Source organism: Ambystoma mexicanum, chromosome 3p, assembly GCF_040938575.1.
Source record: "Ambystoma mexicanum isolate Mex_15411 chromosome 3p, UKY_AmexF1_1, whole genome shotgun sequence".
NCBI lineage: Eukaryota > Metazoa > Chordata > Amphibia > Caudata > Ambystomatidae > Ambystoma > Ambystoma mexicanum.
The window spans coordinates 1,266,443,209-1,266,944,417 of NC_090925.1; the positions used below are offsets into that span (position 1 = coordinate 1,266,443,209).

The 501,209-nt window shown below is 46.5% G+C and overlaps 2 protein-coding genes and 1 long non-coding RNA gene across 5 annotated transcripts in view; 2 read left to right on the top strand and 1 right to left on the bottom strand.

Annotated features, from left to right (window-relative positions):
* POLR3H (RNA polymerase III subunit H) overlaps positions 1-10,656 on the bottom strand; it is a 128,173-nt gene extending 117,517 nt beyond the window's left edge. Inside the window, exon 1 of one of the 3 annotated variants that reach the window (XM_069652764.1) lies at positions 10,404-10,656. The gene's annotated coding sequence lies outside the window, so the exon portion shown is untranslated. The remainder of the gene's footprint in view (positions 1-10,403) is intronic. The other 2 variants (XM_069652762.1, XM_069652763.1) reach the window with 2 other exon arrangements.
* Positions 10,657-94,961: 84,305 nt separating this feature from the next.
* CSDC2 (cold shock domain containing C2) lies at positions 94,962-347,450 on the top strand. The gene is made up of 4 exons (XM_069652765.1): positions 94,962-95,240; positions 316,345-316,582; positions 328,068-328,190; positions 343,923-347,450. Exons 2-4 carry the CDS (start codon positions 316,407-316,409, stop codon positions 344,086-344,088), a joined length of 465 nt encoding a protein of 154 aa, XP_069508866.1. The 5' UTR covers positions 94,962-95,240; positions 316,345-316,406; the 3' UTR covers positions 344,089-347,450.
* On the top strand, positions 322,692-328,059 carry LOC138581444 (uncharacterized). The gene is made up of 3 exons (XR_011304555.1): positions 322,692-325,701; positions 325,814-325,895; positions 326,006-328,059. It is a non-coding gene; the product is annotated as an uncharacterized lncRNA (long non-coding RNA).
* Positions 347,451-501,209: the final 153,759 nt, after the last annotated feature.

Sequence of the window (501,209 nt, forward strand, 5' to 3'; positions counted from 1 at the left end):
GGCCCGTAGGAGTATTCTTCTGCAAATGGAGAAAGGGAATTAACCGACCGTGGAGTTGAGCGTAAATCCCCCCACCCCTGCTGTTCTCCCCACAGATCACCTTTAATGTCCCCTCTTCTAGTCTCACCTGATGGTTTGGAAAGATGAGCTCTCCATCCTGCATTGAGCGCAGGGGCGCGCAGATAACCAGTTGCTTCACTGGTTCGAAGGAACAGGCGAGTTCCAGAACAATATTGATTCTGAGATTTCCGGCAAGACGCCGTAGGTATATAGTTCGTAAGAGTTCAAATGTCTGACTTTCACTCTTGTCCGATTCCTTGCAGGTTGCAGCTTGACCCTAGCGAAGAGTTCCTCGTGGCAACCGGTAACAGGATTTGTATCATCCAACACATTTCGATAAAATAATGTCAGTATGTAACCTGTTGCTTTCTCCCTTATTCAGGTGCTGAGGGAAATTATGAAGTCTCGGGGAATAATGCCTCCGGCGGTAAAATTAGGTAAGTCTATTGTGGTGAGGAGGATTCCCCTTGTTTGTCCCTTTGTTTCACCTTGCTGTCCTTTTGTTTCCCCTTAGAGGCCGGGGTACGGCGAAGATGCGGTGGAAGCTGCACGGACCCGTGAAGAGGAATAGTACCCCCGGCGGTTAAAATCAGGTAAGTCTATGGGGGGTAACTAATATTGCCTTCGTTTATTCCCTTGGCTCACCTTGCTGTTCTTATGTTCCCCTTAGGTGCCGGAGTGCGGCGGAACATGCAGAAGGATGCGGTAAATAGTGAAGATGCTGCGAAGGCCGGCAAGTTCAGCACGGCGCTGCAGCAGGCGAGGCGCATAAAATAACTTCTTTCTTCCAGCTCGAAGGCGCGGTGGATCGAGAATTCAGGTAAGGATCAAAGGTATTGCTCTTGTTCTAATCTTTTCTCCTCCTTTCTCCCTTTTTCTAGAAGCTCCAGACTCGAGGCAGGCGTGGCAGAAGACTGGATGCAGACTTGCAGGCACGGTGATCGTTACGCTGCTGGATGCAGAATAACGCGAAGCGTGTGCTGCTCTTCGGGCGTGGTTTACATAGCCACCAAAGTAGTCCCAGGTAAGTATTCCTCCCCGACCCACCCAAGTAAAAAAAATAGTCCCTAGGTAAAGTAGTCCCTTCCAAGCCTCTTTTGGCTTGGAGCTCTGCAGCATGGTCTGCATTAGGTAAGTTTTAATCTATGAGCCTGGCGCCTATGGCGCCAGGACTGACTCTCCATATGAGCCTGGCGCCATAGACGCCAGGACTGCACCCAAATGGCCCCTAGCAGGGGTTGTTGGGCTTGCTTGGAATAACTTGATGCCTGCTTCCGGGGCTGCTGGACTTTATCTGGATCCCCGGGTCTAGGCATCATGACATAAAACCGCCATCATCCTATATAATAAACACCTTTGCCGCCTACCAAGAACTATGTGCACACCATAACATCTCAACTGGTACCGACCTGGCCGTCATCAACCTAAAATGACATTAAGATTGTAGCCCCAAACACCAACCCTAACATATGAAACAAGACACTCAAAATAAACTCTGGATCACACTGAGGGACACTTGTATGTCGACTGAGCAGAACACCACTTGGGGTAACCAGAAAGAGTTAGAGAAAAACATACAAATACAGGGCATCGCGTTCTTTTACTGACAACAATTTTTTCGAAGTAATTTTCTCTGCATATAAACATATCGAAATATATAGTGGGGGCGAGGGGAGGTAAGTGGTTAAAAGGGGCGGAGAAGCTGTTGGGGTTATAGTATAGGGAAGGGGAAGACAAATTGCTTTGAAAAAACTGCTGTCGGCAAAGAGACATGGAACCCACATATACGGATTAAAATATAAAAAAAGACCTGCCACATCAGATGTACTTTTTCCGTATGGCCTCCTCAGTTGCAAAGTTTTGTCCCTCAACCAGGGTGACCGGCTACTAGGGATGTAACGGTATACCGTTAAAGATACCGTGAACCACTCAATTGAACAATAATAACCGTCACATTGTTTATACCGGTATACCGTTAAGTGTGCTTTTTAATCTGATTTGGAAAGGCTGCAGTAAGCAAGTGCTGCGCAGTCTTGGTCTTGCACTGTTGGATGTGCCATCTGCCAAGTAGTTTCCGTTGGAGCAGTTTTTAATGCCACTCCATAAACCACACGTGCAGGACACAAAATCAATATGTTAGCAATAGGAAGAATAAATACAGGGCCAAGAAGGAAAAGGATTTACTTTGGGTTGCCAGCTTTGGGGTTTATTTATTTATAATGGATAATGTTTGCTAAACATATGACAATGTGGGATTTCCCTGGTTCTATCATTGAATTTACATATAATAACACTGAGAAATTCACTCATCTCTGTGGGTATTCCCTGCTGCCATACCAAAGGGTAACATGTCCGTGATTACTGAACACCTTTTGGCCTGCAAGTAAACTAAAGGCTGTAACGTAAAGAGAGCGTGCGTGTGCGTGTGTATGCGCACAAGCGTATACTACCATCAGCCTCCATTGATCTGTAGCATTCAGATTATAAAGATGGCAACATGTCATCTTCACCAGTAGCCAGTGGGGGAGCTAAAAGCCCAAATGACCATTTAAAAAAAGCTATTCAGTTTGCTTTGCCAGTCGCAGCAAGCCGGCCCCCCCAACCCTCCTCCTCCTCTACACACGTGTTTGGTGGAAGCAAGGGGCGGCATTTCAGTGGAAATTATGTTGAAAAGCCCAATTCTGGCCCTGGGTGCCTGGTTTTGTTTGTGATGATAAATCTGACAATTTATGACCTTTTAGAAAATATTTGGTAAGATTGGTTAACTCCACCTGCTATACCGCAATAACCATGATATACCGTCAGCACGACTTGAGGGAGGTATTATGGCAACCGAAACACAGGCCACAACATGTGTTTAGGAGCACCATTACCAAACTAGCAGCGGATGTCTGGGACAAACTGGTTGGGTGAAACGCAATCACAACATTCACTTCCCTCTTCACCCCCATCTTTAACAATGGAGACTTTACCCCAAGGAAGGAGCGGGGGGGGCATTCAGGCAATAGTGGGAGGGGGTTGCAGGGTAATTTGGATATGTTCCAGGGCCAGACCATATGCTCATTCATAGACTGTAAGCAAGCGTTTGGAGTGGAGGAAGGGGAGATACTCAGATATGAGCAGTTAAGGCATTGGCTACTGAGCCCAGCAATCAGGGAGGCGGCCAAAAGGCAGGTTACCCCATTCAGGAAGTTCATTCCGACACATGATGGGTCAAAGGGCTTGATATTCGACCTATACAGAATCTTAACCGATACTACCCCCAGAGCTGCATGGAAGTATATGAGTCAATAGGAACAGATGCTAGGGCCGGATATCGGGAGGGATGATTGGGAAAAATTCTGGAGGAAGATCCTCCAAATTGGCTAAAGCATCCCAACTACAGGAGACATGGCACAAGATGTGTGGCATTACACTCCTGTCCGCCTACAAAGCATATACCCTGAAGCCTCAGGGGAAATGTTGGAGGGGATGCAGACAGGAGGGCATGGCTGCCCACATATGGTGGGAATGCCTGAGAATAGCCCCATTCTGGGGGGAGGTGCGACAGGCCCAAACTCAAGCCTTTGGGCAAGGAGACAACAGACCCCTGGAGCAAGCACTGTTGGGGCTGGCAGGGGAAAGTGAACCTAGGGGCCGGGAGAAGGCAAGGGTGGTCCTCACTCTGGCTGCAATGACTCATAGCCCGGAACTGGCTGTGAAAGGTTTGGGAACTGGTCACCCTCGAGTGGGCATCGTACGCAATGAAAAACAATTTGCAGCAATTTGCTAAAGAATGGGGAGAATCACTGGCGTTACTGAAAGATGACTTAAGAGCGCAATGGTGTCCGCCACGCCTAAAACTACTGGATCTTCACTGAGCATTTGGTACTCATGGGTCCTCAACGGAAGACAAAGACATGCAGGTCCTCCAGGGGGAGGGGAGCGGAAAGAGGTTGTAAAACCAATAAAGATTTTTTTTTTTTTAAATGTATGCTCGTAAGCTAGAAGATGCTGTTTAGCGTTATAATAGCAAACAGGAGCTACTTTAAGCTACCCAGCTCAAGCAAATTACATAACATTAGCTCGGTGTGTTCGGCAAGAAGTTGAAAGGGGCATTGGATACAGCAAAAAGACATTTAAAATATAGTGCATAGCCCTTTAATTAAGCAGCAACATTTGAAATCATCCCAACAAAAAAAGAAAAAAAAACAGGCGTATATGCTTTCAGCCAAACAGTTAAATGGATATGTTTGGATAATAGTATCAGCAGAGCAGTGCAAGAGGAAAGACCATGAATTCTATTAATATGTGATCTGTACAGAGAGTTTAAAAATTAAAGTAAAAATGCTACTTTTAATTTGCATGGATTACTGGTTGTAAAGTATTACAAAAGATGTTAGAGTTCAAATATATTTCAATTAACCTACAAAATACCCCCACTGGGACTGGGCACCGGTTTGCTAGGCTCTAATAATTTTACTCCCAACTTAAAGAAAAAACAATACTCTCACTTCAATATCTTAATTAAAAACATGATACAGAGCCATACAGAGCAGGCAAAATATTGTCTGCGTCTCATGCAGAAGTTGGATTTCCTGCACGTTAAGACTCCCGACTCATTCCCGGAAGCCACCCCTGTGATGCCAAATATCCAGGAACTGCTTTTAGCATCTACTCATGAAATCTTTATTTCGATTTTTGGGAATCAAATACGTTTGTATTTATTGCGGCTTGGTTTAAATTAAGCGCCCGAATCAACATTCATACATAGATCATTACGGGCGCTAGGGTCCTCCTTTGAATGCGATTCAAAGCGTGGGGTCAAGTTAACACAGGGCACTGAAGGTCCCACCACCTCTGCTATCTTGATACAGAATACAAGACTGGACCAACAGAAGATGGTCTACAGCAGCACCTGGAGCCATAAACAAGTGTAGAGGAGGTCCCAAATATAGCCTGCACTCCAGTCGCCCATTTTGACTACCAGGAACATTCACACCGAAATACGTGACGTATGATGAGCAGATAAACCAGCAGAGAGCCGCAGTAGTGCTCTGCCCAGTGCCCATCAGAAGAACAATACCTATTGAAGTACCAATAACCAGACAACCATGGGGCAGTAAGGTACCCATTGAGAAAACCCTACCAGCAAATGAAACGAAATGAAGACTGCTTAAGTACTGTACAGGAAGAAACCAAAACGTCCTTAATGGAAGACGAATGGTGACGTCACGAGGGACTAGACTAACGCACCCATAGAAGAAACGACAGAGGACGACACGAAAATAAGACGCGCCATGAATAAGGATGTTGTGAACCTATCAGAAGAAGGCGATGTTAGAATACAAAGAAGCTGGGCCCATACTGGAAGGCCATAATTCAAGCTCTCTCAGACATCACAGCGTCCCGTATCCATGCAGAACCCCTAGCTGTACTGTTCGGCCTGTGGGATAGCCCAGAGTTGAGGAAAAGGTCTAGGTTTCTCAATGTTGCCACCATAATAGCCAGAAAATGCATATTATAATGTTGGAAGAGCCGATCCCTCCCACCCCCCCTCGTTTGAGATGTGGATGAGGGCCCTCAGCTGAACTCAATCGTGCGAGGAGGACTACATCAATACTCTCCGGCTGGCCTCCCGCCCCAGGAATGTATGGACAGAATTTTGTACATATTTAAATAACAAAGACGACCTAGAACTATTGTCCTCCCCTCCTCCTGGTGATGTAATCTAATCCACTGCTGTGCCGCTTGGAGCTGGGCAATGGCCCCACCGGTATCTACCTAACATTCCCATGTATTGCACTACTATGTTTATATATCTGTCACTCTTGCTATGCTGTACAGTGTGTTGATTGTCTCTCACCATGCCAATAAAGAAAAGTTTTTTTTTTTAAAAAAAAGAATACAAAGAAGCTTAAATTTGTAAGCAGGATGAAGATATTCAACCAGCTAACGCCTGTACATATGCTTGTAACCGCAAGAAAGCTAAGAAAACAGTGCGGCTTGCTATGCTAAGTAGAAGAATAGAGCGGCAAGCGCCATTGTACACAATCTACCTCAAAACAAAGCACATTGTATAAGTGCTAGTCCACTTTGCACTAAAAAGCAGAACCGACCAGGTTATTATAGGCCAAACGCATGAAGTTTCATATTCTAGCAACTCGAGGAAAAAGGTTGAATCGAAACTCGGCAGAGGCAGCTTGTGCCGGGGAAGCCAAGGTCATATCAATAGAAGCTATGAACAGTAGCTACTTTTAATTGAAGCTAAGATCAGAATATCCTGCCACTGAAGAATCGCGATAAGAAGGCGAAGGCAGGTGGCGGGTAAAACGAAAATCAAATGCACAAATTGAAAGAAACAAGGAAAATCCATGGTGTGGTAGCACGTGACCACCCAAGCAAAAAGAGACACTGATTCACACCTACGCTTGGCACCCGCCCAGACAGAGATATCCAAACTTTTTCGAGACAAGAAGATGCAGTTTTGAGGCCAACCACAGTGAACTGATTGACACATAGCCCATAAAGAGATGATTGATTGCAGGAAGGCAGGGTGAATTGGGGGACACCCTGCACCTGGTTGACCTTTCTGCGTGCTGCTAAGCAAAGTGGAGATTCTATGCATGGGGTTGATGCCAACCCAATCACAATGGACCAAATAATCTAGGGTCCTATAGTTAGAACCAATGGGACGTCGCACTTTTAGTGACGTCTACAGTAGTCATTTTAAAGGAAGGGCTTAGATGCCCACCTGACTGCGTTTACCCAATCCCCTTAGTCTGTTACCATATACAGATAAAGCACCTATATTAAAGTTACCTTTTCCTAACCAATAGAATTGCATGTTAACTTTTGAGTGTTACACGCCAGATTATGACGCGTTTTGAGTATAAAAGTTATATTTTGTATTAAGTTCGAGGGAGTTGAAGCGAGACGGCCATCGCATCACTGTTGATTTCCATGTTTCCCCGTTTTTTGTACTTTTCATTAAATGGACTCTCCTTTGCCAAACCATTGAGTTGTCCTTATTGATTGGTGTTGGAGTAAGAAAACCTGCACCCCCATCCATCTCAATGTGCAGCTATCTCGTCTCAAAGTACTGCAGAGCAAACCCCTACTCTATGGGCCGACCGGGGGTCTCTCCAGTACACAAGAGTCATGCTCCCAGACCAACACACTGATAATACAACAGAGGTGTGTTAAGAAGCCTCAGTACTAAATAACGGAGTATATCACGATTTTAATGTGAAGATTGTCCTGAAGGAAGTGGGCACTAGAAATAACTAAACCACTGAAACTGGTGAACAGAACAACTGTAGTAAGGGCATTTAGTAAACTTGGCAACACGTACAGTTTATAATTGATCTTGATGAATTTTCTTGACCACTGATCAATTAGGTCTTCAACGTTTTTATCTAATACGATGAAAAGAGAACCTGGACTATCGGCCAATAACAATTACTTTGCCATAGATTTCTGCGTATTTCAAGTATTTTATATCCAAGTGTTTGATTGTTAGAGGCATAAGAAGTATGAAGTGACTCCTTGGTTTACGAATGGAGAAGAGAGCGTTTCCCAACTAATAAAGATAATTTACTATCCTTCTTATTCTATCCACTTATAGATATGCGGTACAACAGCGTTTGCAAGGGGTAGCTATCAGAAAGGCTGGGGTAGGTATTTCCTGTCCTTGTCTAGGTCTCTGCTTCTTAGCAGAAGACACCAGTACAACATCTATGACTCGGACCAATCTCTGACTGCTGTATGAATGTTGAGTGAATTGTTGCACTAAACCGGAATCGGGTGCTTTGCCCTTTGTTGCGTTAGTATTCTTACCCTGCTTATAAATTGTTGAGGCACCCACTCCACAAATGTGGGTAAAATAAACCTTACACAATTAAAAAGAAATACCATCATACAAAACATTGTTACAAATATGATCCTTCCATAATAAAATTACTTCAATTTAATAATAGCGATATTCCTCCACTACCTACCAGGATTGTTCGTCAGGTATCATTTAAATGGCAATGGTTTCTTTTTTTTTTGTAAAACACATCTCTGTTTTACTAGTATTCTGCTCAACTGTATTTTCAGAGAGATAAGTATTTAAAAAGAACATCTACTACTATTCCCACTGGCTTAGTTGGTACGTATACGCAGTGTTGGAGGATAGAGGTTAAGAAGGTTAGTGCAAGGAGGTTATTGGAGGGCCATCTAGTGTTGCCATGGCGATATGTCCGTTGTGGTGCGCTTCAGGTAAGGCCCGTGTATGTTGACACGTGTTTCGGCCTTAAAGGCCTTTTTAAAACCGGGCCACTAATCTGGTTCATCCAAGGCTAATAGGGATTGTTGCCTTGATCCTTCTTGTTACAGAAAGTATTGAGCAGCTTGTAGCCCGATTTTTAAAAAGGCTTTTTAAGCCAAAACACGTGTCAACATAGACGGGCATATGATTGCATCTGATTATTTGGTCTGAGTAAGCATTATCAATTAAACTATTGCTTTTTTCCAACATTTATTGGGGCGTCTGGCGCACCATAGGAGTACAAAACAAAGACTCAATTTCTTCTTAGGGAGTGAATATACCTTACGGTACTCTAAAAAGGTATGTCAGGCAACTTTGCTGGAATTGAGAGATTTGTTGCGCTGGGAGACAGCCTATATGCGCACCGGTTTTTCTGCCATTTCAACTTAAATTGGTTGGCAGGCTGAGAATCCTCTTTAATCTCACTCTAACTTGCTCAGAGCAACCTGCTGGGGCTCTTCCTCACCATGGAACATTCGTCAGGCAACTGGGATAGGGAAATGAATACCTGGTAGTTTCTCTCAGAAGTCTACCCAGTGTGTCTCAAGAAGGTCTCCAACCCAACTCCCACAGTGCAAACAGCCACAGGCCAAAAATGTAATCCCTGCATACCTGGTGATGAGGTGGCTACATAACTTCAGGTTCAGAAAAATGTTGAAACCCTGTAGGAGGGGTTCTTTACCGGCAGCTTGACATGAAGAGATGGGAAAATAAAACATGTTGGATTATCAAAGTTTTCCACAAAGCTGGATGCACAATCTGTGCAAAAGGGAGTGCCATGGCCGCAGGAAGCTGAAGGCAAGCATACCAACTGTTAAAGAAAAGAGGTTGGGTGCAGGGTAGGATGGTATAATCCAAGAACACTGCCATCTCGTATTTGCAGTATTTCCAGCCCCTTACCTGGGAGATCTCATTAGAAAGCTTTACGCAAGAGCTAAATAACGAACCATGGCTTCAGGCACTAGGACTACTGCATGCATTGCAAACGAGGACAAGGTTGGTTACTCCAGAAGTATTAAATGTGAAGGTGGTCTAAACCTGGTGTTGAATTATGGTGTTAGATCCATGCGATCCCTTTTTGTTCCAATGTACACAATTATTTATGTACGGATAATTGTATACTGAAGAAGAGTATTTAGTTATACAAAACCCACTGAGTTATAACAACTGGGACCGTTTATGGTAAAGAGTATTCAGGGCTCAAATCGAGGCAACACGCAGGTGAACGGCGTCCACCCAATTTGTTCAAGGGCGGACGCAGTCCTCCCCGTGTGGCGTCAATGAATTATAAAAAATACAAAAATAAAATAAGTGCTACTAACACTTGATAACACAGCGCCGTGTTTGAGATTCGAACCGGTGCCTTACAGCTGGGAGGAAAGACTTCACTACAGCACAAGAATCTGAGAAACATGTTGTGGAACGCTCCTAATGACTTCCTGCTCTACAGGACACGTTTTCTTACATATTTAAAGTGCGCACCTTTTCTATTGAGAACGCAATGTTTTATTAAAAAATCATATTCTCTTGGGAAATGCTCATCTGTCCTGTGGATAAAGCCATCTTAAAATGAATATGCAGATATATTTCAATTTACTATCACTGCCTGTGACGTCAGTCCCCACTGCTTAGTCAGAGTACCGCCACTTTTTTTTTTTGTGGACTCCAGCTCTGCGTGGAATTAATCTACTTTATACACAAATGAATGAGTGTTTAGTAAACGTGTTCACACTAGACGATCAAGAATGACAATGAAACAGAAATAATGTTCATAGTGATTGTTGGCATAGAACGTACACAATGTATTGCTGTGTTCAGACTGCATACAGTGGTTCTGAAAAGATGTTGCAATCGACGTCGTTTAGAAAGTAAATAGAGAATTACTCTGCTTACCGTCAGTAACCCCACACACAGCTTGTTACTAACCTAATGAGTGTTCTTTGGAGAATTCATGTGTGATATTAAGTAGGTGTGCTCTGGCCAGACGTCACACTTATAATACAAGTTTTCTTTTTTCCATCAACTTCACTCTTTTGACTTGTTAATTCCTTACTTGTTTAAGCACTGCCTGTGGGACAGGAGGAAGCGGAGAAGTAACGCCGTGTGTCGTGGCAACAACCCATCGTCTTCATCCTAAACTGGAAATTCAGAACGAAGCAACGGAAAACATGTACACCGAATATCCGCAGATCCCATTCAACGACTTCTGTCCCATACGCATGGGAAAGGTATGGTAGTGCCTAGTTCCCATCCGAGAAACGGACCATAGCAACCTCGTGACTACTCTTCTTCACGTGACTTTGACACGTTCCCTACCAAACACGCAGCGTCCGACGTCATCACTATGATTTTCGTGAACTGGAGGCGAGAAGCCGAGAACCCGGAAGGCTTCGGCAATCGGCTGTCCGTGCAACATGAATCTGTGTGCCCATGGCTGGGTTGATACTAGTTCCCATCCGAAAAACGTACCATCGGTTGCTGGGGGAATTTCTCAGATAAGAAATAGCGCTTCAGTGTGAGTGGGCTAGTTCCCATTAGAGAATTGGCCCTTTTTTGCCCCTAGTGGCCAAGTCCTGCGTAATAATGGAAACTAGCCTACTCACACTGAGAAGGCTGGTTCCCATTAGAGAAATGGCCCTTTTTCCCCTAGTGGCCAAGTTCGGCATAATAATGGGAGCTAGCCTACTCACTGAGTATTTATTTATTTATTATTTATTCACATTTGTTGAGCGCACAGCAGACCGGAGACATTGTGGCGCTAGTTACAGTGTTGCTTATACTTAGTTGCATATAGTTACAGTGTTGCTTATACTTAGTTGCATATAGTTCATGTCCATACGGTTACATTGGACAAGATATACTTTTTCTTACAGATATTCTGGAGTATCAGGATCACATGATAGCGGGGTTAGTTGAATAGGGCAGTTTTGAGCTTTTTTCTGAAGGAGAAGAGAGATGTGTCAGCTCTGAGATCAGTAGGTAGGGAATTCCAGAGTTTAGGTGCGAGGAAGGGGAAGCCTCTGCCTCCTGCTTTAGTTCTGTTGATGCAAGGTATTGCTAGTTGATTCGTGTATTGTGCTCTTCTTGGTCTCGTGGATTGATATCTACCTATCATGTCAGATAGGTAAGAGGGAGCTGTGAGGTTGATGAATTTATGGGTGGTTGTGAGAATTTTGAAGGAGATACGGTCTTCGATTGGGAACCAGTGGGCTGCCTGTCTGGCTTGTGTGATGTGTTCTCTTTTTGGTATGCTGAGGGCTGCTCTGAGAGCGTTGTTTGGAGTCTAGATAGGTTTTTTTTTGGAGGTGCCGGCTAGGAGCACATTACAGTAGTCTAGTTTGGCTCCTATTGTTGCTCGGGCGATGGAAAGGCAGTTATCCTTGGTTAGGAATGGTTTTATTGCATTAATGAGTTTAGTACTCAGTGCTGAGGCCGAGACTATGGCGCTAACTTGTTTGTCCATGGATAGCGTGGCGTCTATGTGAACCCCCAGTGTTTTGACTGAGGATAGGACTGGGATGATACAATTGTCTATGTTGAAATTGATATACAGTGGATTGAGGTTGGAGAGGGTGGATTTCTGTCCTAGAATGAGGATTTCGGTCTTGTCCCCGTTCAAGCAGAGGCCGTTGGTAGCCATCCATGCTTGTATGGTGGAGTATATTTGCTATAGGGTAGAGGCGTCTTGGTGGTAATTCCCTGTCAGGGGGAGGAGAACTGTTGTATCGTGCCTGAGTGTGTTTGTAATTGAGTCTGCCTAGTCTGGTCATTTGCTCAGTGATGTCATGCAAGCATCAATTGGAATGTTGATGTATGAGTGTGAGAATGATGTGGTGAGTGTTCTGTAACTGGTCAGTTGGTCCCTCCCTCCCTGGGTGATGGGTGCCGGTGATCTATTGTCTTATACTTGATGTCCTTTCCTGAAATATGTAATTTAAGGAACTGAAGTAAACTCATTAAGAAGCTACTTAAAGCAGCCTGGAGTATGCTTTCTAGAACCTGCGTGTCGTCGGCGTAATTTGTGTAGGTGATGTTTATCAAATAGTGGCTTGGTAAAAAGAGTATAGAGCGTGGGGGCAGTACAGGAACCTTGTGGCACACCACAGTGGATGATGGAGGGTGCTGCATGTGCTGTATTAGAGAACACTTTCATGGCTCTACCCTCTAAGAATGATGTTACCCACGATGCTGCGTCATTACAGAAGTGTGCCGTGTGTGTTAGGTGACTGGTAAGAGTAGTGTGGTCTACCAAAGTAGGCTACTTCTCATTAGAGAAATTGCCCTTTTTGCCCCTAGTGGCCAAGTCCTGCATAATAATAGGAACTAGCCTACTCACACTGAGAAGGCTAGTTCCCATTAGAGAAATTGCCCTTTTTGCTCCCCTAGTGGCCAAGTCCTGCATAATAATGGAACTAGCCTACTCACACTGAGAAGGCTACTTCCCATTAGAGAAATCGCCAGTTTTTGCTCCCCAAGCGGCCAAGTCCTGCATAATAATGGGAACTAGCCTACTCACACTGAGAAGGCTAGTTCCCATTAGAAACATTTCTTTTTTTGCTCCCCTAGTGGTCAGGTCCTGCATAATAATAGGTTTTAGATTACTCGCACTGAGAAGGCTAGTTCCCATTAGATGTGAGTGGGCTAGTTCCCATTAGATGTGAGGACCTTTCTGCCTCTCCAGGTTGGATGGCCGTTTCTCTAAGGGGAAATAGCTGCTTCAGTGTGAGTGGGCTGGTTCCCATTAGACAAAGGGACCTTTCTGCCTCTCCAGGTCGGAGGGCCGTTTCTCTAATGGGAAATAGCTGCTTCAGTGTGAGTGGGCTAGTTCCCATTAGACGAGAGGACCTTTCTGCCGCTGCAGGTCAGAGGGCCGTTTCTCTAATGGGAAATAGCTGCTTTAGTGTGAGTGGGGTAGTTCCCATTAGACAAGGGGACCTTTCTGCCTCTGCAGGTCGGAGGGCCGTTTCTCTAATGGGAAATAGCTGCTTCAGTGTGAGTGGGCTATTTCGCATTAGACGAGGGGAACTTTCTGCCTCTCCAGGTCGGAGGGCCGTTTCTCTAATGGGAAATAGCTGCTTCAGTGTGAGTGGGCTCATTCCCATTAGACAAAAGGACCTTTAAGCCTCTGCAGGTCAGAGGGCCATTTCTCTAATGGGAAATAGCTGCATCAGTTAGAGTGGGCTACTTCCCATTAGACGGGGCGTCCTTTCGGCCTCTGCAGGTCGGAGGGCCGTTTCTCTAATGGGAAATAGCTGCTTCAGTGTGAGTGGGCTAGTTCCCATTAGACGAGAGGACCTTTCTGCCTCTCCAGGTCAGAGAGCCGTTTCTCTAATGGGAAATAGCTGCTTCAGTGTAAGTGGGCTAGTTCCCATTTGAAGAGAGGACCTGTATGCCTCTGCAGGTCGCAGGGCCGTTTCTCTAATGGGAAATAGCTGCTTCAGTGTGAGTGGGCTAGTTCCCATTAGACGAGGGGACCATTCTGTCCCTGCAGGTCGGGGGACCGTTTCTCTAATGGGAAATAACTGCTTCAGTCTGAGTGGGCTAGTTCCCATTAGACAACGGGACCTTTCTGCCCCTCCAGGTCGGAGGGCCGTTTTTCTAATGGGAAATAGCTGCTTCAGTGTGAGTGGAGTAGTTCCCATTAGACGATGGGACCTTTCTGCCTCTGCATGTCAGAGGGCCGTTTATCTAATGGGAAATAGTTGATTCAGTGTGAGTGGGCTAGTTCCCATTAGACGAGGGGATCTATCTGCCTCTTACAGGTCGGAGGACCATTTCTCTAATGGGAAATAGCTGCTTCAGTGTGAGTGGGCTAGTTCCCATTAGGCGAGGGGACCTTTCTGCCTCTACAGGTGGGAGGGCCGTTTCTCTAATGGGAAATAGCTGCTTCTGTGTGAGTGGGCTAGTTCCCATTAGACGAGGGGACCTTTCTGCCACTGCAGGTCGGAGGGCCATTTTTCTAATGGGAAATAGCTGCTTCAGTGTGAGTGGGCTAGTTCCCATTAGACGAGGGGACCTTTCTGCCTCTGCAGGTCGGAGGGCCGTTTCTCTAATGGGAAATAGCTGCTTCAGTGCGAGTGGGCTAGCTCCCATTAGACGAGGGGACCTTTCTGCCTCTGCAGGTCAGAGGGCCGTTTCTCTAAATGAAAGGTGGCTGAACCACCAGAGACGGTCTATGCACCACTGTGCCCCAAGCCTCGCAGAGTTAGGCAGGAGTGGGAAGTGAGTACCCGGCTGCAGGATTGCAGGTTCTGAAGCGGCAGTGGGCAGGGGTGGATAGCAGTGTACTGGGTGTGGTCCCCTGGGTTCTCCATGGCCCAGGAGGAGAAGTGACAGAGAACTTGGAGGACCCCATGGAACTGGATCTGGTGGAAGTGAAGGGGGAACTGTGGAGCAGAAGAGAAACCGGAAGTGCCTCTGGGAGGGTGGAGAGCAGCTGAGGTGGACCCAAAGCGACAAGGAGAGGGACTGGGCAGTGGGCCCATAGTCCAACACCCAGAAAACTGCTTCTCTGAGGGAAAGGCAGATAAAAAACGGGTTACCTTCGGATACTGAATCACTGTGTGAAGCCCCCTCCCCTGCCCCCTCCTTCAACAGAAGATACGGGGGTGTAAATGAGAACTCCTGGCCAATGAAAACTGGTCACAAAACCTGGAGCGCCCTATCCGTAAATGGTGAAGGGTATGTTTTCTGTCCATAGTCATAGCTCTCAACCATTTGTGTTGCAAAGGCGGGTGAAATCACCCGATTTTGGTTTTTGGCGGGTGAGACGCCCATTGGAATGAATGGGCGTGCAGGAGGCTTGGCGGGTGAGTCAGCCCTTTACAAGGCGGGTGACACCCGCCAAAAGCGTGTGAGTTGAGAGCTATGCATAATTAAGCTGGCTCTGAAGTTCTTGGATCACTAAAAGTCCTGTCACCAACCCTGGAATACAACAAACCAGTCCCATGTCATCGTCACGGGTGGGTATAGCACACCTATCATCTGGTGATTAGTAGCCCACTGGGACTGAACAGAGTTGCTGATTCACTGTGTTCTAGCCGAGGCCTAATTAAAGGGTGGTGACCTACAGAAAGGGAAGACTGGTGGAGATTTAAGGGGTGGTTGTGGCCCCCTCTAAGCACTGTCACTGGAAACGCCTGGGGTGGGAAGCTGGCTCCCCCCTTGTGCCCAGTGTGCCTTCAGCCTCCCGCTGGTTCCCTATTATCCACCCCCGCACCAAAATCTGCCTCCGCTACTGCGCACTACCCCACCACGACACCACCAAAGCAATATCACACAGACAGCTACCCACCACTGTACAATCCTTACAGCAATCAAAACAGCAGACGTGTCAGATTCTAGCAGGATGGAAACCGCATCGAACAGACATTCTAAGCATTGAAGCAAAGATACAAGCATTATGTATGAATATCCCATTAGCAGTTGCAGAAATGAAGGGCTCCCTGGACAAAATGGAAGACTGAGTAGAAGCCCTACAAAATAACTAGTTCTCCACAACCCTCTGGCAATGAAATATGATGCGTGGTTTACCGAAATGGAGTCAAGGGAAGCAGTAATGGTTCTGAAAGTTGGATGACATCGAAAACAAAGAGGGGTGATATAACCTCCACGTTATATGGGTACCAGAAACAGAAGATGAATCGTCAAAGGAAATTGAACAGGAGACCAAAGAAATGTGGAAGGATCAAACACCATGTTCAACTGTGTTGTGTCCTGGCCGGCGGGCACCCAGGCCAGGCACACTAAGGCTGGGGGCACCCAGCTGACATGCTGAGAGCACACAGCAGACATCCAGTGACCCAGAGCACCCTGTCAGCCTGTGAACACAGGGGCTCTTCAATGGCCTGAGGGCACTGGAGTTGCCCAGCAGAGGCCTCGGTGCAGAGTCGCCCGGATGGGGCTCTTCGGACACGTGCATGCAGAGTTGCCCAGCAGGGGCTCTGCTGACATGGGGGGCGTGGGGCATCAGAGATAGCGTTGCCTAGCAGAGGCACTGTCAGGGTGGCTGGCCCTGCAGTAGCGGGCCCTCTGCCTGCCATGCAGCACCAGCATTGCGCTGCAGAAAAACACACACAGCAGACAGGACTCAGTGTACATTGACTGACGAGCTGGAAATGGCTCGTCCCTTTTATTCTCTGCATCACATGGTCACAGACATGTGACCTTAGCACTAGCCCTGGGAGGGACTCGTTCCCTCAGAACGGGTGGCACACCACACTCCTCCTTTTCCATAATGAACAAACAAATGGAAAACACCACTGGTCATTAAATCAATGAACAGTCACAACAGTAATACTTGGAATCCCGGTGGAAATAATAGTCACATGCATAGGAACTCAGGTTGAGACAATCACTACCTCCGAGCTTACTTTGGTAGTTTCAAACATGGCACATGTACTGAGCATTGGTACACATATGGGGTGACAGTCAGGGTTGGTGGATCCTGGTTACACGTTGGAAATTCCACATTACAAAAGACCCTTTATTCAACTGGGCGAGTGGAACTTAAACCACTGAATGACACTATCGGTAGCTCCTGACAACGTTTCAAACATGCCCACCCTATGCAGGAACACAGCTTCACACAACATTTGAGCTGCAGCCACTTTAAGCATGCCCAGTGTCTGCAGGCTCCCAGCATTTATTGAAGGCTACTGAGTCCATTTTAAGCATTTGCAGGGTTGTAGGAAACCCACCCAACTTACACTAGTGTCTGTTCAGGACAATTTAGTTCCCAGATCAAGGGCCGGCAAAGCCACACCTGAGGGGCACCAGACCAGGGGCCACATCGGCTTGGTTCACTGACTGTGGGGGGGCAGGCAGTAACATTGGTGGCCGGATGACATGTCACGCATTTCACTCCCCCTTCCAGGCGGGGCTGTTGCCACTGTTAGGAAAGATTTCCATTTATGTGTAATTTTCCCTCCAGTTGTGTACCCTCAAACTTTTTTGCTGCTGTTTAACACTATCGTCTGACTTTACCAGGGGAGCCCAGCCTTCTGCTGCACTCCTCTGGGCTTTCGCTCACTTTTTATGGAGAAACTGACATGTCCTTAAAACAGTCAGTACTGGGAGACTTTGTTTCCTTTAGTCCTTTCCAATGTTGCAACTTTTCTTCAACAGGTAACAAGTGTACAATGTACCTTCCAGTACAGTACACTTGGGTCTCTTAGTAATTTCCAAAGGCCTTAGATAAGGATTTTTTAGGAGATGTGCAGATGTGTCACCGACAGGGCTGGTGGAAGCTTATCTTTTCATGTATTTTTAACCCTTTCCTACCAGTACACAGCGATGACCGCGTTTGGCACAAATAGGTGGCCTGGCTCCAAAATGGCCCTGCCACGAGGTTCTTTGTCCTGTCCTTTGACCATCTTGCCCCTTCGCCTTCCCCAGGTCGAGCCGACCTGGCTCAGTCCATATTTGGGCATGCATTTTCCCGCGAAATGCCAAGCTTTCGCAGGCTTCTGCATGCCTTGTGTGTGTGCCTCCAGGATGTGGGCTGGGGTGTCTGTCCCCAATACACAGCCTGGGTGCCAGAGAGCCTCGAGTGCTGTGAATGCCTGGGATCACTGTGGTCCATGATTGGACCATGTATGGTATGCCTGTATGTGAGAAGATCTCCCATTGGGTCCTCTTCATTTTGGCACGAAGGAGATTCTGGATAAGAGAAGCCCCCAAACACCCATACCATGTCGATCTTTGGAGTTGTCACTGAACGAAGGATAGGATCCAAGTATCCTGAAGCTAAGAAGCTGAGTCGAGGAACCGCTGGTGACCCTCTGGAAGGTTTGGCACCCTGAGCTCCTGAGGAATAGTGGGACCAACTATTCGCGGCACTTTCATCAAGCCCTGCAAGTAAGCCTTCTTGGAAGAGTCCCTGGGCTAACCAGTGGGCTGACCAGTTTACGCAGACTCTTTGCCCTGATACTGCTGCCATTTCGAGGAGACCCCCGAAACTTGGTAAATCGCTAGCTCTGTGTTCACGGCACCCTCACATCGAATTGCGTACACTTGGTGTTCCCAGGTCTGAAGTGAGACAAGTGCGCCCGAACTGGAGTATACATGGTTACTGTGTCGCCCAGCCAGGGTGACGACCTTTGCAGGTGGCCCTCTTGCCCCTTAAGCCTGCTGCAGTGAAACTGGCCTGATCCATCCACCAGGAGTGGAGAAATCGCCACTGTCCCGTTTGGGAATCATTGCTGTATATTCGTCGTTGAAAGCCGCAGAGCCACCAAATTGCCGCACTTGAACCTGCAACCGAAGTGGACTCGACTACCAAAGTTTGGTCCGGAGTGCGCCGGGGGTCGGTGAGTAATCAAAACCCTAGCCGGTGGCCCCCAGCCCCTCCATACATTTTTATGCACGAGTGGCCCCTCTCCTTTCCACTGCTAGTGCGAGCTAGCAAACTATTCCCAACTCTTGGAATTTACTCTGCCCTCAAGTGGAGAACCTCCTCGAATAGTGGGAACCTATTCTTCATCGCCTCACCCACCTTCCTGAGTTGCTACAGACCCTTGAAGAGACCCCGTTTTGCCCATTTGAACAACCGCGTGCGCTTACATTGCTTGTACATTTCAGCATTAGGCTCCACTCTTCGTAGGGATCGGACTGCCTCTTAGTTAGGAGTGTGTTGGATGCAGAAGGGACTAATGCCTATTTGCACTACCTGTTTCCTTCCCTTTTAGGTTGCAGATCCATTTTGTGCATTAACCCTTTAGTCCCCATTGGTCTTGAAAATATATGTATTTAGGTAGGATTGTGTTGGCTTGATAGTATTACTGTGATTTTATTTGCGTGTTAAAGCTCAAAGGCCTTGAAATAAATATATATGTATTTTTAATATATCTACACCTGACTGGGAGTGATTTGTAAGTGTCCTTTACTCTGTGTGCTTATTGATGTCTTTTAGTCACCCTCATCCCTCCTGAGACCTAGTCTTGACCGCCGCCAAGCTACCTTGATTGGTCTGGCTTGTCCAGAAGGTTACCCTGTTCCAAGAAACTAGGCTGGCCTTCTTAGCGCCGACACCCTCAGTGGGGTGGCAGGGTGTCAGCCCTTGTTGCTCCCAAAGCCCCCCCCAGCTTTCATTCCACATTCCGTCTCTCACTCCTGCCCAGCTACCCTCCTCCCAAAGCAGCCCAACCCCCATCCACCCAAAGGATAGGCAGAGACCAGTAGGATGAGTGGGAGAAAAAATTGCCACAGCAAACTTTACTACACATAAAGTCAGGAGTTAGCTTACAGGTGTTCCGTTCACGCTCAGGATTTTCTGCGCTGAGAGCAAGCAACTCCCCCCCCCCACCCACTCCGGGTCCTTGGGGGACCCGACGCGGGCGCCCAGTCCCTTCCTCAGCAGTCCCTCTCTACCCTTTGGCCATTTCTTTGTTTTGCAATTTTTCTTTTCATTTTCTTTCCCCAACGCTATTTAAGTGCAATTTTATTCCGTGATTTACTTTCTTTCCATTCTCCATTTCCGCTTAGGCTCCTTCTAAAGGATGCGTTCCGGTCTCCTTTTCCCCTTTTTGCTCCCTTTCCCCTGGATTCCCTCTTCCCGCTTCCCCAGGTTGGCTTATTGATCATAGTTAACTTTCCCTCCCCAAACAGGTCTTCCTCCAGCCCATCATGCCAGGGAGCCCCTCTCCCCCCTTCGGCCAAGACCCCGATCAGCCCTAGCTCTCCCTGCCGTCTTAGTTGTCCCATCCCCTCCGGCCCCCATCGCGCCCTCCTGTTCTAGAGAACCCCATCCATCAAGCGCTACCTATCCCCCCGAGCCCAGCATCCTTCTTATCCCCATCCTCTTCCCCTGCCTTTCGCTAAGGAGGGGTCCACCCCAACTAACCCTCCTGCTGGCCCCTACCCCCCGCACTCCAAGGCCCCCTCTCCCCCAGTTTCTTTAGATCTCTTTAAGCTGCCAATCACAAAGGGCCCCCTTCTCTTGAGCCCCTCCTATCATCCCCCAATCTCCCAGGCCCCCCCCTTCCCCTCAGTTACCAACGTACTTGCCGGAGCCCTGTTTACCGTGCAAACTTTTCAATTCACCCCCCCTTGCTGACTTCATTGTTACTTTCCAATTTTCAGTTTCCAACGATGCACTTCCCATTTCCCCCACCCACTTTTGGAGTTGGAAAGGTCTTCCAAGCCCCCTAACCCTCCCCATTAACGTGGGCCTCTCCTGAGTCTAATACTCCTGGGCGCCGTTCTTGATAAACTGATGGCTCTGCAGTTCCCCTTGTGGTCTCCGCCAGTACTTTCTAACAGGAACACGAGGTAACATCCGCTGGGCTTGTCTGCAAGAAAAAACATCACACATCAGTACAACATTGTAAAGAGGGAGGGCGGGAGGGCAACGTAGGCGAGAGCCGGCAAAGAGAGACCCTGCAGCTCTTTCCAGGTGTATTTAAGCGCCAATGGGCGCGCGGGATGATGACGTCACCTGCCCCCTCCCCCCCTTCCGGGTGGAGTGGTGCCTGGCTCACCCCTCACCTCCCCCCACGACTCCTCGTGCCCCCGTGCCTCGTGAGGCAGTCGGCACTAGGGGGGGCCCCCGCCGAGGGGCCCTCCTTCATAGGGCGCGGGAACCCGTCTGAACCTCTGCCCACCAGGTCAGAGTTCAGAAATCCATCTCAACAGCCGCAAAGGCACTCATGGGAGCCGCAACCCTTGTTTGCCATTTCCCTTCTCGTTTCCTAGTTTTATTTGTTGAGCTTCCCTTTACAGCTCCTCTTGCAGATGGCATACACCCCTAAGCATCCAGTGGGGTGTTTGGACCGCATGTTATCAGATGAGCATGGACGGCCACACTACGTCACTTCTTCCCCCAGGCAGGAGGGTTTCATTGGCATGGAAAGGCGCACAAGCACTCATGCGAGCTGCAACCATGATATGCCCATTAGCCACTGGTGTTTCTGTTTTTTTTTATTCACTGCCAATTGGGCCCGGGATCTGGAGGGCCCTATCCATTATGTTCGCAGCACCGTCATGGAGCGCTTCTTTTTATTTCACCACCAGGCAGCCCGGGGTGTCAGCTGTACAGTAGGCCCTCTACTTTCAAAAGCTCCGGCATGCAGCGTTTAACTTTTTCTTCCCGTCGGCCCCTATAGCTTGTTTTACTGTTTGAGCTCTGACACGGAGCACTCCCCTTTATTTCACTGCCCTGGCGGCCCAGGGTCAGTACCGCAGCAGCAGAGGCTCTTTTCTGAGCTCCGACCCAGTACACCGGATTACTTTCGCCATCCCTGGCCCACGATTATGCGCCGCTTGCAGGGGAACATGGCGTACACCTACCACCTTCACGGCCTGGATCGGCTCCCACGACCACCAGCGGCTCGCTGTTAGAACGCCTCCTTCTCCATCTTGCCATCGTTTTTTTTCTCGCGCTGCTCCGACACAGACCGCTTTAAAAAAAAAAAAACACTGCTAATGCGTCTCAGGAACACATGGGTAGCGCCAGCATGGCATGTGGAGGCGCACACTGCCGCAGGTTTTCTGGCCTGCTTGTGTGGCAGGCAGCCACGCAACTTCATCATGGAGCATTTTCACTGCACAGTAGCCCGGGATCTCTGTGGCCTCGGCTGCGAGCCACAGGCTCACACACCGCCATCTCACACAGCTCCGACCCGGAGAGCTTCTTAAGTACCACCACTTGGCCCGGGATCTGCAGAGGGCCTGCAGCCACAATGAACACTGCAGGCTGGCCGTTGGGCCCTCTTCAGCATCTTCCTCACTTCGGCGGGAGATGAGTGTAGTTAGTGGCGCCACCACCCTCATGATCTCCCCCACCAGTGTGGCAGAGGCAGTGTTGCCAACTCCTCAGTCCGGAAAGTAGCTAGAGGCTGTCCTAAAAGTAGCTAAAAGTAGCTAAATGACATCACTGCCTAATTAGCATAATCTCGCAGCATTCTCGTGCCTCTCGCGGCTGGACATGACGTGACTTGTTGTGCTGGAGCCTGACTACAAGGACGGGTGCATTGATTGGGGGTACTGCTATTGTTTTGTTGACATACACCCTTTTCTATTGGTTTGGAAACTTGCAAGTCTCCAAACCAATAGAAAAAAGTGTACGTCTTCAAACCAATGAAAGTAGCTAGATTAGTCGCTTTCCATGAAGAAAGTCGCTAGGGGACTGCCGTTTGTCGCTAAATATAGCGACAAAGTCGCTAAGTTGGCAACACTGGGCAGAGGCCGCTTCGCTCCATTCGCTCTAGGCACAGAGCACCTTTCCTTGCCCCGATCCTGAAGCACAGATACGGGGGGGGGGGCTGCCGCAGCACTGCCGGGTCCAATGCCAAAGGCCCCGGGCATGGGGAGTTAGGTGCAGGGTGGGGGCAGAGGAAGGGTCACACACAATGGGAGGGCAGCCAGGAGGCACCCCCTCCCCCACTCAGCTGTCATGGCAACATGGCCAACACGGGAAAGGTGAGAAGGGAACTGGTGGGGTACTGGTGCAGGGCCGGCCTCCCCCCCCCACTAGAATAACACAGGGAGGGAGAGGTATAAGAATGGCCTCTTGGCAAAGGAGAGGCACATTCCGAAAGAGAAGCACATCCCGCTCGGGTACAGCTTCTCAGGAGCATGAAGGACCAGGAGAAATCTTTCGCCCACCTCGGGCAGAAGTCTGCTGGGTGAAGAGCCACACTGCATTGAGTGTCCTGAAAAAATCCACACCGTGTTCGGTGTCCTGGTAGGAGGGAGCCAGAGGAGATCCACACTGCGTCGGGTGCGATCCACACTGCGTCGGGTGCCAGAGGAGATCCACACAGCGTCGGGTGCCTGAGGAGATCCACACTGCTTCGGGTGCCAGAGGAGATCCACACCGCGTCGGGTGCCAGAGTAGATCAACACAGCGTCGGGTGCCAGAGGAGATCCACACAGCGTCGGGTGCCAGAGGAGATCCACACCTTATCGGGTGTCATAGGCTGAGTAGTGTGGGCCCCCCTCCACTCTTGTTTCTGATACCCTAATACCTGGGGGAAGAAATAATCATACAGACAGAGTATTTGTTTCATGGAAAAAAATTATGGCCGTAGGCTATTTTATTTTCTACAGAAAATAACACCACACCATAATCATAATGACCAACAATAAAAATCGCTTTTGGGCAAGACGTGTCCAGGGGATGTGAAGCCCCGCCTTCTCTTTGGCTAATCTCCGATACCCAAGGACATCCGTTCCTGGACACGCGCCGCCGCTGCCTACGACTTGTCTTCTACCGTGTACCGTATACGAGTACTCGGCGTGCCTGTTCCATGTTCTTCTTCTTCTTCTTGTTGGGCGGGCTGGGTGGCAAAATGTTTCCTGTCCCCCTTTTCCAGGCCCTGGAGCTTACCCGAATGAGGTGAGCTCCTACCTGGTTGTGCCCTCTCTGCCACACGTTGGGGTACTTTCACCCCTCACCCCTTTGTTGTCCCCTTGGGGGGGGGGGCTGGACTTCCTTCCTGCCCCCATTGTCCTTCCTCACACCTTTTCCCTATTTGTTGTGTATTTCCCTGACAACGAAGAGGGTGGGGGCGCCGCATTGTCTGCCCCTCCCTCTTTGGTTCGCGCCGTTTTGGTCCCCCACCCTGCGCCTAACCCCCAAGCCCTCCATCGAGTCGTACTTTGTACGACCCGGGGCCTGGGGCATAGGCTGAGTAGTGTGGGCCCCCCTCCGCTCTTGTTTCTGATACCCTAATACCTGGGGGAAGAAATAATCATACAGACAGAGTATTTGTTTCGTGGAAAAAAATTATGGCCGTAGGCTATTTTATTTTCTACAGAAAATAACACCACACCATAATCATAATGGCCAACAATAAAAATCGCTTTTGGGCACGACGTGTCCAGGGGATGTGAAGCCCCGCCTTCTCTTTGGCTAATCTCCGATACCCAAGGACATCCGTTCCTGGACACGCGCCGCCACACCTGAGTGGGTGTTGCCTAGGCCACTCAGGTCCCCCCAAAAAGCGTTCCTAACTGCATCCCCTTGCTGCCAAAGCTCTGAAAATGTTATCTGAAAATACCCCCATCCCCTTGTTGGAGAGGTGTACTCCATCCTGATGGAACAAATCCGGGTCATTCTGTGACAAGCCATGTTTTATGAAATGGATCCGTGTGCTCCTACAATACCTTTCTACTGTTTTGTTTAGCTTTTTTCTAGCTGTTTCGATGGCATGTCTCCTGTGTGCCCCGTACCAAACTCTGCGGGTGATGATCTCGGACATGAAAATTTCAGCAGTGTGCTATCGCCCTTAATGACTCACACATGTTGCGCATAAGCTCGGCCCTGTTTGTTTTGACCAGGTCGTTACCCCCGAGGTGTATTACCAGGTATTCGGGAGGGTCCCTGAACCCGATCAAATCAGACAGCCGGTCGTGAATGTCTTCCCACCGCATTCCTGGGAGGCCCCACCATTAAGTTATCGTCTTTTTAAAATGCAGGCCCTCTTTGAAGTCTTCTATCCACCTGCCTGCCCGGGTCACGAAGGAATGGCCGACTATCCACGCTGATCTGTATGGCCCTGTATCTGCATTTGTGGGTGGGAAAGGCATCATATCAGATTCTCTCTTACATATTTTTTGAAACATTGCGACCTCCACCCCCCAATTCTCTTTACGCCCTTTGCTCCCAGGCCCCCTGCCCATGCTGATGTGGCTGCCCCAATCCTGAAAGAGTGGGTCCCAAACTCGGCTGCATCCCACCCTGCTTTTGCTATGGTTTTCTTTAGTATTGCTTGGAACTGGTATCTGCTGAGGGCCCTGCCATCCCTGTGTATCAGTAGCTGCCCCCCGACCTCCGGTTGTACCTCCAGGAATTGTTTGGTAATGCACCTGGGGCAATGTTCCCTTTCCTTGATGCAGTTTAGCTCTATTGCTCTTCCCTTCCCCTTTTGGTCTGTTTTTTATTTTCTCAGTAAAATTGACATGCCCTTGGACCCTATGCTGACATCGCTTTTTGCTAGCCCATCTCCTGCGACTGTATTGCGTGCTATTAGTTCCCCGATCCTGAATGCCCCATAGTATGCTAGCACAAAAGCCGTCCTGAATAGCCTAGTCTCATAGCTGTCGCTACATGTGTCATGCAATACTTGTAACAACTTCACCACTTTCTTAAAATTCAAAGGTCTCCTGCTGTCTGGTTTCCTTCCTTCCAACTTCGCCCAACCCTTCATTGCATATTTTATCCGTGGGCTAACTGTTGGGTCTATCGCCCCGGCCACCTTTGTCATATATGCGACTGTGGCCAAATGCGCTGCTGCCCAGCTTTTCCTTTTTCCTTGCGCAAGTGCTTTTGCCAAAAAATCGCACATTTTGGAAACTGTAATTTCCCCAACTTCTTGTGACCCTGTACCTTTTAGCACATCAATCACATGTTTTTCATATTGCTTACCAGTCTTGTATGTTATCGCGCTCCTTGCCAATCTTTCAATCACTTGGCCTTGTTCCTGCGGTTTTTCCTCCTCTTCTGAGTCAACCTTGTAGTTAACCAATCTTTTTCCAGTGCTTCTAGTGGGACCCATGCCTTTTTTGGCGTGGGCGTTTTCATCCATTTTGCGTCCGGCCGTAGCTCTCTGAACCTGCCCCACTGGAAACGAGACAATGCGTCAGCCACCATATTTTCTTCTCCATTTATATGCCTCGCCCTTATGTTAACATTATTTTTTAGACAATCCAACGTTATTGCCCTCATTAGCTCCAAGACCAACGGGCATGATGCGCTTCCGTTATTTATCACGTGCACTACTGCCATGTTGTCGGACCAGACATTTAGCTCTCTGTTGTTTAGCTCTGTTTCCCATGCGCACAGCGCTACCCAGATCGGGAACAGCTCTAGTAGCGTAATGTTACTTGTCCATGCAGTCTCATGCCATGATTCAGGCCAACTTTCTGCGCACCATTCTGTACCCAGTATTGCTCCAAACCCAAAGCCCCCGGATGCATCCGTGAACAACACCCTTTTGTCTTCTTCATTTATGGGTATTCGCCATATAACTGACCCGTTAAATGCTTTAAGGAATTCGCTCCATACCTCTAAGTCCTTCTTGATTTCTCCAACCATTCTGACCCTGTGGTGTCCCTCTTTGGTCCCTCTTGTTCTCTGTTCCACCCTCCTCTGGAATATCTTGCCTTGTGGTATGACCCTGCCGGCAAAGTTTAGTTTCCCTGCTAGCGATTGTAATTCCTTCACTGTGGCCTTGTTTCTCCCTTTCAGGTCTTTGATTGTGGCTAGTAGGTCTGACACCTTCTCATCCGGGATCCTACACACTCCTGCCCGTGAATCAATTTCAATTCCTAAAAATTGGATTATCTGTGTTGGTCCCATTTTTTTTCTTCCGCCAGTGGGAAGCCCCACTCCCTTGTTACTGCCATGAATTTCCTTAATGTATCTTTACACAGCTTGGAACCCTGTGGTCCCACAAACAAAAAGTCGTCCAGATAGTGAACCACTTGCGCCTCTGGCAACTCTTTTGTGAGAGCCCATTGTAGGAATGAGCTCACTTTCTCAAAGTATGCGCATGATATGGCGCAGCCCATAGGGAGGCATTTACCGACAAAATATTCGCCCTCCCAATGCATGCATAGCCACTTCTGTGACTCCCTATTCACTGGTAATAGACGAAATGCTGACTTTATGTCGGCCTTTGCCATCCTTGCCCCTTGACCGGCTCTCCTGACCACTTGTACCGCTTCCTGAAAGTCTGAGTAATTCACAGAAGCTGCCTCTTGCTCTATGCCGTCGTTCACTGATGCCCCTGGTGGGTATGATAAGTGGTGGATCAGCCTAAATTCTCCTGCCTCCTTCTTGGGGACCAAACCTAGTGGTGAGCATATGTACTCGGAAAAAGGTGGTGACTTGTAAGGGAGCCCCATTCTCCCTAGCTCTACCTCCTTCCTGATTTTCTTTCCCACTAGTTCCTTGCTCTCTAAAGCGGATTTCAGGTTTCTAGGGATATTCTGGGACCCGTGCCCCTTGAAAGGGATGTTGAAACCCTCTTGAAAACCTTGCCTGATAGTCTCGGCTACCTCTTGGTCCGGGAAGACCCGTAGCCACTTCTCCATTTTCTCGATTTTGACTGGTGTGGCCCCTCTCTCTACTTCTTCCTCAATTCCGTTTTTCCTGCCCCCTGTGCGTGCTGTATGTCGCTCGGGTGCATTTGGCGGTACTATGTTCCCCCTTACAATTCTCGCATCTGTGACTAAACTTGCATTTCTTACCCCAGCTACATGGTATCCCATTCTCGAAATTTCTGCATTGGGCTGACCCTGACTTATCTGGCCCATAGCTCCCCCTACCACCCTCTTGTGCTGTTGGTAGTATGTTGTTCTGCCAACTTCTCTGAGTGTTCTATTTCCTGCTCCGAAAGCTCTGATCCCTCGTTCTGTCGTAATAGTTATCGTATCTCCTATTGTTATATCTGTAATCACTTTTGTAGTCGTTCTGCCAATATTGCTTCCTATGATAGCTTCCTGTACTACCCTGTTCTTTGTTGTCCCATTTTTCTTTTAGGACATTAAATATGTACAGGTTGTAGTTTTCTTCATCCCACCCTATGTCTGGAAAGCAGTCCATTTCCTTCCTAAATTCGTGGTCATACTCTTTCCATGCCTCTCCCCCAAATGCCTTGTACACCTTCAAAACTTGCTGTTGGTATGTTACTAATGATACCCCGTCTTTTGGGTATTTTTGCAGAATAATGGTGGACATAATCTGAAAAGCCGCCGTCCAATTATCGAAACTCCTTGCCACTGGTGCCCTTTTTAATAAGCCCTTCTCATCCTCCTTTACATCCTCTATTGATACATTCTGCCCTCTTCTTTGTACATCTAGTAATGAAAAGATGTCTATGAGCTCTTTTCTCCATATCTTTTCCTTCACCTTCTGACTAATGTACCATGCCTGTGCCTTAAGTGACCAACCTTGAGCATCCTTTCCCACCGTGGGCCTGCCATATTTTGTCATAACTGTGGCTGGGTCTATTGCTGCTACTGTAGTTGACCCTGCTGCAGGCACCGATGGGCTGGTGGGTGCTCCCTGCGGAGTGGACCCTGGGGGGGCCCCTTGCAGCATTGCTTGTGGTATGGATGCCCTGTCTTCTGCTGGTGCTGGCCCTCCCGCTCCCTGACCGACACCTCCCCCACCCTCTGGTACTTTTTTCTTTTTATCTTTGCATACTACCCCCTTCCATTTTACCCATGCCTGCAAATGGTCCCTTTCCTCATCTTCGCTACCTTCCGTTTCAGACAATACATTTTTCTGCTTTTTCTCTTTCCCTCCACGGGCTCTGGGCGACTTACCCTGAGCCGTGATGCATGTTTTTAACATTTTCACAATTTTGTCCCCAATATTATTATCACATTTTTCAGTACCTTTTTTGTTTCCTTTCTTCTGTTTTTTCTTTGGCACCTCCGTCTGCTCCTGTGGGTCCTTTGTCGCCTCTCTTGACCTTTTCTGGCCTTGTGGCAGCGCATCCTCCTCTTCACTGCTGCTGGAATCCTCTAGTAGCAAAGGCAACATAGCCCTAGCCCTTTCCTCTTTTTGCATCACCTCTAGCACCCATTGTGCTCCATACTCCTTTTCTGCTTTCTTTGCCCATGCGCTGATTTCCTGTGCTCTCTTTTTCCTTTCTTCTGCCATCTCTCCCCACTTGGCTCCTTTTCCTTTCCTTTTGCGTGAACTGGGTACTCTTTATTTATTAAAATCTTTTTTCTTGATCTGCTTTGCTTCCTCTTTGTTCTGGATATTTCTTCTGCTGTCCTTGTACGGCCTTTACCTTGGCTTTAGATGCCTGATTGTGGCCACCGTTACGAGTGTGTTTGTCTCTTTAAAATCTCTTATGTCATCTTCTCATTCTTGGCACCCAGAGCGTTAATTTTGCTCCGTGCCGTCTGTGGCCACGCCCCCTTGCGCCGTCTTCACCTGCTTTAATGTTCCGCCTTTACTTGGGACCCAAGCTCCAGATCGATCGATCAGTCCCCCTGCAGTTGCCTGGTATCCTTCCTCCGCGATGCCTGCCGGTGCGCCCACCTCTGCGGTACTCGCTCGAGGGTTGGGGCTTGTGAGCTCCGGGGTGAGCTGGTCGTTGGGGTGCAAGTGGGGTACCGCCTTGTATCCAGCGACGCCTCCTCTGCTTCCGCACTCCTGCCGGTCCACGGCTCCTCAAGTTCCCGCTGCTCAGCTTTGTACGCCTTTGTCCTCGACGCGGACACGGCACTCGGCGCCCGCTCTACGTTCGCTGTCTTTTCGCCTCGGAAGAAGGCTTCCACTCCTCACGGCTCCTATCGATGATACAGCACGCGGCGCTCGCAGATCTTCACCTCAGATGAGGGCTTCGTCCTCTCACGTGTTCCGCTCTGCAGAGGGGGGGAGACAAGAAACAAGAAAAGCCCGCAGAGGCGAAACGTTTCCTGTCCCCCTTTTCCAGGCCCTGGAGCTTACCCGAATGAGGTGAGCTCCTACCTGGTTGTGCCCTCTCTGCCTCACGTTGGGGTACTTATACCCCTGACCCCTTTGTTGTCCCCTTGGGGGGGGCTGGACTTCCTTCCTGCCCCCATTGTCCTTCCTCACACCTTTCCCTATTTGTTGTCTATTTCCCTTGCAACGAAGAGGGTGGGGGCGCTGCATTGTCTGCCCCTCCCTCTTTGGTTCGCGCTGTTTTGGTCCCCCACCCTGCGCCTAACCCCCCAGACCCTCCATCGTGTCGTACTTTGTATGACCCGGGGCCTGGGGCAGAGGAGATCCACACCACGTCGGGTGTCCAGGAGGCCGGAGCGAGGAGGACCGAGGAATCCCATCACCAGCACGAGGACGTTTGTACAGGAGCACACCAGCTGAATCCGGGGCTCGCAGAAGGGAGCAGCCGGCTGAGGAGCGCGGCGCTGTGGGCTGCGTGCTGCCAGGAATCGAAGAAGTGAGCAGAATCAAGGCAGCGGTGAGGAGGCGTGTTCCAGATCGGGCAAAGCGCTGCCCGGAGCTGGCAGCGAGGGGCACACACTGCGCAACTTTTGTTGCTGCAGGCGCCGAGCGTCTGCAAGAAAAATAAACCATTTGGCCTGACTAAGCACTGCGCGGAAAGCTGTTTGAAGAGGCCCAGGGGGGCAGAGGATTATTGGCAGCAGCCAACTACATTGCGACAGCAAGTCTAGGACAGGATAAGAATCCTTGCCGGGGGTAAAGGAAAGTGGTCAAGGGTGCACGGCGGCACTATGGAAAATTACAGATTAAGAGAGCAATTTTTCACTCATAAAGAATCAAGACAGGTGGTGACACTAAAGCCCGGCTGTCCAACACGCCCAGGAAAAAGAATCAGAAAACAGGAACAGAGTGGAAGTGAAAGGACAGGACAACATGGCAGAGGAAAGAGCCAAGAGAGCAAGAGAGCTGCTCAGGGAATGGGCCAGAAAAGCTGAGAGGGAGTTTGGGGTCCAATGGGTGGCCAAAACTCTACGAGAGGAAGAGCAGGCAAAGGAGATGTCACCTTTGTTGATAGATGAAACCAGCGGCAGCGAATCTGAAGCAGCAAGGGAAGAGGCACTTCTACAGGGACAGAAGAGGAGGAGAGAAGCACACAGTGCAGCAGCGGAAGCAGCAACAGAGGTCCCGAAGAAGAACAAGAAAGAAGAAAATACAGGTACTGTGAAAAGTAAAAACAAAATTGAAAGAGGCATTGTTAACATGTTACACACCTGCATGGCTGGTACGGGTACAGCGCCCAGGACCAACGGCAAGGGCAGGGGTGGAAAAGAGCAGAAGTACAAAAAGCACAGGGAGGAATGGGAAGACTCTGCCACAGGTACAGACTGCAGCGAGGACGAAGAAACAGAACATTTAAAAGCATGGGTAAAATGGAGAGGGGTGGTGAGCAAAGGAGAAGGGCTCTGGGCTGGGGGGGGCAGTAAAGGGGTGGAGGGATCATTACCCTTACCCACAAGGGGTTCCAGCGGGGCCCGCACCCACACCACAAGGGGTCCCAGCGGGTCCAGTGGGGCCAGAACACACACCACCAGGGGACCTAGTGGGGGCACTGAAGGGACAGGTGGAAGTGGTAGCCACGCCCTGGGGGAAGAAGCACCCAGGGTGGAACCCACAACCACAGCAGCCAAAGAAGGAGGGCCAGTGATGACAAAGTGCAGCAGGCCCCAAATGGGAAAAGATGCGCAGGGGAGGACAAGGAAGACAATGGCATGGAACATAGATGATAAAGTAAAGGAAAAGATTCAGAGGAAGGACTTTACAGATATTGTTTCCCTGCTGGAATACCAAAAAAGGGGGCTAAATGTGTCACGGGAGGACAGGAAAGAAGATGAGAAGGGAATATTAAGGGGAACAACAGTAGAATGCACCTTTGAGAATTGGGTATCAGCATTCCACACCCTGTCAACCATTATCTTGCAAAATTACCCAGAAATTGGGATGGCTCTAGTGGCATACGAACAGAGGGTGTTCAAAGTGCACAAGGCTTTTGGGGGTGATGCATGGAGGGAGTATGACCACAAATTCAGACAGGAGATGGATTGTTACCCAGATATAGAATGGGATGAGGAGGATCATAACCTATACATATTTGATATGATATGATATGATATGGTATTTATAACGCGCCTATACACAGGTGTTTCAAGTGCTGAAGGAGAAGTGGGAACAAAGTACAGGGGGGCAGCAGAAAAAAACATATTGGCAGAATAATTATAGAAGCAAATATAGATACAACAACAGGAGATACGATAACGGCTATCGGCGAACAGGGCAACAGCAGTTTCGGAACAGGCAATTTGGGGCACAGCGAGGCTGGCAGAGCAGCATGCCACCGACAGCTCAATGCTGGAAATTCGAAAGCGGGGTCGCATGCAGCTGGGCGAAGTACTGCAAATTTAGTCACAAGTGCACCAAATGTAGCGGGAAACACAGCAGTGCCAAATGCACTAGGGCACCAACAGCCAGCAGTAGGCACAGTGATGGGAAGCGATCTTAGGGGCTGGGGCCCAATGGGGGATTCACCAGTAAGCCTGGACAAAATGGAAAGGTGGCTCCAGGCTTTTCCAGACAAGGAAATGGCTACATTGATTAGAAATGGTTTTCAGATGAGGTTCACAATTCCGTTCACAGGGCAAGGGTCACGAGACATACCAAGAAATCTGAAGTCAGCCAATGAGAACCCGGTGCTGGTGGGAGAGAAAATAAGGAAAGACAGAATAGAACTAGGGAGGTTTGGGGGGTCCTTTCAAAACACTGCCTTTCCAAAGTTTCATCTGCTCACCCCTGGGCCTAGTACCAAAGAAAGAGAAAGGGGAGTTTAAACTTATCCATCACCTCTCGTACCCCTCGGGTACATCAGTGAACGACGGAATCCACCCCCTGGAAGCAACTGTGTCATACACAGAATTCCAGGAAGCAGTAGAGTTGGTCAGAAAGGCAGGCAAGGGGGCATAGATGGCAAAGGCAAACATAAAGTCAGCCTTTCGCCTCTTACAGTACACAGGGAATCGCAGCAATGGTTATGCATGCAATGGGAGGGCAATTTGTATGTAGACAAATGCCTCCACATGGGCTGCGCAATCTCCTGCACAAACTTTGAAAAAGTGAGTTCCTTTTTGCAATGGGCACTGACCAAAGACATGGCAGAGGCTAGGGTGGTGCATTACCTAGCCGACTTCCGGTTTGTAGGGCCACAGGGGTCAGGTTTATGTAAGGCAACACTGGAAACATGTGTGGAATTAACAGGGGAATAGGGGTTTCCATTGGCGGGGGAAAAACAATGGGACCGACACAGACCATACAGTTTCTTGGCATAGAGATAGACACAAGAAGGAAAGTATGTCGCATTTCGAAAGAGAAGGTGCGGCACCTCTTAAAAACCATCAGAGAGCTGGGGAGTAGGGACAAGTCCGCGGTAAAGGAACTGCAGTCCTTGTCAGGAAAGTTAAACTTCACAGGGAGAGTAATACCTCAGGGTGGGGGGGGTTCAGAGCAGCATTGAACTGAGGACAAGAGGGGACAGGCTGGGGGAGCAAGTCAAAAAGGACATGGCAGTTTGGGGGGAATTCCTGAGGGATTTCAACGGCTCAGTTATCTGGTGATCGCCTATCAACCAGGTGGGAAGGAGAGTACTGTTCACCGACTCTGCAGGAGCGTACAGGTTTGGAGCAATATTTGGCAGGGAATGCTGCGTGGATGAATGGCCACGGTCATGGCAGGAGATCAAATGGACCAGAAATAACACATTGCTGGAACTGTTTCCAATATGGGTGGGATTGTGTGTTTAGAGTGTTGAACTGAATAACAAGGAGGTGGCGATATGGTCAGACTCCATGGCAGTGGTGCAGGTGCTGAATAAGGGGAGCGCACCTGCCCACTGGTGTTGGAGCTAATGAGAACCATTACTTTCGAATCATTAAAAAATAATGTATGTCTAAGAGCCAGGCACATCGCCGGCGAAGTGAATTTAGTTGCTGACGCCCTGTCTTGTGTGCAGTGGGAAAAGTTCAGGAAACTGAGGCCGGACGCAAAGGGGCAAAAGACGCCCACACCAGGAAAGGCATGGGTTCCACTGCTGAGATTGGAGAAAAAGGAAAGGTTGGCCATGAGGCTGACGGGGCTGGTGGCAAAGGAACTAAGGAACCTGGGCGGGTCATAAGGGACCTGGCCCGGAATGCTTTGGGCCAGAAAACGGGTAAGCAATATGAAAAACACTTGCAAAATGTATTAAGAGAAACAGGGGGACAAGATGTGGTGAAAATTACAACAAGTAAGATGTGTGAATTTTTGGAGGTGGCGTTGACACGAGGGAAAAGGAAGAGCTGGGCGGCGGCGCATCTGGCTGCAGTCGCATACGCCGCTAAAATAGCCGGGGTGGCTGACCCAACAGACAGCCCGTTAATAAGATACGCAATGAAGGGGTGGGCAAAATTGGAAGGAAAGAAACACGATAGCAGGAGGCCATTACATTTCGGGAAACTGGTGGGGCTATTAAAGATGCTGGAGGACACATGCTCCAGCGCTTTTGAAACAGCACTGTTCAGGACAGCCTTTATATTAGCATACTATGGGGCCCTCAGAATCGGGGAGCTGGTAGCTCAGAATACAGCAGCAGGGCATGGGCTGGCAGTGGGGGACATCATCATCAGTACAAAAGGTATGACCATACTAATAAGAAAATCCAAAAACGACCAAACTGGAAAAGGGAGCGCAATAGAGCTAAACTGCATCAAGGAGAAGGACCATTGTCCCAGGTGCATCACACAGGCACTCCTGGATAAACGACCAGCACTTGGGGGTCAACTCTTAATTCACAAGGATGGCACTGCGCTCAGCAGATACCAATTCCAGGCGGTGCTGAAAAAATCCATAGCCAAGGCAGGGTGGGAACCATCAGAGTTTGGGACGCACTTGTTTAGGATAGGGGCGGCCACGTCAGCATGGGATGGGAAAACATCCACGAAAGACTATCAGATTTGATTGGATTTAGAGACCCACCGGAGTACCTGATGATACATCTATGGGGCAACGATTTGGCCTGCCCAAGTAGGGGAAGGCTGCAACGGGACATTTGCGAGTTCCTGCACAACAGATCACACTGCTGGAGGGGAACTGAGATATTTATGTCTGAGATAATACCACGTAGAATTTGGTACAGAGCTAATCGAAGACAGGCAGTGGAAACATCGAGGAGAAAGCTGAACAAAACAGTGGGAAAATACTGCAGGAGCACAGGGCTAAATTTTATAAGACACGGGCTGTCCCAGAACAACCCGGACACGTTCCACCGGGACGGGGTCCACCTGTCTGATAAAGGTATATGGGTGTTCACAAACAACATATGTAGGGCTCTAAAAGGACTGGGATGTAGATAGGAGTACTTTTGGGGGAACCTGAGCAGCTGGGGCACCACCCACTCAGGTGTGGCGGCACGTGTCCAGGAGTCGATGCCAAGGACATCTAGAGACTTGCCAGCAAAGCAAGGCATCACCCACCCTGGACACAGTGTGCCCAAAAGCACACCTGTTTTTATAGGTCTGGAGTTGTGTATATTTTGTGAGTAAGAAATAATGCCTACAGCCAATATTTTGTCCACACCAAATTGTCTGTATATTTATTCCAAGATAGGAGATAGGAAGCAGACGCCTGGGGGGCCCACACTACTCAGCCTATCCCTCGTCGCCATTGTTGTGTCATGGCCGGCGGGCACGCAGGCAGGCAGACAAAGGCTGGAGCCACCCAGCGGACATGCTGGGAGCACCCAGCGGACATCCAGCAATAGGGAGCACCCTGTTAGCCCGTGAACACACGGGCACCCGGCTGACACCAAAGACAGCGCCGGAGTTGCCCAGCAGTGGCAATGGCACCTCGGTGCAGTCGCCCAGCTGGGGCTCTGTGGACACGTGGATGCAGAGTTGTCCAGCAGGGGCTCTGCTGACATGGGGGGGCATCAGAGACAGCCAGCAGGGGCACTGTCAGGATGTAGGGCACTGCAGCAGCAGGCCCTCTGCCTATCACGCAGCACCAGCATCGCGCTGCAGGAAAACACACACAGCAGGCATTAGTCTGTTTAAATTGACTGACAAGCTGTAAATGGCTCGTCCCTTTTATTTTCTACATCACATGGTCACAGACATGTGACCTTAGCTCGAGTCCTGGGAGCGACTTATTCCCTCAGAAGTGGTGGCACACCACAAACTGGGTATACAGAAGACAATGCTTAAGAAAAATCCACTGTTGTGGTGAAGATAATGAAAGTGGGTATTCTTGCTCATAAAGGAGTGAAAGTCCATATTTACCATGGTCTATCAGCACTTTCTCTTAGCAAACAAAAAGATTACAAGCTGCTGCCCGCTTGGTTTTTGACAGAAACTATAGATATTGATGGGGCTAGGTGTTTCCCCTGATGTTTGAGTACAAAGGAGAGGACATCTGAATAATTAATGTTGAAGAAGCAGAGGGTAGTGGAGGCCAACAAAGATCTCCAACACAGGAAGGGGATGCCTGGAAAGTAAGGCCCCTGAAGGGTGCTGGGTCAAGGCTCAGAATGGCTTGCACAAGGAAACTCTGAAGAACTCTCATAGTCTTGCCGAAAAAGATTAAAGATTGGAGTGGCTGAACTGTATGAGCTATAGAGTATCCTAAAGGATATAGTGCTGATTTAATTATGTTGTCATGTGTGTTTAGCTATGCTTGTGAAATCCTTGAGATTACAGACGTCTTGGCTGTTTTGGGACTCACAGTTAATGTGGACACATTGTAATGTTCAAAAAGAGATCTGGGAGCCCATCTAACGAGAATGAGCACGTGTCTGGGGTTGCTGTTGGTACTCTTGTTCAGAGGAGGATTGCCTAGCATTTTGGGGCTGGACTTCCCAGGTGGGTGGGACTAAGAGTGAAATGCAACTGGCTATTTCTCCTCTGTGAAAGGTACAGTGGTTGTAGACCCTACCGAGTGTGCACCTTCCCAAAGAACAGGTTATTTGGCCGTGTTTGCCTCCGTTTGTCTCAGTAGAGGGTCTCCCAGACTTCTTTTTGTTCATTGTAATGTTCGTTGCTGGGGATTAATTTCTGAGAAATATGTTTTGAAAAAACTGTTTGGGTAGCTGCAGGTAGGAGCAATGCTTACCTCTGGGTGGGCCAGGCTCGGCTGATTGGATGTTCTGGAGATAGGAAAATGGTTCCTGAGATTACAGGGCTCTTACCCCCGTTTACTCACTGTGTACAGGTATAGGTTTTATAGGTTTTGGTTTTTCCCATAGTTGGGCCTTATCCGATACTTGACCTGCGCAAGTGCAAGGAAGGGATTGATATGTTGAGCTTGGGTAGGGAAGGGAAATATAATTGTTTCTTGGGAAAGGCTGTGGCTCAAGTAACTAAGGGATTAATAGTAGCTATACTAAATGTGATCGGGTTGTACTCCCCAAAGAAAGGATCTTTATTAGCAAGAGAAGTTAATTGTCACAACCTTTCAGTATTATTTGTGCATGAGACCATGTACAAGAAGAGCAAATACTATAATATCTATGGCTCCCACATAGTTAGAGCATTGTAGGTCTCAGCCACAAGAACGACGGAGGATGGATTCTGACACACCATCCAGTTAGGCTCTAAGGTTGGAAATTAAGAGTGCACTTCATGGTTGCTTGCTTTTGGTGAAAGACCTGTTGGAGGGAGCTCTGGTGACTTTTGGGAACATTGACTGGCCCAATTAGGGACAAGCTTCCATATGTGATGATGTGTTAGGAGTAATTACGGGATGAGTAGAGGGCCTAATTCTGCTAGGGAGTGATCTAAATCATATTCTGGATCAGGAGCGTGATTTCAGTCATTTAATAAGGGTAACCAACCAAAGAGACAGGACACAGCAAGTAAACTCCAACATCACCTCAACTACCACTTTTTGAAAGACTTGTGGAGAGACCTACATTCTGATGCAAGAGGGTACATCTTTTCCCTTTGCTCTCCACCTTACATATAAGCAGACTATCTCATAAGGTAAGGAACACTTAGGATCTTGCTGCAGGATAGTGATGGTGGGCTGGACAGACCAACATGGAGGTTGAAATGGGGGAAGAATATAGGCACAGTGGCCGGTGGCGTGGCAGCAACACACACTTAAATGATCCTTGAAAGAGAAAGGGAGGGCGTTGTTAAAAATGAACAGTGTAAGCGAGGTGCCCAAGAGTTTGGTGAGGGGGATAGCTACGATATCTATTTGGGGCATGTTGATTGGAGAGGGTGCAAGGAGCAAAAGAGAGGGGTTTGACAGATAGGCGGCTTACAAAAGCGATACAGGGAATGCAAAAATGTTACAGGAGGATAGCGAAGACAATGGTCACCTTCTTGTGTAACTTATCCTCCATTGCCTGTATCTTGCTTAAGCTGCCTTTCACTTAAACCCCTCCTTTTGTTTTCTCCTCACACCCTCTCCAATCAAAAGGCCCCTAATAATGATCTGGGCTGCCTCCCACTCCATACTGAATAGGTATTTATAGATGAGATTCTATAGGGAGGAGGGCAAGGCGGATATAATACCGGCAAACAGACATAGAGTGCAGCAGTTAGAAAGCAGTTTAATTAAGCTGTGTGATACCATGAGAGTAGAATGCTCACACCCATAGGAGATAATTGGCTACCCCCCCACCCCCGTTTTATTAGGAGCTATACAAGGAGGAGGAAGGTGGATCAAGGGAACAGGTTAGGGGCTCTATTTAGATGGTCTAGAGATACTAATACCTTTAACGGAAGAAGCAATAAGGTTGGAGCAGCCCATTACAGCAAGGGAAGTCCAGGAAGCCATAAAGCGCATGGGTACGGGAAAGGGTTTCACGTCCCTTCCATGATTCCATGATTGCGGTAATCCCAAAAGAAGGCAAACCACCCACTGGATTCACCCAATTTCATTCCTTTGTTTACGTAGACCTGAAAACCATGGCATGGGTATTGGCTCCTAGGTTCGACAGGTTATGGCAGGATCCAATTCACTCAGTCCAGGTTGACATCATCTGTGGGTGGCAGGGGGAGCACAACATTAGAAAAACTCTGAATTGTTTAGCCACGCTGAAGAGCCAGGTCTTACTACGTCTTTAGATTAGTTTACCAACTCAACCTACATCGACAGGAGCCCAAAATCTTACCAGAGCATGCTATAAAATGGTGCATATCACCAAAAACCCACCATGTCTGGTGCACTTCTGCCACCCAGTGGCCAGCCATGCACAGTGAAATTTAAATTTGACATTTACTGATGTTTGTTTGCAGTAAATATAAAAAAAAAGGTTTCAAACATCTCAGAATTGCATTGTATACTCCAGCAAGCTCTAGTACCATGCAATATGTTCTCAACCTTGATAAAAACGTCTCGACTATGTGTTAGTGTTCAAGAAGATTTTTCAAGGCATGAGAGTGATGCAGCTGACCCAGTCTTACTGTCACAAGATGCAGAAAATGTTTTCAACCTTCACTTTTTGTAGGAAGTATTGAATTACATAGGTTTTGGTGCATCCGGTAATAATGTCCCATACATAATGTCACCGGAAAAAGCCATCGGCGACATTATATGGTGACATTATGTATGGGGGCGGGTTGCAGGGAAGTCCCCTGCTCCCCTTAAAAAAAATAAAAAATTCCTGGTGTCCGCCGCATGTTCAATGTAATAATGTCTCAGCAAAAAACCGAACTGTTGGTCATTGGATCCCCACACACTGTCACTAAACTTGGTCCACTGTATGATAATTTCCAACTGGGAGAAGAATCTATCAAACCACTAAAAAAAGTGAAAACCTTGGGAGTGACATTCGATCAACACATGACCATGAAACAACATGTTAGTAGCCTTGTTTCGTCATGTGCCTACTATATTAAACTCTTAGCACACTTAAGGCCTCTTATTTCCCAGGGCAATGCAGAGACTATTGCAAGAGCTATTATAGGCTCTAAAATAGACTATTGCTCAAAACGGGGCTATTGGAGCCGTCATGAAACTTAAATATAGAGACCATGTTACACCAGCTAGACGTGAGCTCCATTGGCTACCTGTGGCCTCTAGATTCCTATTCCGTACTCTGACTATTGTACATAAGTGTAGATCAGGGAATATGCCTGGATACTTACAACAGCTACTATCCACAAGTCAAATAATCTACATCTCCTGTTCGAACCAAAGTGCCACACTGTTAGAGCAGCCAACTCAGCTTTCTTTGCCAATGGTCCTAGAGCTTGGAATGCTCTTCCGCTGGAGCTGAGATCCATGGACTCCTTAGAACTGTTTAAGAAACAGTTAAAGACCTATTTGTTCCATTAGACAACCCTGATGCTCTTGTTATATTATCTGGTTGCCTGCTGTATGAACATGCTTTATTTTTTGTTTGTTCTGTCTTGTAGTGCCCTCACGCACTCGGGTTCATGGACACGCTATATAAATGTATTAAAGTAAAGTAAAAGTAAAGTAAAAAATGGTGAAATTTTTGTCAGGAGACATTTTTTGCGGGGACATTATTACATGGAGCTGGTTTTGGAGAAGGTTAGAAACGATGGGTTGGGACCTCATATACAGAACCGGTAACTCAAGTGATGGTTAATGGGGTCAAATCAGGGAATTTTCAACTAGAGAGAGGGATAGGGCCGGGGTGTACTCTGTCCCCCTACAGATTCATCTTAGTAAAGGAGCCCCTGGTGCAGTGACCCAGCAGAACATGTCTATGAAGGGGTTTGAAGTAGGCGAGAGGGAATTGGCACTGGGTTTCTGTGGACATTGTACTGGAATACCTCAGGGAATCAACAGCCTTTGCTCCCACTTTACTGGAAGAGTTGGCTTGCTGTGGGAGATACTCTGAGTTCAGGGTTAGTTTAGAGACATAATTTTCAGTCAAATACCCAGATTTTTCTTTAGGAAGATAAACAAGCAGCTCCTTGTAGGGTGTAAACAAGCAGCATGACATGCTTGACCTTGGTGCTACCTAAGGAGAGACTGGTTATGGGACCTGCCATATGGGAAACTAATATAAAGCATCACAAACAAGGAACATGCCCAGTCACCTGCAAAATGAGGGCGAAGAGCATTTCCTATATTTGTAGAGCCAGATCCTCTCACTTGTGAACGTATGGGAGCCGCCTTAGGTCCCAATGGGTACCCTTTCAGGGAGAATCCGAAACCTTTCAGTGTTGGGGGACTTGTGGAGAAAGGAGCTAATTCCCAGCACATTTTGAACATGGCCAGGGCCGCTCAGCTATATTTGGGCACCAGTAATGATTAGGGATGATATTCCACATCTGAAATGTTACCAATATTTCAGTGGGGACAGCATTTGGCAGTCATTTTTTACGAGTCATTCAGGGGTGACCCTTTTTGGTGAATTTCGAAGATTCATACATCTCCACTGAAAAATGTATGCTGCACCCACACAATCCATTTCACATTACATCCAAAAAGATATCATTGACACACTGGTCAGCTTCGAAATCTGGAAAGCCAGTTGAGCAACCATAATCCTATCAACGACAAGTCGTTCGGGAAAATGTGCAGCAATGTACTGGGAGTCTCACATGACTGAAGTTGGGACATCCAAAACAAATACAGAAAGGCATTTTAGAAGACAAATGAAGGTCTGAAATAAAATATTAAAATAAAAAAGAAGTTGCGTGGAAGAAACTGATTAACAGAACAATAAATTCGAAAGTTGATGCAGAAGCAGAAACAAAAATTCTAATCTGAAATATTTTAAAAATTGGAGAAACTTTAGGGACGGAGAACATAATACAAAGAATATTAATACATTTCCTAAAATGGAATACTATAATAACATGAAACAAGACATGAAATACCTCTCGGCTGAAGTATTTCAGGAGTGACTCGGAACTGAAGAGAAATTCCTGTGTGAGGATAATTGTCCCTGTCTTAAATAGAGACGTGGTCTTCCTTTGGAGTAGAAGTTGGGTTTATAACCTGGGATACGTGGGTATATATGTCAAATAGGGGCAGATACAGGAAGGGCTGTCCTTTAATGCTATTGGATAGTGTTTGTTGGGGGCTGGAACAGCATTGACATGTTATGCCAATATGCTATGTCAAAACCTATAAGTGGGGGCAGAGGTGAATTTACCAAGAAGATGTGAAGGGAAATGTCTCCGGCAGCTGCCAGCACAGGTAACATATATCTTTTCCCAGGGACAGCCTTCAGAGTACCATCCCTGGATACTGCATCTACATTGGCCATTTGGCCAAAGTCATCTGATGCTAGTTTCTTTGGTGTTGTACATTATGTTCGCAAGAAGGGACTTCCTTGCATCCTCTATGAGCAGTGACCCACACCCATGTTCAGAACTTAGCTAAAGTGAGCCTTCAGTTCAGTAGGGGGAGGCTGACAAGATTATGTGAGGAGCAACGGCTCCCACCACCTGCACGGCCAGCAACACACGTATATTGTCAGGGACATCCTTCAAAGTACTAGCTGTACACACCACATCTACGTTGGCCAATGTCCTCTGATGAAATGTTCCTTTGTGTTGTACGTTATGTTCAGAAAAAGGGACTTTCTTGCATCCTCCATGCACGTTATCCAACACCCATTATCAGGGCTTGGCTGTAATGACCCTTGCATTTGATTGTGGGGAGGGTGTCACGATTATGTGAGGAAAAGTGTCTGCGGCTGCCGGCAGGACCGACAGCATATGTTTATTCCCAGGCACGGCCTTTAGACACCTCCTCGTCTGGTTGATTTATGCTGTAAATGTATTTTGAAATTAGTGCCTTCTTAGGTTCCTGCAGGACCACTGGCGCAGCAACCCTGCATGTAGTACAATGGATTATGTTTACTCAAAATGAAGTCCGAAGAGCACATGCCAGCGTTGACGTATGTTCAAAGCATGGAACCTTTTATGTGATTGTATGTTGACAGCACTAAACTGTAGAGGATGTCTGATACCTGGCTACTCACTATGGATGACATTTAAAAAATTAAACAAAGACATGCCTAACCAGGTATAGGATTAATAAACAGCACGATCCTAAGTACCTGTGCTCATCCATAAAACCACTTTCGCATCAGTAGCCTTATTAGTAACCCCACATTTTTTTTTAAAAATGTTCATCTTTAAAAAAACACATGGAGCGACACAACCTATAGTTGAAAAAAGGTCATGTACAGTATGACTTACATTAAAATTGAGAGGGTAATGGCATTTGTGTATATAAAGGACATAGCGAGCAAAATAGACATGAAATAAATTATGACCATCTCCTAATTACCTTATATGTGGTATGGTTTGGGCAACTTAAAAAATAAATGTATGAATGTGATCACCTACAGATCTTTCAATCTCAACATTAGTTTATTTAGAAACAGCTTATCTATGATATGCCTGTTATTATGGGCCTCATTACGAGTCCGGCGATAACCGTGCCGGAAATTCCGGCAGGTTACCGCCGGACTCGTATTACCATTCCGCCTCTGTGATTACTACAGCATTCAGTGCTCGCTCCCCCTCACCATCTTGCATGCCCCCACCCTTCCAAAAACACTGCAGCTGTCTCCATCTTCTTTTCCATATCCCAACTTCCCTGCCCAAAAACACAAGTGCTTCCCCACCCCCCAAATTGCCACCATCCCCTTTTCCCTGCCCCCTCCCTAAAACATCAGCCTTGTCCCTACACCCTGCCCCTTTTCTTGCCCCAGTGCCTTTTAAATCCTTTTCTTGTCCCCAGTCTCCTTTAGCTTCTTTTCGCAGCCCCATTCCTGTTTAGCACCTTTTCTTCCCCCACTCCCATTTACCCTGCTTCTGGCCCCCATTCCCTTTTGGCCCCCTTTCTTGCTCCCATTCCTGTTTAGGCCCTTTTCTTGTCGATCCCCTCACCCACCCCAGGTACCGCTTGGTCTCCTTTCTTGCTGCATCCCCTTCCTTTTGGTGTCCTTATTCCTGTTTAGCCCCCTTTGTTGCCCCCATTCGTGTTTAGTCCCTTTTGTGGACCCTCAGTCCCATTTAGCCCCCTTTCTTGCCCCAGTCTCTTTTAGCCCCTTGTCTTGCCCCCATCAGTCCCTTTTCTGGTCCTAGTCTCTTTTAGCCTCTTTTCTTGCCAGTCCCTTTTAGCCCCTTGTCTTGCCCCTTTAGCCCCAGTCTTAACTCGCTGTGCCCTCGTTTTGGCAAGCTTAAAGGACTCGTTCTTAGATCGTGGTGCCAATTATTACTGCCTAGATGGCCGCCGCAAGTGTTCCCGGATTGCAGTGAACGCTGTCTAGTTCTCAGACAGTGTTCACATGCACTGGAGACACAGCAAACCTTGCGTTCTCAACGCTTGGTTGTACTTCCTTGCCTTATGGTTTGTACTCCTAGTTCAGCGCTCTCTCTGTTCTGTGTCCCCCCTTCCTTCTTCCCTTGATTCCTTGCTGCCTTGCGCTCTGCACCTTGTTGGTACCCCTCCTTCCTGGTCCTGTCTTCCCTGTCCTTCCTTTCCCTGCATTCTCTGCTGCCATTCCTGGATTTCCTTGCTACTTCATTGGCTGCCTTTCCTCGAATACCTTGCGTACTATTTGTTGCTGCATCTTCCTGGATCACTTCACTACGGTCATTCTACTGCATTTTTCTGGATTTACCTTCTCTGCCAATCTAGGAACTACAGGTTTTTTCCTCTTATTTGTTTTTTTTTCCTGATACTGGCTGGTCTCCCCAGGGTCAGCCTGTCTGGTATTCTACCTACTAGGCAGAGTGGCTTCAGGGGAGGCTTGCCCCTTTCGTCACGAAACCCGTACTAAAAAAAAAGAACACCAAGTCCAAAACAACTAAGAGGCCCTCGCAGAAGACTCAACAGGTGAGCTCTGATCCACAATCCCTTAAATCTGTCAGTTTGAGATGCCAAAAGACCACAACACCTGCGGATATGGATCCCTCAGTCCAGGATTTACTGCGAGGCATGCAGAAACTCTCCAATGATGTCCAGAATTTAAAGGCCGAAAATGCTGCCTTACGACAACTGGTGTTATCTCGAGATACCTTCATGCAAGAAGGGACATCTATGGGGGGTGTGGTTGAGAAGTACGATGGCTCCTCTAAGACGTTACTGGCATTTTTGGATTCCTGTTTGGTATACTTTACCTTTAAGCCCTATTTTTATTCAACTGATGGGGCCAATGTTGGCTTTATTATTTCACACCTTGCTGGTAAGGCCCTCACCTGGGCTACCCCCTTAGTTGTCTCAGGAGACCCGCAATTGGACAACTATGATGGCTTTGTTTTGTCCTGTAAATCCATGTTTGATCGGCCCAACATGGTGTTTTCAGTTCAAGAGAAGCTACTTGAATTTCAACAAGGAAAGCAGGACATGCTTACCTATGTCGCCAGGTTTAAGCTGTTGGTAAAGGAAGCTGATTGGTCAGCTAATGATTGCTTTACCTTCTCCAGGAGAGGACTGTCACGATTGTGCCACTGGTGCTCCAATTGGCACCCATCATGGACTATTTGGGACTCATTTATTTCCGTAATACTCCCTGGACAGCACCTTTTCATATTATTGTCTTTACTTTCCGTTTGCACGGCTTTGGAACTTTCTTATTTACTTTTACAAACTACATGTCCCATAATGCACCTTGTGGCAGTTCCCATTTCCTGGCTATTCGTATGCAGCCGTTCTAGTGCTACAATCCCCAGAAGCCTTAGAGAACAGTGCAGCTTTCGCTTTCCCAGGACTAGAGAGGGGGGAGGCAAATTACATTCAGCTGTACTGCTCCAGGTGCTGCTAATTAGCCTACTTCAGCACAGGGCAGGTCAGTATTTAAGCAGCTGCCTGCAGGAGTACAGGTCTCTTGCATTGAGCTTTCTACCAGCCCTTTGTTGCCTTATTCCTTGGAGATTTTGTGAAAGCAAGGAAATATCGAAGCTGAGTACCACAAAAGTAAATACACCAAACACGGGCTATAAAGATTCACAGATCTTTAATACTGTGCAGTTACAAAGAAACACAGATCTGATACAGATAGCTATCTGGCTCTCGTCACCCCGCAATGAGTACCAGCCCGTCAAAGTGAGGAGGGAGAGTGCTGGACATCTAAACATTTACATTTTTATACATTTCCTACAATATTGTCCAGCCCCTCTACAGGTTAATAATCTGCGGTCTAGAGGTCGTGCCGAGTTCACATATAGCTCATACAATAATGTGCACATGGATTACATAGGTTTGTGTTTCCAACAAGTTACAATGACGAAGTGTATTCCTGGGTTTAGCAGTGAGCCTTAGTACATATCCCTTCAAAATGTAGTTCTGCCAGGGTCCACGCTCGACATTTACATAGTATTGTCCTCGATGTGTATTCGTGGATTAGGTTTGCTAATACAGACGATCCTAGGACAACAAGTCAAACTTGGTGCAAGGTCGCATTACCTAGCCTAGACAGTCGGCCCTTGGACAGTCTAACCATTAACAAGGCTCAAAGTTCGGGAAGGCTCGGTCGCAAGTTAAACACAGTCCACCATTTTAGAACAGAGAATTCAGATACGAACAGAAATCAAAATGGCAGACGATTCTAAAATGGCGGCGAAGTCGATCCAAAATCGGAACTTTGCAACACGGTTTTCTTCGCAGAGCGACTAGGCTTAGGCCAATATATATCAGAAGGAGGCATGATATGATTTCTCGTTTAACAAACCCTCCTTTTGGCCTAAGCCAAGGGCTAAACTACAACTAGTCACTTTACGAATAACTCCACGTCTAAATGTCCATACAACCTGAATCACAGTCATCAGAGATATCAATCACCATAAGGTCTGTAACAGAAATTTCTTTCAACACAAATTCATTGGTCATTCTTTCTGGTGCGCGTACCTTTTGTCCTAATTTTCCCATAGTCTGTGCACAACATCCCCCTAACATTGAACATATGGCAGGAAGACATTGTATACAGCAACAGCAAAACACCAGAACACCCAGAATAACTAGTAAGACTGAAAGTAGCTTCCATCCCCAAGATCGTAAGAAGTCCCAGAACCAAGCGCTAAGATCCTAATTTCCCTCTGGAACGTGCACTTCTGAATTTAGGACGTGCAGATTTTGTATAGCCTCAAAGATGGTTGGGGAGGAATCTGGTACGAAAACACAACAAGCAGACCCCATTAATTTGCATACTCCACCACGCTCAGCCAGGATGACGTCTAACGCCATCCAATTCTGTAGTGCCACTAACCTTATTGCTTTCTGTTCTAGAGTCATGTTGTAGAGTATGTCAGTGGTCCGGTTGATGGTTCTCTCCAATACTCTCTCTAGTCTCCTAATATCCTCGGAATTTAGTATTTGTCCCCAAAAAGGTACGAAGGATTTCACTACGTTACCCAGAACTTGCGACGAAGTATCGCCATTCTCATCCCGCCTTGGACAAACCCTAGAGATTTCTGTGGTGCTAGCTATAAATACCCCTGGCAACAGGATCCCTAAATAACAGGTTCCCTGCCAAACCCTAGGTAGCCATGGGAAAGCTTCATTACCGCAAACGAAATAGACAGGTTCGCCTACATACAAAGGTCTGTCCTCACTGGTCAAGTTAGCAACATTGGTGCAACCCTTGAAATCACCCATTGACTGAGTATGATTCCTCTGTATGCAGAAAGAAACTGAGTCGGGGCTGTGGTTAACAGTATAGGAAGGTGGCGTGGCACCCCTATTGCCTACAGGAGCCAGCTTGAAGGAGATCAGAGATTGAAAAGGTCGAGACAGTTTATCAGAAGGCCTAATGGAAGCAACATTAAGCTTGCTTCTATTTGCAAAAAGTGAGCATCCCAGGGGCATTAGAACTCATCTCTCAAACTCATTCAAATTCGTTCCATCAAAGTTCCCCGAGATGCTATCATTCCATCGGCCAAAGAATAGTGCCCTTAGAGAAGCATAACATGCAGTAGTTAAAGGCAAAGGATGAATATATCAGCCCAACCCTTTGTCTCCATGTTGCGGTAAATGAGAGCAGACCCAACAATTACACCTGTTCAAAATGGCGTGTGTTGCATTCATTATAAGCAGTAATGTGTTATTGTGGTAACTCTGTCTGTGTTGAGAGTCTCTAGGAGATAGAGTGTGCAGACGCACGAAAGGTGTAGGTACATTTTCAGTAGACAAAACGTTTCGAGCGGACATATTTCTTCCATGTACCGAAATCCTAAAGCAATTACTATTGTGAAACTGGTTAACATGATTACAAGAAAGCAATATGTTTCAAAAGACCATGGGCCTCATTACACGTTGTGCGGTAAAAATTGGCAATTACCGGCATGGCGCAATTAGCATGTCCGCCCTCGCAAGAGGCCGCCAATTGTGTGTCATTACAAGTTTGCGGGCACGAGCATAGCGCCATGCCGGTAATGACCTTACCGCCATGCCGCAGTAGTCCCCAAAAAGTCCCTTAACGGCATTGTCGAAAGCGCTGATAGCACTTCCGACCTGCCGCCACATGCAAATAGCAGTCACCGCCATTAGCGGTCATCGCCATTAGCGGTAACCGCTAATAGCGGTGACCGTTATTTAGCGGAACCGGAAATAGTGTCATCGCAGAGGAACGGGAAAGAGCACGGCGGCCATCTTTAAAAACACAATCCATTGCCATCCTCCTTATCCAGAACACCTTACCAGGAAACCCGAACAAAACTCCTTCCAGGACAGCCTAAAGATGCCCAAGGCCGTGAAAAAATCTACAGAGCGGCAACGCAAGGAGAAATTCTGCAAGGAGGAGCTTGTAATGCTGACTGAGACACTGGTGGCAAATGCACAGGTGGTCTTCTGCAACGACATGCGGCGGGAGGCTGTCCTGAAGAAGAAGGCCATCTGGGCAGAGGTAGCCACCAAGGTTAGCGCGGTAGGCACCACCACCCGCCCAGTTAAAGACTGCCGCAAGAGGTGGGACGACCTCCGGCTACGTGTGAGGAACATCCTGGCCGTAAACCGCAACCTGGCTACAGGCACAGGAGGAGGCAGCGAATCGCCTATTAAGCTCCGTGAGTGGGAGGAGACCTGTGCATCCACAATCGGAGTGGAATGCATAGAGGGAGTAGGAGAAATGGAGCATGGCGTGCCCACTTCGTCCGATGGAGGTGAGTGTATGCATCCAACAATGCACAGTGAAGTGTGATGGGCCCCCCAATCATGTGTCCATATGAATGTCGTGGATCCAGCCACCAACAGACATGCATGCATCACCACATATCCCTTCAACCCAGATCCATTTATGCATGACCCACCCAACATCCCCATTACCTGCATCCACACTAAAGAGCCCCAAATGCATAGAACGTCATGACGTAATCATTCAGCATAAGGCAGGTCGACCCATGAATGATGAATATCCCCATTTCTCACCCCTACAAGATCACACACAGAAACTGATGAGCCATGCACTGCGACACCTGCTCCCACATCCAGCAAAAAAGCCAGGAGGGATGCCACAGGGGACACCGCCACATCCTCAAGGGGAACCAGGAGGAGTGACCATGACCAGAGGGACAAAGGCAGCAGGGGCACTAGTTCAACACAGCCAGAGGCCATGCCTGCTGCCGTCGCGGCACCCACGGGAGTGTGTCTCCCAGCAAGTGAAGGCAGCATTGAGGGAATGCACTCTGCTGCCACAAGTTCAACGGGTGAGGCAGCAGCCACTGCCCCACTTTCGGATGAGGAGGAGGCACCTGACATTGTGGATCTAAGCCAGAGCCCCAGACCAACACGCTCCATACTGGCAAGCCCGAGGTTGTCTACAGGTCCGGGTAGCCAAGGAGGGTCACCCACCCCCACCCTTGAAGGGTCATGGAGCCCCCAGGTATTCTCACCTGAGGCCAGTGCCATGGAACAAGGCGCATCAGCCATCCCACCAGCACCCACCATGCAACATGACCTCACAGCCATCATTCAGAGGCAGACAGAGATCACTGGCCTAGTAGGGCAGCATGTGGCTGAGGTAGGCCGTCTGAGGGAGGACCTCGGTATTTTTGCACAGCAGACAAGGGAGGGCATGGAGGCATGCACCGACAGGATCTGCAACGAAATGGGCCAACTCAGGCAGGCCATGCACCGTATAGCAGACGCAATTGAGCGCCGATGCCCACTCACAACCCAGGATGAACCGGCCACCACCTCCTCTGGGAGTTCCCGGCAAACTAGCCCCCTACGACGGTCTCTGCGCAACCTGAGGCGCACCACATCACAACCACCAAATGGCGGGGCAGGAACTGACAATTAGGGCAAGGACTAGGTGCAACATGTTGAGAAGGACACGTTCACACCATTAGGGTCACATGGGAGTGTTGTGGGGGGAGGGGGGTAGGGGTGTTTTCACAGTTGGGGTCATGCATTTATTGTTGTCTTTTGTTCACAATACACTGTTGATAACTTTACACTGCCTTGGTATTCATCATTGTGTGTGTGTACTGTATTGGGGAGATGATTCTTTGTGGGACTGACCACATGTATCAGGGCAGTAATACCCATCTTTATGCATAATGGTCATACCTTGGATGTCATGGAATCGGATACATCAGATGCTGACGCACATCGTGTCCCTCCTGGACATTGCCACTTGCATGTCTCTGCGGCCTTTTCGGCCATCCTCATCACCATCCACATCATCCGCATCTTGCGCTTGCATGTCAGGTGGCATAGGCACATTCCGTCTGATGTAAATCTAGTCCCGCATCACACATGCCATGGTTGTCTTCGGCACTTTGTCATGGCTGTACAGGAGGGCTTCGCCCGGCACGCTTAGGGACCGGTGCTGTGTGTTGTAGAGGCCAGATGCCTGGTCCATCACAGCGCTGGTACGGCTATGTGCAATTTTCTTGTCCTCATCCTGCTGGTTCTGTGGTATTTCTGGGTGCCCTGCTGGTGCTTGCTGCGCCTGTCTTGCCCTACTCCCACTCGTACTCCTCCTGCGTCTCCTCTGTGCTGCCTGTTGTTGATGCTGCCGCACTGCAATCATATCCTCCAGCCCATGTAATGCGGGCATAATTGGAAGCATTTTTGTGTGGGAAGGGGTGTGGTGTGCCCTTTTGTGCTGCCACAGTCTCCATCGCCTACACCTGTGCTGGATGTGTCCACCTGTGGCAGGTGGACACACTGCTCAGGTCTCCTAACGGGTGGTTCGCGATGCCGGTATTAGCGCCATGCCGGTAGGGGGTTTTGGGGTCTTTTCCATGCCGCTATTGCCATGTCTGCCTACCTTGTGATGGGATGCTATTATCGCCATGCCGCTATTTCCGGCATGGGGGTTGCGCGCCCACGGACTTGCCGCTATTAGTGCCACAGTACTTAACGATGGCGCTAATAGCGGCAAGTCCAGGTCGTAATTGGATAGGAAATTTAGCGTTACCGGTATTCAATTACCGGTAACGTTATTTCCTTACCGCCGTCCGTGTAATGAGGCCCAATGTATTCGATGGTCCATTGTCTTTACTGGCCACAGAGTCACTTATTTGTTCCTTAAGGGTAGAGGCGATAGCAGGCATTGTTCCTTTGAAATGAAAAGCGCTGTAGTTCATTTGCTGGTGATCTCCAGATCACATGTTTTCTTAGTCTTTCCCTATCCCCAGCCAACAACTTTCCTTTGTATGCAAAAGATAGGGCAAAGGACAAGCCCTATGATGATTTTCCTGTTGGCAAAGCCGAACCGTGCAGTAAGTCTAGCTCCGTGGACACAGATTGTACCTTGTGACTCCTGGTACAGTGTGATCTGCGAACAACGTGTCGTTGCTTCCTGATGGAAGTGATGCATTTGCAGCAGAACCAGAAGGAGATGCAAAAGGATCTGTGGGAGAGTGTGGAGATAAAGCAGCTGTTTCCCCAGGCCCCGTGGGCTCAGGGAGTGTCTCTGAAGCACACTCAGTACTGCTCAATGCTGAGTGATCGTTGGGGGCAGAGCAGGCAGGTTTCTCCGTATCTCCTTTATCGTGTGGCAAAGGGAAGGGTATCCTCTTGACATGTGACGCATGTATCCAGTGCCTCTTGCCTTCCACCCGAATCGCTGTGTGTGTGGCCAGGAGAACCTGGTGCGGCCCTCTCCACCGCGGTGCGAGACAGGATGCTCGTTCGAATGCTTTGACGAGCACCCACTCCCCAGGTCGGATACTATGACCTGGCCCCTCTATTTTGCTGGAAGGGCTTCTCGCACCTGTTGGTAAATCAAATACAGATTTTTAGTCAACCGGTCACAGTAATCAGAAAGAAGTACATGCTCAATGTCGCTCAGGGCCCGGGGTTTTGGGAGGTTCCAAATGTTAGCTGACCTACCCATGACCACTTAATATGGGGAGAGCCCAGTCTTAGTCTGTGGGGTGGTGTGCATTGACAGTAACACTATCGGTAAGGCGTCCGGCCATTTCAATTTGGTGCCGGCACACGTCTTAGCAAGCTTGTTTCCATTGTGTCTCTCTACCAATCCAGCACTCTGAGCATGTCTAGCTGAATGGAACCGTTTATCGATTTGTAATCCCGCGTATATCTGCAGAATTACAGCAGCGATAAAATGTGAATCATTGTCCGACCAGATGACCCTTGGCAAACCAAACCTAGTATTCATTAAGCATGGTTTTCGCTGTTGTCTTTGCTGTGGCATCTTTTACAGGAAAGGCTTCAACCCATTTACCAAAGGCGCAAATAACAAATAAAAACAAATTTGAAATCATTACAACGCTCCATTTCAATAAAGTCAAAGTGGATCACTTCAAAGGGGACAGAAGGTTGACCAAAACTACCCCTTGGTGTCGATGTGCTTTTCCCCATTTTGTGCTGCAGACAGATCATGCAACTGTGGACAAAACACTCGGCTGTCTTCGAGATAGTATCGTTCACCCAGACATTTTCTAACATTTTGCAAACCTTCATGGCACAGATGTGGGTGGGCCCATGAGCCATTGCGACCATCATAATAATGTACGCATCTGGCAGCATCCATTTTCCCTCTAACTTATCCACCCAACACCCATCATCATCCAACCTCGCCAAACCCTGAGCCCATTGCTTAGTTTCTTCTAAAGTGGCATCGGCTTGGATATTCTTTAGATTCAATGCCTTCATCTATGGTACAAACATTTGTGGCTTCACTTGTGGTGTACATATCTGTATAGAGATCACTAGCAGTTTGTTTGGCTATCTGGTCAGCAAAAGCGTTCCCTTTTCCTACATCATTTATGATTTTCTGATGCGCTGCGCATTTCATGATTGCTAACTGAGTGGGAAGTGCAAGTGCTGAAAGTAACCGCACTATCAAGGAGCCATATTGAATCTTCGTTCCATGTGAGGTCAAGAAACCTCGTTCTGCCCAAAGTCTGCCGAAGTTGTGAACTACCCAAAAAGCATACTGACTATCAGTATATATGTTTACTCTAAGCCCTTCAGAAAGTTCACAAGCTCGAGTCAATGCAATAATCTCTGCGGCCTGCGCGGAGTTATGCGAATTTCTTTTGGTTTCCACAATCGTGCTTAGTGTGGTGATGGCATAAGCAGCCGCGGATGTACTATCTGGAAGTTTGAAGCAAGAGCCATCGCAAAACAGCTCCCTTTGTGGGTCGTTCAAAGGTGTATCTTTCAGTTCAATCCTGCCTGTTAGGCAGAATCCTGTGCAGTGCCCTTAGGGACCACTACACCTGATTAAGACCACAGGTGGCAATACAAGGCTTACCTTTGGTACAAGCCTGTACTACTAAGTTATAGTGGTAGCAGTAGCAGAGCAGCCAGGCCTATCTCAAGAGTATATGAGCAGTAGCAGAGATTACACAAAGGGACCACAATTACTTTGACTCAAGCAAACACAGACTCAAGGTTTCAGGTAAAAAATATAAGTACATTTATTTTTAAACCATCAGTTATAAACACAACACCTCTATTAAACTTTAAACAAAACCACACGTTAAATATACTACAACTAACCAATTTACTTTGTACAGTAAGTCTCAAGGTAAGTACCCTGTGTTTGAATGAACCGGTGTTATGAACAAAACACAATACAGTGGATACGGTTGCAATCACATTTTGACAGTTCGGTCTACTAAATAAACACGTATCCGTGACATGAAATGCTACCGAGACAAAAACACACTTAGCACCTGAGATACCCAGAGGGAGTTGGGGGCAAAAATCACAGGCAATATTTAGGTTAGGCAGACAGTATCGAGAAACACTCAGAAACAGGAGTTCAAAAGGCAAAGGGTCGGAGCCAGGTTTAGGTGACACCGGAGGCCTGTGCCGAAGATCACACCGTTAGACAGTTCACGATTCCGTGTAGCCAAAAAGTACTTAAATATTGTCAATGTTCGGAAGCAAAAGTTATAAGAAGGAGGGAAGACAAGGACGAGCCTTGTGGATGAAGAAAAGGGATTCACCCAGTTTCCTCGAGTAGAACACAGTACCTTATTCCCACGATGCAGCTGGTGCCCTGGCAGTTATTCCTGTTTGTTTCCCGCAGACCCACGATTCCTGGAGCTTCGTTGTGAAGGAGGACATCTGAAGGGGGTCTGCACCACACAGGGATGAAGCCGACAGCAGCGACAACGCAAAGGTGTGCTCCTTAAAAACAGGAGAGGCTCAGCAGGAGGCTATCCGGACCACTACAGCAGTGTGCAGCGATTTCGACCACGGCGGAGATCTCTGGCTGAAGAAGATGAGCTGGTTATCCCCACCATGCTCAAGGGAAGAAGACTCTGGGCTGGATCTTCTCTTAGTCGTCGAAGGGAAGATAGCTCAGGACTGCAGCAGGGCTTCACCGGGACGGGCTAGTTGCAGCAGCCGTCATTCTCTGCACTTCTCTTCGGTTCCTTGTAGTTCCAGAGGCGTCTCTGACTTCTAGTCCAAGAGACCTGCCTTACCCCCATTCACACAGCCTGGCTGTCAATCACGCAGCAAGGGGGTTGTCCAGCCGGGACAACCACCTCAACCAATCATGGCAAAGTATGACTTGGGTTTCCTAGGATACCCTGTGCAGGGGGTGACTACACCCCCTTCCCCACATTCAGTCTACCTAGACATCCAGGCGCCAAGAGGAGGCCAAAAGACGGTGAACAAAGAAGGCGAACCTAGTTTGCTGCGCAAAGTAAAACACAAGAAGGACTTTAACAAAAAGAAATGGCGAATAAACCCAACTGGAGCCAAAAGAAAGACGATTTGGTGAAGCGGGTTTATGTTCGAGGCTAATATAATAGCCAAGAACAGTACCCCATTTATCTAATATAATCGCGGTAGAAAAGGTAGGGTAGATACCACTGCCACCAGCCAAGTCTAAATGTTAAAAGAGCAAAACATTGCTCAGGGAGGTACAGACAGAAAAGGGGTACAGATTAGGCCTTTCCAGTACTCCATGTAAGATGGGGTGTACTGGGTCTGTGGTAAAAATGACTATGTAAAGTAAATGGCAACTTTACCTTTCTCTGGGGGACAGTAGTCAGCCCCAGGGAAATGGAGTCAGAGGGAAGTCTAAAAGACAACCCTGGGTTATTACACTAAAGGTGCTGTGTAACCCATACAAGAACAGGGGCGCTTGGAGTGGTGTGCTCCAGTGCCCAAGATCACACAATGAGTAACAACACATAGGCCAAAACACATGTAAGAGTGGAAAAAGGATGTACACTCTTACCAGGTGGAAAAAATAAACTCTAGAAATCCAGCAAAGCTGCTGGGGGACTCACTAGGTGAGGGAAATTAGCCCTAGAAGGAGAATTCTCCCTAACACTGCCTTTAGTCTCTTGTTCTGTGGTGTAAAGGCAGTCATGTGACATTTCATCACTGCAAGCCGTACCTTGTGGGAAAGGTAATAGTTCAGCCGGATTCAATACACAACAACACCTTTATTTTTATATGCGGTGCAAACAAGATCAATTCATATCTCGTTAATCGTGCGAAGGTGAGGTGTTGTGTTTGTGTTCTATTTAATAGAACATCTACAGAGTGAGGTACCAACAAGGTTAAAGCATGGCATAGGACCATACCCTTGCTCTATTTTACAGACGCAGCAGCGACAGCTCTCAAACATCTTGGCAAAGCGCATGCGACAGGATCAAGGGTGGAAGAAAAGTAACAGCACGCCCTATTTTTCCCTCCATGTTCCTGCATTAATACAGCCAAAGCACATCCATCACGTTCATGCACATACAACCCGAAGGCCTTTTCATAATTTGGTGTGCCCAAAACTGGTGCAGAACACAGTGCGGTCTTGAGCAGATCAAACGCTTTCTGGTGTTCCAAGTTCCACGGCAATGGCAAAGAAATGCCCTTCTTTGTCAAAGCCAACATTGGTTTAATCACTAGTGAGAAGTTCGGGATCCACTGCCTACAGTAGGAAGCCATTCCTATCAAGGCTCTGACTTCCTTCTGTGTATTTGGGACAGACATGCTAGAAATGGTTTTAATCCCTTTAGGCGTCAACCTTCTTCCCTCCTTTGACAGGAGATAGCCTAAATAGGCGATCTCCTGTCGACAATATTGAAACTTTTTCAGTGAAGCTTTATGTCCATGCTTTGCTAGGTGAATAAGCAACAACACAGTGCCCTCCTTACAGGCACTTTCTGAATCAGCAGCTAAAAGAAGATCATCTACGTATTGAAGCAATGTACAAGTGGTAGGCAACTCGAGTGTGTCAAGCTGCTCTTTCAAAGCCCTATTATAAATGCTCAGACTTTCTGTGTATCCTTGTGGCGCACAGGTGAATGGAAACGAGCGTCCCCCTAAGGTGAACGCAAACAGGTATCTGCTATCCTTGTGTATAGGAATACTAAAGAAAGCATTCTTAAGATCTACGACACTAAAATGAGTAGCAGAAGCTGGGATCATAGTTAATACCATCGTTACATCAGGCACAGTAGGAAATTGTGGAGCAACAATCTTATTGATAGCGCGTAAATCTATGATAAAACGAAAAGGAATTGCATTATCTCCTTTCTTATACACAGGCAAAATCGGACTATTGCACAAACTACCTGCAATTTCTTCAATTACCCCACGGTGTACAAAATCGGAAACGATACACTTCAAAGCTTGCTCACCATCAACCAAGATCTTATACTGAGGAATATGTGGCAACTTTACTCCAGGTTTCAAAATGATTTTAACAGGCTGAATTTGTAAAACACCGACATCATTGTCATCAATCGGCCAAAAACACTCCGGAACATCACAAAATCCGGTGGCAAAGGACTAGTTAGGAACTGTGAGGCAGAAAGTTGCTGTGGTGAAATCATCAAACACACTCCATCCGAAGAATAATGACTTACTGCATTTAATTCCTTCAACAGATTCAACCCCAATAAATTCTCTCCACAGTTTGTTGTCAAAAGAAACGGACAGTGATCCGTGAAAGGACCGAGTGTAATCAGTACCGGTGAAGAAACCGGAATAACCACTCGTGTACCAGAAAACCCTACAGAAAAATTGGTTTGCTCTGACAGTGGAACCCGTGAATGGTCAATGGAACACTTCTGTGCTCCTGTATCTATCAAGAATAGGTGTTTCCTATTTCCCACTATCATTCAACGTAGGGACCTTTCTGATTAACAGGAATAGGCGTTGGTCCCAAACCCTGCTTCGGGCAATCCTAGTGAAACAATATATCGTCAAAGGCAAGGTCTTCAGAGAGATATACAGTAGAAGGATGATCAAAAATGTTTCTATTATCCACATTCGGTGACTGACTGTCTTGTGAAAAAGGCTGTGAATTCTGAGAAAACTGACTTCTACCAGGACCCCTTACCCCAGGGCTGCCTCTGGATCATCTACCCATAGTACCAAATGTGTTATTCGACCTCTGCTGGAGGATCGGGCATTGTGCTCGCCAATGACCCTCTTGTCTGCAATAAGCACATTGGTTCGCGTGTACAGGACCCAACGGCGCAGTACCCTGTGGAGCATACTGTCCCCTAAACTGTGTACTACCCCCTCTAGGACCTCTAACAATCTGTTGCAAGAAAACCTTAGTTTTCAGGTCTCCCTTTCTCTTTTCGATCCTCTCTTTTTCATTATTGACTTGGTTTTCATAATACTGAGCCATATGCAATACTTCAGACTGAGACTTAGCTTGCCAAGCGCTGTCAGAAGTCATAATTTGCGACTTGATGTCAGGTAACAATCCATGCACAAATTTGTCTACAAATAGTCGCTTTCCAGATTCTGTGCTCAAATCTTGTCCACTGAAATCCGAAAACACTTGTTCAAACCGATTAAAGAATTTGGTAGCACCCTCAGACTTTCCTTGGACACAAGCAGTAGGTTTGTCCCAGACAATCCTTCTCTCAGGAATTAAGGCTTCCAGTTTTGTCAATATTCTATCAGGCAAAGTCAGTATTACCTGCGGCGGTCTCTCGCCAGCTGGTCTATCTCTATCTTGTCTAACCATATTATCCGATGTGTCCCCTAACCCTGCTGCACCATCTATTTGTTCCACAAATCAGTGGGTAGGAGCACAGGAAATAACACACCTATATCACTCAAAGTAAATACTGACGACTGCAAGACAGATTCTATCTCTTTATAGAACCCTGTTGGATTCTTTCTAATATCTGGGATGGACTGTCTGATAGTGTTCACTTCCTGTCTCGAGAACGGGACGTGAACAAACTGTGATACATAATGTGCTGGAATGTCGTAAGCAGCAGTACCTGCTGCGGCTATAGCTGGAACCTCAACCTTTGGGACAAATGTCAGAGGAACCTCTCTCATAGGCAACTGAGAGATAGGAAACTCCGAACGCTTACTGAGCAACAGAGCTAAACGAGCGCTAAAGCAGCTGAAGGAGTGCCAGACGAAAAGGCTCTCTTGTAAATATTCAATAATTCTGCGGGACAACAAATCTTTCTTTTTATACATTCACCCTGTAGGTATTCTACCATAACCTGTAGCACTTTCCTCTGCATTTCTGGCGTATACTGACTATACGTGTCATATACTTCTACGGGAGATATCAGCATGTCTGAAATCGACCTAATTGCATCTTTCGTGCAAATTCGTGTTTCCTCACTCATCGATTTACAAAGAGGAAGGAACTGTTTCTGTACAAAAATAGCACTCAAACTATCACCATCAGTTTCTTCATTCACTAACCTTTCTAACTCCCTTCTATACTCAAAAACCCTCTTGACGTACTCATATACTTTCTCCGCAGTATCTCTTGAATATGCTAAAACATTCAAGTCCCTCAACCCTTGTGGGAGATCTACATCACTCAGTCTGTTCCACATTAAGGATAAATGAATTCCCAGTCCTTCAATAAAAACATTTTTCTCTGGAAAACTGTCTAGATTAGAGAGTGTGGCAAAAACATCAGATTGTTCACCCTTCTCCATGCACTGTCTAGCCCATGCAGTCAGATCTTGCTTTCTCTCTTTAGACACAGTACTGCGAGTTACGATCTTTGATTCCACTCCCTTATCAACTACAAGCAGAACAGAACCACTTGGAAGAGAAAGAGTAGAAGAATCTTGTACGATCGGTAACAAAGGTACTATCACTGGTGCAGAAGACAAGTCTACCAGACCCGTAACAATAGGAAAAGGCAGAGGTGCAGGTGGAGGAGCAGCGGTAGGAGGAATAACAATAACCGGAGGAAGAGGAGCAATAGGAGGAACGATAGGAGGAGCAGGAATTACTACGGGAGGAGGAACAACAGCAGGAAGAGGTAAAGCAAAATGAATAGGAACATACGGAGATGGCGCAGTGGCACCAGGCCTTTGTTCATTTAGAAGCTTATCAATAAATTCATCAGACACATGAAAATCTTTAGACGGATATATTTTCTGAATGCCAAGTTGAAAAGCCCTATCCATATTTCTAACTGACTCTGATTGTTTGTTTTGATCATACAATAATGCTTTCTCTGCGTTGGACATATGTCGGCGCGCATTTTTCTCTCTACTTTTAAGTTGCTGCATAGCTTCTTTCTTCCAATTTTTAAATACATCAAATGCTGCAGGTCTCGCTTTTTTCTTCAACAATATGGACTCTAAATATTCTATACGAGGAATCTCAAAGCTAACATTGATTGGCCACTGAAGTTTGGAAGCATGTCTAGTTTGTCTGTGCCAAATATCATTAAAAAAAACACAAAAGACTCCAGGACTCAGCGCCAAAGGAAAAGGTTGTTTAATAGCATGAACTGTATCAGTCGTAGCTATATATAAAGACAGAAGCCCTCTACTTGATAACGCGTTTCGGCTCCCACAAGCCTTTGTCAAATCAGGGCCAATGCAATTGCGAAACAATCCGTATGACTGTTGTCCGATATACAGTAATAGGGACAAATCCCAAAGACAGAAAATTCTGTTCCTCCGGTTTCACTCGCGTCGGCTGCTCAAAATGCGAAGGCCTGAGTCCTGGAGTCTTTTGTGGTTTTTCTGGCTTTTTTGGACGGTATGGGCTTAATATCCGTCCGAATCCAGTGACCAGCGACAAACAACACGAATCAGTGAACCTACTTTTTTCAACACGTGGTAAACAACAGGGATTGTAAGGAGTCGCCTGCGTGAGCAGCTTTGCAAATAAGCCCTGCAAGTTCTTCCATTTGAAACCAAATATCATTAAACACTATGCTACCAATGCCGTGCTTACAGTACATAGAACATGCCGACGACCCCTCCTGTGGCGCCGGACGGCCAAATTCCAAAGATTGTGTGTCTCTGCGGAATAATGCCCTGAAACAGGCAGACAATTTCTCAGGCATATCAGATTCCTGGGGTTACCTGGTCAATAATTGTGCTTGCGAGTACAATACGCCAAATCAAATTATCAGGATACTTAAGAATCGGGTCATGACTCACCTGATCAAAGAACTAAAGAGGTCCGATCGGATTGCTAAGGACAACAAAGGACCCTCGTGGTTGGTGATTTCAGCAAAACTGCCCGCCTCAATGTATGGACCCTCGTCAAGATGCCGTCTCGGACCGCGGGCTTACCATCCAGGGATCGGGTCGTGCAGTACTGTTGAGGTATCACATCTCATCCAAGAAGGGGCCCCCTTTCTCACCGTCTGATCCCGGTCCGATAGCCGCGTCAACCCTTCAACGAGATGGCATCAATCTTGAGGGTCCCTGTTCGGGCGCCATCTGTGAAAGCAAGGAAATATCGTGGCTGAGTACCACAAAAGGAACTACACCAAACACGGGCTATAAAGATTCACAGATCTTTAATACTGTGCAGTTACAAAGAAACACAGATCTGTTACAGATAGCTATCTGGCTCTCGACACCCCGCAATGAGTACCAGCCCGTCAGAGTGAGGAGCGAGAGTGCTGGACATTTAAACAGTTACACTTTTTATACATTTCTTACAATATTGTCCAGCCCCTCTACAGGTTAATAATCTGCGGTCTAGATTTCCTGCCGAGTTCACATATAGCTCATACAATAATGTGCACATGGATTACATAGGTTTGTGTTTCCAACAAGTTACAATGGCAAAGTGTATTCCTGGATTTAGCAGTGAGCCTTAGTACATATCCCTTCACAACGTAGTTCTGCCAGTGTCCACGCTCGACATTTACATAGTATTGTCCTCGATGTGTATTCGTGGATTAGGTTTGTTAATACAGACGATCCTAGGACAACAAGTCAAACTTGGTGCAAGGTCGCATTACCTAGCCTAGACAGTCGGCCCTCGGACAGTCTAACCATTAACAAGGCTCAAAGTTCGGGAAGGCTCGATTGCAAGTTAAACACAGTCCACCATTTTAGAACAGAGAATTCACATACGAACAGAAATCAAAATGGCGGACGATTCTAAAATGGCAGTGAAGTCGATCCAAAATCGGAACTTTGCAACGCGGTTTTCTTCGCAGAGCGACTAGGCTTAGGCCAATATATATCAGAAGGTAGCACGATATGATTTCCTGTTTAACAATTTGCTGTGTCCTGTGGTTTCCAGTTCCTACTCGTGTTCCTGAGCCTTGTGCTTCCTGCCTTGCAGCCCGGCTTCTCAGCTTTCTCTCCCCTGGCTTTTGCCTGTAGCTCAGTGCTTCCCATTTTGCAGCTCTGCTTCCTTGTTTGCAGCCCTCTGTTCCCTGGCTACAGCCCCCTTGCACTCTTCCTTGTTTTCAGCCCTCTGTTCCCTGGCTACAGCCCCCTTGCTCTCTTTTTTGTTTGAAGCCCTCTGTTCCCTGGCTACTGCTCCCTGGCTCTCTTCCTTGCCTGCAGCTCTCTGTTCATGATTCCTGTCCTTAACTTCCTTGAGTCTGCAGTCCTCCCCTTTGGTTATCCATTTCAGTTGTACTGTTTCCTTAATTTCTCTCTGCTAGCTTTCTCTTGTCTTTCCAGCCCTGAGTTACCGTTCTTGATTTCCGTGTACTGTTTTCCGGTCGCCATTCCCTGGAATTAGATACTCGTTTTCTGCCCTTCCTTTCTTCCGGTTCTCTGTCCTGAACCTTGTTCTCTTTGACTTCCTTTTCCCTGGATATTTATGTTCTTGTCTCACTTGTGCTCTATGTGTTCACTTGTGCTCTATGTAATTCCTATGTTCAGAGTTTGGCTGCTGGATTTCCAGCAGGCAATCTCTGCCCCTCCCTTGTCACGTTTCGTGTTGTACTTCATGTCATTGTTTACAGTGTACTGGTTCCTGTTTCAGGAAGCAGTCATTGTTCGGTTCCTTCTGGACCTGTACAGGCTTCAGTCTTGTGAGTACTGTTACCTTGTTCGTGCCTTAGGGTTCAGATACAGACAACCACTGCTGTTGCTCCTAGCCATGAGCATTCAGTGTGGGCACCCCCTGTAATAGCAATCTGTTCAGAAGGCTGGAGTTTCCCAAGATCTGTGGAACACTCCTTCCCCATTCTGCGTATACCCCAAGAGGGAACCCAACGTGTTTGTTATCTTTGTATTCCCTGCCCCTTTTTGTTCACAACCTCTGTTGCCTATCCATTCTTGTCTGCAGGACTCCTTGTAATCGAGCTTCTTGTGTGCCTTTCTCCCTTTGGCTTAGTGGGCACCCCTCTACCCTCAGGCCCCTCCTGACAAGGACTGAATGAGGAGATAAAATATGAGCTGGCAGGTGTTGCCCAGCCAGGCTCTTTTCAGGCTCTTCTTGACATGGCCATGCAAATCGACTACTGCCTTCAGGAACGTAAAGCTGAAAGAAGAAAGACGTGTACCTCATCTCTGAAACCTGCTCCCATCTATCCGAGTCCCAGTGAAGTACCACAGTCCTCCAGGGGAGAACCTGAACCCATGCAGATGAGTTCATTACGAGGACCCCTTACCCTGGAAGAGAGGAATCAAATAGTGGAGAAGGGATTATGCTTGTACTGTCCTTCTCCTAAACTCATGGTACACAATTGTCCTATTGTTCATCTTAGGCGTTCAGGAAATGCCAGCTCCCATTCCCAAATGGAGCCCAGATACAGGAGGTCGACACTTGTTCCTTTTTCTTCTGCCTCTCTGGGACCTGCATCACATTCCTCCTTGGTGGTCCTTCAAGTTTCCCTATTGTCGAATCAAGGTGAAACAGTGCCATGGGAATATTTATTGACAATGAGTGGGCCCGTCAACACTGGATTCCCAGAGAAAACAAGGAACAAGTCCAAGCAGTGGAAGGAATTGATGGACGCCCTTTGTTTTCTGGACCGATTACACAACAGTCGAAGCCTCTTTTCCTGGCCATAAACAACCACCAGGAATATCTCTGCTTTGATATCATCAAGGCAGCACATTATCCTGTGGTTTTGGGTATGCCATGGGTTCACTGTTTCTGGGTTCAGAACACTGTCTTTCTCATTGCCTATCGAAAGACTCGAACATCACCCAGAGTCCACTGGTTGGTCACACTGAAGAGCATCCTGTCTCTGTTTCAAATATCAATCATGTCCCACGGGAATATCAGGACTTTGTTGACGTCTTCTCTGAAACTATTGTGCAGTCATTACCCCCTCCCCGTCTTGAGGATTGTGCCATCGAGACAGCCGAACATGATATTCCCTTTGTGAAAATGTTCATCCTATCCAGCCCTGAAAAGAAGGCTCTGAAAGACTACTTGGCAACAAATCTGGTCAATGGAACAATTCGACCATCTAAATCTCAAGCTGGAGCTTCTTTATTTTTTGTCCCTATGAAGAACACCACAGAGCTATGCCTCTGTTTGGGTTATAGAGGCCTTAATCTGGTTACTCAGAAGGATAGGTATCCTTTACCCCTCATTTCCTCATTTCGGGCATTCTGGAGGCCCTTCAAGGGGCGGTTCTGTTTTCTAAATTAGACCTTTGGGAAGGTCAGGGGGGGCTTACCACCTTATTCGAATAAGGGCAGGAGACGAATGGATGACCGCCTTTCAGGCTCGCTTTGGTCATTTCGAATATTTGGTGATGCCCTTTGGCCTGTCTAATGCGCCAGCGGTCTTTCAGTGCTTCATGGATCGATCTTTTCTGCCACGTTGTTCCTTTTTGTACTCGTATACTTGGATGACATACTGATTTACTCCCGGGATCTTAAATTTCATCAGGAACAGGTTACTAAGGTTCTAACTCGACTTTGTGAAAATCCTTTGTTGGCTAAACCTGAGAAGTGTCAGTTTCATGTCTCTACTATCCGTTATCTCGGATTTGTTCTAACCCCTCAGGGTATTTCCATGGATCCGAATGAAGTATCTGCTGTCACATCCTGGCTGACACCCACTTCAGTGAAATGGATTCAGTCGTTCCTAGGACTATCTAATTTCTACAGAAAATTAATTCAAAATGTTTTCACTGGTGTACGGCCAATCATTGCATTACTCAAGAAAAATATTCCTTTTGTCACTTACCCAAGATTCAGCCTTCAAATTATTATTTTTTAAATTCACTGAAGGTCCTATACTTTGTCAACCGGACATTTCTAAACCTTTTTTTGTGAAAACTGATGCTTCCGAATTCGCTATTGGTGCTGTGCTTCAGCAAGAACAGGAAGACGGTTCTGAACATCCTATTGCTCACCTATCCAGGACCTTGTCTGACAGCAGCAAAACACATTATTATTATTCAGTCCTGGAAAAGGAACTATTGGCCATATGTCAAGCTTTTGTGGAATGGCGACATCTTTTGGTAGGAGCATTATTTCCCATACAAGTTAGTACAGACCATTGGAACCTCCAGGTGTTGCAGTCAATGGAATGTAGAAACAGTAGACAAGCCCATTGGGCCTATTTCTTTGCCCAATACCAGTTCCAGATTACCTGGACCCCTCAATGTATTTGCAGATGCTCTTTCGCGATGTCCTGATCTCATCAAAAACTATTCTCTGCCGCTGCATAGGATGTTTCCTGAGACTGTTTTCAACAGTCATGTTGATGATTTCCTGGAAAGAGTTCATCAAGAGACACTTTCCTGTGAGAAGTGGCGAAAACATCCTAATGACAACCCCTGGGGCTCAACCGTAAAAGAAGGGAAGCTCTTCAAAGGCACAGCCTCGTACCTACCCTACAAAACATTAAGAGATTCAGTGATGAATCTCTGTCATGATACCACCTTTTCCAGACACTTGGGAGTCAAGGTTACCCAGCGGAATCTTAAAAGGTACTTTTGGTGGCCTAAGATGTTAGCGGATGTACAATCCTATTTGCGATACTGTTCTGTTTGTCCTCAGAGCAAATATGATACCCGACAGCCATCTGGTTTACTATTGCAGCCCGAAATCCCTTCTCAATCCTGGCAAGTTATTGCCACAGATTTCATTGTGGAGTTACCACTGTCTAAAGGATGTACCACCATCATGATTACCATTGATCTCTACACTCACATGGCTCACTTCATTCCGCTTTGTAAACTACCCACCGCTTTGGCAATGGCAAGTATCTTTCTTGCTGAGATTTTCTGTTTACATGGGTTACCATGTACCATTTTGTCTGACTGGGTTACTCGGTACACATCTCGTTTCTGGTCTCAACTTTGCAGACTTCTAGGAGTTCAGAGAGCCTTGCCTCTGGATATTATTCCCAGAGCAATGCGATAACTGAAAAAGTCAACCAAACCCTAGAGCAATACTTACAACGTTTCTCATCTCCAGTCCAGGACGATTGGGTGTCACTTATTCATGTAGCTCAATTCGCCTACAATAACTTGGATCACTCCTCCTTGGACCCAGTCCTTTTTTCTGCAACTATGGGTTTTATCCTTCAATTTTTCCTGTAGATTCTGCTGGAGTCAGTCATGTACCCTCCGTAGATGTCTGAATTAATGATCTGCAAACCACCCATAAGAATGTAAACGAACATCTGATGAGAGCAAGAGAGGCCACAAAGAAGTTTGTGGACTGTAAACGACGTCCATCTGCCCTATATGCCATAGGTGATAAGGTCTGGCTATCCTCTAAATTCCTTCCCTATCACCATGTTTTTATGGTCCTTTTTCTTTGATCAAAATGATCAACCCTGTGACATTTCGTCTTAAGTTACCAGCTAGTTGATAATTCGTCCATCCCGTGTTTCACACTTCTCTTCTAAAGCCATATTATCCGTCTACAAGAAAGACTGTAATTCCTCCACCAGTTATAACTGATGATCACCAACTGGAATGCGAGTTATCTAGGATATGTGATTCGAGGTATCGGAGAAGACGCCTGCAAAACCTGGTTGATTGGAAAGGTTACCCACCCAGTGAACGTTCTTGGGAGCCCATTTCCAATATACATGCCCCTCGCCACATCAGCCGTTTTCATGTAATTCCTCTACCAGTTTTAACTGATGATCACCAACTGGAATACGAGGTATCTAGGATATGTGATTCGAGGTATCGGAGAGGACGCCTGCAAAACCTGGTTGTTTGGAAAGGTTACCCTCCCAGTGAACGTTCTTGGGAACCCATTTCCAATATACATACCTCTCTCCACTTCCGCCGTTTTCATCTTCTTCATCCTGTCAACCCTGGTGATCGAGGTCTTCAGAGGGGGAACAATGTCATAACTTGCCGTGCCTGGCCGTTTTAGCAAGCTTGGAGGACTCGTTCTTTGATCGCAGTGGCCATTTTTACTACCAAGATGGCTACCGCAAGTGTTCCCGGATTGCTGTGAACGCTGTTTAGTTCTCAGACAGCGTTCACATGTGCCAGAGACTCATATGCACCTGAGATGCTGCGAACCGTGCGCTCTCAGTGCTTGGTTGTACTTCCTTGCCTTATGGTTTGTACTCCTAGATCAGCGCTCTCTTTGTTCCGTGTCCCCCTTTCCTTCTTCCCTTGATTCCTTGCTGTCTTGTATTCTGCGTCTTGTTGGTACCTCTCCTCCCTGGTCCTGTCTTCCCTGTTCTTCCTTGCCCTGCATTCTATGCTGTCATTCCTGGATTTCCTTGCTACTTCATTGGCTGCCTTTTCCTGCAGTACCTTGCTCATTATTTGTTGCTACATCTTCCTGGATCACTTCACTACAATCATTCTACTGCATTTTCTGGACTTACCTGCTCTGCCAATCTACGAACTACAAGTTTTTCCCCTTATTTGTGATGTCATCTTTGATGTCCTGGGTGTTAGTCTTAGCAGTGCACAGTGGTGGTGCGAGTTGCTTAGTTTACCATAACTGGCGAATTTCTGAGGTTTTTTGGTTTTTACTTGTAACTATAACGTCCCTGTAACAATGTTTTTCCATTGAATTTCATAGGTTTTTATTAGTGCAACTTAACCATAACCTCCTTTTAACAAAGTTTTTTCAGTGAATTTCATGGGTTTTTACCAGCGCATGCTATTTTCCTACTACTTACTAATATCATACGTAGCCAATAAGCAATATTTTAGTCCAATTTACAAAGTTTCACCTTAAAACTCTGCCATTTGCCACTTTGTAGCATCATTTTTAACACATCTATACACTTTTTGCAACTTTTTGAAATAATTTAGTATCCATAGATGTTCCGGAACTTCTGACTTAATCGCAGACCTTCTGGACAGTGCCACGTGACCATACGCTTGCGCGTGGCATGGTGACATGTTTGCGAAGGCGTCTGCACTTCGTTATTGGATCTGTGCTTCTAAGACAGTTCGGAACTGCATTTTCTACTGATCTAGGAACTTTCAACTTAAAAATTTCCCTTGCACACCTCCTACACCTTTTCGTACTCATTATCCATTATCAATCTAGTACACAGTACATACTTGGAAGAATGTTATCAAAACTGCTATTCATCTTAAAAATGGCATTGGTTATTGCCATCCCTCCTCCCCAAGAGCCACCACCAGCTGGATGACCTTCACAACAAAAAAAGCACAGTACTTTCTAAGACAATGAAAAGGACCAAGAAGATGAGGTAGAGGAAGTGCCTACTTCTAGCACCAAGAGCAAATCATGGGTGTGCCAGTTCTTTGATACTGTTTGGAGTGTACCAAAGGCTAAAGCTACCAAAATGAAATGCATCGAGTGCAATTTTGTACCAGGTCACAGACTACCTGGACAGTACTCCTACAGGACCACCTCCATGCACCACCACACCAAATCCAATGACCGCAATGCTCTCAGAAAGGTTGTTCCTTTCTCAGCAAGTAGTAAGCTGTCTTCTTCCACCTCATCTTCCTCAAAAAATACTGTAACCACACAACCCGATTAAATAAACAAATAAATAAACAAATAAATAAATAAATAAAGAGGGCTACGGACCATTATCGTCCATTGCAGCCCCTGAAATGGGGGATAAAGGCCATTAGCACCCCTGATTCCGAAAGCAGGAACCCAGGGTGCTAAAACATAGATTTGTCTTCCTATAGCGGGACGCCGCTTTAAGTAGGAAGGAAAATCGTTTTCCAAGATAGCCAACATGGATAGAGAAGGCGGGGCTCCGTACACAGCCCCTCTTCCCTTGCCATGGCAGCCTGCAAAACCCTATGGACATATTACCACAAGCACTTTTTTCTCTTTCAAACCTATCCTACCTTCGAATAACTTTACCACATAGCCGGTTCCAGGTAGACATAGCCACTTTAACACCATTTTTCGTCCCTAGCGGTCATGACCAGTAGCCAGATTGTCCGTGTCATGACCTTATGCCATGACCCAGACAATCTGGCTACGGCCCACGGCCACAGGCTATACCTCAGTCACCAAACGTATATGACTTTTTTTTGTACCTACATTATGACACTTGTCAAAAAATAAATCACGGGCACATTTGCAAAACCACGCTTTAATGTCCTTGCCAGTGCTCCTCACAAGTTTGCTTGAAATCCGCCCATGTTTTATTTTTTTTAAAGTATCAAAATGTATGTACATACAATTTATGCATGTATTTATGCACTTAGCTCCCACTTGACAAAATCCATTCAGTTGTTACACAAACATTGAAGGTTGAGTCTATAATCTTTCTGAAAAACTTTGTCCACATTTCGTCAAATAGCAACAAAGTTATAAGCCATCTAGAAATGTTGAGACCCCCCTCTAATATCGCCCCCTTTGAGAAAATCCGACCAAACTTTAGAAAACTATTTATATCTAGATCCAAAATCATTTTGCCAAATGTTGTCCAGATTCGTCAAATGACACGACGTATATATGCCTTTACAATATTTTGGGAGTGGCACAAAAGTTATAAGCCAACCGAAAACAGCTTTTCCCCAACCCTGTAATGCAGAGTCCTCATATATAAATGCCAAATTATTATTATTATTATTAAAGCATGGTTTTGCAAATGTTCCTGTGTTTTATTTTTTGAAAAGTGTCATAATGTAGGTACAAAAAATAGTCATATATCTTTGGTGACTGAGGTATAGCCTGTGGCCGTGGGCAGTAGCCATATTGTCTGGGTCATGTCAGAAGGTCAATCTGGCTACTGGCCATGACCGCGAGGTACGTAAAATGGTGTTAAAGTGGCGATGTCCACCTGGGACCGGCTGTGTGGTAAAGTTATTCGAAAGTAGGATAGGTATGAAAGGGAAAAAAAATGTGCTTGTGGTAATATGGTCATAGGGTTCTGCAGGCAGCCATAGAAAGGGAAGAGGGGCTCTGTACGGAGCCCCGCCTTCTCTTTCCATGGTGGCCATCTTGGAAAAGGATTGTCCTTCCTACAGCGGGACGCCGGAGGTTTCTCACTGTAGGAAGGAAAATCCTTCCTTCCTTCTGTAGGAAGATAAATCTATTTTATAGCACCCCGGCTTCCCGCTTTGGGAACCACGGTTGCTAATGGCCTTTATCCCCCAATGCAGGGGCTGCAATGGAAAATAATGGTCCGGAGTCCATGTTTATTTATTTATTTATTTATAACACTCTAAAGCCCGCAGACATCATGGAGCACACAGACGCACTTCGCTTGGGCCGATAACTTGGACTGCCGGGCTGTTATCCCCTGTTGTGGACAAAAAATGGTGTTAAAGTGGCCATGTCCACCTGGGACCGACTATGTGGTAAAGTTATTCGAAAGTAGGATAGGTTTGAATGGGAAAAGAAATGTGCTTGTGGTAATATGGTCATAGGGTTCTGCCGGCTGCCATAGAAAGGGAAGAGGGACTCTGTACGGAGCACCGCCTTCTCTTTCCATGGTGGCAATCTTGGAAAAGGATTATTCTTCCTACAGCAGGACTGCCAAGGCGTCCCACTGTAGGAAGGACTTTTTTTAGCACCCCGGGTTCCCGCTTTGTGCATTTCACTTTGGTATCTTAAGCCTTTGGTACTGTCATGCTTCGTCACTCCTGGCGGTTATGGGACAAATGGCACTCCAGGCGCCATTAACGGTACATTACGTTCCGCTTAGAACGTAGTCTACGGTCTAGCTGTTTTTCAACATGGCTTGCGCCGGCTTAGTACTTATCCATTACTGGCCAGCGTTTGGCGCGTTTCAACCCCGGTCATTTCTCTGTGCTTTGGGTTATATGCTGCCAGTTTTCCCTTGGCTTAGGTGAGCCCTTCTGTCCTATTTTTCTTTTCCTTTTTTGTGGATTCGCCTTTAGCTTTCCTGTTCCTGTTTGTGCCTTTTCTTCCCACTTGGTTATTCCAGTCTTTGCTTTGCGCTCTCCGCACTCTTCCTCCCGTGCGGCCCGCTTCCTTTCTTTCCTTTTTCCGTTCCCTCCGCCTGCCTTCTTTGTGCCCTTCCTTACCTGCTTTTTTAGCATTCTGCTTCTTTCTCTTTCGCAGTCCTTTTTTCTTTTCGTCTGCATTAGTGATCCATTTCTTCCCTGCAGTCTGCTGTCTTTTCCGGTCCTGTCTTGGGTCAGCTTTCCTTCTGTTTTCCACCACTCTTCTGTGGTTTTCCGTGCCTGGTTTTGCTACTTACCTTTTGGAGTTCACGCCTGGAAAGTTCTGTTATTCATCTGGATCTTACTTCAGGATCACCTTTACATCGGATCTACTGGAGTAATTCTACTGTTGGACTCAATCACCCCGTGGACCTCACTTACATCATCAGGTTTTTTTATGCCTAATAGGCTTTTTCCCCTTGCTGGTTATCCTGGGAAATCCGCCACTGGATTACTTGTCCCATAAGTGTTCACGGTGGTGACTTCCCGTGGTAGACCTTATCTGTATCCTGCCACCAGTCCCTCCGATACAGGTGAGGAGTCGGGGGATGTACTTTCGGATGATGAATGTGACAGTTTGAAACGCCCAGAATCTCCCACGATCAACATGGCCACCTTGGAACAATTACAAGAGGTGGTAGCTGCTGTTCAAAACCTGACTCTAGAAGTCCAGAACCTAAAGGCTGAATTCAACAATTTCCATCAGTTGGCAACAGCGAGAGAAACTCCCGCGCCAGAATTGCCTCCCATGCCCCTTTCCTCAGGAAAATATGATGGGGCACCCAAGAAACTGAAGGAATTTTTGGAAGCATGCTCAGTTCACTTTGCTTTTCGGCCTCAAACCTACACTTCCGGACATGCTCGAGTGGGGTTTTTGGTGTCTAACCTTTCAGGCAATGTCTTGGCATGGGCTACACCGTTTGTGACACGGAATGACCCTGTGCTACAGGATTATGGTGCTTTTGTTACACTAATGAAACAGACCTTTGAACGGCCCAAGATCAGTTTTAGCGCTTGTGAAGACCTTCTGGATGTTCAACAAGGATCCTCAGATTTACTTTCCTACATCACTCTGTTCAAACGTTTGGCTACAGAGGCAGGTTGGCCTGAACAAGCCCAATTCGCAATCTTCCGCCGTGCATTACGAGAGGAATTTAAGGACGAATTGGCACGGATCACTCGCCCTTCTACCCTCTCAGAATTGTTTTCAACAGTACTACAGATCGACTTCCGCATAGGAGAGAGGAAGACAGAAATAAAGAAAGGCAGACGCTTCTTTTCTTTTCCTAATCCTCCAGTCACCCCTTCCACTGCCGGAGTTCAGCCACCTAAAGATGAGCCAATGCAGATTGGAACGTCTAGAGCACCTCTTACTCCGGAGGATCGCAAAAAAAGAAGAGATGGAGGTTTATGTCTGTACTGTGGCTCCTCTAGTCACCTGCTTAGGGATTGTCCTGAGGTTCCCCGGAGACGTCAGGGAAACGGCCGACCTCAGTCCTAGAAGGGACGGGCATCGGAGGTTCTTTAAACTAATTTTGGGACATCCCTTATAACTTTGCCCCCTCTTGGCGAAACCGCACCAAACTTGGCATAGAAATTCAGAGTGGGCCATATACTTCATTTGCAAAGTTTGGTGAGAATTTGTCCACGGGGAGCAAAGTTATAAGCCGCCCAAAAAGTGCTCTTCCTATGGGTTTAGCAACTTAGCCATAACTACTGGGCCGCTACCGCAGTAATCTATATATATATATATATATATATCTCTGAGCCTGTTTCACCTGAACAGGAATCCATATCTCAGCAGTTTGCAAGTAAGCCGTCACTTCTTCACACAAATGAAGCAGCACCCTCATGCAAACCCAACATTTTGGATCACAGTATTCCCTGCAAGACAGTCTTTATTTTAGCATCTGTGTTGATGACGAATATATTAAAAACGACACACATGTGCTCTGTTTAATTACTAGATCATCATCTAGTCAGGGCACACGCAGGGCAGACACATTATTTCATTAGAAATCTGTAGATAAGCCACAGTGTAGTTTGGGAGTGGTGCGCTGCATGCCTGTGGGATTGGGGGCGCATTCTAATGATTTGCCCTGGGATCTGAATGGACTAGAATCTGCTCTTGATATGACCACATCTAAGCTCTACAAGCCAAAATCCTGTACCATATGTGGAAGTAAGAAAAATTGTTGGATCGAAGTAAGTGAAATATTTTTATAATTTTTGCTTATCTTTTTAAAAAGCATAGTCTGCTAGAACTGCAAAACAATAAAAGTATTGATCAACAGTTCAACAATAAATAATTAAAAAAGAAGATATATACAATTATAATTTAAAGCCATTAAAATGTTTGCTGCACAGTGTCTAAAGGAATATACTGAGAAGACATTAATTGTTTTGTAGATTAGCTTTGTGAAAAAAAACACTACTTTTTACAAAATAAAGTAAAATGGGAACCATAATTGCTTGATGATAAAAAAGAAACATTTGACATCATATATGGAGATCAATTGAGATTGATGCACATCTGTATTGTACAGTAATTTCAAAGTAATTTGTCTAAAAAGCGTATTCTGTAAAAGGGATAGACATAATATTAACTCATTGCTGGAACACAGGGACGAACAGTGCCACAAACAAGCCCTTAAGTCTGTTTGCTGAGTTCCGCATGGTGGCGATGGTCATATTCTGATATATAGGCCATGCAGGTGGAGTTTTCGTGGCAACAGGTATTTTCAAAGTTGGCATCATTTGACAATGATGGCAGGTACACCAAGTAGAAATGTCTTCCATGTGACTTGGTTCGGGATCTGTTGAATCTTCGCCTCTGTTAGCAGTCATCTCCAGCATTGGTTGCTGTCTTTATCTTGCAAGCCTTTCCTCGTAGGTACATTCAGGTTCATACATGAAACCCTGAATACCGGCCATGATAGGTGATGAATGGACCCAGAAAAATAGAACTATAGGAAAAAAAAGAAAAAAGGAAAATTGTTTTTATAACCAAAGTTAATTTAGCAATGTGATTTAAGAAAATACAGTGAAGTTAGTCAAGTAACTCTTTTTAAAAAATAAGGGGAAACAATCAAATGCATTAAAAAAACTTCAAGTAAGAACTGTTCAATGAGTCTATGGTGCAAATAAGATATCAATAGAGACGACACAATTGCACAATAAACAGACGGTACTCTGTATGAACTGGAGGCCCATGTAGAAGAGCACTTTGCAGTAGTGGAAATACCTTGTTGTGGGCAACGGGGTAGTTAGTAGCAGCATGCCACAAAGTAAGAGTCTTGTAGGCCATTTTGGCACGAACGAACACCAGGCGAGGAAAAACAAGAACAGTGGCATAGAGAAAGGGTCTGGGGAAGCAGCGCCTTGCACATTTCCATGGAGACATGTGAATGCATTGCGTACATAGGGCATTTCTCTCAGTTGTGCACTAAGGTCATGACAAGGGGCGTTGCAAAGAGTTTGCAGCTGCTGATGTAACAGAGGGGCATGTGCTATGATTTATTGCTGTCAGGGCACTTCACCTTAAGGCGATTGCGCACATTAGTTTATCACAAGATGAACGTTGGGAACCAGGGTGCTTCACACATATTCATTTTATGAAATATAAATTGAGCTACAGCCAAGTAAATAATTGAATACACCGATATATGTTGCGATGCAGATGTCTTTGAGAATTAAACACGTGACAACACACCTCCTTTAACTTATTAGCAGAAAGTAAACATGCTCAAACATGCAGACAGATTGGAAGTTGTGGGAAAGGTGCACATACCATTGCATAGAAGAGATAGTGGATGTACATTAAAAGCTACCAGAAAGTTGCATGTATCCTAACAAAGTAAAAACTGAGCTTCCAAGAGTGCTTTGGTTTTCAAGCTGTGTTGATATTAGTCAGTGAAGGAACAAATTACTTTGTGGTGTGCAACATATCAAGGTCGCTCTTCTTATAAATGAAGCAACACTATAGCTAGTTAATCCATGAGTGAAAACCTTTTGAACTGGATAGCCTGAGAACTATGTCACTCTTAGGGGCCTGACAACATGAAATGTTTAGAGAATGGCAATTTTGACCAGTTAGGCACCACACGATTAAATTAATTGCCCAGGATCACACAAATTGATTATGAGGTGAAAATGGAATTTGAGCCAATCTGCAATTTCTGCAGTTGGCACCACTTCTTATCATAGGGAAAGGTACAATTATTTGTGAATGTTCGACTTTCATGAACTAAAATAATACCCTGTTTTGTAGAAGTGACTTGTCAAGTATACAAATCACCTAAAAACCAGACATGACCACATTAAAAACAAAAACTTTATGGGTGTGGGCCAAGTGGGTAACATGGTGGCTGCATCTCTATGAGGCTCTGAGAGGTGCGCTCACCTTAATATATGGAGGCCAAATTCCAGCACTGCGGCCTGGTGCCGCGGCTTCCTAACCGTCATGGGGGCCTAAGCCATCGTGGAGGTGGACCCGGGAGAGGTGGGTTCACTTGACTCTCACTGGGGCTAAGGACTGCAGTGCACCAGTGGCGTGGCCTGGAGCACCAAGGGTGGAGGTGGCCATGGCCCATCCAGACAGCAACAGGTACCTATTGATGCCTGCCCTGGGGGCTCGCCACAGGAGGAGGCTCGTGCTGAGGAACCTGTGGGGAGGCCTGTGAGGTGGCAGACTTCCTCTTTCCTCTCAGCAGAGTTCCGCTGGGGATGAGCTTTGCTCCCTTTGGTGAGGATATCCTGCCAGGAAGTCCGATCGGCCCTGCGTCCTGAGGTCAACCTTAAGGCACTGGGAGCTCCACCTCACAGCGCCCATCACCAGGCCCAGCTGCCTAGACCCTCTCTGTCAGCCCCTGTTGATTCTATGGAGCTTGATCCTATGCTGCACGAGGTCTTAGAACCCGTTGGGTGGCCTGGACCTGTCACTAGGTGGGTTGCTGCGGAGCACTGTGGCCCTGGGCCCAGGGCCAAGCCAGCTTACACCAGTCTGATTCCCAGGGCTCTTGTCCAGCACCCCCCACCTCACGGATCTTAATTGGATCTCCCTTGGCCACTGTTATTATGCCTCCACCCACACCCTGCAGCAGCTTCCTCTCTGAGCCATGGGCAAGCAGGACAAACACAACAAACCCGCCAACATCATCACCATGGTGAAGGCCATCTCGGACAAGGGGAGAAAAAGCAGGAACACAGAATTGAGTCATAGGTTCCCACATCAGACATCCAATCCCCACAGCTGGAGATTATCGCCACCAAGGAATACCTACGGCGTCTTTTGCTAGACATGAAAAATTAGATCCATTCCAGCACAGCAGAGCTGAGCCACAAGTTCACAGTTCTGAGTAATCAGGTTCTTGGCAAGGAACATCGGATCAATGATCTAGAGGACTCAACCTCTGAGCAGTCTTATGAGCTCACAGAGGTAAGAGGATGGAGGTCCTGGAATCTACAGCTGATCAACTCCAGACAAAACAAATTGACCTTGAAAATAGGGCTAGGAGAAGCAATATCCACATCAGGGATCTACTAACTCGCATTCCAGACTCTGACCTCAATGATTTCATCCTGGACCTTTTTGTCAAGAACAGAGACTGATCCCCTAGTACGCTTAATTGTTATTTGGTTTTCATAAAGGTTGCATATCCCACTTGGGAGCCTGGCAGAAAATGCATCTGGGCGCAGATAAAATATCAAAATATGTTGACATTAATTACTGGCTTTAGGTTGGCCAAGGAAGTTACTTGAACAGATATGCTTTCAGTTGCTTCCTGAAAATAGGTAAGGAATCAATTTGCTGTAGCTTTAGCGGAAGGGAGCTCCAGGCTGGAGGGCCTATAAGGGAGAAACGTCTATCCCCCCATGTAGTGGTCCTGCAGGGAATCGGGGGTCACTAACAGGCCTTGTCCCATAGATGACAAACCTACAACAAACCTAAAGCCCTGTTTGACCTTGTCCATTTGCTGTCCACCCCTAAAACTGGACACAATGCAGCTCCCCCTTCCCAGGAGCTATGCAACGCTATCTACACTTTCTTTGTGGAAAGAAATACTATCATCAGCGACACTATAAAAGCCGACTCACAGCTAATCACGAAGATCTCTGCGGGGACCATAATTCCTCCCACGACTGGATCCTGGGACACTTTTCCCCACTTCTCCAATGGGGATGTGCTATCTGCTATTTTAAAACTTAAATCGGCTTCCCCCGATGATGCCATACCTCTGGCTCTCTTGCAGGAAACATCGCCTGATATAATCAATTCTATTACCTCTGCCATCTTAAACACCCTCTTAAACACGCTTTAGTTATCGTTCTGCTAAAGAAGCCCTCACTCGGCTCCGAGGTGCTGGCCAACTACTGCCGGATCTCTCTCCTCCCATTCTTGAGGAAGGTTTTGGAGGCGCTGGTGTCTCCCCTTCTCTCGGCTTTCCTGGAATCCTCCCATTTTCTTGACCCCTTTCAATCTGGTTTTCAGCCTGGCAGAGGCACTGAGTCAGTACTCAACTCAGTCATGGATGACCTAATGTGCTTGACTGACCAGGGCGGTGTCGGGGCAGTCCTGTTATTCGATCTCTCGGCTGCCTTCGACACCATCGACCATGCCCTTCTTATCTCCCTGCTCTCCGAGGCACGGATTGATGGCCAAGTGCTAAAATGGTTTACTGAATTCCTGGCAGATCGTTCACAGTCTGTGTCTCTCCCCCCTTTCCGCTCTGTCCCAGTTCACCTATCATGTGTCGTCTTTCAGGGATCAGCTTTATGCCCTATCCTATTTAATATCTATATACGGTATCTCTTGTTCCTCATCGCCTCTCATGGGTTCTGCTTTTATTCCTACGTGGATGATACCCAGATTTTGGTCCGCCTTGACCTAACTAAAACCAAAACGGCATCTCGCATTAAGTGTTGCCTTGAGGAATTAGGCATATGGATGTCACAAAACTGGTTGACACTTAACGGTAGTAAAACCAAGGTTCTCGTTGTAGGCTCTTCCAATCCACAATCCTTCTGGACTACTGAGTTTTGGCCTCCCTCCCTCGGTCCCCTTCCTTTACCGGTATCATCAGTACGCAACCTTGGCATGTGGATCTCAGCCACACTGACTATGGACGAACAGGTCAGTGCTATGTAAATCCGGCCATTTTAAGCTTAGGATCCTACGTAAGGTTCTTCCATTCCTCCCGGCTATCAACCAGGCTCCTGTAGTCGCGGCTCTGGTACTGAGTGTGCTGGATTATTGCAATTTGGCGCAACCCACCCACCTGACAGGAAGGCTTCAGCTTCTGCAGAACGCTGCGGCCAGATCCATTCTCCACCCCCCTTTTGGTGCCCACATGACCCCTCTGTTGCGCCAGCTGCACTGGCTGCCAGTCGCCAGGCGAATTGTGTTTAAGTCAATGTGCATGGTGCACAGGGCCTTCTAAGGCGTTGAAGCCGAATATCTGCAGGCTAAATTTACTCGCTATCAACCCATTCGTGCCCTCTGCTCTCAAGGGACTTGTTGACTGTTGGTACCCCGCTTTAGATTTGCTTGTAAAGGTGGCTGTGCGTTCTCGGTAGCGGCGGCTAAGGAATGGAATAATCTGCCTCTATCCTTCCGCGAAACTATCAACCATCTTACTTTCCGGCGCAACTTGAAAAAGTTACTGTTTTAATTAAGCTCCTAGACCCTGCTGGCTCTTTTCCTTCTTCACCTCTCTCCTAGTGCCATGATACCTATGGGTGAGCGTGCACTCTATAAATCTCAATAACATAACATAACATAGGATAACATAACATAACATGGCAAAGTGCGGGTCGGACGGTGAGGTACAATCGTAGATGATAGATAGATTGGGTCGAGGCCGTGGTTACATTTGAAAACCAGAACACCGAAATAGCTGTTTTCCTGGGTAGCATGAAAATCAACTGCGCTGCAGAATTCTGGGCAACCTGAAACCGCTGAAGCAGATATTTTGGTATGCCCATCAGGAGGGCATTGCAGTAGTCTAATTTAGAGTTTGTGAGAGTTCCCACTACAGTTGGATGATCCTTCTCAGAAATTAGAGGAAGTAAAGGATTGAGGAATTTTTGTCGGAAATAAAGAGACTTGATGATCTGATTAACTTGTAAATTACAACTCATGTTGGACTGCCAGATTCAGACCACATTTTTGACTGTCCAAGGGTATTTGGTTTAAGTTCCAAATCATGTTGGACAGGGAACAGCGTGTCGCACATTTGCTAATTTCTTTTTTGGACCAAAAACAATAATCTCAGTTTTTGAAGGATTCAATTGGAGCTTAGCAGCATCCAAGTTTGAATTTTGTCTGTGCATTTTAAGACTCGCTCTACGGCCTCCAGTGGTTGCTTTAACCGGACATAAATCTGCGTATGGTCCGCATATGAATGATAACATAGGTCAAATTGGCCAGTGGGTCGATATGTATATTAAACAATAGCAGAGACAAAGAAGAACCCTGAGGCACTCCACAGCTTACCAGCAACGAATCAGACAGGTAGCAACCTGCCTTAACCTGCTGAGAACGATCGGTCAGAAATTAGGTGAACCATTTGAGTGCTTCTTCGGATACAGTGCGAGTGATGATCGTCTTGATTTGAGAATGCCAAAATTAACTGTGTCGAAGGCTGCCGATAAATCTAGCATGATCAGTATGCTGATGTCACCATTGTCGGCAGTCTCGAGAAGATCATGCCAGATGGCAATTAGTCTCGACCTGGTCTAAATCCTGACTGATATGAATCTAAGATGTTCGATTCTTCAATGAAATCCTGTAGATGTATGGTCACAATTGTTTATAAAGTTTTGGCAGGCCGTAGGAGGCCAGCAATAGTGCAGTAATTAGACAATGTTTTATGGTCCAATGTTGGCTTTTTTAAAAGAGGAGCAAGATAGGATTTCTTTAATTCTCGGGAGCAAACAGCCTTGAGTTAGCGAGGCATTCTCCAAGGCCTGAATGGTCCTGCTAAGAGCGTGTGCGTGCTGTTTAGCCAAGTACACAGTGACATGATCATAACTGTGATTAGTGGGATTAAGGTTGCTTATCAAATGGACAATGCTTTCTGTAGCAATTTATGAAAAAGCAAATTTAGGCACAGTCATTTGATTGTCAGAATGCGCACTCTCAGTAATCACTTCAGAATGAGGGACCACCGCTTGCGCATCTATGTTAGTCCTGATCAGGTCAATTTCTTTCCGAAAAGAAAATATTGAAGTCATTAACCATCTTTTGGAGTTGCTGGAATGCTGGCATGTGGAATGTGTGCAGGTAGGACTAGTAACCGTTCTAATAGCCTTAAACAAGGCTTTGGGTCTATTATCTGCAAGGTTAATCTGTTTTGAAGGCATAATGATTTAGCTAACAGATGTTCTTCCTTGTAGGTCTTCAAGGTGAGCTTAACCTTAGTAGTCAGTGGTACCTCTAGTCTTAAGGAGTCACACTTCGGAAAACACAGTTTCTTTGTTAAAAAGGTGATTCGAGTAAGCACGTGTCTCTAGCTTGGCTTTCAAGCATTTGTGAGTGCACTGTGTCGTGCTAAAAAACACATGTTGGGCCACATAAAGAGTGGGCCATGTGTCTGCTGCTTTCTAGATGAAAAGAACTGGAATCTTTAATGGGTTTTCTCTGTCAGGCAGGTGCAGAAGTGTTAAAAAAGAAGAACAAAGGATATTCTTCGGTGAGTCTTTCTGTCTCGATTCATACGTAAAGGTGGGACCCTCGGGGTTAGTTGGTTTGGGGATCCATAGTCCAAATGCACTGACTCTGGGTGATCTTATTGTCCTCTAGGTCAGGTCATTTCATAGCCGACCGGTTTCTGTGGTAAGGGGTAGTTAGACCACATTCATCAGAGCTTGCATTGTGGGCATGTAGGTGAGTGCCCTCTTTGTTACGCGCGGCCCGCCAGACCCACCAGACACGAGCAGCAGGTCACAGGCCGCCTTACCCCTCCGTGCAAAAACGACTGTCTACATGGATAGGGTAGAGGACTCGTATTAATGCAGACAACGCTGCATAGTAACGAAGAGGTCACTCACCTACATGCCCACAATTCAAGCCCTGATGAATGTGGTCTAACTACCCCTTACCACACGTGCTCACTCGAATCATCTTTTTTAACAAAGAAACTGTGTGTTTCCGAAGTGTGACTACTGAATTGGGCAACCCACAGTAGGCAATCCCAAAACGGTCCTTGTTGTTATATATATAGTACCTCTAGTCTTAAGCCATTTTTTTCCGTTTTTCGATAGAATCCCTTAAGGGTTTTCAGTTTATCATTGTACCATTGGTTGTTTTTCTTAAGTGCTATCTTAACCTTTTTTAAAGCGGCCGTATTATCGCAATTGTCTTGCAGCTGTAACATCAAATGATCACGTAAGGCTGCAAAAGTAATGAGATTGTATTGCTGTTAGATTACCCAGTAATTCTATCAAGATCCTTTTTGCGACAACGCAGTTCTGAGTTTACTTTCAGATTCTTTCTGCATGATAGATGGTTAGTGGCCATGGTGAAACATACCACAGAGTGGTCTGGCCAGCTACCTGGCACATTTTCATGATGGCATAAGCTTAGGCCTCTGGACAATATAGGGTCCGCCAGTGTGTGTCGGTAGACTAGATAGAATTTGGAGATCATGTGATTGAAGAACATCATTTCAATGTCTGCAATCGGCTTCTTCGGGCTCATTACACCATATATTTAGATCCCCTAGAATGAACAACTTGGAATGGCAGATTGCCACTGTGCCCAGGTAAGCATCCAGAGTATCTAAGAAGGGGCTGGCTGGTCCTGGGGGTCTATAAGATAAGATCAGTTGACAGGAAGGATTAGGGATCAGATAGCAGGTACAGGCCAATATCTGGGATGTAGTGTCCCAGTTCAAAGTGTGACATTTCTGCAATCCAAGGCTGGTTTTGGCCAAAATAGCACCTCTGCCTCCTTGTTGATGCTCCCTATTAAGCCACTTAATCTGATAATCGTCTGGTGCCAGAAGCTGAAAGATGCCATACAAATAGAAGTGAACCAGGACTCCCTTATATCTGGATTAATAGTATGAATAAGGTCATTAATGGGAAAAGCATTCTTAATAGCTGATCTGGCATTTTCAAGAACCAATGTTAATGAGGTTGCTAGGGTAGAGTCCACAGCGACCTTGGGTCTGTCGCAACAAATATGAAAAGTTCTAATTTTATTCAAGGCACAAAGTGACAGAGATTCAAAGCACGGCACTCTAAGAGGAAGCAGGGCATCACTGGAATAGCATTTGCTGAGTTTAAAACAAGCCTTGGTGCACAACCTTACTGACACGGAATCTGAGACTGTCCCAGGTGGATGTCTCCATGCACACCACTCCACGGATGAATTTGACGACCTGGTGCCTGGGGATGGTGTTCCTCTCTGTGATTCACCCCCAGACATTTGCAGGGTCCCGACCTGGAAGTCGGTGCACACCGTTACAAGGTTTTACTGTGTTGACAGGCATTCCCCGGGGGTTTTAGCATAACCTGTTTGCGTAAGGGGTGTGTATCCTGTAGTATGTGTTTCTGGAAGGAGCTTGCATCTGTCCATTATGGTTATGTGGTACTGCTTTGCAAACTGTTCATACAGCATGTGAATCGATTAAAGATCCAATGCTGGAGAAATAATAAGTTACTTACCTGTAACTCCCGTTCTTCAGCATTGGTATATTTCATAGATTCCAATGTGACCCTCCTGCCTATCCCGCTTCTTGGCTCATAATTCCATTTTACGTGCACTATGCTAAATCTGAAGGCCCGCTGGGGTGGAGCTAAGGGAGCACTTTCTCTTGGCTGTGGGAAATACGACCATAAAATGACTATACTAGAGCAATAAAGTGACTGCAGTTTCAGTTTTAAAAATGAACTACTCTGTTACTGAGGAGTCCCAGCCTGATGACAGGGAATATTCAAACAGCATGTGAAGCTTTGAAAGATACCAATGCTGGAGAACAGGAGTTACAGATAAGTAACTCATTCCTTCTTGCCCACAGCACCTACACGCTCCCCAATGGCTGGACGAGGACACTCAACTCCCCTAGAGCCCCCATTCTCCACTCCAATCACCACCCTTATCGTCAAGGGCATCAAGTCCTGCAGGAACAGAAAATGGATCCTTCGGCTGCTCCCCACTTAGCAAGAAGACACATCTCCTGTGAAAAGACGCGAACCCCAGCTTAGGCATCTCTCGCCCCCAACCATTTTTTGCATTTCATAGCTCCAAAAGGAGGGGTTCGCAATCCTCATCTCCAAAGCGCTTCCCTTTGCAAAACACTCGGCCCGGAGGGACCCAGAGGGATGCTTCCTCTTCCTCAAAGGCAGTTTGGCAGGGCATCTGATCAACCTCCATCTATTCCTCAAATGAGGCCCAAGACTCCTTCTTCAAAGCACTCAGCACCCTCCTTGCGGAGTTCGCTGAGGGCCATCTAGCTGTGACAGGGGATTTCAGTGTCACACTGAATCCATCCCTGGACAAATCTTCGCCACCGACCCAGTCAGACACTTGTAATGCCCACGCACTTCTTCATCTATTTCCTGATGCAAATCTTGTGGATTCCTGGCGAGTCTTCATCCCAGGCAGCGTAACTACTCCTTCTTTCCTCCCGTCCACAGGTTTCTTTCGTGCCTCGACATGCTCCTCGTATATCTAGCACTAGTCTCCTTTCTTGTAAAGGTTGACATTGGGATCCGGCGTTTAAGGGATCGCTCACCAGTGAGTGCCTCCTGGTTCACCGGCTAACACCCATTCCAAGGTCTCTCTGGCAATTGAATGATGCCCTTCTTTGTGATCACTCCATTCGGACTGACGTGGGCTCACCCACAGATCAATACTTTGAGTCTAACACCCCTCCCGGCAGGTCCTGGAACACCTTATGGGATGCTTTTAAAGCGGTCCTTATGGGCAAACTCATTGCTCGATCCTTGGTCTTCGTCAGAACCAGGAAAACTGCCAGACGCCACCTGGAAGAGGAGATCAAGAGCTTTGAAAGGGTACACAAGACAACCAACTCCTTGAAAGCTCTTAGAAACCTATGCAAGGCATGGGCGAAGCTGGATGCTCACCTAACTGACCGCACCACACAGGTGATCTTGGCAACTAAGCAGAAGTATTACACCTTAAGTAAAAAGGCCAATAGATTAATAGCCACCAAAGGTAAAGGCCTCAGGACTAGAAACAGGACCTCTAGGCTTTTGGACGCCTCTGGGGTGCTGTAGTATGGTGAGGCGTAGAAGTGCAAGGTTGAGTACCACTTTTTCTCCCAACTCATGACCGATTCTTACCGGGATGATGCTGCACAGAACACCTACATTGAGCTGCTCTCCCCTTCCTACCCCATCCCAATCAGACCACCCTGGACCTACCCATCACCAAAGAGGAAGTTGAGGAGGCTCTTGCATCACTTTCCCCCAACAAATACTCCTGCCCAGATGGTTTGGCAGTCCGCTTCTAGAAGCTCTTCAAGAGCCGGCTGTCTACTCTTAAAGCCAACCTCTTCCAACTCCTTCTTAACTTTAGCGCAGTCTCCCAAACAATGGCATAGTCTCTAACGATCCAACTTCTCAAGCCATGTAAGCCAGACTCAAGCTGTGACTCACATCACCCTATGGCTCTGCTGAATATCGACGCCAACATTTTCGGGAAGATTCTAGCCACCAGACTCTCACGTGTCCTTCCCTCTCATACATCATGATCAATCCATATTCGTGGTCAACCGGTCCACACATGATAGCATCCGGGGAGCGTTGAACATAATCAAGTTGTGCAAACTTAAAAAACAAAAATTCTTGCTTGTGGCACTCGACGCAAACAAAGCATTCTATCGGCTAGATTGGGGCTTCTTGAAGAAATCCCTACTGACCTCGGGTTTGGGCCCAACTTCTGGTCTTTCATCACAGCCTCCTTGGCCGAGACATAAATGACCACACTACCTATCCGATATATCTAAAGAGAGGCACACGCCTGGGTTGCCGGCTCTCACCTCTTATTCACCCATAGCACGCAACAGAGCATACACTCAAATACAGGGAATCACGGTAGGCCCTTCTCCCCAGAAAATAGCCATATATATTGACAATGTGCTCATGTTGCTCAGCCAAATGAATCCCTTCCCTGTGCAATTCGGGAACTCAAGGCTTTTGGCCAGTTTCTGACTATACAATAAACTTTAACAAGTCTTTTGAGCTTCTTATTGCTGAGGAGGCAGATACGATCCATCATTTGGAAGCCGCGTTTCCCCTGAACTGGTCGCACACATCCCTAGATTACCTGGGGGTGTATGTCACCCCACGGAGTAGAGATCTCTACAAACGTAACATATCGCCCCTCTGAAAATCTCTTGCTGTACACCTCGGCCAATCATTTCCCTTGGAAATATCCTGGTTGCCCCAAATCCATTTGATAAGATGAATATCCTCCCGAGACTCCTCTATTCTTTCAGCACCTTCCAATCCAGATGGGTAAATCTTCCCTCACTGGGATCAAAACTAGCATGTTCAACTACATTTGGGGGGCGTTAAGCATCCCAGAGTCTCCAGGAAAGTCCTCTTATCTCTGCGGCATTGGGGGCCCTAACAAATGGTGTAACCTCCTAGCGGCCCAATTGGCACAACTGGGGAAATTGGGGTTGGGGGACTCTACACAGTTGGGGTGGCCCCACCTTAAGCAGTCCCGTACTCGCCTCCCTCTGGGTCCCGAGCGTGGGGTTCTCCCCTTCTGGTCTTGACTCAGGTGTCTCTGTTCTAATGGACATGCCACACAGGCTCTGGGGGGTGAAGCCAAGATTGGACCCTCTCCCTTAGGTCCTGAGGAACCCAGATGGTTTTGGTGGAGGCCGGGTCTCCCGCAGGACCGCTACAATCAGGGCATCCCCTTCTACTATGAAGACTTTAAAGCAAAGTGTTCCATACCCGAATCTGAGCGGCTCAGTTATTGCCAGCTGAGACATTAGATTACAGCCAGGGAGGTGTGCCAAGCAGGCACTCGGGATTCCACTGCCCAAGAGCTACTCATCAGTGACATGCCGGATAAAAACAAGAAATCCAGGATCTAGAAGCTGCTGGGCAGATACGACCATGAGGGAAAAATGCCAACATGCTAGCCTGGGAAAGAGGCCTCCAAATGGAAATGCCCCTTGAATCCTAGTCTCGGGTTCGGTCGAGGGCACAAAAAAGCTCCAAGTCCACCCTCATCAAAGAAAACTCCTATAAGGGCATGCCATGATGGCAGCTTCCCCCTCACTGGCTTCATAAGCTTTCTCCGGGGTATTCGCTTCTTTGGTGGGGGGGGGGGGTTTGGCCAGATTGCCACACTGGAGCATATGTGGTGATCCTGCTCCCATTCTCATTTCAACTAGGAGATCCTATGCGGGATATGGGGCATCACTAGGCATATACTCCATCTAAATCTGATAAGTCTAGTTCTAAGGGATACCAACCACAGGGGGGAGAGAATGGCCTGGCCGGAGATGCAGTGTTTTTGATCACTCAGCTGTTGGCCGCAGCCCGCTTGACCCTCGCTCAATCTTGGAAATCCCTTGGAAGACCCATCCTCAACATGTGGTGGCTCAAGATTTGGGAGACCCGGAGCAATGGGAAAGATCACTGCCACCCTAAACGACTTCCTGCCCAGAGTCTCCAGAACCTGGCTCCCCTGGGTGACATATTGCAGGGACACACTAGATGCTCCACCTAAACCAAACACCTTACCCCATCTGTTGACATTCTAGTTGCTCCTTCTCATGTCCTGCAGTGCCTGGCACCTGAGCGGGATGGGGGAAGGAGTCAGGTCACGTGGGGCTATGGGAGACAGGAATACTGCGGCTAGCCAATTTCCTGAGGCACTCCCAACGCTTTTGACACCGAGCTTGCTTCTGCCCAACATGGCCCTCTTGGATCATGGGACTGTACCTGCCTAATATGCATAGGGTCTTGCCATCTCATAGAGTTTACGGACCTACCTTGTCCCTCCATCCACTTCCTAATTTCTTCTTTTCGTAGATTCTCCACTTCATTTTACTTTCTTTATAAGTTTAGTGCTTTATGTTTGGCTTTCTTTGTTCTGTAACTTGGAACATCCATAAATAAAGTTGAGTTAAAAAGAAAAGTCTTTATAGAAACAGGTTATGCAAAAGGAGAGTGATTCTAACGTCACGGTGTTCACCACCATCAAGGAAAGTATACAAGTACCAGAATATCCACTGGTGTGAGCTTAAAAGATTTCGGCCCTCATTACGACCCTGGCGGAAAGTAACTGACCTGACCGCCATAGCGTAAATAGCGTTTCCGCCATTGCACGATGGAGTAAAGTGCGGCTAATTCCGACCCATCGGGCACGAGCATCACGCCATGGCGGAAGTGCAAAGTCCGCGATGGCGGAAATGTCCCCAAAACGCCCCTCACCGCCGTCGTACGGCGCCCTAGGTGCAATTCCGCCACCCATCATAGCGGTCACCGTAATGAGCGGTAATCGCAAAATACGGTGACCGTAAATATACGGAAACGGAAGTAAAAACATGGGGCCGGAATGGGAAACAGCACGCCGTACACCTACAAAATCAGAATCCCAACACAACCATTATAAACCTGACCCAGAGACACATCCCAACCCGTAAGCCACCCTAGTTAAAACAATCAAAATGGGAAAAGTTGCTAAAAAAGCGTGCGACCGCAAGCGGCAGGTCCACTTCTCCCATGAGGAACTCACCGTGCTCACAGAGACCCTCCAGGAGAATGCTGCCGTCGTCTTCTCGACGCAAATGACCAGGACGGCACTTGCGAACAAGAAGGCCATATGGGCCCTGGTGGCACAGCGGGTAAGTGCGGTGGGGACCGCACCCCACAACCCACAGCAATGCAGAAAGCGATGGGACGACTTGCGGATACGCGTACGGAGCATACTATCAGCCAACCGTAACATTGCCACAGCTACCGGGGGAGGATCGGAATCACCCATCAAGTTGACCCCCTGGGAAGAAATCTGTGCCTCCACCATTGGAATGGAGAGTATAGAGGGAGTCGGAGGGATGGAGAAAGGAGTGCAGACATCCGAAGAATCAGGTAGGCGGGCCAAATAAAACAATGCTAAATCCACAATGTCCAATCATGTGAAGTACCATGTGTCCACATAGTGCAACAGAAACACATGTCCAGGAGAACGTCCACATACATTGGCCTGATAGCGCACTTTAAAACTCACATTAAATACATAAATAATTAAAAATCCTAAAAACACCCTCTACACGTGCAGCATGCACACCCTAACTGCAGGCTGCAAAACAACTGCATCCTCAATCCACACAAAAATGAAACCACCTCCAAGGGCCTGACCCAAATCACCCTCAGGTACCACCCCAATGCATGTGATACATTGCCATTCCAATTTCCACAGACCCATAAATAACGCTCGCCCTCCTTTACTCCACCACAGGGTCCGATTCAAACGACGAGCTCCAGGACACCCCTACCAGCACACCTGCAAAGAGGGCCAAGACCAACGGCCAAAGACCCTCCACCTCAGCTGCACGGATCAAGACACGGCAGCAGCACAAATCAAGTGGCAGCACACAGGAGGGGACTTCAACAGGCACCCCAGCAGCCAGCATGCCCACAACAGCAGCACCACAGGTCCCCCCAATGGATGCCACAGAAGGCACTGCTTCTGGTGGCAGCAGCACCATAGGTGACACTGCATTAATGGCAGCATGCTCCGACACAGAAAACGGTGCTGTCGATGTAGGACCCATCCATGACCTGTCTCAATCCCCCTGTTTGTTTCATCCCGTACACCATGAGGATACCACGCAGGGGCACCCACAAGACGACGACTGGCCATCCCCCACAAGCCCTGTGGCAAGGCAACATGAGGTGATCAGCCCCTCTGTGACACCACCGCAAATGGCCATGGCCCAGCAGAGGCAACAGTCCCTCGACCAGGTGATCGTGCAACAGCAGCAACTGGCCACGCTCCTCAAGGAGCATGCTGATGAATGTGGGGGTACTAAGGCAGTCATAGAAACATCTACTGAGACACTCAGGGCACAAATGGAGAGAAGTACAGAGACACTAAGGGTACAAATGGAGAGAAGCACCGAGAGCCTGAGGGGGGAACTGCATGCGACGTCCAAAGACGTATGTGGTGAACTTGCCGCTGTGCGCCGTGTGCTCACTGAGCTCTCACAAACCCTTAGGGACATGCATGGACGTGAGCAGGCAGAGACATCATCCGTTGCAAGTTCCGTCCAGGGCAGCCCCCAACGTAGATCTGGGAGGAACCTGCGCTCCACAGGCAGGGGTGCCCCTGATACCCGGAGAGGGGGCTTGCAATAGCGTCTGCCCACTGACAATGAGCATCTTTGGACACTGGTGTTCAGGGGGGAGGTAGGAGGGTGGAGGGGGGTGTTGGGCTTTCTTGGGTGCCGGGTCGATGGGGTGTGTAATATAATTTCACATATGCTATAAACATTACATAATCATCCAATGAGATGTGTGGACATTGATCTTTGTGTACGAGGCCTTTATTGGCGTACAGTCCACATTGTGCATGTTCCAGACACACACAGTGCCACAAGTCCCGTGTCCATGTATCAGCCACCAGGCGTGAGTGCTAGAAGCATGAATCAATGATATTCTGATGAATTTCACGGGCCTCCTGTGCCTCGCGGACTCCTTGAGGTGCTGCCACATCCCCACCCTCATCATGACCATCTTCAGGTGCTTGCAGTTCTGCGTCAGGGGGCATGGGCACATTTCTACGTACGCACATGTTGTGTAGCATGACACATGCCATGACCATCTTTGCAACCTTCTCATGGCGGTACAGGAGTGCCCCGCCAGACCTGCTGAGGCAGCGGAAACGAGCCTTCAGTAGGCCGAATGCCTGTTCAATGACTACACGGGTACGTGAGTGGGCATGGTTGTAGTCCTCCTCATGCTGGTTCTGTGGGTTCCGGAGTGGTGTAAGGAGCCATCTCTTCAGTGGATACCCGGCATCACCTGTATGTGGACAATAAAGGATGTTTGTGGAATGACATTGCTACGTACGCACCCCCCCCCCCTTCCTGCCAGGTCATTGCCGCATCACATACCCCACATTATCATGCATGAAATGAGACTCACCGAGTAGCCAGGATCTGTTCCCTGCGTGTCGCTCCATGTAGCGTGGTATTGTAGAGTTCCTCAAGACCATAGAATCATGGGTTGATCCAGGAAATCGGGCACAACAATGTGTAAAGATCCTGTTGGAGTCACACACCATCTGTACATTAAGAGAATGATATTGTTTCCGGTTGCGGTACTGGGCCTCCATGGCATGTGGGACAACCAATTCCACATGGGTGCAGTCGATGGCACCAATGCAACCCGGTATGCCGGCCAGTGCATGGAATCCCACTTTTGTGTTTGTAATCTCCTGCTCCGAGCGTGGTAAAGAGATGTAGTCGTCTGCGTGCTTCAGGAGGGCATCGAGCACTTGCGATAGTGTCCGTGACAACAGTGGCTGTGAAATGCCATGCAACTGTCCGACTGTGTGCTGGTAGGTGCCTGTGGCCAGGAAGTGGAGTACAGACACCACCTTCAGTAGGGGTGGGATGGCGGTTGGGCTATCTATCATGCTGACAAGGTCAGCGTGTGTCATGTTCACAATGGCGGTTATGGTGTCCCCGTCCAAACGGTAGAGGGTGTGGATCTGCTCAGCAGTGAGGTTGAACGGATGAGCTCGGAGGCGTGGGATTGCGGGCTGCCTGCGTGGTGGTAGTGGCTGTGCTGGTGGCCCTTGCTGGCCCTGCCTTGCCCTCCTCCTCCTCCTGCGTCTCCTCTGTGCGGCCGGTTGTTGTAGTAGTTGGTGTTCGTCTTCTTCTTGAAGTTGTAGTACTTGAAGTGCTATCAGGTCCCCCAGGGCCAACATCGCTAGTCCTGCCGGTAGCATTTTGGAGTGGGTGTGGTTGTGGGAGGGGGTTGGGTGTGCAATTTATGTGTTTTCAGGCTGTATAGCCTCCACCTGTGGTGATTCATTCCACCTGTGCCAGCTGCAATCCCCTTTGGGCGAGCACGTCCCGCACACAACGCTGCAATGTGACGCATGGCATCTTGCTATTACAATCATGTATTTAATCCCGATGGCAGTGAAATATTGGCTTATATGTTCATTCTGCTATGGTCCCATTGTTTCACATACTATCTTTGCAGTCGCGAACAAATTTGTGAAGGGTCAGTGGAATGTAGTACTCGATTAACGGTGGACCCTCATGCAGCACTGTACCGAGGTTCACCGACGGGCGGGGCGTCCCATTTGTGAGTGAGGCCAGTTGCCATTTTCACACACTGCCGCACTACATGGATGAATTTGTGATTTCAAGCGGTCACAGATGCCTTATCGACGTGATGTTGCAAATGAGGAATTCGAAGGACAGCGCTTTCGGTTTTCAGCTAGCGGCGAGGAGACGCCCACAGGTCTGACTGCAAATATAACGTTCTATTGTTTAATGTCCTTGGGACAGGGGCCATGGCGAGAATGCAATGATTGATATGAATAGTATGGGATGCGCAATAGCGTAGTGGACGATAAGGCAGGACGTTCCCAAATACATGTTACTTCACAACACTAGAATTCCGGGCTGGAGCACAATGGATTTTGCAGACTGCATTACGCACAGACTCAATGGAAATTTCAAATGTGATGTGAGTAAATAATCAGGCGTTTTCATACCGGGATGAGGGAATGATGTATGGATGCATGGACAGATGATTTAATTGAGAGTTTGCCATGTACATGGCTTTTCGGAATCTATCCCCTTCCCCTGCGCTATGTGATGCAGAGCTGCCATAGTGGGACCATCGTCTATCTGCCCTTGTTGAACCCTCCCTGTCTCGGCGCGCCTTCAAACACTTGTGTCTATGCACGTTACTAATCCCATCTAATGGATTCTGTCTTAACAGACGCATGCACACAAACACTCGTTTGTAATAGTGTTTTCACCTCGATTTATATAGTTATGATTCGCAAGTGATATTTGGGTGGAAATAATCCTTTTGAGTGGGCTAGCATGCATATGGCTGTAGATTTAGTGTGATCATTGAAGTGAGTAATACAAATGAAGTTCTGATGACCATGCTATTCTTTTTCATTTCATTTGGGTGACAGGTATCTCCTCCCCTTTTGCCGCTGCCATCTGTATGCCACTCCTGCAGATGGCTTTTACTCCCGACACCTGCTGCTTCGAGTTAATCAGTGGAGCACCATTACGATCTTATGGGACGATCGCCAATGGGCCACATGCCCTTACGCAGTACTAGTGGCTAGGAGCTACATATCAACCTTTCAGCTGGACTAGTGCCTACCTAATGGGACGGCCCTGCGGTTCTCGGCGCTTCCATGTTGCCTTTTTGAACGTGAATGTAGCCCCTGTGTACCATGAAGGAACAGGGCGTCACACGAGAAGAAGCTGGTCATTTATTGCGGATGCAGCCCACAGTAATGAAAAATATTTTGGAGTTTATGACCTAATAGCTGTATGGGCTTGGTGAATTTGATGTGCATTAAAATTTGATTCTGATTTCGACCGTGTAGCGTTATTCTTTGCAAGTAATGTAGCATATTCCTATTTGTGGAGCGGTGTATTGTGAGGAGATCTGCATTGGGTTCCGGCTTCTGAGTATAGTTGCGTGGTACTGTACTGGCCGCGTTTGCCTACGAAGCCCAGTAAGGTCAGGGATGGGGCCTGCCATTATGACTGTTTTAATGATGTCATGCTCAGGGGCGGGGGATTAGCTTTTGTGTAACAGATGCCGGTCAGCCAGGTGGATTGGTGGAATGATGTGATTATCAGAAAATGGCTGGTCACAGGTGCCTGTGTTTGCGTGCGTTTCTTGGAGGGAGACTGAGGTCATGTCCATTGGAATAGCTTCTGTATTCGTGCCATCTGTGCCCTGCAGCTCCCATTGGCCCCTCTTGAGATGAGCCTGGCTGCTCAGTCACTCTGCCAACTTGTGTGGTACATGCTTATGCTGATGGTTGGTTTGTTTACTGGCAAGTGTACAGGGCTGGTGCAGTCTCCCTCAGGATACTGCTTTGAATGTTGCCTTACACTGGTGTCAAGCGATGGGGGCCTGTTGTTGTTTTGTCTCATGTTTCAGTTCATATTGCTGTACTTGAACCTTCACGTGCCTGTGCTGCATCAGTACGGCAATGGTGCCATGCCAAATATGGATGGCCACTCACATGGCACTTGGAGCCCCTACATTCATTTGTTCGTTGGCATGCATGGGTGACTTGTACATTTCACTGGTTGCATTGTGTAACTTCATTGCACCTACGAGGTGTTGTGCAATGTGGGCAGGGAGTGGTGTACAGGCACTCAGTTGGGCCATTTACGGTTGGTTCACGATGCCGTAATTCTCACCATGGCGGAATGGTACTTTCCGCCATGCTTGATGGCGTTAAGTAAATGTCCGCTAGGGTCAGCATTCGCGTACCGTTGCGCCATGGTGGTAATTACGGTTTTGCATGGCGCGTGTGCGCGTACTTGGTGCAGTTAGCGTTGGCGTTCACTACGGTGTCGCTGATGGCATCGTACTTTACGGTGACGGGTCATAATCGCACCGAGCGGTATTCGATGGCGGTATTACATTTCCGCCATCGTTTTTCGATTTCCGCCAGGGTCGTAATGAGGGCCTTCATCTGGATTTTTCTATTGTACCTCCAAGCTCTAAATACACCCCAAACACAGTTACAGCGACTGTCACGCCGAAATGCAGTAAAAAGAAAATGCATTTCTATCCTTATTTGAAGGATAGAAATGCAAGTGGGGGAGCAGCAGTCGGAGAAAACGCATCAAATGTTCCGAAATGAACCTATTGTGCATTGCGCCTTTCCCTGCGCCTGGTGCAACAGGCGCAATGGAGGAGCTTTCAGTTTTGTGCATTTGAAAGCGCAACTCATTTGTGAATTCGGGATGCACAATGAAATGTGCAAAAATGCCCCCTCGCTAGCGCAAATGAGCAAAGATAGTGCAAAAGGGCCTCTGAAAGTGTTTGTGGGCACCTTTTTTGGAGCAAGTGATAAGATGCGTTAACGCATTTCATCACTTGTGCCAAAAAAACAGGTTTGAGAATCTGCCCCACTGTGTGTCCTAGAGCAGAAAGGATGCATTTAGCAGAATCGAATGTAGGTACGAACATCATTCAGGCAGGCGGTGTAGAGTTTTGGCAGCGCACCATAACACACCCTGGCGTGTGCTCTAACTTCTCTGAATCCGAGCCCCGTTTGCCCTCCCATAAAACCGTCTCTGATTCGATGTGCCGGGGTACTTGGCCAGTGTCGGTAGAGTCCAGATTTTTTTTAAATTGCCCAGCTGGAATTGTATGTAGTCCAGAATTCACAATGGGAAATCCAGGATGACAAGCCCCCGATTGCAAAGAAAAAACAGGGCATTGCCAGCCCCTCACTCCAGCAGACAGCAGTGCCAGTTTCCCCCTCCAGCAAAACCTGCCCATGCGTCGCCACCCCCCCCCCCTGTATTCTTCCACGTTCGAGGGAAAGTTGCTAAGTCCACACTTCCTTTTTGTTAGGACGAGAAGCGAGGGGAGCCTTTTCTGAAACTAGCAGTGTAAAGGGTTGCATGTTCGCTCATTATGCATGTGTGCAAGGAGTGTGTATGTCATCTATGAGGGAGTGTGTGCAAATGAGGGGGTGTGTAATTGCGCGTGTGTGCGCTCTTATGCGTAATGCTGGGCCGCTGTCATTTGATACTTGGGCACCCCGCCAGACAAACAGAGGGTGTGGGGCATCCAAGTTTGCCCAGTTTCTGAAATGGCCCTCTCTCGTCACCAGTTACTCCCCTCGCTCCCCCCCGCCCGCCCCCCAACACGCCGAAATGTAGGGTTCGTTGCACCCCTGTTGCCAGTGCCATGCCCCTCATCCTGCAGGCAACATTACAGGCTCCTCCTTCAAGCAGCGATATCATTCTCCTCTGCCTGCACCTGCAGATTGGCACAGCCAGCCCGCCTCATTCAGACTGCTACGCATCTACTCCCCACATCGTCATGCAGACAGTACTGCTGCCAGGCCTCCTTGCAGTCTGTCACTAATATTGCCCAGGGCCCCGCCTGCCCCGCCCCCAGCTCCTTCCCTCCTGCTGGTAGGCCGGCTATCCGCCTCCCCTTGGCGGCAGCCCTGCATGCTGCCACATGAAACCCTTCCTGGGCTCCTGATTCCCTTCCTGCAGGCAGGCAGCACTACCAGCCCGCCCCCTTCCTCCTCCGTGCAGCGCTGCCAGCGCACTCCCTCCTGCTGCCTGTCACTGGAGGCTGCTGATGTCAGCAGGGAAGGGAGGGGCTGGAGGCTGGTGTGTGTCTCAGGAGCCAGAGGACAGCACAGCAGGCAGGAGGAGTTCAAGCTGAAAAACAACCCCCGCCCCCCTTGCGCCAGAGCCCCCCCACCTCAGCGACTGGGGCCCCCCCCAGGGTGGGGGCTGCAACTACCCTCTGATCAGACTGGAGGACAGCAGCCGGCAGACTCCACCTGACCTCGGGCAGAGCGCAGACAGGTACGCGTGGGGAGCCGCCCCCTTATTGCCTAGTGCGACGGTTGCATTTTATGCTGCGGGGTGGCAGGTTATACCACACCTTGGTCCAAGGTGGAGAAGACCACAACCCTCTCTGGCCGCCGTGCCCACCCGGTGGGGTTGTCTGTAGGAATGTACTAAACAGCACAGGAGGCATGAATGCTGTACCCGGAGCCACCAGGGGGGTGCAACACAAGCACCCTTACTTACTGGCGCCGCCCAGTAATGTTTACAACCCTCTCTATGCTGTTATTATCGATATGGTAATTGCCATTAACATTATTATTTACATGGTGGTTACGCTATGTATGGATTGCTTCGCCCGTGCCTCCCCCGCCAAAGAAACATGCGTCTGCCCAGCCAGAGACGCTCAGACATCCTGCTCTTCTCACCCCAATGATGCGTTCACCCCAATAATGCGTTCACCTCTCCTGTACCCAGCAATGAAGGCACGTCTCTTTGAAATGCCCCCTCCTCCCCCATCAACCGCCTTTGGAAATGCCCCCCCCCCCCTTAGCCGCAAACAATGCCGCGCGCCCTCTCGTCAGCTCCCCCCCCGCCCACCCTTTCTCGCCTGGTTATCTTTTTATCCGGAGCAATGCTGCCCCCTTCTCTCCGCGCTGGAGTTTCCTAGTTGGCATATATTGCTGTGCATTCATTGCTGTGTTCGCCAAAAGCCAGTGGCACCCTGCGCCAGCAAGACACAGGAAGTAGTAACCCGTAGCCAGCATTGGACGTGAACTAGGTGAGTAGTTGGACAGGACACGGCCGCACAGTGCGGACACGTGCAGGTGACGGCTCCTGATTCCAGTAGCACAGCTGCCCCTCTCGAAATCTCCCGCCTCAAGTTCTTACCCTTTACATGCCTGTATCTGATATATAATATACTTCTGCCAACTGAGAGTGTAACCAGTTTCTGCCCACTAATGCAATTCTGAAGAACGACATGTCCCTCCCTGACCCCCCAAGAAAGTCCTTCCTGCAAGAAGACGTCCTCCTGATAAAGCAGTTACACCAACACTCACCTTTCTCACCAAGAATGCAGTTCTATACCACCCCATTTCTCGAGACTATGCGCCCCCCCCCATTGGCAAGGTCTCTCTTTGCTCCCCAATATTTCTCTACTTGAAATAAGTCGTAGACAAACAGTAAAATCAATGACATGTCAGGAAGCCCTCAATAATGCAGATCTTCCCCTTGGGAAAGATCTCAGTAATGTCTTCGGCCCTTGTCAACACATTCTCCTCAATAATGCAGATCACCATCCCTGAACTATTCCCAATAAGGGGGGTCCTGCCTGATTAAATGTTTGCCTTGCTCCCCAATAATGCAAGCCCATTTCCTCCAAACATTCTGTCTTTCTCTCAGAGACAGATAAGTGACCACTGTCAACCCTAGGATTGTCGATTCACTACACATTCCGCAGCTGCACTGTATCAATCGTTTCCGTTCCGAAAAAAAGCTGAAACCGAAAAAGACTATAGGCCCTCATTACAGTTTTGCTGGGATTACCGGTGGGATACGGCCGAAACTGCCTTACAGTGTCCACCGTCCGATATCCCGGTATTATCGGGATACTAGGGGCGACGGAGACACCAGTAAGGTCCCATTCCATGGAGTCCTATAGAACTTCATGGGGTGGGATTGACGGAATTACCGGCACTGGTATCGCCAGTGATTCTGGCAATTATTTTTCGATAAGGGCCTGAACTCCGAGCAGGTTAGTCCTGCCGGGAGTTCACTGCCCCTACAGGCACATGTGTGTTTCCCCGGTCTGGAAAAAATGCTTATTCTGGTATTACTGTGTTTTTATCTGGCCCGGAGCAATAAGGCCCTACGTGTAGTAGACTTTAGGAAACTCAGTGATGTCCCTATCAAAAATCGATATGCACTTCACCAATCCAATCTGTTAAGATTATACCTACTTGGACTCCTGAAGGGCATGTAATCTGAAGCGGTCGTATGCAGAAGACGAGCGGAAGTCTCTGTGTGTTGCATAATGCTATTTATGTCAAGCGGCGCCTCTGCCTTTTTTCAACTGCCTATTAGCGAGACCTTTCGAAATAACTTGGATGTGTACATTACCACATCTTCAGTTTACTTTCAGGGATAGGATGTCATAGAATTCCAGCCTTCAGACCTGGAAGTCACCATTTCTCCATGCTTAAGTATAACAAAGCAAGTGTCTGTCACCTGTCTGAGAAGAAGGCAAGCGGCCTGGGAACACACTTAAAGACAAAGTAGCATTTGGATTTCTCTAAACCTCAACAAGGCCAAGTCTAATGCAGTGAAGGACGCTGGGAGATGTTCAGGAAAAACAAAAATACCATCTGCATGTTTACGAATTCTACCGAGGCTCCACAACTGGAAGTCCAATTTTAAACACGGCACAATCCAATGAAGTCTTTGACCTCCAGTTTGCTTGATTTTTTTAGTTTTGTCGTGGCCTTTTCTGGATTTAAAAACATCAAAACATAGCATATTTGAAGAACTGTGCATGATTATTTACCTTCATGACCTTCTCATATGTTGTCTCACATTTCAATCAAAGGCAATTTACAATTCTAGAATGAGCGTTTGTGTTTTCTTGCTTGTGGTGACCTTTTGTGGTAACCTTTTGGCCCGCTTCTTCGCAGACAAAACTAATTCAGCATCTATCACATATGTACCATAATGAAATACAAACGAGCCATACAAAACGCCCTTTTCCATTGCCCAGAAATGTCATCATGGTAAATTGAGATCCTAATTACATCTTCTGAAAACACGTTTAAGAATCTTAAAACGTATTCTAAGCAGGATACATGAAGAATTTTAGAAATGACTAAATAACATCACGAGAAGGATTAGTGATTTACCCACCATGGGAAAAGGTGGGTTCTGGTGAAGGTTAATCAAGAACAGATCCTTTCATGTAGCCATGATCTCCTGATATCCAGGAAAACCAACAGTTTTGCTCTTATGATTTCTGTGGTAGATGGGGGTGTAGAGAGATGTGTTGGGCTATGTTTCCTTTTGTGTTGTCTGTATGTGTACCAAGTTTGAATTGTCTACATCCACGGAGCTCTTTCTCACATTCAACCCAATATCCATCCTGTTGTCAATATATATCCTCAAAAACATGGAACGCAACTCAAATTGTTCATAAAAGTGCAGTGCAATTTCTTAACTGAGATCCATCTCGGCCAAGTACTACTCAGCCATGGGCTGATCTCTTTCTCACCAGTGCATACACCATTGGCATGCACAACATGTAACATGGTATGTGTTGAGAGTTTGTGACATCTGTGCCAGGGAATAGCTGCCCACTGAGGCTGATTACGCAAGTTCTCTGCAGACTTCAGAGGAGGCAGTGACTGGTCAGAACTAATTTACTGATAAACTGATGCCACATGTATGTAAACATTTCTACCCCCTTCTGCTACCTCTCCCCACCCCTCACCCGCTCAGTCCATGCCCACTTGAGTGGCAAACATCCTTCAGGAGCAATGCTTATTGAGCCATGTGAGTGCAAGTAACTGCTCGCATGTGAATGAGGTGGGTCTTCTGACTTTTGGGGGGTTATCCTCAGGGTACATTGTTTGGCTAGTTTAGCAATTAACCCTGTTATTTATTCTCTTGAAGGTCAACTCTTGCTTTAAGATGACTCTAAAGTGGACTTTAATTCTGTGTTTGTTTAATTGACTTTATAAATATAGTTATTGGATGCGCCTACCATGCAGCCTATTTTATTTATTTATTGCATTTGTTAGAGCGCCCAAGACCCAAAGGTATCACCGCGCTGGCACCAGTCACAAGACAATCGGTCACATCGCGGAGGCATCATGTAATCAGTGCAAGGAGCCATAGGTGAGACCGGGAGGCGTAGGTTCATTGCAGTAGATGTGTCACTGTACAGAGCCTCAGAGGTACTTGTTTGCGGGCCAGCTTCTTAGGAGTTTTCTGAAGTTCGGGTAGGAAGGTTTGTCTCTGATGAGTGCAGGCAGTGAGTTCCAGAGTGTAGGGGTTGTGACAGTGAAGCTAGATCCTCCAGCTCGTTCTTTGTTGAACCTGGGGGTGAGTAATGATAGGGAGGGGGAAGAATGTCGGGTGCGTGTAGGTGTTTTTCTGTGGATGCGGGCGTTGAGGTAGGAAGGGCTTGTTTTGTGAATGCAGCGGTGGGCAATTGTAAGGGTCTTGAATTCTATTTGTGCTTTGATTGGGAGCCAATGGGCGTTTCTTCTTGCGTGTGAGATGAGGTCAGTGCACTTGAGACCCGAGGCAGCTCCCGGGGCATTGTTTTGCAGGAGTTTAAGTTTGGAGAGCTTCTTAGCCGAGGTACTTGTGAGTAGGGCATTGCAATAATTTAGTTTACTTCCTATATAATGCGAACCAATTGTATTTCCTATTAAGTGATGGTGGTTAAGGAGCATGGTCTTTACCATTATCCCAACCCATGTGTTGTCTTGAAAACCACCTTGAGTGACTAGAAAATACTCCTGAAAAAATCCATAATCTACAGAGGACTGAACCACGTTGCACTGTTTTTATAGAGACACACAGACATGGGAGTCTGGCTTCTTGCATACTTTGTCTAGCACAAATTATGAAGATACCATATTGTTAATGTTATATGGTGTACATGATGTCAATGGTGTAGAAATTGATGACCGATAAAGGATAGCTTAGGGGCAACATGCTTGTCTTGGAAGCAAGACAACGCGGCTTAGAAACCACTGGTTGGTATTAAGCGTGTTATAAATGAACAACAAAATAAATCAGAGTGGGTGAGAAAGAGAAGTCAACAACTGAGGGGGATACTGACAAGAAGGGATCACATCAAATGAATGAAACCGCTTTTTGTGCAGAAATCGTGTAGCATTTGATTTTTTGCAGTGATGCATGTTGGCAAAGGAAGTGACTATTGTGTTTATTGTTATGAGTACGGGATACCCCGTGCCATTACACCGGGCTCCTTTGTTATGTTTAAAGGGCTGTTGCCAGTTACCAGTCGCTAAGGGAGCATGACAGGTGATTGTCATGGACGTCATCACAGATCTACCCTTTTGTGGGGCAAGACCACGATCTGGGCGTCAATACATCATGCCACTAAGATGGTTCACTGTACCTCTCTAAGCATTCTTCCATCATTGAGGTTCATTGCTCCGTTTTTTTTAGGGTGATGATATTTCACGATGCCATAGTACGCAGTAGAGGTTTTCATTTGTTTTCCACATAAAAGATTTTGCTATTGGTTTAAAGATGCCGACTAGTTACTGCTCTAACCGAGATATTCTCACAGAATGTCTGAATCGAAACCTGGTGCAGTACTGGGGCTGTTTCTGTGCTCGCGAACACCTGAGGGGCTTCTCTAGCTCTGGCTAAGTCTGCGCATAATAATACCTTCCAGTCAGCAATTCGACAGGTTACCTTTTTCTGTTCTTAAGGGTTTCATCCTTGACCTACACCGTCGCAGTTATCAAAGCCTTACCTGTACCAATGGTTGGGGGCGTTTACAGCAGTTACATCAGACTCAGAGACCGGCTAAACACATCTGGGAATCATAACAAACGATATAAAGACGGGTGCTGCTAAGCTCCATACCGCTGATTCAGTTTATCAACAAGGCAATAAAGTGTGTCTGTGAGCACTAAATTTACAACTCGGTCGCTTCTCCTGAAAATATCGATTCTGTTTTGTTGGTCCATATTAGATGGAGAGACTGAGGGGGCTGGTGGCTATCCAGCTGCAATTACCAAGTCGTTAATGTATTTTTCCTGCTTCCCACGTGTTCTTGCTTAAGTCATTGGTGGTATCAAACCAGGTTCTCACAACATTTTCAGGCTGCATCAGTACCTTCCTTTGATAAATAAACTACATTTCAAGTTCAGAAGAGGTTAGACTCTCACCTGCAAGTTTCCATATTGTCTGACTGAGTGATTGGGAGGGCTGTGGTCCGTAAGACCGATCTTGTGATCCAGGGTCACAGCACATTGGTTGGTGAGATCCTTCCATTGTACCTTCTTGTGGAAACTCAAGCGTGCTGAGGTGTTCTTGGGGGGGGGGGGGGTGAGGGCTGGGAGCACTAGGACGCCATGAAATAGTTCACTTCCCCCCAGAGTGTATCTTACGATCCCCAGGAAGAATACCAAAACCCCCCTCCAGTTATTTGCAGGCCAAGGTGCAAACCCCAGAAGAAAGGTTCTTGGATGTTGTATCCTGGGCTGTTATCAGGTTATTGACCGCGGAATGGGTCACAGGCTGGCGGGTGTGGCAAGGAGCCACTTAATGTGAAACCAAACTAATCTGGAACCCATGGGCTTTGTTGACTCACCAAGACTAAGAGTTAAAGTAAGAAAGCAGCCATTTAGAAAATCAGACTTGGTTCAGTCCCAAGTCTCATTTTCTTATCCACTTCCTATTAATCCCAATAACAGAGTTTAAAATATAACAACACCATTGATATTGTGTCTCCGCCTTTGCTATTTTGGTTGCTGCCTTAGCCACTATGGAACTTTTTACTTTATCATGAATTGCCAGTCTTGCTTTTTTTCTGTGTGCGGGGGCAATGAAGCTAACGAGGAGATTAGTCTTGATCTATGGAAAACCCCATTCACTTCTGTACACATGTCTAGGATATAGCCATCAGTAGGCTATTGTCACTCTGTTCCTTTGTGTCAGGTCTCCTACAGTGTCTGGGGTGTAGCCCACAGCAGGCTTTTTCTCTCTCTGTCTCTCTCTCTCCCTCCCCACCGTTTTGCCCCCTAGTCCCTCTCGCCCTCTCTGCCTCCCTGCTGTTGGAGTTAGGGTGTCCCTGGGTGTCGTGCCTCTGGTGCATGGCAGTAAACACCTATGTGTGTGACGTTCTCTCATGTGTATTGTAGGGGAGGCATGGTAGCACAAATATGAGACGGACACAATATGTACAATTTGGAAAACCTTTATTAAAGTTTCTGGGGTTGGAAAACTCCTACTCTGCCCTATAAGTAAGATGGGAGTAGTCTCGACCATCACACGATAAACATAACAGTCCTAGTCAAGTCTGTCAAATCAAAATGTCCTATGCTAACAAAACCTAATGCCTGCCCTATCTCTTGTACACAAAGTGTAAAAAGGAGACATGCATGCAAATGAAAAATCAGTGTTCAAATTAATAAAGGTGGCTGAACCAGCCCTCCTCCTTACGCTAGAACCCACGGGATAAGGCAGTCCTTGTAGGCAGGATGACACACTCTGGTTCGGGTTCTCAGTACAATAAACAGTTCCAAAACGTGGATCGAGGCCTACCTGGCCTTCCACGTTATAGTATTTCTTTCAGACCTTCAAATATTGTTTCAACATAAAATTCAAATAGGTCACCCTGTGTCGGGCTCGGACATCTTCAAACACAGTTCACATGGGTGACCTTCTGTCGAGCTCAGAACTTTTCAGCACAAAGTTCAACAAAACTTGCAAAGGGGCTCCATTCCTCAAGCTTATTTCCCTTCGGGTCTCCCTCAGCCACGCTCAGACCACTTTCGGGTGTTGAAGACTTTCAAATATGCGTGGTTTTATTTACAGACCTCCGCAGGACCACTTCAACTAAAAGTTCAAATTTCAACTTCCACTCTCCCCTTCTCTAGGAGGCAATTCTGCTTACTTTGCTTTTGCACTTCATTCGCCTTATCGTTAAAAAAAATGCACCTTTCACTGAGACTTTCGAGTGGGCTACTTCCTTTGGCTGGACCACTGTTACTCAGTATCGCTGATTCCACAGCTGTCTTTTACTTTAAAGTTAATTTACATGTCTGACTTACCTCATGTCTCATCTACATGCGTGCAGCCTTCACTTGCGATGTAATGTTGCCACGTCAAACTTTCTTTAACACACAACGGTCTCTCAGGTTGCTTGCCAACTCGCTGGCTGTGTGCGTTTCTTACTTGATTTTCCAATTCTAATTCACGAGTCAAGGTTAGTACCACAGGCTTGACCTCACCTCCCCAACTCTGCCCTTCACCTGGGAGTGTTGCTGGTGTCCTTCAAACACAATGCCATCCTTGAAGCATAATGCCGTCTTCCTTTGCGGGATCTGGCCTTCTCCACATGTCTTTCGCGGCCTGTCTGAGGCAGCGACTTCCAGCAGGGAACTCTTGGGATTTCTGACCCGCGGCTCTCGTCCCTTGGTCTGTCACTCTGTTCCAGTATGTTTGCCTTCACCCCGGAAATCCTATTTGTACTCGTGTTCCACTTTGCTCAGAGTGTGTCTTTGGGTTCTGCCTTTCATCCATGTGAGGGGAGCTCATTGTGATCAGGTGATTTTGATTTTAATGCATTTGTATTGCACAACACAACAAACTTAATCGAATCCTGGCGCAGATGGAATATTTAGCTTGTACAAGTAAAGGAATTGGTCAGATAAATTATAACTGTCAGTAAAATGTGCCAGGAAGATGAGAAGAGGAAAAGCCTATTTTAACAAATGGGTCTTTAAACCTGCTCTAAATGTCAGTAAAGAATTTGCCCTTCTTAAGTTTGAGGGCAAGCTGTTCCATAATGTGAGTCCAGCAACTGAAAAACTCTGATCTCCTCAAGTCAAGTGCCTGACTTTGCCTGACCGGATTAACGGGACATGTCCAGTACGATGTATGAGAGTTAGTCTTGTTACTCTCAGTCACCTGCTTCCTCGACCCAGTGTTTATGTAAAAAGGTGGGTGTGGGGGAGTTGGGACCTCGAAAAATCCTAAAAAACAGGATGGGGTAGATGACCAAAAAATGGGAGAATACTGCGTCCCCCATAGGCTGTCTCACCCTCACTTCCCAAACACCCTTCACACAGGTGATTGACCCACACTGGTCCACCCTCAGGGTCTGGATCCAAAGGCTGGATCTCTGGCTACCCGAGAGAGAGATCCCCAGGCACTAGTGGGTGAGACACCCTCTTGTTTCTCACAGAATCTACAATAATTCAGTTCCTGGGTCCAGAACATCAGTTTCAGAGTTGCGTTCTAGGTATTTCACTGTCCCCATCTTCACTTTAGGTCTGATTGAGGAGCTGGTCTCTCTGGGGAAAGTTAGTGTTGCCCTGCTGTAGTAGAGGACTATAGTTGTCTGCAAAGGATGGAATCTTCAATCCAAAACTGCCTGGTAAACCAGGTGTGAATTGGCAATTCTTCTTCAGTTCAGTGTTGTGGATAACTGGCCTGTTTGGGGAACGACCAGTGTGTGTGTACAAAGTGATCTTCTCCTGTCTCTTCATCCTATGATTGTGGGTTCTCTTTGGTATTGTCACACTCTGTCTCCTGTTTTACCTGTTTGTCTTTTGAAGTCTTCTTTCTCAGAGGTCTTTCTTTCTTTCTGGTCATTCAGGACTTGTGCAGGTACGGGCGAGTATCCTCTGTCTCCAGTGGGCAGACCGGATACCAGCCTCGAAGAGATGGTAAGTGTTCAATATTCCAGGAAGATCAGGTGAGTAGTGATCTAAAGTCTAGGATGGGTCTAGGAACCAGGAAGGAGTCGAGGTACTCGCAAAACGCAGAGAGCAGAATGCGAGTACGGAATGGAGCAGGTCCGAAGGCCCAAGAGGGAAGAGGGACGAATGTTTCCTCAGGCAGAAGCGCGAGGGGTAGCACAAAATGATACCAGGAAGGATTCTTAGGGAACCGCTGACAAGAAAAGGGAATTAGCACGGGAGTAGAGGGAAAAGTTAGGTACGCGTTTGCCGGATACTCAGAAAGGAGCATTGAGACACGCAGAGCCACGGGGGCGTGTCTGTTTTCTAGGAAGTGGCAGGTCTTGCGGAAACACTAGACAGCGGGCTTCTCAATGGTGCCTGCCATGTTGGTAGAATAGCACGACATTGCAGTGCTTGATGGACCATTAAGTCCAGAAACGGCAGAAACAGTGAATCATGACGGGTATCACCTCGTGCCCTGATTCCATGGGCTAGAGTGACCAGGGACATCATGGGGCGCCTCTGGGGAATGAAAAAGAAACAGAACTGTGGACACTGATTTGCTGTCTCCGTCATCCCTTCGGCTCTTTACACTCCTCCCTCTAGTACTGGCTCAAGACTCCATGTGACTTGTCCTTGAAGACTTCCCTTTTGCAGGTTTATAGAGCATCACCTGTCATTCACAGCCCCTTTTCCAGTTTTAATTGCAACACAGATTCTGTTTACTAACTGATTTCAGTGTTTTGAGACTAAAAATGGTCACCTCAATGTTGAACCCTTTTCCGAAATGGTTTCTATTCACACACCAATGTCTTCTATTTTAGAAATGTGCGTCAGGTACAAGGCACACAGGAGAAATCATGCAAGTCCTCCACAAAGGGGAGGCGCTGTTCAACCCCTCATCCTCGGGCAGGTTTGATAAACTTTACGGAAACAGTCCCACTAGCCGTGTACACGCGTTACTTTCTGGGAGTAACTTGGTACAGATTAACCCTTCCATAGTGTGCTAGACCGTCAAAGGGCGGTCCAGCAGGCCCTTTGCTCTGGAAACAAGTAAAAAAGAGCCACTTTTAAGGTGCACTAAATGAAAAAAAATTTTTTAGAACAATGTGTCATGTTTGATAGGAACATAATACAGATATTACCTAATGCAGATTACAGAAGAATACTAGAACCCTATGTTCAGCGGGAAATGCATTCTGTTGCTATGACCACCACGCTCAGCATTGACCGTGGGCAAGTAGCTTTCTACAAGTTCAAAAAGGTTGTAGGTGTGGATAGGAGGCGCTGTGCTCCATTTTACCATGCGGGCTGAGTGGCGCGCAGCAGCAGAACAAGGGACAACAGCCTGCCTCGGTCCAATCCTCTGATTCTTAAGCCTGCCCCAAGGCAGTCTACTTCTTTCTCATGCACCCAATTCCCTGGTGTTGTTGGGAATTGGGGGTATGGTTGAGGAGGAACCCCAGCACAGGAAGAAAGGCTAGTGCTTTGTGTCATGTCGTAATAGAGCAAGTAAGCTCTGAATATACTGTTTGTCTGAAACCAGAACAGTGGTTGGCGTCCCTTGAAGGCAGATCCATTCACTGTTATTGTTTATTTTGACAGTACAGTTGTAGTACTGACTACTTGAAGGAAATATTTTGTATCTTTTGGTTTGTTGATTTTATTCCTCTTCCATGCATGTAACTATCGGAAAATGCCATCTTGTTTTGCTTCGAAATCAAACCACCAGGAGCAGGCCGAACAAAAACTCCAGTGACTTGGCGGCCAATAAACGATGTCCCGAAAGGCGTTGCATTTAGCTCAGGAGCCAATTGATGCGCAGCATGACTGCACCCCTGGAAACAGAAGGTCTGTTCTGGTGGTATAGGAATAGTTAGATACGCATCCTTGAGGTCTAGGCATATCAACCAGGCCTCAACATGTCTCTTAACAATGCATTTGTCTCCTTGAATTTCTGAATACCAATTCAGAAATTTCAAGTGCAAGCCCTTGTCTTTTTTTCCACAAACTATATTGCTGAAAAAGTACTCATTTATCCAATGCTGGTGAAGGTTGAAATGAATGTACTGCTTTCTTTTGCTACCCCATCTCTCACTAAAACGTCTTCAGAATTTTCCAATGGCTGAAATACAGCCAAACCAATTAGCTTGGGGCTATCTTCATCAGTATACCTTATTGACTTTTTGAATTACGGAGATGTTCGAATCGCCCAAGAAACACATTGCTGTCTTTGCCCAACTGTTCACCACATTGGGATTTTGACTTTGGTCTCCTCTGCCATATCTAAAAGTTCATTAACAGGCCTATACCATTTAACACTTGGTCCTGTCAAGTGTCCAAGCTGTATCTACTCTTTGTTGTATCCTTGCCATATGTATGATATGATATATTATTTATATCGTGCCTATGCACAAGTGGTTCAAGGCGCGACGAGGCGAGGGAGGGTGTTACTCACCGAACGGGAGTGGACAAGACAGGAGGCCAAACCGGCGAGACGGTGCCTTGATTGAAGAGCTCGGGTTGGAGCCTCCACCCGAGCCTCCTCTCTATGAGGGAAAAAACGACCTTCCTGATGATATGACCCACTGCTGATTATAGTACCAGACAGAGGGACCGATCACCCGGAAGAGCGGGGAGAAACACGCCGCCACGGACCCAGCTGCAAGAAACAACACACGATTAATCACTTGGAATAACAGTAGTACCACTAAGTAGATATAAGATAGAATAATACTGGAACAACCCAGTCCCTGTGTCCTGAACCCACAACGCCCTGGTCCCCCCTAGAGTTCTAGACAAGGATGTAGGAAACAACCTAAGAGGTGTAGATAACAAGGAGAACAAAATTAAGGGCACTGAAGGTCTTACCCTAGGAAGTCGAAGTTTCCTTATACTCCAGGATGCAGAACACAACGACAGTGTAAAATAATAAACGGGGAAATGTTAGTTGGGTAGCTTTTCCCGGGCGGAACGAGGGACGCACTAGATCCGGGTGGGTGCACAACTGCAAGGCGTCCCAAAGTGCACTTAAAGGGTGGAACCAGGTAAGCAATCCTTACAACAATCCTCAAGTCGGTACACGGGCGAGCAATAAGTGAACAGAATCAGCAGGCAGGCAGTCCTTACAGCAATCCTCAAGTCGGTACACGGGCGAGCAATAAGTGAACAGAATCAGCAGGCAGGCAGTCCTTACAGCAATCCTCAAGTCGGTACACGGGCGAGCAATAAGTGAACAGAATCAGCAGGCAGGCAGTCCTTGGTTTCAGAAAAGGGTTCGATACACGGAGCGTAGTATGAAGGAACATACAATGATAGAAAGCTTCAGGAACAAGGCGATAAGACGGAACTTCAACGCCGGCAGTAACTTTCAAACAGAAGCAGCGTCCCCCGGGTTACAGCCGCTTAAATCAATGAGGAGGTGGAGCAGAATGAGGGAGGCAATCGTGATGTCATGGACTACGGATTCCCTAGGTTTCATGGGAACCGTAGTTCAAAGACCGTCTGGCTGATGCGGTAGTCGTCAGCCTCCAGGGCATTCTCCACTTCATTAGGAATGGCGCCACAGAATACCGAACGGAACGGCGAAGCGCAATAGTCTTGCCAAATGTCCCTTTCCGCTGTCGGACCTGGGGTAAGTATAAAGCACGGGGTCTTAGTGTGGAACGGTGCCGAGGCGTGACAGCATCCACCCCCAAAGGCGGCACCAACCCCCTGCGTGCATGGAAGGAGCGCAGGAGCTTAGGGCAATGTATATTATGCAGCGGTTCCCAAGACCTGTCTTCGGGACCGTAGCCCTTCCAGTCAACTAGGTAGAACGAGCGACCCCTGCGTAGCCGAAAATCCAAGATATCCGCCACTTCGTATTCAACCTCGCTCAGTACCCGGACGGGAGAAGGACGGAGTGGCAAGCGAGTAGCAGGAGGACAGGGCTTCAGGAGGCTTACATGAAAAACCGGATGTACTTTCCATGAGGCGGGTAGAGAAAGCCGTACTGCCACAGGACTAATCATATCAGTGACAGAATAGGGACCCACAAATTTGGGCAAAAGCATGCGTTTACCAGGGATTTTCAGGTTGCGTGTCGACAACCAGACCTTCATGCCCACCTTGTATGTCGGGGCAGGACTCCGATGCCGGTCAGCATATTTCTTGGCCCTATTCTGGGCAGCAAGGAGATGCAAACGAACTGCCGTGTGGATGGACTTGATGTCTCGAAGACACGCCTGGGCTGCCGGATTGTCCAAGGGAACAGAAGGGTCCAAAGGCAAAGATCGCGGATGCTGCCCATACATGGCGTAGAAAGGTGACACCCCAGAAGCCGAGTGCAAAGAGTTATTATAGGCAAACTCAGCGGGCAACAACATTGATAACCAGGAAGACTGAAAGCGTAGGCACAGACAACGGAGGAACTGTTCTAAAGTAGCGTTGGCTCTCTCAGTCTGCCCATCTGTCTGGGGGTGATAGGCAGTGCTGTACCGATCGTCAATGTGTAAAGAAGCAGTTAAGGCTCTCCAAAAACGCGAGGTAAACTGTGGGCCGCGATCCGACACCACGATGGATGGTAGGCCAAAGAATCGGAAGATATTCTTGAGGAACAAAGATGCCAACGCTGGTGCTGAAAGCAGACCCTTACAAGGAATAAAGAGTGCCATTTTGGTGAAATAGTCAATGACGACCCAGACCGTATCAAAACCGTCCACCGGAGGTAGTTCCACTATGAAGTCCATGGAGATCATATACCACGGCTTGTGCGGCACCGGAAGCGGTTGCAATAAGCCCACTGGTTTGGACCGTGATATTTTGCATTGGGCGCACACAGAACAAGCGGCCAGATAGTCAACCACATCCCCGGACATAGAGGGCCACCATGCCCAACGACGCAAAGAGTCCAGAGTTTTTTGTTGACCCGGGTGGGCCGCTATCAATGAGTCATGAGACCATTCCAGGGCGCGGAGACGTGCTTCACCAGGTGGCAAGTATAAGCGACCCTGAATGTATGGCAATCCCTGTACAACATCGAGATTGAGGGCCAAGCATTCCTCTGCATGTGAGGAAACCCATTCCGAGACCAGGGAACGAAGTGAAGGCTGGGGTGTGCAGCCACAAACCACTCTACAAGGTAACAATAGAGAACGGTCTGATGCAGAACTGCCCGGGTTGTGATCCAGACGCGACAATGCGTCGGCACATGTGTTGAGCCGGGCCGGTCGGAAGGTGATGGTAAAGTTGAACTGGGAAAAAAAAAGATGCCAGCGGGCCTGCCGAGCGGTGCGGCATTTCATAGATTTAAACGCCAGGAGACTTCGATGGTCAGAGAAGACTGTGACCAAATGACGTGCACCCAGTAAATGGTGCCTCCATTCCGAGAAGGCATCCTTGATGGCCAAGAGTTCTCTTTCAGTGATGGGGTAGTTGCGTTCATATTGGGTCAGTTTTCTGGAATAATACGCGACTGGATGGACCTCCCCTGAGTCAGGACAACGCTGAGACAGTATCGCCCCAATGGCGGAACCAGAAGCATCCGCCTCCACTAGAAAGGGTAAGTGAGGATTGGGATGTTGTAACACTGGATCGGTGGAGAACGCAGCTTTCAAAGCCTCAAAGGCGTTTTGTGCATCCTCGTTCCATCGAAATGTTTTCTTAGAGCTTGTCAGAGCAGTGAGAGGAGCTGAGATGGATGAAAATGAGTGGATAAAACGCCTGTAGAAATTTGCAAACCCTAGAAAGGACTGCAAGGCTTTGGTTGAGGCAGGGACAGGCCATTCAAGTACCGCCTTAACTTTGGAACGGCTCATTCTGATGCCCTGATTGGTTAGGTCATAACCGAGAAATTCGACCTCAGTGGAGCTGAATACACACTTCTCCGCCTTGACGAATAGATTGTTTTCCCTAAGTCGTTGTAATACAAGGCGTACATGTTCAGTGTGTTGCTCGCTAGAGGATGAGTATATTAGGATGTCGTCCAGGTAAACAACAACAAACTGGTCCAGACAGTCATGAAATATGTCATTCATAAAGGCCTGAAAAGTGGCCGGAGCATTACAGAGTCCGAAGGGCATCACTAGATACTCGAATAGTCCATACCGGGTTTTAAACGCCGTTTTCCACTCGTCCCCTTCACGCATCCTGACGAGATTATAGGCGCCCCGGAGATCCAATTTGGTAAAGACGACAGAAGAACCAAGTTGATCCAAAAGGACCGAAATCAGTGGAAGGGGGTACTGATTTTTTATTGTAATAGCATTCAATGCTCTATAATCAACACAAGGACGAAGGTCTCCCTCTTTCTTAGGGACAAAAAAGAGGGGAGACGCTGCCGGGGACTTAGAGGGTCTAATAAACCCTGTAACCAAAGATTTATCGATGTATTCCTTCAATACCTTGTCCTCGGGTATGGTAAGAGAATATACTCTCCCAACCGGGATTTTAGATCCCGGCACTAGATCGATAGGGCAGTCATACAGTCTGTGAGGTGGTAAACGATCCGCCCCCCCTTTATCAAACACATCCCGAAAGGAGAGGTATTCCGAAGGAATGTGCATAGAGGTAGAAACGGCCCCGATGACTGACATGGACGCTACCAACGCCTGAGAGGATGATTCTGGATACACACTTGTGTTCTGAAAACATTTTTCATTGCAAACGGGGGAAGGAAACTGAACCACCCTGTTTGCCCAGTCGATAGCGGGGTTATGGTGTCGTAACCAAGGGATTCCCAAAATGACCCGAAACTGAGGAGCTTTGATTAAATCAAACGATAAGGTCTCCACATGTCCTTCCTCTGTCTGCATCCGGAGCAGGGACGTGTTCTGGGTAACCAGACCGGAAATCAAGGACGTACCGTCAACTGCATGTACTGTTTCGGGTTGAGTTTTGGGCAGAACTGGTACGTTGTTTTTTACAGCATAATCGTAGTCCATATAATTACCGGTGGCCCCGGAATCAAAAATGGCGAGGGATGTGAATGAAGCGCCAGGAGTCATGGTAAAGACTACCGGCAGATTGACTGGGGCAAAAGCGACCTCGTGTGAGTCCAAAGAGTGTACCCCCGGCGTAGGGACTCCATCTATCGCCGGGTTCTGGCGTTTCCCGCCTTTTTGTTGGGTCTTTTTGGACAATCGCTTAGCAAGTGTTCGGCCGATCCACAATACATACATAAATTATGTGATCGCCGGTGCTCCCGTTGTGCAGGTGTTAAAGGACCTCGGACGGCCCCCACCTGCATGGGTTCCGGAACAGAGGAAGGAAGACTGACAGAATCCAAGGGAGGGGGCATTGGTGTGGTAGACTTACGCTCTCCTTTCCGTTCAGTCTTTCTAGCGTCAATCTGTAATACCAAGTGCAGAAGTTCACCGAATACGATAGGGACTACTGGTACTGTGGCTAGGGCGTCCTTCAGCTCTTCAGACAGCCCTTTATAGAACACTGCTGACTTCTTCTCCTCGGGCCAGTCAGTCTCGGCTGCGAGTTGATTGAACCTGGTAAGATAAGTGAACAGAGAAGAAGTACCCTGACGTAAGTTCAGGAACTCTAAGTCTGTAGCTTGGGATTTATAACGGGTATCGAAAACCCTATTCATAGCAGTGATGAGAGCATCACAGTCATACAAGACAAAGCTATTTGACTCGAGTAACGGATTGGCCCAGGCTGCAGCCGTCCCTCCTAGATGCGAGAGGACAAAAGCCGCCTTCGTGGTTGGATTGGGAAAGGCTGCAGGGCGGCAAAGGAAGTGCAGTTTGCATTGATTAATGAACGTCCGATAATGCTTTGGATCGCCAGTGAAGCGTTCCGGCGGGGCCAATGGAAACTGTGTAGCCATGAGAACAGGGGCTGCCGTGAATCCCATCGTGGAGGCCGAAGAGACACCGGAACCAGAAGCAGTGGCACCAGACGTGTCTATCCCCAGTGTATGCGGAGGGGGGAAGTGTTGCAAACCATCAATTCGGTGGTGCAAGGCATCATGTGCTGCCGTCATGTCCGACCGTAAGTCGGATACCAAACGGACCAGAGCAACCAAGGGGTCCGTCTCTTCCATGGCTTCTGTTTCTGTTACTCACCGAACGGGAGTGGACAAGACAGGAGGCCAAACCGGCGAGACGGTGCCTTGATTGAAGAGCTCGGGTTGGAGCCTCCACCCGAGCCTCCTCTCTATGAGGGAAAAAACGACCTTCCTGATGATATGACCCACTGCTGATTATAGTACCAGACAGAGGGACCGATCACCCGGAAGAGCGGGGAGAAACACGCCGCCACGGACCCAGCTGCAAGAAACAACACACGATTAATCACTTGGAATAACAGTAGTACCACTAAGTAGATATAAGATAGAATAATACTGGAACAACCCAGTCCCTGTGTCCTGAACCCACAACGCCCTGGTCCCCCCCTAGAGTTCTAGACAAGGATGTAGGAAACAACCTAAGAGGTGTAGATAACAAGGAGAACAAAATTAAGGGCACTGAAGGTCTTACCCTAGGAAGTCGAAGTTTCCTTATACTCCAGGATGCAGAACACAACGACAGTGTAAAATAATAAACGGGGAAATGTTAGTTGGGTAGCTTTTCCCGGGCGGAACGAGGGACGCACTAGATCCGGGTGGGTGCACAACTGCAAGGCGTCCCAAAGTGCACTTAAAGGGTGGAACCAGGTAAGCAATCCTTACAACAATCCTCAAGTCGGTACACGGGCGAGCAATAAGTGAACAGAATCAGCAGAATCAGCAGGCAGGCAGTCCTTACAGCAACCCTCAAGTCGGTACACGGGCGAGCAATAAGTGAACAGAATCAGCAGGCAGGCAGTCCTTACAGCAATCCTCAAGTCGGTACACGGGCGAGCAATAAGTGAACAGAATCAGCATGCAGGCAGTCCTTGGTTTCAGAAAAGGGTTCGATACACGGAGCGTAGTATGAAGGAACATACAATGATACAAAGCTTCAGGAACAAGGCGATAAGACGGAACTTCAACGCCGGCAGTAACTTTCAAACAGAAGCAGCGTCCTCCGCTTAAATCAATGAGGAGGTGGAGCAGAATGAGGGAGGCAATCGTGATGTCATGGACTACGGATTCCCTAGGTTTCATGGGAACCGTAGTTCAAAGACCGTATGGCTGATGCGGTAGTCGTCAGCCTCCAGGGCATTCTCCACTTCATTAGGAATGGCGCCACAGAATACCGAACGGAACGGCGAAGCGCAATAGTCTTGCCAAATGTCCCTTTCCGCTGTCGGACCTGGGGTAAGTATAAAGCACGGGGTCTTAGTGTGGAACGGTGCCGAGGCGTGACAGAGGGGAACAAGAGGGAACAAAACAACGATCTTACTAGGTCCAGTGACATTGAGATTGCGCAAGTGCAAGGTATTGAGAATGGGAGAAATGCCAGAGGGAAGGGGAGGAGGAGCAAGTGAAGGAGATAGGGTCAAACATTGAAAACAAGTGCAGCCAGCAAGTGGCAGTGCAAGTATTAAGGCCAGAAAAACAGGTAATAGATAAATGCAATTATGGGGGGTTGTAGGGTTGCAGATACAGTCCCAAGTGCAGGGTTTCCAGGAGGCAGTGCAGGAGTGCAACTGAGAGGGCAGGAACCTCGACCCATGGTTCAGAGCATAGCTAGGTAGTCAGTGCAGTATAAAAAAGGAAATCAGCAAGGTTGCTGGAAGAGAGAAGGCAAAAGCAAAGGGGAAAGTCTTGAGCTGCTTCCGGAACCAGAGATGGTTCTGCTCAAGTTTCAGAGAGGCAGGCAGGCTGTTCCAGACCTAGGATTGGTCTCTTGATAAACTCTCACCAGCTGACCCTCCAAGTCATCAGGAGGACCTGACCTCTGACCTAGGATTGGTCTCTTGATAAACTCTCACCAGCTGACCCTCCAAGTCATCAGGAGGACCTGACCTCTGGCATTAGTTTGGAACCACACATGCCCTGGGCTCCAAACCCGAGGACTTTACAATCGGTCCTTTGGCCGAGGCCACCAATACATCAGACTCTGGTGGGGGTCGCATTTGGTTGCTTTGCCCTATCACACAAAATCAGGATGTGTTAGGATTTTTCTTTTTGTTGTTTTATTTTCTTCATTTTGTTTTTTCAACTCATCATATAGGCTGTGGATTCAATCACACATTGTGTGGATGGTTTTTTGTTTGAAAATGTTTATTTCTTGTCAAAAACCAGAATGCATGTTCCATAGTATTTGATGTAATTCATTGTGCATTTTAATGTTCATGGTTTCGATTTTTGAAAGTACCATTTTTTTGTAAATGCTCCTTTGGGAGATCATGTTTATTTGTTAAACAACAACTGTACAATTAAAAATAGCCACTAAGCTATCACAGCAGTTTTTTCTATATATTTTCTTTTGCTCCAAGGTAGTAACACTCGATGCTCCAGGGTAGCCTGAGATATCAAATTAATTAGATATCCAGAGCTTTTGGGTCCAACATTTATTGTTTTATAGGCGTACTAGTTTTCAGCCTTTGTTCGTAGAGCACCACACGAAAAAACAGTGTGTGTAAAAAGAGTAATATTTTTGATGGGATATGGTCAGTTCCTTGTTTGTATAACACCAGAGGGAGGCGCCAGTCGAAGAGAGAGATCTGCCCCAACTCGCTGCTTGGAAAAGCGACTGACCCTCAAGGAGTTGGAGGTGGAGGAGCGAAGTGCTCGAGTAGGAAGATACTTCAGAAGAGAAAGCTGGAGATATTTAGGTCTGAGGCCCCAGTAGGCCCCAATGACCATGCAAAGGGTCTTGATGTGGAACCTTGCAGCCACTGGGAGCCAATGGAGAGATTTCAGTGCTGGAGAGATACTATCCCTGGGCTTGACGCCTAGGACAAGTCTTGCAGTCCTTTTCTGAGGAGTTGCAGAGGACTGAGAGTAGAGGCAGGCAGATTTTAGTCAAGCCTAGAGATAACCAGAAGTCCTAGATACAGTAAGCTTCTGGGGGAAGAAGAGTAAAGGAAGAATACCTCTGAGGGGGTGCAGTTGGTAGTTCGACTTCTTAGAGATGTTGGAAATATGAGGAGAGAAGGAAAGTGAGGAGTCAAAGATAACCCAGAGGTTCTTAGCCTCAGAGGTGGAAGCAGGAGGCTGCCCAGAGAGTGGCGGGAAAGAGGGGTGCAGGTGTGCCGATGAGGAGAATCTCCGTTCTGCTTGCACTCAGGCAGAGATCATTGGCGGTGCACCACTCCTGGATTGCTGTCAGACAATCTGGGATGAGAGAGGGAGAAGAGGATGAGGAGAGGAGCCTGAAGGCGAGCTGGGTGTCATCCGCATAGCACTGGAAATTGGAGCAGAGAGCGGTAATGCGGTGGGCGAGAGGTACCAGGTATTGGTTGAACAACCAGGAAGAAAGGTTAGACCCCTGGGGAACACTGCAGGTGGAGAGAGAGAGATAGAGGAGAGGAAGGACCCAAGTTGGACCTGGCGGGGTTGGTCAGAGAGGAAAAAAGTCAGCCAGGCCAGAGCCTGATCAGTGATACCCAGGTCATCACAGAGCCGGTTGAGCAGGATGACATGGTTGACCGTGTCAAAGGCAGAAGAGAGATCAAGTAAGATGAGGACAGAGGGGAGATTAGAATCAAGATTAGAGAGCAGGTCTTTGCGGATGTTCAGGAGAGCAGTTTCTGTGCTTCTGGCTGCTCTAAAGCCAGACTGATGGTCATGGAGCCAACCAACAGATTCGGTGTGGATATTAAGCTCAGAGATGGCCAACTTTTTCAGGAGTTTGCCCAGGAAAGGAGTGATTGAGATCGGGTGATAGTTAGCCAGAAGGGAGGGGTCGCCTGAGGGTTTCTTGAAAAGAGGGTGCACAAGAGAGTGCTTCGGGGGAGGGGGAAGTCCCAGAGGTGAAAGAGTGGTTGCAGAAGTCAGTCAGTGCTGGGGCGAGGGTGTCAAATTGGTCCTTGATGGTTTTGGAAGAAGAGGAAAGAATCTGTTTAGAAGAGGTTTTCATAGATCAGACTTGTCTTGAAACCTCACCTGCTGTAACGCTTACCTGATATCCACGGCGGCGCCACTCAGTCTGATTGGACCACTTCCGACCTCAAACACTCTTCCTTGAACTCTTGTTCGGCCGAGGACCGGGTCTGAAAACACAGGAATTTGGGTTTATCTTATTGTCTCTTCCTGCCTGGAGCCCACCTCCCTTGTGGACCCAACTTCCCCCCTAGTGCTCTCCTCACCTTGCTTTATTGTATGGTGCGTACTCCGTCTTGCTTCTCTTTGCAGGGGTGCGCTGTTGGATGGGCGCCTCGCAACCTAGTTGCCTCACTGGTGTGGGCCCTCTGAGTCCAGACCTGCTGCGACTTCAGTTTGTCCAGGTAAGACTGCTGCTTTGGCAGTTTTGTCCTTTACTTTGCAATTTCCCCAATTAATGTCTCTCCTCCTTCCTTAGGTGCAAGAAGAGTTCTAGTGGTGCCGTGCTGCTAGGGGCTGCGCACAAGATGGTGAGTGAAAGCGCGATGCGCGGCGCTATGTGCCTTTTCTTATGCTGACCTGTTTATTCTCTCTTCCTTGCAGGCCGCTGCAATGTCCCCGAAAGGATGCTGCTGAGGCGATGGAGCTCAGTGAGTAAAGCGTAGCCTGCGCCGCCTTCTTGATCTTTTGTGTGCTAATGAGTGTTTCTTCTCTCTTGCAGGTCGTTCTTATGGCCCGAAGTAGATGTGGGCCGAGGGCGATTTAAACCCAGGTAAGCGTGCGATATTTTGGCTATCTCCAGTTTTGGAGAATAAACGTTTACTAATGCTGTTTTTTCGTTGTCTTTCTTCCCAGGTTGCGGCTTCTTCAAGATCGAGGGCACATCGCTGAGATGGAAGATTCTCAGGACCCAGGAGCGGAGGACAGGTGCAGGATTCACTCACAGGTAAGTGTAGACTAACAGTGTTCTTGTTCTTGCAGGTAACCGGCTCCGAATACTGGTGAAGATCCGAGCTGAATGTGGTGAGCGTCACGCTGCAAGTGCAGAGTAACGCGAAGCGTGTTTCTCAGGCTGGGCGTGGCTTATATAGCCCCCAGGTATCCCAGGTACCCCTAGGTCTGACCACACCTAAAAGACTAGACCGCATAGCTCGGTTCTAGGACTGAGCTATGCGGGGGCATCCATGTTGTGCCAAATGCTATTGCCAAGCCTGGTTCTCAAGTTCTTTTGCTTCACACATGAGCCTGGCGCCGAAGGTGCCAGGACTGGCTCCAAGAGAGCCTTGGGTGAGATGGTGTGGCCTTTAAGGCCATATTGGAAGTTTGTGGCGCAGCCCAAATGGCTTGCCTATTGGGGCCAGGGGCAGGGGTCATGACACCTGCGGAGAAGAGAAGAAAGGCTTAGAAGGGAGGGGGTGGCAGCAAGGGGGCCGGAGGAAGAGGAGAGAGTGGAGGGAGAGGCAGGAGAAGCTGAGAGGGTGGACATGATTTCCTGGGTTTTGGCGATGAAGTGAGAAGTGAGGATCATACAGAAGGCCTGGGAAGGGACAGGAGAGGTAGAAACTGCGGCAGGATTGGCCAGCTCCTTGCAGATTTTAAAGAGTTCGGCCGAGTTGTTAGATGCCACAGAAACACAGGGTTGGATGTGAGCTCTCTTTTTATTGAGGACAGAGAGTCGATATTGCCTTTGGAACAGGCGGCAGGCCAGTTTGTCAGAGCATGTACAAGATGCCAACCATTTCCTCTCAGACACCTTACACTTGCGTTTAAGGGTGACGAGGTCTGAGTCATACCAGGAGTTGAACTTGATTTTAGGCTTCATTCAGATCCTCATGACGGGCAAGTACATTGAGAGTATCAGAGATAGCAGAGTGGAGCATGGAAAGGGCTGTGTCAGGGTGTGAGTCAGCCAGAGGTGCAGGAGGGGGAAAGAAAGATGTGACAAAAGCCTCAACTGACACACGCTTCATGGGTCGAATGACTGAGAAGGTGGGTGGCAGTGTGGGAGTAGACTTGGACTGAGGGGAGGAGAGAGAGAGAGAGATGAAGAAAGGAGAACATGGTCACTCCAGGAGAGAGGGGTGGTGTGAGGGTTAGAGAGGGGCAGGACTGAGGAGATCAGAACATCAAGAGTGTGCCGTGCAGAGTGAGTCGAGCAGAGGGAAGAATAGAGAGAGGCGCAAAGGTCGCGAAAGAGTCCTGTGACGGGAAACTGTAGAGAAACAAACTGTAGAGAAACGTAGGTCATTTGCAGCCTACCACTGGGGGTTCTTGTTGCGTCCCACCTCTGTAGATTAAGGACATTACTCCATCTTCTTACGTGAACTCTTATTTAATTTCCTTCTGAAGAAATGTGCGCATTGGTAAGAGTTAAATTGGGTAAGGTCAAAGAGGTTGAACATTAGGTCCCCCCAGGGATTGGATTTCACTGATGTGCTTGGAATTGGATTATAATGATCATATCTGGGTGCAATTTCATTGTGTTTGGGATGATGTTGGAAGCTCCACCTAATGTGGGGGTCCAGCACAGAACAATATCCAAGCTGGCTTTTTTGCAGAAATTGCTTGTCGCTACATTCCGGGGGCTAATGGAGTGAACCATTGTAAGCCGTCACAGGGGTAATGCGTAACACATCTATGCTGGGGCACCTGAACTGAATATAAAGTAAGACGCCAGAGGTCGGGCTACACTCCACATTGTGCCAGTTCTATGCTGGTTTACTGCATGTAGACTAGCTGCCCCACATCTCCCAAAAACCTATTGGGATCATCGCTGTGCCCTTCTCTATTGTCTTGTAACGATGCTTCTGCGATTACTGCTAATACAATATGCCAAAAGCTGTCCGATTGGCTGTCCATAGAGGATTCCTTAGTTCTATCAAGTTGTGCCCACATTGGAGCTAATGGCCTGCGGTACAGTCTCTAATAATCTCTAATAGGTTGCTGCACCAATCTTCTTTCATCCCATCATCATGTGGGATCTGCTGGACAGGATTATCATCATCCCCAGCACTTTCGGTCATGGTATCAAACCAAAACAAAATATCTGCATGTCTCCTCTGTTTCGAATTGGATTCTGATGACTAATGCAAGGTAAATTCTTCTAATACCTGTGCTAGTGCTTGTTTGGTAAGAGGCTGGTGTGTGTGTGCGATGTGCGCGCGCTACTCTCAGACTGTGGTTAATGGCACCGCGGGAGCTGAATTAGTTGAATAAACCAACCCGTATGTGAGGCGCTGGCGAAATGGTGGCACAATTGAAACCCAGTTGTAAATATATCCCTACGCGCAGAGGTGTAGACAGGGTAGCGCCTGAGCGGTCAAGGCCCACCTACAATCTGTAAATGCCCTCTCAGCAGAGCTGTGGGCATTTACAGATGTTAATGTCACTACAGTGAGCCCAACTACATTAGCTTCAGGCCCCACTTGTTAGACAATCCTGGCTATGCCTCTGTGCGTCGCCCGTCCGCAGTGGTGAAGGGAAAATATGTTCTGAAAAATGTGTGCGCTTTGTACCTTCTTCCCTGACACAACTCACTAGGCATTCATTTCATGATCTCTATTGTCGGAATATTATAATCCTATAAATATATCATATGTAAAGAATAACATTTTACTCAGCTATGCACCCTATTCAATGCAAAGTTCAGTCCTATAACATCAAGTTCTGAAGTTTCAAACCAAAATAACCATCTGAGAAGATGTACAGGAGCAGCAAGAAAAAAGGACTTCCTGCTTCACGGGAAGTGGGCATATGCATCAGTGGGACACTGGATTGGACATGGACTGGTGGGACTGGCGTGCCAACTTTATAATGCTTGTGAAAATGATACATTCAGAACTGCTGGCTAGGGTTTGCACTAATGGTTATGTGATATAACTGGGTCTTGTATTAAATATCTTCTGCAGATATAGAAGTACCCGCTGTCTGTGTTTTGTTGAGATTCTAGGTGGGGTTTGTGTTGGCTGACAGGCCGGTAGCAGGTGTTATACACTGTTGCGTATTCACTCTAGAAGCGTGTGTAGGTGTGGGGATGAGACATGGCAGGCTAATGGAACAAATTAGAGGGGCGAGAGTGTGGTGGGAATATTTGAGCTGGTAGATGTTTCTGCAGGATTCAGGTTTCTTTGTGCATTCTTGTAATTACAGTTAGATATGATTGAGCTGTGGACTACACCATGACTGTACCCCAGAGAGTTCTAATAAAGGTCAATAGGGTCTGAGGGTTCAGAAATGTGAGGCGGACAACTTTGGGAAGGTTTTTCAAAAGAATCAATTTTATTGAATTAAAAGATTGGATAAACGCCTCAGTATCCCTACCCTGGCATGGTTTTCCATGCCTACAATAAACTAAAGGAAACAGTCTAACAAAGGTTATCTATCCTTCACACTTATACATACAGTAACTCAATAAGGTAATGCATGGCAGTTCAAAGGCAACAACATGATAACAGTTAAATTCACAATATGACCACAATCTCTTCTTATAATCTGGGTGAATTCTTTCTCTTCCTCTTGTAATAGTAAGCTTCAAAATTATCTTCTTCACGTAAACAAAGAATATTTCCTGAGTTTGTCAGTAGCAACATACATTAGCTTTGTCAGGATGCTTTGCCACAACTTTTTATTTCTGAAGACAGATAAGACTTCTGCAGCAGTTTTATACATTTCTTTCTTCAACAGTGAAAGTCTGTAAGAATAATGTGTTAACACCATTTTAAAGCACTACATCAACTTCTGCCTGGTGTACTCCATGCCAGGCCTACTACTTCAAAGTTTCGCTGATCGGGTATACTCCCCTGCCGGAACAGTATTTCACAAACAAGTGCCTCTTTGGTTAAGATCAGCTTACAACAGCTCTGCAGTGTTTTACAAAATGAGGCTTTAAGCAATGCATCAGGTAAGGGAGACATGTACATTGTGCTCTTTAGTACTCTTTTGCATGTCCAACAAACCCTGCAAGTTATGCTCCTTGCCTTCTGAATAACCTTTTCCAGAAGGGCATCCTTCTTGCCACTCTGGTTTACCAACTGCGTTAACAACCAAACACTAACATGAATATGGTTTTATTCTGCTTCTTCCTTGGCTTTAGCAATGTGGGTTTATACCAGTCTTTGTTACATGCTTCTTCAAATAATGGCAATAAGCTTTAGGGCCCTTGGAACTTTCATTAGTCCCCTACTGCCTTTGACAATATCTGTTGGTTTTAAATTGCCATGATTTAGCTTTATTTTGACTTAGGTAATGGTTGTTTGCATTAGGTTTTAAAAGTATTGCCCCATCTTGTTTCTGGGTTCTCGATAAACTTGCATGCTTAATGATATGGTCATTTGGCTTTGAAAAATACTGTCTTCTCTGGTTTCTGATAGTTCGGCATTCTAAATTGCCTGCGACTTCACTTTCACTCACATGTGATTGTTTCCCACTCTACAAATGCCTGTATTGAGCACTCAAGCGGTCTCGGAGTACCCCAGGGTCACTATCAGCTGGTGAACTCACCAGGTAAGTCGTGCACATCCAATTCCATGGCTGCTCACAGGTACTCTGCTTCAGTGGCTCCTCTCAACCCGGCAATCTGCTGCTTTTGGTTCACCGCCACCTACACCACTTATAAAAGGTGCGTCCTTTGCTCCTACAGCCTGGTGGGGAACAAAGCTTTCCACGTTTTCGCTTCCTGCTGTGCAGCCCCTGCAAAACAGGTCTTCAGAAGGTAAGCTTCCCTCTTTCACGCTTTCCGCTGCGCGACCTCTCCGGCTTCTGGAGGCAAAGGCCCTCTCAGGACAGGCAACTATTCTCTGATCAACAGTGGTCCCGGTCGTTGTCTCCCTCCTCCAGGTTCTGCTTCTGCTCACGCTGCTCTTCCTGCTCTCTGCTCCCACTGCTCACTCATGGTATGCACCCGAGGGGGCCTTTTAAGCCTCCCAATCTCCCTCAGCCATAGGTCATTTCCACTAAGAACTAGGAACCTGACTACTTCTACAGTGTTGTTCCTCTACAGCCCTCTTCTTCATCCCAGTACTTCGGGAATTCTAATGAAAAAGTTTGTTTTTCTAACTTCAGTTTCGGTCGCACTCATTTCTGTTACCCATAATATTCTTTAAAGGAATGTCATAAGGATCAATCACAAGACTGGATTGTATAGAGGAATACAGTTCTTTAGAGTTTGAATTGTTATTATTAACAGACTTCCTTTCACTGTACCTTGGGAGTTAGGGGAGCTTCTAGGTTTATAAGTCTCCAGGGTTTTAGAAGGGTTTTTATTTCTCTCAAACCCTAAGGCTGTCTGATTGGTTTTACCCACATTAAGATGTTTAGCTTGTGAACCAAGAAGATTGTTATGACAAAAAGCCATTGCACACTTTGGTATTGAAGAGATGTCCTTCTTAGAAGAAGACAAATACAGTGGCACAATGCACAGAGTCCTCTCATTCCCCTGGGCCCTTTCACGTCCCAGGTGATCCTCCTGCAGAGCACCACCCACAGGGCCAGGATCACAAAGCGTCTTCCTTTCCCTGACTACCTGGGAGGAGACTTTAGGCAGAGGTTTAGTGAGGAGTGCGTGTGATTTATCACAAGGGCCAATATTCCATACTTTATGAGAGCAAAAAGTGAGGCAGCCGTTTTCCATTCATTTAGCAGCTATGGACGCCATGCTGGTGTAAAAGCTGCCATAGAGAACAATGGAAAGTGATCTGTGTTTTACACCAGCATGGCGTCCAGGGCTGACACAGTTCCTGGTGGAATGTTGGCCCTTTAGCTCTTTATTCGAACTCTGTGTTCCACCCTTTCTCCATTATTTCCACTTTCCATACAGCTGCTGGTTAGACTTTTGCATGCTGTGCATGGGTGCAGAACCCCATACGACACGTCTTCCCACTTACCTGCTGGACTGGATCTGTATGGGCAAGATGCCGATATTTCCCAGGGTATACAGTCTCAAGGGAATATTAAAAAAAGATATCATAAAATGGGAAATATCTCATCATTTCTTTGCAAGATTGCGGAGTCCCTTGAATATGCCCCACTCCAGAAAATAATTTTACTCTCTCCACTTATGAAGCCAACCTATTGGCATTGCCAGTGATGGTTTCAAATACCATAAGTAGACACAGCATGGTAGTCCAGACACCACTGCCTTTTAAATAAATAGGTGCTTATGGTTCTGTTTGTATCCTTTCATGGACAAGTACCCACAAAGTACATTTTCTAAATGCTCACACAACGTTGGGCAACATGAATATTGTTCCTCCTTGGCGGTTGGCGTGCCCACAGACAAGATCTGGGAGCAACGTGTAGATCACATGAAGGAAGCCTTTCATCTCTGCATGGTTATTTCTGCTTGAAAATACAATGCATTCTGTGGTTTACACCGCAAAACAGTATCTATGGTTATTAGCTCATAAATGTTACTTCAGAAGCCATTGCCGAGCGTTCACAGCTTGTGGCTACTACTACCGTGGTCTGAAAAGCAGCCAGGCCCTGTTTTCAAAAGTGATTATAGTCAAAGAAACCGAAAATACTGGGATCACCCCATTTAGGGTCCCTGGGAAGCAGGTCTCCTCATTGCATCATGGATACTCTCTTTGTCATGAATAGCAGAACAAAAAACAACCAGGCAAACTCAAACACATCTGTTGTAGTTCTAATACATAGGATGTTGAGCGCAAAGTTGTTATGCTTGAACTAAAATGGCGCTGGTGCGCAGTGTATTCTGGGAGCGCTTGGAGCCATGATGGATATTTACTTCATGCCGCAGTGAAAAGCTGCACACATTTTGCTGAGTGTTAGATTCATGGTGCTGAGGAAAACATGCTTTCCAAACCTGGTATGCGGTCAAGGACATTTCTGCTGGGAAAGCTAACTTTGTTATGGTTTGTTACTGTTCTTCGTGGAGCGTGTTTTTAGAGGAGGGAGGCACTGTGCTCCTTGAGGGTAGCTCTCGATTGACCCAGCTGGCAACCGACGGCTGCTCATCAACTGCGCAAGTGCCATTTCCAGAAGGTTCGAGAACTGCCACCCTTTTGCGGAGTGTGTATATATGCGGAAACCCGGAGGTGGTCAGGTGAGACTTCAGCCGGAGGAGGAAGCTTACGTCCGGCACTCCTGTGAGCTGTGGTGCTCTCGGCCTGGCTGTTCCCGGGCCTAGAGACCCAAGCTACTCCTCACTGATGACGCCCAACAAGGCTGAAACATGTCTGGGGATGCTTGTGGTCTCGTGCAAAAGGGATGTGACCTAGCAGTCCGGGCTAGACTACCCCTTTGGGGGTGGGACCAAGCCTGATTTGCATATGGTTTTTCCCCTTTTGTAATGGCTTGGCAGGCGAAGAACGATGGTCTGGAGGGTTGCCCAGAGCAATGCCAGAGGTCAAGATTTATTCTAAACCTTCCAGCCATCAACTCTTTTGTTTTGCTATTGTCACCCCGAGTGGGAAGGGTATGCCCAGACGTGGGTCCCTTGCCTGCTGGGCCTAGAGACCCAAGCTACTCCTCACTGATGACGCCCAACAAGGCTGAAACATGTCTGGGGATGCTTGTGGTCTCGTGCAAAAGGGATGTGACCTAGCAGTCCGGGTTGGACTACCCCTTTGGGGGTGGGACCAAGCCTGATTTGCATATGGTTTTTCCCCTTTTGTAATGGCTTGGCAGGCGAAGAACGATGGTCTGGAGGGTTGCCCAGAGCAATGCCAGAGGTCAAGATTTATTCTAAACCTTCCAGCCATCAACTCTTTTGTTTTGCTATTGTCACCCCGAGTGGGAAGGGTATGCCCAGACGTGGGTCCCTTGCCTGCTGGGCCTAGGGACCCAAGCTACTCCTCACTGATGACGCCTAACAAGGCTGAAACATGTCTGGGGATGCTTGTGGTCTCGTGCAAAAGGGATGTGACCTAGCAGTCCGGGCTGGACTACCCCTTTGGGGGTGGGACCAAGCCTGATTTGCATATGGTTTTTCCCCTTTTGTAATGGCTTGGCAGGCGAAGAACGATGGTCTGGAGGGTTGCCCAGAGCAATGCCAGAGGTCAAGATTTATTCTAAACCTTCCAGCCATGAACTCTTTTGTTTTGCTATTGTCACCCCGAGTGGGAAGGGTATGCCCAGACGTGGGTCCCTTGCCTGCTGGGCCTAGAGACCCAAGCTACTCCTCACTGATGACGCCCAACAAGGCTGAAACATGTCTGTGGATGCTTGTGGTCTCGTGCAAAAGGGATGTGACCTAGCAGTCCGGGCTGGACTACCCCTTTGGGGGTGGGACCAAGCCTGATTTGCATATGGTTTTTCCCCTTTTGTAATGGCTTGGCAGGCGAAGAACGATGGTCTGGAGGGTTGCCCAGAGCAATGCCAGAGGTCAAGATTTATTCTAAACCTTCCAGCCATCAACTCTTTTGTTTTGCTATTGTTACCCCGAGTGGGAAGGGTATGCCCAGACGTGGGTCCCTTGCCTGCTGGGCCTAGAGACCCAAGCTACTCCTCACTGATGACGCCCAACAAGGCTGAAACATGTCTGGGGATGCTTGTGGTCTCGTGCAAAAGGGATGTGACCTAGCAGTCCGGGCTGGACTACCCCTTTGGGGGTGCGACCAAGCCTGATTTGCATATGGTTTTTCCCCTTTTGTAATGGCTTGGCAGGCGAAGAACGATGGTCTGGAGGGTTGCCCAGAGCAATGCCAGAGGTCAAGATTTATTCTAAACCTTCCGGCCATCAACTCTTTTGTTTTGCTATTGTCACCCCGAGTGGGAAGGGTATGCCTAGACGTGGGTCCCTTGCCTGCTGGGCCTAGAGACCCAAGCTACTCCTCACTGATGACGCCCAACAAGGCTGAAACATGTCTGGGGATGCTTGTGGTCTCGTGCAAAAGGGATGTGACCTAGCAGTCCGGGCTGGACTACCCCTTTGGGGGTGGGACCAAGCCTGATTTGCATATGGTTTTTCCCCTTTTGTAATGGCTTGGCAGGCGAAGAACGATGGTCTGGAGGGTTGCCCAGAGCAATGCCAGAGGTCAAGATTTATTCTAAACCTTCCAGCCATCAACTCTTTTGTTTTGCTATTGTCACCCCGAGTGGGAAGGGTATGCCCAGACGTGGGTCCCTTGCCTGCTGGGCCTAGAGACCCAAGCTACTCCTCACTGATGACGCCCAACAAGGCTGAAACATGTCTGGGGATGCTTGTGGTCTCGTGCAAAAGGGATGTGACCTAGCAGTCCGGGCTGGACTACCCCTTTGGGGGTGGGACCAAGCCTGATTTGCATATGGTTTTTCCCCTTTTGTAATGGCTTGGCAGGCGAAGAACGATGGTCTGGAGGGTTGCCCAGAGCAATGCCAGAGGTCAAGATTTATTCTAAACCTTCCAGCCATCAACTCTTTTGTTTTGCTATTGTCACCCCGAGTGGGAAGGGTATGCCCAGACGTGGGTCCCTTGCCTGCTGGGCCTAGAGACCCAAGCTACTCCTCACTGATGACGCCCAACAAGGCTGAAACATGTCTGGGGATGCTTGTGGTCTCGTGCAAAAGGGATGTGACCTAGCAGTCCGGGCTGGACTACCCCTTTGGGGGTGGGACCAAGCCTGATTTGCATATGGTTTTTCCCCTTTTGTAATGGCTTGGCAGGCGAAGAACGATGGTCTGGAGGGTTGCCCAGAGCAATGCCAGAGGTCAAGATTTATTCTAAACCTTCCAGCCATCAACTCTTTTGTTTTGCTGTTCCCGGGGTCTTCCAGCCGCTTCCTGGCGAGATGAGGAATCCTGTTACGCTCACGGTGATGTATTTCCTTTTGAATTCTTTGCTTCTTCTGTGATTTATGTCTATATTACTTCTGTGAGTTATTTCTATGTTATCATTGGTTGCTTCTAAGCTTTGAATAAATAGCCGTATAAGAGCTGATTATCTTCTAAGAGTGTGTGGTTGTGAGTTATTGCGTCTGTCTGCGTTCAAAGTATTTGCTCTGTAATTGCATTGGTGAGTTATGTTTTTCCGTGCACTCTGGGGAGAGCAATACATTTTTGGCGTCACGAACAGGATACTTGTGATGAGTTGTTCCGAGTATTCAAGAATCTGTTGGAACGTAGATAAGTTTCGGTTGTCTTGCAAGTGAAGTTTTTGAGTAGTGAAGTTTTTTTTTTCCTTTGCCGGTGTGTGAGTGCCTGTGGGAGTGATTGCAGCGTGGAGAGAAAAAATATATAGATACAAGGTTTTGTTTCGTTTGCGATAATGAGTAGTTTGTTCAGGAAGAAGAGCGTTACCGCTCGCGGTGACTGTTCTGATGTTGTTATTCCAGGCTGGACTAAGAGTCCATATGATAAGTTGGCCCAGGCGTGGGTATGTGGTGCAGGTCTAAGTGAAACATGGGATCAAGGATTGGGAGATGCCGATCCGGCTGATGTAATAGCATGCTTGCAACAAGTTCCAGTAGAACGTGGCAAAGAATGTGCAGCATTAGGTAGGCGAGGTTCGGTTCTTTTGCATGCTTATAGGAAAATACATCAAATGAAGGTGGAAATGAAAAATGAGGTTTTGCGATTAGAAAGAGAGCTAGCTGCAGAACGGCAGACTGCGTTAATGCAGCAGATTCAAATGAAACTGTTTAAAGATAAGGCTGACACATATCAGGCAGTGGCCGAGAGGGCAGCAGTCAGAGTAGCCCGGTATAAGTATAGGAAAAGACGGTGAGGGGTCAACAAAAGAAAGGTGGCAACTGTAATCGCTACCGCTGGTGTGGACTGGGATCCGGATAAGTGGGATGGTGATATTTTTGATTCAACCAGTCTAGAAAGTAGTTCCGCAAATGAGTCTGACCCCAAAATGGAAGTGAAACAGAAACAGTGGCGGCTAAGCCCGTTGGAAGACGGAGAGCCGGACCTCACCCACAGAATCCTGCTGGCGGAATGGTGGTTTTAACCACGGTGGAGGATTACACACAACAGGAGGTTGGGGAAATTAGTACCCGTTTGAGGCAGAAATCGGGGGAAGCTTTATTGACATGGATGGTGAGATTACTAGATGGGGGTGCTGCAGGGTTGTTGGTAGATTCTACGGATTCATCGCGTTTTTTACCTCTGTCAATTGCCACCAATGTACAAGAGGTCTTAAGGGCAGGACCGCCCCCTGATGCAAATGGTCAAGAAACTCAGGTGTCTTTGTTGCACCTGGTAGCCCAATCATGTAACCGTAAATACCCCATTACCACAGATTGGCCTAGTGAAGAAACAAAGTGGTATACATTGAGAGAAGCAATTCAAAAAGTCAGGGAGCATGCTATGAAAGAGGCTATTCACATAGATGCTCCTGATCACATGGGAGCCGTGCAGCTCTGTTTCAACTCGAAACATGGTGATTAGAACCGCGCCACCCGCATACAAAAGTGTCATTATGACTTTGCTCGTAGGTATGACGGGCAAAGCTACTGATGAGGTAGCAGATGCCATTCGGCAACTTGCAGATTTAGGGGAGTGGGATAAGAGCGATAATAAGCCATGGGAGAGAGAGGGGCGTAGTGAGAGAAGAACCGAAGGAAGGCGGCTAGATAGCAGAGACTCCCGAGTGTCCCGAAAAGACATGTTTTTGGCTTTGTTAAAAGATGGTGTGCCACACGAAGAAATTGATGGCATTGAAACCAGAGTAATGTATGAATTATACAAAAAACGAGGACTTGCAGCCAAAGAGCGCTATAAACAGGTTAAGAAACAGGTAGTCACCACGCCACAGGGGGACACCTCACCTTCTCTCCCCCTGCGGAAGAACAAGACGAAGGGTCTATGAGGACACCTTCCCCGTACCAGCCAACATACGCTGATTTGAGAAAGGTGGTGAGTGCGATGTTAGCGGCGGAGTCGAGTCACACTCATTCGAAGTTTGACTAGGGCTTTGGCCAACCTCTGGCAGCGTCTGCCTGCATAAAAGTGGATAGGCGGCCTCATGTTGATGATAAGATTTTTTGGGAGCCAGGATATACACAAGGGGTGCGAGCATTGATAGACACCGGGTGGAGGCCTCTTTGATTCATGGTAATCCAACACGATTTAAAGGCAAACAGTTTACTGTTACAGGTCTAGGGGGAAAGGAGACCCCCGCAGTACAAATGAAAGTGGAGATGAAAATAGGCAATTTGAATAGGCAGAAATACCAAGTGCTGATTGTCCCAATACCTGAATATATAATTGGCTTTGACATTTTGGAAGGGTTAACCTTGGGACTTGGCGGTAAAACGTACCAGTTTGGGGTGAGTGCATTGATCTGTACACCCATTACCGTAGGCAAATTGAAGATGCCCCCAATGCAAGTGCCAGTGGCAACCAAGCGGGTAGCAATGAAACAATACCGCATTCCTGGGGGGCACAAGGAAATTTCAGACACCATCAAAGAGTACGTGGAGGCGGGTGTATTACGCCCTATTACCACCGCATGGAACAATCCTCTCTGGCCTATTAAAAAGGGAGATGGGTCGTGGAGGATGACGGTGGATTACAGGGAGTTGAATAAACACACTCCTCCCTTAGTGCCCGCAGTCCCAGATGCCATTACCTTGATTGAGAATGTCCAAATGTTTGAGGGGACTTGGTATGCAGTGATCGATTTAGCCAATGCATTTTTCTCCGTGCCAATTGCTGAAGAGTGTCAAGAGCAGTTTGCATTTTCGTGGCGTGGACGTCAGTACACTTTCACGAGGCTACCTATGGGGTATAAACAAAGCCCGACTATCTGTCACCGGCTGGTGGCAGAGCACTTAGACAAGATACCGTGTAAACCTGACATACAAATCTCTCATTACATTGATGATATTTTGATTCAGGGCAAGGATGAGCACAGTGTGCAAAGCCAGTTAGATGTCATTATGGAAGGATTGAAGAAGGGAGGGTGGGAGATTAACCCGAGTAAAATTCAAGGTCCAGCTGAAACAGTGATATTCCTAGGGATTCAGTGGCATCATGGGCATTGTGAAATGGTGCCAAAAGCCCGACAGAAAATACTTTCACCACTCCAATGAACAAAAAGCAAGCTCAGCAGTTTATAGGGCTGTTTGGGTTTTGGAGACAGCACATTCCCCATTTAGAGCAGATATTGGCCCCCTCTACAAGGTGACACAAAAGAAATATGAGTTTCAGTGGGGGGAGGAGCAGCAGAAAGCCTTTGAGATGGCGAAAGTCACCGTGCAGCAGGTGCTTAATTTATGGCCATTGAAGGAAGGCAAAGTGGAATTAAATGTGTCTGTACAAGGCAGTTATGCTAACTGAAGTGTGTGGCAGAAACAAGACAGGAAACGTGTGCCATTGGGGTTTTGGAGTCGTAAATTGCCCGACGCTGGTAACTCATACACTCCGTTTGAGAAGCAATTGCTGGCGTGTTATTGGGCCTTTGTTGATACCGAGCAGATGATGGTGGGCCATGATGTATTCATGAGACCAGAAATACCAATCATGCAAAGGGTACTGAGCTCTCCTAAAACGCATAGAATAGGACATGCTCAAGAAGCCAGCATAATTAAGTGGAAATGGTATATTCAAGACAGAGCCAAATCAGGAAAGGGTGATCGAGTGGCCCAATTGATCATTATTCCCATTAAGTTGTCCATGATTAAGAAGGGGGAGCCTCCTACAGTGTTAACTACCCGTGGGGACCACGGTTTTGGCTCTTCAGACAGTATCGTACCGGGTCAAAGGTATGGGTGGAAAAGCCAAGTGGCCCACCAGTGCCCGCAGATGTCATTGCATCAGGCAAAGATCAAGTAGTTTTAGTTATGGAGCCTGGTAGAAAGAAATGGCAATATGTGCCCGCAAACAAATGTTACCTGAGGGAGTGATGTGCAACACTGATATCTCTTTTCTGGGTTTGCCTTGTAGGTCCTGTGTCTGGCTGGTGTAATTGTGGTACTAAATGGACTCCATTTGGGAGAGTTGAACAGCCTGTTGCTACCAACGAAAAATGTCACATCTGTGCCAGTGATCAAGGAGATACTGATAGTGATGAATAATGTTGTCCCAAAGCAGCCTTATGCCGAAAAGCCAGCCAGACCGAAGACATGGATTCGTGAAATGCGGCAAACACATCAGGAGCAAGTGAAAACAACCTTGATGCCAGTCATGCGAGACGTATTTCCAGGAAGGCGAAAACATTCTCCTATGATAACCCAGATGGAGAATATGTGGAAATATCTGGCACAGCAAGTACTCAACATATCACACTTTTGTCTTACTGATGTGCCCAATGCTGAAGCTTTATTGACTACGTGTTTAGTAGCAGTGCCGACGCCTGTTCCGGTTTTAAAGCATATCTTCGGCATCACACACAATGATTCTTTGGTTCAAGACTCGGATATTAGGCAATATTTTTCCTTTTATGAGTATTGTAGGTTCTGCCAAGAGACCGATCGTAAATGGAGAAATTTGACACGTGTTATTACTTATAATATAACCCAAGGTGATGTATGTTATTTTATGACCTGCAATGCACAAGAAATTGGCAAATGCCGACAGATCGATTTAACGAACCAGCACAATCATACAATGTTTGAGAGACGACTATGTTCGCGAGTGCCACGCAAATGCACCAGTCTAAATAATACTATGTCTTGTAATCATACAGTGATAGCTGCCAGTCATTTGAATCATGTGAAACTTCCAACAGGATGGCTCTTTTCATGTGGTAACATCACATACACTTATATTCCAGCTAACATTTCCGGAGGTCCATGTGCTTTAACTCGATTGGGACTAATGATGTTTCCTTTACACCCAGCGATAATTCGAGGTAAAAGGTCAACTTTCGAATCTGTAGGTCTATCTCCTGATTGTGATTCACATGTACACTTGTTATCAGAAGCTGAGGTTCTAGCATTAACCCTTTCATTAGTGGGAGTTTGGGGTTTAGCTGCTGGAGGTTACAAATCTTTGATGAAATTAGCATGTTTAGTAGTCAAAAGCCTTAATCATACTTCTCAGGCATTAGAAGAATTACTCCTTGATAGTCAAGTTATTAGAAAAGCAACTTTGCAGAACAGAGCTGCTGTTGATTATCTATTGCTAAAGCATAATTTAGGGTGTAACGCATTTGAAGGTATGTGTTGTTTCAATTTAAGTGACCATTCACGATCTATTGAAAGTCATATTCGAGGTTTAAGGGATCTCATTTCTCAAGTGTCTCAAGATGGTACTGGGAATTGGTGGGATTGGTTATTTTCATGGATACCTGATATTGGGGGTACACTACGTTACGCTTTTGCTTGCATTTTCATTATATTGTCTATCATAATAGCTTTTTGTTGTATTCAATGTATTCCCAATTTAGTTGTAATGTTTCGTAGGTTTCAGAGACCGGCTCCTTTGCCACCGGGCTATGCAAGGTAAATATCCAAGGGTGGAATTGTTATGCTTGAACTAAAATGGCGCTGGTGCGCAGTGTATTCTGGGAGCGCTCGGAGCCATGATGGATATTTACTTCATGCCGCAGTGAAAAGCTGCACACATTTTGCTGTGTGTTAGATTCATGGTGCTGAGGAAAACATGCTTTCCAAACCTGGTATGCGGTCAAGGACATTTCTGCTGGGAAAGCTAACTTTGTTATGGTTTGTTACTGTTCTCCGTGGAGCATGTTTTTAGAGGAGGGAGGCACTCTGCTCCTTGAGGGTAGCTCTCGATTGACCCAGCTGGCAACCGACGGCTGCTCATCAACTGAGCAAGTGCCATTTCCAGAAGGTTCGAGAACTGCCACCCCTTTGCGGAGTGTGTATATATGCGGAAACCCGGAGGTGGTCAGGTGAGACTTCAGCCGGAGGAGGACGCTTACGTCCGGCACTCCTGTGAGCTGTGGTGCTCTCGGCCTGGCTGTTCCCGGGGTCTTCCAGCCGCTTCTGGGCGAGATGAGGAATCCTGTTACGCTCACGGTGATGTATTTCCTTTTGAATTCTTTGCTTCTTCTGTGATTTATGTCTATATTACTTCTGTGAGTTATTTCTATGTTATTATTGGTTGCTTCTAAGCTTTGAATAAATAGCCGTATAAGAGCTGATTATCTTCTAAGAGTGTGTGGTTGTGAGTTAATGCGTCTGTCTGCGTTCAAAGTATTTGCTCTGTAATTGCATTGGTGAGTTATGTTTTTCCGTGCACACAGGGGAGAGCAATACAGAGGTGCACACCGGGAGCAGGAGTCACTGAACAAGACAAAATACACACCCCTTTACGAGAAAAGGCCAAACATGCTACTTGGTACATGCAACTATTAACTGACATTAAGGGGTGGAAACACTCAGCTTCTGGCCTCTGGTGCCAGAAACAATGCTATGGAAATGTTCTTTCATTTCCGCGCTCTTAAGCAGTACGGCTTGATTACTAGTATCACCTAAAGGTTTTCAAACTGACTCCTTATATTGTGTAACACGCGGCATGCCACTGTTTCAAAACCGAAAGTGGATGTATCGCACACACAGGTGCTCATGTTCGAGTTCTGTGTCAGTTGCGCATAGGGGACCTGTTACAGTTACACTTTGGCGCACACGGGTCTCCTTTGTGAAATGTTCAACATTTGCATGGCGGAGTGCAAAATGGGAGTGTACATTTGTAGTATACTGGCTTTTACGCTACCCGTTTGCTCTCCTCTGTGCAAAATGAGCAAATGCCACCTGCGAGTTCCCCATGGCAGGCAGCGTTTACAATGGATTCTTGTGGAATCCGCCAGGGGGATTATATAGGAAGCCACACAATCTGTGGCAGCATGAAAATTCAAATTCATGTTGGCGCAAATGATGCAGTGTGTGTGTTGTGGAGCGGAAGGGCGAGGGAATCGTAACTTATCTGCAACGCCTCTCCACCATATAGACGAACAAAAATGAGCCGCAATGTAAATGTGATCCGTAAAAAGTCGTACGCATGCAGTGGTCGAAGCGGGTGGGAGCGGTGCTCCTCTACTTCTTCTAATTATGTGTTACCGTTCCTATACTTTTATTTTAAAAAGAAACCTTTCCGGAATGGTTTCGTTTTAAAATAAAAGTGTAGGAAGAAGTTGAAACGTGCACTCAGTGCACTGCACAGGACGTTCCCTTAAACAGCAATAACATGTGTTGTGGGTTTATTATTGTGCATGGGAGGGGGCGTGGTGGTGGGGTCTGTGGGGAGCTGTGCAGGCCAGTAGGGAACATAGTGCCACTACTTCTTTTCGTACACTTCGACCACTGTATGCATGACTTTTAAGCATTACCTTTACGTTATGGCTCCTCAAACATGAGCTCTAGTTTGTATGCGTTTCTCGTAGGCTTTGCCGCTCAACCGGAACTGCAACTCCTTGTAACTGGTTTGCATTGCTAGGGCGTTGCATTATCGCTGCACTGCTACAAGAAAGAACATGGCCGTGCGGAGGCATTAGCCTGTGTTTATAAACAACAGCTTTCTGGTAAATATTGCATCACTTTTGGGAATGGACTTGATCCTCCTGCTGGGGAGGCGGGGGGAATTATGTGCGTGGGCGGGGCGGGAGCCTGCCCGAGTTACTCATTTCGAGCATAGTTTTACGTTACACTAATTTACGGTGTCACGTTGTATTCTCTTAGCCTGCACCGCCCACGTGAATGTCAGAAAAGAAACAAAAAGAAGCTTGGCTCCACCTGGACCCGCCTGACTCACTCACCCTGGCCAGACTGAGGCTGTGCCACAGCACGCACCTGAATTGGTGCTCTGGGTCGCTTCTGAGGCTGCCTGATTGGTAGATGTCCATAAAGGCGGGGCTCGGACCAGTGTCTCCCTCAACCGCGATTAAACTCCGCCAAAAACAGTGCCCAATGAAGACACTTTGTCAGGGGTCAAAAGGGGGGGGGGGGCGCGAAACTAAAGGGTACGACGTTCCCTTACTTCTCAGGGCAACCCATCGTGGTTACTTTACTTTATGCGACGCACAATACCGTTCCATGATGGCAACTTTAAAAACATACTTTTTATTTGATCGCCATAAGGGACTTGATTTGAACTTGGGCCCTGTTGATATCAAACCAGTGCAACATTGCACTGCACTATCTTACAGGTGCTCGAAGTGAGTTATTTATTTCAGTAGGCTGCTTGGGAAACAAAAACCTATTCCCAAGCAGCCAAAACACCCAGCCTGATCGCGATCTGTGAATGAATGGCTGTAGGCTCAGACTTGTTAGCAGGCAATGGGAGGAGTGTGTCTCTGGTTGGCCATGTTCTTTAAGAGGTGTGAACTGAGGATGGTGAAGGGGAGGCTGCCTGAAGGTACATGCTGTGTGGGTCAATGACACACGAATTAATGTTATTTAAATGCATTTTCTTTCATTGTGTTTTCTTCAGTCTTACTAGAACTGTTGTAAAACACAATGTTGCAGGGTGGAGTGGAGGCAAGGAAGGAGTCGGGTATGGGGTTTGAATGGGGCTAGGGGGTGACAGTGAGTATGGGGGAGTGGGAAGAAAAGGGGGCGGGGCAAAGGGAAAATAGTTCCACTACCTTTTTTACACTTTGTCCACTGCACTTTGTACTCAGTTTGGGGTTCTGTTCCTCCGACACCATTCAAATTGCAGTGTTCTCTGTCCAAACATACCCTTTATTCAGCAGCAACCCAACCTCTAATATACAAAAAAACATTGTATTCAATTACAACAACATTTAAGACACAAAAATATATATTCCACAAATGGTGCATCTCACGTAATACAATAGCAAAAATCGTTTTTTTAAACAGAAGCTTTGTGATGGGGTTAGCAAAGGACGCCAATATTATGTTCTCATTAAACTCATTTTTTCTTTGGCAGAATTCCACTAACAGAACACAGCATGGGTCTGGACTAAAGTGCCATATCACTCATCTTTTCTAACAGCATGTGAATCTATGAAATAAATGCTGGAGTAGGAATACGTTACTTACTGTAACTCCAGTTATCCCGCATTGGTATCTTTCATAGATTTACTTGCGACCCTCCCGAATACCCACCATTTCACTCATCTTTGTAATTTTACATGCGCTACATGAATCTGAAGATGGCCCCAGGGGTGGAGCTAAGGGAGGCACTGCCGATTGGCTGAAGGGTACATGATCCAAAACAAAAAAGTGAATGCGTTTTCTTTGCTTTTCTATGAAGCTGCTTAATGTTACTGAGGATTCCTAGCCAGACGAAGGCAATATTCATACAGCATGTGAATATATAAAAGATGTCAATGCTGGAGAACAGGAGTTACAGGTAAGTAACTTATTCCATCTTCACTACCATGAACGTTGAACAAAATCCAGAAAGCTCATCATAAGCCCGCAGGTCTGTCAAATGTTTGGGAATGGTTTCTGCTTCTTGATTTACCTCCTCCATTGCTCTCCTGGGACATCTAATTACAGTTCTTTGGGTTTTCAGCCTGGCGGCACATGGGGATGTTTTTCCAACACTTCCTGGACGGTAATACTCTTTAGCCTTTTGGCTACTTTTGGAATCTTAACAACTTCTTTCCTATGGGATCCTGATTTTTTTTTAACTCATGCCTTTTCTCAGTTTTGTTCGTTGACCCTGCCCCTCTTCTTGATGTTGCTCCACTTTTTTTCTCAAGCCTTTGTCCTTGTTCCTCTGCCACTCTACCTGTTAACTCCCTTTCCTAGTCCTCTGCTTGCTTCCTCCTCACCCCATTTTCTTCCATCTTTTCGTCTCCTTTCACGCAGTCTTAATGCTGTCACTTCTCCCCTCTCTACAGTGCCACTTCCCCTCACTTTTCCCTACTCTTATCCCCGGCTCTCACAAGCTGACTTTTTTACTTTGCTGTCTGAGTTTTGCTCCCTTTGCCTACTTTCCTCCTACTTCATTTCATTTATTTATTATGCGCTGTAGCCCACAGGCCGCACATTAACACAAGACTGTACAAATAAATGAAGCACAAGACATAACATAAAACAGATCTCATTGAAAAGTAAATTTAGATCAGAGTTATAGGGTAGAAATTACCATACTCGAGTATTGTTTGGAACTGATATAAAAAAACAAAGGTATCATTCTCATTGTTATTCAAGACTTAGCACACATCATCAAAACCACCCTTAATCTTGGAAACAAAAGAACAATTCTGCAGAGTGTCACAGCGGCTCAGAAAGACGGGGAGATTACTGAGTCCACAACCAACAATAATAGAATCGCCATTGTCCTCAGTGGACCAGTCCTTAACCTGAGTCCTTCGTAGGAATCTAGGAATCTAAGGTCCTGCATTCTAATGCATCCAGGCCCCTTTCTCACTTGCAGCCGCTGGAATACCTTATTTTTTAAAGACTGTCTACATTTCCACAGCTCAGCTTTACATTAGTTAATACAAAGTTCCTCTGATCCATAATACAACTTCTCAAGTTAGAATCCAGAATTTCTCGCATATTCTGCTACTTAAGGTGAGTCCTTGCTCACTGGATTAACCGTTGCTTTACCAGTGGAATTCCCAGCCCTCTTATTTTTAAACTATGGTTTCCCCACACCCCAGAATTTGACGAGGTTGTAGAAACGGCATCCATTGCAACTTTTTGGGGAGCACTATCTTATCTTCGCTACACCCCACCTTGGCCCCCCAACCGAGGCTACCAAATCCACCGCAATTGTTTGGCAGGCTGTGCTCGCCATCTGAGGATAGATCTGACCAGTGTTCACATCAGTTTGACTGTAGTTGTCCATCCTGGCAGGAGATGTTTGCGACATGGCTATATCAAAGGATTCTATCCAACGACAGAAATCGGTGCTATTGTGACATAGATCAAGGTCAGTAATGATTTTCTCCTTAATGAGTTGGCAATTCTCCCTATAACTTCCACCATTAGCCAATCTAATCTGGGGGATCTGCAAACAAACTTCTGAAATAGCATTTTCCAAACTGTTGATAGGTGATGATTGAATATAGTTTTCCAGGGACCTTTCCACAGATTTCTCCGTAGCACGTTCACATCATCTTTCTGACAAATAATGTCCAAATCGGATTCCGAACTAGTTCTAGCCACACCCAGTGGCGTCCCCATATCCGTACCCATTGGTTCTACGTTTTCTTTCTGAAGGCACTGCCATCTCCTGGAACTCCTCGCACAACTATGGACAGTCGAGTCAGAGTTGCACTCGCATCTGGAGTACCAGAGTCTAGAGGGGCCAGGCCCCCAAACCCAGGGCTAAGCATGGGTTGTAGGGGCATGTATATGGTTCTGCATCAGTGACCTTACCATGAAAGGTAGGTTCCCTTAGGTATCTGGTGCCCCCTTTAAAGCGCGCACTCCTAGAAGTGAACATAGTGAGCAAGAAGAAAAAAAAGTACGCCCCACCTAAGAAACTGCAAATCTTGTAGTCAGCACTGCTGGTATGTGTGGAAATGTTGGCTACAGATCACAGCGCCAGCCACGGACAGCAACTCAGGGTACGGACAGCAACATAGGACCTACAACGGCTCACGGCTGCTCCAGTAGAGGGCTGACAAGACGGTGACAGAGCATCGGACAGCCCCAGCAGCAGCGCAAGAATCTTTTTTTCTTGTTTCCTGCCAATCTCTGCTGTTTCACTGATCTCTCTCAACTGCTGTTGCTTCCAGTTCTTTTCATCTTCCTGGCCTGCTTTCCCTCACCACCTGTCTCAACCCACCCTTGTGCCTCCTCCCGGCATTCTCTCCTCCTCGCCCTCTACAAAAAAGAGGGGCTTTTATAATTTCACTTGCATAATTTTGTGGATCAGTCACACCAGAGTCACTCTCTCCCGATAACCACTTCTTTCCTCCTAATGTGGTGCCTGACTTACTTGGTTGCACCCCATGGACCAACTGCACAACATATGCTAATTACAGTCCACCGTCTTGAGGCCAGGTAACGTCATGATACAACTTGTCTGATCTTGACATGTATCCCGCAGTCCCATGGGACTGCTGTCTGCTCCCTCCAGCCAAATGCTGTTATACATTGGGACCACCCGCAGCTCTAGCCGTTTTGGCCTCCACTGGAAGCCTTGATCATGACCTGCATTGCAGACAACAATGACATCCCTTGAGCCAATAACTCCCCCGACAGGTAAAACCTGATGAAAGAAGTGGGAGGGCCTTGCATTCAGGTGTCTTTTGGGACTGGGGAACACCATGTGTGACTTTGTTAAACATACCAGTATATTTGGAACACACTATGTGACTTTGGTAAAGATACCAGTATATTCCCAGTTTGGTACCAAAAGTATACTACCAGTTTGATACACATAGTATATGTCTGGTTTTATTAATCCAGTGTACTCTGACAAACACAGTACATTTTGTACAATTTCAGTACCCTCCAAGCTTGTCAGTCCTCTTACACTGCACTTAAAAATACCAAAACAACTGCAAATATCATGGAAAGTAAGCCCTACATAGACCCTGCCTATTGTGAGGGGACTGAAAAGTGAGGCAGAGACATTTTGGATGTGTTCTCAAAATATGCCATTTTATTAAATCATAAGATTCATCAAATGCCTCACTATCCCCACACTGATGAGGATTTCCCTGCCTATCCAAACTAAAGGAAAGCACTGTAACATATGATATCTGGCCCTCAAACTTAGACATAAAATGCACAAAGAAAATCTATGGCAATTCACAATAGCATCAACAATGATATTCTTTGTCATTCTTGATAAGCTGGGTAAATCCCCTTCCCCAGGTTTCAACTTCAGTGTTCAACAAGAAAAGAAAGCAAACCAGGAAATCCGGGTTTGTAACACAGTCTGATGCGGGTTGTATCACAGTGTTAAATTAGTTCTTGGTTCCTTCAATGTACAAAGGTAAAATTCTCTTAACTAAAGTTCAAACAATGGAAAAGCTTCTCTTCTTGCTGGAATAAAGACTTTCCACTTCATCAAATAGCTTCAACGTTGTTTCCAGCCAAAATGCTTCATCATAACTCCCAGTTATTCAAGACGAAATACCACAGTTCTTTGTTAGGTTAACATGAGCACATCCTTTGATAATAGTACTTTGTAAGTTTGACTTTATAAAGTTAGCAGGCACAATTGGTATCTTTGTCAAGATTACTTCATAGCAGTGTTACTTTCATTTTAGCAACTCTCAGCTTCAAGTAACTTCTGCAATATATTGCCATGAGGGTCTACTCCTCTGCCTCATAGTATTCCACTTTCAATTGTGCTACTGAAGTATCAGATATATTGACAACCCAATACCCCACCACAGATAAAGTACTTTGACACACCTCTACAGCCTTATTACTTTGTAACACTACTACAGTTTCAGTATTTTGTGACACTGCTACAGCTTCAGTACTTTGTAAAATTTCTAGAGTTTCAGTATTTAATAACTCCTAACAACTTTTAGAAATGACAAGACTTGCTTTAGGGTATTTCCACACCTTCAAGTGGGCAAGGCACTCTTCCTCTGAATATTCCCTTTTCCGAGGGGCAGCCTCTTTGCCACTTCTTGTCTCTCTGCAAGAAGGATGACCCCAAATTGCCTTTAGGACACACTTCTCTCTTCTTCCTATTGGCTTTGGCAATGTAGGTTGTGTCTGTTTAAAAGAACAATTACAAGTAGCAAGTTTCCCTTCCCCCAACCTTGCCTTTATTCCTCTGTATTCTGTTAGCCATGTATATGCTCTTTTGACACTCTCTTGGCTTCAGGTAATGCTTGCTTTAGGCAATGCTTCCACACACTTGGCTTGGGCAATGCTGGCGTTCTATTTGGCTCACAGTAATAATGAAACCATTCTTTGAATCTGGGAAAGACTGTTTTCAGTCTTAATTGGGGAAACGTTTTGTTTGCTCTTTGCTTGGGCAATGCTTGCTCTTTCCAACTTGTAATGACAATGTTCCCAATGTCTATTATAACAAAGGTTTAACTGCTTCAGTAAAGATTCAGAAGTTATTCTTTCTTCCAAAATCATAATTAGGCATGCACAATCACTTATTTATATGTTTTTATTGAAGTTCAACAATAAGGTTTCACTGCGTTTCTGGCTTACTCAAACGAAAGAGATAATGGGCCTCATTACGACCCTGGCAGTCCCGAAATACGATACTGGTAAGCATGACGGTACCGCAGTACCCGGACCGCCATACTGCGTGTTGTGGTCGCGTGTGCCTGTCGGTCTGCCAGGTCTGAACTGGGATGGGGAGGCTCTTGTTGCCGGCACCCGCAAATGGGCAATTACCAGGTCCGCCGAACTCAGCATGACCGGGTTCTTGCCCATTCATGGGTACCGGAAAAAATGCAACTCCGGCGGCAGCCGTGCCGGATTTACCAGCACGGCTACCGCCAGAGTTGTAATGAGGCCCAATGTCTTTCTGTACCCAAGTGCTACATTTCACAAGTTCTGTTGTTAAACACATAGCGCTCGGTTTAACATCACTTCGCTCCGGCGCGAGTGATTGATTTTCTTACTGTTGCTGGCCGTGCTTGCGCAAAGAATTGGAACTCTTGGGTCAACTCACCAGCTTCTGTGTTCCTTTTTTCAAATGCTGTACAACTTCTACGACTTCTGGCTTCACTTTTTTTCTAGTGTTGCACAACTTCTACGATTTCTGGCTTCACTTGGGACGCAAGCTCTTTCTTGCTGAAGGTGTCTCCGGTCTGGCCATACAATGGAGGAGCCACTCTTGCTCCTGAGACTCACGGCTTCACAGCGACTTCTATCCAGGGTCTCCTGCACGCTTCCTGCTGTGCAATCTCTGCAATTATGTTCACCATGGGGAGAAGCAGTCTTCTTTCACGCTTTCCTCAGCGCAACCTCTTCACGTCAGAGTTTGGGGGAACAGGACTCTCACAGGCCAGGCAGCTGAAATCTGTTTGGTCAAAGTCCCGACGTCCCTTCAGTTCTCCCACTTCTGTCTGGACTGCCAACACTGTGCCTTCCTCTTCCTGCTTCTCCTATTACTGCATGTATGTCAGCCACCGTTCCAGCTCCTTCTAATTGCCTGCACCTGAAGGGGCCTTTTAAGCCTCTGAGCGTCCCTCAAGTGTGGGTTGTTAGGCTTAATTGCCTGATCTCTACTCCTGCAATTCTCTTCAGCACTCTTCCTTGTCCCAGTACTTATGGGATTATGGGACTTGCAGTTCCCAACAACATTAGGGCTTTTTGTCAACTTATTATTTTCAATTTTGAAGGGTATTCTTATTTCCCTTGAAGACATTTAGGGATACATTATCAGATTGTCCTGGTAAAGAGTAAGGCAGTTTACTTAAGACAATGTTTATATATTCCTTTTCACTGCACCTTTGGAAGTAAGGGGGATTTTTATCATTAGGGATTTCAAATAGCTGTTCCTTCCTTGGGGTTTTTAAAGATCTTACATCGACTGAGCCCAACTCCACAGTTTTAAGATGTGTTTTAGATACCTTATAGTGACAATATGCCATTACATGCTTTGACAACTTTAAAAGGTTCTCCCCTTTTAAGGATACATACCATGACTCATCCCTCGGCATCTCCTCACCGCCTTGGGCCTCTTCTTTTCCCAGAGGATCCACAGTACACCACCCCCAAGGGCGGGATCAGGAAGCGTCTGTCTTTACATGGCCACCTGGGACGAGACTTTAGGCAGGGTTTTAGTGAGGGATCCATAGGATTCTTCACACTATTCAGCTCAAACAGAAATTAGGAACCATATCCTTCCATGCCATTGAATTTAAGAGTAAGCAGTGTGGCGAAGTTCAGGACTTACGCTTGCTCCTTTTTTGTTTGTTTGTGTTGCTAGCAGAGTGATACAGTGGCCTTCTAAACGGCTTCAAGGTGGCGACAAATATACAAACAACATAGTAAGGCAATTAAAAAATCTTAAAAAACAAAAAACAGTAAAATACATAAAAACCTGAAATACATACAGCATTTCATCAATATAAGACAAATCAGCTGTCAGACAATTAAGTACAACCTTGCAAAAGAAAGTCTTTAAGTTCTTATGAACATGCCCAAAGTGACTAAGATTGCAGTTGCGCAGTTCCCAACATGGTACCCGCAACTTGTAAGTATTTGCCTCCTGAACGCACTTCGAATCTAGCAATCAGCGGTTTGGGATCTGCTCCAGAGCGCCCAATTCTAGTAGGTACAGGAAACCCGCAAGATTCATTAAATGAGAAATGGCTGATCACTGAATCAGTTTCCAGGTAAGCCGAATCCGGAGCATGATAGGGCGCCGACCATGATTTATCCTAAAATCCGGGATATGTTTGAATCGTCTGACAACATAGATAATATGAATAGCTTTGTTTTGTATTGATTGCATTTTACCCTAAGATGTTTTTGGACATGTTAAGGTAGACTCCAGAGCAGCTGTGGATAACGTAAAGAGCTACAGCCTGTATCAATATTTCTCTGGGAAATAATATAAAAATGACCCACTTTTGATATATTGAAAAGACGAAAAGGACAGACCTACCTGTCCTTTTAAGGGCGTTAAAAGGCCACTCCCTGTAAAACATACAGCCAGGTTATGAACTGTTCTGACAGGCATAGGTGTTGGGCCAAAGGTAAAGGCAACGGCAGAGCCGCTTGTGGTTTGCATCCATCTGATCATCAAGGAGATCAAGCCATAGTGGAGTGACCTCTGCATACATCTGGCACCAGAGGGCGCCATACTGCTGGATCAGTCTGGCGAGAGGGCAGTTCTAGGAATTAAAGAGGAGAAGGGACCGTGCCGAACCCACAGGCACTGTAAATGCTAATGAATGAATTAACCTTTTATTATGCGCTAAATACTCACTATGTATAATAATGTAAATAATGTACAGTATTGTAACTAAGTTGAGAATATTCTTGTATTGCTTGCGTCCTCATACCTTCTGGTCCGGTGCGCCATATAAATAAATAAACAAACAAACAAAACAAATACTGGGTACTAAGCATGGGACCGGGATTTGAACTGGTTTTGCTCTAAGTTGTCTTGCTTCCAAGTCCAACGCGTTGCCCCTGAACTATCCTTCCGGCCATGTTACAAGTGAAGAAGATGGCCCAGTTGTACTAGATGACTCCTCTTCATAGAAAGGAGTTGAGCCAGGTTAGGGTTTACCCTGCCCCCGAAGCCAGACGATCCAAGAGAACATCATGGTCCAAACTGACAAATGCCACTGATCAGTCCAGAAGTATTTAAGCCAGAGGGGCCTCCTCTGTACTCGAAGCAGTAACTTCAGGCTCAATAACCTTGCTCTGAATGGTAGAGTAGACATGGGTCTGTAGTTAGTTGGCTGGATTCGCTTTCTTCAGCAACCGAAGAATTAAAGCTTGTCTAGAGGCAGCAGGTAAATGCCTCTTTGGTGTGAACCATTAATACAAATGTCAAAGGCCTGCAGTGAATGAGGAGGAATTTCTTAAACTGCTTAGCAGGTAGTAAATCCAGTTGAGAGCCTGGAGGCTTCATAAGGGACATCACATTTTTGGAGGTTTATAAAAACCCAGTCGGTATGGAACTAGCAGAGCTGCTGCCACGAATATCTTGTCGTTTTTGACGAAGAAGACTCCCAACCTAGCGCATAATTCTTGTGTAGGTGGAGAGTCATTTGAAACTGGCATTTTTTCAGATTGCTCTTTTTCGATTGTAACCCGTTCCTATTATTATTAGCGAAATGAATTCTGTTAGCATAATAACTTTTCTTTTGTCACAAAATAGCAACAATGTTCTTTGCAAGCTACACAATCTCCAAGCCTGGACTTGCGCCATTCTTGTTCAATACCCAACCATGCCGCTTTAGCAAAAGCAGAGCATCTCATCTGAAAACCAAGGATGGATATTACGCTTGCTTCCAGAAGCAGAGTATCTCATGTGAAAACCAAGGATGGACATTACGCTTGCTTCCAGGAGCAGAGCATCTCATCTGAAAACCAAGGATGGGCATTGCGCTTGCTTCCGGGAGCAGAGCATCTCATGTGAAAACCAAGGATGGGCATTACGCTTGCTTCCAGGAGCAGAGCATCTCATGTGAAAACCAAGGATGGACGTTACGCTTGCTTCCAGGAGCAGAGCATCTCATGTGAAAACCAAGGATGGGCATTACGCTTGCTTCCAGGAGCAGAGCATCTCATGTGAAAACCAAGGATGGACATTACGCTTGCTTCTCATGTGAAAACCAAGGATGGACATTACGCTTGCTTCTCATGTGAAAACCAAGGATGGACATTATGCTTGCTTCTCATGTGAAAACCAAGGATGGACGTTACGCTTGCTTCCAGGAGCAGAGCATCTCATGTGAAAACCAAGGATGGGCATTACGCTTGCTTCCAGGAGCAGAGCATCTCATCTGAAAACCAAGGATGGACGTTACGCTTGCTTCCAGGAGCAGAGCATCTCATGTGAAAACCAAGGATGGGCATTACGCTTGCTTCCAGGAGCAGAGCATCTCATGTGAAAACCAAGGATGGACATTACGCTTGCTTCTCATGTGAAAACCAAGGATGGACATTACGCTTGCTTCTCATGTGAAAACCAAGGATGGACATTACGCTTGCTTCTCATGTGAAAACCAAGGATGGACATTACGCTTGCTTCCAGGAGCAGAGCATCTCGTGTGAAAACCAAGGATGGGCATTACGCTTGCTTCCAGGAGCTGAGCATCTCATCTGAAAACCAAGGATGGGCATTACGCTTGCTTCCAGGAGCAGAGCATCTCATGTGAAAACCAAGGATGGGCATTACGCTTGCTTCCAGGAGCAGAGCATCTCATCTGAAAACCAAGGATGGGCATTACGCTTGCTTCCAGGAGCAGAGCATCTCATCTGAAAACCAAGGATGGGCATTACGCTTGCTTCTAGGAGCAGAGCATCTCATCTGAAAACCAAGGATGGGCATTACGCTTGCTTCCAGGAGCAGAGCATCTCGTGTGAAAACCAAGGATGGACATTACGCTTGCTTCCAGGAGCAGAGCATCTCGCGTGAAAACCAAGGATGGGCATTACGCTTGCTTCCAGGAGCAGAGCATCTCGCGTGAAAACCAAGGATGGGCATTACGCTTGCTTCCAGGAGCAGAGCATCTCATGTGAAAACCAAGGATGGGCATTACGCTTGCTTCCAGGAGCAGAGCATCTCATGTGAAAACCAAGGATGGGCATTACGCTTGCTTCCAGGAGCATAGCATCTGATGTGAAAACCAAGGATGGGCATTACGCTTGCTTTCAGGAGCAGAGCATCTCATGTGAAAACCAAGGATGGGCATTACGCTTGCTTCCAGGAGCAGAGCATCTCATGTGAAAACCAAGGATGGACATTACGCTTGCCTCCAGAAGCAGAGCATCTCCTCTGAAAGCCAAGGAGGGACATTACGCTTGCTTCCAGGAGCAGAGCATCTCATGTGAAAACCACTTGCTTCCAGAAGCAGACTTTCTCACTGTAGCTGGAACTAAGTGGCCAAGAGTGGTCTTAGGTTAAACATACAATGGAAACAAATAACTTTAGGCAGAGTAGAAATATCTGTAGAAGGCTGGTGAATCTAAACATCAGAAACTGAATTACAAGATAACTATTTAAACTTGTGAATCTGGATTATATGGTCTGTATAGTTAATGTTGTCTTATTTTTCCTAGCTTTAAAAAGTGTATGAAAGGTTATCAGTGAATGTCAGAACAGGAACCAGGAGATATAGCAACATTATGTAAAGGTGAACTAAAGCCTAGTAAATTACCTCCTTCACGAGTGAACCCCAAAGTCTTCTCTAATGGAAGAAAATCACAGGGTAGTGCAGAAACCTCATACATTTCAGGTTGCAATCGCCAAGAATCACAATGTCACGGCAGTGGGCCTGCACCGACAGCCACATATGGCAACAACACCTTTGCTTTTGCCTTTTAAAAATAAAACACTATTCAGTGAATCGCACCAAAAAAGGTGTCAGATTTAAATTGTATAAGTGTTTTAATTAAAATCTGACATTTAACAAAATCTATTTGAACACTTGTGCCTCCCTCCGTAGTTGATAGTGGGAGGATGTTCAGGAACTGCTCTGTCCGTAATAACTCCTCCGAGGACAACAAACCACCATTGCAACGGTAACCTGGCTGTAGTATTTCTCGGGAGCTTCAAAACGCCTTGTTCATCACACACACTAGGCCCCTAAAATGTGCTTCGTATTACACATTGCAGAATTAAAGCAAAGCACAACATAGAAAGACAAACAGTAACTTCATGGTTCCACAGCACCAGTGTTGGGGGGTGGGGGGAGGGGAGCGTGGGGAGGGTAAGCTGAAAATGTGGACAAGGGATTCATGTCTGAAAAACAGTAACTGGAGCTAATTCGGACCCTGACAAGCCCCACCTGACCTCCTGCTGGAAGATGCAGTGACCACCACGAACCATAGAGCCATCCAAGCTAGAGCTAAACTGCCCACTGCACACCGCCCTCTGGATAGGCTACCCAAACTAAATGGGATCCTCTCCTGCCAAAATGTTTGAGCTTTGTCCTCCTGAGCAAAAGAAATACCCTTGCTGTTATTTTATGTTCCGCCTTTAGTTTAGCAGGACCACCCAGGAAGCATGTATCCCAACCATTCCAAATCCTTTTTAATCACAACCAGGGCCTCCTTTACGTGCATTGACTCTGGACTCAAGTCGAGGAATCACATGCTCTTCCCCCCCTAACCCCCAATGCCACAGTTTCAGCACCTCATGCATAACATCACCTCTTACTCGCGGAGCATGACCCAAGCCTTACATTGAACGTCCTTTTGGATTGGAGGTCGACCCATAGGTGGAGAGTCTCTACAATCTCTGAATGGTAGGACCCAACTCCACTCCTCCACCGCCATGGCCTGTCGTCTCCCCAACATTTCCACAAGCAGCCATTCCTGGCAAAGAGAATCTACAGATTCCTCCAAGGGTAGACCCAGGAACCAAACATGCCAACCAGTATTGTCTAATAAAGCCTTGTTTTCAGCTGTAGAAGACGATCTTGTGCTGGTTACTCAAAGTTCTCATTAGAGCATAATGTGTGTTCAGCGCCCACATATCGCTGTACAACGTTGCCTAGTTTCTGGTCAGCCTGTTCCAGTTTTTTCTAGCGCTGAAACCATTCCTACCACCTCACCTCACGACACTCCAATGATTTTTTAACAGTATGTGTCATGCACATCATGTCTCTGTGGTTACGCCGTGGTTAAAACGATCATAGTTCGGTCGTTGAAAATGTGGTCGAACGTGTTTGGTTGAGGCAACAAAATGCACATATATATATATACACACACCCGGTTTCATCCTTATTAGGGATCAAGGCCGTCCACAATCACAAGGACAACTACATACCTGGTTTCATCCTTAGTAGGGATCAAGGCCGTCCACAATCACAAGGACAACTACATACCTGGTTTCATCCTTAGTAGGGATCAAGGCTGTCCACAACCACAAGGCTGTCAGGACTATACTGTACTGATGATCCCTATTAAGGGTGAAACCACGTATGTAGTTGTCTTGGCAGCCTTGCAAATGTCTGCCTTGGGTTTATTAAGCTATGTATAAAGTAGCACTGCCCTCTTAGATAAAGACAGTTTCCTGGAGAAAAAGGTTTGCGTTTGAGCTAATTTGCATACCTACAATGCCTTGCTGTTGTGGCTCAGAACTGGAGGTGAACTTCCAGTGATGGCTACTTTGTGGCGTTGTGGAATGTGTGACTTGGCTCAAATGGACTTTCCTACTTATAAATATATATATGTGCATGCACATTTATGTTTGTTCGGTTTAGGGGTGAGGAGGGAGGGTCAAGAAGGAAGGTGGTATGGGTTTTGACCACCCGCCCACCCCATAACTGAAAAACAAAAAGGAAGCCGACCAAGGTTGAGAAATTTAAAATGACCAAACTCTGGTCGTTTTTAAACACTCAGAACTGTCTGTGTGTATTCCACTTCTGAGCACCCCTCAGTCAGCTGAATTGCCTTATTTGCAGATCCTTACTTAGACGAAAGAAACTCCATCGACTTCTCTTTTGGCGCCTTTCCGCCATGGTGCTGATGCAAAAGGGCAGGGACAGGCAAGGTCTTTCGCGCTGCAGGGCTTAGTGCGGTGTAGGCAATATTTCATAGATCGTAGGCACGCGACACCCTCATCCTGCGGCCAGGATCCGAGGGACACTGCCGCCCTGTTGGAGAAGGCAACATCCGCTTGTTCTGTCATGTGTCCAGTGTGCACTTTCTATCCTTCCGAATGTTGTTGTTTCTAATGTGCATTGTGTCTTTAGTCTGCAAACCTCACTGTTGGACTCAATTTGACCCCCTCTGATTATTTATCTTTCTCTCTTGTATTCGGTAACTAACCCCTTGTGGGCCAGTAGTTTCAGCTTCACCCCCTCAGAGTGTTTTTCCCTCTCCTTGATATTTGAAACCCTCTCTTTGATGGTTGCTTTCCTGCCCCTCTGGGTCTTTCTGTTGTTTTCAGATCTCTGTTACCCCCACCGGGGCTTTTGATGGCTTTCTTCGGCTTAATCTTGTCCTTTTTCCCTTTTGGAACTCTCCGCCCACCACGTATGGGATGTGGTCCGGCCTCCAGGTTGGTGCCTTGGTACAGCTAAGGCTCGGCCTGTGCAAACCATTGCTCGTGCTGGCCCTCTCCCAGATGGCAGCTTTACCTTGCAGCGGCTCCACCCCTCTGGGAAGGGTCTCTGCCACTTTTGGGCTCTCCCAACACCCAGAGACACAACACCATTGTTCAGGTGGTTCAGGTCTCCAGGAGGGGTCAGTAGCACAACCAAGTACATTTAAGGGCTTACGTTGACATGCCCTTCAGCTCTCATATATGTGGGAATCGCATTTGTCCTTGGAGTCAAGGAAGATGTTGTAAACTGGTGCATTGGGGAGTCCTTGTCCCCTAAGGGCGGGGGTCAGCCCTTTTGTGATCCTGCTTGTCCCACCCAAACAGGGAGTGTTTTGCGTACCAGGCTTACCTCTCTCTTTTCAAAAATGGGGGAGAAGTGACGCATTCCCTGGATTAGTCACAGAACTGCATACAATTAGGCAAGGTAATTCCCTCTTTCTCTTGTCTACATTTTCAGATGCATTTTCCAGAATTTTCATTCATTCATTAAAAAATGGCAGGTAGTTGCTGGTGTCCCTAAATTGGCCAGTAAAATAGCTAAGGAGGGTTAGCACCCGCAGTAGACCGAGTGACTTGCTGGTCACATGTTTGAAGACTGCCATTGTGGATTTAGCTTTGCACCTTTTTGAGCTCCATAAAACGAGGACTATCAGGCTGTGTAATAATACCTATCATGTCCCTGGTGAGTGACGTGGCACTCGTCCATTGGCCAATTTCCAGGCTATATGAACCGGTGTGGCTCTGAACATCCATGTAGCCCGGAGATTAGCCAATGAGGGAAGGCCTTGCAATTCCCCTGGGCTCCCTGCATTGGCAGCATGGCAGTCAGCGTGGCCAGGCGGCCGTGGCTCTCAGCAAAGGGATTTACATGAGCGCCGTGCTGACAACCAGGCTGTTAGTGCCGCTCTTGATTTTACCCGGGATGCATTTTACAGACGTGGTCTGGGCACGAAATGTCACGGGCCCCCTCCCCCATTTCCTACATTCCTAGGGTGAAGGGCCCTATCGTCCCACCGCTGCTCCCCCTCCTGCCCGAGCAGCACCTCTCCGACACAACCCGGGTATGTGTAAAATCACCCCACCTTTGCCCACTCCTTACCTTGTTTGGGTGGGAGGAGTGAGTAGGATCGGCCATCCGCCACACTCCCTCGCCCCCCATGCTGCCTGCACCTGGCATATGCGGCCTGGCTGCTTATTACGCTTTACCCCTCCCTCATAACATGTGGACGTTGTTGCTGGGAACTAACCAGTTTCCAGCAACCACTCCATGCAGATTTTTGGGGGATTTGTTTTTTTTATTAAAGAAAGGGACATCATAGCTTTATATACGACACTCTCGGGCCGTACCGGGAATTATGATCCCTGAAGACCTCGTTAATCGCCCTCGCTGAGCTCAGGGCTTTAACTATGTCTTTAGGGCCCATAACTCCTGGTACGGTGCTCGGGCGAACTCTGTAGTGCTTCATTGCTGCTTGCACCCACTGAGCTGCTTTGCCAACGTGGGATTAAACCAGTCCCGTTACTCGTATGTTAAGTCAGTGGCCCACATTACGGGTTTGGTAGTAATTCGGCTGTACATATGCCAAATTACCTCCAAACTCAGTTACCCTTACAGCCACTTGGTCCTGGGGATTTACCGCAGGATTACAAGTGGTGGTAGGGTGGGGTTAATCCCCCATTTTTGCAGCCCCCAGGAGTCCAGGGGGATCTTGGAGGAAGGGTAATTCTGCCGATTTTGCCGATTGTTTGCAGTAAAGTGGAGGACTTACCTCCAGTTTACCCCCAATCTTGTAGTACGGTGGTGCAGTAATGCTGCGGTAATATGGGGTTAACTGAATTACCGCCACAGTACTGTGCTTGTAATGAGGCGCAGTATGCCTTTTATATTACTACAGTGTCATAGTAATATGTTGTTATTATTTTGTAAAATAATGGAGAAATCCAAGTCAAATATGTTTACTAGATACTCGTATTCCTCCAGCTTCGATAGTTGAGCATTTACTTCTATCATTATCCCAATTCGTAAACATGCCACAGTCTCAGCTTTACGACTAAATATTGTTAAAGATACACTCGCCCATCATCGGAGCGAAGGATTGTTTGATCTTTACAACCCCTATGATTTTTGTGAGAAACGCACTGGTTCTAATGTCAGCACTCCCACTTCTCTGAAATTGTGTGATTTTTGGCAAATCAAACTTCTTCGGGTTTCTCATCTGTCAAACGAGGGCATTCTTAGAAATGAACTGAATGCCTGCATGAAGTGCTAATTTAAACCAAAAATATCATTAATGGTAGGAAAAGGAGGGGTGTGGAAGTAACACTCTTTGACCTTGTAATCAGAATATCTGAATCCCAACATGGTCTTCTCTGACCAAAATGGGTTGCTCTTGGTCACGTTCAAATCTCCTTGTGCTTCAGTTTCCTTGCTTATCATTTTCTCCAATGTCAATGTAAAATCAAAAATCTTCATTGCACATTAATGAGTAAAGTTGATCTCTCCATATTTTAAAAATTGTTATTGTTAAGTTATGTGTATTTGTAGCGTGCACGTTCACCTAAAGGCATCTTGGCGTGAGGAAACACACCAGAGAGGCTAAGCCAGGCAGTATTTTCAGAATAGCAGGGTTTTAAGATGACGACAAAACTGCAAATGATTCACAGTATGTCTCAGACGAGTCGGGAGATCATTCCAAAGACTTCTTGCAGCCACAGAGAAAGCTCACCCCACCCACCTTTTTGGAGGCAAAATCTAGGGACCATGAGTATACCCCCATTACTGGAGTGAAGTTCTCTCGCTGGTGTGCAAGGAGCAAATTTCTCCTGCAAAAAGACAGCGCCCACCTGATGGTAGGCCCGGTGAACTAAACAAAGAGATTTGAAGATTATTCTTTTTTTCACCGGCAGCCAGTGAAGAGATCTTAAGACTGGACTGATGTGGGAGCCATCGGGGCTGGCCGTAGCCACCCTAGCTGCAAGATTCTGTACCAGCTGAAGACGATGGACCACACCAGTGGACGTGCTGGATACAGAGCATTGCAATAATCTAAGCGGCTGGTGACAAGTGAGGCAACTACCGCAGGATGCAGGTGCACAGGCAGAAAAGTCCAAACCTTACGAAGGACCTTCAAAAGGAAGTGTCCTGTCTTGTATACTGCACTCACCTGATGGCCCATAGAAAGATAAGAAGAGAGATAGACACCGAGAATTTTCACAACCGTCACTGCAGTAGGAAAAACACCCAGTGAATCAGGCAGAATGAAGGAGAGCAAGCACCCAAACTAGAATATATACCCACCACCAACACCTCAGACTTGTCCTCATTGAGTTTGAGCCAGTTGTCCCTCATCCAGCCCCTTAAGCCCCCTAGACACTCACACAGCAAAGACGACACCCCGACCCAGTCTTGATCTAAACGGACCAGGATCTGAGTGTTGTCAGCCTAGGAGTAGCACCTGAAGCCATGGGAGTGGTTGAGGGCAACCAGTGACTGAACATAGATGTTAAATAACATTAGAGCCCTGGGGGTCCCCATAGGACAGTAACTAGGAAGATGAGAGAAAAGGAGGCAAATACACAAATTGTCGCCTGTTAGTCATAAAGGAGGGGAACCATGCCAGGACAGGGCCTGAGATGCCGGCCATGACCAGGCGGAACATGAGTATAGTGTGGTCAACAGTGTCGAAGGCCGTTGACAGATCGAGCGATATCAGGGCCCCCTATCCTCCTGCGTCAATCAGTCTTATCGGATCATCCACCACAGATACCAAGACACCCTCGGTACCTCTCCCGGGACGGAACCCTGACAGGGGTCCAGCAAAGAATGCACCTCCAGAAAAGAAGAAAGGAGTGGTGCCACCAATGACTCAAGAAGTTTTGTTAAAAAAGGGAGCAAAGAAATAGGACAAACATAGCTAGAAGAGAGACATCCAGTGATGTTGTTTTAAAAAGAGGAACTACAATGGCCTGTTTTAGTTCTTGTGGAATACATCCTGACTGACAGGACAAATTGACTGCTTGTGTGACCAGTTATTATGAGGTAGCCTACCTTTCTCGTCTGTTCCTGTCTTCAAGCAGGGAAGACACATGCAAGGAGAGTAGAATCATTAAAATTTGCATTTGTGCTAGCTAAACTGTCAGTTGTTTATTTTATTAAACTCTTGTGATCACTGGCGTAATTTTAGGGGAAACGGGGGTGTTTGTCCCCCCCCAACTTTCATGGCACACCATTTTGTCCCCATTCATTTGGCTGGGGCACCTTTTCTTCAGATGTAAATCCCCCCAACGTTTTCAGCAAAGTTACTCCACTGCGTGTGATATGTAATTGTGTATGTGCTATTTTAAACTCTGTAATCCAAATGTTGACTCGCCTGAAATATTTCCCATAACGCGCCTCTAGGAAGCCCCGTGAAGAGAGAAATGTAGGCAGCTTGTTAAGAGGTTTTGTTGTTTAAAGATTGAGCTCAGAAATACAGACGTTTTCATGTTGCTGAGACACGTATAGTTGAACACCATGTGTTTCTGGAAAGGGTGAAGACATGCAATGTCAATGTAATTGTAATTGGTTATTTATAATGCGCTTAAAACCCGGAGAGATCGAACCAGTGTTGCTCCACGTCATCTTGCTTCTAAGACAAGCGCTTTGCCCCCGAGCTATCCTCCCAAGACACCCTGAGCTATCCTCCCGAGACCTCTGGCCCATGATTACATTAACTCCTGTCCCCTAGCCTCTAGGACTTTAGTGAACCATTTTGAAGCAAAGTCGCTCCCCTGAGGCTCAGGCCTTCTCCCACTCTGGTGCCTCATTTGCTCTTCCCACAATGGAGTGAACCCGAAAGGGGGAACTGATGGAGATTGGCCTGCCTTGCTTTGGAGTGCCTCTGTGGAGGGGAGAAGAGTTCCCGAACGCTCTCCCACAGAATATTGATTTACTTACAAGTTGATGGGTGCAAGTCAGCAGGAGCTGCCAGCAAGGAGCCTGCTTGGTTACAGTGACGCGTTTGGCACGCTGGCGAGGAGGAGACCAGGGCGAACAACTGAAGTGCCCAAGGTCAGCCACAAAGGAACCAGATCAGCAGCATGCCCCCGGGAGGCCTAGCAGCTGCGGCATGGGAACAGCTAGGGGCAGGGCTCTGCAACCTGTGGAACCCCAGAAATTTTGAAATAAGGCTCCTATGGTGCCTCTCCATTGACTCTGCTGGCTAGGGCTTATGGGATTTGTAGCCCAAAAACATTTGGCGAGCCAAAGATTGCAGACCACTGATAGGAAATAGTGGCAGCTATTAAAGTGCCATGGCAGACCTTTTATCCCCCACCCCGTATGGATTCTTGGCTACTGTTAGGTAGAAACCTGTGCAGTTCCCTTAGGGACCACTGCAAAAGATTTAAGACTACAGGTGGTTGGCAGTAAACCCAATTGGTAGCAGTCTGTACCACCCAGATTTACCTGGTAGCTGTGGCTAAGCAGTCAGACTTCTCTCAAGAAGAGTTAGGCAGTATATAGAGTATACACAATAGGTACAGAGCTACAGTAGTAGCACAAGCAAACACTGACCAGAGCTTTGGTGTAAAAGTATATAATTATTTATTGAAAGACACACTTGCAAATTACACTAGCACAAAAAGAGGTAAGTAAATTCAACACACAGTCGCTCTTATATATATATACAACCCTAATTACTCATTAGAAAGTCTTAGTGAGAAACACCGCTTATTTTCAGACAGAGGTGAGCGCTTAACATAAAATGGCACTAGTTATTTAAAAAGGGAGGGAAAAAGGCAGAGTTATGAAAGCACACAAATCTCAATACTTTTCACAGAACCACAGTGAGGCAGGTTAGGCAAGGTCTACTGGAGAGCAAGGAAGTTCAAATGCCAGGCCCACTCTTAGAGAGAGCAAGCAAAATGTGTCCAGGATCACACAGCGGGGTTATGCCCAAAGAGTCTTTGTAAATAGTTCACAAAAGATTGAGATCAAGTCAGGAAAAGTTAGTTAACAGGCCCCAGGCTAACCCAGGTTAGAAAGTCGAGGATTTACTGTCACCCCGAACGATCTGTCGCAAGGGAAGCCAGGCGGGACACAGTACCTGAAAATGGGAAGAACGCTCCAGCGGGGGCAGTTGTTCCTAGCAGCGGGTGCAAGTCGGTGTTTCATCCAGAGGAAGAGGAGGTCTCGACGTGGAGGAAAGCTGAAGGTCGTTGCACTGTCAGGGAAGAAACCAGCCGTGGAGTTTCCCGGTTACAAGGTACCACCCTTTTCTTCGCTGTAGTGGTAAACCGTGGTATTCCGGTTGCCGGGGTGCTTGGCACGGGCAAGGCGGCCACGAGATGGTCCAGGAAGGCGAAAAGACGGGCAAACTGGTTATCCCCACCAGTCAAAGGAAGAAGACTCTCCGGGCTGGAGATCTCCTCTGTCGTCGGGAAAAGTAGTGAGACGGTTCCGCAGGGCTCCACCGGTGGTGTCGTCGTTGCAGGTCGGCTCGGCTTCTCCCTCCTCTGATTCTTTAGGTCCTGTGGCGACTTCTCAAGTTCAAGTCCCCAAAGCCCTGCTTTTATGCAGAAAACCCCCATTCATTCAGCCTAGCTGTCACTCAAACATGCTAAGTGGTGAGCCGGGCGGCTCACCACTTGGGCCAATCACACAAGAGTGCGACTTGAGTTGCCGAGGCAACTCAGTCCAGGGTGCCTAAACCCCCTCCCACACCACCTGTGGTACCCAGACAGAGTGGCACCACTTTTGGAGGCTTCTGTGGAGAAGCCTGCCAAAAAGTGGAACAAAGGGCTCGACTTGGGTCGGAGTCACAGAAGCGAACACAAACGCCATTTTGGAACCAAGTTTCGGCAAAAAATACAAACCGGTGAATTTATATTAATTTAATAAACTGGTGGTATGTTCGGGGCTATTTTAATAAGTGGTAGCCTCGAACAATGGGAAAATCCCATAGGAAATATTTGCGGTCGAATATAAAAAGTAGTATCCACTGCCACCAGCCAAAACTCGGTCGGGGGTGACTGGACAGTGCCCCCTCGAACAACAGATCCCGGGGCAATCGAATTGCCCCGACCAGTACGTCCACAACATGATGGTTTGTACGGGTTCTGTTCACAATTTGAGACTAGTAAAGCCAATGGTGACTTTACATGCCCTGGGAGACAGTAGTCAGTCCCAGGGTATGGAGTCTATGTTTGGGGGTCGCTACGACACCCCTGGGTTACTGCACGGAGGGTGCTGTGTAACCCACATATCAAAAACACATGAAACCATATGGGGGAAAGGACCCCATAGCCCATAGAACACATACAAAGTCAAAGGAACACCTTAATCATGTCTAAGAGTGGGAGGAAAAGAGTCTCACTCTTAGCAGGAGAAAAAAATAAACACCAAAAATCCAGCAAAGCTGCTGGGGTACTCACCACGTTTGGGAAATTAGCCTTTTCAGAGAATTCTCTCTAACAACTACAAAACGTAGAGGAGAGCAGGTGGGAGGGCCCATTCTCACAGAGGAAGAGGGAGTGGAGCAGCTGCAATGTTATCCTATGCAGAGATGTAATGGAATCCAAAATTGGGGACTCTTTGATGGAGGGGATTGGTGGTTCTGGGTCTGTGGCTCGGTGGACTAATGCATCCACTACAGCGGCCTGTGTTTGACTGCATGGTCACACGTTCGAATCCCTGCAGGTCCACGCAGCCCTTCATCCTTGTGAGGTCAATAAAATGAGTACCATTAAGTTGGGTAACAATAAACATTTTATCTGTCAATAGCGCCAAGATGCCCCTCTGGATTTGAAAGTGCGCTCTACAAATATCCCTGTTATGTTATGTGTTGCTCAGGGCCTAGCTTAATGAAGTGTGAAGAGGTTCACTGGAATTGGGAGAATGCTGGGGCAACTTCCAATCCAAAGGGCAGGAGACCGAGAGCTGGGCCTTAAATACACAAAGATGAACGGTTGGTGGAGGCAGTGCTGCGTGACTGAGGCGCGCCATGATCTGCTCACTTTTATGTTGAATACAGTAATTTACTGTCTTGCTTTGTGCTTCTTTTCACTCGCTCCAATGCCCCCTTTTCCAGCATTTTGGAGAGAATGGCGGAACAGGGTGATTAAGAAGGGAGTTAGTAAAGCTGACTAATAATTAGAACAGTAATATTGCAGCTGGGGTTGTTGTGTAGGAGGTTCCTCTCTGCAACGTGGGGTGCATATTTTGTAGTGCTGATGGCTTTATTGGGAATTTGTTTGCGTTTACTTTTCAACAGAAAGATGTGGATACACAGGCAATCTCCCAAAGTAAAATCACCAGAGGTCAACCTGTTTATGTTGTTTGCAGTCGCCTCTTCCAAGGCCAGAACACTCCCTTCTCTCCCTCTGCTGCTACTGTAGAATTTTTATTTATTTTCATATCACTTTCCAGAGTACTTGCATGCAGCTGCCCAGTCTGATCTTGAGCAACTGTCTTTCTAGCGCAGGAGTTTCAGTAGCCTTGGTTTTCTTCGGGGCGGCATCGCTCTTTCCATCGCCTCCCTCTGCTCAGCATATTGCCATCCCTCCTCAGACACACTAGAGTGCTCTCTGTAACTCGTGGCCAGCTGTGGGGGCGCTGGATGCTTGGTTCTCTCCTGCAGTTTTCTCTCTTGCCTTTCTGGTCTTTGTCCCATGCTCACCCTTCGAGGCATCTGCCGCATGACCTATTGCCAAGCGGCCAGAGCCAGCCAGACCACGGACAGATTGATGATGCATTCGCAGAGACAAAGGTAAAGGACAGATTCTCATGGCACTACATCTATTGGTGCCCTTCAGTGCCACTGACTAAACATTATTCTGGATCTACCTTTGGGGCGAATCTTGACTGGCTGGCATTCATGCAGTAGGAAAGATGGCAGCAAGTTCGACTTAAGGATTTCCCTTCTGCCACTAGCAGGTTATTATGTTGAGTACTTCCACTAACCTCCTTCCCACCACCCCTTGCTACTATGTATATGAGAGGAATAGCAGGGTTTACCAAACGTCATAGTCTTGGGTACCCACTTCATGCAACTCATCTAGCTGCCTCTTCCACATCCGCCCAACAAAGTCGACGAGCTAACCATACCTCCTCTAACACCTATCCACCTCGCCTCTCCTCCTCTGAGACTCGACTTCTCTACTCTTCCTCACCTCATCAGCGGAACATTGGACTCTGGAATGCTCAGTCTCTATGCAGCGCAACTTCCTTCTTCATTCACTACTTTCACTCCAGCTCTCCTCCCCTAGACCTTCTTGATACCACTGAAACTTCGATTTCTCCACCTGACACTGCCACTCTGGCTGCCCTACATGACTCCAAACTATCCTTCATTCACTCTCCTCGACTGACTGGCAGAGGTGCCGGACACCTACCCTCTTGCTGCCTCAATGCCTCACAAATCTCTGACGCCACGTCCTCTCCCACCTCTTTTGAATTCACCATCTCTCCTATTGCTCTGCCTCGCTCAGTTACCATCCTCTCCAGCTATTGTCCTCCTGGCCCCACTGGAGCATTCTTTGATGAACATGGGCAACTCCTTGATTCTCTTTCCACTAAACGTCACATCATACTTTTAGGCGACTTTAATCTTTCCTCTCCAACCACTTCTCAGAAATCTGAACATCCGTCTTTTCTTAGTGCCCACACTCTCCACTCTATCCATAACCTACCTACCCACACAGAGGGTAACTCTTTGGATCTTGTATTCATCTCCACCTCTCTCTCGGCCACTAATTATAATGTCACACCATCCATATCCGATCACTCGATTGTTTCCACCACCATCTGCTTTCCACCCTCTGATTTTTACTTCACCTATTATTAAAAGGAAATGTAAACCTTCTGCCATCCCCCCCTTTCTCTCTGGCCTACAGTTCTCACTCTCCTCCTTCACACTTATGCCTCTTTCACCAACATTGCCTTCTTCAGGTTCTGAAGCCTACTATATGACACCTTCTCTCAATTACAACTGCTTACTTTCACCCCTAAGTCTCAGCATCCTCAACCATGGATCACCCCCATACATACGCTGCTTCCGCACAGACATGCGTCGACTGCTGCTCAAATGGAGGCGTACGAAGTCTACCTCTCGGCCCCAAACTCTCTCAAGTCCACTGTTGATAGAGCGAAAAAGGGAGTTCTACCTAACCCTCATTGACTCTCAATCCAACCATCCTCATCGGCTACAGGGCACCATAAACTCCCTCCTCCTAAATCTATGAATATCAACTCCACTCTCACAGTTTATGACCTAGCTGAATACTTGCTACAAACAATTCCAAAATTAGAGACTTCTACTGACCTTCCTCACACACCCTCCTCCTACATTTTACACTCTGCATACTCTACCATCGTCCTCTGCTTCTGTCTCACTTTAGTCACACTAATACTGATGAAGTGTTATCTTTACTGATGAAGGCTAACCCCTCTTGTGCCCCATCAGACCCTCTTGCTCCTCAGATAGCCAAGCCTATTGCCCCATTAGATACTCTCCCCTGCTGAACTCTTCAACCTGTCCTTTGACTCCTCTTGCTTTCCCTCTGTTTTCAAAACAGCCACAGTCATCGCTCTCCTAAAAAGCACCTACCGGCAAACTCTCGCCCTGTGTCTTTCCTTCTGCACTACTCTAAGGTGCTTGAAAGGGTTGTGTTCAACCATTCTACCAATTTCTTATGTATCCACAACCTTTGTGACCCCCTGCAAGCAGGTTTCTGCTCCTGTTATACCACAGAAACTGCTCTCATGAATGTGTCCAACTTCATCACCTCTGCTAAGCCTGCCAACCTCTCCTCTATCCTAATTCTCCTTGACCTGTCTACTGCATTTGACACAGTTGATCACTCTGATGTCCTTCATACTGTCTTTCTTCTTGGAATTCGCGATCAAGACCTCGCATCTCACCAATTCTCTGTCTCCTGGAGCAACTAAACCTCTCAACTCGCTCCTCTAACTGTTGGTGTTCCTCAAGGCTATGTCTTGGGTCCACTCCTCTTTACCCTTTACACCACTGCTCTTGGGGCACTAATCTCCTCCTTCGGGTTCATGTACCAACTCTTCGCGGACGACAACCCAAGTCCTCTTCTCTTTTCCGGAACTCTCCTCTGTTCTCTCTATCACAGTTTCCAACTCACACTATGTCATTAAATATTGAATGGCTTTGCACTCTCTGATGTTACATTCTACCAAAACAGAGTTGCTCTGCCAAAAACTCTCTCTCACCTCTTCCTCTGCCTATCCAGTTCCAACCTGTCACTCTCCCCTGCTCTTCTTCGGCTAGAAACCTCGGTGTCATCTATGACCCTTCTCAGACCTTCTCTACGTTCATCTCCAAAACTGGAACAGCAGCTCAATCTCCTAAATATTAGGAAAATCCGGCACCTCCTTCCTTTCAACACTGCCAAGCATCTCTTAACCACTCTTGTCTTCGCTAAACTGGACTTCTGTGCCAGCATCCTTTTTGGTCTCCCCAACTATGCTTTCTGTCCTCTTGACAAGATCATTAACTTCGGTACCAGGACTCTCTTTCAACTCCCTCACTTCACACCTACTTCCTCGTACCGTCACCAGGCTGGATGGCTGACAATGAAAAACGGCGGCAGATTTACATTTCTTCTCCTGATTCACACATCTATCCATGGTAAGGCACCACTGTATCTATCCTCCTCCATCCAACTCTACAAGCCTTCTTGTAATCTCTGCTCTGCCTCCTTGACACCCACCCCTGTGCTTCCTCTCCCTTCTGCTCTTTCTCTGCTCAGCTTGCATGGAATTCTCTTTGGAGAAACAGTACCCACAGATTTGTTCAAAACCAAACTAGATGCCTACCCTCTTGCCTCAGATTTAACCTCTTAACTTAGCTCTCATCTAACTGTTAGCTAACATGTTTCCCTCGCCTTTAACCTGCCTCTGTCCCTCACTTCCTATGCCTCCAATGTAGCACTTCATCCATCATGGTCACATCCTGAGCCCAGCTGGCTACCTGCACTTAAAATGCCCAATGTTGGTTGTCCTTAATCTATATAGGTCCACTTATGAACTGTCCCTGGTCATTGTCCCATTTATTCCCCTCCACAACCTAGTCAGAATGTCCCTAAAAAACTCCATTGTAAGCTGCTTCCCATCAAATCTGATTTCTTATCTATTCTACATTCTTTTGTGATCAAAAGAGCATTGTTCCTCCTGTATATAAGTGAATAGATAAAATAAAATAAATAAGATTACGAACTGGCTGCCCCTCGTGGCGGATCCAAAATAGGTGGCATGATAAATGGTGAGCGTTGCACACAAATGCTCCTTTGGGATCTGATCTGGAGCCATTGACTCGGGTCAACAGCTGTTGCATGATATTTGATCAAGATCTTTGAGACCCAAATCACATAGGCTATTAGTTAATGCAAAAACGTCCCACTCCCCGTTGGATACCTAACTCCATCCCCAGTCATTTATATAACCTATTCAGCACCACTAGTACGCCGATGCTCCCAAACTATTTCTAAAGGTGGCCCCAGGATGCTTTTGGACAGCTTCCGCTCTCTTTGGCAGAAGTCAAACTTTCATTGACCAATAACAATCGCCAACTAAATCCTACCAAATCCAAGCTCATTCTTATGGGACCTAAATGTTTACGAAACGATTCCTTAGATCACCCTTTGCCACCTGTGCCGTTTGGCCTCCCTACCTCTTTTGCAAAAAGGTCAAAAATTGTGCAACGATTTGAGAACCTGAAATGACGTTGGCCACAGAAATCAATGAGGTAGTCCAATCAGTCTTTTTCAATCTCCGACTGTTCCGGCGTACCATCCCTTACCTTTATCATTCGAAGCATGCCAAAGTGGTCGGAGCCCTGGTTAGACTATGCAAACGCTTTGTATATAGGTCTTCCTAAATATTTTCTGTACTGGCTCCAACTTGCCCAAAATGCGGCTCTGCACCCCATTTTCCATCTTCCTAAATTCCCCTCCTTATCGGATATTAGAAGCTCCTTGCACTGCTCTCCCGTCTATTAGCTTATAATTTTTAAGACACTGTGCTTAGTATTCACATGTGTCCATGGCCTGGCACTGCAATATCTGATACAGAAAAAGCAGCCGTAGCAACCTTCAGGTCTGCGCTGTAAACCCTTTATCCATTCCCCCTTCTCGCTGCATGTCCTGAGGAGTTTGGCGACTCTCTTTGATAAGATCTGGCCTCTAGAACAAGTTTCCAATGTATTGCTGCTCTCTTTTTGGCAGAACCTGAAAACCTTTGTTTAATTGTGCTCCTTCATTTCAATTATATAATCCCTCTGGCTAACCATTAATTTTGGTTCCATCTGGGCCCAGATGCCGGGATGTCTGCTCGGCACCCTGGTGCGGTTTCGCACCGATACACATTAATAAAATCATACAGGATAACATCTTGTTCATTAGAGCCATCATTTTATGTGGCTCAGTTCCATCAATACACTGCACAGCTGGACCAAACTGTGATCCTGTTCTGCTCATATCAACAAAGTGTGGGAAACAGTACTCCGACGTAACCGCTACAGATGGCTAAAACCAGTATAAATACCGATTATTCATGGTTAGCCACTTCATTCCCAGGATCAAGCCACATTGGGATGCTGCGCGCTGCCGTTTGAACACAGCAGTTGGGGTTGTGGCTATTGCTGGCATTTCCAGAATCTAATGTGGCATAGTTTCCGCGCCTTGTGCTGCGTTGTCGGCTGTTACTGGAGCTGGGATGTGTGAAACTGCTCCTCGGATTGGGGTTGCCGCACATTGGGAGGTCTTGACAGTTTGGCAGTGAGGTTGCCTTCTATCTCCGCTGAACGTGACCATTTTCCTGATCCTTTTGGTTTTGTTGCGCATTCCTGTACAGAATGTCAGCTTTGGCACTCAATAAGCAAAACTTATTTTTACACCTGTTCTCTGCCTGTTTTGAGGAAAGCGTGTCCCTTTTGATGCCGATCTGCCCTCGACCTGGGTGGGTCCACCGTTTTTCAGCCTTGTTTAGCGTTATTTCTGAAGGCAAAATACTGTTTACTCTCCCAACATCTGTGCTCACTTTTGTGTTTGCTACTCCCATCTAGTCCTATGACCAGTAGTCGAAGTGTACAAAAGGACGTAGTGGAACTATGTGCCCTGCTGGCCTGCCCCGCTCCCCACAAACCCCATCGCCACTGCCTAAGACTCGATCAGTAAGAGATGTCCCCGTGTCAGACTCTGGGGCTACCTGTGCGACACTGTCGTTCAGCTTGACACGACTACTCTCTCCACTGAACTAGTGCGCAGTTTATGTGACGTGGTCATCTTTCTGGACTCCAGGCGTAGCCCACGCAGAGGCACAGGACGCCACAACTGCCGATGGGTATTAGGCCGAAGCACGAGTGAGGAAGTGACGTTGGCACAGGGTTAGAAAGGACTGAGTGACCAGAAAGCCCTTCTGTGGGAAGCTTCCTGGATTACCGGCCAATGTGTTACCTGCACGTTCACTGCAGGCAGCGTTGACGATCTCCGCGCCCAAGGGCCTTCATGAAACCAGAGGAGTCTCAGGTAGCAGTAGCAGCAGCTGCTGTTGTGGGTCGAAAGGTCGCCACCAAGCCCGTGGTTGCTGACTGAGCCACTTCTCTTATCTGCCTCCTAATTTAAGATGTAGACAGGAGCAGCGAATTCCTCAGCAACGCCAGACCCCAGGCCCCTTGAGCGCTCGTCCTGCACTAAAGGACTTTATTTCTGTGTGGCGCAAACCGCAATGTTGTTAGGCCGGCAGGGCGTAGGAAGTGACCCCCGCTGGCCTCTCAACTTTGCGCCAAAAGTATTAACGTGCGTTCTTATGCACGCTGACTAACGGCTGTGCCATGTGGCTGGCAAATGGAGTGCGAGAGCTGGTAAGTGTGGCAAATATGTATGTATGCATGTATTCATACATGGGTTTCTCTGTGTGTGGTGTGAATGTGTTACCTGTATGTGTGCAGGGGGAAGATGATGGGGGGAAATGGAGTGGAAAAGGCAGTGGAAAGTAGTGCGACTGCCTCTATGTTTAGGGTGGAGGCAGCCCAACAGGTAAGGGGTGTATAGGCCAATTTTACTCCCTAAAAGATAATACTCCCAAGAAAAAAAAAATAGGGAGTAAAAATACTCCCAACAAAAAATAGGAAACAGACATATAGGACACAAGCAGCTCCATGAATTGGTTTGGCCAGAGGAAGAAACTACTATTATAACTGCCTGATCAGAAGTAAACCATGTCACCTTTTAATGTGCATGAATAACTAGGTTCAAAGAAATAATGATTACAAAAGAATTTCTGTTTTCCAGTTAAAAAATGTTTACTTGCTCATAAAAGATACTCTGGGAATTTGACTTCGATTTTTACTTCATAAAAAATGATTTTAGTCCAAACTAAAAAAAAAGGGAGTAAAATACTCCCACTTCCAAATCTTATCTGGAGCACTGAGTGGCGGCCAAGGGGAGGGAGAGGAAGGCTGTAGTTCCAAGGGAAAAAGAAGGCAGGGGATGGCCAGGGGGACCAATTGTTGCAGTATGAATGGGATTTCTTACAGTGGCAAGGCTTTGTCAGAACATTTATGCCAGTTTAATTTGACAAAGTCATGCCACTGTAAGAAAACATATCCATAATTCACCAATGGGTTTACCTGCCCTCCCCCGCCCTACATTGGCATGTTTAGTTTTACTGGCGTAAATGTTCTGACATAGCCATACTAGCCTTCACTCCATACTGGCCAACATTGGTGTTGCAGCTATGATGGGTGTGTTCCCTGACAATGGCATGGCATGTTTTTCTGGTATTATGGAAAAAACCATGTGCACTGACGTGGCAGACTGGCCCACATTGGTGTTTTTATTTCTGTGCCATGACATTTTGTACTGGGCATTACGGGTAAAGCAAAGACAGGGGTTATGCGGCTATACCGGCCTACACTGGTGCAGCCAGTCTGGATACATTTTCTTACTGTAGCATGACATTTTTTAATGGGCATCAAGAGTAAAGTCAACATGATGAGTGTTCTTACGTGGCCATACTTTCCTACAATGGTACAGCAAGTCTGGACATGTTTGCATACTGTGGCATGGATTCTTTTACTGGCAAGGCCAACAGGAGTATGTTCTTACGTGGGGATACTGGCGTGTATTGGCAGAACCACAATGGGCATATTTTCATATAGTATCATTACTGGCATAATGAAGAAAGCAAACATGAGTATGTACTTATATGGGAATACTGGCATATATTGGTGCAGCCAGCATGGAAATGTTTTTTCATACTGGCATATATTGTGGGCAAAGGCATGATGCAAATGCTTTTAGAAAATTCTCCTGTCCACTGTTGGGGACTTGCATCTATTGGATTTTTGTATGTGTTATCCTACAAAACCGACTGAAAACTGTGTGGCATTGTACCCAGCTTTTACCCTGTCTCCCGCCCTCACCTCCCCCAAACAGCCCTTGGTTAGTTCAAGCTCCCTCCCTATGCTTGATTGTTTGCGCATATTCATTAGAAACATTTACGCCCTTTCAATTAAAACATTCTCCGGCCATCTCTGTTCTCCGGCCATCTCTGTTCCCCTGGGAGGTGAGTTGTTGGACTGGAGCTGCCACGGCTGATGCTTCAGCCCTGGCCACCGGTATTTCTTTTCATGGGGCTGTATTCAGAAGCCGTCACCTCGGTTCGTATTTCCTGTGATGCACAGAGAACCTCTAACCAGGGCTGATTTTTTGATCCATTTTTCAAAGCTAAATATTTAGCTTTGCTGTGCTGTCACAACCTACCTGTGCTTCACAAGAGCAGAATTAACCTACCACCACTCCTGGAAATCACTAGCTGTACAGAATATGACTACACAGCTTGGATAGGTCACCCAAGGCAGAATATATTGTAGGGCTCGTGGCGGTAATACGGCTGGCCTCACAGGTGCTGGTGGGCCCAGCACCATGTTGCTGTGCCGGGGTCACCTGGACTTACTGGTGTTGCAGGGTAGGACCCTGTGAGGCTTTGTGGACACAGCTATGTTGCCGGAGCACTGCAGAGGCCGGCAGCATCCTGGATGGTGGGTGCCTGGGCTGGACCCAGGGCACTAGGCTGGACTGGGGTGCCGGGATCAGCAGGGACCTGCAGGACCGTGATCACACGGTGTGGGCCTGCAATTCCGTAGTTGGAGTCTGAAGCCATTGTGCTGCACGTGCCTGCAGGGCTCCTTTTTATTAGCTTGGGCAATGACAAAGTCATGGCCCATCTTAAAAGGGCAATACACATGGGAGGGTCGCACATAACAGAAAACAGTTTTGGGGTCTAATATGTTCCCTCTTCAGCGGGACCTCCGCTGATGGTCATGACCCAACATCATCTACATTCACTAAAGACGTGGACCGCAAGCTTGGGGACCATGTGTCTCTTCATTCGCATAGATACCTCCTTTCTCAACCGCCACCCCTATCTTCCCAACCGTCATGTCCTGTCCAGAATCCCTTCAACCGGCACGCCATCCCCTTAACGATGCTGACGGCCTACACAACAAGTGAAGCACAACGTTATTTCATCAGGTGGGCGGGTAAAGGAGGACTGGAAAATGTTTAGGGTGCAGTAATGGATATGAGGGGGGGGGCACAGGGTACATTTACTGTGCCGCTCGCTCGTGCCTTCCTGCGAAATATAATAATGTTTTACCATTAGTCATTCATTGCTCTGCTGTGCAAACACATTGCTTTCACAACCACTTAGCATGTTTGGTGATCATTAGAGAAATGTGAGAGCTATGTCACAAGTTAAGGTACAAACAAAGACTCGTGATGAACGTGGTTACGTCACCCTGCGCTTCCTTTCATACAGAGTTAGGAAACCAACGGGCAGATTAAGGTTAAACGTTAACAGCGAATAGGAATGGCTTGGCTTTGTTAACTTGGTCTGTCCACATTGCCCCGGAAGTCAGTTCTGCAGGGTTGCGAGTTTGTATCGGGTTTTCCTGGCTGCCTAGCAGTGAGCATGGCTATGAAATATGCCGCTTGCATTACCTTCATGAGCTTATTTTGGTTCCCAAAGCTGAACTAAAAATAAACAAGCAAAGCAGCCCAACTCAGAAGTGTGAATAAGTTGAAGGTTGGGACTGTGGCTGCACGTTGGGACTGTGATTTGATTCGTTGATTAGCATTTTTATTTATTTACCGCTATACGTCAAAGCGCTGTACAGAGGTACCCCTCTACAGGACTGTGATATCCGGGGTGAATATGTATTGATGCAGTAACCAGGCTCGACTGTGTGTCCAGGGGGTGCACCTCGGACCCACAGGCTAAACAAAAAAGCCTGAAGTCGGCGGTTAACATCCAGCTCTCTTCCGTGACAGGCCTGAAGCCGCGGCCTGCCGCCGCCGCCCTGCCCGAGTCCTGGCTGGTTAGGCGCCGACCCTGCCTGCGTCTGTGAGGACGATCCTGTGTAGACATCGAGCCATTGCTCGAATAGGGCAGTGTCTGTGATAAGCTGGAAGGCTTGGGGAGGGGGGGGGGGGAAATGCCAGTCGCTTGTTAGGCATGGGCGTGGCGTGGAAATGATAATGACAGCCATGGCATCTCTGTGGCGTTCAGAGCCCCATGAAAGGGAACGAAAGCTCCACACGCGGCCCAACAGTGTGCCTCACAACTGCCGAAGTGTGTAAGAGGGGAGTTAACGACGCATTATGATCATTCAGTTTCTGGGGTCTTGGCTGACCTCCACAGGTTCCAGTGCTGGGCTATTAATAATATAGCAGCTCTTTACAAGAAGCGTTAAGGCACGCGTGGCAGTCCTGCTTTGCCATGCTGGCACTGTCCATTTCAACACATATCAGGACTTTTGACAAATGGGGGTGCTGCCCCCCAAAATGTTGAGTAAGAATGCTGAAGATGATGGGGTTGCCTAAATACGTGTAAAGTGTTTTGCTGGGGAATGTTGCCACTGTGCCATTCAAGTTGCAGCAGCCCCGAGGAGAGAGCGCGCTGGTTCTGTGGCGTTATATATTAAGGCGGCCTGGGCACATTATTCCAGGGCCGCCAGAGTAAGCATTACACCGTGACCATTTAACTCTTGCCTACTGTTCTGAGACTTTTGCATACACAGCCTTTTAAAATTGCAGACACAACAGCTCTTCACACACATGACATTTTTTAAAACATGTATGTTTTTTTTTTATCAGTGATTAGTGTATCGGAGTGGGGCGCAGAGTACCTGTATTATAGCTACTGCTAGGCACAAGAAACACAATGCCCTCCTTTTCAATCAGAAAATAAACTAGATCTACTTGCACAAAATAATTAGGACAGGATCTCCAGGTGTTTTGGACTGGACCTCCCTTCAGAAGAAGGTGCTACCTGGACACTGCCTAACTCTGCCCGACAGTTGACAGCCTTGAAGCATAGATGATTCAATAAAATCAAGGTCTATGTCCGTACAAAAGGCCGCACCTGTGGATTCCAGTACAAAAGGCTGCATTCCGCAGGTGCAGCCTTTTGTAACTGGCCCTCTACCGGTCGCGGCCTGGGGTCTCCCCCCGGACTGTCCATCGCTGCGCAGCACCCTCCGACCCCCGTCCCCGCCCCACTCCCACCGCCACCCTCGCTTCCCGGCTCTGGCCTCCGGCTGCCTGCTCTCTGCTCCGTGTGCACTCTGAATGTCGTGACTGCGGAAGCCCCATGCACAGCACGCCGTGCTTTTGTGCGCAACCTTTTGTGCCCCGGGCTTCCATTGAGGCGGCAGGCAGACCGCAGACATAAACTGCACTGCTAAAGCATCATTGTAATGCACTCTCTTGCGGATTCGCATCCTGGGGTGAGAGGACGTTGCAGCACCCCCAGCGCCCTTTTTCCAGCGCCACTGGCCTACTCTGGGCGATCTGGGTGCAGTGCTGCGAGTGGTTTTCTTCATCGTGGCGGAAACATGTTGGGGACCAGTGTCTTAAACTGTTTGGGGGACAATGCAGAGCGTTTTATGTCTCACTTTGTGTTTTGTTGGAACCCAACGAAGGGCCTTAAGAGCAGGGGTGGCATGGCTGTGCATCCTTAGATGTAGAATAGGGATAGAGTCCTTTAGCATATGAACAGGGTGGCGGGCATTTCCTTGCGACAACATTCATATGCGGGTAAAAGTAAAGACCTGCGTGAAAGGTGATGCCTACTTTCCTGCCAGATGGCTTCACGGGGAACCATATTGACTGAAACAGAGGGAATTCATACGAGCAGGTCTATATCGCAGACCTGTTGATGCATAGCTTTTAGACCTCGAATCCCAGCTGCAACTCACGGAAAATTGAGTGTCCTGTTTCACATGAGTTTTGCATTAAAGGGGAATCAACATTTGAGTCGTGTGTGCATGTAGTTCAAATTGTAATAGAAAGAACTGAATGAGCGATGCAGTTTGGCCAACAATGGCTCAATTATACGTGCCTCAAAGGCTTTGATCGCAGCTCTTAGATTCAGCTAAATCCTTAAGCTTCGCCATTGACAGCAGCCTTTCCTTCCTGAAACACATGGCCAAGAAGGCCCAAACTGCAGGCATTTGTGGCCTTGCACATTGATGGTGGGGGATTACCCTCCTGTTACGGCTGACAGCCTCTCAGTTGGCTCCCCTAAAAGAGTCCACCATGCTCAAGCATGTCTTATTACGGGCGTGCAGAAATTCAACCGAAATAACCACATTGTACACAAACTAGATTGGCTTCCTCTCCAAGCCAGGATATTGTTCAATATTGCACGTATCATCTAAAAAGCAGGCACAAGTAACACACCAACGTACCTGGCGGCTAAGCTCCACAAATCTGGTGGCGTACGCTCCTCATGCAGCAAATCGACCAGCCGCCTCAACTCACACCTTGGTGAAGTAGCAGATTCGGGGGGTACACCATAGTGAGGCAAGGACTAGAGAACATCGTGATTAGGAAGCAGACAGACAGGCCAGGAAAGCTTCAGCAGGTGTAGGGTGCCCACGGCAGGTTCTAGAGAGTGGAAACAAGTGATCTTTGCCTGGCACAAGATGCTACCTTCACAAGATAAAGAGAGACTCGGAAGGAGAGGAAAAGACCCATTACAGACAGCCAAGGAGAATGTTCAGGAAATCCTTAAACCCACAATGAATTGCGACTGAGAACCTCGCTGGAGGGAGGGCTCAGAATCCTGCAACAGACGCTTGGCGACTGAGGAGAGTCAAGGAACCCTACAAACCGGAAACAAGAAAAGACTGACTGCCTATTGGAAGAAAGCGAGTTAAAAGGCTGGGTACCAGGGACCACCCCAGAAAAGGGTAACGCGGGAGGCAGAGACACCTGCTTCTTGAGCCATTGTCGCTCGATGAGAGAACCCACATTTCTGGACCGAAGCTTTGTATGTAAACCGCTGCACAGATACTTGCACTACATAGTAGTTAATTAGGGAACCAAGCCTGTTGTGAACCTTCCCTGAGATCTACATGCAATGATGCAGGCTGTGTTGTCTGCTGTGGGCAAGTCGAGGAGGGTCAGAACCGCGGGGATAGTATTCTCCGTGCGTTTAAGCATTCTATTTTTCCTGACATAAAGGAGAGTCGCTTCTAAAGTCCTAGTAGCCATGAACCCTGATTGGTACCAAAACATTAGATTCCCGGGACTCATGCTATTGTATCGCGACTGTACTCTTTGGGATCTTGAGTTCAAAGTACAGATTTCAGATTGGGTCGTTTGGGTATGTTGGGAATTTTCAATACATGAGTGCTCAAGGCTTTTTGAAGAGTTGTGGGCAATATGTCTGGGCTAAGGGAAGCATTGCAAAGTTGGAGCCAGAGTGGATGCTTGCAGTGCATGGGCCTCATTCTGACCCTACCGGTCCAGAAACAAGGGTGCCGGTAAGCTTACCGGCACCGTTGTTTCCGTACCGGCATATTACAGGTCTGCCTGACGGAGCAGACATGCCCGACAGGTCTCACCCTGCCGGGCACAGCGGACACGGTAGGCAGACAGGTCACGGAAGCTCCGGCACTGTCAGTAATGGTGCTGGTGCTTCCGTGGTCCCTACTCCCATAAAGTCCTATGGGACTCTACAGGAATGGGGACTTGCAATTTACTGGCACCTGACTTCCCGGGCCGCCGGGGTTGTAATCTCCCAGTGACACCGGGAAGTCAGGCGCCAGTAAATATTTACGGGTGCAGCGGTAACCCGCCGGTAGCACCGGCAGGGTTACCGCCGGACCCGTATTGAGGCTCCATGAGTCACTCTGACCTGACGAGGTTTTTAGACTGCTCATGACCTTATTGGTGAATACCTCTAATATGTTGGTGATAATGGAAAGGGAGACACTAGTTGGTGGTTGGCCTTTGATAATTGGTGCAACATTTTGACGTTGCCGGTCTACCCTGCATTTAATGTCACAGATTTTGTTTCTGTGACAAAATGTGCAGTGTCGTTTGTCAATTTTGGGATTAGCATCACAGTCTTAAGTAGCGTAATACCATACAATCTCTTGCTACACAGGGTCCTAGAGGCAGACAGAAGAGAGGCCTTTTAATGGGCACTATCAAATCAAATCATTTCGAAAACATTGAGACCATGACCAATTATATATTAGCTGGAATTCCAAATTGGGAAACTACTAGAGGAAATATGCTGAAATTACTTATAATTATTATCTATGACCCACCCGACAACAAAGAACATTTTAAAATCGTCAGGATGCTAGAGTCGCGCTTAGAAAGATATTCTTCTGGCAGCACCCCTACTATTGCTCTCCCAGGAGAACAGGCTTCATGTTTTCAACCATTAGTGGGTGCCACATATCACTCTCCTTCTCTAAAACAAAGAAAAACGAATGCTAAAGGCCTTGCTTGGGCTAAGACCAAAGACCATGCCTCTATATGCTTAATGGCAGGTTCCCGGGGCAGACCCCTGGCAAGCACACTAGGATTTCCGCCCACAGTGCTTCTACGATCGATTTACATATGGGTATACTATTCACTTTCTTCTCTTATATCGGACATGGACCTTCTTGCACAGCATGAAAGGGATCACCGTCCATGATTGCCACTTGTGTCCTTTCCGTAGCCCCCATCAATATTGAGAATACTGGAACTAACCAACTTGGCTCTGGTGGTAACCAAATAAGTTGGAATCCTCCCAACTTAACTCAGGCCAACTCAGAATGTGAAGTACTGGTGTCCATGCTACTTGCCGACATTTCTGCTTACCGTATACTAGACTCTGAGACCTCATTGTGGGCATTCCTTAGTCAGTGTTACATATTGCACACCTGAGAATGAGTTACCTATTCTCATGAGGAACCTCTGCACAGCTTATGAGGCCCTTGTGTTCACCTTGCCGAAGCGTGGTGTATTTGGAAAAAACTGCTATTTCCAATTATAAGCATACCTTAACATCCTTTAGTAAACCATGTGACGGTCTAATTAAGGACGCCAAGAGGTGTCTTAGGTGCGATCTTCATTAGATTAACCTACTTCAGTTACCTACACTTGAATTGGCTACTGCAATTAGGAAAAAAGGGTCGCTATCGCTCATGGTTTACATGCCATCAAAGGCAACATAATACTGATAACTAGAAGAGATTGGCTTAGAGCAATTTGGAAACTTGTGAAAAATATACTCTGACTATGATGGGAACCTCTAGAACTGACTGGGAAATGTTATATTAGACAATCAATTGGGGCCAATGCATCAGCTGTCCCGAGTTTAGTAACCACACACGTGAAATTGCCACTTACTCAATCTCAAAGTTAAATATTTAGATTGATGCAAGCTAGTAAAAATTCAAGAGCACCGGGACCAGATAGATTATTCAATGCCCTTTTGAAAAAGAGCCCCAGGCTGTGGGCAACCATTCGCTTCCATCTATTCACGGCTACTAGTATGACTGGTGTACTGCCCAAAACCTGGACTGGAAGCATAATAGTCCCAGTATATAAGAGCAGGCCACAATCCGACCCTAGGAATTACTGAATACTTGCCATGTTGGGTTCCCGCGGAACCCAACATGGCAAGATATGTGCATGCGTCTTGCTCGTAGAGTTAACAAAGTGGGTTATTTATAACAACATTCTACCCAATAACCAAACGAGTTTTCGGAAAGGGCATTCCACAGCAGATAACTTCTTGGCTTTCACTCACTGTATTGAAGGAGCCTGGCAAACTCGGCAACAAATAATCTTTGTCGCCATTATCGATTTATTCACAGTGAGGAGAGAGGTACTCTGGCATAAACTGGACAGTTGGGGCATACCAGCAGGGCTGCTCAATTTGGTTATGGCCCTCCACACCGACATGACAGTCAGAGTTCGGCTAACGACCAACGGCCATCTCACAGACCCTATTAAAACACATGTAGTACATAAGCAGGATTCCATTTTAGCCCCACTTTTGTTAAATTTGTACATGGCTGATTTATCTAATGATTTATCCAATGCCCTCAGTTCCCTTAAATCCACCTAAATTGGGCCCAAATAGATTACAATGGTTAGGATATGCAGACAACCTTGTCCTATTAGATAACACACATAAGGGTTTGCAAACTTCTTTAAAATCTTCTAGCATCATGCTCTCTTAAACACGTATTGAAGGTCAACATACAAAAAATAAAAATCATGATCTTTGATCCAGCCATTGGCCCCAAAAGGAACAACTGTGTGTGGAAGCTTGATGATCTCACACTGGAGATCGTTCCCCATTACAAATATCCTTGCAGGATCATCGATCAAAGGTTAAAATGGACCCCCCCACTTTGACAATCTTAAGGTTTCTGTTCGTCATTTGATGAGTGGTACTAAAACCTTTGCAATTCGACATGGGGGGTCATACCCTAAGGTCTATTGTTTTGATCTAGGCATTGGAAATTGGAGCTAAAATACTCTTTGGTGCAAAAATATGGACAGAGTGCTACTTGGTAAAGCTCAAGCGACTGGACGGTTTCTGCCTAAAAACAATCTTTAGCCATCCTACTCGTACATCAGGGGAATATCTGCTATAGGAATTTGGCAATCGAGGGGTTGCCCCCTGTTTCTACCAACAACGTCTTAACCTACATTGGCGCCTGCTCAATTCTTTACCAAACAGACTAATCTTTCAAATACATTTTAGTAACACATTGGGCATCAGTGGCACCTTAGCAAGTTAAAAGCCGAATCTTAAGCCTGGTGTGAAACAACAAAACATTGATCCATTAGCTGTGAATAGGAGAATGTTTAAACCAGAAATGTGATTACCAACATTGTCTACGAGCAAACTGTGGTAGATCTACGGTGCAAGCCACTCAGTCTGGAATTTATATTGAATTTGTCAACATGAAAATCCAGTCTGTTATAATTGAACACATTTCTGGATCCTTCGTGAATACCGAAATGTAATACCGTGGATACCTTTGAAGTACCTTGCCCCAGACGTATTGTGCAAAGACTTTACCATACTTGCCGTTTATGCGGACCACTTGACGTGTACACCTTAAAACATCTTGTGCTTGATTGTGAAAGCCTGGAGGCTATCCCCAGGCACATGGGGAAATCTAATCTATTCTCCATGTCTGGGTCAGAAACATGGAAGGCTTTCTTCCATGGTAATGACTCTTGTCTGATGTATCATCTGGTTAAATATTGGAAGAAATGCAAGACTGTACTCACCTGATATATATCTGCAATGTGGGGTCCAAGGTGTATGGGCGGGGATATGTTTCTTTATATAACTCTTGGGTTTATGGTGATGCAGTATTTTGTAGCTGTAAAGACCAGATTATATAATGCCAAAGGACATGTGAAAGTGACCATGTTACCCAAGGCACGGCCAGTCCGTTTTACCAGAGTGGCACACTTTGGTTAGCCGAGGACGGAAAGGGCCACAGCATTCATTAAGGATGTCAAATGCACCTGAAGTAACCCATGTTTTCTAGGAGGTGATGGTAGACTGGTTGGCAGCGGTTACATTCTTCGGGACATGATGCCCTGTTAGGTGGCTTCTGGTTTTAAACATCTGTCTTGAAAGTGGTTTCGGCACTGGTTGTCCCAACTCTGGAGAGGCACGTGACTGAGAAAGTGAGTTTGGCTCACAGAGATCGGGGTCCTTAAGACGCTAGTTAGGGTAAGGGCGGACGTGGCAAGGGGCCGTCACTCCACGGATTCTCAAGGGGAGGGAATGGATTGCTAATGGAAGAGGGAAAGCAGCAAAGCATCTTTAAGAGTTTATTGCTTGAATATGTGTGGAGCCTGAGAAGGATACCAAAAACGGTAAAGGTTGCATGGTACAGGAATGGTCAACGTTTCCTATTCTTGTTTGTTTTCTTCGCAGTTGACCACAGAGGACAGGTCAAGGTTTTTGCTTTCTTTGCAAGCATATTGAAGGGCTGCCATTGGGGATTATATTTTAGTTTGCATATTAGTAGACAATGGGTTTGTTGGATGTAGGACTGTTTATAGGTTTGGTTCCACTTCGAGATTTCAGCATTGCGCATTCTCCATTTTACACGCATTCCTGTTGCTAGGTTGGTGCCATTAAATATTATGATGCATTAGTGCCAGGAACTGCAATGTGCTAGGAAGCCCCACATAAGGGCCTGCGAGAAGTGGCTCCAGGCAGAAATTCTATTAGCGTCTCACTGCGAGGCCGGGTGCTTTGCAGAGCCAGTGGATTTGTAGGATGAATGTTGAAAAAACACTCAGAAATGGCTGCCGAGCAATCGACGCTGGGTGTCCTGTGGTAGTCCTTTGTCGTTTTCTGGGTGCCAGTCGCAGTACAGGGCTGGCGGAGGAAGAGAGCGGTGCAAGGGATCGAGACCGGTGCACATGGGTGTTGCTAGGTCTGGAAAAAACCAGGGGCTACGCTGATGTCGGAAGTGTCGGGACTGGGGACTAGCTAGCCTTTTGGTTGTAGCTCCTGAGATTCTATCCGGGGCTACAACCAAAAGATCAGGGGCTATAACCCCCCAGCCCCCGCCTAGCAACGCCTCTGCCTGTGCAGACAACATGGATGGTCAGTAGGGTAGACTGGCAGCAGTGAGAGAGTGCAGAAAGTTCCGATGAACCAGAGAGGCTAGTGGAATCCTGAGACCCACCAGCATACATGGCCACAACCGAGAGTCCTGGCTCCTGATCGTCTCACAGGATTTTAACGCCACACCCTGGGTCCTAACAGCCTTGGCTACATTTTTATTGTTTGGAATAAAATCAGTTCTAAGTGTCTGTGTCATCTCCCAGGAGAATTAGGGGTTGGCAAGAACCAATAAATAATTAATTGATTTTGCCGGTTCTTCTCGAGTCTTTTAAAATGCAACGAAATCTTCCCGATTGCTAAAATATTATTCTTACCCTTTTCCTCAGGAAGTTATTAAAATGCTTCTCCGAAAATCATTCTGAACGGTATAAGATGACACTGGCATCCCAGGAGAGCGAGTTTTGATCATACCCGCCACCCAAGTGCAAAAGACGAACGTGGTGGCACTTCTCTGATGGGGTTTCAGTGAAAATGTTTCTTAACTCATTGGTTCTCTGTCGCTGGTGAAAGAAACGTCCATGCAGTCAGCAAAATGGAGGCAACTTTATCCTGTGCAGTCTGCAGTTTGCTTCAGAATTGAATACTGACAATTCCAAATCGGCCCCTTACAATTGTAATGAAGGGAGTAAATGTCCTGCAGGGATTCCTAGGTGCTGAGGGTTGTCCATGAGAAGCCACGCGTCTACGCATTGTGGATGGTCTGTGCCCCTTAGGGAGCTGGTTAGACTTGTGTTCGGAGCCCGTCCCTTTGGGTGTGGTACAGCAGTAAGACTGGTTCAATGCGGGTCACCACACCCTGGTAGGCGGTTCTGTTTATACACCTGAAGGCTGACAGCTTGTGAGAATTCCCGACGGGCCAGTGACTCTGGGAGGAGTGTGGCACTGACAGGTGACAGTACTATACTGGCAATGGGAACAGAACCAACCTCTTTCAACGGGCTGCTTTGAAATGTCGTGTCCCTTATGACAGCGGCGTGTAGAACACCCGGCTTCTTCGGTGCACTTGCTCAGTGTAGTGACTGGGAGAACTACGGTTGTGCTGCAGAAACCACAGCTCTAGGAACACTTGTATTTTCAGTGCTTTTTTAAATGTTATATGGTCTTCAGTTAGGGCGACTGGATAGTCCATGCGTTCCCTATTATCGGGGGGTGGGGAGGTAATATTGACAGGCAGCTGCCTCCCTGTCATGACTGCTGCTTGAGGAGGTGCACTATCTTCCAAAATATGTGGGAGGGAATCTATGTTCTCCCTGCCACTTACTGCCAATTTAATGTGTACTCTGTGCTGACTTTTTTACCTTTGTTGCGCTCTGCTTTTAGTGTTAGCGCGATCCGTGTCTTTTAAATAAGTTCGTCTTATTATTTTAGAAACTTCTTGCACTGATTTCATTTTCTTGCATTTTTAGTACAGCCGCCGGTTTTTAGCATTTTGTATTGCTGAAGTCCACTGTGTCCCCTCGTTTTTAACTTTAGATTGTTTGAAACTGTTTATTTCATCATTACATTGGTGCTCCCTGATTCTGAACTTTTCTGCTGTCTTTGCCGCTGATACGCGCCTCCTGAAACTACCTAGATTCAAATTTCCCAGATGTTGTGAGAAACGCCTGAGAACTACATTTCCCAGCGTCTCCTGTAGTTCTTGCACCTATATCTAATTGGTCAGGCACGTCGGGGGCCAGCCTGTCTGAGCCAGTCCGCAACACCCAGACGCCCGGCGCTGCGCTCCTGGACCTTTTTAGTAAGTGTTGGCATTTGTTTTGCTGCTGTTGACTCGGATATGCATCTGCTTGATGCCATAAGTGTAGCCGAAGCGAAACTGGTTGTGCAGCCCAAATCGCTCATGCGGCCTGTGGGTAGCGGCACTGCAGCGTTATTGGTCTGTACTAGGAGGGATTCTAATTTAAATATGCTGCCTATTATTTCAGTTCCCGAAGCCCCCATCTTAATGCATACTATAGGAGACTATAGGTGTTAGCCCCACTATCCTGCCAGGGGACACCACAGATGAGGAGACGCCTGCTAACTGCCCAAAGTTACTACGGCCTGAAGAGAATGAAGCACCCTTTACAAGGGATCAGAAGTGTGAGGCTGAAGTTATTCTGCTCAACACAAGATCATTAGTGAGACATGCCAATGAGGTGGCTTCAGTTATAGAAGATCCTGATCTTGTTATCTGTGCACTCGCCGAAACCTGGCTCTATAAAGCTGCAGGGCCTTCGCTAGCCTTGGCAGTCCCAACAGGGTCGGGTATATTACACAGGGACCGACAAGAGGGGAGAGGGGTGGAGTAGCCATCATATATAAAGACCATCTAGAGGTGTGAGAAACAGATCTGGTGGAGCCAGAAGGCTGTAAAACACTTGTGGTTAAAATTAGAGATAACTGTTAATTTCGGCCTGCCTCAGCTATGCCGGACTTTATCTCACAAATATGTAATATGCTGATGGCCATTACTAAAATTCACCAACAAGTCGATGTTATTGGGTCATTTTAATGTGTGGTTGGGTAATCGAAAGGATCGTGCAGCAAGGGGCCTAGAAGTAGCACTGAATAACCTCGGCTTTGCGCATGAGATCAGAGTTGTGACTCACACCGGAGGTAAGACACTGGACTGACTAGACAAACATAACATGTTGATAAACGATCTTTCCATCTATCTGTGCCGTTGATCCGATCATTTTTTAATTCAGTTTGCGTTGGTCATGGAAATAAGAATAAGGACAAAAATAATCACTAAAACTTGAATATACCTCTAGAAATACAAAAGCGTTACCTTTAGCAGCTCTACCACCTTGGATGACGCCCTTGGCAGACAAAGTAGTCAGGATGCAATCTGCTGATGTGATTGTTAAGGCTTATCAGGATATGCTAGTCGAATAATGCCATGGCACCCCTGAAAACCAGAAACCTGGTTACTTGAAATATTATCATGCGCCAAGTTTCTTGTTTTCACAATTCAAACGGAGTAAAGGAGCCAAGGGAACTCTGTTGTTACACAGTCATGCGACCGTGACTAGTCAGCAAGTAGTTACTAAGAAGGGCGCTGAGGTCCACTTGGAGGGGAACCCAACCAAACAGGCTCCTCACATATAAAAAACACCTCTGAAAACCAGACTAGTTCTAGAAAAAGAAACTAACACGTGGTTTGCACAAGATCTCCAGATACTTAAAGCCAAAAAGAACAAGGGCCCGATTCATGGAAGTGTTTTATAATGGCGCAGTCCCATAGGAAAACATTATGCATGGAAACTTTCTAAAGATCTCTTTGAGATAGATGCGTACAATATAGACTTCAAAGCATACAAGTAGGAAATCATTGCCGCAAAAAAAACTATTGGCCTCATTACGAGGTCGCGGGTAACCCGGTGTGACCGGCGGGTTGCCACCGACCTTGTAACACCGTTTCTGGCATCTAGCTTCCCAGTGCCACCAGGACATTACAAGTCTCCCGGCGGACCGGTAAGCTAGGTGCCAGAAAATGTTAGTGTCCATTCCCGTGGAGTCCCATAGAACTCCAGGGGAATGTGTTCACGGAAGCACTGGCACCTCTACTAACGGTGCTGGTGCTTCCGTGATGAGTCTGCCTACTGGGGCCACTCTGTCCGGCAGGGTCAGACCTGTTGGGCGCAGAGCCCCCGGCAGGCAGACTCTGAGTGTGGCGGTCCAGAAACAAGAGTGCCGGTAAGCTTACCAGCACCCTTGTTTCCGGGATGCCACACTGATAATAAGGCCCAATGTTTTATAATAGGATCTCCAAAACACAATGTGCATCTAAAGAGTTATTTAAGGTCCTCAAGGAGTTAGAAACTCCTTGTTTAGAAATTAAGGACGGTCCTAAAAAAGAAATCACATGGTGCACACAGATACAATTGGCCATGTTGAGGAAACTTGAGCTAATCAAACTGAACATGGAGATCAGTAGAAAGCAGGCGGGCCAAGCAGCTACTCCTCTTACTGCTAATATGCGGAAAACTACGGAACACCAATTTAATTTTAGACCAGTATCTGAAACTGAGTTGGCAGCTATTATAGATAAGCTCAAACTCACTAAGTGCAAAGGGGATGTTTGCCCAGCCATCACCATTAAAGCTTACACTCCAGCATTGATAGGAATCCTGTCTAGATATGTTAATTCATCTTTTAAGTATAACCATGTTCCAGATAAGCTCAAGAAAGCCTGCATCACTCCTTAGTTGAAAGAAAACACTGGATTGGACCCACTGGTGCCCACAAACTATAGGCCCATTAGTAACACGCCATTTTTTATAAGAAATGTTAGATTCAGTTGCGTATGTTCAGATTTTAGAATATTTGAACACCAATGATCTTTTAAACAAATGGCAGTCTGGCTTCGGGCAATGTCATGGCACTGAAAAAGCCTTGTTAGATTTAAAGTCTAGGCTGTTGCAGGGGATGGATAGGGGGCAGGCTGCATTACCCGTTCTGCTTGACATATCTGCAGCCTTCGACCTGGTAGTCCATTCTTTATTGGTCAGCAGGTTGATGGAAGTAGGTGGCTTCTCAGATAAGGCTGCCCTGTGGATTCAATCTTGAATAACAGACAGATTCAGGTTTTTAGTGAGAACGCAGAGCCCTCACCGGCACCATTGCTGTTTGGGGTGCCAAAGGGAGCATGCATGTACCCCTCACTCTATAATATTTTTATGGTTCCCCTCTTTGACATGTTGAGGGGCGACTGGTTTACGAATTACGCAGATGACCCACAATGGGCCTCATTACGAGTTTGGCGGTAGCCATGCCCTTAATAAGGGCACGGCTACCGCCAAACTCGCTACCAGCACCCGCGAATGGGCCATTACCGGTCCAGTTCCAGTTGAATGGGCCGGTAATTGCCCATTTGCGGGTGTCGGTATGGCCAGGCTCCCGATCCCCATTCTGCCCAGTAGGGCAGAATGGGGTTGGGGAGCATGGTTGCACCGGCACCGTTTATAACGTTGCCAGTACAATCACGAGTTCTGCTTGCGGGTGCTGCTCTGCACGCCTGGTCCGACCAGGCGTGCAGAGCGGCACCCGCAAGCAGAACTTGTAATGTGGCGGTATGGTAACAACGGTGCCAGTAGCACTACCGGCGTTGTTGTTGCCTTACCGCCACATTCGTAATGAGGCCCGATGTGTTATTCTCCTCCCTGGCAGACATGAGCAGGACACCGAAAAGGTGAATGAAATATACCAATGAATACAGGCCTGGATGGTGGAAAGTGGCCTAGCTCTGAACAATGAGAAAACCGAGCTGATGATTGTAGGAATAGAAAAGTAAATCATCAGGCTCTGAGAGGAATACTTGCATTTCAAGGTGGAAGAGTGCTTGATTCCCACACAAAAGAAAGTCAAAACACTGGGAATGTTTCTAGACCAAAACCTTAACATGCGAGCTCAAGTAAATGATTTGGTATCTTCATCAGCTTACTATATAAAATTGTTGGCCCAGCTATGACTCTACAGCTCCACAGCAAACTGCGAGACGGTCGCTAGGGCCATTGTTGGCGCCAACATGGATTACTGCAGCAGTTTGCTGGTGTGGATTTCTCAGAGGGATTGTGCCAGGCTTCAACGAATACTAAACAGCGCGGTTAGTATAACTCTAGGCCTCAAGAAGAGGACCATGAGTCTGAGGCTAGAAGAGGCCTACACTGGCTGCCTATTGAGGCCTGAATTGAATATCAGCTGATGAAGGTCACTTATGAATTTGTGACATTGAATAAAGCGTTCTACCTATCTGAAGTACTAAAGAGTAATTTATCCAGTCGTGATGTCCGATCCAACAGCCTGAACCTATTGAAAGTGTCCAGATGTAAACTCACACTGGCAGAAAAGGGGGCCTTCTTTGCGGCAGCCATGAGAGCTTGGAGCAGGCTACCGCCGGATCTTAGGGAAGTACAATCTATGGAAATTTTTAAAGAGGCGCTAAACACGTTACTATTCTGTACTAGTCTGTACTCAATCAGCTGTACTCGCCTCAGGTGTACCACAGTTGTGCCCTTTTGTACTCCTTGTTATTGGGCTTCATTATAAGTTTGCCGGTCCGTTAATAATGTTACCGGTAAGCTACGGGTACCGTTGTTACCGGACCAGCAAACTACGAGTTCTGCTCTCTGGTGCCTTTCCGCCCGCCAGGTCTCACCTGGCGGGCGTACCCGCACCCGTGAGTAGAGCATGTCGGATGCACCGGCAGCATTCTGAATGGTGCCGGTGCATCCAACCTCCCCGTTCTCATTGAGCCTTACGGGGTTCTAATGTGAATGGGGAGAATTTTTTCCCAGCGCCCGCGAATGGGCAAGTACCTGGTCTGGCTGGGCCGTAATGACCCGGCAATTGCCCATTTGCGGCCGCCGGAAAGAAAATGATACTGGCGGCAGCTGTGCTTGTTTTACCGGCACGGCTACCGCCAGTATCATAATGAGGCCCAATGGCTTCTGTATGTCTTTCTGTTCTGCGCCCTTATGCCTCCGGGCCAATTGGTGCGCTATAGAAATATATTAAAGTAAAGTGAAGTAAAGTAAATAGGTTTACGATTGTCCATTTTAAAACACATGTGGATATTCTGATCTCAAGTCCGGGGATTCATCTCTTTGTTGGTTCCTTCAGCGCTGGTCATTGGGCCAGATTTTCCCGGATCCACAATCTGTCAAAATGTCTCCCCGGATCATGGATCCAGGAAATCAATGTTCTGCTCTTCAGGTGTTTTAATGTTTTTAATTTGGCTTTGTTGCCGAAGCCGGGGTTCGAACACATGTCTTCAGGACGCTTGACCACTTGAGCGTCTATTCCGGGAGCATGTGAAATGCCTGTTAGGATTGCATTCAGCAGAAAATATTTAAGCAAGCTTTGTATGTTTAAAAGTTGTGCACCTTTTATACTTTGCTTGCAACATCCTAGGAAACACTCCTCCTCTCATGGGCCATTTTCCAGGTGTTCATAATGAATTAATCTCTTGAAATGTAAATGTTTATTTATGGGGAGGCTTAACAAAAACTCCCGCGTTCGCCAACTACCGCCCCTGACGCTGGTGGGATCACACAGTTAAGAATTTCCATTTCCAGCCCTGAGTTCCTTCTAGATCAACTATAAAATCTGTCCCTCTCTTTCCTACACAATTTTCTTAGAGCCACAGAACCTCTTTTGGCGACCCTACCGTCTTACGCCAGGTTGCTTACCTCAAGTGCACGTGGCGTGTGTTTGACGAGAAGCGCTGTTATTGACTGGTTGTAATTCTAGCGTTGGCTTCTTCTCGAATCCACGTGCCTTGCACAGGAGCCTTTGATTTTGGTTGAGTGGAAATAATGTGTTTGTTGGTGTCTTTATAATGGCAGGTTCCTGGTGGTTGCATGCTGTGACTCGGCGCTCTGTGCATTTACATTTGGCTGTGCAGTGTTTTCTAGGATATCATGAGGTACATCCTTCCCATCTTCTGCTTTGGTCCCCTACTGGTTTCCGCATGGCGACCAGCGCATGGGCTTGGCCGCGTGTCCAAATGCCTGGCCCCCAGAAGTCTGTGTGGCTGTGCTTGCCTTGACTTCTCAAGTGCAGCCCCTTTTAGATATTATTTTACAGACTTCCAACTCGTTTACCGGGCTGGTCTCCACTTTTACGTCTTATGAGTTGCATGCTACCGCCACTCACTCCGACGCAGCAAGATAGCAGCAGGCCCCTACACCCACTGTTTGTGGCATCCAACCACCATCTCCGCGGCAGTGGACACCAGCATAGGGCCACTTCACAGGGGTCTGAGCCACCACTCGGGCAGAGAGCAAAAGTGTACCTAGTGTCTCATAGACTCGGATGCATAGACGAGGGGGGCAAAATTGTATAATAATAATTGGTTATTTATAAGGCACTTAATACGGAAGAGCTTTCTAAGCGCGGACCCGGGATTCGAACCTGTGTTGAAGCAAGACAAGCTTGTTGCTTCTGAGCTATACTACCCGTGCCTCGGAGTCAGGGCTCCCAATACTGTGCTCTGTAGACCCTTCCTAATGGACTCCACTCCCCACTGCAAGAGTCCGGAAGCTGCATGAAGTGCAGCCATCTTTTCCGGTCCCCAACCATGTCCTTCAATAAACCCTTGTCTATGCTGTGGTTCTTCTCGTTCATGGCCAGTGTTGATAAGTGAAAGCCTTTATTGCTTACATGACTTTCTCACATGTATAGCTTATCTCACTAACTCCTTGATAAGACGAAGTCCGGACATCTGGCCAGTGTAGGGTGTGACCCAAGGACATGGCGAATGCTGCCTTCACCCATTGGGCGTGCCCGGGTGCTTGCTGCCGTTCCATGAACCTGTCTTCCCTTGGCTCTGGGCGGCCTTAGTCCTGGATGCAGTATGTTTTATTGGTCAACCTCCAACCTTTTCTTTTCTAATGCTGTGCTTTGTTCATCCCCTTTCAGTTTTGGACCCGTTTGCCTGAATTTCAGGCTAGGTGCTTCAACCCCCAGTGGCCTGCGCATCTTGCGACCAGAGTCTTGTATCGAATCCTTATATTTGTGCTTTAAATATCACGCAGGATCACCCTACAGCAGGGAGCTTTCTGGCAGGGCTTTTGTTTCGCTCGTGTGCCCTGTCAAGCTTTGTTTTAATTGTATGTATTTTCAGCTCTGACTCTGAGATAAATTGCATGTATTTGAAGCTGCTGGTGTGTGCTGGTGACCTTTTCACGAGTCTCCATGCTGGGTGTGTTTATCCCCCCTGATTGCCTGTCTCCCTGCATCATCGTGGGCTATTCATGTTCCACTTGCCTCCGCGGAGTCTCCCACCAGATTGGTAATTCGAATGGACTGATTTATACATTACTTTCAGCAGCAACAGAGAACCACCGATTTTGAAAATATTTCCATTAACACCCCATCAGAGAAGTGCCACCACGTTCGTCTTTGACTTGGATGGCGGGTATGATGAAAACTCGCTCTCCTGGGATGCCAGCCTCATCTGGTGCTTTTGGGAGAAGCATTTCAATAACTTTAATAGCAAACCGGTCGAAAGAACTTGATTTCGCGTGCATGTTGGAATACCCCTAAAAAGCGTTTTTATTTTCCAATATACTGGGATGTAAGTGCGACGTGCTCCGTGTTTAGACTTTTATAATTTGCTACTGGTACTTCAGGGATAACCTAATGAGATTTAGATTGAATTTGTCCCCAACGGGCGAGCTACTCAGCCTCCGAAACAAGAACCTGATTCCTGCTGACTGCAGATTATGTAAGGGAGAATCCTCTGTCGAGTCACTAAAGCACCTGGTTTTATTCTGTTCAACTATGAAGGATGAGAGAACCATTCTCATGGAAGAATTCCCCGTCGAGTCACTAAAGCACCTGGTTTTATTCTGTTCAACTATGAAGGATGAGAGAACCATTCTCATGGAAGAATTCCCCGTCGAGTCACGAAAGCACCTGGTTTTATTCTGTTGAACTATGAAGGATGAGAGAAACATTCTCATGGAAGAATTCCCCGTCGAGTCACGAAAGCACCTGGTTTTATTCTGTTCAACTATGAAGGATGAGAGAAACATTCTCATGGAAGAATTCCCCGTCAGAAGCAGAGCTGGAGAACCACTGAGGACTGGTGGCTAGAACTTCTCGGAGGAAATCGAATCTCGTTTTCTCTAGCCCGGGTGAAACTACTGTTAAACATCTTTAAAAGACTAGGCGAAACTAAAAACTGATTGGATGTAAGATCTTATCAAACAATGTGAACTCCTGTTGTCTTCATTTTGATAATGTTATTTTATGAATAATTGTGGCTAAATTATTTTTTTCATTTAAAACCAAATAAAGCCTTTAACAATAAAAAATAATAATAATATTTGCTGCTAGTGAACTTTTTAAGTGGTGAGCTGTGCCGTAAATCTTTTCCTTGAACCCAAGCGTCATTTTCGCTGGCCCAAGCGAGCGAGTGAGTGCATCAAGCATGTGAATCCCAGTCAGGGCGGGTCTAGGGCTAGGCATATTCCCTCTCCCTAATTGTTCTCTTTGTTAAATTTCCGATGCTAATTCACTAACCGTCGCATTTCTCCACAGAAAATCATGTATGTATCAATGAAGAGAAGCACAAAATGCATCATAAAGAAATATCTGTGTGGTATGAAACGGAGCCCTGCCAGCTCACATGTATGGCTGGCTGAACCTTGGGTCTCACCAGAGAGGGGCAGACTGCTGCCCGCAGAATACCAGCCAACACTCTGCCTCACAGGTGAACGTATACATCGTTTAAGTCTAAGCACTGTGCCAAATGACAGAAAGTGTGGTGACAATACATGTACAGGGGCAAACAGCATGATATTACATTCTTAATGTGTGAGTAGGAAAGAGCATTTCCAAGTTTCTAAGTAAGAAAGGAAAATGAATGAAAGCAGGGTGGGCACAGGAAGCACGAGGCACGGCTATTAAGGAGAGAGATGTGGACGAATGCAAATGAGGGAGAGAATAGACAGATAGAACAGAAGAGAGTTAAGAGGGGGTTAGCCATGAACACATTGGAAGACCTTGCTGAGGTAAGAGAATAGAAGATGTGCAGGGACAGAAAGCCAACCAAGAGGGGGGACAATTAAGAGAATTGTGTTAGGAAGATGCTTGATAAGAGAGGAATTTCCATCTTGGTTGAATTGAAGGGATGAAGAAGATAAGCAAGCACCCAAAGCTTGAAAGCAGAGAAGCCGTATTGCAATATTGTGGGAATTTACATCTCGTGTAACGGCATACTCCTCCAGCTTCAACGCACCAGACCGGGGATAGTGTTCTCGGGGGTTAAGGGCTTTCTCACTGAGAAATATTTCAAAACATAGAGCTAAAATCCTCTCGAACCTCTGCTGCATAGAATGGTAGTGTTCCCAAAGCATGGACGTTGGCCCTGAGCAATACTGCTGCATAGCTCCGTCGGAGAAAGAAGTGTAAAGTTGATCGGTGTAGGAAGCAAAAGGTACAAAGATTTGAGAATCATCAGCATCAAAATGACACTTTAGACCAAAATATAGAATGCTTGAGTAGAAGGCAATACTATAGAGAGAAAATTGTATGGGGCCAAGATCTAAGTTTTGACGGACAGTGAACATAGATGGAAAGTACAAGAATAGTTGCCAGACCGAGACACAGAGTAGGGGCCATTGGGCACATGGGAAGACATGCCAGAAATGCAGAGAGAAGAAAGAGCAGAGAATACAGTGATCTCCCCCTATCAAATGCTGCAGGTAAATCCAAGAGAATAAGGAGAGAAGGTTGCTTCAATTAAGCAGCTGTCAGGCTGAGCGCCAGCGAGTCTTCTGCCTTTCCCTCACTGGCCGTCCGTAATGCGTGCCGGAGCACCTCTACAGCACCCTTTTAGACGGACCGCCACTGATATCAAGTATGATTTTCTTTTCCTCTGGGGCCTGCTATTTGTTTTTCCATCTTCAACTGCAGTGGTTGTCCATTGAACTAGGACAGTTTAGATGTCTGAAGACCTGTCATCATAGGGAGATGGCACTTCCAGGTAGTTACTGCCCAGAGACCTGTGACATACATGCCCCACTCCATTCGGGAGATGCTGGCCAAGTCCTGGTTTCAACTTTGCATTCTGGGACTTGTAGTCCTGGGTTCACCCAGTATAAACCAAGGACTCCAAGTCCAACAAAATATATTTCCATAGGGAAGCTCATGAATTGCTCTTACAATGTTAAATTAACGGCATAGAAGAATTCTTCGTTTCTTGTTTCTCTTTTTCCTTCTAACTCTCCTTGCTCCCTTTTTTCTTTTATTGGACTGTGGAAAATTGCACAGCCCTCCTCCTTCTGGTGAGTGTGGGGTTTGCAAATGTCTAAAAGGCGTGCCCGGGTTGCACTATCTTCTCTATGGATCAATAATCATGTTCTCGTGTGTTGGGATGAGAATCGTATTTGAAAATCCTGTATGACGCGGTAGATTTTGTGTCTAGATGACCTTTCTAAGGAGAAATTGTGAATAAAGAGGCTAATTTCTTTTGCAAACGCTAGTAGCGAGCAATAGAGCGTGAGCTGGCGTGTCTCCGGCAGTCTTGGAATAAGCTACTGTAGCCCAGGTGGTTGTTGCAACCAGCTCTCTAATGTGATTTCACAGCGCAACTGCCTAGTAAAGCTTTTGATCATTGGACTTTCATTGTTTGTTAAAGGGTTATGTGCTCAGAGAGACCTTGTTTCCAGGTATAGTCCAAGTGGATGATCAGGTTGTGTTCTTAAAAATTAATCTGAAGTTCCTTTAAAAGTATTTTTATTGCTGATGCTTGTTAATCTGCTTAGAATCACATGCTGTGCATGTGGACCGACATCCAGTGGTAACCGCAGAGTATTGCATCTTGTTTTTCGGGGCCCGAAAGGGGATGTCGGCATAGGTGTGTCTGTAACACTATCCCTATCGTGACGTGTAGTGTACCCAAAATCCCTCATGCGCCGAGGTCCCTCAGATTGTTTTTTTCCATCCAGATCACTGGTTGACCTATAGCGGAGCTCTTACATAAGAGACATTGTTAATCCTAACCGACTTGTCAGTTATTTCCCCTTAAGTCATTTCGACGGCAAGTACAACTTCGATGAAAACTACGGGGGACTTGTCTACGGCGGTGGATTTCGGCGACTAAGATCCGGCGGCTGAAGCATCCACGTGGCTGGGCCCTATGGCCGGCCTTTACAGTAGGGAGAGTGGGGTCAGGGTGGCCATATTTCCGTTATGTCTTTCCTCTTTACCCCTCTTTACCCTCTAGGTCTGGTCATCTTTCCATTTTGCTATGGAAAGGACTTCTTTTAGGTTCTGTCCTAAGTGTAGGGTCAGATACCCGTGGAAGGACGAACACAGGACCTGCAACTCCTGTCTCCCCTTAGATCACGACGAAAAGCGGTGTGCGGCTTGCAAACTCCTTCGGCCTCAGACCCTTAAGGAGCACAGTGTAAAGCGGTGGGCCATGTACGGTATGTCACGGGTGGAACCCCCTTCCCCCACCGCCACACCCACCGAAAGTGACGGTGGCACCTCCGATGACCAAACATCCGTTGCGGATGTGATGGACCTCGAGGCGGACACTTCTAGGACTGCCACACCCGTCCCCGACCCTTCAAGACCTGACTCTAGTCTCGCTTCAGGGACAACATCTGGCGACAGGGGCGTACAAATAACGCAATACACTAAGCACACAACCCCTCCACCTATTTCGACGGCTATATCGAAAAAGATGAAAGTGCCGACAGGACCATCAAAAATTTCAGCGGGTTCCTCTGATCGTTCTGATCCAAAGCCTTCCCCGCACCCGCAGCAGTGTTTGACAACTGGGCATAAAACTAACAAGGGCGCTACCCCTAAATCAGGTTCATACGTCGAACCGCGGAAATCTGACACCCCGACGGTCCCAAAAGTCCCGGTAGGCCCAAAAACTACGACTAGGCCTCAAAGCGAAAAACCTACCCCTAGGCCCTCTAACGCAGCAGAAGGCAATAAATCTACCGATAAACCTTCGGAGACACTCTCACGTCGAATCGGTGGAAATACGACATAGCCGTGCAAGAATTACTTCGGGTTTATACCTGTTCCACCAAAAACATGGAGCAGGCCACGGACAAATCTATAGATACATCATGGGGTCCCGATTCTCGCGATTACTACGAGGACAGTGAGGAGCTTCTTTCCAACACCCTGAGTGACAAATTTCGGCGTCAAAGGTCGCAAGACCACGTTTTTCCACCCGTTGGCCCTTCTAGTTCCTCAAAATGGACAAGGAAGAAATTTGAAGGGTACACGGATCGTCTTGAAAAAATTATTTATTTTTCTGAACATCCTTCCCTGAAAAGATCTTGTGGAGATCCTAATCTTCAAATTGCTTCACAGTTACAAGAGGATCAGCTCTCAGTCCCCGTCCTTCATGAAGACACCACACAAATGGATACTTATCAGGACATTTACAGTGAAGGTGAAGAAACTTCCTTCCTACAGGCCTACAATGAGGACCAGGAGGACGCCACAGACAATTGGGAAGAAACGCACCAAGTGGGGACTGACCCATGGACGCTCCTCCAACAGGATCAGGACACTGATGTTCTGTGCCTGGATTCTCCTCCGTCCACCCCGGCCCGCCAGGCCTGACCTGTAGATGACCAAATGGCCTTCAATACCATGCTAAGGAAGGCAGCAGACCACTTTCAAATTTCTACTCAAGAGGCAGTGCCTGAGCAGGACTTTGTGGAAGACATTTTGAAGGAGAAACCCCCTTCTAGCCAGGCCATTCCCCTCCTTAATTCGATTAAGAGAAGATTGGCCCCCTCCCTGGTGTCACCAGCTCAGACACAGGCAGTGAACCCAAGAGTGGAAAAGTTATTTCGACCAGCTCCTTCAAAACCTCAATACATTAAAGGGCATGCCACCCCCGACTCCTTGGTAGTGACTACCACCCGGAAACGGGCAGGAGTACCCCTCGCTCCGGGGGCGGCACCTCTGGATAGAGAATCCAAGAGGTTATATGCCTTAGGCAAGTGAGTCACCTCGGCTGCCGCATATACTACGCACATAGCAAATAACACCACGCTGCTTGCAAGTTATGCTGACGCCCAATGGAACCTTCTACAGGATGGTCTCCAGGAGGTGCCAGAGCCCATCAGGGCGAAACTTCTCACTATTGTAGCCGAAGGCAGACAAGTGAACCAGAATGTCATAAAGAACACTCTGGACACGGCTGAAACAGCAGGTAGGTCTCTGGCACGGGGGACCTTACTTAAAAGGCACGCTTGGCTTTGTACCCCAGGGTTTAAGCCTGAACCACAGGCTGCTCTCATCAATAAACCCATTGAAGAAACTAACCTCTTCGGAAAGGCGGTCGATGAGGCCCTAGAAACAGCAAAAAAAGAGCATGAGACTCTTAAGTCTCTGCAACAAATTACCCGAAGAGCTTCCTCTCAAAGGGGAGGTAATTCTCAGCGGTCCTTTCGAGGGCAGTCCCGTGCAAGTCAGAACAACTATGGTAGGGAAACTTTAACACTGGACAAACTTCAGGAAGCCCTGCATACTACCCACCAAGGGGTCAGCGACGCGGCAAAGCTAGAGGTAGAAGCCCCAACCCTAGAGGAGCCGCAGCCTCTGGTCAAAAATGACCATCAGATCCAGGTCCCCTCCCATGTCACTTTAGACCAGTGTGTCATAAACACGGTCGCCCACGGGTACTGTGTGGAATTCGCCCGACCTCCACAATTCAGACCACCGTGCTCACAAAGCCTCTCACCGGACCATCTGGAGATCCTGAAGCAAGAGGTGGAAGAGTTGCTGGGAAAGTACACCATAGAAGCCGTCCCTATTCTTCAGGTAAACAAGGGTATTTATTCAGTGTACTTCCTTGTTCCCAAAAAGGACCTCACCATGCGCCCTGTTCTAGACCTGCGCCCAGCGAACAAGTTCATAAAACCTCAAATGTTTTGCATGGTTACACTACTGGAGGTGATCACACTTTTGAAACAGGGGGACTATATGGACATGAAAGATGCATACTTTCATATTTCAATGTTGCCAGCGCACAGGAAATATCTGTGGTTCATGGTAGAGGACAGGCATTACCAATTCAATGTGCTCCCCTTCGGCATCGCCTCAGCGCCAAGGGTGTTTACCAAGGTACTGGCAGTGGCAGCAGCTCACCTGCGCAGACTGTCTGTCCCGGTTTACCCTTACCTCGACGACTGGCTCATAACAGGGGACTCGTATGTCACATGTTTTTTGAACACCCAAAAGACCATAGACCTTCTGTTCAGTCTCGGTTTCTCTATTAACGAGAAGAAATCCAGTCTAGTCCCCAGTCAGTAAAACAATTTCTGGGGGCTTTGATCCGCACAAAAGACTGCCTCATCTTCCCCTCCAGCGAGAGGGTTCAGAACATGCTTTTTCAGAACCCTCAATATGTAGCCAGTCGGGAGGTGACGGTACGCAAAGCCATGCATTTGCTAGGGATGATGGCGTCATGCATATATTTGGTTCCCCACATGCGGCTGTGCATGCGTCCCATGCAAGAGTCGCTCAACAGCCAGTGGTGTCAGGCCAGCGGACAATGGGAAGATCCGGTAGTTGTCTCGCCAGCCCTCGTTCTCTCTCTGCAGTGGTGGTCAAGGGAAAACGGGCTATACTCAGGGAAGCTAGGAAACCTAACACCCGTTAATACTATGCCAGCAAATGGAAACGTTTCGTTATCTGGTGTAATACCAAGGGTGTCAATCCTATCGATTGTTCACCCACACAAATTGTGCTATACCTAACCCATTTGTTGGACACAGGGTTGGTCCTCAATTCCCTGAAGGTTCATCTGGCTGCTCTTTCAGCCTACACCACGTCACAACAAAAGGTGTCTTGGTGGAAGATACTGTTGATTACGGCCTTTATGGAAGGGGTTAAAATAATGGATCCTCCCATTTCTCACCCAGTTCCTGGATGGGATCTAAATGTGGTTTTAACCAGGTTCATGGGGCCCCCTTTGAGCCAATGCATAAAGCAAGTCTAAAAGACCTTACTTATAAAACGGTCTTCCTAGTGGCTATTACTTCAATCAGAATGGTTAGTGAACTACAGGCCCTTTCTGTTCTAGACCCTTTTGTTACAGTCCACAGGGATAAGGTAGTTAGGCGCACTCATCCCAGATTCACGCCTAAATTCATCTTGAAGTTCCATGTGAACCAATCGATTGAACTACCTACCTTTTTCCAGAATCCCACTAGCATGGCCGAAAGAAGCCTACACACACTAGATATGCACAAGGCAGTCATGTTCTACCTGGAAAGAACGAAACCACTGAGAAAAACAAAGCAATTTTTTGTTTCAGTGGCAGCTGGTAGAGAAGGAGACCCTGTCTCTAAATTGGCTATCTCAAGGTGGATTGTCAAATGCATCACACTAGGTTATGCTCTTCCTAAGAGAGAACTGCCCTTCAAGCCTAGAGCACATTCTACTCGGGGCACTGGGGCTTCCATAGCATACATTGCAAATGTTCCCCTAGAGTCCATTTGCAAAGCGGCAACCTGGAGTTCTGTACACACCTTTACAAAACACTATTGCCTAGACACTCACTCTAGGTCTGATTCTCAGGTGGGACAAGCAGTACTAAGACATCTTTTCTCTACTGTTCCTTCTCACAACCCACATCCAACTCCGGATACTGCTCGCTAGTCTATGCACAGCATGTGATTCTAAGCAGATTAACAAGCATCAGAAGACATGCATTATTTACCGTAATAGCGTTTCTGATGATTGTATCTGCTTAGATTCACATGCGCCCTCCCTACCTCCCCGCTCGGGGTGGAAGAAACATAGACTTCTTACTACTTCTCTCTTCTTCATGTACTCACTCACAATAGCCTTGGGCTTCCTCATGGCAGAAAAAAAACAATCGGAAGGACCTCGGCGCGTGAGGGATTTTGGGTACACTACACGTCACGATAGGGATAGTGTTACAGCCACGATAGGGATAGTGTTACAGCCTATGCCGACGTCCCCTTTCGTTCCCCGAAAGACAAGATGCAATACTCTGCGGTTACCACTGGATGTCGGATCGTATGCACAGCATGTGAATCTAAGCAGATACAATCATCAGAAATGCTATTACAGTAAGTATGCATGTTTTCTTCATTGCGATAAAATGTGAGTCCCAGAGGGTCCAATATTTAAACTAATCCTGCTGCCTTTAGCACTTTACTCTGTATGAACTTTCCCAAAGATTGGATTTGGGGTTTATTTGTTGTTAAGTCTAAAATATCATAGTCCTCTTGCAAGATTTGTTTTATGTCATGCGACAAAATGTGCACTTGCCCCCAGCCATTCGCTAATGATATTTGACCCCTGTTGAGTAAGAAATGGTGTGCTCTGCGTATGTATAGAATTGAGATGGCGAGTGACTGTTTATGGCTGGCTAGTAGCTTGCAACTTGCATTTTTGCCCACTGGTTATGGGTTTCATTTTGGGGTTTGCAGGAAGTGCCACCAGTAATTATTTAATGTCCTCATTGTCTTCAGCTGTTCTTTTTTTAATGTACTAATTGAAAACCTTAAAAACTCTTCCAGCAGCCTCCCTGGGAACATATTGGCCTTGTATAATATGGTTAATTCATCTCTTTCTATAAATGGGCTGATGAATATTATAGATCTGATATCAAAGGGCTGATGAATATTATAGATCTGATACTCTTGGCTCCTAAATATCTAAATTTTTGGACATCATGTCCTATTAGCCGTCTAGTTAATATATGGAAATATTAATATGACTTGATTAAATCCTCCATAGGTGCAATTTGTATGGGTAATTAGGTGTGAAAAGGAGCATGGCATCTATGTATACAACACATTATTTGTGCAACTACTGTATGTGTGAATGATTTCCTAACAACTGCAGAGTATTGGTGAAAGGGGGCAGCCATGCCAGGCGCCCCTTACACTTATCGGTGGGGTGATATCAATGTTGACATGAATTAACCTATGCTCAAGGAATCACATAGCAAGCAAGTAAAATGTGATTAACTAGAGTTAATCACACATACAGTGTCCAAGAGGAATTCCCTTGAAAACCTATTAAAGGCCTTCTCCACTTCCAAACCCATCAATGCATGTGAGTGGGAGCCTTGACTCCATGGACACATTTACTGTTTAGGTTGGGCGAGTCTATCTGCTCATTCCTTAGCAGTATTTGGATCAGGATAAGGAACCTGGCCGCAATTACTTTTGTCAATATTTTATAATCCCGGGGTGGATGATTTTCTATCTTTACCCTCCGACGGTTAATATGGCTTCCTTCCATGTACCTGCCAACACCGAATCGTGCCATAATTATTTTAATGAGGAAATTAGAGATTTACTCTTAATTGGTTCATAAAACTAATTTGGAAACCCACCAGGGTCTGGTCTGCATCTGTTTAGTTTTTTTTATATAACAGACACTGCCTCTTCTACAGAGAACACTGTTTCCAGAACAGATGCCTGCTCGATAATTACTGTCAATACATCTACGGGTTGGAGGAAATCTGGTGTGCCATGTTCTTTTTTCCTGTTACTCTTTTATATAGGATTTCATCGTAACGGAAACATTCCCCCACCCACGACTTGCTGTCTGATGTGGGTAGGAGAAAGAATGCCAGGTGTGCATCTCTTTCTTAATCCTTAATATCCACCAATTAGAGACTTGATCACTGCGTTTAGAACGAGTAAGCCCCCGTGCTCTATTCAAAGTTGAATGCAAAAGGTTGTCTAATTCATTTTTTGCTTCCAAAAGACATGCCGTAACACTCAAGCTCCTTCCCTTTAGTAGCCCTTGATATTCCTGAACCTTACAGATCCTTGCCTGGTTCTGTATTTAATACTTGATAATTTTCGTCCCATTGCTTGCAATTAATCCCTCATTACAACCTTGAAAAAATCCTACACCTTTGTAAACTTTGCATGTGTTTCGTTCACTAAAATTTGTTCGACAGAAAATGAAATCAAATGTGTTTATGCAATGACCTAACCGGAGAAAAACACAACTGGACAATCCAGTACTGTACATATGAAAATTTAAATTAGGCATATATTATGAAGTTAAAATAATGATGTGCAGCACCATGAAGGTACACGAGGACGTAAAGAAAGTCGTGAAGCAATTTTCAAGACCAGTTCCTGAATTATGGTCAAATGCTGTGCCGTTATTGACCACCCTCCATGGCACAGTTTTTCTGAAGGGGAAAACATGGGCATCGATAATGTGCTAATTAGAAATTCAGTATTTTTCACTGTTGTAGTTGGGCTGTCATCATACTTGTAAACCTGGTTGTCTCCAATACTAATGTTCCTATTTCTTTTAGAATCTTGGCCACTGTTTCCTTTGGTAAGGGTGGTAGGAGTGCACCAAATACGTAGTAGGTTGAGGTGCTGAAACCATGATACCTGCCTTTTTCATACCCAGCAGTGATAGTGGTAACTGGTTTATGCTTGCTCTCATAGCAGGGGAATGTCGTAGTTAGTACTCTGTGGACTCGGGTGCCCAGAAACTCCATGGTAGATGGAGCCAATTTGATATTACGCCTTACTAATCGGATTATGGGCATGTGTTTGATCATTGTGTGCGCCTGACCTAACACTTACCTGGAATTTCTTTTGTTACTGGGAAATACTGAAAAATACCATGTAACCGACATGAATCCAGTTAGCCCCACTGGGATACATGATTGCATTAGAAATGTGTCTGCCTACTGCAAAGGTTCCATTTCACTTATCTATATATATATATATATATATATATATATATATATATATATATATATATATATATATATATAACATGTGTAGGCATGTTTCCGTACTCAATTGATGCTATTTAACAGTGTTAGGCTGCCCTCTGCTGTCCAAATGGCAAAGTGCACCCACCTCAACAACAGCAACCATTACAACAAACAGAATGAATACTTTTCTACACGGTCACCTTCACCTTCCACTATCGCAAACATTCGAAATAATTGCAAGTTACTTCTTTCCACCACCACTTCTCTACACACATGGCACGGCAGTTCCAGTGTCAATGAACAGGTAATTTCGGGCTAAACATTTCCGTCTCTGAAGAGGGAAACGCTGTAGGACGAATGCCTCCTCACAAGCTAAAACTGAAAGTAGGTGCTGTAATTATGCTACTACGCAATCTTATGCCATTATAGGGACTCTCCAGTGGAACAAGGTTGACAATTAGGCATCTACAAAGACACATTATAGAGGCTTGTGTGAGTCATTGGAATTTAAATACTGTTCTTATACCACGCATACCTCTCATTCCATCTGATTTGTTTAGCCTTTTCAATGAGCATTAAGAAGTTGCAGTTATCTACGCCCCCTTCCTGAAGCAATCAGTGGTAATTCTGATATTTAAGAAGGGGGGAAAGAAGTGACCGTATGAATTTCCAACCGATATTGACCTTGAAGATATGCTAGAATGGCATATGTTATTCCAGTAACAGCTAGTTTGTATATATTTTTCATATTACGATTGTCTTCCCTTCGGCTAACATCCAATGAAGAGGGGGTGAGAATATGCATGCCTGGTTCTATGTGATTATATGATTTAGTTGAATTTCTTTTCACTCTAATTCAATTTGGGCACAAATATATGCGGGGTAGTACCCCCCCCAACAACCGCCTATATTTATTATCATAATTACCCACCCCCCCACAAATATCTGCGGCCAAATACGTTAAAAAGAATTCAACAAACTCGAATTGGACCAATTCTTCTGCATTGTAATCTTCCCATCCCTGCATGCCTTACCCACTTTGGATTGAACATTAGTCAATAATAATAATAATAATAATAATAATAATAATAATAATGAATGGCCTACCATGTCCATATATATTCCTAGCAGGAAAAAGCAGAACCCCCCCACCCCCCATATTCACCTCTATAAAATGCTTTTAAAACCTGGAGAGAGGGTGTAGTCCTGAGTTTTGATTCTATTTGCATTTGTCAAAGATGTGTGCTAAGGTGCCTTAAAGGGGGCCTTGTGGATGTCCGGGGCTAAAGCCTGGCTGCGGTTTGTCCACCAATCCTGGGACCAGGGACTTTAATTCACCAGCACACCTGATGACACAACAGAAAGTCGCTGGAAAACTTTCAGAGGACTAGGGTATTTTTGAACTAGAGAGGCTCAAGATGGTGCCCTAGACAAAAGTCAAAACAGAATAGTCTCAACACCTCTCAGAGAATCACCCTTAAGGATCTATATTCATCCCTGGGGAAACACTATGAACTAGGCTCCTCTTTGGCAACAGCTGATGCTGAGAACAAATTGGAAAAATATATATATCTTTTTATTTAATGCATGTAATTAGGTTAAAAAACAGTTCATTGAGAAACAACATTCTTTTTGTTAAAAAGATTTTTTTTTTAAAAAGACGGTAGACAAACCGTCAGACCTTCTAATATATAGACAAAACACAATAATACACCAACCAAAGAAAATAATTCTTTGGGTGTGCAGTAACAATTGAAAAACAACCAAATCTACAAAAACAAATAAGTGGCAATGAACGCTAATAAAAAGAAAAAACAAAACTCAACAATGTATACCAAAACAACTGTGTGATATGAAAACAATATGTGCAATTGTAAGAAAAACGGTTCTACACTGAAACACTTATTTAGGTTCTCAGTATGATGTAGCTCTAAATGCCTTGTTCAATTTGTGACAACAATCTCACAATTAAAAGAAAAGCCCGACATGTTTCATTCCCATTAATCTTAAAGAAGACAGGTGGTGGGAAATTCTTCAGGGGACGATGTAAAAAACATCAAATAGCATGTCAATGACTAGATAATGTGTAGTATACAATCAGCAACACTTGGAGCCAAACGAGGAGAGCAGTTCATAAAAGGTGCCTTCTTTTGATTATGAAGGAGCAACCTTACTGCTCACTTATCAGTAGTATCAGGAAGAGTGTGGCTGAGAGTAACAAGGCTAAACCTTACACATCCCATTGGACATGTCCCACTAATCGGGTCAGGCAAAGTCAGGCACTTGATTTTAATCACATACATCTGATACCCATTAGCTCTCCCCACGTGGACAACAGGCGGAACATAGAGACACACTCTGAGCAAGGTGGAACACGAGAAGCAGCAGAACTTCTGGGACGAAGGCGAACGTACTGGAGCAGAGCGACCGATCGGGGGACAAGAACCAAGGGTAAAGGAACCCAGGAGTTCTCTGCAGGAGGTCGTTGCTGCCAAAGTATCATAAGAGATATGTGGAGAAGGCCAAATTCCAGCCTCGAAGACTGAATTGTGTTTCAAAGGCGCCTGGGACCCTCTCGGGTGAACGATAGAGTTGGGGAGGCGAGGCCAAGCCTGTGGTATTAACCTTGACTCATGAATTGAAGACAAAAGACAAGAAAGGAATGCACACAACCAGTGAGTTGCCGAGTGACATGAAAGACCAGAGTATGTTAAGGGAAGATTGAAGTTGCAAAGGTATATAGCACAATTGAAGGCTGCATGCGTGTGGATGAGACGAAAAGAAAGGCAGACCTGTGGAACTTTAAAATAACCGATAACTGTGAAGCCAGTGATACAGAGTAGCGGAGTGGTCCGATGAAAGGAAGTCCACTGAAAAGTCTCTGCGAAAGGTGAAATGTTTTATTATAAAGCAATTAAGTGAATGACCTTTAAAGCGCGTGACGATCAAGATTGACCCTGGCGAAAGGGGAAGTAAAGAGTGAATATTGAACTCCTGTGCTCATGAGATTGAACTACATAGACCAAGAAACAGTGGGGCAAATAAGAGTTGAAGGGAATCTCGAAGTGGTCCTGTGGAGGTCTATAGTAAAACCTTGCACATTCGAAAGTCTTCCACATGAGAAAAAAGGTCTGAGCCCAACTGAGGGAGACCGAAAGTGAAGTGTGATAAGTTAGGGGAAGGGAACCCCTAACAAAGGTGAATAAAGCAGGGGTAAGGGAACCCCTGCAAGTGCTGTGAATGAGAGGTCGAGCCTGATCGAGGGAGACATCCGTGAACTTTTGTTGAACTGTGAACCTTTTGTTGAACTGTGAAAAGAACTTCTGGAACGTTGGAAAAGTGACTTTAACTTGGAAGGCCAGGGGGGCCTCGATCCACGTTTTGAACTGCTTTGTTGTGAGAACGTGAGCCAGAGTGTGTCATCCTGTCTTCGGGGAGAGCCTTACTCCGTGCTGTCCAACATTGGGAGGAGAGCTGACTCAGCCACTCTGATTCTTTCTATTGGAACACTGATTTTCCTTTGCATACATATTCCCCTTTACACACTATTTCTACAAGTGATAGGGCAGGCATAAGGTTTTGTTAGTTTGGGCCATTTTGATTTGACAGAGACTGCCTAGGACTGTGTTTTCTTTATTATTTTATGGTAGAGACTACTCACATCTTAGCTATAGGGCAAAGTAGGAGTTCTTCCAAACCTAGAGAATTGGATAAAGATGTAACAAATGTTACCTTTTGTGTCAGTGCCATACTTGTGATACCATGCCTCCCTCACACTACCCTGGGCATTCCCAAGGCCTACAGTTGCCTGTTTGTTGCCCCCCTGTGCAATCTATTCAGCTCACATACACCGCTTGAATGATTGCTGTTTTATGTGTATTCACCCTTTCTACTTTCGCATTCTCCTGGGGTTGCTGCACTGCTGATCATTAGTGTGTTAGACTATTGTATCTGAGGTATGTTCTCATATATGCAGAGGTCATTTGGATCCTATTGCCTGCCAGTAGGCACTAAGGGTTTCCTTCTTTTCTAAATACCTCTTTGAAGCATTGTATTGTGTATTTTGTAGTTATCTCTTCCATGAATTTGATCTCTACTCGATTGATTTCGATTATTTCGGATAGGTAAGAACAACCCATAAAATCATAACAATACAAATACATTTATAAAATACATTAAGAACATCCGGATTGTGTAAAATAGGGTACAGCATTCAACAAAATCAATAAAAACACCAAAAAACCCTGACTCAAACAAACAGGTAAAAAGACACAGAACAGGCCATAAAAGCATGGGCGCTATTCATAAGCTTCTTCGCTTCGTTTGCGATAGCATGCCAGTCTAAAGGCACTGGGCACTGTTAGCATCGGATGGGTTCAGTAGCAGCAAAACAGCAGGTTTCCAGTAATTGAGGCCAAAACCTTTAAGAAAAGTCCAAAGATACATTCTTCCCAGATCCTTATACAGGAGGCAAAAAAGAATGAAACGTGCCAACGTTTCAACATTACCACATAATGACTATCATTCCCGTATTTAGAACCAGACTAACAGCAGGTGACTGCCTTTACTTGCAAGGTTTTTAGTCTTGCACGAGACAAGAGTGAGGTATGGTAAAATATGGGTTACTTGGTCTAAATACAAAGCCCTCCCCATTGATGGCGAAAGGGGAAGAAAATGTCTAGCACACGGAAACCAAGGATTTTCTTAATATCAAACAACCTCTCAATTCTGTGTGAGTTAACAAAGACAGTAAGTGTCTGATCAAGACTTTAGTTAGGGTTTCTTCCTGACTGAGCCACAAAAGATATCCAGAATGAGGTGGGTTTGAGCCTTACGCTATCTGAGATGTGGGCAAGGCGTGATCTATGACGCTGTAGTCCGATGGACTCCTAAGAGACGGGAGAGAAAAAACTCTTCTCGGCTTGGAGTCCATCTACCTTGCCTGGACCCCTAAGCTCCCCACTGTACAATCCCATTGCCACACTCTTAGCCCTGTATATAGTGAATATGTCTAGCGGAAAATTGCGTTATGATGTTCAGCAAATCTAAAGACCCATCCGGGGGCCTGTTTCCTTTTCCGCCTTCTCACAATCTGATTCTTCTTCAGTGTAGCCGGCAGTCAAACAATATACCAAGGTACTGGAAATGTTTGCAGACCTTTGGTCTGTGGCCATCTGGAAGGATAGTAGGGTAGTGGACGTGTTTAGTTGTAAAACACATAACAAACCATTTGCTCACATTGACTTCTAGGGCTCTATCGTGCATAAACTTGACATCGCCTTCCACAAGATTTTGAAGAGACTTAGGGTTCTGGCTAGCAAAGCCATGTCGTCGGCATGACTTGGAATAGGGAACCTCCTGCCTACACACTCGGGCACATCTGCATTAAGTGTTTCCAGAAAGGGTGACAGATTATTAATATACAAATTAAAAAAGAAGGGGTGCAAGAAAACACCTGTTGTACAGTAATACTACTACTCCATTCCCCTTTAATACTGCACCGGAGACGAACTATGGAGTCACAATGAAGGGACTCTGGAGCTTGGAGGGGTGGTCTTGGGACACCTAGATCCTCCAGGATACCCCGCAAAAGACCCCTGTCTACATGATCAAATACCGAACTGAATCCATAAAAGCCACGCAGACCGGAGCAACAAAAACATACTTGGAAGGATATGCTGTTATTATAGTAATATGGAATATTAATATGTTTCAAATTTTGAAAAAAGAAAGTATTAAGTACGAATTAATACACTGGGTAATAGTACCCATCCCAGAACCTGAAAGCAAAATGGGTATCTGAACAAACGTTATTATCCAGCGCCCAATCTTCTAGTCTTTTAAATAAAACGCTAGAAAATGTTTTTGACAACCCGGCCAGGCATGTATTCTGGCGTAATGGCGATGGTAACGATTTAGATCCCTTCTTATGAATGGGAACGATAGTACCAACTTTCCAGCTAGCAAGGATAGTTTTCTTGAACTTAAGTGTATTAAAAGCCCGTGTAAGGAAGGAGCCCACAGCTCAATACACACACGAAAAAGATAATTAGGGACACCAACGGACCTGGGTGTTTTATTAGATTTCTTCCTCCCTATAACCATTTTGACCTCTTTCACTGTGAAGGGATCCAAGGACAAATCGTCCGCATTGGCCATATCATGAAAACCTCCCCTACCAATCCTTTTCTTGATGCTGTACAGTTTACTGAAATGGTCCACCCAATGTTGCTCCTGGACAAGAATTTCAGAGATTGACACACACCCCACATCAATACTAAAGCAATTATTAGCAATGATCTTCCAGAAGCTCTTACTGTCATTGGAGGAAGCAGCTACAGACAAAGCATCCCAGTGGTCCCGAGCGATAAACAATTTTCTCTTTGCTAGTTCCCTTTCATAGTCTCTACATCGTTACCCGATGGTTGGGATATCTGGGACCTGTGCCTGATGCGCACCCACAAGGGATTTTTTCTTGCAGGCTGCCGAGAGCCAAGACTTGCTTATGGCAGTATTCCTACCAATAGACCACCTCGTGGTGCTAAAAATGTCCCCACATTTTATGATGAAGGAATTAAAAGCCTCGACAATCATTTCAGGTGGCGCAGTCAAGCTTAAGCATGACAGAATTTCAGTTTGATTCAATTTCACCACTTTCTCTAGGAAATCAGAATCCTCGTCTGCACTCCAATGGAGAACCCCCCTGTTGGTTCTGCGTTTCCAGAGGAAGAGTGTAGATTGGACCATGAGCATTTTTCTTCCTCCCACCCCAGCACAAGCAAGAGACAAAGGAGGATGACCACTTGCTCGGAGGTCGAGAATTTCGAAGTCCTTTATACATTCCAAACAGTTCATCAGGATGAGAATCTAGTCTAAACTGTAGGTCATTAAAAGTATAATTACCAGTGGACGGTGAATCACACCTTCCATTTATAGCTCTATAGCCAATTTCCAGCATGCGATCCGAAAGAAGGGCACTGTTAGCGGTGGCTGGGTACATCAAATTTGGCCTGGGAACAGAAAAGGCCAGCTCCTCATCCTGATCAATTAGCAGGTCCTCACCAGGGCCCAAATTAAGGTTGAAATACCCCCCACCCACCCCCATGATCAGTGTCAGATTCAGGCCAACATGAGGGAGAGCATCACTAGTAGGACCCTTAAAGACGCCTAACAAAGCAATGGACCTACCACCATTTCTATCATAAAGGTTTATAAAAATCCAAGAGATAGGTGGCAACATAAATTGCTGGCCCCCCAGAGGGTCTTCCCATGTTTCACCAACTGATTGCCGGCAGATGGATCACGGAAAAGCCTTGGATGTGGGTAGGATCCATAGCACATGTTTCTTGCAGCATTGTAAACTGGTATTTTTCAGTAAAGTTACACAGTGGGCCATTCTGAACCTTGTTCCCTAGGCTGGCTATATTCCAAACCATGATATTAAAGACATTAGAGGTCGGGTGATCATTATGAATAGTGCGGTTCTGTTTTGCCCGATATTCTCAACAGTCGTTGGCCCTGGCATGCTCCCCAGTCTTGTTCTCAGTTGCGGTTTGCCATAAGAGGGTCGGTTAGAAAACTGGTTGGAGTGACCTCTACTCACTTGGATGCATAGTCCACCATGTTTTGTCGCTCCGCGGGCTCCATCGTGCCACTAGAGACAAATGCTATTTGAATCCAGGCTTCTGGTTGCCATTCGACATGTAGTAGAAAGTGTTTGTGTGGTTATTAGTTCATCGCCTTCTTTGCATACTGGGCAACTGCCTCTTTACCACTTTGTTTCTGTGTTCATCTGGCACTACCAATATTTTGTGTATATTCTCCCTTTTTGTTAGTGTCGTTCCTCTGTGATGTTCCTGCCCCAGTTGAATCCACTTAGTGGGAGGAATCAATACATCATGCCCCATTGAATCCCATTCATGTGTATGTCGGGGGGAAAAACTTTCTGAAATTCTCAATGTCAGTCCTTCATCTTCTTTTGCCAGGCCATTGCTTTGGGGCATATTCCTTCACTCTTTGCAGTGGTTCATCTTCTTGGATTCCTTTGTCCCATTCCCCTTGGTGCGTGCGCACGTCGGTCATGCTGGTTACCACACCAACTTCTTTGATATATGTCTGCACTTATTCACCTTCCATTGTGATAACCTGGATACACACACCCAATATGTCTGTGTTGCCATCCATGTATCGGGTGACTTGTGTAGTTGTACTCTTGCATTTTAGAAGCCAGTCTTGCAAATCCTGGTGTTTGATTTCTTGCATTTCAGGTTCCGAGTACGTTTACTAAAGGTGTCTGGTGAGTCAGCAGCTGGAATTTCTTTCCCCACAAATATCTTGTAAAGCGGTTCACTACCCATGTGCACATGAGCATTTCTCCTTTGAACGCTGAATGGTGCCGTTCCATGTCCACCAAGGATGCTAATGTGGATGCTTCCCTCTTGTCTCTCTGCGTGAGCGACTCCTCCCTTCCATACACACGGGCGTCTGCAGCTAGAATGGTTTTCTGGCACTGCTGAATGGCTTCAGACTGGGGGCTTCAGCAATCTCCATTTTCACTGTCTCAATGTCCTCATTATGTTCCATCCATGCATTCAGATCCCCTTTTCTCAGTGACTTTCTCATGCATTCTCTTTTTGCAGAGAAACCTTGCACACACTTGGCATATTACTCTGCCGTGCCAGTGAGCGGTTGTAATTGTTCTTTGTTATTAGGCTTAGGTGGTTTCTCTATGCTCCACAATAGGCTTTCCTTGGCTTCTATTCCTTGGGCTCAGACTGTGTAAAATGGGCAGTCAAGCTTTTCTTGCTGAACTGAACATGTTTCTTACTTGAGGTAGAGTTCACTTTTTTCCAACCATTGTAATACATCATCCAGAGTGGTATCATATTCTTCCACATGTGGTCTGTGTATCATGAAATCATCCTGGACATACTCCACCTTGTCTATTGCTTACAAGGATCATGAGATCATCCTGGACATACTGCACCTTGTCTATTGCTTACAAGGATCATGAGATCATCCTGGACATACTGCACCTTGTCTATTGCTTACAAGGATCATGAGATCATCCTGGACATACTCCACCTTGTCTATTGCTTACAAGGATCATGAGATCATCCTGGACATACTGCACCTTGTCTATTGCTTACAAGGATCATGAGATCATCCTGGACATACTCCACCTTGTCTATTGCTCACAAGGATCATGAAATCATCCTGGACATACTTCACCTTGTCTATTGCTTACAAGGATCATGAAATCATCCTGGACATACTGCACCTTGTCTATTGCTTACAGGGATCATAAAATCATCCTGGACATACTCCACCTTGTCTATTGCTTACAAGGATCATGAGATCATCCTGGACATACTCCACCTTGTCTATTGCTTACAAGGTCCTTGCTGTTCTTGTCTGGAACAAAGAAGGCTCTGAGCAGAGGGATAATCGCATTTTAGTATATTGGAAAGGTCTTGAATGGAGTCCTGAAGACAGTCAGATGCTCGAGCTCAGGGCGAAGCTTCAACTGATGGTAGCCCTTGGTTATGTCCAGCTCTGAGATCACCATTTGCTCCTTGCAGGGACAGCATTGTCTCCGCTATGTTGGGTAGTTTGAAGTTTCAGCATACTACCCCCTGACTCAAGTTTCTCGGGTCTATGCACATTTCAAGCTTGCTGCAATAGTTTCTTCTTATTAGAACTACTGGACTCAACCATTCTGTAAAGTCTATCACCTCTATTACACGCTCGCTCAGTAAACTCCCCAGTGTTTCTTGTTGAGCCATGACCGGCACAGGGGTCAGCCTCTGTTTGACTGGCAGCTTTATCTCATGTCTGTATTCCTTCAACACACCTATCAAAGACCTAAACACCTTTGTCTGTTTCTCTGGATGTTTTGAAAGGTGTCTCTTGTAATGGCCATCATCTGTTCTCTGGTGTTGGGATTCTGCTTGACGTCCAATTTGGCCACATGAGGCCACCCTAGTATTTCATCTCCCTTGTTCGTCACATGCATCTTACTTCTATTCTGTATGTCTTTGAATTGTATTTTGTCCTTATGTGACCCGCTAGTTCTATGTTGCTTCCGTGTGCCTCCTTCATTGATGCAAGCTTTCTTTTGGGCTCTTCTTTTGTCCCTATCATTCCTTGTACATCCTTCTGATATCAGGGTGAGAGCTGACTCTGCCATCATCTGCCTCTTTCTGCCATCTGCTAGTACGTTACCGTACGCTGTTTATCCTTTTTCTTTCTTTTGTTTAGCTTTGATGCTTAACGTTTGACTTGTGTCCTGTTTTTCTTCATCTTCTGAATGATCACTGACCCTGATGCTCATCTTGCTTCACACCTGTGCTGCTGTATTGCCCAGTATTCCTATGTTTTGTGCAACGCGGGATATCCGTTTCAGTATTCTGCAAGGAGCACGTTGCACACCTGAAACATTGGGCCTCATTACGAGTCCGGCGGTAGCCGTGCCAGAAAAACCGACAGGCTGCCGCCAGATCCGAAATACCATTCCGCCTCCATGATTGCAGGAATCACCGGGGCATTACAACCCCAGTGACCCGGTAATTCCGGAGGTGGAATTCCATAAATCCCCATTCCCATGGAGTCCCACAGGACTCCATGGGGATGGGGACAACGGAAACACTGGTTACATCTATGACGGAGCCAGTGTTTCCATTTCCGCCTGCAGGCCGGTGGCGTTACTCCCGCCAGTTCAGACCTGGAGGGAGTGAAACCTCCCACCTGCAGAACTCTGAATCAGCCGGTCCGGAAACAACGGTGGCGGTGGATTTACCACCACCGTTGTTTCCGGATTGGCAGGGTCATAATGAGGCCCACTGTCTTTTATGCTTTCAGTCTTTTTGAGATGTGCCTCTATTTTCTTCTGTGTAATTGACATGTTGTCTTCTTTCTGTGGGTTTTCCCCCATGGCTTTGCTCACGTTGTTTCTCTTTCTGCCTGTTACATATGGCCCCACGGCCCTCACATGCATACGCGCACGCACACAAAGTAAGGAGGACACGGGACGCGATGTTGCTTGCTACGCGTCCCGGCAGCAACTGCCGCACGGACGCAGTTTATTCCAACTGCGCATGCGCGGGTCCACAACGAGGCCCGCGGATGCGCGCTACATCAAACTGGGACGTCACATCCCCTTTTAACTTTAACCAAAACAGTGTAAACCTTCGGGGTGTGCACACCCCTGCACAACTGGTGACCATGTGGGCGGTCGCATGAATAACTTGAAGTCTCACCTCACTTTCTCAGTTCAGTCACCTGAGTCCAGGACGTAGTCCTTGAGGTGCCCTGGTAGTCTCCGCTCTCGGCAGACAGGGTACCTTGGCGAGATGGTGGGCGGAGTGGCACACTCCAGTTCAGAGCCAGTGGAGTCCCTGTTCTGCTCACCCTCCTGATCTCCAGGTGGCTCCTCCCGACCCACGGATTCCTCCGAAGCCCCGTTCTCAGCGGGAGTTTCGAGTCTTTTGAAGAACGACCGGTTGCGCGTGACTGTTCATCGGTCGCAGGCTGCCGTCACCATCGTGCCCTTTACATGCGTTACCTTCCACGGGCGCGGCTCAAATGGCAGGGACAGCTTCCCCTCCGGGTGCCGGTTTCGGACCAGCGCTGTGTCCCCTATTCGCACCTCCTTTTCCTGCAGACCCCTCCGTTCACTTTCTTTGTCGTTACTCCTGGTCCGTTCTTCCTGGACTCCCTCATTGTTTATTATCCCTGGTGGACGGCCTTCCTCTTCCGGTAGCATTCCCCTGGGGCATCGTCCAAACAGTGCTTCGGCGGGAGCCACTCTCGTGGACTGATGGGGTGTCGTGCGGTATTCTCTTAGAAACTCCACTAGCTTTCTCTCCAGGTCTCCACCGCCACTGGCGGAAATTCTTAGGACCTTGTTAAGAGTCCGCATCATTCTCTCGGCCTCCCCGTTGGCTCGCGGCCAGAGTGGGGACACTCTGCGATGCCGGATCCCCCTTTCCCGGAGGTAAGTTGCGAACTGGCTGCCCGTGAACGGCGGCCCGTTGTCTGAGCACAGTAGGTCCGGGAACCCATGTGTGGCGAACATTTTGTCCAACGCCTTCGTCGCAAACTCTGTCACTGTCGACTCTACCACTTCCACCTCAGGGTACCTGGACCATTGGTCAACTGCTACCAGAAAGTACATGCCACGACCAGTCGAGCCAAAGTCCACGTGGACGGTTCCCCATGGTTTGCTGCTGCGCTCCATCGACCTTATCGGCGGGGCTCTGTCTCCTGGGGCCGCCGCTTGGCACGCCACACATCTCCTCACGAAGCTCTCCACTCGCCCCTCCAAGTCCGGGAACCATACTTTGTGTCTTAGCCAAGCCTTCGTTTTGACAACCCCCTGATGACCAATGTGGGTCAGTTCGAGTACCCTTGTCCTCAGTGCCCGTGGGATGACGATTTGTCTCCCTCGAAGTATTAGCCCATCGTCTGAGACGGAGAGTTCATCCCTCACTTTACAGAGTGCTTGGAGGTCACTCTGGGCCTCTGCTTGACGGCGCGAGTTGTTACGCGGTACCTCCCTCCAATCACCGCTCCTCACGGCGGTCTTGACGATGCTAAAAACCTCGTCCTTGGAGCATTCTGTCGCTATTGCAATTCTTGAGAGTGCCATTGGAAGGGACCCTTCCACCACCTGACACAGCAGCCCGTGGCATTTGTTCGCCCCAATGTCGGTGACAGAGTTTTCCTTGCTGGGGTGGCGCGACAGGTAGTCGGCCGGGTTGTTCGTTCCTGGTCGGTAAATTAGTTTCACCCCCCAGGATCGAAAGGTGGATGCTGGCCCTGATGGAGTCAGGGCCAGCATCCACCTTTCGATCCTGGGGGGCGGCTTGGATGACACGCCCGCCAGTATGGGCAGTAGCGGCTTGTGGTCAGTCACCACCACGACAGGTTTGCCCAGGATGTATAAACGGAAATGGCGACAGCCCCACAGGATGGCCAACGCCTCCCGTTCGATCTGCGAGTATCTCATTTCCGTGTCCGAAAAGGCCTTACTTGCATAGGCGATGGGACGCATGTCCCCGCGATCATCGGGTTGCAGCAGCACAGACCCTAGTCCCACTGGACTCGCATCGACCACCACCTCCGATTCCACCTTGGGGTTGAAGTATGCCATGGTGTCCCCATCGGATAGGGCGTTTTTCAGGGTCTGGAATGCCTCTTGTTCACTGGCACCCCATTTCCACGCGGCGTCGTTCCTTGTTAGCACTCTGAGCGGTTCTGCCAGCGACGCTAACCCTTTGATGAAACGCCCGCAGTAAGTAACCATCCCCAGGAAGCTCCTTACTTCCGTGGGGGATTGTGGGGGGGCGGCTTCCCTAATGTCCTTGACTTTGGCTGGGTCAGGTGACACACCGGCCACATGGAAGATGAATCCGAAGAAACCAATACGGTCCTTGAAGAACTCGCATTTTTGTCGATGTAGGGTGAGCCCCAAGTTCTTCAGTCTCTGGAGCGTGTTCTCCAACCTCTTCATGTGCTCCCTTTCCGAGTCCGCGAAAACTAAGATGTCGTTGCTCATGTTCAATACCCCTTTTAGGCCAGCCAACGCCCCCCTGATGGTGTTCTGAAATACTTCGGCAGCTGACGAAATACCGAAGCTCAGGCGTTTAAATTGGTAGAGGCCTTCGTGCGTCGTGAAGGTTGTTATGAACCTGGAGTCCGGGTGCAGTTCAAGCTGATGGTAGCCCGCTCGTAGGTCCAGCTTTGAGAAGACTCTTGCCCCCTGAAGCTCTCCAATAATATCATCTAGAGTTGGAGTAATGTGCCTCTCCCTCTTGATCGCAGCGTTTGGGAAGTGCATGTCCACGCAAATTCTCACCGCCCCGGGCTGTTTCGGCTTGGGAGCCATCACAATTGGTGACACCCAGGGTGTCGGCCCCTCCACTCTCTCAATAATGTCCATATTTACGAGTGATCGGAGTTCCTCCTCCACCTTCTCCCTTAGGTGGAACGGAATCCTACGGTGCTTGAGGGCTGTCGGTCTGATGGACTTGTCGATATGCAGGCACACTGGGGGTGCTTTCAGCTTCCCTATACCCTCGAAGATGCCCGAGAACTTGTCCAGCAGTGTTTTGATGTCAATCTGGTATACTCCATATGCAAAATGAACCAAATTGAGGGCCTCCGACGCAGCGCAGCTGAGTAGCGAGTGAGGGCTAACGTCCGTGACAAAGAATTTTGCCTTGATGGTGCTTTCCCCCCTCGACACTGGTGACACAAATACACCCTTGAGTGGCAACGGGGTGTCTCCTCCAAAAGTGAATATCCTCGCCATGGATTTGTCCATTGCCGGCGGGCCTGGGAGTCTTAGATAATCTTCCTCCGCCAGCACGCATACGGATGCTCCGGTGTCGATGAGGATCTGCGTCGGCACGCCCAGTATGTTCACCACACACCTGGGTTGTCTCTTCCGTTTGCTTTCTGAGGCAATGTTTGAAATGAAAAACACTTCTTCTTTGTCCTCCTCCTCCTCTTCCTCAGCAAGTTGCAACCTCCGCACCTCCTGTTCGAGAGCTGCGATGCTGCGCTGCCTTCTGAAACCGCTGCCCCTTGCTCTCGCGGGGCCTCTCTGAGTAGGTACAGGAGCAGGGGTGCGGCACATGCGGGCATAGTGCCCCGGTCCATTGCACCGTCCACAGGATCTCGTTTTGGCAGGACACTCCTCTACATGTGGCAGGTCATATCCGCAATCTTGGCAGATTGATCTGGGTGCTGTGGGATATCTGTTCTCCGTTGTCTTCGGGACCCACTTATCCTTCAGCTTTGTCCTTTTGTTTATGGCAAAAGCTTCCTCCCTCGCGCTTGGCCTAACTGCTGCGTCCATGCTCGCTCCTCTGGATTCTGCCAGCTCGTACGTCCGGCCACTATCTAGTATCTGCTGTAGTGTCCACCCCGGCTCTCTCAGCACTTGTCGCCGCAATTTACCTGAGCTGCAGCCCTGGAGGACCTGGTTTCTTATCATCAGCTCGTCGTTGTCCCAGTGACATGTGTTGGCCGTCACTCTCAGTCTGGCGCAGAATTGATCGAGAGATTCTTCCTCCCTTTGCTTCTCTCTGCAGAACAAAAATCTTTCATAGTCGACATTCGACTGTGGAATGAAGTGGTTTTCTAACGCAGTCTTGACAGTGTCGTAAGTAACTACTGGCAGGGTGAATGATTCGTAGATGCGCATTATGTCCAGCCCGGCCGAATACAGAAGGGTCGCCCTTTTTGCATCGTCGTTGGTGGTTCCGGTCGCTGTAAAGTACATCTCTAGCTTCTTAACCCATAGTAGCCACCTGGGTCCTAGTTTGGACGGGGGCCCCGACATGTCAAACTCCTGCATTGGCAGCAGCGACCCCTTTTTAAGCAACCGCCATCGGGCACCATCATGCTAGTTCCTCCCATGCTCGCAATTGTCTTTGGGCACACACTGAATCTTTTTCTAGCCAACCTACTGCTCAGTGTTCCCCTGCACCACGTCACGACGTGTGCATCAGACCGGGTCACGCTTCCACACCCTCCCACAATGATCTCTCTTAGCTACTTCACTCTCTACTTTTCCTTCTGTCACCCCTCCTCGCTGCTTTCCTGGTAAGCTCTCAAATGAAAAGCAACCCACAGGAGTTTAGAATAGCAAATGCATGTTGCCCTGTTGTCTCAGTCTTGTGCACACATCCTTATGAGCTACTCTTGTAGCCTGCGTTAGAATATTAGAAAGAGGGGGAGAGTGTTACATCCGCCTCATCTCCCGCATGCGTTTTGCCAGAAGCCGGCATTTCGGGGAGTGAATGGCCAATTGGTGCAACGTGTCGTCACTAGCGCCGCGCTGCACATCACGCAGTCTACAATGCATGGCCTTCCCCCGATCCCTGCAGGCAGCACCAGTCAGGGACGTCACACTGGTGACGAGGGTGACGAAATGAAACTACACGCACAGTAAGCAATGCAGCTTCTCTCCGCTGTGAAAACATCACAAAGCAAATTTCTGGACGCACGTGACATCGTGCTGCAACACGTGTAAATGTAACCAACAGTTACTTTACCTCACTCCCCACCTAGGTGATTGAAGGCATACACGTGGATACGCATTCCTTCATTTAAAGAAAAACGCTTTTCCATTTTTTTTAAAAATGCGCTTCACCTCATGGAGGTCAAAATTGTAATACATCTGGTAAGGCATTTCAGCTCAATAATTAGAAGATATGTACTGCATGCGTGTTCTATTTCTCTCGTTCTCTGGCTCTCCGGCTCTCCAGCAGCCCGTGTTGCCTGGTGGCTGGGAGAGCTGGAGCCTTCGGGTCTGCCCGCGACTGCCTTCCCCGTCCGGGTGACGTTGTGGTACTTATTTCATGCACTGCCTCATCGCAGTGACGTAAACATAACATTCCTATTCATTCCCCTTAATAACACGAGTGTCAACTCGTTTACAATATTGTCACTCATACTAACAGTTCCAAGTTAGCGCACATAGTCACTTAGCTTTATTGGTGATTTGGGTGCTGCCCTCGGGTGGTACCGACTGTGCTGCTGAGCCTCGGGGTCTGTGTCCCTCCGGGCTGCTGGGCTGGACTGTCCACTTCGGCTTCTACTTCAGCTGGCCTGGGGGTCTGTTGCCATCTTCCTTATTGGCTTGGTTCTGCCACTGTTGTGTTCTACCTCTGCCGTCTCTTGGTCATTCCATTGGTCCGGTTCTTCTCTCCACACGGTCGGGGGAATTTTCTTGAACCATGATGCGTTCCTAGTGATGAACTTTCCATCTCGGTTTACCATGATCATGGTTCCTATTTGTCTGGTCACCGTCCAGGGGTGGTCTCGAAAGAGCTTGCCAGCTTGGTCCTTGATGGGTTCCGGAGGACCAATACATGATCCCCCAATATTGTGGTGTGCCTCCTTGGCTCGCCGTTTGCTGCTAGTGTTGTGTGTCCTCTGCTTGTTCATGGCTTTTGCCTTATGGTGGCGGTATGGAGGAGCATAACATCACTCCGAATAAGTCTGCCGAGGGGAAGTGTCAATTAATGCATGGGGAGTCACTCTGTAATTATGTAGGAATCAGTATAGTTCTAACTCCCATGAGGTACCTTGAGTTTTTGCGATCCTGAGGACCTTGTTAATTGTTCTCACCAAACATTCCCCGTCACTGTTCATCTGGGGCCACCGCTGTGTGATGAGGTGGTGTGTTATCTGGAGAATATTCCATGTATTTGGCGAATTCACCCCCTTGGAATGGGTTCCTGCTGTTGCTTTTTATATGCCTGGGTAGCCCGTGCGTTGCGAACATCTTCTCCATAGCTGGCAATACTGCTTCCGCTGCCATCAATTGGACCACTTCTACCTCTGGGTATTATGACTGTTCATCGCTGGCTAATTGGAGATATGTCCACTCTTGTACTATGCCGAAATCGACACTCACTGATTCCCAGCATGCTGTGCCCCTTGCGGCAGATTGGATTGGTTCAGTAGTGGGGGTGCTCCTGTGACCAGGCACGGGAGGCAGGATGATATAATTTCCTCAACCTTTGTGTTGTGAGCCAGAGTGATTGGGGTTTCACAATACCAATGTCCCACGTTAGCAGATCATCTCGGGCCAATCAAATACCCCCAATGCAAAAACAGAAGACTTAGCCATCAGGCAAAGTATACTGTCTTTTATGATCCAATGCAGACGGGGATCATACAGGAAAATAAATCTCCAGCAATCTCAGCTCCTGAACATGTCGCATGTTTTTTTATTCACGAGTGACGTTCCAAAAATCAGGTCCACCCCAAAAACCCACTGGGCATCATCGTTGGTCAGCTTGGACTAACTACATATTGGAATTATATAGGTTAGTGATTCTACTGGCCTTTCATATCGGGTGGCTCTGCCTGAGACTTCCCCTAAATGGTTGCAAACTACATTGTTGCAGGGTCGCAGGAAGACCATTGGCCCATGCTACATTTTACACCACTTCACAAATTGAACTTCTAGATTGGCGAGGGCGGGTCCTCCCAGGCCTGGCACCCTTTCTAGTCACAGAGATTGGTGTACCTTTTCAAGGTGATGTGATGGGACAAGAAGGACTGTGGGTTCCATATTGTTGCTACTCGTCTGATCACCTAGCCTGGCAGAGTGCCTGCAGGCTGTACTTTTTGGTGGGAAATACTTGTATCATTCCACTCGGTCTCGCTGGGAACAGCTTCTCTTCCCATCACAAGTAAATGGGCATTGTCCTGTCCTGCTGGGTCGCATGTGAAGGGACCGCAAAATTAAGCCCTCTGTCATCAATTAAAAGCATTTTATTCTGAATTCTTGCAGATGGATTGCTGCCTCGGAAACCAGGAATTTTCCCACCTGCCCTTGTCCTTGGCCGTGAACACCAGCTACGCCCCTCCTGCTGCAGGGATCATTTCTCCTCTTCCATGTACTTGAGGGCTGGCTTTTCCTATCTGATTCACTTCAGTCACTCTATAGGTTCCCTGTGTGTTTTGATGGCTTCGTGTAGTTAGTTGCAATACCACATATGCAAGCATGGCCCACGTATATTCTGCAACTTACGTTCTCACTTTGGTGAAGGGAAGAAAAGGTTCTTAGCATTATGTAAATGTATCCGTCCTCTACCTACAGGAGTTATAAGCATGTTTTCCACGTCTACAAGTAACAAACCTAGTGCATGTCTGTGTGGCTTCATGCATGGATGCATATTTGCTTCATGGCTAATGCAGCTATGTTGTGACGTCACTAATGATGTCATCAATGCCTGGCTTTATTGTCAGGCAATCTAATCCATTGATGAGACCTCTGTCTCCACGAAACCATCAACTGGATACAGTTTGAATGGCTGTCTGAGAGAATATCTCTTGTCATATCTTTGATACATTGGTGCAGTGGGTGACAGACCAAACAGCGAGTTACACCTTTCATTCTTCATCCTGTGACTCGACAGTCGCATAGGGGCCATAAGGGCCATTCCAGAGACCCTCTCTTCATTTGCATCGATCTGTGGGAACCACACTCTGTTTCATTTCAGTGCTTTTGTCCTTAACCTGCCCTGGTGACCTTTTGTGTGTTAATGCCACTCGTCAGCCCTGCAGGCTAGGCAGTACCAGAATAAGCATCCTTCTCAAGATGAGGCCTTTGTCCGTGACTGATAGCTCGTGGTGGACTGTGAACACGCCTGCCAGGAATTTCTTTGCATCCCTGGTGCGGCTCTGGTTGTTTTGGAGGAAGGTGTTCCATTCACCTGGCAGGACGGCGTTCTTTGTCTGGGTGCAACAGGGTTCGCTATTTGTGGCTTCAACTAAGTCTGATATGCACACAGCCTTTGGTTTTGTCGCCTGTCTCTGTACACTATGAAAATTTCTGCCGCTGTGGCGGTTTGTGGGTGCCTGGACAAAAAGTCTGCAGGGTTGACCGCTCCTGGTCTGTATGCAAGGTCGAAATCGTATTGTTCAAACTGCAGCAACCATTTTCCGATTTGTGCTGGTGGGTGTGGCGCTGAGCCTGTGAAGATAGGGATGAGTGGTTTGTGGTCTGTGTACGTTTTACATTTCTGCCCATACAGGTATACGTGGAAGTGCTTGCACCCACACAGAACTTCGATGGCTTCTTTCAAAATGTGTGAGTAGCATTGTTCTGTGGGAGTGAGAGCTCGGGGTGCGCAGGCCACTGGTCGCCTGTCTCCTGACAGGGTGCATTGCACCAGTATGGCCCCTAGGCCCACAGGGATTGTGTCAAAAGACAGTTCTCTCTGTAGGTGGGTATCATAGTAAGCCATGGTGGCATCATCCAACAGCGATTCTTTGATGCTCTCAAAGGCCTCTTGGCACATTTTGTCCCACTTGGTGTTAGATTTGGTCAGGGTTCGGAGTGGTCCTGAGAGCATGGCTAGGTTGTTGCCGAATCTCCCGCAGTAGGTGGCCCTTCCCAGGAAACTCCGAACTTACTGTGGCCGTTGTTGGTGGTGCCGCTCCCTTGACATTGGCTATCTTGAGGGGTCCTGCCGACACGCCCCTTGCTGTTGAACACATAGAACACACAAGAATAGATGGTCAGCCCAGCTTTGTCTAGCCGGTCAAGGACTGCTGCCAACCTGCCCATGTGTTCTGTTTTGTTTTTGGCATGCACTAAGATGTAATCACTGACATTTAGGACCCCCGGGAGGCTCTGTAGGATGGTCTGGATGGTTTGTTGGAAGATCTCTGCTGTAGATGATATTCCAAAGTTCAATCTTTTAGATCTCCTCAGCCCTAGGTGCATTGAGAATGTTGTTATATACCTTGAGTCCTTGTTTAGCTTGAGCTGGTGATAGCCTGTGTTTAAGTCTATTTGAGATAAAATCTTGGAACCTGCAAGGTCTGCAATTATTTAGTCAAGTGTTGGGGTGATATGTCTCTGATGGCTGTGTTGGGGAGAAGCATGTCAATGCATATTCAGATCTTCCCTGGTTGCTTGGGTTTCTTTGTGACTACCATCGGGGAGACCCATGGTGTTGGTCCTGTTACCTCTTCAATTATTCCAGCTTTTACCAATTTGTGTAGTTCTGTGGCGACCAGGTCCCTCATGGGGAATGGTGTCCTCTGGTGCCGTACTGCTTACGGTTGTACGGTCGGGTCAATGTGTAGTTTGATTACTTTGTCCTTCAAACACCCGATCCCTTGGAGTAGCCTGGGGTGTCTTGCTAGGAAGTCACAGATTTCGTCATCATCTGTGATGTTGCAAATACATTTGATCAGTCCCAGGTCTTCTGCTGAGCTCCAGCTGAGCAGGCATTCAATTCCTGCATTCACAACGTATATTTTGGACTGTATTGCCGGTCCCCCATTCCTGCTGAGTGCGGTGTGAAACTGCCCCACCACTGGTAGGAGGTTCCTGCTGCCATATACATACAGTTGTGTGTGTGTGTCCTTCAGCATTGGTTGGGGTTCCATTTGGCGCAGTGTATCGAGGGGCATCACGTTCACTGACGCTCCAGTGTTGATGGTCATTGTCATCTCTTGCTCGCCTACTCGAATGTTGCATCAGGTACTTCTCTTCGTCCTTCTTGTTTGCTGGTCCCCTCACTCTAGCGTGGGTATCAAACATACCTTTCCTTTTCTGGGGCTGTTGGGCTGCAATCGCTGCCATCGTCCTCTAGTCTTAGTCGACGAGGAGTCGTTTTCGACCTCAACCTGCCGTGCTTTTCCTTGCTTCTTGTTCTTTGGTGTTATCTTCCTGCTGGTGGTTGTAGGCCTGCCGGGGTACCTGCCGATCGGCACACTTTGGCATAGTGATCCAGTTGGCCACATGCACTGTACGTGGTACCCTGAACTGGGCAGTTGCTTTTTCCTTGTCGCTGTTCGCCACACTATCTGTAGTCGTTGGGGCCCAGAATACTGGGTCGCCACCCAGGGGTTTGTGTGGGGCCGCTGTCGTCCCCTTGCGGTTGCGGCCATTTGGTGATCGCCTTCAGTCGTGGGATTTGGTGTCAGCTGCAGCTTCTGCAGGGTCGTGTTTATGTGGGCAGGCCTCGCATGCAAGAGCTCCCTTTGGCGGCCATATTCTAGTATGCGTGATAGGGAGGTCCATTTCTCGCTTAGTATGATTCTCCATAGCTTCTCTGGAAACATTCTGTTTATGATCTGTCGTCCGATCTTTTTGTTGGCATTTTTGAACTCACATAATGGTGCTAGCCTCTCAGATTGCTGGGGTTTGCTATAGCTATTTCGTTTAATGTGGTAGTTTTACATGTGACATTGAAATCTGCTCACCTAGTTTTATCGGTGCTCTATTGATTTGATGTCCGTTTTTCTGATTTTGTGTCTGCCAGAGTGTCTCTCTATTTCCCAGTGGCGGTTGGTATTTCCAGTGGTCTCTCTGCTTTGTAGAAGCTGCTGTACAATGTAACCACTTCTGATTTCGGCTGTTGTACTTTTCTCTGTAGAGCTGTTGCAACAGAAATGGTGCTACAAGCTCTGGCAAAAGCCTTTTCCAGAAGCGCCACCTTAGCCTAAAACAGTCACTACAGGAATGTGTCTGCCTGACTGCAACACTTCTAATGGGACACTTCAGAACTGATGAACATTTAGTGAGACAGTATCGGCTGTTTGAGCAGGACTGCTATACTTTCAATGGAATGGTGCCGGCAATTCCCAGCGGGCTGGAATCATTGGGACGCGGACAGCTAGCGGAAGTCTCCTTCAGACTCATGGTCATTACATTTAAATGCCTCACGGGCAAGATGCCCTCCTATCTACAAAGGTATAAAGGAATAAAATCCTCCTATAGAAATTTTCGTTCCAATAATTGGAACCTGCTCCACCAGCCTAAAGTGAAAAGCAAGAAAGCACAATGTGGAGCCTTTGCGTTCGCGGCACCTGCTCTCTGGAACTCCCTGCCAGATCAACTGAGAAACTCAGCAGCCCTGAGTATTTTCAAGAAGGGCCTTAAAACCTTCCTCTTCAAATAGTAGTCCTTTATTCTGTGGTTCTTGCTTACGGATTCCCCGTTTTTTTTCTAATCTTTCTTTATCTTGTCTGCACCCTCACACCTATGGGTTTATGGTTGCGCTATACAAATGTATTAAAGTAAAGTAAAGTAAAAGTAGGGAGGCTATACTTCTAATGTAACAATTTGCACTCCTCCGCAAGTTTGTTCTAGTTTGTGGACAGGAGTAACGTGTCTTCTAAGGCAGGGGCATTGGCAGCATTTCCCAGCATGCCCGCACTACTTTCTGTACAGGCGCAGGTGCTGTCTCTTCAGTGGGACATTAACAGCACCACTCACACACTTCAGGTGGGCTTGTGACATCTTTCCAACGGTGCTGCTGCTCTTTGGACGGGACAATGCTGGCACTTCTTTGCCGAATTGTTGAAGATGTTTTTGAACAGCCTCAGCACTTCCTGCATGACTGCTATAAAATGGGGTATTTCCAGCACTTCTCACCAGGCTCCTATTCTTTTTATTGACACAAACCATCAGTGATCAGTAGGACTGCTATGTAGGGTTGTCCAACTCCAGGCCTCGAGGGCCGGATCGGTCGGAATTTCAGGATGCCCCTTATTAATATTCATGAGATAAATTTACATACAGTGATTCTAAATGTATGCGCATTTCTTTTCATGAATATTGAGGGATATCCTAAAAAACCCATCACTGTTTCGGCCCTCGTACCCTGGAGTTGGACAACCATTTTAATGCAACATTACCAGTACTTTGAACAGGACTCATTTAATGGGACGCTACCAATCAGATGCTTTAATTTAGTTGGGGCCGTACCCGCACATCTGAACTGGGATTATGCCACTTTAATGCATGGGTCTGCAACCTTTGGCTCTCCAGATGTTTGGGACTGCGCCTCCCATGACCCCTCACTGTTGACTATGCAGGCTAGTGCTTATGGGAGTTCTAGTCTAAAACATCTTCAGAGGCAAAGGTTGCAGACCCCTTTAGGGACAGTTCTGTCACTTCTCCTCCTGCTGATATTCTTTCATTTGGACCGCCCCACTGTTTCGTAATCATCTAAATGTGACAAGAACAGCACTTTTCAATAGGGCAACAGCACTTTTGCTGATGCCGACAGCAGGCCCGAACCGGTACTTCTCGGCGGAGCTGATCTGCATTTAATAAAACAATGCTGCTACTTTTCGGCAAGGCTGCACTGCCCAAAGCTGTACACGAGCACCACTTCTCAGGGGAGGGCGGAGAGTGTCCAGTGGTGGATCATGGGAGATTGTTGCCAGGGCAGCGCGGGCTGGATGTCTGACGGGGTGCCTGGTTTCGGAATGTTCTAGATGTGCACAATGCAAGGAAGCGTGCATGGGCCGGGCCTGACTGGACCAGGGCTCAGCGCCGCCACTCAGGGAAGGGGCCGGGAAGGGGTGCTACTGCTCGGGCAATGCGTAAGGCCGGGCTCCCCACCCAGCTGACTGCTTGCTCTATTCCTAACCGTGATGTTCCTATTTTTATTCCTCTTCCTGTTTCCAAATGAAGTTTCCGGTCACTCGAGATAAGCTGGTCCAGACAGAGGCGTGGTGATCTCAAAGCATAGGCTCTGTGAGCAGGGGGTGGCCCGGTGGTGGATAGCCAAGGGAGCTCCAAGTTACTAAGGGAAGGCAGGATCTGGCCTGGATATGAATGTTTGGGCCAGTAAAGTGCTGTAGGTCTCGAGCATAGCTCGCTTTATGCCAGTGTTTTTCTGAGGCTTCTCTGGCGTTTGAATGCATTCTAGCGAGTTACTATTATGTGGACGCACAGCAGGAATATATTCAGAGCTTTGTGGTATAAATGAGGGTTGGCCCCTCCCAATGATGGTGTCTCTTGAGAGAAATGCATTACAGATGGGCGGAATATCCTTGATGCTAATGGAAGTCTTGGCACACTGCGCCAGGCCACTAGCGACATCCTAACCCAGTCTGTTTATTATAGGTAGCAGTTGCAGACTTGCATACCAGGAATGCAGACACACGCATTGGCAGTGCCAGCGGTTTGGACTTTTGCGTGGGCATGGGAAAGGCACTTGCCAATCACTGTCGTAGTGTTATTAACTGACCATTGATGGTAGCAGGTGCAACATCTTGCAAGTACCTGGGCATCCAATAGCAGTGCCTGGCAAATGCCTAATACACAAGCCAGACCTATTGGCTTTGCCAATGCTTGTTTCTAACAGGACTTCAGTGAAGGACACGCATAATGCTTATAAGTCAAGTGGCTGAAGGCAGACCTGGTTAAGACATTTTTATTACACAAGTAGCTGTTTACAGCTCCAATTAAGTCATTAACTCTCGGAATACTGCCTTGAAAAAACATTGGCAGGCACTTTGAGTGCAAAGTTTGATGGCAAGGCTTGATTAAAGCAAGGTGAAAGAGTTTCCATGAGGAGGTGTTTTGGGCGGGGAGGCGTAGGAACTGGGTGGGAATGGCCGAAGGGATTAGCATGGCCACGGGCAGCCAGTGGGTGGGCAAATAACCAAACACTTTCAAGCTTTGTGTCCCTCCTAATGGTTCTGCCATATTTAAATATGAATAGGAACAACACAATTACACATTGCGCGGTCACGCCTTCCAAGTTGAATATCAACAAATGGTAAACCCAATCTCACGCAGTGCCTCCTACATGTTTCTGTCCCTTTAGACTGTGAATGTTGGGCATTCCCCAGGGAGGATTTATACACATATTTGATAAGGAAAGATCAGCTTTCTTTGTTTTTTTGTATCTTCAGTACATTGTTGTGTATCGCATTCCCTATTGCAAGTGAGTGCTACCCTAAATATGAACCGCAATGCTTACAGTTTTGTATTCTCATTTGCAGAGATGAGTGAATCTTTAGTCATGTCTGCCTGTTGTTAATCCTGCAATTCATAAGTATGTCAAAATGACTAACTTGCGTTTTCTTATTGAAAGACCGGAAATTATTTTTAAAAAAACACAATCTTAACAATTCCCTTAATTGGTCTTTGGATGGTGAATTCTCCATAATTGGAACTATTCTCAGTAAGCCTGTAATGGTTAGCCGCCAGACTCTTCTATAGAGTAAAGGCCACCGATATTAGGAATAATGATAATGGAATGCTATTTGGATTTTATGCCATTCCATATCCTCGTTTAGCCAGACACGCTGTCTCGGTGTAAGAAACATGTATATTTGTTCCCGTTCCAGGAACTGCTGTTCTATCTGTGTGGTGATATGCCTCTGAATAATTACCCACTGTAAATCTTCAAATATGATATATTGCTGAAACAGAGGTTCTGTTTCTACTTTATTATTTAAGCAACGTTGGTGTTTTGCCATGCATGTCTTGGCTTTCTTAATTGTTTTGCCAAAAAAATCTGAGTCCACAGGGACATGTAATCATGTAAATGACGTGTACTCTCACAATTGGTGAATCTATCTGTTGCCCATTTTCTCTCCGGGCCTACGTCTACTTCCGTAGTTTTCTTCGCGCATTTGCACAAGGTGCATTTGCCAAATGGGTAATGTCCATTAATGGGCTCCAAACCCTAGAATTCCATCAACGTATTGGGGGTACTCCTTCCTGTCTCCTTGACTTCCTTTAGCACAAAGCACTTTGGGTATGATGCTAGAAGGCAACGACCACTTGTCTCAAGGGCAGGGATTTAACCCCTTAAAGTGGCTTCCCTGTGCCTCATCAACTGCGGACCTTTGTCTATAAAAAGAGGAGGTCTCCCAATCCTTCTCTGATTCATCTCTGGACTTCAACCCTTCAAGAAGAGTGCGTTTCGATCCTTTACAAAGTCCTCCAGTTGTGAGGGGAGGGCAGGTGTTCCAAAGGCAGGGCAAGTTCTGCTCCCTAACCATCCCCAGGGCAAGACCTGTCACTCTGCCAGCTACATGGGTTCCCAGGACTACACTGGAGGTTAAGGACTGCAGGTGTTTGCCAGCCTCCCACATGTTTGGGGGAACGAGACCAAGGAACTCTCTTGTCCCTGAGCCCATGGCTTGGGACTCAAAGCAACCTGAGAGCCAAATCAGCAAGGATCCCCATCTTTTCCCGTGTAACCACTTTGAGCCATGTTTTGAGCCTGTTTGACACATTCGAACCAAAAGGACTCTCCGGTGCTGCCCTTGTCACTCTCCTGCTCTTCCAACCGCTGTGTTGCACATTTGAACCAGGTCGCCGAGAACACGTGCCAGCTGAGTGTGTCGTTGCCTCACCTCGAACAAGAAACTCATCGCTGCACTGCCCCCATTCAAGCAGCCTTTAGAACCGCCAGCATCTTTGTAGCTGATATATTCAATGGTCAAACCGACTGTGGTATTGAAATGCACCCCTTCAACGAGGCATCAAACTGCCTTGTGTCGAACTACGCATCCAGCCACCAGCAACTATGCCGTCAAGCCATCCATCGACTGCCGAACCAACCCTGGTGTTCCTCACAACCCGCAATATTTGAATTCCGCTTCGAACCGCAGCAAACTTAATCTCAATCCCGATTTGGCGCTTGCTCCCTGTCTGGAACAATGCAACGGCTGCATTCAAGCCGCTTCCACAGCGACCAGAAGCCAGGTTTAACGCTGTCGAACTGCCAAGAATGGTTTATAGTGATTGCATCGAATGCCAAAGCATTGAATGCCTTAGCATCTAGAAAAAAAGCAACGAAAAAAAAGCATCTAATGGTTTTTTGTTTTCTTTTTTTTTTCCTTTTTTTTTAATGGGGGGTCCCCCAACCCCTGGTTTTTTACCCCTTAAAACCCATTATAATTGAAATAAAACCTTTACCTTTAAAAAAACGTATTTGATGCTTTTTTTCCGATGATGTTGGCATTCAATGCTTTGTATTCGATGCAATGACTGGATACCCCAAGAACAGGAAGAAGGTATTATTGACTGCTAACTACCCCTGGTCAACTTTGGGCCCTAGAGACTGGTTAGATCATCTTTAATCCCTTTTTTGCACAAAACATATCCTTTTTAGAACATTGTGGTATTTGATGGCCTTTCACCCTTGTTTCATTACCCCGAGTGCTGCATCTTTCTATCTTTTGCATATTCTGTGTTCTTTCCACCGTGGTGGTTTTGTGTAGTGTTTTCTAGTTGGTTTTGCATATGGTGTGTTTAATTAAAGCTATATTTATAGAACCTTGATTGGACATTCCTTTGTTGTGGACTGTTGTACTTTGCTGTTTTGGATGCTACTGTTTCATTTCTACACCCCTCTTAAGAGTATAGCATGCCCTCGGCCCACTTTACCTCAAAAGGCGAAGGGGGTATATGCCTTCCCATTGCCTCTTTCACCTTTATGATTGGGACCACTCTACTTTTGTAGAAGTGTGAGGGCTGAGTAGTCGGTTTAGCTACTACTCACACTTGTACTTGTGCGGGGAAGAGGTCATTTCATCACAGTGTGCCCCCCCTTACCCATCTGGCTTACTGGCCTTTCTGCCGTGTGGGGTACAGTCAGTCATGCCCACCCCTTGGATCCCACATATCATATGAGCACCCAGCATTCAATGACTGTACTTGACATGTGTTGCAGTACCTGGCATAGGTTATGAAACCCTGGCATTTGAGAACAATATTTAGCGTAGGATCCAAGTAGATGTGGCAGGGAGTGCCTTGCATATGGTGTGAATACCTGACTATTTAATGTCTTTGGGCCTCATTCAGACCCTGCCGGTCCGGAAACAAGGGTGCTGGTAAGGTTAGCACCAGCACGGTTACCGCTGGACCCGTAATGAGTCCCATTGTCTGCCCGGGATATGGTATGAGAAGCCGGCCTATGCTGCACTTACCTGGGTGTTTCCTGTGAATTCCTGCCACACAGGGTAGATACCTGGCACTGTATTTGGGTGCATGACATGTCATGCCAATACCAACCCTATTACGCACATATCTGGCTTTTGAGAGCAATGCCTGGCAAGGTGGAATTATCTGGGCTTTCGCAGGATTGTCCGTGGGATTGGAGTGGGGGGGCGGGGTTTATACCAGACCTGTAAGTATGCAAGTAAGTGATGCGAATGTTTGACATATTGTGTGTGAATTGAGGGTCTGAAAGGAATACATGGCAATGCAGGTGCCCCAGATATTTAGACAGAATGCCTAGCAGGAGTACTTGACATTTGATGGCAATGCTCAAAATGCCAAGTGAGTACCTGGGAATAAATGCCAGAAAGTAATGTTACTAAAAACAAACCCAAACTATTGGATTTGCCAGTGCTTGTTTGTACATGAAGTCCTCATAATGGTTAACAGCAGTGTAAAAATACTGCACTACTTTACAGGATTTGCCCCTTTCACATCCCAAATGTATGTTTAAAAAAATAAATATACACATATATATATTTTGGGATTGAGTCATGGAAGATGCATTAATATACGTTGATAATGCTTATCTGCGACCTGAACATATATTCCATTTTTAATCAAAAGGCGTTTAAAGATTATTTTAAGGGTGGCCTCATCTGTTATAAAGGTCACATGCTAGGGCCGTGCTCACTCTGGTCCTAGCAACCACGCTGCCTGCCGTGCACACCCCGGCCCTAGCAACCACGCTGCCTGCCGTGCTCACCGCGGTCCTAGCAACCACGCTGCATGCCATGCTCACCCTGGCCCTAGCAACCACGCTGCCTGCCGTGCTCACCCTGGCCCTAGCAACCACGCTGCATGGTGTGCTCACCCTGGCCCTAGCAACCACGCTGCATGCCGTGCTCACCCCGGCCCTAGCAACCACACTGCATGCCATGCTCACCCCGGCCCTAGCAACCACGCTGTTTCCCGGCCAGACTCTGGAGCCAGACCCTGGAGCCAGTACTCACTGGGAATTAGGGGACGGCCATAGAGCTGCTGCAGCCTGGCCTTGCTTCCCTCTTATCGGCTTCACAATAAGCACCTGCAACGTGAAGGCCAACCATCTGTTCCTGCTGGGACGTCGTGCCCCATCCAGAAAGGGAGCCCTTCGGGGCACACACGTGGTGCCAACACTACACTCTAATTTATTTGACAAGTGCCAATACTGCCATAAAAGCACGCCAAGTCCTGTCCCTGTTCATTTATTTTGACAGAACAAAGACGGCCTTCGAGTCTTTTCATCTGATTTCTGTCTGTCTCCCTGTCTCCACGAGAGGTACCCGTGTATTTGTTTCAAAGGCACACCTCCTAAACAAGCATTGGCAACGCCAATAGTTATGGCTTTTGTTAGGCATGGGATAGGAATTTGCCAGGTACTGCCATAATGATACTTCCTGTCCATACAATGGCAACAGTTGAAAAATAGTGTGAGTACCTGGGCATACGCCCATCTAAGACCTATACACAAGACAGCACATTTGGCTTTGCCAATGCTTGTTTTAACAGGCCTTTAGTACAAAGAAGATATGTGAGGATTCCCATGTTGGTTATAACTGAAAGAGCTGAAGGCACACCTGACTAATACATTTTGATTACACCAGGAGCAAATTTACAGTGGCAACCATGAACTCTCAGAAGACTGCTTACAAATAACACTGGCAGGCCCAATACAACACAAAGGTTTGTTACTGATATGATATGATATGGCATTTGTAACGCGCCTATACACAAGTGATTCAAGGCGCGATGAGGCGGGGGAACAGGGGGAGACAGACAACGATCCTACTAGGCCAGGTGTCATTGAGATCGTGCAAGTGCAAGGGTAGAGGGGAAGAGAAAAGTGCAGGGGGAAAGGGAGAGGGGAAAGTGCAGAACAGGGTTGGTAGAATACAAGATAAATAATATGGGCCAGCTGGTGGCAAGTGCAAGGTAAGTGCAGACAAGTGCTGGGAGGAGGGGCTGTAGGGATACAGAGAACAGTCCCGCAGTGCAGGGGTTGCCAGGGAGGCAGTGCAGGGAAGAGTGGCTAGGCCAAGGACCGAGATCGGAGAGTGGCCCAGTTGCAGATTCAGTGCAGTTTCAGTGGACTTTAGCAGGGGAGAGGGGGAGAGAAAGCGGAGGCAAAGAGGAAGGTTTTGAGGTGCTTCCGGAACCGGAGATGATTCTCCTCAAGTTTCAGGGGGGCAGGAAGGCTGTTCCAGAGGGAGGCCCCTGCTGCGGCGAGAGATCTACCCCCAACTCGTTGCTTGGAGAAGGGGCTGACCCTGAGGGAGTTGGAGGCAGATGAGCGAAGAGCTTGAGAAGAAAGATATTTAGGAAGAGAGAGTTGAAGGTATTTTGGCCCAAGGCCCCAGAAGGCCTTGTGGACAATGCATAGGGTTTTGAACTTAATCCTCGCAGCCACTGAGAGCCAGTGTAGTGATTTCAGACCTGGAGAGATACGATCCCTGGGCTTGAGGCCAAGGACAAGTCTCGCAGTCCTGTTCTGGATGAGTTGCAAAGGGCAGAGAGTAGAGGCAGGCAGATTTAGATAGAGGCTGTTGCAGTAGTCCAGCTTCGAGAGAACCAGGGCTCTAGAGACTGTGAGCTTCTGGGAGAAGGAGAGGAAAGGAAGGATACCTCTGAGGAGGTGAAGCTGGTAGTGTGCCTTCTTAGAGACGTCAGATATGTGAGGAGAGAAAGAGAGTGTGGAGTCGAAGATAACCCCGAGGTTTTTTGCTTTGCAGGTAGGAGCAGGAAGAGGGCCAAGAGAGGCCGGCCAGAGAGCTGCAGGGAAGGAGAGAGTGGGTGTGCCGATGAGTAGAATATCAGTCTTACTGTCATTAAGGCAGAGGTCGTTGGCGGAACACCATTCCTGGATAGCAGAAAGACAGTCAGAGATGAGGGAAGAGGAAGAGGAGGCCTGAAGATGAGCTGGGTATCATCGCCATAGCACTGAAAGTTGGGGCAGAGAGCGGCGATGCGGTGGCCAAGAAGTGCCAGATACTGGTTGAAAAGCCAGGGGGAGGGGTTAGATCCCTGGGGGAGACCACAGGTAGAGAAAAAGATGTCAGAGAGGAAGGACCCCAATTGGACCTGGGAGGGTCGATTGGAGAGGAAAGAGGTCATCCACGCCAGAGCCTGACCAGTGATACCCAGCCGAGCAAGCTCTGCATGCCAGAGCTTGCTCAGAGATCCCAGGAGGGTGTGTTTTAGGTGGGGAGGGGCGTGTAATGGGTGATAATGGCCATGGGGATATACATAGCCATGGCCAAGTAAATAACAATCCGCTGCCATGTACTGTGTGGCCTTCCTTGGATGTCATCTCTCTCGTGTGTCTTTGCCCATGCAGTAGTGCTGGCTTATAGGTGGTGCTTTGGTGCCATCCAGTAGCCAAAACATAAAAAAGGTGGAATGGCTAATTAGCATATGAATTGCACAACACCTGAAGAAGTGGCATCAAAGGGCGTGTAGTCACAGCATGGCGGTGCCAATGCCATCTCTTTTATGTCAGTGGGGTTGTAGCAGGGCCCATGCGATGCAGTGGTTGATTGGCAGTCAGAAATGTTTTCTCTTCTGTGCCACATGAATAATCTGAATGAGAAAGTAACGCTAAGGAGTAAATGCTGAATTGCAGTACACTTAGTAATGTTGACAAACTACCGCTCACGTTTCCCACTTAATGTGATCATTTACACTCCAAATCCCACACCTGATTGTTTGTATTGTTTATTTATTTATAGAGCGCAACCGGGCCGTTAGGCAACTAGGCGCTTGAAGATATCTTGGGTTACAATTACATGATTATTTACATTTCTTATGTTACAGTTGCAAGGAAGAGCAATTGCATAGGTATCTTAATATTTCTTATGTTTCAGTAATAGGCATATCTTACAAGTTATACATATCTTACATTTCTTATATGATATGATGTGCATCCCGGCATTTGGCTCATGTCATTTCACATTCCTGTAGGATGTGTGTAGTGTAGTGTAATTACCTCTGTTTAGACATCTAGAACCACAAGTAGCGGAATTTAAAGTGATGTGAGCTTTTTAGCCAGGACTAGCTGAACAATTTGCACCTGACGAGGGCAAACGTGTGATCCCCATAAAGTCTCCTGTGACTTTAAAGATGTATAGACGCTACGAGGGCGCCTGTGTGATAGCCCCAACTTTTTTCTCTCTTCTTTGTCACAGGCAAAAGCTTACTGTTATACATCATGAGATTAAGACTGCATTTAAAAACATTAAACACGTTTTGTATGTCAGACAAGTCGTCACCATTAAACTGGAGTAGACCGATGTAAATAGTCTAGCCATTTTATTTCATTTTTAGTTTGGGCTTTAGGTGCCACTTGCAACCCATTAACTGCCCATGGCTATGCTAATGACCATCCTCCTCAGTTCCTACCACTCCCCGCACAAAACACCTTCGCATGGGAATTCTTTGAGCTCACTTTAATCAAGCCTTACCATCAAACGTTGTGCTCAAAGTGCCTGCCAGTGTTTTTTCAAAGCAGTCTTCTGAGAGTTAATGACTCAATTGGAGTTGTAACCCTACTACTGGTGTAATACAAATGTCTTAACCAGGTCTGCCTTCAGCCCCTCAATTTATAAGCACTCCTCTGTCCTTCACTGAAGTCCTGTTAAAAACAAACATTGGCAAAGCCAAACGTTTTGTCTTGTGTATAAGTATTGGGCATCTGCCAGGCACTGCTATTCGATGCCCTTTTACTCGCACCGTTTTACAACTGCTATCATCAATTGCCAGTTAATACCGCTACAGCTGTGCATGGCAAGTGCCTTTCCCATGCCTACACAAAAACCCAAACTGTTGTCCTTGCCAATGCTTGTTTTGGTCAATATGTAGCAGCCTTCTGTCAACTGTCGGGTTTTGGCTTTGAGATGAAGGTGTACAGATACTAAGTGGGATAGAACCAAACGGGGAGTCGGGTGGGGGGGAGGAGGGGGGAGACGAGGCAGAAATAAGCAGAGAGGGGAGGATGCATTAGACTCTGCTGGAGTTCTTGACTCCACAGGCTCACACTTAAATGTTTCACCATCCCCTTCCTACTTCGGCTGGCCTCAGTGGGACAGGGTCCTCCCACCTGTAATATAAGAAGGGGTCTCCATTCACTCGCTGTGACGAAAGTACTACTTCTCTGCAGGAATACAGGGATGGGTAGAGCTTCACACTCCTACTCATCCCCTCACTGATCCCACTCATAAAGGGGAAACTGGCACAGTGTGGCCGGCGTACCTGCCGAGCCTCTTTAAGGTAGTGTGGGCCGATGGCACACTATACTCTGGCATAGAAGCTGAGCAAGCAGTAGTACTTTAGTACCAAAACAAAAGTCTGCCCAACCAAGGTTCTGTAAAAATAGGATACTTTAATAGACTAAAAATACACCTCACTAATACCACTAATGCCTCACCCGTGTAAGGCGAAGCAGAGAGAATGCAGCCTTTGGAATAAAGGGGCATTCTGGGGTTAAAGGCAGATGTAGTCAAGCAAATGGTTTCTGCAGCAATTGTTCCAGTTCAAGGTATTATTTTATAAAGGTAAGTCGGCAGGTCTTAAATGTCACTATAGCTCTTTAAAGCAGGTCAGGAGGACAGAACCACTGCCAGAACCTTTTTTCTTGCTTTGCAGACATGTTGGCCTCGTACCAGGATTCTGGGCGCTTTCGGCGCCAAGCCAGGGTCAACTTGGTGAGCAGTGGCAACAGGATTTAACATTGCAGTCAGTGTGTTTCCAAAGCGGTGATGCCTTGCGGGTCAATGGTGCTGGGAAACGACGGGCAGTGTGGGGTCCCCTGTACTGGAAGGCTTGGCAGCCTCGTGTGGAGAAGCGAAGAGTTGTCTTCAGCGGCCAAAGGGCTCAATTATCTACACATGGCATTGGGATGCTGCAGCAGCACCAACTGCTTTGGGACGAAAAAGCTGTTAACCAGACAGGGAGTGTCTAGGTAGGGGTGCTAGAAGACACGTAGAGTCTTGCATGCAAAGACAATGGAGCTTCGCTGTTGTGTGAGAAGTTTCCAGCACCAAGGTCAAAAATATGTCAGACGGTTCCACTGCAGCAACTTGGACAGCGTTGAAGGTCCCCAAACTGGCATCAAGGTGGTTTTTAGATGCAGGAAGAGCCAGGAGGGTCCAGGGAAACATTGATCTGACCTCACAGCAGGCCTTGTCCTGCGAGCAGATGACCTGAAATATTCCTCTGGGATTGTTGAGGGAAAAGACTTGCCCTTTTCCTAGAAGGCTTTGTCTTTACCTCCATGTAAGAGGACATTGGAGCAGATTGTACCCCCAACAAAGTTCCAGATGTCATCCTTCAATGGTCCAAAGATGATTCAACAGGATGGATGTTCTCAGGTCCTGGAGGTGCGATCCCAGAGACTGCGACCCAAGTGACAGAATGAGATGTGTTGTAGGGTATTGCATCATTAAAGGAGGACATCACAACTTCTGAACTCCATAAGGTGCTGAATTGGTTGAGACACAACCTCGACAGCCTGAAGGGGCGGATAGATTCCACTGAATTTGCCACGCAAATGTTGCAACATCTGCATCTAGAAGAAACACGGACTGAACTTTGATTTCACCAAGACACTAGATCTGGATTTAGCAAATCTGGAGAACCTGGAGGACTGCACAAGACTGGAGAACCTAAGAGTGAGAGGCATAACAATGGGAGTGGAAGTTTCTGGCATCACAGGCTGGGTACTGGACATGTTTAAAGCAACTTTCCTACAGGTGGCAGAAAGCTAGATTTCCCTGGATCGTGTTCAGAGTGGGCCCGCTGCGGATGGGAAGGCCGAGAAGACCTTGAGATACAATGATGAAAGTCCGCTCCTTCGTGACTAAGAAAGAAGTAATGAAAGCAGCTCGGTAGACAGACATACTGGCCTATAAGGGACTACCATTTCAGCTGTTCCAAGATGTAGCATCACTTATGCTGCAACAGAGACACGCTTTCCGACCAATAGCAGATTAGCTGCAAGCAGAAATGATAGAATAGAAGTGCATTTACCCCTTCATAATTGTATTTAGTTGGGGAGAGATACACAAGCATTGTAGAGGCATCAGCCTGTCTAGGGACTGATCTGGTGAAGGAAAACAGAGTAGTGTCCCTTACACCTAAGACAGACGTGGCAATTTGCACAGAGGATGAAGAGATTTCAGGTACTTAATGCAATGGATCTGCACCCTATTCTCTGGTCAAAATTATAATACTCCAGCCTAAATGATGATTGGTTAAGCCAGAGACTTCGGACTCCCCTTGACTGGACATAGCAGTGAGTGCAATGCTGAGCATTATATTGGACAGTTGGTTGTTGACTGTTAGCATTTAAGAAGTATACTTTCCATGAGCTTGGCTCAATATGATCGAAATGACACAAGACAAGTTGTTTTGATGGAACACGGGTTCGGTTATGGGCTTGTGGGTGTGGGAGATCTCCTCTACCTTGGCCTTAATGGAACGCTAGGGGCTTCTTATTGCCCAGCGTTATGTGATCCTGGGACTCAAAGGGATCTTACATTTGTACCCGGCTGAGGTTGGCAGGGTTTTTTGTGTTTGTATTTTTGTTCTGTAATAGGGGAAAACCTTGTTGTTTTTGGGATAGGACGAAAGGGTAGGGCTTCAATTCAGGCATACAAACATGCCCCCTTAAGACAAAATGGGATACCAAGTTGGGGTATCTGTAGTCACTTAAACTCTTATCCTTAAATGTGCGGGGGCTTAGCTTCCTGAATAAGCCAGCAAGTCTTTTTCACAAGTTGGGGAGCAAGAAATCCACCTCCTTAAAGAATTTATTGTTTGAATTTCCTTTCAAAAATTTCCAGTACAATACGCTGCCTCAGATAGGGATAAAAACGAAGTGAGTTTGGGTGCTTAAGCATAATAATCTGAACTTTAATACACTCGACACTATTTTCCAAGATAGATAAGATTTGGAGATACCTATTTATTTATCACGGCGTCGCTTGAAAGAATACCATAGCCACTGTGTATGCTCCTAATGAAGGCAGGTTTTTGAGGGTGCTAGATGAATTAGGTGCATTCTCCAAGGGGAAATTTGTTCTGACTGGTGATTTTAACATGTTGTGTGACCCCTCTTCAGACTGTTCAGTAAACTCTGCAACAGAGACGCAAATCAAGTCCCTAAACAATAACATCTACCTTAACAGATGTTAATCTAACAGACATTTGGAGACACCATCATCCTGCCATAAAGGACTAGACACTGATTTTGCATGTTCACCGCTCCTACACCATCATCGAATATATATTCCTTGACCCGCAGCTTGCTCCGCTGCCAGCACCTCCCCTATAGGAACCATAACCTGGTCAGAACATGCTAAAGTCAACTGCCTCGTGAACATAGCGAGAATAGAGACAAGGCCCGGCCTGTGGAAATTTAGCTACACTCTCTTAAGAGACCGAATCATCATATGAAAATCATACTCCCATACAGAGGATAGTGGGACACATTCAAAGCATTTTTGAGAGTCAGCCTTATTGAAAAGCATCTAGACTCAAGAAACTCAAATATGAAGAGCTTGAAGCATTGACATTAAACATGAAAAAAACAAGAGTTCCTATTGGGTTTAAAGAAGACTTTTCCGAAGCTTAAAAACACTGGCAACCAGATGAACTTTATTCTAGCTAACAAAGCGAAACTGTCAATTCTTAAAATGAAGCAGACTTACTATGAGCACAAAAAACAAGGGGGGTCCTGGGAGTCCCTCTGCCGGACATTAGTCCCAGTTACAGGAGCCTTACCTAGAGTCTTTAGCTCACTATCTTTCACAGAGGTGAAATATCCAAAACATATCAGTCTTTGTCCTGCCTGCCCTGGGGCAGTCCAGCACCGAAATTCTAGGCAATTATTCTCTGAACAAGAGTACTAACAGCAACCCCAGACACCTTTTTCGGTCTGGTTGGACCTCATCAGTAGGGTGGAGCTGTGCCTCTCTAAGAACAGTGAGCAAGGGGTCCACGTCTGGATTCCCCTAGTAGCTTAGGGTGAAACCCAAGGTTACTTAAATTATGCAAAAAACAAGGGGGGTCCTGGGAGCACTGCAATAAGACAAGTAGATGCATCGGTTGGAATATCAGAGCTAGGTTAAGCAAGACATCTATAAAGACAATAAAAAGGTTGGATTGAACGAGCGCTGTAAGCTTTGCCAAAAGGGGTATTAATGAAAAGGCTGTAACCCATTTTCTGGAGTCTTGTTCCCTCCTGAGGCTAGAGGCGGTAGATTTGAATTGGCTATATAGATCACTAGAAACAAGCTAAATTCTACCAGCAATTAATTTGCTGAAGGACAGCAAGGCCCGATAGGATTTCCTCTTTTCAAAACCTTCTCCAGGTAGCTCTTGCGTCCACTTCATACACTTTTGACTCATATTTGGGTTAACTGGGCAGTCACATCCTCAATGGGGGAAGCAAAAATGTTGTTATTCTATAAAGAGAGTAACAACCTGGTAAATTGGGCTGATTAACATTGAAGCAAAATATATGCTTAAAGGTCTGGATACCCTCTAGCCTCGTTTTATCGTGCTAGACCAAGCTGGCTTCGTGAAATGCTGACAATCGTCCCATAATATAAGATCATCAATTCACCTGACGGATACAGCCCACAAGAGGCAAATCTCGTCAATATGAGTAGTACTGAATGCGGAAAGGGCATTCAAAAGTGTTGAACGGCCTTTTATTAGAACTGTGATGGAGAAGTTTAACCTAGGCGGAAACTTCAAGCAAGGGACATTTGTTCTGTATGATTCGGCATCAGCAACCATTTCCAAAGAAGGGCACCGATCCATTAATATTTCTATTACGCGGGGAACGAGGTGAGGCTCTCCTCTGCTATTTGTCTTAGCGGTTGGACCTCTAGCAGGGAGTATTACAAAGAATGAAAACATTTAGCGAATTCATAAGGGAGGCAAAGAATAAAAGATTTCACTCTTTGCTGATCATGCATTGCTTGCATTGGCTAGTCCCTGCGGATCTGTACGATCCCTGCTATCGCTACTCGAATAATTTCCCACCTTTCTGGGATTCAAAATTAATCTTAATAGACGTGAAAACCTCAACTCGACCCCAACTCCTGGGGGTGCAAAGAACTTGCAGGCACTGTCCCCCTTTTGTTGGGCTAAGTGAAGGGTAAAGTATTTGAGTGTTGCTTTGCCAAATTCAAATCATGAACTATTTCAGATTATGACCCTGCTCTTCTCCCTTGGATAAACCGGCCTTTGCCGGTTGGCGATCCCATAATATTTCATGGATTGGTAAGGTAGCAGAGAGCAGGATTTATAATTTATCATTCTGGAGTAATTATAATTATAATTTTTATAATTTATAATTGGCTATTTATAACATGCTTAACACACAGAGGTTTTTAAGCACGGACCAAGGGATCGAACCTGTGTTGCTCTGTGTCGTCTTGCTTTCAGGGCAAGTGCGTTGCCCCTGAGTTATCCTCCTGAGTCAAAGGACTATTCTCCCTCAGCTACTCTACTATTTCCATGCACTCCTCATTTCCTTGTCTGCTTTCATCAAAGAATCTCTGTTAATTAACACCCTGCTGTAATTTCCTTTGGCCAGACAGAGCCTGTCCTTTGAAGCAGTAGAGCTCTCGCTGCCCCCAGGAATCAGTTCCTTTTTCCTTGCAAGATTTCAAATGAGTCTCAGGGAACAGACACACTTTTGCTAGGGCACAGCCCAAATGGTCTGTTTTGGGGGAAACTCGGACCCATAAATTAAATGCACAGGAGGTCTGATGGGAAGGCTACAAGAAACCAATCAGACAATATAATGACACCAAAATGTTTGACCAATAACATTGTGGATTCCGAGACATGCATAACCAGACATGGATTTATATTTTCTTCTTAATCAACTGTGGCCAGGTTCTTGGAGCACACAGTTATATAATTTAATTTAGGACCCGAACAGCCAACAGTTAAAGACAGATCCTGGCTGCTGCAGTTTAGGTCGACATCAGTCTCTTGCCAGGGATACACATGTAACTGTGTACTGTCATCTTGCCAAACGCTAAGGTGAATGCTGGGAGGTGTTAGTAGACACGTTCATCAGAGTAACATGGTTTCACTGTGCTTTTCAGCATTACGCATTATGAAAAGGGGGGTGGGGTGTCCGATTAGCAGACCTCACTTTCAGAGACCAATCTACCTATATCAATTTATTACTAAAAATCAAAAAAGCTTAGGCCTACAGCCTGCTTTTCCACCTTCTTTTGTGCAATGCCATGGAAGACAAGTATGGTCTGGGGCTAAAGCTTGCATCATGTCAAGCAGAGGCTGACATTTGAGCGAGACAGAGCGCTCAAATATTTTGATGCCATGCCTAAGCAGGTAATTCAGGTTTGTTTTTAGTTTAGGCTGCTAGGTGGTACTTTAGCCCCACCTACCTGAGTCAAAACCTTGCATAGGATTATAGGTAGACAGTTGGAATTGCTTATGAGGAGAAACACACAGCCTGAGGGTGCTGTTTGGATATTCATTCACTGACAGACACACCTATGTGCATTCCATCCCATCCACCCCTGTCCAAACCACACCCTTGGAAACCGCCTTAACTTTTGTCCATTAAGGGGCCCTGTGGTAGTATTACTGTGCTGCCCTGGTTTGTTTCTAGACATAGCAACACGGCTGCTGGGCCATAAAGTTGCTGAGATGGCCATACAGTTTGTCCGAAAAGTACCTGGAGCAGGCATCGTGGACATGCTGCTGCTCTGTCTTGGGTTGCATGTTTTAGTCCTTCCTTTATGCATAGTCGCTAGTGATTACTCTTTGTTCCATCTCTTGATCTCTGTTGTGGAAACCACTCTGGAACTGAACATTGCACAGAAGCAGAGATGTGTCAGTAGACCGGGTCAGTGCAAGCACTGTGAAAATGGGGTACTTTCCTAGGGTTCCACTATGAAGGGTGGGGCAGAAGAATGCGTTAGTGCAGGGGTCCCCAAACTTGTGTGCGCCATGAGCAAACATGTGCATATCACATGAAATTGTGATCAACATCCATTTTTCGACTGAACATATCGGCGCTCAGTTGGGGGGCAAATGATTGCAACACTAATTAGAAATGTAATACATGTATGACTGCTTATAGAACATTTTAATTTGCAGTACATAATAGTTACTAGACCACTTGTATAATTCTGATAAAGAAAATGTGCAAAGTCTTTAACTTCACTCGTTAAGTGGTGGTTAACAGGGAATGTTGAGGAAAGCGAGTTGTCAGTAGTACATTCTTTAGACACATAGGACCAGTCAAGTTGTTCAAAAATATAGTGGGACTAAATAAACATTACCAGGGTTTTCAGGTTCTCGAGCAAAATATGTTATAGACATTTAGTGCTATTGTTTGGCCAGTAAAATTGGTATCAAATGGAGCACTGATTTTCAGGTGTACTTTGGGGTTCAGCCCAGGGATTTTCTGGGATCTTTAGTGGCAAATGGTGCACTCCTAAGCATGCAAGATCAGCAATACTGTTCCACAGTCGTCGATTACTGGATTGTAGATGGTTTTTTTCTTCAGGAATGTTATGAAATTTAGCATTTATGTTTGAGCAAAGAGTGAACACTATCCACTTGAGTTAATTTGCCAATCGCTAGGGTAGGCACAACGAAGAAGATGTCCGCAAGCCAGAGGGCCTGGTTAGTGATGCCTAAACTCAACAAGGAAGCACTGGAACGAATTACTAAATCGGAAGAAATTTGCTTAAAACTGTTAAACAATTCAGAGGCCACAAAGGAAAGTGTCTGTTGGAGTCTCTGGTTGAATATATCCGTGACAGAGCTATTGGCAAACAGCATACCCAAGTCCAGGAAGTCCAGGTTATAGAAAGGGATGCCCCATGGTTCGATGCAGAATGTAGAATCTTGAAAATGTATAGTTTCAAAATGGCATATGAAAATTGCCAAAAGACAAACAATAAATGTATTGAGAAACAATGGACGATTTGTTCAAAGGACACCACATTCTTATATGTTTAATGCAGTTGTAGAGACAGACATTATGCCAGCTCCTTGGACAAGTAGTCCTTGGACCATCAGCCCCCACAGTTATAGGTAAATTCCCTCAATGACATTGTCAGTCATATATTTTCCAAATGTTTGTTACTCAGACTGGAGGAGTGGACTCAAATTAACAATATCTTGAAGCCCTCTGAAACGAGTTTGAGGGGAGGGCTTAGTACAGTGGACCACTTCCTCATTATAAGCACCATCATGGAGAAATACGGTCCGGTTAATGATAATGATCATGATAATGTGTTATTTATATAGCGCCTTAATCCAAAGCGCTTTACAGAGCACATATTCACATAAAATATCACCCAACCGAAATTGGTACTCTTTTATCGACCTCGGAAGGATGAAAGGCTGAGTTGGCCTTGCCGGGATTTGAACCTGCGACATGCAGATCAGGCTCAGATCGCAGCAGCGAACGCTCAACCCGCTGAGCTATCTTATTTTGGCCTTTTTTCAGATTTGGAGAAAACATTTGATTTGATTGATAGACCATAATGTGGCGTAATTTACATTTTATTGGGGTCCCTAATGTTTTATTAAATCTTATCCAACTATATTATCCAGACATCTCGGCGTCTGTCCGATATACAAGATTGGGGAACAATAAATTGTATTCCCCATCAATAAAGGAAGGTGAAAAGCATGGATGTCCTTTTGCCCCAGTTTATTCCTTTCAGACTTGGATTCAGACGTTAATCCACCCTCTCTGATGGGTACATTTTATAGCATGCTACTTAATGCATAAAACACAGCTATTTTGGACTTAGCCCTGGCAGGTCTCCAACAGGGCCTGCTAAACACAAATGAATATTTTGGGACTATAGTTTGACGTTAAAAATAATAAAAACAAAAATGATTGTGTTTGGGAAAAGGGTGAAACCGTGTAGCTAGTGTTTGAATTAATGTAGAGATGAGGGGGAAGTCAAGTTTTTATTTGAGCCTACTCTTCTCAAAGAGCCGTGCTTGAGTCAAGCATTTTCACAAGACAGCTGAAAGGGCATCATTAAGGATTAAAGGGCGTTTTACATTTTTATTTCAGGTTTGGGGCATTCTGATATTAAAAGTGCCTGGAGGTATATTTATTTTATTTTTTATTGGTTATTTGTAAGGAGCATATACAACAAATGTTGTTTCAATACGCCACAAGACAAAAAAGCGGGGTGGCAGAACAGGGGAGAAAGAGACCAATAACAGTTCTACTATGCCTTCTGACATTCGGATTGTGCAAGTGCAGTAACGAGAAGTGTGAAGGAGCGGTGAGGTGTGGGGGGGAAGTGCCAGTCTGAGCGAGCGTGAAGTGCTAGGGTGGGAAGCGAAGCGCAAGGTTAAGAGGAGAGCGTGCAAATGGAGGGGGGACAACAGGGGCTGGGTGAGTTCTAAGGGGAGGCCTGCAGGCAAAGTGCAAGGGAATTGCATGGGGTGCATGTGGTGAGGGTCCACATGTTAAGGGGGAGGAGGAGGGTGGACTGGAAGGGGTGGGGGCTGGTGCCCTTTAGAAATCAGAGGGAACCAGACAGCCAGTCACTGCGGCAGATGGGGGTGTTAGCAGGGGTGGGCGAGAGTGAAGGAAGAAGAAAAAAGGAGGGTCTGGAGGAGCTTCCGGAACATAAGGAGATCCGGCTCAAACCTAAGACGGGCAGGGAGACCATTACGTAGGGAGGCTCCTGCAGAGGAGAGACATCTACCCCCCACTGCGTGCTCAGTGATGCGTCTGACTTGCAGAGAGATGGAGCTAGAAGACCAAATGTCTCTAGCAGGGAGGTATTTATGGAGAGAGAGCTGGAGTTAGCGGGGCCCCAGGCCCCAGAAAGCCTTGTGGGTGATGCAGAAGGTCTTGAATTTGATCCTAGCAGCAAACGGGAGCCAGTGAGGAGGCAAAGGTCTGTTGCATGATTTTTATGGCGGCAAAATCTAGGGTGGTTCAAACTGCCATGTCCTGAAGGGGTTGCAAAACAAATTCCTGTGCCAAAGAGTAGGTCTCCCTACAGATTCACCTGGTATCACCTTATGAGCTAAATTGGGGTGTCCATTTTGAAGGTGCTGGTCCAATTAAGATGTTTTATTTATTTTTTAAAAGCACATCTGGGATTTTCTGCTTATCATCAAATGAATTTCATTGCAAGTGCGGTTGCAGCCTCCCCTGGTAAAGAAAAATACTTGCGGTATCAGGTTTGTAAGGCAATGTCTGGGGTGGGACATAACTAAATTTGACACATTAAGTGAACTCAAAATAGCTTGTAAAGCAAGTGCTTGTCCGATTAGGAGAGAGGCAGATGTCTAAAATATTCATAAGCCGCCCTCTTTAGCTTTATATACAGACTTAGGTACACTTAGAAGATGTCAAGGAGAAATCTGTGAAATAAGATCCCCAGAATGCAGTAGGCTGATGCTAATGGTACTTTTAAATGTACCCAACCTTCAATAAATTAAGGTGTGCAGGAGGAAGCACAAAGTGTGCCGGCGAAGTAGGAGTCGATGAAGATTTGGTTAATTTTCTGTTAGTTTGTCATTTCTCTGTTTAGCGTAAGTGTGGACATACATGGCAGCTATGTTTTATATCATTCATTGTAATGATCAGGGTTTTAGATATAGCTTGTTTGAATATGTTAAAGCTGCTTTTTTATTTTTTCTTGTTCTATGAGAATTTAATGAAATATGATACATGGTTTTAAATGTTGCTAACTTAATGGAGAAATACGATTAAACAAATATTGATTGAGTTATACTGGTCATTACATGGTAGACTTTAAAGATCACTTCACTGGGGGCTTTGGAGTCTACCTACTAAGAATTATTTTGGCATGTAATGGCAAATTGTACATTTTAAAGTTCCTGGGGTTTGTTATATTGGTGAAAAAGTGGTTAGGAATAACAATAATACTTTTCTGAAGGATTTTACACAAGACTTAGTGGCAAACATTGGTTGAAACTTCATTTAATGACCGCTTCATAGAGGGGTGTGGTGGTGTTCACTAGGTATTGGGATTAATTAATGAATTGGCTTGTTGATTTTATTTATTAATGTGATTGGATTTTAATATAGGGCAACGTAATTATGAAAAATGCGGCATGCATTTACCTTCTCTTCCCATTACACGTGTACCAGATGGGCAGACTATCAAACGATGACAATTCTTTCCACTAGGGCAATATGCAATTATAAATATAGATGACACTAAAATTAATATTTCTGATAAAAAAAATAATGCATGGTGGCATCAAACACAAACCTCACTTGTATAAAAAGCATTGCATGCAAATTAGTTAATAAAAGAAAGTTGGATATGTATGCCCAACTGCCACTTAATTGTACATTATGCTCCTACTCGCTGCACACAGGAACATTTTCTCCTGGATACAAACATGGTTCAATTATTTTACTCATTCATTTGTCAGCTGGGCAAAGTGTCTAAAGAGGACAGAGTTTTAACTATGCACTTCTATAATAAGTAAGGACATTTACTGAACAATAATTTGCATGGTGGCAACAAACACAGACCTTGTATGTATACAAATAAGCCAGCTGGAACCACAGCAGGCTTATTAGCGAACATTCTTGCACAGTCCAGGACTCTATCCTGGCTATATTGCTACTGATGTCCCATCCCTTCAGCACCTCCTTTTAGGCCCCCACACCATGGCCCAGAGCAGCTAGTGAGCAACAATTTAGGGTGTTGCGAGCAACATGTTGCTCCCTAGCTACACGTTGGGGATCACTGTTTAGTGTATCAGCAGCTCTATTGAAGTGTTCTGGCAATGTGGTGGTGTTTTGTTTACTTTGTGCCGAGCTCAAAACGAGGGTCCAGTACCTGTACGTTATTAAAGCAGACCGGCAAAACTCCTTGCCCACAGCTTCCCCACCCGCCTCCGAAAAGTATCCTGGGTCATCTAATGCCTTATTTCCTGACGGCAGAAAGGCCCTGGAGCCTGCATGCCTGATGTCCACGCGTTTGACAAGACTTGCATTCCCGCGCAGGGCAACAACGAGCAAGCAGCTGGGTCTTCCTAAATGACCCTTTTGGATATGTGGCACTGGGCCCGGTGATGGCGCAGTGCGTTTCAGGTGCAGAGCGTGCTTGGCCGTTACCTTACCCTTGCTGAAGGATGATCTTCGCCTTTATCAACCCGATGAGTGTCTCCCAGCGTTGGACTGCAGCATAAAATATACTCGGGCACTAATGAAAAAGTGGCCCGCAGTTGCAAGTAGCAATTTCTTTCTTTTATGGCAGACTCTTTCAATAGTACCCTGGTAGGAGTTCTTTTGTAAAATGTGCTGCCAATTGTGCATTTTAAAGACTATTTGTTCAGCAGATTTGTCAAAACTACTTGTTGCACAATGAAGTAACTCATCATACTGACCCACTTTGGCCAGAAAACTGGCCTTCTTTGACCCAAACATCTGGCCCACCCTAGGATGTCGGACCTGCACTTCGGGCAATGCCCTATTGCCCTACAGGCTAGCCCCATGCTTGGTGTGTCTCCACCCCACGCCCATCCCCCCACAGCCGCAGTCTAGTCACTGATTGGGAACTCCCTGGAAGAGTAGCGGCCTGACTGAGTCCTTTTTTTGTGCCTCTCTGTCGCGTCACGGGCAACTCCATTTCGAGTGTGCCATTCGTTCCTATGGTCATGTTTTCCTTAACAAGAACACTTTATGGCGGCAAGCAGATTCTGAGTGGGCGTCGCCACAGGTCGCTAGACCCACTCCTCTAATTCTGTAGCTGCTGCTAGGTTTTGGAGCACTATAACCTACTCACAGGGGTGGACTGGCCTATAGGGAACTCTGGAGATTTCCCGGTGGGCCTCTGCACCCTGTGCCACTTTTGTGTGATAGTTCCAAATGTTCCCATAGGAAAAGCATCGAGCTTGCTGAAAATGTGTCATATGGGGCCACTTTTTAATGATTTCCAGGGCCTCTTTTGGTCCCCAGTAATTATTTCCAGGGCCTCTTTTAGTTCCCAGTCCACCCCTGCCTACTCGCCCTTACAATCGCTAGCCTGCCCGGTATTTCCCACAGTTCCTGGTTCCCTCAAGGGGCCCCAGGCTGCGTTCAATTTCTTCTTGTTCTCTTTGTAGTGCACTGGATCTAATTCCCGTCTATGCTGTGGCATGCTGCTTTAACCAAGGGCTCCAGCCAGGGGTGTTGGTAGGTTTGTAAAAGATCCCGGGCTATGCTAATGTTGGGACTATCGGGACTCTGTGCTAGCTTGCCTTTTGGTTGTAGCCCCTGAACTTTATCCAGGGCTACAATCAAAAGACCCTATAGCGCCTCCAGGCCCCACCACGCCCCCTCCCTGCCGCCCTAGCAACAACTCTGGCTTCATCTCCTTCTTCTGGCCTCATTCCTGCTTGCAACCTACCTTGCTATGCTGCTGCTGGCCCAGCCATGGGTACTATGCCCTTCCAGATGCCTCTTCGTTTTGACATTACTGACTCTAGCACCCTGGGTCTCCGGTGGGTAAGATAGATGAGGGGTTTCAAGGTACTACTGCCTGCCATGGGTCTGCAAAGGGAACAGCACATCCAAGGTCTTGGGATGCAATCTGTGGGTCTGGCTGTTCGTGGCATCAAATGCCAGAAGATGAAACCGAACCATTTGATGGTCTGGAACCAAGTCTAGACAAATATAATGTACAAACAAAGATGTGAATTATGAGCCACTACATGGACCTTCCATTCCACTACTGGGTGAAGAGTGCCGCCATGGACAATGTTATCATGCACCTAAGAGAATTCACCAACCATTGTGACATTCATCGTTACTCGAATGAAGAAGTACTCAAGTCACTGTCACTGCTGGTTGTGAGTCCTCATTTTGGAATAACCATGCATTTCAGGAGATTCTATTTATTTATTTATATTTATATAGCGCGCAAGAAGCCCAGGGGCATTGAGGCGCTGTTACTTGCAATAACTTAGTTACATGGTAGAGGCATGAAAGCGATTGATAACACATTATGAATACTACAAGATATCATACTGTTGTTACAGATATTGCATTGGGACGTATATTACAACATATATGATAAGTATTCGTGCTGGTGTGTCGGGTCTTATGTGAAGAGGGTAGTTTTCAGAGTTTTGCGGAAGGTGGTGAGGGAGGCCTCCCCTCGGATAGTGGGAGGTAGGGCATTCCAGTGAGTGGGCGCGAGATAGGGGAAGCTGGATCCGCCCGCTTTTACTCTTTTTACTAGCGGCACCGAGAGCATGTTGGTGTACGGTGATCTGGTTGGCCTGGTAGTGGAGACGGGGTGGATCCTTTGAGAGAAGTATGCTGGAGCAGTGAGGTGAATCCACTTGTGGGTCAGTGTCAGGGCTTTGAATACGATCCTTTCCTTTATTGGGAGCCATTCTGACCATTGCCCTGTCCGGACTGCCATAGTGGTTGATCTACAGGCTGATGCCATGGACAACTCTATGGACAACTCCAAACCAGTCCAGGTAGCGCAGTGTTCGTTTTGCCAACTGGGTGACACTCCAGACTCGAATAACGTTACTGGCAGAACATGTTTCTGATCTGGTTAGGAATACCCAGACAAAAAGGGCTGTCCGGCGGTAGGTCAGTCATGCAATATGTGTGTCCGGCCCCACCCCACAGGGCAGCTGAATAGGGAGGGGATCTGTATTTGCAAAATAAAATCGCTGTTGACAGGAGATGGGCTATGCCTTGAGTTCTTACCTTAACTCTTCTTCTTACTCCTTCGTGAGACAGACACCAAGGTGAATTCTTTAGGGATCCCAACAGGGACCCCCCTCTCTATTTATCAAAACACATATTTACTTTTCTTATTATACATTTCTACCGTTCTGATCACTAATCCCATTCTCGGGTCCCCTGGCGTGAGTTCTTAATAGGGGATAGGCCCCATTATCCCACCCGTCCTTTATAGGGGCCACAGGGAGACCCATAGGGTGGAACTGATGGAACAGACCCCTGACCTACACCTGGGACCACCCACTGGAGGCAGAGACCATAGGATGGCCTCGGCAGGTGGTTCTACCCCATACGCGGCAACTGGCAGGCCACTGTTTTACACCTCTACCTCACGCCAGGGTATTGGCAATCCGTTCTTCCCTTCCTTACACTATACTTCTCACTACATACACATTGCTATATAAACATAACTATACCCTCCTATAACTATAAATAGACCCATGCTCTTTTATATGCATGTACACAAACTATAATCACACTAACAACATTAACATCTAAAACATCTCCGTTTGCTTGGGGTGACTGCTGCAGTACCTTTCGTGGTGCTGTCCTGGTGGTCTAGGCGGTCTGTCTGCCTCATGAAGTTTCGCTCAGTCTGTTCCTCTAGGGTGGCCCCATTCTCCACGTAGGACCACCCTGACGCACCATGCGTGGCCCACGTCATGAAATAGGCATTAGATGGCTGCCGGGATCACTACCACACCCACAACCCTGGTCTCATCTTCTGGGTGGCCCCATGACCTGGGCGGAGGGAGGAGCCCATGATCACTCTTAGCCCCCTGGCACACTGTGTGCTCCTCGGCGGTCCCCTTGCCCTGCGGGCCCACACAATGTCACTGTTGAAGCCCGCTGCCTTTTTTAAACTTTTTGGGTGGCCACGTTCTCTAGGGGGCCTGCCTGTATCACCATCGCAGCCCTGGCTCTGGGTCCGGCCTTGTGACTCCCCCCCCCCCCCCATGTTCATTGCATCAGAGTGATGCAGGGGGAGGATTGCATACTCACTGGGCTCTAGCCGCGTGCTCTCCGGGCTCCAGCTAGCGTGCCGGAGACCTCCTCTACACCCAGCCTCCATGACGGAGCGGCCCAGCACTTGCCTTCACCTGGGCTGCTCCAGCAGCCAAGGGCTTCACTTCACTTGGGCAGCCGGCAGGGACTCTCCTTTCAGGGCTTGCCCCGACTGGCCCCAGGGCGCGGCAAGAAGGCACGCACGGCCACGTTGCTCCATTCGGCCTTCACGGCCTACGCAACCTGGACGAGGGCAGCGTCATCGTCTTTTTCCTTCGCCTCCCATGCACGGCAGCCAACGAGGCCTGTGAGTGCCCGTATCTCCTCACTCTTTCTCTTGTTTCTCTCTTCTCTCCTTCAAGCATCCTCTAGTGGTTCTTCTTTTCAATCTTCTCTGTAGAAACTTCTCTCCTGCCCCAGCCACTTGAGTATACGCCCCATCTTCAATGCCAACTTCCTTCCAAGGAAGAAGCAGGTGCAGCCGGGCGGGAAGTGGAGCCTCCTTGCTCCTCCTCCTCCTCCTCCTACACAATGCATGTACAGGTAACCATGCAAGTGCCCTCCCCACAGAGCTATCCAGCACAGCCTGGGCAAACGCTGAAAAGATAGAATTGCCCACACGCCCATAGTTGTGTTCTGATCATTATCGCAACTTTCTCTTTCATTTGAAAGTTAGGGAAAAGTTGACCAGTTCACCAGCATGTGGACTGCAGGCTCAGTCAGACCACATGGGCCATTTTCTAAACGCAGTTATGTGTTTGTGTAGGGTGCATAGCAGGACAAAATGGACATATTTAAAAGTTTCATCTATTTCGACTGATCTCTCTACTTCCTTTTTCCTACCATTCCCCCCCCCCCCTCCCCATGCCCTCAACCTCATTCCTTTGCCAATGGTCTTGTATCGGCCACAGTTCGCCGAGCTCGTAGTTAGGCCAATGGCGTGTCCGGACTCCTTTATGATCATAGTTTAGGATAGTGGGGCGGGAACGGGTATGACCAATCAGAATCCAGGGGTAGCACGTGCCACCCCAGGCCACTCCCAGGACACGCCACTGAGTTACGCTACTCCAGATAACCTAGCATAGCAGGAGTCACAAACGTACAGACGATGCGCAGTTGACATGGAGCCCCTTTACTATGCGTTAAGGATCCTAAATCATCTGCGTTTTAGATTGTGTAGCATTATATACACCATTATCCAAGCATGCCATTCACTTCAGCCCTACAAACACCTATTATTGCAGTGCTTGAAAGGGGGAGAAATCCGACATGAAGCACTATATAAGAACACAAACTATTATTACTAAGTAGATCCTTGTTATATAGTGCTTGGCGTCACATCAGTACCCTCCACGGGCAGACTCGGCTTTGGTGGAAGGAGAAAATGGTTCTGTAGATTGCCTCCGAACCTCAGCAGCCAGAGCTTAGCTCACTGAGCTGACCGGCCAAGTGGAATGATATAGGAATTCTGCTCGCTTCACTGTATGTTTGGAAATCTGATTCTGATGGGCATTTATTTCGTCTGTACGGCTGCATCAGGCTGGAAAAGGTGAATCATGTGACCCTAAATTAAAGTCCGGACTCCAGGTGGGTAGAGACCTCCCCAGACTCCACTGTGCTAATCTAAAAATAAAGAGAAGCAGCCTCATTTTATAAAAAATAGTTAATTGCACGCAGGGGACCACCAACATTAGCGCATAGGTGTTGTGTGGTCTCTTGCATACCATTTAAAACTTCAGGTGGCGCCGGGGAAAAGGAAAGTGTAAAAGTCAGGTGAACTCGCTTTTACACTTTCATTTTCCCCTCCATCCCGTTAAAAAAAGGGACCGTACAAACATACACACCGCTAGCATCACATGTGGGGCGCCCTTGGAGAGCTTGGTATTCAGTGGTTGCGTGCATTGTTAATACAGTGATGTGTGCTGCCAGGTTAGTGGTAGCTTATACATTCAGATTTCTGTGACGAATCTAAGAAGATCGCCCCCTTTCCCGGGAGGAGAGACCCTTCGCTTTTGGCCGAGCTGGAAGAAACTGAATATTCATATGAAATTCCCATAACTTCCTATCCTATACCCAAACAAATACCACATAAATATATGTATGGTGCAGGATAGATAAAATGACACGTCTTAACAATACTGAGATGAGGAGGCCCCCAGAGGATGCAAGAAATCGACCTGAGAACCGTGGTGAACGCTCTAGTCTTTTTCCATTAGCTGAAAGCGATCCAAGATATAAAAGAGAGGAAGCGCAAGACCCGAGGAGGGGTAGTGGTAGTTGGTGAAGCCATGGAATTTGACGAGACCGAGAGAGGCGAAGGAGATGTAGTGAGCCATCAGAAAACTACTTGAACGACTCGTGGCTACTGTGGAGAGCGGAGGACCAATGGAGGAACTCGGACAAAGTCCCCAAAGAGAATCTGTTTGTAAGGGACTACTGCCAACCCGAATCAAGACGCCAAGGCGTTACAGGTACAGCGATCCCAGAACCTCGGGGCAGCGAGGCAAACAGCCCATTAAAGTCTGCGAGCCCCGAGAAGGACCCATGGCCATTGAGGACGGTAGAAGCCCGGCCCACGGACACAAAGACTGTTCCCAGAGAGGTTGGACTCGACTGGCGACGCCACCGGTACGAGGGCTGTAACCTCGCAGCTCGGGTAGCCACGAGAAGCCATGGTAACAAAGCAAACAGTCCCGTGCAGCCAGGGAGAAGATATTACCTTTGTGAAATAAACTCAAAGTACCTGAGAGAGCGTTGGATAATCCTTTGGGGTGCGATGGGCCCCGAGGAGAGGAGCTGGCAAAACCCTTACATAAGTAGCCATGTAACAACACTGAGGACCACAGGTAGCAATGGGCAGGAGAGTGAGCCCAGACTTCCGAAAGAAGGTATTAGAATAAAGAGGTACTCCAGGAACGACAGTTACCCACACCATACCTCTTGCACATCTCAGTGGTTGTGTAGACAACAAAAGAATACTTGGCAGGGGGGTAAACTAAGTATGAGATAGAACTGGAACCAACTAAGGCTAAAATGCTGGCACCCCTAAGGCACCACCAGTGCCTCTCTCACTATCTGAGAGTACCGTTGATCTCTCTCGGACAGGGCTCTGCTAGCAAGTGCGGCCAGTTTTACATTGTCACCTGAATCATGTTGCATCAACACTGAACCCAAACGAAATGGGCTCGCGTTCACCACAATCTCTGACGCCAGGTTCAGATCAAAAACGCCATGTTACCATTGGCTGTGAGCACCTCCTTAATCTCATCAAATGCTGCTTGTCCAGCAGGGTCAATTGCCACACATGTCCTTCTTGGTCAGGTTCCTCAGTGGTTCCGACAATGTGGCCAAGTTCTTAATGAACCGCTCACAATATGTCACCTTACCGAGGAAGCTACGGACTTCCAACACCGTCTCAGGGTTTCGCCTCTTTCATATCCTTCACCTTCCCTGGGTCCGGCAACACACCTCCTGCCTGGAACACAAACACAAAAAAGTCAATTCTCCTACTGAAGAACTCACATTTGTCCTTGTGTAGCATGAGACCCAGTGACTTCATTCTCTCCAGGGTCTTGTTCAGCCTCTCCATATGTTCCATCTATGATTTTGCAAAAACCAGAATCTCGTTGCTGATATTCAAAACTCTGTCCCGGTCAGCCAACACCCTTCCAATGATGTTCTGCAGCACCTCAGTCGCTGACGAGACCCAAAAGTGTTGTGTCTCTTGTATCAGTAGAGGGCCCTGAGTTATGAATGTTGGAATGTGCCTTGACTCAGGGTGCAGGACCACTTGATGATACCCTTACCTCAGATCCGACTTAGAGAATAACCTCGCCCCCTGTAGGTCTGCTACAATGTCATCAATGGTGGATGTCGGGTGTCGTTCCCTCATAATGGCTTTGTTTGGTAGGCACATGTCCACGCAAATGCAAACTGAGTCTGGCTGCTTGGGCTTCCTTGCCACAATAGGAGAAACCCACAGGGTTGGTCCTTCCATCTTCTCAATAATGTCCAGCTGAACTAGGTTGTCTAGCTCTTTGTCGACCTGTCCCCTCAGATGAAGCGGGATCCTTCTATGTTTTAGGGCCACTGGACGGATTGCATCATCAATGTGAAGCTTCCCAGGTTCACCCAGCAGCTTACCAATTCCAAAGAACACATCTGCAAACTTCTCCAGAACAGCCTGAATGTCCTCAAAATACAACCCATAGGCACAATTCACAATTTCCAGCACTTAGGCCACAGGGCAGCTCAGCAACTTGTGTTCGCTGATGTCTGTGACAAATAATCTTGCTTTACTGGGGTTAATTCCATGATCAACATTCGAGATGAATGCCCCTTTTAACGAATGGGTCTGTCCCCACCAAACGTGAACAATCAAACCCTCAGCTGGTTCAGTTCTGGAGGACCAAGCAGCACCTCATCGTGTTTTAATGCCATCAGATTAAGAAAAGTACCAGTGTCCACCATCACAGGCACCTCAGACCCATTGACGCTGACCACGCATTTTGGCAGCCTCCTATTATTGGGTGTCAGCTTGAATACACTGCAGATGAAGAAGACATCTTCCTCCTCCTGGACTACGTGGTCCCTTTGATCCTCATCTTGATCCATCTGGGCCACATTCTGGGGACGTCTTTGGACAAATGAACCCATTCTGACAGGGCCCCTGGGCATCAACACGGACTGGAGTGCGGCACATGCACGCAAAATGGTTAGGACCGCCACACTTTCCGCGCGTGCGTTCCTTCGCTGGGCACTTAGCCGCGTGTGAAAGGTCATACCCACAAAGCAGGCATGGTTCTGCCATGTCCGGTACTTTTTCCGTGCGAGGACCCACACGTCTCCTCGCCGTCCTGGCCCCTTGTTGTTGCCCTATCGCACACACTTCGTCAATCTTTAGAGTACGTATGGCTGCGTCCATCTTAGACGCCCTAGTGTTTGCCAACTCATGGGAGTGGCCCATCTCGAGAATGCGTGCCAGAGTGAAACTAGGCTCCCTCTGCACCTGTCACACAGTCTTGAATCAATTGCTGGTAGATCATGCTCTCTTCATCGCCGCACGCACACGTGGATGCCAGCTGCCGCAGCCTGCCATGGAAAGTATCAAGAGCTTCACTGTCCTTTTTGTTTAGCCGCACACATCACAAACCTTTCATAGTACAAATTAACTAACGGCATGAAATATTCTCTTAAAACGTTTTTCGCTGCCACGTAAGAGCCATCAACTGGCCGTAGTGTTTTACATTTTTTGTGCACAGCAGGACCTGCAGCGCAGACCAAAGTCAACACCTTTGTCTCATCATTCACCTCACCCATGGCTTTGAAGTACATCTACAGGCGCTCTATCCATAGATTCCAGCTTGGGCCTAGACTGTAGAGTGCACTAGACACATCAAACTCAGGCATCAGCGTCAAAGAACCATGCTGTCTGAGTGTCTGCACACGTGCGGGGGCTGCAGCCTCCTCCGCAGGCACATTTCCCTGGCCTCCATCCATGACTCTCCCGCCACCAGCAGACCAACTTCCTGTACAGCACACAAACACCTTCCAAAACTGGAGGGCCGGAACTCAATAGTGCATGCCCCTTTCAGTGCAGGCACACTGCGGTGGATCCACCGACAGAACAGAAAGAAAAGAAAATACTCCATCTCTCTTCACAGGCTTCACCAGGGCCAGATAAATGTTCCCCACACAATGAGCGACAAACGGATGCCAAAACACTGTCCTCTCCTCCCCTCAGATGAGAGAGAGAGAGAGAGAGACAGAGACAGAGAGAGAGAGAGAGAGAAAGAAAGAAGAAAAGAAAGAAAAACAATTCCTCTTTTCATTTTTTTTTTTTAAATGCCAATTCATGCTACACAGGCACTCCAAAAATACACCCTAGAGGCGCACGTGCACTCCCCTGTGGATCCGCAACCTCTAGATGGTGTGTGGTTCAGAGTATGCCTCGCTTCCATATATGCAATGGCACTGCGGCCACCGCATGTCTGCTGACGTCACTATGGACGCCTGCAACCATTGGGAATCACTGCCGCCAGCCGAAACATGTAGGTCCTTATCAGCGACCTCCTCGTCACCATTGTTGTAACCTCGCCCCGGCCTATGGGTGTGGTAGCCCCAGACCCCCCACAGAAGGCACAGAGACACTGTCATCTGGTCCGGGCACTGCGTGTGCACTGCTATGCGCATGTGGTTATGCCCCATTTGATGATGCAGCAGAGTTACGTCACTCCGTCGTGTCACTCTTAAAGGGGCGTTATTTCATTCGTGGGTTGCCCCACACTACGGTGAAAATCCCTCCTACCAAGTGGGGATATAATATCTATTTTATCAAAAGAAGGGACATATACATACTAATTAACACAACATGTTACCCTCAGGAATCTGAAAACTGATCCATCAGCCACTCAGCAAATGTGGGCTGGATGTAGTCTAATAATTGACATGTATCCAAAATTTAAAATATCATATTTTAATTCATTTGCTAAACAGCACAAGTATCAAAAAACATTTTTCTAAAAAATGCATTTACACCACATAAAAAATATACAATGATTAAAAGTGGTGATTTCACCACACAAACTCAAGTTATACAAATACTTGAAAACACTACACAGTAGCAACTCAATTCCTCTTGCTTACTACTGTGTACAACAAATTAGCTCTTAAAGGGGCACCACCATAGTTGTAATTGTCATGCTAGGAATCTGGGACTTATCCTGTTTTTGGTGGATGGAATTCCCTGTTAGGGTGATGTTGGACGTTTTGGGACTATGGGGTGCACAACATTTTTGTTTTGGACACATGGTGCGGGGGCAACATATTCTTTGGTGTGAACTGGTTAACCTATTTATTTTCGTCCTCTGGAGTTTTGAACATGCAGTGTTCTTTGGGGGACAGTTTCATGCAATGTTTATCTGGACATGAGGGCGAAGGGAGGTTGGATGTTGGGAAATGATCACAATGGGAACTGTGGATGGTTCTCATTTGTTGTCCGTTTGGGGTCTGTTTTGTGTAGGTCTACGGTGCAGTTAGGTGCTGCAGTGTGAATCCAGTGAGGTGCTGTGTTTCACCAGGGGTTAAGGTGCAGTGAGGTGCTGCAAGGGGAATCCAGTGAGGTGCTGTGTGTCAGCATATGTTTATGGTGCAGTGTGGTGCTGCATGGGGAATCCAGTGAGGTGCTGTGTGTCAGCATATGTTTATGGTGCAGTGTGGTACTGCATGGGGAATCCAGTGAAGTGCTGTGTGTCAGCATATGTTTATGGTGCAGTGTGGTGCTGCATGGGGAATCCAGTGAAGTGCTGTGTGTCAGCATATGTTTATGGTGCAGTGTGGTGCTGCATGGGGAATCCAGTGAAGTGCTGTGTGTCAGCATATGTTTATGGTGCAGTGTGGTGCTGCATGGGGAATCCAGTGAGGTGCTGTGTGTCAGCAGATGTTTATGGTGCAGTGTGGTGCTGCATGGGGAATCCAGTGAGGTGGTGCTGCATGGGTGGGTACGCTGTCGATCTAGAGCAGTTGGATGGGGTTTATTTGGTTCAGGTTTCAATAGGGCACGGGTTAAGCGCAATTTTGGGCACATTTGAATGTGGTTGCCATGTGTGCGTTTTGTTTAATTCTCGCGGGGAAGTTTAGTTTTGTGTGGTACTGAACTGTTTTGTGGAAAGCTCTTACCCGTATATTGAATCCTGGCGTGGTACTTGCAGGAGGAACGAACCCACGACAGTATGTTTGGTAACTTCTGACATGGCTCGTCCAAAAAACAAGGGGCCAAAGGATGAATGCTTTCTTGAGGCTCTTCAGCATGCCACATTGTTTGCTGTCTCGCTGCTGTAATCCTATTGTTTTCAATTCAGCGTATTAGGGGTACTTCTTCATTGTTCTTTTCTTGGAGAAAATAAGATCCTGAATTAAGCGATTTGAAAGAGTTTGTGCTTGTTATCCTTCAATACATTTTAAGAGTGACTGATGTAGTCTTTGTTTTTGTGTGACAAGGTAGGCACCCCACCTGCAGGAACATCACAAAGCCAGCGCTGTGTGGTGGACATCAGACAGACAGTGTAATTATGGGAGAGGGAACATGGCTCCTGCATCCTCATGTCTTCCTTCCTGGATCTTGCAAAACAAGAGGTGATGGCTGGAAGGTTTTGAATTAATTTTAACCCCTCGCATTGCTCTCGGCAACCCTCCAGACCATCGTTCTTCGCCGCCAACTCATTCCAAAAGGGGAAAGACCATATACAAATCAGGCTTGGTCCCACCCCAAAAGGAGTAGGCCAGCCCCGAAATTCTAATACACTACCCATTTTGCACAAGACCACAAGCATCCCCAAACATGCTTCAGCCTCCTTGGACCTCATCAGTGAGCAATAGCTTGGGTCTCTAGCCCCAGCAGGCAGGGGATCCACATCTGGCCGTTCCCGACTGTCATGCCTGCGCCATGGGCGCACACATTGGCAACCATCATGGACTATTTGTTATTAATTTATCTTCAGAATACTCTTGGAACAACCCCTATTCACACTTTGGTACTTAATTCCCATTTGCATGACTTTGGTGCCTTCTTATATAACTCAACTAACTACATGTACCACAATGCACCTTGCTACAGCTATCAATTCCTGGCCATTCCCATTTGTCAGCATTGGAGCCACAATCCCCAGAAGCCCTAGGGATCAGTGCTGCATCCACCATCTCAGGACCAGAGAGGGAGGAGGCAGATTGTATTCAGGTGTGCTGCTCCAGGTGCTGTCAATTAGCCTGCCTCAGTACAGGGCAGGGCAGTATTTAAGCAGCTGCCTGCAGGAGCTCAGTCTCTTGCATCAAGAGTCCTCCCAGCCCCTTTTTGCCGTTTGACTCGAATTTGTATGCTGTTCCTGCAGATGTATTTTCCTGCTTTTGTTCCAGTGCTCTTTCTGGGCTCCCTGCCTTGCAGCCTGCTACACCCTGCTGCCTACAGCCCTAGCCGTTTGGGCTCCCTGCCTCACAGCCCTGCTCCTCTGGGCTTCCTGCCTTGCAGCTTGCTACACCCTGCTGCCTACAGCCTTAGCCTTTTGGCCTCCCTGCGCCCAGCCCTGCTCCTCTGGGTTTCCTGCCTTGCAGCCTGTTACACCCCGCTGCCTACAGCCATAGCCTTCCGGACACCCTGCCTCGCTGCTCTGCTCCTCTGAGCTCGCTCCTTGCTGCTCTGCTCCGCTGGGCTCCCTGCCTTTCAGCCTTCTACTCTCTTCTGCTTTCAGCCCTGACCCTCTGGTCTCTCTGCCTCTACGCCCTGTTCCTTTGGGTTCGCTCCTTGCTGCCCTACTCCTCTGGGCTCTCTGTCTGCCGCCTACTACAGCTCTCAGTCCTGCTCCTCTGGACTCTCTTCCTAGCAGCCTACTACAGTCCTCTGCAATCCACTACAGTTTTTCTGTACCTTGTACCATTTGGTACTGCAGCCCTGGTTCCTTGTTTGCAGCCCCCCTCTTTCCTGGCTGCTGCTCCCTTGCTCTCTTCCTTGTTGGCAACCCCTTGTTCTTGATCCCTGTCCTTCTCTTCCTTGACTCCTTTGTCCTCCCCTTTACTTTACCCATTTCTATTGTACTGTTTCTTCCTTCATTCCCTTCTGCTAGATTTCTCTCAGACTTCCTTGTCCCTGGTTATTTCTGTTCTTGTCTCTCTTGTGTCTTATGTTGATCCTTTGTACAGAGCTTGACTGTTGGTTTCTGGCAGGCAACCTCTGCCCCTTCCATTGTCGCGTTTTCTGTTTAACAGACACCCACAGCTGTTGTTCCCAGCCATGAGCAGACAGAGTGGGCCTCTGTAATAGTAATCCGTGCAGAAGGCTGGAGTTTCCAAAGGTCCGTGGAACACTCTTTTTCCATATCTGCATACACCCCAAGAGGGAATCCAGTTTGTTTGTATCTTTGTATTTCCTGCCCCTTTCTGTTCAAAACTACAGTTGCCTACTTTTCTTTCTTGATGAGTTTCCTGCTGTGTGTGTACTTATCTGTCACCTTACATCAGCACAGCCACCCAAACCCTACCTGAGGGCCCTGTGCCACTCTTGACCGAGTGCCATCCTTGACACCGTCCCACTCGGGGTGACTACTGCAAAGCAAAAGGGGGGATAGCTGGAAGGTTTTGAATTAATCTTAACCACTGGCGTTGCTCTGGGCAACCCTCCAGACCATCGTTCTTCGCCTGCCATGCCATTACAAAATGGAAAAGACCATATGCAAATCAGGCTTGGTCCCATGCCAAAAGGGGCAGGCCAGCCCAAACTGCTAATTCTCTACCCATTTTGCACGAGACCACAAGCATCCCCAAACATGTTTCGGCCTCATTGGGCCTCTTCCTTCTTGGATCGTGTCTGCACATCGCTTTCAGAACAGGCTGCCAGAGTCATGGTACCCCTTTCAGATCATGGATCGAGCGTGAGCAGCTCTTCGCAGATGCCACGTTTATGCCCTTGGGATGCTGGACCAGATCTCGCACTGTTGCAAGCATAGCAACATTATGTGAAGCCTTCAATAACGGTCTCCTTAATGCTTTCCTTTAGTTGCGGGCACTACTTAACACAAAGCACCAGGTGCGAATCTGGCGAAATCGGTTGAGCCAGACCTAAACAATGACCTATTAAATGCAGTACTGTGCAGACTTTATGTATGTGATAATGTCTAAGGGGATCTACAAAAGAAGATGATTAGGTGGGGCAGCAAAGAACATGGCGTACCCACTAGACAGGTCAGCATAGCAGCTACATTCCTAACTAAGTGATCATGGGATTACTACAAAGGTTGCTTAATAGTTTTCTAACTTGGAGAGGAGCTGGCCCAAACTAAGTCTCAGGCTTCAGAATAGGCTCATGGATAGACCACAGCCCTCTGCATCCAGCTTCCCAAACTTTGGGAAGAGGAGCAGAGAATGTTTGTGCATCTCCCCGTTACAGAGGTCTTTCTGTGCCTCCCTAGGTAGCTCATTTTGGGGGAAGGACGAATTATAAATCCATGGCTACTTCTGGGATCTTATCTATAAAGAACTGTGAGCAAGACCAATAGTAACAGATAGAGCTAGACATACTTGAATTAATGTCCTAGGACCTGCTTGGTTCGACAAAGATTAAATCATCTCATTTTATTCAGTTCTAAAAAACAATTCATAATATGCATATCTACAACCAATACATAAAGACACCTCTCTTCATTCCACTGAATACATATATCCCACAATACATACACATTCATTCACCTCTCCCATCGTAACCGTCAAATCTCAATACCTAACCCAGTCACACTAGCGGGATTACAGGCTATCAACATAAATCCACTATTCACAAACACTTGTGGCTAATAACAATAATGTGTCTATTTCTTTAGTGATCCGTCGACACGTGTTTCAGCTAGTTCTCGTTAGCCATATAATGAGGCTTAATACTGCTCAGGCCTTCATCAGGACAGAAATGGAATCTAAATGATGCACCTCTTCTTCTACAATGTTCTATTCATGGGTGTCTTTAACTTTTCACACTGGCTTCCTCCGTTTCTCCTCTGCCAGCCCTCTATGGTGCCTGGCCTTTTTCAATGTATACTCGCCTGTGGCCTCTCCTTTGGTTTATGCCACCTCACGCCCCTTGATGTTGATTTGAGTACTGATGTCAAAGAATTCACCCTGCATCTGGTTCCAATTTAATATTTAGGGAATACTGTCATCGCCTTGAAATAGCCACCTAAGGCTGCGGGTGTAATACCACTGAGCACATCTTGTTCTGCCACCCCAATAGCTTCTATGCTGGTCCGTACTTGAATTAATCTATGTACGGGATAGGCTCTCCTGCAACAATATTCCTCCAAGTACTTTTAGGATCTACCAGCGATCTTCAGGTAGTTGGAAATCTCTGGGGGTGCATCGTGGGTCCCAGAATGGCGACGTCCCAGGATGAAGGGGTAAGGGCTGGATGAGCAGATGCCTTAGGGCTCACTTTATTTTCCAGGCAGCGGCACTGTGTTTGCCCACATCTGCTTGCATGTAGTGTATAAACAGTGATTGCTTGTTCGGGGCTGCGCTGCCACCTTCCAGTGGGCATTTCCTGACAGTCATAATGTACTAACCGTCCCCGCTGCAGGATGGATTTTGAGGGAATTGCACTGGCTTACTCACTCTTTCAAACAAGCATTGGCAATGCCAGCAGTTTTGGCTTTTCTGTAGGCATGGGAAAGGACTGTGCCAGGCACTGCTATACTGGTAGAAACTGACCATTGGTGGTAGGTGCTGCAAAATGGTCAGAGTACCTGGGCATATAATAGCGTGCCTGGCAAATGCCATGTATTTATACACAAGCCAACACTGTTGACTTTGCCAATGCTTGTTTGTAACAGGACTTCAGTGAAGGACATGAAGAGTGCTTATACATCGAGTGGCTGAAGGCAGATCTGTACAAGGCATTTTTATTGCACCAGTAGCGCGTTTTCGAACTCCAATGAAGTCATTACCTCTCAGAACCCTGCTTTGAAAAACACTGGCAAGCACTTCAAGTGCAATGTTTCATGGTGAGGCTGGGTAAAGCTAGCTCAAAGTGATCCCAGTGGGATGTGTTTTGGGCGGGGAAGGGCAGGCATGGTTGGGTAAATTTACCAAACAACACCTCCAAGCTGTGTATCCCTCCTCGTGTGCTATTTCTCCCTACCTGTACTTTTGGGGTTTAGGGAGCACCACATAATGGCCAAAACTAAAAATGGAGGGCAGAAATTGAACACAAATAGGCATTGTCCAGGATTGGAAAGAAGTAACATGTAGGCCAGAGTGTGGCGGAGGGCCATATAGCGTGGCCCCAGTTCCCAGTTAGACCTTCGATGCGACAGCAGTTGGCACTCCTCCACCCTGCCCAGGATCATTGGTTACGGTTATAATCATTAGCACAATTCCATTCTAGGTGTTGCCTGAAACACAGGTGGAGTTACAGGGTGCACAGCACATGGCAGGTGTGTGAAGCTGCGGTATGTGCCCCAAGGGCCTCTTACAAAGTAACTACAATGATGCCTGGGGGCTTGAGGGGTGCAGTGCTCCAACCCAGCCAACAGTCACTGAATAGCTTGGCCGCTGACCAGATAAAATGGCGGCATTACAACCACGTCAATTTAATGGTTCAATATTTCAATGGGATCGTTGTTGGTCCTCATACACTTTCTACAACTGGTGAATATTCCAGGGGCTCTGTGGAGGTCGAGTGAGGCACCCTCAGCGCACATGGCCACCTCGTGCGGGACTGGACCGTCTGCTGTTGGTAATGAGTTTCTGATAGAATCGTTTGCCGCTTCTTTCCATACATACAGCTCCTGAGCTGCCGGGGGCGGTTATTGTGCGCCATCAAAGCCGCAGCAGATGTGCCCGCGCCGTTTTCCTGCACGTATGAGCGAGGGGGCGCAAATGCAAGTGTGTCGCAATAGCCGAGGGCTTGGCGCTGCCAGTGCTGCTCATATTTACACTGCTTCCCTCTGCCAGTTCAGTGCTGCCAGCGTCTGCCCGGACCTGTTTCCTGCCACGGCCAGCCCGGTGTGTATGAGCACTCTCTGCTTTGCTAGAGTTCCCTGTATTATGCGAGAGCGCGCTGGCCAAAACAGACACCCACTTGTTCCTGTTTTGATTAAAGGTCACATTTGCTCGAGGTTATCATAGAGTTGCGTATTCCACGTCCTCGACCGTCTTAATGTACAAACTAAAAAGGCCATAAACGGCTCACTCCTATATCAGATGTGTGTACCACTTGCAAAAAACATCAACAACCCATCGTCCTGGCTAAGGTCCCCTGCCACTGAACTCACGGTTACCAATCGTTTCTTCTGCCAGGCCTCTTTGCTGCCCACCCTGACCTGGACCAGCAACTACTTAGTTATTCACTTCTGGGGGTTTCTCGTGTGACCTGCTGCTGGTCATCCATGTCTCTGTATGACAGAGACGACCTCCTCACCAGTTCCACATTGTGGTGCGCTTGCGGGCCTTTCCGCGAGTCAAGCAGCATTCACTCCACTCGCGCACTCATGCGCACCAAGGACACACGCCGGAGACGTGCGATGGCTCCGGTCTCCGGCGCGAACTGCCGGGGCACCGCCTTTATTTATCAACGGCGCATGCGCGAGCTCCGTGAGTCTCGCGCATGCGTAATACGTGTACCCAGTACACAACACTCCTCCTCTTCCCCCAGAAACGAACATTTGAACATGAAAAACCTCAAACATAACTTGCTTGTCATCAGGAACAGGAACAGCCAAAATGTCCTCTCTAGGGGCCTGGGTCCATGATGAAGTCTCTGAACCTCTGGGGTGGCCTTCGTCCTGCCCTGCTCGGGTATCGTGGCGCTGTCTCCTCTGGGACCTCTGCCGTCTGCATATCTGCCATCGGAGGGCCCTCTTCGTGCTCTGCCTCACACTCTTGTTCCGGAGCGTGGTCCGCTGCCGCATCATCTTCTGCTGTCTTGATACGCTTGAAGAATGATACATTCCGCGTGATAGTACCCCTGGCATTAGCTGCTGTGACCATGGTACCCTTCACGTGAGTTACACCCAGCGGTTGAGTCTCATAGGTTGTCGATAGCTTGCCCTCCGATCTTCTGTTTCGTACTAATACGGTATCCCCCACTGCTATCTGACTCTCGGGGAGCCTTCTCCGTACTGTCTCTCTCTCGTTCCTGGACACTCTGTCCAACTGCACCTGCTCGTTGTCTATCACGCCTGGTTCCCGCCCTTCGGACTCAGGTATGAGCCCTCGCGGTATCCTTCTGAAAAGTGCTTCCGCCGGGGCAATTCCTGTGGAGCGGTGTGGAGTTGTACGATACTCCCGGAGGAATTCAAACAGGTTCCTTCGGAGGTCCTCCCCTCCATTTTCGGATATGCGAAAGATCTTGTTTAGGGTGCGCATGAAGCGCTCTACCTCGCCATTGGCCCTTGGCCATAACGGGGTGACTTTACGATGTTTTATTCCCCTTTCTTCACAATATCGGGCAAACACTTGCCCCTGGAACGGTGCCCCATTGTCCGAACACAACTCGACGGGGAAGCCATGGGTGGCGAAAATTTTGTCCATCGCTGTGATGGTGTGATCGCTGGTCGTGGATTCTACCAGTTCCACCTCGGGATAGCGGGACCACTGGTCGGTCACAACCAGGAAGTACAGACCCCGACCGGTGGAGCCGAAGTCGGCATGGACTGTCCCCCAGGGTAGTTCACTTCTTGCCATGGATTGTACTGGTGGACCTCTTTCCGCACAGCTGGTGGCCTGGCATGGGATGCATGCTCTCACAAATTCGTCAACCCTCTTCTCCAAATCCGGGAACCAGACCTTGAGTCTGAGGCGTGCCTTCATCCTGGTCATCCCTTGATGGCCATTGTGAGCCAGTTGAAGGACCTTTGCCGTGAGGGATCTGGGAACCACGATCCGGTGTCCCCTCAGCAGTAGTCCATCGGTCGTAACAGACAAATCGTGTCGTGCACTCCACAATCCCTGCAGGTCCTTTTGCACCTCCACATTTCTCCTGGCATTGTTCATGAGAAGGTCCTTCCATGCTCCTGAGGCCACTGCTTCCTTCGCTCTCAAAAATGCCTCGTCAGAGTTGGACTCGTTGGCAATCTCTTCCCTCGATAGGGCGATGGGAAGCGCCGACTCGACAACCAGATGAATGGAGTCCGCACAGCTCGCGACCTCCATGGTGTCCCCTGACAGTTCAGAGCTGGGATGTCGAGACAAGTAGTCAGCTGGGATTTGGGTCCCTGGGCGGTATACCAGTTTTACCCCGTACTCCATGAGCGATAACATCCACCTTTCTATTCTTGCTGGCGGTTTGGATGAGGCGCCAGCTAGAATGAGCAGTAGTGGTTTGTGGTCCGTCACAACTACAACCGGCTTCCCTAGGATGTATAGCCTGAAATGTTTACAGCCCCATAATATGGCGAGGGCTTCACGTGCAATTTGAGAATACCTCCTCTCGGTGCTTGTCAGTGCCTTACTGGCATACGCGATGGGCCTCATTGCTCCCTGTTGATCTGCTTGCAAAAGGACTGCCCCAAGTCCCACAGGACTGGCATCCACCACTATCTCCGATTCCCGGGCTGGGTTAAAGTATGCCATGGTGTCCAGTTCAGACAGAGCTTCTTTGATGGCCGTGAACGCTCTCTGCTCTTTACCAGTCCACGCCCATGCCACTTCCTTCCTCGTGAGAGCTCTTAACGGTTCAGAGATGGAGGCCAGGTCACGAATAAAATGTCCGCAATATGTTACCATGCCTAAAAAGCTGCGAACTTCCGCCGGGGACGTGGGTGATGATGCCTCCCTGATATCCTTCACTTTCTTCGGATCGGGTGATATACCCCCTGCGTGAAAAATGAATCCAAAAAACTCTAGACTGTCCCTCATGAACTCGCACTTCTCCTGGTGTAGTGTTAGCCCAAGGCTGTGCAGTCTGCGAAAAGTATCTTCTAGGCGCTTGATGTGCTCTGCCTCCGACCTGGCGAATACAAGAATGTCGTCCGACATATTTAAGACCCCTTTCAATCCAGACAGGGCCCCCCTGATGGAATTTTGAAAAACCTCAGCCGCGGAGGATATTCCGAAACTGAGCCTTTTATACTGGTACAGACCTTCATGGGTTGTGAAGGTCGTGATATATCTGGACTCCGGGTGGAGCTCCAGCTGGTGGTACCCTGCCCTTAAGTCCAATTTCGAAAAGAATTTGGCTCCTTGGAGTTCGCCAACAATGTCGTCCAGAGCAGGTGTGATATGACGCTCTCTTTTTATAGCCAGATTGGGCAGTCTCATATCGACGCAGATGCGTACAGCCCCCGGTTGCTTGGGCTTAGGGGCAACAACAATCGGGGAAAGCCAAGGCGTCGGCCCTTCGACTTTTTCGATAATGTCTCGTTCTATTAGGAGTTGTAGTTCCTCTTCCACCTGGGCCCTCAAGTGAAAAGGAATGCGACGATGTTTTAGTGCCGTCGGTCTGACTGACTTGTCGATGTGGAGCTGTACAGGTTCAGCTTTTAGCTTCCCTATCCCTTTGAAGAGTTCGTGAAAGCGTGCCAACAGACTGTTCAGATCCGACTGGTATACTGCGAATGTGAAATGCACTGCGATGTTTTCGCTCGAGCGCTCAAAATGGGCGCCGGCTATCTCGAGCGGGTCCGCGACTGCGGAGTTGCACTCCGTTCCTGCGATGTTGTCGGAACGAGGTAGCGGTTCATATCCCGCCTCGTCGCCAGTGTGGTGCGCTCGCGGGCCTCTCCGCGAGTCTAGCAGCATTCACTCCACTCGCGCACTCATGCACACCAAGGACACACGCCGGAGACGTGCGATGGCTCCGGTCTCCGGCGCGAACTGCCGGGGCACCGCCTTTATTTATCAACAGCGCATGCGCGAGCTCCGTGAGTCTCGCGCATGCGTAATACGTGTACCCAGTACACAACACACATGATACCTTGAAACTGTGAAACCTAAACTGTTGGTATTCCCCCTTCTCAATCTGGCAGTATTTCTGCATTCAGAAAAATCCTCCTGGGGGTGTTCTTTCACACCCTGTTTACCCTAAAACACTTGTAATCATCTTGACGAAAACCCCCAAAAAATCACTGGTCTCCCACAGTGTTAAATGTTATGCCTTTTCGATTACTTATCAAAAACTGCAACAAAATATATCAACGTATGTATTTAAGACTCCACCCCTACGAAGCATAAACAGTGGTGTGTCCAGACCATTTTGACTCGGGGTGACCCAAGTGGGACACTGACCTATGCAGGGGTGGCATGAAGTGTGTACGCGTATGTGTACGCGTATTCTCTCTCTCTCTCGCTCTCTCTCTCTCTCTCTCACTCTCACTCTCTCTTGGTAAAATGTGCCACCACAGGCCACTCCCTGGACACACCACTGAGCATAAATGTACTCTGTCTTGTCTGTAGAAGTCACCCAAAGTGGCTTGGAAGACTCCTTTATTCATCCAACAAATCCATAGCATCCGACACACAAGCCTCATCAATGTATGCTCTTCCTTCGGGCCATAGGCATCCGGGCCCCAATCATGCTCTCCTTAGAGACAGCCGTGTCCACATTTTCGTTGTGTCCAGCCACCTCTACGTTTAATCCATCCCAAACGCGATTTGGTTGGGGAGGCATGTTGACTACTAGAATCACACAATTTAATCACCACAGCAATTTGGTATCAGACTTAGTGTCATCTCTGCGCATGGCTCAGCTATCGCAGGTCAGTTGTGGATTGGTGTCTGGCAGGGGTGGTGTTAGGTCTGGAAAAGATCTGGGGCTTTGCTAATGTCGGGACTATCGGAACTCAGGGCTAGCTCGCCTTTTGGTTGTAGCTCCTGAGCTTCTATCTGGAGCTACAACCAAAAGACCCGAGCCTATAGCCCCCTCAGCCTCTGGGTTCTGGTCTGACTGGCTCCAATACAGCTATGTGGAACAATGGCCAGGATACTGCCTCATTGATTCTCCTGCCGGTCCCCTGGGAACCGGTGCCTCAAAGGCAGCATTGACATAACACAGACATTTTATTTTATTTATTTATTTTTTTTATACGGTTTGAACAATACAAACAGCTATATCCCATCTCATGAGAAGTTCTCGTGGGTTTGTCAAGTTCAGTAATCTAATCTAGTCTCCTTTTCTTTATCGTTAATCCAGGTAGGTGATTCACATTATCTGATTTACTTAGTCACACCCATCAATGGGGTTTGAGAGTAGATCTCTTAAGTCACTCAGCAAGGTGGTCAGGGCATAAGTAAGTTTTTGATCATGCCCGCTGAACATCATCCTCCACCAGTCTTCACTGCTCAAGGATGGATCAGGTTCAATATTTGAGACAAGGTGTTCAGATCTCAACCCTCGAAGAGCACTGCAATACAACAGAATATGTTTTAGACTTTCCTCTTTTTTCATGCAGAATCTGCAAATTAAATCCCTATTGCGATCTTGTACCCACAGGCTTAGTCTTTCCTTCATTTTGAAAAAACTTCCATAGGTTTTGAGCGTTCGTTAAAGGCTCTCGCCTCACATGGCACATCCTTCATCAGCCTTTTCTTAGCTCTTAGATCTGGTGTTGAAATCCAATCACTTCTCCATAATTTGATTTTTGCTTTGGTCGGATTGCAGTATAAGGTTGAAGTCTTAATTTCTAAATCCATAAGCAAGGCTTCACAACGTTGTGCCCATAGGGTTGTAATGTATCCCGGTTTGCCATCTCCAAGATTATGTAGTATCTTAAATTGAGGGACAACCACCTCCATAGATGTTTTGCGGTAGAGTGCCAATGTGTTCCAGCAAACTTGAGCATAAATAGATATAAGCCCCAACTCATATCGTATACATACAGTTTGAGTGCCTTTGGGAAGCTGGAGCACCTTAGGTCAATTTTTTTTTAAGTGTGTCCCAAACGTCGTAAGGACACCCCAAAGCGCATTCTGCACCGAATATCAATGCCGTAACTGCTTTCAGATTATAAAAATTGATCACAGGTTTTAATGAACATTTTCCATATTTCTTGTTAAGAATTGATGCCTGACATGCTAGTTGACCGCACTTTATTTTCGCTGTTTCAACCCATAGGCTGTCATCAATGTTGGAGTTAATCGGCATTCCTAAATATCTGGTGTTAGTCACGATATTTACAATTTCAGTACCAAGATGCCATATGATTTTTTTCCCATTTATCCTTCGAGAGTTTAAGATTTTGCAAAACTAGTACCTCAAACTTGTTTTTGTTAAAGTGCAGGCCGTTGTTCTTCACGTAAGTTTCTACTGCATCCAGTTTCTGCTGAAGTCCAATAGGTCTAACATCAAGTAGAATCAGATCATCAGTGTATAGAATCCAACTCACGTAACTTCCATTGATCTTAGGTGGAAAAGATGATACTCCCTCAATTGTATGACCAATATCAGACATGAACAAGTTGAAGATGATTGATCCTAGCAGGTAACCTTGTTTCACACCGCAAAAGGTGTTAATTGCGACTGAGAGCGTGCCTTCCAGATCTAATGGGATTTTCATATTGGTGCCAGTGTGAAGTTCTTTTATTGCTGCCAAAAAACTGTCAGGACAATTCCACTGTTTCAATTTGGACCACAGCATTTCTCTGTTGATGCTGTCAAATGCATGAGAAAAGTCTATGAAGGCCAGGTAAACTTTCTTTCACAATCTTATTGCCTCCATCTTTATTTGATTCGTTATTAGCAAATTCAGACTGCATCCAACGCCCTTCACAAAGCCAGATTGTTTAACATCAATATGTTTTGAGGTTGTGATCCATTCAACCGGATGCTTATCATGGCAGAGGATCGTTGTACCCAGAAGAACTAAGCCACAACATTGGAATAAGCTGTAAAAAAGGCAATCTCTATAAAACTAGAATTATCAAGCTAAATTGGTGAACCATCTGAACCTGTTAAAACTAGTTGGATGAATACAAAAAAAATTCAGATTGGAAAACATTTCCTCTCCTGATGAACCATTGTTAGCAACAATGGGGAAACACTGGTTGATAGAGTTGCGATGAGAGAAATGCAGCAAAATATCTGCAAAACTAAGAAATGCAGCAAAATATCTGAAAAACTAAGGTTTAATAAAAATCATTTTTTGAAGAGTTACTAAGAGAGATGCAGTCAGGTGTGTGGAGGAAACACCCCATATTAAGCTGTATAAAGGATTAAGCAAATCATGTGGGAATTCAACATTTGTTTGTATTAAGGATCTATGAGCAAGTTACATGAACATTATAGGGTGTGAAGAAAACGCCTAATTTGGAGGACTTTTTGTTTGTATATATTTTTTTTTTAATTGTGAAAAATAAAAAGAAATGACTGACTCACCTTAAATAATTTATGAAAGGTTGGCGCATGTGAGTAACTTCTCTAAACCTCTTTTTTTCTTTTTTCTATGTGATCCATTTAAGAAGGTTTTGTTGTAATATCGTAGAGTAGACTTTCCTAAGAACATCTAACAGTGCTATTTGCCTATAATCCTTCAGATTAGTCCGATTTGCCTTTTTTCTGCACCTTGCCAAGACAAAGGTATATTGCCTGTGCTGTTGATTCTATGAAAGAGTGCTTCGGATAACATTAACCCACTTTTCAGGATTCTCTTTCAATGTGTGATTAGTTAGCCCATCAGGCCCTGGTGCCCTGGAAGAGCTAGCGGTTTTTATGATTTCAAAGAAATCATCCTTGTATGTTCCAGATGTTTAGGGCAGGTAGATCTGGCTCTTTGACACTGTCTTTTTAACTGCATAATTCAGTGTAGAATTTGATCTAGTCTGCTTCATTTACAGAGTTGGTCTGTAAGGCTGTTTGGGAAGCACTCTCCGTGTTGATTATTTTCCAGAATTCTCGAATTTTTATCTTTCCGTTTTTGTAACATAAATTCAGAATCCTTCTTGAGCATTAGAGCTTTGTGTGCTTTAACCCTGTTCCTGTATTTTTGTGTTGTGACTCTTTTAAACTATGCTAACTCAATTTTTTTGGTTCTCTGGTAGTTCCTAATTTCGCAACGCATTAGTCTTTTTTGCTTCAAGACAACCAGATCAAAGATATGTCTTGGTGTAAATGTACAATTTTTTAGATCTTGGCTTTTTTCCATGTATTGGATTAGTAGTTGATCATATTCAACTCCATTCAGTTCCTCACAAAACCTTCTTGCGATTGATTTTACGGTTTCGTCGTATAGGCAGATCCTAACTCTGTTAGAGTCGACATTGACACGACAGTTCCACCGACCACCCTTATGTTCTTTGTCCATTTTGAAAGTTATTTTTAACATGTTTTGGTCACTGTGAGATCCCACCTGAACATGCATATGAGTTACTTGCTCGTGTAAACTATCCAAGACAAAGAAATAGTCGAGGACTGAGCTTGCTCTCGTGTTGCTCCAGGTATAGTTGGCCGGTATATCACCTTTCGTGCTCCCATTCAACATATATCATTTTCGCAAGCTCATTTCGAGGCACCACCTAGAAGCTGTATTAGATGCTTTGTTTTGACATAAGTTAATACAATTAATGTTTAAGTCTCCACAAATTATGATATTCGACTTAGTGTCAACTTCAAGTATGTCATCAATTAATGCCGAGATCTGATCAATGAATGTCAAGGTTCCTGCTAACACGTGGTGCCAATATATGTTAATGAAATGAATTAGACCTTGTTCTGGAGTGCTAATCAATGAGACCTGTATATATGATGATATATTCAAGGTTTTGATGAGTCGTAGTCCAGAGTTTTTCCTAATAAGAGTTAACAGCCCAGCCATGGGGCATCCTTTTATGTTTCCTATAGCAGGATTGAAGGCGACTTCAAATTCAACAGACAAGGGACAGTCCACGAGCCATGATTCTTGCATGCACACTAGATCAATACTAGTTAACCAATTGTTCTGAAATAAATGTGCAAATTCACTGGTGTTCCAAGATCCAGCCACAATAGTGTTTTTGTCTGATTCTATCTGGCATTATTTGTTGTTGTTTTTCTGTGTTTTTATCGAGAGAGCTTCTGCCACGCAATGCCAGTCATTTTTCTGTTCTGTTAGGAACTTCCGTTCACCCTGATCAAGGCTCACCATTTTCGTCTGGTTTTCACATGAGAAGGTTATTTTAATTGGTTGTTTGGCCGCCCATTTTTCCAAGGGATTGTCTACACAACAGTTATTTGTTCCAGGCAGTTCTTCACTTGTTTTTGTGCTTACAGATCCTCTGGTTACCTTGTCCCTACAACTTGCCAGTTGTTCCGCTTGTTCCAAATAAATCTTTGCAGTTTGTTTGCATGTGGTTGTGAGTTTAGGGGACTCTCCCAACCATTTAATATCAAGATCGTCTGAAATTCTGAACATATCGAAGCCCAGTGACATGAGTGTGGGGGCTGCGTCCAACAAAATGTCAAAGATGATTTTTGAGTTCAAGTGTAGGATCACCTTATTTTGCATTTCTTCCACAAACGCCACAATTTTCAAGCCATTGGATTCAATATTTCATAAGCTCGGCACTTAGTGAAGAAGGCACAGTACATTGTTCAATGCAAAATAAAGTTGGCACTGCTAACTATGCGTTCCAGGCCGATTTTGAATGGTGCTTGTGGTTTATTGTCAGACTTTCCAGTTGTTTTACGTTTTATTTTACCATATCCTTGAGCGTCTTGTCTCCGGATGCGTGGTTTTTCACAAACATTTTTCCCACCAGTTTGAGGCTCTGTCACAAATTTGGACACATTAGTGAGGTTGTGATTGCCTCTTACCTCGTTGATGTAAAGAGATTTTGTTAGGGAAGCATTATCTGTGTTTGTAGTCATGGTGCATGAATCAATCGCTTACTTTTCCCATCTCTTACTCATTGGAATAAAAGGCGAGGTAGAAAGATCTGATGGGACCAATGCTATCTGAGCCACTGGTTGAATCAAAGTACATATTTTCCCTGGTGGAGCCAATGTAGTCTCATTATTTTCAGCGAGTATTTGCTCCCTTGAAGTGGTGTATTAGTGTTTGTTGGTAAGACTAAAAGGGGACCTAAAACTGCTTGTTTATCCAGGTTACTCTTGATAGCAAATTCTTCTTGGATGTCGCTGACATCAGGTACAATTTCAGGAGTCCTAGACTATAATAACGCCACTTGAGTCTCTAATGCATCATGTTCATAAGTGGATAAGTACATCAAATCAACTGAGGCCTCATCAATGACGACTATCTCTTTTTTGTAGGTTTTATTTTCGGATTTTGATGTTCATTAGGTTGTCTGTTATCCTTTACAACGTTGTCGTTAGTATCAACACTAACATTTATCGTCTTAATGTTGCATTAAAATTTCCTTGATGAATGTGTTGTACGTTGTTTTTTTGAGTTCTGGTTTTCGGTCTTCTTTGTCTCCATGTTTTTACCAACCTTTAAGTTAGTTTTCACTGTATCTTTTTTAAAGATTGAAAATAGCTCACCGGTCTTACCTTTGGTTTCATTGCATTCAGAGTTGCTTTCAACAGGTTCAATACTCATGCCTTTAGCCATGCTTGCTATAATCGGCTCAAGATTCTTTTCGTTCATATTGGTATGCTGACTGTTGTTTTCGACCATTTCAGTGCTAATACCCCCCACCAGATCGGATGTGGTTGGTAATTGGGGGGTCCTGAATAGCTGGGTTGAATTTTCCCAAGCTGCTCTTTATTGCACTGGAGAACGACAGCATGGTTAGCTCTTGGATGCCTTCTATTACAACAACTATGTCTTCATCATTTGCAGTCGTAAGAGCTTGTGACTTTTGTTCAGATTTGCTCAAAGATATTTGTATTGAAGGAGTTAGGTCTACAGTTTTCATTACCATAGAATTTCCACGGTTTACAGTTGGGCTAACAGTGGTGTATTCATCCATCTGCAGTGCAGCTGTGTTTGGATTCTGTACTAGTTGCTCCATATGATGCATACCAATTTGCCTGTCTTCAGGAGAACCTGCTGTTCCGTGGTCATCCACTTGTAAAGTACAGGTGGAGACACTACTATGAGGCACCACGTCTTTTTGAGCGCACACTGGGAACAATCTGCTAGTAATCTGCCTTGATAGTGGCATTTTCATGCGAGTTACACCCTGTTGAACCTTTTAGTTTCAATAGGAGTAAAGCTTCCTTCGCTACTTTGGCAAAGAGTTTTCTGTCCATGGTGTCGCTTTCTTTTGCTCAGTTAACAGATTCAAAGATCCTTCGATCCTTTTGTTCATGTCATGATAGGTATATTTGAACAAGGTGTTGTCACTTTCCAAATTTAGAACTTTCGAATTTATTAGAGCAGTTAACGTTGTCAGATCTTTAATGCCCTCATTAAGTTGTTCATAAAGTTTGATAAATGGGGACATTGTGATAGCCATTGACGACATCAAAATTGGTTGTAACTCCTTTGTGATTTGTTCAGTAATGGCTTTGGACTAGTCAGGTTTGGTACCAATCCGAAACTTCGTTTTTCTGATTTTTGGATATGCACGTTCCATTATTGAAGAGTCAGAATAAGTGGACTCGGTAGACAAGGAGGATTCCTCATTTGGTCTGTTTCGAGTCTGCTCATATGTGCTTTTATCATTCTGCACTATAGGCTGTGGTAGTTTTTTTTAGGACTCTTAATTGAGGGCAGTTTAGGCTAGGTGATGAGCTCAAATCAAGCCTTCGATGTTTGTAATGGCCACTTTACCATTTGTTTTTGGGCGTGAATTCCCTTAGAGTAGACTTAGTAATCTTGTTGCGTCTGTCATCAGATTCATGATCTTTAGTATGATCATTATTTCTTTTTGCGTTTTTACGTGTTTAGCACGCAGAAGCAGTGCATTCTCTTCATTATGAAATGTTGAGAGGATTCAGAATTGGCCAGTATTCCTTTGAGTGTGCTTTCCTTTGGAGCATTGTCAGAGACACCTAGTATCCAGAAATCATTTTGCCGGGATCTGGATTTAAGGTCTACTTGTTCGTAACAAGTTTCAGTGTTTCAGATAGAGCAGCAGCTGAGGTCTGTAGCGAGGTAATATGGTTTTCCGCTCTGTTGATGCTGGTTTATGCTTCATGGATTGAAGCTCTTTTCTTTTCAAGATTAGTGTTAATTGAGCCCACACTATCCGCAAACTCAAAGTTTGGTATACACGGAGGCAAAGCCCTCCTTCATCCCCTGTAGTAGGACTGGTTGTAATTCCGTATTTTGTTTGAGCCGCGTCCTCATTAGGCACGAGATTCCCATCTTATCAATGGACGAGGCCGCCGCTCATTTTAGCGGCCATTGTCATAGGCCTGTCAAACCAACGGAGGTACGTACGTCAGACGGTGCTATGTGGTTAAGGCCAAAGAGGAAGCTATCCCCCACATTTTAGGTAATCCAGGACTGAAGAATCCAGCAACGACGGTCAATGGTCATGTTCAAGAGAATTCATGGGGTCTTCATCAGATCTGTCATAAAACAAAATACCATCCCAAGTTACTTAGAATGGTAAGGACCTGGCTCTCCGCCGGTACAACTTTGTGTTGGTCTGCCAGGCTTTGTTTCTTGTGATCTCTCAACACTGAGAGGCCTTTTCGGCTCAGAATGTGCTCTCCAAAAAACAGCAATACCCTATTATACCACCCTTTATCCATACATATGGGAAAACAAGCTTGAAAATACTACTGCTAAACAAGGGGTCGGATGCTTTGAGATGAAGCCACTCCCGCCTACATTTCCACTGAAAGTGGTACTTCATTTCGAGTCCATGCTAGTTCACTACCACTAGGGCTGTTCCCAACCCTTGTGCATTCCGTTAAGGTGACGACCGCCAGAACCCTCACTCTGAAAATGGCTCCAGGACCGCTGAAGTGTGACTCACAATGGATATGACATTATTTGAGGTGTTCTGCGCCTCATTGAGACAGTCTGTCAGGTTGAGTTACTCAGCTTCCCCAAAACTCCACAGCCAGTCGGTTTTCAGTCAGCCAGAAGCTGCTCACAGGTAAGCGGCCTGTTTTCACTTACTTGAAGTAATCGTGTAGTTTCACGGCCTGCCAGTTTTGAGATGCTCTGAGCTGGCCCCAGTGCCTCACTGGCTCAGGTCCACGCAGTGGCTCCGTTTTTTGTTACTACAGTACACGTTCAGAGAGCCATTCATTTTCCCATAACCCAAAGATTTCTCGGGGCCACACACCCTGTCAATTCTCCCTTGCGCTGAGATTGCATAGGTTCATATGTCTAGTCCGATTTGATGTACTCTGTGCTTCCATGTGGTCACATGATGTGTCATTTTTCAGCTGAACAGAGTTTGCTGAAAGTCATAGGGCCTCATTCCGGGTTTGGAGCTAACCATGGAGTTATTAGCTCCATGGATGCCTCCGAAACTGTCCCAAATCCGGCATGGTGAATGGAGTAATTACCGGTCCATTCCAAGGTTGGAGGAACCGGTAATTCCCTATTCACCTTTTGCCCTTCCCCATTCCCATTTCTGCCCCATAGGGCTCAATGGGAATGGGGAAGGAGGTAATTACGGCACCGTAAATTACGGTACCGTAATTACCTCTGAGGTACCTTTGCGGGTCCCGTACTTAACTCCTGCTAAAAGCAGGAGGTAAGGAAGGACCCGCAAAGGGACCTCGGAATACGGAGGTAATGGATTACCGGCATCGGCACCCTTACCAGTGCCGGTAATTCCTTACCTCCAACCTCGGAATGACCCCCATGGTCTTTCACTTTCCATTGACTTTGTGCAAGGTAACACAACCTGGCAAGGTAGTCGGGGTTGCCACAAGCTCACAGGAAGTGCCCATTTTTATTTACTCTGAGTTACATTGCCTCTGTTTCAATTTACTCTGTGCTTCCAAATCTTTAAATGACCTCTCAGTTTGCAATTAATCAGATCTTGCTGAAAGTCACACAGCCTCAGTTTTCAGTTTCTTTGGACGAGGTAACACAGGGTTTGATTAACGTCACACGGCCGCTCAGATTTAGTTTTCTCAGAGCAAGCTCAAGGTCACATAGCCTGTCACTTTTCAGTTACTAGGGCGTTGCTGAAGTCCACACAGCCCCTCCGTTTCAATTATTTTGAGCTTGCTTAAGGATCACGTGATTTTACGTGATTTTTCAGTCATCGCTTAATCAGTGCTTGCTTAATGCCAAAAAGGCCTGTCGGTTTTGGGTTATTGAAAGCTTGCTTGTCCAAAGGCATGTACATTTTCATCTTCTAAGAGCATGTGACCTTGAAAAGCTCTGTCAGTGTTCAGCAACGCAAGAGCCGGCTCTGGGTCATAGGGCATCTTCAGCCAGCCTATCGCGTGCCCTGTCACTTTACTCGGTGCTTTGCCACGGTGACAAAGCCTGCGCTTACTCAATGCCTGGTATTTTCTGGTTAGTACGTAATAAAAAAACAGTGTTTTGCAGCCCTGTAGGTTTTGTAATTTGTGAAAGTGCTGAAAGCAACCATGTACGCACCCTAGAAAGGGAAACTGAGTTGGCTTGCCGTAGGCCTTGATAAAGGCCAGCATCGGTGGCCACTTCTCATCGTGTGGGTGAGGCCCTGCCTTCAGACAGGCACCTTTGGGCTAAATGCCTACGCCTAGGGGGATTGACCAGAGAACATGTGCGGTTTTTGGGAAATCACAATGGGCCTCATTACGAGTTGGCCAGTATTTCGGCGGTAAATCATCTGGAATGCACCCAATGGAATGACTGTTACCGCAACTTGGTCTGGCGAATTTACCGACGGATTACAAGTGGTGGCAGTGGCGACGTTACCCCACATTAATTTGGAGTCCATAGGACTCCATTTTGGATTTCGGCGGAATTACTGCGACAGTAATTCTGCCAATTTTGCCGATTTTTTTTTTCTGCAGAAAGTGTGAGGATTTAGCATGATGCTGCAGGTAGATCATCCATTCCAGGGCCAAACTTGTAGTATGGGCGGAGCGAGAAAAGTGACAGTAATTCAGTTACTGCCACTCTGTTCCTGCGGCGCCATACTTGTAAGGAGCCCCAATGTCTCTACTTGTGGCTGATAGGATCATTGGCGCGCGATACTAGGCGAGGTGCGTTCTGCCTTCATCACATGTAGTAAACTCTGTTACATTTAGTCCTTCCTCGCCTGTAACCTCACTGGCCATTGATACTCTGTTTCCATCTAAGCAGGCCTTATACACTTGCTTCTTCCGCACCCCTGAAGGCGCAGATCCCTCGGCCTCTGGCGCGTAGAGAGGGTAGGCCCTGAGCGGGCAAGGCCCACCCAAAATCTGTAAATGCCCACTCAGCAGCGCTGTTAACAACGCTGTGGTGGGCCCAACTACATTAGCTTCAGGCCCCACTTGTTAGACAATCCTGGCTACGCCACAGACACAGGTCTGAGCCACATGGAAACACCAATGGAGATTGCCCTACTAAATCGAGTCATTACCACTGTGTCATGTCTCCCATGTCACTTTCCACTCAACGGGGAGAAATCGAAGCACAAGCCTTGCGGTGCAATCCGTGGATCACAAAGGTGCACAGAGGCCACACAAATGAAACCTAGGACCGGGTCTAAACAGCAAGGTGCCAGGCAGCGGTAGCAGAGAGACATGCCCACATACACGCACAGGATTGCCCATAGCAACAGCGGTGGCTATGAGTCCTGAAAACCTTCCAGCGGTCACTCTTGCAAATGTCATCCCAAGTGGGACTGGTATGCCCAGACTCGCGTCCCGAATTTGCTGTGCCTAGTGACCTTAATGAACCCCCCATGATGTACACTGAGCACAAAATATATCTGGGATTGTTGTGGCCTCGTGCAGAAGGGATGTGGCCTAGCAGTGTGCGCTCGGCCCGGGTTGCCTGATTTGCATATGGTCTTTGCCCTTCTGTAGAGTCATGGCAGTCGGAAAAACAATGGTCTGTAGGGTTGCCACAATATGGTGGCTACGCTTCATGCAACATATGCCAGCCAAGAATCTTCATTTTTGCAAATGTAACTGAGGGGGCCACATTTTTGTGATGATTTGAGATAGAATGCAATTGGCAAAGAGAAAGTCATACCATTTTCTGAAGGCAAGCGATTACATTGAGTGGCTGCAAGTAAGTGTTCAACACACCTGCGGTCGTCCAGTGGCCACTAGTACTAAGCAGGAGAAAATCCTGCTAAGCACAAGTGGCATTTCTTGACAGTAGGAGGACAACAAAAACCTTGAGTGCAAGCATATCTTTGGCGCCTAAAGGTGCCAGGAGTAGGGTGAGGAACGCGCGTAGAGGGTATTTTGCATCACTGATAGCAGTGTGGGGGGTGAAGGGCAGAATTGTGCTTGATAAATTGAAGTCTTCAATCTTGCATTCAGCAGCTCCTTGAGATGGTTCTATGTTCATTGATAAACAGTGTTTTTTTCAATGTTTTTTTATTTTTTGCCCCCCAACCCCGCCTCCACTATTCATTGTACACTATTCCAGATCGCCCCACTCCCACCCCTCATATACCCTTACCCACAACCCCCTATGTTTTTCGTTGAGTTTTTTTCAGAAAATAAATTTTGGCAAAAAACCCATCGAAAAAACCACGGTTGATGAATGAACGTCATACCCAAGAGATGTACATGGTCAGATAGCACAGCGAGCAGAGTGCTCGTTCTGACATCTGTGCGCAACCTGCTGATACAGGTTCGAATCCCAGCAGGGCCAACTCAGACTTTCATCCATCCGAGGTGGATAGAGAGTACCACGCTGTGGGGTAATGATATCCACTGTTATTTCAGCGCTTAGATGCCTGTGGGTTTGTAGCGCTATATAAAACTAGATATTATTATTGCAGCCGGAGGAGGATGTTCAGTTCACTGTCTCTGGGGCATGAGGGGGAGACCTGCCGATTACATCCACCGACGAGCCCGAAGAAACAAAAGACTGCGTTGAGCGTGATGAGCTGGGTGACGCAACACATTGTATACCGGCGGGATATGGGAAGTTAGTGATCACCACCAATGAGTCTGAGAATGATGGTGGTGGTGTGCTAGATGAAGGTTATAGCCCATCTGGGTTCAGCTAGCAACACGACTGTGGTAACCACTGATCGAGACGAGGTGAATGGCGCAGTTACAGTAAGGGGATGGAAAGACCGCGCTGCACCATCGGTATATAGTGTCTTTAAGGGCTGAAAGTGCCAGATGGCACCTACAGCGGGGCTTTGCTGCTATTCAGAATGGCTCTCATATCCTTCCTGCCATACCAATTCGCGAGACCATGCATGTTACTTGGTTTCTGCATGTCCTTCACCCAGTGGTACGCATTTCATCAGCAATTGCCCCCTGTGAAGGAAATGATTGACGTGGCCAGGAGATCAGTTTACACGGCAGCCATCCTTAGATAGAGGGCAAGAAATGTGCTGCGCCAACAGGAGGTGCTTCACAAGTTGCCCTGGCAAAGAAGATTGCAATTGGCACCTGCTGGAATTCCACTCTGCACATTGTGACCCAACCAAGTGATCGATGCAATGCTACCACGGATTATTGCAACTTTCACAGACGACAATAAGGTGGGGGCCGGCTTTATTCCAACCCATCTGCTGTCCGATGTCTGTTCTGTGCTACAGCTTTTTGAGAAGGTTACCAAAGCATGTTGGCTTTCACAGCGCATCACTGAGGTAGGTACTGCCACTGGTGTACCTGCTAGAACTGAATTCTTCCAACATAAAGGCCCAGGAATTGAGCCAGGTCAATATAGCATGCCTGTGGGCTTAACCGTGCGTGGGAGCCCACACGTGGCCTCATTGGAATACAACAGTGAATGCCCGCTGCTGTCCTTTCTTGACCCAAGATCCAAGTCGCTGCTTTTCAGACACGTGTGGAGGAGAACATTGAGAACACAGCAGAATGAGATGAAGTTAAAGGTGTAAAGATGCACTAATGCAGATGATCAGAGGCGAGAACAATATGCAACAGTCCTTGTGCTCAGCACGCCACCAGAGACGTCAAGAAGATTGTCTTCATCATCATCGTCCGCGGCTAGGATCAGCCCTCTCCGCCGCAGGCATATCAGTGCACCAGTATGCGGATGTGCATTGTGCACCGGGCAGTTCACACCTCAGGGTTTGCCTTGCAACCATCCTAATCTGGAAAACGAGCACATATCTGGGTGTGTCCTGCTAGGCCGCCGCTTGAAGCATAAGACCATCCACGCTTGGCTAAATGATATGCAATCAGAGGGGTTCTCACCACGAATGGCCCCATCAGCAGCATTGCTCGGGTACCTAATCAAGATCAATGTATTCTTCCGCCAGCATATTATGAAAAAAAAAACCAAACCAACTTGTACCAACTAGCTCTTTTCTGGAAGATCAAATGTTTACAATCTAAATGTTAGACCCTTGTGATTTCACACTTGGGCAGTGGCAAAACCATCCTTGCTGGAGGGACTACCCAACATCTCGCCTTCCTGAAGGGGAAATACCAAACAGATTGAAAATAAAAGTCTGAATGGGAGATTTGGCCGAATTTCGGGCGTACAAATATATTGAAAGGCCGAAGAATTAGACCAAATCTCCCATTCGGTGGCATTATAGTGAACAAGAGGAGTGTGGGCTGCAGGGGTGTCCCCCGCACCCTTGAAATCACTATTATGTCAACAGGAGTTGCAGGAGTGTCCCCCGCACCTGTTCGTCTGAAGTAAGAAAACAGGCGTAGCAGGGTCGCGGTGAGTCGGCAGCACACAGCGGAGTGTGCCGTTGACTGGTAAATCGATTATCCGAAATGGCTGCAGGAGGAAATACCAAATGTTAATTTCAAACAAATAACATTCGGTCATTTTTTCCTCAGTCATTTCGGATATGTGAAAATCACCCAAATTCTCTGAAGGCAGTCCTGGACGCTGCAGTGCACTCAATCACCAGAACTAAAATATTTGGCCATATCTCTCCAATGCGTAAACAGATACATTTGCTCTCCGTTCTACTCAGAATATCTATCATATCATTCTGACACATACATGTGTGTGAGAGGAATTTAAAAAAAATGTATGTGTTGTCAACAATACCTTATTTGTTAATGTAGTGGAATTAGATGTTTAGCTAAGTATCAAGATGCATATTCTGAAAACGATTCCTCGTGTGATCCCCAATACGTTTCTACAGCTTGTGAATTCTCCCATAAACATGGTTAACAACCAACTTGAATTCATCGTTTTGAGACCAATTCTAGCCATGCAGGCTCAATTTGCGTTTCTGTACCTTTAGCATCAGTTTTGTTTTCGGCTGTTGGACATTGTGGAGAAGCAGCAGAAGAAGTTAAACTCAAGGACATCACTTCAAGAGTGTTTATTTAACGCCAATCTGTCCCTGTTGGTAAGAGGGATTTGCCTGCCTATCAGCTAAACTAAAGGTGCTTGTCTATAGTCAAAACAGAAATAATCCTCAGTTCAACTATCTGGCCCTAATACTTTAAGAAAAATAAGTCAGAGCAATATGCTCTCTGCTCAGGCTTCTTTTGGCCAGTCTTACTCAGGTCTCTCATGGTTTCTCCCTGAATATATGTCACATTCCCAATGCCCGTTCTTGACAGTACATCAAAGACTATTCCAAAGCCTTTCTTTAGGCTCTATTAGAAAAATGTCAAGTCTTTACAGAAATCAAATGTCTCAAGTTCTTTAAATAGAAGGAGGATCCCCTTAATCCGTCTCCACTAATTGGGTCACTCTTTTTCTACTGGTTTTATACCAAGGAAGCCTCCAGGTTCCCCTTGTTCCTGCTTTTTGGCTGACTGATTGAACCCTCAAGTTCTCTTTCACTTATATGTTTCAGGGTTCCATTTCCCTTATTAGGGGGTCTCCAGACCACCGTGGACCACTGACTTTTTTAGCTCTTGGGGCTGTCTCTTGGGCTTCTGCCAATGTCCAACAAATGAGGTTCTAGGGCTCCAGTGACCCTCCTGGATATTCTCTCTGGGGTTCTGACTGACCCGTATGTGGTTTTACTCCACTTGCTTTTTTTTCCCCATTCTTCCCCTTCACCTCCCTCCACCTTAGGCAACCCGGTACCTTCAGTCCCTTCAGTTTAGTGTGATCAATCTGAGTGGTCTCTCAGTGGGGACGTTGCCGCTCTTCGTCCTCTTCGGCATCTGTCAAGTAAACGTTCAGCTTCCTTATTTTGCCTGTTTCTGCACATTCTTCGGTTCTCGAACTGAGAACCAATGCTTCATTCCCCGCCGCTCCATGGTCTTAGTGATGGTTCGCGGGCCCCAGGCCCACCATGGCTTCAGGGTGGTCATGCCCCCATGTAAAATGGGGTTTCTCCAGTCTTCACCTCTGTGATCTTGCACTTCTCAGGGCCACCATCCCAGCATCTGTCGTCTGCGTCTTGGTCACTCACGCCACCGCTAGCTCCACTGTGCAGCTACCCCTCCAGGACGTTCTCACGTCCTGGATCACCTCTGCGTCAGATTTCTCATTCGCCATTCAAGGTTTGGGTATCGCCACATACTTCCAGGGGGCGGGTTGTTCCCCATCAGCTGTTGGATTCATGGAGGTTCCAGCATTACCTTGAGCCAAAGGTATGGGAGCAATGTCGGTATGTTTTGGATTCCAACCAACAGCGTGTCTCTTCTACTCCCATATAGGGCAGACAAGGTATTTCTTATAGGGAGTTCCAGATAGGAATGGGAATCCTTATTGTCTTAAGCCACACACACATAGATGTATTGTCAGTATTACTGACCCCCTTGTAGGCCAGTAATATCTGGTGAATTGGGAGTTGCCCATGGGAATGGGAGTCCTTGGCCCATGGAGGGGAGTCACTCCCAGACGGGTCCCTTGGGAGGATTTTTTTATGCAGGCTCACCTCCCTGAAAGGGGGTGGCTCCCATCTGGGAAGAAGGGACTAATACCCTAGATTTGTAACATCTATGCTGGGAGGTGTTGCTAGGTCCGGAAAAGACCCAGGGATACGCTAATGCCAGAACTGTCGGGACTCGGGGCTAGCTCGCCTTTTGGTTGTAGCTCCTGAGATTCTATCCTGGGCTACAACCAAAAGACATGGGGCTATAGCCTCCTTAAATCCCCCTTAGCAGCGCCTCTGGCTGGGACCATCTCTGTGCCATTTTACTGCTGTTTTCCCATTTTACAGTCTTAGTCGTCCACATTGGTGTAGCAATCTGCTGTCACCTAGACTCATTTCCAGACCCAAACACTCTGCTTTTCCTGTTCATTTGGGCCATCCTGGGTCGCCTCAATGGTTGCCCCTCTTCTTTTTCATTATGACTCTGGGATCTGCTTTGCTGGGTTCCACCATCTTCTATGAGCCATCTCTGCCATTGCGTTTACTTCTGGCTGGTGGGTCCTAGTTCTGTGAAGACCATTTGTTCTTCTTTTTAGTCATCAGGATCATTGGTGGTCTGGAATTCTAGACCCTGTGTTGAGCGGATCCTGTAAACTGCATCTGTAAAAGAGCTGTACTACTCACTAGGTTGTTTTGCGTCTCCTGAACCATTTATTCAGGAACCCTGACCATAAGTACTTACCTCCAGGCCGTGGGTGTGTGGGTTATTCAAGATATCTACCCTCAGAGGTCCCCATGATCTGTCATCGTTGGGTTCTACAGGTTCCCTTGAACCACATTTTGCCATTCTTCAGAGGAGGGATTTAAGTCTCTACTCATCGTGATGCTTGTCATAGCCCCTCAACAAAGACATACCTGATCTCACGTGATTTATATGTTGAATATGAAGCACACATATTTAAGTGGTAAACAACTTCTAATGTTGTCAACTGGCACTGATTAGTTTACTGCAATTTTAATATCAAAACACGAAGAGCACATTGCATGCAGTGAACCGCCAATCTAAGTAAGCACTTGTGTGCTGTTGACCCCCCGAGCATGCAGTTTTCAATTTTTGCAAAACAGAGTACAAACGTAAAGAGTAAAAACAGACTAAATCACCTTTGCTCCCTTACATTTATGCTCAGTTTGGTAGAAACATGTAAATGCGTTCTGCAACTCATGCTTTGAACACAGCATTTACAATGGACTCCTATGGTATCCGCCTGCTCTTACTAGGTGCTAATTGCAGGCATATTCCATGAGAAAGCATGCTGCTGTTAAGTCATGTGTTATTTGAAGGTGGAGGAGAGCATGGTGGAAATGCTATGTCTGCTTCCTGTCCCAATCTGCCTTCAAATGGAAAGAGAATCTCCCTGAGTGGTAAAGCAAGGAGTAAACTGCTTTACGCTTTGGTGGTACGCCTTGCTTTACTATGAGTCAGAATATCTTTGATTTGTAAACGTTAATTTATAAACCATACATGTTTGAGTACTGGCATTCGGCATCTAATAATTGCGGATGTATCCCAATTTGTATAGTATCAAGGATGAATAAATCATTGGCATAGGCCAAACATCGGGTATGGTGTGTTCCCATTTTACGTGGAAAAGTGGGTGCAACTGCCAAAGCCCTTGGTTGGTCCACCACAAGGAGATTAAAATCGCCCTTGCTTATTCACCCTTACAAAGAGATTGGAATAAAGAACAATATCCCAGGATAATAGCATAACTCACAAAACGAAACCTTTATGCAGTGTCAACGTGGGTGCAGAATTACGAGTCTGACACAGTGTTGGCATGGTGATTGGCAAAGACGTTTATTGCAATAAATGGAAAAGAAAAGAGAACCTAGCTCGCCCTATTTCTAAGAGGGGTTTCACGGCGTCAACTAAAAAGTCCTACAGAGTGTGTCACGTTGCGTAACGTTATGAGTCCACCATCCTGTGTCGAAATCCGATTCCCTACCCTTACAAAATAACTGAGGGAGTTGAGGGCACATATCTCTTCCTCAGGTTACTGTCTCCTACTGAGGCAACATAACGTTTCAGGTTCATCAGCTTCTGGAGGGATAGCTTGTAAGCAATGTCCCTTATTATGTGGTTTCCTTGGTAATTGGTTTTCTTCCATCTTTCTGACCAGGGGGATGTCTCCCTCCCACTAACCTTTCTCACGTTTTGACAGCTTAAGTCTCTGTGGGGGAATTTCTCCCTTCCCCTGGTCTTTCTCTGGCTTCTTATGCAACTCTGTATTTGATGGGGGAAACTCTGCCTTCCCCTGGCCTTTCAGAAAGTTCAACCAATGGTGGGGGAATATTTCTCTTCCCCTGGCCTTTCTCAGGCTTCTTAGAAAGTGCATCAAATGGTGGGGGAATGTTTCCCTTCCCCTGGCCTTTCTCAGGCTTTTCCTAAAGTTCAACACCCAGTGGGGAAATCTCTCCCTTCCCATTGCCTTTCTCAGACTTTCCAGAAAGTTCAACAAACGGTGGGGACTAGCAGATGTTCCAATATAATCTAGTTAGCATGCAAGAATTTTGTATGTGTCCTCCTATGTCAAATTGACGGCATTGGTCATTTGATACAGCATCCACGATATGGCTGTGCGCATGTGTTACTGCTGTCTGTTGCAGTATATCCGGATATGCGCAACCCGAAGTAATGTGTTTTGCCGTGCGTCGGCAAACTAGGCCGATAAACAACAAATACAATGCTGTCCACTTACTTTGATAATGCACGCGCTATACATCTAAGGCTAAGGATGATGGGCAAAGGTTGTTATTGATACAAACATCTAATTGCTAAATACTATCACTGAACAGAATAAGAATTCATTAGCACAAAATAAACTTCAAATTGATCAATAAAGGTACAGTGTTACTCCCTCACTCCTTGCACGTGAATTGTACATTTGGTATTTTCTTCACATGTTTACCTCTGTTGAAAAGAACCAGATATTAGATATTCACTCATATGGTCAGTCATAACAAAAAGTGCCATTAATAAAATTATATAACTGATTATTTGGGTAATAAATCCTATACAGGAACTGTTGAATAATCATTGGCTTAATCAAATTCCATTATCTTTGATGATATTGCAGTTAAAAATAAAAATGTGTAATGCCAAAATTGGATAAGATGCAGTGACTAACATCACCAAGATATAATTAATTTAGTTAACCAAACACATTTTTACGCTGTAATGAATCAGATCCAGGATTGTCTGAATGACCAGTAGATCATGCTCCGATCCCCTTTCGGGGATCCCCTTCACGAGTTCCTCTGTAGTACCCAATAAAATATCTAGCAACCCAAAGAAGAGAGGAAAACCACTAATATATGTTGGAAATGCTAGATTAGATGTCCCTACAAAGGTACGAACTGTCCCTGTATGTGTAATGTATCTCCCTGGGTGGAGGTGGCGAGCCGCCTTTCTTAGTAAGTACAGGAAGAAAGCTTTCCCTATTTTAATTGTAATGACTCCAATGTTGGTATGTGGTTTTAAAAAAAAAAAAAACACATTAAACAATGGTGCGGAAGCTGGAAATCCAAAAACGTTACTCCACCCGCTTCTCAACCATGAAGTTCAAAAACGGGTTAGCCTGAGGACCAATCTGAACTCACTTTTGCACCCTAACAACTCACAACCTCATTTTATTAGGGTTTTTATAAAAATGGCACACAGGAGTATTGTTCATTTACTCCAAAAATAAAATTACTTTACTCCAGGTGTACCAAACATTTAAAAGTACATCCCACTTTATCTGTCTACCGGTATTTTTGGTGGAATTCTGTGACCTTTTACCACCTTCGTCAGGACAGTTAATAGTTATCAACCCCCTCTATTTCCTCTCCCATATGGGGACGTAGCGTAGCACTACCTGCAGGAAGACATAAAAAGAGACAACAAATGTACTTGTTTGTTCAAGGACATGAAATGCCAATTTGGCAAAATCTGTACAGAAGATATTAAGAAGTTAGGGATGCCAGTCATTAGCTCACCAATATAGGTTATACCTTTGGTCTGCACGGGATACAATGGCAATGCCAAGCCCAGCCAAATTTCTTTTGGATGGACGGCTCCCAGGTTAAGCCTAAAAACAAACCGAATTTTTAATTGTATGTTGGGCGAATCGCCTGTGGCAAAGTTTGTTCTTTCTAGCGTTATTTTGGGGGGCATAACATATATTAAGTACAATTTACCCCGTATATTTCATACACGCGGGTTGTGTCTTGCAAAGGCAATGTTCTAAGACGCTCATAGTTTCCTCAAGCGTTTCACACCCAAGGGAACCTGCAACGGGCAATTTCCATGGAAATTAGTGCCGAAGAAGAGGGGCACGACCAATCATTGTGTACGCTGGAAGTGTATTTTCTATTATTTATCATCTCCACCAGAGAGAAACTGACTCACCGTTCTTAATAATACACGCAGCTCTGAATCGTAGGTACGCTGTTTGCCAAGCCGGCGATTGATCCTGCAGTGTTTGCCAATTGCACGGCAGTCGTGTAACCAGAGATTTTTTAACACACCCACCAAACAACTCATTTGTTTTCGATCCCGCCATTTTGGGCTGGTCTGAAGGATCACTGGGCTGGTCCCATACAGTCTCTGAACAGTTTATTTGAAAAGTGAACTGGAAATTACAGTATATGCTTGAATGATAAATCCACAGTTACGAGTGCTTGGGTTCCCACTAAGAACTACCACGGGCTCTATATGCTGGATTATTTCCAGTATTGTTCAGCAAGAACCATAGTGTTCGGATGAATTCATGGACACACTCTGTCCATCATCCTGGTACAGACGGGCTATGTATCTTCAGTACACGGTACTCGTGCAGTGTCCGCCATATTGGCGGGAGGAAATGCTCCATAATAGCCTGTCCCTATCCGACATGCAGTACACAGACGCTGGCGCAAGAATAGTAGTGCAACTACACCAGATATTTTAGTTTGTTTTAAAAGCGTAACACTCTCGAAATTGTTTGTGTTCCTTCTTTGTCTCCTTATATTGCCACTGCCACTTGTTCGGTTTGAGCTGCTAATACTTCAGGGGTACATGCTGATCTTAATCATATAGGCAAGTGAGAAAAGGGCAACGAAAACACGACAAAAAGAGAAGGCGGGATTTGAGGCAAGGATTTTTATAATATAGGTAAGTGCTGTATTGAGTCCTGTTGTATCCATTTTTTACTTGTAAATCCAACTTTGATCCCTTAGCATCGGTTTGCGATGAATGTCTCCCCCTCTCTTCGGAGGCTTGACCTGTTCTATAATGGTCCATTTTAAGTCATGCTCTGGGTGTGACTTTTCGACAAAATGTGCTACTAAGGGGGGGGGGGGCATACATTCTTTGTACAAATGCATGATTGCTGTACTATTATCCATTGTCCAATTTTCTAGATGTCATCCCTGCATATCGCAGACCACATGAGCAGGTAACGAGGGACACCAAATGTTTTGTGTTACAATTGGTAAAGGAATTCTGAATCCACAGTGTTCTCCAGCCAATTTCTATTGATGGCCAAGTTGGGACAAAGGCAGAGTCTATTAGTCGGCCCGGCGATTGGCGTTCCTCTATGAATTTTGGGAAGTGCACTCAGGGACGGAATGCGGGGTTGCGCTGGAGTCAATAAGGAGACGAAAGAACCTCCAAGACACAGTGATGAATAGCTATCAGGTAGCCAGCCCCCAGAGAGGCGGTTCAGGGACACACTACACTCTGGTCATTGTCGAGCGCAAGGGGACACATGTTCAGTGTACGACCAAACATCTGGAATCCTGTGTAGACACTGCCCTGATCCACTGATCCTTCTTCTTTCACCAGGCAGCCCAATAGGCCCTCTGCCTGCGCTGCACAATGTCTATCTCCCCCTTCTGACTTCTCTCTTGGCTCATGCGCCTGCTTGTGGGTGAGCCCACTTTGCCTCGTTTCTGAGGGGCTCAGCGTTCTCCACCATTCCCCCTGCATTGCTTTCTTTTCATTGAATCTTGCCTGGTGGATACCCTGTAACTTCGGGCAGGAGCAGGTTACGCTCCTTCACCAGTCTGCTTCACAGGGATATCATGCAACCAGAGTAGACTTTTAGGATGCACTCCCCGCTGGTGTGGCTTGGTCTCAGCATTGTAATGGGGAGACCCATTTCCTCCTCAAGATCCAAACCAGGAGGGTTGGTCTATCACGTGTGAAGCCCACCTACTCTTCTTCATCCCGAGAAGAGTGATCAGGGCACCTTGCATACGTATCATATGGGACAAGGGCAGAGGGATTGGCTAGGGTATAGAACAATCACGTCCGCTATTGCAGGCTGGTCTGGCCACCAAGAAGGGCCCCAGGGAGGATAGCTTAGGGGCAACGTGCTCGCCTTGGAAGCAAGACGATGCAGAGCAACACAGGTTCGAGCTTAGAAACCCCTGGGTATTAAGTGTGTTTTTTTTTTATTTAAAAATTAAAAAAAAAAAAATAAGTGTGTTATAAATAACCAATCATATCATATCAAGGAAACTTTGACCAAGATTTTAACCTGAACAGGAAGTCGACAACGCGGTCTCTTCTGGTTGGGCATGCATTTTTGGTAGCTCCATATGTGGTCCCTTGCTGAGAACAAAGGAAACCGACCCAAAGCTCCCAGAGCACAACATGCTGACTTAGGACAGAAGGATGTACTGCTGCACATCTTAGACAAATTTTGGATTGTGTGCTGTTGTGTATTTGCTCTATGTTAAGATTCTCGAAGTCCACACACAGCCCCATTTTCAGTTTGGGCTGTTAGCACACCTATAAACCGAAACTGTTACATTAGATACAGAGAAATGGGATATGAGGAGGGACACAAAGCTTGTAGGTGTTTGTTTGTTTATTTATTTATTTATATGGCACACCGGACCAGAAGGTATGAGGGCGCAAGCAATACAAGAATATTCTCAACTTAGTTACAATACTGTACATTATTTACATTATTATGCATACCGAGTAGATGCAGTTACAGTGAGTAGAAACAGTTACAAGGATACAGAGTAGCATTACGACATAGTTACAAGTTGAACAAATGTGTAGTAGTTGTAGGGTGTCATTATTGGCTGTCATTATTGGTCTTTGTTCGTAAGCCACTGGAAGTAGTTACGCCTAAATTGGTGGTAGGTTTGAGGTGCTCTGACGGAGGGTGGTAGTGTGTTCCAGTGTTGGGCTGCTTTTACCTGGAAGCTGTTGCCGCCCATTTTCGTGCGCTTAAATCTGGGAACAGCCAGCAGGTTAGCATTGCTATTTCTGGTGTGTCTGTTGGGCGTGTATCTGGTTATTCTGTCTGAGAGATAACAGGGAGCTGCATTGTTAAGGCATTTGTGGGTGAGGGAGGCTACCTTAAGCAGAATTTTGTCCGAGGTAGTGAGCCAGTTGTGGGTTCTCTTTTTGGGAAGCTAAGCGCTGCTCTAAGGGCATTGTTCTGTAGGATCTGGATTTTATTGGTGATCTCTTTGATGGCGCCTACATAGAGGGAGTTACAATAGTCCAGTTTAGATAGTATGAGAGCTCTGGCTAGAGTAATGCAACTTTGTGTGGAGAGGAAGGGTTTGGCAGAACGTATAAGCTTGCATGTGTAGGCTGTAGTGGATGCCATGGAACTGACCTGTTTATGGAAGGAGAGGGTGGAATCGAGATAGATGCAAAGGGTTTTCACTTCCTTAGCTACCTTTTATAGGGTTGCCGTCAATGGTGAAGCTGGAGTAGTTGAGGTCCAGTTTGTTTAGGTATGTGGCTGATCCCAGGATGATGAGTTCGGCCTTGTCATCATTCAGGCATAGACTATGGGAGGCCATCCATGCCTGGATGATGAGGTACACCTTGTTCACCAAGGCCAAATCCGTGTTATAATCTCCCGTCAGCGGGATGAGGATTTGGGTATCATCAGCATAGTTAGTGTAGGTGATACCGAAACCGTCGAGATCATCAAACAGGGGCTTAGTGAAAACGTTGTACAGTGTGGGGGAGACACATGACCCCTGAGGTACCCCGCATATGATACGTGGTGGAGAAGACGCGCATGGATCTATTGCTTAGGAATGATGTGATCCAGCCTATAGCTTCTTGGGAAAAGTGGGCCGCCGAGTCTAAGGGGCTACATAGGATTTTATGATCAACAAGATCAAAGGCTGCCGAGAGGTCTAAGAGGAGCAATAAGGCAGTTTTCCCATTATCTCTCAGAGTGTCAATTTGGGCCTTGAGGTCGATGAGTGTGGTTTCTGTGCCGTGTTTGGGTCTAAATCCTGATTGCCGGACTCCTTGGAGGTGGTTTTGTTCAAGGAATTTTTTAATTTGAAGGTAGGCTGTCTTGTCGAGGATTTTTAGTAGGAAGGGGACGGTGGTGATGGGTCTGTAGTTAGCGGGTATGGCTGGGTCGAGTGTGGTTTTTTTTAGTAGGGGGAGGACCCAGGATTCTTTGAGGTTGTTGGGGATGGTACCAGAAGAGAAGGAGGTGTTGATGAGTTTGGTGATAAATGGAGATAGGTCTCTGGCCGCGTCTTTGATGATTTGAGGTGGGCATAGGTCGCCTTGGCAATTAGAAGGCTTCAGGCCGAGTATGATTTTTTCCACTTCTAGCGTGGAGACTTTGGAGAAACTGAAGCGAGTGGGGGGTTTCGGGGGAGGGTGTTGAGGGATGGTGCGTGTGGGGGTATTGTTAGGTTTGGCCTTGGATAGGGTCTCTTTCTTGTCGTTAATTTTGATTTGGAGGCCTGTGACTTTATTGGAAAGGGCATTTTGGATGCTGGTGCACCATTGTTTGTCTTTCTTGCAGGTGTCTGGGACCAGGATGGCAGTCTCCAGCTTTTTAAGGATGGTGAACAATTCTTTAGTGCTGGATTTGCCTTGCAGTATTCTCAGATTGTAGGATTCTTGCTTGGCGAGCAGGATTTCTTTTTTGTAGGTAGAGACTATTTTGTTGAGGATCAGCTTGTTACTGTCAGTGGGATTTTGTCTCCAAATTTGTTCCTTTTTTCGTTTCTCTAGTCTGAGGGCTTTTAGGTGGGCCGTGAACCAAGTATTCAGGTGTTTTATTGGCTTGGGTTTTCTCAGCTTTAATGGTGCGATGGCATCTAGGGCTAGGCGCATGCTGTTGTTGTAACTTTCAACCAGATGGTGGGAGTTGGAGTTAGCAGGGAGTTGGTTCAGTGAAGGTAGAATGAGAGGGATGAGTTTTTCCGCAGTTATGTTTTTCTTGCTTCTAGTCGGGATGGCTGAGGCTAGGGAGTTGTTAGCGATAGGGCTGGCTGCTTCGAGTGTGAAGGAGAGGAGGTGATGGTCAGACCAAGGTTGCGGGGTGATGGCCGTGATGGAGATCGTGCAGTTGTGGTCTGCTATCCAGTCAAGAGTTCTCCCTTTGTTATGAGTGGGGGTGGACACTCTTTGGGTGAAGCCTAGTTCTGACAGTGAGTAATTCATGGCTGACGCTTGGGCGTCTTTAGGGTCATTGTAGCCAAGGTTAAAGTCTCCTAAGAGGAGGCATTGAGAGGTATTTTTTAAGTTGTTAGAGAGGTCTTCCTCAAAGGAGCCTAGAGGTCCTGGGGGTCTGTATAGTAGGTGGATGGTGATGGTTTGGGAGTTGGTGGTGGGGAGTTTGGCTGTGAGCAATTCACAGGATAAGTAGTGATCGATATTGTCAGGTTTAAGCTTGAGGTGGGTTTTGGCGATTATGTGTGGTTGTGTGCCCAGCCATTGACTGTCCTTGGTCATGCTAATGCCTATGGCCATTCCCACCCAGTTCCTGCCACTCACGGCCCAAAACACCTCCTCATAGGAACTCTTTAAGCTTGCTTTAATAAAGCCTTACCATCAAACGTTGTACTTGAAGTGCTTGCCAGTGTTTTTTCAAAGCAGTCTTCTCAGAGTTAATGACTTAGTTGGAGCTGTAATCCCGCTACTGGTTTAATAAAAATGTCTTAACCAGGTCTGCCTTCAGACACTCGATTTACAAGCACTATGTGTGTCCTTCACTGAAGTCCTATTAAAAACAAGCATTGGCAAAGCCAACCGTTTTCTCTGGTGTATAAGTATTAGGCATTTACCAGGCACTGCTACTAGTGCCGAGGTACTCCACCATTTTGCACCTGCTAACATCAACCAATTAAAGGATAGTTCCGGGACTTTTTTTTATTGTCCCTACGGTTCGGCCATGTGTTTTTAAGCATAACTCGGTAGATCGTAGAAAACTTTCCTATGGACCTTACCCGACTTTTCGTCCATTAACGCACTCGAAATCAGCCGCCATTTTCTGATAATCCTATCATTTCCCCCCATCGCCCTGGCTCACCTGCTTTTGCGGCACTAAATCAAATCCCCCGCCCCTGAAACAGACTTTATCAAAACATTCATATTCCCCGCCTCTATCCGTGACGTGACTGAGCTGCGTAGGCAAACGCGCCCAGGCGTCTTCTACGCGACTCCACACAGAACCCGGAAATCAACACAGATGAGCTCACACAACACAGCGCGCCACAATTGGGAATATGAAACTGTACTTTTAAATTAAACCGCAAGATTGTACATTTGGTAAAGTACATTTATTTGACATCAAATGTTTTGAGAATATTCAGCGATTAGCATTTTTATTTGCTCACGTTCCAAAAAGTTCGTTTTGAGGCACGCGATGTTCCTTTGCTGTACACAGGGTCTTAGATCATCTCACAATACAGCGCCACAATTCGGAATATGAAACTGTGGTTTTAAAGCAAACGGCAAGATTGTACATTTGGCAAAGTACATTTATTTGACATCAAATGTTTTGAGAATATTCAGCGATTAGCATTTTTATTTGCTCTCGATCCAAAATAGTTCGTCTTGAGGCAAGCGATGTTCGTGTGCAGTACACAGGGTGTTGGTTTACGATAAAATAAGCTCTTCGGTCGCACTGATAATCGCATGGCTGTTCCAACAACGAGGCACTAGGCCACCACAACGGTCTGTATGTTGCATCTAGCCGTTAGTACCGCGTAAGGGCATACTTGTACTTGGCGATCGTCCCATAAAATGGTCAGGGTGGTAACGTTGTTCACGCGGAGAAGCAGCTGGCGGTTAAAAAAGCCATCCGCCGGTGTCTGGTACTCGTGGCACATACAAAAATGAAGGATGTAGCTGTTTTAAAAACATAAAAAATGAAATTAGTCTCACCATCAGATCTTTATTAAAATTATTCATTTTATATATTAGGTCGGGAAATTATTTCATAGCTAGGACAGTGCAACTGGGTATTATACGTCAAGGGGGGGCTGTAGGATACTGAGACAGTCCCCCAGTGCAGGGGTTGACAGGGAGGCAGTGCAGGTGGAGAGTGGAAGGGCCCAGGACCGAGGTCGCAGACAGTGGACCAGTTGTAGCAGGGGAGAGGGAGAGAGAAAGCAGAAGCAAAGAGGAAGGTTTTGAGGTGCTTCCGTAAAAGGAGATGGTTCTCCTCAAGATAGTGCGCGGTACAAAACAATATGCCACATAGAACGAACAAGTACAACTTAACCCGTCTTTAAAGCTACTGTATAGTAATTAAATTGCGGTATAAACTCATCTAAAGAGTTACTTACATTATATTTGCATTTTCCATTGTGTCTGTGCGTAGGGCAGCCCCGAAATACCACTCCTTCTATGCCGACGTTTTTTCTTCTAATGAACGAACATTAAATGGCTTTCGTTTCTGAAATTATATTCATTATCGTTTCTTACGTTATTGCACCACACCCCCAAAAAGAAGTCTTTCGGGATGGTCCCGGCCTGTCGAGGTCAAATAACAATAGAACCTTATACTGAGTCGTGGGCCATTCCGGCACCCGAGCAAAAAATCAAAGCAGCTGACCTTCACTTTGAACGAGCACACATTCCTAGTTAGCTACATTCAGTGTAAGGCCATCTCACAGGACTTGAAATTTACACTCCATCTTTGCATTTTGTCTGCGTGCTTTGCAGCCCCAGAGAACCAAAAATACGGAGACATTCTGTATTTTTTGAAAAATGATTTATATTACTGTTTGGTTTAATTTAATGCGCAAATGAACAAGGTTGGATAGACACATTGCATGTACACTGAGCAATCACTTTTATTTACACAATACATAGCTACACATATTCAATGGGCCTGCGACATGAGGAGACTCGAGAGCAAAGTCACAGGTGACACCCGGGTGGTTCGCACTACTGCACGGTGAAGGGAGGGGCAAGGGTGGAGAGACACATTGCATGTACACTGAGCAATCACTTTTATTTACACATTACATAGATACACATATTCAATGGGCCTGCGACATGAGGAGACTCGAGAGAACAGACAATCAAATTACAATCATTTAAACCGTGATGTGTATTTCTCAATGAGCTCTTCTTTAGGTGGACATGGAACAGAGGCAATGTTGGGTGGCAATGCAGTTGTCCCCTGCACAGGTTCGTTCACAACTCCCTGTATGTGCCTATCTAGGACATCAACAATAAGTCTCTCAATAAAGTCATATTGCATATCCTCAAACACTGGTTTGATAATCCATTGTTTACTTCTTTTAGTGAAGGCCTTATTGTAGCGAAGCGTCCCTAAAGTTCCGGTCGTCCTACTTTGTTGACGGCCAACATTATGGTTATGTGCCAAGACCGCTAGAAGAGTCCGATTTATCATGCCCTCCATGCCAAAATGCAATCGTTTTGGCCTGTACTTTAGGCACATATTGTGGAACACCTCCAAATCTCCTGTGTGGCAGAATTCCGTGAGTCCCCTCAAATCTCTTGTTATAGTTTTATCAAATACAATCTTTTCAATGGCTTTGTGAGTGGGTGATGAAGGAATCAACCACTTCTTCTTCCGTGCCTCCTCTGTGGACAAATGGCCATGTTCACAATTGTGGAAATGTTGGTTTGTGTTCCAACGGTGAACGTTGGTACAGTGTAGCATTACTGACCGCCATTTTTCCAGTAGAATTTCCAACGACCCTCCACATGTTTTTGAGCTCCACAAAGATGGTTGCTGATTGACTTGGACCACTGTGAAATACCTTGCATATCTTTTTTTTTACCTGCAGCCGACATTTTTTTATTGATTGTTTTTGCAAGATGCCAAACGTCAAATTGGTGATTTATATTTTTGTACTCTTCTCTCATTGTCTTGGCAATTGAAACGTGTCTGTCCGTGGCTATCAGGTCGATCACCATTCCCCGCGAATGTAGTTCTTGCAATGATGCTACAAAGCCAACTTTCTCCATGGCCACTGAGGATGTACTTTGTGACACCTGCACGACCACCGAACTCACAATTTTCTTACTCTCCATGTCCTGAAAGTGGTAGGTGCAGTACTTGGCTGAAAATCCTGGGCTGTCGCACTGTCCATCACCGGCTAGCCTGAACCGTTTGCCCGCGAATGTACTATCAATAGACATTTTTTCCATTCTCCAAGCTTCGCTAATGGCTGGAAATAGATAATCGGTTTGGTATTTGTAGAACTGAGTTTTTGCAATGAAATGGATTCCCACAAACTGAAAGAAAGACTCTAACTTTTTAAAACTTGAACCACTAAAAAGTGCAGCCGCTGCACAAAGTAGATTGCCTGCTGGCAGTTGCCCCAGCATGGGTTGTGCAGACCATGAGAAAGGATGATATTTTGTACAGGTGGCATGTATTTTAAGGTTAGTGCCTCGAATTGCACGAGTCACATTAATCAATGGCTCCCCACATACTTCCCCACCAACCGAATGCCCACATTTCATCCGAATAATAATATCAATCAAACAACTATCGAATACAATGAATTTGGCCTCTTTCCATATACTGTCACTCTGCATCCCAGCTGGTTCGGCCTGTAACGTTGAGGACATGTCACTCACATGAAAGGTAGAATCTCTGATATCGTCTTCCGCTATGTTCAGTGATATTGATGGTGTTTCATTGTCGTCCACTTCATTCTCTTCCATTGCAACATCTGTTCCTTCTCCGGCGATGGGTGAATAAAACAATTTCTTCAACTTTCTCGCGGTCTTAGTTTTTGCGGGTGTGGATTCTGTGAATTGATCTCCGACTGCATCCGAACTACCAGGGGGACATTCACTATCAATGGCTGGTGGTGGTATAGCTCCGTTGTCAATCACTTCATATTCTTCCCATTGGCACGATGCATCTCCAGTCTCAAGTCCCTGCCAAAAGGTTTGACAAGCAACATCTCTCGTTCGCTTCACTTTCTGTGTAGATCTAGTTCGTACACCCACTCGCAACTAGAGGACAGATTGGAAAAGGGATGTTCAGTTTAAACACAACTTACAGTATTGAACTATTAACAGTGAAAAACAACATAATATAGTGACCAGGACACTAACCTTCTTTTGCTTTCTTTTCTTTGAAACTTTCTTGCCTCGAACTTCAACATCAGGACGCTGTTGCTCCGACTCGTGTGTGCATGTCTCCACTTCCTCTTGCGCTGCAACGACTATATTTTCATGATAAGCACATCCATCACGCACTGACGCTCCATCGACTCCCTGAAACATAGAACTTTCATTAGTATGTATAATAATATTGAAAACACAAAATGTACTTGGGGACCAATACCCACGTACATCTCAATAGCAAAACACGAATGAACGCTTTGTGTAGAACATTCAAACGACAATTATTCACGCATTGTTGATCTAGTTAGATGGAACTGTCAAGATCCATACCTCGGGTTCCTCATAGACTTCCATTGATGATATTATTGAAGATGATGCTTCAGTAACTCCCTGAAACACAGTAATTGCATTAGTATGGTTTTCTATTTTGATAAAAAGAACAGAAACTTTGTGCAGGCGTCAACGGCTCATCTAAATAGACCTGCACAAATGATCAGTTGTCTAAAATAAATAATGGATATGTAAATATGATTCGATTTGCTCGATCGTTGGAAGTGTCACCACCCAGAGATCTGCATCAACTACTAGGGGTTATGTTCTTGTAGAAGAAGCTCCGTCATCTCCCTGAAACATAGTACTTGCGTTAATAAAGAAGGAAGTATAGCGGATGTAATCACGTCATATGATTTCGCTTGATCGAACTGTCAGTATCCATACCTCGAAATGCATAAGAACATCAAGGGACGATGTAACTGCGGTGCACACTTCTGCAAGCTGTTGCGCCGACCCGTAACTGCATGCTCCCCCTTCTTCTTGGATTAATGCTCCATCGACTCCCTGAAACATAGGACTTTCATTAGTAATGAACACAATATTGAAAAAAGAAGACACATAGGAGGGCGACGACAGAAGGACATATCAATGGCTAAAAACGAAAGAAACATTGTGTGTAACAATCACGCTACAAGAATGCAAGATCTGATGATCTCCATCGATGGAACTGTCCAGAAACGTACCTCGAGCATCTGAGTGACATCAACGGTTGTCGTCAATACGTTGGACTCCTCAGCATCTCCCTGAAAGACAGTACTTGCATTATTTTGGATAACAATAATTATAACTGAAAACAAAGACTAGAGGACGTGTACAAAGGTGTACCATTAGGTAAAATAATTACACGATAAATTAAAACTATTGATTTACATGCCTAAAACAAGTCAGTGGCAGAATAGCCAAGTAAGATTACCCGATAGGCGCTTGAAGTGGCTGATGACTGCAATAACGACACGGATGGAGAATCTTCCGCCTTCATATTGAGTGGATACATAAGTGGGGAAATTATTGTTAGCTAATGATACACACTACTGCAAAGCCGAGAGATAAATACGTAAACTTGACTCACCAGTGGAGGGATGTGGACGAATAGAGTGGGAATAGCGGTTGAGAGCAATTTTCGCCTCGCTCGCGGTGTGTTCTTCTTTATTAGCAATGATGTGGAGTACATGTCTGAGCTAAAGTGCCTGCTGCAGATGCGGTATCGATCACCCCTCTTGTCCGCAAAGACTTCTAGGACTCTACTTTCAAGCTCAGACGGTGGATATCCGCAATATCAGACCCATTCTCTTATCTGATCTATTGTCTTAGGGAAAACATGCATTATAGTACCTTCAGATTTATTATGGGTCTTCGAAGGGCAACCGCCAATGGGACAGGCAGGCATTGTGGAAAGTTCTGAAAAGTAAAGATCAACAATTCTCTATGAATGCCAATGTAAACTCAGAACATGTGACTAGTTCCTTGCATGTACTGTCTTGAACGAAAAGAAATTGGACGCAAAATGATTATGGTACATGGCCTTACCTTGACGAACAAACAGTTAGATGCAGGGATCAGAGTAGTTTCTTGTCGTAGAACAGGGAGCAGTTCACAGGTTGCAAACTGACGAGTTTCCGCGAAGTGGTCACGGAAGTTCACAGAGACGAAGAGCAGATAACCAGCACCTTCACGGGTTGACTAGCAAAGCGCAAAGAAGTTCTCATTAGAAATATGAAGTGGGTTATATAGAATTCGAAGCAGGGGTGTGTTTGTGAATGAATGACGTGTATATGTCGTGGCATTATGCGGTTTGCAGGGGGCCGTCCAGCGTGAGGGGGGATGCTTGGCAGGAGACACGGGGTCTGGAAGTAGACATGGGAACAACAACCCATGCTCTATAGACCACTTTGAAGTGTACATGGTCTTTGGCACCTCTTGGCCTTTATCGCTGCCTGACAGCTCCACTTGCCAGCACAAGTACCCCGGTGCGAACTGCCTTTGATAGGGCGGGGGGTGGATTGGGGCGGTGGTCGTGCAGACAAGACACAGGAAGACTCGTGAATGGAGACACACTTTTGTGGATTGCAGGGGGCCGTCCAGCGTGAGGGGGGATGCTTGGCAGGAGACACGGGGTCTGGAGGTAGACATGGGAACAACAACCCATGCTCTATAGACCACTTTGAAGTGTACATGGTCTTTGGCACCTCTTGGCCTTTATCGCTCCCTGACAGCTCCACTTGCCAGCACAAGTACCCCGGTGCGAACTGCCTTTGATAGGGCGGGGGTGGATTGGGGCGGTGGTCGTGCAGACAAGACACAGGAAGACTCGTGAATGGAGACACACTTTTGTGGATTGCAGGGGGCCGTCCAGCGTGAGGGGGGATGCTTGGCAGGAGACACGGGGTCTGGAGGTAGACATGGGAACAACAACCCATGCTCTATAGACCACTTTGAAGTGTACATGGTCTTTGGCACCTCTTGGCCTTTATCGCTCCCTGACTGCTCCACTTGGCAGCGCAAGTACCCCGGTGCAAACTGCCTTTGATAGGGCGGGGGGGGGGTGTGGATTAGGGCGCTGGTCATGCAGACAAGACTCGTTTGCCGCAGGGCCTCACCAAGGAGAGGCCATCTAACTGCATGTAAGAGGCAGGCTGAAGGATCTAGTACATGGAAGGCAGGGGGGTGAGTTTATAAATACCTCAGCCTCCCAGGAGAATATATGGGTGCAGTTCACCCTGGAGACCCTGGATGCCTAGGCAGTTAGTCAGCAGCAGGCTGGCCTGTGGTGGCAAGGCGGCACGGGCCAGAAGGGGTCATCTCTGTACCCGGTGCCCAAAAGGATGATTTATTATGATCAACCATATTGATTATTTACCTATAACCATGTTTTGTATCAACAAAATCCAACGGCCTTCCTTTTATTGCCAAAGCTTGAACAAAGTGGTGTGGTAAGTATTTTTGGGGGAGGAGGCAAGGCCAGGAGGCTTGATGCCAACCCGCAAAATAAAATAGGATTGAAGGTGGGCGGCCAGCGTGAGGGAGGATGCTGGCCGGAGACATGTGGTGTGACAAGACAAGGCACAGGAAGACTATTCAATGGAGACACACTAGATTCATTTAAAAAATCAAAACAACCATTGTTAAAATATATGTTGGGTTTTATTTTAGATCTTAATTTCAATTGAACATAAATAATAAACATTACACATTGTAAAGTTCCAGTTGCAGCACATCCAGGGAAAATCTGCGGTATTGTCCACTGTCGCTGGGGAAATGTTGTCTAATGGCAAGTACCGCACAGGCAGGTATTACTCTCCGAACGCGGTGTCTGAGCCTCCCGTGAAGCCACCAAGTGAAGCAACGATAGGCCACCAGCCTGTACCACCTGTGAAAATGAAAGATGCAAACTGTATTAAAATGACAAAACTTTCTTATCACTGTCGATTCAGGTAAAAAATGTCATTCTGCTTTGAAAAAAATTCTATCTAGAAAATGCACAATATGGAACCAATTTACATGCATTCGAATGATATGTAGATGTAATTTTATATGTGGGAGACGACCATGACATAGTAGTGGCATCACTGACATCAAAACCAGAGTATACTTACTCGTTACTCGGATTACGCGGACGAACAGTGCCGCGAAGTTCGTGCATAAGCACCATCATCATCCTCAACACGGTCCGTGAGAGGCAGGCTTCCCTGAACTCTGGCAGCTCGGTGATGCATTGCGGACTTGGCTCGCCTTCCGAAATGTAGGCCAAGCACCCGGAATTTTCACGGCAGCAGCAGTTCTCCTCCTCAGTTGGCATTAGCTCGCACCGATTGCACGTGCACCAGGTGGAGACGCCGTCCATGCGACATGGTCCTGGCTCTTCATCCGTTGACTGGTCCTCCCAACTGCCGTCCGAATCCCCATCGTTTTCTCGTGCTTGCCTTTCCAGTAGTTCTTGCTCGGTGTACTCGGGCTCGTACATATACGGCATTATTGTAGCCATTGTGTGGTAAAGAAAGTAAAATAATTTACAGAGATGGTACAGGTGTTCACAAGGCCTAGAAGCGGCGAAGGTAGCTGACCAGAGCACAGAAACGAGTCACAGAATACTCAAAGTAACACAGAGAGAGTAATGGAATCGAAAATCTGCTGCTGTGTGTTGTGAAACGGTGTGTTTATACTTATTGAGGAAAGAGGCGTCCTGCCATTTCCATGGCGACACGTCATTAGCTGAGGCGCAGCGATTGTTGACACGAAACGTGCTTTGGCGTTGGGAAATGGGCGGTACGCGTCTGCTGATGTCAGGCTCAGGGGCGGGGGATTTGATTTAGTGCCGCAAAAGCAGGTGAGCCAGGGCGATGGGGGGAAATGATAGGATTATCAGAAAATGGCGGCTGATTTCGAGTGCGTTAATGGACGAAAAGTCGGGTAAGGTCCATAGGAAAGTTTTCTACGATCTACCAAGTTATGCTTAAAAACACATGGCCGAAACGTAGGGACAATAAAAAAAAAAGTCCCCGAACTATCCTTTAATACCAATACGGCAGTGCCTGGCAATTGCCTTTCCCATGCCTACACAAAGCCCAAACTGTTGGCATTGCCAATGCTTGTTTAAATCAGGCTTCCGTGGTGACGACATTTGCTTGGTCTTTTTTAAATTTAGTTCTTTGCGCAACTCTTTGAGAGCAATCTGGGCGGTAGCGGGTACTGGTTGTACTTTGTGCTTTACTGGCACAGCACCATTTCTTAGGCAGAGACATCATTTAGGGGTTGCAACTGGGACCCCTGAAGTCTCCCTTGCTACCCCTAAAGAAAATGTTTAAAAAATATATATATATTTTTTTTAAAATCGAGGCTCATGGGCTGTGGCCAGCAGCATGTGGCTCTTTGTTTCGGGAGTGGCTGGTTTTCTGGTAGCTATAGCCGGTAAGATAGCTCAGTGGGTAGAGCGCTTGCTGCTGCAACGTGTGTGTGATTGCAGGTTCGTCTCCCGGCAAAGTCAACTCAGCCTTTCTTCCTGCTGATGTTGATAAATGAGTACCAACACAGGTTGGGTGATATTGTATGTATATTTCTTCTATATGAAGCGCTTAAGCATAAGTGCAATATAATAACACATCATTATCGTTTGCCTGCATTCACAGTAATTTGGTAATATGGGCCTATGCACACTGATATTAACGATACATATGGTGATCCATTCTTGTATGTAATGTATATCACTTTACAGTGGTACTGTAAGCATATTTTTCATAGTGTACTTAGAAACAATGCTATGTGATGCCACTTCCTGTATTGTCAAGGGGTGAAAAGTCGTGTTCCATCGCTTCCCATGATGTCACTTCGGGGTGGGGTCAGATGACATCACTTACTGTGATGTCATCAGAGGTCAACGGTCGTGTGATGTCACTTCAGCTACCCCTGGCCTTTTGGTGAAATGACATCACTGTGCTTAGATGTCTTTGGTGGATGTACCCCTTCACACGCCCTGAAATCCTTGTATTTCTCCAGAATGTCTTGCCGTGATCGTCTGTTCAATGCTAGGACTAGCTCATCTTTTGTTGTGCTTTCTACCATGCACCACTGCCTTTTTCATTGGCTTGTGGTGCTCTGGCAGATCTGAAAAGGAATGAGGGTTCGGGAGGGAGAGAGCCCAAGAGAGCTTTTGATGTGCTGTTGGTACCTTAAATTGGGAAAAACCGGTCGCCATGTGCTGGGTTTATTTTATAGTCTGTAATAGTTTTGCAATATTTTGTGTACGAGTGTATGTGGGGTGGTTTGTGTGTTTGTGGTTTTTTCTTCTGTAGTGTGTTTGGTTTAGAGAGAGATTTTATTTTTAAGCTTCCCTTTTTGTCCCTGCACAGTATGGGGATACATTTTACTGTTACGTATACTCAGTCCTTTGGCACCCTGTTTTTGTGTCATAACCACAAGGCCTATCCGCCCCCGTGTGCCACAAAATTCCATGCATACCAGACTCCCCAGCTTAACTGCGTCATCCCTTCTCCTGCCAGTATCGACCACAGAGTCACCCGGAACATCTAACGCTCCATTCCTTCAGGTCCTGCAGGCAGTGGTCGAAGTGGGTGGGTGGGAGCGGTTGGGAGTGGTACTCCTCTGCTTAAAAAAGAAAGTTTTACTGTTCCTATACTTTTCTTTGCAAAAAGAAAGCGTTCAGGAATCGTTGAAAAATGTAGGAAGAAGTTGAAACTTGCACTTCAGTGCACTGCACTGAACATTCCCTTAAACAGCAGGTGGGTTTGTTTGGGGGTTTGGATTGTGTGCGGGAGGGGGCGTAGCGAAGGGGTTTGTGGGGAGAGGGGAAAGGCCAGCAGGGAACATAGTTTCATTACTTCTTTTCCAAATTCATACATACAGCAACACAGCATGGAAATAGAATTGGGAAATAGAAGTACGCCATCGAGGCAATGGAAATGACTCCTGTTGCAGAAAGATAATCGCTCAGGCCTGAAGTGGGCGTCAGGAAAAGAAGGGAGGTGATTGAAAGGGATTGAGCAGCTTTTAAGCGTTTACTTTAGCGTTTCAAAATGAAGGCTTATTGTCAACATAATTGGACTATATTTATGCAGAGTATTTACAATTGGAGATCCTGGAAAAGACTGGTTCCTTGAAGTAACACACTAAAGGAAAATTATTTCAGGTTTTGTGGTAAACAGCCACACAATGTTAGTTGTGTTAACTTAACGGAAATGCTTTCAAACAAATACACTCAGAGAAAACACTTTTCGATTAAAAGAAACTCGGTGAAAAAAGCATAGAACCACCAGGGCCGCAAATTGCGTGCATCAGAGTCTGAACTTAGTTGGATAAGCAAACAAGTGTTTACAGTTCAGGGGAAATTGCAAGCTTAGATATTTTGCCAGAACACTGAATGTCGCACAGCCTGCCAGATTTCAGCTGCTCGGAACGTTTTCAGGGTATTGCGATGTTTCAGTCTTTAGGTAATAAGGGATTTCTCAAGTTTCTGTGACCTTTCCTTTTACTGTTAGCCACTTTGTCATTTTGAAAGATGTACTTCCGGGGAAAGGTGCGGGAATTGATGCAGAAGGGAGGGACAAGATTAGTTTGTACACAGGAGAATAAAGACGTGTGATACTGTTACTCGTCTCTGTATTTTATTCGCATCCAGCGCCAGCGATAATCGCTGGCGGCCCCTTGAAGCAGCAGACCAACACTGGCGACGAGGGGAAGGACCCGGAGGAACGGCTGGCGAGCCGGACGCGAAGCGTGCATTTGAGGCGGCACATAGCCTCGTCAATGCAACAGTGTGCAGGAAGGCCCTGAGAGCAAGGGCAAGGTGGGAAACAACCTGTGGCTGCAGCGGTGAGTGGGGGGAGATATCAACGGAGTGCCAGGACAAGGGCCATACACAGCAGTGCTTGTGCATGTCAGGCGGCCGCTAACCCAACCCTCATCACGCAATCCAGGTGGTGCTCGTGCCTCTTCAAGTGGCCATGTAGCTCCATAAGTGGGCCACAACACGCCTGGCACCACAGTGTACCAGTGGGCAGTGAGGAAGGAAAACCCCAAGAAGGAAGGCACGGGGCTGGGAGCAGAACCCAGAGTGAGGATAAAGAACACAAAGGGGTGAAAACCCTTATACAACAAACATATCGGAGCATGTTGGAAGAGGACGGTCCGGCCACACTTCCAGTGACGCCCCAGGCATAAGGCCCACATCGAATTACAGACTCCCTGGCCGTTCAGCTTCAACAGCACTAGCAACATGGGGCTACAATGGGTGAGATGGATTAGGGATTTGGACTTGTACATGGGGGCCACAGGGCCCGTAGAAGATGCACGACAGCAATGCCTAAACTAGCGGCGAGACCAGCCACAAGGCACTCAATAGACCAAATTGCCTTGCGGACACCATTGACACCATTCAAGGGATGAAGGAGGCGGTAGCTGCATATTTTGCGCAACACACTTATGTAGATTACGAAAGAGACTTGTTTCATAGCACGAAACGGGCTAAAGGTGAAACCATGGATGCCTTTGTCATGAGACTGCGCATAAAAATGAAACACTGTGACTTTGATAATTAGTTGAACACAGATGCGTTAAGGTCTCTAATCATAGCGGGATGCAAATCTCAAGCATTTCAACGCAAATTGCTACAGATGTCCAGAAGACTAGATGAAATTCTGATCCTGGCCAGTTCTGATGCTGGCCGGAGCAGAGTTGGCGGTGGATACACAAGTGGAGAGCAGCAATACCCAAAAGGGATTGACAACGCACCCAGAGAATATTCACAGGTGGCAGAATGAGCACAGGGCTCAAGGTGTACTGTACTGCTACAAATGCAGTTATGAACACCCTCATGATGGAATGTGCCCTGCAATTGGTCAACGGTGCTCCTCATATGGAGAGGAAGGACACTTGAAGTCAGTATGCTGAATAACCCGGGAAGGGTGAAGAGATGAGGAAGAGGGACAGCAAGCAGACACAAAATGAGGGGCAGCAAAAGTTTCCCAAGTGACTGCTCAAATACATGAAAAACCGAAAGAAGGAGGGAAACGCGACAGAATCTGGCGATGAGAGACTGAGAAGAGAAAGGAGAGGCAGACAGAGGTACCACATGGTGCGAGCGAGACCAGAATAATGCTCCACACAACACATCCGGTACCTGGTAGAACAATCTCCGTCAGAGACCGAGCAGTACTCGTCTGAAGGAGAGCAAAGAAAACAATTATTCCTGTACGCACTAGGAAATACAACGGCAACCGAACACAGCCCCACCCTAATGATGGGTTGGAATGATAGACCAGCTGAGTTCCTTATAGACACAGTAAACATCATAAGTGAACAGATTTACAAGGATCTGTCGCTGATGCCCTACCGAACAGTGTGGACATATACCCATACATAGCCAAGACCCCTCTAAAATGCCTAGGATAATGAAGCCAAGTGCAGGTACAAATCGCAGGAAAAGAAAATTCCTATCCACGTAATATCCACCAACATCGAGAGTGGGTGTATTCTGAGCTTCAGAACAGCAATAGATATGGGTCTCCTTCACATGTTGTACAAGCTGATGGTCCACAAGTATGTAGAACCTGTAGACATGATCAAAGAACTACTTCTGACTCTATTCTAGGGGATAGGAAAGCTACGCAACCGGCAAATCAAATTGCACTTTTGCGAGAAGATCTCACCAGTGGGGCAACATTACAGAGGTATTCCTGTCAACATACAACGGAAAGTAGAAGAGGACCTACACAAATTACTCAAACAAGATATCATCGAGCCCGCTATCGGGCCCACAACGTGGGCATCCCCCATTGTTCTGTCTCTAAGAAAGGGATGGATGCCATTCGCCTGTGTGTTGACATGAGGAGGCCTAATCAGGGCGTTAAAAGGGTGAGACATATGGCGCCACGCATCACAGACATGGTACACCTCCTCAACAGGGCTAAGGTGTTCTCCAAATTAGATTTGCAAACGGGATATCATCAACTGGTACAGAGATCAGGCACTTTACGACCATTGTGACTCATCTGGGCTTGTTAAGCTTCGGTGAGTCGTCTGCGGCCGAAATATTTCAGGAGAATATACACAACATGATCAAACATATCGCGAACTGTATATATTACAGCGATGACATTCTAATATTTGGCACGGTTGTGGAAAAGCATGACGACACCCTGTTGAGAGTGTGAATGGCCCTTGAAGCAGCCAACCTCACCCTAAAGAAGGACAAATGCGACTTCTTCGGGAAAAGAACACTTAGGTTCTTTGGACACATTTCTTCGGTGAACGGCATGACTCCTGACCCAGACAAGGTTACAGCACTCAACTACACTCCACCACCATCAAGCGCCTCAGAGCTGCGATCTTTCCTATGGCTCGCAAGCTACTGCACCTGCTACATAAAAGACTTTGCCACCATTAGTGAACCGCTGCAAACTCTGACTAAACAGCATGCAACATACCACTGGCTGGAGGCATGTCAACAAGCCTTCTCGGCCATCCTCAGTCGCTTTGCACAGCGGAGAACATGGCCTATTCCGACGCCAAGAGAGAGTCAGAATTGACGGTGGATGGAAATCCAGTGGGGTTGGGAGGAATTCTAGCCTAAAAGGATAAGGACAACTCAGCCAGAGGCACATAGTGGCATATGCAAGCAGGAGCCTATCGACAACAGAGCAAGCCTACCAGCAAGCTGAAAAGGAGAGCTTGGCGGTGATATGAGCTTGCAATATTCCCACTTGCTCCAGTATATTAAAACTTTTTTAAAAAATCAATGATCACCAAGACCTACTATTCCTATACGGCAATCCCAAGGCAAAGATGCCACCCCGCATCGCCAGGTGGATAACTTCGATTACAAGACTATGCGTTCGGCATTATTCATAGACCGGGGAAAGATGAAAACCCAGCAGACTTTGTCAAGGCACCCGAGAGCAGGGAATGCGCTGGAGCCATCGGTTTCGGACCGGTACATTAGATATCTGGTGCAACAGGGCCATTCCCCAAGGAATAGATCCAACCAGACTGACACAGGAGGTGAACAATGCCGCCTGCCAAATCATCAGTGAAGCACTAAGATAAGGTCAGTGGCGAAGAAAAGGAGCGGACTAGAGCGTGATGATGTGAGAAAGGAGGTGGACTATTACAGGTGAAAGAAGAACTGGCCCTCTCAGAAGAAAAATTACTGCTCAAAGGGCGCAAGATTGCGATAACGACCACGTTGCAAAGAAAGGTTGTGGAGATTGTGCATGAGGGACACAGGGACATTGTCTCCACCAAGTGGATCTGAGGCAGAAGGTCTGGTTCCCGAAGTTGGACTCGTTAGTGGAAGAGATGTTACGGGAATGTCCCACTTGATGCCTCATCACACCCAATAGACATCCTGAACCGCGGAACATGTCAGAACTGCTAGAGGGATCTGGCAAATAGTGGCGGCTGATTTCTTCGAGGGGGGGAAATACGTGCTCGCAATTTTGGACGAATACTCGTGCTTCTCTGAGGCCCAACTAGTGTCCTCCACGGCAACTCATCACATCATTCCGGAGCTGGACTGCATATTCACTGCATACGGAATACCAAGACAAGTGAAGACAGTTAATGGACCGCCGTTTACGTTTCAAGACTTAAAGATGTTCAGTGAATACATGGGATGCCAACATCAGAAGATGATTCTTCTCTGGTCACAGGTCAACAGGATGATCGAACGCTTCATGGCCAACCTGAAATGAACACTCCAGGTAGCACTCACCGGACAACCTTAAGAACAAGTGCTTCATCAGTTGCTGCAGGACTATAGGAGCACCCTGCATAGCTCCTTAGGGGAATTCCCCGCTGAAGTAATATTCGGGAGGAGTGTTCACACAAGGTGTCAGTCCAGAAAAACTAAGCACCCCTTGAGGGTCCGGAAATTAATGATAATTGGTTGGCCGAAGACCAACCGCCTCATTTACAGTGTAAGAATATATATTGATTAGTCATTAGTTATTACGTAGCTATTAGTTTAACTAGAGTGAAGCCATTTTAAGATAACCAGAATCGCCATTTTGTTTTCTCTCTCTGCTCTCTCTAACGTTGCCACTTTGCCTCATGTAAAACTGCTTTGCTGTAGATATTATTTCGCATCAATGGTCCAAGGCTGAGAAACATGTTGAAACATTACACTGGAGAGCCAGACAGGATTGCCCGATTCCCTCCCTCATGTATCCTTGAAGACAAGGAGCAAGGCATTTAATCAGTATACGAATGCCAGCGAGTCTCCTGAAGGAATAGCAATGTACGAAACTAGCATTTAAAGAGTTGAATTATGCACTTCTTTACGGCCCCCCTTTCTGAGCCCAGTGAGGCCCCGGAGAGCGGGCTGACTTCTAGAGCGAGAATCGAAACTTAGAGATAGTGAGGCATGGTATGTGCCAGTCTCTTACGCGCAGCTTGCCCATGAAAAACAGAAACGCGGTGTTCTCGCAAACAAAGAATGGTGTCTGTAAAATTGGAGATTGCAAACTGTTACTAAATATGGTGGTCTAAGGTGTCATATTTGTCACAATGGTCAATCATCGCCTCTAATTCAAAGGGAAATTAATTGGGGGCGGCATCAAATGTGTCATTACTGATTGTAAAATGCTCCGTTCGTATATATGTAACTGATGTACTTTTCACGCTCTCTTGCATCCCCCGAGGTCTGTTAGACACACTTTGCGGGGCGTGGGACCACTTGGCCAACTGGGACTATTTTGTATTGCAATAAACCCTAGATTTTGGGAACAGAACCTCGTGTCTGGCGTATCTATTCGTGTGTGGTGACTGTGCCTTGTTTCCACATCGAGGGTCCCTCAGGGGCCCCTTCAAAGGTTGCCCCAATATGAGCTCTCGAACCAGGGCCACCTGGTGGATGAGGAGAGAGAGAATGACACGCATGCAAAAGAGAAGATGGACTATGCAAACACAAGAAGAACCAAGGACTCATCAGTAGTGGTAGGAGAAATAGTGGCGGTCAAGTAGCCCCAGACCAACAAACACCCAGCCACGTTCCATGAAGATCAGCTCATTATAACAGCTAAAAATGGGTTGATGATCACCGCAGAAGGCGAAACTCAACACATGACAAGAAACTCTTCACATTTCAAAAGAATACAGCTGATTGAACATCTTCGTTCACGCCCGAGACAACTTCAGGGAGCGTGCGCATCCCGAAAGAGAAGCGTCTAACGCAGCTGAGGCTGTAGATCTGATGGACAAACAGAACCATTGTAGCTGGGAGGAAGGGAGAGAGAACAGCCACAGCGGGCCAGGAACAAACCACGACGACCCATCGAAGAGATGGGCTGAGAGCATTTTACAAGACTCATGCAACTGTTTAATTTGGGGGGTGGGGTCATGTTTAAATATGCAGTTCCGGGGAAAGGGGTGGCAGCGGGGCGGGATGTGACGCGGAAGGGAGGGACAGAGTTAGTTTGTGCACTGGAGAATAAAGACGTGATACTGTTACTCTGTCTCTGCATTTTATTTGCGCCTAGCGCAAGTGATGATAATGTGCTGGCGGCCCTTTGATGCAGCGGACCGACACTATCAGGATTGGATGCCCAACTGTCCATCATGTGGAATGGGGGACCCTCACCAGTAGCCAACGGGCAACCCCAACTAAAATCCAGAGTCAAGGATGCAAGGTAGCCTTTGGTGGTATGCCATAGAGCAAATAAAAGAAAAACCTTTAAAATTGGTTCTTTTATCGCGCTTCATGTCGGAGTGCAGCCTCCAAACCCGAGGACTGGAATTCAAAGGCATGCTGCCCAGCATTGTCCAGCTGCTTGGCGTTGTCTTGTTTCCAAAACATGCGTGTTGTCGTTGAGCCGTTTCCACTGAGCTATCCTCCCGGCACGGAAGAAAGCCGCAGGCAGAAATACTCAATTTTACAGTCTTGCTTTGGTTCTGGCAGGATGAGACAAGTAGGCTGGAGAGTCCGATGTGCATGGAAGTATATGGTGCACATCAGGACTGCCAGCTTGGATCGGCTCCTGGGTATAGACCAGAACAGAGGGACACCAGCACAGTTACCGAAAGGTGCCGGAGCAAGAACACCATGGTGGCAAAGTAACAAGAGGAGGCGCAATGTGACTTCCGTCTTCAGCGAGTGACTATTATACCTCCAAGTTCCCACCTCACACGTAGTGAAGGCACAAGAGTCATGATGTCTCTTGTGGCAAGCAATTGGTACAAACAACCACTGCCACCTTAGAATGGTTAATCAACCTCTAATATCATGATACAGATCCAAGATCCCACAGACCCTGCACCCATTAACCTCTAGAAAGAAAGAAAGAAAGAAAGAAAGAAAGAAGGAAAGAAGGAAAGAGAAAGAAAGCTGTGCCACCACCCTGATGACTCTGCAAGTTTGCCTGCCAACTATGGTGCCCAACATTCAATACTTCCTCATGGTTCGGAAGTAAAAAACACGTAAAAGTGTTTGATTATTCGGAGCTTCATCAAGATCCCCCAGCATTTAGTTTCACTGCACTTGCTAAGATTTGCGCGGCTTGTGTTTTTCATTTCCTCCCAGTTTGCTTAAGGTCACGTGGCCTGTCAGTTCATAATCACCCAGGATTCACTCAGGCTGATTGTATGAGGGAGGTTTTAGTCCTCATATAGCCATTGTGAAAGGTGGTCAGATACCACGGACACTTGGGTCGCCACTTTGCCAGTGACTGCCTGACACAAGGCCACTGTCAAACTGGCATCCTCATCAGAAACCTCTAGAACTGAATGGGCATGAGGCACGTACTTCCTGCCAGCAGTGGTCCCTCCTTAAGGCTAACACAGGAAAAGGTAACACCAGTGCAATCGCCAGACACCGTGGCTCAATAGTCTTCTTCCAGAGCAGCATTGCACCTGACTGGCTCTCTTGTTGGAATGTGGTCTCTCATGAAGCAGAATACACGTGTGCCCAAACAGAAAATGCAACCTTGCGATAAAGACGCTAAATTTGCAACAAAGAGACCTGAGTACTTCCTATACCTGAGGATTCTTAGGCAAATTCTTCGCTATCCTCTGGTCTCACTGCAAAAGTTCCAATGAAAAATATATCAATAATATTTTGCGTTCTTATATTTTATTTTATTTATTTATTGGTTATTTATAATGCGGCTATACACAATGTGTTTCGAGGCGCAACAAGACAAGAGGGTGGGGAACAGGGAGGACAAAACAAAAAACGAGCCTGCTAGGCCTTGTGACATTTGGATCGTACAAGTGCAGTAAAGAGAAGTGCAGAGGGGAGGGAGGGAAGTGCCGGTCAGGGCTGAAGGGCCTGTGAGAAAAGCGAGTGCCAGGGGAGGCAAGTGGACGGAGCCAGTGGAAAGCAGAGAGTGCAGAGGCAGGAAGGTCCACGAGCAAAGTGCAAGTTAAGGGGCTGGAAGGGCTACAAGGGTGCAGGCCCAGCCAGGCTAGTGCGGGGGAAGGAGCCCGGAAGGGCAAGTGCAGGTTGAGGAGGGGTGTCAGGCGAGACCAAGTGCAGGGGGTAGAATGGATTAGGGGGGCCTGGTGACCTGTAATAAATATACAATTTCCCATAGCGGGAGTTGAACCCGGGCCGCCTTGGTGAAAACCAGGAATCCTAACCGCTAGACCATATGGGAGCTGATGCGCCTGATTCATGCCCAATTCCACACGCTTGTAACGCTGTAATAACGTGTTATTTTTACCCAGTTAGGTACTCAATTTATCGACCTCAAAAAGGATGACTGGATCAGTCAATCCTGCTGCAGGATTCGAACATGCAAAGTGCAGGCTTGACCTCATGTCTTCATTTGTGAGCAGATCACCGGGACAATGCAACCCATTACTTTAAACAATCATTTTACCCATCCTCATTCCACACAGAGTCCCAATTATTTGAAATCCTGTTTCGTAGTTAGTACTACAGGACTGAGGCATTTCCATGGTCCTTTCCGAATGTGGTCCCTCAAGCAACTCCGACAGTAGCAGCTACGGGTTGCTCTTTATGCTATACTTGTATGGCCCCTTTGCTCAGGTGTCTTTGATGCATGTACCACGTGACACACGCTACACAATTTCGGAAATCTTTGTTGTATCTCTCCAGAATATCTTGCCATAATTATTATAATTGGTCTCTTATAATATCTGGGACCAGTTTCTAAGCACAAGGCCGCGATTCAAACCTGTGTTGCTATTCGTTACCATGATCATCTGATCAGTGCTTGGTCTGGTTCATCTTTGCATAGTTCAAGTGTTATTTGCAAGCTTCTCTGTTCGCCCCAGCCTAGAATGGGGATACATTTGACTGCTGCATATACTCTGCCCTTTGACAGCCTGTTCTTGATCTCAATGGTTTTCTTTTAGTAACCCAGAATTTGCACCTTGGTTCCGCCATTTGTGCCTCGGTTTATGTCCGGTTTCTTTAGGTTGACTCTGTCTACCGGAATTATTGTGTAATCTGACCTGGAAGAAACTTGATCGGTTTGTTGTCTATGGTTACAATACAGTGTGGTTTACTGCTCCTTTTGTCATTCCTCAAATGCACAGCCAACATAGCACCATCTTGGGCATAACTAGAATCAGCACGCGTGTTCTTCAATCAGTGCTACTTGCCACATCTGTCTGTGCCTGCTGTAAGGGTGCAGAAGTAGACATGGGACAATGAGGTGACATTTTCTGGTTACAAACCTTTATTGAAAGGAAATAAAGTGGAAAGCCTATCTGTCCCAACTAAGAGGGGGTTACCTGTTTCAAACAAAACTAAGGATATTGTCAAGAGTGTCCGTCAAAGGAAAGTTAGTCCACTGTCCTTAGTCCCAAATCAATGTCCGTCCCTCACACTTCAAAAGAAAACTATAATTCTAGCTTCACCCGGCTTGCAAAAAAGTGGTTCCTCCTTCTGGATGGGTTTTGTCAGTTTGTGACTATTGGGGCGATCTCCTTCCTCCACCTGGCTGTCACTAGGCCTTCCAAGGGAGTTGCACACAGATGAAGAAGGAGGTCTCCCTTCCTCAACTCTTCTCAGACAAATCTTACAGTTCCAAAAATATGGGGGAATATGTCTCCCTTCGCCAATCATTCTCAGGTCACCTTTTAGTATTCCCAATTATGTCAGTGGTTTTGACAAAGAATATCTTTCTCCTCCCCTGGTCTTCTCTTATCCTTTGCAAAAGGGTATCGATGTCTCCTTGGTCTTCTCTTCCACCTAATTTGCCAGGCACTGTTTCGAACGTGCAAGTTTTAAATCCTCTCCGCATTCGCTTCCTAGACCCCTCTCTCGGGTTTACAATGTCTCTCAAACTGGCCCAGGTCACAAACCTACCAGGCACTGTTTGACACAAAGTTCTCTGGAATTCTTCCAAGTTCTGGTACAAGGAAGATGACAACTCTCGTATTCAGCTTGATTGTTTTCAACAAATGGGTTTTGCCAGAGGATCTCTCTTTTGTCCCACCTTGATTTAACCACCCCTCAGGGTCTCAATAGGGGTTTTGCACAGTCCCTTGCTTCATAGAGCACTTTCCCATTCATTAACCTAGTTGTCTTTATGGTCTCTTTCAACCCCAGCTGCTTGCTTCTTACCCCAGTTCTGCGGGCAGCTTCCCCCTCCGGCTCCCCCATTCTCCGGGCTTCTCTCGCAAGCTTGCTGCCTTGCCAGTTTGTTTCATCGGCCGGGTTTCTCTCACCGGTTTGCGGCCTCTCTGGATTTCTCTCGCTGGCTCCCAGCTTCTCCAGGCTTCCCTCGCTGGTTCTCGGCTTCTCTCACCCCTGAAAGTCATTTAGAAGTTCCACAGCTCTGTGTCCCTCACAGACATAACGGTACCTTCTCCTGCTCTCTGGTTTGCCATCGGCTGCCTGCTTCTTCCGCTGTGGTCCACGTGTGTCAGCGACGTGCTCCGCTGGGACATGTATGCTGGCTGTTCAGCGTCCCGGCCTCCTTCGATCCCTGGTCTCTGCATGGCACCTCCCTCCAGCTCGCTGTTCCTCCAGACAGGATCAGATCATGAGAGCAGTCCTTCCTCTCTTTTTATCTTTGGCTGCCTTGTGTGCCAGCTAGTATGTTCGCTTTGGTTCCACAAAAGGGCTCTTTACTCTTCTTCTTCCTTGTGCCAGTATTTACAGAGTTATAGCTTTCCTACTCTTCCTCATCACAGTATGGTTTTCTTCATACTCATAGACAGGTCTACTCTGCATAAAGTAACTAGCAGCAGAAAGAGGGGTCACAGAGGAGGGGAGTGTTGGGGCACCAACAGTGTGTGGGGATGTGGTTTTGGGGGTAAAGTGGTGGTCCTCCCTCAATAGTCTTCATCTCTGCCACAGAGGGGGTCCCCTCCCCCCAACGCCAGGGGGACTATCGGGTAGCGGCCTCACCCCGCTGACCACATGGGAAGTGTTTCCCTCTCGGGTGAAGTGATGATACTGCATACTCCGGTGGCTGGCTTAATTGCTTTAATTGCATAAAGCACACGTTCTTTACTAATTTGGTAAATGTTCCTTTAACAGAACCTCTGACTCGGCTGTTTGTCATGTTGCTTGTCTTTCTTTAGCGTGTGTTGTATGAAGGAATGTTTCCTATTTGGCGACTTTATTGGTCCCGTCTTGATGCCTTCTCCTATTGGTTTCTTTGCACCTTATAGCTGTTTCCTCAGTCTTGCAAGCAATGCTTTATGCTTCTTCAATCAATCGGTCTTTGGTTTGCAGCATTTTCTCTTCCTGTGTCTTAGGATTGTAGCAGTGTACAATCACCATATCTTGTATAATTTAGTTCTCCAGCATTTGATCTATCTTCAATAGATTTGCATGCTTGAATTTCTCCCTCTTGTCAGACTGGGAATCCCCTGGTATGAAATAGAAAATATTGCAATACATTGCACTATTGTTCCAGAGAGAGAGAGACTCAAACTTACCTCATGTTGGTCTTTTTGTGCCTTAGCCAATGAGATGGAAAGGCTTTAGCTCAACCCAAAGTAGCAATTTTCAGATTCTTCACCACAAGTTTTGTCTGGTTACTGCTAAACTGCTTTCTGAGCCTTGAAAACATCACGTTTTCACATTTCAGCAACCTATTTATAGAATGAGGCAGTTGTGGGAAGACGAACGCTTCTTTGAGTGACCCTGCCCCAAGATTCCATTTATTGCTTGCTCTCCCATAGGTCTGAAGACTCTGAGATTGACCAAACCTTCACTTGAAAACTCTTCAGAGCAGACAGAGGATTCTGTTTTTCCACAAAAACTAGCGTGTCATCGGAAAAGAGGAGTCTACCATAAACCCCCTGCCTCCTTATTCTGGACCCCTGAAAAGCATGATCTTCAAGAGGAGAGCTTGTTCACCTGAAAGTGACGTACCAAATCACATACTTCAAAAGCAAATGCCCCAAACAACGATGGAGCCTTTGTCGATGGGTTGCCTTTGAAGGACGCAGATGTCTATAAGCAGGCCCGTTTCATCTGTGGATCCAACGTTCATGGACAAATGGTAGTCTACGAGTCCTTCCACCATAAGGTCCCCATCCACGGTACAACAGCCATTGACAGAACCCTCGTCAACAAACGCATCGTTGATGAAGAGGCATAAGCCATCGAAGGAAGGACACATGTCATTGACGGGGAAACCAGCTCACCAAAGGCTGATAGCCCTGAATGGCCAATACATACCGAGGACACAAATTACCCTTTCCATCAGGCCCTAATGCAATCCCTACAAAATATTCTTTCAGAATTCCAGAGACAGCAGGGCTTGCATTGCATGGAGGAGCAACCCTCCAAACCCCACGTTCCAAGGAATACCCAGGACACTACATCATCAGTGCCTTTACAGACACAACGGAAACCAGTATCGTAGCAAAATAAAGAACGTGACAATGCAGAGGACAAAAGTGCAGAATTTAAAAAGCTGCATTTCGCTGCATATATATGTGGGGCAATGGGTACGGGTAATTATACATGTGGGGGAGGTATGGGGAGAATGTGGGGTGTCTCCCCGCATATATATGCAGCAAAATGCATTTAAATAAAAAAGAAATTGGCTTTTTCGTCATCAACATATTTTTTCGAGGTGATGAAATTGATAGAAGCAAACCCACTCCACCCAGGTCAATACGATTTTGCTCACCGCAATCCAGGCCCCTTGAGGAGCCTCAGGAAAACTCAGTCCCTGGGAGGGACAGAAACCTGTATCATGAGTATTCAGATGAAAAGCATCTGATTGACGAACCTGAAGAGGGGGGGAAATTCCCCAGGAATCTCTGCAAGATTATGAGGACCAATTTGAGGATTGTTATTTCTAAACAAAAGCAGCATGACGTTTTTTGGGGGGGATTCACCCCAGATAACATTGTGGTACAAATCATCTTGTGCTAGACTGATTACCACTGTCCCAGCATTGTTTAGGACTGTGGTAGGTTCAATAATCTTTTCTTATAATGGCCATCAGAAAAATTAGGCTATATTCACGAGAACACTCAATTGGGTAACTCAGCCTTGACTTCCCAGGGAACCTTGTATTTAAACAAAAAATGTGAAAGGCTGGAAACCAACACCTTTTGTTTTTCTTATTTGATTATTTTAACTCACTACCAAATTATTACATATAGAATTAACAAAATATTTAATCTTGTCAAAAAGGGTACTTCACAATACATGTCCTGATGAAGCTCACGCAAGGCCGACTCTGAGTTGCAATGCTTTTGATGGAGAATCGTTGTCAACACTACCCTCATTTCCTGTGATTGTAATCTTTTGGCATCTGTACCACAAAATGTGTGGCATTGATATCATTGAGCCCAACTTTGACTTAAGATGATCTTGATATCAATTGTGACTATACTGATGTATTTTGTTTTGATGCATAGTAAAAATGAACTTTGAGAATCAAACAGTGATCAACAATGTATTGTGATGTACCTACATCTTTTGACAAATTCTGTATATTGTCAATACATTCTAAATTTAGTAATTTAGTGGTAAATTAGTATGAACAAATAAGAAAAACTGTACTTATTCCCCAGCCTTTATAATTTGTGATTTTTTCTGCTTATGACGTGACCTGGGAAGTCATGCAAAGTCCTCGGAGGATAGCTCAGGGCCAACGTTCTCGCCTTGGAAACAAGACGACATGGAGCAACACAGGGTCGATCCTCAGGTCTGCGATTAGAACCCTCTGGGTATTAAGCGCGTTATAAATAAGCTATCATATCATAAGGCTGAGTACCAGGTTCCCCAATTGACTGTTATTGTTTGGTTCATTATGGATATGAGAAGTCGAGTGTGACTTCAGGCTGATCCTATTTTAATTACTATACTGATTAAGGATGCAACAGATACATATGTTTCAATGGCTCTATTTCACTGACAATACATTTCGTCAAATGCAATGAGAATTTAGCAGAAGGATAGTCCTTGGTACCAGATTTACTAGTTATATTTTGATTAGCAGTGTTTGATGGCTAGGTAGGGGAATAGGGAAAACTGCTCGCTATATAGCCTGGATATGAAAGCTATAATTGTGTAAGACTTAGGAAATCACTTACCCCCTCGGTTAACATATCTGCCAAAATTTCAGAGCTAATAGGAACCAATTTCCAGTATTAAATGCTATATGAAGTCGATATCTTTATGTATGCAGTCTAACTGTCTCTCCAAGTGTGTGTTTGGAGATCTTTAAATGACTAATTGTGTCTTGCCCGTTTTTGTTTTCCAGATCACAACAAGAGAATTGTAACGGGCTGTGCCCCACACCTGCCTTCGCATCCAAGGCCCACCATGTCTTCTGACCCAACAACGCCCACCTCCCAGCAGCCCCTGCACTCCCCCAAGTCACCCATCTCACCTTCCTTCCCCTTCCACAGAGAAGGGAGCCGACTTTGGGAGAGGGGACACTTGCACTTTGGAGACCTGCCCAGCCCTCTTCCTACCAAGAGAAACCGGACATACTCAGCGTAAGTAACTTGTGAGCCACGGAGGGGTTACGTCTGTCCAATTCTATGCAGCTGCTGTTACAATGATCACCACCAGGGCCAGTGTGTCATGTCTGTTCACAGCAGTGGGAGCAGTGGAACCGGACAGCTAGAGTGCAAAACTCTCTGGCAGAGGTGGGTCACTCTCCTGCAGGAGACATGCATTGCCGAGGCTCAAGATGAAACTGGTGCGCAAGGAAAACCCAGAAAATAGGCCTTGTCTTGCTACGCCCCTGCCTACTGAAACATCTCTGCAACAATTCGGACCAGGCCAGACCTCTTGCTGTTCAGGAAGGAATTCAAGGCCTTGCTCTTTAGTCAGTGCCGAGGTGGCCCCTAGACTCCTTGTGTTCCGCATCACATCCCACGCCCTTGACGGAACATCCCATGCCACATATTGTAACCCCACCCTACTCACCTCATATGTTACTGTCAAAGACATGTGCAGAACACTGCTTTGCTTCCTAGCTAAGTTTGTAAAACCCCCAATTCAATACTGTCGAGACCAGACGCTTTGGGACTTGTGTCAGACACTCGTTCCATACGGTGGGGTTGGGGGGGGGGGGCAGTTTTTCTCATGCAAACCATATAAAGAATTCTTGACAATGAGGGCAACATGCGGTAATGTCATCTTCTGTTTGGTACATCACACAAAAGAAATGTACCCTTACAAAATAAAATCCATAGCTCATTTTGCTTATTGTGCCAGAATTTAAGACCTACAAATAGTTATCAATTAGAAATCTCATCCTGCTAAGCCAAGAATGTAAACTCTTGCTATCTATAGAGTGTTGAGTGTCCAATACTAGTACATTTGTGGTTCTATCTCGGATAGCCTATTATTGGGGACTGCTTTAGTTCTATACTGCTCCACAGGAACTGGCTAACCGCTAGCATAACTTTAGGCTCTAGCTCGAAGAGTCGGCATAATGAGCTTACTGCAAATCTCTGATGCCAGAATCGCCCATTAGTGCCTAAAGTGGCTAGTGACTGGATGAGGTGCTGCCCCGTGTGACTGTTTGCCGACAAACAACCAGCCTGAAACCTAAACTTGTGGCTGCCTAGAGAATCCTACATGCACAATTATTGGGACAGTATTTGTGTGGCTAAGAGGATCGATATGAACAGGAATACCTCTAGCTGGGAGGGTCCCATTGTGCTGCCTGATTGCAGCTGATAAGCATGTTGGTATCATACTGCCCAGTGTTTCCATGGCATGCCTCTATTATGTACCTGTCACGTGATGACATTGCTTGTGCCTGCCATTTGTCATTGCATTGCCTGCCAGCTGTGATCTTCTCATGGGTTTCCAGGGATAAAGTCGCCTGAGAAAGGATTTGCCGAAAATTGCACCCTCAGTAAAATCATACACCTTCCCCCAAATATTCTAGGATTGGAGTTTATAATATAAAATGATATCGCTCGTAGCATATTTGGGGAACGTATTTTAGGGGTCAGGAAAAAACGGTTGCCTACCTAGCGACTTTTTCCAGGCGACATAGCAACATGGACCTTCTGGTGCTGTTTGTTGCAGGTACTCATGACATTTCTACCCTCCTTGGATTGTTCATGGTTTTTATGATATTGTTAGCTTGTGTCTGGCTTCTGTAATTATTGGCACCACAAAAGATGCAGGATTGTTAAGGTTACTTTGCACTTTAAATAGGAAAGTGAAACATATTTTTCTCCAACTTTTGTTCTCGTCCATGCCGACGTTGACGTGCAACTGATCTGGCCAAATCGAGCACACATGGAAAATAATGTGAAAGGTTCATCAGCATCTAATCACCCACATTCGTTGTGATAACAAATTCCATGGGGGATAAAACATCACTTTTTCAACCCCCCACCTCTACATTCACCACTTCAATGTTCAAGATTGTTGGCAGATACGTAGCCCGTGTCCTGGAGTTGTGCACACCTACCCTAGGGAAGGGGGGGGGGGGGGGTGGGGGGAGCACATAATAACAGGACTCCTGGCAGATCACCTGAGAAGGGCCAGTTCATGTGTGTATGCACGCATGAGGCACCTAGGGCCGGGATACCTGTATTCTAGCAAGACCTCACTTGTCTGTTGGGAAGTGGCTTGAAGTGCAGTGCTGCAAATGGGAGCATGCAGCCTGTGGCCCCACTGAATGGTGACCGTACTAGCGTAGAGAGACTATCGGTGACTAGGCCCTTGTGTAATGCACGCCCCGCAGGCAGGTGTCCCCACGTTAGCGACAGCGAATGTTATCATCTTTTCTTCCCTCCGGCGTCAGATGTGTGACTTGGGATCATTATATATTATATATATGTCCTGTCGACCAATTGTTTTCGATGAAATGTCCGGACACCTTTGCTACTCATCTGTCCTGCCCGCAGTCAGATTTAATTTCTCTTCGCAAACTAGGCCATGAAACCAGGTTGCCCTGCCCGTAGCCTGCCATGTGTGCAAATGCGGGGCCCACCGGGCATGTGACATTACTGCTCTTTTAGGAGCAAGGCCTGATTATTTCAGGAGGTGCCCGGTAGTTCTGGGTAGGAGGAAGACAAACATGAAGTCCTGTGTGGTGCCAGCTTTCCAGCTACCCAGGCATAGAGGTGGCAGGTGACTGGCAGAAGCCTGAGGCGGCCGTGAGAAACCATGAATAGAGCTCCCTTTATTTGGTCTAAAGCACCCATGGAGCTAACATGATGATCAGATTGCAGATGATAAGTCATTATGTATGTATGATCATGGGCCCTACCTTGTATATAGTTGCCAAGAGTATATTTTATAACTATGACCTGGTTGAACCTCTGGATCAGCATCCTTTCCCTGATAAAAGCCTGCAGCAGATAAATGCACCTCTGGATGCACACCTCAAGGTGTGGTGAGCTGCCTCATAATAAGGCATGGACCTATTGCACTAACCACAGGTGGGGGCCAGGGCATGTTACACCCATGCATGGATGTGCCTGCTCACCTTGTGCTCTCCGGCTGCGGAAAAGAAAGATCTCGGGGAATATCCCTGCTATCTGATATATGCAGGTAGCTCCACAATCCATCAACATATAACCGCGAAGCAGGGGGCGGGAGGGCGGGAGGGGGCTACAGCAAGAATGCGTTACTCTGCAGTTACTGCACAGGGGTGGGCAAATAAGGGCCAGGCACCTTGTCATAGGTGAGCCAGAAAAGGTAGGGTAAGACGTGGAAACGGAAAGAGGTTGATTTGAGAAATTACAATGTGGTACAATGGTTGGGGTCTATTTGACATAAAACATTTGACCTAATCACATTTGATCGAATTTATGTGACCTTTCTTTCGGTCTAAAATGGGGGGGGAGACCCCTGCAACCTCACCCACTTCCCCTCAACCTAATCTATACCCTTACCCATCTCCATATCTATATTTCATTACATTTGACCAAAAATAAAAGGTTAAAGAAAATCGATTAGATGTTTTAAGTCAAATGTTTTAGGTCAATTATGCTACTACCGGTCCAATACAGTAGGAATACTGGCAATAACATTGCAAGACTGCAACATAAAGGGTGACTTCTGAAAGCAGCAATGCTGCAACGGGAGAGGGGGCAGGTGTGTGGCAAGGATACTGCAGGACGAAGGAAGATTGCTTTTTCATATATGTCTCCTAAAGTCTGCACAAAAGAGCTGTACAACCAATGCCCCAGACTCGCATGATCAAAAGGGCTACCCCCCCCCCCCCCCCTCCATCTTGCACGCCGCACTAAACAATCATTTTCTCTGCAACCCCATCCAGGCAGAAACTGCTCGTTACCCCTCTCCCACCATCCATTCCCCAATTTTAACGGGGGCGGGGGGGAGCTAAATTCCACAGCGCATCCCTTACTACACTATACTTTTATTCAGTGGAACATTTATTGGGAAAATAAAAAAAAGTGGGACACATTACGCAAATCATTCTGTGGGTCTCCACCCGTTGTGTAAGCCCATTGTCATGTCTTGCACGTGCTTCCTCTTTGTTTATTCGTCAGGTGCACAGCCATGAAGCAAATCAAGAAACTGCAAGAAAGGGAATCTCCACTCAAACCGGAGTACTAAGAACACTGATTAAACGGGAACTTAAGCTGCGTGTATATATAATCATTCCCCGGTATCTGTCACTGGGAAGTCCTGCAGCGTAACTGGAAATCAGCCTCCCTGCTGGAGGGGATGCCCGGAAAATCTTTCCTATTGCCTTGCATGGTGGTCCTTCCTCTCACACATCAAGGCTATGCTTAAGGTAGCGCTGCCCCTGGACACCCTGCTGATTCTGCTTCGGGACAGCAGAGATGGAGTTTACCCCCTAATTGGCAAAACTTCTAAACTGATTCCTCACCTCTAAATGGCCGCCACGATCTCTTTCCCGTAATTGGAAGTCCCCTGATGGCCCGGTTATAGCGATGCGGTGGGGCAAACTCTGGGACATTTTGGTGGCTGAAAAAATCACTGCACTAGCCGAGGGGAGGTACTCAACGTATGCTATATGATATGATAGGTTATTTATAACGCCCTTACTACCCAGAGCTTTCTAAGTGCGGATCTGTGTCATCTTGCTTCCAAGGCGAGCACGTTCCCCCTGAGCTATCCTCCCGAGATGTTGCCATCTGGCTTCCCTTTATCAACTACACACAGGACTATTAGCGTATAATCCACTGAGTAGGACTGATTTGCTATGATAACACCTGATGGATCTATGCTTTTATGGTTTATATTGTACTGCCTTGCACTCTCTTGATGCCTTTGTGCATACAACTCTAGGGCAACACATCACTCACGCACATAAGAGGATTTGACTCTCAGACATAGCCTCTGTCACTCAATGCAGTATACAGCCCATCTCTCGAGGGCACCCTGGCACATGAATTCGCAGCCAGTGTTGGCTCCGAGCCTGTGGGCTGGGGCACAGACTTCCCACTGTCTCTCCCTTTCCCTGACAGCTTTGGTCCGGATACTCAAGTCATGGTGTCAAACCTGTTCCTACTCATGGAGAAACTAGGCAATCCTAGCATTTCATATCTCCTCGGTTTCTCCTTGCTCAGCGGGATGGCCCTCTACCTGCTCTTTGGAACATATTAAAGGACCACAGTAACCTAGTAACCCTTCAGACTGGGCTGAGCTAGAATCTCACCTCACGGAACGTTTTCTCGTCCTGGCTCCTGCTTTGCCCCTCAGTCCCTTTCCACTGATCCAGTGTGCCCCACTAGACCTCTCTCTGTACTCTAGGGTGCTCTACAGTGCAGCACCCTAGAATCAGCTCCTCCAATGACTGTGTTTTTATGGCGATCCGGGAGAAGCTAATTTCTGCCTGCCTACCTCTCTGATTGTAAAGTATTGCAGCTCTGTCTGTGCCACCAGAGAAAAGGGGAAGGGAGGGGCTCCGTTTGAAAACGTTACTGTCATGGAGGTTGGTGCCGCACAAGTCCTGCAAAACAAGATGGATGCCATTGTGAAACTGAGCCTGAAAGACATCCGTGGTTGACTCATGCAAGGACATTGTAAATGACCTTTGTAAACTGGCATTTGTTCGCCCGGAGGACTTTGGCAGCAAAAGAAGCTGTGCAGCAGTGCCGCGTGTATAGTTTCTCTGAGAGGCCTGTGTATATATAAAACTAAGGGCCAAATTTGGGAAAAAGAAAATTCGTATTTTCAGATGACAACAATTCAGTTGTTCAAATCTTCTGTTGGGGTATAAAGTCTATCTTGACTTCTTTTGAAGAAATTCTGTCCTGAAGATGGCCATAAAAAAGAAAGTTTAAAGACACTAGGGATAGTGTCTGGAATAAATTAAAGGCCGAAACATGTCGACAGCGATCTAGAATACCCATGTTAATTAACTGTGGGATTGTGTTTTATATGAACAAAGTGGTCAGAATAATATGAAACCTTGTTATATAACTTTTGTGTATCCTCTTTTTGACGTTCGATTGTTGCGCAACGCATTTGTGTTTGAGATTTACAGCTTTTTAATCCAATGGCAAAGTGCTTAAAATGTGTATTATCATGTATTTGGCACTTAGTGCCTTTTTAATGTTATACAACATGTGAAAATAATACATTTCAAAATATTTTTGTAAATACTGTATACGTATTGGGTTCATGATTTTAGACAGTAGTTTATGCGAGAGGCATCTGTGTTTGGTGTAATTGTGGCTTCATTTTAGAACACTGGGGAATGGAAAGAGGGGCATCAGACTCACTTTCATGTTTCATAGTGTGCTCGCCTTAGAGCCAGTTCCCTTTGAGTCTCGGTCCCCCGATAAAAAAGTTGGGAACCTTACCTGTTTTTCGGTAACACTGCCTACCTCTCAGACAATCTTTAACTCGGCACAGTTCTTCTTTGTGGAGCGATTTTAGGTGTTACCTACAGAATGCAATCGGTAGTCTTCTCTGCTCCCCCATTTTTATCTGACCTACTCACCCAGTCAATTCCTCTAACTCAAAGTTCCATCCGTTTATGAGCTCCCTTGTCTCACACTAACATGTGATTGGTTCCTTTGAGATAAACAATTCTGTGATCTATTAAATTAACACTGTCCACTGCCTTAAAAATCTGATATATGGTTCAAAACTTTAGTATTCATTTCACAGAACTGCAGATACATTTGTCTAATGATGTGCTCAGACTTGTCCCTCAGCCACTTCCCTGGCGCACGGGTTTAGTGTGAATTCTAGAGATTGGTCATTCCTACCATCGATTGTAAGCTTTACAGCACGTGAGGGCCCAAAAGCCAACACCTTCTCTGTCTTGCTCCCTCCGGGACATTCTAGGGGCTCCTTACTCTAGTGTTCCTGCACAGACCTTATCAATGATTTTCCACTTGGTGCCTACAGTTTCTCATGCGCTCTGCCTTTCCCTCTCCTCCTCCTCTCACTCCGTTTCACTACTCTGCCTGATCTTGTATCTCTTGAATCTCTATTCCCCTTTCTTATCTCACTCCATCTCTTGTCTCCTCCTTCTCTCTCACCATCCCCTCCCACCATCTCCTCTTACTGGTCTTTAAACGGTCCTCGGTGAAAATATCTTGTTTTTTTTTAAAACGATAAAATAAGATTGATTTAGAAAGACTGTTCTGTGACCGTACAGCGCGGTCTTTCTAAATCGAACTGTTATGCCCCTGCCGCACACGTCGGAACCAGGAAGAGCCGTCAGGGGAGAACAGGTAAGTGATTTAGAAGACATCAGGCCAGAGAATGAGAGTGTGCGGGGGGGCAAGGAAATGGTATATTTTTGCTTTTTGCGGGCCGCCTAAATATTGGACGAAAGAAATCGGACTTTCTGATAGGTGGTCTACACAAAGCAGAAATATCACATAGAACCCTTTAAACTCCCCTCCTCTTTCTCGGTCTTTCCCTCCTCCTACCTCTTTCGGGCACCAATTTGTCATGGAAGCAAAAAGAAAACTTCTTCTCCTGGACACATTGCAAACCAGGGGCAGCTTAATGCCAACTAGTAATGTGGTGAAAATTCAAAAGGGCTGCCTCCCTCGCCTATTGAGTGATCTGGACCATAAAATGAATTGTCCACAAGGCATCTTCCTTGATGCCTGCTCTTCTTCTCTTCTGCCCCTTTCTGATTTCTCCTCCCTCCCTGCTGACCTTGCCTTATCCTCTCTTTTCTCCTCTATTTCCTATAGTCTCGATCTACTGCACCCCCTCTCCTCTTTCCGCCCTACTCGTAAGCACTCCCATCCCTGGCTGTCTCCTCACCTCCTGTCCATGTGTCGTCTCCTCCCTCGTCAAACTGCCTACTTCTCTTATCATTCTCTATATGACTCATGCCTTAAATCCGCCAAACGCTCATACTTTTCTAACCTTATTCACTCCCAAGCCTCTCATCCTTGTTGTATCTTTGAAACCCTCTCTCGTCTCCTCTCCCCTCCCGCTCCTGACCTCTCTTCTACCTCCCCTCTTTCTCCTTCTGACTTTGCCAACATCTTCTCTGAAAAAATTATCTCTCTTCGCCAAAAAATTGTAAATTCTCCTTCTTATTCCCCTCCCCCCCTTCATTCCCCTTCAGCTGAAATATCTTTATTCTCTCCTATCACCCCCTCTGATGTTTCTCTCCTCTTAACTAAATCCCACCCTACTGCCGCCCCCTCCGATCCCAATCCTTCTTATTCCCAAGATCTACCCCCATCTCTTACCCTATCTAACCTCCTTCTTCAATACTTGTCTCTCTACGGCCACCTTCCCTTCTGCCTTCAAGCATGCTACTATTATCCCAATACTGAAGAAGCCTTCTGCTAATCCTCTCCTCGCTTCTAACTTTTGCCCAATCTCATTTTTACCTTTTCTCTCTAAATTGCTCGAACGCTTAGCATATTCTCAGCTCTCTACTTTTGTCACTACCCTTTCTCTCCTTCCCCCTTTGCAATCTGGCTTCCGTCCCAAACACTCTACGGAGTCCGCTCTTACCTATGTCCTTAACTCTCTCTTCTCTGCCGGCTATTCCAAGCAATCCTCAATCCTTATCCTCCTTGACCCTTCTGCTGCTTTTGACACTGTCGATCACCCCTTACTTCTCAATGCTCTTTCTCTGTTCTTAACTGGCTCTTGGCATTTATTTTGACTCTTCCCTTTCCTCATATCTCCCTCAGCTCACGGGCATGTCGCTATCATCTCTTTAACATCCGTAAAGTCCGTCCCTCTCTCACCTTGCATGCTACCAAACTTCTAATCTCCTCCCTCATCTTTTTTCGTCTTTTCTGTTGTTCTTCTCTCTTCTTTGGTCTTCCCGCTTCCCACCTTGCCCCCCTCAAATTCCTTTATCACTCTGCCATCTGCACCCTCTGTCTTCTCTCTCCTCATGTTTTCTAAATAAGGGAGACCTACAATACCAAGGATCCTATAGGCTACTATCATGAAACAACAAGACAATTGAACCTTGGCATATGAAATCAGAACATTTATCTTAACAACACCAGCTTATTTCAAAAATAAATGTATTTGTATGAAAAATCTCACAAGTTTTTATAACAGTTATCGACGCCCACATCCATATACCAGAAACGTAAAAGACTATTCTTTTTCCCCTGAAAAATTGCATACCAGGGAGAATAAACTGGAAGGTGTTGATTTGTGTTCCAGAGACGCTCACACCTGAATAGTGTATCAGGTAAGCTGATATGTCGATGATTACGCAGTCGGGAACATAATGCTGATATGTCCTTCATTAGATGCATGAGGGAGGTTTACGGAGTTGCTTTGTCCTCTTTTTTTTTTATTAGAGTTTTGGTACAGAGAAATCTATTACCACTGTAGGATGAATTCCATCGCTGACACGCGACTCCATTATTATTTTCTGTGGAGGTGAGTGGCAGCATGTATATACATATATTGAAATAAACACACAAGATGTATCTGTGTTTAGAAAAATAAGAGATCGGAACATTGACAAATCGTATATCACTTATTTGTAGATAGTCGTGTGAACGACATCCCCCACCTTTTTGACAACACCGAGTGGTCGCAATAGAACCAATCCGTCTCCTGAAGAAGGCCGCCTACATCGATTGGCCCAAATTGAGAGCCTCTCCCTTGATGACCGAAACAAATGTCGAGTGAAGAGTGAAATTAAATAAGCATGATACTATTTGATGTTTTGTATTAACACTCACTGAAAATGTAAAGTGGTGTTGCAATATATGTAATAATTTGAGTATTTAGGAGGATTGATTATTGTATATTCTTTGTGAAAGATTGAAGCATTGAGTGAGATTGTGTTTTGAATGATGGAATGAGTGGTGGTATATGGATGTGGGTGTCGATAAAATTGTTATAAAAATGTGTGAGATTTTTCATACAAATAAATTTATTTTTTGACATAAACTGGTGTTAAGATAAATGTTCTGATTTCATACGCCAAGGTTCAATTGTCTTGTTGTTCTCTCTCCTCATGACTCCATTTCAAACTTACTTTCTCAGCTGGGATGGCTACCTTTCCATTCCAAACTTAAATTTCAGTTAATTAGTCTGGTCTTTAAATCTCTAAAAGGACTTGCTCCTCCTTACCTCTTCTCTCATTGTATGCCCCCTCTCGCTCCCTTCGTTCTGCCGATCTGTTACTTTCCGTTCCCCCACCCCCTTGTGCCTCTTCTCGTTTCCGTTCCTTTCAGCTCCTTGCATTGGAACTCCCTACCTTTCTCTATCCATTCCTCCCCTTCCTACTCTTCCTTCCGCTCCTCACTGAAATCTCTTCTTTTTCATTCCCCTCCCTGATCCCCCTTGCCCCTCTCACCCTTCTTTCCCTCTTTTTTCCTCTTTTTTGTACCCTTCTCTGTGTTCTCTTTATCTTCCCCTTCTCTCCTAATTCTCCCTTCTTCCTGCTACTCACTTACTCACTACTCTTTCTCCCCTTCCTTCTTTCTCTTACCGTTATTGCTGCTACAGGTCCATGTTTATTGTATATTTTGTTGTTCATTGTAAAACACCTTGGATTAAGGCGCTATATAAAACAATAAATACAAATACAAATTGAAGCAGCACATAACCTCGCTCCTATGCCAGGAGGCACACGAACAGTGCACTCCCAAGCTGTCTGGTAGGATGCGGGCATTATGTTTCCTTGAATATTATGTCGCTTGCACTGAGAAGCCGGGGTATATTGAGTGCTTTGCAGAACATTTTGCAATATGGGACTACTTAAAAATTACATTCAACTGTGTCAGATCTTTCGAAATCTGTGATGCTTGGCAGAACATCCCCCCGGAGGCCTGGCTGTGTTTCATATGTGGTAATAATTGTTTGGAAACCGCCAAGCACCTACTACTATGATGCGAAGCGCTTCTACCCTTAAGGTCTATAGCACTCAGAAATACAGGCATGCAGGTGAAGACTCCTCTGGAGGAGCTCTGGTCTTGCAGACTTATATGATGGGGAATTCGGAGGGCCTAATCTTCCATTTCTCATTGCTGTGGAGGAAAGTTAACTCCATCTTCCATGTACTTGTTAACTCCATGTAGGTAATTGATGTGTAAGTGGAAAACTCTGATTTTAAAAGTTGTATCTTGTATCAACTGTATATAATTAATTTAAAAAAACACACACAATGTAATTCAACAAGACAATTAAAGCGGCCATGCAGAATTCTCCAACAGGTTCCTACCCATCACTACTGGGGCTGGGTCACCCCAGTAGTGGTAGTCTTCTAGAAAAGTGAGGCACCTCCCTTCTGAAATAGTAGTCTCTTCCCCTGGTATCAACGTTGTACCCGGGCACGTGCATTAGGATCTGCTTTACAGTGGGCCTGCTTGGACACCTCTAGTAAGCACTGATCCTCAGTTTAGGATATATTTTCACTCTCTGGCCTGTGCCCGGTGTCTCATAAAACCTCCTGTTTTCTAAGTGATTCATACATGCATTACCACACTGGCTGACATTTCCCTAGAAGCCATGATGCTGTTGCAGGCTCTGCTTATGCCTAGTAGCTATGCTGCTGTGACTCTGCCTGCCTCTCTCTGACTCTTTGTCTCTCTCCCACAGGACCGCTCGGGCCTCCGCCGGGCCCTTGTACAAGGGGGTTTGCAAGCAGTTCTCTCGCTCCCAGGGCCACGGCTTCATCACACCTGAGAATGGCGGCGATGACATCTTTGTGCACATATCTGAGTGAGTACTTCGGGGAGAAGTTGAGTATTCCAGACCATGAGGAGACATAGTTAGTTGAACGTGGAGGGCTATGCCTGAGTGTATGGAAAGCACTGAGGACAGAGGGGTGAACCTGGAGGTGCGTCCCAGGAGTATCTGAAACACTGGGAGGAGAGTGGGAAACGTGGAGCCGCGTGCCGAGGAATGTCTCAAACAAGGAGGACAGAGTTTGCAAGCAGAGAAGGGTGTCTAGGGTGTATCTGAGACACTTGGTGGCGAGTAGTAACCATGAAGGGGTGCGCTGAGGAGTCCGTGTACAACTGTAGCAGAGTACCTGGCTAGTTTCTCCATCACTAGGGAGAGAGCAGCAGTCAGTGGCATGTCAGGATTGTCTCAAACACATAGTAGGGAGTGTAAAAGCACATCAGTGTTTCTAGCCAGTATCTGAAGCCCTGGGGAAAGAGTTTACCTGGAGGACTAGTCCTGGGAGGGTCTCGAATATATTCAGCAGCGAGTGTTAGAAGGAGAGCCCTGCTCAGAGTCTCCCAGCTCAGAGGGAAGGAGAGGCAGCAGTGGAGAGGTTTTTCTTGAGCCTCCCAACCATTGAGTCAATATTGGCGTGCTATACCACCTCCTTTCTCAGTGGCATTTGATTGGATAACTAGATTGCCCGTCTCTGTGATCTGTTATTGACCATCTACTGCATCTGCTTTCTCTGTGGCCTGCCCCGGGAGTGCTAGTTTGCCCACTCCCGCTGTGCCAAGTTATTGGCACCCACCTCTGTCTCCCATCTCACTGATATGATTAGGTTGGCTGGTTGTCCGTGAGACCTGCTATTGGCGCCCTGTGCCTCCCCTATTTCAGTGACATGTGGCTGGATGGCTCGACTGATTGGCTCGGTCATCTCTCGGACCTCGAGGCGATGTATCTGGAATGCTGGACATTTGTATGATCTGTTATTGGATGTTGTGCTCTTGTGTCCAACGGACGTTTGCTGGAGAGTGTTTTCGAATGGGCGCCGAGCGAGCCAAGGATCAGACGCATGAAGTGATGTTTGCTGTCCCGTGATTTCACAAAAGCGAGGGTTAAATAATAAATAGGCAACGTGGGTTGGAATAGCACCAGAAAAGCTCCTTGTCTTGGAGAGGAGAAAACCGTGTGTGTTCAACGGAAAGTTCTATCAACTTAATGAAGGTGGGGGGGGGAAGAGTTTGCAAAGTTTCTCTCAGGGCTGCCCTGAATTGGCGTCTCGCAGCTTTTGCACTCGGCTTATAACCAAGATGACACCCGGCCTGAGTATCCTTAGAGTTTAGGGGACCTGCAGACCGCTTTCTCGCCGGGACGCTGCCCAGCACAAATGTCCCTTACGCAATAATCGCATTTATCATCCACATATTTTTGATCCTGTTATCAAGGAGTTAAGAACTGAATACAGGAACATTAAGAAACAGATTATTGCTCACAATGGTCCATTCTGTTACCAACTATTAAAGACTGCCAAAAGCCGTTATAAAAATTGGCTTAAACAGAGGAAATCCTTACAGTTTCACCATGACAGTGTTGCCTGGCTTGGTGCAATAAGGAATAAAAACTCGGCACAGATGTGGCAGATGTTGAATAATCCTAAAGTTAACTCTCAGGGTGATGCGCAGATCAATGGCGTCACCGAAAAAGAATGGATCTCATATTTTTCGACATTGTACGCTGATTCGATCTATGACAAACTGCAGTATACACCTGCTTCCCGATCACCTTGGAAACTATGTTTGTCAGAAGAGTTAATCTTAGCGTCTCTTAAACAAATTAGCTCATCGAAAGCCCAAGGACCTGATGGGCTATCTAATCATATGTTTAAGGCTTCTCCTCATGCATGGGCACGTATTTTATTTGTGATTTTCAATGAGATCTTGAACATCCGCAAAATTCCAGCTTCTTGGAAGACCTCGATTATCATCCCCATTTTCAAGAAGGGCGATCGCACTATCCCTGCCAATTATCGCCCGATCGCTCTTCTTGATGCTCCGGGGAAGGTATTCGCGGAATTTGTTCTGAGTGAATTCAACGCGTGGACTTGCCGTGCTCAGCTGCGTGATCCAAATCAAACGGGCTTCGTAGCAGGCATGGGCACATCCATAAACTTATTTACTCTTAATGCCATCAAACTACACTGTATTCACCAAAAGCAAACTGTATATTTTGCGTTTTTCGATCTTAATGCAGCTTTTGATTCTGTTAGTCGGGTGCTTCTGTTGACTAAACTGTACAGAGATCATTGTCCTGAGACACTGTTGGATATCATATATCAATTCCATTCCAATACTTCAATTTCAATTCGTCTAACCTTAGACGGTATGTTATCCAAAAAAATACCTACATCACGAGGCCTAAAACAAGGTTGCTTATTGGCATCTGCAATTTTCAATTATTTCATTCAGGATCTAAGATTTGATTTGTTGAAAGTTGTGTCAGATTCACCTAAATTGAATGGTTATACAATTCAGTCTCTTCTTTATGCAGATGATTTGGTTTTGATTTCTCAGACCCAAGTAGGGCTCCAACGACTCTTGGATGCTTTCTATTCTTATACTGTGCATAATGAACTCAAAGTGAATTTTACCAAAACTCAAATCGTGGCTGTTTGTCCAAAAAAACGTTGTCCTTCTTTTTATACTTGGCACATGAACCATGTTCGGATTAGTAGAGTGCCTTCATACACCTATTTAGGAATCGTATTTGAGAATGTTCAATCTCCTGCAAGCCATTATGCACGTTTGGCATGTAAATTAACTGCTTTCATATCTCAAGCAACCATTTTAATGCACAAATATGGCAAATTTTCAGTCCTCCCAGCATGGCAGTTCTGGACTGTAAAAACAGTCCCGGCCCTACTGTACGGCTTGGAAACCTTTCAAGAAATTTCACCCATGCTTTTAGCTAAATGGGAAGCGCGATATTGGCGTCACATCTTGCATCTTCCCAACTGCATTCCGGTGAGCTGGATAAGATATGAACTTGACCTAATTTCATTACAGGCTATTTTCAATTGGCACAAATGTGCCTTTTTTAGAAAATGCATCATGTCAACCACTTCACGAATTTTGTTGCAATATTTATCATCTTATATTTTCTCAACTAAACATGTTTTTATTGAAACATGGCTAATGTCTGTTTATGCGGTACTAATTAAAGCTGAAGTCTCAATCGACTTATTAAACCACAATCCAGACAAAGCCAAAAGGAAAATATATGCCACAGACTGGATCACAACTCGGCAGAGATGTCTTACGTATCAGGATGCTGACGCAAACAGATTTCCGCACAAGAAAATGCGAAGTCTGCCATCATACCTAGTACGTTGTCCCTCTCCGAATTACCGTCATCATATTTTAAAATTACGTTTTAATTTATGGGGCACCAGAGAATTGCTGTATAAAAGGAATCTGCTGCATGGAGTTGGAAATGTTTGTCGTTTTTGCACATCTCAAAATACTCCTGAAACTATGAGGCATCTCATAACAGAATGCATGGTTCTGCGTCCCTTGCGCGAAACTCATTTTGCCCGACACTGCAATTACCTCCAACTTGCTACACAAGAATTGTCGTGGTTCCTTGTCTTGGGCTCAGGATATCAGCCACTACAAATTGCAACTATTAACTTTCTTTTGAGTTTAAAGTTGGAACCAATAGCATCTGTAAGTCAGCTTGAATCAGTGAAAGCATAAGCCATGAACTTGCTATACAAACAATGAAATGTATTTGTAAATTAGTTTGTCTGAGTTCAAAATTGGCACTGATAGCGTCTGCAAGTCAGTTTAAATTAGCAAAAATCATAAGCCATGAATTTGCCATACAAACAATGAAATGTATTTGTAAATTAGTTTTTTTTTTTAAGACTTCTTAAAGACCTTTTCTGTTTCTGTAATATGCAATTGTGGTATTGCTGGTTTTGTATTATTTAATTATTTTATCTGTCTTTTCTAAATATATTTGTATTATGTATATTTGAAAGGTTGATTAATTTCAACTATAACAAATAAAAAAAAAAAAAAAAAAAAAAAAATGTCCCTTAGGTTGCTGGGTTTCTACCCAGGAAACTAGGCAGTCATGACAGTGTGGGGGCACGTGGGAGGAGAGTCCCGTAGCCGCTGCCCACCAGCCTTTTTCGTTCCTCTAGTCTAGACCCCGTCTCCCTTCTTATTATTTCTTTTTACCCTTTTCGTTTCCTCCTTTCTTCTTCCCACTCTTTCTCCCGCTTTGTCTGTTCTTTTCCTTGAGGCCCCTGCTTGTTAACCCCTTTGGGCACCTCCTTCCTGCCCTTTCTCTACTTCTTCTGACTTCTTGGACTCCTCCCTCACTAGTTTCTTTGCTTCGCAGTGAGCTTGTTGGACCCGACCGTGCAAGGCTGAAGCTCCCCAGAGTAAGTTGGGGACTCTTCTAGCCAGAGAGCCGCTCCAGGTTTCTCATCTCCCCACATATATATATATATATATACACGCGAGCAAGTCCTGACGTCTAATTACGTTACTGCGATCCTGACTTCCTGTCCACTCTCTGACATCTTTCCTTTTTCTCACCTCTTCAACTTCCTGCTCCCTTAGCAGCACCTTCTAGGACCACTTCCCAGACTCCGGTAATCTTATATCCTCCTCTGTGGGACTTAGACCCGCCACCCCCGGAAACTTCTGCCCATTCTCATTAGTTCTGATCCTCTTCTTGCCCACCTCGATGACACCTCTACCAGCCGCCTGTAAATTCTCTACAACCTGTTATCTTCTCATTAGTCTGCTCAGTGTTGCCTCCACCAGTCTCGGGTAACTACTCTCTTCAACCTTCCTTCCCACCGATAGGGCCTCTCACCACTCCACTCCAGGTGCTACTCCCTACTTCCGCCATGTATTATCTCTCAACACTGCTGATTTTCCTTCCTCCTTCTTCATGTTGCTCCTATTCCGTCGTTCCACTCCAGATCTTACCTGCTCCTCCCACTCTTTCTGCTCTCCTCTTTTCTTCCCCCTCCAAGCTCCACTCTCCTGGTCTAGCGACTCTGCTCCATAGTTGCCAACATGACCCGATCCAATCTGTAGATGCTTATCCAGTCCTGTTTTTTCTTTGCATTCTGGGACTTGTAGTCTGAGTTGTATAGTAGGAAAAGTGGAACTACAAATCCAGGACTGGATAAGCACCTACAGATTGGAGTGGGTCATTTTGGGAAGTATGCTGCACCGCTTTCCAATCACTTCCTTGCACCTACTCCAGACTCCTTTTTCCAGCTCCAAACAATCCTTACTTTTCTTCCCCACCAACTTCCTGCTCCTTGGGTTAGGCTAGAGCTGTACTTTATATAGTCTTTTAGCATCACCGCTGTGTTGGCTTTCAGTGAAATAAGTTGCAGCTGGGTGGGTAAGGGTGGACTTGCGGATGATTGGTTGGCTTAGCTTCCTTACTGAGTCTGGTCAGCGGTGCTGTTAACTGGAAACGAGGCTATGTTCGATGGGATGGACATTTTCAATCGCACTAGCTGTTCCTGCCTCCTGCCTGCCTGCTCCCTGGCGCTCTCACCCCGGGGTAGGTGAAGTAAGTCTCCCTTTAACATTGTAGTTTCTATGTTTTCTTGACCCCTAGCCCTTCCCTTGGGTTGGGTTGGGTGGGGGGTAGGGGGGGTGGGTTGAACAGAGCAGAGCTGGCACAGGTAAAACATGTGTTTGCTGTCCCTCGGTTTTTAAAAAGGGGGGTGGGTGTACTTTCTCATTTTTTATGGGCAAGGCATATGTGCTCTCCTGTCTAATCTCCCTGGAGGGTTAAAAAACACCTCTGTAGTTTGACCTGCGACCCCCCCACCCCTCACCAGTTCCCCAGACCCTGTGATCATGTTTGTAATGTCCTGCTCTGGCCCATGCTTTCCTTTAGTAATCCAAGGATTATGGGAAATGTAGTACCCACCTTCGCTTTCTGTGAAAACACCCTGAGCGGACTGGTTTCAGGAAGGATGGTCTGAGATTTTACAGGCTTTCTTATTTGGAGTTGTGGCTATCGGGTGGGCCGTGTGACGGGCCCCTGATATGCAGAAGGTTCCATGAGCACTCTACTCTCTCCTGTCTAACTGACTTGAGCACTGGATGGCCACACTTCCTCTCTACGCAATCTGTTATAGGCACACTGATTCTCTCATATCCAACTGCAGCGACTCGATGTCTAGCCGGCCAGCACAGCTGCGTGCTCTGTTTTGATCCCTCAGCCTCTCACCTCTCTTTGTGAAATGAGTTTGGACGACACTTGTATTCCCCGCCAGGAGCTGTTTCGGACCCAATGTCCTCTCGCATTTCAATGACCTGTGGTTGGAAGGCTAGACTGCCCCTCTCTATGATCTGTACTTGGCCCTTTCTCCTCCCTCATACCTCAATGCCATGCTGGTGACTGGATTGCATACCTTTAAGAACTTAACATCTGTATTCCTTCTTCTATGTAAAAGACAGTCAGGTCAGGGGGACAGGCTGCCCACTGCTGTGTTTTTTTCTTGACACACTGCGCTCGCGCGTTTTGTTCTTGGGAGGTGATTTTCAACAGCCTGATGGCGCTTTCCATCGAATCGCTATGCGAGGCATCTTGGCACTTTACCTGCAAGATCGACGGGAGCATGATAATCTTCTACATGGTAGGGTGCTAAAGTATGAGGATCCCCCAAGTGCAATTCCCCCCTTGGCTTCTTGTAGCTTCACGCTGTTCATACTGAGGCTCACCCCACTGCCACTAACGAAGAAACCTGTAAATAGTCATTGGGGCTCTGGTTCGGAAGAAAATTCTGGATAAATTGCCAGTAATTCCGGCACCAACATTTTTTCCAGCCCGGCAAAGCACAAGTCTGCCGGTAGGGTCACTGATCTACCGGCAGGCATGACCAGGTGGCAGTTAAGGCCTCTACCGGCACAAAAATGCCAGAATCGCTGGCACCTGTACTGTCGAGGATTCTGGCAAATCCCATCCTAGGGGACTCCATGGGAATGGGAACTTACCGTCACTCTGCCACCTGTATTATCCTGGTAATACCGGGATATCGGGCGGCGGAAACGGTGAGGTGGTTTTGGTGGTAACCCGCAGGAATTACCGGCACGTTACCGGCAACCCCGTAATGAGGACCATTGTCTTGGCTCGTCTCCAATATAAAGAAGGTTTGGGGACTGAAGCACAGACAACAGGTTCAAGAATTTATATCGAAATAAAGTGCAAAGGGATGCCGAGTTTCCCAGCTAAACTTGGAAGAGAAAGCGTATTGAGCACGAACAAAGAGCAGCAAAAGATTCCATTGATCGGGGCGGGGGATAGCTCAGGTGCAGCGCGTTTGTCTTGGAAGCACGACAACACAGCGCAACACAGGTTTGAATCCCGATCCCGCGCTTAGAAACCAATCTCTGGTATTAAGCGCGTTATAAAAGATCACTTATAAATGTTAAGGAGGTTGGATGCGGCCATTGATGTAGTTGTAAGCAAGACAGATAGGCCTACTTTGGTGACACAAAAATAGAAAGAGATCCTGCAGACAGGGTTAATTATTATTAATATTTATTTGCAATAGTGCCACATGCCCATGGGCCTCAGAGCGCTAAAAAAGAAAGGAAAAAGAACAAGAGAAAAGTCGTAATCACAACAAAGAAAGGTCATCCAGCAAGATCAAGCCAAGAAACAAAAAGGAGTCTTGCCAGGAGCGAAAAGGTGTTGCTAAGAGCTTTTTTGAAGCATAAGGTGGAAGGAATAGACTGAAGGGAAAGATGCAGACTATTCCAGAGAGTTGAAGCAGCAAATTAAACATGGAATTGGCAGAACGCTGCAGCTTGAAGCGACTGGCATCCTGCTGAAAAGACTCGTTGGAACGAAGACATCTCCTAGGAATAGATACTTTGATATGACTGATGAGAAAGGCAGGGCCAGAGCTTTGAAGGCATTTATGTGCCAAAGTTAGAATCTTGGGTTTAACATGTGTCTGGTCTGGAAGCCAGTGTAGAGACTGCCTGGCAGCAGTGTCGTGGTCCCAGCAAGATTACAGACAATTCGAACCGCGCTGTTCTGAATAACTTACAATGTATTAATTTTGCCGCCTTGTGATGAACCAATGAGAAGGCTATTGCAATAATCCAGCTTTAAACTCACAATTGCCCTAGCTAGAAGACAGCAGTTGGTTGTCGGAGAGGTAACATCTAACATATATAGTCTAACAAAGTACACAGAAGAGGATCTAAGCTGGTCAATATGAGGTGTTATCTAGAGATCAAAGTCCGAGATGACGCTAAGTGTCTTAACTTTGTCAGGTGCAGCCAGAGATTAAGAAGGAGCAGTAGCAGGCATCTAACTTCCTAATACGCTGACTGGTATCAAGGATGAGCAGCTCAGTCTTCTCATTGTTCCGTGCCAGAGAGTTGGAAGACATCCAGCCCTGAATACCCGCATAGACTTGATTAATAGCCAGAGAGTCTTTGTCGTAGTCACCAGATAATTGAAACAATATCTGGGTGTCATCGGCGTAATTAGTGTAGCTCACACCCATGTGATCAAGAAGATAAACAAGGGTCGGGTATAGATATTGTAGAGGGAGGGAGCTAAACAAGATCCCTGAGAGACACCGTAATCAAGAGAGATTGAAGATGCAGAGGCGTCATCAGCAAAGACTTTGGCTTGTCCTTTGGGAAGGAATGAATTGACCCAAGCAGAGGAGGATGGGGAAAATTAGCAACAGCAACAAGGCGATTGACCAGGATGGAGTGAACAATCAGGTTGAACGCAGCCGTTAAGTCCAGTAGCAAGAGGACTGCAGTATGACCTTGATCAATGATATTGCAGATGTTAGTTTTAATCGGAAGCCAGACTGCTTAGCTCTCAAGATGTTATGAGTTTCAAGAAAGTGCTGAGCCTGCAAATAGGCCACCCTATCGAGAATCTTAAGCAGAAAGGGGGCACAGTTAATAGGCCTGTAGTTGGATGGAATTCGAGGGTCAAGAAGTTCTTTCTTTAAAAGAGGAGTAATCCAAGCCTCCTTAAAATCACTGGGTACAAAGGCTGCATCAAAGGAGGTGTGAATAATTCTGGTAAAAGAGGTATTAATGAATCAACACAGTATTTAATAATAGAAGCTGGACAGGTGTCTCCCTTAATGCTTGGCCTGAGATCATTAATAATTTCCCTGATTGAGTTTTCAGAGACATGATTGAAGTAAAACTGGGGTACGGAAGATTCAGGAGGAATGATGGGGCTAGAGCAGATCTGTAAAGGGTTGTATGAAGTCTTGCAAGCAGGGTTATTTTGAATGTTAAGACAATGTGTCTAATTTGGCCATCATAGCATCCGAATCCTCTGGCACCAGACATCATCCGTACCCATGCAGATGTCCTGAGCATTTTTTCCCTTGAGTTCTTTAAGGATGGTCAAAAGCTCCTTGGTGTTGGATTTGGCCAAATTAATACGTGTCAAAGGCAGTTGTTCGGGCCTCAATAGTTGCCTTTTTATAACCCACCACAGCCAGAGAGTACTGGGATTTATTCTCAGGAGAATGTTACCTGGGCCAGCATCTCGCAGCATTTCTCGTCTTCAATTAAGAAGAAATCAAGAAAGCAATGCGAGGGGACTGGAGGTTTGAAGAGTCAGTGGATTGAGGAATCCAAGATAGTTTGTAAAGAGTCGGAGAACAGACAGGAAGATCAACGTTTCCAAAACGGTGTTGGTGGTTCAAGTACTTACCTATCTCCAGCAGAGGAGCTAGCTATTAGCCCAAAAGGATGTTTATAATTGCCAGGTGTGTCCCAATCACAGAAGGTTTCTGCAGTTTTCGATCAACGGCTCCAACTTTCAGTAAAGGATCCTGTCCGTTTTTCTCTGCTTTGCCTTTCCTGTCTTTACTATGGTCTAGGCAGTGTTTCCTATGGTTCCATGTCTTTACTGTCGTGTTCCAGCCATGCTGCTTCTACAGCGTGCATATTTCCTGCACCTTCATTTACACTGCCACCCTGCCTCACCAGGTGCCACACGTTCAAAGGGATGTGGCCCACCTTTGACCCTGCTGTCGTGTGCCCTGCCTCCACACTTTGCTTTTCGCTTCCCCCTTTAGTCCGCTTTTTGTCTGTTTTCCCCAGCCCACTCTGCACACCTTTCCACCCCTTCCTTGCCCCCTTTTTGCCCTGTCCCCAAACCAGACATGGCCCCCAGTCCGTGCCACCATTAGCGCGGAAAACACCTGCACGTAAGACAGTGAGGTTAATACCCTAGCTGGTAATAGTGGCTTTGTAAAGACGGGACACCTTGCTGACATATCTTCGAAAACAGAGGTCACATATATATCCCTAAATGAACGATTGACTGGTCAGTGTATTGGCTCTAGTGGCAGATAAATATTTCTGCCAGGTGTTGGCACTTCTGCTCAAATTAGGGCTATCCACTAATATGCAAAGTGATAAAGGTTCCAACTCAAGTTTCTTTCTTTTCACCTCCATTCAGGTGGTTTTCACATGATGGATACAAAGGGTACTTTGCCACATGGCGGGCGTCCTGCATCCAGGTGGTACCAGACTCAGAAAGTGATGCCTGAAGCTGCATATGGAGTTTCTTAAATTCTAGGATAGAAATCACTGTGTACGAAACACTTGTGTACGAGCGCGATATAAATAAATTATCATATCATACCTACCAGTTATTGACTCTTGTGTTCCCCAGAGACCATCAGCGCTCTGGAGTAATAGCGAGTGCAAACATTCTTGTATGTGTCTCATATCTATTCCCCCTGAACTGACCTTGTAGGCAAGCCTGTGACTGTACAAGTGCAGCAATGCATGGGGTCCTATCAGACACACAGGGTATGGTCCCTAGAAGACGGACAGCTCTGTAGAGCTGAATGCCATCTTCTTAGCATCTTGATGATAAGAAACATGTTGCCTGTATCTTAGGGCAAGCAGATTCTGGTTCTCACTAGCAACACCTCTGCTATGGTTTATGAAAACAAGGCAAGGGAACCAAATACCCTTAGTTATTTTGATCTGCGCTGGATCTTTGCAACTCTCCTGCTAGGTCGTTGGAGTTGTATGTCCTTTCAACCAGACTAATACTCTCTTCATAGCCATGTCATCTGTTCTGTATTTCAGGCCTGTGGATATGGAAGTCCACTCATCTCTCCGAAAAAGAGGTGTTTGTGCCTTAAAAGACTCAATTGTCTAAACAAACGTTATTTAAGGATTTAAAAATTGGTCTGCAGGATAAAACCTATGTTACAGATTATGGTTGCCAACGTCCGAGGAGAGTTCATGCAATCAGGCCATCAGAAGGCATTCCAAAAGTCAGACAGAGTCCTCACTAGAATTGTCGGTGCTAAGCTCGATCCGAAGACTGCTCATACAGAAACTAAGGACCTCCACGTAGTCTCTGAAATGCGAGGTGCCATTACATAGCCCATGGCCCTCCTGGAGAAGTATCTTAGTATCGTCAGCATGAGAGAAGAAACAGAAGCCCTAGGAATGTGTCATTTCAGCGAAACGTGCAACATAAACCCAAGACCAACAGAGCCTGGGTCGCCCTGCAGGTCACTAAGCATGGGTTATAGGTAAAAGTAGATGTCTCAACTGGCTGTGTGTGGTCAGACAAGCTCAAAACCAGGCTATGGACCTCCTTGCCCCATTCCTGGCTGTAGGTCTTGGAGCTCCGTCAATGACACTAGCTCAGTGCTCGCAGGATGATGAGAGTATCAGTGAAGTGGATCAAGGGAATCAAAGGATTCAATAAAATCCCAAAGATCTGATGTATCGAGAAGTTCTATAAACTTAGCAGCAAAAAGCATTCAAGAGCGTTAGCGGAATTTAGAAAGATCAGCTGGATCAATCAAAGGTTTCTTTAGCAGTGGGACTAACATGGTCTGTTGCAGAGGAGCAGGCAGAATTCTAGACTGCAAGGAAGCATTAACAATAGCAGTCGGGCGAGGTGCAGTGACCGGGGTAGGCAGTGGAGCCGTGTCGGCAAGCAAGGGAGGCAAAGGGGAGCTAGACCTGATTTGACCGAGAGAAAGGAAAAATAGAGATTACAATCTTCTAAAGGGAGGTAGCATCCAGAGCAGTCAGGAAGAGAATTTTAAGAATCTTACTCTCAAACAAACCTAAAAAAGACACTTTTACCTTTAGAGACAGGTGTGCAGACTTCATTGATACAGGCCTGTGCAGTTGATATTTGCCTTAATGCACCAATTTCTTAAGGTAGTCGTTTGCAGACTGATGGAACGAGATAAAGAATTGGGCTTGAGCTAATTTTATCAATAATGTTTTGTATATAGTGGTTTCATATCTGGGCCATGATAATTTTTGTAGTTAACTGGTGTGATAGAGAGGAGAGGCAAAGCAGTGGGAGAGGGATAGGAAGGCCACGTGATCATTTCAGAACAATGGGATGTAGTGAAGTTTTTTTTGGTATCCTGTTCATTCATCGACAGTAATGACTTTGTGGTAATTTACTACAAAGTAATTACTTCAAAATTACTTTGACAAATATGGGTATGTAAGGATTAGGGGCCAAAAGGGGGTGGTGAGGGTTTGGGGGAGGGGTAGTAATGAAGGGGAAGATGGGTTATGGGGGACCCCACCAAAATACAGAATAAAACATTTAAAGTATAATGACGAAGTCATTTCTTCGTAGTAAATTACCAAAAGGTAATTACTGTTGATGAAATGACATGGAACCCTTTATTTTGTTGGTCTTCCTGAACATAAGGGCAAAGTGTGGATTGTAGTATGTGCTGGGCACAGCAGAAATTAATGGAGGATAGAACTGTCCATATAAGCCTTCAAGAGACGTTAGAATCACCAACTACGAATAGGTGATGTTTGGAAGGATGAGGTCAGATTCAAGGGCAAGTAGATGGGGGACCAACATAAAAAAATAGGCCAAGGGAGGGAGCGGGTTACCCTGGAGTCTAGCGACCAAGAATTGGATGTAGTTGAGGGGTCCAAGGGCAAGAAGTTATACTGTGGACAGAATGATATTGGAAACGCCACTGTCCGGTGAGCAGGGGCACGCCACATGAGCAGGCGGGTAGCTGGAAATAAGCAAATTATCTTTTAAAATAAAAAATCAAATCAGGGTTTCGGTCAAGTATGTCATCTTCTAGCAAAAACTAGCATTTTACCACAGAGTGACAATAAGGAGGTACTTGAAGGAAGAAAGGATGCGAGGGGACTGAAAAAGCTAGGCATGTGAGAATAGAATGAATGCCCAAAGAATGTGTGATGAAAAGGGTGCCAGAAGGTAGGAGGAGCCGGGGATGCCACACAGATAAAAGAACAGAGCAAGAATGTCCATCTCCATATGGGGTCTGGTCCCCCAGTGGTACAAGAGTGGCTATGACCCTAGCACACCCTGGCATTGACCGATTCGTTTTAAGGAGCCCAGAAGAGAACCTTCTGGGAGATGGCGCTGGTGGCTTTCGCATTCCCGTATTCACAAAGGGAAGCTAATGGGCTGGGATGCAGCAATTCCTGCTTCCGTGTTGCCTGTGTTGTTGCAACCATCTTGCAATCATGACTCCTCACTTGGGCAATATGTTCCAGTGCTAATTGCACGACTGGGGTGTGCTAGACGCGTTCATGTGCACGAAGAGGCTGGCTGTGGGTCCGTAGTGCCCTCAATCAGTCCATCATGTCCCCTATGTGCATTTGGGCGCTTGCATGTATTTATTTATTGCACTTATAGTGGCGCGCAAAGCCCGTGGTCATCTAGGCGCTGCTTCTTACATTAGAGTAGGTCAAGCAGGATAAATGTAGTCCTAGAATCAGAGAGTCCTTCGCATTCTGAGCCTGCATCACTCCTGTGAAATGAGCAGTGTTTTTATAGAATGTAGAAATAAAATACCAACACAGACCCTTAAATATTAGTTATGTATAGAGTGCCTTGCCTTTATTAAGTCTGTGAATGTGCCAGTGCTCTTTTTAACACAGGTTTTTAAGTGCCATTTTTAATTAAAATCTTGGGAACATCCTCTGCGCCCTCTGCAAAGGTGAAAATGCACACTGATGCTTTAGCCCTGATAGGATGACATTTCATCATTCTAAAAAGGCAGAGCATGAACTTAAATGTAAAATCTGTCTCATCTGGTAGAACTCAAAGTATGTCCCTTTGCAAGCACATGGCTCTTTCAAACAAACAAAGCAAAATACTTCCTTGTTAGATAAAAGATATAGGGAGGTGAGCTGGAACTGTGGAACTGTGAGTCCTAGGGAAGTCAAGCAATGATGTGCTGTCGGTCTGGAGCCGGGAGTCCTAGGGAAGTCAAGAAATGATGTCCTGTGGGTCTGGAGCAGTGAGGGTCTGGAACCGTGAGTCCTAGGGAAGTCAAGAGATGATGTGCTGTGTGTCTAGAACCATGAGTCCTAGGGAAGTCAAGAGGTGATGTGCTGTGGGTCTGGAGCCATGAGTCCTAGGGAAGTCAAGAGATGATGTGCTGTGGGCCTGAAACAGCGAGTCCTAGGGATGTCAAGAGATAATGTGTTGTGGGTCGGACTAGTTTGACCCCGGCCAGGCCTGTCCTTCCTCACTTCCTCTGTCCCGTTTCAAGTGCACAGTTGCAGTCTTGTTGGATTTCAAGAGATGTATGAAGGGCAGGTGGTGTGAACGCGTTCTTAAGGGTTTATTGAGATCTGTTTTAAGCACCAATCTGAATCCTCCTACCCTTCCATTTACATTGGCCTGATAATGGTGGGCTCGTAGTTTGCAGCACACCACCCGTGAAGCACCGTCTGTAACATGCTAATGTGTTTACAGGATGGAGGTGAGGATCAGAGCAGAACAGCCTCCCCCGTACGCTCTCTGCTGCAAATGCCCCTGCAGCTCGGCTAGCATAGGAAGCGCATAAAGGGGCAGCTGCTGGAATCTCTAGGCAAAGACCAGCTGGCATCCTCAGGGTTGCATGCATATATGGCGGGCACCATTAACAGCCGGCTATGGGTGCAAAGAGGCATGGCAACCCTGGAGGGGCCAGACCCCCATGGCTCAGCTGCACCCTTTACAAAAGCCAACCAAAAGTTCAGGGACAGGGCTGTTGAAGTGTTAGTGGCTGCGGTCCTCTCAAGGAAATTCATGCCCCCCTCAAAATCACCCTCCCCGTTTCCAAAGTGGGGTGGATTTCCAGTGCTGGGGTTATATTGGGACAGTGCATTTAATTTTTTTAATAAATAGTTGCACATTGGTTTTATTATACATTTGTATACATGTATTTTTGTTAATCCAGTTTAATATTAATATATCACTTTATATTTCAAATGTTAATATGAAATGTTAATTTTCATAGATGGTTGGAATGCAAGCTTTTTTAGTGTTTGAAACAATGTATTATAATATTTTATGAGATCTTGCTATTGCAACATATTTTAATGTAGTGGATATACAAATAGTCATTTGATATAATTGTTTTAGTAATGTAAAACAATGTTAAATATATTCAAGTTTGCATTTTATTTTGCATTGATGTAATTTGATTTTCTATTGCAATTTAACTTTTTTATCAACGTTTTACAGTCAATTTGTTATTCAGCTACATTCTCAATAATTGTTTTAATATGTCTATTAAATTACTTTATGAACTGAAATAGTTTAGCTAAAGTTCACGGTATTTCATATACAATATGCCATATTTACATTAGCGTTGTTGTCATTGTGTTCACCTGAGTGTATGTTGTACTTAGCCACACGCTCCGCTTGATTTTGATTGGCATTGATGCATTTTCCCGTATGTTCTTTTCCCAGCATTGAAGGAGAGTATGTCCCGGTAGAAGGAGACGAGGTGTCCTACAAGATGTGCCCGGTGCCGCCCAAAAACCTCAAGTTCCAAGCCGTGGAAGTGGTTATCACGCACCTGTCCCCACATTCCAAGCACGAGACCTGGTCGGGGCAGGTCATCGGGTCTGGGTGAAGGACATCGACCAGGAAACGCTCCGCGGAGGGAACGCGCGGTAGCGGAGGAACCAGGTGGACATTTCTGAGGGGTTGGCGTGTGCAATCAAGCCCAACTCTTCTTCAGCCTATTGTGTTTCGGGTGACGCTGATCCTTTCTTGCAGGCCTCTCTAAGGGACCCTTTCCCGAGGCACTCCCTAGAATGCTCAGACCTGCAAGCTGTCCAGTTTTCTGTCTCCTAGCTGCTTTGAGAATGGTGTCCTTGTGTCCGTTTCTTTTCGGGCTCTGTCCTGGTATGTTTGTTGGTGTGAAAGAAGACTCTACTGGCTGCCTTACAAGCCTGTGCTGGAGCGGAGGAAAATACTGAAATAACGGCTTTTATCGTAAAAAACCGCTTTCTTTGGGGGTCGGGGAAAGTGTATTTGGGGGAGGCAGGGATTCGTAGTTGTCCGTTTGTGACTGTACGTAGTAGGGGAATCCCCAGAATGAGGTAAAGAGGAGTGCAATCTATTTTGTGAGCTTTTGAGGAAGTGAGATTCGTCCGAATACAATGTCTTCCCTCAGAACGTCCGTGAGATCTACTGACTGGAAAGTGATGGCTGTAAAATGTGCTTTTCCAACAACATAGCTCATGTTGTGATGCGTCATAGAGCGTTTCAAAAAGCAGCGTTGCTACAGTAGGTCTTCGCTTTCCAATTGTGCCATAATATAGAAGAGAAGGCAATTACGAACAAGTACTTTTGTGACGAAGTACCGTTTTTTTCACTTTCAGCAACTTTAATACATTTTTGTCCGATTTCCTCTAGCTGAAAATAAATGTCAATTTTTGTCCGGCGTATTTAAATCAAATGTACCTCACGTGGTATCAATTGATAGACATGTTTGCATTCCCCTACTTTAAGTGCAAACATAATTTCGTTTTTGTCAAACGTATGTGGTCACGCACTCCATCAATTAGTTACTGATGTTTTTTGGGGTCATTGCTTTCAATGTGGCGACGTGTAGATCCTGATGGCCCATGAAGTAAGAGAAGCCGCAGGCTGTTGGATGTAAATGTTGATTTTCTTTATGTGGACAGAGGAACCCTTGTCTTGGATGTGTTTTGTAGACTGTGTAACAAAGTGTTGACTTGACTGCGAGAATGTTCTGGGGGTGCAGCCCCATTTTTGCATGTGCTTCTTCTGTGGACCTGCTTTCGGTGATCACGAAACCTAGCTGTCCTGCAACTTTGAGAATCCCTTTTTCAGACAACGAGCAGTGAACCCCAACTTCCCATGCTGCACTGCTGGCCCTGCTGTTGCCCTGAGGCCTCTCCCCATATCGTTTGGTGCCGCCAGCGCCCCCACCTCTGGGGGCCTTTCAGAGGTGCCCGCCTGTAAGGGCAGATTGCCCACACTCCTTGTAGGCCTTTTCTACCCTGAGTTTCAGTCTCCTTTTGCGTTGGCCTAGCCTGGCATGGAGGGGTACAGACTCTCCTTGCTTTTCCACAGTCCCCCAGAGCTGGTTGAGGAGCTGGCGGTGTGCTTTGGGAGAAAGGAGCATTGAATTGTTCGGTCACAGGATAAAAGCAAAGCAAAGGAAAGCCGCTCATTATCCAAACTCTCCATTTCTGTGCATAAGTGGAGGGAGTTGCTGTAGCTGCCCCTCTCCCTCTCCCCCCACCTCTACCAGTGCACATTCCCCATATGTGTGAGACTCACCGTGCTGCTCCCACTTCTTAACATGCTGGTTTCAGTTTGGTCCTGGACACATGTAGTGCAAACTGAAAGATTTCCTGATCTGCCCTCTGACAGCCAAATGAGGAACTGCACTTATAGAGGATCACAAGTCTCTCTTGCATCGAGGGACTGGCCAAGGGGCACCCTTTGGCGGTGACAAAAAAAAAACTGCAGCTACAGAGGATATCACTACTCCTCTTGTAGTACACAAGAGAACTCGCGCTCTGCCACCGACCGGGTAGTGAGGAGTTAAACTGGAGCTACTGATGATCATGCAACGACCCCTATAGTGAGGAAGTGTTGTAGCCTTCTCTCCATTCCTGAGAAGAAAAACTGCAAATAAAGAGGTCCTTGCAGATTCACCCGCCGCGCTCTGCCCCTGGAACTGTGCATAGCTGTCCTGGTGGAACGAGATGCCACGCTCTGCCCCCGGAACTGTGCATAGCTGTCCTGGTGGAAAGAGATGCCACGCTCTGCCCCTGGAACTGTGTATATCTATCCTGGTGGAAAGAGATACCACGCTCTGCCCCTGGAACTGTGTATATCTATCCTTGTGGAAAGACATACCACGCTCTGCCCCTGGAACTGTGTATATCTATCCTGGTGGAAAGGGATGCCACACTCTGCCCCTGGAACTGTGTATATCCTGATGGAAAGAGATGCCACGCTCTGCCCCTGGAACTGTGTACATCTATCCTGGTGGAAAGAGATACCACGCTCTGCCCCTGGAACTGTGTATATCCTGGTGGAAAGAGATGCCACGCTCTGCCCCTGGAACTGTGTATATCCTGGTAGAAAGAGATGCCATGCTCTGCCCTTGGAACTGCGTATATCTATCCTGGTGGAAAGCGATGCCACACTCTGCCCCTGAAACTGTGTATACCTACCCTGGTGGAAAGGGATGCCACGCTCTGCCCCTGGGACTGTGTGTATCTATCCTTTGGTGGTAAGATGTGGACTAACAGCTACACCGGATCTTACTGCAGCTTCTGATATGGGAGAGGTGCTACGCTCTGCTTCTGGCAGTAGAACTGTAGTTCTAGCGCAGCTCAGAGCCCCTGCCGGGGTGAAACTCATGCTGATTTGAAGTGATAAAGGCCCTTGCAGCTAGGAGTGGCACATTAAGGTAGGCCCATTTTCACAGATGTTCTAGGGCAGGGATGTTGCAACAGAAGCTGTGATATCTGCTGAAGGTGATCACAGAGCTATCTATTGGGGCTTTTGGACTTGAGTTATGGAAATAACCATGTCCTCTTTTGTGGCACACATGCCTGATCCATGTGCGTCGAGTACGCATGCCGTCTAGGATCATCCGGTATTCTTAGATCTTGCTTGACCCAAGTCTAATAATGTTTTTGGCCACAATGTGACCATTTAATTTGATAACAGAAGCAGACTTATTGTTGTGCTATAGCATTAAAGACCTATTTCCGCAAGCTCGCAGTAGCCCCAGTTAGGGGAAGGAAAGGGGATGAGCCTAAAAAATCCCCCTCAAACCCTCTTCTGGCAAAGTCGGCCGATCTGAGATCAAAAGATTTAGCAGAGGAGAGAGAAATCTGTATCTTCAAAAATGTGTCTGTGCGATGAAGCTGGTGTTCTGCAAGTCTTCAGACTTTGTGTTTGATTTGTAAAGTTGGCAATAATAAAGGACAATGCAATACACTCTGCTTCCTGTCCTATTTTGTCTTCTCTTGTTGTTTGCCTCGTCCTCTACCATTGCACTGTTCTTATTTCTTTACTTTTCCCTTCAAATGATCTACTGAATCTTTAGGATTCCCAGCCATCCTACTCCAAGATCTCCTCCCAGATCGAGGAGACGCCAGTTTGAATATCAGGTTGGGATTTGTTTAATCTATAGTGTACTTCGATTTAGGTGCTTGGGAATGGACTATGGCACATGTGTTTCAGGACCGCTTTGTAAAATGGAAGCCTGTCATTGTGACCTTTTGCCTGCTCACAACATGCACAAATGTTGTCAGTAAACAATAATGATCAGCGATCATAGGCCATCTGGATGCTTATTTTCATTCGATTTGGCTTAAGTGACTTTTCCTGTTAAATTGTATTCTTTGGACTGTGGAATTCTGGGTATTTATCTGCTAGGACCAATTCATGCCCACCTCTGAAAGACCCTCCTATTTTTCGTGGGACAGAATTAGAAACTGGTAGAGTGCCAAGAATCATGCATTGTGTAAGGAGGGAGCTAATAACTGACCTGATGAGGATGTTTTGGTTAAGCTATGCAAGTTAACATTTGTAGAAAAAAGGGTGTTCCCCCAGTTTTAAAATCGGACAGAATCCAAATTGTCATACTTTATATTGGACTAACTGAAAACATTATGCTTGGTTGGTAGCTGCATAAGCTTTCGAAGTTCCAAAGTCTTATTCCTCAGGTGGCAGTGACCTGATAAATTGAGCAACGAAAGGCACACAGAGCGGGGGGGGGGGGGCGCATCGTTTATGCAGAAAAAAGGGAGAATCTCTCACTTTAAGCTATTGGTTGCAGGAAGAATAATGCAAGGAATTCAGTCCTCCAGGGTTCCTTTAACTAAGGTGTGGCTCGTCATCAAAAGCAGCGGCAAGATCTAGTACACCTAAATAACTGCACGGAAAGATCTAGTACAACTATAAGAACTGCACCGCCACAATCCACTGTCCTCTGGGTCATCCCAAAAATTCAATAGGGGCATTTCAGTCCCATGACCTGGGCGGAATCACAGGCTTAACTTGATAAAGAAATAGTCTGGGGAGCATGATCATTGTGACGAGCACCACCCAACCCGTTACTGACCAGTGAAACCAGGTCAGAAGGTTACCAACTGCATCTTTCTAGCAGCACACATACTGTCTCCTGTCAATAACAGGAGACCCCTCAGGGTCGCCACCTCCACCATGGTAACGAATGAATAACATTTTGTACAATGTATCCAGAGACTTGCTATATAGCCAAAACTCACTGGCCATAAAATGCGTGCTTGGAAAAGTCCCTGCCAGTTTGCTCATAGCGAAGCATTTGCTGTTCATAATGCCAGGACGCGTGCTTCTCCAGCTCGCATTCTGCTATCTCTGTTCAGTAGATGTCCCTCAGGACGCAAGCCTATGGCTCCATTGCTGATGCAAATATAAAAGGATGCAGGGGGCAACCCTGTCTTGTACCCCGTAAGACTAAGCTGCTAGCCGAGCTAACATCAGGTATGCGTTGAATACGGCACGGCAGAAAACATCAAGGCCGAAAACCCTCAGGTTGTTTGGGCCAAATTTCAACATAATAATGTGGGTGGGCGTGGGGGGTTAAAAAGCACAGGCTACGATGCAATTACCTAAAAGAAAAAAAAAACTCTAGGTTTTCGTCCTCAAGTTTATTTTCCGTTGTAGTGACGTAGTTCCTAACATCATTGGTTTTAACGTTGGACACACAATTGGTATGAAGTGGCTCCACCCTAATTGAAATGACTGACGAAGAATGCTCCAATGCTGCGCGTCATCCAGGCCCAAACACAGAATAAAGAAAACCTTTTAAGCATTTCAAATGACTATTGCATATTGCCTGGGGGTTGTTTAATTGCATTCACCATTTGCCAATTTAATGAAGTATTTCTCTAGGGCATAAAAGGACCCGGATCTAACATTACCAACTCCATCATTACTCTTACCAGCCAGCCAACATGATCTCTGGATGATAGATCTTTGCATCCTGGATGATGGATCTTTGCATCCGTGTTCATTAACAACAATTATTTACATGTGCCACAAAATTAGACCACACCAGATGTTGAATATCAATCCCCACCACCTTATCAATTTAGGATAATTCCTTATATGTGTTTGGGAGTTGAAGAAATTCAGCATGAAACTCAACTGGGAATCCTTCTCCCCCGGGAGCATCGCCTCTGTACATTTCATCAACGGCCCATCAACCACTCTGGCCAGTATTGTACTCCCCCAACAGAGCAGCAATCGCGTACCGTACCAGAGGAAACTGATGTTTACAACCATTCGGAATCCTGCTCCTCATGTATTTATAGTTATTGTGGATGTTTAGTTGCAATTATTCTCTTAGTTTATTGCAGGTCCTGCACTAGCATTCCCACCTCATTAGTTATTGCAAGAGTTCGTTTTCTGCTCTTTTGCCTAACCATGACAACATCCTCCATGTCTTTTGACCATCCCATGTTATCACATAGTGTGTATATGGAAATTAAGTTGGGATTTCTATAGTGTAGCGCTGCTATTTATATGATCTTTGACAATGAAAAGTGAAATGTATGTATTTTCGCAGAGCGCAATCAATGAGATAAAGTAGTTCCGCTTTATATGTTCATTAGTTTGTTATAGAGCTGTCCGTCCCAACTTTTCTCAGGATGCTTAGTCTGGTTCTCTAACATTCTCAGGTTCAAGCACCTTCATGGTTTTCAGCAGCTCTCATGGTCAAGGACTCTCATGCTTCTCTGCACCTCTGAGGTTCAAGCACCTTCATGGTTTTCAGCCGCTCTCAAGGTGAAGAACTCTCGTGGTTATCAACAGCTCTCAGGTTCAAGCACTTTCATGGTTTTCAGCAGCTCTCACGGTCAAGGACTCTCATGGTTCTCAGCAGCTCTCAAGTTCAAGCACCTTCATGGTTCTCAGCATTTCTCAAGTTCAAGTACTCTTATACTTCTCAGCAGCTCTCAGGTTCAAGTGCTTTCATGGTTTTGCACAACTCTCAGGATCAAGTGCTCTCGGAATTCGCAGCACTTCTCTGGTCAGCACCTATGCCAACCTTCACTGTTCCAACCTGGACAATCCCTCTCTGTTAGTTTCTATGCTCTTTATACAGATCAGTCTGTTTTAGTGTTCATCACATTTTGCAGGATTATTTCTCAAATATATAAACTTTCATTTTATTTTATTTTTTTTCTAAAGGGCTCTTCTCCCACCACTCTACTTCTCTCCCACTTTCACCTCCTTGTCCCATTTGCTTCTGTTGCCGTTTCTGGATCGTGTCATTACCTTTTTCTTTACCCCACAATTGCCAACTCAAGATTCTAGGTTTTTTTTCTCCTCACTTCGTTGTAAGGACAACTCTTTTCTAGATTTGGGACATTTGATTATATTTGTATATTTGTTCCGTTCTCTGTGGGTTTTATTGAAGAATAAGGGCCTCATTGTATGTTTGGCGATATTTCGGCAGTAAATCTGCTGAAATACCACCACACGGATTTACCATGACCGCCACTCGATCTGGCGGAATCGTTGCTGGATTACAAGTGGTGGTATGGCAGTCTGAGTCCCTGTTAATGGGGATTTCTGTAGAATAACCACCAGCAGTAATTCTGACCTAAATGGACACATTTTGGCAGTAACGTGGCAGACTTACTGCTAGCATTTTGCTGGAGGTTTTTTCTCCACCCCTCCCCTAAAACCATAGTTGGGAGGTGCGGTAATGCTGTGCTAATTCCATTGCCGCCGATAATTTCGACCGAACCAATTTGTAATGAGGCCCTTGGATACCGGATCACATAAATCCCAGCACGGGTGCTGTGATTTTGGATTGCCCCTATATCAAACTCTGTCTTAATACCTCTCAAAAGACGAGTCGTTTTAGTTTCTTTGTACCTTTCAGGACTCACATGCACCCATGGTTCTCAGAAAGTCTAAGGTTCAAGCGCTTTCTTGCTTCTCAGCAGCTCTCGGGGTCAAGTACTCTCATACTTCTCAGCACCTCTCAGGTTCTGGTTATTTCATGCTTCTCGTTACTGCTCAGGTTCAATAGCTTTCCTGGTTTCATGCAACTCTCAGGATCAAGTGCTCTCAGAATTCCCAGCACATCTCAGGTCAGCACCTCTGTGAACCCTCCGTTCCAACCTGGACAACCCCTCTTTGGTAGTTTCTATGCTCTTTATATGGACCGGCTCCCTCTCGCATTTCCTATCTCACTGCACAAAACATTGTTTTTACCCCTCGCAGATTTGATTAGTTTGGTTTCTTTTAATTTAGCCCATCCCAAAGGCGTTGTTTGGGGGTAACTGAGGGGGCTATAGTCCCGGGTCTTTTGGTTGTAGCCCCGAATAGAAGCTCAGGGGCTACAACCAAAAGACTAGCTTGCCCGGGTCCTGACAGTCCCAACATTAGCGTAGCCCCATATCTTTTCCAGACCTAGCAACACCCCCGGTCCATCCACTTTTGAACAGAGCTGATTCCACCCCACAGGAAATAGCCTATTCAGCCGCCACCATCTTGCTTTTCCTTTCACATGTGAGGAGCCGGCTGTGTCTCTGGCATCCTCCAAGCATGTTGAACTCCACTCTGAGAAAAGGATCACCTTCATAGCTAGGATCGTGGACCGCCCACCATCCCTGATCGTCACTGTCCTCTCCCACCTCCTCTGACCTGATATGAAAGCCACACTGGCATGGGTGCACAGAGAGCAGCCCTGTGCAGGCCAGTTGACATTGCCAGGTAAGCCTTCAAGCAGGGGATCACTTTGTCACACTAGGATTTCCCAAATATCGTAAGAGCAATTCTTAACTCTAATATCTCCATCACGAACAGAGGAGGGGAAGAGGAAGTGAACACACTAACGGCATGGGTACAGTTGATCGCCTCATTGTCGGGGTCCACGCAAGAGGAACCCGAAGAGGATAGCTCCTTGGAAGCCATGGAAGAAGAGAAGGCTGTAGAATTGTGAGGCTCTAGGGTGGGGAAGGAGGTTGGGGAGGGGGGAAATGTTGGGAAGTTGTATTTTGACACCGTGTTTGTATGTGTGTTGAATAAAGTGAAAACAATACAATGTTTTTTTGTTTTAAAAACTCTAATATCTCCATCATAGAGGTACCTACCCTTAAGCGCTCTTGATCTTTATCCAAGTCAGGTGTGATAAAAAGTGTTATCCAAGTGTGCCTTTAATCACTTGATTTACAAGCAGTATGTGTGCCCTTCATTGAAGTTCTGTTAAAATCAAACATTGGCAAAGCCAGCAGTTGTGACTAATGTATAGGTATCATACAGGCATTTGCCAGGCACTGCTTTTATATGCCCAGGTACTCGCATTATTCTGAAGCTGTTACCATCAATGGCCAGTTGGTATTGTTAAGACGATGGCTGGCAAATGCCTATCCAAAACTGTTGCCAATGCTTGTTTGATAAGGCACAGCTCTTTAGTGACAGCCAGCTGGCGGCACAGACAGCAATCGGAGGAGAATGGAATGCTGGCGTGACTGTAGTCTGACACACAGGTGGGAGTGTCATATCAATCATTGGTACACCATATCACTCGTTCATTTGTTTTTTGAAGTGGTACCTCTAGTGCACAGAATCAGGAACAACGTCCTGGGCGGGTGCATTCTGTGTCTTCTGAGGCAGATCTACCATCTGCTCAGCTCGGATGATCAAGCACCGCCCGTTTCTCCGAGTCACAGCCCCCCTGAGACACACAGTCTGCGCCTCTGATGAACTCGACAACACGTTTCTTTTGTCATCAGCAGCAAAGCCTTTCTTACGCATGACGGTGAATTTCCAACTGAAAGACCAGCAGTCCCCTTGCAAATCTGTGACCGTTAAAGCGAGCAACACAATTAAGCACCCGTTGAAATATTTGTTTATACCCATAAAGTCCAATAGCTCAATGTTCTAAAAGGTACTTTGTTTTGATGTCCTTAGATGAATATTCTTAAAACCATACACAGCACCACTTCTACACAACTTCTTTTATTGTGTATCTTAAAGCGCTGAAAATAAAGTGAATACATAGATTTTTCAGGCTTGCATTATTTTGCCTTTTGCATCTTAGAGTTTTTCTTTCAGGATGTGGAAAATAAAGGTACACTGATATTATTTGGGCTCAACATGCTGCTATGTGGATTTATATGTTGTCATGATGCTTTACTATGCAATTTGTGTATTTTCCAAGTAAGCTCTATAGGAGAGTATTATTGTAGACCTTTGACACCTAAAACCTGAATATTTGTTCCAAGTAAAGCATGCAAGGAATGTGGCCAAGTGCCTAAATTGAGTCGGTTGAAATCCCTGCTACGCTGGTTAGTGTTAAGTGTGTGATCCTGGGCAAATAATGTATTCTAACCCTGGCTTCAACTGTAAACATGTGCGTGCTTATAAGTGATTAAGTTTACACCAGAGCTCGAAATTAAGATTGGATAAGCAGGAGCAGCTAAAAGCAGCTCCTGGGTAACCAGCATTAACCAGTGCCCAGGAACTACCGCTCGGGAACGAGGAGCTATGCATAGCGTTCCGCAAATGTAACTGCCACATAAGGTGCAAGCATACACATTTTGTCCATTATTTATGACCCTTTATGCTTTAAACGGTCTATAGATGTGTCATGTTTATTTTTATATTGTCCAAAATGCGCACAGTTAAATTCCCTTTGATGTGTTTGGCATCAGTTGGGTCGGGGAGCCAAATATAGCTCCTGGTAGCTGTTGCTGTCAAGCCAACCAGGCTCTTCTAGGCTACAAGCAGGAGCTAAACAGCTCCCAACTGCCCTCAATTTCGAACCCTGTTACGTTACATCCTTACAATTGGACCGTTTTAATAAGTTCAGGGACAGTGGCTCCCAATACTGTCACATAGAATTGCATTATTGCTGCACTGGCCACCCCTCATTCTCCTATCACTTGATCTGACAGGCAGACATAGACTCACCAGCCAGTCAGTGCACCAGAGATTCTAGTATAGCGGACTAACTGCATTTGAACCAATTTTACATTTTCCCCCCTGTTGCTCCCAGCTGCTGAAGTTGCTTGAGCCGTCCTGAGTACAGCCCCACACTCTGCTATGTCCTGTTATGGTATGATATGGAATCTTTCATTGCGCACCATCTACCATTTTCACACTTTCTAGGAGCTTCAGGATCTGCAAAACATAGGGTATGGGGCTAATGCAGCAGGGACCAAGCGAGATTAATGTGTGCAGATCTTAGAAAATATGGCTCTGTGCAGTGAACATTTTAGATATTTTGTCAGCTGTCGGTAGCAGTGGTTCTGTGCATTTCAGCTAGCTAAAGTACTTGTTTGTGTTGACGGAAAAAAGAAGCATTTTGTTTCTTGTTTTTGCCATCGACTCACCAGAGCCAAAGACCAAATCAGGGATTAACTGAAGGACCAACCCGCAAGGGAGCCAAGGACCAGAGGAGAGTTCACCAGAGCAGCCATGGGCCAGATGGGCAACTGGCCAGAGAGGTTCACTTTTACCTTAGTTTTACTTCATTCTTTTTTTAATTTTGGCTGTAAGCCAAAACTATTGAACTGGAGTACAAATAGGAGGGGAGATGACTTGTGAGGAGGGGCGCACAGCTTGAGGGTGGTTAGTTGTTTACCAGCACACTGACTGTGCATGGCCATGCTGATTCCTATGGCCAATCCCAACTACCACCTGCCCCTCCCAAAACACATCCTCCCGGGATCTCTTTGAGCTAGCTTTATCAAGCATTAACATCCTTCCAAGGTTATTTCTAAGTCGTTTGCTGAGAATTAATGGCTTAGTTACAGGTGTGTATCGCTATTAATACCCTCCAGGATATTGCAGCAGGAAATTTAAAAGGTTACTGCATAAATGCACATTTTGCGGTACAAAATTGTATTTATTGCAGCATTATCGCCGCACATTTTTTGATTGGAGTGTGTGAGATTGTCACATTGCAAGAAAGTGGCAGTGTACAAGGCAATATTTTTCATTTCCTGGCGCAATATCCTGGAGCGATACTTGTTTTACCGTCACCCTCAACCAAGTGTGCGGGCTTCAGCCACTTGATTTAGATCTGTTCCATGCACGGAACTCCTTTTAAAAACAAGCAATCAGAAAGTCAACAGTTTTGGGTTGAGGTATTAAGTTTTGAGCTACTGCATGTGGAAATTTGATTGTTTTATACCAAATTATAAGTAATCTGCTGCCTCTGCAGTAAATGCAAACGGCTCACGGTGAAAATGGCAAGTATGCATGCAGCAATTGAATACTGCATACAGAAAAGTTTGCACGTTGCGTTTACCGTTGAAGTACGTGCACGTGCGCAAAAACAGGAAGCCCTGCAGTGGCTATTTCGAAAATCTGTTTCCATCTGGCACTTCCTGTAACCGTCCAGGCAGCATGTTAGGAGATGGTGATACTTAAGGTGGGGAGGGCCCTCGCTCTGCAAGACTAGATTCAGCGAACAAGAGCCCAGTGAGGGGATTATCGAAGAAGTACGCCTTGATTGCAAAACACCTAACAAACAAAGCACAGAGCTGTGCCATATTATCAACAACTGCGTCACAGCTGTCGCCATCCATCCCATCTGCGTGGGCCTGTAAAACAAAGTACAATTAACTTAAGCAATGGGTTGGACATGGGAGCCCAGTCTTGATATCAATGCCATAGGAGGGAGCAGTTTTACTGCCATTGGTTCTTTGGCTGAGGAGGAGAACGTGGCCTCTATTATGGACCTTGCTGGCCTAGAGGACATTGAAATCCAGGAGGTCAGGGCTATAGCCATTTTAGCTGGCGGTGAGTAGGGAGAAAAATGTAAACGTTTCTAAAACTCACAATAGGATTATAAATTGCAAAATGTAGTTTTGACCAGGTCATTTGGCTACCGATCTAGCGGTTTTGCCCACACACTGCATTTGCTAGGGGCGTCCATCCAGGGGCGTCCCAGTTAAGGGCAGAACAGTGAATGGTGAAGACTAGCCATTGACCAGCCTCTTTGTCTCATAGTTTGAGCTTTTGCATTTACCCTTCTCCCTGTTGCACATGTGAGTATCCAAAGCTTCCTAATTACTATACTGCCTCTCCACACTTTCATACTCCCCTATAATGCATTGACTCCTGCTCCTCCTCCTCCTCACCTCTCCCTACGCCTTCTCCAATCACGCTACAACTTCCTCCTGTCCCATCCCTATTCTAAAACTCGCAACTCGAAACTCCCACTACTCCATTTCTCTTCCACCTCCTTCCAGCAAACAAAGCTGACAAGCTAACCATCCCTTCTCTAACACCTATCCACCTACCCTCTCTTCCTCTAAGATGCAACGTCTCCTCTCTTTTTTAAATCATCAATTGAACATTGCACTCTGGAATGCTCAGTGTGCATGCAACAAAACTTCCTTCATCACTGACTACTTTCACTCCAGCTCTCCTCCCCTAGACCTTCTTGCTATCAATGAATCCACGATTTCTGCATCCGACACTGCCACTCTGGCTGCCCTACATGACTCCAAACTATCCTTCGTTGACTCTCCGCGACTGAATGGCAGTGGTGGAGGCGTCGGACACCTACTCTCTTCCCACCTCAATGCCTCACAAATCTCCAATGCCACGTCCCTCCAACCACTTTTGAATTCACCATCTCTACTATTGCTCTGCCTCACTCGGTTCACATTGTCTCCATCCATCGCCCTCCTGGTCCCACTGGACCATTCTTTGATGATCTTGGGCAACTCCTTGATTCTCTTTCCACTAAATACCACCTCATTCTCATAGATGCATTTAACCTTCCCTCTCCAACCACTTCTCAGAAATATGAACTTCAATCTTTTCTTAGTGACCACACTCTCCACTCTATCCATAACCTACCCACCCACACAGGGAGTAACTCTTTCGATCTCTTATTCATCTGCACCTCTCTCTCAGCCACTGGGGCGGAATGAGGTGCAGAGTGGTAGTCTGGTGTATTCCTTACCTGAAGCGAAGGCAGTGGAACTGACCTGTGTTGCATGTGTTCCTGCAGGACCTGTTGAATGCAACACACAATGTTATTTAAAGTTCCATCAGGCACAGAGCACCGTGCTGAGTGAGGTGCAGAGTGGCAGTCTTCAATAGTCTGTGGTCGGGTGTGGGAGATTTGGCTGCTTCACACGACCAAAACTTTATAACTTTGAGTACTATTTGTGTGATTGATGTATACTTATGCTTTGCACAGGGGCTGCTCGCCTCACAATATGTTACCGGTCCGAAGCAGCCACTGGCCGTTTTTGATATCCCAGCCTCAAGGCTCTTGCGTTCTCCTTCATTGTTTGCTTTGGATTTTTCGAAAATATGTGAGCCGTCTGCCCTATCCTATTGTGCCTCTCTGTTTTCTGATCCCGTCAATGCCCGACTCCAGGCGATGTTCTAAAATGCCTGAGTCAACATTTATTGAAGGCTTCATCTTTGGTAACTCGAATAAGAATATGAGTCTGTTCTATTCTATGATCATGATCCAGGAGGATATCTCCATTCTTATGGTGGAAGATATGTGGCCTGGTCCAGCCAGGTCCACCAATGTTACAGAAACATTTAAGGGGGTTGAGGGGTGATGAAAGCCTGACACACGTGATCCACTTGAACGCAAATAGGGTGGTGAGTGCCACCAGTAGGTTAAGGCATCCGTGGCCTTGCAGATGTAAAATAATGTGCCCAGTTTTTCCATATTAAGTAATGTCAAGGAACCAACTGTGGGGGCAGACGAAATTGTGATTCATCTGACTACCACACCAGTGTCTGAAATTGGCCATGAAATTAACATCTGGCAAAGGAGACGTCGGTGTTGCACAGGAGAAATCAGAAAAAATCCAAGATTATTAAAAACATCCCGAAACAGCAAAAACAGGTCTCCTGTAAATTCCTGCACACATTAAAATCTCGCCTCCTAGATAATAATGATGGTCAAAGTAATGAGATTCAGTAGCTGGCACCCCCCCCCCACCTCCCAATGGGTATCAGTGGGTATTGCAGTGTCACTCCCCCTCATGGTGGTGGAAATCTAGGATGTAGCAAGGTAAAAGTGAAATCAGAAGTAGGTAGAAATGCAATAACCCATTTGTTTAAACCGGTACATGCTGCTGATATCTCTCTAAATTCAAGTATTTGACTCTCATCCTGATGTGTCACTAGAGTCCTAGGACATAACTATTGGTGCTGACAAAGGTGTTTAGCCCTCTGGTTGGGGCAGAGATCAAAGCTCCAAGTGGAAGGGTCCCGGTCCTTCAGACGATCTGCCATTAGCACCCTTACCAACATTGATGGTCTTCCTTACTATGTAGGCAAAGAGACTAAGTTGGTTCGGGTTGAATGTGTCGCACCAAGAAGCTGGCAGGGTTGTTGCCCAAGTAAATGATAGGGTGACACTCCCTTGCCCTAAGAGGGAATAGTGATTATTGAGACCGGGTTGGGCATTTCTAGAGAGGAGCAGTCCCTACCATTGCGGGTATCTCCCAGGTTTTCAACTATGGATAAAAGGGGACAAAGATTGTTGGACAAGAGTTGTCTTCATCAAGATACAGGACGATCCGATTCTCAAGCTAACGACTTGTCATATTCTCAAGATATCAAGAGTAGGGAGGATTTTGTGACCGCATCCATTAAAAGGATCACTATTCGAAAGTTAACTTAACATGCACAGCTAACGAGCAACGTCCTTGTGACTCCTCAATGGGCAACGTCCTCCTTCTATACCTAGGACACCTGTTTGGGGACCAGAGTGACAGACCACTGAACCGACAGTATGTTTTAGCCTTACTCTATGAGGTTAATCAGTTCAGGCGATATTGACCGGGTTGAAATTGTATGGGCCGTACGGTTATACTGTCACTCCAAAATGATAACAAATACTCTGTTGGAAGAAACCCCCACACTGATATCTCTTCGATATGATGTATTTCAATCCCTGGGCTCTAATAATGTTGGCTCCTAAATGCTTCATATAACTGCTTGTCAGGGGAAGTCCATCTCAAATTCCTTTGGTACTTTTTAGAATAAATGTTCAGATATCAGATTTGGATACACACACAGTATTCCATTTTCCCACCAATCCTCAAGACCAAAGAGGCACTTACGACTGGGCACCTATAGTAAGTGTATAGGATGGGGATGGAGGAGTGGCCCAGCAGCCGACTGAGTCACAGTAGTTAAGATTGCATCTTGGAATACCAGGGTTTTTTCACACTTATTACACCAAAGGTCCTTGTTTGAGAAGTATTCAGTAGTTTGATTACAAGAAACTTGGTTAGAGTATTTGCCAATTCTAGATGGCTTAACGATCTGTTATGAGATAGCTTGGTGAGCTCCTCGGCGGCAGAACCTTCGGATGTCTGCTACGCGCAGTTAAAAATAACCTGGGACTGGACCACCAGGAGGAACTCGTATTAACGCAGCCTGAACAAACTCCTCCGGACGCAGCGGGCCGAAAAGTGGACTGAAGCCCCGCTTTGACCACCCCTCGGGATGGTGCTACCAGAGGCCAGGAGGTCCCAGATACCTTGGGCCACACTCTGGTCCGAAAACAGAGAAAAACGAGCACTGTGTGGCTGAGATAGCCATGTAGGAGAGGCTGGCTAGAAAGGAAAGTAATCCTGCCAGCGACGAGTCCAGCGTAGCCGGGTCAGACCGCGACAAACACAACGTGGCAAACCCATAGGTGAGGAAGCCCCTGGGAAACAGGCCCGGGCTCCTGGTGGGATAAACTCACCACCTCCCCCCACACAGAAACACCCTCAGAAGATGAGAGGCACCGGGGCAAGGGGATGGCGCACACACAGGGAGTGCAGAGAGCCCGGTGGGGGCCTGAGCTGGAAGAAACTTTCGGCTGCAGAGCACCCAGGCAAGGGCACCTTAAAAATCACTGGGGAACCGATAGTGAAGGAGTCGCCCCCGCGGATGAAGCCCTACTGCGCTCCAGCCAACTGCAAGGAACTGTTACTAGGTGTGGGCCCCCAGGTAGGAGCCTGGGGCATGTGTCCACCTGCGAGGCGCCCCTCCCCTGGCTGCTGAGGGCCTAGAAGGGCAGAGGAGCTGGGGAAGAATACCAAGAACCCCTAGAAGGAGCAGGGAGCATGAAGGGGCAAACGCCAAAGCCAGTGGAGACTTGGGTCAGAAAAGGCCCAGTAAGGGGGTCACCTGAGTGCTGGAAAGTCGATGGAGGAGGTGTAGTCACCCTGAAGGAGAGGAGGGGAGTGTGCCCGCCCCATGGTGCCCCCACTAATTAAGACCCTTGGGTGCTGGGCAGGAAACAACTGCAAAGGGAAGTGAGTAGGTGTGGGCCCCCGGAGTTGCACCTGGGGCATGTGCCTGCCTAGGAGAAGGTCCATAGGAGGAGAGAGAGTGTGGTGATGGACCTCAGTGGAAGGTAGTGAAACCAGGTGGGGCGGCCCTAGGGGGCGAGTCCACAGGAACCACAGGTGCGAGGAGGCCCGATGCCATGGCCCACACCTATGCAGGAGGAGTAGGCCCGGAGGCGAAGGTACACAGAGAACAGCCCCATGGGAGCAGTGGGAAGGGGGGCTTGGGGCACGGAGTAGAGCCCAATTTGCAACACAGGAGGTCACCAGTGAGTCTGGCAGGGGTGAATCCAGAATCTAGAGTAGAAGTCCCCACGCGCCCATGGACTGGAGGGCGAAGTTGGGAGAATTTTGAATTCCAGAGGTTGGAGTCAGAGAGTAACAGTGCAGACCCCACCATGTCGGAGGTGGGGGATGACACCATGTCCGCTAAGAGAGACATTGCCTCCCTCCTGGAGGAGATTAGGGGGATGAGGGCCGACATTGAAGGAAAAGTGGATAGGATAAATGTCAGAATTGACAGATTGGACGAGAGACTCCAAGCAGTCGAGAACAACCAGACCTCCATCGAGACAATGGAGACTCAAATAGATATGAGGTTGGTGGAGTTGGAGAGAAGGGAGAGGAGGTGGCCCTGAAAATGGATGACTTTGAAAACCGTGAGAGGAGGAACAACTTGAGATTTTTAAAAATCCCAGAGAAGGAGGGAGAATCGGTAAGGGACCTAAGGAGGACTATCCACAAGGCTATGAAGGTCTTGTTTGGAGATAAGAATATCGATGAACCTACAATTGACAGGGTGCACCGAGCGGGCGGGGGCAATGTAGGGCATTGGTGAAGGGGCCACATTCAGTGCTTGCCGGACAGGCAAAAAATCCAGGAAAAAGCAAAGGAGCAGAGCTCAGTGGACCTGGGTAATGTGAAAATTGAGATTTACCAGGATCTGTCCTTACTTACGCTGACAAAGAGCTCCCTTCATGAAATGGCTTAAAGAGAAGAGAAGGTGTGAGATACAGAGGGTGCTTCCCCTTTTCTATATCCTTTGAAGTTGATGGCTATAACTACAAACTGGTAATGGAGGACGACATACAGAGAGTTGTGGAGAACTGATGGGAGGGTGAGCACCAATGGTGGAAGGAGAGGAGAAAAGTCCTGAAGACAGGTGATGGTGCATAAAGGGGCCGAACAGGTGCAAAGTCCCAGGCTCGAGGAAAGTTATGAAACTCACTACCTCCCCATCTAGGCCGTCTTGAATTTGAGGAAAATGTCTGTATAAGGGTGCTGGTGTGCCCGACGATAGAGGCCGGCGGGGTGGGCGGGGCAGTTTGGATTTTTTGTTGTGTGTTGGGAAATGTGGTGATGGAAGGGGGCTCAAGGAAATGAGCTTAGTTAAGCTGGTCCAGGGTTTAGGAGGACCTCTAGTGATTTAATCCCATCTGAGGTGATGAATCTGGGTGGGGTTGGATGCCGTAGAGGGGTGGTGGGGTTGGAAGCGGGTGTTAAAGGGGGTTGTTTTTTGGAACGTTCAAGGTGTTTTATTTCATGAGGCTAGGTACACAGCATGGGCCCAGGTAATGGGGGCTCATCCATGGAACTGTCTAAGAGGAGGGGGAAGTTATTTGATGCTCTGGCAACGGGGCGATGTCTGTTCCTGGTGAAATAATCATTAGCTCCCTCAACGTTTGGGGCCTCAAGTGAGGGACTATTTTTGGTCCCCAATCAGGTCCATACCGGAACGGTTAACGTCCTCCCCAGTCTGGGGGTGTTTTAGTCAATCTGGTAATAATCCAAGGGCACCTATGGACACACGACATGGCCCTCTCCTATGTCCTCTGTATGGAGGGCCCCCATTTTATTTTAGGCACCAGGGGCTAGCCCTCTCACAGACCGGGTCAGATATGGGCCTTGAACAGGTGGGCCAGCTATTTAAGAATGGAGTCTTCCTGGAATTGGTAGCCATTCGGGAGGTACTGGGAAGGGACTCGATCTCAGTGTTCGAATATCTCTGCATCAAGGGTATATTAACACACCCAAAGTGAGGAAGATCAGTGGCGAGAGAGTTAACGGGTGTCTCTGGCCCCCATGTTGTGGTTGTGTCCCAAGGTGCAAGTGTTTTGGAATGAGGTGTTGAGCTGGATGGAAGAGGTCACAGGAATACGGTTGAGCATAGACCCACTGCAGATTCTCTTGGGGATTCCGCAAAAGGACAGGGAAGAATGCAGACTCCCTAAGAAGCAATGTTGAGGGCAGGGCGACTGGCCATAGCCCAGTGTTGGAAAAGTGAAACGCTCCCCCCGAAAGAATTCTGGGAGTGGAAAGTACATAACATGATGATAATGGAGAGGCTGACAGCGGAAGTGAATGATGGGATGAGTGAGTTTAAAGTAGAATGGAGCACGCTGTTGCTCAAATGGGGACTGGATGAAGGGAACCTTGGAGATCGAATAAGCAAATGAGTGGTTTTTGAATCCGGAAGGAGAGGGGAGAGGCTCCTGAGGGAGCCGAAAAAGGTAGATTTTAGACACAATGAGGATGAAGCCTACAATACACTGGTGAAGGGGAAACACCACTGGACAAGTTTGGTTGTGAGGGGAGTTAAAGAAGGTGGGTGGGGGGAGGGAGGTAGTTTAGGGGTAGAATAAGTGGGGGTGTTTGGGCTGGGGTGGGAGGCCAAGACCTTTTATAGTATTGTGGTTTCTGCTTGAAATCATTGTTTTTTTAAAATGTCTTGTTCTCTTAACAAATGCAAATAAAAATTAAGTTGGAAAAAATAAATAACCTGAGACTATTGAAGTTTGAAACCAACTTCCAGGATATACTGATGGTTAAACTGAAATGGTGGAATGCCGAATTGATGAAACCACAAATTTGTTTACTTTTTAACGTATATTTTAATCCCCGGAAGGTCGATTTAGAATCCTTTTTAATAATCTTATGTGATCTTTTGATGTATTGGTCTTCTGACTTTAGGTACCACATTATGATTATGGGTGATTTTAATACTGAATGGAAATATTCAAGGAGATTTCCCACCGCATTTTACGTGGCCTAATGCTTCTTCTTTTTCTAACTTGGATTACATTTTTGTTTCACAGGACTTGAATGCTGTATGAAGCTATATATTCATGAAATGACAGAAAGTGATCACTGTATTTTGAATTTAGATGTATCAATTTCTATGCAACATGAGGGTGGCCCTACACCCAAGCTAATGCTAGAGGGGAAAGATCAAGAGACTGTTTACTTATTTGGAAACCTCTTGCCTTGCGTCTTAGCAATTGTGTTAGTGACCTCTTGTGCGATGACAATGTAGATTTACTGAATCCCTATAAGTACACATGGATTGTTCAGGATCTGCTTAGGGGATCTAAAACAGGTAAACAACTTGTTTTTCCAGCTGCTCGTAACTCTCATGTACATGTGTTTGATGTAGCTATTCAAAGTAAAAAAAGGAATTGAGAGCTCGCATTAGAAAGCTTAAAATAACTAGTGCCTTTCCTGTTACAGAAATACATAACCTAAAAAGGAGTAATTGCAACTTGTTGAAATCACATAAAATTGTGATGTGTCATAGGGATTCGGAATCTATGCTCAGATGACTGGGAAAAAAGATTCCAGAACGTTTTACTCTTTAAGTCCCTGGGCACTCAAGATACGCTCCATGCGCAACCTATTTCTGAAGCTAAATGGGTGGAGCACTTCTCGTTGGTGTATGAAGCACTGTACTATACAGTATAATTTGAATGTTAAATGGCACTTAGAAGTTGAAATAGAACGGATTGCTACTATTATTAAGAAATGCAAGCCATCCAAAGCCCTGGGTCTTGATTGACCCTCCAATGCAATCTTTAAATCAAATCGGCTTCTATGGGTGGAGGTTTTGACGGGTCTGTTCAACAATACCATTTTAACGGGTGCTATTCCCTACTGCTGGAACGGTGCTCCAATTATACTGGTGTACAAACGAGGCGATAGACGAGAAATGTTCAGCTCCAATCGTAAAAGAACTTCAGAGATGGGCCATTTCTGAAGACTGCCTAGACCCCTGTCAAGCGGGATTTAAGAAAGGGGTAGGCACCTCTCAGAATTGCTTTTTGTTCAAGCTGTTAGCTGACCAAGTCAACCTCACTAAACGACCCATATATGTGGCTTTTTTCTTTAGATCTTTCTCAAGCCTTTTACTGTGTCAATAGACTAAAGTGGTAATGGGCTGTCCTCCTAACCTGTTGCGTGTGCGGAGTGTTCTCCATACGGAGACAATGATAAAGATCAGGCTGGACCAGCAGGGCAATTTCTCTAAATGGATCAGGACACATCCTGGCTTGCATCAGGGATGTGTCCTGGCACCTTTTTGACATTAACACAATCGCAGTATAATGAAAACAACATCAAAATATCTTATCAATTATACAAATGTATTAATCAAAGTTCGAAAGGCACAATGCATAGTCAATGATGTAAAAACGACTAAAAATACGATCAACGGTTAAAATACTAAATGTACATTAAACATCACTTAACTAATGCATTCAGTAATTGCCGAGGGAGGGACTTGGGGTGAAACTTCCTTCAAAAAGTACAGTGCACCATGGCTCCAACCGTTAGGGACGTTCAAATGCATAATGTGTTGCCAAACGGTTCCACTCAATAGGGTCCTTAAGCTTTCTAAAAGGTGTCTAAAATAGAAAATGTGGCATTCTTTTAAAACCTGGCATTCCAATATTATGTGACCCAAGGTCCCAATTTGCCCCCGAGTATTACAAAATCCTCTTTTCCCTCTGCATCTTTCCATTAGCCCCAAAATTGTCCTAGTTGGGCGGAGGTTTAACCTTAGCCTCAACAGTTTGGTGCGCCAAAGACTACCACATAGGTGCAGTATTTTTGAACTTCTTCAATGGTATGGATCCAGTCCAAGTTCCAAAGTTTCTTTTTTGATTTTCTAGGGAATAGACCAATCGACTCAATGGTTACATTGTATGTTGTCATAATTGAATTGCTGTCCGCCCCCCACTTATTAAGTTGGGGACAGTTTTCTGTCTCCATTGGCCGTTTTAGTTCCCACCAGATGGTATTCGCTGCTGCTAGCGTTATTTTGGAAAGCATAGTTGGATTTTTACAGTATGCGTGCTTGAATGGATAACTGACACATCACATAAGTGAGGACTGCTGCTGGGACCCTCCTAGGGAGTTTCAGAACTTTTGCCAGAAGCAGTCAGTCGATGCCGATATGAGCATAGTTTCCGCACCACAAGTAATGACTGGTAGGACCTTCTTGTTGTAGAACTCTATTATGGGGATTAAAGAAAAGTGGACGTATTTTTTATTTAGCTCTGCAGCTTGGGCACACAAACCGGTCATTTTAGACCTGCAATAAGAAAAAAGTTCACTTTTGTTAAGACTCAAATAATTAAAACCCCAGATAGATATATGAAATCCAAAACACGCTCTAGTTCAACGTTTCCCAAAGACCACTTAATATTGTTATAACGCGATTTAATACCAGGTCTAAATTGGAAGACGGATTAAAGGTGTGGGATCGATGCAAACAGTGTGCGCTATTTACCACTCTGATGACGAAAACTAAAGTAGTATAGGTCTCGGGTGGCAGCGAGTAACCCAAATCTCACAAACTTCTCACAAAGCTCGTAAAAGTGTTACACCAAGGTTAAATGGAATGGGAACTAGTGCTCTTAACCCTCCAAAAAAAGGTTAGAAAATCCACTCACAACAGAATGAAGTCAGTGCATCAATGCAAATAAATCATGAGCATTTTATTCTTCTTTTGTGCTCAGCCGACACGTGTTTCGACCACTATGGTCGTCTTCAAGGCGCGCTCCTGTTCTGTTGCTGTGTAGTATCAAAGTTCAATGTGCTCATCAAAAATCAATTTAAGGTCGTAGCTGTCTTGAATCAATCTCGTGAACTGTTATCGAATATTTGTTGTTGACCCGGTGTAATGAGAGTATATATAAGGCGCTTCCTGAAGGTTGCCGCAATCAAAGCGGTGCTTGCCCGCACTACTATCTTCTAGTTTGATGTTAGCATGTAACCTCAGGGTCCAATCCCCTAGTAACGGTCCATGGTTGTTGCCCGCACTGTACTTTCACTGTGTCTTGCTTACATTGATGGTTAGCTTATTTCCCTTGGTCTGTTTTCAAAGCCACAAGTTGGCATCGCAAGCCAATAGGCGTGTAATCTAATAGGATCATATCATCGGTGTATAAAAGGTAGTTCAAAGGTTTGTCGACAAGGCGCGGTGGAAAACATCATGCTCCCTCGAATGCACAGCCTATGTCTGAAATAAATAAACAAAATAGTAGTGGGCTAACATGCAGCCTTGTTTGAGGCTGCGCTTTGTCTCAATCGATGATGAAAGCGTACCTTATCTATCAGTCTAACTCTTACAGAGGTTTGAGAGAGAAGGGCAATAATCATGTGCAACAGCCCAGCAGGGCACCCCCATACCTGTAGTTTCATCCAGAGGTGGTTCCTGTCGATACTGCTAAAGGCCATGCAGAAGTCAATAAAAGCAGTATAAACTGGTTTAGACTTCTCCATGGCTTCCCTTTAAGTAGTCCCGGGATAAAACCGTTGGTGGTGGTCCCTGTCCCCGTCTAAAATCCTGTTGGGTATGGTTCAAGTCTATTAGCTCCCATTGCCCACACAAATGGGTCCTGTAACACCAGGGATGCGAAAATGTTTGACGGCACATCAGGGGGGGCTATGGTCCTGGCCCCTTTTTATAAAGCGGGACAATTATTGCGTTAGCCCAGGAGGCAGGGCTCTTCTTAGATGCAAGAACATGCTGGAATATTACCAGTAAACTATGAGCTTGAAGTCTGTATTGGCTTTTAAAACCATGTTAGACAAACCGTCGGGCCCGGCGCCCTGACATTTTTACTGGGAACAATAAATGTACGTATAGTTTCGTAATCAAATTCTAAGGACCATGATTCCTACAGTGACATAAAGGGCTGTGATTGATTCCCATGATCATCATTGTAAATATTTCCAAAATGCTCAATACATTTGTTCTCAGGAAGCTGGTTAAGTTAGGGTGGATTTTGGGGCTTTACATCGCCATTAATAAGCCTCTAAAATTCCTTAGTATCTTTGGATGTAAATATTTGTATCATTTTCCGGGAGTCTCGTAGCAGTTATTTATATCTATGCGCTCGGGACCAATTTCTATATACATTTTTTAATTCATTGCGGTTAGTTGCTTGCGCACCAGTAGACGTACGTAACATTCTGTGTAGTTCCCCTTTTTTATACTGGACCTCTGGACCATATGCATGCTTACGGACTTCCATTGGCTTTTTCCTGGAACGTGACATTTCCGCGTAAACTCTTTTCAGTATAACGTTATATGGGACCTTACCTAATAAAGCCTAAAGTTCTTTCTCGGAGTACGGTTTAGCCAAAGCAGTGTAAAAAGATCTTATATTAAAGCTATTACAGGTTAGTGGATTTCCCCCTTGGTTTACATCCAGTACCACAGAATAAGACAATGGGATCATGCCGATAGTCTGTACCCATAGTCTGTACTCTCCAGTTTAGATATTGCGGAAGGTGATCACTAGCCACAGCTAGCATCACCTTCATAAACACTATATCTAAAAAAAATCTCTTTGGAGGTGAAGAAGGAGTACAGAGCGTTAGTTTGTGGGCCTCTAGCCCAAGTGTGGCAAAGGGGGTCGTCCCCACAGAATCCCCATGCATCCATCAGTGCCAGCCATGAGTTACCATGCTTTACCACTGCTTTCTCACACACACTCAAGGTTGCTACCAGGGGTTCAGACACACAGAGCAATCAGATCACCACAGATAAGAATGAAGTTAGTGTTTCTCAACAATTGCCAGTTCTAAATCACGTTTTGAATTGCGTCGAAGAAATCAGTCTGCGATACTCTAGCCAAGTGCCAATACAAATTAAGGATCAATGTGAAGTCTGAACCAGGATGCACTGAGGTGTCCCAGTTAATCTCTGCTGCCTGTACAAAAGCTTTCGTCTGGAAGAAAATTGTAGGGGAGCCAAACATATTGTTGGAAATCCCAAATAACAGGCCGGGCATCGGGCATCCCTTATCCCCTTTGTCGGCTGGATTTAAGAAACATGTAAAACCATCTACTGTTGGCGCTTCCAACAACCAAGACCCCCTGAAGACAGAAAACATTGGCATCTGGCAACTCAACACATTCTTCTGAAAACAGGTACGTAAAGCCAGTACAGTTCCAAGAAATACATGTAAGGTCTTTAAATGTTTCGTTGTGAGTATTCGTTGTCAGCTAATCATTGCGGTGGGAATCCAGGGTGCCCGCCAGTTAACTCCAGTTAGCATTATCATTAAATTGATTCAAACCCTCATTGCAGTTGATTTGTTTTTATAAAGCATTCTTTTTAAAGCATTTCTTTCTGTAGGGACAGGGCCAATTCAGAACAAAACCCCTATTCTCGCTGATATGGGATGGGGTCTTGACAATTTACAACCAAAGGTTTAGGATTGAAAGATGTGATGTCAAACCCCTGGGCCGTAAAGTGATCGGATGATGCAAGTACTTGCGACACTACTAAACAAGAGTAGAAGTGAAGAATAACGTTGATCATTCCAGAATTCTACTTGACACGCGTCATTAGAGTTAATATGTGATAATACAGGGACCATCTTTAGCAGGCATAAACCAAAGCTCCTGTTTAAAGTTATTTGTTCCTGGTCTAATGGTAATTTCTCAAGGATTTAACATTTAGAGGAGTTTAAGGTGGGCCGCACCACAGCGTTCCTACGAGGCTCATTTGGAGCAAGTGATTGACATAGTTGCCTTCTTCTTTCCTCTAGTGTCTTAAATACAGGTGCTGTAAAGTTAGACAAATTCTTCTGTGTTTGTGCCAGTTGATCGTTAGGAAGGTTAGGACCTAAAAAAGCCCTCATAGTAGCTGGGTGGCCCTAGGTTTCGGGCAGACTCTCTGCTCTTTCTACCATGATTTTTTGGGTTAATAACCCTGTCTGGGTAGAGGCACACCTGACTTCAGGGGAGAGTGTTCCTGAGGATGGTGGTTCTCCACAGGGTACCCTTCTGCATGTGCAGGTGCAGAATCCAGAGTAGACTTTGCTCCTGTACATTGGTCCCACAATGGCTCAGTCTGGGGTACCGCGATGATTAGGTGGATGGTGTGAAGAGTTGCAGCTTTTTCTGTAGTGCCCCTTGTAGATCAGGGGAGTGATTAGAAGTTGCAGCCAGTGCGGGTAGATAGGGGGTGGGGAGATTGTGTAGACATTTTCTTGAGCCCTTCGAGGTATTCTTTCGTTCCGCCTTTTTATTTTTTGTCTTTTTCTGTCATTTTATTTCCCATCTCCCGTCTTAACCTTCTTGCCCTTTCCTGATCTTTTCTGTTTAAAGATCGGGAAATTCGCCGGCTCTTCCACTGTATTCGCTGTGTCTTCGACCATGACCACACTTCTCTCTGCACTCGGCCAAAAACACCTGCGCTACCTGTCCCACACTCAGGCATAGAGGCGATGACTCAACCATAGGTGGTTGGCGATCCTCGAAGAAACTCAGGTTCACATAAGGAAGGGATCTCAAGAGCCTGGCCTCCTTGTTTGTGCCTTCCAAGTTGTTATTAACTTGAGCAGCGTTGGTTTGAACAGCTGCTTCCATCCCAAAACCGTATAAAACTTTTACAATTAGACTCTTTACGGAAACCCTCATTCAGAAAAGCTGATTGAGTGCACAAGGCCTTGCCAACTATTTCCTGAAAGTTGAGTAATATAGTATGAGCAATGTTTAGGTTAGAACAAAGGTCTACCACATCACCCACGGCAACCATGCCAACCACGCCAACCGTGTCGTTTGGTCCCACTGAAAGCTTGTGTAAAAACCTCATGTTACCAGTGCCACAACGCTGATGGTGTTCAGGATCATCGGAGACAACCGATTGGTTCCTTGACGAAGAAGGATTGGGGTACAGTTTACTAATCCAACCTCACCCACTGATGCGGAATCAGTCCTTACTCAAAGGCCAGGACCCAACACACAAGGAGACATGGCAAGGGGGTCTGAGGACTCGAGGTGCACCGATAGGAGGGAGTGTCCTCTGCGGCAGAGCATTAGCAGTTTAGATGAGCCAACCTCTTTAGTAACCTTTTTTCACTGTGACTAGGGCCTCCACTTGGTCACAATGAGAGACTAATTCCATGTCAGGAATCGCCTTGAGAAGCTCCCTACTTATAGAGAAGAGAGCTAGAAATTGATTGATTTTGTTTATTTATTTATAGAGCGCTTTACACCAAGGCGCTGAAGTCATTGGGGCTTTCCCAGGCTGATGTTGGAAATGGTGAGGGCTCTCCCAGTGCCCCGAGCTCCCATGACTCATTTCCTTTCCCACTATGATGATGCTGAGTCTTAAGCTGTTTATCTCGCTGGTATCACCAAAATAAAAGACTTCCATAGTCTTTTTATGTGAAGGAATTACAGGAGGTGCAGATTTGGGTAATTGGTATGACGAGATGAAGACTTTCGGGGTGGAAGCATGAAAGTGCATGATCTTGTAGGAAAGAGAGGATAGCATAAGGACAGGGGGCATCAGCCATAGAAGCTGGAAGTATTCGTATCCTTCCAGCTAACATAGGCGGACATGGCCGATAAGTTGTCAGCAGGCTCAGCCCCTGCATCTTGTGGTAGGTTTCGGATCTGTTCCCGGGCCCTTGCCCATACATCCACCAGATGAATCCAAAGATGGAATGAGCATAGGTAGGGCCCCCTCACTCCGAAGGTCGTACTTGTTCATTGCAGTTCGGGTGAGAGCAAAGGAGAAATGGGCATCCGTGGGCTGCTAAAAAGTAATTGAGAGGCCAAAAGTGGAACCTGCAGAGTTCCAACAGGAGCAAAGAATAGAAAGTGTGGTGGGCAGAGACTTCCAGGGTAGACTGTGGAGGTCTTTGTGGACCTTCTATGGGGCCTGGATGTCTGACACTAAGTTGAGTGTATTGAGTATACCAAACCAAACCAATGTAATTAGTACCTCAAGCAGTGTCACTCAGCTGTGGTTCACCGCACAGGGTAGACGTCCTGGGCTGAATTACGGTCAAACCGCTGGCAAAAGCGCCCACGCCATGTCAGACCAGATCACAAGAGCTCTGCTCCTCAGCTATAACAGCGGACCATGGTAGACCACTCACTGCCACTCCCGCGCTCTGCACAGCACTGATTATTATGAAGGGCTGATTTGCTGGGCTTGCAGCTCGGTCCGCCTCCAGGGTAGACAGGAAAAAACCACTCCAGGCTATGCTCCAGATACTAGATAGACCACTCACTGCCACTTCTGCACCGCGCATGCCACTGAGGAATATAGAGGGCTGCTTTGCTGTGCTTGCAGCTTGGTCCTCCTCTAGGGTAGATTGGGGTGTGGGGGGCACTCCAGGCTCTGCTCCAGATACTAGATAGACCACTCACTGCCACTTCTGCACCGCGCATGCCACTGAGGAATATAGAGGGCTGCTTTGCTGTGCTTGCAGCTTGGTCCTCCTCTAGGGTAGATTGGGGTGTGGGGGGCACTCCAGGCTCTGCTCCAGATACTAGATGGACCACTCACTGCCACTTCTGCACCGCGCATGCCACTGAGGAATATAGAGGGCTGCTTTGCTGTGCTTGCAGCTTGGTGCTCCTCTAGGGTAGATTGGTGTGTGGGGGGCACTCCAGGCTCTGCTCCAGATACTAGATAGACCACTCACTGCCACTTCTGCACCGCGCATGCCACTGAGGAATATAGAGGGCTGCTTTGCTGTGCTTGCAGCTTGGTCCTCCTCTAGGGTAGATTGGGGTGTGGGGGGCACTCCAGGCTCTGCTCCAGATACTAGATAGACCACTCACTGCCACTTCTGCACCGCGCATGCCACTGAGGAATATAGAGGGCTGCTTTGCTGTGCTTGCAGCTTGGTCCTCCTCTAGGGTAGATTGGGGTGTGGGGGGCACTCCAGGCTCTGCTCCAGATACTAGATAGACCACTCACTGCCACTTCTGCACCGCGCATGCCACTGAGGAATATAGAGGGCTGCTTTGCTGTGCTTGCAGCTTGGTGCTCCTCTAGGGTAGATTGGTGTGTGGGGGGCACTCCAGGCTCTGCTCCAGATACTAGATAGACCACTCACTGCCACTTCTGCACCACGCATGCCACTGAGGAATATAGAGGGCTGCTTTGCTGTGCTTGCAGCTTGGTGCTCCTCTAGGGTAGATTGGTGTGTGGGGGGCACTCCAGGCTCTGCTCCAGATACTAGATAGACCACTCACTGCCACTTCTGCACCGCGCATGACACTGAGGATTATAGAGGGCTGCTTTGCTGTGCTTGCAGCTTGGTCCTCCTCTAGGGTAGATTGGGGTGTGGGGGGCACTCCAGGCTCTGCTCCAGACGCCAGTCAGGCCACTCCCGCCCCATTTTTGTTCACTGCCTATATTAGTGACATTATATCGGTCTTACATCAAGTCCATGCTCATCCACCTCATTTGGGAGTGATGCGGGTACAGTATCTGACATACGCTTATGCTATAATACTTGTGATCTAATGCCCATCAGCCAACAGCACTCTTTGACTGCCATAAATAGCTACTTAGTGGGATTCGATTGAAAGCTGAATGTAGGAACAACTAAAATACTGATTTTTGAAACCACCTAAACAGTCTAAAGACAAAAGGCTGTATAATTGGCTCCTAAACTGGAGGTCATGGATCAATTCAAGTTTTTGGGGGTTGTGTTTTATGGTAAATTGCAAAGACAGAACTTTGTTAGCCCACTTGGCTCAGGAGCCAATGTGGCAGCCACACAAATGCATTTGCTTGATTGGCGCTATGGCTGCTTTTCGATCTCTCCTCTTCTAAGCTTTTATCATCTGAACATAGTGCCCACGATCGTATATGGTGCTGAAATCAAGCGCTGTGCTGCCGATTGGGGTAAGGTTGAGGCTACAATGTTGCGTAAAACGTTAGCCCTCCTGCAGGGCATGCCCATTGGTATTATTCAACACAGGCTTGGTTTGATTTCTTTGCAATCTTGTGTTGATTTGAAATTATCCAATTATACGACAAAGTATCGGCTACTCCGACACATCTATCTAAAACTGCAGGAACAGTTGGCGAACCATGCCTGCAAAGTGTTGCAGGTTTGGGTAACCAACTGCGACGACAAATTATCTGCAATGAATGCAACTAAGGACGAGCTAATGATGTACCCAGATAAGGTTAAAAAGAAGTTGTATGGGTGTGACGGGATCATGAACAGAGGTTCCATTATAAGAGATCCGTTATCTTATCATTTTAGATTGGAAATTAAAGCTTTTAATATCGTCCCCTGATATTTATTAAAGCGCCCATCTCGTGATTGTAGAAACGACTTCTTAAGACTGAAATTGAATTTATTTTTAACAACGGAGGTTTCCGGGGCAAGGCATGGCATAAGAGCTGAATGGTTATATTGTTACTGTTCATCAGAGGTTGAAACTGTAATGCATTTGATCATTGGTTGTGTGGCACTAGCCACCCTGCGCTCTCATGTATTGAGTACATTCATGTACTATGATGAAATGTTATCAACTGGTTTTGGCACCGAATCCTCAATGTGCAACACATTTATGTATTGCTGTTTTATCCTTTGTAAAAAAAAATCTTCTCTTTGTATGAAACGTTTATCTGTAAACTCTAACATACACAAATAAATAAAACGAATACTGCTGTCACACCATCCATATCAGATCACTCAATTGTTTTCACCACCATCACCTTTCCACCCTCTGACCTTTCCTCACCACTTGCTTCACCAATTACTAAAAGGGAATGTAAACCTGCCTTTCCGCCCTTTCTTTTTTCCTACAGTTCTCACTCTCCTCCTTCACACCCAATGTCTCTTCCACCAACACTGCCTTCTGCAGCTTCCAATCCCTACTAAGACTCATTCTCCTCTCACTTCCCACTGCTTACTTTAACCCCTAAGTCTCAGCATCCTCAGCCATGTCTCACCCCATTCATACGCTCTCTCCACACAGACATGCGTCGGCTGCTGCGCAAATGAAGGCGTACCCACCCACATGAGGACCTGCAACTCTACCTCTCTGTACTGAACTCTCTTGAATCCATTCTTGAAAGTGTGAAAAGGGAATTCTACCTAACCCTCATTGACTCTCACTCCAACCATCCTCGCCGGCTACAGGGCACCCTAAACTCACTCCTCACTCCTCCTAAGTCTACGACTATGAACTCCACATTCACAGCTAATGACCTAGCTGAATACTTTGATGCAAACATTTCCAGAATTAGAGTCTCTCTCCCGACCTTCCTCACACTCCCTCCTAGTACATTTTACACTCTGCCTACGCTACCACCATCCTCTGAATCTTATCTCCCACTGTAGTCACACTAATACTGACAAAAGTACCATATCTGCTTGTGCCCCATAAGACCCTCTTGCTCCTCAGCTAGTCAAGCATATGGCCCCTTTAGTGGTTTCTCATCTCAGTGAACTCTTCAACCTGTCTTTCGAATCCACATGCTTGCCCTCTGTTTTCAAGGTTCCACCAAAGGGATGGAGCATGGTATTCATATGTTTTCTTCTTGCAATTCGCAATCAAGTCCTGGCCTGGAATTAATCCTACCTTGCACTTCACCAATTCTCTGTGTCCTGGAGCAACAAAACCTCTCAACTCATACCTCTAACTGCTGGTGTTCCACAAGGCTCTGTCTTGAATCTGCTCCTCTTTACACTCTTCAGCTCTGCTCTTGGTGCACTAATCTCAATCTCCTCCTTTGGGTTCCTGTTCCAACTCTTTGCGCACGACATCCAAATCATCTTCTCTTTTCCTGAACTCTCCTCTGATCTCTCTATCAAAATTTCCAACTGTCTCTCTGCCATTAAATATTGGATTGCTTTGCACTCTCTGGTGCTACTCTCTACCAAAACAGAGGTGCCCTTCTTCCCTGCAAAAAGCTATCTCTCATATCTTCCTCTGCCTATCAAGTTCCCACCTGACACGCCCCCCTACTCTTCTTCAGCTAGAAACCTCTGCATCATATATGACCCTTCTCACACCTTCTATACTTTCATCTCCAAAACTGGAACAGCAGCTCGCCTCAACCTCCTAAATAATAGGAAAACCAGGCACCTGCTTCCTTTCAACCCAGTCAAGTTTCTCTTAACCACTATTTTCTTCTCTAAACTGGACTACTGTGCCAGCATCCTCTTTGGTCTCCCAAACTATGCTTTCTGTCCTCTCGACATGATCATTAACTTCAATACCAGGACTCTTTTTGAACTCCCTCACTTCACACCTACTTCCTCGTACCATCACCAGGCTGGATGGCTGATGCAAAACAGGGTCAGATTGAAATTTCTTCACCGGGTTCACAAATCTATCCATGGTAAGGCACTACTGTGTCTATCCTCCTCTATCCAACTCTACAAGCCTTCTTGTAATCTCTGCTCTGCCTCCTCGATGGCCCTTGTGGCTCCTCCCCTTCCCTGTACTTCCTCTCGCTTCCGCTCTTTCTTCTTGCTCCACTTGCATGGAATTCTCTTCCCCTGGACATCTGAGAAACAGTTCACATGGATTTGTTAAAAACCAAACTAAAAGCTTACTCCTTTGCCTCTGAGTTACCCTCTTAACCTACCTCCCATCTGCCTGCTCGCTAACATTTTTCCCTCGACTCTAACCTGCCTCTGTCCTTCACTTCCTCTGCCTCCACTCTAGCACTTCACCCATTATGGTCACATCCAGAGTACAGCTGGCCGTACCCTCTACCTGCACTTAAAAATGTCCAGTGTTGGTTGTCCTTGATCTATGTATATCTAATTATCTATTGTCCCCGGTGACTGATCCATTTACTCCCCTCCACAACCTGCTTAGAATGTCCCTCAACCTCACCCCGTTGTAAGCAACTCACTTATCTATTGTACATTCTTTTTTGATCAAAAAAGCACTGTTCCTCCTGTATCTAAAAAACATATGTGCACTATTCCTGTGACATAATTAGAGCTATAGCTTTATATAAAATGTCCTGAAAATGACCCCAGAAAGTAATACTACAAGTTCCAGAATGCATTCATCTAAGCAGCACATAAAAACACAAGGCAAGGGTAGAAGCATGAACTCTTTTGCAACTGCCTCAATGTAACAGATTGCCTTAGAGCAGTGTTGGAAAGGAGAGAGGTACTTCCCACCCCTCTAGGTGATTCTGAATGAGAAACAAATGATAGACCGCACTTCGAGAGAGCAGGGTGGAGTGGGTGTGCATACAGTAGAGTGCACAATTGCGTAGTGCATGCATTAGGAGCTATATAATAGAGGCAAGTACAAAAGCCATCTATGTTAGTGGAAGCCATTTTGGAACATAGGCCCAAACACAGCAAAAGTAACAAAACGTGTTAGTATTAGGCCTGTAACCCACACCACGAGTGAGCTTCAGGGAGTTGCAAGCCTTTCGTTGTCTCAGAGGCTGTAGGTCTTCGTGCCCTGGGAAAAATGTGCTCTGCAAGGCCATGAGAAGGGGAGCACAGCATCTCTTGGTAGTTACCATCCCACGATACATATTTATTAACATTTTTATAGTGCACAGCAGCCCTAAGGCATCGTGGCGCTGTTACAGAAAATATGTTACATGTAACGGGAAAAATCAATTCTGGTTACAGTGGAGCAAAGAGCTGTTACATGCATGAATAATGAATTGCAGGTACAAAAACAACTATTTATGCATACTTAATTGTCAATATCAGGCGACTACAGTTGGATATCAGATGGGTCAGTTGAACAGGGTGGTTTTGAGGCCTTTGCGGAATGTGGCAAGGGAGGTTTCAGCTCGAAGGGCGTTGGGCAGGGCATTCCAAAGTTTGGAACTAGATAGGGGAAGCCTATACCTCCTGCTTGGCCCTTTTGATTGAGGTCATGGGTAGTTGGTTGCTGTTATGTGTCCTTCTGGGGCGTGAGGAGGTATCTTGGTTAATGGTTTCGGAAAGGTAGGAGGGGGGGGCGGTGAGTCTGAGGCATTTGTGGGTTAAGGTAAGAGTTTTAAAAGTTATTCTTTCTTTAATCGAAAGCCAGTGGGCATCTCTCCTGGCTTGGGTAATGTGATCTCTCTTGGGGATGTTGAGGGCCGCTCTGAGCGCATTATTTTGTACTGTCTGAAGCCGGTTTCGATTTTATGCAGAGGTGCCTGCTAGGAGAGCGTTACAATAGTCTAGCTTGGCACCAATGGTGGCTCTAGCAATAGCGAGGCAGTTTTGGTTAGTTAGGAATGGTTTGACTGCGTTTATGAGTTTGGTGGTGTGAGCAGTGGCAGAGGCAATGGCACTGACATGTTTGTCAGTAGATAAGCTGGCATCTAGATATACGCCTATGGTCTTTACAGATGGGGGGACAGGGATGGTGGTATTTTCAATGATGAAGTTATCGTATTTGGGGTTCAGTTTGTTCAGAGTTTCTTTTGGGCCAATGATGATGATCTCGGTTTTGTCTCCATTGAGACATAAACTGTTGGTGGCCATCCAACCCTGGATGGTGGAGTAGATTTGGAGAAACGGCTGGCTGAGTCATGGTCGTAGGAGCCTGTGAATGGGAGGAGGACTTGAGTGTCGTCGACATAGTTTGTGTAAGCTATGCCGAAGGAGTCAAGTTTGTCAAAAAGGGGCTTGGTAAACAGGTTGTAGAGTGTTTGGGCAGTGCACGATCCCTGTGGCACACTGCGGTGGATGGTGGTGGAAGCAGCATTCGCTATGTCTGAGAAGATTTTCATTGCTCTGCCTTCTAAGAAGGAGGTGATCCAAGAGGTGGCATGGTTAGAGAAGTGGGCCACGCTATTCAGGTGGGAGGTGAGAGTTCTGTGATGTACGAGGTCAAATGAGGTTGATAAATCCAGTAGTAGTAAGAGGGCTCGGTTCCCTGTGTCCATTATTTTGGTGATTTGGTTCTTTAAGTCCAGGAGGGCAGTTTCCTTGCCATGGCCTTTGTGAATCCTGATTGCCTTTTGCCTAGGATGGAGTGGGTTTTAAGGAAGTGCCGGATTTGATTGTGGGTCGGCCTTGTCAAGGATTTTAAGGAGGAAAGGGACGGTCGTGATGGGATGGTAGTTGCTTGGGGTATGAAAGGTCTAGGGATGGTTTCCTAAGAAGGGGACGGACCCAGGCTTCTTTGAGGCTGGTCGGGACGATGCCTGAGGAGAATGATGCATTAATGAAAGCTGTGATAAGTGGGGCCAGGGAGTCAGCGCTATCTTTAATGATGTTAGGTGTGCAGATATCAACTTTACATGTGGAGGGTTTGATGTGTTGCATGAGCGCAATGACTTCGGTTTCAGAGACGTCTTGAATGTGAAGAGTGTAGGGGGAGTCTTCTGATGGATCTATTGGATTATTGAGATGGCCGAAATGGTGACTTTTTTTTAAACCCCTTTACACCACATATATATGGGGGTGTGGGGGGAGACACCCTGCACCCCCCTATATTAATATTATATACTATACCCCCCACATATATGTGGTGTAAGGGGGGGTCCAAAAAAACATTGTCTGCATTTTTAGCTGTCGTAATTGTGAGGGCAACATTTTGGTACAATTCCCTTCTGATTAGTGGTTGGTGGTGCGTCCGAAGGGTCTGATTTGGATAAGAGAGTGCGTTGGGTTAGTATTTTATCTTCGAGGAGTGCGATTTTATTTAGAAGTGCTTCTTGTATACTGTTGCGCCAGGCTTGGTCTTTGGTTATCTGTTATGACTCGATGGTCGTGAAGATTATGGGGCCTCTGTCCACAAGTTCCACTCAGAAAGGTACAAATAACTTCCTGAGCGATCTTTGAGGACACAGGTATTTGAGTGCCGAAGAACGCCAGGAACCAGGAACACCGGAGACCCCCCGACCGCTGCAAAGCAAGCAATGGGTCAGTATAATGGAAAACAATTCACTGGATAGCAAGGTAACAAATATCATGGGGCTTACCAAGGTACAAAGAGGTCTGGAGGCAGAAAGAGCACAGATGAAATGGAGGTGTTCTGTGTGGCTGCAGTGTGGAGCAAACGGCAGCGGGTAGGCGCAGTGCTGGAAGGTTGCTGCAGAATTTGGCACTGCAAATCCTGTATGGAGAGGGCACTTCAAAAGGTAACAGAAGAGGAAATTCGAAAACAGTCCGTTAAGAGTTCCAAGGTCAAAAAGCCAGCCAAGTACGTTGAAACCAGGGGTAATCCAAAGGAATCCAAAACACAGTCCAAAAGGTCCTGAAACAGCGGAGCAAAACAGTTTCTGAGGGCTTGACAGGGAAATCCAAGAAGAGCAGTCCAGAGTCGAGATGTGGAGACAGGAAGACGCTGAACAGTGCCTGATTGGGTCAGCTGAGAAGCACTGAATGAGCGTTCCCTCTCCGGTTTTGAAGGGGCTGAGGAGTGTTACATGACCCCATCACATGACCGATGATGCAGCACGTTTCCTTGTCACATGACCCAAGTTGTCAAAATGCTGCCGGGTCTTCCTGGGGGCGTGATGAAGCAAAGAAAAAAGCTGGCGTCTCCGTTGACTGTCTCCAAGACGCCAGGGCAGCTGCCAACGTTGCAATGAAAGGAATGGGTGAGTATGACCATAGCCCGTTGGATGCCCTCGTGTGTTCTTGTTGTATAGCATGATCCGCTGCTGCCGTGCTGCTTGAGGGAGTGAGGACATGAGGTTAGAAGGGGAAGGCAGATCAGGACCAGAGAGGGAGGGTTTAGTGGCTGCACGGGCATTCGTCCGCATAGGGCGACCAGTGGATGGTGTAACAGAGCCCTCCCCAAAGGCCCACGACCCCATGAGCAAGCAGGAAAATCCCAATGAAACTGGGCCACCAAACGAGGGGCATGTACATCCCGGGCAAGAACCCAAGAGCGCTCCTCAGGACCGTAACCCAACCAATCCACGAGGTACTGGAGCCGACCCCTGACGAGACGAGAGCCCAAAATACCCCCAACCTCATAAACATCAGGGTCATCCAGTGACACAGGGGGAGGGTGAGAGACCAGACGCGTAGAACCAGGGCATGGTTTCAGGATAGAAGTATGAAAGACTGGGTGGACCCTCCAGGCTGAAGGAAGAGAAAGGCGGTAGGCCACCGGACTCAGGACACCAGACACCCGAAAAGGACCAACGAACCTGGGAAGTAACTTGCAACAGCCAGGCAAGTGTAGATGGTGGGATGACAGCCAAACACGATCCTCCACACGGTAAACAGGAGCAGCAACCCGCTTCCTATTGGCTGAAGCTTTCATGGCCAACTGGGCCTCCTGCAAATGGGCAAGAGTCTGGGCATGGACCGTGGCCAAGTAGCGAACACAAGACGAGGCAACAGGAGCACAAGAGGATGCATAATCAGGGATGGGCAATGTACGGGGGTGTTGGCCATAGAGGGAGTAGAAGGGGGAGAAGCCAGTGGAGGAGTGCAAGGAGTTGTTATGGGCGAATTCAGCAAGGTGTAGCAGGTGTACCCATGATTTCTGGTGTTGTAGCGAAAGACAGTGTAAGTATTGTTCCATGGTCTGATTGACCCTCTCCGTCTGGCCGTCGGTTTCCAGATGGTAAGCAGAGGAGAACCGTGCATCAATACCCAGTAATTTAGTGAGCGCACGCCAAAAACGAGACGTGAATTGTGAACCTCTGTCAGAAACCAAGACCGTAGGGAGCCCGAACAAACAAAAAATGGACTTGAAAAACAGGCTTGCAAATGTAGGTGCAGAGGGTATACCAGAACAAGGAATAAAGCGGCCCATCTTCGTGTATGTGTCCACTACAACCCACACTGTATCATAACCTTGCGAACGAGGGAGGTCAATCACAAAATCCATTGTAAGGGTATGCCAAGGTCTGGGGGGAATCGGCATGGGCTGTAGAAGACCCAAGGGGCGGCCTCTACGGGACTTACACTGGGCACACACTGAGCATATGTTGACATAGTTCTCAACATTGCGCCGCATCAAAGGCCACCAGCACCAGCGTTTAAGTAGGTCCAGAGTACGCTGTTGCCCAGGGTGGCCATGGATGGCAGCATCATGAGACCATTCCATAGCTAGATTTCGAGTGTCACTTGTGGGTAAGAACAATCTGTTGTGAACAAAAGGCAGGCCATCGTGATAAACGGGATCCCATTCTGCTAACTGTTGTGGATGTTGGGAAACCCATGTGCGTATGGCTGACAACAGGGGAGGCGAAGGAGTGCATAAGCATACTACATGCCCGGGGTCAAGCACCGTTTCTGGGAAGACTGGAAGCGACACCCCTCCAGGAAAGCGGGAGAGAGCATCTGCTTTACCATGAGATAGACCAGGGCGGTGTTTCACAACGAAGTCATAGGCTGCAAATAATAAGTGCCAGCGCACCTGCCGACTGTTGACGCATTTGAGGGATGCGAGGTCTTGCAAATTCCTGTGATCAGTGTAAACCGTGACTTGATGTTTGGCCCCCATCAAATGGTGCCTCCATACCTGAAATGCGTCTTTGATCACCAGGAGCTCCTTTTCGGTAACAGTATAATGGGACTCAGTAGATGTAAACTTGCGTGAATGGTTTGCTACAGGGTGTAAATGACCAGAGGTTGGGCAGGGTTGCAACAATACCGCTCCTAAGGCAAAGGACGGTGCGTCTGCCTCGACAACAAATGGCAACTCCGGGTCCGGGTGTTGTAGGACCGGAGCTGAGGTAAACGCCGAGTTTAGGGGCTCAAAAGCGGCCTGATGTTCTGGGGTCCAGATAAATGGAGCACGTGGGCTGGTCAACGTTGTTAGTGGCGCCACTATGGTAGAAAAGCCAGGGATAAAGCGCGATAAAAATTGGCAAAGCCCAGGAAAGACTGTAAGGACTTCAAGTTTGCCGGGACCGGCCATTCCAAGATGGCTCGTACCTTTAAAATGATTCATAGTCAACCCACCCGGTGAAATGTGGAAACCCAGAAAATCTACTTCTTTGGTATGAAACTGGCACTTCTCAGGCTTGGCAAATAGTGCGTTCTTGCGCAGACAGGATAGGACTTCTCGGACATGAAGGATGTGTTCGTCTAAAGAGCAGGAAAAGATTAGAATGTTGTCCAAGTAGACCATCACATAATTGTCCAGTATGTCCCCAAAAACCTTGTTCATAAATCGCTGGACGGTGGCAGGGGCTTTGCACAACCCGAAGGGCATCACCAGGTATTCAAATAAACCCTGTCAGGTGCAAAACGCTGTCTTCCACTCATCCCCTTTGCAGACACGTATTAGGTTATATGCCCCCGGAGATCTAATTTGGTGTAGATGGAGGCGTGTGTTAATCTATCCAGGAGTGGAGAGATGAGAGGTATGGGGTACCTATCCTTGACAGTGATGGTGTTCAAACGCTGGTAGTCTACACAGGGGCGAAGATCCCCCTCTTTCTTTGGAACGAAGAATATAGGACATGCAGCAGAAGAGGAGGAGGGCCGAATGTAGCCCAAACGTAACGCCTCCTGCAAGTATTCTTTCAAGGCTTTGTCCTCTACTGGTGATAGAGAATAGATTCGGCCCCTGGGGATCTGAGCTTTAGGGACCATATCTATGGGCAATCGTAGGGTCTGTGTGGAGGTAAACTCTCTACTGTGCCCTTGTCAAAGACTGACAGAAACTCGTGATAAACAGGGGGTATGTTGGCAAAGACAGCACCAACCATGTGCGAAGTGGAAGAGTGGTGTTCATCACTCACAGACAGGGCCAGACGTGCTACTGCACCCAATGCTGCAGCAGGTGTATCGATTGCCTCCTCTCTCTCGATAAGACAAAAATGTTGCATACTTCTGATTCAAAACAGACCTGGCCGGTACCCCAATTGATAAGCGGGTTATGTTTTTTTAACCAAGAGATGCAAAGAATGATACCAAACTGAGGGGTGGTTATGAGGTCAAAGGCAAGCGTTTCCTTATGTGTTTCCTGGATGACCACTTCCAAGGGAGCAGTCTGTTGCCGAATAGGTCCAGAAGCAAGGGAGGTCTCATCCACAGCCTGTACAGGCTCGGGATACTTCTTGTTGACTATTGGAAGGTTCAAGGCATAAGCCATTTGTATGTCGATAAAGCAGCCAGTGGCCCCGGAATCAATGATAATCTGAACGGGGTGCATTGTGTCAGGAGTAGGCTTTAGTAAGGTGTGGACTGTGACTGGTCTAATGGGCCCAAATGCCGGAGGAGAGGAAGAGAGGGACTGTGGAGAGCTCGTCCTGGCCCCCATATTCAGAGACGAGCAGTCGGAAAACCCGGATTCTTTTGTTTTGGGCGGCGTGGACAATTCTTGACGTAATGTCCATTAAGTCCACAATAAAAGCAGGCGTTGTCGGTTCTCCGCCTTTCCCATTCCCTCATAGTTATAGGGCTACGTATTCCACCCACTTGCATGGGTTCGCTGGCTACATCAGGCGGAACTGACAACTGTGTACCCGAGAATCGGGCTTCTGCCTTGCGCTCGGTGCGTCGAGCGTCTAACTGGAGTGCTGGTCAACCAGATCGGAGTACAGAGTCGGAAGCGACGGCACCACTGCCAAGGCGTCCTTAATGGAGCCACTTAGACCTCTGTAAAATACCACAGCCTTTTTGTTTTCGGGCCAGGATGTTTCTGCCGCTAACTGGTTGAATCGTGTTATGTATTCTATAAGGGTGCTTCTCCCCTGAGAGAGATCAAGTAATTCCAAATCTCTGGATTGAGCTTTGTGTCTGGTGTCAAGAACCTTGGACATTTCGGTCACTAGGAGGTCAAAGTCATAAAGGGCTGGATGGTCGTTTTCAAGTAATGGGTTGGCCATGGTAGCGGCGACACCAGACAAATAGGAAAGCAAGAACGCGGCCTTGGTAGGTGCATCAGGGAACGCTGACGGTCTACAAAGGAAATGTAATTTACATTGGTTCAAAAATGTGCAAAACTTCCTGGAGTCTCCCTGGAATCTCTCAGGGGGTGCTAAAGGAAAAGGAGTGGGAGCTATCACTGGTGTGATGATGGAAGGGGTGGCATAAGGGCCAGGGGCTGGAGGTGTGGGGTCCCCAAATTCAGAATCAGGAGGTGAGGGATGGCGAGCACTCTGGAGGGAGTCAAGGCGGTGGTGTATCGCAGTGGCGGCTGCGGCCATATCGGCCCTCAAGGTAGTAACTGCTTGCAGTAGAGCAGCCACGGGGTCCCCAGTCGACGCCTCCATAATCTGGATGACCCGTTGGCTTCACAGTCTGTTATGACTTGATGGTCGTGAAGCTTATGGGGCCTCTGTCCACAAGTTCCACTCAGAAAGGTACAAATAACTTCCTGAGCGATCCTTGAGGCCAGAGGTATTTGAGTGCCGAAGAATGCCAGGAACCAGGAACACCGGAGACCCCCCGACCGCTGCAAAGCAAGCAATGGGTCAGTATAATGGCAAACAATTCACTGAATAGCAAGGTAACAAATATCAAGGGGCTTACCAAGGTACAAAGAGGTCTGGAGGCAGAAAGAGCACAGATGAAATGGAGGTGTTCCGTGTGGCTGCAGTGTGGAGCAAGCGGCAGCGGGTAGGCGCAGTGCTGGAAGGTTGCTGCGGAATTTGGCACTGCAAATCCTGTATGGAGAGGGCACTTCGAAAGGTAACAGAAGAGGAAATCCGAAAACAGTCCGTTAAGAGTTCCAAGGTCAAAAAGCCACCCAAGTACGTTGAAACCAGGGGTACTCCAAAGGAATCCAAAACACAGTCCAAAACGTCCTGAAACAACGGAGCAAAACAGTATCCGAGGGCTTGACAGGGAAATCCAAGAAGAGCAGTCCGTAGTCCAGAGTCGAGATGTGGAGACAGGAAGACGCCAAACAGTGCCTAATTGGGTCAGCTGTGAAGCACTGAATGAGCGTTCCCTCTCCGGTTTTGAAGGGGCCGAGGAGTGTCACATGACCCCATCACGTGACCGATGATGCAGCACGTTTCCTTGTCACATGACCCAAGTTGTCAAAATGCTGCCGGGTCTTCCTGGGGGCGTGATGAAGCAAAGAAAAAAGCCAGCGTCAGGGGGGCGCTGTTGAGCAGCCAAGGAAAATGGCTGCTTAGCTCGAGAGCTCCGTCGCAGTCCACCGGAATCCTCCTCGCATCGGCGCTAATCCGCACTCGCAACTGCAGCAATTGCTGCGATTTGAAAGCAGGAGCCGTCCTCGACACCCACCCGAAATCCCGGACTGAATCGGACCCTGGGAGCCGCGCGAGCCCCGCCGGAGTGGGATCTCCCCCACGGCCTTGCCGCGGCTGTTGCGACCTCCGGCTCGCGTGGCGTCCCGGCGCCTGTCACCTGTGCGCCGCCTTCCGCGCCCATCCGGGGCCTCCCCTGCCGCGGGGACTGATTGCCGAGGCTCCCGTGGACCGCTCCCTGGCTGGGGCTGGCGCGACTGGTCTGCCTGTGCGCAGCGCTCGGGGGCCCCCTGCCCCCCCCCCCCACACGGACACCGCCTCCCGGCCTGATCCCTTGGACCCTGCGGGCTTCGCCGCTGCCGGCTGCGGCCTTGTGTGCTCCGCGGCGGGAGCCGCCGGCGACACCGTCCGGGGGGCGCCTTGAGGGACGCTGCCCGCCTCCCCCCGGAATCATCGAGACCACGCCACTAGATGACCGCTGATCCGGACCTGATCCCCTGACGTCTCCTGGGAGGCGGCGGTCTCGCCCACCTACGGGCAGGAAGGTGGGTGCTTGGCGCTACGCGGGGGGCCCCCCCTCTCCGCTCCCTCGGGTGCGGACCCCGCACCATCGGCCTAAGTCGCCCGGGGGGCTGCCCACACCTGGGCTGGGACCTCTGCGGCCCCCCCGTACCTCACCTTGCTGCTAGAACTGGGCCCACTCCTTTGCCCTAGCCACACACTTCACTACGAGCCACCGCTCCCGGGATCCGACAGCCGGCTGGCTAACCTCACGGCGGCACCGGAGTGCACGCGATCCCACTCATTTGTTGCCGCCGCTCAAGACCACGCCACCTTCCCACCACCATATCCCGCTTTCTCTGCCCAGTCTCCGACTCTACGACTCCTACACCCTGCTACCCCTGACCAGCTACCACCCCCCACGTGTCGCCCCATCCTTGACTCGACCTTGGCCATGTCCAGCAGAGCACGGGGTGCTAATAAAGTGGGCGCTATGGACAAGTTTGCCAAAGCGGCGCCCAGGGCAGACCTGGCGTCCTCCTCTGCGGCACAGGAAGATGGCGCCCCCCCCTTGGACCCCCCACACCCGGATCTGACCACCTTGATGGAGTCCATGGCGAAAAACTTCGCATCCTTCCACGAAAAGCTGGACGACATCAATGCTAGTGTGGCCTCCCTACGGACTAAGGTGGACCAACATGGGACCAGGATAACTGAAACGGAGCAGAGGATAGGGGCCAGCGAGGACCATATTCATACTCTCCAAAACACGGTCACTGAGCTAGTCCACGATATGAAACAGGTCGAAGCCAAGAATGATGACTTAGAATCTAGATCCCGGCGGAACAACATACGCATTGTGGGGGGTCCCGAGTCTGCACTTAAAGGGCGCATGGAGGTGGCGGTCGAGCAGCTAATTAGAGATCTCCTTGGCGATCCCGAGTTTTCACCATTCTTTACAGTCGAGAGAGCGCACCGCTCTCTGGCGCCCCGGCCTAAGCCAGGCGACTTCCCCAGACCGATCATCGCAAAGCTACTGAGCTACAAAGACAGGGACCATATACTCCGTCTGGCCAGAGAGAGGGGGGAGCTAAGATTTGAATCACAAATTGTCAGGATCTTTCCGGACTTTTCGGTAGGAGTACAAATGGAGAGGCGCCGATTTGGCGGGGTGAAGAGGATGCTCAGAGACAGGAAAATTGAATACTCTATGCTTTTCCCTGCCCGCATGAAATTCATCCACCGCAACAAGAGCTACTTCTTCACGGTCCCTGATGAAGCGGTTAAGTTTATAGAAGCACAGATTCCAATGCCACAACCCCCGGAGGAACCAATTGGTGAGGACTGAGACTATCATCCCTGTGCTCATGGGTGAACCTCTTGTGCCCCGGGCTACTGAGGTCTGCCCATCTGTGAACTGGTGCTAGCCCTCTCCTGACTTCCTTCTGGCCGGCCTGCCCCGGCCCATGGCCCTGGGTCTAACATTGCATCTCCTCCGGGGGATGCCTGCTCACATCTTGGATCCCCGGCCCCCACAATCCGTGCCTGTGGGCCAGGAGCTGGACCATATTGTTATACACTGTCCTTATTGGCCAAATATTTTTTCTCTTTGTCCTTGCAATCTCGAACAACATGGTTTATCCTCCTGCTTGTAACCCCCGCCGCACTGGTGGGGAAAAACTGTAAACTGTAACGATGCTTTATCATGCAATGATCGCACAAAGGTGGTCTAGACGGCAGCAGCAGCCCCCACTGCAGCTGCAATGCCGCTTAAGGCGAGGGTTATGTTATCGAGCCCCTGTTGGGCTATGTTTTTGGTGCTGCCGAGTTGGGGATGGCACGCAGGCTGCTTTGTGGGCGGGTGTCGAAGCACTGCTAGTTGTTACTGGGCGGTGAGGGTGGGGGGTGGGACAGTTGGGGTTTACTTTATTCAAAATGGCAGGATGGTCTTGACGGACGCGGCAGGGTGGTGGGTCTACTTCACTCTGGCGCCCCTGGTGGGTGTGGCAGTCAGATCCCGCATTTGGGATGTCCCGTAACTCCCTGCTATGGCCATCAGAGTGCTGACCTGGAATGTACGGGGTCTGACCAACTTTACTAAGTCTCGTAGGATAACGGCGTACGCACAGAGGCACAGGATCAAAGTGCTCCTATTGCAGGAAACTCACGCTCAGAAACTCCTGTCATCGAACCTCGCACAGACCTGGGGTCCAAACAGATTCTACACTCAGTATTCCACCCAGTCCAGGGGGGTACTCACTCTTATACACAAGGCTGTTGCGTTCACACTTCACACATCCCACATTGACCCAGAAGGTAGATATGTAATTCTGCACTGCACCTTGGCCGGGGACGAATGCCTGCTCGTGAACTCGTATGCCCCCAATATTGACTCCCCGGAGTTTATAGACACCATATCTGCCATTCTCATGAAATATATCGATATCTCTATCATATGGGGCGGAGACATGAACCTCATACTTGATGCGACCTTGGACAGGACGGCCACTGCCCGTAGACCCATGTCTCGTGCGGCTAAGCGGCTTCAAACTCATATGGGCTCCCTCAACTTGATCGATGCCTGGAGGACACTCCACCCCCGAGAGAGGGACTACACCTTTTACTCTACGGTACACGACAGTTCCTCGAGGATAGATCTATTCCTCCTGTCGGGTGACCGCATGGGCAGGGTTTCGGATGTCAGGATCCTTCCGCGCACGCTCTCCGATCACTCCCCAGTGCTCCTACAGATCCAACTTGGTAGAGCCCCTGAAGCCCGCCCTGCATGGCGCTTCAAACCCGACGCCCTGTCAGATATAGTCTTTAAGGCTGAGATTCTCGCGGACATAGCCTTGTTTTTCGAAAACAACAACGCCTGCGACACGCCCGAGGGGACCAGGTGGGAGGCATTCAAAGTTTATATCAGAGGTATGTGCATTTCCAGGGAGGCGGGGGTCCTCAAGGCCATAAGGCAGGCACTGAGTGACTCTGAAACTAAGCTTAAAAACCTAGAAAGAGATTACGCCTCTACTCCAGCGCCTGCAACCCTAGCGAAGATTAGAACGGAGCTGGAACGGTTTGAGACGCACGCCCTGAGTGAGGTGAGATACCATGCCCGCCCCATTGCGGCCCGAAAGTATGGAGAGGGGGACAGGCCGGGCAGGACCCTTGCTAAACTGGTGCGATCAGAGGGAGGTAGGACCCGGATTGATAGTGTTATCGACGAAAGGGGCGTGAGACACTGGTCGGACCAAGCTATCCTCGACACTTTTACTGGCTTTTACGCCAACCTATACGGACCCCAACCGACACACTCATCCCAGGACTTAGATGACCTACTGGAATCTATTCCTATGACCCTGATCTCCCAAAACACCAAAGAACTCCTTGACGCCCCGTTCTCCCTAGAGGAGATAGTTCGGGCAATCTCAGATCTTCCGAAGGGCAAGGCCCCGGGTCCCGATGGGCTCACAGCTGAGTTCTACCAAGAGCACGTTGCCATACTAGCGCCCATACTCCACGGGGTCTGGACGGAAGCACTACGTACACTCATCCTTCCTCCCTCCCTAAGAGAGGCATTGATCACCGTCCTCCCCAAGCCCGGGAAACCCCCAGACGAATGTAGCTCCTATAGGCCCCTGTCGCTTATTAACACCGACACGAAGATTTTTGCTAAAATAATTGCCAACAGGTTTCTCCCGTCCATGCCCTACTTGGTCCATGCCGACCAAAGCGGATTTGTCCCTGGTCGCTCCACGGCACTCAACATCCGGCGCCTCTTTAATGTCCTGTCCAGAATTGATCCAAATGCCGACGCAGTGGCAGTCACACTAGATGCCCAAAAGGCATTCGACATGGTCTCATGGCAATACCTATGGGCTGTGCTGGAGAAAATGGGGATAGGCCCGAAGATGATCTCCTACATAAAGTTGCTATACACAAGGCCATCGGCGAGGGTCCTCATCAACTCCGTCCCCTCCTCCCCCTTCGAACTACACAGAGGCACACGCCAGGGCTGCCCGTTCTCCCCCATCCTCTTTGCGCTGTCCATCGAACCCATGGCTGATCACGTTAGGAACCGCCACACCCGGAAGGGCGTACGCTTGCAGGACTCACCAGAAATCATCTCACTATATGCGGACGACGTACTCCTTTATGTCAGACAGCCCTCCATACACCTTGACCCTATCATTCGCGACATAACCAAAATAGGAACGTACTCGGGCTTTACTATAAATTACTCCAAATCTGAAATCTTCCCCCTAACTAAAACAACTCAGCAACCGTCCTGTGAGTTCCCCCTGCGCTGGTCCCCGGGCGGAATTAAATATCTAGGAGTGCAAGTGTCATTAGCTAAAACATCCCTGTTGGCAGACAACTACGCAGCCATGGCTCAGCTCATCGAATCCAACCTGCTTAAGTGGCGCAACCTGCCGCTTTCCCTGGCGGGCAGACTTTCGCTAATCAAAATGATCGCGGTACCCAAGCTCCTCTACATATTCGCCAACGTGCCGGTATGGCCAGGCAAGCAGTACTTCAAGAACCTCCACACAGCGTTTGCCCAATTTTTATGGCACTCCGAAGCAGTCCGTAAGAAGTGGCTACACATGGCCCTCCCTTACGAAAGTGGGGGCTTCACTGCCCCCGATTTGACTCTATACTGGAATGCTGCACAGGCCCAACATGCCACCCACTGGTACACACACCCAAATCCGCCCCCACACGTCAAATTAGAGAAAATGGCTGGCGATGGCACCCACGCCATGACCTTACTATTACACTATACATACCGTACTGATGCCCCATCGGACCCAGTGGCCACTACGATTAGGGCTTGGAACGATATCCTCCCTTCCACTCGGGAGCAGCGTCCGTATTACAAGTGGCTCCCCCTATGGCGGTTCCCTGGCCTTCCTCCGACACATGATCGACTTCTCTCTCGGCGGTGGGAGGACCTGGGATATCGGGCCCTAACAGATCTTTACCACGATGGCGCATTTATCACTCCCCAAACATGGCGCTCGGGACACCCCAGCTCAGCACTGGACCTGTTGCAGTACTACAGGTTGAGAGCAGCGGTACGGGAGATGTGGCCCTCCTTCCCTGATGAGCCTCCTGACTCCCCTGAACTCCAATATATAGCTAACTCCTCAGGCTGTAGGGGTATAATCTCCTCCCTGTACAAAATGCAGCTGGACAAACTGGGTAACACGACCCCAGACTCACGTCGAGCATGGGCGGAGGAACTGAACACAGAGATCACCGACGTAGTCTGGAGCAAAATGTGTGCACATACGCGCAAAGTCTCACTCAATGCCAGGTTCCGCTGCATGCAATACAAACTTCTCAATAGACTCTACTACACGCCACATAGAGTGGCAAAATTCGCATCCAACTCCACACACACATGCCCGAGATGCAGAGCTCCCGAGGCAGACCACGGTCATATGTTCTGGTCCTGCGCTGCGCTCGACACATTTTGGGGTGAGATCACAGAAGCGCTATCGGAGATAATTGGCTCCCCAGTTGAGTTGACCCCACTAGCCTTGCTGTTCGGTATTTGGACTGGGGAGGACGAGAGGAAAAAGTCGAAATTCTTAAATGTGGGTGCTATTGTTGCCAAAAAATGTATACTGCAATGCTGGAAGCGCCATAACCCCCCATCCTTCAACATGTGGCTGAGGGCCCTCACGTGGGTACAAATGTGTGAAGAGGAGTACATTGGATCCCTGCCCACCCCCTCCCGCCCCAGGAATGTCTGGTCAGAATTTTGCAGTTATTTAAATAATAAGGATGGGGTTGAATGGACCTCTACCCCCTCACCTGCCCAACCGGACTAAAAATGAGGCATGCCCCGCCCGAGCTATTCCACAATATCCCCCCTGCTCTTATGTACTGTTGATTCTATCTGTTTTGCAATGCATTTATGTGCTGTCATGATGCTCGCTTACCTGCATGCTATCCATGCTGTACCTGTTTTGACTTCCTGCCAATAAACAAAAGTTCAAAAAAAAAAAGAAAAAAGCCAGCGTCTCCGTCAACTGTCTCCAAGACGTCAGGGCAGCTGCCAACGTTGCAATGAAAGGAACGGGTGAGTATGACCATAGCCCGTTGGATGCCCTCGTGTGTTCTTGTTGTATAGCATGATCCGCCGCTGCCGTGCTGCTTGAGGGAGTGAGGACATGAGGTTAGAAGGGGAAGGCAGATCAGGACCTGAGAGGGATGGTTTAGTGGCTGCACGGGCATTGGTCCGCGTAGGGCGACCAGTGGATGGTGTAACATTATCTCATCGGGGCTAGCAGGTGGGGAGGTGAGATCTTTGAAGATTGAGAATAGTTCCCTGGACTTGGAGTTTGCCTTGGAGATACGAGAGTTGATGTTATTAGATTTGGCAGTGAATATTGCTTTTTTGTATACTGTTGAGGTTCTTTTAAAATCATCTCTGGTGGCCTCACAGGGGTTGGATTGCCAATTGGAAAGGGCAGTCAGTTTCTTGGCACGGAGGACAAGTAGGTCCTCAGTTAACCATGAATTGGTGTTCATGGATTTTTTTCTCTTTTTTTGCTTCTATAGGGGCAATGGCGTTAATGGCTTTCGTGAGGGAGCGATAGTAGATTTCAGCCAAGACCTTTGGGTCATTGGAGAATGGGGGTTTGCGCTCCTTGATGTCTAGGAGGGGACAAAGATTGTTTGGCGTGAGTTTTTTGGAGTTTATGACCATGGCAGGGGGCACATAAGAGTGTTTGTGGTGGTATAGCATGGCCCCTCAGCCCCAATACCCCCTGCACCCAAAGTCGATCAAAAAGATCAGAAAGCAAGGCTATCTTGCCTTCACATTTGGGTGATGGGATTTGTGCTGCGAGGTGCCAGGTAGAGATGTAATTATAGCTCGGAACGAGGGTGGAGGAACTTGGGAGCGTGCTGGCGCATCTGGGAATGAGTGAAGTATGCGAGTTAGTATGACCACAGCTCCCCCATGTGCCCATATCTGTGTCTGTCAGGTGCACTATTACAGTGATAGAGTAGCACTGTTTTCAAAGAAACTAATTGCTTATTAGGCCCTGTTCTACTGCAGATGACAAACCCAGCCGCTCTCACGTTGGCGAAGATAGACGAGAAGGCTGGGAACAATGGCCTGGCATCCCCAATGGAGTGGGCCACCCATGTATAGGGTCTCACCAACAGGCCATGCGGGTTTTCATGGTATGCAAATGACGACATTGATGACGCCAGGCATTCTTTTAGCTTACTGCACACCCCTAATTTGTCAGAACGTTCTGCGGCTGATGCACTTCTATTTTGTAGGAATAAAAACGTGTTATCCTTGTAATTGGTATCTTGGCCCTTTTTGCCTAGCGGGTTGTATTTTTTCTGGTGTGAGAGCGCAAGGGCTTGCCTTCAGCAGCTACATTCTAAATGATGGAGAAGGAGCACCCATGCCAAACAATGAATTCATCTGCTGCCAATTATTGGATGCTGCCAATTATTGAAATGCCCTGTGACCAGAACCTTTCACGGTGTATCACAGCTTTCAAATACCATGTGCTATCTTTGACACATTTTCAGTAGTAAGAATCACTTTGGGAATGTGTACCAGCCATAAAAATAATAATAATATAATTGTTTATTTATAACGCGCTTCATACGAAGAGGTTTCTAAGCACGGACCCGGGATTCGAACCTGTGTTACTCTGTGTCATCTTACTTCCAAGAAGCACGTTGCCACTGAGCTATACTACCTGAGCGAAGGGTACCATCTCCTCAAAGTGAAACATTCCTCTAAGAAACCTTGCCGCAGCCTTATAGATATTGTGGGGCAGCACACTGTGCTATTACCCGGTACACCAGAGTTTGATTCTAGCAACCCAGCCAGTCTCCCAGATCCAGGTTACCCTAACAAAATGTGCGGACCTCCCAACCAATCAGCGTGAATATATGTGGGAACGCCAAACAACATAAGCCACTTGGCCACTCTGTACTGTCAGTGCATACCCACTAATGTATGCCATTTGCACTGTCAACAGGTGGCAAATCCAGCAATAGTGACTGTCAGTAATGGCACCTGGGTGAGCAGTCCCTACTGCGCTGAAAGGATGACCACCACAGTGACAGCCGGCTGCACTGGCACCACTGCCAGATGCATGACCACCGTGGCTGTGACTACTGGACCATACACACCACCACGGCCAGCTTTGCCACTGCACAGTGACCCCAGCAAGCACTGCCACCACTCAGAGTGAGCTGTCTCTCCACAAGGAGGCCACTTGCCGGGAATCTGGCCACCATTGGCTGCTCCCCAAGCCTTTCCATCACCCTTGGGTGTTGGTGAAGTGCATGTGGCAAGAGTAGTTCATGATCCAGCATCTGATGCAGGGCCATGGGACTCTATCAGTCATGATGATGATAGTGATCTGGTAAGGGTATGATACCCTGAATATCCCCTTGACCTGACCTGCAGGGGACAGGAGGAGGTGTCATGAGGGTGATGTGGTGGTTTCTCCTTCAGCCACCAGGCAGCCATGACTAGGCAACGGGCAATGCCAGGATGCCTAGGAGGGAACAGCAAGTTAATTGGTGCAGTAACACTGAGCGTTGTGTGCAGAAGTGAGGGTGCCAAAGTGGCAGGCAGCGCTGGAGGCTGTGCCATCCGGAGTGACACTGGTGAGTTGGAGGTTGCAAGATTGCACCAAAGGGATGGAGCATGGTATTATTCGTGGAGACTCTGCGGATATTGAATTCCTCTTTATTGGATAGTAACGTTACAGCAGCCAAATCCTCATAGTCCTCCTGTTCTCCCTCTCCCTCGCAACTCCCCTCCACCTTCTCCCACAAGCCTCCATTTCCATTTCCAGCCCTATCTTCCACCCGTGCTGGGCTTGTTTATTTACCGTTTGTTCTTGTTCTTGCAGATTTGCTTGCCTCACCCAATGCTTTACTAACCTTGCTATGTTAGCATGTAACACATCTGCTTTCCTGTATATATCAACATCATATCTACATAACTAACATTGCAGTGCTACACCAACATGCTCCACATAGCTTCTCCTTTCTGCTCTGACCACTCCAGAGGATGACGCATGCCCTCACACGGGCCCCAGGTACAGGTGGAGGATCTCCAACATCCCCCTCAGGAGCCCCCACGGCGGACCCTCCCACAAGCGGCCCCAAGCAGAGAATCCCCTGAGCTGCCACAAGACACCCTGCAAGGCCTGGGGAAAAGGGGAAGGAGAAAGTGAGACACTCGTGTGTGTTCTGTTAGGGTGATGATGGTGTAGGTGAGTGAGGTTTGCATTTATCTTTGTGGACTATAATACTGTTTCAATGTACCTGTTGGTTTGACTTTTTTTTAAATTTAAATTGATCTTTATTTCGTTTTGAATCACAGAAATACCTAGACAGTGTATGGGGGGGCATCCCCTTCAGTGAGGAAGCACAAATAACTGTGCGCCCCTGCCATGTCCATTTATCTGATATCCTTTGTACTGGTTAAATACACTGTAACTTCTAGGTTTCTACCCTGGCCTTGCCCACCGACTACTCTCCCAATAGCAAACATTATATTGCAAAAAGATTAACAACATTGGGTGATCCTCATCTGCCCACCCGGTCACCTCTGCGGGGGCTAAGGCCCTGTTTCCAAGCAGGGAGTCTCAAAGCAGTGGAAACAAAGATGGCCGCTGGAATTTAGAAGGAGCATTGAACAACGAACGAAGAAAAGAAAGCTCATCCCGCCACGTCACAGCTGCACCCAGGCCCAATAGAGCCACGCAGGACTGGTCAGTCAATGCCCATATGGCTTTCCATTAGCAATATCTGTACCACTAATGGGCATCCTCGTCCAGGCTGCCCAAGGAATGGCTGATGGCAAGGGGATACGCATATTTGCTTTGCTCTCCTTTTGTCCATAACCCTCGCCCTCCGAATATGGCACTGTCCCCATCCACCATAATGCAACTACCTAGCGCTTTGTGTACAGCTGTGGATCTATCAGCAAGTCTGAAAGTGGATCCATCCTGCCCACCCTCCACTCAATGGAAAGACCCATTGGTTTAATGTTGCCATCCATTAAATAAGCTATTCATTGCGCTACCTACATAACGCATGGTCAATTTTGCACGCTCTGCTTACTGTGTCCTGATCGCAACCTTCGCATCTCACTCTTTTCTGCCACCTGTGCCATGTAAGCCTTCGGATGGTCAGCAGATTACTCTCTATAGAACCCCATAGGTATTGGGCCTAAGCATGGCATTGTAACTAAGTAGCGAATTACAGTACATATCTTTCCAAGTGAGTCCCATAGCAACACATTGCAACACATTGTGAATGTCATTACATGGCTCTGATTGGAATGTCCAGTTGGTGCCTCGTTAATCCATACATGACTCTGTTATAGCAAGTCCTTCTCTCTGATTGTCTAGTCCGCATCCTACCCTACAGCCCACCCTCCTCTTAGCCAGTGAGATATGTATACACTGCGACGAACCCATACTATGCATGCTCATGAATCTGTACCGCAGTCTGTAATGGCCCTCTCTGTCACTAGCCAGTACCATTTCTCTGCTTAGCCCTTCTCCTACAAAACACCCAGAACTACATGTGGAGTGATAAACCTCCAAGGTTACCACCAGAATATCCCATATAGGTGTGCCCAGGGCATTTTAACGCTGGCCAGCCCGGAGTCTCCACTGTGTGACTGAGTACCGGCTATTGATCAATAATAGACCCAATACAACCTTCACTGTAAAGGAATTCAAGTCAGATCCTTTTATCAACGGATACCTGGCCCAGAAATGCCAGGCATTTAAAGAGGACATGATCTCTTCTAATCCTGGTTCCCTGCTTGCAGATAGTTACTGGGGTAGCTCAACTACAGACTGGCTCAAAGATCTCTCAATCTGGAGTGGTCGCTGACAATCCTACTGCGGCAAAAGGGGCTCACCATATGGAGAGCCCCTCAGCAGCCCCATGCACAGCATGCAGAGAGGGTGCTATGGGTAGGGTGGATGCCATCAGGATGTTCGCATTGAAGGGGGCACGAGGGACAGGCAGCCCACCTCTCTGTTTTGTTGTAGGGGACGTTCCCTGTTAAGTTTTAGTTCGCCCGACTCAACATAGTCCTTAAATTAACCCTGTGAAAGAAACCACGTGGTCTTGAAGTCCCTCATTCCCTGTTGTGTAAATGCAACAGAACAAAGACAAAACCCATACGTTACTTCCTACCTCCACAAAGACACTAAGAAAACAAACAGGGTGTCACCATGAGTTGTGAGATTAAATACCGCCAGGTGGAACGGCCACCTCCACCGCCAGTATTTCTCATAATCTGCTCTATTCCGTGATTACAACTGGTGTAGGTGGTACTTCTGAAATATCACACATTTGTATGTATGTTTCCACTTTCAATGTGAATGGCATTTGTAACTATTGCCAGATTTACTGTTACGCTCAAATTGTAATGACCCCTGAACTTATTTGCACCTATAGGACCTGTGACAAAGTCCCCTGCCTGACTTGGCAGACAGTTGTAAGATTGGTCTTGGGGTATGGGTAGCTCCCCGAGCCAGTGGATAATAGACTTTGCGGCAGAAAGGGGAGGATCCCAGTTGCACGCTCCCTCTCTCCAGGTCACTTGGCACAGGTCAATCACAGGAGCAATACAATAACCCATCCCCAACATAGGCAAACCAATACCAGGCCCCACCTCCCGACCACAACCTCTGAGAACATCCGTTACGGTAGCAATACCATAAGGCCAACCCAACGTAGCCCAACCATCACCAGGCTCCTTCTCCAAAACAGAACCTCTGAATAGGTCTGGCACAGTAGCAGTACCACGACCCCTCTACAACAGTATCAGAGCAATATCAGGCCCTTTCTTGAACACCTTAAAACCCTTTACCCGGTGAACATTAGCTGCAGGACAAGACTTACTTCCCCAAACCTAGGAGGCTGCCATCTTATGTTTCGTGAGTGGCGCAACGTACCCGTGCCTTTCAACGTCTGGAGTCCCACAGCCAAAATCTGCGTGTAAATAAGCGGAAACAATGTAAATTCAATGTGGATCATGAAACTCCATCCTTACAACTCTGCAATCTCCTTACCGACCAAGGACCCAAAACACGCTTGTCCCACCCTTCAACACTTGGGGATCATAGCTGCATATCCTTAACAAGGGTGGGTGGGACCTACCTACACAAACCCAGCTCAGTGCCGTGTGATGTAGGAAGCTTGTACTGTACGAAGACTAAGGAGGTTGCAAGAGTGAATTAGACTGGAGAGGTAGCAGCAGAGGAGGGGAGGAGGAGGTGGTGGTGATGAGAGCTGAAGGCAGGAGGAGGTAACATCTAGAATAGTGCTGATGAAGATAGCAACTACAGGACTAGAAGGAAGGGGAGGTAAGATCCGAAGTGGATTGAAAGGAGATGGGAAAAGAAAGGAAGACATAGACAACATACCGGCAGGAGTGAAAGGCAGCAGAATTAAAGAGGGAGCAGGTAAACATGGAGTGGATTGGACGAAGGTGATAATGACAGAAGTGGAAAGGCGGAAGGAGGGAATATCAGGCGTTGCGAGTAGTCCCAACAATAGTGGAAGAGAGCAGGCTAGTAATACCCAGGGTGGAAGTAAAGTGGTGGTTAGAGCAGGGGTTGAAAGAAAGGTGGTAGCAATCTCAGAGTGAGAAGGTTTAGAAGAAAGAGCAGCTGGAGATGATCAGAGTCCTGGACAGAGAACTAATTGAAATAATTGGCAAGGTCCCTGGAGCCCGAGAGCGAGACAGAACCCATATTGGCATCAGGGAAGAGTGGTATAGAGAAGGTGACGAAGGAGACCTAGGAACCAGAGAGTCCATGAGGAAGATGAGGGCCTCGCTAACCAAAATAGGAAGTTTCCGGTGGGCGAGGGAGTGTGGTCAGAACAGAGATGAGACGGGCGCAGTCTCTAAGGTTTGATTACCCTGCTCAATGGACCCTGCTCCAGCTACCCCTGCCAGCTATGATCAACCACTCAGCTGCTCAGGAACGTTAAGGAAGGAACTGAAGTAGTCCATTGGTACTTCTATAAGCCCACACTTAAAACTAAACAGAGAAGAGGGATGGGAAAGCCAGTGAGCCCGCAGCGCCAGAACACGAGAGATGAGGTCACATCCCTGGACATTCAAGGGCTTTGCAAGAAGAGTGTTGGGGAAGCCCATGAGACTGCAACACCAGAGCACCAGACAGTGATGCAACCGCCCTAGAGTTCTTAGTACGTTGGCACCAGAGCTGAGGTGCCGTCAAACCGAAACCCAAACCCAGTGGGAAAGCCATTTAGCAGGAGAGCATCTTCCGGACTGTTTTCTTGCATGTATCACTTTTCCTTTTGTTTGGGAACTTCCCCACTTACCTCTTAAGTTAATCAGTGGCACATTGTTTTTATTAAACCAATGACTGAACTGCGTGGTCTTGGCATCCTTCTTGGTCCCTGGTGCCTCATAACGTGACAGACACCAAAATGTAAAAAGGGCTCTTTTAAAAAATAGAATAATTGGTTTGGTCAGGTGTGGGCACAAATAGAAAGACCATGGAAGCAGAACATGCAAGAGCCTTCAGTCTCGAGCTCCTAATGATGAACTTGCTCAAAGAATATGCCATTGAGGATTGCGCCTCAGGAGCCTTCAGAATCTATAACTGGGTAAGCCCCAACAAAATAGCCAACATGTTAGACATTCATTCCTCCAATTGTTGGCGGAATTATCACCGGCGCAATTAACGCAGATGGAATTACCACCAGAAACACAAATGAAAATTCTGCCAAATCACAAGTGCAATTACCGCTGAAATGCCTCCAAACATCGGCAATAATTCCACCAAAAATGCAGTGCAGGTCCCTCCCAAACACACTTCCAAACAACATGCAGCCACATCCAGAAGTGAATTACGGCATCCACAACCTGCTGCTCCACATTGAGCTCCAGCAGCATGCAGGGCAACCACTTGCAAGGATACAGGCTGCACAAAGATGGAAGGGATGGGTGTTGCGGAGGCCACCCATACCACCTGTCCGTCTGTCTCCCTGGGAGCTGACTGATGGGCAGTTGATCTTGCTGTATCGCTTGGACAGGAACACCATAGGAGAGCTGCTGACCCCCATAGATGCAGATCTCCAGAGCACCATACACATCGAATCTGCGATCCGACGACTGCATAAGCTGGTGTCTGTCAACCCCTTCTGTGCCACAGGTGAATTACAGCAGACTGTGGGGCTGCTGCATGGCATGTCAAATCCAACATTTTCAATAGTGCTTGCGCAACTGTTGGACGCGCTCATGAGGCATGCCCATTTACACATCTCGCTGCCCACCACCCAGGGCCAGGTGCATGCAGCAAAGGCAAGATTCTATGCCATTGCCCATTTCCCTAATGTCAAAGCAGCACTTGACTGCATACATGTGGTGCCTTCATACAGCAATCTTAAATAGTACCATTCCATGAACATCCAGATGACCTGTGATGTGCATCTGACCATCAGACACTGCTGCACACAATTTGCAGGTCCCACACATGAATCCATGGTCCTGAGGAACAGCACCCTATCTGAATATATAGACACACACCGAGAACAGTGAACCTGGCTCTTGGGTAAGTATGACAACTGATGATGATGCAGGAACAGAGGTACACTTGGAGACAGACATGAGCTCACATGTGAGGAAACTACATGTCCCATGAACCATATTCCATCTGGCACTTAGTAGCCCATGGCCCAACATCCAAATATCGCTGGGCACAGAGACACCCGTGAACATACTGCATACTCCTGCATTTGCCCACACACAGCCACTACAGCCCCTCTATCCCCGCCCCCTGCAATACAGGGAGTCAGACCTACACGCATTTCAGCACACAAAGGCCACCAGTGAATGAAAGTATCGAGCAGAAGCAAAATTGTAATGTTCAACACTCTTATTCCTACCTGCTGTAGGTGACTCAGACTATCCGCTGCTACCGTGGTTGTTGACACCAGTGAGGAACCCTGGTACACTGCAGGAGACAGCTTACAACACATAAGGACCGGGACATGCATAGAACACACGTTTGGAGTACTCAAGAGAAGGTTCAGGTGCCACCACCAAAGAGGTGGGGCACTAATGTACACTCTTGGAAAAAGTGGGTAACATTGGTGTCGCTTGTGCTATGCTGCACAACATGTGCCTATGCCGGAATATGCCCATGCCTCCAGATGAGGACATGTCACGACCCGACTCAGATGGTGAAGAAGATGCAGGTGATGACAGGGCACCTCACAATAGAGGGAAGGAAGATCGTATCGTCCGGCAGGGCATCGTTGATAACTATTTCTGAAAGCACACTTAGACACCTGTCTCTGTACATTTAACTTCAACTCTATTCACAGGTATCACTTTAATGAAATGAACACTGATCAAATGACTGTATTCAAAGTGATTTATTTTTCAACTGTGCACCTAATTCCCAACACATCCCCCTCCCCACACCCTTATCCCCAACACCATCTGACTTCCCACACCCTCATTCCCAACACCATCCCCACAAACTCATCCCCAACACCATCCCCGTTCCCACACCCTCATCCCCAACACCATCCCCCTCCCCACACCATCATCCCCAAAAACATCCCCCTCCCCACACCCTCACCCCCAACCAAATCTCCCTCCCCACACCATTGTGGTTTTCAGTCGGTCCCATGAAAGTGTCCACCACCTCCTCCTCTTGACCCCTCTCTGTATAGGATATGGTTGCACGACTTGTGCAGCGCTGGGCACGCCTTAGTGGCGTGCTTGCCACTGATCCCTTAGTAAGGGTGGCTGACACAGAACTCACAGGTTTACTGCCCTGCATGTGCTGCATAGCAAGGGTGATGGCCCTGGACATTGTCTCATGTGAAGCAGACATTTGCTCAGTCAACTCCCTAAGCCTCTGACTCATTAGGGTGTTGCTGACACTGGATTCTGCTGCATGCTGACACAAATGGACCAGGGAAGTGCCCACCCACCTGGAGGCACTCAGCAGTGCATCACACATCGCCTGGGAGTTTCCCAGATGCTCCTGGGCGATCGGATCATTTCCTCCTGCTGCTGCTTGATCTGGATGAGCCTCTCCCAGATGACATTCAGTGTGTGCTCCTGCACTGGCCCGGGAGATGGATGGGACGCCGTCCCTCAATGCCAGATGCTCAGCCTTCTTGCTGCTCGTCATCCTGTCCTTGGGAATCTGTGTCCTCAACACAGTGATAATGGATGGCACTGCGAGATGACGAGGGGGAGGACTGCATGGCCGATATGATGGGCAGGGGGGAAAGAATGAGGGGACATCAGCCTCACAGGGGAAGCTGAAGAGGTTGAAGCAGTGGTGGCAGACTCTGGTGGCGCAGTACCAGCAGGTGCACGGGCCTGGTCCCGTACCTGCATGTTGTAGGCACTTGCATGGGTGTGTTGGCCCTCTGACTCCCCAGCAGTGGTGGGAGGTCGTTCAGCCTCCATCATGGTCAGAGGTGGTGGCATGATCGTGGCAAGGGGGCCAGTGCCCTCACTGGTGATAGAAGCAGTGCCCTTGGACAGGGGTGTTTTGGGTATCGGGCACTGCCCTCTCTGGGTGCGGTATGTCCTAGTGCCTTTTTCCCACTTCCTGGGGCAGGTGTGACGGGGATGCTGTTTGCATCCGTGGGGTCCTAGGTGTCTTGTGTGCCTGTTAGGAGACAGGAATTAGTACATCAATACCTCTCATGTAGGGTTCTATGTACTATGGTGTCACAGGGTGCTAGGGCACCATGGGGGCCTACTTCATGTTGCAGACAGTATGATGGTTTACTGGCTTGATGGCTGTGTGTGCATATTGACAGTCGGGAATGTGTGCCTAGCTTGGACTGTGGTGTCCTATGCTTCACAGTTGTACATGAACACGTGTGCCCTGGTAGGGCAGGCACAATATTGCTTGTGTATCCTGTTGTACTGTCGGCTGAGGGGTGCTATGATAGCTATGGCGGCATGAATGCGACATTAGGTGGTACACAATCTTCATGGAGGCCTTGCAGCTACTGGTCTGTTGCTCTTGCTTTAGTTGTAGGTTTTAGCCACACGTCTAATGGTATTGATAGATTGACATATGTTATGTGTGTGGCAGCAGTTTGCCTGATGTGTCTGTACATGGGTGCTCGGCATACAAGGGGTGGTGGTGATGTGACTGTTCATGATACTTGCTGTTCCATGGTAATTGTATGTGTCCTGCATCATGGCCTCTTCATTCTACATGGTGAGTATTTAAGGGGATTCACACCTTTCATGCATCAGGATGTACTGACCTGTGGTGTCACATTGATGGCTTGTGCATTGTCTGGGTTACTCTCAGCTGGATGCATGGAAGGGTGTGTTTGTCAACATGCTATTCTGGTTGTTGTACAATGGGCCCATCATTCACTCATGTACTCTCTAGGCCTGCCATGTGGAGAATGCTGCTCACCGTCTCCTCCCAGGGGATCAGCTGCATCGAGCGACTGCTCCTCCACCAGTGGCTGCTGTCTGCTGGCAGTGGTTGGAGATGAGGGTGATCAATCGGGCTTTGAGGTTGTTCCACCTCTTCCACATGTCCTCCCTGTCCTGTGGGATATGTCCTACAGCCACCACATTGTCCCTGATTTCGGCCCAGATGGCATTCTTGCGCTGCTGGGTTGTTTTACGGTTTTGTGACCAATACAGCTCTTCTACGTGGGCCACCACCTGCTCCGCAACCACACTGAGTTCTGGCACAGTGAATTTCTGCTTTCATTGCTGCATTTCAGGCACATTTCCCTTGCCTTTGCCTCCTGACATGTTTTTGTGTCTTCGTGAGTGGATGGCACTTCTTGAATGGTGATTTTAAATGGATTGAGTTTTTCAAGCTGAGCCCGGCAAACTTCCCATTCACGTCATGACGACTTCCCGTTCGGCGGTAATTCTGCCGGCGGAATTACCATTGTGTAATTCCAGCAACATTCAGTGGTAACAGTAATTTCACTGAATATTGGCGGAATTGGCATTGGTGGTGTGGTTTTCTGAGGTAATTCCGCTGGGGGAATTACTGTTACCGCAGATGTGTGGTGTGGGCCCCTCCTACGCATGATTCGGCGGACATTCCACTGGAAAGCTCGGCGATAACGGTAATTCTGTGTGACATAACTACTGCCATTCTTACTGCTGAACTCTTAATGAGGGCCCTAGTCTTTCCTCAGCCAGGGATAGGAACAATACAGGTACATTCCAGTACTTTCAATCTATAACAGATCAGTTCATGAAAGTGGCTAGTAACTAAAAGGCATCATCAGAACAAAGCACAATTTCAAGAATTGCACATGTGCACTGGGTTTTATTCAGTTTTTAATTTCTTCACTTTTGCAGAAACTATTGCATCAGCTTGATTCTTTTTCATGTTCACAAAAACTATTACATCAACTTAACTCTTTCAATCAACAACTAATTTCTCACATTATCCACTTGATTAATGTAACCTTCGATTTCTGCAAATGTATTTCCCAAAGCACCAACTTAATTTGTTATCTATTCATTCATGGATAACCTTTACAGAAGGCGTAACATTGACTTAACCTTTAAACATTTCATAATTACAATACACCTTATTGCAAAAATTAGCTAAATCTCTCTCATCTTTTTAACCATTTTGGTATACATGCCTATCGATGAATTACTGATGGTATGCGCCCCATCAATCTATTGTGTTTTGGTTCTCATCAGGTTTTTTTTCCTTTTCTGAGTGTGAAAGGTGTAACATACCCCCCTTTGGTGAAAACAATCGGCCTCATCAGGAAGCTGGCGATACAGGCACGGCTGCCGCCGGTACTTATTTTTTTCAGGCGCCCAGGAATGGGCATTATCCGGGTCATTACGGCATTGCCGGACCCGGTATTTGCCCATTTCAGGGCGCTGGAAAATATTCTTCCCCATTCGAGCCCCACAGGGCTCAATGGGAATGGGGAAGCCGGATGCACCGGCACTGTTATAAACTGTGCCGGTGCATCCGACATGCTGTGCTCGCGGGTGCCGCTCTGCCCGTCAGGTCAGACCTGGTGGGCAGAAAGGCACCCGCGAGCACAACTCGTAGTTTGCCAGTCTGGGAACTACGGTACCAGCAAGCTTACCGGTTCCGTGGTTCCCGCACCGGCAAATTTATGAGGCCCAATGCTTTCCTGTCTTCATGGCGACTTACTCTATGTAATGCCATCTCTGTCGTAGCCAGTAAGAGGTCAGCCAACCCTTCATCGCCAAGTGCTGTTCCTCCGGACAAGGAAGGCAGGCAGCTTGGTACATTTGACAAGAGAACATTTCCACTGTGGCTACCACGATCAAGGCTACCAATTTTGTCGCCATCCTTGCCAGGTATGACCCTGAACCGTGGTTCAAGATTGGTCACATCCCTGAATTTCTCCCTGACAGCAGAAATTAGAAGCTTTTGCAGTACTCAGGGCGGGTATCTGAATTCAGACCATGCCATCTTAGTGGCATTTGACATCACCGACACATGATTCTGCCAAATGGGAAACAGGGCTATCCTACTATGCCAAGGTTGGATAAAGGCTGTGAATTTCAAGCTTGATGTGCAGGCGAAAGTCATCGATATGCCTTTTGATGTGGAAGACCTTTTCAACAAAAAGGTGGACGACACTCTCCAAGCCATCAAAATGGATACAGGTTTGGCCCGATCCTTGGGCACTCTTCAGAAACAATTGCTGTTTCAGTCCTTTTGCTCAAGAGAGCAACCTTTCGCAACATCTGGCAGAGCGTCCGCTCTTCCTACCACTCCCAGGCCTACAGAGGGATGTTGTTTGCCTCTGGAAAACAGTACAAGGCTGAAACCCACTATTATAGCGCTGCCCACAGGCATCAAGGCTCCTCTCAGCCCAAAGATCAATCTAACAAGCAGGATTGACTCCTGGACAATACCTCTCTTCTGTTTCTGCACCCCAGTTGCTCATCTCCAATGGAGATGAATAACAGACAAGTTGGTGCTTTTGTTGATAGACCAGGTCCATGCCCTCACATTTTTTCAGAGACCACCTACAATCAGACTGGCAGGCAAGCCGGAAAAACATCTTTATGCACTTCAGCTGGATGTAAGCTCGCTCCACTCCGAAGGGTCTAAAGAACCGGTACCACGCTCCCAGTGAAATCGGGGCATGTACCTGCTTAATTTCCTGGTGGAGAAAAAGTCAGGCAGTTGGCAACCCATCCTCGATCTAGAATCTCACTAAATGTCTCCGCTCTGGGTCGCTCCAAATGGTCAGACTGCAGAAGATCCACAGCCAGCTGGCCAAGGGAGACTTTGTCATACCTTGACATGGAAAATGGATTTTTTCTCATTCCTTTTCACCATCGTCATCACAAATTCCTGCGCTTTGTGGTGGCAGGCTGCCTCTTTCAATTCAAGGCCCTCCACTTTTCCCTTAAGCATGCCCCAAGTTTTTTTTTACAAAATGCCTTGCCTTGGCCACTGGACACTTTAGAAAATCAGGGATACACGCCTCTCCTTATCTGGACAATTGGTTGGTCAGAGCACCATCTCTCAAGCTAGGCCTACAACACACTAGAACCACAGAACCCTGTCTTACGTCATTGGGCTTCTCTCTCAATTATAAGATATCAAGCCATGACACTGTCACAACAAAGGCTGTTTTTAGGGATACACCTGGAAACCACATCTTCCCCTGCCACCCCATCAGCCGACCAGGTTGTCTATGCAAGTCCATTTGACCGTGTGAGCCCTCAAGTCCCTATTGGGCATGGTGTCTTTGTGCATCCCACCTATCAAAAATTGCAGGCTCCGCATGCGCCCACTGCAAGAATTCCTGGATGCTTCCTGGGATCAAGTTTCCGGACACTGGGATGACAACCTGACCCTCCCCTTTCCTTTTCACAGAGCGCTGCTTTGGTGGAACGATGCAGCCAGTGTCATCAGCGGAGAACCTTTCACCGTCCCAAACCATCAAGCTACCAAGATGCATCCATGGATGGCTGGGGAATTCCCACACCATCAATCTCCACGCCGAGGCCTCTAGTCAACGGAAGAAAAATCTCTCTATATGAACGTTCTGGCAGTGTCCTGGGCCCTCAAATCTTGTTTACCGCATCTGCAGGGAAGGAGGTATGGGTGTTCACCGACATCACCACCACAATGTTCTACATCCAGAAGCAGGGCGGGACCAGCTGTCTGATCCCCCTCAGTCGAGGCCTAACCTCTGTTCTCAGGGAATGTTTCTACCCCCTCCCCCTTTCACCTGCCAGGCATACACAACTCAGTCGCCGATTCAAGTGGAGATACTATTCCAAACTTGGGGGAAACCGGAAGTGGACGTCTTTACCACGATCGACAACTCCAAATGCAGCCAGCCTGGGAGATGCCTTCAAGTATCTCTGGAAGGGAAGGTTCCTATATTCTTTTCCACTGATTCCATTCCTACCAGGAGTCCTGCACACAGCCAAACAGCAGCTCTGCAGACTGAGCTTGGTGGTGTTGGCATGACCGAGACAGTTCTGGTTCTCTGAGCTTCGAGATCTTTCATCACCACCCCCTATTAGACATCCGACAATCTAAAATCTGATGTCCATGGACAGGGGGGAGGTCCTCTATCATGACCTGTCCTCACTCATTTTCACAGCCTGGCACCCACGTTTTAAGAACTCGACCACATTGCCATGCCTCAGGACTGCAAGAATGTACCTGCAAATGCATGAGCCTCTGCTATAATCTCCTGTTACATCAAGAAATGGAAGGGCTTTACTGTACATTGTTCCAGTCACTGGGTTCCCCCCTTGACTTCCAGATGCAACAGATCCTACCTTACTTGCTTGTTCTTGCCAACTCTTCAATTAAAATTAATCCGGCTGCCGTTTCCCCCTGCACACATCACTGTCACCTTCATTATGGTGGTATAGACTGGTGAGAAAGTTTATGGACAGTCTCTTTTGAAAATTCCCCCTTGTACCTTGTACACAAACCTGACCCTTTTTGGAAGCTGAATGTTTTTCTGGCAATGTTAATGAGGGCACCGATTGAGCCTTTTCAAAATGCTGATTTCAAATGTAATGTATCATGTCAAACGACATTCCTGGTAAGAAGAGTAGGCCAGATTCTGGAACTCTCCTCATGCCAACCCTACCTCTTTTTCCACAAGCGTGAGGTTTTCATTCGGACCAATCTTATCTTCATGACCAAATGTCATCCTCTTTTCATCTCAACAAATCTTTGGTCCTACTAATTTTCTTCAGCTCTCCTGCTACACCTGCTGAATGCTCTCTTCACTCCCTTGATGGAATGAGGGCTCTGAAGTACTCCATTTATGGAACCAAGACCTTTACGAAATAATTGCAGCTGTTTGTGGCATTTGGCCCTGCTGCTCCTGGGAAAGGCCTCTTAAAATCTTCCATTTCCATTTGGAGTTCTTCTTGTATCTCATTCTGCTATCAACTTCCTCACGGCCCGCTACCAGGTCCGCCCTGAGCACACTCTGAGGACAGTCTCGATTGCTGTCACACTTCTGGCAGCAGTGCTGCTGGCGAACATCTGCAGAGCAGTCACGTGGAGGTCTATGCACACCTTCAGCAAGTTTTTCTGCATTGAACAAAATTCTGCGAAGGAGTCCAGGGTTGGACAAGTAGTCCTTCGTACCATGTTTGCCGAAGGTGAGCCATATCCTCCTTCCGATCTTTACATATTGCTGCATGTCCACGCGTGGTGCTGCTTTGTGATCTGTTTTAACAGCATGTGAACCTATAAAAGATCCAATGCTGGAGAAGGAATACGTTACTTACCTGTAATTCCTGTGCTCCAGCATTGGTATCTTTCTTAGATTCACATGCAACCCTCCCGCCTGCCCCCCATGTGGCTCATCTTGCACTATTATGTTTGATATACAAATTTGAAAATGGCCTCCAAGGGTTGAGCTAAGGGAGTCACTTATTGGCCTAATGGTAAATGGCCAAAAACAACGCTAAGAAAATACTAAAGTGAATGAAGTTTCTGGTTTTGTATGAAACTGCTTAATATTACCAAGGATTTCCACCGCTTCATGATGGGGAATATTATAACAGCATGTGAATCTATGAAAGATACCAATACTGGAGAACAGGAGTTACAGGTAAGTAACTTAATCCTTATGTGAGACCTCTAGTCAGCTAATTTTATCTTTCATATCTACATGCCAGATGTATACAGATGACCTATAGATACTGATTAAGTTCAGCCATGAGGCAAGTAAAAAAAACATATATCCCATCTATCTCACAAAAGATACAGGTAGAGACATTTGATGATAGCCTGTGCCTAAATGCAGACATCATTGAGATCATCCTTTTAGGACTAATAAACACTAAGGAACTCCTGTTGTTCTTGTGTGTAATTTGGCGGCGGGACCCGTTAAGTTTCCCGATTACCAAACTTTTGTCATTTGCACTGTGTGATGCAATTGTAAAGGGCAAAGGCCGTGTATGCCGCCTTTTGCCCTTCACATTTGCACTCTGCAGTGCAAAGTGAGTAAACGCAGCCTGGCATGCTGGCATGCCAGGCAGGATCTACTTTCCATTGTGAGCACCGCTTGCAATTCTCGCAAGCGGTGCTCACAAGTGAAATTAAACCTTTGCCCAAAGGGAGGGTTTCACTTCGACTGGGAGCACTGCTTAGCATGCGAGCATGGTAAGGAGTGTTACCAATTGAAATGAAACCTTCTCCGACAGGCGAGCATGTCGGGGATGTTTTCATTTCAGTTGTACATTCTCTCTTCCATGCTCGTATGGCAGGGAGCATGTACAGTGATTCCCTATGGGGTCTGTCTGCTATTTGCTGGAGCTTAAACCAGGCGGTGTTAGGGAGAATTCTCCAAATGTGCTAATTTCCCTTACCTTTTGAGACCCCCAGCAACTTTGTTGGATTTCTAGGATTTCATTATTTTACCTGAGAGAAGAGTGTGAGCCTTTTTATTCCCAACTCTTCCATGTATTTTGTGTGTGTTTTACTTTTGTGTTCTTTGGTTATGGAGTTTTAAAACAACTCCAGTGGCATCATCTTTTTCTGTGTGTCACACAGCACCTTCAGTGCAGTGGCACAGGGGTGTCTTTTAGACTCCCCAAGGTTTAAATACCTTCTTTGGGACTGACTATTTTCTCCCAGTTAGAACAAGCATGATATTATTTGCCAAATAAGTGTAGTTCCGTCTTGGCAGTTGAACCCGTTGTCTAGTCGACGAGTTCTTTCTGCCAATATACCCTTCAGAGGGACCAAGAAATACCCCCTGAAGGATCTATTAACCAAAAGACGGATGGACGCCACAGGAACCGCCAGCCTGCAAAGGAAGTCGCAATTAATACCAGCCAAATGACTAAGCAATATAGAAAACCATAACGAGGCAATACCTGAATGACTAGCAGGAAGTCGTAAGAAAGAACTCGAGACGTCTAACCTAGAAGAACACCAAGGCTATTACACACTAATCAAGGATTCAAGTAGATTATCAAAGAGTCAACATAGAACTCTCTCACCATATGTATTATTCATGCAGGTCCGTGAAGAAGATGAATCCGGTAATCTGAGGTAAGTCCGGGAGACCATCTATCACCCGCCGGCACTAGAACACCTATTTGAGCCAAATTCCAGTGTCCGTGATGAAAAAGAGTTCAGCAATCCACCTACCAACGGCCGGCACGAGGACGCCTAATTTAGCAACATGAAGCGTCTCTAGTTCAATACGCCAGAAGGAATTAGGCGTAAATGAAGTCCGCGGTAAGATGGGCTCAGAAATCCGATAGATGGGTCACAGATCCAAGAAGAGTCGAAGAAGCGGTCCGGGTCGGCAACAATGCAGTTATGATAGAGACAAGGGGATAGGCAGTAGCAGGTTGAGGAGAATTCCGAGGGTCAGAACCGAGAGAGCAAACAGGAATCAAAATCACAAGGCAGGGGAAGGTCGCTTAGCTGTCTGGGGTCATAGAAGTCCGGAAACAAGAAGACAATAAGGGCAATCTAAAGGACTGCAAAAAGCAAGGCGGGGTCACGAAAATTCAAGGGTCATGAAGTCACAAAAAGCACTGGCTGTAGAAAACAAATTCAGAAGCGAAGCGCCAAGTTTGAACGGGGCATTAATACAATGAACGCCGGTCATGTGTTCCGCAAAACGGGGCTCAACGTGAGAAGACACGTGATCCCAGTAACGCAGAGCGTCCGCGTTGCCAGGGCAACCCCCAGCGCTTTCCGAAAGATGTGGCAGCGTACCTGATGACTACGGGTATGATCGCTGTAGGAAAATGCCCTAACTCCATGACGTGCATGACGGCTTCATGTGGGAACAGAGGGTGGAACACGCCTTATTACTTGGCACCGGGCTCCGGACTTAACAGAATACCTGATCCCCTTATATTTCCTGACACCAGGCCTGGCTCCAGCAGGGGGGACAGAGGGGCCAGGCCCCCCCAGAGCCAGCCCCTGGCCCCCAATAGAAAAGAGGCCATGTTAGTGGTGTAATACACCATTAGTAACCAAGGTAGTGGAGGTTGGATGTCACTCTAAACATTCATCAGCAATCTCAGAGACATCATTCTGAGAGGCTGAACTGCAGGAGGCCCAGCCAGGATTTGTTTTCTTGCCCTAGACAATGATTTATGCCCCACAGCTATGAAAGTACAAATGACCCGGGAGATGGAGGGCTATTCACAACTCTAAGTGAGGTAGCACACGGATTCAAGCAAGCTGCCTACAACTATTTTCTCAAACCTAAAATCACAATTTTGGTTTCTGTAATTTAAAGTATGTTTATTTTTTGTGGGAACATAGTGGTTTTTCACATCATGCTTAATAAAATGGTTAATTATATCAAACAATATAAATGGCAGTTGAAGTTGCTTGAACACAGATTTCTGCAGAAGGTGCGTCAACTGACTGGTGGCTCTTACAAATTAAATTCAAAGTATATATTCTGCTGCATTAACTACTTGAGTACAAGTGAAAAGATAAGATTAGTAGTAACACACATTTAACTCTGGAGGGGAAGAGTGTAGTAAAATCAAAGTGATAGGTGCAAGGCTTTGAATTAAACATTACCACTACCGTTTCTCTGCGCAACATTCCATGCCATAATTCTGTAGTATGTATGTGCCATTACAGAAGGGGACAAGCCATTACCAAATTACTTTTGGTGCTGCCACCAAAATGTGCAGTTCAATATCAATTGCTAGGCTGTGTTCCATCCGCACTGGAACACAAGTAACCACATGCATTTTTAGGCCCTGTGGTCTAGCAGTTTGCAACGGGCTTCTGATATTAGTGACAGGGCCAAGGCTGATATGCAAACAATGGTATGGAAGGCTGGCCAGAGCAATGACAGTGGTTCTAATTGATTCAGAGACTTTTTACCTGTTAGGTGCAACCAGAACACATGCTGTGAAACACAGATAGGATTGCAATAAAATGTGAGGAGAAACACACACCCTATGGGTGTGTCTAGTCATTTACCCACCTAATGACTAGCCATGGCTATGTTAATGCCTCATCACCAAAACCCAACCTTTCTAGAACTCTTTGAGCAAGCTCTATCACAAACTAACACCAAATGTGTTGCTGTATAGGGCCTGCCAGTGTTATATCTAAGCATTCTTTTGAGTGTTTAATTACTTAATTGCCTCTGTCAATGAACTCCTGGTTCTCTTAATGCGTGTCTTCAGCCAGTTGATTTTCAATATATTTGTCATTGCCTCAGTGACAGTGCAAAAAAGTCCTGTCTTAAACAAGCAATCACATTCCATCAGTTTTTGCTTGTGTATAGGTATTAGCCGACATTTGCCAGGCATGCAATTATATGCCCAGTTACTGGCACCATTTTCCTGCTGTTGCCATTTATGGCCATTTGGTACCCACATGTGGTACCCTTATGGCAGTGCCTGGCAAATGCCTATCCATGCCTAATCAAAATCCCAAGCTGTTCCCTTTGCCAATGCATGTTGGCTTCCGTTTGTTTCCCTAAGTGAATGTGTATATGCCCAGATGTGGGTGTCTTGCTTGCTATGCCTAGGGAATCAAGCTGCTTCACTGTGCTGGTCCAAAAAGGCCCTACCTGAAAATGATAAGGCTAGGTTGGCAAGTATTGACCAGTTTCAGATTTTCTCATGCATACTTACCAGTGGGGCTGTGAATTAAATAGAATGTATCTTTGTTTGGAAGCCTGGTCTATTCTGCCAGAACGTTTCGTGATTCAAACTGATAGGAACTGACTTGATAACCTCATTCTGTTTGAGTAACTTTACAGAATTTGCATGCAAACAGAATATGTAATGCTTGTTGTGGGATTTGTTTGGAAAGCATGATGTAAATCCTGGGTGCTAGGTGTTTATGCAGTGCCGGAAATGAAACATGAACACACGTTAAATAACATAAAAGAAGAGCGTTTTCTATAATGTTGCGGGCAAAGTATAAAAGGTGCACATATTTTATAACTAAAAATCAGTATTTCAATATTTTCTAAAGAGTGCCATCAGAGGTGAATTTAACATCTGGACAAGGTTAAAAATGCCAATGTCCCCCACCCCCTGTTCTACCCTCTCCCCTTAAATGCAAATAGCATGGATGAACAGGCCCTACCATTGAGATTGTTTCTTTTTAACGTGCCTCAGAGGCAGATTATTTACAACAGGAAGTGCTATGATATGCTGATGATACTGTGCCTTTTCCCTTTATCAGATGACCACTCCAAAGACACTGAGGTCATTAATGCCACATATAGCCAAATCCAGCTGATGCTGTATAATGGCCTAGCCCTGAATAACTCAAAAACTGAGAATATTATCCTGGGCACCGGCCCCAAGTGGCGCCAGCTCGATCAGTCCTATTGATTCTTTCAAATTGTAGACAGTCTGCTCCCCACTTTGAAAAAAGTAAAAACCTTGGGGATCACTATTGACCAATAGTTCTCAATGAGGTCCCATATCAGTGGCCTAGTGTCTAACTCAACCTACTACATTACACTTTTGCCACAAATCAGACCATTCCTTGAGGCCTCCAGTTGTGCCACCCTATCCAGGGCGATCATTGGGAGCCGCCCAGACTTCTGTGTCAGCAGTCTACTTGGGGTAGGCAAAGGAGAATTCAATTGTCTGCAAGTTGTGCAGAACAACGCAGTGAGGGTCGTTATTGGTATGCGTAAGACAGATCATATTTCAACAGCACGCAGAGCATTACATTGGCTCCCCATTAGAAAGAGAATCAAGTTTCATACCCTTTGCATTGCACATGCTTGCATGTATGGAATAGCCCTTCTTATATGGCAGCACATTTGAAGTGGCTATCTAACAGGTGTAATCTAAGATCCAATAACACTGGGTTGATTTTCACCCCAAAGGCCAAGCTGGTACTGGTGCAAAATGGATGCTTCCAAGCCGCAATTCCTCACTTGTGGAAAACTCTTCTGCCTGATTTGAGGCTGTGCGCCACTCTTCCCAGGTTCAAACGTGTCCTGAACACCTTTCTTTTCAAGTAAATTGATCCTTGGCCTCCAATAGTTTCCCTCAGGTTTCTCCTGAGGCCTCTCTGAGCTCTATGTTTTTATTGTATGTAATGTCAGCGCTCTTATGCCTCCGGGGCCACTGTCCTAGCGCTTTAGAAATAAATTAAAGATGAAAAAAGGTAAAAAGGCAGGGACTATTGCTGTGGCACATTAAACAAAAAAAATATATAGGGTTTTAAGAAGCTGTTTGGGTGATTAGTAATTAAGGAGATACAGAACAAGCTGTGTGAAACAATAACCTTGTCATGCATTTGATTTAACTTTGTGGCTGTATCAGACTTTTTGTAAGTTCTCATTAATTGCTATGCTGGAGCTTATAGGCTTCCATTCAGGATGGGGAAAATAAAGCTACAGTCATAGGGGATTATTTTCCAGGTCAAGCGGAGTGGAAGAAGTGGCACTAAATGCATTAAGCTCCACTTTTTATAAGCTGTAGGATTTTGTATGATTTGATAGGCGAAGTTGGAGAGCAGATCAAACTTAACAAGGTCCCCCTGCCAAATCCGATTGGTATTCCACCAGTATATATTTTTAAGTTGGCAGAAAACCAATGGATTCCTATGGGACCTGCCTGACTTTTACACCTGACAAAAGTGGACAGAGTCAAAAGGAATCCATTGTGGATGGCTCCCATAATCGTTAATTGTGGAAGTAAGTTACACTTTTCCAGACACGTAGTGGTAAAGTAAAGAGCAAAGGCGATTTTCGCCTGTGTTTTACTATTTACTTTTCCAGTACTTGGTGGAAACAATTAAAATTAATGAATGGCCCCTTTTGCAAAAAAAGTGCAAACAGGAGAATTCAGCTCTGTGCAGTTTACAATTCAAAACAAAATGCCCCCTTAATCTTTTCATCAACATGTTTCTACAATGATGAATACATTGTCAGGTTGTTTTATCATGTGACTTGTGCATTTTTAAAGTAATCTGTATATAATTGAGCATTATTTTAGGTATTCAAAGCTAAAATTCAACATATTTTTTTTACCAACTTGAGCTCAGAAGATGTGTAGTATCTAAATTTCAGGCTAGTCTGAAATTATGGCTTTACCACTTAACCAAAGTGTGTGATCCTGAGCATTTTATTTTTCACTATGCCTTGCTTGTTAAAATGAGGTGCCCCTAGAAGTGATTCATTTCGCATTATAAGCTATTCCAAAAAGCCTCACTCATGGTTTAATGGATGGGCAGAACAGGCATTAGGACACAGACACACACACACACACACACACATCTTACTTTGAAAATATCCGGGCCACATTTATAGAACAAATTTGTATCATTCAATGCCAAATCAAAGTAAACACTTCAAGCAAAGAGACATCATGGACAATTGCATATTATAACCAGTGTATAAACAGTATGTACCAGACAATGATGTACAGGGCCATGGCAGGGGAGCAAGGCCCTCTCCTTCATGCCACGCCCCACCAGGAGCGATACCAGGATGCCGGGAACCCCTCAACCAGCACCGTCTGCCTCCTGATGCAACCCTAGCACTGTCTTGCACTCTCAACTCAATTAAAATGTGTTAAAAAAAATGCAACAAAATCTAACATTTTGTGTTTTAAATGTAATAATTTTGGACATGAATCATTGATGGGAAACATTCAGAATGGGACTACTGTAGGGGATCAGTTGGAAAGGAGGGGGGGTTGTTGTGGACTGTGTGGGTGAAGGGAGGATTGTATACATGTGTATGCTATTGGAGGATATGTTTTTGTGCTCTAAATATTATTAAGATCAACACGGCTACATGTATTGATTGGGCATGGTATGTTCTGTTCTTGAAAATAAATAGAAGTTTGAAAAAAATGTAATTTTGTAGGAAATAAAATCTCCTATTCCTTGCTTCAGTATTCTGGGGTTTAGGGGGGTATATCTTTCACAACAAGATGGAGGAAGCACAAGCATCTCCTCCGGGGTCTGCTGAGAGTAGCCACAGTGCTCAGGAAGGTTTTGTTGGGCAGACACCATCTGAGATGGTACAAAGACTGGGGGCCTCACTGCTCAGCCTCTCAGAGGAAGATGAGGAGGCATCACCCTCAATTCTCCCAAGCCAGGCCAGGAAAGGTGTGCTGGGTGCTATTGTGAATAGGTGGAAGGGTAGGTAAATGGGAACGGTGGTTAGGGCAGCTGTAGGAAGGTGTCTGGACGGTGAAAGGTGAAGGAGGATCAGATATAACAGAAAGAGGAGAGCAGATGGGAAGGGAAGATAGGTAGATTGAAGTTGCAACACTATTTGCCTTGCTTCTCTTTTGCTATCTACTGTTTTTTATAGAGCAGTGCAAATGGGAAATCCTGGATTCACGCCAGCACTTTCATTAAGGCACTCCTAGACCCATACCCAATGAAATGTGGGCCCCCCTGGTCAGCACCCTGGCCCACCCAGATGAAAATTCCTGGAGCCGGGCATGCCTGACACCCAGAGTATGTAAAGGTAAATTGGCTTTACCAGTCTTTTTAAATTTACTGACCCAGCACACACTATCTTCCTATAGAGTGCTGGAGGGGTTGCCTAGCTTCCCCTGAGCCAAAACACTCATGTAACAGTAAAATGTTACCCTTTCCTACTTTAAATGGCTGGTGGCAGTGGTTAAGATCAACTACCATGATTTTTCCCGTCCGCTAACAACGGTAGGTAAAAATCGGGTCAGCCATGTTTTTCAATATGGCACCCAAGACCTATCTGTAAAAACAGACTCTGGTCATCTTTTTTTCACCATTTCTTTTAGGAAAGGTCCTTCTTGTGTTTGTCTCTGCACGCCAAACCAGGTTTGGTCCCTTTGTTCATTGGCCTTTGGCAGGCTTCAGTGCTGAAGCCCTCCTCTGGCGCTAGGGTGTCTGGGGTGGACAGGATGTGAGGGAGGTACCCTAAACTCCCTGTGCTTAGTCTCCTAGGAGACCTGAATGCACTCTGGCGTGATTGGCTGGCTGGCTGTCCGGCAAGGGCAGCCACCCTGCTGTGTGAGTGACAGCCAGGCTGGAATGAATGGGGGGAAACTGTTTAAAAGCAGGTCTCTGGGACTTGGAAAGCAGAGTCGACCACTGGAACGAAAGAACCGAAGAGGAGAGGAAGGAAGAGGACTGCTGCAACTCCTGGACGACCGGTGAAGCCCTGCTTCAGGTCCGAATTGCCTGAAACTCCGACGACAGAGAAGCCCTTCAAGGTTAACTTCTTCCCTTGAGTTTGGTGGGAACAACCAACTGTCAAGCCACCTGGACACCGTCCTATTCTGGTCGAATTTTCATCAAATTGCTGTTGAAAACCGGATAGCCAGAGGGAAGGAAACCAGCTTGTGGACTTTAAGGCACTCACACCTTAAACCGACGTCTTGCCACAGCTTTTGGCCTCTTTCCTGGGAAGTGCAGGAACCACCCAACGTCCTCCTCGTCCCCACGACTGAAGCTCAGGAACAGCAAGATCTGCTCGAACTGCCAGAAAAAACTGCCTCAGCTACAGCTTTCTTCATTGACAAGGTACTGTGCAAATGCGGTCCGGAAATCTTTTCGGCCATCGAGAAAGTGCGTGAAACTTTCCTCAACTACGAAGGCTTGTCCTTCCCTAAACATTTGTCAAACTTTTTGCCAAGCCAAATCCTTTAAAAATCTGTGGCAAAGACTTAACCGTTATATACCAGAACTGTGCTATCCTATATAAAAGACTCTGAACCATTGACTTTGGGCCAGGCCTATTGAGAAGAATTGCTAGTTGTATGTAACTGAAACACTTTGCCCTGCCTATGAATGTATTTGGGCTGTGTATTCTTATAACCTTGTCTTTTCCCTCCTTTATTAAGTATCTGAAGTGCCATTTTGCTCCTACTTCATTTTTGAGCTAAACTTGTTCAGTTACTTACCGGTTGGATTTTTGTAGTGTATTAGTGTGTGATATTGAACTGCTTATGCTAGAGTAATGTTTTCTAACTGATTGAGTAAATAAATGTATATTCTTTTACCAAGAAACCTTGAATAAGTGTTTACTTGAATCGCTGTATTAGTTGGTCCTTTGTGTAACTTGTTCTACTGCTCACTTAAACTCTTGAGCTAAATCTGGCTGCTCAGCCATCGTTACCACTTGTGTGTAGTACAGGCTTGTACCAAAGGTGAAATTGTGCTTACTCTTTTAGTCCTAATTGCATGTAGTGTTTCCAATGGGTACTTACTGCATGTGATTCTGCCTAACAGGCGGACCTCATAGGGATCCCCAGCATTTGCGCCGGCAGGAAAATCCATGCTGGCGCAGATGCTGGACCATTTGTCTGGTGCAGAGGAAGGGAGTGATGGAAACAAACGTGCATTCTGCCTCTGCGACATATAAATCCTGGAAAATGAGCCATGGCTTGAAAGCAAGGCATTAAAGCCTTACTCAATGATTTTACGGCTTGCATTCACATCACAACTCAATTGAATATTTCCCCATGAGGGCCTCATTGCGAGTGTGTAGGTATTAGCTGTGCTAATTTCTCCAAAAATATTACCATTCACATTACTGGTAACTATGGAATTTGAACCACATTATGGGTCTCATTAGGGGAATGACATTGTGGTAAACATGTGGGGGGTAATGGAATTGCCACAATTTGTATCGCATGGCCAGCATACACTGTGGGGTTTCCCTTCACATTACTGCCAAAAACGGTAGGATTTACCATGGAAAAATCTGCAAATCTCATAATGGGGAATAACACCAGGTCGGAATCTGGAGGGCTGTCTTCCAGTTTTGAGGCAGTAATGTAGGGGTAATGGTGAATCTGTTTTGTTGATTTACCACTGGTAAGTTTGTCAAAATATGAGACCCTAAGTCATTACCATTCAAATAGCGCCCGCTGATTCACCCCCACAAACACGGTTGCAAAAGCAGAAAACAATTGTAAGTATATTTTATGAGCATCTTTCCGTTATCCCTCAAACTAACCAAGTCTCTCAAAAACACACTACCAATTCCACACCATCAAGAAAATCATTCTATGCATTGAAATGCCTTAAATCTATTAAGTAGCCAGAGCACTGGTGCTATCAAGGCTCAGTTGCTGTAGCGGCATGTACATTGGACTTACCTTAAAACCCTATGCCAACTTCAACTGACACTTCACAAAGTGACCAGAATCGCCTTGGGTTTAAATCTTTGTGACCCAATTCTAAAAGCTTTGCATTGGCTGCCAATTGAGCAAAGGGCCTTGGCCGTGTGCATCACACAGTGAGGCTTTGGACAATGTCTCCCAACGTCTATCAGCTCAAGTACCAAGAAATGCATAACGAGGAGAAGCCTTGGATGGTCAAAGGGCAATCATCTGATCTTAATCATGGTAGCACATCACTGGGAGTAGCGGGAGCATGAGGGTCTCCAGATGATTACAGATCAAATAGACCTTTAAAGGGTGGCTTTTCACAATCCTTGGAAGGCTAAGGCCTAGCCTAACATAAGACTCAACGCAGTAACTGAACAGCCCATCACTAGGTTCCTTGTCCTCGGCTCCTCTGTTAATCCTGCTCGCGCATCACATGCCAGCATTCCGACGCGCCTGGGAGGGAGATGTACATTTCCCCATAGGAATACATTGGGGCTAGAGTGATTATAGGCGGGAGAACGTGAAAAATAAAAGTTGGGAGTCTCCTGCCTACAACGGGAGGGTTGGCATGTATGGTCACATGCTAAAACACACATCTTGTGGCATCTGAATTCAGTGCTAATTGATTGCTCTGGTTTATCAATTGGTATACTGCACGTTTTTCTTAGCTACGCTGTACTGGCCCCTTGACGGCTGTGCCATTTCCCATCTTCCCACCCACCGCTACCTCTTTTGTTTTCCACTTGCCACCCCACGTCTCAACACAGTGTATTGCAATGAACAAGATCCCCCAAATAAAGTGAAAATAAAATTGCGACAGCGGACAGGTTTTCGCAAATGGTGAGACAGCAAAGACAGACTGCATTACAACAGCTTCGGAAGAGATACCATACTTGTTAGGATACACAATGTTATAATAACACATTTGTAACCTTAATTAAAATACACAATGTACAAAAATGTGGGAGCCCCCGCAGTAAGAACAAAACGTCCAAATAACCTGTTCTATGAGAGGCTTGGCACTCAGGAGGGTCTTGAACCCAATTTTAGCTCACTGGACCTCTCAAGCACCGAAATTCAACTCAAATCTCGCCTGAACAAGAGAAGCAACAGCAACCCCAACCACGTGTTTCAGCCTTGTTTTATCTCACCGGTGAGGTGAAGCTAGCCTGTGCCGCTCTCGGGGCCAGGACTGCAGAGCGGGTGGTGGTCCCGCGAGCAGGTGGTTGGCCCCCAGAGACCTTATCCCCTACCCTCTTCAAAGTGGCATCGCCACACAAGCCACTCAAAACTGCTCTGCATGTAACGCCTGCTTCCAGGTTCCCTGTGCCCACAGAAGCCCTGATACAATCATGTATAGATTATCAAACCGGTATGGCTGCATGATATATCACTATTAAGTACTTAACGCACTACACTGCAGTACAGCTGCCTTTTTACTGTCAGGTGTCAGGTCGAGTTATGAATTAGTGATGTAGTTTATTAGATGCTTAGATGTAGTATTTTTGCAACCTGGAGGACAGCAATTCTTCCACAGTACAACTGACAGGTTTTATGGGGTCGTCAGTTGTACAATGTTCATTTTGCTTGTGATGATCTAATACAGCAGAGACTCTGAGCAACAGCATTGCAACCCATAGGTTGGGGAAAAGAGTTTACAAACATATAACGTTCAACTGCAGCAATGTCCATGCATGATAAGAAGAACATGCACCCGAGAATGAGCAAATTATTTTCCGTCCTGTGAGTACTGAAGTTCAACTCCCTTCACTACAAAATGGCTGCCAACATAGAAGAAACACTGATCAGTCCTACAATAGTTTCCATGATGGACCAAGCAATCAATTATGAGCCCTTTCATTGCTCTACACCTCAAGCATGGAGGATGCTTGCTTTGCACCTCATTTTAGGGCCTGTCACCTACTTCGATACCTCTGCATTGCTTTATAACGGGCATGCTACACTCCACTTATAAGCTATTGTGCACGTTCAACCTTGATTTCATCTGTTGCTCTACATTCACCAAGTGTGACAAAACCCAGAATGCTACATCAAGCCTCCCAAACCCTCTCGCCTCTATCCTGAGGATGCAGGGCCGCAAGGAATGGCATTGGGCTGGGCCTGAACAAGCCATCTCTGAACATGCCGGCCTCCTTATCAGCAGCACCCCGGTTATCTCCTGGCTGCAGACTCCTTTCCCCAGGTAAGGCCTGCTGTGCTACCCTGCTCTCAGCAAAGCTTCCCATTGCTGGTGGATGGGAGTCTTGGATAGAAATTGTAAAGGCCTGCATCTTCATCCAAGATACCCTGCACGGATCCACTGAAGTAAGCTGCCATCGGGCTGCTCTACCAGGCAACACCCCACGGACAGATTTTTTAAAAACATATTGCATATTTATTTATATATTTATTTAAACCCAGGGCTTTGGTTTACAGGCAACCTTATACAGTACTTAACCTCTTTTATACTTAACAAATGTCAGTATCTTTACAAAATATAATTGTAGCAATTATTAAGGAAATGTATTTCCATTCATAACATGGGTCCAAAAAAGTCAAATGAAATGCTATTACTGCTGAATTCAAATTTTGCAAAAGGTTTCTTATGAAATTAATTTTACACTTTACATTCCACAACTAGATGCTTCAATGTTTCTAATTTGTCTTGATTATAAAAACAGCAATTTCTTGAAATTAGTGATTTCTTTGGTGTAGCTCCTGCAACTTCTCCAGTAAGCATTAGATGTAAACAACACTTTAAGGAAGTTGTAGTGAAGGACCTATCTGAAAATGTTAGAATGTATTTTTGAAACACATGACATGTAGGAAAATCCATCGTATAATCATAACATTTTCAAAGTTCTTAGATGTTTAAAACTATTGACCCATTCCGATAACTAGGGTTGTAACTGCATTTTTCTTAAACATTCCTTCATTTGTAGTAATGTTCTCAAGCCACAACTTTTTTATGAGTCCTCCACAGTTCCCTCTATATTCTGTCAAGACTCTGATCATACCTGTTAAAATTGCTTTATTTTAAATTGCATATAATGAGTTACTGTAATTTTATGTTCAGTTCAATTCTGATGGCCTCAACCACTAACCACAGGGATAAACAAAACAGATAGTGCAGAATGTATCCCTCAAGTTTAGATAACTATCTCACATGTAGGTCAGGTTTAGTGTATATAGCAGATACTCTAACCAGTATCACTTTCATTTTATAAATCATGAGCAGCGGGTACCAAGAAAAGTTCCTTTCCATTAAGTACATTGTCTATCAATGTTATCTTTAATAGATGGTTTATTGTCAGTATGAAATGCCAGGTATATTATCACATTAGCCTCCTCTTGTCTACAAAAATCTACACTCATAGATAGTATTTTTCTAAGTGTTAGGTCTTGCCTTTTAGGTAATTAATTGTGGCATCAAGGCTTCTTTGTAGACCCAACCGAGTTTGGTCCAAAAGGACTATATCATCTGGAAAGGCAAGCCACAGGATTGAAGTTGTGCCTAATCGTGGAGGAAAAATATGAATGCGACTAAAAGCGATGTTATAATCAGCAAGTTAATATTAAATAATACAGGGGCTAAGATACACCCCTGTTTAGTCCCCTACAATTTTCAACAGGCCTTGACAAGTTGCATTCAGGGAGTAATCTAATTTGAATTGCAGTATTAGTGTGCAATAGGGTAATCAACTTCAGGAGGCCTTCAGGAATTCCCCACTTCTTTAGTAAAAAAAAAAAAAAAGGCTCTTCCAGTTGACCCTATCATTGCGGATGCCAAATCAAGAAAAGCCATATGTAGGGCTATGCTAGATTTAAATTGTGTCTTCTCTATCAGACAATGGATAGACAAAGCATCCTTTTTCTAAAACCTGTCTGAAAATGGGATAGGGTGTTCGTTTCTTTGATCCAAGTTAACCGTTTTCTAAATATCACTATAGCAACCTCTTTACTTATGCTACCAAGGAGAGCAATGGGCTTACACTTCTTTGTAGCCCTTCTATCACCCTTCTTATGAATTGGGATAATATATGCTTTCCTCCAAGAGGCCGGAAATGTGTTAGTTTTATAATGTTCTTAAGTCCTTTAGAGCAATAGCCCATCCCTAAGAATTATGTTCTAACATTATGTTAGAGATCCCAACCTACTGGGGGGGGCTCTAGATATTTTTAAACTTTAAAATGATGTCTTCTGTATCTGACACAGTCCACTCATAAATCCAAGATTTTAAATTAAGTACATTAATGCACTCTACCGCACTTTCTTTTAAGTGTATTGTGAGGGGTCAGAAATGTGAGGCGGACAACTTTGTAAAGGTTTTTCAAAAGATGACATTTCATTAAATTAAAAAGGTTGATGACTGCCTCACTATCCCTAGCCGGATTAGGATTTCCCTGCCTAAAATAAACTAAAGGAAACACTCTAACAAAGGATATCTGTCCCTCACACTTATACATACAATAGCTCAGTGAAGTAATATGTATGGCAGTTCAAAGGCAACACCAATATCGCAATTGAATTCCTAATATGACAACAGTGTCTCCTTATAATCGGGGTGAATTCCCCTTCCCCAGATTCAAGCAGGATTCTGCTCCACAGTTCCAAAAGTAACAAGGAAATCCTGGTTTGTAACAAAGTTTCAACACAGTTCTTTGTGACTGCAACTTGACAACAGAAAGTTCTAACACTCCAGTGATTCAACAAAGAAAATAGAAAGTTCTCTCTCTTCCTTGAACAAGAATAAGATTCAGAATTACACAGTTCTTTCTTCAGTAACATAAATTGTCTTTGCCAGGATGTTTGCCACAACTGAGTATTTTGGAAGAAATATAACTCTTCACCAGCAGTTGTATTCCGTTATTTCTTCAGCAACATAAACAAAATAAACTGTCTTTGTCAGCACCACTTTATAGCACTTCTTCAACTTCCACCTGATTTACTTCCAAGCCATGCCTACTACATCAATCACACCTGGTTCACTCCCATGCCAGGCCTACTACTTCAAAGGTTTGCCTTTCGGGTATACTCGCCTATTCAAGCAGAGATTCACACACAGCAAGTGTTTCTGTGTTTAGGATCAACTTATAGCAGCTTTACAACAGCTTCACAATGTTTATTGCTTTGCAACATTAAATGTTTAGCAACTCTTCAGGGAAAACAAGATTCACATTGGTGCTCTTTAATACTGTTCTGCAAATTATGCTGCTCTCCTTCTGAATAACCTTCTCTAGAGAGGCAACCTTCTTGCCACTCTTGTTTCCCTAATGCATGAGTAACCAAATACTGACAAGGATAGGATTGTATTCTGCTTCTTCCCTGCCTTTGGCAATGTGGGTTTATACCAGCATTTGTCATATGCTTCTCAAAATATGGGCAACAAGCTTCACAACCGTTGGACCTTTCATTAGTCCCCTTCTGCCTTAGGCAATATCTGCTGGATTTATATTGCATTGGGTTTGGTCCCTCTTGGCTTGGGCAATGGTTGTATGTATTAGATTTTAATAATATTGAGCTGTGTTCTCAACAAGCTCACACGCTTCAGGTTATAGTAATTTGTTTACAGTCAATACAGCTTTCGCTGCTCTCTAATACTTTGGTATTCAAAAATACTTTCAGTATCACTTCTACTCATGCACGAGTGTTTGTTACTTGGTAGATGCCTGCCTTGAGCACGCAAACGTTCTCGGAGCGCTCCAGGTCAAAATCAGCTGGTGAACTCTCTGGGTAAAGCATGCATGTCCAGTCCCCTCTCTGCTTACAGGTGCTCTGCTTCGGTCGCTCCTCGCGACTCAGCAAACAGCTGCTCCTGGTCTGCCGCCACCTGCACCACTTAGGAACAGAGCTTCCTTTGCTCCTGAGGCTCTCCGGTGCTCGCCAGCCACCAGAGACAGACTTTTGGGAAGGAAAGCTTGCCTCGCTTTTGCTTACCACTGTGCAACCTCTGCACTTAAGACTTCTGGTGGCACAGACCCTATCAGTACCAGCTACTGTTTTCTACCTAACAATGGTCCTTGCGTCTTCTCTCTTCTCCAATTCCTGCATCAGCTGCATACATGGATCACACTGCTCTTCCTGCTCGCTCTGCTCGACAATGGCCTGCACCTGAGGGGGCCTTTTAAGCCTTTGTCTCCCTCAGGTGTGGGTCATTTCTATTAACAACCTAACCATTCCTGCAGCATTGTTCCTCTTTAGTCCTCTTCTTTGTCCCAGTATTTAGGGAATTATGGGACTTGAAGACCCTAGTGGCAAAGTTCGTTTGTGTGGCTTGTGTTTTATTCTTCCCCCATTTCTGTTCCCCATAATATTCTTTAAAGAAATATCATAAGAATCAGTCACCAGATTTGACTGTAAAGAGGAACACAGTTTGTTAGAGTTTAAATTGTTATCATTCACAGATTTACTTTCACTGTACCTTTGGGAGTTAGGGAAGTGTTTAGCTTTATAAGTCTCCAGGGTTTTGGAAGGGTTTTTATTCCTCCCAATGCCTAGGAATGTGTGATTGGTTTTACCCACATTTAGATGTTTTGTTAGTGGAACACAGAGATTGTTACGACAACAAGCCATTACAGACTTTGGTTTGAAGATGATGTCTTCCTTAGGGGAAGATAAATACTGCGTCTCACCCCATGGAATCTTCTCATTCCCATGAGCTCTTTCTCCTCCCAGGTGATCCTTCGGCAGAACACCACCCCCAAGATTAGGATCAGAAAGTGTCTGCCTTTCCCTGGCCACCTGGGAGACGATTTTAGGCAGGGTTTAATGAGGAGTCCGTAGGGTTAATCACAGTATGCTCCATATACATCCTCTTTTATCAGATTCAGAAGAGCTTCATATTGGTGTGAGTCTTTATTTTTCAATAAGTGCCAGAATCTTGAAGAATCACAGGCGGTCATTGCTCTTAGGAATTCTTGACTTTTAGCTGCTCGAAGAGATTTATGAACAATCCTATGGATCCCTCACTAAAAACCCTGCCTAAAGTCTCCTCCCAGGTCGCCAGCAAAAGCTAGATGCTTCCTGATCCTAACCTTGGCGGTGGTGTACTGCGGGAGGATCACCTGGGAGGAGACAAGGCCCAGGGTAGTGAGGAAATCCCGTAGGATGAGACACAGTGTTTGTCTACAGAAAGCAAGTACCTTTCTGGGTTACCAAAACAGGTAATGGCATATTGTCATTATAATGTCCCTAACCCACATATAAGATCTATGACTCCGGGTGCAAGTCTGAACAAACCTTGTCATCAGAAATATTTTAGGAATAAATATCCTCCTTACTCCCAAAAGTGTCTTAAATCAAAGGTTTTCCACTGTAATAACCAATTCTGATGGTCCATCTTTTAAGGAATTCAAGGGATAAAAATCTACCCTTAAAACTAACTCAATTCTTAAAAGAAACAACCTTGTTGAAGGGGACTACAATTCCCAGAATCCCATAAATACTGGGACGACAAAGAGGGCTGAAGAGGCATGCAGTAGCACTAGTCGTGCAATTAGGCCTAATATCCCATACCTGAAGGAACCTGGGAGGCATAAAAGGCCCTTTTGGGTGCAGGCAATAGTAAGGAAAGGAAGGAGCTGGAACTGTGACTGTGACTGTAATGTGAGCTGTAGCAATCGTAGCAGACAGAAGAAGACACAAAGTTGGGTACCAAGCAGAAGTGGGAGAACAAGGGGGACACCGGATCATGGAGATGACAGATTTCAACTGCTTGTTCTGAGAGGGTCCTGTTCCCTCAAACTCTGAAGTCCAGAGGCTGCACAGCAGAAGGTGTGCAAGAGAGTTGTCTTTCCCCATGTGAGCCTAATTGCCGCGGTTGCCGTGCAGAGAACGTGTTGGAGACAGAGGTGAGAAGCAGTTGTCAAGCCGTGGGTCTCAAGAGTGAGAGGGGCTCCATTAACAAATGGCTGGACCAGAGACAATTTTAGAGAGGAAGTGTGTGGGTCACTAAGAAGCCAGAAGCAGTAGATGTTGTGGCAGAAGTCGTGGAAGCAGTATGACGCACAGAACAAGTGTTAAAGAAGCCAGTGAGTGAAGCCTGGTCTTCTAATACCTTGAGCGAGCATTGCCGGCAACAGTATCCAGTTCCCTCTACATTCGCGTGTGGTTTAAAGCGAGCTGAAGTTGTTCGTTGAAGCTGTAATACATGGAAAAGTAGCACTTGCGTATATTATGAAAGTCCTTTTACTTGTGGTAAAAGCAAACACTGCTTTAAATCCATTGTCAAACCTTTAAGAGACTGCAACTATATGAAGGCGTGGTCGTGTGTCACTTATTAAGAAGAGTGAATGTTGCGAAGGCCATTACTGAAAACCTAACCTTGATAAAAACAATTGTTAACATCTTTAATTTGTGAAAACTATATTAAGAAGTATGCTGAAGAGGAGGGTGGCAGAAAGAGACGGAGTGAGGTTACAGCGCTCATACTGATGAGTTTAAGTGTTGATATGCAGCAGTTGAAAGCAAAATGTGGGTCGCCTGCCAAGCTATCCACAGTAACAGTAAGAGAAAAAGGGGGAGGTTGCTTCCACACTGCGCACTTAATCACAAAAGTTACTGCGTATACTGCATATGTTTAATAGGTTGCAAGGACAGCCTGACACGTGTTTCGAGCTGTGAGGCTCTTCCTCTGAGGCTGAAATTAACATATACATCAAATGATATACATTAAAAGCCAAACCAAAAAGCACAAAAGGGCACACATAGTGGGTAGTTAACCATTGATCATGACAAAGCCGTTTGCAGATAATACAGAAGGACAAAATAATGATATTTGTTCAACATTGCGTAAAGTAAGCCACCCATCCATTACATGGGTACAAATATCGAAGAAAAAGGATATCGGGCATAAGCAGTATGCAGCAGGTTGAAAGTAGTGTGCCAGCAAAGCAGGTATAGTACAAATTAGTAGCAGAAAAGAAAAGAAAAGAAGAGAGAAACATCCAGTTAGGAAGGTCCTGCGGTGGGTCAACATTCTGCGTTTACAGCAGACGCACGAAAGCCATATATTTTTTATATTTGTACCAAAAAGAACACATGTACCTTTAGTATCCTTGTCAATCGTTACTAGCGCTAAGAGGTAACGAAATGTGTATATTCAGGTTTGACCGATGGGCTAATGGACATTAAGTACATAATGTGTGGCTGTAAAATATTGGTGCCACTTAACCGTTGCATTTCGTCCAGCAAGCCGCTGTTCTTGCATCTTTTTCTCTCTTGATTCCTTCCGGCTTCCAGACCCTCTTGGTTTCTGTTTCGTTTGGATTGAATTCTGCCTTATGTGTGTCTGTTCTGGCGCTTGATTCCCTTGACTGATCACCCGGCTCCCCCTGATTTTGGCTTTTCTTCCTGGACGGCTTACTCTTCATCCCTGTTGGCTGTGGTTACTCTGCTTTGTTTCAACTGATTCTTCATCTGCCTGCTCAACTAACCCCTGTTTCCACGCCCTGGATTGCTTTTTGTCTTCTTTTTAAATGCCTGGATTGAACTTGGTATGAACTTGGATTTGCTTGTTTTTTGGTAATCTTTATTTTTTGATCATGGGGTCAGTGACTCCTTTTTTGGAATTGTTTGCCTATGGGAATTGGACTGCCTGCACCAGAGTGCACTCTACTGCTGCATGGGTCAGGTTTCCTCTTTTGCGAATAAGACTTTGGGCCTCATCACGAGTCTGGTGGTAACCCTTAAATGCGGCGGTAGTGCTATCACCACTGCATTTAAGGGTCTGCCAGATCATGGGCTTGATGGATTTGCCCCCAGCTGTAAGCTGGGGGCAAATCCGCTACAAATTTGCCAATATTCGGCGCTATTACTGCCGGTGGGAAATCCGCCGTCGGTGATAGGGCGAAAATTCCCCATTGGGCCCAATGGGGAATGAGGAATTCCCGAATGGGCCCAATGGGGAATGGGAACCAACTGTTCTGCCAAACCCGTGATCCGGTGCTAATAGCGCTGGGGGTCTGGCGGTAGCGCTAATAGCCCCAGCGGTAATAGCACCAGGGCTACCACCCAACTCGTGATGAGGCCCTTTGTCTAAAGCTCTCCCTGGTGTTTTCCTTTTGGAACTTCTTGACTCTCTGGACTTCCTGGTAGGAGCTTGTCAAATAGATCCATCACCTCCACCTTTACCACAGCAGGTAGGAACTGGGTACTGTCAGAGGGAGATGTGTCTTGTCTGTTTAAGGTTACTGAACGGGAATATTGATATTGTATTTGTTTCTTCCCTCTCTCTAGATCTGCTGGTTGCTCCTGCCTTTTCACCTGAGCCTGACAGGTGCTTGGTTGTTCTCTGCAGGCTGCGCTCTAGGAGGAGGCGGTGGGGGGGGAGTCTCCCTGTGAAAGGAAACCCTGATCGCCCTACATGACTGGGGTTACCCGAGTCGGGTCCTATTCTGAAAATAACAGTTCAATTGTCTAAGATACAAGTGTACACACATTACCTGAAGCAAACAGAGTAGCACCAAGGCTTCTGGGTAATCACTTCGGCTGACAGAAAGGTGAAGGTGAAGGTGAAGTTGGGGAAGGGAAACTGTCGGGAAACTGTCTGCTTGTAAAGACTATTCTGAAGTTAAAACAGCCTCTATTGCCAGAGAGTGTGAAAGACGGAGAGAAGTGAGTTTGGAAGGCAAACCCAGGTTGTTATTGTGGCAGACTGTCACGACTCACTCCCTTCGCTCCCGTTCCCACCACTTGGGGGCATGATTTGGGGTTCATTCCCTACTGGACTTTTCCTTCGAACATTATGCTACAGTGCAGTGATGAAGTGGGAGCGCTAAATCCCTATTTTCCAGGCTACTTCCCTTCCGGATCCATTCCAGGTTTTTGGCAGCCAGCATGCTTCTTTAACCAAATGACTATGCTTCCCAGAATGCCTGGCCCACTGCTCCACCTCCACCCTTGCAGGACAAGCTTGGGTGGAGGATAGGTAACAGCTGTGGCTGCAGGTGCAGCAATCAACACACCCGAGGCGTGTGCTCGTTAAGCAGCTTTAAAAGCCTCAGTCTTACTTCAGTCCAGCGCTGGTCATCATTTGCAGTGTTCCTGTTTTTGACTAGTCCCTGGTTCCTGGTTCCTTGCCTTTGTACCTACTTCCTTGTTCCTGTTTTCTTGTTTCCTCCGCCCTGAATTTCGGATTCATGCGCTAATTGATTTCTGCTCCCTTGATTTCCCTTTTTGTCTTCCCCTGTTTGCAGGCAGCAATTCTCAGTGCTTTCCCCTTTTAGATGCAGCCCAGTTTGTCTGTGTTCTATATTTCTTTGACTCTGTCCTTTGCTGCTGTTACCCATTTGCCTTAGCCTTCCTCTTAGTTTAGTTTCCTGTCTTTTCCTTGGAGGGGTAGGGAGAAGTTTGCATAGGTTATTTCGTTTTTTCCCTGCTCCTGATCCTTACTTTCTAGAGGATCCATTCCATGTTTTCCATTGCACTTCTGCATCCATTTCCCATTTGATCATTAGGTGTGGTGTGCGGTGGTAGCTAGCTCCTGTGTGAATGCTTATGTTTTCCCCACTAATTTGTAATCCCTATTCCAACTTAGGTATTTAGTTTTCTGCAGCGGATCACGCTCCGCTGCCTTCCAGTCTCCGCCCTTGCCCTGCGGGCTCTCCACATAGCAGCGGATCACGCTCTGCTGCCTTCCAGTCTCCGCCCTTGCCCTGCCGGGCTCTCCACATTGCAGCGGAACTCACTCTGCTGCCTTCCAGCCTCCGCCCTTGCCCTGCGGGCTCTCCACATAGCAGCGGATCACGCTCTGCTGCCTTCCAGTCTCCGCCCTTGCCCTGCCGGGCTCTCTACATTGCAGCGGATCTCGCTCTGCTGATTCCCAGCCTCAGCCCTTGTCCTCTGGGCTCCCTGCCCGGCAGCCTGCCTCATTCCGGCTGCCTTCAGCCCTTGTCCTCTGGACCTCCCTACTTCTCCCATTGCTGTTATAGCCTTTTCTGGGTCCCAGATTCATCAACAGGATTCGTAGGCTAGCTGACATTCAAGAGGTGTATCTCGTCCTCGTGAGTACAGTTCTTAAGTTCCCTTATGTAATACCATCAAGAGTGTTAGTACACAGATCCTGTCATTGCTGGCCCTCCACGTGGGTTTAGCGCTGTCAGTACCTGTAACAGCAATTGGGGGTAAGGTGCTTGCCGACTTTCCTCGCGGTCAGGTGCTTACCCCACATCCCTTTTCATATATTGGTTTTGATGTCACACTCTATTTGCACTCCTGGGTTCTAGCATACCTGAGTCGTTGTTCCTGGGTGCACATTTCCCTTGCCATATTCGCTGCCTTTGTACTCGCCTGACTAATCCTGACAGTATGACCAGCCCAAAATTCCCATTGAATATGGCAAGTTTAAGAAAGAAAGGCAGCAAGGCCTCTAACAAGTTTGTACAGAAAGCTTCCCCTACATTTACCTGTGACAATCAAATCACTAGTCCTGACTCCAATGAACTCCTTGTCACGAATGGGCATTTACGTGCAAAGTATTTTTCCCATAGGATGGCACATCCTACATGGCCTGCTCCTAGTTCTATCTTTGGTTTTGATCCCGATTCTATGTCAGCACAAGCCTTAGCTGCAGAAAACAACACACTGTTAGACTTATTATACGAGAGTACCTCTGTTGTTGAACCCCATGATTCCAGTTGTGCTTCACCTCAGATAGAACAGTTTCATGATACCAACATAAAGAATGGAGGGATTTCTTGCATAACTTCTGTTTTCTACCCTCAGTCTAACGCATACTCTGTTGCACAGGTACAGACTGTAGTCCCTAATGCCAAGAGGTCTAAAGTCAATAGTTTGTTTAAGGGAAACACAGACCAAGTTGGAAAGACAAACTATAAATCACTGAACCTGCAAGCAGTAGAGGACAATGTACAATCGATGCATATTCAGATTGCTAGTGCAGGATCCAGTCCTGATGCCACTATGCTTCCCCCTGTGCCTACTGATAGTGATGTACAGTTAATGCAGGGCATGCTAAGAGCTAAACTTGAGGAGTTAAGACAAAAACTCATTTCTGCACAAGAGGAAAATAAAACCTTACACTCTTTACTGAATACACCTCAGACTTTATCTGTTGATGTGGAGGAAGTGAACACTGTTCAGCCCCTGAGTGTAGAGACTTTGGTAAACCATGATATTTGTCGATATGTTAGATCTATTGGGAGTGAAAGTCTTTCGTCTAGCACAGCGCTTAATCTAGGCACAGGTTCTAACAATTGTTCTGCTGTTTATCAGGGATTGCAGTTAGCCGAAGAGTTACAAGCCACTCCTTTACCAAAAATACCCTGTGTAGCAGTTTTTCATAATTCTGAGCTAGCACACATACAAGCTTCTGATTTCCAAACACAATCCACAATGGTGGCATACACAGATTCAGTCACTACCCTAGGCTTAGGCCCTGCTCTTGATACAGCTGCTGAGACTGAAGTAGATGTTAAAGCTGATGTGGAAAACAATGTTACCTCTGGGTTCACTCTTCCTTCTGCCACTTCTGATCAATACGAACAGTCAGAGACAGTACAGATTTCATGTTCTGATGGACTCATTCCACAGTATACTGAACCAAAGAACCGTCAGGCGGTTCCTGAACTGTTGATTGATAATCTGCCTCTTTCAGAAGCTAAAACAGAGGAATGGACAATAGACGAAATCCTGATTAACAGAGACTTTACTATGGTGATTCCACTGATTGATTTGGACTTCTACAAAGAAAAAGACTCTGTGTCACCCACTAAACAAAGGGACTGCAAGGGTACAGCTCAGTCTTTGGTTACTGGTGCCAAGGAGTCTACTGCCCTAAAGGTGCCCTTCATTCCTGAGCCACCGATGGGTCTGTCAACTTCTGAGACTTCTGTCTGGCCTCCTACAACCATTGACTCTTCTATAATTCAATCCACAGCCCTGCCGTCATCTTTGGCACACCTGTCTTCAACCAATGAACCGCAGCCATGTCTGCCATTTACTCAAGAGCCAGTCCCAAAGACCTGGACATGTTTGTATCCAGCAACCGAGATTGCTCCAGCTTGCATGCCTTCAGCCTCAAGGTTTCCCCTGACCTGCCTGTCTTCAGCTACAGTGACTCATCCTGCAGATCATCCTTCAGCTTTAGAGCCTCCGGTAGTCCATCAAAAGAGCATGTCTTCAGTCCCGGAGTATACTGAGTATTTGCCTTCAGTTCATGAGACACCTGTATCCTGCATAGCCTCGCTGCCAATATCAGAGGCATACCTGTCTACACCAAAAGATTCGGCTGTGTTTTCTTCTGCGCCAGCGATTCCTCCTGAATCCCAACCATTTACAGTCGATGAACGTCTAGCCTGCCTTTCTTTTGCTTCAGGAGGAGCACCAGAATGCCTGCCTTTTCCACAAGACGATTCTTCCAACTGCTTCATTTTAGCATCAGTGCCTCCTAAAGATGCAGCATCAGAGTTTGAGACTTTTGCCAGCTCCCGCTTCAGAGTCATCAAGCTGGACCAAGTGGTGAGTCAGAACCACTCACTTGGGTGTGCACAAGGGGTGGTGCAGACCGGCGTATTACCTACAGGACTTGTGCAACAGAATTCCGCCAAGAAGCACAGTCGGGTGCTAGTAGCCAAAGGAAGGGAATGACTGCTGCAGTTCAAGATGTGTCTGTTATTGCTCCTTCTGCGAGTCTGCCTGAAATACCAAGTACTGCGTCTATCACTCCTATCAGGATGCCAAACATCCCTGCTGTGGTATCCCACGTGAAACAAGGTGGCTACACGACTGTCACCAGGAGTACTAGCCTTGTACAACCCATTGGACTTTCAGGTCTCCAAGGCGTAGAACATGTGCAGTCAAACCTAAGTCACTTTCAACCAAAAGCCTTTTCCCAGATGGATGACAGAAGGAATTCTGAACCTCTACCTCAGGCACCACCTTCTTTAATGGCTGAGCATAAACCTTTCCTGAAGCCAGCATTTTCCTCACCTCCCGCATGTCCACTCTCGGCAGAAAGGCTAACAGAACTTCTACCATTGCCTAAGGCATGTTGCACCAGCCTGCCTCTCTCCTCAAAGACTTATAAGGGTCCACTCCCAGTGACTGAGCTTCCTGGACCTTCCAACTCTGCTTCGGGTCCTGCAAGTCCTTCATGCCTTTCTTCGAACCATGTGTCTCTTCCTCATCAGAAACCACCGTTTCCCGCAGTACCACCTCCAAAGACAAAGCACTCCTATCATGGAAGTCCATCTGCCTTTGTCCACAGACCACCATTTCCATCAGTGCCACCTCCAAAGAAAAAGCGCTTCCATCATGGAAAGAAGACGGCCGTAGGAGGGGGCATACTGTCACGACTCACTCCCTTCGCTCCCGTTCCCACCACTTGGGGGCATGATTTGGGGTTCATTCCCTACTGGACTTTTCCTTCGAACATTATGCTACAGTGCAGTGATGAAGTGGGAGCGCTAAATCCCTATTTTCCAGGCTACTTCCCTTCCGGATCCATTCCAGGTTTTTGGCAGCCAGCATGCTTCTTTAACCAAATGACTATGCTTCCCAGAATGCCTGGCCCACTGCTCCACCTCCACCCTTGCAGGACAAGGTTGGGTGGAGGATAGGTAACAGCTGTGGCTGCAGGTGCAGCAATCAACACACCCGAGGCGTGTGCTCGTTAAGCAGCTTTAAAAGCCTCAGTCTTACTTCAGTCCAGCGCTGGTCATCGTTTGCAGTGTTCCTGTTTTTGACTAGTCCCTGGTTCCTGGTTCCTTGCCTTTGTACCTACTTCCTTGTTCCTGTTTTCTTGTTTCCTCCGCCCTGAATTTCGGATTCATGCGCTAATTGATTTCTGCTCCCTTGATTTCCCTTTTTGTCTTCCCCTGTTTGCAGGCAGCAATTCTCAGTGCTTTCCCCTTTTAGATGCAGCCCAGTTTGTCTGTGTTCTATATTTCTTTGACTCTGTCCTTTGCTGCTGTTACCCATTTGCCTTAGCCTTCCTCTTAGTTTAGTTTCCTGTCTTTTCCTTGGAGGGGTAGGGAGAAGTTTGCATAGGTTATTTCGTTTTTTCCCTGCTCCTGATCCTTACTTTCTAGAGGATCCATTCCATGTTTTCCATTGCACTTCTGCATCCATTTCCCATTTGATCATGAGGTGTGGTGTGCGGTGGTAGCTAGCTCCTGTGTGAATGCTTATGTTTTCCCCACTAATTTGTAATCCCTATTCCAACTTAGGTATTTAGTTTTCTGCAGCGGATCACGCTCCGCTGCCTTCCAGTCTCCGCCCTTGCCCTGCGGGCTCTCCACATAGCAGCGGATCACGCTCTGCTGCCTTCCAGTCTCCGCCCTTGCCCTGCCGGGCTCTCCACATTGCAGCGGATCTCACTCTGCTGCCTTCCAGCCTCCGCCCTTGCCCTGCGGGCTCTCCACATAGCAGCGGATCACGCTCTGCTGCCTTCCAGTCTCCGCCCTTGCCCTGCCGGGCTCTCTACATTGCAGCGGATCTCGCTCTGCTGATTCCCAGCCTCAGCCCTTGTCCTCTGGGCTCCCTGCCCGGCAGCCTGCCTCATTCCGGCTGCCTTCAGCCCTTGTCCTCTGGACCTCCCTACTTCTCCCATTGCTGTTATAGCCTTTTCTGGGTCCCAGATTCATCAACAGGATTCGTGGGCTAGCTGACATTCAAGAGGTGTATCTCGTCCTCGTGAGTACAGTTCTTAAGTTCCCTTATGTAATACCATCAAGAGTGTTAGTACACAGATCCTGTCATTGCTGGCCCTCCACGTGGGTTTAGCGCTGTCAGTACCTGTAACAGCAATTGGGGGTAAGGTGCTTGCCGACTTTCCTCGTGGTCAGGTGCTTACCCCACATCCCTTTTCATATATTGGTTTTGATGTCACACTCTATTTGCACTCCTGGGTTCTAGCATACCTGAGTCGTTGTTCCTGGGTGCACATTTCCCTTGCCATATTCGCTGCCTTTGTACTCGCCTGACTAATCCTGACACAGACTGATACAAAAGAAAAGGATGCTACCCCTTTTGAAGAGAGATATATAGTGCCTTGCCTACTTGAAGGTGTTGAAATACTTTAAAGTAAGTCTTGTCAAAGCCTATCTTAAATTACATAACACTGAAGCTGTGGTTGTATATCTGGTTGTCAGTAGATGCAACATGGAGTAGTCTAAACAAAGTGCAATACTGTGAGACAAAGGTACCTTTTCTCATGGTGAATCAAGTAGAAGTGAAGTTGTTGAAGTGGAAGGAGCAGTACTGTGAAGTTTTCTTGACAAATATACCATTGTGAACTCTAAAACTGTAACTAAGGAAATACTGTTAACCAAGAACTGTGTCTTACTGACAGTTATAAATATTGCATTTATTTTATTTACTGTGGCAAGTCTTCTTGAAGAGGTGACAAAGCATTGTGGCTGTGATTATCGTTGGTGCTATTTGGAAAGTGGATGTTTCACCAAGGAGAAAAGATTTGCTATCATTGTAACTTTGGTTAAAAAACCCTGACTTTGAAACATCAAGAACTGATTTGAGACATTTCCACTTACGTTTAACTAATAAAATACGTGGATTATCTATACTAATCTCATTTACAATTACTCGTAGGGAAGTTTTATGTGCAATTGTGTGCAGTTAGCAAACGTCCTGTGTTCCGAGCTGTAGGAGCCTTGAAAGCTTTCTTTAAAATGCAACAGTGGCCATCTATAGCAGGCAATTCATCTAACCAATCTTCGTGAGAACACAAAAAAAATTACATTTCCTTAAGAAAAATATGTTTGCGTATTCCATGAAAAAATTATTGCAACCTCTTAACTCTTAAACAAGGAGTCTCTAGAAATCGCCCAATTTTGATCATGGAAATTGAACGAATGCATTAATTAATCATCCACAAACTCAACAATATCATCTGTTGTAAATAATACTGTAACATTCAGAGTGTTGTTAAAAAAATGTCAAAATATTGCTATTATTTAACAAGATCTTCTTTGATTCTTTAAACAATGGTTCATTATGGAATACCAAAGATTCACTTTTCTTTTCATTTTCACCTTGCAGTTCATTCATTGACCTAAGAATGTTATAGTTCTTCTGTTCACTTTTCTTTATCTCTGAGTATTTCTACATGAGAGCTCCATGCTAAAAGCCACACACTGCTGTTTGTCTGTTGAAACAACGTCAGAAAGCACACTATCCTGATCAAATATCAATTTGTTTTCATCTCCAAGAAAGAGTCACTCTCCAATATATCTAGGCCCTGAGGTGAAGACACCGCCTCATTTATTCCATTAATTTCCACATTTTCCCAATAGCTTGTGTTCTCTAAAATTGTCCTCATGCTATTAAAATCCCCTATAGAATTAATATCACTCTTATTGCTTTGTTTTTGTTTATTTTTCTCTTGTTCCTGTTGGCATCTTTGGTAACCATGAAATCTCAGGAGTAACTTTTTCTGGACAGACCATTAAACATAAACAATTGCCAGGAGGACACGGAAACTTCTAACACTTCATACAGCTTAACCAAGGACAATGCAACTGTGTGAACTGCGCCCAGAGACGGAGTCATATATTTTGAAAGGTGCATTGCAACCCTGAATATGGTCACTTTAATTTAATAAAGTCATCATAAATGATGGCTTTTTTTCCTTAACTGTCTGGAAAATGAAAGAAACAGGCCTGTCAGTTTTGCACTTGACGAATGCGAGTGGGAATTTGTGAAAGAAATGAAAGCAGCGTCATCTGCCCCGATCGTCTGAGAGATGTATTAATCGGATAAGGAGTTGCAACGACACAGAGACACACTTTAAATAATTCCAAGCAAGCTGTGAATCAGGCACCAACACAGCATTGAGTCAAACATCCACTGATTTGGTCCCTACATAAAAGATTCCCTGAAGAAGACGTGGGAGGGCTTCAGCGGTAGCCACGAATCATAACGGCGTAAAATGGGATAATATATTTTTTACAGCTAACGAAGCATTTAGTTGAATTTGCGAGGAGGAAGTCATTCTGAAGCACCCCCTAACCATTGAAATACGTGTTGGACCAAACAGGGACAGGATCTGAGAACCGTATTATTATAATTGAACTGTCCTGTGTATGAGACTGGATCCAATAGGGACATGACTTGAGAACCTTGTTGTTCTGATTGAATTTCATTATGTGACATGGAAATTATGATGAACTGAGCATGAACATATTGCATTGTTCTAATGATTAAAATTTTTAATAGAATGAGATACATTTGGGAAATATTCACAATATGTAAGTTTTGTTTGTGTGCTGCAGTTTTTCTTAAATCATAAGTTAATATGACCATTTAAGGTTAAATTGGGCAGTGACTGCACCGCAGTGAGTGGTTCCACCTTTGAGGCTTTTTTCCTTGACTTGCATATTGTTAGCGTAAACCTTTGAAAATGATGTACATTGTGGCTTCTGATTCGTCCACCATGTGCATATTGCCGTCTTGGTAGATGTTCATGCTCCAAAGCATGGGAACTCCATGCCGGATCCCTAAATTCTGCTGTTGAAAGTCACAGTATTTTATTTCTGATGAGTGGAAGGTGTACATGAGCCATGGACAGAGCAGAATCACAGCCATTAGTCTTGGGAGGATAGCTCAGGGGCAACGTGCTTGCCTTGGAAGCAAGACGTCACGCAGCACCACTGGTTTGATCCCCGGGTCCGCGCTCAGAAACCTCTGGGTATTAAGCGCGTTTTAAATATCATATCATAACTAGGTGATGATGTGGTGACCACAGCTATGTCTAGGGAGGTGGTGCTTTGAGTGATTTGATTGGTTGGGATGCACATGAAAATCCAGAAGGCCAGGCCAGGTGTAATGTAAACCTCTACCCAAGGCCAGGTACACCCATACTGGAACATGAAGTGTGTTTAGCAGCCTGAGAACCAGAATAGGAGATCAGGTCTTATTACGTCAAATGAAAAGATCCGCTTGAGTAGGTGGTCTGTATGCCAAATGGAATTCTATAGGTTTCGAATGGTGCTGTAAAGCCATGCCCTCTAAAGTTAGGAAGTTCATTGTTAATGTAACCGACTACATGTATCACATTGACTCATCTTTATCAGGCCCATTGTGTAATAGTCTATGAAAACCCAGCGGTTTCAACGTTCAGGGCCACTTTTTGGGGACGGGGACACCGTGCCAGTTTCTCTGTTCATTTTTGCTCAGCTGTATGGAAGTACATCCTGTCGGTACTTTTGCTGTCTGAGGTTGCTTACTAGATCACTTGATGATGGATTTTGCTTGCAAGAGGGAAACATGAAGCACCGGATGGCAATCTTGCCCAGCTTGTTTGGGCTGTAACGCAGTGCGCCAGCTGTAGAATACCTGCACTGGAAGCTAGCCTTCGTGGAGCCAATTGTCCGCTCTGTTGATACGCGGATCCTAGTGCACGCCCTAGTGTACGCCTCCAGGTTGCGACTCCTGTGGCACTGAACAGGTTTCAGCCATGGCAGGAGTGGTTACCCTGAGCCACCTGTAGAATCAATATGAACAATCTTGCAGTGATGTGCTATATAGGCTTGTATTGCCATATGCGTACGCTGGTAAAAACTCACTTACTTCAGTCGTCTATTTGATTGATACTGGTTGACTCTGAGCAGCGATTTCTATTGCTGATTTTAATGTACAGTTAATTGCTCTCTGTAAAGCGCATTGATTAAAGGCGCTATGTAAAGTATACTAAAAATACAAAAAAAATGGTACAAGTGCTGCCCCTCCTTGCTGCATTATCCTGATTTGACGGGCATCCCTTCATTGCATGAGCCCGGGAGAGAATGGGAAGGCGGTTCTCGCGTAACATACCTAGCAGACAGGTCAGACCTCTAGTGTCTGCTTCCCTGAATGCTGGCCTGGTGCAATTCCACAGGAGCACATGCATGTGTGGATCCTGGGGACGTACACAGCAGGCTGGGCTCACGCATTATCTGGACGACGTGCAGTGTGCTCCGCTGCCTCCTGTTGTGGAGCACCTGCTCCCTTGCATGGGAGTCACCAATACAAGATGCCTGCGCTCCAAAGCCCTGTTGATGTTCCTGCAGAAGCATCCTTTGATTGGCATGGATTTCTTCTTGCGTGCTGGGGTGGCAGATGTACCCTTATACATAGTACTGGTTGGCATTTAGGACCTGGCTCAAGACGGCCGAAAATGTGAGATGCCAGATGCCAACGTGTGCCGGAAGATAACCCTGGAACAGAACCAAGGGTCTCCTGGGAGCATGTGCAGAAGGGTTTTGGCAGTGCACGTGCAGATGCTGCTGCTGACCAGCTCACCCTGGATGAGCTGCCAGAGGGAGAGGAGGGTCTGTGGAGATGAAGTAGCTGTTTGCGTCTTAACCGCCAGGGAGAAGATACCGGGGGCTGCCTCGCCTCCTCCTCTGCTACTGGAGCCGTCATCGTTTTTCCTTCATATTCAATTAAAGGTTCATTGCCTTGATCTGCTGGTTGATAGCTTCAATACCCAAGATGTTTCCCCTGGTCTGCCTATACATTTCTGCACCTTTATTTAGTATTGTTACCTACTAGTGATTGCCTCCACTTCTTGGCTGAACAAACATTTAGGAGTATTTTTCAGGCTTTCTCCCCAGTTTTCCAGCTCATAATTGCGTGCTGTTTCTTAGGGATATTGAATTATCATATGCAAAGTCCATCAAATGCAGGTTTCAGTCTACGTGTGCCAAAATGTCCATAGACAATGTCCCACTCATAATTAGGTGTCGGTCAAAACCGGTAGTGTCTACTTTTACCGTTACCTCCTAACCCATAATGAAGGCCTATGTGTTCGTGTTTGAATAATTTGGACACAGAATAGCACACTTGCATATCATAGCCCCCCCAGAGAGTCCCAAGTTAACAAGTTTCATGCCCATGTCAAAGGATGACTGTTAGCAGGTGATGTATCACAGATTGTTCTGTTGTATCTCCCATAATCTTGAAGTTACAGTGCCAAGAAGCACAGAGGATTTGACAGAGATTACACATTGGGAGATGTTAATTATAGACCTGCATTTATGATGGATAAATAGAACTCCAAGTACTGACAGGAATGCAACATGCCATGAGTTGGAAGGACTGCGCTTTCAGAACACCACTTGAAATCTGTTTCAGCACATGTTTGGGAGAAATGAGTGTGAGGTAAGGACTCATGTCATGTTTCAGCATTATTAGCTTTAAAGGGCTTCCAAATATTCCTACTCTGCAGTTAATCTGCATGCAAATTAATATTCTCCAAGAGAAAATAAATATTCACACACATTTGAATACAATCCATTCCATAGGGTCCGAACCCACACGTTGTTCTTTGGATATATGCCAAGCTCTTTGAGCAGCCTGGCAATCTACATATATGTGTTTAGTCAAGAAATGATGACATTACGCTTCATCCATGTGTTTTTTGTTTTTAACTGCGTCACAGTTGGACATTTCATGGTTACTGACCTCACTCTCCTGTCTACCTTGTACTCATGCATTCACTTTCCACAGATATGTGCCCTCCCTCTCTTCTCACCCGCAGGATTCGCCATGCACGTCCCCCTGGTGGGGGGCAAGCTACGGGGGAGGCGAGGGGGACGTGATGCTTTTGTATTCGTGACCAAGATAACCAGATCATTCAATGTCGCTAGTGCGCCGCCTTGTATACAGGGCTAGCTTTTTGCAAGTAGAACTGTGTGGGCATTGTCATATTTTTCTGTCAAAAGACATACGTTCGGAATACATGCGACAATCAAAACATGCTTCCTTTGTAAGCACAGGAAAAACAGTGTGCTCTGCAACTTTTTGTGAGTACAAATGTGCACTGACAAATACAAATTGTAAAAACAGGAAAAACACCAGCCAATTCACAAAACACGAACACAGAAAACAGGAAACCCTAAGTAACTTGAAGCGTGTCTATATCATAAAACGAACATGGCGCCACCCCTTGCAGGAATCCTTCCACGGGGCCTAGTGCCAGGTTTGCACAGGGTGCACTCACGGTCAGTGACTGGATACCCCGCAGGACAGAGAGGATTCTTGAAAACATGCTGTGAGAGACTGTGTCTACACACGGGTGGTTTGGCAAACAAAAGCGGCCTTGAAAATGTTTCTTGAAATAAAATGGCGCACGTTTCCGCCTCCCATTTGCCCTCTGCCTTCAAAAGCAACTTGGTTCCACGCCAGCATGAGATTTTGATGCTGGTGGGAAACCAGTGATTTCCACAGGGATCTCCAGCATTTGGGCCGCATGAAAATCCAAGGCGGTGCAAATGCTGGAGTATGTGTATGGCGGGGAGGAAGGGAGAAGGTGGAAGCACAAGTGTTCGGCCCCTCCTCTCCGCCATACAAAGGCTTGAAAATGAGGGAGTGAAAGCCTTACACAGGCGTTTACTCCTTTCCCTCACGTGATGGCTCTGATGAACATGAGCGCCTAATTAGGGTGCAGGGCACTCTCTGCCCAAGCAAATCTATAAAAATGTGAATAGTGAATTTGGCCCAATAAATTACCAAGTAGTTCAACGTAAGAAAAAAAATCTTACATAAAACGGAATAACACACAGACAGGAGCCCATTTTGCTCCTAAATGTAGTTTGAAAAGAGAGAGTGGTACCATTTGCAAGTTCGCAGCTATGACTATGAGTGTGTGTGTCCGAGGGTGAGTAGGTGTTGGGAGAACAGGGAGGGAGAGATGAGAGAGACAAAGAGAGGAGAGTGTGATCATTGGAGGGATAGATTGGGAGAGGGAGGAGGAAGACGACCAGAGAGAGTGATACAGAGTGGAGGTGGTGGTGAGTGGGACTAGAGGAGGTGCCAAGGCGAAGGGAGTGGAGAGAGAGGGAAAGGAGTGAAAGGGAGCAAGTGAACAGACCCAGGAGCCTGCACCAGGCACAGGCAAAACTGTCATGTTTATTGAGAAAGCCTGGGAAGTATTGGGATAGAGACCCCTTAGAACAACCCTCACATATTGCCAGCTTAGATAATAGGGGTTACAGATCATTATTTTTTTATAATTATTATTTATTTATAAATTTACATATATAACATTAAAAAGCATTTCAAATTAACTGGGTACAAACAGAAGGATAGGAGGAATTAAAAAACATAATACATCAGCAAAAAACAAGAACCCCCAAGGAAAAAAAAAAATTAAAAATAAAATAAAATTCACTATTACATTAGAGCATTTAATTATCCCCAGATTTTGTCATATACAATCAGTTTATTCTTCAATTTGTAAATCATCTTTTACATTTTTGTTAGTTTGTTCATCTCCTCAACCTAGCAGTCAAATGAAAGAGAAATCTTAGTTTTCCACTCTTGTAGAACCAGTAGTTTGCGGGTGATTGTGCTCCTGAAAAGCAATGTATTATGTGCAGAACTAAGATCATCTAGTTCGGAATCATCTCCCAATATCACTGTTTTGAAATCTAAGTTCAAATTCAGACCTGTAATTTTCACGCAGTACTCGCACACCTCCAACCAAAATCTCAATACACGCACAAAGCTCCATAACATATGTTCCATGGAACCAATATTTTGTACACAGCCCCAACACTCATCACTATTGGAAAGACCTCTTTTTTTACATACTCTCAGGGCACCAATACACACGGTTCAGAATTTTTATTTGTCGAGATCTCTCTCCCAAATTCACAGGGGAAAGTGCCACATTTCTACATATGTTGCACCAAATTTCTGGAGAGATATCAAAATCAATCCACCTGCCCCATTCCTCCCTCAATTTGTCATTTTTTGAAAATGAGTCTCTATCAGTTTATATATTCATCGAGCTAGACCACCTTCACCACCTCTTGGTTTTTTTTAAGAAAGATATCCAAATCCAGAGTATCAGACCAATCTACCTCACTGACTGATTTCTTCAAACGGCGATAGGCTAAATCCGACATACTCCTAAAATCCCATTTTTCTCTCATCTCATTCGCAGTCATCCATCAACCATTTTTTCCAAGATCACCAATCTTTTTAATGCCACCAAGAAACCAATCTGGCCAAAAAAGTGTTTTGGCATTGTCTCTAGGGTTTAGCTAGATTGAAGCATCTAGATCCCTATAACCATCTTTACCCAAAAGTTCTAACAGCTCCCACCATGCAGGACTTAAAGACCTAGTCGCCAATGATTTACATCCACGATCCTTTGTCTTTGTAGTGAGAAAAGCCTCTGGACCAAGCGGGCCAAAGGCATTAGATTCTGCAACCGCCCATCGGGCATGTACCGTGTTCAGGAATGGGATAAATGATTGTGCATTAAAAGCCAAGTGATACGCTTTAAAATTAGGGACCCCCAGTCTGCCTTAATCAACCGGAAGTAGTAATTTCCATATTTTAAGCCTCAGAGGTTTCCTGTCCCACAGGAATTCCTGTAACAAACGGTCCAACTCCCTCCAGTATTGATTTTTGATTTTCAAAGGTAACATACCAGTTATATAATTAACTTTGGGAGCCAAATTCATTTTAATGGCATTGACCTTTCCCCACAGTGACAAATTTAGAAGTGACCATCTCTCTAAATTCATTTTGCAATCATTACATATGTCACGCATGTTTTCTTCAACCATATCAGAAATTGAAGATGTCAACAACATGCCCAGATAACGTATTCTAGCATCACACCATCTAAAACCCAATCCAGTAACTAGTATTTGTCACATCTATTAGAGAGTGCCAGAACCTCTGATTTTTGCCAGTTCATTTTATATCCTGATATCTCGTGAAAACTAGACAAAATCTCCATCAGGCATAGGAGAGAAATGTCCAAATTTTGTAAAACTAACAACAAATCATCCACGTAGAACCAGATTTTCTATATAATTCCCCAACAGCTGATACCATGCAACCTAGGATACATTTTTAGAGCAATAGCCAAGGGTTCAGTCGCTAAAATAAACAAAAGCGGCGAAAAAGGGCATCCCTGTCTGGTACCCTGCTCTAGACAGAATGACTCAGACCTGATCCCATTAGTCTGCACATCTGCAGTTGGATTGGCATACAACAGCTGGACCCAAGAGATTAACTCATTACCAAGGTTCATTTCTTTCATAACTGTAAATAGGTATCCCCAGTTCACTCTATCAAACGCCTTTTCGGCATCAAGGGAAAAGAGAGCAGCATCACAATCACCCTCATTTGCCTTCTAAATTGTATGTAAAAGTTTTCGGATATTGCTAGATGTACGTTGATTCTTCATAAAGCCTGATTGCTCCTCACCAATCCATTCTGGAAGACATTTTTCCATTCTTAAAGCCAAAACTTTAGACAGGATCTTGTTGTCTGTGTTGATTAGGCTTATATGGCAATAACTCGAAGGGAGACTGCTGTCTTTCCCCTTTTTCAAGAAAACTGAAATTGATGCGTGACATGTACTTGAGGGCAATAACTTGTCTAGTTTACTCGAAACAAACACATCCTTCAAAAGAGTAAGGACTGAATTTGGAAGAATTTTATAAAACTGAACTGGAAGCCCATCTGGGCCAGGGGTCTTGCCAGTATTTAGCAAGGAAATAGCAGTTTTCAGTTCATCAATCGTATGTTCAGAGCCAAGGAGCAGATTCTAACTGTCAGAAAGCCTAGGGTTCGTAAGACTTCCAAAGAAGTCCCTCCCATTTCTGTAATACCTGCCTTATTTCGATGTAAATCCATATAGTAGTTACAGAACACTACGTTAATTTGTTTAGGGTCAAAAGTAATCCTACCATCCGTGTCAGTGATGAGGTAATGGCTGATTCAGAGCTTTTCTTTTTCAACCTATAAGCGAGCCATCTGTCGCACTTTTCCCCCCTCTCAAAGTAAGCGCATCGCAAATAGAACAGACTACGCATTGCTTTTAAAGATAGGATTCCATCCAAGTCTCTTTTAAGTTCCTTTAATAACCCTTTTTTATTTGAATCGGTGGGATCATTCATCAAATTATCTTTGATTTTCTGTTCAAGATCCAATCTAAATTTGTCATCTTTTCTCCGTTTACTACTAGACAAACTAAGACAAATCCCCCGCATAGAGCATTTAAATGCTTCCCAAACATTTCTCAAACAAACCTCACTGATACAATTCTCTTAAACAAAGTAGTTGGCTTTAGAAATGATTCTGTCTAGAGGGGGCGCTGTTGTGCGCCGAACAAGATGGCCGCTTAACCCGTGAGCTCCGTGGCTGACAGAAATCCTCGATCAAAAATCCTGCATTGCTGCGCTACTATCAAGAAATCAACTGACACGATTCACCAGCAGCTGCCTCAGAGACCACCCGGTCCAAATTAGGGGCGAAATCGGTGCTGGGAACCCAAAGAACAGACGTCCGTAACCCTGGTTAACGGCTGGGATGCTGCGCGCCAAATCAGACCCTGCATTTACAACGGCACATCGAGTGGGGGAGGGTGAGTGCCGACTGCGGCCGGAGGAACAGCCCAACATCTCCTGGAAACCTGCCGGCAGACAAATATCTGTACCCAGGCTGCTTACACCGCCTGGAGACAGGACCCTAGAGGGAGGCGCGAAAACGGTGGAGCCCCGGACTGCGGGTGAGATGCCTGTGAGGATGCAGAGCCTGCGGCGTGGCGTGTCCCTCTTGGCCCGGCCCTATGCCCGCTGGAAGGGGCAAGATGGGCCCCTCATGGACGTAATTAAGGGGTCGCCAGGGGTCGCAATTGCGACCCCTGAGCTCTCCCTTGCTACTCCTGTGGGCTCCCTTGCTACCCCTAAAAAAAAAATGTATACACATTTTAATTTTTTTATTTTATGTCTTTTAGATTGAGGCTCCTGGGCTTTGGCCAGCAGCATGTTTGTCTTTGTTTGTGGAGTGGGTGGTTTTCTGATTAGCTATAGCTGGTAAGATAGCTCAGTGGGTGGAAGGCTGGCTGCTGCAATGTGTGTGTGATCTGCAGGTTGCAGGTTCGACTCCCAGCAAGGTCAACTCAGCTTTTCATCCTGCTGAGGTTGATAAAGAGTACCAACACAGGTTGGGTAATATTGTGTGTATATTTGTTCTATATGAAAAACTTAAGTGTAAGTGCTGTATAATAACACATCATTATCGTCTGGCCTTGGACGTCTGCTTACATTTACAGTGGTTTGGTAATATGGACCTATACGCACTGATATTAACGATGCATATGGTGATCCATTCTTGTATGAAATGTATATCACTTTATAGTGATCTCGTAACCATATTGTTCGTAGTGTACTTAGAAACAATGCTATGTGATGCCACTTCCTGTTTTGTCGAGGGCTGAAAGGTTGTGTTTCATCTCATCCCATGATGTCACTTTGGGGTGGGGTCAAATGACATCACTTCCTGTGATTACAGAGGTCAAGAGTTGTGTGATGTCACTTCCGCTACCCCTGGCATTTTGGTGAAATGACGTCCCTGGGGCCCCTGGCTACGGCAGACCTCCTTCACCCATAATCAACCCCAAGTCGGGGCGCGCCCCCCCTTCAACGAGACTTCAACACCTGGGGTAGAGACGCGGCACAACAACGGAATCCTAGTGCTGCACTCCCCCAACCACGAGGGATAAAACAGACCGGACTCAGAAGCCACGAGGTACATGAAGGGAAGGTGACTATCAACGGGGGGCAGATTGGTGCTCCACTTGCCACCATAGACCACAGCACATAATGCCGAATACCACCACCCCAGACTCTCACCAACAAGATTAGGAGGAAACACTCCAACACAACGAGTGAGACTGCTCCTAGAAGTGGGCTGTTTTCAAAAATCCCTCACACTGCGCTCTAAAACACCCCCCACCATCGGGATACAAGGAGACAACAGACAAGATTGATGGGAGGCACGAAAAACAAAAAACGAGGCCCCATGGATGCGTTTGCGAATACCTCCATGTCAACTACAGAACCTGCCCAAGCACCCATCCAGGGGGTCCCGCTCTAGACCCGTCAGAACAAAACATGACTCCATATATAGCAGCACTGGAGAGGGGCTTCTTAGCGATCAACTCCAAACTTGATGACATAGGCCAAAACATCATGTCCATACGAGCTGATATTAGCGAGAATACTAAATTACAGAGACCGAGACCTCATCCTCAAAGTGGCACGAGAACAAGCACCCCTGTCCTACGACTCCAATCTCATCCACATTTATCCAGATTTCTCATCAGGAGTCCAGGCGGCGAGGCGCTCCTTTGACCCAATAAAAAAGACACTCAGAGAAAGAAATATAATATACGCAATGCTGTTTCCAGCCAAACTACGAGTACAGCACAACGGCAAAACACAATTCTTTGAGACACCTGAGGAGGCCAAGGCATACATTGAACAGCACATTCCGGCAGCCCAAAATGGTACCTGAGATTCCAAACCTGCTCACCCAAGCACAGAAACGAATACTGAAAGTTGACGCACCAACAAAATAAACAAACACCAGCCACAACTCTGGAGAAAAAAGCGGACCATACAGCCCCCCACACCTTGCAATGTCGCAATTGGTTCATAGGCATACACCGCCCGATTGAGGGGATGGTGAGGGAGGATGGGGGGAAATGTTACAGGCCTGTTGCCTAATTAAGACTGGTTCTAATTTACCACTCACATCCGCACCAAAAAGCTCAACCAAAGGACCCAGTTTAGGAAAAAGTTTGTTACAAAACACAAAAACCTAGTTTACTTCAAGCAAACTATAAAAACCTGACAAGGCAAAACCTGAAAGACCTAAAATCTAACAATGAAAACGATGAACACATCCCGAAGACGAGAATAAATGGCCACTCAAGATAAAATAAAGAGCACTAGGCTCATGTCCTGGAACATAAGAGCCTGTCCAATCCAATCAAATCCAGGAAAATCATGGCCTACGTCGCTAGACATCACATCGATATCCTCTTCTTACAAGAAACGCACGCAACAGAAAAAGGTGGTAACATCCCTCAGCCGCACTTGGGGTCAACAGGTGACTACCACTGACTATTCTACACAATCCAGAGGAACTGCGATAATTATTCACCGAAGGGTAGGCTTTGTGATGACTAAAACCAAATGCGAACCAGAAGGTAGATATGTGATAGTATGGGGAACACTCCACGGACAAGACATGATACTCCTCAATACCTAGGGTCTCAACATAGACAATACAGAGTTCTACCACCAGATACTGACACTAATATTCCCCGTAGGAGAGGAAAAAGTGATCTGGGGAGGGGACTTTAACACCATCCTAGACCCTGAGATAGATAGAACCACCACTGGTAAACGAAAAGAGACGAAGGCAGCAGCAACTAACAAACAGGCCATGCGCATACTGCCACTATCTGATACTTGGAGAGTAGTCCACCCACACAAACAGGAGTTCACATTCCATTCATACGTTCATGGATCGAGCTCCCGCATAGACTACTGGCTATGCTCCACGGACAGTATCCAAAATACTAAAGAATGTACCATACTGCCCCGCACCCTCTCAGACCATTCCCCAGTCATCCTAGATATGGTTCTTGACCCCGCACCAAGAACCCCTCGAATGTGGAGGATGCCGCCGCAAATCCTACGACACGAAGAACTGGTGGAAACACTCCACACAAAAATAACAGCATTTTCCGAGCGCAATGAAGACTCTGTGTCATCAGGCACCACGGTATGGGAAACGTTTAAGGTATGGCTGAGAGGGCTACTGATTGCCACAGTGTACGGTAAACTGCAAGAGATAGGCTCAAATCTGACACAAACCGAAACCCGCATAAAGGAGGCAGAAGTGGCATACACCAATGCCCCGGGGCAAAACACGCTGAACCCCCTACATGAAGCCACGGAAATGTTCAAAACATTAGCGGATCAAGAGGTGCATTACATGATGCGTCCAGTCAGATCCAGGAGGTATGGAGAGGCTAACAAATCAGGGAAACTACTGGCCAACCATATCAGGGCGGAAATAGGACAAGGGCAAATAACTAGTATCATAGACAAACAGGGAATAACACTTACCAACCAGAAGGAGATGAATGAAGTGTTTTTGAATTACTACAGAGACCTATACCGGAACAAAGACCAGAAAACACCAGCAGCACTTGGACTCACGCAACTCACGGAAGAAGACAAATTAGCCCTAGACATACCACTCACAGAAGAGGACATAGCACAAGCTATTAAAGACTTAAAGATGGGCAAAGCGCCAGCTGTAGATGGCATAACGACAGACTTATACAAAGCATTCGTCCAGGAACTAACACCTCGACTCCTGAAAGTATGGGAGGAATCACTGGAGAAGGGAGTGTTACCACCGACGCTACGAGAGGCCATAATTTCCGTTCTGCTGAAACCACACAATCCACCCCCCGATCTCTCCTCCTATAGACCTCTTTCCCTCATCAACGTGGACGCAAAAATTAGAGACAAAGCCATCGCCAACAAACTGAATCCGTACATGAATAAATTGATTCACCAGGACCAGTCCGGTTTCATCCAATCTCGCTCTACTGCCCTGAATCTCCGCAGATTCTTTGCAATCTCATCACAAATGGATCCGGAAAAGAAAGCTATTGCAGTAACCTTAGATGCCGAGAAGGCATTTGACTCCATCTCCTGGAGATTTATGTATGCCATCCTCAAAAAAGTTGTATTTGGCCCAGGATTTATCAGATGCATACAGACATTATATTGTAACCCCACAGCCAAAGTCAGAACCAACTCGACCATCTCCGATACTTTTGAACTACATAGAGGAACGAGACACGGATGCCCCCTGTCCCCACTAATGTTTGCGCTTACAATAGAGGGGATGGCAGCATTCTTGAGAATCAAACACGCCTGGAGGGGGATGCGCATCATGGGCAGACCTCAATTCATCTCACTATACGCAGGTGACACCATGCTATATGTCCGAGACCCAGAAACACATCTCCTCCCGATCATGCAAGACATTGCGGAATTCACAAAATACTCTGGATATAAGATAAACCAAAGAAAGTCCAAAATAATACCCTTAACCAAAGCCGTCTCACAAACAGAATCAATGACCCAATTCCGCTGGTCTCCCACCACTGCCAGATACCTGGGAATTATCATGGCAACGGATAAAAACCCGCAATATTCAAATAACTATGGCCCACTATTGACGCAAATAGAAACTAAACTTCACCTCTGGGCGAAACTCCCGTTATCCATGTACGGCCGAATATCGTTACTAAAGATGGTCATTGTCCCCAAAGTTATACCTCTTCGGTGGGATACCCATATGGCCAGGCCGTAAGTTCTTCGAAAACCTACAAAGAAGTAGCACACATTTTATATGGGGAGGAAACACACCCAGGAACAGTTGGACCAAGTTGTGCGAACATTATGACACAGGGGGCCTAGAGGCACCGGACTATTTGCTTTACTACTACGCGGCACAAGCCCAGTTTGCCAGATTCTGGTTCAAAGACACAGAACAACATGCGCATATCCACACTGAGGAGTTTGCTGCGGCCCCAAATGACCTACGGGGTATGCTGTTTACGAAAGACAAGGAAGAAAGGGTAGGCGCGGACCCTGTGTCAACTATGGTGCGAGCATGGATGCAGATCCTAAAAAGAGTCCAATGCGACACGCCCTACTGGCCGCACATCCCGTTATGGGCATACCACGATCTCAAACCGACCCTAGATCATACAATACAGAACCGCTGGGACCCGGAACGTGCAGCCACACTGGGGGACCTTTTCCCTGAAGGACGAATCATCACTATACCAGAACTAGAGGAGAGAACAGGTAAAGGCCTGATCCCAACACTGCAGTATCATCGTCTGAGAGCGGCATGCAAGGCAATCTGGCCATCATTTCCGATTGAACCCCTGATACACAAATTCCTCGCACATATTCTCACCACGGAAGGGTTCAGCAGCAGCGTCTCCAAATTATACAAGAAGGTGCAAGCGCACCCCCCCCTCCGCTAACACAATGTGAACCAAGTGGGAGGAAGATCTTAAGACTCAGATCAGTGAACAACAATGGACACACTATTGTAGATATACTAAAGCCATCTCCATCAACACAAACCTCTGCCTAATCCAATACAAAATCCTGAATCAACTGCACTTCACCCCAAAAAAGATGGCCAAATTTGATCCCACCAAACAGCCAAGATGCCCCAAATGCGGGGCAATCGAAGCGGACGCAATGCACATGTATTGGAACTGCCCTCCAATTCACAAGTTCTGGATAGACGTGGCGGAGAAAATAAGCGACATTCTGAAGATCCACATACCGGCAACCCCACAAAAATACTTATTTGGAGACATCGGTAAAGCCTCAACCAAGACACGCAGACTATTCACAGTGGCAGGAGCGATAGCCAAGAAACTAATACTCCTGAACTGGAAATCTACCTCCTCCCCCATGCTCCAAGCATGGCTTAGACAGCTGGCCATCACGCAGGAAAGCAAGGAGATGTATGTACAAGGAGTACAACCCCACTCCAGACCCAAGGACATATGGGCCCCACTGAGATCATACCTACAAGCCCAATCATCAAGCTCAGACGAAGAGGACGACTAGAAAGACTCTATTAATGAATAACTGTGAAATCTATTTACTAACAGAACGGTCTATGACAGCAAGTTGCATCCAAACATCCAAAAGTAAAAATATATTATGTCCGTTTATTGTTCAAATGCCATGTCAGAATTAAATAAAGGTTTTTAAAAAAAGAAATTATTCTGTTTAGTAATTCATCATCCATCAATATAGAAGTGTTTAATTTTTCTACAATACTCAAATTTCAATTTTAGATGCATTGTTACTGGTGCATGGTCGCTCACAAAAATATTACCAATTTCACAAGAAAGAAAACCTTCCGACAGAGCCCCACCAGTGAAAAGCATGTTGAGTCTCGAGTACACACCATGTGCTCCCGAGAAGAAACTATATTCGCGCTTATCTGGATGTGTAAGGCGCCAAATATCTTTTAAATTATGTTCATTCATCAGAGAGATGAGAGCTTGATGATGCAGATCATTCTGAATTGCCCTTCTAAATTGGCTTCTATCAAACACCGGATCCACTACTGTATTAAAATCACCTCCAAGAAGGATATTAGAAGAATTCAAATCTTGCAATGTTTGTGCTACCTTTTTAAAACCACTGTAGGCCCATACACATTACACAAGGTCATTTGTTCCCCTTGAATCTCAATCAACAAGGCCACCATTCTCCCTTCTTTATCAGCACATTCTCTCAACACTTTAACAGGTTTTTTTTTTTCTAACCATAATGCCGACGTCCTTGACCTGGATTTGAAGGAGGAACCACAAGCATAGCTAACCCAATCCTTCTCCACTCCACCATTTTAATTTCATCCGTTAAAATGTGAGTTTCTTGGAGAAAACAAATATCAGCTTTCATTTCATCCAAAACTGTGAAAACTTTCTTTCGTTTAATTAAATTGTTAATTCCGTCACGTTCCATGACACAACACACAGACCCTCATTAACTAAATTAGTTGAATGCATAGCTATGGTCTCAAATCCACCAAGGAAAACTAAAACTAAAAAAAGAACAGCAACAAAAGTAAAAGAAAAATACCCTCTGAAGAAACAGTAAAAACCGTGAAGTCTATTCAACCCAGTAAAATAATGGTAAAATTAGAGGACTCTAGCATATGAAAATCCTATGGTGGGAAATCCAGATGGTTAACGCAAATCTCAATTCCCCACTAGATATGTAGAGTACAGCATGCGATAACCCCGCACATCAAGCTTATCTCACGCCCCCAGGTATGAGTGCTACACCCTATTTGCCAGTGAAGAGTAATTAAATAACAACCAACACTGAAAATAATTAACAGTGCATATAAACAGCATCAGCAAAAGATCAGCATAGTACAATTTCTTTCAAGACCATATTAGTTCCCTTGGAATGCATAGCAAGTTTTGAGGAGTAAGAATCCAATAACAGGCAAAACCCATATAATTTCATTAAGATCCCATACCTTCGCCAAGCTATTTGTAATAGCAACAAGTCATATGCCAAAAAATGAGAAAAAAACAAATGAACCCCCTTCGCATTAACCATACTACAATATGCCATAAGATAAAGATAAAGCGGGGAAGGCCGAACATACATTTCTCAAGACATTTGTGTAATGTAAAAGAAAAAGGTTCAGCATACGAATAAACCAATATTATAATCACATTGCGAAGACGCCTCTCCATAAAACATTTGCCAAATCACAAAATTACGTTTTCAGCCCTAAAAAATATGATATAAGGGGCTTGTAACCCCTACGAATACTAGCTGTCTTGAATTATAAATTTGTGAAGACTGTAAGAAAAAATAACCAGAAGCAATGATATTCTGAGACTTGGTTGCTGTTATAGTCCACAAAGTTCCAAACACCTCTTCAAAATGACTCCATAGGGCGAGTTTGTCATCCAAAAACTTGCATCACATAAACTCTTAAATCCGATACAGTCTTGCTGTAAAAATGATGCAATTTGTAAGTTCTCCCCCACACAAATAAAGGTAAAGGTATTAAAATCTGAGAGCACCAGAAGTTTCGTTGTCCATCGCACCTTAAAAACGGGGCTTGTAAGACTTGCTTCCATATGAAAGTATGAACTCTGACTCACCGACATGAGGGCATGATTATGTTAAGTGTCAGGAGATGATCATCAGGCCGACGCTTCTGCCAACAAGGTTTCCGGACTCCGTCCTGTATCTGTGCACCGTTCCAATCAACACTTTTCTCCGAGAGCCACGTAGCGTAGATTTCTTTGTCAGCTGACCGATTGTAGGGTCCTTTACTCAAATCAGACTTAGAAACCAAGACACGGTCAGAACAAACGCTACGCGAACGAGCAAAACGAAACGTAGTTGATCACCACGTAATCTCCGCGCCGTATCATGTTTGCAAGCCCAGTCAACCATGTTACGAGCAGGCATTCGAAGATACGTAACTGACTGAAAGCACAGCCCAAGGATTCCAAGTTCTTGCGTGAGGCAGGCATCGAGCATAGAGTCAGTTAAGGTTCTATTGTGCATTTATGAACGCAAAAACGTTCAACTGATATCCTAGTACGGCGCCATATGTAAAATGTCTAAACACAAACTAATTTAGGAAAACCAAAATAAAGTAACATTGTAAACCAAACCAGAGCAAGGTGGTCACCATGGATCTTGGAAAACCTCATGCATTATTCGGAATAGATGCAGATGTCTCCCCTTTATGTTGTTTCAACCACTGCATAGCTTGACCAGGGTCAGAAGTGCTCTTTTCACCATCAGGCAACACAATAGTCAAAATGTTACTTTTGGTCAGAAAAGCCTTCAGATTAAGCTGTTTGGCCATGTCTTTTGCCCCTTTAAAGATTTCCTTAAAATCAGGATTTCCTTAGGAAAGTCTGGGTAGATAAAAACAGGGTTACCTTTAAAGACAGCTGCTCCTTTCAGTCTAGCAGGGTTCAGTAGAATTTCTTTTGATTTTTGATTAATCAAGGTCACAAGGATATGTCTTGCTTTAGCTCCCAAATGCTCACCAATCCGGTAAGAATTGTCAATGTCACATAAGGAGATGGAGCCACAATGGAAGTTTTCTTTAAAAACGTGGAGAACCAGAGGAATCAAATCTTCATCATCAGCCATTTCTTCTACTCCCACAAGTCTTTTGCCCTCATCTTCATCTCCAGATCCAAGTGTATTTCTTTCTCTTTCTGTAAATCTGACTTTACGTTGTTATACGCTTGAAAGCTGCCCGCAATTTCTGTGCTCAAATTCATAGATGATTTCCCCAGATCAGACACTCTGCCATCAAGTTGACAAGATTTCAGGTTGAGATCAGCCAAAGTTAACTTAACCTCTTTGACATCCTGAGCCACCTGGAGAAGGATTTTGTAGACATCCTGAATGTTAGGAGTGTCCTCCATTTCCAAAAGGTGTTGTTTTTTTTGAAGCAGGGTTCTCACCCTACTCTATCTTTTTCTTTGAATTCATAATGTCTTGAAAATATCTTCGGTGAGAGGTCCAGGAGCTCCTAGACTAGGCTGCTAGTCCACCGCTCAGCATTCCAGAATCTTGGGTCACCGATCATTAGCTGAAAATAAAAATAAAAACTTGGTAACATAAAATTTGGGATATAAGGACACCTGGGTTAGGGTGGAAGGAGCTCACGGGACGTTGAGAGAGGGAAGCCCATTAATGTACCCCCGTCTGCAGCCTGACCAAACACAAAACCGTAACCTTTACTATTTGGGAGGGACCCTTGAACCATCCTTCAGAGTCTGGGAATTTGTTTTGACATCCATGGCATTGGGCTGGCCTCAATAACCTGCCATGTTCTTGCATTGCATTAAGCAGACATTGTTGCCAAGGCAGTAGAGTGAACAGAAAGGGGAGCGTTTCTATCCTTTGAAGTCTGCCTTCCAAGTTCTAGGCCTCTTGGTTGGGGATTTTGAATTCAAGGGGTTGCAGGCACTTGCCTTTCCCTGAGTTGATCGACTGATATTTGACAAGCTCATCCAGGTCATCTATAACTAGCACACGTACATCACCTGAGTCATGTGACAAGTCACGGGCTTACTTTTCTTCAGTTAAAATGTGAGTAGTGGTTTCGTTGCTTTGCCACTGGTTGGTATTAGGGGTCTACCAAACCCCGACTTCGAGTAAGTATTTGGCCAAATTCCAGCTGAAAAATAGATATTCGTCTCCGGCTGAATGCTTTGTCTTCTTAGTGTAATGCAATGTAGTAACTCAGAGAGACACATATGGAGTGCAAACTGCATAAGGGAATGGAAGTAAACATTGAAGTCATTCCTCATTAAATAAAAGACTATCAGTGAGCAGTGTTCAGGGGCAGAACGTCCATACTGGGCTACTGGGTGTCAACCCACCCATTTTGGACAAGCTGCCACAAAGCCAGCCCAATAAAAATACTGAGTGCTCCCTCAGCTGCAACACACAATTGAGGCAGTTCTCCTGGGCTGGCTTCTTGAACTGTTAAAGGGAAACATAGTTTTCCTGTGCCCATTTGTACCCATCCGTGCATGTCCAATAGGCTATTCAGGGCGCTCACTGTGTTGGTGAGCGGGCCTCTGATTTGGGGATGAATCAAAGCAGAGACCCATTCCCTGGCAGTGTGAGTGGCGTGCTGGTGAGCGTGCCTCTTTGATTTACTGAATCAAAGCAGAGAGACGCTGGTTAGCGGGTCACTGCTTTGATTCATTAAATCAAAGGTCTGGTCGCCAGCACCGTGAGTGGGGCTCACCTTGCAAGTGAGCAGGCCTTTGATTTGGGAATGAATCAAAACAGAGACCCACTGGTGAGTGGTAATTGAAGTGAATAAATAAATCCAAGGCCTGCTGCTTTGATTCATTAAATCAAAGGCCTGGTCGCCAGCACGATGAGCGTGAGTGGCACTTTGATTTAAGAATAAATCAAGGGGCCCGGCCACTGTACTGGTGAGCGGGCCTCTGATTTGGGCGCACTAACTCCACTTCTGCCCCCTAATCATAGGCCCACTCATCTAAGTAGACCTCTGTTTTGGGAATGCAGGGGGAGGGGTGCATTTCTGTACTGGGCATCATTGTTAAAGCAAACTTGAAACCATGTTTGCTTTAACAATGATTTCCAGTAAAAAGATCCCATTCCAGAGGCATACAGCAGAACCAGACTGGCTGCAACAATGCAGTCCAGTGTAGCCATGCAAATAACAGTTATCATGTTTGAATAATAAGTGTTATGTGGCCTGACTGGACTGCATTGCTGCAGCCAGTCTGGTTACATATTCTGCCTCTGGCATAGCTTTCTTTACTGGACATTCATGAAAAAGCAAGCATTACGTGTTATTACGTTGCTAGACTGGCATTTTGGTGTAGCCAGCCTAGCCATTTCTTGCTGCGGCATGGCATTCTTTACTGGGCAGTTCTGATTAAGCAAGCATAAGTGTTATTACGTGTCAGACATGTTTTATTATTGTGACATGTCATTTTTAATGGCAAAGCCAACAGGAGTACGTTCTTATGTGCTAGTAATGTCAAATATTGGCAAAGCCAGCTTGCACATGTTTGCTTGGTATTATGCACAAAGCAAACATGTATAATTTCGTATATGGGAATACTAGCATGTATAGGTGCAGCCATTATGGAAATGTAGGGGCATAGCCAGCATGAAAAGGTTTTTTATACTGGCATATATTGTGGGAAAGGGATCATGAAATTGCATTGGGAAATGCTCCTGTACACCGTTTGTGACTTGCACCTGTTGCATTTTTTCATGTGTTGCCCTACAAAACCGACGGCAAACTGTCTGGCTTTTCACCCAATTTTTCACAGACCGTCTGCTGTATAACACACCATTTTAACCCATTAGTCTGATGTTTTTGGAGGAAGACCCCCGAAGCTCCCTTGGTTGGTTTGGGCTTCCTCGCTGCATCTCGTTGCTCATGCATATTTGGGGCAAATATTTACTCCCCTCCAATTAAAAAATTGACTAGCCGCCACTGGCCGTTCTCAGGGTGAAGAAGAGGTGCGCATGATTTGATCCTTTGGAAAAGGCCTATGGAGAACCTTGAAGTCCATAACAGGTAGGGACTCGGTTAATCACTCAGGTGTCGGGAAGAATGGCACGCCCCTCCCTCCGCCTAAGGGGCCTCTGAGGAACTCCATGTTGGGAATTATCCCCAGGTACCGTGTGGGCCAGTATCCAGAGGGAATATAGAGGGATAGCTGTGGACTCTGTATCAAAGCACTATGCTCTATTGGTGAAGCTGCTAGGAGGAGAGGATGTTTGGAAATCAGAAGACTTGCCAATATGTGGGCTGCCTCTTCTATGTCAGTAAGGGCTGGGGATGAGTCAGTTATATGCTCGGCAGCGCAAGATCTGGATGACATTTTCTAACCCGTATTAGCATCATGAGAGAACTTGGTTATTGGGAAATCTCCTGAATATCATTCTAGGGTTGTCAGTCCCACGAGGAAACATGTGGACGAGAACATAGTGATAACAAGCGCACTGCATCTGCTGATGTTGCGGAATGGAGGGTTGACCAATAGGAGTCATAGAAAAAGCCAGAGCCATGCATCCTCTTGTGTGGTGGTGTGGATGAACGTGAGGATTGGTGGAATCACGTTGACTTAGAGTTTGCAGGTTTGGGGCAGATTTAGTCAGATGCCAGACTTCCACTCATGTGGATATGCCTGCTCCAACTGTATTAACCTTTCTGGGCGAGTTCTCTCCCATTTGTGGCCTATGAGGTAGGCTCCTCCCCTCCCTAAAAATCGCAGGGATGTGCAGTACGTTCACTGCACTTGCACCTAGACTTTTGTTCTGCGTGACTAGACTGAAACCATGTACACATTGTGAGCTGCAAAGAAGGTTCAAAATTCACTTTCCGCCTAAGCTACCCTGGAACTCGCAAGAGATTGCAATGTGTACGATTGGTAATGTCAGTTGACAGTTGCAGAATCCATTTTGGACATTCTCCTCAAGCACTTTGCATTAGTGAAGCTTGAGTAGCAATGGGTTTGCATTTTCAACATCATTTCATGCATATGTTCCCTGCGTTTTTGTTAATCTTTTCTTTTCTGTCTCGTCTGTGTTAAATAAGAATGAGACAAAGTTGAAACACTGCAAGACATATTTCAAGTAGTGCTTTCACTTTATTTTTGAAAATATGTATTTTTCAAGTTTACAGCATGATTTATTAAACTAATCAACTGTTGGGCTTCATAATTGGCCGAATACTTTACTATTTGGTATTCGGCCGAATACTAAATATGCTACTCGGTACACACCTAGTTAGTATGCATCCCCCCTCATTGTTTTTTGCCTGATTCTGACCCCGGTAGTGTGTGCTGTAGATGGGGCATGCAATAGTATTCTTTTTGTTATAAATGTCTTCATGAAGGGAAAAAAGCACTACAGGAATACTCAAAGTTCTCATTTTGCATTGCGCCATAACTCAATGAGATCAAGAATAAGCAACATTTTTTTTTAATTATTTTTTTTTAATGGGGATTAGATCTGTACTTGGAAATCACAGGCATCATAATAAAGCATCTTTTCATATAGGGCTTCATACCAGATGTCTCCCGTTTCTAGGTTCTGTGATGGCCGGTGTTAATGCCCCATTTATTCGTTTTCAGCTTATTGACCATGGAAGGTCGACAGACTGAGTTTGACCCGCTGCAGGATTCGACATGCGAAGTAAAGACTGGCCCCACGAAAGCGGCGAGAACTTAAATCAGGTATCCTATTGCCTGGCACGTAACCTATTTGCCATCACTTGCCTTCTTATTGCGGCCCGGGTTTCTGAGTTGCAGTGGGTGCTTGAGGGATTGTGGGTTGAGCTAGGGGTTTTGCTGGGTGATTAATGTGGGAGTATGGGTGATGTTGGGGTGAACCTGGCAGAGGGATTGATTGGGTTAGTGTGTTATGGAGTTGCTGGGATAAGACATGGTTGCTGAGGTGAGCTAGTGTGGGTGTGTGATGAGTTGCTGAGCTAGTGTGAGTGATTGGATAGCTACTGGGATAGGCTGGGGTATAATCATCAATCACAAACATTGACGGCCCACATTTAATTAGTTGCAACTGGGGACTACTACATGTGTGGGGTGTAAACAATTGATTTGAGTGAGCCCACACGAGAGCGATTGTGTAATTTAGTAAATGTTTATGGCACAAACCACTTGAAACACAAGATTGTGGCTCAATTCAAACACATGAATACAAAATCCATTAAAAAGAACTCATAAAACAGGTTGTCACCTTAATTACGTTTGCATACATGGGACATCGAGTTATGATGTTTCACTAAGCTCCCATTGGATTCGGCTGGAAAAGGTCCTATTCTAACCGGGCCGCCATATTTGCCTAACACCCACAGGCTGTGTCCTCCTTTGTGTCCATATCTCCTTTATATGCGCACTCATAGTTTTGTAGGTGTCACCTTGCAATACGTATGGTCAAACCAAAAAATGGTATCCAGTTACAAAACGTGGAACCCCAAGCTCCCAGAGACTACAGGGATGGGAGAGGCAGGTCGATCAAGAGGCTCTAGAAAGAGAAGGCTAACAAGTAAGGCAGGTGTTTGAGGGTTGCACACAGCAGGTAGGAGCCATGGTCTGCTGGTCTCGGCTGGGTCACCTGTAGAAATCTAGAGGCAGCTGTCAGTGCTGGTGTGTTACACGCTCATTCACATGATGAAAATCTCAACTTCTGTATGATGCTTTGTGATGTTCGTACACTTACTCCATGTTCTTGTGTTGGTCATGTTTTGCATCAGCCATGGGACAGTCGTCATGAGTGTAGTCTCGGAATTTAGCACACATGCCAGCAAGTTGATTCTGTGGAATCCTTTTTAGCTCTGAAACATGTGTTCACATGGCTTGGGGGATAGAGGGGTATGAAGACTGCATGTGTTCCATCAATCAAACCATCAACATTATGGAGGCCTGTAACACTAAAAGTTTGACTTGACCTTTTTTTTTATTGGTGGTGGCCTCTCTTGGGAAGCTTGGGTAATTGGCAACAAACTGGGGCATGGCATCCAGCAGTACCTGTGCACATTTGCCACTGAATGCTGGTTGACAGATGCCAGCAGCACTATCCACAGTTGTCTGGAATGACCCACTTGCACAGAAAGGTAGACAGTGCATCACCTTCAGTATTGATCGAATGGAGTTTATGAAGTCAATCTGTGGCCAAGTCTATGGTGGTCTGTTGATCCTTGCTGTACATGCACAGTGTCTCCTCTGCAGTCAACATCTGTAGACGTGCCCTTGGTTTGTAGGTTTATGGTCTGCACACTCCATGGTAATCCCTGCTGATTTCTCCACTGCAAATGGGGCAGCAGCCAAAGCGTGTTCACACTGGTAGTGTCCTCTCATTACTGGGTCAGGTTTTACACTGTAGTAGGCTATGGGCTTGTGTCCCAAGCTCGTCTTCTGTGTCAGTACTGCTTTCATCACTACACCATCAGTGTGTGAGAACAGGAAACAGGGACTAAAATCCATGGCGCTAAACCGCCTTGGTGCTAATTACGCCACCGTAATTTACGGTGGCGTAATTAGCGCCCTCCCCACTCCAATTATGCCCTATGGGGCAAAAATGGGAATGGGGAAGGGTAAAATGGGAAATGGGGATTTACCGCCCCACTCACCTTGGAATGGGGCGGTAAATCCGCCATCCACCATGGTGTAAACATAGTTTACACCATGGTGGTAAAGTTGGTGTACTTACCGCCTGGGTCGTAATGACCCCCTTAGACTTGAAGAATGCCTTTTCCTCAGTGCCATTACACCTAGACTCACAAAACTTGACTTATGTATAGAAACCGGAAGTGGAAACATACAAGACTTCCTCGGGGTACTGTGAGTCACTCGCCATATTCAATAGGGTCCTCCAGATGGACCTGGGCAACCTACAGATGGAGAGCACGGTCCTGCAGTACGTAGAGGACATTTTGATTTTCAGCACAACAGAACAGTGTAGAAATGACTCAGTGCACATGCTGACAGTGTTAGTTGACAAAGGATACAAGGCGGACAAAGCCAAACTACAGTACTGTCAAAAAGGAGGGCTATATATTGGACATACTATTTCCCAAAATGGCTGACAGATGCACAGCTCCAGTGTTAGGGATCCCAGTTTCCTTTTTATAGTCTGGGATCCCTAACACTGGAGCTGTGCATCTGTCAGCCATTTTGGGAAATAGTATGTCCAATATATAGCCCTCCTTTTTGACAGTACTGTAGTTTGGCTTTGTCCGCCTTGTATCCTTTGTCAACTAACACTGTCAGCATGTGCACTGAGTCATTTCTACACTGTTCTGTTGTGCTGAAAATCAAAATGTCCTCTACGTACTGCAGGACCGTGCTCTCCATCTGTAGGTTGCCCAGGTCCATCTGGAGGACCCTATTGAATATGGCGAGTGACTCACAGTACCCCGAGGAAGTCTTGTATGTTTCCACTTCCGGTTTCTATACATAAGTCAAGTTTTGTGAGTCTAGGTGTAATGGCACTGAGGAAAAGGCATTCTTCAAGTCTAAGGGGGTCATTACGACCCAGGCGGTAAGTACACCAACTTTACCACCATGGTGTAAACTATGTTTACACCATGGTGGATGGCGGATTTACCGCCCCATTCCAAGGTGAGTGGGGCGGTAAATCCCCATTTCCCATTTTACCCTTCCCCATTCCCATTTTTGCCCCATAGGGCATAATTGGAGTGGGGAGGGCGCTAATTACGCCACCGTAAATTACGGTGGCGTAATTAGCACCAAGGCGGTTTAGCGCCATGGATTTTAACGGCTGCTAGAAGCATCCGTTAAAATCAGAATCAGGCGTTAAGGGTTAACGACGGCGTTAACCCTTAACGCCTGAGTTGTAATGAGGCCCTAAAACCGTGAAGCAGGCAGATTCCACAGCAATGCTGCACAAAATCATTACTGGATTTGGGACTAGGGGATACTCTGCTTCTACAATGTGATTAAGATGGCGTATGTCCTGGATAAAATGCCACAACACCCCTTTTGATTTTTTAACTGGGTACATCGCTGTGTTGCATGGGGATTCTGATAGTACGAGAATGCCTCATTCCACTAGTGCTGTGGTTGTTTCATAAATGCCCTCATCAGCTTCTTTTGACAGTGGATACTGTTTCACTCTGGGTAAGATTACTCCTGGTTTCAGCTTTATCTTCCCTCCCCTTATTCTTTTCAGAAGCCCCACATCATAGGGACTTGTGGTCGATAGGATGCTGGGCATCTTGGCCAGATCCTCCTTGCAGAAGGATGACGGTGCTTCCAGTGCCATTGCCATCCTCTGTGCTACCTCTCTGTAGTGTATTCTCAACCAATAAGTCACACTCATCTCGAACAACATCTCAGCCTCTGATCTTTCATGCCTGAATAGCTCTTCGTCTGTTACTGTAGTCAGCCTGCACCCTTCTGCCACTGCAATCACCCCCATATAATCCTCTGGGCCCTTCTGCACCTGTGGCCCATATCCCCGAAACCCAGATTGGTTGTGATGTATCTGTGGTCTGTACCCACGTCCTCTTGATGGCCCCCCTCTTCCTCGCAACCCTTGCTGCATGTTTCCCCACCCCATGAATCCTCCCCCCGCGGGTGGCTGTGTGTACCACCCCTTCCATGGCGTACTTCGATAGTTTTTTCTGCACTAGTTTAGTTTCTTCCACCTTCCTTTCGTGTGCTTTCTTCTTTAGCTTTTCTTGCAATAGCCTACAATGATGAACAATTGTATGCTGTATTTCTGGATAAGATTTTGCTTCTATGCCTACAAACTTCCTTAACTGTTTCTGAATGGGCTCTGGCAACCCTTGGCATAATATGTGATCAAATACTGCTACCGTTTAGTCCCATGGTTCTCCAGTTTCAGGGCGCCACAGCTCTTGGATCGCCTGAATGTAGTGAAAGGGGTCTTCATCTATCTTCATTTTGCAAGACATAATTGCACCGATGTCTGACGTGTCTGGTTATTGTGTCCTTAAGGCTTGCCAGACGGCAGCCCTAAAATTCGCAAACGGTGAACCGTCATGCGTGTGTTCTGGGTTGTCACTCCAGGGAACCCCGCCCTCTTCCATACGTCATCGGCAGCTTCCCAGAGGATCGCTACAAACATCCTTTTTTTACATCTCCCACCACTAACCTCTGACTGCTGTCATCTTTTCCATCTCGTATATCCCTTTCCGAGCGCCAGCTGACAATGATGGTAAACTACATCCCACGTTTTCCTTGTTGAGGTGCTTCCCTATACTGAGGTCGCCCCCTCCCTTTTCCAGTAAGGGCATCTGTGTGAATCCTACCTCCCCATTACCACTTCTAGTAAGTCTGACCTGTCTGTCCGCGTCTCTAATGTCAGTGTACACGTCTATTGTTTCTGTTATGGGTACTCGAACCCTGGCCTCTAGTTCCCCCATTAGCCTTTCTCCTTAGGCTACTATAGCCGTCTCCCCCTTCCTTCGTCCTGGGAGCTCTCTAAGTCTTTATACATATGGTACTAAGTCATCGATTTTACATAGCTCGTCCAATGACCGCAGCGTCCGCTCGTCCTTGCCACCTCCTGCTCCCCCTGTACTGGTCCCTCTCTCCCATTTCACCCATTTGTCTCTCCCTGTCCCCGAGGATTGAGGCCTACGTAACTCCCCCCTCTCTTCCCCACTGTTTTGTCCTTCATTGCCGGATCCCGAGCCCATGTTACTACAAATGTCATCTACGAAGCTCAGCCTTCTAGTAGTCGTGTCCGTGCTGGGTTTAATTTTAATGTTGATGTCCTGCAAGTCATATCTACTTCCTCCCCCCCATGCCCCTAAGCCTGTTCTGTCCGGTTCCATGGTACTCCTGTCCCGTGTGGTCGTGCTATCTGGCTCTGCTTGTCCGCCCCCTTAAATTCTGTCATTTCCCTGATCCCCTGTCCATTGTGTCTTTATGGCCCTAATTGCATGGTCATCCTCCTCTTTGCATGTGTGCTCCCTTCCCAGTCTCTCCATCTGCAACTTTCTTTGTTCTCTATATATCAACTTGTGTTTTTCCTGCTCTGCTATCTCCCTCTGCCTCTTGATCTCCTCTAGCTCTCTTATCCTCCTGTCCTGCTGTTCCCACTCCTCTCTCTTCATCTCTCTGCACTCCCTTTCTAACCTCTCTTCTCTTTCCTCCTTTACCTGCTCCTTCTCTTCCTCCTTTCTCATCTCCCTGTCCTCTCTCTCCAACCTTGCTTCTCTTTCCTTCGCTCTCCTGTCCATTTCCTCCATTATCTCAGCCCAATCTGCAGCCTTGCTGTTCCCCTTCAAGCCTTCCATTGCCTTGGTTGCCCTCTCTAACCCCATCTGCCTTCCCTTACAGCTTCAAAAGACTCTGTCCCCCTATCCACTAGTTCGTGGCTATGCTCCCTAGCCCCTCCTTTGTGCTCTTCTGTGTCTCACTGCTCGCTCCTCTGTCAGTAGTCGGCTGCCCTGCGCCTCTCTGCCCCTCTTCCCTAGTATATGGTGGTGGTTTATAGGTCCGATTTGAATACCCCTATGCTGCTCTTAATTCTCGCAATGGGTACATCCTTTGCTCTTCGTCTGTATCATCAGAGACCATGCTTGGAGGGACATGTGGGGGAGTGGAGGGCGGGGTTGCGGCCCCTGCACCTCCTGCTGGCTCAGTATCCACTGATGCCTCACTGCGTGCCCCACGCCCTCTTAGAACCTCCTCCAGAGCTTGAATATAGCCATGCGGCTTACTAGATTCTTCATCTTATAGGTACTCTGTATGTGTGTCTGTAGTGTTGCTGCACATCTTTGGAGAAACATCCGCGTGGTGGCCATGGTTTAGTTAACTTCCCCTCGGTGCCCTTGGACCATTCTATGCTATTTGCAGATCTTTTCCTTGTGCAGTGGGAGTGTCTTACACAGGAGCTGTAGGGGCGTGTTACCCCCGCACTTCCCTTGATACATTGCTCTTGTTTTTAACTGACCTCAAGTCGAGGGTTTCGATAATCCACTGTTAAGGGAGAAACACAATGTAATCACATTACTTTTTTAACTCACTACGAGCCTCTTCGACTCCACAACCTGTCAGGTGTGCTCTGCGTACCGCCCCTTTTCAAAATCGTTGCCTCTTCAGATACACCCACAATCTTGCAGACGCGCCTTCCACGCACTGCCACTCGTTCACCTCGCCTGCCAAGCCCAAGTTTTCCAATGCCAGCTCCTCAGCGTCCCGTGTTTTCCAAATCCTATGTGCAAGCCTGCGGGTGACATCACCACTTTACTAAACAAAATAGCTCTAAGAAGTCTAATACTGTGCACACAAATCCACAACCCGCTGCCCTACAATACACACAACCTCAACACAAACCCCACAGCTGTCTTCCTGCCTCCTGGAAGAGTATTCCAATATTCTCTTGTGTTCGATCTGTATCTGCTGCATCGCCTAGCAAATAATACGCCTACTCGAGACTTAACTAGTCAAATCACCTTCCGCAATCTAGCCCCAAGCTAAAATGCCCAACCCACAGGAAACCACTATTTAAATACGCCTGTCCTCCGCGTTTTTGAGTCGATAGTTTAGGCTGTTCACCAGAACCTTTTACCTCTGAGCCTGAATGTGCCCTAACCTCATATAATTACGTCTACCTCTGCTCCTGTCCCTACTAAGTTTGACAATGCTAAACAATACTTTGACGATATTCAACAGTGCTAAACAATACTAAACAATACTCCACAATACTTGATACCCTTCCTCACACCCACAGTTGCAGTGTGACTAGGTCAATACTTACACTCTGTGGTCTGTTGGTGCTGCTCGGCTGCTGCGTCCCCCAAAGCTGCCACTTTCCCGTCCAGGTCTGCTTGGATGCCTCGCTGACTTCAGGCAGGATACTCTCCAAGCTGGCTCCTAACAGCCTTTCCACGGGTCTGCATTCGCTGTCTTTCTCGAAATATGCAAGGATTCTGTAGCCTCTCAGGTTCTCTGATGGAGGAGACAGCTTTGTGCCGGGCTGGTGCAGCCCACCATCAACTCTACTTCCAACTTGTTAGTGGGGACTCCCAGGTATGCCACAGGTATGGGCATCTGCAAAATTCGAGGGCCCAACATCCCCCACCAGAATAAACGGAGGACTCAGTCAACGGCAAGTACAAACTGTGTTTTATTGCAAATAAAACCAACAGGGATCAATACAAGAAAACAGGAATTCTCTAGTACATCTCAACGTTCCATGGCATGCGGCCTGATTTTGTGTGACTCTTCCCCAAAAAAACCTATCAGCACGAGGGATTGGGTATTGAGAGTGTTATTACCTGGGGGATCTCCTACAGAAGTTATTCTACTGGTCCTCACATGTCAGATGGCTGGCCAGTCCCATCCCAAGGAACTATCTATTACATTGTTGCAGATTAGTGCGCTTACCATTGGTTCGTGCCGCTTGCCATCCACTGCTGGGTTTTCTAAACTGTGATTGGTTAGAGCTGATCTCCATAGGCCTGGGACTTCATTGAGTTCTCAGCTCGCTGTGCAACTCTTCAAGGTGATGTGAACGATTATGTGTCTGTATTGTAACTTGTGTGTACGACCTTTGCTTATGAGAAATGCTCCTCATGCTCGCAACACTTTTTGTTGTCTGCATCTGTCTTGCTGGGATCGACTACCCTTTCTCACTGTGGATGACTGTCCATTATTTCTTCTGACTGTACCACATGTTTAGAGTCCACACAGTTGAGCTCTGCACCTCACATTTATGAGGAGTTATTCAGCTTTTCTACAGCTGGTCTCCTTGTTGTCTCGAGATTGGAATGTGCTCTCTGTGCAGGCTCAGTCCGCTCAGCTCGTCTCATGTTCAGTGACTTCAGGCCTGCTGTACTTTTACCTTATAATGCGGTTTCTACATTGTCCATGTTATGCTATGTTCTCTATATGTTAGTCTTACTTAGTCCTATCAGGTACCATGTATATCCCTGTAGTTCCATAGGGTTATTCGTGTTAAGCATCTGCAAGCTTGCTCAGGATCTCTTGTGCCTTGCGGTTCTGCGTTACTGCATTTGGCTAATGGAAAAGTAATAAAAGCATTGATAGTATGTATATATATCTTTCCTCTAGCTATAGAACTGGGTAAGCATGTTCTTCATGTATACAAATGTGCGTTTGTGTAAAGCAGTACAGCACTGCGAGTGTGCTTCTTGTCGAACGCTGCAACGTCATGGTGTCACAAATGACGTCAGCACCGTGGCTTCTTGGTGCTTAGTCGAGGCTGTCCATATAGGTCTCTCTGTCCACGATCTCTGGCTCTTCTCCCACCCATGTAAAGATTTGCATTGTATTTGGTCTGTATGTCTGGCTGAGAGGATACCTTTCAGTTTACTTGTCAATCATTAGTGCACTCCGGATTTGTCCGAAATAAGATGGGTCGACTGTGAGCATTTCTGGCCTTTTGTCTCAACATGAATTTGGGGGGGTGGAGGGGCAGCCTCGGGACACCCCTCTTCAATGGTATTTTCCCAATCCTGAAAACACCTTAGCCTACTCTCCCTCAGTCTTTGAGGGGTGTTCACAATCTCACCTCATCACCCCCTCCCCACTGCCAATAAATACTGAGACGAGGAAGAGGCCACTGGGATTAGTAGAGATTACCCATATGAATAACATGGGGAAAGTAAGTGAAACATACTTTAGAAAAAACGACTGTTCCATCAATAGAGTCAGGCAGAGTCAGGCATTCGTAGGGAACCATTCACACCTGACTCCACTTGACTGTGTGTTCAGCTATAAAATGTGTCGTACAGAGACGGGAGCGAGCTGGGGATGCTGTCCGGGCTGGTAGAACCCAGAAGCAGAGAGAAGCAGGAGTGCAGGCAGTAGGAAAATGGCGCGCAGAGACGCTGGCCCAATGTGTGTGGGCTGAAGCGTGGCGAGGGAGCCATGCCTCCAGGGAGCCAGAGAAGCGCTGCTTGTATTCCGCAGGCTCGGTCCAGTAAAGTGCTCGTTCCCTTGTGGCCAGTGCTGACCCCAAAGGTGCCTGAGGGGCAGGTGGTGAGACCCTGACCTCAACCCTGCATTGCCTGGAGGAACCGCCTCTCAACGCGATGCTGGCCAGTGCGTTTCATGAAGATTGTAAGAGTAACTCGGGAGCATGCATTTAAATGAGAGCGGAAGAAAGGCACGAACAGGAAAAGCGGCACAGAATCGGAAAGAAAGAAAAGTGTGAAAGTTAAATGTGAAAGTAAAGCGAAAAGGCTGCAAGGGCAGCGAGGAGACAGAAAGCAAAAGAAAAGCAGTGAGAAAAGCAGATCAGCAAAAGGTAAGTAAAAGCTCGATTGAAGCGAAAGAAAGTGGAAAGAAACATCCAGTGGGCCGTAGCGAGAGTGGGGCATGAGAAAGGCAAAGAAAGCTGCCTGCTGCACGATAAAAACGTGCAAATGTGCACAAAATGAAAGGAAAACAGATCAACAAAGTGCCAGGAGCATGTTAAAGAGGGTGCAAGTGTGCACGCAAAGGAAAGCAGAAGAAAAGGAATGCAGAAAGCATTTGAAGGAAACAAAAGGTTAACAGAAGAACGTGAGAGGAAAGAGAGGGGCAAGAGGGTCTGAGTGGTCACACCTAGGAAAAGCAAAAAGCCTGGCATTTTCAAAAGCCTGCGATTATTCCCCATAAAAGAAAGGTTTATGACTTCAATCAAGAGAGAACTGTAATAAATCATGTGTTATTTGGAAGCTGAAAGAGGCCTAAAGCTTGGGGGAGAACGACACTGAGAGGCCTGTTTGAGAAATCAAAGTACATCGCGATAAAGAACAGATTTTGTGTTTCAAAGTTGAAAGGGGCCTGAGCTTGGGAAGGGAACCTTAAGAGGCCAACGAAGTTAGAGACTTCTTCGTTTTTGTTGAACTGTTGAAAGGATTTAAGCATGGAGAAAGGAAGCTCGAGAAGCTTACAAAAGGAACTGTGTTACTATTTTCCATGGTGTTTTTTAAAAAACTTGACGAAGCTGAAGCTTGGTGAAGGAAACCCTAAAGGACTTAAGTACACTGAAGGTAGTTAGAATAACTACAAGGGACATGTTGATAAGGTCTTCTGTGGATTGAACTTATTTGTGTGACACTGACCCAGCAGCACCTGGTAAGAAGATCAACTGAAACCAATCCTGGTTTCCATTTTTGTCGAACTATTATCTTTCGTATTTTTGAAAAGACTTCCTATCACATTTTTGTATAGAGTGAGGGCAAGCATAGGTTTAGACACATACAGACTTTTATGCTGGACATTTTAGACAACAGCGGTCATTAGAAACATCAGTTGAAGGAATTATCCCTTGAGATTTAGGGCCAGTCTGGCATTATACCATCCCAGGAACCTTAGTAAATAAAGGTTTTCAAACAAACCCATTTGAGTCTGTGTCTCTCTTGATATCATGCCTGTCTGACAACAGTCTTCAATTTTTAGACCAAAACATCTAAAATCCTTTCAAGAATTGCACACTGAGCACGTCTGGCCCAGGAGATTTGGCTGATTTCATACCCCAATTGCTCTCTTAATTTAAAATTCAATGATAGACGATTCTCTGGGGAGGGGTCTTTCGTGAATCAGTCCCAGATTCCTCTGGTGCATACAGGGTTGAATAATACTGTGCGAGCGTTTCAGCTATTTTCCTTAGATACTTATGATCTTGATCTGGTAAGGCCCTACTTGCCTGAAGTACCTGATCTGCTCTTTGTTTTCTTAGTGGCCAGGCTACCAAAGCATTAGCCTTATCGCCTTTTTTCATAATTTTCCTGTTTTAAGAATCTCATTTTTTGATAGACACTAATTGTAAAGGTTTGATTTCTTCCTTTGCTTAGCAAACGCCGATCAGCTGTTCTTCAGCCACATCTTACTGTGCCATCTCAAAAGATAATAACTCTGACATAGTATGTTTTCCTTCAGGTTCTTTAACCTTATTTTTGGCTCCTGCTATCACAAGGCCTCGGAAGGTAACCTTTGCAGCATCTCTGCCAACCGCTGGGTGAACCACCCCTCCTTCATTAGATTCAAAATAATGCTCAGATTTTTTGTTTGCCAGAGAAATCTCCTAACAGCAGATCGTGCAATAGGTTATTGCTGCATTGCCATCTAGTTTGCCAACAACTCTAACCAGAAAGATCGAAATATGAAAAGACCATGTTGTGGTCAAATCGAACTAATGGGAGGAAATCACCAGCAGACGGTAGTCTAGACATGTGTCTAGACATGTGTAATACATGCAGAGGTGAGAGTAAAGAGTGTAATATTTGATCTGTGCTTTTACTTCTCTCCAAGTACTAACCAACCTAAATGATTGAATTAAAAGGATAACACAGGATGAACCCTCAACCATTTTAGCTGGCTATGAAGCCAATGGAGGCCACCTATTCCAATTATCAAAAATCCTTCTGCACATGATATCATTTTCTAAGAAAGTGGCTTGCCCCTGGTTCAGACTATAGAGTAATCAACATGTTAACTGAGCGTTGCCCCTACGGCTCTTAACTATTAATAATCTACCTTTCAAGAGTTTCTAGACCTTTACTTGCAAACAAAATGCCAACCCCAGCCTTCTTAATGGACCTCGAGCCCCAAAAATGTTGTCCCACTTCAGACCTGTTAATATGCTATTATTGACTCAATGTACAAGGCATCTCCTTTACCAATAAAACATCAAGGGACATTTTCTTAAATTCCCGAGCTTGAGTGGAGAGTTTACATATCAGCCTCTGTTTATTGCATTGGATTAACTGCACACAAGTCAACATTAGTATGACCATCTAGGCATCAATGGCTATAACATAAAAATATGTGAATTGGAAAACATCAAAATTGCAATGGTAAAGTTACAAAGAAACGGGAAGGTCATCAATATTTTCTTGGCGAAGCATCAAAGGTGTCAAGGAATTTCCAGATTTGGGTCAAATGTATGTGTTTAGAGTTGTATCCTTCTGGTCATTCAGGTAGTACAGAAAACAAGACCAGTGATTATTTGGCCTGACTGATGAAGGACCTCGCTCCAACCAGAGTATTTCACGCTCAGTTCAGCATTTCACCTGTCTGAACTGGTCTTTGAGTGTGGGAGTGGGACCCATCATCTAGTTTCTAGCTATTGCTAATTTAGCCATCAAACATGTCACACCTGCAAAGCATCTCATACATACCACTAAACCCAAATCCCTTGCAATGTATGTGTCGGGAGATCTGGAAACATTGATGCCAGCGATCTTGAATGTCTCATCCCTGTGCCCATTCCAGAAGGATGCCCTAGGAGACCAATACCTGGCAACATGAAGAAATCCAGCACCTCACAATCCACATCTTGGGCAGACATTGGTAGTGTCTGGAACAATTTTCACTATTCTTAATGTAGGAATGTAGCAAAATTGCATGAGGTATTTATATTGTAGTAGTTTATGCCTACAGTTCAGTGACAATTTAGCATATATGAACATGTGTGTCCAAACTTCATCATAAATAGTGTGTCCCATTTCATGGTTCCAATGTCAGCTGGGAGTAACGTCCGGTTGTTTTAAACAAATGGACATTCTATAAAGGGCAGAAGCCTGTTTAGGACGCCTCTCGGGATGAACCATTAGTTAAACAATGGCATTCAGGCGGCTCCAAGGCAAAGATAGGAAGTAAGCTTGTGCAGCACTGGGTAACGGCATGTACCAAAGAATGTCAAGTGGGGAACTGCCTCCCAGATCAATATACTGAGCTTGGGCTAGAAATCTCCATTCCAAAAATAAATCTTCAACTTCAATCAGACCCAGCTCTTCCAATCTCCTCGTAATGCCAGGATCAAAGGGAATGCTAATGTGGCAGCAGTTGCTGTATATGGACCTCGACTGGCCCATGCAATTCTCGTATTTGCTATAAAAGGACTTGCAACTTATATGTATCTCCATACTTGATGTAGCCTCGTACCATGAGGTGAGGCTTTCCCAATCTGTGCATCCTTACTAATGCTATTTGTTTCCTATTTGTACTTGCATAATTGATGTAGCCCACCACACCATAAACTGAAGCGTTCCCAATCTGTGCACCCATACTAATGTCATTTGTTTCCTATTTGTACTTGCATAATTGATGTAGCCCCCCACACCACGAGGTGAGGCTTTCCCAATCTGTGCACCCATATTAATGTCTCTTTTTACCTATCTGTACCTGCATAATTGATGTAGCCCCGTAGCATGAGGCGAGGCTTTCCCAATCTGTGCAGCCTTATCAATGTCTCTTTTTACCTGTCTGTACCTGCATAATTGATGTATCCCCCATACCATGAGGTGAGGCTTTCCCAATCTGTGCACCCATATTCATGTCTCTTTTTACTTATCTGTACCTGCATAATTGATGTAGCCCCCATACCATGAGGTGAGGCTTTCCCAATCTGTGCACCCATATTAATGTCTCTTTTTACCTATCTGTACCTGCATAATTGATGTGACCCCTCACACCATGAGGTGTGGCCTTCCCAATCTGTGCACCCATATTTATGTTACTTTTGCCTACTTGTACCTGCAGCTTGATGTAGCCCCATGCACCATGAGGTGAGGCAGTCCAATGTTGCATTTTACCTACTTCTACCTGCATACTTGATGTAGCCCCTACATGATGAAGTGAAGCTTTCCCAAATTGTGAACCCACTCCAATGTTTTTCATTTTAGCCTTGTGCCGTGTTTCAACCTGTTCACTTTACACTTAATGTACCATTCTCTTCCCTCCCTCCTTAGCATTGCCTCTTCCTCCCCTACCTGCATTTTCCCACCTCCCCATTCACCCCTTCTTTCTTGTTATTGCACTTGCCCGATCCAAATGTCTCAGGGAGTAGTAGGAACTTCTTTTTCTTCATCCCCTTCTTACACTTCCCCTCCACGCCCCTTCCCACATCATGCCACCCATGACTCCTTTCTCTCTCTTAAAGACACAGTGCCCTGTAACATAACCCATGGACAAATGTCCTAACGTCCATTTATCAATATTCCACTAGGCAAAGTGGTCTCCTGATGTTTTGCTGAGGCCTGGCAATTGTATTGCCACTCTGGATCAACCTGTCTGTCCCAGGTGGCTCGAACTGGTGATGAAAGGTTTCTTCTGGAGGGTTCCACGGGTCGCCGCTGGGTTCATGAGGATACGGATCAGGGTCAGGAGGCGGAGGCCCTTCATCCTCCCTCCGTACGACATGCTTGAAGAGGGAGCTGTTTCTTGTCACTTCCTTTTCAGCACTGGCCGCCGTGACCAAGGTCCCTTTAACCAATGTGACCTGCATCGGTTGAGGTACAAATCGGGCATCAGTCTTCTTTGACATTGCTTGCTGCACTCACACTTCGTCCCTTATTTGGAACTCTTTGGGCCTGGTTCCTCTTTTCTCGTCGGTGTCCACACACGCTTTCTCCGTCCACTCTGTGTCTCTTCTTATGACCGCCTGGTCCCCTTCTGGCTGAGACACGGGGTGTCTCACAATCCGTGTGCGAACGTTGTACTTCATCATGAATTTGGCCGGGGTATTCTTGGTCGCCCCATGAGGAGTATTGCAGTAGTCACGATGCAGGATGGCCCCTTCAAGGCAGGCCCTGTGCAATGTCTTCTTGATTGAGGCCATAAAATGCTCAGCCATCCGTTGGCTTGTTGCCATCGGGGCGTGATCTTCTGATGGGTGAAGCCCATGTGTTTCGCGAATGTCACAAACTCATGTCCACTGAATGGGGGCCCGTAGTCAGACTTGATGATGAGCGGGATTCCCCATTCACTCACTACCTTGTAGAAGATCGATGCCACATGTGCAAAAGCTGTGGATGTCGTCTTCTTCACAATGGGGAATCTTGAGTGCTCATCTATGAACAGGAGGAAGTACTCCCCCGACTCTAGGGGTCCATAGAAGTCAACAGCAACTCTCTCCCATTGATGGCCAGGGATGTGAGTGGGCTGGATTGGAGCTGGGGCTTCTGCTCTGGCCGTGCATTGGCACGCTACGCAGTTTTTCACCCACTGATCGACCATGAGTCCAGGAAGGGGAACCACACATGGCACCGTAGCTGCCTCTTTGTGTTGTCAGCACCTCAGTGTCCCTCATGTGCCATCTTGATAACCTCTGCCCTGAGGGTCGCAGGAATGACAAGTCAGCACCCCCTCAGTAGAACTTCCTTGTCCTTCACAGTCAGTTCTGTATGCACCTTGGCAAGCCTCTCTAATTCGTCCCTACATGCCCCCAGATGGTGTAGGAGGGCCCAGCGGTAGTCCTTCCACCTCTTGTTTTCTGTCAGGCTGATCGCCAAGGACATGGAGTGGTCTGCCACGGAGGCGATTGCAACTGCTTCCCGTGATACGACTGGTGGGAGTGCATTTGAGGCTACATATTTGATATATTCTGCATCCCCGGGCCTGGAGATTGGCTTGCCCGCTGGATGTTTTGATAAGTAATCTGCCAGATTGTTTTCGCCCCCTGGCCTGTGAATGATCTCAAAGTCATATTCTTGGAGCCTGATGGCCCATCGCTCAATTCTGGGAGGCATCTTGGTCCTGGGATTGCCGAATAGAGAAAGCAGGGCCTGATGGTCCATTATGAGTGTGAACCTTTTGCCTATCACAAAGTTGTGGAAGTGTTTGCATGCCCACACGGCTGACAGGCTCTCCTTCTCTGCTTGCGAGTAGGGCAGACTCGGGCAGGGCTAATGCCCTGCTCACATAGCCGACAATGTACCTTGGGTGTGTCGGTCCCATTGGTCTGGGCTGGTATGACTCCTAGCCCCACCGGCTTGCATCCACCACAATCTCAGTGTGCCATTCTGGGTTGAAGTAGGCCAATCTCCGGGCGTCTGCCAGTGCAAGTTTGATGGTGTCGAACACTTACCTGACATTCGACTGACCAAGCGAATGTCATGTCCTTCTGGAGCAGGCGACGCAGGGGCTCGGTGATGGAGGCGTTGTGCAGGATGTAGCGGATGCAGTACCCTGCCATCCCTAGAAAAGACTGCACGTCAGCCACCTGGGTAGGTTCTTGCAGGTTGAAGATGGTAGAAACCTTGTCAGGATCTGGCGTCATCCCGTCCACCGAGAACATATGGCTGAAGAATTTCAGTTTGGCTTTACTGAATCAACACTTGTCAATGTTCAGGGTCAGGCCTGCATCTTGGACAACTGTGCAGGTTGCACACAAAGCAGTGTTGTGTTCCTCACGAGATTTCCCAAAAACGAGGATGTCGTCACTGTAATTCAGGGCTCCATGTATCAGCCTGATGATCTCCTGAAAGATTTCAGCCGCTGACGAGATGCCAAAGTTAAGGCGTTTGTACCGAAAAAGGCCATCATGGGTTGCAAAGGTGGTGATGCCCCTTGAGTCAGGATGGAGCACCATCTGGTGATAGCCTTGATTTAGGTCTAGTTTGGAGAAAAGAACTGACTTGTTCAGCTGGATGATCATATCGTCTATGCACGGCCCTGGGTGGAGTTCTCTTTGGATGGTGGTGTTGGCCATTCTTATGTCCATGCAGAGCCGTAGACAGCCCCCTTTTATGGGTACGAGCACCAGCGGCGAGACCTACGGGGTCGGTCCGGTGGCCGGTTCAATGATGTCGTCATTCAATAGCTGCGTGGGTTCACACAAGACTGCATCTTGTAGGTGGAACCCCACTCTCCTCGGGTGTTGGGGAGCGGGTCGAACTGTCATGTCTATGTGTAGCATGACAGGAGGACATTTCATCTTCCCCAGCCCCTTGCAGAGAAGTGGGAAGTCTACCAGGATCGTGTCTTTCATGATCAGATTGTTGAGTCGGTGTACATTCCCAAATGTGTAGATCTGTTCTTTCGGGTTGTACGGGGGAGCAGAGGAATGTATCATATCTCCCTCGTGGACATGTATGTCAATGAGTCCCAGACAGGATGCCGTGCGGAAGCTTAAAAGGCATCTCCCTTTCGTCAGGCTTCGGATCACGTGGATGATTGTAGTAGTAGACAGCCCTTTGTGCATGAGCTGTCGTCCAAAGTGTCCTTTGGAATGGAGAGGAAGATCTGCTCCCCACTGTAAGATTTTGGACACCGTCTGGGTCAATGTCGGCCTGTCGGACATCTGGAGAAATTCTTTTTCTCCCATAATAATAACGGTGGCTCCTGAATCGACCAGGAACCTGAATTGCTTGCCACATTTATTGGCAGGCATCTTGGCTGCCTCTCTCGCTTCTCTGTCATCTTGGACGTATTCGTCTTGCCCATATTGGTCATAGTATTCGCCTTCATATACAGGTCTGTGTGACACTGCCGCATACAGGTTGGCTGGAGTGCTGCAATCAGTTCACTCTAATCAGGTTTGGTGATGGCGCCCCCTGACATTAGGGTTACTTGTGCATTCACCCTTTTGAAGATCCTGGCCATTTCATTGACCTCATCTATGGTGAGTGGCTTCTTGAGTAGTTGTTTTTACAGTGTCTGGGACAGGCACCCCTCGATCACTCCCAGCTGGATGGGTTCCTCTAAAGAGGAGGCGTGGAACTGGCAGTGGTCCCCTTTGATCCTCAAGCGAGTGATGAACTTGTCTATAGTCTCTTACCCCGTTTGGGTACATTGATTAAACATGTACCTCTCGTAATCGCGTTGGGCTCGATGACAAGTCTCTTGTTGAAGGTGACTATGAGTGTCGCGAAGTTCGGTTGTTCCTCCAGGGAAATGGACTCGATGAATGTCTTAACCTCACTGCCAGCAATGTTAAGGAACATTTTGTTTAGGTTCTTCCCCTGCCGCCTCAATGAAATTGTTAAAATCATCTACCCATTCTACCCACCGCAGGCCTTTGTCTGCCTGCAGGGTCATGGAGAACAGTTGAAGTACAGGGGCATTCTGTGCACTCATGGCAATGACTGTGTGAGGTTGGGCGACTGTGCGCCGATGATTATGGTCCCCTTAGAGGGTAAATGTCAGTAGTGTTCTTTGTGGCTGTGGGGACCAAGGAAATCAAGAGCAGTTGGTGTTCGTGGCACATGGAGGGAAATCACCTTGTGCAGGGCGGTGAATCCGGTGCTTATGTGCATGTGGTAGTGAATGCCATTGTGCTGCGGGCCTGCAGGCTTACTTTGAGGCCTTATGGCAGAAATAGTCCTGCGCTGTGCATCCTGCACTCATGTGTGTGTACTCTGAAATACCTTTGAGGTTGTGGGTGGCAGAGCCCACTGTGCAGCCTCTAGGAGGTGGTATCCCTTGTGAGAGGGGAGCTGCGACGTAGCAGCGAGTTCGCTGTCACCCATCTGCTGGGCCGCATGCGCTGTTGTGCTCCAGCACGTGGGGAGAAGCCAGCTGCTGGCGGATTGAAGCGCAGCCAGGAAACTGGATGCTTCCATTCCACTCACAGAGCGGGAAGTGGGCAGCGTGAGTAGAGGAGGCCTGGGATCAGGCGTTGTGGCGTTGGCAGGATCACCGTCCACGTGGACGTCCGCCATGGAAGCGGGCAGGAGCAGGATATGGGAGCAGAGCGTATCGCGGTGGGATCACCTGCACGCTAGACGAAGGAGGACTCTGTGTGCGGTAGGACCAGCCTCGTCGCCAGTTGTTGAGCCTGGGAGCCTTGAGTACAATGAAGGACGAAACACTTTTGGAAGCATACATCTTTCTTTATTCCCTTTCGTTACATACTAACTTGGTTTCACTTTCCCAGCTCCTCCCCCCTTCCCACGTCATGGCGCGCATGACTCCTGTCTCTCTCTTAAAGAGACAGTGCCCTGCAACACCCCTGCTTTCCCCCTCTCCCTCTGGCTGGCCTCCCAAGGCCCCACACCCACCCGCACCTTTGAGGCCAAAAACCTTGAGGTCATCTTTAACTCCACTCTCTCCTTCTCCTCTCACATCTCTGGCATCTCAAAAAAGTCTAACTATCAACTATACCTCCTCAGAGGCACTCTACCTTTTCTCACTTTCCCCCAGCGGCTCACTATCTCCAGAGCCCTGGTTCTCTCTAGCCTGGACCACCTTAACCTTCCTGCTTCTTCCCTGCACCCCCTGCAACTCATCCAGAACAGATCCGCAAGACTTATCCTTGGCCTCAAGCCCAGGGACTGCATCTGTCAGTCGCTGAAATCACTCCACTGGCTCCCCGTGGCTGCAAGGATGGAATTTAAGAGCCTCTGCATTGTCCACAAGGCTTTCTGTGGCCTGGGACCTGCTTACCTCCAACGTTGCCTTCTTAAATACTGTCCCTCCCGAGCCCTCCACTCATCTACCTCCAACCTTCTGCAAGTGAGCAGGTTCTCCAATCAGAGATTTGGAAAGCGATCCCTTTTGTCGGCAGGCGCATCCCTCTGGAACAGCCTCCCTGCCACCCTCTGTCTTGAGGCTGATATTCTTAAGTTCCGGAAACTCCTCAAGACCTTGCTCTTCTCCTCTTCCTTCTCTCTCACCCTACCCTGCTAACCTAGCTCTATGCTCTTCCTTCTCTCCCTCCCTTCCACACAGCTCACTGACTGGCTGCCTGGTGTACCTTAGAGTCTCACAGGTCCCAGGCACCCGGCCAGTCCTTTCAGCACTTGCCTCGGGGCTCTGCACCCCACCCACTCACTACACTTGCAATACATCCTTGAGAGCTTCTCTCTCTGCATTTCCCAGTCTCCACCAACTGGGTGCACTTGGTCCCCCTGGCCCTCCCTATCCTGTCTGCAATTGCACGATCTGCAGACAGCTCTGCTTGACGATCGTTCTGTCTGTTCTTCCTTGTCTCTCCCCTTAATGTGCACTTGAAATAAACCGCAGAATCGCTGGCAGGCCTATTTGCTGTATCTAAACTGTTAAATGTACCTCATTCACTTAATCTGCCTGCGCAGACCGTTATCACTTCAGAAATTCAAGGGCTCTAAGTGACTGTTGTTTTTTTTCCCTGTGTTCCCACCCTCCTTTAGCGCTCTGAAACACTTGCCTGTGTATAGGCGATTTATAATTAAACATTACCATACCATAGACAATTTTTGAGCCTATTATGCCTCTCGCTATCGTCTCAGCATGGTTTTGCGTGATAAACGGGCAGAGGTGTGCAAGTCATTTTATATAATAGATTGATGTAAATACCAGATTGCTCACCTGTGATTTCATATTTAGCTTCTGGTCCGATATTATGCCTAATGGTTTCACTTTCTTCTGTACCCCTAGCTTGCAGTTGGCTATGGTGAGACTGTTAAACATAGGCTCTAGCTTAGCCAGCTTATTTTCAGTGCCGACCACCATGAGCTTGGTTTTATCATTATTGAGAGCAAGGCCATTTTGTACCATCCAGGTGTGGAGGAGGTCATATACCTTATTGATGTTACTCTCATCCAAACTGTGAGAACCAGTTAATGGGATGACACATTGCGTGTCATCAGCATAGGTTGCAAAGGTAATATCATTTTGAGCCAGGAGATGGAAGAAAGGCACCATAAAGATGTTATACAGGGATGGAGAAACGCATTCCCCTGCGGCATACCATATGCTAGTGCAACTGGTTTGGCCTCAGCTTCCCCACTGACCACACTACATTGTCTTTCGCTCAAAAAACCTACCTCTCATCTGCCTGCTAGCAAACCTTTGTCCCCACACCTCTAACCTGCCTCTGTCCCTCACTTCCTCTGCCTCTGCCTGGTTTGTCAAACTTGACCCTTAAATCAAACGTTCTTCTATGGGCCCAATTATTGTCACAATTGTTTCACAATTGTTTCAGAATATGCTGCTAATGAGGAGGCTCACAGAACCATGGTGTGCGGCCTTGATATCCTGCTATTAAGGGAGGTGATAGATCGTCCCCAATGCAGTATTGGCCAATTTCTTTATTGGATGTGTCCAACAAAATCTTCACTAAAATGATCCCGAGAGAATTTCAACTATGGGCAGAAAGAGCCAATTGATTTGATTTTTGCCAGGCAAGTTCAAGAAAGGAGTAGGGCCAACTTTTTGGCCTGGCGCTATTTGCTGGTCAAGCTAAGGAACAAGGGAGATCAGTATGCCTGGCGTTCTTGGATGTTAGCAAGGCTTTCGATCATGTAAACAGGGCAACCTTGTGTAAAAGCATGTACGATAATGGTTGCCCTGTACCACTAATTGGAATTCTGGAGGCTTTCCACTCAGGAACAAAAATAAAAGTGAGACTAGACTCTCAGGGCTCATATTCTAATTGGATAGAGACTAATCGGGAACTCCGTCAGGGGTGTGTCCTTGGCCCGTTTCTTTTCAGTTTTTATAAAAAGGACATGCCCACTTGTTGGAATGATATCAGGACTAACCCGCCTAAACTAGTGGATCAAAAGGTGCAACATTTGACTTACGCTGACGACATTGTCGTCTCTGATATGACCTCTATAGGTCTGCAAAGAGCGCTTTCAGGCGGTAAACCAGTTCCTTAGTCAGCAGGATCTCAAGATTAAAAACAGAAAATCAAAAATCTTGATCCTAAACAGGAGAAAGTGTACGTGGAAAACATTTTGTTGGAACATCAAAGGCCAAACGTTGGAGGTGGTCGACAAATTTAAGTATCTGGGATCGTTCATCTATGATGGAACAAGTAGGAATGTACCTGGCGCCTGATGCGGAAATAAATTCAATATCTTTGGCAACCACTACCCAATTAATTAATTTCGACTTTGGAGGTACTCCTTGCTGCCGGTAATGAAATTATTTAATCAGAAAATAGTGCCTACAATTACTTTTGGGGTGCAGACGAGAGACGACTCTATACCCTGGGCTAAGCTGAAGGCTAAACTCTGGCATACAGTTTTTCGCCTCCCAGCCTCGGTCCCAGTAGCTGGTATTTTATTGGAATTAGGACAGCTCACCATCGAGACAGGAATTGACTGGGGAAAGCTGCTGATTTTTACTAGTATTGTCAGTCCTCCTAAGGCTTCCTTTTTTACTCATTTCAATGAAATATGGGTAAAGGGCAACTGTAGGGTCTTAGTGAAATGGGTAGAGTGGGGTACGCTGGCACTCTCAAAGATAGAGTCCCCAACGGAGGAATTCTCGCTGAATCCTAACAATGCAAAACAGACATTCTTTAGATATATGTGGATTCAGCTCAGGGCGGCACTAATGGAATACGAAACCTTTGATGATAATTTCAGGTGGTCAATATAAAACACTGCAATACATTAGCCCCATTCCTGAGGAAACGCCCATCGAGAGAGTTTAGGTTCAAAATGTTGAGTGTAAAGTTGAACATATTTCCAACTAGTGAAGTGTTTGGGAGAAGGAGCAATAATCCTAAAGGTAAACGATTATGTCGCTATTGTGCCCTAGAGGATGAGACCCTAAAACATGTGTGTCTTACATGCCCGGATTTACGCTCTCTTCAGGAAAAAATAACTGAGTTGCACTCTGGACTAACAGAAGATGATGTGTGGATCCGAATTTTAAAGATTAATGAGCTTTCATTGTCAATAAGGTTATTTTAATTCTTGGAAGTTGTTAAAGATTCTTAAAGGGAATCAATTGAGAGTGATTTTAAAGTTATGTAAAAAAATCATATGATTTTATGTTTTCTGTTTTTAATGATGTGTTGTATCTGTATTTGAGTTTAAGAAATGTTTGTATTTATTAAAATGTCTTTTGTATTTTTATCTTTATGTTTTAAAGCCTCTTAAATTGTTATTGTGAAATATGTATATAGATGTGTGAAAAGTTCAGTTTGTTCAAAAACACACAATATAAAAAAATAATAATAATGTGCATTCAAATTCATCTTTTCCCCTCATTTTGGCCAGGATGCCGTGTTTCTCTGTTTAATATTGACAGCAGACAACAACTGATATAGAACTGGTGCTGCTCCTGCCTCCTCTGGCTGCTCTATCCATTAACAATGCCAGACCACTCTCCTTATGAAACAAAGCTGCAACTATTTCCTTAACATTGTTCTCAATCTGGGCGATGGTTTGTCATAAGGCTGGGAGAGTCTTAAACAATCTTAGATTACATCCGTATTCTCTATATTCAGCTTCATCAAGCTTCTTTGTCATTTATCTCATTTGGGTCTCCTATTGCTGTTAACCAAACCGCAGATTTCAGTTGCAATAAATCAGTTGGCAGTTGGTTATTTATCAAAACATCCAGTCTGTAAACAGCCTTGTCCACTGTCCCCTTTAAAACCAGCCCTTACAGCATGAAGTCTGAGAGAATGTCTTGAATATCTTGTGAAATGCCAGCTTTGTGAGGGGCAGAGAGGACACCACCACCTTCGGCCCGGTGGTAGCCATGCTTACATCTGACCCAGAGGAGCTTTGGAGGCGGCCAAACTGTTGGAGCCTCGTAATCCATTGGCCTTGAGACTCTTTGTCTCTCATAGAAAATGGTGCAAAGTCTATCAACAGATATTTTTAATTTGCAGGTTAGTCCTCCCAGACCAGGACCACTATGATACCGAGTATGCTAATTGAGGCAAATCTCATCCAGTCATGGGGCAGGTCACACACTACATCCTGAGTTAACCGCTTGAGATAACTCAGTGAAGTACAGACATTTAGGCCCACCAGCTATGATGGATGTCACTGCATGCAACAGGCTAAGTAGGGTGCCACAGATTTAACAGTCTGGAGGGTTCCCCAGCTGGCTTTTATATTGATACTCCCCCCAAGTGCTCATATACTCGAGTCTAATGATATGTTTCTAAATTGTTGGTGGGCAGGAGGCCTAGATCCCACTCTTGTTGTTCCCCCTAATACCACACCACACCATGCTAGCGCTCACAAACTGAGATGTCTCTGTGCTGCTTCAATGGGATATGTGCCCTCTCTACGTTCTAAGGTTTATGAGTTGCCCTTGACAAGCAATGGCTTATAGACGTCACCACCAGCAGGGGCTCTGTGAGCAAATCTCAAGTTCAGTGAGATCTTGGGTGGAAGCCGCTCCGGCGATCTCGTTGAACCATGCACACCCATGCAAGCAAGGGTTTATAGACGTCACCACCAGCAGGGGCTCTGTGAGCAAATCTCAAGTTCAGTGAGATCTTGGGTGGAAGCCGCTCCGGCGATCTCGTTGAACCATGCACACCCATGCACCTTCCTTCATATCTGGAAGACACATGCCTGGGGGGCCTTTCAAATGTCCTGCTGTCTCAGTGTAGAAAATAAGCAGTGGGTACAGCACTGAGCCACGCGACAATGACTATGTCTCATGGCCTCAGTTCCACAAGTCTTCAGTGTACCAAGTTACTGGACTTAGTGGGTCTTTTGCTGTCAGTCTTCTTCTTTAAAAGGTTTAAAATGCACTTGTTCCATGCTCCAGACCTTCAGGATATGTGCTAGAGTGCTGTGTTGTTATTTTGGCTCCAAGGTCTGGGCATGAAAACATGAAAGATGAGTGTGAGAAGCTCAGGTCTTAGGTGGCCTTTATAGCTCTTGCAGTCTTCCATGTATTTTTAAGAAGGAAGGAGAAAACAAAAATAACATAAACAGACCCCTGCACAAGGAAACATGTTGTGGGTTCCCCTTACTACCAGTGTCACCAGAACACCAACACCAACTTTCTTTTAAATTGGGTCAGATGGCGTTTTTATTCAATCTCCGCTCCCCACCAATTCACCCTGCCTAATAATGTGCCCAGACACTAGCCAGCATGTCTCTAGCTGCTGAGCAGTGTCGTCCATGCCCCTACCCCCTTGGGCATGGACTTTAGAATCCACACATGCTGGGATTCTGCCTGTAATGGGCCTTGGGTCTTTTGTTTATGGGTACTACACAGTCGCTGTGGGGACAGAACTCACTTACTGGGGAGGATGCTCTTTCACTTACGACTTTTTCATTGTTTACCAGTGTCCTGTGAGCAGTCAGCCTCCTCCTCATTGGTTGGGGTGGACAGTGGCATACACTTCCCCATGCCAGTGCCTCAGGTGGTTCTGGAGGACCATTGTACACAGTGAATGGCTGGCCGAGATCTTAGCCCTCCTGACAGATGCCCGGTACAAGGTTCAGCTACGGTTTCCACCTCTGCCCGTAAAAACCCCTCAGGCCTCTTAGAATAATCTACAGAAATAGAGGATGATGGCAAAGGGTTGCATTCTACTGCCTGCCATGTACCTCCAGGTGGACTCCTGGGTCTGCCTTGCACCCGTATTTGGCTTAGTGACTCCTCCTCCTGATCCCTGACTACTGGCTGTGCTATCCTCTCCTCCACTACCCGCTCATCTACGTTTCCTCCATTTCCTTCTCTGCCCCTCCTGCATGCTCCTCCTCCCTTTATTCCGTTCTCTCCTCCTCCTCCCACACCTCCGCGTAATTTCCATTGTTCCCTCCTCCATCATAAATACCAGAGCCACCAACAGTCTCACCATCTTCCCTATCAACAACAGCATCTGCTGTAGGAGGAGGGAGAGGCAGATTTTCTATGTGCTGTATCACACCAAATATGTTGTATAGTGTGCCTTCCCCCTCTTCAGATTCGAGGTAGGAGATAAACAGTTTCACATCTAACTGTGCCCACCCCACATCAACATCACTGTGGTCACTAATAGACAGCATAGCATTTTCAGGTCTCCCATTCTGCCATGTTCCTTTTAAAGAAAAAGAAAAACACAGCAAACGTTTTCCATAACAAAATAAAAAAAGGCTGACACTCCACTGACATCTTGCACTTCAAATCAAACTGCTTTCCCAAACCAAGATGTCTTCCCAAACTGAGAAAAGAGCATGTGGCAGCTCTGGAAGGTATCCGTGACAGCCAGCTGGTTGATTGCCCTGCAGACCCTTCCTCTTAAACTGGTGGGACACTATTGCCCCATTTGCTATGGCATGGAATACAGTGCCCATGGTATGGTCGATATTCTTCATGGCCATCACCTGATTTTACACAAATTCCTTTTACACAGTCTGTGAAGCATGAGGGCCTGATGGGCCTTAGCAAGGGCTGTGGGGAATATCTTTTTGCAGCTGGCTCACCCTGGTCACTCTCTCCTGCTATGCCATTGTTATCTTTTGTGTCTGGAGCAAGATCCTCATCATCAAGATGATGGGCACCTGGATCATTGTACCTAGCATCCTCATGAACCGCAAGGGCACACTGTGGTGGCTCTTTGCATGGAAGTCCACATTAATTGTTCCCCCGCCAAATGAGAGGAATAATCATTAGACATGGAGCTCGATGTTGGGTGGCTAATTCAGGGGTGTTGCTAGGTCTGAAATAGGTTTGGGGCTACGTTAATGTTGAGACTGTCGGGACTCGGGCTAGCTAGCCTTTTGGATCTAGCTCCTGGGATTCTATCAGGGGCTACAACCAAAAGACCTGGGACTATAGACCCCTCAGCCCACTCCACCTGGCAACGCCTCTGGGTGGCTTTACAACAGCCCATCACTCATAGATGCTTTTACAGTCTCATGTGCCACTAGCTGACTGTATCTGGTTGTCCGAGCAGCTGCCAAGTCCTTGTTTGGAGAAAGGCTGGCCCTTTGCAGCACGTCCAAATGCTATAAATTGCTTGTCATAAATTCTGTAGTTGTTGTTCTTGTGACTGTAGATTCGTAATGCTCACTTGAGGACCAAAGTAAGGGCTGTTTGCTCAGCAGTCACGCATGGTACTTGATAAAGACTGGAAAAGCGACTGTTTGGTTGCTAGAACAATCAGATGGTACCCTTAGTAAGAACAGAGGGGTAGGTAATATCCATCTGGTCCTTAAAGAAGCTAAAATATAGTTTCTGACCCAAAATGCATGCGCCTGCCCAAACTGCTGATGTGACAGTTATTGAGAAAGGTATTTGTAGTGTCTACTCTGTGCATAGGTTCAAACAGGAGTTTCAGGAGTTTTGCCAAAACCATATGGGGCTGCGAGGGGGCCCTGTGTGTCGATACGCCACAACAAATTCTTCATGAACACGTTTACAAGAGGGTCAGTAAAAATGGACAGTGTATTCCCGTCTCATGTGCAATAGGTTGTGGCCAGAAAGCAGACTAACAGGAGCTCTATGCCTGTGTTGGCTAATTCTACGAGGTAAGGCATATTTTGATGTGCCTGCACAAAAGAGGGATGAAAGATCTCACACCACAAACCAAAACACTTCAATTTTCTAAGTAAGACTTTTAGGTCATAGGAGCTGTGGCTGGAATGTGCACATTAAGGCACTCATCTGGGATTCCTAAGTGCCCACATTTCAACTGCTCAGGTGCCAGGCTGTCCGATCAAGGGTTCTGGGGTCAGGATAGAGGATCTCCTATGCCCCTGCACAAGCTGCTGCGTAACTGGTCTGGGATGTATCTTAAGAGTGACTGGGATCTCTCTGGCCAAAGATCTCGGTACCATTTCTGTTTCTCCTACGCTAGGGCAGTAGGATGATATAAGATGAGGTTGTTCAGAGGGTAGAAGAGCAACTCCCCCCCTTTTGCAGGACCTGATCTCGACAGTTGTCTCTCATTGCCAAGAGATTGCTGTTGGGCATCCTCCATCTTTGAAAGATACTCTGTCACCAGTGTTTGCCTATCTTGTATTCATGAGATATCATTTTGCTTGACGAGCTAGGCCATCAACTGCTGCGCTTCCCTGGACAGAAGGACTGATTCTGATCGTCTCTGTGTGTTGGCATAATGCTTAGAAGTCGTATTGTCCACTTCCTTTGTTGACGGAAAAGAAGGATTTTGGGCCAGCTGTAATGCTTGAATCTTAAGGACTTTTATGTGAAGACTATCCTGGATCCAGGGACAATTGGAAGTTGGCTGGTTGAGGTATATTCCCACCCTGGCACTGATGTGTACGGCCTGAAAATATTTGTCATTGGTGTGTGAAAAAGCATTCTCCTTAAGTAGGATGATGTGAGATACCTGAAGGTGTCTCCCTGTCTCATCCCCAGGGATTGTCATCCAGGTGGCCAGGACACAGCTATCACTTTTGGATCCAGTTCCAGGGGGCGGACCAGTGCGGGAGGATCACGTAGATGGGGGGGGGGTCCTTGGGGAGTGGGAGACTGATGGATGAGATGTAGTATCCCCCTTCTTTGAACACCTTTTCCACATCCTATCACATAGGATATTCCAAAACACTACTACCTCCCTTTTCCGACACGAACACTTTCGCACAACATGAAAGACAACACCAGAGCTGTTTACCTGACATGTCCCAATACAAGGGTCAAGCAAAGTCAGGCAATTGACCAGAATCCCACACACCTGACTGCACTTTCCCTCCCCTAAAGGGATAAAAGGTGGAGCACGGGAGCACAGGGGGGGCAAGACAGACGCAGTAACTTAGTCCGGCAGTTCAAAAGGAAGAGAAAGATGGCACATATCGAAAGGATATGAAGGGGAGAAGTGACCTTGCCCTTATCGACAGAGACCCATGAAGCCTCCACTGACAGCCAAGCCGGGGAGAGACACATGACCCAATGGTACCGCCCTTGACTCTACAAACAAGAAAGCAATGCAGTTCATCACAGCCGGTGAGTTGAGGGGAGAGCTGATAAAGAAAGCAAACTGTGTTGAACAAAAGTAGCAAGTGGCTAATTGAACTTTGAATAAACAAAGAACTCTTAATATAAGAAAAGTGGAACGACAGCTTAGCAGAATCAAGCACACTCGACAAACTCTATGCGATTACCCTGCTGTTGAACTACAGTTAACGGAAGACCTTGGGAGAAGGGCGAAAAGAGGAGTTAAAGTGGTCATATGGGGGTCTTGTAAAATCCTAGGTACAGTCGAAAGTCTTTGACCGTCAGATTATTGTGAAGTAAAGGGAAACAAATCCTGCATGTTTTAAAGCACTCTTGAGTGCAAGGGCCTAAAGTTCAATGAACAGTGTGTTGACAGGAGTGAACCTGGTGAGGGATGTCCACAGTGAAATATTTGAAAAGACATGGTGATTCGTGAATGCAAGAAAAGCCATTGTGAACCCGAAGGAGGGAGGCTGACGATTGAAAAGGAGTCCAAGCCTGAAGGAGGGAGATTCGGGTTCTGTAAAGTTACCACCCAAAGTTCAGTGGGAAAGGAACTGTTTAATTGAGTTGTTGAGTTTGACTTTGAGGGGTCTGCGTCTGGAAGAGGGGGACCCAGCGGTTAAGCCGTCACCCAAAGCCATAGATGAAACAAAACTTTGTGTTTTTTGTTGAAAATATCATGCCCTACAAGGCAAGAGAATTTTAATTGAAAAGCGCCTTAAGCATCAAAGAACCTGATAGCTGGAACGGATCTGTCGTCTCGTGCTGGGAAAGCTCAAGTGAGTGCTGTATTCAGGAGGCCCACCTTGTCCTGTTTTAAAAACGTGGGGAAGGGAGACCCCAGGCAATCACATCCTAACTTATTATTTGTGAACACTTCTTTCTTTATTGAAACCCCTATCCCACGCTCTTTTTATAATTAGTTGTAAGGAGTTGGCAGTCGTTTTCTTTTTTTTAGTATAGGCCTTTTACTTTGACCAGACGCCACAAGGACCGCCTTATTTTTCCTTTGATGGTCAAAGGTTGCTCCCATCTTAGATTTAGGTTTAGGTTAGGCGTTTTTCCACCCTGCCTTTACAGTTTAATAAACACACTTGAACTGCGATCACTTGTGTCTGTCTTTACTGTTGCCACCATGAGTTCCTTACAATGGCTTGTTATCTCCATTTTAACAATGCAAATCTGAGTGCTGGGCTTGGGGAGAGTGACCTCTCAGTTACCGATTGATCTCGTTCATTGCCTATTGAGTTCTTCTTGAATTTCCGTATTTCCCCCATCATGAGCCTGCAATTGGGAATAAAGAAGATACAGGGGAGCATCAGGGGTTTTCATTTTTTTTTTTTACAGTGCAGCCTTGTAACCATGCAAAGATGGTTGTCATTCCTAAACACTTACTGTCATCAGATGGGTGAACCAGCTCTGAGTTTGTTTTTAATAAGTTCCCCATAAGAAACCCAAGGATTGTAGAAAGTTCATGGTGGCTTAGAGACTGAAAAAAATATACTAAGCACCTAAATGGGAGTACCGCGAAAAATACTTGTTAGCACACTCCTATCACCAAAAAACTTGGTCCAGTCAGCACCCTTCCTCTAGATAGAATTGTGAAGATTATCCATGTATCACACTAGATAGAATTGTGAAGATTAGCCATGTGTCACACTAGCTGTTTGATCGTATTGCACTCAGAAGCACACTTTGTGTCTGGTAATTCTTGCTGCGCAGAGAGGGGTTAGTGGGAGTGGCCAGGGTGTTGCACTTGGAGGAATTTGTGAGAGCCGTTAGCCGTTAGTGTGTTGAGCTTGAATGGGTGTTAGGGGTGCCCAGTGTGTTGCACTTGGAAGTTGGAGGGTACAATTGAGTTGCAACTAGAAGAGCTCTGAGGACACACTTGGAAGAACTTTGAGAGTTCCCAATATACTAATCACCCTTCTGCTCCTTCCTTCCAACATATCTCCCAAGTACTACACGCCCAATGGGCTAGCCAAACTACACACAAGCAGACACCCAACATATCTAACACTCCATACAACAAACAATCCCAGGCACTGGTCCTTACCCCTACGGATACAACAAGCCAGTGAGCATAACCACCACCATAACTACCAGCCAAACTACAAATGACACACAAAAAAACACACCCAACACAACAAACAACCCAGACAATGGACATTCCCCTTACGGATACAACAAGCCAGTGCGCACAATCAATACTACCAGTCAAACTACACACGAAACACACAAACACAGCCCCAACATAACAAACTTTTGTATAAAACAAACAACTCAGGCATTGGGCCTTACCCTTACGGATGCAACAAGCCAGGGCACGCAATCAACCCACCTGCAAGCCAACACACACAGAGGCCAGTATCTCCTGGTTCTGGACCTATCCTATCATTCTACCCTCACTTACCCACCCCGCCCTCTTTCCTGCAGAGCCACGTGAGCGCCAGGAGACCGCCCCCGTGGTGGTAATGGTGCGCGGGATAAGACAACATAACACAACTAATACAATTCCTGTCCTCTCCTGCTCATCATGAGATAACCGTTTGACCGCCAGAGGCAGTCCATGCGCGTGTCTTGGTCATCATAACTAGGTGCAATTGCTAGAGTTTCTGCAGGTTGGATGCTTAAAGAAACCTCGTGTCCCATGATCCACACTGGAGAGGGAAGGCCGCATATTGGAATTCTTAGATGCAAAATGGCAGCCCCTGTGACTGTCCAATCATAGCTGTGATGACCGATACGGCAGAATTTAGTAGGCATATCCTTCTTGTCTGGGCATGCAGCATCAGGGAGATCCGGGAAGGATGCTTTCAGAATGTGCATTCCTGCCTCTAAACTATGATGCGACATTGGGGTCCTGATTATTGCCTCGTTTGCCCACCTGTTGTACTGGAAACGGTGCTTCTCCTCAGAAAGTACGTGGCGCCCCCGTCGCATCGTTTTTTTCCCCTAAACCTTATTTGTTATTTGTGATTTTAAAAAGCACTAAATAGACTATTTCCTTGCAAACAACTATCACAGTACATGTTACCCACAGTTGCTGCACATGTACTGAAGCGCGCATCTGCATTGGCCTCGAACAGAGGAATAACTGGAACATTCCACAGCCCAGTCTGATACACCATAAATATTGCGGCCTAAGCAAGGCACGAAGGCATTTGGCGTCTGTCTGGACGCCTACACATCCACCGGCCTTCTCAAGTACTTCTCTAGTCCTGGATTATTTTATTTTCCCCTCTGTATGTATGGTTGGCCTTCACTATAATCACCTATATATTGCTAATCATAGTGAAAATAATGCATAGTTTCAGCTCCAATATTAGCTTTCGAGGCAACAGCAACTCCCAGTACGTACAAGTTTAAGCAAGGCACAGGTCAAGAAACAGTCTCCTCTCCTTTTCCCCAATCAAGCAGGCTATATGTAGCGTTTCATGGCATGGTGTGTGTGTGTGCGTTGGGTGGGGGGGCTTAACGCCATCTACTGAAGAAGACGGTGCAGAGGAGGGGCTTTTGCGTGCTCTTATTCCCACCATCCAACCCGCACAGAGCTTGCTGCATCTACCCTCCGTCATTTGCGCAACGGCTCCAAATCGTCTTCACGGCTACCTGCAGCTGTGTGGCTCCTTTGTGTATAGAAACAGTATCCGGTGTTTTGCCCTATGTGTGCCTTACTCTGAGTAGTAAGTTACTCACTTCCGCCGTGCTAAGTCTCCTGTTCTGCATTATTGTGACCTGCTAGATAGCGTCTAGATTCCGCCCAGAGGTCTTTAGGACGTTCTTTCGGATGAGTTACTGATCTGACCACTTCCATTTGCTCTTTCCATGGGATCAGATTTTGCATCTAGCTTGCCATGCTTGGCCCTTGACGTGCTTGGCGCTTGCCCACGCCACAGCAATGTCTCTTTTGGATAATAGTATTGGCAGATTTGCAAAAAGCGCCTTGTAGGTGATCAGCCCATTTGTGGCATCAGTAAGATCCTTTTGTATGTATGCATGTGCCCACTGTGGTATCACCTTGTCCCAAAGGTGTACAATTACTAGGCAATTCCATAGCATGTGTAGTAGTCTGGCTTCAAGACACCCACATTTCTTACATCTAGGCTCGCATGGCGGCGGGAATGTAGAGCGCAGTTTCATGAGTGTTCCATGATATTGTGTTCAAATGTTATAATGGACTAGCCTAAACCTAGCATTCACGCATACTTTCCTTGTCTGCCATCATCGGGCATGTCTAACATCAGCGCGGTTCCCCAGTTCCCTTTGGCTTCTATGGTCACAGCTCCGGTATTTCCCAATTTCCCTGTGTACGCAAGAGCCTAGATGTCTCCACCCACAGGAGTCTGCTCAAGTCGCTGACAGCAGTGTGGTTACTAGGAAGTCGGTGTGGTTTGCCTGCACAGTTGCTCTTATTGGGCATCTCTAAACGTCACCAAAGGCGGTCTATCTACCTCAGTCTGGAACTCTTGCTGATCTAAAAACTTAATTTCCTGGAAGAGGTCTCCTGCTGTCTTGACATATGCTTGCCTTTACTGTCATGGCCAGGTGTGGTAGCAGAATGGCATCCAGTCCAGTCAGTGGGCAACATGGCACCTTCGTCTCTATGTATTGCAAGGTCTGTATTCAAGCTTTTATGTCGCTTAACACGGGTTACTGCTCCGGTCACCCCATGTGTCTGAAAAGGCAATCTCCAATGCCGGACTGAAGGGAGCACCGCAGGCCTTCTCCATGCGCACATTGGTGTAGCGGTGCAAATATCTGACCAACGCGCCACATGTTGTATCTTTGCATTACATTTGGGATTCCCGAGCCCGAGCGGCAACATTTATTCCTGAAAGCATGAGGGACAAGAGGGACAGCATCACAGGGCTAGCGATGCCACGTTCTGGAGGCCGTGGGTGGGATCTGCGGCAGAAGCTGAACCAGTCGCCATACAGAAGAAGAACAGGCTGCGACAGCACATAGGGGGTTGGTGCCCTGCCGTTCTTCAAGCACCCAGTCAGACTTCTTTGGCCCAAATCCAAAACGTTCGATTACCTATACAGCGATCGGGAAATGCTGTTGAAGGACTTCCCTGCACAGGCCACCATCAACTTCTACGAAGGCTCTAACAGCAAGGATGAAGACGAGGAGGAGTTGGAAGAAGAGGAACTGGTCAAGGAGTCGAGTCCACTGGCGTTCACCTGCCACCCCTCTGCCGCTGTTAATTCGTCTTCAACCCACAGTTGTCTGAACTGAGCTCCACCTCTTACCTCTTGAACATCAAACCAATTTGGTGAGCGGGTGAAGCAAAGAGAATAACGCCAACACCCGCCACTGGCACTGTGGTACTGTCATGACTGTCCCATGAACACCACAAAGAGTGACCTCTGGGCAAAACGCAAACCTCCAGCCCTCAGCCAAGCCTGAAGAGACATCGCTGGATCCATGCTTGTATTTCCACCATGTTTCTTAATTAGTCAGACACACAGCTGTCATGTGACGTGCCGTGGTTGTGCAATGCCAAACTCTTCAGGCTTATTCTGATCTTTTGAATGCCTTGCACCAAGCCTATTGACTGTAACTAAGACATCTTCTTGCAACAGCGGCTCAATGGTCATGGGCTGTAATGCGCTTTACAAATTCAAAAATAATAATAATAATGTCAATGCTGATGAGTGATTGCTGTCCCACCCATGTCAATGTATTCACTAATCGTTTACATCTTTTGACTATCACCATAGTTGGCATGCATGGCAGGTTGGAAAATACATATAAAAGTGTGGGTAATACTACCATCTTATCAAGGACAGCCCAGCCATGGATATATGGAGTGTACCACAGTGGGATATTTACACTTCAATCAGGTCCAGTAGACTTATAATTGTGTGCTGTATATTATCTTACTCTGATGGTATATATTTTAATATGTAAATATTTAAGGTACCCCGCAGCCCATACAAATGCAGTCCCAGCGAACACAGTTAAGATCTATGGTGTCAGATCTAGGGTGCCTAGAAGGAATACCTCCAATTTGGTCCAGTGGATCTTCAGCCCTGAAACTTCCCCAAAATGATGAAGCATGTCTTTTGCTAGTGGGAGTCCTTGTCGTGGATTGAACAAACATAGCAATATGTCATTGGTATACAGGGAAATGAAGGATTCAATGCCATGTCTGTTATCTCCCATTCCACCCATCTCACCCCATACGTGTTGGGCCAGTGCTTCCATCGCCAGTGCAAACAGAGTGTACCCCTCTGCAGTCCAAAGGGGGGAGATTGTTTACCATTGGCAACGATCTTGGCACTTCGACTTGTACACAGCAACTTAATCATACCTTTAAATCGGAATCCAAATCCCATGCTAGGAACTTGCCAAAGGAGACTGAATACAAGCTTTTTCAGCATCTGGTTTGGGCATAACAGCCTTCGCCACCTGGCTCACCCCGCACATGGCATTAAACAACCTGCAGGTTACCCACAACACCCCTGATAGGGCTAAAACTGGTGCACCCGCCTCATCTGGGTGGACCAGTTCGGTCACCAAAGGGGAGAGTTTTACTGCTATAAGCTTATCCAGAATATTGCTGTCTAGATTTAGCGGTTCCATGTGATAATGTCCCCGCAAAAATGTCGCCATGCAAGAATGGTGCCATTTTTTTGCAGCAACATTATCATATGAAACCTGCGGAGGACACCCCCGCAACCCCTTCTCCCATTTACCCCATATAATGTCCCCATAAATAATGTCGCCTATGCCATTTCCCGGCGACTATATTCATGGCGACATTATTTATGGGGACAATATTACCTGATCCCGATTTAGCAACGACAGCGGGCGATATGAGCCGTAACAAAAAGGATCCCTCCCAGGTTTGGGAAACGCAATTATACCTGCCTCACAAAGTGTTTTAGGGAGGACACCCCCTTCTAATGTTGCCTTCCAAATGGTTGGCAAGAATCGGTGCAACCAATGCTACATAGTGATTATAGAATTCTATTCTGAGCCTATCAGGGGTGGGTGCATATCCCACCTTGATGGAGACGATTGCTGCCATTATTTGCTTAGCCGTGATTTCCCTTTCTAGGTTTACCATTTCAGGGTTTGGCAAATTAAACAAAATGATGTCTTGCATGTATATATCCATCCCCGTCCTCACATATTGATATGGCCTGTGAGTATAAGGGCAATTCTGCAAAGGGTGTGCATATCTCTTTGCATATCGCTGTTGTCCTTGTGCATCGTAAACGCGTTCAATGCATGTGGGCCCAGCGTCCTGCCTAAGAATTTTAGCCATTAAAAACCATGGGTACTTTCTTTCCGCATATCTACGTGCCATCATGTTTTAGGCTAAAAACCTTATATTGAAAGAAACAATATCATGGACCTTACATCTAAGTTCCCAGAGACGTCCCAGTCTAGTTTTTGCCTTTCCGGCTCTAGCCCACCTATTTCGTTGTCTGTCCTCTTAAGTTCTGTCCTCATGGTGCTGAGGGTGATGGTTTCGGGGAAATGCATATCCCTCTTATCTAGCATTGGCATGGTTCCTGGACTGAGCAGATCTCAGTGTTGCCAGGCTCCTTTTTCTCAAAATATAGTTGTTTATTTCTCGTCTAATTTGCACACTGTTCCTCTGTCAATTGTACATCCAACATCCAACTTGAAGCTATTGACCTTCACAGCCAAGGGACCGACGAATAGAGGAAATTGGCTGATGGGCGGCTTCCCCTTGGAGAAAGTACCAGACTATTTAGGTTTTCATATTTCAGGTGCCCCTAATAAGGTGAACACACTTGGGTATTTTAGACACAGGACAGATCCGCTGATTTCCCAGATCATTTTATCAAACCTAAGTTGTGTAAGTACTCCCTGCTTCCACTTCTTAAATATTTTGTTAGCACTGTTCTTCCAAAACTGACCTTTCGGTTTGAGATCTACCCGGTTTGGGATTCTCACATTTTGGAAAGAAAGGAAAGCAGAATTGTGAGAAAGGTTCTGGGAATTCCGAACTCTGTGCCTATGGTAGCAATTGCATTTGATTTGGGCCTGTGCAGTATAATTACTACAGTCAGATGGAAAGTTCTGTCATTCTTTTATACATTGCTGGTTCCCCGCCCCAACTCGCTTTACTCCGACCCCAATCGCATCTTGATAGCGGGCGACGACAAAGTCATGATGGATTTTGGAGCTCCCTGTGATCTCCGAGTAATTAGTGAGGGCTCCAAATAAAGTAAAGAAAGCCTTAAAGCAATTTGATTGGTGCCTCATAACAGATGGATTACATAATCAGAAGAGCATGCTGAATTTGTCACACGAACATAAGCATTTGGGGTCTCTTGCTGCACATTGGGGATTGTTTCCTCGTCCAAAATGTAGACGAGACTTTGTAAGATTCCGCTGGAACCAATGTAGGACTCGGGAGGTCCTGAGAAGATACAAGTTAATTCACTCTAATCTTGCTACTTGTCGTTTTTGTGGCGAAGAGGGATCTTTTGAAACGTTGGATCGTTTAGTTTTGTATTGTGTTACTTTGAGCCATAAACGCACAACATACTATGCCAAATTTCTGGAAAAGAGGTTGACGTTTCATATTGAGTCGTTTTTGGAAAAGCTGCTTGAGTTGCAGTTGTGTCATTGGCCGCAGCCGCTGTGGGTTTTGTTCATTCCTTGGGTCTGTATGAAGAAGACCAGGGGAATAAGACCGAAGCAGCGCCTTCATATTAAATTCTGACTAGGAAAAAGAACAAGTTCTGATAGAAAATATTTAGTTAAATGACTTTTTAAACTGTATTTGTGCAATGGATTGAAACATATATTAATTGTTGATTATGCTTTTTTTTTAATTAGCATATTATAATATTGTTAAGGTTGAATGATGTTTTAGCCAATAAACAACTTTAAAACACATTGTACACCCATTATTCCAGGAGCATGATCGGATAACGTGCATCAGCGAATGTTACACTTTGCGACACTACCAGCCACCTCCCTGGCCCCAAAGAGGCCACAAAGAACCGATTAATGCCTGAATATGTGTTGTGCGCCCCCACAATAAAAAGGGTATTTATCAGTAGTTGGAAGCAGATTTCTGCAAACATCCCCCAACCCATACATTTTCATGGCCTCTTTTGGCAGTGCTTGTCACCTTGGGCACAGGTTGGGCCTGTCCTTTGATCTTTCTCCGGTGGTAAGATTGTGTTGAAATCGTCCTTGCCTGCATGGCGTTTTTGGAATAACTCTAGCTTAGATTAAGGATGATCAACATCGGTTCCGTATCATACATTATAGGATCTGATCTATGTTTCTGGCTGCACATGATTCTGGTGCTGGAATGCCATTCAGATCCTTGCCACCCTCTGCTTTTCCATCACGAGGGCCAGTTTAGCTGATATGCTTTCAGGGCCGAACCATTGTTCTTGGTTCACTTGCCCCCAAATTCCAACCACACATTCTTCAAACAACCCTCCCACGCCCCATTTTCCACCTTACCCTTGAACTCGCAAACTTATCTCTGCTCCCAGGTCAGCGTACAGCCCCACTAACTCAATAGAATTTGCGTTGCAGCGACACATGGCATAAATGCTAGATTATTAGGAGGCTCGCGAGTTCCCACCAGCAGTGCACCACTCAATGTTGACTCTTCACACCCTCACTTTAAAATGATCTAGTCCTTCTCCCCATCCATACACTGGCCATTACCTTCTTTTCCCTGTTTTCCTGCAGCTAATGGGTGAAGGAAATGCCCCCATCCTGGCCATTCTAGGCCTATATATCCATCTCTGTATCATCAGGTAAGTCCACCCTTGGCCTTGCCCCGTCAGTCGGAGGTTCCGCTAGGCATTCGGCCTCAATGTCATGTAGGATGTATTAGCCACCCTTGTGTGAGCTCATACGTGCTGAAAATGTAGTGGCGGAGGGCTGTTTATGACCCAGTCAGCCTTTGGTCAAAGCCTTTTTTATTTGTATGCCTCTCACATGACTTAATGATTTGTTGTAGTGATTGCAACAGAGAGAGCTGGAAAAGATCAACGTCGTTTTTGTCTATTTTGACTCATCTTTGCTGTAATGTGTCTTTTCACTATTGGATTTCCTGAATATGGTCCTTCAGCATTACATGCTCAGAAGAAGACGTACAAAGATAGTCTTCAAGAAGAACCTCAGGCAGATCCATTCTAGAATGTGGGGCATCGGCATATGTTGGTGGATCTTCTAGTCATAGGCAAGTCCGTTGCTACCATCTATAGGATCCTGTAGAATACAGTGGTGTAAAAGGCATCATGAACTTTGATGGTTTTTGCTCCATCAACAAGAGGTCCTCTTAAGATGGGCCCCTGCCTGTTGAGGGGTCTATGAACGGAACAATGTTGGACGTGGAGTGGACAGGAGAGAGACTGTGGAGGTGCCTTTGAGAGGTTTTTGGTGGTAGTAGCTCAGGATGCGGACACTTCTCTGAAGACGGGGGCTTGTTCAGGAACAGCACCATTGACTTGTTGAAGAAATGGACAGCAAATCTGAACCATAAGAGCTCACCTTGTGCGACTTGGACTTATCACCACACAAGGTTGCAACATCTGTGAAGCAGAAAGTACAGCAAGGGAATACTATTTAGAACCATTAGTTTGGGTCAGGCCTAGCCCTTTCCGAATACCTCTGGCGACCCATCCTCATACTGACCCCCCCTCTCTTCTGAGGTATTTGCTTGTTTCTACGCCTGTCTCTGGAAAATGGCGCTCGGGCAGTGCTAGTGTGGGAATAACACCATTGCATAAGAGCGCTCATGTGACTGGAGATCTGATGCGGAAACCATTTGCAGGTGTGGCACTCCTCTGTGGTGTGGTTTGGGTGGAGGCAGTAGATGCAGCCTTTGGTGGGGTCTTTACGAGGTCCATTCCTTTCCCCACATTTGCAGCACTTTTCTTTTTATCACAGTGGTCCCCCCTGGCCCACCTTAAGACCAGGCATGATATAAGGTGTGAAGTCTATGTTCCTGACTCCTTTTGCCATCAGGAGTAGAGTGAAATTACAGTAACCCATGAAGAAAGTGGCAGTGGCACAGAATCCATGTTTCTGAAGAAACTATCTTCATTATGATCTCACTTGGAAACAGAGAAAAAACAAAATGCTTCGGAAAGCACAAGAGGACCCCATGCAGACAACACATGGTACACAATAGGAACCTCTTCCGAAGCAGAGGTAAAGGACATCCATGAGTTGCATTAGTAGGGTAAATATTCACACTCTAATGTTACTTCTTGAGTTCCTAAAGCTATGTGTAAAACATGTGTATATAAGGCCGAGACACGTTTATGGAGCAGAAAGCATGCTTTAGAGCTAAACTGCATTCCCACAATGCATCGCAAAGTGGCTTTGAATTAGAGGGGAACTTCCAGGGATGGCCACCACGTGGCACTGTGTCACAGAGTGGCTTGTTAGCTAAATGGCTTGCTCTGCTTCCACATTT

Coding starts and splice junctions, on each gene's coding strand:
- CSDC2 (XM_069652765.1), top strand. CDS start 316,407: ATGTCTTCTGACCCAACAACGCCCACCTCCCAGCAGCCCCTGCACTCC. Junction 316,583..328,067: donor AGAAACCGGACATACTCAGC/GTAAGTAACTTG, acceptor TCTCTCCCACAG/GACCGCTCGGGCCTCCGCCG. Junction 328,191..343,922: donor ATCTTTGTGCACATATCTGA/GTGAGTACTTCG, acceptor TTCTTTTCCCAG/CATTGAAGGAGAGTATGTCC.